Source organism: Pongo pygmaeus, chromosome 5 (assembly GCF_028885625.2).
Source record: "Pongo pygmaeus isolate AG05252 chromosome 5, NHGRI_mPonPyg2-v2.0_pri, whole genome shotgun sequence".
NCBI lineage: Eukaryota > Metazoa > Chordata > Mammalia > Primates > Hominidae > Pongo > Pongo pygmaeus.
The window spans coordinates 77062119-77638834 of record NC_072378.2 but is presented as its reverse complement, the minus strand read 5'-3'; the positions used below and the strand labels follow the sequence as shown (position 1 = coordinate 77638834).

Below are 576716 nucleotides of genomic sequence, written 5' to 3'. Positions count from 1 at the left end.
AAGATTAAACCATAAAGAAATTCAAAATATGAAAAGACCAATAACAAATAATGAGATTGGAGCTGTAATAAACAGTCTCCCAACAAAGAAAATCCCAGTGTCTGATGGCTTCACTGCTGAAATTTAGCAGACATTTAAAGAAAAGCTAGTACCCAACATACTCAAACTATTTTGAAAAATAGAAGAGGATGGAATACTTCTAAAATTCTGTGAGGGCAGTGTTACCCTGATTTGAAAACAAACAAACAAAACAACAAAGACACATCAAAAAGAAAAAAAAAACCCCACAGGCCAATAACTCTGAAGAATATTGATGTAAAAATCCTCAGAAAACTTACAAGAAAACTGAATTAAACAACACATTAAAAAGTTCTTTCATCCTGACCAAATGAGATTTATCCCAGAGATGTAAGGATGATTTAACATACCCACATCAATGTGACTTTTCATAACAACAGAATGATGAAAAAAACTATATGATCAATTGATGCTGAGAAAGCATTTGAGAAAATTCAGCATCCCTTCATTAATAAAAAAGCAAAACAAAACCGGATGTATAAGGCACATACTTTAACACAATAAAAGCTATATGAGAGACCCACACTAGCATCATGCTAGGATAAAACTGAAAGCCCTTCCTTTAATATCTGGAACATGATAAGGATGCCCCTTTCACCACTGTTATTTAACATAGCATGGGAAGTCCTAGCTAGGGACGTTAGTCAAGATAAAGATATAAAGTGCATCCAGACTGGATAGGAAGAAGTCAAATTATCCTTACTGGCAGATGACATGACCTTATATTTGGAAAAACCTAAAGATTCTTCCAAGAAACTATTTGAACTGATCAACAAATTCAGTAAAATTGCAGGATACAAAATTAACATACAAAAAGTAATGGCATTTTTATATGCCAACAGCAAACAATCTGAAAAAAGAGACCAAGAGCTTGAACCAGGGAGTCGGAGGTTGCAGTGAGCCGAGATCACGCCACTGCACTCCAGCCTGGCAACAGAGCAAGACTCTGTCTCAAAAAAAAAAAAAAAACAAAAAAAAAACAAGGAAGCAATCTCATCAACAGTAGCTATAAATGAAACAAAATACCAAGGAATCAACTTAATCAAAAAGTGAAACATCTACAATAAAACTCTAAGACATTGACGCAAGAAATTGAAAAGGACACAAAAAATAAAAAGATATTCTATGTTCATGAATTGAAAGAATCAATTTTGTTAACATGTTCATTCTACCCAAAGGAATCTACAGATCCAACGGAATCCCTATGAAAATATCAGTGACATTCTTGATAGAAATAGAAAAAATATTGTAAAATTTATATGAAACCACAAACGACCCAGAATAGTGAAAGCTATCCTGAGCAAATACAACAAAACTGGAGGAATCACATTACCTAACTTCAAATTATACTACACAGCTATAGTAACCAAAACAGCATGGAATTGGCATGAAATCATATGCATAGATATAAACAGGGAACCCAGAAGTAAATCTGTCCATCTACAGTGAATTCATTTTCAACAAAGCTGCCATGAACATACATTGGGAAAAGAATAGTCTCTTCAATAAATGGTGCTGAGAAAACTAGATATTCATGTGCAGAAGAATTAAATTAGACTCCTATCTCTCACTGAATATAATAATCAAATCAAAATGGATTAAAGACTTAATATAAGACCTCAAACTATGATACTACTAAAAGAAAACTTTGGGGAAACTTTCCAGGACATAGACTGGGCAAAGATTTCTTGAGTAATACTCCACAAGCACAAGCAACCAAAGCAAAAATGGACAAATGGGATCCCATCAAGTTAGAAAGCTTCTGCACAGCCAAGAAAATAATCAAGAAAATGAAAAAACCAACTATGAAATGGTTGAAGAAAATATTTGCAAACTATCCATCTGAAAGGTATCAATGACAAGAATATATAAGGAGCAAAAATAACTCTAAAGGAATAAACAAAAATCTGATTAGAAATGGGCAAAAGTTCACAATAGATATTTCTCAAAAGAAGACCTATAAATGGCAGTTGGGTATATAAAAATGTTCACATCATTGATCATCAGAGAAATGCAAATTAAAGCTATAATGAGACATTATCTCACCCCAGTTAAAATGACTTTTATACAAAAGTCGGGATATAACAGACTCTGATGAGGGTGTGGAGAAAAGGGAACCCTTGTATACTATTGATGGGAATGCAAATGATTACAACCACTGTGGAAAACAGTTTAGAGGTTTCTCAGAAAAGCCAAAGGAGAGCTACCATATGATCCAGGAATATCACTCCTAGGTATATAACCAAAAGAATAGAAACCAGTATATGGAAGAGATACCTGCATATTGCAGCAGTATTGACAATAACCAAGAAGCACCCTAAGTGTCCATCAACAGACAAATGCATTAAAAATGTGGTATATATACATGATGGAGTACTACAGCCATAAAAAATGAGATCCTGCCATTTTTAATAACGGATAGAACTGGATATTATTGTGTTAAGTGAAATAAGTCAGGCACAAAAACACACGTTTTGCATGCTCTCATTTATTTGTGGGACCTAAAAAATTTAAAACCATTGAACTCATGGAGATAGAGAGTAAAATAATGGTTACCAGAGACTAGGAAAGGTAGTAATCAAGGGGAAAAGGGGATGGTAAATGGGTACAAAAATATAGTTTGATAGAATGAATAAGATTTAGTATTTGACAACACAACAGGATGAATAGTCAACAATAATGTATTGTACATTAAACAATAACTTAAAGAGTTGAACTGGATTATTTGTAACATAAAGGAAAGATAAATACTTGAGATGTTGGATGCCTCATTTACTCTGATGTGATTATTATTTATTGTATTTTAGTAACAAAATATGTTATGTAACCCAGAAATACGTATACATACTATGTACCAACACAAATTAAACAGAAAAGACAAATGCGAAGCAAAATTCTAACAACAATAACAACAAAAGAAAAGGTGGCATAACTGAGAAATTCAGACAGATGCTGGGGAAATCCTAAGTGCTAAATCCACAGCGTTTTGATTTCTCCCCTGTTGGCTGTCTGTTTTGGGAGACTTCTGAATCACTCACTGCTCCTGTCCCAATGCACAGCTTCTAGGAGTCAACTGAAGTTGATGAGGATCCAATTCCAGGAAGAATTTTGGGATAGATCTAATTTTAAAATAAATATTGTTATAGGATGTTTTATTTGCAAGCCAAGTCTTCTTTGTATATAAATTTTATTTACATTGAAAAATGAGAATTAATTTTCATCAATCATATATTTTCTTTAACTTAACATAATAAAAATTTATTCTTGGTTTTTCAGAAAATAAAGTTAATGAAGTATACAGATTACATTATCAAGTATCTACCAGTGAGATAACAGATTTTGCAAGAAATATCTTTATCAGAGATCACGTAACTGTTGGGTTTTCCCAGTATATTCCTTTATTTACAAAATGAAAATGTCTAAAGGAAGGGTACATGAATATCTGTGATAATTTTGCTTTAAAAACTAGATATACATACAGTTTTAACGAAGAGCTCATTAAGAATATTGCATTACTACATTACTTAGATCAGCGTAAACTTTCTTCACATTAAGAGTCTAGCCACAAGTCATCCCTATTCATCCTCTGCCATATTGTAATCTCAAGCTTTCATGCTGCCTCATCCCCTCAGCCAGGTCCCAAAACTGGTTTCATATGAGGACTGTGTGAAGAGCTTTTAGAAAAATCTGACATTTGAATCCAACCTCAAAGGTTCTGATTTTATTAATCTTGGGCATGGCCCAAGCACAGGTAAATTTTTAATTCCAGTTGATTTTAATGTATAGCCAGTGTTGAAAACTACTGTCCTAAAACCCCCCGACTGCTTTTTTTTTTTTTTTTTAAAAAAAAACCCACGGTCTGTCATAAAATCCTGCATGCACATACGCATCTGTTTCTTTGAAAGTTTGTTTCTTCCTGCTCTAACAGAAAACAGGCTGCTTCCCAAGAACATTTCTTACTCTTCAGCTTTCTATTCCCTCCACAAACCTGCAATACCTATCTCCTGTATCACACTTAGCTGATGACCTTGTTTATCTTATTTCTCTGCTTCAAGAAAAAGAGCAAACATAAAAAAACCCTTGTTTTTCCATCAACCAAACTTCTAATCTCCCTATGCTTGTGCCCTTCACACTGTTTTGTCTGCTAATGAAGTGCTGACCTGATCATTCTATTACAAAAGGCCAATCCTTCAATTTCTGTACTAGCTTCTCACATATTCTGGAACCGTGATGCTGCAATTAACTTCTTGATCTCTTTTAGCACTAAACTTTCTCTCTCTGTTAGATTATTCACAGTAGCAGGGGTGATACTCAAATAATATCAATGGAAGGAATAATACAAATAATACAATGGAAGTAACTGGAACAACCAGTCTTCCAAGGGAATGTTTGTCTTGCCCCTCATGAAATTAGCACGCTTTAATGTCATTCATCTTCATAAATACTTCCTCTTGGTTTCACAGACCTCCTCCAATTACCATCTTCTAGCTCTACATTTTTTATTGTAAAACTCACAGTGTTGCCTCTACTGTCTAACTCTTCATCCAGCTCACTTTTGTACTACATCTGATCAGGCTTTCTCCTCACCACTTCAGTGAAGCTCCTTTTATCAGTGTTAGCAGTGTTACCAGTGTTCCCAGCTAAGCCTCAGTTCCCAGCCTTCATCTACCTTAATACCTCAGCAACATTTGAAATCACTTTCTGTTCCTTGAAGAACTTGAATAATGAAATTTTAACTAAATTCACATTTTTGCACTTATGTGAACATTTTAGTTGATATGCCATACTCAGTCTTTTGTAATGATGATTGACAGTATCAGTCAAGTTTAAGATAAAGTATAAATCAAGTTTAAGAGAAAATATTGAAAATATTCATTCAAAGTTTAAAAGAAAACATTGGAAGGCTCTTGCATAAATATTAACTCATTAAATAATTTTTAAATAAAATTATGTTGAGGGAGGCACAGATATGAGATTTCCATTACTGAAACAAATAAAATACATAAAGATATATGACTATAGAGCTGAGAGTGTGTATATTACTATAAAAATTGCATCTTTATGTTTAGAGAATCATAAAATATCTGATTGTCTAGACTGGTGGAAATAAAACTTTAAGTATTTCTCAAGTAGAACAAAATATGGACTGAAACTTCTATAATTGAACTTAAGATATATTAGACATTTTTCATGAAATTGAACTATTTTAACATTCTAAATATAGCTAAAATACATGAAATAATGGGTTTTCTGAAAGAATATATCATAGAGAACCTGAGTTGTGAAAAGCCTAAATGAATTCAAGAAATGAAAATTATTAGTAATAGATAAACACGAAAGTTATTTTTGTAAAGGTACCTCTAATTAGTTCCTATTATTGCAAATCTAGCCAGGTAGACTCTGCAAAGTAATAATGTTTCAAGTTTCTGTTATGTCTGAAATGAAAAACCTAGTCTTCAATAACAAGGACATGAACTAGACTCTATAAGACTTACGTAACCAGTATGTGACTGGTAGGCAGCTTCTTTTCTTTCTCTACTCCACCCTTCGAAGGTAAGCTTTGCTCTTCAAAGCAGCTTCAAAACCAGATGGAATTCAATGTGTTAGAGACAGTTATTTTTCCTAGAGATTCCATAAGGATATGAGGAAAACGATTCTCATTACGTATCCCACAGTAGAAACTATAAAGTTTCTTTTTAAATATCTCTGTCATTTCCCAGAAAATGCCTCTCTCTGGTTAGACAGCTCAGTTTTTATTGCGTCTCACCCATAACCAAAGCTTTTCAAAATTGTTTACTGATTCTGTTCTACCACTCAACTTTGTGAACAAAAACCCAGTGACAACCACACAATGGCCCCTGTGATGGTTAATATTGAGTGTCAATTTGATTGGATTGAAGGATGCAAAGTACGGTTCCCGGGTGTGTCAGTGAGGGTGTTGCCAAAGGAGATTAACATTTGAGTCAGTGGACTGGGAGAGGCAGACCCACCCTCAATCTGGGTGAGCACCATCTAATCAGCTGCCAGCATGGCTAGGATAAAAGTAGGCAGAGGAACCTGGAAGGACTAGACTGGCTGAGTCTTCTGGCCTCCATCTTTCTCCCATGCTGGATGCTTCCTGCCCTTGAATATATGACTATAAGTTCTTCAGCTTTTGGATTCTTAGACTTACACCAGTGGTTTGCCAGGGGCTCTCAGGCCTTTGGCCACAGACTAAAGGCTACACTCTTGGCTTCCCTATTCCTCAAGCTCATAATTTCAAAGCCTAATTTTCCTACCCATGTGGCTCTTCAAGTTACAAAAATGACAATCCACTGCTAAGAAAATAAAATTAATCTGTAACATTACACTGCCTTAATAGTTTGTATTGAATTGCTAACATTTTAAACACTTAATAAGAAATTGGGCTTTACTTCTACTAAAAGTCCAAATAATTTTTAAATTTAAGATTCAGAAGGCCCATGTGCAGATTTGTCATATGAGTATATTGCGTGATGCTGAGGTTTGGGCTTCTAATTATCCCATCATCCAAGTAATGAACATAATACCCAATGGTGGTTTTTCAGCCCATGCCTCTCACTCCCTCTTTTTTACTTTTAATAGAATCTCCATTGTTTATTGTTCCAGTTTTTATGTTCATGATTACCCAATATTTAGCTCCCATTTACAGTGGGAGATATCCCATTTACAGTGAGAATATTTGGTATATAGTTTTGTTTCTGCATTAATTTGCTTAAAATAAAATAGCCTCCAGCTGCATTCATATTTCTGCAAAGAACATAATTTTATTATTTTCTATGGCTGTGTAGTAATCTATTGTATATATGTACTACATTTTCTTTATCCAGTCCACTGTTGACAGAGACCTCAGTTGATTCCATGTTTTTGCTATTGTAAATAGTGTTGCAATGAACATACAAGTGCATGTGTCTTTTTAGTAGAATGATTTATTTTCTTTTGGATATATACCTTTGGATATATACCCAGTAATTGGATTATTGAGTCAAATGATATTTCTATTTTTAGGTCTTTGAGAAGTCTTTAACCTGGTTCCAAAGGGGCTGAACTAATTGCATTTCCACCAACAGTGTATAAGCATTCCCTTTTCTCTGCAACCTCACTGATAACTGTTGCTTTTGACTTTTTAATAATAATCATCTGACATGTGTGAGATGGTATCTCACTGTGGTTTTAATTTGCCTTTCTCTGAGGATTGGTGATGTTCAGCATTTTTTCATGTTTGTTGGCCCCTTGTATGTCTTCTTCTGAAAAGTGTCTGTTCAGGTCCTTTACCTTCTTTTAAATGGGCTTGTATTTTTCTTGTTGATTTAAGTTCCTTATAAATGCTGGATATTAGACCTTTGTTGGATGCATAGTTTGCTAATACTTTTTCCCATTCTGTAGGTTGTCTGTTAACTCTGTTGATAGTTTCTTTGGCTGTGCATAAACTCTTTAATTTAATTAGGTCCCAATTGTCAACTTTTGTTTTTAGTACAATTGCCTTTGATAACTTGGTCATAAATTTTTTGCCTAGGGCAATATCTAGAAGGGCATTTCCTAGTTTTTCTTGTAGGGTTTTTATATTTTGAGGTCTTATATTTAAGTCTTTAATCCATCTTGATGTAATATTTGTATAATGTGAAAGGAAGAAGTCCAGTTTTTATTCTTCTGCATGCAGCTATGCAGTTTTCTGAGCACTATTTATTGAAGAGTGTCTCATTTCCCCATTGTTTTCTTTTTTTTTTTTTTGTCAACTTTGTTAAAGATCAGTCAGTTGTCCATGTGAATCTTTATTTCTGGAGTCTTCATTTGTTTCCATTAAGTCTATGTGTCTATTTTTATACCATTGCCATGGTGTTTTGGCTATTGTAGCCTTGTAGTATAGTTTGAATTCCTATAATGTGATATCCCTGGCATTATTATTTTTACTTAGGATTGCCTTTGGATATTCAGGATATTTTTGGGTTCCACATGAATTTTAAAATAGCTTTTTCTAATTACATGAAAAATGATGTTAGTTATTTGATAGAAATAGCATTGAATCTGTGGATTGCTTTGGGCCATATGGACATTTTAAAGATATTGAATCATCTAATCCATAAGCATGGAATGCTTTTTCATTTGCTTGTGTCAAATATGATTTCTTTTAGCAGTGTTTTATAGTTTTCCTTGTAAAGATTTTTCACCTCTTTAATTAGATTTATTCTTAGGTATTTAATTATTTATGTGTGGCTATTTAAATGAGATTGCATTCCTGATTTTGTTCTCAGCTTAAATGTTATTGGTATTTAGAAATGCTATATATTTTTTATGTTGTTTTGTATCCTGAAATTTTGCCAAAGTTGTTTATCAGTTCCAGGAGTCTTTTGGTGGAATCTTTAGCATTTTCTAGGTATAGAATCTTATCATCCACAATGACAGATCATTTGGCTTCCTCTTTCCCTATTTTGATGCTTTTTATTTTTATCTCTTGCCTGATTACTCTGGCTAGGATTTCCAGTACTAGGTTGAATAGGAGTAGTGAAAGTAGACATCCTTGTCTTGTTTCAGTTCAGAGGGATTGTTTCTAGTTTTCGCCCATTCAGAATGATGTTGGCTGTGGGTTTGTCATAGATGGCTCTTATTATTTTGAGTTATGTTCCTTTGATGCCTAGTTTGTTGAGGGTTTTATGCTTTCTCTGCATCTATTGAGAGGCTCATATGGTTTTTGTTTTTAATTATTTTTATGTGGTGAATTACATTTATTAATTTGCATATGTTGAACCATCCTCACATCTGAGGAATAAAATCTATTTGATTGTTGTAATTAACTTTTGATAAACTGTTGGATTTGGTTTGCTAGTATTTTGTTGAGGATTTTTATGTCTATGTTTATCAGGGATATTGGCCTGTAATTTTCTTTTTTGTTGTGTCTTTATAAGATTTTGGTATCAGGATAATTCTGATTTCATGGAATGAGTTATGGAGAAGTTCCTCTTCCTTAATTTTTTGGAAAATTTTAGTAGAATTGGTACCAGCTCTTATTTGTATGTCTGGTAGAATTCGGCTGTGAATCCATCTGGTCTGTCTGAGGCTCTTTTGTTGTTGTTGTTGGTAGGTTATTTTTTATTCCTGATTCAATTTCAGAACTCATTACTGGTCTTCTTAGGAGTTTTGTCTCTTCCTGGTTCCATATTGGGAGATTGTGTGTTTCCAGGAATTTATCAATTTCTTCTAGATTTTCTAATTCGTGGGCATAGAGATGTTGTTTGTATAGTAGTCTCTGAGTACCTTTTGTATTTCTGTGGGATCAATTATAATGTCAACTTTGTTATTTCTGATTGTGCCATTTGTATCTTCTTTCTTTTTTTCTTTGTTAATGTAGCTAGTGGTCTATGAAACTTGTTTATCCTTCCAGAAAACCAACTTTTTGTTTCATTGATCATTTGTCTGACTGGATTGATTCAAGGAACTGGTCTTCGAGCTCTGAAATACTTTCTTCTTCTTGGTCTAGTTCAAGCTTGTCCAACCCATGGCCTGTGGGCCACATGCAACCCAGGACAGCTTATAATGCAGCCCACCACAAATTCATAAACTTTCTTAACACATTATGAGTTTTTTGTAATTTTTTTTTTTTTTTAGTTCATCAGCTATCGTTGGTGTTAGTGTACTTTATGTGTGGTCCAAGACAATTCATCTTCTTCCAATGTGGCCCAGGGAAGATAAAAGATTGGAGACCTCTGGTCTAGTCTGTTGTGAAGACTTTCAACTGTCTTTTTAAATTTCTGTAGTGAATTGCTCAATTCCAGAAACTCTGTTTGGTTGTTTCTTAATATAGCTATGTTGTCTTTCATGTTTTAGATCTTTTTGTGTGTGTGTGTTCTTAGTGCTGGATTTCAACTTTATCTTGGATCTCACTGAATTTCTTTGCCATCCATATTCTCAATTCTACAGCTATCATTTCAGACATTTCATTCTGGTCAGGATCTATTGTTTGGAAGTTAGTGGGATCCTCTGGAGGTGACAAAACACTCTGACTTTTCTATTGCTGGAGTTCTTGCATTGGTTTCTTCTCATTTGAGAGTCTGCTAGGGCTGACACTTTTTTAAAAAATTTACTCTGATTTGAATGGGGCTTCTTGATTTTATTCCCTTGGGGGTGTGACTATGGTACATATTGTTTGATTAGCTTCGTTTCTGGGTGTTTTCAGGTTGCCACGTCTCTGTACGGGTTTCTTGGTTGAAGGCAGGTTTGTGAAATGGCTTTCTCAGGCATTGCTTTTGTAGCAATGTAATTTTTCTTGGTGGTATAATTCAGGCTGTACTCTAGTAGGTGTTGCTTAAGAGTAGGAGCCAGCAGGTAGGGGCATGGGAAGTGGCAATGGAGAAGTATGAAAAGCACCCTTCTCCAGTGTGTGTTTGCCTTCGTTGGGGGGTGGAGCTGCTGGAGAAGCCCAAGAAGCAGTCTCTTTCTGCCCATGCTCCCTGGGCCCTTAAGGGAGTAGCTGCTGCTGAGTCCACAACAGTGCATTGAGGACACATGGCAAGGGATAAGAGATAACCTTGTCTCTACATCCATTCCTGGGCTTCAGTGGAGCTGCCATCAGTGGCTGGTGCCATGCTTGCATTTTTATTGTGCTAACAGGAGCTTTAGTGGGCTGCACTTCTCCCTCCCTTGGGGCAAACCAAACCAAGAGTTAGATTAGAGGAGTGGGTTCCACCTTTCTCTTGCTCCTCAGAGCTGGTGGGACACTGTTCCCTAACTGACCAAGGGAACAGACTGGAGCACCCAGAAATGGTACGTGCAGACCGGGTTTCAGGTCACAAAGCTGTCTCTGACTGTAAGTCTCACCACCCAGGAGAAATTTGGCTTCAGCTACTCTCCTCCTCCAGTCCTGCAATGGTGGGGGGCATATAATTCCAATACCTACTGCTGGGGCAATCTCCACACTTTCCACTTGATTCTGGCTATTACAGCCCTTCCCCACTACAGAGCAGCAGACCCAATATCTGTTTCAAGACTAAAATGCCTACTGTGACTGCTGCTACTAGATCACCAAAAAATGTCTATAAGCTCTCAAAATGATGCCATCTATGGAAATGTGACTGGAGTGGTTTGGGCCTGTGTCAGGTGGGCAGCAGGGGCAAGAAGCTGTGAGGAGTATGGTCTGCTTGATTCTTGGTCTCACAGCAGCCTGTAGAAGGGCACTGGGTATTGTCATAGGTTGTTGTAAGACAGCCTCACTTCCCTCTTGGCTGGGCAGTGGCTGCAGCCATAAGCCCAAACTCAGGGTTAGGGTGGGAAACAGCTTGGCATAAAACTCTTGAAATGGTACCTTGGGCCTGGGACCAGAGAGAATGGGCACCACCTAGGCAAGCAGTGTGAACAAGAAGCTGTGTGGAATGCAGTTCACTTGTATCTCAGTCTCAAAGGCAGCTCACAGCAAAGTATCTTCCCAGGGGTATGTGAACACCACCAGTTTCCCCTCTCCCTCTTTGGAACAGAACAGCAACTGCAGCTGTGTCTGTAAATCCTTGGTTATTGGGGCTCTCAAAATGGCTTGCATCTGAGGCTGCACTAGGCTTATATGCCTGTGGGATTCTGTGTGCGTTTCCTTTCTGGAGCAACGTCTTGTGAAGTCTATAGGCATCTCTGAATTTCAGGCATCAGGCCCTAGAGGGTCGAGTATTTCTCCCATACCCAAGATCATTAAAGCCCATTTCAGATTTCTGAGGATTTGTCTCTTACTATTTTTCAATGTCTCGTAGCCTCTCCCAGCTTTCAGTTGGTTCCCAGCTGGGCAAGCTACTGCAAACTTTCTCCTTACTTCTGGTGCTCCCCATCTCTTTTCTGATGAATCAAAGCATTCTGTTCTAGACAATCTGTTCTCAATGTATCCACTTACTATTCTGAGTCTTCTCCGTGGAGGAGACACATAGGACCTGAATGTAGTCTGCCATCTTGATTCCTTCCCAACTACAAATAAATTAATACAAACTTTTCTACTATTCAGGGTTTCCGTGAAGGAGTTCTCCACCCAAGGTGTGGAATGAGTTAGTGCAGGACCTTGTTTGTGAAGAATAATCTAGATTTAACTACCATCCTATAATTACAACAGACAAATTTTAAATTGAGAATTTTATCCATTTTCTCTCTTAGATAGTGGGGACACTTCTGAAATATATTATATGCTCACTTTCATGAGGATGACTTCACTTTAAAAATCTTATTTTTGTGTTTTACTATGAATAGATAAACATCGCTCAAGGGGACACATGATTATTTTTAAAAGAAAGAAAGATAAAATAAAATCTTTATTCAAAATGACAATGATTATATACTTAGATGTCTTTTGTCTGTTTGTTGGGCATTTCCTAATTTTAATTTTTAAACTTTGATTCTCTTTTATTTCTATTGATCTTTCTATTTTCTCCTTGGTTTCAAATAAGGAAGAAAAGGGTTCTGGAATTAAGGACTTACACCCTTTTGACAGAAACATACTGGTGAGTAATGGAAGAAGAAAATTAGAAAGTTAATCTTTAAATTTTTGTCATATGTTTTTAACTTGAAATTTTTTATTTTGTGTCTTTTATTTTTTTGTTTTCTCTTTCATTTTCCATATTTCTGACTATTTTATTATTCACCTCTGAACCTTTTAATAAAACTCCTGTTTGAAGTCTGACAATGCTATTCAGTTTCCTGTGGAACTAACATTTAAACCTGGTATCTACATAGTCTAGACTTTGCTTCCTAGACCACATCCCAAATATAGTAGTATACAGACCATGAGTTTTTAAAATAAATTTTGACTCAGAAATTTGACTTTTAATAATCTATTCTAAGGAAATTAGCATATAAATATTTATGAAAACACTATAGGATATAGTTTTAAAGAACCTAGTGCCTGGTATGTAACCTCCTGGACTTACATCTCAAAGCTTACTAATTCTGTGATTTTGTAAAAATTACTTAAAATCCATGTGCTTCCTTTTTTTTCATTTACAAAGTGGGAATACTTTGAGACTTACCTCAAAGAATTATGGTATGGATTAAATAAAGTAATACATGCAAAGTCCTTTGCATACCAGCTGGCACATAAGATCTCTATATATGTGAGCTGTTTTGTTAGCTAGGATTACTGGTATTATTATACAATAAATATCTGTAATACATATGTATGTGTGAATATGTATGAGAGAATTCTCTCGCATTATTGATTTTAATTTAAAAATAAAAAATATCCATCAGTATAAGCTTAATCAAATGTATTATAGCACATCTATTCTAATATGCAGCCATTAATAATTGTGATCTTGAAAAACTTTTTTTCATTATTTTGATAAACATTTACTAACATGAGAAAATGTTCTTAAATATAAAATAAAAAGAAGAAGATATAAAGATATATGTTTCCCTTATAAAAGAAAAAATATGCACATAACACCAACACATAGCAAAGTGTAGCAGTTCTGTATAGGTGATTTTTATTTACTTCTTTATATTTCTATGCATTTAAAATAATGTATATTGTATAATATAAATATAATTATAGAAATATCAGACTTGTGTTTGAGAATGAAATGAGAACTCAAAAGGTAAGAAAGTGTGTGGTCTTTCCCTATCATTTACTACATGAATAACCTAAGACAAAGAGCTTCGAGTCTTGTCAAGGGTCACAGGTATTGAGCAACGGTGTAGTTGGAATAGGATTGGTAATTATCATGCTTTCGAATTCTTGGCTATTTAAGTCTTTGAGAATAAATATCCAACTATATATTGTTATAATAGAGATGTTGAATTCAAGTCAATTTCAAATAATATCTAATTAACTGAGGGGATGCCACAGCCATTAAAAATATTTATTGACGATGAATGTGTACCGCACACTGACAGGCAACACAGAAGAACAGCAACACTCTGCTGTATTTTTCCTCTGCCTTTGGCAGACATGGCAGTGTGTGACCCAAGCCTAAAGGTAAGATATGTCCACAACAAATTCAGACACATGGGGATTTCTGGAACACTTATGAGAGGGCTACAGAGGGAGGATGTGTGAGAAGAGGAAGTAGGCATAAAACTCTGTCCTAAAACAAAGTCTTCCTAATCCAAATGAAGAGGCAATTTCAAACAAGGAGCCACTGCCTGTCATTTACGTTGGTTCTTACATCTAGTGCTACCCTTAGTGGCAGAACACATACATGTATGCATGCACACATATACACATAAATATACATTCTCTCTTTTCCAAAGAATTCAGATCTGAGTTATAGGAGGGACTGTGTTATAAGAGCTGAAAGAGTTATTTTCTCCTAAAAGACGTTCAGAGTGCAAAATGTAATTTAAAAGGGGTTGAGAGGTATTTCGTTCACTTCTGCGAGGAAAGCAGAATTAATTGCTTAGGACCTGGAGAACACCTGAGAACAAAGCATCAGTTTGGCACTTTGAAGACCTCAGCAATAGATTTCTCTAGGGTGGCGGAAAAATGCCAGGTGATATGCAAACAACAGCAAGCACAGCAATAGTTGGAAAAGTGGATCATATGCAGTGGTGCTATTAGAAGCAGCATTCTTCTCTAGCCCTGGAAATCTAGCAAAGCATTCATGTATCTTGGTTGTGTGTTAGATGCCAGGATACATCGTAAGAGCAACATTATCTCATCCCCTAGCCCTCACAGAGATCCAATGGTGTGAAGAGATTGAAATACATAATCACACAAATAATTCCTTAATTCTAATTGCAATCATGTTCAAAGGAGAAATACAGAGGTTAAATGGACATGTGTATGTGTATTATATATATTCTATATAAATGGCAGATATATATGTACATATATACATATATACATACATATATACATATATACACATACATATATACATATATATATGGCAGAAAAAATTAATTCAGTTTGGAGGATTCGCTGTAGAGGTTTTAATAGGAGACACGTACAAGGAGACCAAAGCTAGAAGACAGAACAAAACCAGCAATCACTATATTGGTAGGTTAGTGAATTTGAATATGAATACATGTAATATCCCCACTATGAATTGAGGGTTGAGTCTTACAATAACAGGAGAGGAAAAAGGCAGTGAAGTATGATTGTCACTGCATTACTGTTCTTAAATTTAACCTCAAGTTTAGATAGCCTGACACTGTTACTTATGTGTCCTCAATTGTAAAGCATAGACGGATATTTGGGACACACAAATGGGAGATGCTTAACTATTGTAAAATACTGATCCTGACAAGTAAAAGGTTTCTTAAAATCACTTTGGTACATCACATAACAATAAATGTGTTTTTATTTTTTCATATATTTATGTTGAGATACTCAGTTTTCCGAAATTACTATTAGTGAATGTAAATCAGCCATAGTAAGGCACTATAGTCATTTTAATTTATATCTGGACTGTTTTCTCTCAAATATGAAACCTTAAAAATAGAAGTGAACTTTGAAACTGAGTCCAACCTTGCATTCTGTTGAAAATAGACTACCAAAATTAAGTGATGTGACAGTGTCTACGGTGCAGAGTTGGGACCGCACAAGTCTTACCTGCTAGGCCTTCACCCTGCCTGGCTCTTTGCGTCCCTGTTTCTTCTTTATTTCATTCATGAGTGTCTTGGCAAGCCATTTTTAAATTTTCTGGTTTCAGTTCCCTCTTTTTCTTCGTTCTTTTCTAATTCTTTCTTTTCTTTTCTTTTTTAAGAATTCTCCTGCATCTCTTTTTCCACCTCCCAATTTCTTTCTGATTTTATCCATTTTACATTTCTCTATCATTACATTTTATCATTATATAAATGAGACATAATACAAATAAAAATGAATGGTTAGGAATGAATTCTTTAGTCAGTATAAACAGTGACACATGGTATAATAAGAGAACTTAAGGAAAATAAGAAAACTCAGGAACTGAAGAGTCCCGATAGCTAACCACATGAAGATGTTAGAGCAAAAAGGTAAATCTTTATTCCTTATGTTGTAATCAATATGTTTAAATCTTGTGATACATTGAAAGTATTAAATGAAATTGTATTCATTGTGTAAAAATGTACATTTTAATTAATAATACATTAAAGTACATGTAAAATTTCAAAAGTTAAAACTATTTTACATATGGTTTCAGAAAGTTACTTTTCTTATAATATTAAAAATTATTAACCTTAAATTGGCAAAATCAAATGTTAATAATAAACATTGTTAATAAATTGGCATTTAAAACAACAAATAATATTAAGTAAAATTAAATTAAAATATAAATTTTAATTTAGACAATTTTATTAAATATTGTTAAATATTTTTATAAAATAAAATAATTTCTGTTCTATTTTTCAGTGTTTGTTTAGTTGTCAATTACAAAAATCAGTGTCAAGATAATCGTTATGTCTAGACATATACAAATTTAAGAGAATTTAAATTGTTTAGGAGAGAGGAATATTCCCCAGGTACCACAGGTGATATTTCAAATACCATATTAATCTGTAAGTAACTCCAGAACTTCACATTGGAACAACAAAAAAAAAAAAAACCAAGAAAATAACTCTTAGCAAAACTAGGAAATGAAATGTTTTTGAGAGAAGCTGTCAAATTCATGCTATCAGAGTTAAATATCTTCTTCCCTTGGATCTAAACGTCCTGCTGCACAGATTATTTTGGTACTCTGAAACAGCACTACCCACAAACATTCATGAAATCTGAGACCAGTTACTTAGTGTTTTGAGGGCATAGTTCAAGAGATGCGGAGAACTGTTTTCTTGGGGTCTGAAGGGTGTTAATCAGGACAGTGAATGTTTAGGATTCCCAGGGACAGTCTGCCATACTGAATGTAGAAAGCTGTGTATCAAAACTGTGTATATTCCTCTTTTTTTTTGAGACAGGGTCTTACTATGTTGTCCAGGTTGGCCTCAAACTCCTGGGTTCCAGCCATCCTCCTGCCTCAACCTCCCAAGCAGCTGGGACTACAGGTGCATGCCAACATGCCTGGCTATATTATTTAATGCTGCGTGTATGTGTGTGCACATGTGTATGTGCATGTGTGTGTATATTTGTGTGTGACAGAAAGTCTTGTTGAAGCTGGGAAATCCAAGAGACGGTGGTTGTTTTGTTACTATAATCTCACAATAAAGAAGGAAAGAATGAGAGATTTTCCTCTTCTCTTCTTAGGAGGGCACTAGTCCAGTCATTAGGGCTCTTCACCCTTGACCCAATCACATCCCAAAGGCCCTACCTCTTAATATCATCACATTGGGGTTTAGGATTTCAACAAATACCTTTTGGAAGAAACATGAGCATTCAGTTCACTGCAACTGGCATGTACCTGTAGGTAGAAAGATATACAAAGTAGGATAAGCATGATACAACAAAAATAGAAAATGCATGAGACTAAGATTTCAGATATTCTTTGCAAAGAGTTTTATTGATATCCTAGAGAAGAGGAATAATGCACACTGAAATTATTTTATTATATATTATGTGTTGTTGATATGGGATGGGGGCAGGGAAATGCTAGGTAGAGAAAGCCAGGGTCCCTGACGAGGGCTCCACCCTGAAGCCCATGCCCACAGGACCTAAATGAGGACAGGCATTTCTATTTTCATGCCCAAAAAGTTGCCTTTTCGCCTGCCATGCCCCCATCCTCTGCCCATAAAAACTCGAGACCCTAGTGGGCCAGACACAAGAGGCTGAATGTTGAGAAAGCAGAAGAACAAACCAACAGACACCACCAGAAATGGGCATGCCAGCCAGCAACAGTGGAACAACGCAGACACGGAGGGGAATTCGGCCAGGGGCAGTCAGAGGAGAGAGTCTGGCTGGTGGGTGGCCCAACTCCAGAGCAAGACCACCTTCCCACTCCATCCCCCTTCTGTTTCCCCATCCATCTTGCTGAGATCTACCACCACCAGTCAATAAAATCTTCTCTTGTTTCAATATCAATTATATATATTTTTTCTTCATTCTTTTCTAATTATTTCTTTCCTCTTTTTTTTTGTTTTTTACAATTCTCCTGCATCTCTTTTTCCACCTCCCAATTTCTTTCTGATTTTAGCCAGTAGCACTGCATAGTTAGTCCATTTTGTCAAAAAGAATATTGACCACAAATGTTGATTGGATTTGCCTAGCCGAAGTATGTTTATTAATTATTATTTGCAGCATTCTTCTAACATTTAAAGTTTGACAAAAAGGTGTATTGATATGGTTTGAATTTGTGTCCCCACCCAAATTTCATATTCAATTGTAATCCTCAGTGTTGGAGATAGGGCCTGGAGGAAGGTGATTGGATCATCAGGGCAGTTTCTCATACCTTAATACCATCTTCCTGGGTGCTGTTCCCGTGATAGTGAGCAACCGAGTTATCATGAGATCTGGTTATTTAAAAGTATGTAGACCTCTCCCGCTTCTCCACCTCCTGCTCCAGTCACGTGAAGACAACTCCTCCTGCTTTGCCTTCCGCCATGTGTAAAAGCTCCCTGAGGCCTCCCCAGCCACATTTCTTGTACAGCCTGTAGAACTGTGAGCCAATTAAACCTCTTTTCATTATAAATTACCCAATCTCAGGTATTTCTTTATAGCAGCAAGAGAACAGACTCATATATTGAAAAGTAATTCACTATAGAAAGATCTATGTATACAAGTATAAATCTGTGTATAGATTCATGAATACATTTAATTAATTAGGATTATGTTTGCCTGAAAGTGAGAGAAAAGCAAAAATAATAGTGATTTAAATAAATATCAATAAATTTATCTGTCATATAAACAAAATCCAGAGGCAAGAAACGGTCCCAGGATAATTTGGTAGTTATGCTCTATGAAGCCTCCAAAAACCTGGGATCTTTCCAGCTCACCACCTTGCCATCCCTAACATATAATCCTTCACCCTATGGTCCACAAAGGTGGTATCTGTACTCCAGGGAACAGGATGAAGAAAACTCTGAAAAGGGGACAAATGGAGAGGTGCCAACTGAATCTTAAGAAATTTACCTGGCAGCTGCCATGTGACACTTCTATTTAAACCTCATTGGCCAGAATTAGTCACATGGCTAAACCTAGATATAAGTAAAACTTTTTTCTGGATGGCAAGAAACTCCACTAGCATATGAGAAATGAAAAACAACTACTGACAGATAACATCACTTTGCCATGCTTATTTTATATAGATAGCTTATTGATGGCATGTAATATATGATACTACAAAAGAATTTCAGTGTGCATAATTCTTCCTCTCTAGGATATTGATGCAACCCTTTACTAAGAATATCTGAAAGCTTAGTCTCAATGTGTTTCTCTTTGTTCTTTATCTTGTTCACCCTACTTTGTGCATTTATCTATCTCCATATCCATGCTAGTTGCAGTGGACTGAATGTTTATCCCCAACCCCAAAATGAGTATGTCGAAATCCTAAACCCCAATGTGATGATATTAGGAGGTAGGGCCTTTGTGAAGTGATCGGGTCACCTTTGTGAAGTGATTGGGTCATGAACGAAGAACCCTCATGACTGGATTAGTGCTCCCATAAGAAGAGAAAAATTCCTTATCCCTTCTTTCATGTGAGATTGCAGGGAGAAGACAGCTGGCTATGAGGCAAGCCTCACCAGACAATTTTCTGATGACTTGATCTTGGATTTCCAAGGTTTCAGAACTGTGAGAAATAAATTTCTGGCATTTTTATAAGCTACCTAATCTATGGTGTTTTGTTATAGCAGCCCAAATTTACTAAGACACAAGTTCAGCCAGTTTTGTTATTCAGTATTGACCGATATACTAATTGCAAACCATTTCTATATTTGCAATTGTGCTAGATTTGCTCTTTATATATCCCAAGTGCATTGTGTTCTGTTCCATTTCATAAAAAATAATGAAATTTTGGAGATATTACACTGTTGATAGCTTTTGCAAATAACACGCCTACAAATACTTTCTGTTGCTGTGGTGGCAGAGGTTTTAGAGGGTGTCTCGCCTTTAGGGTGCAAAACATAATGTCTTGTTTGATTATTGCCTTCCCATCACCAGAAATCCTTTACTCTGAGATTAGTTTCCATAATTCATTAATAAATACTGCTATTCCCCAAAAGCGCAGCTATAATTAGGGCTAAAAATACTACTGTTAAAGTTGTTTTTGAACTTTATTACTTTTATTAACACATCACATTTATTTCACTATGTTTAATGATTATTGATGAACTTTATCTCTTCTTTCTAGATTCTAATTCCATTTGTAAGAAATGTGTGTGTATAACACAGTCCTTGACATATAGGAACTAAAATGTATAAATAACATATATAAATAACATTGATTATTGATTTACACTGCATGTACATTAGTGACAAAATAGTTATGTATGATGCCAGTTGAAAGAAGAAAAATTTTCAAAAGTCTTTGTCAGTTTTTGTCAAATCAGAGAGAATCAAGTAGAGGAATGGGAGTAAATTGGTATAGCTATTAACTATCCTTGGAAACAATAATAGAATGTCTCTTTATTCCACCCTGGGCTGAAAATGGTAAAAGAATTTAACAAAAGGGGGAAAGCATAGTTTTTGACATATATTTTGGGTGTATCACTGGAATTTAAAATAAATAGTGAACAAATAATTATAATCCCCCAAAATCTTTAATATAAATCAATCATTTTTAAGAAGCCAGTTCTGCTTTGGAGTATCTTGAGAAGTTAGAAGTCTCTTCTACTTCTATGTTTCTACTGAATGTACTCAGGAGCGTAGCTTCCTATCGAGTCCACATCAGGACTGTTGTGGTAAGTGGAAACACCACAAGTCCCAGGGCTGCGATTGGGCAGGTAATAACTCATATCAGTTACCAAGATAACACTTTATTGAGAGAGTGACATAAACATTTCCACTTAGAAATTCTATTGTCCGTTGTCTTTCTTATTCTCTCTGTTGCAGTCAAATTCCTTATTCACATTTCCTGTGAGTAAAGTTTGGCAAGAAGGAGAGGGAATAATTCCATATGCCTCCAAACCTTGAGCTTGCCATATAGTTGCCATGTTAAAGTGCATCTACACTCATGGATACATTCTGAGGTAGATCTATATTTTTGTCTCATTTACTCAGTTTGTGAAACCTGGATTTTCTACTGTTTAGGTACAAGGATTTTATGGTTATATAAATAGGTATGTATAAAATAATGCATATGTTGAATTTGGACTGTGAAATATAAAGATGACTCAAGGAATTATGACATTATCAGCTCCTGCACATACTTTTACCATGTAGAGTTAAGGAACAAATAGAATAAAGCATGGAGGTAATTCAGTTTCCTAACAGCTATAAAATTTTTCCAAAGATAAACATTAATTATTATTTTTCATTTCCTTGAGAATTTAAGATTCAGTTGATCAGATTTTCTTCCCGAATTTATCTGGAATCAGCATCTCCACCAATTTACTACTTATTCATAATTATGATATTAAAAATAAATCTTAAAGGTTTATGTTAAACATTGGTTCTATCAAAAATATCAGATTTTTCAGACATTCTGTTGTACATATTCTGTTTTATAAGTAGAAATTTGCTTTGTTTGAAATAATGAGAAAGGAGTTGTTGTTTCTTGCTTATAAAAGTCCCCCGGAAAAAAATGTTAATATTCAGCAAATGACAGAAGTAGCAGTTGCCATGAAATTAGTTTTTGACTTTAACAAGGATAATGCATAGAACTGCACAGTCTTCAAATGGTTTTCAAGACATTCGTTGATTAATATTAGTTTTTGAGGACAGCACTTATTAAAGGTAGGTGCTGATAGAGAATCTATCAGGTGCTATAGAGAATTATAGAGAATCTATAATTTATTTGTGTATATTTTTGTACTTATTAAAGGTACACACTTTTTTAAATTTTGATTTTTTAATATGGTATATATTATACAAGTATTTAAGTGCTTATCTTGACTTAAAGTCTGTCCATTGAGTGAATTTTAATGTTTTAGTTTGGAGAGGTTTTTACTTGAAGGATCTTAAAATTATGATTAATAGTCTTTCTGGGATATCTGGTATTCGATGAATAAACTAGAACAAAAGTGGGCCCAATCATCCTTAAAGTCATATGAGTATTGCTATAAAAGCAAAAGTCAATTACAAGCGTGATTGATTGATAGCAATGTAACATAAAGCAAGTTAGCTGAAAAGATTAGCATTCCACTTTTCAAGAGACTTAGAAAAGAAAGTCCCAGGCTCACAACTTATAATCAATGTCAAGATTTATTCAAATCTGTCGATTGATTTTTCTGTTATGCTCTCAGAACAGTTGAGAAATGTAATTAATTAAAAAAATGACAGAAGAGTACCACTCTCTTGCTAATTGGCAGTAACTTTGAGCAAAGGCTGCGCATGTGCAGAAGACAGGAAAGTTGTTAATCACCCCCATTTGGTGACTTAGTCCCACACAATTACATTACCATCCTCACCTGCACTGAGGAGGGCCTCACAATCTTGCGTTTTATAAGTAAATGACACTGAGAAAAGGAACCATAATGAATATAAATAAACAGAAGCAGGATGTCTGGAATATGTTTAAAGAAAAGAAGTGATTTCAAAAGCCCCAGTATAGCTTTGCAAAGATGTTATTGGATTCATAGTTTCATTTAGTAAAGCTTGCTCTCTGATTAGAGGAGAGTTTATTAGATTGGTTTATCAAATATTTATTTACTCAATGTAATGGAGTTTGAATGGAGTAAAAAATGCATTATATTTTAAGATGTTATTTTATTTATTTATTTATTTTTTGAGACGGAGTCTCGCTCTGTCACCCAGGCTGGAGTGCAGTGGTACAATCTGGGCTCACTGCAAGCTCCACCTTCCGGGTTCACGCCATTCTCTTGCCTCAGCCTCCTGAGTAGCTGGGACTACCTGTGCCCACCACCACACCGGCTAACTTTTCGTATTTTTAGTACAGGCAGGGTTTCACCGTGCTAGCCAGGATGGTTTCAATCTCCTGATCTCGTGATCCGCGTGCCTCGGCATCCCAAAGTGCTGGGATTACAGGTGTGAGCCAACATGCCCAGTCAAGATGTTATTTTTAAAGAGAAAACTTTAACGAAGAAAGTAAGGTGTATAAATGTGATCAAAGCATTGTTAGAATGACATAAACCAAGCATCAAGACATACTGTCTGTAGATGTGGCTGTAAAGTAACTCTGAAATTTTAACACAAGTCAACAGTGGGGCAAACCGGGGAGAATTTCCAACTGGGAATCTACTTGAAGGTAGATTAACTCTTTTCTCTCTTCTCCGTCTTTCATATTACTCTCCCCTCTCCCTCCTTTTCTATTCCTGGTTCTATCATTTCCCTCCCACAGAAATTCTCAACTTCTGGTCAAGTAGCTACTCACTAGCTAGTCTTCAAATCAGCCACTAAATTGTCAAGTATTTACCAGGCTTATGAAAACTAGTCAGGTTCTGAGCAGGAATGGAAGACTATATGGCAATTCTCCGAAATAATATGTTTTTAAAATTTTGTTGCAACATCTAAAGTAAATATTTAATGTGCCTAACTAAATGGATTTTGAAAAAAAAAAGCTGCCCATGTGCAGAAGAGACAGGAATGTTTTAATCATCCCCATTTGATGTGGTTCCACACAATTACATTACCATCCTCACTTGCATATTTTGCTGGTTGCATAATTTTAACAATTATGATAACTGATTTAACCTCTTAGTTACTTTCAGCACACACACGTAACAAAAATGGTTTTACAGAGTATCATCTAATAAAACAGATACTCCCAAATATTTCATAGCAAAATTTAAATGTCTAGTGACAGAGGACTATTTTAACAATTATCGTATATTCATTACATGAAATGTTGTAAGAACCCTACTAAAATAATTCTGTGAAATTTGTATAGAAACTGCTTATGTTACACTGTTAAGAGAAAAAAAGAATGCAAAGTTAAACATTTACTAAAATCATTCTGTCTATAAGATTAGTGAGCTGGTATTAAATAGCTGGGTCATAAAATGCCTGGTATACTGTGACCAGAGTGTGCTTACTGTTATCACACAAAGTATATCTTATTACTCAGGTTGACAAACAGTGCCAGAATTCAGTTTTTCTTGGGATGCAGTTTGGAAGTTAGCCTTTTCATCCATGGAAAAGCAAAGTGAACTCCCTCCTACCTCACAGTTGGAAAAGAACAGAAACAAGATAGATACTCAGGCAATGAATATCTCTAGGGCTGGACCAAGAAAGAGAAACCATTTCTGGTAATAAGCAACTAGGCGCAGGGATTTTCCAATGTAAATAAGACCTCTTTAGAAACATACTTGATGAACGAATACCTGTTCTTTAAAAGAACTTTGTGTAATTGCAGAACGAGACCGTCCTGGCTAACACAGTGAAATCCCGTCTCTACTAAAATCACAAAAAAATTAGCCGGGCGTGGTTGCAGGCGCCTGTAGTCCCAGCTACTCGGGAGGCTGAGGCAGGAGAATAGCCTGAACCCGGGAGGCGGAGCTTGCAGTGAGCCAAGATCGCGCCACTGCACTCCAGCCTGGGTAACAGAGCGAGACTCTGTCTCAATAATAATAATAATAACAATAACAATAATAATAAAGATTTTTGAAAGAAGGAAACAGTGCACACTGGAAGGGCAAAAGTGGTACACAGAAGAGGAAATTAGGCTGAAAGAAATATTTCCCTGCCACATTTGACCAAATGTTTTCACCAGCACCTTAGTGGGGAGAGGTTGAAAATTAATATAAGAAACACGCCATTATTTATTAAAAGATGTAAATTTTTATGTTTAGGTTAATTATATACTGTTGTCATTCCATCTTGGGTATTTATAATTGTAACTAATTTATTTTGATTTCTTCATAAAGAGCCAAGTTAAAGGATCTCGGAAAGTGGGGTTTTAGATAGGTATTTAGCTCAGATTCTATTTTACCTAATATGAAGTGTATAGGTTTTAATTGGTAAAACCATATACTCAATTATATTTTTACCATGTTGACTTGAACCTGTCTGGTTGTACAGCTAAGAGAATTAAAATATATAAAGTTATATATAAATATGGACATAGGCTTCTAAGAAGCAAGATCAAATCTAAAAATAATTCAATTTGTGGGATAAGGTTTGGGACTGATTTACTGTCGCTTTTATAAGATTTCAATTATTATTTTACTAATATTTATTGATATATTACTGTGTCTCAGGAAAAATAAGGAGAATTTATAACAATATTATTTGCACAATATTTATCAACTTTAGTTATGATAATATCTTACTAATAGATGTTATTAATCTATTATCAACTGACATCATTAATTTTAGCAAATCCTTTCTGTTCTTTGGTGTCAATGCCCTCTAGCCAAAGATCCCTGGAAATACACTTGTAATTGAACAAGTTTGAGTTTGTTGCTCTGTAGTGGGATTGATAAGGAATCAGAGAAATCGATGGGGTTCAGGAGGATATTTATTATTTAGGTGCACCAGCACAGTCAGATTAACATCTAAAGGACTGAGCCCTGAACAAAGAGTTAAGTTACCTTTTAAGCATTTTGTGGGGCGGGGTGGGGCGGGGGAGATCTGTACAGGGGGAAGCATATTACAGAAGCAAGAAATAAAGACAGTTATTCAATTAATTGAAACATGCATTACATCATTTCTTACTTTTTAAGGAAAAACATGTTTTATGACTTAAGTTTATCTGTCTAGTGACCTTGCAGCTGCACAGCTAGAGAAACAGGGTCTTCACAATGTCTGGAAAAGGAGGAGAGATAAGGCTCACTAGCCACAGAAAAACAGGCAGTTAATTTTTAAAGGACTCCAGCTCTTTCTTTTTCTCAGGGGGAATTGGCTTTTCTCACATACAACTGAATTTCTGCTTACACATTCTTTAATTTTTTTAAATATCCTGTTCTAGCTCACTGCAATGAGAAAGAACAGACACCGGGGGAAATCATGAAGTATATCAGTAAATGGTTAGAAAGTACCTATTACAAGATTTGGGCTTTCAATGTTGAGTAATTTTGAGGAGAATCTAAAGAAGTGGGCCTTCGTTCTGGATTGGATACTGTCAGGAAGGTAGAATAATTCTCCGATTAGGCATTGAAAGAAATATTATCAATGGGAAGAAGTGGATAACGGTATAAAGAGAAACCAACAGTCACTCACATTAATTGGAAGGGGGAACTATTTGATATTTTGCTGATTGTGCCAACAGAAATAGATCTTGTTTTTGTCCCACATTATTACCATCTCAGATCGTTTAACTTCAACCTGACAACATGGACTACCTATGAGCATCAGACCAGTTCTCAGATGTCAGGTGTTGCCTTTTTTTTGCTTTGTCCTTGGCAATGCCATATTCTAAAGCATCACCAGAATGTCTATTTTCACAAGTGTCAATGCCTGAGAGCTGTGGCTGAATCTGGCCAGAGACTAAGATCCCTGGAAAATAAGCTCTACAAAATAAATAAGCAAAGTGCATATTTTTTAGCCAGTTGTATTCCTAAAGAGCTTCTATTTGCTACTCCTGGTAATTTCTGGGAATGGTTTTCTTTCTTATTTAAGTGCTGGAGATATCCTTTGTCTGAGTATCTGTCCTGACTCATTTGCCTTCTAAGGGACACAGCCTTGTTCAGCCTGGGAGGAGTTAGTTTCTCTGGATTAGGAATATACGAAATGTTTCAGCTGACTGTACAAAGGAGAAGGAAAACACCAGTGAAATAAACTAGATAGGTGCAGGGGAAGCATCATCACTGCAAAAATGCAAAGTCAATCATGTCAAAGGCCAGTACCACAAGAAATTGAAGACAAGACCCTGTGAGGCCACACAGCCAAGAAATTGGGTGAAAGAAGGAATAAGAATGAGGTACATGGGAGTGAGGTTCAAGAAGAGACCCTCCCATGCTGAGCATGCTGCCTCTGGGGATCTGTTTGCTCCTTTCTGTCTGTTTTGCAGGTGAGCCCTATCTGCTAAAAGTGGCCATATCTTCAGCTCCCTTAACCCAAAATAAGCAAATAGAGGATCTAAAAATACACACACACACACACACACACACGTGTATACATCTCTATATGTACACATCTCTGTATGGACATGTGTATATATACATATGTGTGTGTGTGTAATTTTAACAGAAATCATGTGTACTTCATTAAAGGTGTTCACATAAAACTGATATGGTTGACACGTGCTGTTTTCATGGGAACATTTTCCAAAGCCTGAAAAAAAAAGAGAGGGAAAAAATACTTAACAACAAAACAGAATATTGAGAATGGAAACAATGTATGAAGTGTAAGAAATGTTTCAATGGTGGTGTCTGACAAGGAGAAACAATAGCCTTGGCTCTTGACATTAAGAGTTGACCATAAGGCTTGATCTTTTCCTACTTCGATTACTCTCAAGGATCCTCTTTGCCTCATACTATCCCATCTCTACTTCTGAACGAAGATGATGTTTTTGCTAAATAAAAATTGGTTCATGTTTTGTCCCGACTCTTCAAGACTTTCTTGACTCCCTATGTCTGTGGGAGAGCACTTCCTTAATTGTTTTCCATGAACATTTCTAAGAGACATTAAAAGGTATTTTTGAGATTCTTTCAGTAAATAATAGAGAAGACACTGATTCAGCAAGGTTACAGAGGCTTCTGTACCACAGAATTTTTCACAGCTGTGACTCATAGAGCTATATTTATTATACGACCTCTTTCCATACTACATGTATTAAGAACATGGAGGACCTGGTGTACCAGAAACCACTGTAACAAGTATCTATCAGGGGCATCCAAAGGAGAGAATACAGTCATGGGTTCTTAGTTTCTGTTTCTGGTTGGGCCAGTAAAGCCTATTCCTCATCCCTCTTTTCCACTTATCACTAGAGACAGAAACTAAAGTCCATGGCTTCAGACTGCTAAAAGCCTGAAACAAAACAGAACGACAACAACAAAATAAGGTGGTTGGACAAGCTTGTGTGATGTTAGCATCTTTTTTTTTTTTTGGATTTGAGGACATTCATGATCTAGCCCCTGCCAAGCACAAAAATCACATTGTCTTCAAACATGTTCATTACAGGCATAGTTTTCTGTAACTTCTTCCTGAGATCTTGTTCACTTTGGCCATTCCCTTCATACCTCCTATATGCATTTCTAGTTTAGTACCATTAACTTAATTTGACAGCTGTTTCATTATATCCATGCTCACCTCACCCCTACCCTCCACCCCAGATGAGTGTGTTAAAGGAAGCTTTCTGTCATGTAATCCTGCATTCCTACCACAGGGCCTGCCACATAGTAGGTACCCATTTAATATTTGCTGAGTGAATTCAGTGGCAGTTTTTCTCCAAAGGCTTATAGTTAGTTTGTTAAAAATGGCCTCATGGATACTTATGGGGCATGATAAGAGCTTTGCAACAGAACAAATACAATGCTGCCAAGAAATATAGCCACAGGAACCAAGTACTCTTTGATGTCGTGGTTATTGTTGTTTCAAGGTTAAACACTAGACTGATGAAAAACGTATAGAATTATGGAATTTCAAGAAGATTTGAAGCGACTTTAGAGGTCATTTGGCTCATCTCGTTTTTTTGAAATTCCAATATCTTTGCTGCCAAGTGGTTGGTCTACATCTTTTTTAGACACCAAAGTTCCTTTGGTAAGGCCTTTGGTAGGGCCTTAAGCTTAATCTCTCTTATCATAAACCTGCCTGGCATGTGAGGAATTTCTATTGATCTGAAAAAAGAAAAAAATATATGGGCTCTACTTATAATCCTAGGGTTGCCCTAAAGGGCTACAGCAAAAAAAAAAAAAAACAAAAAAAACCTGATTTCTTTGTCACATAGCAACTCTTCAAATAGTTAGCTACACTGCTCCCCCATGCATAGTCTCTTCTCTAAAATAGTGTAGTAATAAGCGCCCAAATCTTCAACACTTCTATATAAGTCCCCCTTGATTTCTTTCTTATGTGAACCATTACATTATTTTGTAACTTTCAAAGAAATAAATCCTATAGTCCATGTGTGATGTAATCAGAGTTCAAAAATAATATATTCCAATTAATATTGTTTTTGGACAATGATATTACGCTAATGACACTTTTAATTAAGACTGTACTGTCATCTAAAACCTTTCCAGCCTTTAATGTATGCAATGTGCCAGGCCATGTACTCCATTGCATAGTCATGAGTTTGGACTTTTGGAACCATATGTGGAATCGCAATTTATTTGACTAAAATCTATTTTTGCAACATTCCTTCCCCAGACTATTGTTATTTTCCATCATGACTTTGTTTTCTATTAAACATTTACTGAGCATCTGAGATGTATAAGATCCCATGATATGCAGTAAGAATGCAAAATCTGATAAAATACATTTCATCTCTTCCAGATATTAAAAGCTATGTGAGAAGACACACAATAATTTCAGGATATCATGGAGACAACCTTATCCAAATTATTGGGAAAATATATGAAACAGGTGAAAGGGATCTTGGGAGCATGCCAGTAGTAATTTTCCTCTAGAATCACCTCCACCAATATTCTTTATACACATGTTTGCAAATGTATTTTGAAGTATACTTTACTTTCTGGAATAAGTATTGAATGGCCCAAGGCTAATGGTTAACTTTGGTTGGATAATAAGGGAATGTTAACTACACCAAGGATCTAGCCTGGATAACATAGTACATGAAATTGTATGTGTAGCCACCTGGTCCAATCCCTTTTAATTAATTTGAATTCTTCTTGCCTTACAATTATTTTCCTGTCAACTAGAAACAAGTGACCCAAATCACTTTGAAAATGGCCCTCTAGGTATCATTAAATATCATGTTTTATTATTATCTTTCCAACAGACTGAACATGTCCATTTCCATGAAACTTTCCTTAAACATTTTATTTAATGAACCTTATCATTTTATTTATGACACTAAAATTGGTTTTCTATTGTAATGACAAAATGTAATCTGAATATAATACTTTTAATGAGATCTATTGAATGCCAAATGGAGTGGAATGATTATTTTGGGAGGAAAATATAGGATATTTTTCTTTTTCAACAAGTACATTCACTATATTATTTTCCAGAACTTTATCCCTGGGGTGTACACAGTTTTACAATCCCTTTTTTAAATGCTCCCATCCACTTGCCCACACCACCCTGGGAATACTGGGTAGAGATTAGGAAACAGCTTACCATTCACCTTTCATTATCTCAATTTACCAATTTTAGACCATTTCTTCAACCTATAAAGCTATTCACATTTCCATAATTTTATCTTCTTTACTGATGATTAAATGAAAGATTTTGCTAAGTTGCATATCAACAAAAACATGGAGCATATAATTGAAATGAATTCTATTGGTTCAAAATCAAAGAATGGGGAGAGCTTGGGCTGATTTTATTCATAGTACTACACTTATCATAGTGCAATTTGGGAGGTTCTGAGACTACCCTCAGATTCAATAATTCACTAAAAGGAATCATAGAACTCAGAAAAGCTATTATATACATGGTTATGGCTTGTTGGGATGAAAAGATACAGATTATAATCAAGAAAAGGAATCAGCGAAGGGATCCAGAAAGCAGGATCCAAGACAGAACAGATGTGAAAATTCTAGTTGTTCTCTTCCAGTGGAGTAATTGAGACAATGCTTATTTCTCTCACTAATTACATTTAAAAATATGTATAAAATATTGCCAACCAGAGAAACTCACCCAAGCCTCAGTTCAAGGGCTTTTATTGGGGTTGGTCACATAGATATGTCTGACTGCCTGAATATCTGATCTTAGTCTCCAGTTCTTCTAGAAATCAAGCTCATACTATGTGGCCCAAGGCCTCTATCAGGAATTACATTGTTAGCCTAGGCTATCTGGTGTGACTCAAGACCCCCAAGAAAACAAATATAGTCTTATCAGACAAGATATTCCAAGGACTTAGAAATCCTGGGTACAAGGAACCGGTTAAGTGCCAAACCATTCTTTTGACAGGGTTGATTGTAAAAACAGATGGTGAATTTAGTTTGTAGAGCATTTTAGAGACAATAAGTTTACTTTGTTTAATAAGCAAACCTTAGAGACTATCATGGCATACTTAAACATAGCAGAAATTTATAATATCAGACATCCTTTGGAAGATATTCAAAGCCTTAGGAAGATAGAACTGATAGAATAGATTTATAATGTGAGACCCAGTCATGTACTCTCTTAACAATGTTTATTGAGAGGGCTCAGAGACCTTCTCATTACTAAGAAATTGAGGTATATATTCATTCTATTCTTTCACTCATTAATTCATAGCTACTGAATGCAATCATGAGCCAGAAAATATTCCAATATGGGATTTGTCAGTAAGAAGAACAGATAAAGGTCCTTACCACTGTGAAACTTACTTATATGCCAGTGGTGGTAAGGGAACAGAGAAGAGATATACTATAAAAAATAAACAAACATAATGAATTAGTAAAGTATAATATGCCACATAATGATAAGTTCTATCTAAAAAGAAAGAAGTAGGCCAAGGTAAGTAGGATAACCAGTGCCAAGTGGATGTGGTACATTACAGTAGTATTAAATATTAAATGTACATTTTGAGATAGGCACCATAATCCTTGAAAGGAATTGTTACCAGAAAGGGGTCCTGATCCAGACCCCAAGAGAGGGTCCTTAGACCTTGCACGAGAAATAATTTCAGGGTGAGTTCATAAAGTGAAAGCAAGTTAATTAAGAAAGTAAAGGAATAAAGAATGGCTACTCCATAGGCACAGCAGCAGCTTGGGCTGCTGGACTAAGGATATGTATAGCTATTTCTTGATTATATGCTAAACAGGAGATGCGTTATTCATGAGTTTTCCAAGAAAGGGGTGGGCAATTTCTGGAACTGAGGGTTCCTCCCCTTTTAGACCATATAGGGTAACTTCCTGAGTTACCTTGGCATCTGTAAACTGTCATGGGCTGGTGAGAGTGTCTTTAAGCATGCGAATGTAATATAATTAGCATATAATGAGCAGTGAGGACAACAAGAAGTCAATTGCATTACCATCTTGGATTTGGTGGGTTTTGCCTGACTTCTTTACCACAATCTGCTTTATCAGCAAAGCCTTTGTGACCTGTATCTTTTGCTGACCTCCTATCATCCTGTGACTTAGAATGCCTAACCTCCTGGGAATGCAGCCCACTAGGTCACAGCCTCATTTTACCCAGTCCCCATTCAAAATGGAATCTCTCTTGTTCAAACACCTCTGACAGAATGACAATATGAAATGCTACCATTGAAATGGGCTCTTTGGTTTTCTAAAAAGAATGAGATACCAGAGTGGAAGGTAACAAATGGGAATAATTAACCACAAGACAGGCAATGTAAAAGGCATCAGAGCCAAAGAGATAAAAGGTTCTGACTAGGAATTATCACTAGCAGAGGGTAGTTATTCACAGGGACACCAGAACTAAAATAGACACCCTTCTGAAATGCTGCCTTATCTCTATAAGTAAAAATCTTCTAGTTCCTGCCCATAGAGCTTGATTGAGTTACATAGTCATGCCACTTTACTCATTTCCAACCCTCAGTCAATAAAAGACTCACTACCTCTTTCATAAAAGAAGAGGTGGAAAGAAGAAAGAACTTTATGACAATCTTCCTTTAAATCCTGTCCAAATATTCTTGTGCTCATCTTCCAGGGTAGCAATATAATGAAGAAAGGGAAATTCCTAGAACTCTAGGCATTTACTGAACTCCGAATCTAAAGTAAAACTAATTTCTGAAATCCAGAAACCACTGATGTTCACCTGTCCAAGTGTCTAGTTTAGAATCAGCACATCATTTTTTGTGAAGAAGCTTTACTGACATTATAGGACATTGTATATACTTTGAACAATAGTTTGGAAAGAATTACAACTCCACAATGTTGAGTTTTCTCATCCATAAATATGGTATATGTCCACATTTTTGGGGACATCTTTTTCATTACATGTTTTGATAGTTGTCAGAAAAGGTTTTCCTCATTATCCTACTATTTTAATGTCACGTAGTTAAGGCTGATACACCTGCATACTTTCAGTTAAAGTGAGCGAGCATCAGGCCGTGTCTTGAAATGAATTCTCAGATATTAGTGACCTGCTTCCCAATTCTCTCTAGTCCTGGGAGTTGCTGGCACTGCTTTTGAAGTGGCATCATTGTCTGGGTTAATAGCCGAGGTTTGTTGCCTCATGCCAAGAAAATTAAGGACACAGAAACACACAAGGCATGAGTTTAAGAGTGGAGGTTTAATAGGCAAAAGAAAGAGAATGGATATCAACTCTCTTTCCTGTGAGAGAGGGGGGCACCCCAGTGGGTCTTTGTTCACTGGATTTTATAGACAGGCTTGAGGAGGCGGTCTCTGATTTACGTAGGACCTACAGATTGGTTGGACCAGGTATGACATTTATATAGTGTGTGGGGAAGCTGGCCACCCCATCCTAATCTTATTATGCAAATAGGCTTTTCACCTGGCCAGTGCCATGTTGTCTGCTCCCTACTGCACACGTAGTTGGAAAGGAAAAGGAAAGACCAAGCCACTATTTTGAATACGCCTAGTCCCAGGTAGCCTTTTCCTGTTGGCACAAATGTGGGCATTCACCTGTGCAAGCTTCCAACATGCTTGGCTATGAGGTGGCTCGATTTTACAGGCTGCTCTTTGTTAGAAAATGATTTGGGGGCTGCTTTTCATTATAAGGAAAACCTTACTAAAGACTTCCTTACCCTCATTATCTGCCTAAATAATTTCTTCTTAACTCATATATCATTTTGTCTCTGTAATCCAAGCTCCCATGCTCCTGCCTCTACTTGGAGGTAGAACCCCTTTTGCTTCTACCTAACCCAAGATTGGAGCTAGATGTAAGAGTTGACTTGCTAGTGCCTGCAAAGGCGTCTCAGCTAATTATCTTTTGTGTTGTTCTTACGAGAAATAACCTACTCCCAGCATATTTTCTGCAGGTGTGTAACATTTCCTTGTGCAAAGTACTTCATCCTTTGTTAGTACTTTCTTGTTGTTTTGTGTTTTGATTATCCTTTCTTATTGAATGTTACTTAATTTTCTTCCCAAAGGGGTTTCCTGTCTCCTTTGGTTATCAAGGGGTTCCATTTTTTGTTTTCCCGCATTGTTGTGGAGTTATAAAGTTAATATTATTTAAATTTTTTAAAATTTTATTTTTTATAAATTCAAGGAAGTAGAGAGAGGCCTGTACTTAGTATGCACCTTTGAAACAGAAGTCAATATCTCTTTTTCTGTGTACACTCAAAGGTTGCAACTTTCTGCAACTTAAATATTATAAAGTAAGGAAATAATGTAATTCACCTTTATGTTTTAAAATTGCAATTACTTCTCTTTAAGAAGTAATATGTGATTAATTCAAAAGATCCTGAAAGATAATGTGAAAAATCAGCAACAATCTTGACACTTAAATATGATTATTGCTGTATTAATCTATTTTCTTCATATACATATAAATATATACATATAAAACATACATGTATGTAAAAACATATTTTTATGTATATATGTTAAATATTTTCACATACATGTATTTGAAAGCACATTTCAAATAAATGTGACATGAACATGTTTATGACAATATTATTTATGAGATTATTTTAAATTATTATATAGTTGTTCTATTATACAAATACAATATATAGTTGATCTTTGAACAACATGAGGGTTAGGGGTGTCAACACCCTGCCCAGTAAAGAATCTGCATATAAATTTTGACTCCTGAAAAACTTAACTACTATTAAATAGTCTGCTATTGACCTTAGTGATAATATAAAATCAATTAACATGTATTTTGTATGTTATACGTATTATATACTATATTCTTACAAGAAAGAAAGAAAGCCAGAGAAAGAAAATGTTATGAAGAAAATACTAAGGAAGGTAAAATATATTTACCATTTATTAAGTGAAGGTGAATAATCATAAAGGTCTTCATCCTCTTCATCATGTTGAGTAGACAGGAAGAGGAAGAAGAAGGGCTGTTCTTGCTGTCATAGAGGTAGCAGAGGCAGAACAAAATCCTTGTATACATAGACCCACACAGTTCAAATCAAGTACTTCCAGTTTTGTGCAATTGTAAATAATGTCACTCTGAGCTGCTTTATTCTTGCATCTTCACACAGAATTTTTGTGAATTTTCTAAGAAAGCATTATAAGTAATGGTATTACTAGGTTCAAAATAATTCACATATTCAAAGGTTTAATACATGTTGTCAATATTGTTCTCAATTGACTCTTCTGCATTGTAGACAATTAGTAGTTTCTAAATATTTCGCCAACACAATATTTTATTATTCTTTATATTCATTGAAAATATTAAAGGAAAAATATGCTTTCTCATTATTGTTTAATTTGTGACTACTAGGGGGTTGGGTTGAAAACATATTTTCATCTGCTTTTGTAGTACCTTGAAAAATTGCTTGTTCATCATTTTTCTGTTTTGTAATTTTTTTGGTTGACTTTTAAAACTTTGTCATCTTTTAAGGATATCAATCATATTTTGATATGCATTATATACATTTTCCCATGATTCCATAATTTGGCTATTGCAAGGAATGTTGCAGGGAATATAGAAGTGCAGATATCTCTTCAATTTACTGATTTCTTTTTTTTTCTTTTGGATATATACCCAGAAATGCAATTGCTGGATCACATAGTAATCCTATTGTTAGTTTTTCAAGGAACCTCCATACAGTTTTCCATAATGGCTCTACTAACTTACCTTCTCACCAACAGAGTTGCCAAGACTTGCTGTCTTCTGTTTCTTTGTTTGTTTTGTTTTGTTTTGTTTTTTTATGAAAGCTATTCTACAAATATGCGGTGATATCTCACTGTGGTTTAGGTTTGCATTTCCCTGATGATTAGTGATGAGCATATTTTTCATATACATATTGGAGATTTGTATGTCTTTTTTTGGGAAATGGCTATCAGATCCTTTTGCCCATTTTTAAATCAGGTTATTTGTTTTTTGTGTTCTTTATGTATTTTGTATATGAACCTCTTATCAGATGTATTGCTTGTAAATATTTCTCCCAAATTGTTCACTGTCTCTTCATTCTATTTTCTTTCTTTCTTGTGCAGAAGCTTTTTAGTTTGATGTTACCTCATTTGTCTACTTGTGCTTTTGTTACCTGAGCTTTTGCAATCAAATTTTAAAAATCAATGTTGGTTTCAGATTTTTCACATAAGTCTTTATTCCATTTAAAGATGATTTTTGTACATGGTATGAGGATAAGGGTCCAATGTGATTCTTCTGTATGTGGATACCAATTTTTCCCATCACTCTTTATTAAAAAGAGTATTCATTTTCCATTGTGTATTCTTGGCATCTTCAATGAAAATCAATGTACTGTAAACACATGGATTCATTTTTGGGCTTTCTATTCTATTCCATTGCTTGTATTGTTATGCCAGTATCATGCTGTTTCAATTACTATAGCTTTGTAATATAATTTGAAGTCAGGTAATGTGATGCCTACACTGTTGATTTTGCTCAAGATTGCCTTGAATATTCAGAGTGTTTTGTGGTTCCATATGAACTTTAGAGGTTTTTTTTCTATTTCTATGAAAAATGACATTGGGATTTTGATTGAGATTGCATTGAATCTGTAGATCACTTTGGGTAGTATAGATATCTTAAAAATATTAATTCTTCTAATACATAAACATAAAATATATTTTCAATTATTTGTGTCTTCTTCAATTTCTTTGATCAGTGTTTTGTAAGTTTCAGTGTACATGTCTTTCACCTTTTTGGTTAAATTTATTTCTAAGTATTTTTTGGGAAGCTATTGTAAATGGGATTGTTGTCTTGATTTGTTGTTAGTGTATAGGAATGCTGCTAATTTTGTATGTTGATTTCATTTGTATTCTGCTCCTTTACTGTATTCATTGTTTTCTGGTGTAATTTTAGGGTTTCCATATGAACATGTCATCAGTAAACTTTGATAATTGTACATATTCCTTTCCTATGTAGATGCCTTTTATTTATTTCTCTTGTGAAATAACTCAGGCATGAACATTCAGTGCTATATTAAATAGAAATTGTGAGAGTGCACATCCTTGTCTTGTTGCTGATTGTAATGGAAAAGTTTTCACCTTTCCACTGTTGAGTACAATGTTCATTGCATGCTTGTCATATATGGCCTGCATTGTGTGGAGGTACATTCCTTCTACACCTAATTTATTGAGAGTTTTTAACATCAAAAAAATGTTGAATTTTTTAAATTTATTTTTATTTTTTTATTATTATACTTCAACTTTTAGGGTACATGTGCACAATGTGCAGGTTAGTTACATATGTATACATGTGCCATGCTGGTGTACTGCACTCATTAACTCATCATTTAGCATTAGGTATATCTCCTAATGCTATCCCTCCCCCCTCCCCCCACCCCACAACAGTCCCCGGTGTGTGATGTTCCCCTTCCTGTGTCCATGTGTTCTCAGTGTTCAATTCCCATCTATGAGTGAGAACATGCGGTGTTTGGTTTTTTGTCCTTGCAATAGTTTACTGAGAATGATGATTTCCAGTTCCATCCATGTCCCTACAAAGGACATGAACTCATCATTTTTGATGGCTGCATAGTATTCCATGGTGTATATGTGCCACATTTTCTTAATCCAGTCTATCATTGTTGGACATTTGGGTTGGTTCCAAGTCTTTGCTATTGTGAATAGTGCCGCAATAAACATACGTGTGCATGTGTCTTTACAGCAGCATGATTTATATTCTTTTGGGTATATACCCAGCAATGGGATGGCTGGGTCAGATGGTATTTCTAGTTCTAGATCCCTGAGGAATCACCACACTGACTTCCACAATGGTTGAACTAGTTTACAGTCCCACCAACAGTGTAAAAGTGTTCCCATTTCTCCACATCCTCTCCAGCACCTGTTGTTTCCTGACATTTTAATCATCGCCATTCTAACTGGTGTGAGATGGTATCTCATTGTGGTTTTGATTTGCATTTCTCTGATGGCCAGTGATGATTCTCTATTTAATAAATGGTGCTGGGAAAACTGGCTAGCCATATGGAGAAAGCTGAAACTGGATCCCTTCCTTACACCTTATACAAAAATCAATTCAAGATGGATTAAAGACTTAAATGTTAGACCTAAAACCACAAAAACCCTAGAAGAAAACCTAGGCATTACCATTCAGGACATAGGCATGGGCAAGGACTTCATGTCTAAAACACCAAAAGCAATGGCAACAAAAGCCAAAATTGACAAATGGGATCTAATTAAACTAAAGAGCTTCTGCACAGCAAAAGAAACTGCCATCAGAGTGAACAGGCAACCTACAGAATGGGAGAAAATTTTCGCAACCTACTCATCTGACAAAGGGCTAATATCCAGAATCTACAATGAACTCCAACAAATTTACAAGAAAAAAGCAAACAACCCCATCAAAAAGTGGGCAAAGGATATGAACAGGCACTTCTCAAAAGAAGACATTTATGCAACCAAAAGACACATGAAAAAATGCTCAGCATCACTGGCCATCAGAGAAAAATGTTGAATTTTGTCAAATGCTTTTCATGCATCTACTTATTTGATCATATAATTTTTGTTCTTCTGAATGTGATATATTGAATTTATAGATTTGCATATGCTGAAGCATTCTTGTATCTCTGGAATAAATCCCACTTGATCATGGTAAATTATTCATTTTCATGATTTACTTGATTATGATAAATGATCACTCTCCTTTAAACATGCTGTTGAATTTGATTTGCTAGTGCTTTTGTTGAGGATTTTTGCATCTATGCTAGTCAGGGATATTGGCCTGTATTTTTCTTTTATTATAATGTCCTTATCTGGCCTTGGTATCAAGGTAATGTTGGCCTCATAAAAGGGTTTGGAAATATTCCCTCCTTTTTGATGTTTTAAAGGCATTTGAGAAGGATTGGTATTAGTTTTTCTTTATTTTGTGTGTGTGTTTTTTGTTTTGTTTTGGTTTTATTTGAGACAGAGTCTCACTGTGTCGCCCAGGCTGAAGTGTAGTGGCACCATCTCAGCTCACTGAAACCTTGGCCTTCTGGGTTCAAGCGATGATCCTGCCTCAGCCTCCCGAGTAGCTGGGACTACAGGCATGCGCCACCATGCCTGGCTAATTTTTCTGTTTTCGTAGAGATGGGGTTTTGCCATGTTGGCCAGGCTGATCTCGAACTCTTGACCTCAGGTGATCTGCCTGCCTTGGCCTCCCAAACTGCTGGGATTACAGGCGTCAGCCACCACACCCGGCAAGTTTTTCTTTAAATGTTTCATAGAATTCAGTGGTAAAATCTTCAAGTCTTGAGCTTTTCTTTGATGGCAGATTATTTTATTACTGCTTCAAACTCCTTACTCATTATTTATCTATTTAGACTGCATATATTTTTGAATCAGGGTTGGTAGATTTTATGTGTTTGGGAGTTTATTTATTTCCCCTAGGTTATTTAATTTTTGGCATATAAATGTTCATGATAGTGTCTTGTGATCCCTTGTATTTTGGTATATCATTTGTAATTTTCTTTTCTTTCATTTCTCATTTTATTTATTTCCATTTTTTTCTTTACTAAAATTTGTTGATTTGTTTATCTTTTCAAAAAAACAATTCTTGGTTTTGTTGATTTTTCCTATTGCTTTTCTGGTCCCTATTTCATTTATTTATGCTCTGAATTTGTTATTTCCTTCTGTGTGCTAACGTTGGGTTTAGTTTGTTCTTTTTATTTCCCAGTTACTTGAGATGTAATCTTAGATAATTTGATATCTTTTTGCTTTTTGATGTAGGCATTCACTGCTATAAAATTTCCTCTTAGAATTGTTTTTGCTGTATTCCATTCATTGTGGTATGTTTTGCTTTTATTTTTGTTTGTCTCAAGATATATATTTTTAATTTTATTTTTAAATTTCTTCTTTGACCCATTTGTTGTTTACTAGCATGTTGTTTAATTTCCTCATACTTGTGAAGTTTCCAACATTTCTCCTGTTATTGATTTCTGGTTTTATATAATCATAATTAGTAAATTTACTTGATAAGATTTTAATCTTCTTAAATATGTTCAAACTTGTTTTGTGAACTAACATACAATCTATGCTGTAGAAGGTTTCATGTGCACAAAAGAAGAATATGTCTTCATTTGCTGTTGTAATGAATGTTCTGTAGATGCTTATTAGGTTCATTTGGGTCTAAAGTTTTGTTCAAGTCTGCTGTTTCCCTACTGCATTTTTGTCTGAATGATCTATCCATTGTTAAAATTGGAGTATTAAAGTTCCCTACTCTAATTGCATTACAGTCTATATCTCTTCAGATCTACTTATCTCTGTTCAGATTATTTACTTTATAATGTAGTTGCTCTGATGTGTGCATATATATTTATAATTTTTGTATCCTTTTGTTCAACCAATCCCTTTATATTTATATAATAACCTACTTTGCCTCTTTTTACAGTTTTTGACTTAAACTCTACTTTGTCTGATATACGTATAGCTATCTCTGTTCTCATTTAGTTTCCATTTGTATGAAATATCCTTTTCCATCCCTTTACTTTCAGACTATGTGTGTCATTAAAGGTGAGGGGAGTCTATCGTAGGCAGCATATAGCTGGGTCTGGTTTTCTATCTTTCAATCTATTTAGACACTTTATGTCTTCTTATTGAAGATTTAATCCATTCACATTCAAAGTAACTTTTTAAGGTTGGTGAATTTTATTTTTTAATTGTAATTTTTTAAAAATGTTTGAATTTTTGTGGGTATATAGTAGGTGTATATATTTATGGGGTACATGAGATGTTTTGATACTGACATTCAATATGAAATAAACACATCATGAGGAATGGGATACCCATTCTGTCAAACATTTGTCCTTCAAGTTACAAACAATCCAACTACACTCTTTAAGTTATTTTAAAGTGTAGGATTAAAATATGATTGACTATAGCAAAAATATGATGCTCAAATAGTAGGTCTTATTCATCCTTTCTATTTTTCTACCCATTAACCATCCCGATCTCCAACCGCCATGCCCCTGACTACCCTTTCCAACCTCTGGTAACCATTGTTCTACTGTCTGTCCATGAGTTCAATTGTTTTGATTTTTAGATTCCATAAATAAGTGTGACCATGCAGTGTTTGTCTTTCTGGGCCAGGCTTATTTCACACAACATTATTATCTCCAGTTCCATTCATGTTGTTGCAAATGACTGTATCTCATCCTTTTTTATGGCTAAATAGTACTCTATTGTGTATATGTAGTACATTTTCTTTATCCACTCATCTCTTAATGGACAGTTAGGTTGCTTCCAAACCTTAGCTATTGTAAACAGTGCTGCAACAAACATAGGAGTGCTTTGATATACTTCCTTTCTTTTGGGTATATACCCAGGAATAAGATTGTGGGATTATATAATAGCATAATTTTTAGTTATTTGAGAAACTCCAAACTCTTCTATATAGTACTTTCCAATGAAATTGGCAAGCTGGCCTTTCATTATTGATAGCTGGTATTGTAAATACAAATTTTTCTCTGTCCTGTTCTGCAAGGGGAATAGTATAAAAGCAGTCTTTTAAGTCAATAACAACTAAAGGCCAATCTTGCGGAATAACTGTGGGGGAATGGAGACCCTGTTGAAGGGGCACCATAGGTTGCAAATTAGCATTGATAGCCTGTAAGTCATGCAAAAATCTCCATTTGCCAGACCTTTTGGGAATGATGAAAATGGGCAAAGTCCAAGGGCTGCTTGATGGTTCTGTATGGCCAGCTTTTAATTTCTCCTCAACCAATTCATGCACTCATTGTAATTTCTTTCCCTTTAAAGGCCACTGTTCAACCCAAATTGGATCTTGAGAGAGCCAATCTCTCAAGATGTAGGGGAGGAATAACAACAGTGACCAAAATTAGAAAGGGGTCTGAAGAGTGACCCCACATTGGGCTAATGGGTCCTGTCCCCAAAGATTAACAAGGATGGGCATGATTAGAGGTTGTATAACTGCTTTTCTTCCTTCTGAATTGCAGCATGTTAGGGGGCGCATGCCCTGCTTGGCTCTATGCACTTCCCCGATGCCAACAATTTTTTGTTTCTGAGTGACCCAAGGCCAAGTTTCTGGCCAGTTTTGATCACTAATGATTGAAGTGTCTGCACCTGTGTCCAATAAGCCAGTAAAATTTTCATTTCCAATTTTTAAAGTAATCATGGGCCTTTGAACATTGATTAATTGGTTCCAATATACTCCTCTGGCTCCCATGCTTCCAAAGCTTCCCTTTTCCCTTTCCTTTCCCTGGTCACTGGGGACCTGGTATGGTAAGAGTAGCAACTGAGCTATCTTTGATCCAGAGGGAAGAATATGCAGACCTTTACATTCCATCATAACTAATATCTCACCTTGATAATCACTATCAATTTCCCTGATGAGCACACTGATTCCTTTACTGGATAGGCTTGATCACCCTAGGAGTAATCACACTGTTCCTGGAGGCAGTGGGCCCCAGATCCCTGTTGCAACCCTTTTAGGGTCTTCTCCTTCTTTTGGCACTAATTCATTGGGGCAGAGTAAGTCCAGTCCTGCATTCCCAGAGATGGCTGCTCTGAGAGAAAGGACCGTGGGCCTTCCATCTGACCGAGGAAAGCTGCTGGCATTGCCCCAGTTTGGAGCGGGGCTTGGGGCTGGCCCCCTCTGATTACTTAGGGGGTTGCCATTTTTGTCAAATTTGAACTTGCACTGATTTGCCCAATTTTTCCTTTTTACATCGGGGTCATATAGAAGAGGGTTCTTTTCCTGAGTTACTTTGGTCTCTATTATTGGGACATTCCCTCTTCACATGACCTGGCTTTCTGCACAGAAAACAATTTGGGATTTTCTCCCTTTTCATTTTAGGAGGCCTTAATGCCATAGCCAATATTTTGGCTTTGTGTGTTTCAATCCCCACCAGTTGACGTGCTCGTACAAGTTCCCCAACTGTGGCTGCCTTTCGTCTGATTGCCTGCATTGCTTGCTGGCAGTTGACATTAGCATTTTCATAAGCTAATTACAACAAAAAGATATTAGCAGCCTGGGCGTGACTAGTTTGTCCCTTAATTTCCTGGGTTAACCAATTGATAAATTCAACAAATGGCTCCTGAGGCCCTTGTTGAACATTTATATAAGATCCCTGTTGAACTCTGCTTTCAGGAATTCAGTCCCAAGCCCTGAGAGTGCACAAAGACACTTGTGCATAGGCTTGGGGAACAAAACTTAGTTGTACATTGGCATGGGGATCCCTCACCTGGAGCATAGCAGCTTGCCCAGACAATTGATTCTGGTTGGCTTGTTCATACAACTCATCATATTCTGCCTTCCACAGGAGGTAATGACTGGGCTCTAAAGTTGTTTTAGCCAGCATTGACCAGTCCCATAGAATCATATGGACATTGTCTGCTATGGCTTCAATTACTCCTTTTGTAAATGGGCTATCGGCTCCATTTTCTGTAATACTTTTTCTTATCTCTTTATACACCTGATTGACTGGTCGATCATGCATTACCAGGCAGGCCAAGAGTTCCCCTTCTAATGCCATTGCCTAAGACATGGTCCCATAGCTGTACCATATCCCTTGTCTTTTTTCCAATTTATTGGAGGACGGGGCTCAGGGAAAGCCTCTGTTCCCTCTTTGGTATTTTTGCCCGGTAATGGCGGGGCTGAGGGAAAAGGAGGAGGCAGTAAGGTATGTGATGGTTCCTCCTCCCTTCCCTTTTTAGGCTCTTCTGTGTAGAGCGAGACCAAAGCAGCCCTAACTAAGGCCCATAACATTAAAGATATTCCTGGGACATTGGCCTTGTGCATGATGTTGTTTAAGACTTCTCCCCAATTGTTCCCAGAGCTCTCTGTCTAGTGTGCCTTCTTCTGGGAACCATGGGTTATGGGGAACAAGAGTTTGCATTAGGTCCCTTAATTGAGCCTGCAAAACTGAGGCTCCACTAGCTTTAAGCAGCTGTTTCAATAATTTTATATACTGTTGATGTTGAGCTGATAACTATTATCCCATGATGAAACCCTAGCCTCAACAATTCCCTTGAACTTGGAAATCCTGAGTGGGCACCAATTGTGTCCAGAGTTGGTTCCTTCCAATGGGTTTGTGGTCTTACTGACTTCAAGAATGAAGCCACGGACCTGTGTGGTGAGTGTTATAGCTCTTAAAGATGGCAGGGACCCAAAGAGTGAGCAGTAGCAAGGTTTATTGTGGAGAGCAAAAGAACAAAGCTTCCACAGCAACGAAGGGGACCCAAGCAGCTGGGGTGGCCAGCTTTTATTTCCTTATTTGTCCCCTCCCATGTTCCATTTCTGTCCTATCAGAATGCCCTTTCTTCAATCCTCCCTGCAATTGGCTACTTTTAGTATCCTGCTGATTGGTGGGTTTTACAGAGCGCTGACTGGTGCATTTTACAGAGCGCTGATTGGACCGTTTTACAGAGTGCTGATTGGTGCATTTTACAATCCTCTTGCTAGCTACAGAGTGCTGATTGGTGCATTTTACCATCCTCTTGTAAGACAGAAAAGTTCTCCAAGTCCCCACTCGACTCAGGAAGTCCAGCTGGCTTCACCTCTTACAATGACTTACTGACAGCACAGTCTCTTCACCTTTGTTTTCAAGAGTTCTGTCACGATCCGTTGCAGTGGTCCCCACATGGGGCACCACCTGCCAAGTCTGCACTGCAGACTCTGGCTGAGCGACGGATGAAAGAAGTACGCTGACACAGGTATTCTGCCTGACAGCACAGCTAGGAGACTGCACAGCTTAGCACTACCTAGAGTGCTGCCTCCATAAGCTGTCCCCACTTGCATTTATTTAGTACAGATTTAATGACAAAGGCTTGGAGCAAACACCATTTGTGGATAATAAACATTGTCAACCCCCTGAGTAGAGAGCAGTCCTGCACACGAATGATCAAAGGTTGGTTTCTGGAGACAGGAGTAAACAAATTTATCTAGATAAGTTCCTTTACATTCCCTTGTTATCTGCCCTTTGCTCTCAACCTCTGGATAAGAGAATTTGGCTGCCTTCAGCCATAATTCTCTCCCAAAGCTTTTGCAAATCCTCCAGGCCTTCCAAGAAGTTTTGTGTCTTTCCCTATAACTTTTTTTTTTTATAACTTTTCCCACCACCCTGACCAATCTCCTACAGATGGTGGTGATGCTAGTAGATGTTCTTTGGTGTATGGGCATTGAAGAGTTAGGTATTTATTGTAGTCTTTACTGTCTGGGCTTACTTGTACCTGTTCTTCCCGGGAAGGCTTTTCAGATATTTGATAGGACTTGGAGGTTGTGATCTAAGCTGTATATGCACCCCAAGCTCAGTAATGCTGTGGTTCTTGCAGACCCATAGAGGTATCACCTTGATGGTCTTGGAAAAGATCCAGGAGAATTCTCTGGATTGCCAGGCAGAGACTTTTGATCTCTTTCTTTACTTTCTCTCAAACATACAGAGTTTTTGTCTCTCTCTTTGTCTCTCTCTGTTTTGAGACACCTAAAACTGAAGATGGAGTGACACAAACATCTCTGTGGCTTCCACTACTATGACTGTACTGGGTCAGACCTGAAGCCAGCACAACACTGACTCTTGTCCAATGCCTGCTGTAACCACTCCCTGATTACTGCCTATGTTCTCTCAAGGTCCTGGGGCTCTACAAATAGCCAGAAGTAAAGCAAGCCAGGCTTGTATCTTTCCCTTCAGGACAGTAAGGTCCCTTAGCCCCGCCTAGGTCCAGAAGTGCCATCCAGTACTCAGAGATTAGAGTCAAAAACATTAGAAGTCTACCTGATGTTCTATTATATTGTGGCTGAGCTGGCGCTCAAACCACAAGACACAGTTCTTCTCACACTTCTCTCTCTTTTCCCAAGGCTGAGGAGCCTCATTCCACAGCCTCTGCCACCCCAGGCCACAAGGAGTACTGCCAGACTATCACTGATGTTCCTTAAGGTCCAAGGTCTCTTAAGTCAGTTTGTCATGAATCCTGCCTGGCCTGGGACTCACCCTTAAGGGCAGCAGACTCTTCTCTGGCCCAGCGAAGGTCCAGAAATGATGTCCAAGAGTCAAGTCTTCGAGTTAGGGACCCCCAAGTGCTCACTTGGTGCTCTAACACCTGTGGCTGTGCTGGTACCTAAGGTGCAAGACAGAGTCCTTTTTTATGTTTCCTTTTGTTTTTCTCAAGCATAAGGAGTTTTGCCTTGTAGCCACCACACCTGGTGATGTGCTAAATCTCGCCTGAAGCCAGCAAGTCACAGAGGCTCATCTAAAGCCCTTGACATAGTACCTGGGTAGCCCTGCTGGTTTTTCAGGGACCAAGGTCTCTTCAGTTAGTAGGTGATGAATACCACCATGAGTGATCTTTCCTTCATGGCAGTGTGTTCCCATCTGTCCCAATGAATGTCTAAGAATGTCATCTGGGAGCTAGGGCCTGGCTTCCATGACTCTGACTGGTACCCTATTCTGCTGTGGCTGAGCTGGTATCCTCAATGCAAGAAAAAGTCCTCCTTACTCCTCTCTCCTCAAGCAGAATGAAGGGGTCTTTTGGAGCCTTGAGCTGTGCAGCCTGGGGTTAAGGGGATGAGAGGTGATGCCAGCATTTTCCTGGCTGCTCCAACTGGTGTCTCAGTATGTCAAGTGCCCCTCAGTCCACTGTCTCTGGACTGAACTCAGCACCAGGACTCACCTAAGACCTGAAGTCTTTATGGACTAGGCTGCCTTTCAAGATTACTTGGAGACACAGAGTGATTTAGCCCTCAGTGGCAAAGTTTGCAGGCACTCAAGTTCGACAGTTAGCATAGGCAATTCCCCTCTGGCCAGGGCTGATTTAAACACTCCATCCTTGGGCCAGTAACAGCTGAGCTGGTCCTGGTTTCCTTTCTCCTCCAACAGGACAGCACTTCACATCTGCTGTGTTTTCCCTCCCTCAGTGCCCAGAGATTCTGTATGCACCATGTTGCTGGCTGGGGTGGGAGAGGGGTGGTGTGGGTGATTTAAAACTGGTTGTTTTTGTTTTGTTTTGTTTTGTTTTGTTTGAGACATAGTCTCACTCTGTTACCCAGGCTGGAGTACAGTCGTGCAATCTCAGCTCACTTCAACCTCCACCTCCTGGGATTGAGTGATTCTCCTGCTTCAGCCTCCTGAGTAGCTAGGACTACAGGCACCTGCCACCATGCCGGGCTAATTTTTTGTATTTTTAGTAGAGGCAGGTTTTGCCATGTTGGCCAGGCTGGTCTCGAACTCCTGACCTCAGGTGATCTGCCCGCCTAAGCCTCCCAAAGTACTACGATTACAGGTGTGAGCCACCACGCCCAGCCTAAGAACTATTTTTTTGTATCTCTTCATTGCTTCTTTCAGGGATGAGAAGTTAAAACCAGGTATTCTGAGTGCTCACCTGGTTTTGGTTCTTATGAAAGTGGTTTTTTATTTTTGTTTGTTTTCCTGTGTACATAATTGTTAACTTGGTGTCCTTGCAGAAGGGGAAGTTCTGTGGAGCTTTCTATTCTGCCATTTTGTTTTGACTTCTCCCCAAGGTAACTATTGATAGCAAAAATTTACCACTGAAATTTTCTAATTCTTTCTCTTGTTGTTTTGGATATACTTTATTTCTTTTTTGCTGTCTTCCTTTGCAGTTTAATGGTTTTGTGTAGTGGTATGTTTTGGATCCTTTTTATTTACATTTTGTACATCAACTATAAATTTTTACTAATGGTTACCATGAGGGTTACATAATACATCTCATAACAGTCTGTTTTAAGCTAGTAACAACTTTGACTACATACAAGTGTATACTTTTACTCCTTCTCCACATGTTTTATGATTAGGTGTGAAAGTGTACATTTTTAATACTTTGTCCTGACAATTTATTTTAGCTACAGTTTTTTAACAGTTTTGCCTTTTACTTATCAAACTAGAGTTCAAATTTTATATACACCACTATTACAGTCCTATTTTGTATACAACTCTGTGCTATTTATAGCATTGAGATTTCTATTTTTAGATGTTTTGTGTTATTTACTAAGGCCTTTTTTTTAAGCTTAAGGAACTCCCATTAGTATTTCCTTTAAGGTAAGACTAGTGATAATGAACTCTCTAGACTTTGTTTGTCTTGGAAATATTTTATTTTTCCTTCATTTCTGAAGAATTGTTTTGCATAGACACCAGCCTGAAAGTTACCTGAACTCATAATCTAAGAATCTGGGTTATTTATACACCAAAGGAGCTTTCTTTACAGCCTTTAATTTAAGTGGCCCTTTTCCCCAACTTGTTATTGTCTATTGCAACATCCTATTCATTTTTTTCATAGAGATTTGCTTCACTTATATATGCTTTTTTTTTTTTTAAGTTCATTGACTGCCAGCAGTTCTCCTTCTCAGGAATATAGTCTCTGAGGGAAAAAAACTGAATCTATTTCACATATTATTGTGTAACCAGTATCTACCATAGCATCTGGCACATAACAAACCCTTAATAAAATGTGTTAAAAAAGAGAATAGAATAAAGAATGATGTCTCAGGAGAAAAATGATACTTATACAGTAATTTTCTAGAAATCCATAAAAAAATTTAATTAGCTTTTTATTCTCAATAGACAATGAATAAAAACCTTAAATAAGATTAGACTGAGGTGAAAAGATAAAATGTAATTCAAAGTTCAGCTGTTATACTTCATTTATATTTTGCAAATGATTACAATACATGCTTGTTGTAACAAATGATACAATTAACTACAAAGTCTTATAAAAGCAAAATTATTTTCTCTTCCAGACCATACCCATTCAATTAATTCCCAGCATCCCAAATAACCAATGTAATTAGCCAGTTATGTATTTTCCTACATCTTTTTTAAGTTAATACATATAACAACCACCTTTAAGAGATACAGGTGCATCTTTTTTTTAACCAAAATAGACCTATATTATACACATTATTCTTCAATTTTATTTTAAAAATTTGAAAATATATCATTCAAGTCATCAGACGTGGGATATTTGTTTTTTTGTTTTCTTTTCTTTTTTTCCTTTTCTTTTTTGAGATAGAGTCTCGCTCTGTCACTCAGGCTGGAATGCAGTGGTGCGATCTCAGCTCACTGCTACCTCTGCCTCCTAGGTTCAAGTGATTCTTCTGCCTCAGCCTCCTGAGTAGCTGGGACTACAGGCACACGCCACCACACCTAGCTAATTTTTCCATTTTTAGTAGAGACGGGGTTTCACCATATTGGCCAGGCTGGTCTGGAACTCCTGACCTTGTGATCTGCCCCCCTCAGCCTCCCAAAGTGCTGGGATTACAGGCGTGAGCCACCGCACCCAGCTGGTTATTTCATTTTTCTCCTATGTGTGTGTGTTTGTGTGTGTGTGTAAAATATTTTCATAAGTGGAAGTACATCGTTTCATGACAGAATTGTTTTAGAAGCAGTATTTTCAACTTGCCTTACTCCACTTCTCCCTTTAAAAATCTCTTCTGGCCCTCACCCTTCTCTCCCAGTATAAGTAACCCACATAAACAACTTGCTCTACTTTTCACCTCACTTAATTACTAACATCAACATCAATGCACATACGCAGACACACACATATTTGCATTTACACACAAGAGTGTCATCATTATGTTACTTCTAAAAAATGCAATCATATTATATATCCTTTCATAAATTTTACTTTTGTCACTTTATAATACTGCCACGAATAACTGGCAAATGTCCAATTTATTGTATTAATAGCTATAGCCTTTCGTAAAGACACCATAATGTATTGATCTCATTCTCTCCTTGATCTTCATTGACATCAGTGTAATGGAATCTCTCAATGTGACTTCAATTTACATTTATGTAACTACTGTAAATTTTAGTATCTCTATGTCTGTTGGTCAATTGGATTTGCTGTCCTAGAAATTGTTTATTTTGATATTTTATTCATATTTCTATTGGGTTTTTGGTTATTTTCTGATTAACTTCTGGCTAGTGTGGGCCTTCAATAAGTCATCTGCACTGAAAACATTTCAAATTTTTTTTTGCTTAACTATTTGGCTGTAATTATGTATTTTCCTATATAATTATTTTCCATTTCTATACTGTTTTAGGAAGTTCTGCCCTACTATTAGGATATACATTTTATCTTTAAAAATATTATTGTTTTATTTTTCCATTAATTCTTTAATGTAGTAGGTATATATTTGTTTATTTGCTGAGAGAAGTTTTCAACTTTATTTAATAGCTGGCACTTATTCATTAAGTTTTTTGCAATGATTTGAACTATTATTACATATTAAATTTTTACATCTGTTGCAATCTCATGTTTTTCTATTCTGCTCTGCTGATCTATTTGATTATTTATTTCTAGTATATCAGTTTGAATGCATCATGTCATAGTGTTTTGTAATATAAGTATTCTTTCTCTTTTTGTTACACGTTTTACTATATCTAAATATTCTTTTATATTAACTAATTAACTGATTAAAAATTAATAATGACTAGTTAGTCCAATTCTACCCCTTTTAAAATATTGGGAGTATTGTTATAATTTAATTCATATATTAGTTTTAGACAATTATAGATTTCTAAATTTTTAAATAAACATTTTATATTAGTGCTTATACTAAATTAAAACATATTGTAAGATCTTCATTATTAAAATATTAAAACTCCTATTTATCAAATTGGTTTTTTTTTTCACAGCCTGAGAAACTAAGTTGTAAACTATGTAATCATGTGGGAAAAGAAGTTATCATTGAGGAAGTAGAGAAACTAGGAAATACTGGTTTGTTTCCCTTTCCAGGAAAACATTAAATAGCTGTTGCTATATGTTATCCCTTTTAACATCATCTTTCTAGAAGTGAAATAACTCTATATTGAATAAAAATTTATGAATTTACTCATAAATAGTGATAACAATTAGGAATCTACAAGTTGATTTTTAGGTCAAAACAAGAACAACCATCCATAATGCTTTGAGGCTTTTTCTTGTATTTTGATTCAGTACAGTCACCCCTCAGTATCTGTGAGTTTTGCATTGGTGGATTGAGAATATTTCAAAAATATTTTTAAAATTTGCACCTTTGCTAAAGTACAGGCATTTCTTTTCTTGTCATTATTCCCCAACCAATACAGTATAATAACTATTTAGACAATGTTTGCATTGTATTATTATAACTAACCCAGAGATGATTTAAAGTATATTGGAGGATGTCCATAGGTTATATGTATTATGCCATTTTATATAAGAGACCTGAGCACCTGTGGATTTTGGTATCTGAGACTGGTCCTGGAACGAATATCCTACAGATACCAAGTGATGACTCTACTGTTTTGTCTTTGTCGTATTTGCTTTTTCATTTGGATTATCCTCGTAACAACAAAAAATGTGAAGAATATCCTTTGTATCTACTTTATTTTCTAACTGATAATACAGTTTATTTCTCTCAGGGATCCCACTTGCTTGTTTTACTTTCTCTTTTCACAGGAGAATTTTTTCACATAAAAGATGCACTGCATTAACTGATTTATCATATTCCCTAAGCTTGCCTCCACTAGTACCAATATAGTTAGCATATTCAGTTTCTATTTTGAAGTTTGGAGAAATATCCAATACCTTAGCAATTTTTATAACTAAAAGGAGAAAGTAAAATTAAAGTTATAACTCTTCTATGTTTGTTCATTTTCATTGTTTCATTTGTTACAACTTTAGTAATAAATTTGAAATTAGTTTTCCGTTTTCTGTTTCCAGCCCCTTTTTTTCAGATTACTTCATTCCCTATCAGCTCTCTTTCAAGTTATTTTTCCCCTTTTGTACTTTGAAGTGTTTTTCTTTTCAGGTTTCGGTCCTGGGCAATGTTTTAATCTCATTCCAAGCCTCTTCTTTGACAATCTCATTCACTCTGTTATCTCTGGTTTGCTGAATTCTCAATTGACATCCCTGGTTCCAATTTCTGTGGTGAAATGCAGACTTCAACATCAGATTTCCTACCACACAACTGTCTGCATGGACCAATCACCTAAGTCAGCATGTTTACAATGTGAGTGAAATCACCATATGCCTCACAAATATATCCGTTTTTTGTTGTTGTTGTTGTTGTTGTTGTTTTGTAATGACACCACCATTTTCTTGGCTGTTCAAGCCGGAAACCTGAGTGTCATCTCCAACTATTTACTTTCCTTTTACTCCAATATCCAGGACACTATAAATCTTGCTTAATTTACCTTCTATTCTCTTATTATCAAACCTGGTCAGCTTTTTATTGTCACATTGACTACTGTCATGTAAATCAATATTATCTCTTGCCTTGATTATTGCAATGGCATCCAAATTGATCTGGCTTCCCTCTAACCTATTGCCCATACTCTAATTATGTCATTCTCAAGCTTAAAATATGTGTGTGATTCTACGTTGCACTTACAGCAACCCCATTATCAAAACTCCAGATTCTTTTCTCTGGATGCATTTTTAGTTCTTGAACATCTTTCCTTTGATGTGCCTAGCCTTGCACATCTTGACAAACTGGACTGAACTACTTAAAAATTTCCAGACACAAAAATTTCTAGACACGGCATTTTTTTTCTTACCTCCAGGCTTATTTACATGCTTGTTCTTAGAATAGCCTTCTCCAGTTTGCGCTAAATGCTATACATTCTTCATTTTTTTATGTTAATTTTTTCCAAACTTACCATAAATTCCCCTGTTCAATTCAGCCTGTCTTGGTTCTATCCAAAATCTAGTATTGAGTAGTCATAGCAAATTAATCTTTCAGTCCTCAGATTTCTCGTCTATAATATGTGAGATAGTGTCTCTTAAAATTGTTTCATGGATTAATTGATACAATGCATATAAAGAATGTAGTATACAACTAAGAAGTAAATGTTAATAGTTTTATTATTTTAATAAATATAATTACTTCTTACATTTTGTATATCTTGCATTAATCTTAGCAGAGACTTTATCTGATTTATTATCTGTAATTATATGCCTTCCATGTAAAAGTAGGAGTTCAAAAATAAATTTGTGTATATGAATGGAAGAGGGATGTGGAATGACAGAGGTTGGAAAATGTCTTATTTTGCTAATTTTACTTTTTACCATGAAAGCTCTTAGGTCATATAATTAACACAAATCAAAGATGAGTTTTATAACTTGAGCCAGATTTTGGATATGAAAATATTTTTAAGCATCTCTCCTTATGAATTTTGATAGTTGGAAACTTTGAGGAATAAAAATAAAACTCTAAGTCCCTCAACCAACTAAACAGGTCATCTCTTGGTCAATGAGACACCAGAGAAAACCTGGAAGCTGAGTTCTCTGCCATGACTGGATGGGAGGTCATACATGACTTGTTATACCCTTCCCCTGCTAACCACCATTAATCTTCATTCCCCAAGAGCTAAACAGAAGCCAGCCCTTTGAAAAGACTCCACCATTAGTATCAACCAGCTCCTTGACATTGCCCCTCCCTTTTTGCCTGATAAAAAATTAGTGGTTCTAGCCAGTCTACAGAAAACTCCCAGTAAGGGCTTTTGTGTCATCTGCTTCACCTTTTGACATGAGAGGGCTTAAAACTCCACCCAGAGATCATGCTAACACCCCCATTTTTTGAACATGGGTCTCATGGGGAGAAACAAAGCTCGATTGCACATGTGTTTGTTTCTCCTTTCATAAATATTCATGGCCTTCTGTGGCTTATTAAATATGTATATTTGGCCACCTTGTTCAGCATAAATCCCTGTCTTATTCTTCCCAACCTCAAAGTATCTAGTTTCTCCTTCTGGCCAGAAGCTATGCTTCCTAGTTTCTCAGAATGGCCACCCTGCAGCCTGTAACCCTTTATGAGAAGTAAAGCTCTCCTTTCAAAATTGATGAACCTTCTCTTTCTTCAGCTGACACCTTTAAACTCTGCATATGGTTGTATGTCTTAGGAAATAAAGTATCTTCTGAAAATCAACCCCCTTTTTAGGGTATTGCAAAACATTTAACTCATAAATAGCTTAATTCCTTAGCAGCAAGCAATGTTCTCAACAGCAAATATTAAGGTACATGAGGCAGAATGCACTGGAGTTGAGTTTGATCCACAGTCATGAACTCTCTAGAAGTACCTAGAATCTCCTATTTTGTCTCTTTATCGAGTGTGTCTAGGTGAGAAGAAAAGAGTTATTGTCATCAGAGCATATTCAAAGGCTTTCAGAATGAAGATCCAGTACATTAAAGTCATTAGTGGCTTAGAATTCAGGGAATGACTGTCTCCTTCTGCTAGCTGTTTTCTTAATAGATACAGAGATTTGTTGCTGTTCTTCTTTTGAAGTTTTAATGATTGAAATATTTATGTCTACAGCTTTGGTAAACCCAAGTATGATCTGCAAAATTCTAGAGTTCAAAATAAAAATCATCTGATGGATTTTAAAACCAAAGAATGTAGCAACAGGAGAATTAATACTTCAAGAACATGAGGTAATTTGGCTAGAGACAAAAGTGAGAATAGTGACCACAAGATAAATGAGATAAAAACTACCAGTATTAGAAATGACAAGAAAACAAGTAAATACAACTGGAAATAAAAATCATTTAAAAAAAATTTTTAAATGCGGGGGGATACACGCACAGATTTGTTACATGGATATACTGTGTAATGCTGTGGTTTGGGCTTCTATTGAACTCATGACCCAAATAGTGAACACAGTACCTAATAGGGAGTTCTCAACCATGCCTCCTCTCTGTTCCTCCACTTTTGGAGCTTCCATTGTCCATTGTTCTAATCTTTATGTCCATGTGTACCCAGTGTTTAGCTTCAGCTTGTAAGTAAAATCATACAGTATTTGATTTTCTGTTTCTGCATTAAGTCACTGAGGATAATGGTGCATCCATGTTGCTATAAAGAATAAGATTTCATTCTTTTGCTGTCTGGATACTATTCCATGATGTATATGTACCATATTTCTTTATCCAATCCACTACTGATGGCCACCTAGGTTGATTCTATGTCTTTGCTCTTTTTTTTTTTTTTTTTTTTTTGAGACAGAGTCTCACCTTGTTGCACAGGCTGGAGTGTAGTGGTGTGATCTCAGCTCGCTGCAACCTCCACCTCCCAGGTTCAAGCAATTCTCCTGCCTCAGCCTCCTGAGTAGCTAGGATTACAGGTGTGTGCCACCATGCCCAGCTAATTTTTGTATTTTTTAGTAGAGATAGGGTTTCACCATGTTGGCCAAGCTGGTTTCGAACTCCTGACCTCATGATTTGCCTGCCTCAGCCTCCCAAAGTGTTGGGATTACAGGCATGAGCCACCGCACCCAGCTCCATGTCTTTGCTCTTATGAATTGTGCTGTGATAAACATGCAAGTACACGTGTCTTTTTGGCAGAATGATTTATTTTCCTTTGAGTATATAGCCAGTAATGAGATTGCTGGATCAAATGGTAGTTCTACTTTTAGTTGTTTGAGAAATCTTCACACTGCTTTCAACAGGAGCTGAAATAATTTACATTTCTACCAACAGCATATAAGCTTCCCTTTTCTCTATAACTTCACCAACTTCTATTATTTTCTGACTTTTTAATAGTAGCCATTATGACTGGTATAAGAGGATAGCTTGTTGTGGTTTTAATTTGCATTTCTCTGATGATTATTAATATTGAGCATTTTTTTCATATGTTTGTTGGCAGACTATATGTCTTCTTTTGACAAGTGTCTGTTCATGTCCTTTGTCTACTTTTTGATTTTTTTTCCTATTAATTTGCTTAAGTTCTTTACAGATTCTGGATAGTAGTCATTTTAACATTACCTAGCTTCAAACTATACTACAAGGCTATAGTAATCAAAACAGAATGATACTGGTACAAAAATAGACCTATAGACCAATAGAACAAAATAAAGACCTCAAAAATAAAGCTTCACACCTACAATCAACTAATATTTGACAAAGCTGACCAAAAGAAAAACACAAGGAAAAACACCCCATTCAATAACTGATGCTAGGAAAATTGGCTAACCATATGCAGAAGAATGAAACTGGACCCTACCTCTCACCATATTAAAAAAATAACTAGAGATGGACTAAAGACTTAAATATAAGACCTCAAACTATAGAAATCCTAGAAGAAAGCCTAGAAAATACTCTTCTATACAGTAGCCTAGGTAGGGAATTCATGACTAATACCTCAAAAGCAAATCAAACAAAGACAAAAATTGACAATTGGCACCTAATTAAAATAAAGAGTTTCTAAACAGCTAAAGAAACTATAAACCGAGTAAACATGCAATCTACAGAACAAAAGAAAGTACTGTGAAAAACCAAAGTTCTTAAAATTAAAAACTCAATAGATGTTAAAGACTAAGTTAGTCTTAGATGAAAAGGTACTAATGAATTGGAATATATATCCGAGATTACTCAAAATGGAACACAGAGTGGAAAGGCAATATGAGAATTGGAAAAAAGGCACATAGATAACAGAATGAAAATGTTCAACTTAAAAAAAATAAATTAGAAGCAATGAGGAAAAGACAATGAATGAGAATTTTCCAGAATTAATGAAAAAATTTTATATTCAAAATGAAAAAAACATATATAATTCAAACCATGTTGAATAAGAAGAAAAACCCAGTGATACATATTATGGTGAAAATGCAAAACACACACACACACACAGAAAATCTCAGAGAAGGCAACTAAAAGCATTAGGTCCTCTCTCTGTATCAGATGTGTGTGTGTGTATGTGTGTGAGTGTGTGCATGTGCATTGTGGTGTATTTATGTTTGTCTATATGCTTTTGTTTGTGCCAGTCCCCTCACTGGCCATGAGCTCAAGATTGAAAAATTAACACAGCTTGAAAAACAAAAATTTTAGAAATGAACCATGGGGAGCACCCACATGTTACCACATGTATTTGTCTGTTCTCACACTGCTATAAAGATACTACCTGAGACTGAGTAATTTATAAAGGAAAGAGTTCACAGTTCTGAATGGCTGGGGATGCCTCTGGAAACTTATGATCATGGTGGAAGGTGAAAGGGAAGCAAGGACCTTCTTCCCATGGCAGCAGAAGAGAGAAGAGTGAGGAGCAAAGAGGAAAGAGCCCCTTATAAAGCCATCAGATCTCGTAAGAACTAACTCACTATCACAAGAACAGCATGGAGGAAACTACTCCCATGATCTAATCAACCTCTCACCAGATCTCTCCATAGACGTGGGGATTATGGGGATTACAATTCAAAATAAGATTTCGGTGGGGACAGGGTCAAACTATATCACCACAGTATGTTGCACACAGAAACTTTTATTGAAAGATCTCAGACATTGTGTATTTGCATATTTTAGAAAACGTGTTTAGTTTTCAGTAATTTGTATATCTTTGGACCTCTGTGAAATATATTGACTTAGATAACTTAGACATGTAACTGTTAAAAGGGAGTCTTGTTTTTCTATTTCCTTAGATCTAACCTGACAAAATATATAGACATTTTTTTTGTTTTGTTTTGCTTCTCAAATGGCTCAACTCATGCTTAGTTATGAATGGCTTCTGACGTGCTGGTGCTGACTAGTTCCCATGTAAATTGGACAGATTAAATTTTATTTGTGATTGAATGTATTTTTGTTAGAGGCAAGTAAACAGTTGACATAAAGCATTACTCACTCATTCAATCCTTGAAGCTTTGTAAAACAAAAATAAATTATTTGGTACATTTTGTTTATGAGTTATTTAATTATAAATTAGTGAGCACATGAATTTAATCTCCTGAAACTCATCAAATTATTTTATCATTATAAAAGGGGGTTTATAGTCTATTAAACAGTAATTCTTTAATAGAAAAGGAATGTATGGCCCACTTTACCTATCATATAGATTAAAGGCTTCAATAATTTTGCAAACTATTCTTGAAAACAAAATTAAGAGTCCATTAGCACTTCACAACCCCAACAATAGAAACGTTAACATATACAGCAATTCCAAACTGGCAGAGTAATGATCTCTATGAACACTCTCCCCAGAGAAACAGCCATTATCTGGTTAAATAACACACACACACACACACACACACACACACACACACACACACACACCCCCCACACCATACCACACAGAGTTGTCCCTTGGTATCCATGAATGACTGGTTCCAGGACCTTGTGCAGATGCCAAAATCTGAGAATGTTCAATTCCCTTATAGAAAATGGCATAATATTGGCAAATAAACTATGCCCATTCTCCTGTATACTTTTATTTATTTTTATTTTGAAACAGAGTCTTGCTCTCTGGAGTACAGTGGAGCTGTAAAAGCAGAAGGCTCTGAAGCTCTCTTCAAGTGAATTGACTGTTTCAAACAAGGTGTGGGGAAGATCAAGCTAAGGGCACTCTTGAAAACAATGAAATTTTGCTGATCCATTAAGAGGAGGCTGGTAACTCCATAAGAGCAACAAGCTAAACTATAGTCCAGCCACAAGTTTGCCAGAGAGAAAATCAGAGAAAGAAGCAAGTAACAGCCCTCCTGGATTGGAACAAACCTCAAAGACTGATCTTATGCAAAGGATCCTATGTTTAATTGGATCAAACTGAAATGGAATTTATGCACCAGAACATTGTTGAAAACAATGAAGAAATCATCCTGCAAATAGCAGAAGCTAACAGATGGATGTGATACTTACAGAAGCAGACGGTTTAATAGGAAAATCAGGGAAAGAGACAAAGAGTCCTCGTAGAACCACTGCCATGCCAGGGTGACTGTGCAGATGAGGAAAAACATCAGAGGCTGCACACTGCAAGGGAAATACACTTCAGTAAAATATTTCAGCCTAGTCACCAACAAGCAAACAAGCAAACAAGTCCCAGAGAGGAGGTAGTGAAGGGGAAATCAGTACCCAGTTTTGCTGCAAAATATTACCTGAAATGTTCAGTTTTTCATAAAAGAAAACAAATAAGAGACATGCAAACCAGCAGAAAGTTGCCACCCATACACAGAAAAAAAAAGCATAACATATTCCGGGCCCATTTATGTTGCCTCAAAGGACAGGGTTTTGTTCATTTTTAAGGCTGAATAGTATATATATCTATATCTATCTATCTATCTATCTATCTATCTATCTATCTATCTACATATATATATATCCAATTTTCTTTATCCATTCATCTGTTGATGGACACTTAGTGTAATTCCATCTTGGCTATTGTGAATAGTGCTACAACAAAAATAGATATGCAGATATCTTTCTGACATATTAATTTTATTTTCTTTGGATACAAACCCAGTAGTGAGATTGCTATATCATATGGTAGTTATATTTTTAGATTTTCAAAGAAGCTCCATACTGTTTTGCATAATGACTGGACCATGCTATTTTACAGTCCCATGGGCAATGTACAAGGGTTCTCTTTTCTCTGCGTCCTTGCCAGCATCTCTTATTTTCTGTCAGTTTGATAATAGCCACAGAATGGTTTTTACCTAATGTAAATATGCAGAATCTGATACAATAACATCTATTACTTTTATCATCTAATTTATGTAGTAGTCTTTGTCAGAGCAGCCTACACTTTTTAAAGCATTATATTTTCAAATATATATTTAACATTCTAGAATGTATTGGGCAGTAAATTCTGCCTGTTTCTCCTATGAAGAACAGACACTGTGTGAAAAAATATGCAGTGATAAATATGATTATACTCACAGAATTTTTCTGCAAATGAAGAGCAGACTGAACAGGTCTTTGTCTCTTGGTCTCTGTAAGATCCTATATTTAAAGTGGAGACAGCAAAACTTTATCTTAATTATACTTTATATCCACTTCTTCCTTCACTTTTCAAAGAGCTTTTTTTCAAGTGATTATTCTAGTCAGTTTGGGGTGATTGGCATCTCTATTCTTTTAAAATCTAATAAATGATACATACTTAAAGATGTGTCACACTATGTGTAAATTTATTCAAAGCATTGACCCATTTTTATTGGTTCTTTTATTCATGCCCCAAAGAATATTGAAATGATTTTTCTTTAAAATTTTAGTAGTTATCACATGGACTCTGGCACTAGATTGCATGGTTTTAAATTCTGACTCTGTTCCCGATCCTCCATGCCTCAGTCTCTTTATATTTAAAATGGAGATAAGAATATTCCTTGTCTCACAGATTGTGATGAGGCTTAGATGTGTTAATATTTAGAGTGTTTCAGGCAATTACTAGTGCATTCCTTGCTATTTCTTTCTTAAAACAGTTTCATGTGTAATTGTCAAGTATAAAGTTTAATTTAGTATCTGCATAATTTAAATGACACATCTGACAGAATATTGAGCTCCACAAAATTGACACATGTATATCCACACATATACGTGATATTGACAAGGAAATTTGAAGTTGGAAGCCATCTTCTCTTTTGATGTGAATGTTCTGTAATAATTTCTTATCCCATCATGGAAGCAGGCTATGCTTACTGTATTACTCAGTTCTTGCATTTCTGCCAAGAAATACCCAAGATTGGATAATTTATAAAGCAGAGACATTTAATTGGCTCATGGTTTAGCAGGCTTTATAGGAAGCATGCTGCTGGAATCTGCTTCTGCTGAGGCCTCAGGAAGCTTACAATCATGGTGGAAGGTGATGGAAAGCCGGCATATCACACAGCAAGAGAGGGGGCAACAGAGAGAGGGAGGAAGTGCAACATGCTTTTATTCAATGAGATCTTGAGAGAACTCACTCACCATTGTGAAGACAGCACCAAGACATCCATGAGGGATCTGCCCCCATGACCTAACACCTCCCCCCAGGACCCACCTCTTAACATTGGGGACTGCATTTCAACATGAGATTTGGAAGGGACAAACATCCAAATTATATCACTTACTAAATCACAACTTTTCATTTTTTTGAAGACTCTCTTCAAAATAATTTGGAAATGTTTAGGTTTGTTTTTATTATCTTAGTTTGTAAATCATGTAACATATTGAGTCATATAATTGAGAAGGTACTAAAAAATATTTTGGGTTCACCCACAACATGTAGAAATATAAAGAGAGTGAAACCCAGCTGTTCACTGAACTAGCTCCCAAAGGATCACAAGGTAATCCTTTCCTAGCTTCTCCCAATGAACACACTCATACAAAGAAAGAAGGAGCATGATCCCCACACCATTTGAGAAGTGGAGCTAGGCCAGGATTGAAGTCACTCACCAGTCATACTGTAGTTGAATTTTTATTGTCATATTTTGTATTATAGTGAATTTATATTAATTACTGCTTTTAGAATTTATCTTCACTGTCCTATCAAAGTTCCGTTCCTCTTAAAAGCAGCTTATATGTCATTTTTTTGGTGATAACTATGATAGTTATGATCATGGTTATTTGTGCAATATACTGTTTATGGCTCATCCACAGGGCTGCCATACCTCAGACACTCCTGAATTCATGAAGTACTAGGATATAGGTTTGGCATTAACATCCCCAAGTCATCTTCTCTAGCTGAAAGGGAGAAAATTTCTAGGTCAAAAATCAGAGGGTCTTCTTTTTGAGTATGCCATTAAACCAAATTGAAATAATTCTCCCCCACGAAACCAAGGGGATACGATGAACACTCACTAGTATGCAAATTCAATGAAGTTATTAGGTTAAACTTGTTGCATTAGTTGGATAATCAAAGATCAATATCTTTGCAACCCAATCTTAGTTTTGATGCTTCATATAGCCTTATCTCCAGGAAAACTGTGATCACTCATTCCTCATTCCATGAAGCTACAAAAAAATGAAATTAGATATCAACAGTTATGTGTATAGTCTTACAGTAAGACTATTGATAATCTTCAATGAATTATAGAAACTTCTAGATGTTATTCTTCTTAGTTTTACTTAGAAATTGACAACCCATAATCTAAATATCTCTATAGATTATATATTTAATATTTGTTCTCATATTTTAATATAAAATATTTTATACAGCAAAATTAAAATGGATGACTGTACATAATTTTAGAAGTAAAGAGAGACCAGTCCAGGCAGTAGGAAGCTGGGGTGCAGGAGTAACTCTGAGGACCTGGCATGCCCCTTTTCCTTGAAGGGACTCTGCTTTGAGAGAGTGGCAGTCTATGTTTAAGACTTCTGGGCAGTGGCAAGGCTAAGCCTCAGGAGAAAACAGAGTTGTTACTCAGATTTTTTTCAGTGATGAGATGGGACTGGCAGAAGGGATGTAAGGAGAGAGACTCCAACCTCTGAAAGGGATATAGGGATTATTTCTCTAAGGACCTATGATGAAAATACCTGTGCACTGAAACCCTGAACTTAAATATACTAGAGAAGGGGATTGGTCCTCTTATCGAGAAAGAGGGATGGCATAAGTAGTGCCATGAAAAGGTAGCGGTTATTTGTGTGAGGAAAGATCTGTTATGTTCAGCCAGATTGGGCTCCACTGGTTTTCAATAGAAGAGCAAATTTCTTGTGGCTGGCTGGTGTGATTCACCAATTAAGCAGGAATGGACTTGGAGGGAAAGTCTCTGCCTCAGTGGCAATCTGATTCTGGAAAAAACTTCCCAGGAGATCCCCTATAAGATAATGATATTAAATATTCACTAGAAGGGAAGTTCCTTCACATATAAAAGAAGACACACTCCTCAAATGATGTATCTAGGTAGGCCAGGCCAGGATTGTACTTGGAACAAACACATTGAAAAGAACCTTGGTACCCAAAGCACCAGGAAGACTTAATTCTATAGTACAACAGAGAACACACAGCCTGCTGAAAAAAGTTCAAAAGGAAGAATCTATGAGGCTCAAATGTAGAAAAAAATTAGCTGCACATATTTTTAACTATTGTAAGCTTCAATTTTAAGATGTTATGGTTTTTAAAATTTTAGATATCAAAAACGAGCTACTCATTCAATTGCAGAGTTCTATTGTTTAAAGGTCTCAAGTGAGCATCTTTTTTTCCAGTTAATTTCATCACTGACTTGCTGACTTAATCAGTATCCACAGAAGTTTCTCAGTGCAACCTCAATAATTATATAAGACTTTTGTAATGATTATTTATCAAGCACTGTGATATTCTGTTTTAAATATTGTTTGCTAGCTTTGATAAAAATACAATATATAGCATTCCGAAAGATATGTGGCCGCAACACTGGTAACTGAAGTGTGTGTAGTAGAGATCTGGCCAAAATAACCTGAGAAAAATGAATCCCCAGGCCTCACTAAATAATATGTCTTTGGTCATCTTTTGCAGATCCTATTTGAACTCTTTCTTTTGATATGCTCAGCAATGTTATGAGTCTAGTTTAATGGTTTTATTAAAATTGTAAAATGTTCCTTTAAAAAATGTATTGAATGTTTCAAAACAATACTGACTCTCATCAAAGGAAATCATGTTAGGTCAGAATCTATAGTAATTTGTTCAAATGAAAAAGCTGTCACATGTCAAACAGTGCTATGAAATTGATAACTGACATTTCAAAGCTGGAGCATAATTTTTATCATCAGCAATCTAGCGTCTATCTCTGGGAGTTATATGAAGGAAAGTTCAGTGAAAATTTGAGTTTTCCTCTTCTTGTGGAGAGTTTGTATGGATTCCATTTCTCAAAAATAGTTGGATTATGAGTAACAATCCCTCACTGCTATATACCTATAAAAACACTTGAAATGAATGGAGTAAATGCTGAATTTTTATAATTATAAAAGAACCCTCATTTTAGCAAAGTAATGCAAGAAATCAGCTGTTCATCTGTGCTAAGTCAGTTTTCAGAAAACTGGTGCTCCTCTCCTAGACTTCAATTGACAATGATAAAGATTACAGGGAAGTAATCAACAAACCAACAAATATTCATGGAACAAATGCAATATTGAAGGCATTATATCAAGTGCCACAGAAAATGTAAGCACAAATAAACCTAGTTCCTTCCAAGGAATTTACCAACTGAATAAATAAGTTTAACTTTCATTGAATAACCTGAACTCCATAGAGCATAAATAAGAAAAACTTTTTCCTTCTCCTACCATGAGAAAACACGCTGCCAGATTTCCTTTGATCACATCTGATTACCCTTTAGGGTCACTTTGGAGTAACTGAAAAGTTTTATTAAAAATCTACCCAACTTGGGCCACAAAAACTCATGCATCTTTGCCCTGCAAAGCAGTGACAATATAGCTTCTTTTTTGTGTTTTTAATTTTATTTTAGGTTCTAGGATACATGTACAGAACATGCGTGTCTGATACATGGGTAAACATGTGCCATGGTGGTTTGCTGCACCATCACCTACGTATTAAGCCCAGCATGCATTAGTTATCTGTCCTGATGCTCTCCTTCCCCTTGTCCCCCCAACAGGCCCTGGTGTATATTGCTCCCCTTCCTGGTTCCATGTGTTCCCATTGTTCAGCTTCCACTTATGTGTGAGAATATGTGGTGTTTGATTTTCTGTTCCTGTGTTAATTTGCTGAGGATGATGGCTTCCAGCTTCATCCATGTCCCTGCAAAGGACATGATCTTATTCCTTTTTATGGCTGCACAGTATTCCATGGTGTATATGTACCATATTTTCCAGACTATCATTGATGGGCATTTGGGTGGATTTCCTGTCTTTGCTATTAAGAATAGTGCTGCATAAACATACATGTGCATGTATCTTTATAACAGAATGATTTATATTCCTTTAGGTATATATCCAGTAATGGAATTGCTGGGTCAAATGGTATTTCTGGTTCTAGATCTTTGAGGAATCACCACACTGTCTTCCACATGGTTGAACTAATTTACATTCTCACCAACCGTGTGAAAGCATTCCTATTTCTCCACAGCCTCACCAACATCTATTTTTTCTTGAGTTTTTAATAATTGCCATTCTGACTGGCATGAGATGGTATCTCATTGTGGTTTTGATTTGCATTTCTCTAATGATCAATGATGTTGAGCTTTTTTTCCTATGGTTGTTGGCCACATACATGTCTTCTTTTGAGAAGTGTCTGTTCATGTCCTTTTGTGTCCAGAATTGGTGGGTTCTTGGTCTCACTGACTTCAAGAATGAAGCCGCGGACCCTCGCGGTGAGTGTTACAGCTCTTAAGGCTGCGCGTCTGGAGTTTGTTCCTTCTGATATTCGGATGTGTTCAGAGTTTCTTCCTTCTGGTGGGTTCGTAGTCTCGCTGGCTCAGGAGTGAAGCTGCAGACCTTCGCGGTGAGTGTTACAGCTCTTAAGGCAGCGCGTCTGGAGTTGTTCATTCCTCCCAGTGGGCTTGTGGTCTTGCTGGCTTTAGGAGTGAAGCTGCAGATCTTCACGGTGAGTGTTACAGCTCTTAAAAGCAGCGTGGACCCAAAGAGTGAGCAGTAGCAAGATTTATTGCAAAGAGCAAAAGAACAAAGCTTCCACAGTGTGGAAGGGGACCCGAGCGGGTTGCCACTGCTGGCTCAGGCAGCCTGCTTTTATTCTCTTATCTGGCCCCACCCACATCCTGCTGATTGGTAGAGCCGAGTGGTCTGTTTTGACAGGGCACCGATTGGTGCGTTTACAATCCCTGAGCTAGATACAAAGGTTCTCTACGTCCCCATCGGATTAGTTAGATACAGAGTTTCGACACACAGGTTCTCCAAGGCCCCACCAGAGCAGATAGATACAGAGTGTCGATTCGTGCACTCACAAACCTTGAGCTAAACACAGGGTGCTGATTGGTGTGTTTACAAACCTTGAGCTATATACAGAGTGCCAATTGGTGTGTTTACAATCCTTGAGCTAGATACAGAGTGCTGATTGGTGTGTTTACAATCCCTGAGCTAGACATAAAGGTTCTCCAAGGCCCCACCAGAGCAGCTAGATACAGAGTGTCGATTGGTGCACTCACAGACCTTGAGCTAAATACAGAGTGCAGATTGGTGTGTTTACAATCCCTGAGCTAGATATAAAGACTCTCCACGTCCTCACCAGACTCAGGAGCCCAGCTGGCTTCACCTAGTGGATCCCGCACTGGGGCTTCAGGTGGAGCTGCCTGCCAGTCCGGCGCCGGGCGCTCACACTCCTCAGCCCTTGGGTGGTCGATGGGACTGGGCAATGTGGAGCAGGGGTCGGTGCTCGTCGGGAGGCTGGGGTTGCACAGGAACCCACAGAGGTGGGGGAAGGCTCAGGCATGGCGGGCTGCAGTCCCGAGGACTGCCCCGCGAGAAGGCAGCTAAGGCCCGGTGAGAAATGGAGTGCAGCGCTGGTGGGCTGGCACTGCTGGGGGACCCACTACACCCTCCGCAGCCGTTGGCCTGGGTGCAAAGTCCCTCACTGCCCAGGGCCGGCAGGGCCGGCTGGCTGCTCTGAGTGTGGGGCCCGCCAAGCTCACGCCCACCCAGAAATCCAGCTGGCCCGCAAGTGCCGCATGCAACCCCGGTTCCCACTGGTGCCTCTCCCTCCACACATCCCTGCAAGCTGAGGGAGTGGGCTCCGGCCTTGGCCAGCCCAGAAAGGGGCTCCCACAGTGCAGCGGTGGGCTGAAGGGCTCCTCAAGTGCCGCCAAAATGGTAGCCCAGGCAGAGGAGGTGCCGAGAGTGAGCAAGGGCTGTGAGGAATGCCAGCACTCTGTCACCTCTCACTTTGACCACTTTTTGCTGAGATTGTTTTTTTTTTTCCTTTTAAATTTGTTTAAGTTTCTTGTGAATTCTGGATATTAGACCTTTGTCAGGTGTGTAAATTGCATAAATTTTCTCCCATTCTGTAGGATGCCTGTTCACTTTGGTGATAGTTTCTTTTGCTCTACAGAAGCTCTTTAATTAGATCCCATTTGTCAATTTTAGCTTTTGTTGCTGTTGCTTTTAGTGATTTCATTATAAATTCTTTGCCCATGCTTATTTCCTGAATGGTATTGCCAAGATTTTCTTCTAGGGTTTTTATGGTTTTGAGTTTTACATTTAAGTCTTTAATCCATCTTGATTTAATTTTTGTATAAGGGGATCCAGTTTCGGATTTCTGCATATGGCTAGCCAGTTTTCCCAGCGTGATTTATTGAGTAGGGAATCCTTTTCTGACATGGTTTGGTTGTGTCCACACCCAAATCTCAACTTGAATTGTATCTCCTAGAATTCCCACATGTTGTGTGAAGGATCCAGGTGGAGGTAAATTGAATCATGGGGGTCAGTCTTTCCTGTGCTATTCTTATGATGGGGAATTAACTCTCACAAAATCTAATGGGTTTATCAGGGGTTTCCACTTTTGCTTCTTTCTCATTTTTCTTTTGCTGCCCCCCATGTAAGAAGTGCCTTTCACCTCATGCCATGATTCAGAGGCCTCCCCAGCCATATGGAAATGTAAGTCTTATTAAACTTCTTTTTCTTCAGAGTCTCAGGTATGTCTTTATCAGCAGGATGAACACAGATTAATACATTTCCCCACTGCTTGTTTTTCTCAGGTTTGTGCAAGATCAGATGGTTGTAGATGTGTGGTGTTATTTCTGAGATCTCTATTCTGTTTCATTGCTCTATGCGTCTGTTTTTGTACCAGTAACATGATGTTTTGGTTACTGTAGCCTTGAAGTATAGTTTGAAGTCAGGTAGTGTGATGCCTCCAGCTTTGTTCTTTTGCTTAGGATTGTCTTGGTTATATGGGTTCTTTTTTGGTTCCAAATGAAATTTAAGTAGTTTTTCCTAGTTCTGGAAGAAAGTCAGTGGCAGCTTGATAAGAATAGCATTGAATCTATAAATTACTTTGGGCAGCAAGGCCATTTTTATGATATTGATTCTGCCTATTCGCAAGGATGGAATGTTTTTCCATTTGTTTGTGTCCTCTCTTATTTCCTTGGGCAGTAGTTTGTAGTTCTTCCTGAAGAGGTCTTTCACAAATTTTGTTAGCTCTATTCCTATGTAATTTATTCTCTTTGTAGCAACTGTGAATGGAAGTTCATTCATGATTTGTTGGTGTGTAGGAATGCTTGTGATTTTTTGCACGTTGATTTTGTATCTTGAGGCTTTGCTGACGTTGCTTGTCAGCTTAAGGAGCTTTGGGGCTGAGATAATGGGGTTTTCTAAACATAGAATCATGTCATCTGCAAACAGACACAGTTTGACTGCTTATCTTCCTATTTGAATACGCTTTATTTCTTTCTCTTGCCTGATTGCCCTGGCCAGAACTTCCAATACTATGTTGAATAGGAGTGGTGAGAGACGCCATCCTTGTCTTTTGCCAGTTTTCAAAGGGAATGCTTCCAGCTTTTGTTCATTCAGTATGATATTGGCTATGGGTTTGTCATAAATAGCTCTTCTTGTTTTGAGATAAGTTCCATCAATACCTAGTATATTGAGAGTTGTTAACATAAATGAATGTTGAATTTTATCAAATGTCTTTTCTGCCTCTATTGAGTTAATCATGTGGTTTTTGTCATTGATCGTTTATGTGATGAATTTTGTTTATTGATTTGCTTATGTTAAACCAGCCTTGCATCCCAGAAATGAAGCTGACTTGATCGTGGTGGATAAGCTTTTTGATGTTCTCCTGGATTTGATTTGCCAGTATTTTATTAAGGATTCTCTCATCCATGTTCATCAGGGATATTGGTCTGAAGTTTTCTTTCTTTGTTTTGTCTTTGCCAGATTTTGGTATCAGGGTGACACTGCCCTCACAAAATGAGTTAGAGAGAAGTCCCTGCTTTTCAACCGTTTGGAATAGTTTCAGAAGGAATGGTACCAACTCCTCTTTGTACCTCTGGTAGAATCCATCTGGTCCTGGGCTTTCGTTGGTTGGTAGGCTATTAATTACTGCCTCAATTTCAGAACTAGTTATTGATCTATTCAAAGACTTCTTCCTGTTTTAGTCTTGGTAGAGTGTATATGTTCAAAAATTTATCCATTTCTTCTAGGTTTTCTAGTTCATTTGCATATAGGTGTTTATAGTATTTTCTGGTGGTAGTTTGTATTTCTGTGGGGTCAGTGGTAATATCCTATTTATCATTTTTTATTGTCTGTATTTGATTCTTCTCTCTTTTCATCTTTATTAGTCTAGCTAGTGGTCTATTTTATTAATTTTTTCAAAAAATTGTTGTAACTTTCTAACTTGCTAATATTGTACGCAACTTTAAGCAACTTTTGGATTCACTTTATGGCTCCAAATTATTGAGAGCACATGTGAGCTTCTCCTGAGAATTTTTTCATGCTCAATTCTTTAATAGTATAGGCCAGGCATTTGAATATCTACAGGTTAGTAAACATCCAGTCAGTATATGAAGTATCTACTCTTCTGCAGATAACCCTAATCACTCAAGCTCTCCTTTAACTTGATTTCGTTGGTGGGAAAAGCCACAGAACTGTTTAGCCCTATGAATTTCATTTAAAATTTTCTCCAGTACATCTTTATCTTTCTCTTACAGAAGAGAATAGTTGTAGAGTGTGATAGAAAGTGGTCAAAGGGTCAGTTGGACTACCTCTTAGTAAATCTATTCAAGAAATATACTCAGAATTTAGGATATTTATCATTCATTGCCCTCAGCTTTAAAGGTTTGGCTACAATTCTGGGAAAACATGGAATGTTCTCCTGCCTACTAAAATAATTTTAGGCAAATAAAGGAGTTAGCTACCTATAGATACATGACAGGGGCTGATTTACCTAAAAGTTAATAAAGCGTCAACCTAAGGACATCTCATTTGACTTCCAAGGCCCTGTACCTCATTTTGTATTTATAATTTTGTATTTTTTTCCTAAAGCTCTTCCCCAAATATATGTGCCTCAGATGTCACAAATCATAGATTTACTCCTATCAGTACATGATTAGTTGAAGACTATAAGTTCCCTAACTTAAGCAATGGTAAAGTCACCAGCTGGAGCTTTCTGGGAAGGTTTTATAGAGAAAGAATCTAAGGTTACACATTTTATCAACAGAGAGAATGAGCTGTCTTGAAAGCTTAAGGGAGACCTTATTAAAGCAGTTAATCTACTTTACAGGTCATATATTGGAGCTTGATTATTTGAGGACTCTCAGAAATAGCAGAATATCTAAATAAAAGCTTATCTTTACATTATCACCATTATAATCCTTATATGAGACTAATGCTTTGCTTTTAGAATAAAACATAATCTATTAGCATGTGTCTGGAGTAATGCAGTTCTATGTATACTATCTTTCACTGCAAATCATTCAGGCACTTTATTTGATCCTTAATCATAAATGTCATTTTAAAATCTTTTACATTATACAGATGCCAGGAGATCTTTTTTATGCTACATTTAATCTCATATGCATAAAACACTTCTGAATTTTTCTACAAGTATTTTTTATAATATCTCAACTTATAATCACATTGAAACCATGGACAGTTTTTCTTTCTAATTCATTCCATTGTTTAATTTTTTTTTTGTATTTTTTTATTATTATTATACTTTAAGTTTTAGGGTACATGTGCACAATGTGCAGGTTGGTTACATATGTATACACGTGCCATGCTGGTGTGCTGCACCCATTAACTCATCATTTAGCATAAGGTATATCTCCTAAAGCTATCCCTCCCCCCTCCCCCCACCCTACAACTCTCCCCAGAGTGTGATGTTCCCCTTCCTGTGTCCATGTGCTCTCATTGTTCAATTCCCACCTATGAGTGAGAATATGCGGTGTTTGGTTTTTTGTTCTTGCGATAGTTTACTGAGAATGATGATTTCCAATTTCATCCATGTCCCTACAAAGGACATGAACTCATCATTTTTGATGGCTGCATAGTATTCCATGGTGTATATGTGCCACATTTTCTTAATCCAGTCTATCATTGTTGGACATTTGGGTTGGTTCCAAGTCTTTGCTATTGTGAATAATGCTGCAATAAACATACGTGTGCATGTGTCTTTATAGCAGCATGATTTATAGTCCTTTGGGTATATACCCAGAAATGGGATGGCTGGGTCGAATGGAATTTCTAGTTCCAGATCCCTGAGGAATCGCCACACTGACTTCCACAATGGTTGAACTAGTTTCCAGTCCCACCAACAGTGTAAAAGTGTTCCTATTTCTCCACATCCTCTCCAGCACCTGTTGTTTCCTGACTTTTTAATGATTGCCATTCTAACGGGTGTGAGATGGTATCTCATTGTGGTTTTGATTTGCATTTCTCTGATGGCCACTGATGGTGAGCATTTTTTCATGTGCTTTTTGGCTGCATAAATGTCTTCTTTTGAGAAGTGTCTGTTCATGTACTTTGCCCACTTTTTGATGGGATTGTTTGTTTTTTTCTTGTAAATTTGTTGGAGTTCATTGTAGATTCTGGATATTAGCCCTTTGTCAGATGAGTAGGTTGTGAAAATTTTCTCCCATTTTGTAGGTTGCCTGTTCACTCTGATGGTAGTTTCTTTTGCTGTGCAGAAGCTCTTTAGTTTAATTAGATCCCATTTGTTAATTTTGGCTTTTGTTGCAATTGCTTTTGGTGTTTTAGACATGAAGTCCTTGCACATGCCTATGTCCTGAATGGTAATGCCTAGGTTTTCTTGTAGGGTTTTTATGGTTTTAGGTCTAACATTTAAGTCTTTAATCCATCTTGAATTGATTTTTGTATAAGGTGTAAGGAAGGGATCCAGTTTCAGCTTTCTACATACGGCTAGCCAGTTTTCCCAGCACCATTTATTAAACAGGGAATCCTTTCCCCATTTCTTGCTTTTCTCAGGTTTGTCAAAGATCAGATAGTTGTAGATATGTGGCATTATTTCTGATGGCTCTGTTCTGTTCCATTGATCTATATCTCTGTTTTGGTACCAGTACCATGCTGTTTTGGTTACTGTAGCCTTGTAGTATAGTTTGAAGTCAGGTAGTGTGATGCCTCCAGCTTTGTTCTTTTGGCTTAGGATTGACTTGGCGATGCGGGCTCCTTTTTGGTTCCATATGAACTTTAAAGTAGTTTTTTCTAATTCTGTGAAGAAAGTCATTGGTAGCTTGATGGGGATGGCATTGAATCTGTAAATTACCTTGGGAAGGATGGCCATTTTCACGATATTGATTCTTCCTACCCATGAGCATGGAATGTTCTTCCATTTGTTTGTATCCTCTTTTATTTCCTTGAGCAGTGGTTTGTAGTTCTCCTTGAAGAGGTCCTTCACATCCCTTGTAAGTTGGATTCCTAGGTATTTTCTTCTCTTTGAAGCAATTGTGAATGGGAGTTCACTCATGATTTGGCTCTCTGTTTGTCTGTTATTGATGTATAAGAATGCTTGTGATTTTTGCACATTGATTTTGTATCCTGAGACTTTGCTGAAGTTGCTTATCAGCTTAAGATTTTGGGATGAGACAATGGGGTTTTCTAGATATACAATCATGTCATCTGCAAACAGGGACAATTTGACTTCCTCTTTTCCTAATTGAATACCCTTTATTTCCTTCTCCTGCCTAATTGCCCTGGCCAGAACTTCCAACACTATGTTGAATAGAAGTGGTGAGAGAGGGCATTCCTGTCTTGTGCCAGTTTTCAAAGGGAAAACTTCCCTTTTTTTTCCATTTTTTGGAAAAAAAAAGCTTCCAGTTTTTGCCCATTCAGTATGATATTGGCTGTGGGTTTGTCATAGATAGCTCTTATTATTTTGAGATACGTCCCATCAATACCTAATTTATTGAGAGTTTTTAGCATGAAGGGTTGTTGAATTTTGTCAAAGGCCTTTTCTGCATCTATTGAGATAATCATGTGGTTTTTGTCTTTGGTTCAGTTTATATGCTGGATTAGATTTATTGATTTGCGTATATTGAACCAGCCTTGCATCCCAGGGATGAAGCCCACTTGATCATGGTGGATAAGCTTTTTGATGTGCTGCTGGATTCTGTTTGCCAGTATTTTATTGAGGATTTTTGCATCAATGTTCATCAAGGATATTGGTCTAAAATTCTCTTTTTTTGTTGTGTCTCTGCCAGGCTTTGGTATCAGGATGATGCCGGCCTCATAAAATTAGTTAGGGAGGATTTCCTCTTTTTCTATTGATTGGAATAGTTTCAGAAGGAATGGTACCAGTTCCTCCTTGTACCTCTGGTAGAATTTGGCTGTGAACCCATCTGTTCCTGGACTTTTTTTGGTTGGTAAGCTATTGATTATTGCCACAATTTCAGCTGCTGTTATTGGTCTATTCAGAGATTCAACTTCTTCCTGGTTTAGTCTTGGGAGGGTGTATGTGTTGAGGAATTTATCCATTTCTTCTAGATTTTCTAGTTTATTTGCATAGAGGTGTTTGTAATATTCTCTGATGGTAGTTTGTATTTTTGTGGGATCAATGGTGATATCCCCTTTATCATTTTTTATTGCATCTATTTGATTCTTCTCCCTTTTTTTCTTTACTAATCTTGCTAGTGGTCTATCAATTTTGTTGATCCTTTCAAAAAACCAGCTCCTGGATTCATTAATTTTTTGAAGGGTTTTTTGTGTCTCTATTTCCTTCAGTTCTGCTCTGATTTTAGTTATTTCTTGCCTTCTGCTAGCTTTTGAATGTGTTTGCTCTTGCTTTTCTAGTTCTTTTAATTGTGATGTTAGGGTGTCAATTTTGGATCTTTCCTGCTTTGTCTTGTGGGCATTTAGTGCTATAAATTTCCCTCTACACACTGCTTTGAATGCATCCCAGAGATTTTGGTATGTTGTGTCTTTGTTCTCATTGGTTTCAAAGAACATCTTTATTTCTGCCTTCATTTCGTTATGTACCCAGTAGTCATTCAGGAGCAGGTTGTTCAGTTTCCATGTAGTTGAGTGGTTTTGAGTGAGATTCTTAATCCTGAGTTCTAGCTTGATTGCACTGTGATCTGAGAGATAGTTTGTTATAATTTCTGTTCTTTTACATTTATTGAGGAGAGCTTTACTTCCAAGTATGTGGTCAATTTTGGAATAGGTATGGTGTGGTGCTGAAAAAAATGTATATTCTGTTGATTTGGGGTGGAGAGTTCTGTAGATGTCTATTAGGTCTGCTTGGTGCAGAGCTGAGTTCAATTCCTGGGTATCCTTGTTGACTTTCTGTCTCGTTGATCTGTCTAATGTTGACAGTGGGGTGTTAAAGTCTCCCATTATTAATGTGTGGGAGTCTAAGTCTCTTTGTAGGTCACTCAGGACTTGCTTTATGAATCTGGGTGCTCCTGTATTGGGTGCATATATATTTAGGATAGTTAGCTCTTCTTGTTGAATTAATCCCTTTACCATTATGTAATAGCCTTCTTTGTCTCTTTTGATCTTTGTTGGTTTAAAGTCTGTTTTATCAGAGACTAGGATTGCAACCCCTGCCTTTTTTTGTTTTCCATTTGCTTGGTAGATCTTCCTCCATCCTTTTATTTTGAGCCTATGTGTGTCTCTGCACGTGAGATGGGTTTCCTGAATACAGCACACTGATGGGTCTTGAGTCTTTATCCAATTTGCCAGTCTGTGTCTTTTAATTGGAGCATTTAGTCCATTTACATTTAAAGTTAATATTGTTATGTGTGAATTTGATCCTGTCATTATGATGTTAGCTGGTTATTTTGCTCATTAATTGATGCAGTCTCTTCCTAGTCTTGATGGTCTTTACATTTTGGCATGATTTTGCAGTGGCTGGTACCGGTTGTGCCTTTCCATGTTTAGCGCTTCCTTCAGGAGCTCTTTTAGGGCAGGCCTGGTGGTGACAAAATCTCTCAGCATTTGCTTGTCTGTAAAGCATTTTATTTCTCCTTCACTTATGAAGCTTAGTTTGGCTGGATATGAAATTCTGGGTTGAAAATTCTTTCTTTAAGAATGTTGAATATTGGCCCCCACTCTCTTCTGGCTTGTAGGGTTTCTGCCGAGAGATCCGCTGTTGTTCTGATGGGCTTCCCTTTGATGGTAACCCAACCTTTCTCTCTGGCTGCCCTTAACGTTTTTTCCTTCATTTCAACTTTGGTGAATCTGACAATTATTTTTCTTGGAGTTGCTCTTCTCGAGGAGTATCTTTGTGGCGTTCTCTGTATTTCCTGAATCTGGATGTTGGCCTGCCTTGCTAGATTGGGGAAGTTCTCCTGGATAATATCCTGCAGAGTGTTTTCCAACTTGTTTCCATTCTCCCCATCACTTTCAGGTACACCAATCAGACATAGATTTGGTCTTTTCACATAGTCCCACATTTCTTGGAGGCTTTGCTCATTTCTTTTTATTCCTTTTTCTCTAAACTTCCCTTCTCGCTTCATTTCATTCATTTCATCTTCCAGGGCTGACACCCTTTCTTCCATTTGATCGCATCGGCTCCTGAGGCTTCTGCATTCTTCACGTAGTTCTCGAGCCTTGGTTTTCAGCTCCATCAGCTCCTTTAAGCACTTCTCTGTATTGGTTATTCTAGTTATACATTCTTCTAAATTTTTTTCAAAGTTTTCAACTTCTTTGCCTTTGGTTTGAATATCCTCCCGTAGCTCAGAGTAATTTGATCGTCTGAAGCCTTCTTCTCTCAGCTCGTCAAAGTCATTCTCCGTCCAGCTTTGTTCCGTTGCTGGTGAGGAACTGCGTTCCTTTGGAGGAGGAGAGGTACTCTGCTTTTTAGAGTTTCCAGTTTTTCTGCTCTGTTTTTTCCCCATCTTTGTGGTTTTATCTACTTTTGGTCTTTGATGATGGTGATGTACAGATGGGTTTTTGGTGTGGATGTCCTTTCTGTTAGTTTTCCTTCTAACAGACAGGACCTTCAGCTGCAGGTCTGTTGGAGTACCTGGCCAGCCATGTGAGGTGTCAGTCTGCCCCTGCTGGGGGGTGCCTCCCAGTTAGGCTGCTCGGGGGTCAGGGGTCAGGGACCCACTTGAGGAGGCAGTCTGCCCGTTCTCAGATCTCCAGCTGCATGCTGGGAGAACCACTGCTCTCCTCAAAACTGTCAGACAGGGATATTTAAGTCTGCAGTGGTTACTGCTGTCTTTTTGTTTGTCTGTGCCCTGCCCCCAGAGGTGGAGCCTACAGAGGCAGGCAGGCCTCCTTGAGCTGTGGTGGGCTCCACCCAGTTCAAGCTTCCCTGCTGCTTTGTTTACCTAAGCGAGCCTTGGCAATGGCGGGCGCCCCTCCCCCAGCCTTGCTGCCGACTTGCTGTTTGATCTCAGACTGCTGTGCTAGCAATCAGCGAGACTCTGTGAACGTAGGACCCTCTGAGCCAGGTGTGGGCTATAATCTCCTGGGGCACTGTTTCCCAAGCCCGTTGGAAAAGCACAGTATTCGGGTGGGAGTGGCCTGATTTTCCAGGTGCCGTCTGTCACCCTTGGAAAGGGAACTCCCTGACCCCCTGTGTTTCCCGCTTCCGGAGTGAGGCAATGCCTCGCCCCTGCTTCAGCTGGCACACAGTGCACTCACCCACTGACCTGCGCCCACTGTCTGGCACTCCCTAGTGAGATGAACACGGTACCTCAGATGGAAATGCAGAAATCACCCGTCTTCTGCGTCGCTCACGCTGGGAGCTGTAGACCGGAGCTGTTCCTATTCGGCCATCTTGGCTCCCATTGTTTAATTTTTATTTCACTGTTCCAGCCCTCTTTCTGTAGCAGTTCAGAAACATACTACGAACTTCAAAAGCCATTTCAATTTTCATTTTACTTTTGCATTTCTTCCTTTTTGGATTTATTTTTGTTCTACTAATATTTTTTAGGCAACTTTCAATTTGTTTTGAAATGCTTTCCTTTCATGTCACTTTTTTTTCTATTTAAAAAAAGCTGCTGTCTTTGTTTGATTCTTCTGTATTTATGCATTACTGTTGCCTTGTAGTAAAATTGGAGCCAAATGAGGCTTTTTTGTGTGTATTTTGTATTTACAAGGGGTACAGGAAGCCATGCAATCATGAAATGACCCATGCTGCACTGCCAGGTTCTTAATGTGTTGTGCTTACCCTAGCACCTTACTGGAAATATGACAGGCTTGTTCATAAACACACGAACCTTGAGCTATGCAGGTTTTCACTGTCTCTTAAGAACACTAATCTCTCAATGCATCAAGGAGATTCTACTTCTGTCTGTTTTCCCTCTCCCATTATTTTCAAAATATATTTTGGCCATTTATATCCTGAACATATGATAAACCAAGAATTTGGAGTCTGGAGAGAGCCAGGACTATAAAAAAAAAAAAGACTGTCCTAATTATTACTAACACAGAGTATCATTCTAATTCTAATGGCATATATGGAAAACCTGAGAGACTCATGTCAATAGTTCTGTGATGGGAAGGTGGCTGTTCATTTATTAATGTGCATTGAAATGTTGAAACATATATTTTATATATATAGTAGGTATACATTTATTCATGAATATGTAATTATATGTGGTGATAGCAATTCAATAGGTAGTTATGCATAAAATGAGATTTATGTTTTCATAGATTAAAAAATACAAACAAAACTAAGTGAAAGTCCTTTTTTCTACCTTCAAGGAACAGACTCATTCAGAAGCGTTTTATTTAGTTATCTAAGAATCTGCTTTCATTATTCTCTTATGAAGATCAGAGGATATAAAATATATGCTTTATTATTCTAAAAATACATTCAGTTTTTCTAGACCCTATTTTATTGTCTAACATCTAAAATGTATGTTCAGTATTTGAAGGCTGATGCTAAATCCATATCAAAGCAAAGATAATGAAAATGATATTGTGTTCTAAAAGCACATAAGCAATAGCAAACACCTTGTGGTGAACCAGTTCTCAAACCTAGTGCAGCATTTTAATTTGTCTCTGCTCCTTCTCCAACTCATACAGTCACACTACATTTTGAAATTCTTAGAATTTTTTCATAGAAAAATAACTAAAAACTTGTCTCTTTAGAGAGCATAATAAAGTGTTTTCTAATCACAGATTTGTGGTGTATTCTCAAAATGTTGCTCCTCTAATTGAATGTCTTAAAATAGCAATTGCAGTGCTCTAAAACTAATTTGTTAAAATGACAATAATGGTATTAGAGGATGAATGCTCAGATAAAAATCTTTTCTCTAAATGAAGAATAATTATTCATGCTGGAAAATTATCAGAAACCATTTTGGGCTTCTCTAATAACATGCTAAGTAATTTGTTATTTCCAATGTAGTTGGAAATATTTACCACTTGCTAATTCCTGCAAAATTTAATACAACCTATAGATAAGATTAGTGATGGAATACAAATATTATATTACAAAATTATATTAGAGTTTACTTTAGAGTTAAAATAATGATTTTCTAAAATTTTCATTTTATTTATCAGTAAACCAAGCCCCGGAAAGGTTGAAAAAATAAGTAAAAGACTACATCAATGGTCTATGACACTGGTAAAATGAGAAGGCAGCTCACCTTACTCCATGCCCAGAGTTGCTTCCATGACTTCACTAAGGACTTATTATACAAGGAAAAATAAGAAATGTTGATCTGTTAACAAATAAAGTGCTGGTCATAACAATAGGCAACTGTCACTTGATTTTTCTCTGATCCTAGGGTGAGCTCTTTATTTCAGAAAAAAACATGTTGTTTATCACAATATATAAACTACTATAATTTGATTAACCCTCTTTTTAACATTGTCTAAATTTGTGTAAATTATGTAATTTCTGTTTAATTTAACCTTCCATTCCCCCACCAAAAAAAAAATTGAAAACAACAAAAAAATTGAAAACAATCTAAATGTTTAGTTGTTGGTATTGGGTTGTGATTTATCCATATATTGTAGACACCATAACTGCTGGTATCTAGATGCCTAACAAAATCTAGTCATTTTCATTTGTAGGTACATACCCAACAATAATGCATATATGTGTGCATGAAAATCAATGTCCAGGAACATTCATAGACATTCATAGTTTATTCATAGTTTATTCATAGCAATCATTAAATCAAAGCAATCGTAATGTCCAGTAATTTTAATATGAATAAATTAATTCTGATTTATTCATGTCATGGAATACTACATAGCAATGAAAATGAACAAACTTTAGCTGTATGCAACATTGTTGTATCTCACAAACCCAGTGTTTAGTCAAAGAAACTTGACAGCAAAAGATAAATACTCTGCATTTAATATATAATCCTCCCAGAGGGTCAACTTCCCACTCTCCTATAGGGAGTTACAAGACTATGTGTAGGGATTTTTTAGATAGATATTTTTAGTGATAAAAATAAGAGTCACAATTAAATGGTAGGAGGACCTGGAGTTCAAAGATAAGTGGTTATAGAAATAAGAAAATGACACCAAAGGAGGAATTAAAGACAATTAATATATAATTTTCCCACCTCAAAATGTTCTGTAGGTTTGCTCTGGTTATGTGGATTCTAACACAATTGTGTCAAAGAGTATTATTAAATTATTAGCAAAATAATCCTATTAGCAAAATGTTCTGCATTTATTTAAATTAAAAATGAGGCACAGGAGTGACTGTTTTCCATGAAATCTCAAAGATTCCTACACATCCCAAAAATCTCAAAACTCATTTATCATAGTGGAGCTAGAGGTGAGTAGGAAGGTGTAGACAAACAAGCAAAAAAAATGAATAAGATAATTTCCAATAGCAATAAGTGCAATAAAGAAAATGTAGAGCATGAAATGGATATGAATGGCCAGGGTAGAAGAAAAAGGCATAATTTAGATAGAGGCATATTTGATGACTTTTATCTAGGATGTGAATGATTAGAATGCAAAAGGCATTTGGAATCCCAAAGAAAGAGCATGCTAAGCAGAAGAAACAGCAACAGGCAAAATCCCTGAAGAAGAAATGGCCTTAGTGTGATCCAGAACAGAAGAAAGGTGTCTCAGTCCATTTGGGCCTGCTATAACAGAATACCACAGACTGAGTGATCTATAAAAAACAGAAATTTATTTCTCACACTTTTGGAGGCCGGGAAGTCTCAGCTGAAAACATACGCAGGTTTGGTGAGACCTTTCTCTTCTTCCAAGATGGTGCCCTGCACACTGTGTTTTCCAGACGGGAGGAAGGCTGGATTCTCATGTGACAGAAGGCCAAAGGGCTAAGAGAGACAAAATGGGGCCAAATTTGCCCTTTTATAATGGCATTAATTCCACCCATGAGGGCAGAGCCCCTATGTCTAATCACCTCACAAAAGTCCCGCTTCTTAAAATCAATATACTGGCAATTAAACACTACATGAATTTTGGAATGGACAGATGTTCAAACCATAGCAGAAGGTTAAATTACACAAGAGGGAAACTGGTGGAGACTTAGACAGTGGCCTAATTATGTATTCTTATAGTACACAGAAATAGATAATTGCCAGGTCATAGCCAGATAATGTAAAGTCACGTCTTACATCCCCATTATTTTTAGTTTCAAGGGAATATTACAGGAAGTACTACAGGAAATTTCAAATTTCTTTTAGGGTCAGAATCTGATTCACTCCCTGAGCATTTGGATTAGTCTAGATGGGCTACTGGGCATGAGATGAGTGCTGTAAGATCCATTTTAAGGGCTGTCTGAAGAGAAGAGGAACAAGTCCTTTATCCAGATCGTCAAAGGACAGCTTGGCATTGGAGTGTTGAATAATCATCAGTATTTCAGGGTGAACTGAAGGTATTATTGAAACAGGTCAGGAAAAAGATAAAGAGTTTGAGGCAATTACTATATCTTTATCTATCTTTATTGAATTGAGCACATGATTTGTTGATGTATATGGATGAGTTAAAGGAAGAGAAGCTGAGAAGACTATTACAAAGTGTGATGGTTAGTTATGTCTGAATTTGGCTATGGCGTCCAGTTGTTTGGTCAAACGTTTGTCTAGATGTTGCTTCTGAAGGCATTTTGTATATGTGATTAACATTTACACTCAGCAGACTTTAAGTTAAGGGCATTATCCTTAATAATGTAGGTGAGACTCATTTCATTGGTTGAAGGCCTTGGAAGAAAAAACTGAGGTTTTCCAGAGAAGAAAAAATTATATCTCAAGACTCTAACATAAAAATCTTGCCTGAGTTTTCAGATTGCTGGGCTGCTGTACAAATTTGAGACTGGCCAGCCCCTACATGAGCATGAACCAAGTCCTCAAAATGAATTTCTTACTCTCTCTGTCTGTCTGTCTCTCTCTGTCTCTCTGTCTCTCTCTCTCTCACTCTGTGTGTGTGTGTGTGTGTGAGTGTTACATTGATTCTATTGGCTTGGAGAACATTTAGTGAAACACCTAGTAAAGACTACAATGCAAATTCCTTTCTGGTTTTCTTAGCTGTTTGAAAGAGGCAGAAACCTCCAAACTACTTTTACTTTCCCCTGTTAAGGTTTAGAGCAGAGTGAGCGTTAGTCACTCACTCCATGAGTTCCTTCTTTTAAGATTCCCCATGGACCTGATTGACCACTGAAGGATAAAGGCTCACACCTCATCCTTCTAGGTGAACTAGAACTAGCCACCTGGCCCCTGCCCAACACCAGGGAGCCAGTTTTTTGTTTTTGTTTTTTATCTTAGGAGATAAATGACATATCTGAATCTATATTATAAAACTCTGCCTACTATGAAAATCTAAACGATTGGCACTGGGAAATTCTTCCCAGGTAAATAAAGTAGGAAGTTGAACATTTATCTAACAGATCTACTTTGGAATCTTAGCAATTCAACTGATAAGATGCCAGAAATTATTACAATTATTAATAAAATATATGAACATTTTAATCTTTTCCTATTGACTTTAGATTTTGATTAATAGCAGTATTTTCTAAGTCCTGTCAACATACACTATACATTCCTCAAAAGCCAGGTCCTGCATATTCAAAGCAAAATGGGAGAGGGAGTCTTAATTATTTAAATGTACTATCTGTAGTAATTCAAATCACTTTTCTATTCTAATTTAGCTGAGCATTTCTGGCCATGTATTGATGAGGAGCAAAATGTAAACATTCCGATCAGTTTGCTAGTAGTAACTAGACCTAAAATAATTTTGTTTTTTGCATATCTAATTTTGAGACAATATGCTTAGCAGTTAGGAGCATGGGCTCTGAAGCCCAGTTCCCTAGATTCACATAATGGTGTCATATTAGCTGAATGAATTTAAGTATTTTATGCAACCACTTCCTGACTCAATGTGTTCATCAGTAAAATGGGGTAATATTACTTACCTCATAGAGTGGTTATGAGGGTAAACACATAGAATAGTATCTGGAACATAGTAAGTGCTTAAAATATTAGTTTTAATAGCTATAGATATTTTCTGATACTTATAAATGCCTTTAATCAAACAATTGCTACATTAGTTTTTGTGTACAGCATTTGTATTAACTATATGATGGGAATCAATCTTAACCTAAGTTTGAGTCCTCGATCTTCGAACTAGAGGTTATGTGACATTGGCAAGCCGCTATCTATGAATCTTGAACTAGAAAGTGGATCCGATACCCCCCATATCTCCATATCTATATCATTACAAAAGCAAGTGTGATTATATTTACTGAATTCAAGTTATAAAATCTTATACAGATGTGAAGGCTTGCTATCTATTCATTTAATCAATTATCTTCAAAATAGTTAAAACTACAGTGATTCTGCAGCTGGTGTTCCACAACTATGTGCCAAAGAAACATGTTTTAAAAAGTCAATATCATAATATGCATAATTATTTTTAAGTATATGAGGGCTGATTTTCTTTACTTATTAATAACTAACTTAGTAGTAAAGCATAATTTTTTAAGTGTAGCTGAATTTGCTCGTAGTTCTCCCTCTATCCTCTGACTTATACATTTCATTTTGGTTATTGATGCATACAAGCTCCAGGAGCAAATTGTTTCACGTCCCCTCTCTGCTTCCATGGCCTCATTAATCTCTTCTCTCTTGCATCTACCTGAGTAGTTCTGCTGTTCTTCATGTTCTCTTCTGGCTTAGTCTTCATCAGAGTAAAAGGAATGGTAATCTAACACAGAGAACAATGAATATTGGTCTTCCAATTTAGCCCCAAAACACCAAAAGTGGTGGACTGACTTAGGGAAAATTCAGGTGTAAAATAAAATCTAATAGTCATACTAAAAACAGCAGCAAGTGCTGTGTTTGGTGGAGACTTGTATTCAGCTTTTTAATTGTCTTTTTTTTTTCACAGACTTTTAAAGTACAATTATATCATGACTTGACTGCTTTTAGTTCCACAGTCTTCTGAAAATAACAATGTAAACATTTTAAAGGTATAAGGGACTTATACTAAAGCACAATGGAAAAATCTGTGCTGGCAAATTGGAGCACTTTGTTATTCTCACCCACTTCGATTCTATCAAATTCACATAGGAATTTGACAGTTAAAAGACAGTAATTTGAAATATACAGACAATTTCCTTTTGTTCCTTCACTTTACCTAGTGAATTTTTTAGAACATTACTGTTAGTATCCCATGGCCTATGTGTTAAAAGTCTTCTGTAGCCCTGATAGAGCCTCTGGTGTTTAAAAATGAAGAATAGTGGGATCTTCAGAAATAAAGAGCCAGACTTGATATCAAACCATATAAGGTAATTGGGCAGTATCAGAGACTCTGTTTGCCAAGAAGGTATGTCTTTCTGTTCCTCTGGTTGATTAGCCTTTCCTTCCCACACTTTCTCAGGCATCTGTGACCCCATGTATTAAGCTCTCTCATAGTTCCTCCAATGTTGACTGTACTTTCCTGCCCAGACTTTGAATCTTGATAAAGTATAGCTATCTTGAAGAGTTGACTGTGCTTTCCTGCCCAGACTTTGAATCTTGATAAAGTATAGCTATCTTGAAGATGCAGATCTAATGTGAATTATTCCGTAAAGACTTTCTTTCCTGATTCATAGTAGGAAATAATCTTTTCCTCCATTTAGTTTTCCAATTATTTTTTAACCATTTTAACACCAACTGCCATATACATGCATGACTATTAAAGCAGATTACAAATTCTTTTAGGCCAGGGACTTTGTTTTTATTTATCTTGAGATCTTCTATATCTCATAATACAATATCTTACGTTGTATTAGTAAGAGTTGATAATTGATTGCTATTAAACATGGGTAGGAATAATTTTAATCAAATAAATTTATTGGGCAATCATGACAATTAGATAAAATAATTGTATCAAGAGTTATATTACAAGGAATATGATGATACCTTGTTTCCAATAATAAAAACTGATTAAAAGTTCCAATGCAGTATGACCTGTAGAGACAAAGAAAAACCTGCCAAAAAACATGAAAGCATCTAAAAAGACATGGTTATACAAAAGCCTGTCTATGTTGTTCTGTTCTTTTCTTTCTTTTTTTTTTTTTTTGAGACGGAGTCTCGCTCTGTCGCCCAGGCTGGAGTGCAGTGGCACTATCTTGGCTCACTGCTAGCTCCGCCTCCTGGGTTCGCACCATTCTCCTACCTCAGCCTCCTGAGTAGCTGGGACTACAGGCGCCCGCCACCACGCCCGGCTAATTTTTTGTATTTTTAGTGGAGACGGGGTTTCACCCTGTTAGCCAGGGTGGTCTCGATCTCCTGACCTGGTGATCTGCCAGCCTCGGCCTCCCAAACTGCTGGGATTATACCGCACCCGGCCTATGTTATTCCTTTCTTAATCAACCTACAACTTCACCTCTTTTTAGATTCCATTCAATTGTGGACAAAATAATTACCTAAATTTATTTGTTATCTTGACATGATACATCATAGCAGAGACCAGTTGCATGTCACTTAATTGTCTAACAAGTTCCAGCCTCAAGCCTTGGAACTTACTGCATTGAGACTCTATTCTTCTCTATTTACTTTTCTATAAAAAATTTAATGAACATTAAAATGTCTTTGCCATCTTTATTGTGGCTCCTTTGAAGTCTTGCTCTTGTCATTGGGTTTTTCTTACATTGTGCCTGACTCCAAGTCTGAAGATTCTGTACTATAGATTGGTCTCAAATAGAAAAGCATTGTATGTGCTTTCAAGAAAGTAGACATTTTGAAATACCGTTTATATGGGATGAACTTTTTACAAAGTTCTTTTTGATGCCTGTTTGTCTATGTATAGAATATCTTTGAGGAACACATAAAAAATTTGTAACAATGATTGCCTTTGTGGAGGGGGACTGAGGGACAATGTGTGGAAAGGAGAATTACCTTTCATTTTACACCTATTTAGATTCTTTGCATTTTTGCCATATTAAAAACACAATTTAGATTAAAAACAAGACACAAAAGCAAATTAACTAACACTATATTATTTCCTGTGTCTTTTTTTTCCTAAACAAATTACAACAAACTTGGAGGTATGAAACAGCAGAAATATATTCTTTCACAGTTTTCAACTCCCGAAGTCTAAAATCAGTTTCACTGGAAATCAAGGTGTTGACAGGGCTTCATTCCTGTTGGAGGCTCTAGAGAAGTCATTTTTTGGCTCTTCCAGCTTCTAGTAATTGCTGACATTCCTTAGCTAGTGGCCCCATGACTCCATTGTCTGCTTCTGTTGGTCACATTGCTGTATCCTTTGTCGATTCAAATCTCCATCTGCCTTTTTCTTAAAAGGGCACTTGTGATTGCATTTATGTCCCACCCGGGATAATCTTCCCGTTTCAAGATTCTTAATGACATCTATAAATATCTTTTTTTCATGACAGTTTTCAGGAATTTGAACCTTATGTCTTTGGGGGTCATTATTCAGCCTGCTATAAGCACCAATTAGACATGTTCCTATGCATGGATTTACTGAATCCACACAGCTAGTCTGTGAAGTAGTTGCTGTTCTAATTGTGCAAGTGAGACCACTGAAGTTCAAGAGGTTAGGTGACATATACCCAAAGGCACAAGTAGTAAGTCGTGAAGAGTTGATTCAAACCTAGACCTAGTCTGGCTCCAATTCGCTTTTGTTTTTCCATTTCATCCTAGCAGCTTCTCAAGTAATAGACACACAGTAGTGTCTTAATAAATGTTTGTTGTTACAAAGTTAAAATAAATAATAAAATAAAACTATTGAGATATTGAAGTTTGCCACTTTATCATTTCATTACTATTTTTAAAAGTTCATTGATTTTTAAAACTTCTTTTTTTTTTTTTGAGACAGAGTCTTGCTCTTTCACCCAGGCTGGAGTGCAGTGGTGCTATCTCGGCTCACTGCAAGCTCTGCCTCCCAGGTTCACACCATTCTCCTGCCTCAGCCTCCTGAGTAGCTGGGACTACAGGCACCCGCCACCGTGCCCGGCTAATTTTTTGTATTTTTAGTAGAGACGGGGTTTTACGGTGTTAGCCAGGATGGTCTCGATCTGACCTCATGATCTGCCCACCTCGGCCTCCCAAAGTGCTGGGATTACAGGCGTGAGCCACCGCACCTGGCCAATTTTTAAAACATTTTTAAAAATCAGATGTCTCTTCAGAAAGTGTTTCCTAATGTCAGTGCAGTGCTGTTTCCAAATGGATCGCCACTGTGGATTGGAGACAGTTTTATCAATGTAACACAAAATAACACAACACATAAAGAATGTGAGAGGCTGAGCCAGGAATAAATCGAATCCCTGTACAGACAAATAATCAGCCCCAAAGTTGAATCAGTAATAAATAGCCTATTGTGATGGTTAATACTGAGTGTCAACCTGATTGGATTAAAGGATGCAAAATATTGATCCTGAGTGTGTCGGTGAGGGTATTGCCAAAGGAGGTTAACATTTGAGTCAGTTAATCTGGGTGGGCACAATCTAATCAGCTGCCAGTGTAGCTAGAATATAAGCAGGCAGGAAAATGTAGAAAGAGAGACTGACCTAGCCTCCCAGCCTACATCTTTCTCCCATGCTGGATGCTTCCTGCCCTCAAAAATTGAACTCCAAGTTCTTCAGTTTTGGAACTCAGACTGGCTCTTTTTGCTTCCCAGCCTGATGACGGCCTATTGTGGGACCTTGCGATTGTGTGAGTTAACACTTAATAAACTCATATATATATACTTTCCATTAGTTCTGTCCCTCTAGAGAACCCTGACTAATACAGATATTTTGGTACCAGGAGTGGTTCTAGAGGAACAGAATATTAAGGATGGAGTTCTTTCATTGGTTTGGGGGTTTCTGGAGTTGGCTGCTTAATATGATTAGACCTCAAATTGCTAAGGACTCTACTTCTAATACTATGGAGAACCCTGATAGTCCTTGGCATGAACTGTTTAGAGAGTTATGCAAAACAAATGCATTTGACACCCATGATTCATCACTTGTGAGAAGCAGAGTTTACTGACTCTATACATAATACCTTTGACCATATGTGGAGAACCAAGGAACATAATGATGCTGGTCGGTTGCTCCTAAGTTCAGTAGACAAAGTGATGAAAGAAAATGAGGAACTCAGGGATCCTATCTCCCAGCTTCAGAAGCAAATGCTGAGCCCCAAATCTGCTAAGATTGAGCTGAGTGAGAGTCTTATCTCCTGTAGAGAAAGAGCTGAAATTGTGGAAAAACAGACACAAGTTCTTATCATGTGAGTGGCCAACCTGCAATGAAAGGTGCATGCCCAACCTCGCCAGATGTCTACTGTTAAAGGAGGGCATTTGTTGGAAAAGAATGGGACCCTGCAACTTGGAATGGGGATGTGTGGGAGGACCCTGATGAAGCTGAGGACACTGAGTTTGTGAACTCTGATGAAACTTTTTTTTTGCCAGAAGAAACAGCTTCCCTGTCCCCATAGTGGCAACATCCCCTCCCCTACCCATGCTGACATCAGCCCTTCCACCTTTGAGGAGATAAACCCTGTGCTGCCTGAGGCAATGGTGATGGCCTCCCCGAGGCAGTTTCCAGGCAAGATAATGTTGATTCTCCTCAGGAAGCCAACACCCCTGTTGGCTTCCAGTCCTATAGCTAGACTAAAGTCCTGGTGGGCCCACAGAGGTGAGTTTGAGAGTATGACCCATGAGGAGGTGCACTACACTCAAAACTAACTGCTTGAGTTTTCTAATTTATGTAAACAGAAATCTGGAGAACAGGCATGGGAATGGATATTAAGGGTATGGGATAATGGTGGAAGGAACACAGAGTTGGATCAAGCTGAATTTATTAATTTGGGCCCACTAAGTAGCTACTCTACATTTGATGTTGCATCTGGGGAGTTAAAAAAGGTTCTAATAGTTTATTTGCTTGGTTAGCTGAAATATGGATTAAAACAGGAATACCCATCTTGAATAGTTAGGTGAGCTGGTAATACATTTCTAGTGTGCTTAGGCCTTTATACCTTTTGTGTCTATTTTTTTCCTGCAGCTGTTTGTACACGTACCAATGCATCCTGCATTCATCCTACTCAAGTTTATAGTATAAACTTCATGCTGCGAGTTCTCCAGGTTCTGGATCTTTAATTACATAAATTCTTATCACTCTTAATTTTTTTCAGGGCTATTGTTTGTGTTGTAAACATTGAAGGCTTATTTTGGAACTCAGAGCCAATAATTTGAAACAAACACTAAGATTATTTTCTGTATTATTTCCACTGGAGCAAAACATTTTAACCTGTTTGTTTCTAATGAAAGAGCTGCAAGGCAAAGAGGAAAATTTTATAGTGGCAAAGAGGAAAATTTTATACTAGCAAAAGAAAATACATGGATAAAAATGCTGAAATATTATTCTCTTGTACAAGGTTAACTCAATGGAACAGAATGCTCTTGGCATACAATTAAATTTGAGATGAAGAAAAGGCAAACACAGGTCTTCTTTCAGGTAGAGAGGGTTTGCATTTAAAGATTTATTGTAATACAGAGTTTCAACATGGTCACACTTACAATATTGTCCTTCTGGAAAAGGACCTTTTTGGTGTCCCAGTGAATCAGATAAGTGAGGGTTAGTACCTGAGGTTCATTGGTCTATGTTGATTTTATGACTAATACAGCTAGGTAATTCTTTTTTACAAATTTTTCATTTGAACATAAAGTGTTGAGTAAAATATAGCAAGTAAAAGGAGATAATTTGCAGCTGATCCACATATGGCAGAGTTACTAAAAGTAAATGATAAAAATGGGCTGATGCTTGGAAAAGAGTTACAGAGTCAATGGGATCAATGATTATTATTATTAATAATATTGATATCTCCAGTACTTATATCTTTTATGCTGATAATTTATACCTTACAAATTTTTTAATAATCTCTCAACAAGCATGAATGTAATTATTAGTATATATTGTAAAAGTCTGAGAAAACAAGCTTGGAGAGATTTGTAGCAAATGAACTAATGTCGTACAGCTGCTATGCTGAAGTTTCATGTGTCCAACTTGTTCTATCATTTAAAAAATGTCTGGATTAGGAGTTTCTGGTTCACTACAATAGCCATCAACAAACAATGATTACTGATAAACTGCTATGTCCTGAATTTTAATATTCTTTTCATTGTGCCTAGTTTCTCTAGCATTTTACTAATTTTTATGTCAATATCCTTGACCTCAAATAAAAAGGTTAAATACTACTTCTGATGTGCCTTACAGAAGAAAGAGTTAACTCCTCTGACAAATAAAAAATTCCTATTTTTTTTAAATCAACCATTTGGACTCATACAGAATGACATTTAAGGATAAAAGTAAATAATCAATATTTTAAGCTTTTTCAATATTAAACAATGCCATTAATAAATGCAATGTCCAGATTAAATGTCTTTCCTGATATAAAGTATTTTTAAAGCCGGCTAACATCTGGTTGCTAAATGGCCTAAAGAGGGAGGATTTTAAGAAAACCAAATATTTTACAAAGAAAGCAGAAAATATTTATAACCATAGTAACAGCTTAATTTAAATTTGGTATTTTATATATTATTTATATATATTATATAATACATATATATTATATATATAATATTACATACATAATATTATATATATTATTTCAGATTCATGATCATTTACAGAATCACATTATTGATTACTTTTAGGAGGCAATAAACAGTTATGCAAATGAAGGCAAATTGTCTCATGTTCACAGAACACTGGGTTACAGCTAACTTTAGGGAGACGGATTAAGCTGGTGGAGAACTCAGATTCAATGCTTAATCAGAATGTTCATTAGGAAAATATACGGTCTTAAGAATTTGATTATTAAATCACTTTGTTGCTAATAGTACTTATTCCATTCATTCAACACTGTATATATATATATATTTTTTTTTTAAACCAGAAATAGGCAATATGTTGCAGGTATAGAAGGTATGTTAGAGAAACAAGATATACTAAGTCTCTGCTCTCATTGTGCCTACTTTCTAATAACAAGGAAAAAGAAAGGAAGTAAGGAAAAGAAGATAAATAGTGAGTAAGAACTAACAAATACTTGTATTGAGTTTATTGAGTCTGTGGAAGGCTGATTGCCTCTCCACAGCTATATCCACTGTGAATTTTTAGCTGAGCATGCAATGGTAGGCCCAAGAGATTATGGTTTAGGTGGGTCAGTGGTTAGGAAGAAGAGCAGAATTCAGAAATGAGTGAGGATAAATTGGGACCCACAAGTATCTCCAATTTGTCTTTCACTGCCTGTGTGATGATCTTTTAGGGACTGATTGCTCTGTTTCACTGGTCCAAATCTCATGCAAATTTCTCTTGTGGCCAGCTACACACTGGCGTCATATAGAGAAGATGATTCAGGAAATGTTGGAGTATACACAATTTCACTGTTATTTATTCTATGTAATATTTCCTATTTATAATATTTTACTTCAAAATAAAGATATAGGCAAAAATAATTACTTCAGGAAATTATGTTAAATATCAATGTCACTATTTTTTAAGTCAGCACAGAACTATAAAGTTATAAAAACCTTTTGAGTCTTCTCTTGGTGATGTTCCATGTATCTCTGCTTATTTACCTAGTGCTTTGGACTTGGCAAACATCATTTCAAGTTCTTATATAAAATCCCCACAGAGTAGTGGCAATTTGTCAGAGCATTTTTTTCCTCACCTTTTTAAAAAACAGTAAGTGAAATGAAGAGAATTACAATGGCATATGCCACAATCATGTTAGTGTGAGTCCCCACAAGATGTTAGCCAGACAACTGCTCTACTCACTAGCCTATAGCAATGAAGACAATGTTCTCTGATGCAGGAAGTAGGAACACATATCAAAGGATATGATCAGTTGATCTGCAAATTTAATATTTATTCTCCTACTTAAATGTATCGAACAGATCCATGCAATTCATATTAGTTTTTAAGAACTGTCAACCACATCCTTAAACTCTGGCAATCTTCATAGCATAAAAAATAACTCATTGCAACCTTTAAACTAAAAGAGAAGGCTTGTGCATGATTTAATAAGTGTGATTTTGAATGTCTAAGCATGAATTAACTTTATTTTTGTAATTCTCTGAAGCTCAGCTATGCCATTGACATTATTTTATTCTCCAATAATCAATAGCTAGAGGCAACCAATTTGATTTTTTGATATGATTCATCTCTTGTATTTACACAGTGCTTATAGAAAACAAAGTAATTTGAATTGGAAAGGTATTTGATACTGAAGACAGGGCCTTAAAATTGATTTGTAGTTAAAGCACATTGACTTTTTTTTATATTTTCAAATCTAATATTACCAGAATCCTGTAAGAGAATATTCATACCAATGAAACACTTTAAACTGGCCACTGCTATAAAATTGAAATGGAGAAATACAGTTTTTACTTCAAAGGAATTTCTACCTTAAGGTCAGTCTAAAAGCATTTTTTCTCTACATGTATTAAGTGGATTTAGAGTGCATCATTAAAATGAAAATAACCTCAATATATCATCTTTAGCAGTGGATGGAAAAATGCTTTAAGAGAATCTAAATTGCATATTAAAGAAACCAACTTTATTAAATTATGGGGCTTCAAATTAAAAGATATTTCAGCAAACCTGCTAGTTAGATTCTTACTGAGAAACTCTTTAGTTCACAGCTGGAAATCACTATTCATTGTGCCTGTATTAAAAAAAATTCCCCTACAGGATGTTGGCAGTGTCCCTACCTGAAGTAAAAAGAACCTATCCAATAGCTGTTTTGACATAAAATTCTTATTAAGAAAATTTATATTTGAAAAAGTTTAATATGGAAGTGATTACATCAGAGAAAACAAACTTTTCAATAAGTTTAGTCCGCTATTTTTGTAAAACTCATTTTGCCTTACAATTACAGTTACATATGACATAGTGACAATAACAATAAAGAGGGCTTCATCAATACTGAAGTAGACTGAGCTGGATTATTATTTAGACAATTTTTTAAAAGCTGTGTCAGATTTGCTTTCTTCATTCATAAAATATGGACTAATTCTAACTCAATTGTAACTGTTGTGAAGATTAATTAAAATAATCCTTGAGAAAATACATAGCATCTATCGATATATAGTGTATATACACTAGATGGTTATTACATTCCGTTATTTGTTGAGGTTTATTCATTATGGCACAATTTACAAAGTTAATTTATTTATAATACTTGCTTCTAATGAATCACTCAAATATAAAAAGTGTCAATAGTAACTCTGAAAACAAATGTCAGGTTGCTTTTTATGCAACTCAGTTTTGTTTGTAATATGCCAAAATTTTTTCCTTCCAGGAGAAGAAAAGCTTCCTTCTGCAGAATAGAGAAAATATTACTTTCTAAAACCTGTATTCCTGATTAACTCCCACCAATATGGCAATACCTAAAATTATTTGACCAAATAGGAACCTGTAACCCATTTCTTCTGTTACATTCGTGTCTCTCACCATCACCTCTACTGGCTTCAGACCAAGTCTTAACTATCTCCTTGGCTTGACTAAACTTTAGACAAATTTCCTCCTAACCATAGGCCAGCAACCTTCCTTTCCTTAGAGTACTTACTTTAAAAAGCTTCTAATTGCAAATTATTTATCTGCCTCTTTAAAGTGTAGACACAGCTCCAAACCTCCTGCCCATTTTATAAACCAGTAATGTCTTTCTCAAGTACCTGGGAGTCATCCCTTTGAAATGTAATCATCAAGGAAGGTAGCTTTCTTCTCTTTCAGCCTCTGTGGAAGGGTAGCAGCCTAATTTGCTAAGTGCCAATTAGCAAACACAAATAGCCTAATCACAAAGAAAAACATTTGCAAATTCAGAAGTGACTCATTCAAGGTGCTAGACACACCCAATTGACCAACCTCCCCAGTAATATCCTCCAGCTCACCCTGCACTTAAAAACACTTCCACCTTTTGTTTTGGTGGAGTTGATTTCCATCTCTCTCCCTGGTACAATTGTCTTGAATAAAGTTGTCCTTGGCTGTGTAACTCTCTCAACTGCAAGTTTTCTTTGACAGATTCCTCCTTACCAAGTTTAAGTTCTATGGTTCATCACTAAAATTACACTCTTGTCAATTCCTAAATTCATTTGTCTCTATTTTGCCCAAACTTCAAATCTGGATAATCCATTTCTCTAACTGCTCTGGTTGAAGAAAAACACACAGCTAGCTGACTTACTTCACTCTAGCTGCTGACTTCAAGTCTGGGAATACTGTTTCATCCCTTTGCTTGCCTTAAATGTCCTACACCTTTTTGCCCACAAGCATTCCACAGAGAAAATAGAAGCAATCAGAGAAAATGTCCACCAGCTCTGACCTCCATATCAATCTACTAATCTGCATCTGAGACCTTATACTTTGCCCTTCCTGATGCTATTGTTAATAAGTTAGCAATGCTTATACCTCAGGCAACCCTTCACTTGTGCCCCAAATCTATTTCTACCCCATCTACTCAAGAACCTAGCTCTGGAAACTCTCCCATCTGTATGCCATGTTACCAACTTTTTCTAATCTACTCAACCAGCCCAATCACCACGCAACATGTTGTACCTATTTCCATTTTAATCCCAAATCTTCTTCCAGATACTGCAACAAATTTCAGTTCCTTTTTTCAGCAAGTATTGAGAAGGTGTTTACAGTCCCTCTCCTCCCATTCTCTTTTAAAATTACCACACTCAGGTTTTAGCTCCCACCCACCAAAATTACTGTGTAGGCCACAAATAAACTTTTAAATCCAATTCTAAATTCTAGATTTATTTGACTAACCAGCAGCATTTGGCATAACTAATAATTTCCACACTTTTTTTTTAATTATTATTATACTTTAAGTTTTAGGGTACATGTGCACAATGTGCAGGTTAGTTACATATGTATACATGTGCCATGCTGGTGTGCTGCACTCATTAACTCGTCATTTAGCATTAGGTATATCTCCTAATGCTGTCCCTCCCCTCTCCCCCTACCCCACAACAGTCTCTAGAGTGTGATGTTCCCCTTCCTGTGTCCATGTGTTCTCATTGTTCAATTCCCACCTATGAGTGAGAACATGTGGTGTTTGATTTTTTGTCCTTGCAATAGTTTACTGAGAATGATGATTTCCAGTTTCATCCATGTCCCCACAAATGACATGAACTCATCATTTTTTATGGCTGCATATTATTCCATGGTGTATATGTGCCACATTTTCTTAATCCAGTCTATCATTGTTGGACATTTGGGTTGGTTCCAAGTCTTTGCTATTGTGAATAGTGCTGCAATAAACATACGTGTGCATGTGTCTTTACAGCAGCATGATTTATAGTCCATTGGGTATATACCCAGTAATGGGATGGCTGGGTCAAATGGTATTTCTAGTTCTAGGTCCCTGAGGAATCGCCACACTGACTTCCACAATGGTTGAACTAGTTTCCAGTCCCACCAACAGTGTAAAAGTGTTCCTATTTCTCCATATCCTCTCCAGTACCTATTGTTTCCTGACTTTTTAATGATTGCCATTCTAACTGGTGGGAGATGGTATCTCATTGTGGTTTTGATTTGCATTTCTTTGATGGCCAGTGATGGTGAGCATTTTTTCATGTGTTGTTTGGCTGCATAAATATCTTCTTTTGAGAAGTGTCTGTTCATGTCCTTCGCCCACTTTTTGATGGGGTTGTTTGTTTTTTTCTTGTAAATTTGTTGGAGTTCATTGTAGATTCTGGATATTAGCCCTTTGTCAGATGAGTAGGTTGCGAAAATTTTCTCCCATTTTGTAAGTTGCCTGTTCACTCTGATGGTAGTTTCTTTTGCTGTGCAGAAGCTCTTTAGTTTAATTAGATCCCATTTGTCAATTTTGGCTTTTGTTGCCATTGCTTTTGGTGTTTTAGACATGAAGTCCTTGCCCATGCCTATGTCCTGAATGGTATTGCCTAGGTTTTCTTCTAGGGTTTTTATGGTTTTAGGTCTAACATTTAAGTCTTTAATCCATCTTGAATTATATGTCTTAAAGAACACCAAACTATTTCATTTTCCTCTTAAATAACTGGCCCATTTTTTCTTTACTGGTTCTTTCCATCTCTCCACTTCTTAATTAGCATGACTAGGTTCAATTTTCAGACTTCTTCTCTTCTTTAATTGAACTCATTCCCTAGGTGATCTCGTCCAGTTTCATGGCACTGAATATTATCTAGATGCAAACATTGAAGCAGTGTTTTTCTCCAGCTGAGACTTCTCCTCTAACTTCAAAATATTTGTCCAACTACCTCCTAGACATTTTCATTTGGCTATTCAATGGAAATCTCAAGCATAACATGCTAAACTCCAAACTCCAGATCTTTACCTCAAACACATAACTTCCCAGTCGTCACTGTCTCTGTCAATGTCATTGTTCCAGTTGTTGGTGGAAGAGAGGTGGGGGCATGACATTAGACTTAATCTTGATTCCTGTCTTTCCCTACTTCATAGGGTGATTCTTTGAAAATATAAGATATTATAAATTTGCACATAATACATCAATAGCTTTCTTCCCCATTTGGAGTGGAGGTCAAAAACCTCATAATGACCTAAAGGCCCTACCTGGCCTGGTCTCTCAGTTGCCACTGTGATCTCATCTAATGCTCTGTAATCTAGCCACATGTGTCCCCTACCTGATTTTTCACATATGACAGGCATGCTCCTGCTTCATTACTTTTATACTCTCATTCACTATGCATACTCTTTTTGCAGATCATCATCGATCACTCTCTCATGTCACTACCATCAACCATTTTATTTAAAATTGCAACTCTAACCCTGAATCACTCTATCTCGTTTCCTGATTTTTCTTCAGAACCCTTCTTACAACCTGATATAACACATATGAATGTATGCATGTATTTATTATCTGTTTCTTGAAGCTTAACATAAGGCTGTATGAGAACAGAGACTTTTATTTTCTTGGTCCCTAGAAAAGTACCTGGCACATAAATATTTAAGGAAGGAAGGAAGGAGAGAAGAAGGAAAGAAGGACACCATTGTTAATTCTGTATCATTATCTGTAATCTAGATGGATATTATTAGGGTGCCTATTTTCTTAGCGTTTTGAAATTTTATTGCATATTTATTAACTCTTAGAATTTGGGTAGGAAATAAGATAAAGCCATAGCTGTGTTCCTAAGATGCTAGTTTTCATGTGCATCCATGTGAAGAGACCACCAAACAGGCTTTGTGTGAGCAATAAAGCTTTTTAATCACCTGGGTGCAGGCGAGCTGAGTCCGAAAAGAGTCAGTGAGAAGAGATAGGGGTGGGGCTGTTTTATAGGATTTGGGTAGGTAGTGGAAAATTACAGTCAAAGGGGGCTGTTCTCTTGCCAGCAGGGGGTCACAAGGTGCTCAGTGGGGAAGCTTCTGAGCCAGAAGAAGGAATTTCACAAGGTTGATTGCTCAGTTAAGGTAGGGCAGAAACAAATCACAATGGTGGAATGTCATCAGTTAAGGCAGGAACCAGCCATTTTCACTTCTTTTGTGATTCTTCACTTGCTTCAGGCCATCTGGATGTATACGTGCAGGTCACAGGGGATATGATGGCTTAGCTTGGGCTCAGAGGCTTGACACTAGTAACAGTTATAAAAGTGCTGCTTCCTCTTTCTCTACTAATGCTGCTCTCGCAACTTTGATTTGTCATCCCCTTTGATTTCCCATCCCCTCATACCCTGTAGGATGGTTAAAAGGTGTTAAATTTCTAGAGCTTATATGGATGAGGAGGTTTCATTCTCTCTCAAAACTCTTTAGTTATTAAGAGAATTATGCCAGCTGGTCAGGTTGAGTTTATTGGAAGATCCATTTCTTAGCAGTGTCCCAGTGGGTAAGAATCTGATTTTCAGGGTTGATTTCTGAAACTTGAAGTTATTTTGTTAAAATAATAAGCATCCTGAGCTTGAGTTGAATTGAGATATTGATTTTTACAGTACAATACCAATTTGTTAATTTATAATAAATATTATCTACTCATCAGGGAACATGTTTTGCTATATTTCTCCTCTAATATCTTCTCCATAAGAATATTCTAATAAGAAATATGATGTTACACTTTTGCACTTAAGCTCCTATAAGAGTCCTCTGTTACTTTTCAGATTAAATACAAAGTCATTATAGATATACAATGATGTTTAAATATCCAGTATCAAGCTCAAGTTATTTTTCTGTAACTCAAGTTAATTTCTGTCTCTATTTTATCATTCTGATTTCAGTCCCTTCTAGACATTCTCCACATCCACCTTCCAGGGATTTGTTAAAATACCAAGGTCTTGTCAATGCAAAATATCTGAGACAGGTCTCAGTCAATTTATAAAATTTATTTTGCCAAGGTTAAGGATGCACCTGTGACACAGCCTCAGGAAGTCCTGAGACATGTGCTTGACAGAGCAGGAGCATCACCTTTTGGACAAGCCCCTCCTTCTAAAGTTTACCTTAACAAAAAACTGCCTAAATCCAAAGGGCATCAGCCTAATGGCTAAGGTCAGCATGACCATAAAGCACAAATAACATTTCCAACCAGAAACATTCCAAACTCCTCCCCAACTAGAGACATGCTAGCCCCAAGATAAACCCCCCTCTGGCCGGGAAGATGCTAGCCCTGAGATAATCCCTCTCTGGGCTGGAAAGACGTCTGCCCCAAGATAATCCCCCATCCTCCCAGAGAGATTCCAGCCCCGCCATAAACTTCTCCACACACATAAACATTCCAAGCTTGTGATAAGCCCCCTCACCCTAAAACTAATATATACTCTTAGTCTGTAAGAGAAAGCGCTCCTGACGGAAATGGGCCAGGACCACCTCTCAGGTTTGAGCTAAAGTAAACCTGTGTTTAACTGCCAGCTGCGTTTCGTGTTTCTTTCCTCTTTCTTTAACTCTCACAGTGCTCATGTGATTGGGGGTACAGTTTGCTTTTATACATTTTAGGGAGATATGAGTCATCAATCAATATGTGTAAGGTGTACATTGGTTCAGTTCGGTAAGGCAGGGCAACTGGAAGGGGGATCTTCCAAGTTAGAAGTAGATAAGAAACAAAAGATTGCACTCTTTTGAGTCCTTGATCAGCCTTCCACTGAATATACAATTTATTCTGGCTCAGTGAATCTGCATTTTTACATAAATGATAGGGCAGAGGAAGCAATCAGATAGGCGTATGTCTCGGGTGAGCCTCAGAGGAATAACTTCTAATGGAACAGAAGGCAGGTTTTCCCTAAGCAGTTCCCAGCTTGATTTTTCCCTTTAGCTTAGTGATTTTGGAGTCTCAAGATTTATTTTCTTTTCACAGTGTCATGTAGTGTTCAGGCAAAAATTTGAGGAAGGACGACAATGTGGATCTTGGCTTAGCTCCAACAGGTTTACAGTGAGATATATGTCAGCTCGGTTGGCTTGGATACTCCAAGTTCTGTGACTCAATTGTATTCTGTGCCACACAGAACTTAAATAACTTTGGAGAAATTACCCATGCCTTTATTTTCTTAGATGCACCACAAACTTCCCTCTGGTGACTTATTAGATTCCTTGTGAGCTTCCAGGAGCTGCCAACACCTCTCTCTCTCTCTCTCAATACCTCCCTCCCTCCCTCCCTTTCTCCTTCTCTCCCCCCCTTCTCCCTCTCTCCCCCCTCCCTCTCTCCCTCCCTCCCTCCCTGTTTCTCTCTCCATCTCTTCCCTTTTTCTCTCCTCTTTCTAGCTTTCTCATTATTCCCTCCCTCCCTGCCTCTCTCTCTATTTATCTATCTTCCCTTCTCTCCACAGTTCTCTTTTTAATCTTGGAGATTATAAACAGAAGTCTCATGTTCCCTTCTATTTCTCTCAATTCATATTATGTACACCAGGAATCCTTTTCCTAATTTGTGCATCTAGTTTCTGGAAATAAAAGCTGTAAGAGCATAGGGTCTTGTCCTATATTCCTCCCTGCCACAAACTTCTCCCAAAAGAACGAGCACAGAGCCCACTAGAAATATAGGTAAAGAAGACAATAAAGTGAGGAAAAAGAATGCCTTACTATCAATATTATGACATTTACAGTTAGGTTTCCATTTCATTTCCTTACTCATCCATATTTTCCCTACTTTCTCATAGCATCAGATGTGTTGTAGCTTCCTGAATACTTTTGCTCCTCTATATTTCCTAATACTTGAAGAATCCTACTTGTCTTTTGCCTGCTTTAAATGACTCTTCATGTGTAAACAACAGTATGTGCAACATGATGAAAGAGGAGAAAAGGATGCCACCACAAACACCTTTACATTGAAGTGTATCTGGGAGACAGCTCCCCCTACAGAATGGCAGCTAACCATGGGCCAACTAAGAAGCCAATTTGAGTCTTTCATTAAATGGTACTAAGGGTAAATAATTTCTTTTTCAGACAAAATAAAGCATACTATAGATATAGATAGATAGATAAATAGATAGATGATAGATAAATATGCACATATATGCATGTGTACGTACACAAACCCATATGTACGCTTAGAAGTGGGAATATTTGTTTACCTTTCAGATAGACCTGTCGAGCATTTTGTGGCCCCTATATGATGCACACACCTTACTTTGAAGACTGAATTTAATGTACATTAACCTCTAACATTTTGTATATTGAAGCTGCCATTTTGGTATCATGGCACCAATTTTTCAATAGTGTTATAATGTATTACTTGCCAATTTACCATTAGTTATTTTATGAGATTTGCAAGACAGATTAGTCACCTGATAGCAATTGTGATCTGCATTTGTATTTTCAGCAGAGCCTCCATAAACCATTTCTTCTTAATATGGATAAATATACACATTTTTATGAAGATGATAAATATCTTCAACATCGTAGGAGGGCATTTTCTGACCTTGCTCCTGAATTCTGAGGATAGCTCTTTCTATGCACTGATTAGAGCTCATCTGCACACACCCTTCGGTAAACCCCTTGGAAAAAGAGTTTTTAATAGTAAGGATTTAGATTATTATCATTCAAAGATGTTTTATTAACCTCCATCCACAATGTGCATATTTATACAGCTTTTTTTTCATAATTATAATAGGGAGGCCCTCAATATAGACTATAGATTTTTCTAGGTTCATTGGTCAGTTCCATCTAACTTTCCTCGTAACATCTATTTTAAATCTTGCCAAGGCCACTAATGTTATAATGCTGCTAAATTATATGATCACATTTTGGTTCTTGTCTTGACCTATCAGCAGTTAATAGGCTTGTTTCCCTAGGAATAAGAAGCCCACTGTCTCTGGGGAGTAGCTCTCTCAATAAACAGACATGGAAAAGTCAACACTCAACTGTCAAGCATTCAATAACACTCCTTGAAACAAAATAATTTTTAAAAATCAGGCTTCTACCCATACAGCGTCAACTCTCATCATTCCTTCACTTCTTACCACTTGTTCCAAGCATGCTGGATTTTCTTAAGTTTCCAAGCTTTTGCAAATGCAACTCCTTCTCTCCAGAATGTGTGTCTCGTATTTCTCAACAACATATGCAGCACAGATAACTGGAAAACCAACTTTATGCAAAAACAATAATCCTGTTTCCTTTGTCTGGGTCAGTATTCTTCTTTGTGCCCCTAAGTACTTCCTTTGTGATAGCAATTTTTAAATTGTTGTATTGTCTATTTATTTACTGGCTTTTCCACAAGACAATAAGTTCTTTTGCATCGTATAGGAACTTGCATGTAGTAGCTATTTAATACAGCTTTGCAGAATAAATTAAAGAATTAATCTCCATGCCTTTCTCCCTTTTTCATTTTTTTTGTAACCTTTTCACATATAAGTATGTTGAAACTTTGAAAGTGAGATTATTTAGAAAAATAAGAATCTCATACCCCATGGTTTGCCAATATTTATAAACAAATAACAATAGAAAACATGTTTTTGCATTTAATTTTAAAACTGATGACCTTGTTGACAATAAAAACAAATTATTTAACTAAATTAAAGCTAAAAAATGATAGAATGAATAAAATAGACATCAGATCTCTTTTGATTGTTTAATGTTTTTAAATTAAATATAAGATACACAACATCTTAATAAAAATAAGACACACAAACTTTTTATTTTTCTAAAATTCTCATGATTTAGCAAAAAAGATCTTCATGGTATACCACATTTACCACAGGCTGAAATATAGTTTGCAAGGCAGGAAGTTTTACATATTAAGCTTTGCTTATTAATTCCCTGAATTAGAATGGCTCTTAGAGGAAAAACAACTAATTTGCAGTCAGCTTGAAGAAATTGAATTGGGTGATGATAGCTATCTTTAAAGCTTGTGACCTTACATTATCCTGTTATATGCCTTCAGGGCACTAAAAGTACTCTAAATTAATTTTAGAGGCTACATAATAATGTTTCCATTAATCACAAAATCCAAGACCAGTATGCCCCTTGGTGCTCTGCTATGATTTTAATCTTCCTAACATGACTTTGTCATGTGTCTTATTTCTAGAAAAATTCTGTGATTTTTTTCAGACCTAACTTTCTTAAATCTTGGCAACAATATGCACCTCTTTCTAACTCTTCCCAACACTTCTGAAATTTAGAACTTATGTATTTTTTCTGCATCATACGTTCAGTCTTCTCCAGTGTTTAATGATACATTTATGGTTGCATATAACAGATAAGCAGTGATGTTCGCATGTCACGAAGATCCTGTGTGCTTTCAAAATAGCAAAAACTAGTAGTTTAACTTGTGCCAAGCACTACAATTTTTCATAGTAATACTTTGTGTTTCATCAGTCACTTTAGGGATAAGGTAACTGACACGTAGATAAGTTTAGTAATTTGCCCAACAGCAATCAGCTGGTAAGTAGCTCAAATCTAATTTTATTGAGCCTAAGTTGCCAGAAATGTGATTGAACATAGATGATCATTCCTCCCTTTACCTTCCTCTGACAAAATAAACCTGAATAACCAAAAATTATTAAAAAGAACAGAAAATCTGAAATAACCCTTGGACACTAGGTAGAGAATGACATATTATGCCACCCATGCCAAAGAATTCCTAGACATTATGCAGATAAAACTAAAAAGAAGTCATTGAGGGTAGAATTGATATGGACAGGAGGCAGGGAAAAACTGGGTAGAAAAGGGCGGGGTCATTGGCAAGGGCTCCACCCTCAAGCCTAGACCTGCAGCCCTAAATGAGAACATGCATTCCGGTTTTCCTGCCCAAATGCTGCCTTTTCCAAAACCACCCTGGCCTTCCATGCACCCCATCCTGTACCCATAAAAACCCAAAGCTCCACTAGCAGAGGGGCAGAGTGGCACAGCAGAGAAGGAGAGAAGAGAAGCAGCATCTGAATGTTGAGAGGAGAAGAGGCGGCTGGACATCGGAGACAATGGTCAGAGAGGAGTTCAGCTGAACCCCAGGGGAAGATTATCTTTCCATCTCATTTCCAGCTCCCCATACCACTGAGAGCCACTTCCCCCACTCAATAAAATCTTTGCATTCATCATCCTTCAAGTTCATGTGACCTCATTCCTCTTGGGCACAGAAAAGAACCTGGTTGCGGGTGCAAGAGGCTGTCACGCTGACTCTCTACCAAGCTGTTTTAACACTTAGTCATCCTTGGAAGACAAATGCTAAAAGAGTACTGATCGTAACACATGCCCTCTGGGGCTCCAGAGGTCACAGGCAACCCCTACACACTGCTGCACAGGCTAGTATGGGGTTTGTTCCTGCTGGTGCCCAAAGGCACTTGTCCTGGCTCCTGCACCCGTTCACCTGTGTGCTCCCTCTCCTTCAAGAGGTTTGAGTGCAGCACCCAGTAAAGGAGCTACCCCTGTTGTAAATCCCATGAGGGACTCAGGGGAACTCTCCGGTCTCAAAATCACATTATTGTTGTAGAGAAATTCATACCCTATCTCTGCAAGCAAATAAAGGGAACACTAAGAGATTTGAAAATATTGGACTGTCTCCTAGGGCAGCAGGCTATAAGAAACGTAGGAACACAGTCCACCTGGAGAAGAAGCCAACCTCAGTGGAAGGCTAATTATGGAAAACAGCTTTTGAGGGAAGAATATTCTTTACGCAGAGAGAACAATACAAGTGAAGAAGATTCTCACTATCAACTCATTCACTACTTAATCAGGCCACTGGATCACCAAAAAGCAATTGACAGTAAAAAATTTGAAGTAGAAGAAAATGCTGTCATAAGAATTGTTTGTACTTGGTGTCTCCATTTCTACTTCTTCCATTCTATCTTGACCCTACACCAATACAACTTTGCCTTCATCTCTCCACTATAATGTCTCTTGTAAAGATCGCTAATGACTTCTGTGATGCTGAATCAAATGATACCATCTCGTCCTCATCTTACTGAACCTATGAGCAGCATTTGATCCTGTTGATCATTTTTTCTTCCTAAATTGTTATTCACTTGGATTGCAGGAAGCCACAGTTCCTAATATTCTTTCTACTCACTTCACTCCTCCTCAGTCTGTTTCCTTTACAGCATGCTCCTCACTCTCCTGAATGATTAATATTGTCGACCCTGTGGCTCAAGGCTTGGTTCTCTGTCATATATGCTCTATCTTGGTAATCAAATCTAGTTCCATAGTTTTAAACAACTTTTAATTACTTATGACTCTCAAATGCATATCTCCAGCCCAACTTTCTATGATGAACTCTAGATACATATTTCTGACTGCCAACGCAACCTATCTTCTTGGATATCTTGTAGGAATATGAAACATAAATAACCCAATGCAATTTATGAATGTTTTCTACAAATCTGCTCTACCTGAAGTCCTACTCATTTCCGTTAATGGAAACCCAACCTTTTAACTAGCCAAAGAGTTAAAGTTCAATCTGTAAGCAAATATTAGATGTTTTATGTTTAAATACTAATTATAGTGTTGCACTATATGAAGGTATTACCTGTATGAAAAGTAAAGGTAAAACTGTATAGACTGAATTAAATATGGCTATTTATATTACTCTTAAGGAAAATGATACATATGATACTAAAATGTTACCCATAGAAAACATGTTGCATATTCCCATTCTTTTACAGGGAAGTATTAGAATTTTATTATCTGCATAGTAATCCATTGCATTAAAAAACAATATCTTCCCTTTAATTTGCTTTTTAAAATTTTTTTAATTTGCTACCAATAAACAGTTTACATAGAGAAATTGATGATGAAAATTAATATTTATTAATCCATTTTTGTAAATACTTATTATATCTTGAGTCACCAATCAATAGTATTTATCTGCTAAGTAACCTGTAAGATTTACTTAAGTAATAAAACCTGAGATTTAAGGGCAGCCTCAGTTCTGTTTTAATCCCCTATTTTAACTCTTACGTATTTAAATCTTAGAACGTGAGAAACCACATTTTAATATTTGTATTTTAACTACAATTTCTGCATTTTAAGAAGTACTTAAGTTATATTTTAAAATATGTAATTTTAAAATCCCCCAGGGCTATTGAAACAATTTTATCAATAATTCCATGGGGTAAGGTAGAAAGAGTTAAGGAAGGCCGGGCGCAGTGGCTCACGCCTGTAATCCCAACACTTTGGGAGGCCGAGGCGGGCAGATCACGAGGTCAGGAGATCAAGACTATGCTGGCTAACATGGTGATACCCTGTATCTACTAAAAAATACAAAAAAATTAGCTGGGCGTGGTGGCACGCACCTATAGTCCCAGCTACTAGGGAGGCTGAGGCAGGAGAATGGCGTGAACTCGGGAGGCGGAGCTTGCAGAAAGCCGAGATTGCACCACTGCACTCCAGCCTGGGTGACAGAGAGAGACTCTGTCTCAAAAAAAAAAAAAAAGAGTTAAGGAAAAAACATAAAGAAACTATGGATTTCCCCCTTAATTGCAATCCTAAAATGTCACTGGTAGAGAAGATGTAAAGTTCTGCTTTCTTTCAAACATATAAAGTGCTTGGAATCCATCGCTCCCATGAGAAAGGGAACATAAACCACTTTTCTTGGACCTGTTAGAGAAATAAGGTCACAAGGTAAATCGATACCCAGAATCTGTAGAGAAAAGTGGAACGCAGAGAATCACAATGAAGATCAGCTTACCTGGAGCAAAGACATAGTCATAAACTGATTGGACACAAAGTAGTTTTGGCTAATTACTGGAGGCTGAGCCTGGATGAACTAGCATGAGAGTGAGAAACTCTTGGGGGCAACAGTCATAGGGAGACTACACTTTTTATGAGTTCTCCTCCAGGAAACTGACTAGTTCTTATGATGAAGATTAAAGACATATCCCCTCATGTTTCTAGTAGGGGTAGAGGAAAAGTAATCATTCTGAAATATGTTTAGAGCATGACTAAGAACTGCTCTCCAAGGGAAACAACAACCAGAACCAAACCTAATCTATCTGGGGAAAAGGCAATCAGTCAAATTCTGCTCTAGTTTTCCTGTCTTCCTTATGAGGGGAAAGATAAAATCTAAGAAACACATATGAAGGCCATAGCTCAGAAATGCAGACCCACTAAAAGACTAAAATTTAATTTACAGGATTATAGAGCACTTTCCCTTCCCTCACGAAATGCCTTACCACCACATCAAAAGGGCTCTAGAGTAATAACAGTGCATTATAACTAACAGAGCTTGAAGATGCAGATTCAATAAAAGGAGGAATTATTAGAGACATCCAAAGACAAAAGAGGAGACAAAAATAAGAACATTAGAGGATAATAAAACCTATGGCCCCTACAGCTACTGCAAACATAAACACAGTCCAACTCCTAGACAGATTCACATTAAACCTCACAATAAAGGCGTATGAACCTCAGCTTCTATTACCCAATTTCCAGCTTTTAGTGAAAAATTACAATGCATATTGTGATAGTGAAAATTATGTGTCAACTTGACAGGGCCATAAGGTTTTCATATATTTGGTCAAACATTATTATTTGTTTTTACTTTTTAACTGGCACACCAAAAAATGTACATACTTATGGGGTACAGTATGATGTTTCACTATATGTATACAATGTGTAATGATCAAATTAGAATAAGAAGCATATCCATCACATCAGACATTTATTGTTTCTTTGTGGTGGGAACAATTAAAATCCTCTTTTCTATTTATTTTGAAATATAAAATATATTATTAACTACAGTCACTCTACTGTGCAATGCAACATGATAATTCATTTTTCCTATCTAACTGTAAGTTTGTACCCATTGACCAACCTCTCTTTATGCCCCTCTTCCCTCTACCCTTTCCTGCCTCTGGTAACCACTAATCTACTCTCTACTTCTTTGAGATCAATGTTTTTGCATTCTACATATGAATGAGATCATACAATATTTGTCTTTCTGTGCCTGGCTTATCTCAATTAACATAATGTCTCCCAGGTTCATTTATTTTGCTGAAAGTGACAGGTTTTATTCTTTTATGGCTGAATTGCACTCCATAGTGTAAATATATTACATATTCTTTATCCATCTGTTTGTTGATGGATACTTAGGTTAATTTCACATCTTGGCTATTGTGAATAGTGCTGCAATAAACATGAGTGTGCAGACATCTCTTGAACCAACCAATTTAATTTCCTCTGGATATATACCCAGTTGTGGGATTGTTGGATTATATGGTAGTTCTATTTTCAATTTTTGGAGAACTTCCATAGTGTCTTCTATGGGGGCTATACTAATTTGCATTCCAACCAACAGTGTAGAAGAGTTCCCTTTTCTCCACATCCTTGCCAACTCTTGTTATCTTTTGTCTTTTTGATAATAGCTATTCTAACAGGTGTGAGGCAATCATTGTGGCTTTAATATGGGTTTCCCTGATGGTTAGTGATGTTGATCATTTTTTCATATACCTGTTGTCCCTTTGTATGTCTTTTTTGGAGAAATGTCTATTTGGATTTTTTGCCCATTTAAAAAATTTACTTATATCTTTTTGCTATCGAGTTGTTTGAGTTCCTAATATATTCTGGATACTAACCCCGCTTCAGATGTGTAATTTGCAAATATTTTATCCAATTCTGTAGGTTATCTCTTTACTCTGTTGATTGTTTTCTTAGCTGTGCAGAAGCTCTTCAGTTTGAAATAATGCGTTTGTCTACTTTTGCTTTTGTTGTCTGTGCTTTTGAGGTATTGAAAAAAAAAACAAACAACTCTTCCCCAGATCAATGTTAAATGTTTCTCCTATGTATTCTTCTAGTACTTTTACAGTTGCATGTCTTATATTTAAATCTTTCATCCATTTTGAGTTGATTTTTGTAGGCAGTGAGAGATGAGGTTCTAGTTTCATTCTTCTGCATGTTGATATCCAGTTTACCCAACACCATTTGTTAAAGAGACTGTCCTTTCCTCAATGTGTGTTCTTGGAGCCTTTGTCATAGATTAGTTGACTGCAAATGCATGGATTTATTTCTGGGTCATATAGATACTCTATTCCATTGGTCTGTGCATCTTTTTTATGCCAATTCCATGCTCTTTTAGTTACTATTGCCTTGTTGTGTATTTTTAAGTCAGATAGTGCAATGTCTCCAGCTTTGCTCTTTTTGCTCAAGATTGCATTGGCTCTTCAGGGTCTTTTGTAGTTCCATGCAAATTTTATGATTTTTTTTCTATTTCTGTGAAGAATGTCATTGGCATTTTGATAGGGATTAAATTATATCCGTAGACTGGGAAGTATGGGCATTTTAACAATGTTAATTCTTCCAATCCTTGAACATTGGACATCTTTCCATTTATTTGTGTTTTCTTCAATTTCATTAGTCAATATTTTATAGTTTTCATTGCAGAGATCTTTCACCTCTTTGATTGTGTCTGTGAGGATGTTTCAGGATGAGGTTAACCTTTGAATTGGTAGACTGAGTAAAGAAGATTACACCCCCTTATGTCGGTGAGCTTCACTCAATCAGTTGATGCTGCCAAGAGATCAAAAAGGACGAGTACGAGAGAATTCCTCCGCCAAACAGTCTTCAGACTGGAACATTATACTTTTCTTGCTTTTGGGCTGAAATGGAAACACTGAATTCTTGCTGGTTCTCTAGCCTACAGGCTTCAGTTTTGAACTAGACCCCCACCATGACTTTAAATATAAAGCGCAGATAGGTTAAAGTAAAAGGATAAAGATATACTATGTTAACACTGATCAAAGGAAAGCTGTTTTAACTCATAAAAATAGATATATTAATTTCAGACAAGGCAAACTTCTTATCAAGAAAAATTATTTGTGACAAACAGGGGTATTAAGTGATTTTTAAAATGGGTCAATTCTCCAAGAAGATATAAAAAATCTTATTCATTTACCTGTGAAGAGAATATTAAAATACATGAAGCAAAAAAAAAATGATAGAACTCCAAGAAGCAATAGACGAATATGCTATTATATCTGGAGACTTCAGAACAACACCTCTCTATCAAAAATTAACATAGCCAATGAGCATAAAATCACTAAAGAAAGAGTTGTACTGAACAGCACAATCAATCAATTGGATCCACTTTATACATATATATAGAATATTTCATCCAACAACAGAATGCATGTTCTTCTCAGGCTCATAGAAAACAGTAAACAATATTGACTTCATTCTGTGCCATAAAACACACTTTAACAAATTTTTAAAAATAAAAATTATATAAAGTATATGCTTAAACAATGATGGAATTAAACTAGAAATTAATAACAGTAAAACACCTGGAAAATCCAAAATATTTGAGATTAAAGAACATACTTCTAAATAATGTGAGTTAAAGAAGAACTCTCAAAATAAATTTAAAAATATTTAGAACTAAGTAAATACAAATAAAAACACAGGTTATCAAAATTTGTGGAATGCAACCACAGCAGTGGTTGGAGGAAAATTTGTAGCATAAAATATATTAGAAAAAAAGAAATATTCATAATAAATAAACTGAGCTTCCACATTAGAAAAGTAGAAAAAGAAGAGTAAAGCCTAAATCAAGTAGAAAAGTAGGAGTAATAAAAATTAGAGCTTTAGCAAATGAAATTGAAAAAGAAAATCCATAAGGAAGAAAAGTTCTTTAAGAAGCTGATTTTTAAAAAAAGATCAATAAAACTGATAAATGTCTAGCCAGGTTAGCAAAGCAATAAGAGAGAAGACACAAATGAACCATATCAAAAATGAAAAAAGAAACATCAGTACCAATTCTATGAGCTTTAAAAGGATAATAAATAAATATTATGGACAACTCCATATCCACAAATTTAAGTCTTAGATGAAATGGTCAATTTCTTGAAAGATACAAAGTACCAAAACTCACTGAAGAGAAACAGATAATCTGAATATAGGATATTAAATCAATAATTTAAAACCTTCTTAAATAGAAAGCATCAGGCCTATATGATTTAACTGATGAATTTTATTAAACATTTGTGAAGAAAATAATACCAGTTTTTCCATAAATTTTGCAGAAAAAAATAGAACCAGGGAACACTTTCTAGTTCATTCTGTGAGGTACACATTCCCCTAACACTAAAAACCAGGTAAATACATTAGAAGGAATGAAAACTACAGAGCACCTGTTGTTTCGAAACAACAGGTGCTGGAATAGGAACACTTTTACACTGTTGGTGGGACTGTAAACTAGCTCAACCATTGTGGAAGTCAGTGTGGCGATTCCTCAGGGATCTGGAACTAGAAATACCATTTGACCCAGCCATCCCATTACTGGGTATATACCCAAAGGATTATAAATCATGCTGCTATAAAGACACATGCACACGTATGTTTATTGCGGCACTATTCACAATAGCAAAGACTTGGAACCAACCCACATGTCCAACAATGATAGACTGGATTAAGAAAATGTGGCACATATACACCATGCAATACTATGCAGCCATAAAAAATGATGAGTTCATGTCCTTTGTAGGGACATGGATGAAGCTGGAAACTATCATTCTCAGCAAACTATCGCAAGGACAAAAAACCAAACACTGCATGTTCTCACTCATAGGTAGGAATTGAACAATGAGAACACATGAACACAGGAAGGGGAACATCACACTCTGGGGACTGTTGTGGGGTGGGGGGAGAGGGGAGGGATAGCATTAGGAGATATACCTAATGCTAAATGACGAGTTAATGGGTGCAGCACACCGACATGGCACATGTATACGTATGTAACAAACCTGCACGTTGTGTACATGTACCCTAAAACTTAAAGTATAATAATAATAATAATAAAAACACATAAACATGGAGTCACCATTTGACCCAGCAATTCCACTCCATGGTATACACCCAAGAGAAATGAAAACATATGTCCACACAATAACCTGTACACGAATGTTCATAGCAGCACTATTCACAATAACACAAAAGTGGAAACAACCTGCGTGTTCATCAATGGATAAGTTAAAGGAAATGTGGCAGAGTCATACAATGGAATATTATTTAGCCTTCAGAAGAATGAAGTTAAACATGCTACAACATTGATGAAGCTGGAGAACATTATGCTACATAAAAAAGCCATTCACAAAGTACTACATATTGTATGATTCTATTGACACGAAAGGCTCAGAATAGGCAAAATTACAGAGACAGGAAGTGGACTAGTGATGGCATAGGCCTGGGGGTGTGAGGCTAGTGGAAGCATAAGAAAATGGAACGTGAATACTAATGGGTACTGGGTTTCTTATTGGGATGACAGAAATATTTTAAAATCGATTGTGGTGATGGTTGCACAATCCTGTGAACACAGTAAAAACAATTGTATATTAAAAAAAAAAAAACTGCAGAGCAATAGCTCTCTCAAATGTAAATGCAAAAATTCTCAACAAAATATTAGAAAAATCAAAGAAAAATGTATAGAAAGAACTACAACCCACAACCAAGTGAGATTTATCTCAGATATGCAAGGCTGGTTCAGCATTCCACAATCAATGAATGTAATCCATCTCATCAAAGGCAAAATACATAAAGTCAATAACCATGTCAATTGGCACAACAAATATTTTAAAAATTCCAGCAATTATTTAATATAAAATCTCTCAGCACTCTAGGAATAGAGGAAAACTTGCTAAGTTTAACAAAGATCATCTATAAAATACCTACAGCTAGCATGATACTTGATAGTGAGAAACTGGATGCCTTCCACCCAAGATCAGGAATAAGGCTAGAAAGTAATGTCCTCTCTCCCCACTCCTATTCAATATCATACTGGGAGTCCTAGCTTGCACAAAAGGACAATAAAAGCCATACAAATTGAAAGGGAAGAAATAAAACTTTTTTTTTCACAGATGAAATGTCTGTCTATGTATGAAATCAGAAAGAATCAACAACAACAACAACAACAAAATCAATTGCAACTAACAAGCAATTACAGAGAGGTTGCAGGATAAAATGCTAATATGCAAAAGCCAATTTATTTTCTATATACTAGCAATAAACAATTTGAATTTTACATTAAAAACACAATATCATTTATATTAGCACCAAAATAAATAAAATTATTACATATAATCCAACAAAATTCACCAAGGATCTATATGCAGAAAACTACCAAACTCTGAATAAACAAATCAGAGAAGATGATACTTAGTCCAATGTGACCACACACTGTTCCTTAGACGTGTTGCAATGGACTGTACCACCTTGGTGTCCTTATTGTAAATTCTTTGTAAAGAGAAGCATCATTTTACAAGGAAAATAAATTTTAAATTATCCCTTTGATACCTCAAAATTTTATGCTCTTTTTAACATGGTTCAAAATTATTAATGGTTCAGATATCATGAAAGGAAATGGCATATACTAACATTTTATAAGTGAGTCATGGATATGTCCTACTTAGGAGTTCAACTGATCATTTAGATCATTTTTTGAGTGATCATGACCTTGGTTCAGTGACCATGACCTGATTTTATGCTTCATCTTTTCCATTCCTACCAAGCTGTTATACTGCTTGAAGCTCAATTTACAAATCTGTAAAGTGGAACTGGAGATATGTTCCTTGCAGGGCTTAGTGAGAATCGCAGATCAATTACGTATGTTGCATTGCATTTAATGAATGCTTACTAAGGATAACTTGGATTCCCTCTGTAACAACAGGTTCTCATTTTTATACAGAAGAGTGGTCACGCTGAAGATTGTGGTGTTAGAGATAGAATGGGATCCATGTGGACACAGTAGATAAGACTGAAAAGTCTGACAGATCTTGGGTCTAATGATATCTGTATGTCCAGCTTACAAGGAGGTCGGGAAAGACAGCTGGGGAATGAAGCTCAAGCTTTTTTTTTTTTTTTTTTTTTTTTTTTAAAGAGCCAAGGAATAATGACCACAAATAGTTTATGAGACTTCTTTTACTTTGTAATTTTTTATTTTTTCATTATCCCCATGGGGTCAAAAGACAGCAACTTCTAAGGGTATATGATGCTGAATAAATGTGTATGGGATATATACAGTGGAGCAGCTGCTGTTTGATGAGCTGAGCGAAGACATTAGGAATAGGGTAAAGGGAAGCCATTGATTCACTCTAGCAAGGCAGACGAGTGAACATAGCCCTCCCCCAGATGCTTATATAAGGGCTCTTTGCTGCGCAAAGGTTTTAGAAAGCGTGGACATTCGGGAACCAGCAGCTGGTTCAATGTCACCATTGACTGGGTCTTGCCAGTAACAAGTTCATGCAAACTAATGTTACTCAACTCTTAGTAAATCTTAACACTCTGCTATTCATCTTATATGAATTCTCTAACTAAATCTTCAGAATAACTCTGTGAGGAAACTGTTTTGTTGTCATTTTAAAGATGCAGAAACTGAGCCTTAAGAAAACTCAATAACTAGATCACACAACTAGTAAGAGATAGATAGGACTTGAAACAAAGGTTGTCTGACTTAGGCCCCAAACTCTGAACAATTCTACTATATTGTTGCCTAGGATACTAGCTCTCAACAGCATAGAATGAATTCATTTCAAGAATAATAATATCTACTATCTATTGAGCACTTACTGTAACTCAGGTATACTGCTCTACTCACATTATTTTGTTTAATTCTCATCAAATCCCTTTGAGTTAGGTTTTATTTTTCCTATTTTACAAACGAAGACACTGAGGCTTATATAAGTTAGGTTATTTGCCCAAGGGCATAGGCTCACAATACAAGAGCAAGGATTGAATCCAGTTGTGTCTGACTCTTAAATCTGTTTTTTTAAGTACTGCAAAAATCAAGGGTATTAAAGTCAGAAAACAAGGACAAAATTGGTCTTATATAGAAGAGCTCTATTATACCAACTGTAAAATAACAAGCAAGCCATGGCCATAAAAGACCGTGGCAACCTGTGGAACCTGCCATATTACTTTATAGTCACACTTCAAATTTATTCAATACACAATTATTGAGATTCTACTATATGCCATGCTCAACATTTTGCACACAATAAATCAGATTAATCTTATGATAGCTTTAGTTCAAAGACTGGTTCAGTCCTTTATGGTACTTTTCCTTTATGTGGCTATGTTTTCGTAAAGGTTGTTTTCCCTTCCAACACAGCTTAACTCTGCCCTTGCACCTAAAAAAACAACATTCATCTTTATGATTTTCAGTATCAGAATGACAGCAGCCTCAACATTTTGTTTCCCAGGTGAGGAATGAGCATGCTCATTCACATCACTGCAGAGGAAGCAAAAATCTTCTTCATGGCCAAAAAACTCACATCCAGCTCCCTCTTCAGTTTTTGAATATTAGCAGCTTCTTTGAATTTAACTGAAGCAGAGAATATTGTTGGAATAAAAGCAGCATTAATTAAAATTGTCTATTGAGTCCCATGACAAATTTGCTATTATAAGTTAAAGCAAAGAGAACATGATGCTGTGTTGTTTATAAGATAGAGGTAATTTCCTGGGAGTATTTGTAAATCATTATCAGGGCTTGTCCATGGTTGTCAGGACCTTCACAGATAGAGTCTCACTTTTAAAATATAATTCTTAGGGCCAAGATAATGTGTAAGCAAGGGATATAATTTGATAGATAAAGCTATTTAAATAAAACTTATGTATTCACCTGATTATAAAAAACATTACTGGCTGACTGTAGAAAGCCTGAAAAACATAGAAAACTATAAAGATAAAATTCAAATCACCTGTAATCTCTGGTTTTAGCAGCAACCCCTCAATATTTATAGGATTTTGATGTTGTTCTTAACCATATGTAATTTTACATATTGAGTTGTAAGTGAAAATAGTGTTTTTAATTTAGCATCCAATTATAAGAATTTTAACTCTTCGTAGCCATCATTTACCATGACTAGATTATGAACATACTATAATTTTTTTTTACAGTTCCTTTATTGTGAATCTTTTGAAAAATGGAACTCTAATGTATTTATCTAGACAAGAGTTAAAGTATAAAAACTTTAATTTGCTCATTTATAATAAACTATATAATTATTTTCTTTTCATAAGTATTAATTAATTATTCCAATCAATCGTTAGTCTGTCTTCTCTGCAGGAGAACCAACCACTGTTCTGATTAAAATGACCAAAATTTCCCTTTCAAATGAATGCTCAGCCACCTCATTTACCATCATATCATCTCCCAAGGTCAGCTTTACTACATCAGCTCAGCCAGTGCAACCTTGACAGTTTTGTGCATGTGTAAAATATGTGGGATGTATGTGTGCGTACTTGTAAATTCAATGAGGCTCTTTAGGGAGAAGCCTATTTGTAACTTTATCCTTTTTTCAGTATTTTTAAAAATGGCTTTAAGTTCTGTGGCAGCAGTTCACTCTCTGAGGTTCTTACAGAAACAAAACAAAAAGTTTAATGCCTACTCATAGTCATTAGGGAAATTAGAGAACACTCCTAAGAAATACTTCTAATGTCTACCTATCACACCCTTACTTTCTGCCTGTTTCAGTTTTTATCTGCAGGTTCTTGAAAAAGATGATCCATGCTAGTGTAGTTTAAAATTTTCAAATAGAGAAGCAAAATAAAAGTGTGCTTTAGATAAAGCGTTAAAGAAAATTGGTATTGTGTTATTTATCTAACTTTGTACTTGCTGAAAGTGACAAGAGAAACTTTTTTATTAATTGATAAATATGAGCATAACTTTGCATAAATGTCCACTTCTTTTAGAAAAATAGCAACTGGAGTTTACTTGTAGGCTAATGAACCCAGACAAAAGAGTCAAAGGCCTTAATGGCAATTACATGTCAACCACAAAGCCCTTTGTAGCATAATCTTGCCAGTTATAAACATGTTCTTATTATTTTTATAGTTGTTTTCCATGGTGCAGAAAGTAAACTACAGTACTAATAAAATATCAGAACTATAGACATTATGTAAGCTGAGCTTCTCTTCAAATTTCCTTCTGCCTCTTTCTGTATTAGAATCCATGTTCAAATTGTATACAACATTTCTAAAACATTTGCTATTGCCTCTTTTGTATGTGTCTATTAAAAATGAGATAGGCTGGGCATGGTGGCTCACGCCTGTAATCCCAGTACTTTGGGACACCAAGGTGGGCGGATCACTTGAGGTCAGGAGTCCAAGACCAGCCTGGCCAACATGTTGAAACGCTGTCTCTACTAAAAATACAAAAATTAGCCGGGTGTGGTGGCACACACTTGTAATCCCAACCACTCAGGAGGCTGAGCAGGAGAATTGCTTGAACTAGGAAGGTGGAGGTTGCAGTGAGCCAAGATTGTGCCACTGTACTCCAACCTGGCCAACAGAGCAAAACTCTGTCTCAAAAACAAAACAAAACAAAAAAATAAATAAAACGCAGTTTTATTCTTTCACACTGTGTCTCCTCCTATGGGAGCATTTTGCATTTTTGGCCCTTGTTCCCTTTCATAGAAATGTTGAGCTAGTAATGTCAAGATTATTACTGATAAAAGGGCAGCTTCAGGTGAGTCAGTTCAGTTTTTATCTTATAATAAACTCAGATGATTTGGGGCTACTTTGACCTAGTTCCCACAAATTACACATTTAATATAGTATTTTATTATAAATTTGATATTATGAAAAATGTGACTTTAATATGCTAGTAGACTGTGCAGTACATTTATAATGGGAAGTAGAGGTAACAGTGCATTTCAATTCCCTTCAAACACCCTTTAGGTCATAATTATTAATTATGAGACCTAAAACAGCAACTGGGAAAAAAACTAAACTTATTATGGAATCAGACACATCTTAGGTGAAAAATAAATATTTATAAAATAAATTATCTTAAAGAAAATGTCTAAGACCAAAATGAAAGTATATTTATTTCATTTATTTTCTTACACTTTTGAAATATTTAAGTTCATCTAAAATATTTAATTTCATCTAGAAAATTATTCAACAAGTAAGATTGTTTTTGCTTTCACTAGATAATTGAGAATTCAAATAAAAAGGGATGTTATATCTGATCAAGTGTTCCTCCATTCATGGTGATGGGAGTAGAGACAATTGTGCTCCCTCAAATGGTTCTTGAACTTTACTTTTGTATATGAACACAAGTGCTTAAGTATTTAAAGAATAATTTTTAAAAACCTAAATTGAAAATACAGTAGTTGCTAGGAAATTTGAAAAAGGCATTTGAAAATTTTCTACTATGAAGTTTTAAAGCATCCAGAGAATGTCTTATTTTTGAAATGCCAATTAAAAGGAATAGGTAGATATAAGAAAATATATTTTCTATTTTTTTTATTATACTTTAAGTGTGAGGGTACATGTGCACAACGTGCAGGTTAGTTGCATATGTATACGTGTGCCATGTTTGTGTGCTGCACCCAGTACTTCCTCATTTAACATTAGGTATATCTCCTAATGCTATCCCTCCCCCCTCGCCCAACCCCACAACAGGCCCCGGTGTATGATGTTCCCCTTCCTGTGTCCATGTGTTCTCATTGTTCAATTCCCACCTATGAGTGAGAATATGTGGTGTTTGGTTTTTTGTCCTTGTGATAGTTTGCTGAGAATGTGGTTTCCAGCTTCATCCATGTCCCTACAAAGAACATGAACTCATCATTTTTTATGGCTGCATAGTATTCCATGGTGTATATATGCCACTTTTTTTAATCCAGTCTATCGTTGTTGGACATTTGGGTTGGTTCCAAGTCTTTGCTATTGTGAATAGTGCCACAATAAACATATGTGTGCATGTGTCTTTATAGCAGCATGATTTATATTCTTTTGGGTATATACCCAGCAATGGGATGGCTGGGTCAGATGGTATTTCTAGTTCTAGATCCCTGAGGAATCACCACACTGACTTCCACAATGGTTGAGCTAGTTTACAGTCCCACCAACAGTGTAAAAGTGTTCCTATTTCTCCACATCCTCTCCAGCACCTGTTGTTTCTTGACTTTTTAATGATCACCATTCTAACTGGTGTGAGATGGTATCTCATTGTGGTTTTGATTTGCATTTCTCTGATGGCCAGTGATGATGAGCATTTTTTCATGTGTCTTTTGGCTGCATAAATGTCTTCTTTTGAGAAGTGTCTGCTCATATCCTTTGCCCACTTTTTGATGGGGTTGTTTGTTTTTTTCTTGTAAATTTGTTGGAGTTCATTGTAGATTCTGGATATTAGCCCTTTGTCAGATGAGTAGATTACAAAAATTTTCTCCCATTTTGTGGGGTGCCTGTTCACTCTGATGGTAGTTTCTTTTGCTGTGCAGAAGCTCTTTAGTTTAATTAGATCCCATTTGTCAATTTTGGCTTTTGTTGCCATTGCTTTTGGTGTTTTAGACACGAAGTCCTTGCCCATGCCTATGTCCTGAATGACATTGCCTAGGTTTTCTTCTAGGGTTTTTATGGTTTTAGATCTAACATGTAAGTATTTAATCCATCTTGAATTAATTTTTGTATAAGGTGTAAAGAAGGGATGGAGTTTCAGCTTTCTACATATGGCTAGCCAGTTTTCCCAGCACCATTTATTAAATAGGGAATCCTTTCCCCATTGCTTGTTTTTGTCAGGTTTGTCAAGATCAGATACTTGTAGATATGCAGCATTATTTCTGAGGGCTCTGTTCTGTTCCATTGATCTATATCTCTGTTTTGGTACCAGTACCATGCTGTTTTGGTTGCTGTAGCCTTGTAGTATAGTTTGAAGTCACATAGTGTGATGCCTCCAGCTTTGTTCTTTTGGCTTAGGATTGACTTGGCAATGCAGGCTCTTTTTTGGTTCCGTATGAACTTTAAAGTAGTTTTTTCCAATTCTGTGAAGAAAGTCATTGGTAGCTTGATGGGAATGGCATTGAATATTTAAATTACCTTGGGCAGTATGGCCATTTTCATGATATTGATTCTTCCTACCCGTGAGCATGGAATGTTCTTCCATTTGTTTGTATCCTCTTTTATTTCATTGAGCAGTGGTTTGTAGTTCTCCTTGAAGAGGTCCTTCACATCCCTTGTAAGTTGGATTCTTAGGTATTTTATTCTCTTTATTCACAATTCCTAAGCAATTGTGAATGGGAGTTCACTCATGATTCGGCTCTCTGTTTGTCTGTTATTGGTGTATAAGAATGCTTGTGAATTTTGTACATTGATTTTGTATCCTGAGACTTTGCTGAAGTTGCTTATCAGCTTAAGGAGATTTTGGGCTGAGACAATGGGGTTTTCTAGATATACAATCATGTCATCTGCAAACAGGGACAATTTGACTTCCTCTTTTCCTACTTGAATACACTTGATTTCCTTCTCCTGCCTGATTGCCCTGGCCAGAACTTCCAACACTATGTTGAATAGGAGTGGTGAGAGAGGGCATCCCTATCTTGTGCCAGTTTTCAAAGGGAATGCTTCCAGTTTTTGCCCATTCAGTATGATTTTGGCTGTGGGTTTGTCATAGATAGTTCATATTATTTTGAGATACATCCCATCAATACCTAATTTATTGAGAGTTTTTAGCATGAAGGGTTGTTGAATTTTGTCAAAGGCCTTTTCTGCATCTATTGAGATAATCATGTGGTTTTTGTCTTTGGTTCTGTTTACATGCTGGATTTCGTTTATTGATTTTTGTATGTTGAACCAGCCTTGCATCCCAGGGATGAAGCCCACTTGATCATGGTGGATAGGCTTTTTGATGTGCTGCTGGATTCTGTTTGCCAGTATTTTATTGAGGATTTTTGCATCTCTGTTCATCAGGGATATTGGTCTAAAATTCTCTTTTTTTGTTGTGTCTCTGCCAGGCTTTGGTATCAGGATGATGCTGGCCTCATAAAATGAGGTAGGGAGGATTCCTTCTTTTTGTATTGATTAGAATAGTTTCAGAAGGAATGGTACTAGCTCCTCCTTGAACCTCTGGTAGAATTCAGCTGTGAATCCATCTGGTCCTGGACTTTTGTTGGTTGGTAAGCTATTAATTATTGCCTCAATTTCAGAGCCTGTTACTGGTCTATTCAGAGATTCAACTTCTTCCTGGTTTAGTCTTGGGAGGGTGTATGTGTTGAGGAATTTATCCATTTCTTCTAGATTTTCTAGTTTATTTGCGTAGAGGGTTTATAGTATTCTCTGATGGTAGTTTGTATTTCTGTGGGATCGGTGGTGATATTCCCTTTATCATTTTTTATTGTGTCTATTTGATTCTTCTCTCTTCTCTTCTCTATTAGTCTTGCTAGCGGTCTATCAATTTTGTTGATCTTTTCAAAAAACCAGCTCCAGGATTCATTGATTTTTTGGGGTTTTTTTGTGTCTCTATTTCCTTCAGTTCTGCTCTGATCTTAGTTATTTCTTGCCCTCTGCTAGCTTTTGAATGTGTTTGCTCTTGCTTCTCTAGTTCTTTTAATTGTGATGTTAGGGTGTCAATTTTAGATCTTTCCTGCTTTCCCTTGTGGGCATTTAGTGCTATAAATTTCCCTCTACACACTGCTTTAAATGTGTCCCAGAGATTCTGGTGTGTTGTGTCTGTGTTCTTGTTGGTTTCAAAGAACATCTTTATTTCTGCCTTCATTTTGTTATGTACCCACTAGTCATTCAGGAGCAGGTTGTTCAGTTTCCATGTAGTTGAGTGGTTTTGAGTGAGTTTCTTAATCCTGAGTTCTAGTTTGATTGCACTGTGGTCTGAGAGACAGTTTGTTATAATTTCTGTTCTTTTACATTTGCTGAGGAGTACTTTACTTCCAACTATGTGGTCAATTTTCGAATAAGTGCAATGTGGTGCTAAGAATAATGTATATTCTGTTGATTTGGGGTGGAGAGTTCTGTAGATGTCTATTAGGTCCCCTTGGTGCAGAGCTGAGTTCAATTCCTGGATATCCTTGTTAACTTTCTGTCTCATTGATCTGTCTAATGTTGACAGTGGGGTGTTAAAGTCTCCCAATATTACTGTATGGGAGTCTAAGTCTCTTTGTAGGTTTCTAAGGACTTGCTTTATGAACCTGGCTGCTCCTGTATTGGGTGCATATATATTTCGGATAGTTAGCTCTTGTTGAATTGATCCCTTTACCATTATGTAATGGCCTTCTTTGTCTCTTTTGATCTTTGTTGGTTTAATGTCTGAAGATCTACCAAGCAAATGGAAAACAAAAAAAGGCAGGTGTTGCAGTCCTAGTCTCTGATAAGGAAAATATATTTCCATTTCCCTATACAGTATGTAGCATATATTTCAATATAAATGTTCAGTGTATAATCATACATAATTATATAATAATCACACTCAAAAGACAAATATTAACATGGGGAAATATTTGTAACTCATATACTAGAGAAATGATTGACATCCTTATTTGGCACTGTACCTAAATATTTCCCCTAGACATCAAATAAAATCTCCAGTTTAAAATACATAAAACTCTGTTTGCAAAAAAAGTCTTCTTCCCTAGGGCTTTTCAGTTCAAATTAATGCCATCTTCATTCTTACCATTGATTCAAATCAAAAGTTTAACACTAAGCTTTAACCCCTTTATTCTTTCCCTTAGCTCGCTACCCATACCCAATTTATTTTCAATTCGCATTAACTCCTCTAAAGTATGTCCTGAACTATGCATTTCTTTTCTTCTCCACTCCTATCACCACAAACATTGACACTCAAATAACACTTCAGTTGTTTCCGTCCTATCATTATTGCCTCCACTTGCTCCAGAACAATTCACTCTCTGTGCAGCAGGTTGAGGGTCATTTTTATCTTCATATAAATTATTTAAAGTTGGTCCACTAATTATAATATATAATAGTTTCCATTTGAAGCTAGAATATATTCCAACAATTTTCCAAAGCCTGCTGGTCATACGGTAAGTGTGTGTCTAATTTTATAGGAAATTGCCAAGCAGTTTTTCAGTGTCTGTAACTGCTTTATATTTTCAATAAAAGTGACAAAAGTTCTTGTTTCTCCATATCTGCAGTGACAGTTCCTATTGTCATTTAAATTTTTTTTGAAATTAGAGTGGTCTCTAAATATTAATTTATTTCCATTACCCTCTGTTGTTTAATACTGTAGAACATCTTTTTTACAGGCTTATTGGCCATTTATAGATCTTAATTTGTGAAATGCCTCCTCAACTATTTTGTCCATTTTTAGTGTCTTTTTTGTCTTCTGTTTGAGTTTTTAGATACATTAAAGCACAATGCATGAAAGAAAAAAATAAACAAATTGTACTTAAATCAATCAAGACTTCTGTGAAACACACTGTTAAAAAAATAAAAGGATAAGCCACTGAAATAAGGTATTTGCAAAAGATACATCTGATCATAGACTTATATCCAAAATATACAAGGAACTTTGAAACTCCAATGACCAAAAAAAAAAAAAAAAAAGAACCAATTGAAGATGGACAAAAGATCTGAATAGAGATCTCACTAAAGAAAATATGCTAATAGCAAATAAACATAGGAAAAAACCTCAATATCATTTGTCATAAGGAAATGTAAACTAAGCAACTGTAAGGTACTACTATAGGCCTATTAAAATTTATAAAATTAAAAAACTGACAATGCCAATTGCTAGTGACGATAAGGAACAATCAGAACTTGCATGTGTTGTTGGTAGGAAGGCAAAATAGTCCAGTCATTTTAGAAGACATTTGACAGTTTCTCATAAAGGTAAACATTGTATTACCATATGGTCCAGCATTTACCCTCATATGTATTTGCTCAAATGATTTGAAAGTGTACGTATATGAAAACACCTACAGCTTCATTTATAATTGCCCAAAAACTAGAAGCAACTGAAGTGTGTTTTAATAAGTACATGCATAAATACATTGTGGTACACACACTTGGAATATATTTTAGCAATAAAAAGAACTAAGCTATCAAGTCATGAAAAGGCATGGATGAATCTTAAACGTGTATTTCCAAATGAAAGAAGTCTGTCTGTAATGGGTGCATAATGTATGACTCCATTTGTATGACATCTTGGAAAAGGCAAAACTTTAGAAATATAAATAGATCAGTGTTTGCCCAGGGTTTAGAGAGGGGAAGGATCAAATAGATGAGCCACAAAGGACTTCTTAGGGCAGTTGAACAATTCTGTATACTACAGTATTGATATTATGTATGTATCAAACCCATAGAATTCTATAGCACAAAGAGTGAGCCTTAATGCATGCAAGTTAAAAAAAAAACTATTTAGGAGATCCAGGAATCCTAGGGCAGAATATAGGTTGTGATGAAAAAAATATGACTGTATTGCAAGTATAAGAAACAACCTCACTGAAGGGGTTAAAGAGATAAAGTTACTGAAATAAGTAATTTTGGAAACCAGTGGAGACTATAAAACTAAAGACTAAAGACTAAAGAACATGTACATAACACTTTACTTGAGAAATATTTTTTTTTCCACAGGTATACAGGTTAACAATTCTGAAACCCCTAGATATATCTATACTATATACATATACTGGAGTTGATCACTTGAGTCAAGAGACAGTAGATGGTAAGAGTCAAGTTTTTTACTGTTGGAATGAAAGATTGCAAATAAATAAGCAGAGAAGGCTAGAATAATTCATGAGGTAATGGATTAGAGTTGGAGACACCAGCATCAACTCATATATAGCTTAATGTATATAGTAGATACAGATAGATACATATAGAAATATTTATAGATATGTTTATACACAGATTCGTTTAATATATATATAAAACTATATATACACATACACACACAAACAGATATATGTTCTTGCTTGCCAGCTCAGAAGGCCTATGATGATAACCCAGTAGCAACAAGCATACCCAACTCTTGGTTTCTAATAGGAGAAATCAGCATTTACTGGAGAAATGGCAGATTCAGGACTTCAGTGGGGAATCTATAAGCTTGTAATGCTAGAAAGTAAGAAAGTGGTTAAAAAGTACAAACAAAAACAAAAACACCATTTTAATAGGAGTTTATCAAAGAAACAAAGGAGCTCATTGAAAGAGCTCCGAATAGCCGAAGCTAACATACCTTGATTAAAACAATGAATAACACAGTACTGCATCATAAGTCAAAAGTATAAAATAAATTTCCATGAAGCATAATTTTAAATAATTTATACAGATACTCCACCCTTAAGGACCTGGAGTGTGATTTCCTCACTCTTTAAATGTGCCCAGCATATAGTGACATTCTTCCATATAGTGGCATTCTTCCAGACAGTACAGCATGGAAAGTTGGAGGCAGGGGGTGTGTGACTACACTGGAGAAATCTGATAATTGCTACCTTAGCAAGTGACAAACGCTAACATTAACAGTGAAAGCCAGGTTCATAGCACATACCCTTTATATGAGGTGCTCCATAAAAGGGCCATATATGCAAAGCCACCCCCAAATGCCAAAGGAGTGTAGAAACCAAAGAAGGAGGCAGAGAAGTCCAGGTTGTCAGTTTTAGGTGATTTATTAGGGGAACTTACAGACAGAACTTAAAGACCATCTTAGTTGACAAGAAAATTCCTTGCTCTCTGGTGAGAAATAACCTATCTAACCTTAAGAAAGTTACCAGTCCAATTCTCATTCTGTTGTCCCCTACCCTGGCTCAAGATCTTGGGAGAGTTGCAAATAACATTTGCTGTTGACCTTTGATCAACTCCAGTAGATGTTTGTCTGGTCAGACTTTCTTTACAACTCACAGTTAATGAACCCTTCTCTATGGTGATCCTGAGTCATTGGTATGTTGCCAGCCCTGTATTTTCTCAATGAATTCAAGTTTCTAATGACTTGAAGCAAAACCTTCACCCACCCATGCAAAGTATTGGAGTATGAGAGTGCTTGAAGTTTTGCCTTCGCAATACCATGTTTCCTTTCAATTAACCTTACTGCTTGGTGATCATATGGCTCAATCTTGGACATCATGTTCACTGAAATATCGTGTCTCAGTCATTAACAATGCATCAAGAGTATCCATACGTGACACTGTTTTACTTCAGGCCATTTAATGGTGACTATTTTGTTTGCCCTTTTGCAAGGGAAGGCCTGAAAAATTCCATGGCATATGTCAGTGCACATTTTGTTCCAAGCTTACTGGCAGCAGGGGTTTAATGTAGTCTATCTGCCAGTCTCTCACAGATGCAGCTGTTCTATGCATATGTCCAGATATATGTGGATGTGGCAAGGGCATAAGTGGGGGCAAACTAAGCAGTTTGTTATTGCTGCTGCTAAATTTGCATAGTGGAGGGGCAATCTTGCTTCCTTTGCTATTTTCCAGCCCACACATGCACTGTGATGTCCACTATGTTTATTACCCAATCAACCAGCTTGAAGATTGCAAGGGAGCCAATGTTCTCATTTTTGCTAGGATATCAGCCTCCATGTTACCAGTGGGAAGTGAATCTAACAAGTGTGCTGAAACATGATACACAATTACACTTTCAGTGGGTTATTGTAGCCTTTTCCAAATGTCTTTCCACATGGCAGTTCCCCACAGGGATTTGTAAAGCACACACCAGTCATCCTAGGCCCACTGGGCAAGCCAAGTTGTAAGAGCCTCAGTAATGCCCGACTATCTGTACAGACAACTATAAGCCATGGCTCGTGGGTCCAAACCAACTATGTAGATCAGAGTTCTGCCCACTGACTGCTCTGCTGCATTCCTATCTCAAACCAGATAGTATCTGTCTATGGATAGACAGCTATGCTAATACTATCTGTACACAGAGGTTACCTTGGCTCAACCCGTCTTAATCCCAAGCATATTAAGGGATAAGAGCCATGCCTTTGTGTGTCATTGGAGGCATCACCTGTGGAAGCTCCATAGCAGGGGCAGCACTAGTCTCATAGTGTGCTGGCCCTGAGCATGCAGTTTATTTTTCAAGGGACTCGTGGAAGGAGCCCTACACTATTGCAGGCATGCATGCCACTTTTGTAAAGTGAAGGCCTGAGCAATGGTTGAGACAGACCTGGAAAACAATCCCTCTAGCCAGACCTTAGTAGGGAGACCTGCTCTCTCTGTTTCCAGCAAAGCAGCACTTACGGGTTCAACTTGCTGCAGCACTTTGTATATGCCCAGGACCTGGTCAATTGGGGAACACTGGGTTTCAACATACTTTCATAGCTGTGACCAGAATCCTAGGGGAACTTCTTTCTCATGCTGGACTTGTGAGATGTGACCCTTATGGTCACATCTAAAGACACTGATATCCTGGGAAATGGGGAATCTAATGCTTGTGTTTAAACTACTAGTATTTTAGCCTTAGCAAATGCTTCTTCTTGTTATTTATCCCAGCAGCAACTAGATTTCTTCATTTATTACTCTGTATAGGGGATGCAAATATTGAGCTAAATGTGGACTAAAGCCTGCCAATATCCCAAAAGGCCTGGACAATGTTGTAATTTATTTAACTGTTTTAGGCAAGTAAAAATGTATTTTGTCAATGACTGCCTGAAATAAGGCATGTGTTACCCAACCAAGCAACCCTTAGGAACTTTACAGCTGATCCTGGGCCTTATATCTTTGGCAATTGATGGCCCATCCTCTGCATTGGAAAAGGGTGCACAATGCATCAAGGTGTTGCTGTAGCAATGACAAATCTTCAGAAGTTAGCATAATATCATCAATATAATGCCTACAAGTCAGGGTGTAAAGGGATGCTGAAGAAGTCATTAAGTAATCTAACACAGCACGATACGTGCCTATATTATTTGTTCTATCACTTGAGTTATATTAGGCACAGCACCGTGTACCTTGGATATCACTTTATTTAGTTCCTGGTTGTCTATGTGTCATCAGATTTTCTTACTGGCCATACAAGACTGTTGAAAGAACTCTAAGCTAGCTGCATAATATTAAGTTTGGCCAGTTCCTGCATGGTGGCTGTAATTTCTTCTGTACCACCAAGAAAACAATATTGTTTCACTTTAACAATATGTTGTGGGGGAAGGAGTTGTAGGATTGAAATACGTTTTACCAGCCAGAGTCATAAGTGGAATTCCCCCACAGACATTTATAAAGCACATCCTAAAAGGACATTCATACCCAAGATATTTTCTGAAATACGTGAGATAAAGACAGTAGAGTAAGCAGCAGGGGAACAGTAGAGTAAGCACCAGGGGACTCCACTCAAAACCAAGGAGGGGAGGAGTTTGTTTCACTCAGATTATTTGCTCCCCCCCCCCGCCCCCAATGACCATTTATAGCTGCGCATTTACTCAGCTGTCTTTCTGGGTTTCATGAATTAAGATGCATTATGCACCCGTGTCCACTAAAGCTAAGGTTCTCTGCTTGTTTTTGAGCTCCAATAGATTATGAGCTCCACCTGGGGCTTCCGGTCACCCCTATAGCTTTTCCATGAAGGCAAGTTTGGCCCCACCTCTAGTCTCTAGGCTGGAAAGGAGTATCACTCCTGGAACGCAGAGATTGGGATTCTTTTATATGGGGTTTCTTCTTTTCCTTCTCCTTCTTTTTGGGGCACTGGGAAGGGGTCTAAACTGTTGATCAGGAGTCAGGTCTTCTCAAAGGCTCACAATATAGAGTTAGGATGCTGGTCTATGTTTGTTTGTTTGTTGTCTACCCCAGCTAAGATCAGATCATGCCACATTTACTTCTAGAAATCCTAACTGGGCCTCTTTGACCTTCCTTTTTCAATCCAGCAAACTTTATTTATCTCATTTTCCCTTTTCCTTTAGTGAGCAGTTGGGCTTTATCTCTTCCCTATTTCCTTTTTCCAAAATCAGAAATGGCTTCTCTCACCTCACATACATCTTGTCCCACAAGGGAGACATGCCTCTTCTGGGGGCCACTTTGTCTCATTTTTTTCAGCTTTACTCCTTTCCAGGGATGTGCAGTCCTTATTGGTGTCCCATAGTGGCTAAGATTTCTCTTGGCTGCTGTTTAAAAGGTTTTGCTATGTCCAGTATTCCTGCTGAGTGCTGCATGTTTTGGGATTTTGCTTTCTGCACCATGAGCAGTTTTGCTCTTAAGGGGAGTGAATAATTATCTTCCTCCTTGGAGTAAACCTCTATGCCATCATCTCACTCACAAATTGGTTTGCTGGAATTCCAGGTATATGCATCCTAGCTTGGTTTGGCAAGGACAGTCTTCCCTTTCAGCCTGTGCAGCTTTCTTCCTCACAAACATACAGAGTGGCAAGTTAAGGTTTCCAACTGTGCCTCCTGAGTTTCAAGCTTATTCACCAAACCAGAACTAACACAGATGTGGAAGTTCTCATATCCTTTCCTCACTGCAATTCTTTCTCCAGCTTTCCTGCACTCACCTCAGTAGTTACCTGTGGCCACTCGCACGGATCATAACAGCGGCAAACTCAGGGTCACAGCTCCAAGAACTTTCTTACCACAATGAATCATATTGCTTTTTTACTAACAAGCTTTCTAGACCTTCTGATGTTCTGGGCATGTTCTCATACACTGTAGTCCACAAGCATCTAGCAAATGGGCAACACCACCCCACATAGAGGAGGAGGAACCCCTAGGATTTCCCCCATGGATGCTTCTTTCTCCTTTCTCATACTTTAGTTACCTGACTCCTGGCTAGCTGTCCATTTGTTCAGTGAAAAGGTCCTATATGCACAGTAGCCCCCAAAAGCTGAAGGAGCCAAGAAACCAAAGGAGCCAAATGAATCCAGTTTATCAGTTTTGGGTGATTGATTAGGGGAACTTACAGACAGAAGCCTGGTCTGGGTGGCTGCAAGACAGTTTGATCTCCACACTGTTACTCGTCAGATTCTTTCTGTATGATACAGGAAAGTTCTGTGCAAGACAATTAAAGGCAAGCCTCCAGAAAAGTCAAGAATTCTGTATGCATTGTAGCCTCTAGTTTGCGCAGTAACATTAAAATTGCTTTGTTCTTAGTCTAGGAACAGTAAATGTAGTAGAAACCAAGAGGCATTCAGGGGACTGGGGCTAATCAGAAGTCAACATGGCAGATTAGCATAAAGATGGAGTCACTTTTGCTTCCATATTGTGTGATGAAAATGGCACTTTACCTCTGTGGTTCTCCTCTCAAAGCCACTAAAAACAGTCTAATTATGAGGAAAAAACCTCAGACAAATTTCAGTTAAGAAAAATTCCACAAAATATCTGAGCAGTACTCTTCAAATTTGTTAAGGTCATCAAAAACAAGGAAAATCTGAGAAAATTAACACACCCAACAGTAGCCTAAGGAGACATGATAACTTAATAAGGATCCTGGAATAAATAAAAGGACATTAGGCAAAAAATAAAGACATCTGCATAAAATTTCGACTTTAGTTAATAATGTTTCATTATTGGTTGATTAGGAGTGACAAACACACCATACTAATGTAAGGTTTTAACAATAGGGGAAGGTGGCTGTCGGGTATGTGAAAACTCTTTGCAGTATCTTTGCAACTTTTGTGTAAATTTAAAATTATCCTAAAGTAAAAAGTTTACTTAAAAAATATTACATTTAGTAAAATAAATTAGGTAACAGAAGAATATATACTGCATAGACTCATTTGCATGAAAGTATAAGAAAGATCATTCTAATCTTTAGTGACAGAGAGTAAGTAGATCAGCAATTTCTAGGTCCAGGGATGAGGACTGGATTGGGGATTGGCTGGTAATTGATACAAAGAAGTATTTTCAGAGGTGACAAAACATTCTGTAACTTATTGTCACATTGATAAGTGTGACTATATGTGTGTGTGTATATATATGTATTTGTCAAAACTCTACACTTAAAATGTGTGCATTTTATTATATGTAAATTATACCCCAATAAAGTTTTAAAAATCCCATTATAAATAAGGGTACTGTGAGTGATTGGAGCTGGAAGATTAGGGAACACTCCAACCATGAACTTTCAATATCACTTTGACTAGAAGCCTCATCAATTTATTTTACAAATTCTGCTTACAACTTTTAAGATACATCCTCCAATTCCATTTTACTAAAAATAGTTTTCAATATCTTGGGCTTAAGTCTTAGATATATCATTTAAATAACAACATCTATTTTTAGTTAATTCAATTTATCTGAATCTGGGAGGAAAAAATATATCTTATAAAATTGGGGAGATATTTATTTATTTATCCACATATCATATATATTGGTAGAGAATAGCTGATGACTGATTTGCTTCATCTTCCTTGGAAAAAACATGTTTGTTATGATTAGAGGCATTTTCTTTTGTGATTTTACATTTGACTTTTTTTCTATCTGGCTACTTTCTTTGTAGAAAATAACCCTCTCTAAGGGCCTGGTAATAATAATTTATATAATTCATTTTGTGCTGTACAAAATGAAGATAATGGAAATAATAGTTTATGTGAACATAATATATATTTCAAATAATATAAAGATATTCATACATGTTGTTTAATCTTGAGTCTGAAAGCCTTTCCAATTTAATAAGATTTCAAGAAAGCTATTAATAACCGAGAGCTGAGCACTACAGTAAAGCGTGAATGCTGACTTCTTTAACAGGAAAAGAACTGCTTTTTAATTGGACTGGATGCTGTATTGACAGAATAACAAGAAAAAAATTAAATCATTATTCTTTGGCAGCACAATGCTTCCTGTCCCTACCAATGATGAGGAATAAAATAGAATATTGTCCTTTCTTCTTTTTATAAAATATTGAAAATCACATGTAGATACTCAGTTGAATGTGCTTATTTATATACATGAGGTGCAGAGAAGTACACTACAAGCAGACACACTTCACTATTGTACATATCTCTACCACTTGGTGAAAACCAAGTTGATGACTTAGGCAAAAACCTTTTGTTATTTTCCATTTCCTTAGATAAGCGCAAAAAGATCTAGACTTCTCTGTGGATATGCAATTTTACATAATGAGGCAATATTTGTATTGAGAAAAGGTCATATGCAGTTTTGCTTCAACTATTAACAGATTTTTTTATTATAAAAATATTCTAGCTGCCTAAACATCTTAACTAAAAAGGTATTTGCCTAAAACAGGTGTTTGAATGACCAAATGACCTGTGTAACATTTATTTGAATGATACTTAATATTATAAAATGCTCTCTTCTTTTCTATGTCCCATTTTCTCTATCAAAAATAAATTCATACTTAATTATATACATAAACATAAAGATAAAATATTGGCTGATCTGGCACCGTTGCCTCCATGCAAGACAGATTTGCTGTGCTAGTGCTAGAGCTTCTTCTGCCCAATTCTGCTTCCATCACTTCCACCACAAGCAAGAGCTTCTGCACAGCAAAAGAAACTTTCAACAGAGTGAACAGACAACCTACAAAATGAGAGAACATTTTTGCAAACTATGCATCTGACAAAAGTCTAATACTTATCATCTATAAGGAACATAAACAAATGTGCAAGAAAAAAAACCCGTTTAAAAGTGGGCAAAGAACATGAAGTCACTTTTCAAAAAAAGACATACCATGCAGCCAAAAATCATATGGAAAAAAAAAGCCTGACATCACTGATCATTAGAGAAATGCAAATCAAAACCACAATGAGATATCATCTCACACCAGTCAGAATGGCTACTACTAAACAGTCAAAATATAATAGATGATGGTGAGGTTGCAGAGAAAAAGGAATACTGTTGGTGGGAGTGTAAATTAGTTCAACCATTGTGGAAGACAGTGTGGTGATTCCTCAAAGACCTGAAGCCAGAAATACCATTCTACCAGAAATTGCATTACTGGCTGTATACCCAAAGGAAAATACAGTATTCAGCCAAGAAAACACTTGTACTTGCATGTTTATCACAGCACTATTCACAATAGCAAAGACATGGAATCAATATAAATGTCCATCAATGGTAGACTAGATAAAGAAAATATAGTACATATATACCATGGAATACTACGCAGACATAAAAAATAATGAGATCACATCCTTTGCAGGAATATGGATGGATCTGGAGGCCATTATCCTTAGCAAACTAAGGCGGGAACAAAAAACCAAATACCGCATGTTCCCACTTATAATTGGGAGCTATCTGATGAGAACACATGGAAACATAGAGGGAAACAACACATACTGGAGCCTATTGGAGGGTGGAGGGTGAGAGGAGGAAGAGGATCAGAAAAATAACTAATGAGTACCAGGCTTAATACCTGGGTGACAAAATAATCTGTATAACAAACCCCCATAACACAAGTTTACCTATATAACAAACTTACACACGTACCCCTGAACTTAAAAGTTAAATTAAAAAAAAACAAAACAAAACACTAACTCAACAATATACTGCAAAAAACACACAAAGAGTACCTCTGAATAAACTTCTGGTATGCAAATCTCCATCTCAGAGTCTGCTTCTCAGGAAACCTGACCTGCAACAGCTGGTACCAGAAGTGGTTGAAGGAAGCAGATTCTAGAATGTGGTCTTGAAATTAGATTGATCACCAATGAGGACCTCTTTAGAGGTGGTTTGGTGGAGCACTGACCACCCCTGACATAATTATACAATTACTAAAACTTTCAGTGTAGTGGCAAAGTGAAAAGGAATACCAGTGAAAAAAAGTGGATTACTTAAAGGTAAAAGAGAAACAGTAACTATAAGAACTCCATATGGAATTGGATGGCTATTGCTGGGGCCAGTAGATGCTTTAGAGAAAGGGAATAAAAGGTGAGCGTGATTAATTACCAGTTAAAAGCTAAGTGTGAAAGACAGAGAGCCAATCTGGCAGCATAGCACATCTTCTGCACCCAGAAGGGAAAAAGGGTGATCAGGCCTAGAGGTTATTCATAAAATTAAGGGAAATCTAAGTGATGTTACATTTTCAACTCCATCTCATGTGGGCTTCAAGGTAAAGGCCCTGAACTGGGAAACTGGAATTTTGCCATAGAATGGAGTCATCTGGATTGATACAGTAGAAATTCTTGGAATTTCCCTGGACCTTTTGGCCTACAAAATTGGCCTACTTTTTCCTGTTAAAAGCTAGCTAGTGCTTACACAATTCTTGAATATCATGGAGAGGCTCTGCCTTTCTAGAAAACAAATTATCCTCTCAGGATCTACCCATGCTTCCTTTCTAGGAAAGGAACATGGTAATAGTCTAATAGTAACAGTAAATCAATACAAAACTTGGCTGAGAAAGTACTGAGACTACTAAGAGGAAAACGGCCTCTACACCAAACATATGTGGGACCTAGCCAATATATGCAACAGGAGCCAGGGAAGTATATACAGAAAAATATATGTACTTTTTTTGAGGACTCTGAATCAATGAGGATGAGACATAAGAATGAGGAAGAGAAATGTTATCACTATAAAGCCCTCTTCCGTGATATTTTAATGCCTTGCCAAGGATCCTGGGTTATGATACTAACTTACTGCCACAAAGATCCTTGGGAGTTTTGAGAAAACAATGGCTTATATTAAGTAAAGTAGAAATACATAACTGCAGTAAGAGATGCTGGAAGAAGGAACCAAAGGGTCAGAGAATTGGGCATGCTAGAGTGCACTCACTACATCAAGCCCAAAAGCCTTCCAGATGATTATATTCCCTGGGAAAGCCTGCAAGAACACTCCATTTACCAAAGCAATAGATTGTTGAGAGGGACATCACTGAAATGATCAGTGCAGCCTGTCCTCTGGGGCCTTTGGAATTCTTCCATTGCAGCTCAGGCTACAAGTGACTAAGCCAGAAACTTCTAGCCACAGTTGGAGTAGAATTTACTTTCCCATAATCTGTTGGTCAAAACAGACTTAGGCCAGCCCCAATTCAAGAGAATAATAAATGAAATTCACCTCTTAATAGGAGTAGTGTCAAATAATTTGTGAACATCATTAACATGCCATATCCCACAGATAGAATATTTATAGATTCTTGAACCACAGTTGAAAGCTTGACTGGTTAGTCAGAGATTTGGAAAGAAAAGCATTTGAAATTCCGGGATAAGGAAGCTTGGAAAGGGGAAAAATGGGAAACTCCGAAAGTCGGCACAAAGTATTTGTATCACATATGGTGGCATTAGCCCACCAGAGAGCTTCTACCCCAGAAAAGGCATTATACAACCAAGTAGAAGAAAGACTTGGTGGGTCAACACTACCTAGCCTCTACAATTGGTCTTCCTAGTGTTGGACCAGTTAGGATATAAATAAAGTAGAGATGAAGGCAAAGATGGATGCTTAGCAAGGGCCAAACGGTGTGTGTTACCACCAAGACTAATATATTGCCTTTCATTGCTAAATGACCTGAGAGCCACAGAAATCAATGCTGAATTTCTGATAAGGAATTACCTATTCAGTAAATCTGCCACCCATTCAATGATAAGTTGATTACATTGGAGATCTTCCACACTGGAGGGGGCAGTGATTTATCATGACTGGATCTGATACATATTCCAAGCATGGGTTTGTTTGCCTTTTCTTTTTGAATGACTTTAACCAGTACAACATCAGAAAACTGACAAAGTGTTTGAACCAGCAATACAGTATCATGCGTAATAACTCTTTGGACTAGGCAATCCACTTTACAGCAAAAGAAGTGTGATAGAGGTTACATGACCATAGAATCAACTGGTCTTACCATAAATCTCATCAACCAGTAACTTCCATCCTGAACCAATGATAGAAGAGTCTCATACAGGTTAGCTGTGTTGCCAGTTTGGAGAATATTTCCTCCAAAGATGAGATGCCATATTTTAAATGCAGAATGCCCTCCATAACATTGACAATTATATAGTAATATGCTTCCAACAGGTAAATAGGTTTGAGAACCAAGGAATGGAAGTTCTCCTTATCATCATTCTCAGTGATTCACTTGGGCAATCTGTTTTTCCTGTGTGGGTTTAGAGTCTCTGGTTTTGAGAGAGGTGACATATCCACAAGTAGAAAAAATAAAAGTTCTTTAAACTTTAAGCTATGGCTGATACTTGGTCATTTCATGCTCCTTCTAACAAGAGACCTTCAAGGAAGAAATTTTCATATTAGCGGGGATAATTGATCCTCATAACCAAGAGGATGTTAGACTTATTTTACTTGATAGGATATTCAATAAAATTTTGAATGGAAATGGTAGGAACGTATATATGTGCCTTAGGACTGGTTATGAAAGCATGGAGAACTAGATTTGACATTCAAGTGATCCGGTTGGGTATTTCTTCTCATTTTCTTACTCAATTTTGATGGTAAATGTGTCATCAAAGCAGCTACACTCTGAGAAGCACATGGTGATTAAGGGCTCAGACCTCTTAGCAAGCAAGGTGCAAGCTGGGAGTGAGAGTATTTAGATCAGGTAAGATGTACCAGAAAATATGAAAAACTCTACACAAAATAAAATAATTGGATTTGTTTTCTAAAACTTAGTATAAAGGAAACTGTAGGCTAAATTAATTTTCTAGTCAATTATGTTAAATATTTAAATAAGAAATGGTAGAATGCTTCTGTAAATTCTTACAGAAAATAGAAGAGGAGGGAATACTTCTCAATTCATTTAATGAGGCCAGCATTTGTCTTATACGAAAGCTAGGCAAAATCCTGGTAAGAAAAGATATTATAGATCAATATCCTTCATGAACATAGACACAAATCTTCTTAACAAAATTATAGCAAATAAATCCAACAAAACATTAAAATAGGCATTTTGACCAAGTGATGTTTATCTAATAAATACAAGGTTAATTTAATATTCAAAGATAAATCAATGTATTTTACCACTTTAATAGAATGATCAAAATAATTATTACTTCAATGAATGCAGAGAAAGCATTTAACAAAATTCAGCTTTCATTTATAATAAAACTAAAACTATAAATTAACTAGGAAGTGAAGAAAGGTCACTAGGACTGATAAATGGTATCTTAAAAATTATCTACAACTAAAATTATAATTATTGGTACAATACTGAATGATTCACTACAAAGTTTGGGGATAAGAGAAGTATGTGGGATCCTACCAGTTTTATTTAAAAAAGAGAAAAGACACAAAAGAGCTTAAAGTGTGTAAATTAGGGAGCAAAATTGTTTTAAGTTTATATGATTATTAACACGGAAAATGCTAAGGAATCTACAAAAAGCCTACTAAAACTAATAAGAGATTTTGCAGGAAATCGGGATATAGGGTCAATACAAACTTAGTTGTATGTATTGGCAATAATTTAAAAGTAATCTTATAGAAAAAATAGGTAAAAATATTTTTTTCTTTAGCTTATGCAAAGGTTTTTTTAGACAGAACCCTAAAAGCACAAAATATAAAACAATGCCCAAATTAACTTAATTACAGATTCAAAACTCTATGTACAAACAAAGGATTGTATCCTTTTTATAAAAAGAACTCTTGCAACTCAATAATAAGTAGAAAACATACCTAAAAAGTGGATGAAAGATTTGAGCACTTTACAAAAGGAATAATATACAAGAATAGGCAATAAGCACATAAAAAGATGACTAGACATCAAACAAATACAAATTAAAATCAAAATGAGATAGCATTAGACACTCACTAGATGAAAGTTAAGAGACCTATGAATATCAATTGTTAGTGATGATATAGGGCATCTGAAAATGTCATACACTGCTGATGGGAAGGCAAAATGGTACAGGATGTGAGGGAAAATTTCAGCATTTGGAAAAATTATGGCTGTATATTAAAAGGTTAAAAATATATGACCAAGTAATTTCAATCCTAGGTATTTATACAAGAGAAGTGATTACACCTCTTAACACAAAGATATTTCTGCAAATATTCATAGGAGGATTATTCATACTAACTAAAACCTGGATTCAATACAAATATCCACCATTTGATGAATAGTATACTAGTATGACATATATCCATGACGTGAAACACTATTTAGACAGAAAAAGAAACACAATATACACCACAACATAGAGTAACTTTAAAAAGTATTATTGGTAAAATAATTCAAATAAAATAGGTAATTTATAATGATTATTTTAATTTGAAATTCCAGAAAATATGAAACTTGTTGTAACAGAACAATCAATGATTTCCTGTGGCCTGAGATAGAAGAAGAAGGTGGGCACAAGTTTGCAGGATCAACTGCAGAAAAGTTAGGGGAAAATATTTTAGGATGAAGGCACTGTTTTATATCTTTACTGTGGTGGTGGGTACACGGTTATATATAATTATTAAAATTCATTCAACTATGTTCTTTTTAAAATCTCATTTTATTGTGATAAAAACAAACATGAGATATACCTCTTAACATGTTGCTAAGTGTACATTATTGTTGACTATAATGCAATGTTATTCAGCAAATGTCTAGAGTTTATTCATCTTGATTAACTGAAACTTGATTATAACCACCTATTGATTATGGGAAATCTGCCCATTGATTATAACTACCTACTTCCCCCTTCCCACAGCCCCCAGGCTCTCCTCTTAAAATAGATTAATTTAATATATATGAATAATACTTCAATAAAAAACAATGCTTCATGTATCTTGAAGCACTGTTGCTGGATGTACACACATTTCGGATTGTTTTATCTTCTTGGTGTATTTGTTCTTCCATCATTATTAAATGCTCCTTATTATCTCTGCTAATTTCCTTGTCCTGAAATTTACTCTGATATTATTATGTCCACCAATCTTTTGATTGGTTTCCCTACGGTATAACTTCTTTATCCTTTTTTCTTTAAACTTATCTTTTTTAGCATATTTTAAATGGGTTTCTGGTAGACAATAGTTCGGTTTTGCTCTTTAAACCAATTTCCAATCTATATTTTATAGTTGGTGTGTTTAGATAGAATAAACAAGAAAGATATAAATAAAATATTATAATTAGAGACTTCAACACTCTCTTCTTTCAGCTGAGGACTTTCTTCTCTCTTCTTTGACAAAAGAAATAGAACATCTTAATGTAATAAACATTTATAGAATACTCCATCCACCATTATCAGAATAACTATTCTTTACTACTACACATGAAACATTTGTGAAAACAAACCATATCCTGGGTTACAGCACAAACATTAATGAGCTAAAGAGAATTGAATGAACACAAAGTGTCTTCTTTGGTCATATGACCCTAATGAAATTAAACCTGATGTCAATAACAAGAAAATGTCCAGAAAATTCCCTGAATTATTAAAAATCAAATAATGCAATTCTAAATAGTGGTTGGGTCAAAGTGGGTTCAGAATATACATTGAATTGATTTTAAACTAAAATACAAGGCATTAATACATATGCAATGCAGATATAGCCATCCTTGTAGAGAAATTTATGCCATTAAAATGCACATATTAAGAAAAAAAATTTCAGATAGATTTAAACTTTCACCTTGATAAAATAAGAGAAAACTTATTCTTTTTTATTTTTCTAGACAAAATGAGAGCAAACTAAACCCATGGAAACCAAGATGATATAATAAAGAGAAGATAAAAATAAATAAAATTGAAATTAGAAAATAGAGAAAATAAATGAAACGAAACTTCGTTTTATTTTTAAGATCAATAAAGTTGATAAAGTGTTAGCTGGTCTAAGAAAACATGGAGAGGAAACAAATTACTTGAATGAAAACTATCACTTCAGGGATATCACTATAAATACCACAATTATTAAATGGATGATAAGGGAGTACTATAAAGAACTCTAGTCATACAAATTCAAAAACATAGATAAATGGACCAATTCACTGAGACACAAAAATTGCCAATACTTTTGCAAGAAGAAACAGAATACTTAGTAGTGTTATATCTCTTTTAAAAACTGAATTACTAGTTTAAAACCTTAAAAAAAACCTCTTGTTTCAGATGGTTCCTATTGAAAATCATACTAATTTGTGTCATCTCTCCAGAAGTGAAAAGAAGTGTTCCCATCTTATTTTGTAAAGCAAACATTACCCTGAGACCTAAAACAAATAAAGACACTACAAAGAAAGAAACTATAAACCAGTATTCCAGATGGAAATAGACACAAAATTTCTCAATAAAATATTATTGGATTGAATGCAGCAATATATGAAAGAAGATAAAGCATTATGATCAAACATGGTTTATCTAGGCTGGTCAACAACAAAAAATTGATCACTATATCATCAGATATTATTACAGACAACTATATGCTCACAAACTGAAAAATCTAGAGGAGATGGAAAAATTCCTGGAAACATATAGCATCCTGCCATTAAATTGGGGAGAAATAGAACTACTGAACAGATCAATAATCAGTAGCAAGATTATTCAGTAAGACAAAATCTCCCAATCAAAAGAAAGAGCCCAGGGCCGGGTGGATTTACAGCCAAACTCTAACAAACATGCAAAGAAAAACTAATTCCAATTCTTCTGAGAGCATTCTGAAAATATCAAGGAGAAGGGAATACCTCCTAACTAATTTTACAAGGCCAATAGCACACTGATACCAAAACCAGACAAGGACACCACCAAAAAAGAAAACTACAGACCAATATCCCTGATGAAAATAGACACAAGAATCCTCAATAAAATACTAGAAAATCAACTCCAACAGCACATCAAAAAGATAATATATATCATTATCAGGTGGGATTTATCTTAGGGATGCAAGTATGGTTAAACATATGCATCAATAAATGTCATGCATCATATCAGTAGAATTAAGGACAAAAATCATATGATCATATAAGTAGATGCAAAAAAAGCATTCATGAAATTTAGCATTCCTTCACGATAAAAATTCTCAACAATCTAAGCATGGAAGAAACATACCTAAAAGTATTAAAGGCCATATATGACAAATCCACAGCCAACATCATTCTTAATAGGGAAAAACTGAAATAGTCCCTCTAAAAACTGGAAAACACAAGGATGCCTTCTCTCACCACTCTTACTCAACATAGTACTGAAAGTCCTCACTAGAGAAATCAGGCAAGAAAATGCATCCAAATTAATAAAGAGGAAGTCAAATTATCCCTTTGTGCTGATGATATGATTTCATATCTAGAAAACCCTAAAGACAACACCAAACAACTCATGGATTTCATAAATGAATTGAGTAAAGATTCAGGATACAAAATAAGCATACAGAAATCAGTAGTGTTTCTATATCAAAATAATGACTTACCCAATGATCAAATCAAGAAGGCAATCCCATTTACAATGGCTACAAAATATAGCTATGATATATTTAGCCAAGGAGGTGAAAGATCTCTACAAGGGGAACTACAAAGCACTGATGAAAGAAATGGAAAACAAACAAACAAATGGAAAAACATCCCATGCTCATGGATTGGAAGAATTAAGATCATTAAAATGACCATACTGCCAAAAGCAATCTACAGATTCAGTGCAATCCCCATCAAATTGCCAATGTCTTTTTCTATAGAATTAGAAAAAACAATTTTGAAATTCATAGGGAATTAAAAAAAAAACCCAAGTAGCTGAAGCAATCCTAAGCAAAAAGAAGAAAGCTGCAGTCCATCACATTACCTGACTCCAAATTATACTACAAGGCTATATTAACCCAAACAGCATACTACTGTTACAAACATAAACACATAGACCAATGAAACAGAATAGAGAACCAATAAATAAAGCCAGATACCTACAACTAACTGAGTTTCAACAAAGTCAACAAAAGTGTTCACTAGGGAAAAGACACCCTTTTCAATAAATGGCACTAGAAAAATTGAATGGTTATATGGAGAATGAAACTAGACCCATACGTCTCACCATATATTAATAAAAGTTAACTCAGGATGGATTAAAGACTTAAATATAAGATCTGATACTATAAAAATCCTCAAAGAAAAGCTATGAAAATCTCTCTGGACATTGGCTTAAGCAAAGAATTTGTGACCAAGTCCTCAAAAGCAAGCAGAGCAAAGCCAAAAAGTAAACAAATGAGACTCAATTAAACTAAAAAAGCTCCTATACAGCAAAATAAGCAATCAACAGAGTCAACAGACAACCTAGAGAAGTGAAAACTATGCCTCTTACAAAGGGCTAATATCTAGAATCTAGAAGAAACTGAAGCAACTCAACAAGAACCAAACAAATAATAAAAAGTGAGCAAAGGACATGAACAGGCATTTTTCAAAAGAAGACATACAAATGGTCAATGTATGGAAAAGTTCTCAATATCACTAATCATCAAAGAAGTGCAAATGCAAATTATAACCACAGTGAGATACCATCTTACACTACTCAGAATGGCCATTATGTAAAAGTCAAAAAAAAAAAAAAAACCAGCAGATATTGGTAAGGAGAGTAAGAAAAGGGAACCCTTATAAACTGTTGATGGGAATCTAAATTAGTACCACCTTTATGGAAAACAGTAGAATTAGTTATAGAACTACCATTTGATCCAGCAATCTCACTACTGAATATATACACAAAGGAAAAGAAATTGTTATATCAAGAAGATACCTGCCGTTATATGTTTATTGCAGCACTATTCACAATAGCAAAGATACAAAGTCAACCTAAGTGACCATCAACAGAGTCTTGGATAAAGAAAATTTATGTGTGTGTTTGTGTGTGTGTGTGTATGTGTGTGTGTATCTCAGGGAATACTATTCAGCCATTAAAAAAATGAAATCATGTATTTTACAGTGACATGAATGGAATTGCAGGCTATTATCCTAAGTGAAATAATTCAGAAATATGAAGTCAAAACCACATGTTCTCACTTATAATCGGGATCTAAACAATGAGTACACCAGGAAATACAGAGTGGAATAACAGACATTGAAGACTACAAAGATTGGAGGGTAGGAGGGTGCTGAGAGTTGACTAAATACCTATTGGGGACAAAGTTTACTATTCAAGTGATGGGTATATCAGAAGCCTGGACTTTATCACTATGTAATATATGCATGTTAGAAATCTGCACTTGTACCCCCTAAATTTATAAAAATAAAACACAATAAATTTATCAATGTAATCAACAAATGGACTACAGAAGAAAAACTGCATCATCTTAATAGATATAGAAAACGAATTTACATATATCAACATCCATTTATGATAATTGCTCTCAGCAAATTATAAATACAAGAAAAGATATTTAATCTAAGAGTGTCTCTAAATTATTTACAAGTAATATCATATTTAATGGGAAAAACCTAAAGACTTTCCTCTCAAAACCAAAACCAAGGTGATATGGTTTGTCTCTGTGCCCTCATCCAAATTTCATCTCGATTTCTAATACCCATGTGTTGGGTGACAGACCTGTAATCCCCACGTGTCAATGGAGGGAGTTAATTGGGTCATGGGGGCAGTTTCCTCCATGTTGTTCTCTTAATGGTGAATGAGTTATCATGAGATTTGATGATTTTATAAGGGACTTTTCCCCCTTAGTTTTATCTTCTTCTCCCTCCTGCTGCCTTGTGAAGAGGTGCTTGCTTCCCATTCCGCTACGATTGTAAGTTTCCTGAGGCTTCCCCAGCCATGTGGAACTGTTAGTAAATTAAACTTCTTTCCTTAATAAATTATCCAGTCTCAGGAAGTGTGAGAATGGACTAATACAGTAAAGTGGTACTGGTAGAGTGGGGTACTGCCACAAAGATAGCCAAAAACATGGAAGTGACTTTGGAACTGAGTAATAGGCAGAGGTTAGAATGGTTTGAAGGGCACAGAAGAAGAAAAGATGTGGGAAAGTTTGGAACTTTGTAAAGACTTGTTGAATGGTTTTGACCAAAATGCTGATAGTGATATAAACAATAAAGTCCAGGCTGAAGTGGTCTCAGATGGAGATGAGGAACTTATTGGGAACTGGAGCAAAGGTTACTCTTGCTATGCTTTAGCAAAGAGGCTGGTGGCATTTTGCCTCTGCCCTAGAGATCTGTGGAACTTTGAACTTGAGAGAGATGATTTGAAACTGGAGCTTATGTTTAAGAAGGAAGCAGAGCGTAAAAGATGAGATTTGGGACTGTGCATTTTTGAGTTAATGCTGAAATGCATTAAAATTTTAGATTTGGGAAGGCATGACTGGTTTTGCAATGTGACTTCTCACCCCTGGAGGGACGAGGGGTGGAATAATATGGTTTGGCTCCATGTCCCCACCCAAATCTCATTTTGAATTGTAATACCCACAGGTCAAGGGAGGGACCTGTAGTCCCCATGTGTCAAGGGAGGGAGGTAATTGGATTATGGGCCTAGTTTCTCCCATGATAGTGAGTTCTAATGAGATCTGATGGTTTTATAAAGGGCTTTTCCTTCTTCACATTCTCTTCTTCTCTCTCCCGCCACCTTGTGATGAAGGTACCTGCTTTCCCTTCTGCCATGATTGTAAGTTTCCTGATGCCTCCCCAGCCATGTAGAACAATGAGTCAATTAACCCTCTTTCCTTCACAAATTACCCAGTCTCAGGGAAATTCTTTATAGCAGTGTGAGAATGTACTAATACACTAGGCAAACATTCTTGTCTCATTGCTTATATTTAATATTATGCTACAAATCCTGGCTAATGAAAAAGGTTAAAAAAAAAGAGAAAGAATGAAAGAAAGAAAAGACATACAGATGGGAAAGGAAGATATATTACCATTAAAAAAAAAAAAGCATTATTAACAGAATGCACACAATCTCAAATCCATAGAAATACCTCATGGAACTAATAAATGAGTTTAATAAGTTCACAAAATACAAAGTCAGTATACAAAAATAATTATTTCTGCATACTAGTTTTAAACTATTAAAAACCAAAACCCAAAACTTTTTTTAAAATGCACCATTTACAAAAATCAGAAACATAAAATAGCAAAAGTATAAATCTAACAAAATACAGGCAGAACTTGAAAGACAAAACTGCAAAATGTTAATAAAAGAAATCAAAGAAGTCCAAAATATAAATATGGATATTATTAAAATGTTAATTCTTCTCAAATTGATATAGATTTCACACAACCTCAATCAAAAGCCCAACAGGATTGTATGGAAATATTTACAAGTTCACTGTAAAGTAAAGTCAGAAAGCAAACAAATAAATGAACAACAAATATTAATAATTTTGAAAAAAGCTAATTTTAAAAAAGAAGAACAAAATTGAAGGACTCATATAAAGCAACAGTAACCAAGACAATATAGTACTGACAAAATAATAAGCATATAGATCCATGGAAAACAGCAGAGACTTCAGAAATAAACACACAGATATGGTCAACTGATTTTTTTTTTTTAAATGGAAGAAGGTACACAATAGTGAAAGAACAGTCTTGTCAACAAATAGTGCTGGAGCTACTAAATATTCACATGCAAAAAGGAACAACCTCAATTCATACCTCACCCAAAATACAAAATCAATTTAAAATGACACACAGAACTATTATTCATACCTAAAATTATAAAACTTGTAGAAAAAATGTAAAAGTCCTTTTTTCAATACACATGAATTACCTTTATTAAAAGACTATTATCAGGCTGGGTGCAGTGGCTCATGCCTGTAATCTCAGCACTTAGGAGGAAGAGAAGGGAGAATTGCTTGTGTACAGGAGTTCGAGAGCAGCCAAGACAACATAGCAAGACTCTGTGTCTAAAAAAATAATAGCCGGCTGTGGTGGCATGTACCTGTAATACTAGGTATTATACCTGTAACATAGGTAGTTGGCAGTCTGAGGGTGGAGGATTGCTTGAGCCCAAGACTTTGAGGTTACAGTGAGCTATGATCCTGCCACTACTCTCTACTCTCCATCCTGGGTGAGAGAGTGAGATCTTGTCTCTTAAACAAAACAAAACAATTATCAATTAATACTTTCTATTATTCTTGTTTGTAAGGTAAACAGTAATGTTTTGATATATGCACACATTATGGAATAATTAAATCTATCTAATTAACATATCTGTAACCTCACATATTTTTCTTGTGTGTAGTATAAAAATTTAAAATCCATTCTTTTAGAATTTTTGAATATATGATACATTATTGTTAACAATAGTCACCATGCTGTGCAATAGATTTCAAAACTTATTCCACTTGTCTAACTGAAACTTTTTACCTTTTAACCAAAAATCTCCCCACCCCTAACCTTTGGTAACCACTATTTTACTCTCTGCCTCTATGAATTTTACTTTTTTTAAATTTCTAATATATGCAGTATTTTTCTTTCTCTGCCTGATTTATTTCACTTGGCATAATGTCCTCCAACTTTCTCACGTTAGACAAAGATTTCTTAAATACAACACACTAAAAATCAGTAAATTTAAAACAACAAATAAGACTACAGAAAAATGAAAAACTTGTGTTATGTGAAAGCTACTGTTAAGAGAATGAAAAGATAAGCTACTGACTGGGAAGAAAATGGTTTCAAATCATATATGTGATAGTAGACTTGCATGTAGAATGTGTTAAGAATTATCAAAAATCAAATATAAGAAATCAGTCTAATTGCTTAAAAATGTCCATGAGCTCTCAACACTTTATCAAACTGATGACAAAAGATACGCAATACTCTTAGTCATTATAGAGATGCAAATTAAAACTTCATGAGACACCAGTACATACTTATTATAATGTCTTTTAAAAAATGACAACACCTTAAGGAGATTTTGGGCTGAGACAATGGGGTTTTCTAGATATACAATCATGTCATCTGCAAACAGGGACAATTTGACTTCCTCTTTTCCTAATTGAATACCCTTTATTTCCTTCTCCTGCCTAATTGCCCTGGCCAGAACTTCCAAGGCTATGTTGAATAGGAGTGGTGAGAGAGGGCATCCCTGTCTTGTGCCAGTTTTCAAAGGGAATGCTTCCAGTTTTTGCCCATTCAGTATGATATTGGCTGTGGGTTTGTCATAGATAGCTCTTATTATTTTGAGATATGTCCCATCAATACCTAATTTATTGAGAGTTTTTAGCATGAAGGTTGTTGAATTTTGTCAAAGGTCTTTTCTGTATCTACTGGGATAATCATGTGGTTTTTGTCTTTGGTTCTGTTTATATGCTGGATGACATCAATTTGCATATATTGAACCAGCCTGGCATCCCAGGAATGAAGCCCACTTGATCATGGTGGATAAGCTTTTTTATGTGCTGCTGGATTCGGTTTGCCAGTATTTTATTGAGGATTTTTGCATCAATGTTCATCAAGGATATTGGTCTAAAATTCTTTTTTTGTTGTGTCTCTGCCCGGCTTTGGTATCAGGATGATGCTGGCCTCATAAAATGAGTTAGGGAGGATTCCCTCTTTTTCTATTGATTGGAATAGTTTCAGAAGGAATGGTACCAGTTCCTCCTTGTACCTCTGGTAGAACTCGATTGTGAATCCATCTGGTCCTGGTCTCTTTTTGGTTGGTAAGCTATTGATTATTGCCACAATTTCAGAGCCTATTATTGGTCTATTCAGAGATTCAGCTTCTTCCTGGTTTAGTCTCGGGAGGGTGTATGTGTTGAGGAATTTATCCATTTCTTATAGATTTTCTAGTTTATTTGCGTAGAGGTGTTTGTAGTATTCTCTGATGGTAGTTTGTATTTCTGTGGGATCACTGGTGATATCCCCTTTATCATTTTTTATTGCATCTATTTGATTCTTCTCTCTTTTCTTCTTTATTAGTCTTCCTAGTGGTCTATCAATTTCGTTGATCCTTTCAAAAAACCAGCTCCAGGATTCATTAATTGTCTCAGCCCAAAATCTCCTTAAGCTGATAAGCAAATTCAGCAAAGTCTCAGGATACAAAATCAATGTACAAAAATCAGAGGCATTCTTATACACGAATAACAGACAAACAGAGAGCCAAATCATGAGTGAACTCCCATTCACAATTGCTTCAAAGAGAATAAAATACCTAGGTATCCAACTTACAAGGGACATGAAGGACCTCTTCAAGGAGAACTACAAACCACTGCTTAATGAAATAAAAGAGGATACAAAGAAATGGAAGAACATTCCATGCTCATGGGTAGGAAGAATCAATATTGTGAAAATGGCCATACTGCCCAAGGTAATTTATAGATTCAATGCCATCCCCATAAAGCTGCCAATTACTTTCTTCACAGAATTGGAAAAAACTACTTTAAAGTTCATATAGAACCCAAAAAGTGCCCGCATCACCAAGTCAATCCTAAGCCAAAAGAACAAAGCTGGAGGCATCAAGCTACCTGACTTCAAGCTATACTATAAGGCTACAGTAACCAAAACAGCATGGTACTGGAACCAAAACAGAGATATAGATCAATGGAACAGAACAGAGCCCTCAGAAATAACGCCACATATCTACAACTATCTGATCTTTGAGAAACCTGAGAAAAACAAGCAATGGGGAAAGGATTCCCTATTTAATAAATGGTGCTGGGAAAACTGGCTAGCCATATGTAGAAAGCTGAAACTGGATCCCTTCCTTACACCTTATACAAAAATTAATTCAAGATGGATTAAAGACTTACATGTTAGACCTAAAACCATAAAAACCATAGAAGAAAACCTAGGCATTACCATTCAGGACATAGGCATGGGAAGGACTTCATGTCTAAAACACAAAAAGCAATGGCAACAAAAGCTAAAATTGACAAATGGGATCTCATTAAACTAAAGAGCTTCTGCACAGCAAATGACACTACCATCAGAGTGAACAGGCAACCTACAAAATTGGAGAAAATTTTCACAAACTACTCATCTGACAAAGGGCTAATATCCAGAATCTACAATGAACTCAAACAAATTTACAAGAAAAAAACAAACAACCCCATCAAAAAGTGGGCGAAGGACATGAACAGACACTTCTCAAAAGAAGACATTTATGCAGCCAAAAAACACTTGAAAAAATGGTCATCATCACTGGCCATCAGAGAAATGCAAATCAAAACCACAATGAGATACCATCTCCCACCAGTTAGAATGGCAATCATTAAAAAGTCAGGAAACAACAGGTGCTGGAGAGGATGTGGAGAAATAGGAACACTTTTACACTGTTGGTGGGACTGGAAACTAGTTCAACCATTGTGGAAGTCAGTGTGGCGATTCCTCAGGGATCTAGAACTAGAAATACCATTTGACCCAGCCATCCCATTACTGGGTATATACCCAAAGGATTATAAATCATGCTGCTATAAAGACACATGCACACGTATGTTTATTGCGGCATTATTCACAATAGCAAAGACTTGGAACCAACCCAAATGTCCAACAATGATAGACTGGATTAAGAAAATGTGGCATATATACACCATGGAATACTATGCAGCCATAAAAAATGATGAGTTCATGTCCTTTGTAGGGACATGGATGAAATTGGAAATCATCATTCTCAGTAAATTATCGCAAGAACACAAAACCAAACACCACATATTCTCACTCATAGGTGGGAATTGAACAATGAGAACACATGGACACAGGAAGGGGAACATCACACTCTGGGGACTGTTGTGGGGTGGGGGGAGAGGGGAGGGATAGCATTATGAGATATACCTAATGCTAAATGATGAGTTAATGGGTGCAGCATACCAGCATGGCACATGTATATATATGTAACTAACCTGCACATTGTGCACATGTACCCTAAAACTTAAAGTATAATAATAATAAAATTAAAGAAAAAATGACAACACCAAGCACTTAGATGATGATATGATTTGGATATTTATCTCCCAAATCTCATGTTGAAATGTAATCCTCAGTGCTCGAAGGGGAGCCTGGTGGAAATGTTTGGGTCATGGGAGTGGATTCCTCATGGCTTCATGCTGTACTCAAGATAGTGAATAAGTTTCTTTGATTTCTGGTTGTTTAAAAGCATGTGGCATCTTCCCTTAACCCCTATTCTCTCTCTTGCTCCCACTCTCATCATGTGATGTGCCTGTTGTTCTCCCTTTGCCTAGCATCATAATTGTAAGCTTCTGTGGCCTCACCAGAAGCAGACGCCAGTGCGAAGCTTCCTGTACAGCCTGCAGAACCATGACCCAATTAAACCTCTTTTCTTATAAATTAGATATCTAAAAATGTGGAAATGACTTTGGAACTGGGTAATGGGCAGCAGTTGGAAGAGTTTAGAGGGCTCAGAAGGCAGAAAGATAAGAGAAAGTTTGGAACATCTTAGAGTCTGTTTACAGGATTGTGACCAAAATGCTGATAATGTTACAAGTTTTTTTCTCAGATGGAAATAAGAAGCTTATTGGTAACTGCAGCAAAGGTCGCCTGTGTTACACCTTAGCAAAGAGCTTGGTTGTATTCTGTTCCTGCCCTAGGAATCAGTGGAATTTTGAACTTCAGAGGGATGATTTAAGGTATCTAGCAGAAGAAATTTCTAAGCAGCAAAGTGTTAAAGATATGACTTGGCTGTTTCTAACAGCCTAAAATGGGATGCAGGAGCAAAGAAATGACTTAAATTTGGAAGTTACATTTAAAAGGGGGATGTAGAGTGTAAAAGTTTAGGGAATTTGCAGACTGGCCATGTGGGGTCTTCCCCATTTTCAGGGGAATAATGCAGTTTTCCTGTTTTCAGGGGAAGAATACAAGCAAGTTGTGGAGCAACCCCTTGCTAGAGAGATTTGCAAAATGAAAAAGGAGCCAATTGATAATAGCCAAAACAATGAGAAAAAGGCCTCATAGACATTTCAGAAGTCTCTAAGGAGGCAGCCACTTCCATATCAGGCCCAGTGGCCTAAGAGGGAAGAATAGCTTTTGAGCCAGGGCCAGGGCTCTGCTGCCCTGTGCAGCCTCCAGGTGCTGCTTCCTGCATATCTGCTGCTATGGCTCCAGCCTTGGCTCAAAGGGCCCCAGGTACAGCTCAGCTCGGGCTGTTGTTCTGGAAGGTGCAAGCCATAAGCCTTGGTGGATTCCATGTGATGTTAAGCCTCTGGGAGCACAGAATGAAGGAGGCTTGGCAGATTCTGCCTAGATTTCACAGGAGGTATGAGGAAGCCAGGATGTTCAGGCAGAAACCTACCACAGAGGTGGAGCCCTCACAGAGAACCTCTACTAGGGTAGTGGTGAGAAAAAATGTGGGGTTGGAACCCCCACACAGAGTCCCCACTGGGGCACTGCCTAGTGGAGCTATGAGTAGGGGGCCACCATCCTCCAGACTCAAGAATGGTAGTTCCATTGGTAGCTTGCAACCTCAGCAGGAAAAGCCACAAAGGCAAAGCTTCACAAGGCCTTGTGAGCCCACTTCTTGTACTAATATGCCCTGGAAGTGGAACATGGAGTCAATGAGATTATTTTGGAGCTTTACAATTTAATGACTGCCCTGTTGGGTTTCAAACTTACATAGGGGCATATAACCCCTTCCTTTTGGCCAATTTCTCCCTTTTGGAACAAGAATATTTACTCCATGTCTGTAAGTACATAGAATCTTGGAAGTAAAATCTTTCTTTGATTTTACAGGCCCATAGGTGGAAAGAACTTATCTCCAGATGAGACTTTGAACTTGGGATTTGGAACTTCTAAATTAGTACTATAATGAGTTAAGACTCTGGGGGATTATTGGTAAGGCATCATTGTAACTTTTACAATATGAGGACATGAGATTTGACAGGGATAGGTGCAGAATGATATGGTTTACATATTTGTCTTTCCAAATGTCATGTTGAAATATAATCTCCAATGTTAGAGGTGAAGCCTTGTGGGTGGTGTTTGGGTCATGTGGGCAGATCCCTCATGGCTTGGTGCTGCACCTCCATATAGTAAGTGAGTTCTCTCAAAATCGGGTTGTTTAGAAGTGTGTGGCACCTCCCCGCTATCCCTGCACTATCTGTTTTACTCCCTCTGCTGCCGTTTGACATGCCTGCTCCCTCTTTGCTTTCCATCATGATTTTAAGCTTCCTGAGACCTCACCAGAAGTGGATGCTGGGACTATTCTTCCTGTACAGCCTGCAGAACCACAAGCCAATTAAACCTCTTTTCTTATAAATTACCCAGTCTCAGATATTTATTTATAGCAATGCAAGAATGACCTAACAAACAAGATTTAGAGCAACTGGACTCATACATCATCAACAGAAATGCAAAATGCTCCAATCCCTATGGAAAACAGTTTGGCAGCCTCTTATGAAGTTAAACCTTACCATTTGACTGAGCAATACTCCACTTAGGAGTTTAGCTTAAAGAAAGAAAAATTTATGTTTACTCAAAAATTCAAAAACCTGTACTTGAATGTTTATAATATCATTATTCTTAATCACTCCAAACTGGAAACAATTCATATGTCCTTTGATGGGTGAATGGATAAATAAACTGTGGTACATCATGCAATAAAATACTACTCAACAATTAAAAATACCAAACTTCGGATACAGATACAACATTGATGAATTTCAGATATATTAAATCAAAGAAGCCAGGCACAATGATGTTCAATTTCATATATTTTCATTTATATAACATTCTGGCAAATGTAAAACTATAAGAATAAAGAATTTATGATTGGTTTACTAAGGGTTAGAGATAGAAGTAGGTTTGACTACAAAGGGAGAGTATAGGGGTCTATTTTGAAGTAAAAGAATGGTTTTTCATCCTCAGGTAGCGGCGGTTATATGACTTCATGTGTTTGTCAAAAGTCATATAATTTTACTTCCAAAAAGGTAGATGAATTTTAATGTATTCAAATTATGCCTTATTATAACTGAGGTATAGAATATCTCAATAGATTAAAAATGTAAGATCTGTGCATGTCAGTAAATGTAAATTTACCTCAATAAAAATACTATGCAGCCAATTTTCAAAGTATCTTTATGAGACGTTACTAATATATTAAAACTCTTAAGTCAGTTCCCTTTAATCCATGGTTGGCCCTGGATACATAATTGTTGAATGGATGAATGAATGAATGAATGAATCATTGATTAATAATAAAAGAAAAAATTAGGAAAATTTGAATCTCAGAAAACTTGTCTCTCAAATCAAAGTGAGAATTAATTGTATGATAAATATTTCTTTCAGAAACGTAAGCATTTCTGGTTTTATGTCTGATAATTGAAGATTGTTCTGAAAGTGACAATCTTTTTAATATGCTTTAGTGCAGTCTTTAGTTTTCCTACATTTGATCTTTTATGCAAGCCCTACATTTTCACCTTAATATAAATTTTTCTTTGCTCATTATTTATCTCTTTCATTTAAATCTACTAAAATATTGTTTATGTCTTCAATTCTTTAATGTCTTGTTCATTAAAGAGGAAATAAGAGAAAAATTATTCTTATTTCCTTCTTTAAAGTTAATATCAAATATGTAATTATATACTTCTCATTAGATATAGCTTACTTGATGCCACAATTGTCATCTCATTAATGATAGCTTCCAAAATTAACTCAGTTCTGCTAATAATGTATTGTAGTTTTAACTATCATGTCTTTCTGACTTTAATATGGAAATAAAAATTAAAGTACTTTTTAATATCTGAACCGTTCCTGGAGTTATTTTCAGGAACAGAAAACATTTTCACAAAGCATATTGTTTGAATCTGTTAAAAGCAAATAAAGAGACACCCAGAGACCATCATCTCTAAACTTATTTCTGAAGGAGCTGACACTTTCATTCTGTTTGATTCTCTTTCCTTTAATTACCCTACTTCGTAGGCTAATATTTCTAATTTTAAAAATTCAGATTAGTTCCACATCTTCCATCTAGGCCATATTTAGATTTAAGTAGCCTTCTATGCAAAAATGACAAAAAGAGAAAGTAGTTCTCTTTTCAATAGACAAGACTGTCTCATTGAATGAATGGCATCTCCCATGATAAAAAGAAAAAAAACAAAAACAATGCTTTTATAGTAAAAAGAAAGCCCTAATCAACTTTCATTACTCAGGAGACAACAACCTAGTTTGAATTAGGACTCTGCTGCTTACTGGCTACATCACCTTGGGCATGGTATTTGACTTATTTGTGCTTCATTGTCTTCTAAAATATGAGGATTCTATCAGTATCTATTTTATAGGATGACTGTCAGGTAAAAAGGACCAATATCTGTTATGCATAGAACAGTGAATGGCACACATTCAGTGTTACAAGTTAATAACATTTATTATTATTATAACCATTATTGATTCTCACTAAAACTGTGTAAGAAAGATAGGAGAGTAGCCATACCATTTTACAACAGCATAGTCCCTTCCCTACAAACAACTTGGAAAAATAGGCAATATTATTCTTCTCTGAGAATCCAACATGAAATCACAACGTAGCAAACGATGAAGGTATATACAAAGATACTTTAAATAAATCAAAAGTCTCACAGGCTAGCTGGACTTCTCTATAACCTAAGTTAGCTTTTAAAATCTATTAAAAAAGAAGTAAATTAGAATGAGATTTCTTAGTCACAGTAGCTTTTGTAAAAAAGATCCAAAGATTCTGGTCAAAAATATGAATCTACCTTGTTCTTATATATATTCCTATTGTGTAAGTATCTTTGATGCAATCGTATTTAGTAAAGAGGCTGGTCTATGATAAGCGCTCTATAAATAATAGCTGTTACTTATTATTTACTACTTATTTACATTATTGTTATCATTATAATGAATATTGTCCTTTTATATTTTATCCTCAGAAAGTACATTTCAAATTCTAATTTCAAGTACTATAATATACTGTGCCTTCACAGGAAGGATGCATAAAAAGAAGGTAGGAGGAGTAGCTAACATCTGTAAGAGTTCTACGTTTCAAACACTGGCATTCTAACATTGTACAGATGTGTTTAGATGAGGTGCCTGAACTAAGAGTTGGGAAATCAGGTTTCTGGATGGCAGGGCCCAATGCCACAGTCCTGAACTTAACAGAATCACTAAACTAATCGGGGAGCTTTGACAAATAGATGGACAGCTATTCTCAAGTTAAACCCTAATTTCAACTCTGGCCTCATGTGGAATTTCCTTTACAAAACTTCTGTACTCTAAATTCTATAGTTTCTCTAAACTTTTGGTATAATGGAGTTTGTTAATGTTTCCTTTAATTGTTTAGTAAAATATCAATCACTCAAATTTTTGATGACTTATATTTCACACACTGTATAATACTAGTTATCAAAAATAAATATACACATAGTCAAATTTTACTGTGTACTTATGTACCTACCACATGTAAAGCACCCTGCTGAGTACAGGAACCATGAAGCTGGGTAGGACAAAGGCAATCAGAACAGATCAATAATTAGTAATAACAACACACTGTGATACTAGCAGCAACTTCGGAGATACACAGAGAGAAAAGAAACTTGAAAATGTTAAATACTAAAATTAGAAATAAGCTGATGAGATCCTAAACCATACTTACATGATTGTTCATGCTTTAGTGAAAAGATAAGAATTATTTCTAATTGCTTGGTTTTAAATGTGTACTTTTAAACTACAAAAGTGTGCTTAAATGCATTCTTTCTCCATTAAATTAAGTACCTTTGCTAATAGTCTTTAAACTGTTAAATTCATTTTTATATAGCCTTTTTTAAAAACGATAATGTAAAGGTAAAGAAGAAATGTGAATTAATGGAAAAGCACAGCCTTTTTCATATTAACCACTTTCAGAAAACAGACTGTCCTCAGGATAGGGAGTTCCATATGCCTCTGAACTGAAGGCCTGCATTTTCCCCTAAATATGCAACATCTGCATGTAACATTTTAGTTATTCCTAAAACTTTTCAATTAAACTTTTATAAAGCTATTCAATATTATTTTGTTTTATGTAAGAATTTCTGAGAAAAACTGGGATAATGATGTACATTTTAAGTACATTGTAATTGTTAGAACAATATATATAACAATTACAATATATATTTAGTAACTAAAAATTCTGTGTTTTTAATCCCTGAGTTTCCATTATCATCAAAGAAGATAAAGTAGAAAACCACTTATTTCATTTTAACTTCTAAGTATAATCAATTTCCTTACTTGTTAAAATTTAGCAAAAATTACTACAGTGTTCCCATAAACACCAAGACTTTTACTTTTCCTTTTTACATTTTGAAAAGATCATATAGGAAATTCTTGCTTCTGATAATGGCGAATTAGCTTGGAAATACTAATCCTACTGCCAATAATAATAACAATGAACTGTGAACAAAATATTAAAGGAATTACTTGAAGCAATTTAGAAACTAGAGAACACATAACTTTTAAAATATCCGTATTTATTTATTTTTTTTGGGACATTCCTCAGTCTCCACAACAACACAAAGATAATACTCAGGCACAAAGTTGTAGTCTTACTGAGTTGAAGAGTCACAATTTGGATTTCAGGGCTCTCACAGAACCTGAAAAATGAGAGTGTCAGTATCTTAGAAAAGGAACATCACAGACAGGTAAGCCTAACAATTTTCATACATTCTTGGTGGACAAATGAGCTGTGACAGTGCAAGGAGCTGAGAGGGAAAACAAAATCCAGAGGGCCGAACATGCTGAACAAAGATATTAACAGCTTCTTTCTAGTGAAGGGAAGACAAAGTTTGGAGTTTAATCCTTCCAAGTTAGAGAGGTCTGGTTAACACCTCAGAATTTTCATGACTGCTACAGAATGGTCACAACCTAGGACTAAGGAACATGTTTCAGACATGATGGCATATCTTAAATTGATCCACCTAACAAAGCCTAAAACCAAACTTCTTATACAAGACAGAGGCCATGAAACAAATGCCTGCTTGAACAAAATTCATCATTACTCGGAGGGAAATAACAGAATCCGGAGTCTCTAGCATACAGTCACATACCACATTATGACCTTTTGATCAATGACAAACTGCATATAAGACAATGGCCCCATAAGATTATAATGAAGCTGAAAAATTTCAATCACCTGCTGGTTTTGTAGCCATCCTAACGTCATAATGCAATGCATTATTCACACGTGTGTGGTGGTGCTGGTGTAAACAAACCTACTGTTGCCAGTCATGAAAATATCGCACAAACAATTATGTACACTGCATAATAGTTGATAATGATAATAAATGGCTATGTTACTGGTTTATGTATTTACTATAGTATATGTTTTAGTATTATTTTGGAGTGTACTTCTACTAATTAAGAAAAGGATAGCTGTAAAACAGCCTCAGGCAGGTGCTTCAGGAGATATTCCAGAAGACAGCATTCTTATAATAGGAAATGACAGCCCATGTGTGTTATTGCCTGGAGGACCTTCCAGTAGGATAAGATATAGAGGTGGAAGACAGTGATATTGATTATTCTAACCCTGTTTTGGCTTAGGATAATGCGTGTGTTTTTGTTTTAGTTTTTAACAAAAATGTCTAAAAAGTAAAAAATAAAAAATTTTAAAAATAGAAAAATGCTTATATAATAAGGATATGAAGAAAGAAAATATTTTTGTTCACCCGTGCAATGTGGTTGTGTTTTAGGTGTTATTTCAAAGTAGTCAAAAAGTTTTAAAAATTAAAAAGTTTACGAGGTAAAAGAATTATAATAAGCTAAGATTAATTTATTGCTGAAAAAAGAAATTTAAAAAATAAATTTAGTGTGGCCTAAGAATACAGTGTTTATAAAGTCTACAGTAGTGTACAGTAATGTCCTAGGCCTGAGTGTACCATTGTTTTTCTTTTATACTGTATTTTCACTGTAGATTTTATATGTTTAGATACACAAATACTCACTATTGTGTTACAATTGTCTAGAGTACTCAGTACAGTAATATGCTGTACAGACTGGGTGTGGTGGCTCATGCCTGTAATCCCAGCACTTTGGGAGGCTGAGGGGGACAGATCATGAGGTCAGAAGATCGAGACCATCCTGGGTAACATGGTGAAACCCTGTCTCTACTAAAAATATGAAAAATAAGCCGGGTATGGTGGTATGCGCCTGTAGACCTAGCTACTCGGGAGGCTGAGGCAGGAGAATCGCTTGAACCTTAGAGGTGGAGGTTGCAGTGAGCTGAGACTGTGCCATTGCACTCCAGCGTGGGTGACAGAGCAAGACTCCATCTCAAAAAAAAAAAAAAAAAAAAAAATCCTGCACAGGTTTCAAGCCTAGAACAGTAAGCTATACCATATAACTTAGATGTGTAGTAGCCAGTACTATCTAGGCTTGTGTAAGCGTACTCTGTGATATTCACCCAATGATGAAATTGCTTAACAACACATTTCTCAGAAGGTATTCCAGTTGTTAGGCAAGGCTAGTATGAGAATGAGTATGAAGTCCCTAGCAGCAGACATAGGGATGCTAGGACTCTCTTGCAGTCTTTCTCTCCGGTTATCCCATGGGCTGCCCACAGGAAAGATCAGAAAGTATTGAGAGAAAGCTTCCTCTATACTTCTGACTGGATGAGGAGAACAGTGCCCACTGTTCTTAAAGTATTTAGAAATAAATTTAATAAAAAATATGTAAGATCTCTATACTGAAAAATACTGAGAGAAATTTTAAATGGCGTAAATAAATAAAGAGACATTTCATGTTCCTTCTTTGGAAGATTCAGTGTTGTTTACATGGACATTCTCCGTAAATTGATCTACAGATTCCACGCAATCCAAATCAAAATCCCAGTGGCTATTTTCATGGAAACTGAAAAGTAAATTTCGAAATTAATGTGGCCATTCAAAGGACCTATAATAGTCAAACAATTTTGAAGAACAAACAAGCAACACTTGAAAGACCTGATTTGAAAACTTACTTTAAAATAAATTTAGTTTAGCCTAAGTATTCAGTGTTTATAAAGTCTACAGTAGTGTGCAATAATGCCCTAGGCCAGAGTGTGCCATTTTTTATCATGAGGTGTACCATTTTTATCTATTACACTACATTTTCACCATATATTTTATATCTAGATACACAAATACTTACCATTGTGTTACAATTGTTTCATTCAAGACAGTGGGAATATTGGAATAAGAATAGACAATTAGTTGATTCACTTGGAATACAGATTCCAATCCATACATACACAATTAGTTTTTTACTAAAACAAGGAAGTATTAATTCTTTTATAAATATTCCTTAAACAACTGTGTATCTCAGTGGAAAAATCTGTATGGCAATTCTTACTTTATGCCGTATAAAAATAATTTTGAGATGGATTATATGAATAACATCTACATTTAAAAGCTAAATCTATAAAATATCTAAAAATCAACATGAAAGAAAACCTCAGCATCTTGTGGGTATGCAAAGATTTCCTGGAGAGGGCATTAAAAACATTAATAGCTTTTTAAAAAAATATAAAAACATAAATTTAGCAGTAAAAATGCCATGTATACTATATTAAAATTAAAACTTTCTGCTTTTTAAAAGACCTCCCTAAAAAGTGAAACGCAAGTCACAAGACAGGAGATGTTTGAAGTACATATAATTGATAAGAACTTATATCTAGAGTACAAATATGTTCCCTTACAATTCAAAAATAAAAAACCAAATAAGCTAATTTTAAAAATATCTGGCTAAAAGCCTTAAACAGACACTTCACATAAAAAGATAAACAAGTTACAAAAAAGTAGATAAAATGCTAACCATAATTAATAGTCATACAAATTAAAGCCACAATATGATATCCCTGAAATAGCTAAAAGGAAAAGGATTGACCATACCAAATATTTGGAAAGACATAGAGCAACCAGAAGAACCAGATCTCTCAAACATTTATGGTTGGCAAGAATATGATACAATCATATTTGAAAACTGATCATTTCTTATAAAGTTAAATATATACTTCATGACCCAGCAGTTCTACTCCTAGGTATTTATCTAGGAGAAGTAAAAACACGTATTCACACAAACATTTGAACATGAATATTTATGGCAGCTTTATATATGATACCCAAAGCCAGAAACAACCCAAATGTCCACCAAGAGCTGAATGGATAAATTTTGCAGCCTTGTCACACAACAGAATGCTATTCAAAGTCAAAGAGAATGAAATACCAACATGGATCAATATGGATGAAATGGACATATCTCAAAAACATTTACATTGTATCAAAGAAGCCAGATATGAAATAGTTCATAATGTATGATTCCAATTATATGAGGTTCTATAACAGGCCAAACTAATGTGATATAAATCAGAACAATGTTCCCTCTCATGGAGGGGTGACAGGATAAGGACAGTGTTTACTCTCATGGAAGGGTGATTGGATAGGGACACAAGAGAATTTTCTGGGGTGAGGGAAATGTTGCATATATTTATTGAAGTGACAGTAATACACACACACACACAAATGTATATACAGTCAAAATCCACTGAATTATATATTTAAAATGTATGCATTTATTTTATGTAGCATATACTTTAATGAAAATAACAATTAGGGAAAGTAAATTAAAGGTCAGTGCCAATGGAAGCATAACCAAGGTTAAATATTGTGATGGTTAATACAGTGTGTCAACTTGATTGGATTGAAGGATGCAAAGTATTGTTCCTGAGTGTATCTGTGAAAGTGTTGCCACAGGAGATTAGCATTTGAGTCAGTGGATTAGGTGAGGCCGACCCACCCTCAGTCTGGGTGGGCACCATCTAATCAGCTGCCAGTTCGGCTAGAATAAAGCAGGCAGAAGAGGCTGATGTGCTGAGTCTTCCAGCCTTCATCTTTCTCCCATGCTGGGTGCTTCCTGCCATTGAATATCAGACTCCAGGTTCTTCAGCTTTTGGACTCTTGGACTTATGCCAGTAGTTTGCCAGGGGCTCTCAGGCCTTTGGCCATAGACTGAAGGCTGCACTGTTGGCTTTTGGACTCATGCTGCCTTCCTTGCTCCTCAGCTTGCAGAGGGCCTATTGTTAGACTTCACCCTGTGATTGTGTGAGTCAGTTCTCCTTAGTAAACTCCCTTTCATATATCCATATATCCTGTTAGTTCTGTCTCTTTAGAGAACCCTGACTAATACAAATATAAAAGAGAGGATGTAGATTTAAGAAAGGGAGAGACCAACGCTAAGATTTCTTGGTTTGCTGTAATTAAATGAAATGAAAAGATATTTGCTAAAATTTAAAAGACCACATAAGAGTGGGGCTTATTATGAAGTAGGGATCAATCCAGTATGTGGGAAACAAGGTTAGCTGATTATAGACAAAAAAGGATAGTCAGCATATTTGTTTCCATAATCACCCTTAAGAACATTGAATTTGGGAGTTGAAAGAAAAGTGTATAGGAAGAGAAGAGAGAATGGAAATGGAAGCTGGGAAAGTGTAGTGTGTAGTTTTCCAATTTTTCTTAAAACATTTTAAGACGGTTCTATAAGCTGTGATTGATATTTTTTATCTCAAATCAAGAAAAATATTCTAGAATGAACTACTTAATCTGTCATTAAATTGATGTCATACGGTACAGGGGAACATAGTCTATAATCCCACCAACCCTCACACAGTGTTATTGTAAATACAAATTTAAAATTTTATGACAAATTTGGCAATATCTAAAAAAATTCAGATAGGTGCCCATAAATTCCTCTTCTAGAATATGCTTCTACAGAAATAGTCTCCTAAGTTTTGCAAGATATTTGTACAAGGATGTTTACTAAAATATTTTTGGAAGAAGGGAAATCTTATAAATGATTTTAAAAATCATCAATAAGTATATTCATCAGAATTTTTGCCAGAAACAGATTGCCCACTTAAATTATGAAATTTTAGGAAGATTTAAGTGGAACAATTTGAAGATGTGTTGGCAATGTGTTAGGAAGATATAGGGAAAGTGATGCCTCTAATAGAGGAACAAGCTTCTACCTCTGTACCTAAAGAGGAAAGGGGAGAGCCGTCACCAGAGCAGAAAAGGAAAGGGTTACCTTCACTGGAGCTAGGACCTGTGGTCAAATGATATAGCCAGCCCAAGACAATCCTCTAGAGTGGGAAGAACAACTCTCCTACCCTCTCCAATCTGTTGCTGGTGCTTTATTTTGGCTTAACCAAGTTGTAAGTCAAATGGTAAGGGAGCCTGTTGATGTACTCCATGCAAGCTGGCCTCCCAGGACACAAAAAAGGATGGAAAAGGGTGGCAAATAAATATGGAATGGCATAAGAAAATATCTACGCTTGATACAATGTTCAAAGTAATTTGCATTTATCCACTAAAACAAATTGGGGTATTTAAATTAAAAAGGCAAGTAGCTGAACAGGTTAAATACATTGGTGGCTGTGTTAATAAATAGTAGACCTATGATAGAATGGTGGTAAAAAATATCTATATTTCTACCTATATTCATACCCATAGGTACAGGATATAACTAGCTTTCTATCTGTACATTTGAATATCAATATAAAATAAAAATATATTTGAAAATATATATGCCAAAATACTGTGTTTACTTTTAAGGAATTATGGATGTCATTGGTGACAATGGAAGAATTACTTTTCATAGTTGTGTGACTTTTATTATGATGATGTATTACTTTTATGAATTTTTTAAATGTTAAAAAACTGGGGCATGAAGAGGGGGAAAAAAGGCCATGGATCATTAGGACCCTGCGTAACGTCAATAAGAACATTTTGTCACCCCGTTTAACTTTTATAGAGACTTTCTAATCATGTATTTTAGAGACATATGGAGAAGGATGATATTTGATATTTTATCAGGAAGTCACCGAGGACAAGTTGGATAAATTTATTTTAGTTGATCATATACATAGGAATCTTTGGATGCCAAATTTGCATACTGTCTATAGTGTCATGCTTTGTGCTCTGTTCTTTGCCCTGTTTTGATCATTTTTATATTAGTGACTTACATCAAGTAATTAAACGACATGAGGAAGACATACACATTGAGCAAAATGTATAATCTAGCAACCAAATGGACAGCTAAAAGAAATTCTGACAGTCAGAACAAATCAATAAAATAAGACATCATTAGATGTAAACATAAGGACCAAAAGTTAGGAGAAAAACAAAATTATTTACATATCTCTGTGTACAGGATCAAGTAAATATGGCTTAACAAAATCGTGTGTTTAACTTGAACTGATTGAGTATTAATATTATCATATGGCTCAATACAAAACTCAATTGGTTTACACTACAGTAACGAAATATAATTTCAAGAAGGCTAATCAGATTATAGAAGGACTTACATTAAGTGGAGCATGCACAGAGAAGAGCATTCCTGTTGGTGACAGAGTTTTAAAACCATATATTTTGAGCACTGGTCAGAAGACAAGCTTTGGGGAGATGATTTGTAGATGAGATTCAAGCAGCTAATGCCCTTCACATGCTTTCACATCTGGGATTCTATGGTTCCTTGTATTTTTCATCTTTTTTGTAGAGACAAATATTACTTCCTCTGGTCTCCCAATCAGCACCTCAATGCTGAATTGATATGATTCTGTTTTTTTTTTTATCCTATGTGATAAAGAGAACTGTTACTAATAGGGCCAGTTTACTGAGCTGCTGAATTCCTGCTAACCTGCAGTAACATCATTTCCCATTTTCAAAGTTCTTCATGGTCTCTTTTTTCTATACATACATAACATTTTATCTGTGCATATTCCCACTTCTGCTTGCTTTTTGTGCTCCTCTTATCTTTTTCTCCTTAGATGACTTATTGCTGAAGCCTTATCTTTCTAGAACTATTTGCCTCCTATGATTGGCTACGTTTTACTTTCCAGCTTTTCTTTGACTAAGCTGTGATTGACACTTCACTCTGCTGAACTTTCATCTATTATTAGCAATGCCTTTTATTTTATTTTCATTATAAAACATCTGAAAGAATATGAAGTTCAGTCTTTTCAACTTTGTAACCTCTTATAATACTATATTTATAATTTAAAATTTATTCCCCCTTAAAAACATTTTAATGTATATATTTACCACCATTTTAGCTATAAAATGAGTGTTAAGTATATAAGCATTAATTTTATAAATGCACAGTATTTTATTATATCTGTGACATGTAGCTAATTTATTTCTTCAATCATGCAAGATAATTTTTCTGTATTTCTTTCTTTCCTGACAACCATTATTTCTCCTCATGGAAAAGAGATATTCAGATTATTGATATTTAGTAACTACTAGAAAAGATGCACTTCAAAATTCATTGTTTTTACTTCAGTTATTCACACATAATCATTCAAGGGAAGATGGTACAATCCATTAAAAACTAATCTTATTCTTCTTCAGTCAAGCATATGGATATTCCAAAAGAATTTACAATAAGACTCAATATTTGAGCAAGGTTTAAATATTTTAAAAACCATACAATGTTCATAGAATTGGGTTTTCATATGGTGATCTGAAGTAGCTTTTCAAGTTTATATAATTTACCCTGAGCTCCTAAATAGATATCAAGTTATTCTAGATTCAGGATACCTCATATATTCACTCTTCTTATGGTTGTAGGGAAAACTTTCTCTTTTGCAGGGATTACTTCCCCTACTCCAGGTCACTAAATGCTTGTGAACCCAGACTTTTATAGATATTAGCTTTAACAAGACTGTCAGTAGTGTCAACTAAAGATTAACTTCTTGATGTATTTTGTAACAGATACAGAAAAAAAGTCATCCTCTCAAAACCGAGTTGTGATATAAAATGAGTTAAGTATATTTAGTATGTGTTTGAGACCCAGACAGGCAGGAAGTGGGTTGAGAAAGGAAATAAAACAGGTTCTACACATCAGTAAGACATTGTGATTTTTATACATTCCTGAAATTGACTACTTGGAGAGCAGTTTGATATGTACATTTGATATTCCACTGAAATCAAACCTTGAATATATAATAAGACTACTTTTAAAAGTCGAGTTTGGAAGTTTTAAAAGATGAAATGCATCAGAATACAGCTGAATAGAACAAGGCTGGGAGACAGACTTGGCCGTGTTGACGGATAACTTGTGATGAGAAAAGGGGATTATGGCCAGGAAGGGGACCACTCCAGTGCTCAGAGGTTGGTGGGCTCGTAAGTATCCACAAAAGATGCTTCTACCCTTTCCTTTTTGCCTCATGACTCAGATTGCTTTGTCTAAAGTCTTTTCATTATTCTGTATCTACCAAAAAGGTAAATTTTAACTTACGGATTGCCTTACAAATTATTGAAAAGCTGAACATTTCTACTTCAGAAAAGTAACAAGTACTATAAACTGAAACTTTCCTGAGTTTATGTGTAGATTTTTGTACTAGTTTTGTTTGTGTTTAGGGTTGTTTGTGACAATTATACACCATAGGATTTTACAGCACATTAGTTTATAATAATCAGCTTGGCAAAACTTTTAATGGAAGTTTTGCTGACTAAGGGCCTTCAAACAAAATCCACTGAGGACTTAATAATAAAATGAATATTCATAACATCTTTATGTTCTCCAAAGACTTTCTCTCTGCATGCTTTTTAAGTAAGCAAGTATTAAAAGGAGATTTTTCCAAGAAATGTAACTAGAGACCATAATTTCAGTACTTAGAAACTGATAATTTAAAATATTTTAAAGTTAATTATATTAAAAGTGACAATTTTACTCAGAAATTATTATAAACGGGACCAAAATATAGGGAAGTGTCTCCAGCACATACTGAGACGCTAATATAAATCTGGAGGAAAGTCATGCTAAATTTGAAATTATATCTACATGTATTACTCCTCTGATCACAAGTATTTAGTAGTACCTCTAGATTGTGGACAATTTTAAAATCTTAATTTCCACCACTTCTCTTCAGTTCATTTTGCTCTTAACAGACTGTTTTTGTATTCATTATCTTCTCTCCTATGTGGATTTGCACATCCCTGCCCTGGATGTGCCTAATAGGCATTTTCTTGTCTAGATTGTCTTCACGTTCTGCCCCCACCATAAATGTATAACTTTCCTGCGCGTCCCAATTCAAGCCCGGTTTTTTGCTTGAAGCTTTCCTAGACCCCAGCTAAGCATAAGTGATATCCACTTTTTGGAATTAGCTTGTTTATTGCCTATATAACTGATTTGACACCTTTACACATATCATTTTCAACCTGACCACACTTTCTTTTTAATTTACTTTTCCATGTGCTGTGTCATATCTTCCAAGCCAGTCCATGGGTTTCTCGAGGACATATGTCTGGTTCTACATAAATTAATCTGCTTTTAAATTCTTGAGGAGAAATCATACTATTATTACATAGGAGATACTTAATAAATATCAGCATTAAGCCAATGAATGAATGGATTTCTCTGAGAAAAAATAAAGAGTACTGTCAAATTTTATAGAAGTAAATTTAAATATATACCAAAGTATAAAAATAAATGAAGACTACTCAAATAAGAACAAACAGAGGCAATTTATGCACAGCTTGCTCTAACAAAGGAGTCAGTCACCATCACTTGCATTTAGCAGAGACTCAGGGGCAGACAGAGGAGTTGAAAAGCTTTGTAGTAAATAAAACAGAAGGAGAGAGAACCCTTTAGGAATGCTCAGATTGAAGGTTGCTGGCATGGAGAAGTTGGAGGCAGGCTAACTAGAAGGGGGACAGCCTATGTGATTGGCTTAGGAGCCATATTTGGGTTTCTCCAGTTGGTTCTGCTTTTGATGTGGGTATGAAGCTTTGCAAAAATCAGGGAATCTGTCAGTTATTGACTAAATTGTGTTTGGGGGCCAATAGCTGAAGACGTTATAGTTTGGCTTCCTGGGCTGGTTGCTGCAGAGGTTGTGGGTCATAATGGTCTGGCCACATTTATCTGTTGGTATACCCGGTATCTCAGTATAATAATGGTATATATGTTTCTAGTAGCTTACAGGATGCCTAGCTCTATATAGACTCTATTTCACATGATCTTTATGACAATTCTGTGGCCCTGGTAAGTATTAATATTTAATGTAACCAAGGAGAGGACTAAGGCTTGAAGAAGCAAGCTGTCTTGCCCAATATATCAAACCTAGTAAAAGGTATTCATATTTGGACTTACAGCTTCTGGATTTAAGTTTAGACTTAAGATGAAATGATTGTGAATGTGTAGAATCAGGCTATAGCTGGTACATATGAGAATAAAAGCTTAGGAAAATTCCATACAATTGCTGAAAGTTAACAAAAGAGTATCTTGAGATTCCGAAGGGTATCTCGAGAAGTGGAACCCTCATTTAGAATATAGGTAAAAGATTCTGAGAGTATTTGAAAGTAAGAATGTAATTGTAGTTGAAGCTTAAATATTTCTAGAACGGATAAAGAAAAGGCAAGAAAGCATCAACCTTTCCAGTTGGAATTTCAGCATTTCTTTGGAAATGGCTGCACCATCTACTGTGGGCAATTCTGTGCCCTCTGGGTGTTTGCAGTCTAACAGAAGAGAAAGGCTTGAAAACAGTGGTGTTAGTTCATTTTCAGAAGCTTCCAACTGGATGTAAGAAGTTTATTAGAGGAAGTGTTTAAGGGATATGCAGAGTTGAAATGGAGAAGGGGTTTATTATTCATCAAAGCACTGCATACTAAAATACATTTAGAAGAAATATTAGTTGAGAAAATAGTGCTGAAAGTAGGAAGAGCTCCAAAGAGGTACCAATAATTTAATCATGAGATAATCCTGTTACTAGGAATTGCTGCCTTAAAGCTAGACAGAAAGTGAGAAGGATATAAAAGCATACGAAAAGGAAAATTCATGCTTTTACACAGGTCTGGATGAGAATATAAAGAACAATGGGCTAGAAAATTTATTTAAGGATCTGTCAAAAGCTTAGTGGTTTTGCTACCTTTAATCATGGGTCAATTTTCACCTCCTCTGTGAAATACTCCCTGACTTCTCCCTCCCTCTCCAACCCCACAAGATGTTATTCCTGTCTTTCCTTGAATTTGACCATGACTATTTACTACTACCAGCAAATATTATTATGATGAGGATGTCACTACCGTCGACACTGTGTTCATTCTTGCATTAATACATCCTATTCATCATCTTATCATGTAGCAAATCTGTCACACACCAAAATTCAGTCATTACTATAATTTATGGAAATAACAGAAGTCAGGAAGCTTCTTGTAAATGTTAATTCATTTCCCCTCCTTTTGAATTCTACTTTCTTAACTATAAGGAAATTATCTTACAGTCCCATTAGCACTTTCTGTATGCCACAGTGAATCACCTTTCCTACGAATCCCCAACCTGAAGCTCTAGATGACGTGTCCCTCCCGACACCATAAGTTCAAGGAAGAGCCAACCTTTCTTGGTAGATGTCTGGATAATAATAACCTAAAAATGGCTGCTGTGAGATAGATATGCTGTATGTGGCCTGTATCTGAACTGCAGTCTCTGTGTGGCACAGTGACTCTTCAGTGTTACCATATTGCCTTCTTTACAATTCCTATTGTATTCCTTGCCCAGAATACTATAAGTAATGTGGGTATTTGGGGAGTCTGTAGCTTCATTTCATCAATATGAAAGTAAAACTGAAGATATTTGACTAGTAGAATATATAATATCATGTAGAAATATTCCAGCTTAACTACCACTCACATGCCTACTCGATTTACACAGTCATCAGAGGGGATATTTTTTTAGCTACCCAGGTCAATATTTAAGAGTGGAAAGCCCAAGACATGAGTCAGCTGTTGGAAGTCTCTAACTGCTTTGTAAATGCACTCTTTGGTCATGTTCTTATTTAGTTAAGCAGCCAGAGTACAACAGGGAAGATCGTTCATTTCTGGTGATGAACTATCTGGATACATTGACACGTGGTTAGGTTTAGTCATGACCATCAGGATAAATGGAATGGCATGGCTTTAAGAAATTGAACTTTTTAGTGTCAACATGTGCCAATTCTGTTATATTTCCTTCACAGATGCCAGATTACTTACAGCTTTGTGAAACATGAGTTTTGTTTCCTAATGTGTTTCTGTACAATAACAGAATATTATCTGTCCTAACCACTAGTAGGTTCAATTTCCTATGATTAATGACATCTGCCACTTTGAACAGCAGAAATCTTTTGTTCTATTACTATTATTGCAACTACTATCACAAGATCAACTACCCTCTACATTATCTTATTTAATTCTTTTTTTTTATTTTTAGTTTCTATTTTACTTTAAGTTCTGTGATATATGTGCTGAACGTGCAGGTTTGTTACATAGGTATACATGTGACATGGTGGTTTCCTGCACCTATCAATCCATCATCTAGTTTTTAAGCCCTGCATGCATTAGGTATTTGTCCTAATGCTATCCCTCCCCTTGCCCCCCACCCCCTGACAGGCCCCAGTGTGTAATGTTCCCCTCCCTGTGTCCATCTGTTCTCACTGTTCAACTCCTACTTATGGGTGAGAACATGCGGTATTTGGCTTTTAGTTCCTGTGTTAGTTTGCTGAGGATGACAGTGTCAGCTTCATCCAAGTCTCTGCAAAGTACATGGATTCATTTTTTATGGCTGCATAGTATTCCATGGTATATATGTGCCACATTTTCTTTATCCAGTCTATCATTGATGGGCATTTGGGTTGGTTCCAGGTCTTTGCTATTGTAAATAGTGCTGCAATAAACATACGTGTGCATGTGTCTTCATAGCAGAATGATTTATAATCCTTTGGGTATATACCCAGTAATGGGATTGCTGGGTCAAATAGTATTTCTGGTTTTAGATCCTTGAGGAATCACAACACTGTCTTCCACAATGGTTGAACTAATTTACACTTTCACCAACAGTGTAAAAGCATTCCCATTTCTTTGCATCTTTGCCAGCATCTGTTTCCTGACTTTTTAATGATCGCCATTCTAACTGGCGTAAGATGCTGTCTCATTGTGGTTTTGATTTGCATTTCTCTAATGACCAGTGATGATGAGCTTTTTACATATGTTTGTTGGCCGCATAAATGTCTTCTTTTGAGAAAGGTCTGTTTATATTCTTTGCCCACTTTTTTTTTATTTCTTATCTGAATCTTGAAAGTGAAGAGTTATCATTCCCATTTTGCAGATAGGGAAGCTGAGGTAGCTTCACAGAGTTAAGTAAACTGCCCCAAGTTTCCCAATGTCTGTAGTAGAGTACAGACGCTCTCTGATAAGCCCTATGCTTATGCTCCTATGTCAGGCTGCCACCTATGAAAACTTAATTACACCAAAATACTCATATTTTACAAAGAAATATGGTTAACAATTAAGGTAAAGATGTGCTTTAAAAGGTTGTTCCTTGTTCTTCAGACTGATGCAGGCCAGGCAAAGCTCCAAACTGGAGCTTAGCCCAGGAGGGTTCTTGGCTTTACCTAGGAAAGAATTCAAGGGCAAGCCAGTGCTGTTAGACAGCAATCTTTTATTGAATGGTATTGCTCCTTGCAGAGCAGGACTAACTCATTGGTAGTGCATGCAGAGTCGGCAAAGTATGGGTTCTTGATTACTCTACTTATACCCACTTATTCTCACTTTCAATTACATGCAAATTAAGGGGCAGGTTAATATGAATTGAGGGGGCATTATCTGGAATTTCCTAGGAAAGCAGTGGTATCTTCCAGGTCATTGTCATGGAAAGGGGCTGTAACTTCCATGCCATTACCATAGCATCTGTAAACTGTCATGGTGCTGGTGGGAGTGTCTTATGCTAATAAGCAATGAGGGTAGGTGGGGATTACTTTCCTAGTTATCTGTTGGTTCCTGCCAGTTTATTTTATCATGTCTGGACCAGATCCTGTTTTGGTCAGCAGGGTTGTGACCAGAAAATAAGTCCTGCCAGCCTCTGACTTCAAAACTATAGAAGCATTAAATGCAGAATTCTTAGGAAAGAGAGAACCTTCTAGTAATCCTAGTAATTCCTTTCCCCCAAGTTTGCTGTGGTATAACACACCTTATGGATTTCTTTAAGTTAAAGAGCTTTGTGTCACCAACTAGCTTCCTCAGGTGTATTTTATTAGGTTTGTGTCATAGAAAAAAATCAGTCAAATTATTGGCAATTATATTTTTATGGCATCATTGTGAACAAGGGTTTAAACCAAAATTCTGTAAAAAAGACTTTCATATGAAAATCTATGCAGCTTTTCATGTTAAACCGACAGTATTGGAAATGATATGTGTGGCTGAAAAATCATTCAAATATCTGGGAATTTCTTTTTTTAAGGTATCATTATATACAAGTCTTTAAACAAAAAAAAAATTGGAATATAAAGATTAGTCTTGCATGAAAATATTAACAACTTTCAGTGTTAAAAACACGGGGGAGATTCTGCAGTTCAATTCATTAAGCTGATAGTTCATTAAACTGATTCCGTAGTTCATTAAACTGATTTATGGAAAATATTTGAAGAAAAATTTATATTTTAAAACTCTGGTATTTGCTCTGCATATCCATGAATCAGGATGGATCAAATTCTTTAGTTTTATCTTTTTAAAAATCAATATTTTAAAAATCTATTTGAATTAGCTTTTATCTTTATACCAATTTGCAGAATCATTAATATAAACTCACACAGAAATTTCTGAGACATCTGATGTTTCATTTCTCTATTCATAGCAGTTAAAATTGTAGGTATGTTACCTTGCAGAGACAGGACTTTTTAACATTCATAAAACACATTTACACATTGTAAACATGATTAAATTGAAAATAGACTCTGAAAATGGACTGTTGAATTAGTGTAAAATAAGTTAAACAACTGAGAAAAAGGCTATTCCAGGTCAAAGAAACATGATTAAATCCACATCTTGGAAAGGGCAGTCATTCATTTTAAATAATTACACTACCTGGCAAAATATAAAGCCCCTCCCTCCCCAATATGAACTTGTTTCAAAATGAACAAAAGGATATCTCACACACAGTAAATGTTTCCTGTTAAGAGGTAATATTTGTGACATGCCTTGAATAATGAGCAGAAATTAAGACATAGGGATGATGTAAATGCTATATTAAATATTACACTAAAGTTCTGGGAGAAGAAAGCAGATTAGTATTATATCAGTGAATCATTTTTACCAAGAAATACAGTAATGAGGGTGGATCAATCTGGAAGCATGGCTAAGCCAGTCCAGTGAAAACAAAAGGTAGAAAAAACTGTTTCTTAGTAAAGGAATTGGCCGCTAGTTCAAGCAAGAAGAAATGAAGCCGAGAAAGATAATGGAGATAATCAAAACAAAATGGGAGAGGCTGTTACAAGTATATTGTAGGCGGTAGGAAGCATAACTGGTTTGGTCACCTCTACAGAGGCTACAGCTCAGAACCTAATTTAGTGCTTGGAACTTAATAGTAACTGAATATTTATTGAAGGAGTTCATAAATGAGTGATTGAATAAGATTTTACATCTTATTAAAGGACTGTAACTAAGTGAGAGTATGAATTTAAAATAAGCCAAGCTTAGCCTGAAACTAACAAAAGTATTAATTTAGGAGAAGGGTCCAATTTCAAGGGAAGGTATATATTCATTTTAAATTTATTGGTTTAAAAAACTCAACAGGATACCCAGGTGGAGATATCTCTAGCAGATAGTTGAAAATATGAGTGTGGCTCTCAGAAAGGAGGATGTTTGTTGAAATAAATAAATGAGCCCTATTCTTAGCAATGCTAAATTTTTTTTATTTATTTAAATAATTTTATTAGATTCTATTTTTTCTTTCTCTTGGTTAATTATAAAATAAACTTCTTACTTTATTTTTTCTATTTGTTCCACTCCCCCTCTGTTCCAGTTATCTATTGTTGAATAGAAAACCACCCCAAAACTTAATGGCTTAAAACATGAATTTATTAATACTATCTCTCACAGTATTTTGGTGGGGGTAGCTGGATTCAGCTGGATGATTAGTGCTCAGAATCTCTCATGCAACTGTCGTCAGATCATTTCAGGGCTATAGTTACATGAAGTCCTTTTTATTCACATATCTAGATCTTTGTTTGGGATGACTGGAATAGTTGCAGCTGCTCCAGCAGCTACTCCACTTGACTAGTTTGTCCTCATGGCATGGAGGCCTCAGAGTAGTCAGACTACTTCCATGAGTTGGCTTTTCCCAGAGTCAGCATTCAAAGAGAAGAAATTAAAAGTCACGTCGATGAGAAGTCAAGCAGTATCACTTTCACTATATTGTGTGGGTCAAAGGCAGTCTAGACTACCTTTGCGGAGGGGACTCCCTAAATTACCCAAGTGATTATTCTTTGGAAGGTCATCTTTGGAGGCCAGTTATCATATTTCTCTTTCAACCCCTATTACTTGTTATTTTTAATTGTGAGAAATTTAAATAATAACTATAAAGCAAATATCTACTCATGCAATACCACTTAGATCAACAAATAGGCCAACACAGTAGAAACTCCCTCACCCCCAATCCCACCCTCTGTGCAACCCTCTTGAACACTATGACCTTCCTCCCCACTAGAGGTAACCACAGTCTTGACTTTTATGAGAATCATTTCTTTGCTTCTCCTTAGAGCTTTACCATCTTTGGACATATCCCAAGGAAATATAGTTTAGTTTTGTTTGTGAATTTTATATAAATGAAATTATACTCTATGCATTTTTGAGACTTGTTCAACTTTATGTTGTAACCGTGAATGTTATTGTATGCATACTTTTTTTTCCTTTACATTTCTGTGCAAATTCCATTATATGAATACATTGGGTTTTACATATCCATTTTAGTTTAGATTGATGTTGGGTTGTTTCCATGTGTCTATTACACATGATATGGCTATAAACACTCTTGGACATGACTTCTTATGCAGATTTGTAATATTTTCTCTTTATACCTGGAAGTGGAATTAATAGGCATTAGAAATTAAAATATTTGACTTAATCAGATAAGTCAAACTGCTTTTTGAAGTGGCTAAACCCAACACTCCCACATGCAAGCTCTGTGAGTTCTCATAGCACCACATCCTACCAACACTTGGTATATTAAATATTTTAATGTTTACTAATCTGGCAGATGAATAGTGATATTTTGAAATCATTTTAATTTTAATACATCTGATAATTAATGAGGTGTAATAACTTTTCTTGTGTTTACGGGCCATTAGTATATCATCCTTTTGAAGAGCCTGTTAAGATATTTTCCTGTTTTTCTAAAGAATTATCAATTTTCATCTTACCGATTTGTAGGAATTTTAATATTTCATGGATAGTAGTTCCACTTTGTGGTTTATCTTTTCATTTTCTTTTGTGGCATCATTTGATAAATGATGATAGTTCTTTGTTTAATGTATTCAAGTTTATCAATGTTGTCATTTATTTACTTATTAAAATGACATGATAATATGTTGTTCCTGTGAAATAGCTCACTCAAAATGGGAATGCTAATATATTAAAAAACAAAAAGGCATTAAATACATTGTTTTAGCTTTTAAAAACATTATATGAAAGCACCATAATGAATGATGCATTTGTAAGAGAGAAAGCAAGGTCAGAAAGAAAACAAGAGAATCAGGGGCTGAAAAGAAAATAGAAATAATGTACAGAAGGAGTAGTCCAAGAAGTTAGGACAACAGTTGAGGTTGTGCAGGGTCTCAAAAGAGAGAGGAGCATTGCAAGAATAAGGAATATTTTTAAGAGTATTGAATGCTACTGATATTTCAACGATCATGGAATTTCAACTGCCTATCCTTGTCTTTCCTTGTCTAATTCTTATTTTTCAGCAAGATGCTGCTTTCTAGTGTCAGGCAGTCAGTTCTTTCCTCCGATAGCCCCTTGGCTCCCTTTGCCTTTCTGCTTTTCTCACCAGTACAATTCTGTTTTGAGAGCCCAAGCTACATTGGGGATCCAGTACCAGGAAGGCTGTCACTCCTGTGCTAAAGAAAAATGAAAGTGAGTTGGACATGAGTGTGTATGGTGTGCCTTTCATGAGATACTTCTTTTAGCTGGAGGATGTTCTACTACCTGGTTTTGCAACCAGGGTCCCTCACACAGGGACCTTATTTACAGTGGACGATGATCTTGTGGCTCTTGTATGACCCATGACTACATTATGCCTACCTGACCATTTCTCTGGTGATGAAAGACAAATGTTGTGTCCTCTCCAGGACACTGGGGAAAACCTGGGCTGGGACAGCCCATTGTTCTTCAGATGGAAGTTGAACATTCAATACAATACACTACCACAGGATGAAACAAGGCCAAAGATTTTTTTTATTTACTGTATTTTTTTTTTATTTTTAGATGGAATCTTGCTCTGTTGACCAGACTAGAGTGCAGTGGTGTGATCTTGGCTCACTGCAACCTCCACCTCCTGGGTTCAAGCGATTCTCCTGCCTCAGCCTCCCGTGTAGCTGGGACTACAGGTGCGTGTCACCAAGCCTGGCTAATTTTTGTATTTTTTTTTTAGTAGAGACAGGGTTTCACCATGTTGGCCAGGACGGTCTTGGTCTTTTGACCTCGTGATCCACCTGCCGTGGCCTCCCAAAGTGCTGGGATTACAGGCGTGAGCCACCATGCCTGGCCCAAAGATTTTTACTTACGTATTTTGGGCAAGGAGGGCATAATTAATGGAGAGGAAAGTATGGGTCACACGAGGCAGAAGTGGAGGGTCAGGCAGAGAGAGAGAGGCAGCAAGTAACCACCAGCAGTATATATATGGGAATAAGATGTGGGTCACTTCAAGTCCATGGGCAAATGTCTGAATGGTCCATTTGAAGAAAATAGCTGGAAAGCAGGGAGCATAGTCTGTTGGGCATGAGAGATGTTTCTCAATTCTTGTCTCTGGCCATCAGCTTGAGCCACTGGGGTGTGGTGTAGAACTGAAAGCTGTGTTAAGGGTGACTGAACTTTGCTTCTAGTATAAGAAACTTAAACTTGTATTCAAAATAGGTGCCGAGGCAATGTAAAACGATAAGAATTCACTAAACACCCATGTTGTGGTGAGAGTCTTAAGACCTTGCTATGAAGTGACCCTGTCACTATGTACAGATGGGGACACTGGGTCACATGCTACTTTCATTGTTGAAAACTACCTATATATACAGACAGCTGGGTATTAGGTAGATTTTACTGATTGTTTTAATGTGTCATACAAGCCTGCAATGTTCTTTCTCCAATCATAACCAGGACTCAGCTTCCAGCCTCTACCCTTCTGTCATTTATTCTCTGGGGAAATTAAAAAAAAAAAAGCCAAAGACAAACAGCCCCAATATTCCACTGAGAGATCCTTAAAGTGCCAGTATATTTTAGAGTGGAATGAAAATAGATTTTCAAATTTGACTTTATCAAATCTCTTGGTATCAGTTTCTTCATTTGGGGATAATTTTGTCCTACCACCAAACCCTTCGATTTTGCACATAGCTGAAACCCGATATGGACTTTACACTCCCCAAAAATAATGCTGATAGAATAGATGAATAATAAACATCATACATTACATCATACATTACAATGAATTTTCTGCACTACTGTGGGACAGATGTCTTACATAACTAATGGTACATGATTTGTCTTTCACTATAACTTTGAATAATTTTAATGGGATTTTTGGAGCTTCTAAAATAATATATGTATTTAAATAAGTGGTTTATATATATATTAACCATTATATATTACGTTAAATATAGCCATTTATTTGATCTAAGAAAGGATGAAAAGGTAACTTTATAATAAAATGTTTTGTAGGTAAGTTATTTTTTCTTTTGAAACTTTTAATGGAGTTAACTTCTGATGTTTTATTTTAAAATACTTTAAATGTTTTTTAAGCTATTAGCTAACAATACTATACTCTCTGTGTGAAAAATATGGGTTTATTATTGTACCGGGGAGTAATATAGTTCTTTATTGCTTTTTAGTTGTATCTTCTCGCAAATAGCAGGCTGTCAAGAACCTTTCTGATATAATTGTAGTTGTAAGTAATGGCACCTCCTACCACCTGTTAGTTTGCTGCTTCTTATATGCTATGTGTTCTGAAAACACATAAGAAAAGCTTCTTTGAAACTTCATGATAAACAAGAATCTAGAAATTTCTGAGAGAGCTTGAATCTAATGGCTACAAATAAGAGCTAAGTATTTCAAGCTCTAATTTTGTGCCAGTACATGTCTCATGTTATTTTATTCCTTTCTTAATCCTATAAAATAGGATTTTTTATTCCTTTCTTAATCCTATAAAATAGGATTTTTTATTCCTTTCTTAATCCTATAAAATGGATACTATTATTACCCATATTTTACAGATGAGTTGAACAAGGAGACTCAGATAAACAAGAATTCTGAGTGGAGTTTTTTAATCTTTCTGACTTCTCCCCTTCCAAAATTGATAGAGCAACTATATAGGTAAACAAATAAGCAAGCAAACAAAAAGCCCAGAGAAAACATCTACTCTAAAACAAGATAATAAGAAATTCTCATGGACCCCAAAATATGATGGAGGGAGGACAAACTGGATCCATATGATATTAGTGACTATTAGAATGCAGAGAAAAAGCAAGATACAAAAAAAGTCAGTAAGACCCACTACCAGAAAGTTAGATTAGCAATCTAAGGACAGAAGTGGAAACTGGGACGGGCTTTTGCAGGCTCCAATTCTCAGAAGAGCGGAAAAGGACTGCAGGAAGATCTGCTGATATTGGCAAGTCTGGACCAAATGAACCTTCCACACTAACCAACTGGCACTCCTTCCAGTTCAAAGTCCTGTGCTGAAGAGAAACTAATGGGAGGAGAATTGAAATTAAGTTTACTAATATAAATATATATTCAAAATAGGTAAATATAAGGTCTGTGACCTCTCATTTTGATTACTTTGGCCCTTGCAAATGTTACTGGTGGGCGTCATTCTGAAATTTGGGAGGTGGCTGCTCTTTCTCTACATTTGAGCCCTCGGGGCCACCACAGGGGTTTCAGGAAATTGCAGTGGAGCTACTCCTCCAAGCAATCATGGTACAGGGAACATAGGCTGCACTGATAACCCATTCTACTTAGCTGATCTGAGTTTGGAAACATGGACTCTCAATTTTCTTAACCGTTTAAGTATGGGTTCTATTTTTGTTGTTGCCTTTTTTTTTCAAAAAGTGGGAAAGGAACTTGAAGTTCATAGCGTATCCCTTCTCATATTTTTAAAATATTTAAAAAATGTAATGATATTTCCAAAATGTGAAGAATTTTCTTGTTTTTTTTTTTTTTTTTTTGAGACAGTTTTACTCTTGTCGCCCAGGCTGGAGTGCAATGGTGCAATCTCAGCTCACTGCAACCTCTGCCTCCCGGGTTCAAGTGATTCTCCCACCTCAGCCTCCCCAGTAGCTAAGATTACAGGTGCACACAACCACGCCCAGCTAATTTTTGTATTTTTAGTAGAGACAGGGTTTTACCATGTTGGTCAGGCTGGTCTCGAACTCCTGACCTCAGCTGATCCTCCCGCCTCAGCCTCCCAAAGTGCTGGGATTACAGGTGTGAGCCACCACACCTGGCCAGAATTTTCTTGTTTAATTTCCCATCACATGCCATCATGTGGGCCTCAAATCATGAGGAAAGAGTGATTACTGGCAATACTCTGTTTTTTGTTTTTTTTTTTGGCACACATCCATGCCCAATGCTGGATTTTTGAATCTTCTCATTTATAAATTATAAATCTCATTCATTTTGGAACCACTGTTGAGAAAGAACCTTTTTTTAAAAAAAATTCATTTTCCCAAAGATAACTAACTCATCTGGTCAATAAAGAGGATGAAAGGATTCTTCTTTGAGATTTTTTAAAAAATATCATCACTTTTAATTAAAAAAATAAATGACAAAGATATTTAAATATCATCTAGCAGGTAAGCTAGGAGCTTGTGTTACTTAATTTCTACACTCTGAGCAAGACTCTCAAAATGTGTGATTCTAACACAGGACAGCTTTTCTTACACACCCAGCTTCAAAGATTTGTCCTGGAGTACAGAACTATTAAGATGCTCTATTACTTTCCTAGAATTGTCATAACAAATTACCATAAACTTCATGGATTAAAACAACAAAAATCTATTCTCTAATTTAGTACTGGAAGCCAGAAGTCGGAACTCAATGTGTTGGCAGGGCTCCACTGCCTCCAAAGACTCCGGAGGAGAACTTTACCTTGCTTCCTCTAACTTCTGGAGGCTTCAATCATTTCTTGTCTTGTGGCAGCAAAACCCAACTCCCTACAGAAAGGCTCTTTTCATGCCGTTTTCCTCTGTGCTAGTCTCCACACCCACTCTTCTTCTTATAAAGACACTTGCCATTGGATATAGGGACTACTCTAATCCAGGATGATCTCATCTAGAGAACTTTAATTACATCTTCAAAGACCTTTTCCTAAATAAGGTCACCTTCACATATTTCTGGTGAATTTACTTTTTGGGGCCCTATTCAATCTACTATAGAGACTGATCTATGGATAGTAGAAAAGAACTTTTCATATAGTACTTGAAAATCTATCAGGGGTATTATATATCCCTTCAATATCATAATTAAAGTACAAAAATTTATCAACCTATAATAGTTAATGAAAAAAAGACATTTATATCTTGAGTTGATTCCTAGTCACAGGAAAAGTAAATACAACTTTATTAGCATTAAACAGATTTTGTTTTAGAGAAAATTGCTACTTCACTATTAAGTCTCTCAGAATTATGGATTATACATCAAAATCAGGTTCGTGTGCCAGGATATTAAAAGGATAATTTGGTACCCTAGAAATGAAAGCAAACAGAAAATGCCAGAGGTACTTTTACATAATAGTTTCATGCTTTCCTACTGGGCTGCAGCTATCTTATTATTATCATTATCATAAAATGTTGTTACATTTTTCTCATTTGGTTTCAAGCAGTTGTGTTTCTTGTGAGATCAGTGACCTGTGAATATAAAACACAGAGAAATCTAAAACAACTGGAATTTCTAATAATATAAAGTAAAAAATGTTCGCTTCAATTTGAGGGTTCTTTTTTTTTTGTATTTCCCAAATAAGAGGCAGCAGCAAATTTTAAATCAAGAGCAATGGAATGAAAAAAAATCACTTCATGGGTTATTTTTAAGAGAAGACGGAGTCTTTAGTTGAGAAGATAGCAGGGAGAGTGGTGAGTCGGGGAGAGGGAGAGAAAGGAAGAAAAACAGGGAGTACAAAGGAATAAAGGAAGAGACAAAGGAGATAAAGATGAGAGAGGGAGAGAAAGAAGGAGAGAGGGAGAGAGGGGAAGAGGGAAAGAGGAGAGAGAGAGAGAGAGAGATTGCTACTTCTCTGGGGGTCTAGAAGGAAATGCTTGTGTTTTCTCTCACCCAGGAGGAAGAATTAGCTAATAAGGAGGAGGGCAGCAAGGACTAGAACACAACATTTGTGAGCCTAAATCAGTAAGTCTGATTAAGCTCTTTTGTTTCTATTTCTCCACCAAATTTAAAAAACCCATACAATCAAAATCTTATCCTACCTTACAGAAATTTTTGCATGTGAAATCTGGGAAATTTGGGAAAGAGAATATTAAAAACCTTAAACTCTTTATCGGAGCTAGTTTTAAAAAAATGTTTAATAATATGACTGATCAAAGACAGTGATGCTTACCATACATTTAATCCGTTCCCTGAGCCCCCATACTTTCCCATCTTTTTGCAGTGAGAAGGGAACATGTGGTATGTGACGTTCTGGCCAATAAAATGTGAGCTGAAGCAGTCAATATTACTTCCCACTGGAGGCAGAGAAAATCCCCTCATGATTCTCCCGTTCAGCTCTTACCCCTAAGAATGAGAGTGAAGGTCACATGTTGTTATTGGAAACGCTAAAATTTGAAACTGCCTGAAATGCTGAGCCATCACACTGAGTTCAGCACCATGGAGAGCCCAACATCTACAGTAAACTTTATAAGTGGGAAAGCTTAAAAACTATTTTTTAAGCCACTGAGATTTTGCAATGGAGTATTAATCATAGTTTATACCTACCCTAATATGTTTAATATATCTAGGTTGTTTGAGGTTAGCTGAGGTAATCCCTTAATAAATATGAAACAAAATTAAATACTATGAAGTGGGGAGGCATTACATTTGCTTTTTAAAAATTGCATTCTCTTTGATACTTTCTGATACTTTTGTTGCTGTTAAAAAAAAGCATAACTTTTTATTATCAGCTATATGAGTAATCATTATTTTCAACTTTACTAACAGAAAGATCTATGATTTCAAATTTCTCTTAAACATTTCTTAACCCCTGTTAACTTAGTTGATTTCTTTTCACACAGTTAAAGTTGTATTAGAAAGACTGGAAATCATTAATCTCTTGATACAGAATAATTTCTTTCAGATATTAGTAAATGACATACAGTAAATGCCATTTTCTTATATGTCTGGATTTTATACTTTTCAAAAGGAAAATTCAAACTCAAACGAATTATTTTTATTTTTTGAACATATTTTTGCAAAATGGGATGAATTTGAAAAAATTACCAAAACCTTGCTGGGTCATATAAATCATCTCCTTTTTATATGATTATATGTGGCCTATAGAATATAACCATTTTCCTTAAGTCCTCTGGGCCACCTAAGTAACTGAGCCCCTTCTTAATAAACTTGCATATCTGCATTGAAACATCATTAGTTAGTGATCTTGATGAAAGGGACATGTGACCCAAACCTACCTACCTCTAATCAGTGGTAATTACTGATATTTATTAAAAGAACTGGCCATTTCATGACACTTTTGGGCATCAAATAACACATATGCATCAAGGCTATGATAACTACTTGCTGTAGTTTCTTTTAGTAAATATTGGTAACCACCACTGGTTAGAGAAAGGTAGTTGGGATCTGCATGTTCTTTTCTGTCAAGATCACTAACAGGTAATATGTTTCAACAAGTACATAACTCAGAATAAATTCTCTCGACCAGGAAAAAAAAAACAGCTTATTATATGAGTCGGAATTTCCTTACGTCTATACACCAAAGTAGCAGTGTTAAAATTAATTACCATACAGGCAACTTATCACTGCTTCAATTTATATTATGTATAGGAATATGCCTTTTTTTTTTTTTTTTTTTTTTTTTGAGGTGGTGTCTCGCTCTGTCGCCAGGCTGGAGTACAGTGGTGCTATCTCGGCTCACTGCAACCTCCACCTCCTGAGTTCAAGTGATTCTCCTGCCTCAGCCTCCCGATTAGCTGGGACTAAAGTCACACACCACTATGCCCAGCTAATTTTTGTATTTTTAGTAGAGATGGGGTTTTACCATGTTGGCCAGGATGGTCTGAATCTCTTGACCTCATGATCCACCACCCTCAGCCTCCCAAAGTGCTGGGATTACAGGCGTGAGCCACCACACCCAGCTGGGATATGCCATTTTTAAGATTATCTCCAGCTGCTTCATGTGGGCATTTTGAATAGGAATTGGTGGGGTGGGGGTGGGGAGACTCACTCTTTGCTTCCAGCATTCTTTTGGTACCCTCTAACAGTTTTTTTTTCTACTGATGACATATTACAAGGACTTAAATAATGTGGATGTGCATTATAATCCCAACAATTAACGTCTGTTACTGGATTTTCTTTTTCCTGTATCATGAAACAGTAATCATTTTCTTGAGCCATTTAGACTAAGCCATGAATTAAACATGGGAGTGAACAGTTAACAGTATTTTTTTGCATATTTCAGTGTGTTCAATTGTACAAATAAGTGTCATTCTACAAAAGGTTTTATATATTTAAATGATGAGTTAGTAGAACAATTGGGAGACATAGGACTTCATTCCAAGAAAAAACAATACTTCTGAAAGGTAATAGAAAAATACACTAGTAAATCTGTGGTGTGTACTCTAAAAGTCATTAAAAAGAATCCAGAAACAAACCCAAATATATATAATCAACTGATTTTTGACAAGCATACCAAGAAGACACAATGAGGAAAGAATAGTTTCTTCAATAGATGGTGTTAAGAAAGCTAGTTATCCACATGCAAACAAACAAATAAATACACTTATTTTACACCACACACAAATTCAACTCAAAATGGATTAAAAACCTAAATATAAAACCTAATACCACAAAACTCCAGGAAGAAAATATGGGAAAAGCTCCTGGAAATTGTACTTAGGAATTAGTTTTTGAATGTCACAACTAAATCTTGGCAACAAAAGCAAAATAAACAATTGAGACTACATCAAACTAAGGAGCTTCTGCACAGCAATGAAAACAGTTAACAAAATAAAAAAGCAGCCTATGGACTGGAAGAAAATATTTGTGAGCTGTATATCTGATAAGGGGTTAATATCCAAAATATATAAAAACCTCATACAGCTTAATAGCAATGAATAATAATAATTAATAATAACAATAACCTGATTAAAAATGGGCAAATGACATGAGTAGACATTTCACAAAGAAGGCATAAAAATGGCCAATAGGTATATGAAAATGCGCTAATCACTAATCATCAGAAAAATTCACATCAAAATCTCAACAAATTATCATCTCACACCTGTTAGAATGGCTACCATCAAAGAGACAAGACACAATACATGTTGCTGAAGGTGTGGCGAAAAGACAACCATTTCACAATGTTTCAATGGTCTTTACATTTTGTTTTGTTTTGTTTTTGCAGTGGCTGGTACCAGTTTTTCCTTTTCATATTTAGTGCTTCCTTCAGGAGCTCTTCTAAGACAGGCTTGGTGTTGACCAAATCCCTCAGCATTTGCTTGTCTGTAAAGGATCATATTTTTCCTTCAATTATGAAGCTTAGCTCAGCTGGATATGAAATTCTGGGTTGAAAATTCTTTTCTTTAAGAATGTTGAATATTCGTTCCTACCCTCTTCTGGTTTGTAGAGTTTCTGCCGAGAGATCTGCTGTTAGTCTGATGGGCTTCCCTTTGTGGGTAACCCCACCTTTGTCTCTGGCTGCCCTTAGCATTTTTTCCTTCATTTTAACCTTGGTGAATCTGATGATTATGTGTGTCTCAGGGTTGCTCTTCTTGAGGAGTACCCTTATGGTGTTCTCTGTATTTCCTGAATTTAAATGTTGGCCTGTCTTTCTAGTTTGGGGAAGTTCTCCTGCATAATATCCTGAAGTGTGTTTTCCAACTTCGTTCCATTCTCCCCGTGACTTTCAGGTACACCAATCAAATGTAGGTTTGGTCTTTTCACATAGTTTGATATTTCTTAGAGGCTTTGTTTGTTCCTTTTCATTATTTTTTCTCTAATCTTTTCTTCACGCTTTATTTCATTAAGTTGATCTTCAATTTCTGATATCCTTTCTTCTACTTCATGAGTTTGGCTATTGATACTTGTGTATGCTTCATGAAGTTCTTGTGCTGCATATTTCAGCTCCATTGGGTCATTTATGTTCTTCTCTAAAATGGTTATTCTAGTTAGCAATTCCTCTAACCTTTTTTCAAGGTTCTTAGCTTCCTTGCATTGGGTCTAGTTAGCAATTCCTCTAACCTTTTTTCAAAGTTCTTAGCTTCCTTGCATTGGGTTAGAACGTGCTCCTTTAGCTCAGAGAAGTTTATTATTACCCACCTTCTGAAGCCTACTTCTGTCAATCCATCAAACTCATTCTCTGTCTAGTTTTGTTCCCTTGCTGGTGAGGAGTTGTGATCCTTGAGAGGAGAAGAGGCATTCTGTTTTTTGGAATTTTCAGCATTTTTGCACTGGTTTTTCTTCATCTTCATGGATTTATCTACCTTTGGTCTCTGATGTTGGTGACTTTCGGATGGGGTTTCTCTGTGGACGTCCTTTTTGTTGATGTTGACGCTATTGCTTTTTGTTTTTTAGTTTTCCTTCCAACAGTCAGGCCCCTCTTCTTCAGGTCTGCTGGAGTTTGCTGGGGGTCCACTCCAGACCCTGTTTGCCTTGGTATTACCAGCAGAGGCTGAAGAACAACAAAGATTGCTGCCTGCTCCTTCCTCTGGAAACTTTGTCCTAGAGGGGCACCTGCCAGATGCCATCTGGAGCTCTCTTGTATGAGGTGTCTGTTGACCCCTCCTGGGAGGTGTCTCCCAGTCAGGAGGTATAGGGGTCAGGGACCCACTTGAGGAGGCAGTCTGTCCTTTAGCAGAGCTCAAGTGCTGTGCTGGGAGATCTGCTGCTCTCTTCAGAGCTGGCAGGCAGAAACGTTTTAAGTCTACTGAAGTTGCACCCACAGCTGCCCCTTCACCCAGGTGCTCTGTCTCAGGGAGATGGCTGTTTTATCTATAAGCCCCTGACTGGTGCTGCTGCCTTTCTTTCAAAGATGCCCTGCCCAGAGAGGAGGAATCTAGAGAGGCAATCTGGCTACAGTGGCTTTGTGGTGTTGCAGTGAGCTCCACCCAGTCTGAACTTCCCAGCAGCTTTGTTTACACTGTGAGGGGAAAAATGCCTACTGAAGTCTCAGTAATGGCAGACATCTCTCCCCTCACCAAGCTCAAGCATCCCAGGTCAACTTCAGACTGCTGTACTGGCAGTGAGAATTTCAAGCCAGTGGATCTCAGCTTGTTGGGCTCCATGGGGGTGGGATCCACTGAACAAGACCACTTGGCTCCCTGGCTTTAGCCCCCTTTCCAGGGCAGTGAACAGTTCTATCTTGCTAGTGTTCCAGGTGTCACTGGGGTTCGAAAAAAAACTCCTACAGCTAGCTCGGTGTCTGCCCAAATGGCTGCCCAGTTTTGTGCTTGAAACCCAGGGCCCTTGCAGTGTAGGTACACAAGGGAATCTCCTCGTCTGTGGGTTGCAAAGGCCATGGGAAAAGTGTAGTATCTGGGCTGGATTGCACTGCCCCTCATGGCATGGTCCCTCATGGCTTCCCTTGGCTAGGGGAGGGAGTTCCCTGACCCCTTGTGCTTCTCAGGTGAGGTGAAGCCCCACCCTGCTTCTGCTTGCCCTCTGTGGGCTGCACCCACTGTCTAACCAGTCCCAGTGAGATGAACCAGGTACCTCAGTTGGAAATGAAGAAATCACCGGCCTTCTGCATTGGTCTTGCTGGGAGCTGCAGATAGGAGCTGTTCCTATTTGGCTGTCTTGCCCAGGAAAACCCATGTCAGTTTTTAAAGAAAGAATAAATTCTATAGGCTTTACTGTCCTGCTGTCTCCATGTGTAAATTACTCCCACCCACAACCCCAATCCTATACACAGAGTACTAATAGCGCCATTTCACTATTACCTGAGCTTCCCTTTACCACTAAGTTTTCATTCCTTGAGAAATGAAAAATGATCAAAGCCACTGAGAAACTGGCAAAATGCCACTTATAGCAGCATATGTTTGGCAGCAGGACTTAGTCCTCCTATTAGAAAGGAAATTCTTGGTAAATGCAAGTATATATAAAAAAGGATCCATCCTCTGATGTATTCTCTTGCAGGGAAATGGATTTTACTCCCTTTGAGCAGGCTCTACATGAATACTCTTTGAAGGAAAAATCATATTGCTTTTAATAAAAGTCCTTTCTTTTCATTTCTTTTCCATATCGTGCATCTGTTTCTTTTTTCATACCTTGGTGGATCTCAGTTTATTAAAAGTATTCTGTCAACAAAAAAGGAGGGAATTATTATCCCATGCTAGTATGTTTCTTTTGTTTTAACTTGATTCCACACTTCAACTTTAGTTTACTTCAATTAATAGTAATAAAATAAACAGACCTTTCTGCATTCTGAAGAAGATCATTCTAGTTAAGTTCTTCAGAAGGTGAATTGAATGGTAGGTATAATATATTTGTAATGCAAAAAGTATTTTATATGTAACAAGGCAATTTATATGTATCTATCTAAGTAGACATGTGTGATAGTAATTATAAATGAACTATTAATAATTGTAAAATAAGTAGTTACATAATAAAATATAAACACTAGCATAATAATAGAATAATGTACTAACATGTTTTGGACTGACATGTAAACCAGCTACAATTTGTTGTGCTTTACCTGCACTGTCTCATTTAAACTTCATAATAATTCAGTTAGTGAATACTCTTATTGTCTTAGTATGAGAAGTGAGGGAACTAAAGCACAGTGAGACTATTTTTAATAGAAATTAATGAGTACTTACTTTTGTGTTGAATGAATTAGCTATTTACCAACCAAATATTTACCTTAAATATATATTTAATATAGAACATAAATACATAATAAATATAAAATAGAATATAAGCATATATTAATATATTAAATATAAATTATAAATATACCTAATATATTAAAATATAAATCAATAGTTACATATAAATATATACATGCACAATTGATAATATATAATAAAATATGCACATACAAACACATACACCAAAAGAAAGACAAAGAGAAATAATTTTCGCTCCCATGTGTCTTTTTGCATTTCTGCACATCTTGTGAGTGAGACCCTGTTTGTCCTCTTTTATTTTGAACTATTTTCATTTCAAGCATGTCTGTATGGTAAATAGCCTTGGAAGACAGAAATGGTGTCTTTGTCCAGAACCAACAGAGGCTTGCTTATAGCCTTGGGAGATAGAGGCAGTGCTACCCTCCACAGCAAAAGGTTGTCATGCTAGCCATTCATCAGAAAAGATTCAGGTTCCCTAAGCTCAGGGCTCCTGTCCTGTTATGCAGTCCATTGTATGTGCCAGTGGTATCTTATCCTCTTCGTATCTCTGTGGAAATTAGGACTGAGGAAGAAGAATGATAAATGCTGATAATGTGGCTACTGTTAATGTCTAATAAGCTTCTTTGCTCCTGACCCAAGCATCTTGTGTTTTCTGCAGGCGTTTATGAAACTGTGACAGGCTGGCTTGTTAGCTTACAAAGAAGATAAAAATCTCAGAGCCTTCATAGACTCTTTTTCTGCATTCTGATAAAAAAAATGTCTCTTTTCTGATCTTTCTCAATGTTTAAGAAGTAACAAAATGTACTTACTGACACACTTATCTTTTTTTTTTTTTATTCCTGTCAAATAGTGGTATGGGAAAATGGTGGAGGGGCAAAACAAAGAGATCAAGAAAAGAAAATTTGGTCAAACTGCCACACAAGCATAAACCTTGTGTGACTGTGTATTTGCTGTTTTACTCTGTATCACATGCTTTTTGAACATTTGGGGTTAACGAACCTGCTAATGAGACCCGTCTTCCTCTGAAGAGTCAATCTATCCCACATTCTTTCTGTGCTGGGGGATGAATATTTCTCCCATAAAACATAAGTTAACAGCATAAATATAATTTGGTGATAGAAAAATAATTCTTTATAAGAGCTATTGTATTGAAAGTTAGTAGTTCCTCTGAAACCAGGTAATAAATCTTGACTTCCTTTTAGTGAAAAGTGAAATAGTTATTTATCTTAAACTTTTCTTAGCATAATTCTAGATATGTTAGAAAATGATACTACCAACAGCCAGTGCATCTTTTAGGTTTATAGCTATAAGAACAAACGTGTTATATGATCATGTAAACATTATTTTACTGGTCGAGCATGGTGGCTCACACTTGTAATCCCAGCACATTGGGAGGCCGACGTGGGCCAATCGCTTGAACCCAGGAGTTTGAGACCAGCCTGGGCAATACAGCAAGACTCTATCTCTTTTTCTCTCTCTCTCTCTTCAGCAAAAAGAAAAAAAAGTATTATTTTGCTAGCAGCAAATTATCACTATGATTTTTAAGGCTAATACCAATATTTAAAGTTAATGCTTAATATACATCGATATATTTAGCTTTAGGAAATAAATATTTAGGGAAATTCCTTAGTAACTCTCATTTTAAAAAATTTATACCCAAGACAACTGGTTCATTTTGGATTTGGTTGTATGGGTTGATACATAATATTTTATTATTTATTTATTTACTTTTTAAGACAAGGTCTCCCTTTGCCACCCAGTCTGGAGGGCAGTGGCACAATCATGGCTCACTGCAGCCTTAAACTCCTGCACTCAAGTGATTCAACCTACCCAGTAGCTGGGATCACAGGCATGCACCAAAATATCAGGCTAAATTTTTCATTTTTCATAGAAACAGGGTCTCCCTATGTTGCCCAGGCTGGGTTTGAACTCCTGGGCCCAAGCAATCCTCCCACATCAGCCTTCCAAATGGTTGGAATTACAGGCATGATCCACTGTACCCAGCTTGATTTAACTGTTTTAAGGCCAAAGCTCAAGTTTCCCATATTCTTTACACACTTAGATTATTCTCTGATTTGTGAAATAGTCTCTTCCTTCTTTAGCTCCTTGAGTCAGATGTATCATTCTATGTTAGGTAGGGCAATGCTTGCTGTTTTAACAAACCAGCTCCCAAATAAGCTAAGGCAGTCATGTTCTTGTCCATGCTTATACAAGCTATGGGCAAATAAAAACTGAAACTCAGTACCCTAAGACAATGAATGTTTATTTTTTCATTGATGTATAGTCCTATGCAGATGCTCTTGGCTGTTGAAGTATAGGGTTCTACTTCATAGTCATTTAGGGAACCAGGATGATGACGGTTGTGCCATTGCCAACACATATCTTCCTGGGTGATTATTCAGCTGGTGGAGAGAGACAGCAAGTTGCCCTGGGTGGAGAGTCAGTGGGTAAAGAGAGAAAAAAAATATAAAAGTATTCCCACTTCAAGCCACCTTGGCAGAAAAGTGACCCACATAAATTTGTCCCATGTTTTACAGATACGAATTAGTCATGCGACCCCACTGAGATGCAAGAATGATGGGCAAGTGTAGTCCATTACTGGGCAGTCACTTCTTAAAAATAAACACCCAACTACTGAAGGAGGTCATAACTTTTTGGTGGGCAGCTATTTTTCCCCACCTCATTCCCCACTCTTAGCAATTATTCTTCGAGTCCATGTAAAGGCCTATCTGTATGAATAATGCATTCATTTTATTATTACTAAATATTATAAATGAGCCTGAAAAACATTCTGTAGCCACATGGAAACACTGATTTGTTCTGCTATACGTACTGTAGAGTTACACGAACCTATACTAGATAAGATCAGTGTAGTCACTAGGGAGCCATCTGCACAAGATATTATAATATATAATACTACTTTTATGTAACCCTACCTGTTGTAAGTATGATGTGAGGCCTATAAAGTAAATATGTATCACCAAACTTGTTTACATAATGTACCCTTCTCTAAAAAATAACAATGCTAAAAAATATCCTTTCTAATTAGCAGGTTTTTCTCAGAACAATAAGATAATGTACACATTCAGAACCAAAAGGAAATGAATTGAGTATATATGGAGAAGAGAAACATAATTTAGTCCCCAAAACAGGTAGTTATTAATGCCAACATAGGTCCATTACATTTTACACATGGATAAACCAAAAGTTATGGCAGTCAAGTTCTTACCCATGATTGTGCAAGCTATGGACAAATAAAAACTAAAACTCAGATCTTCCAGTCTTGTGCTATTTCTTAATCAAGCTGTGATACACTTTAGATATTTGCTTTCTCCAAATCTCATGTTGAAATTTTATTCGCAGTGTTGGAGGTGGGGCCTACTGGGAAGTGGATCCTTCAAGAATAGCTTGCTCCCTTCCTTGAGGTAATGAGTAAGTTCTCACTATATGAGTTTACAGGAGGGCTGGTTGTTTAAAAGAGCATAACACCCATCCTCTCTTGCTTACTGCCTCACCATGTGACACACCTGCTTCCCCTTTCCCTTCTGCCGTGACTTATAGCTTCCTGAGGCCCTTACCAGAAGCAGATGCTGGAGCCATGCTTCTTGTACGCCCTGCAGAACCGTGAGCAAAATAATCCTCTTGTCTTTATAAGTTACTCAGCCTCAGATATTTCTTTATGGTTACGCAAACAGACTAACACAAGCTGACATTCTAGCAAGATGAAGGATGACTGGAACTGTGGTGGTGGAATACCATGGGTTTATTCTGTGGCTTCTTCTGAGTCTGTATTTTAGGCTGTGATGAATTAGAGTACCATTGGCTATAGGGACTAACAGTAGTAGTAATTTTTTTGAAAGTAATTTTGTTCACCTATCTTCTTGTTATTTAATAAAACCTATCAAAAACATGAGGAGTGTCAAACTCACAAGAGAATTGAAAAAAAGATTTCAGGTAGCCATTGCCATATGTAATCTAGCACAATAGTAGTGGTTTCTGTCATTTGAAGTCAGCTACCAGAAGGTGCTTTATATAATGTTATCCCACTGGATCTTCAAATAATCCTTTGCAGCACTTATTATCAGCACGTATTTACCAATTTTACAGTGGAGAAAATAAGTAACTGAGTAAATAAGAGACAGAGTTGGTATTAATGTTGAAGAATGTCTTATCCTAGGCCATTCCCTTTCTCCATGTTTATACTTTATTTTAATGTGTTTCAGAACAAAAACATATGGTTAATCTAGTATACGATATTATTAGAGAGTGTATTAGTATTCTCCAGAGAGAGTCAATAGGAGATAGATAGAAAGATAGATAGATAGATGGGTAGATAGATAAGACAGATAGACAGGTGACGGAATTTATTAGGGTGATTGGCTCATGTCATTATGGAGACTGAGAAATCTTGAGATGGCCATCTGCAAGCTGAAGGCGCTGGGATGCTGGTAGCGTGGCTCAGCCCAAGCTCCCAGGTCTAAGAATCAGGGAAGTGAATAATGTAAATCTCAGTCTGAGACCAAAGGCCTGAGAACTCAGGAGGCTGCTGCTTTAAGTCCTGGAGTCCAGAGGCCGTGAAACTGGAGTTTTCATCCAGGAACAGGAGAGAAAGAATGTTACACAGTTGCAGCAGATGGATGGACACATTAGCCTTTTCCTGTTTTTGTTTTCTCTGAACTCCCAGAAGATTGGATGGTGCCCACCCATTGCATTTGTAAGCTAGTACAATAGTAACAATTTCTGTCATTTGAAGTCAGATACCAGAAAGTGCTTTATATAATGTGATCCCACTGGATCTTCAAATAATCCTTTACAGTACATATTATGAGCACATATTACCAGTTCTGCAGCTGAGAAGATAAGTGACTAAATTAAGAAGTAAGAAGTAAGAGTAAGAAGCCACACTGAGGACAAATCTTCCTCACCTAGTCCTCTTAGACTCACATGCTAATCTTTGGAAACAACCTTAAAGACACACCCAAAACCAATACTTTCCCAAGCTTCTAGGTGTTCCTTAATTCTGTCAAGATGACACCTAAAATAAACCATCACAGTAAGCATTCTTAGGCACATTGTAACAATGGCTCCTTGCTGCATATACAATTAAATTTTTGGTGCTGAGACTCGAACTGACCATAAAAATGACTGAAACACTTAAGGGGTTGTGTCTTAGAAGGTGCCTTATTATTGCTCATATATGGTAATTCAGATTCAAGGTTATTCAAGGAAATTCAATTTTTAGGATAAACCAGTTTGAGAAGATAGAAATGAGGTTCAATAAATATGCTCATTATAGGTAAGTGAGCTTTCCTGTAAACACAGCAAAATTTCAAAAAATAATTTTAGAAAAGAATTTAGAGCAATGTATACAAGAAAATGACATAAGACACAATTCAATTTTTGAAAACTAAGATATGTCACCTTACTCTTGAGAATAACTCCCACGGGCCACACTTATATTTCCCATTTGTGCTAGCTATTGAACTTATAAACACGTGTCTAATGTCTGCTTGCCCAGATATGCTGTAAGCTGCATGAGATGGGGCTCAAGTCAGTGTCATTCACCATCACTTCTGCCTCCTGCACAGTTTCTTCTTCATAATGTTAGCTCTTAAAAATACTGATTAAATTAATTGATGGACAAGGTACTAGAGTTCATTAAAATTTCAAATAAATTAATGTACACTAATAGTAACGAGAGGTGACAGCGTGCTGGCAATCCTCACAGCCCTCGTTTGCTCTCGGCGCCTCCTCTGCCTGGGCTCCCACTTTGGCGGCACTTGAGGAGCCCTTCAGCCCACCACTGCACTCTGGGAGCCCCTTTCTGGGGCTGGCCAAGGCTGGAGCCGGCTCCCTCAGCTTGCAGGGAGGTGTGGAGGGAGAGGCGCGAGTGGGACCGGGGGCTGCGCGCAGCGCTTGCGGGCCAGCTGGAGTTCCGGGTGGGCGTGGGCTTGGCGGGTCCACACTAGGAGCAGTCAGCTGGCCCTGCCGGCTGGCAACGAGGGGCTTAGCACCTGGGCCAGTGGCTGCTGAGGGTGTACTGGGTCCTCCAGCAGTGCCAGCCCAACGGCGCTGTGCTCAATTTCTCGCCGGGCCTTAGCTGCCTTCCCGCGGGGCAGGGCTCGGGACCTGCAGCCCACCATGCCTGAGCCTCCCACCCCCTCCGTGGGCTCCTGTGCAGCCCGACCCTCCCCGATGAGCGCTGTCCCTTGCTCCACAGCGCCCAGTCCCATCGACCACCCAAGGGCTGAGGAGTGTGGGCGCACAGCGCAGGACTGGCAGGCAGCTCCACCTGTAGCCCCGGTGTGGGATCCACTGGATGAAGCCAGCTGGGCTCCTGAGTCTGGTGGGGACATGGAGAACCTTTATGTCTAGCTCAGGGATTGTAAATATACCAATCGCACTCTGTATCTAGCTCAAGGTTTGTAAACACACCAATCAGCACCCTGTGTCTAGCTCAGGGTTTGTGAATGCACCAATGGATGCTCTGTGTCTAGCTACTCTGGTAGGGACTTGGAGAACCTTTATGTCTAGCTCAGGGATTGTAAGCGCACCCATCAGCGCCCTGCCAAAACAGACCACTGGGCTCTACCAATCAGCAGGATGTAGGTGGGGCCAGATAAGAGAATAAAAGCAGGGTGCCGGAGCCAGCAGTGGCAACCCGCTCAGGTCCCCTTCCAGACTGTGGAAGCTTTGTTCTTTCACCCTTTGCAGTAAATCTTGCTACTGCTCACTCTTTGGGTCCACACTGACTTTATGAGCTGTAACACTCACCACGAAGGTCTGCAGCTTCCCTCCTGAAGCCAGTGAGACCATGAGCCCACTGGGAGGAATAAACAACTCCAGACGCTTGCCGCCTTAAGAGCTGTAACACTCACAGTGAAGGTCTGCAGCTTCACTCCTGAGCCAGCGAGACCACGAACTCACCAGAAGGAAGAAACTCCGAACACATCTGAACATCAGAAGGAACAAACTCCGGACACGCCGCCTTTAAGAACTGTAACACTCACCGCGAGAGTCCGGGGCTTCATTCTTGAAGTCAGTGAGACCAAGAACCCACTAATTCCGGACACAGTAAGATGCAAACAACACCCACAAAAAACATAAATTCTTCCTACTAGCCCTCCACCACCCAGGTTCATTCTCCAGAGGAAGTAATTGTTCATTATTTCCTATAAGTTTTCTGAACATTAATGCTTCTTTAAGCATGTCTCCACTTTTTTATACATTCATTTCTCACATCAAAATATGTACTTGAAATGCAAATATGTTTATTTATATAGCATCAAATCAGCTTAATAATCCAGACAAAATATTAATTGAATTGGTTGAATTATCCCAGTCCCTAATAGGTCATATTCTACATATTCCTAAAAACAAATTCCTTACATTGACTCATTTACTTGTGATTTCTTTCTTATAAATGCAGTAAGCTGAATGTAGACCATAACAATTGCATTTCAACACTAGTTGAATTTTCAGGTAGTTTGAAATCAGAAAAAAATAACATGGACTTAAGATTTCACTTACAACATAGGTTTTTTCTGTTTTTTATTGCAGTTCTTTGACTGTTTTGACAATTACTGAAAAATTCATTGTATCTGATCATGTGCTTATCTACTTACTGGGTTCATTTGACTAGCAAGCAACCCGGGAGATGTAAATGTAGGCAAAATAGTCACAGGGTGCCTCTCTGACATCCATAGACCCAGACCTTGGCACCCCTTCTGCTTACTAATTCTCAGTCATTGGTAGTAGGCTATTTAAATTTTGTTGTGTACAAGAATACTTCCATGAACTTTGATTTAAAATAATAGGATAGTAAGTTGTGACCTAGAAATTTTTTTTCTGTATTTGTATACTGTGGTGTGGAATTATTTCAGCAGAAATTGAGCTATATAGTATACATATTATTGAATAATATGTAAAAATATATGTAAATGAAAGCTATATTTTTAAGATGAAAATATATTTGCAACCATAGAATTTATCATGTAGTTTAGCAGAGGGTATTTCATAGTTGTCTGTGCAAACCCAGACTTAAATCATGCTATTCATTCTTTATGTAACTCTTTTTAAGATTTCCTTTGGTATATGTGGAATCATGAAGGGCTGCTTTGGTTCTAATTCAAAATTTAAATTTTTATCAAGTATATGTGTCCAAAATTATAATTATGAAATCCATCTAAACCTATTTGGATGGTTTAATTTCTATCTCTCTTCTGTTGCTTTTGGCTATCTTGTATCCTTTTACCAACTAGCCATGGTTTTCAAACTATGCCTCCCAAACCAGCAGCATAAAATCACCTGAGAGTTTCTTGAAGTTTAGAATTTCTGGTCTCACACCTCACTTACTGAATTAATATGCATTTGTTAAAAATGCATTTTTATATGCATATAAATGCAGCATATAAAAATGCATTTTTAGAGGAACAGCTCCAGTCTACAGATTCCAGTGTGAACGACCCAGAAGACAGGTGATTTCTGCATTTCCAACTGAGGTACCGGGTTCATCTCACTAGGTAGTGTTGGAAAGTGGGTGCAGGACCGTGGGTGCAGTGCAACCAGCATGAGCTGAAGCAGGGTGAGGCATCGCCTCACCCAGGAAGCACAAGGGGTCAGGGAATTCCCTTTCCTAGTCAAAGAAAGGGGTGACAGACGGCAACTGGAAAATCAGGTCATTCCCACCCTAATGGTCTTAGCAAACGGCACACCAGGAGATTATATTCCGCGCCTGGCTCAGAGGGTCCTACGCCCACGCAGCCTCGCTCATTGCTAGCACAGCAGTCTGAGATCAAACTGCAAGGCGGCAGCGAGGCTGGGGGAGGGGCGCCTGCCATTGCTGAGGCTTGAGTAGGTAAATAAAGTGGCTGGGAAGCTCGAACTGGGTGGAGCCCACCGCAGCTCAAGGAGGCCTGCCTGCCTCTGTAGACTCCACTCTGGGGGCAGGGCATAGCCAAACAAAAGGCAGCAGAATCCTCTGCAGACTTAAATGTCCCCGTCTGACAGCTTTGAAGAGAGTAGTGGTTCTCCCAGCACACAGCTGGAGATCTGACAACGGACAGACTGCCTCCTCAAGTGAGTCCCTGACCCCCAAGTAGCCTAACTGGGAGGCACCCCCCATTAGGGGCAGACTGACACCTCACATGGCCAGGTACTCCTCTGAGACAAAACTTCCAGAGGAAAGCAGCAATATTTGCTGTTCACCAATATCTGCTGTTCTGCAGCCTCCACTGCTGATACCCCGGCAAACAGGGTCTGGAGTGGACCTCCAGCAAACTCCAACAGACCTGCAGCTGAGGGTCCTGACTGTTAGAAGGAAACTAACAAACAGAAAGGACATCCACACCAAAACCCCATCTGTACGTCACCATCATCAAAGACCAAAGGTGGATAAAACCACAAAGATGGGGAAAAAACAGAGCAGAAAAACTGGAAACTCTAAAAATCAGAGTGCCTCTCCTCCTCCAAAGGAACGCGGCTCCTCACCAGCAATGGAACAAAGCTGGACGGAGAATGACTTTGACAAGTTGAGAGAAGAAGGCTTCAGATGATCAAACTATTCTGAGCTAAAGGAGGAAGTTCGAACCCACGGCAAAGAAGTTAAAAACCTTGAAAAAAAAATTAGATGAATGGCTAACTAGACTAACCAATGCAGAGAAGTCTTTAAAGGAGCTGATGGAGCGGAAAACCATGGCAGGAGAACTACGTGATGAATGCATAAGCCTCAGTAGTCGAATCGATCAACTGGAAGAAAGGGTATCAGTGATGGAAGATCAAATGAATGAAATGAAGTGAGAAGAGAAGTTTAGAGAAAAAAGAATAAAAAGAAATGAACAAAGCCTCCAAGGAATATGGGACTATGTGAAAAGACCAAATCTATGTCTGATTAGTGTACCTGAAAGTGACGGGGAGAATGGAACCAAGTTGGAAAACACTATGCAGGATATTATCCAGGAGAACTTCCCCAACCTAGCAAGGCAGGCCAACATTCAAATGCAGGAAATACAGAGAATGCCACAAAGATACTCCTCAAGAAGAGCAACTCCAAGTCACATAATTGTCAGATTCACCAAAGTTGAAATGAAGGAAAAAATGTTAAGGGCAGCCAGAGAGAAATGCCAGGTTACCCAAAAATGGAAGCCCATCAGCCTAACAGCTGATCTCTTGGCAGAAACTCTACAAGCCAGAAGAGAGTGGGGGCCAATATTCAACATTCTTAAAGAAAAGAATTTTCAACCCAGAATTTCATATCCAGCCAAACTAAGCTTCATAAGTGAAGGAGAAATAAAATCCTTTGCAGACAAGCAAATGCTGAGAGATTTTGTCACCACCAGGCCTGCCTTAAAAGAGCTCCTGAAGGAAGCACTAAACATGGAAAGGAACAACTGGTACCAGGCATGGCAAAAACATGCCAAATTGTAAAGACCATTGAGGCTAGGAAGAAACTGCCTCAACTAACAAGCAAAATAACCAGCTAACATCATAATGACAGGATCAAATTCACACATAACAATATTAACCTTAAATGTAAATGGGCTGAATGCTCCAACTAAAAGACACAGACTGGCAAATGGGATAAAGAGTCAAGACCCATCAGTGTGCTGTATTCAGGAAACCCATCTCAAGTGCAGAGACACACATAGGCTCAAAATAAAGGGATGGAGGAAGACCTACCAAGCAAATGGAAAACAAAAAAAAGGCAGGGGTTGCAATCCTAGTCTCTGATAAAACAGACTTTAAACCAACAAAGATCAAAAGAGACAAAGAAGGCCATTACATAATGGTAAAGGGAACAATTCAACAAGAAGAGCTAACTATCATAAATATATATGCACCCAATACAGGAGCACCCAGATTTGGGAAGCAAGTCCTTAGAGACCTATAAAGAGATTAGACTCCCACACAATAATAATGCATTTATGTAGCCAAAAGAGACATGAAAAAATGCTCATCATCACTGGCCATCAGAGAAATGCAAATCAAAACCACAATGAGATACGATCTCACACCTGTTAGAATGGCTATCATTAAAAAGTCAGGGAACAACAGGTGCTGCAGAGGATGTGGAGAAATAGGAACTCTTTTATACTGTTGGTGGGACTGTAAACTAGTTCAAGCATTTTGGAAGTCAGTGTGGCAATTCCTCAGGATCTGGAAGTAGAAATACTATTTGACCCAATCCCATTACTGGGTATATACCGAAAGGATTATAAATCATGCTGCTATAAAGACACATGCACATGTATGTTTATTGTGGCACTATTCACAATAGCAAAGACTTGGAACCAACTCAAAAGTCCAACAATGATAGACTGGATTAAGAAAATGTGGCACATATACACCATGGAATACTATGCAGCCATAAAAAATGATGAGTTCATGTCCTTTGTAGGGACATGGATGAAGCTGGAAACCATCATTCTCAGCAAACTATTGCAAGAACAAAAAACCAAACACCGCATGTTCTCCCTCATAGGTGGGAATTGAACAATGAGAACACATGGACACAGGAAGGGGAACAGCACACACTGGGGCCTGTTGTGGGGTGGGGGGAGTGGGGAGGGATAGCATTAGGAGATATACCTAATGTTAAATGACAAGTTAATGGGTTCAGCACACCAACATGACACATGTATACATATGTAACTAACCTGCACATTGTGCACATGTACCCTAAAACTTTAATAAAAAAATGCATTTTTAACAAATGCATATTAATTTGAATCAATACACATAAAAGTTTCAGAAGCACTGCTATCATGTACCACTACTTACTTGTACCTAAACAGACCCAAAGTTTGAAATGAGTTGATTCTCTTTTCTCCTAGCATCATATGGGGTTATGCACCCTACCCTTGGCCAGTCAGAATACCACAAATTTAACACTTCCTTGATTGGTTCGGAGATGATTAAGTGGCCCAGCCATGCAAGCCAGCATTTCCTATGAGACTTTTGCCAGGGCTATCGAAAGCAGTTCTCTTTCTTATTAAGATTGCTTAGCTTTTAGAATTAAGTTCTATATTCTTGATGGCCAACTTTTTCACTACATAGAGGGTGCTTGCCTAAGAATAAAGCAGACACAGAGGAATAAAATAAAGTTGAGATGGGAAGAGCAATGGACAGATTGAAAGAAGAGAGAGGAGAGGAGAGGGGAGGAGCGGAGAAGAGAGGAAAGCAGAGGAGGGGAGACGAGGGGAAGGGATGGGAGAGGAGGGGAGGGGAGGGACAGGAAGGGAGAACAGGGGAAGAGAGAGGAGAGGAGAGGAGAGCTGGAAAGGGGAGGGGAGGGGAGGAGGGGAAGAAGAAAAGAAAAAAGGAGGAAAGAGAGAGAAAGAAAGGGAAATAAAGGGAGAGGAAGGGGAAAAATATCTTTAAGTGCCTAATAACAGCTGTGCCTTAAACCACCATCACCTGTGGGATTTCTCAATTACATAAGTCATTAAATTCCATTTCTTAAGTTGGAGTTGGGTTTCTAACACTTGCAAATGAAAGTATCCTAATTGTACAGATGATGAAAGTGTTTCCATGAGGAATTTAATTACTAATATCAGACAACAGCCTCTTGGTGTGCCTTACATTTAGAAACATGCTTTAATTTTCAGCCTGAGCCAAATTTACTCTCTAATGTATTCAACAAAACAAGTTCATGTTTTACATGAATCTCAAAACATGTGCTTTCTCTTTAATTAAAAATGTGACTGCTAGTGATCTTGTTATAATGGCTGTCTTGGTATGAATTGATCAAAATACAGATTAGTAAAAACACTTGGTTTGAACTTCTTGTTAACATTAGTGATTTTAAATCTGAACACTTTCTGAAAACCTGTTTCATGTTTTGGACACAACACAAGTAAACAGATTCAATGTAGATGGAATAAAAGCAAACTTTCCTTTCCTTCTCACCCTTCCTACTGCTCCCTGCCATCTTCCAAATTTCTTATCTCTTCTTTTTTTTTTTTTTTTTTTTTGAGACAGAGTTTCACTCTTGTTCCCCAGGCTTGAGTGCAATGGCATGATCTCAGCTCACTGCAACCTCCGCCTCCTGGGTTCAAGTGATTCTCCTACCTCAGCCTTCTGAGTAGCTGGGATTACAGGCATGTGCCACCATGCCCAGCTAATTTTTTATTTTTTTATTTTTTTATTTTTAGTAGAGACAGGGATTCTCCGTGTTGGTCAGGCTGGTCTTGAATTCCTGACCTCAGGTGATTGCCTGCCTCGGCCCTGCAATGTTCTAGGATTACAGGCGTGAGCCACCGCGACCAGCACCTCCTCTTTCTTTTAACTGTTATTCTTGAACCAAATAGTGGACACCATTTAAACCAAAACCTGTTTTTCGAATCAACTTGGAATTCAGCAGTTTGTCATATTTTCTTCACACTGTGAAAATCCAGTTATCAAATTATCCAGTAGATATTACATGCCATCTTCATGGGAATTTTTAAACATATAAAACATTGCAAAGGAGATATCGGGGTTAAAATATATTGAATCATTGGGCTAATATAATAATTTAAAAATGATGGTATGCATTCTTAAACTGTTTTATTTCCTGATAACATTTTCATAAAATTTCAGGCAAGCCATCACAAAATTGAATGTTTCAATGTGCAGCATTATTTCTGTATCAATATCTTTACATATCTATATATTTTCTTATGATAAATAAGACTATTCAGTGTTGAGTAAGGCTGATGGTGATAACAGTTCCTAAATCTAAAATGGTAAGCTCCACTTACCTACCTCATGCAAATCCATTTTGTTTTCTTATTTTGATTTTTTTAATTGTACAAAATTATAGGGTACATGTGAAGTTTTATTACACATATCTAGTGCATAGTAAACAAGTCAGTTATTTAGAGTTTCCATCGCCTGAGTACAATACATTTTTGTTAACTGTAGTCACCCTACTCAACTGTAAAACATTTAATTTGCTCCTTCTTTCTAACTGTATGCTCATACCCTTTAACACACTTCTCTTAAGCCTTCCCTATATCCCCCACTCACCCTTCCCAGTCTCTGTATTCCCACTCTTTATCTCTACATGATCAAATGTGTTCACTCCCACATATAAGTGAGAAAACATGTTATATTTGTCTTTTGGTGCCTAGCTTATTTCACTTAACATAATGATTTCCTCTATCCATGTTTCTGCAATCCATACACAATGCAATAGTACATGACCATAAAAAATAATGAAATATATATGTAAGTGATATATATATACACATATGTGTAATAATATATGTACATATTCATATTTATAAGTATATATTATACTTACATAAATATATAAATATATATTTATAAATGCATTTATACATAAATATATTTCATTATATAGAAGTCATATATATTTAATTTCACAATGGAATATATATATATTTTTTATCCACTCATCCATTGATGGACATGGGTTGAATTCACATATTTTCTACTGTCATTAAAGCTGCAATAAGCTTGTGAATGCAAATATCCCTTTGATACACTGATTTCTTTTCCTTTGGGTAGACACCTAGTACTGGGATTTCTAAATCAAATGGTAACTCAGTTTTTAGAGAAATCACAAGTTTTCAATAATGGCTGTGCTAATTTATATCCACACCAATAACATACTGTATATAAGAGTTTATTTTCCTCCACATGTTTGACAAAATCTGCAACTTTTTGTTGAAGTTATAATGAACCAGTTTTCATTTTGTTGGCCCTGTGCATTTTTTTTAAAATTCTGTTTCATTTAGTACTGCTCTGTACTTATTTCTTTTCATCTGCTATTTGGGGTTTGGTTTGTTCTTGATTTTCTAGTTCCTTCAAGATCATTGTTAGATTGTTATCTTTCTACTTTTTTGATGTAGGCATTTATTCCTACAAACTGTTTTTATGGTATCTCACAGGTTTTGGCATGTTGTGTTGCCACTTTCATTCGTTTCAAGAAATTTTTAAAACTTCCATCTTAATTTCTTCATTAACACAATAGTGATTCAGGAGAATGTTGTTTAATTTGTATGTGTTTGTAGTTTCCAAAGTTCCTCTTTGTATTGATTTCTACTTTTATTTTGCACTCTACAAAGATAGTTGGTGTGATATTATGTGTGTGTGTGTGTTTTTTTTTTTTTAGATTTGTTGAGGCTTCTTCTAACATATAGTGTATCCTAAAGAATGTTCCATACACTGATTAGAAAAATGTGAATTCTGTAGCTGTTGAAAAAATGTTCTGTAAATGTTAGTTAGGTCCATTTGGTCTAAAGTCCAGTTTAAATCTCAAGTGTTTTTGTTTATTTTTTGCTTAGATGTTCTGTTTAATGCCGGGAGTGGGGTGTTGAAGCCCCCCACTATTATTGTATTGTAGTGCACCTCTCTTTTTAGATCTAGTAATATTTGTTTTATAATTCCGGTTCCTCTAGTGTTGGCTGCATATATATTTAGAATTGTTTTATCCTTTTCCTGGATTGATGCCTTTAGCATTATAATGAGACACATACAAGGCATCAATTCAGCAAAAGGATATGCTTTGTCTTTTTAAAAATGTTTTTGACTTAAAGTTTGTTTCATCTAATATAAATAAAGCTACTTCTTTTCACTTTTGGTTTCTTTTCATGGAACATCTTTCCATGCCTTTGCTAGCAGTCTATATAAGTTTTTCTGATAAGGTGAACTCCTTGTAAGCAGCAGATAGTTAGATCAATTTTTTAAATTCACTAAACTTTTGTATATCTTTTATATAGAGAATTTAATCCATTTTGTCTAAGGTTAACATTGATATATATAAGGCTTTGTTTCTGTCACATTGCTAATTGTTTTCTAGCTGCTTTACATATTTTCTGTTTCTTTCTTTTTATCTTAGTATTTGTCATTGTGGTTTGGTGGATTTCTGTAGTGATACCACTTGAGTCTTTTCTCTTCCTCCTTTGTGTGATTGCTTAACCAGGAGTTTTATACTTTTCTGTGTTTTCATAATGGTAAATATCATCCTTTGCTTCCAGGCATAGGACTCCTTTGAGCATTTCTTGCAGAATCAGTTTAGTGGTAACAAATTCCCTCAACATTTGCTTCTCTGGGAAATACTTTATCTCCTGTTTATTTATAAAGGATAATTTTGCTGAATAATATTCTTGTCTGTCATGATTTTCTTTCTGTTCTTTGAATGTAGTATCCAATTTTCTTCTGCCCTGTAAGGTTTCTGCTATGAAATCTGATGGGGATTCCTTTATAGGTGACTAAAAACTTTTCTCTTGCTGCTTTTAGGATTTGCTCTTTGAGTTTAGACATCTAGCTATAATGTGCCAGGAAGAAGACCTTTTGAATTGTATGTGCTTGAAGATCACTGAGTCTCCTGTCTCTGGATGTCTAAATCTCTTCGTAGGCCTAGCAAGCATTCATCTATTATTTTGTTAAATAGGTTTTCTAATTCTTTAATTCTCTATTTGCTCTCAGGGTTACAAAGAATTTAATATTTGGTGACTTTTTGTTGTCCCAAACATCATGGAGGCTTTGCTCATTCTTTTTTATTGTTTTTTCTTTATTTTTGTCTGACTGAATTATTTCAAAAGACCAGTCTTCATTTTCTATGATTCTTTCTTCTGCTTGGTCTGGTCTATTGTTGAAACTTTCTAATGCATTTTGTATTTCTTTCATTGAATTCCTCAGTTTCTGAGTTTCTATTTGTTTCTTTTTAAAAATATCTATCTCTTTGGAAAATTTCTCATTTATATACTGAATTGATTTCCTGATTTATGTGTATTATTTTTCAGAATTATCTTGTATCTCACTGAGTTTCTTTAAAATTAATATTTTGAATTCTTTATCTGAGATTTTGAGAATTTCTGTTTGATTAAAAATCTATTGCTGGAAAATCATTGTGTTCCTCTGCAGGTGTCAAATGTTCTTGCTTTTGCATTTTTCCTGTGTCCTTATGTTGATATCTGTGTATCTGGTGTAATAGCCATGTTTTCATATTCTTGAATGGACTTTTGTAGAGGATGACTTTTTCCCAAATATGTATCTGTGGTGTTGATTGGGTAGGGCACTTTGGATTTGATTCTGTATACATGCAATAGTGTAGTGTCTGTATGATTTATTTCACTGTAAACAGCATTAGAGATGCCAGTGATTTCCTTAGTGGGTTAGGGTGCAGTTATTAGTGGAGGTTGTAGTAAAGTCATACTGGGGATAGGGATGTCAGGTAGCCAGTCTTCAGGCCCTAGTGATGGCAGCAGTGGGCTGAGCATTCTGATCCTTATGCCTTAGGGTGGCATACACTGGCACCAGTGGTAGTGGTTACTGGAGGGCCAATTCTTGGGCCTCCACATGGCTAGCTTGAATGCTGATAGTTGCAGAGATGGACCAGGCAGGTTTTCAATTTACTGGGTGCCTGGACAGCTTGTTTGTATAGGCAATGCCAGTAGCATTAGCAGGATGATTCTTGAGTCCCAAATCATGTACACTGATGTTAATAGTGGCTGCAATGGGCTGGGTAGGCCAGTCTCGGGGCCCTCAGGTAGTGCTTGTAGGTAGGTGCCAGATAAGGTGGTAAGGGCCAGCAGTTTAAGCTGAACATTAGGCCCCCAAGAGGAGTGCTCAGGTGCCCAGGGTGGTGAATTGCTTTGGGCAATCTCTAGGACCTTGAACCATGTGCTCTGTCTTAGAGATGGGGGCAAAGCTGGGTTTGGCAGGCTTGTGCTCAAGCCTCCCAAATGTGAGAACAGCCACTAGCCAAGGTTGGTGGGTTGAGGGTGATCCTCAGCACCCAGGTGGAATGCTGCGTGAGCAGTGGTGTTAGCCCCACTGAGGAAGGTGAGGCCAGACTCAGTGGCCACAGTCTAAGCTAGCTGGTGGGGAACACATGTCCCTCTCATGCCCTAGTCACAGTGGGTCTCATCTCTGAACTCTGGTAGTGGTAGCCCACACCTAGCTCACACCTCAGGCCCAGCTACAGGAGCCCCACCATAAGTCCCAGTGGTAACTCATGTCCCACTTGTGTCCCCTTCTCAGTCCTGGCAGCACTTGCTTCTCAACACCAGTAGCTGAAGTCCACGCCTCACTGGCTTCTCAGTCTTGGCTGCAGCAGCCTATTCCCAAGTCATGGCCCAGTCCCAACAGCAACTGCCCAAGTTTTCCTAGCACTTCAGTGTAAGGGCTGCTGAGCCCAAGGACAATATGCAGTCTAGTAAAGTCTGGGATTGAAGATGGTGTTTTGCTGTAGCCACCTATGACTCAGAAAGGGTGCGGGAACAAGTGCAAGTTCTCTCCCTAAAGCGGTTCCATCTCATTGTCTCCTGGCACCTCCTTATGTTAGTTTCAGGTCTTGAAAGGGTTGAGGGGCTCTGCTGTTGCCAGGATTTCATGATTCCATGCTGGGGATGTGAGATGCTGGGAATCTCTCATTTATTCTTTCCCTACATTGAGCAGTTCCTCCTGGCTTCCAGCTCATACCAGCCAAGCAGGCTCTTTTTTTTTTTCCCTTGCTTTTGTTGTTTCCTGTAATTTTTCAGTTGAATTCCAGTGTTATCTCCTGGATAATGTATTTGAAGTATGATTACACACTATTTTGGATCTTTTAAGTGGAGGAGGTGAGCATGAAATGCTTCTAGTCAACCAATTTGAAGTCCACAATAGACAACTTCCATTTTCTTTAAGTTAGAACTGTTTAACACAGAGAAGAACAAAAGCTATTTTTCATTTAGTCAGTCAACATACTTATAATGTGTTAGACTCTGTGGTAAGAGGTAAAAATTGGAAATTGATAAGTCATTGTGTGGTATTCTAATACAGTGAAATACATTGTATTCTAATATAATGAAATACATTAGTAGATTTGTAGGAAGTCTGGGAGAAGGAGGTCTTATATGTACTCCTGGGGATATTTATCAAAGCATCCAATGCCCCAATTTTTTCTTCCCCAATGCTCGTTTGCAGATCTATCAAAATTAGGAGTTATTCACATGAAAAAGCTTTCCAGGGCTTGATTTACTCCAAATTTTCCAAACTCCTCACCAATTTATAACCACTATATGGTGTTTCCAACAAGGTGTTCCATGAGAGCAGTGATATACAAATAGTTTTGTGTAACGTAGAGTTGGAGAAGTAAGGGAAATTTCTAGTTGCTATTGTGATTATTGTTTCTGTATTTGAGGTGAGCCTTGAAGGACTAAGAGGGTAAAAACAGATGGGAAAGGGAGAAAAGAGCATTTCGGCTTATGGAAATATAAGCATAATAATTACTAACATTTATGAAGCTTTTACCATGTGCTGTACACATCTCTCAGGTCGTTGACATGGAGATAAAGGACAGTGGTTACATGAATTTCCTCTGGTTTCCTAGGTAATGAATGATGGAGCTTGGATGTGGCTTCCAGCTTTCTGAAAGGATACTCCAAAAAGAATATTCTAACCTCCAAAGTTGGTTTCCATAAGGGTAAGCACTTAGGGAATAATGATCAGTTTAAATGCACCAGTGTCACTACTCATTTTGGTTTATATGGTAAGATGCATAATGTATATAACATACATACATAAAATGTATATATGAAAATATGTATGTATAATATATCTCTCTCCATATATATGCATAGAATCTCCACAACCTGGGGACCATATATATATATATGCATATATATATATATATATATATATATATGCATAGAATCTCCACAACCTGGGGACCAAAATTTCTAGTTGCTTATCTTCATGGGCCAATGCATGCATGCACAGGTGCTTAGCAGTTGTGAATTAATGAACACCACTGATGAAATGATTCTTTAGGATGAAAATTTCTTCCAAAAATAAGATAGGTAGTTTTATTTTTTGACAGATTGTGATGTGCAATATCTACTTTATAAGGAGAATAAAAAATCTAGTTTCAAAATGTTGTTTTACATGTAAATGTGATGTCAAAAATATGCTTTTGCTCTGACTCTTCATAGGCCATTCTATTCAGTCCCAAAGTCATTATCAAAATCCTTTGACTTTTTGTTATGTACTCCTCAATGTTATTTCATGCATCTTGAAGACATTTCAAATATAAATAGAGAATGAAAGTCTAGTTGTTGCATATAGGCCAGGAACCTTATCTAGGTCTCTGTGTGAATTTCCACCTCACTGCTTGCTGAGACTCTGCAAGAGGCAGGCTTCATCGGTTTGAAAATACCACACTCTGCTTTGATAGCTCGTCCTCCTCTCTGTTTGTCACAGACGTTTCCAAGTGCAATGAGATGTGATTTAAAGAAAAGCGCTAATTTTTAAAAAGGTAAAAATTCCAAATTGAGTAATCTGTATATGCATTGCTGCCAAGTATTGGTTTGAGCTGATTCAAAAGAATTCAATCTGTGGAAATATATATCTTACTATATTTAAGGTCAATAAGGCACATAAAAAATTCTCAGTAAAAGTCATGTAAAGGGAAACTGTTACGTTTGCACAGAGTTCATATATTTGCAATTTGGTTCCCATGATAAAAACATGATAATATCATAAGTAAGTGTAACTTTTCCATTTTAATAAGGTTTTGCTTGAAAGTCAGGGTCATCTTGTATATTCACTTCCTGATTGGATATTCTGCTATCTTTACAGAGCTCACATGGGAGAAAGGATTAATTTTTCTAAATTGAATTTTAAAAGATATTTTATGCTTCTTTTCCATTCAAATATGGTTAAAAGCTAACCTAATTCAAGGGAAAAGGCAGGAAAGTGTACAGCCTCAAATCCCAATTGAAGGAAAGACACTTTTTCAGTGGAAGAAGTTCATCAGTATTCTTCATAAATACTATCTTCATAAATATTATCAAGTGAGATTAAAACTATTATGCATTTTAAAACTTCTTCAGGGGCTGCTTTTTCCATTTGGTTCCACATGATAGCTTTTCTTTGGAAGTAGATTTGTGGCCCAGTGAGTAGCATTTGTTTTTGTAGAATTTTATTTTCTCATTAAGTGGCTTGCCCATAAAAAACAAGGCAGCTCTACTACTACACAGTAGTGAAATATGAGAACATTTCTAGTAAGAAGACTAGCAAGAGGGCATGGTGGAAGTGTGGAGAGAGAGAGAGAGACAGATGTTCAATCAGTCATTGTAATTGTACCTAATCATCACAGCATCACATAAATGGAGAAGCTACTACAAAGGAAGAGAAGTCCTACTGCACTGTTGGGATAAGACATTCCATTTTTTGACAGAATTTTCAGAGTACAGAAATAGTGTTTATATTTGTTGGGAAGTCAGAGTTGACAAAGTATTGTTTGGGGCATATCTAGATTTGTCAAGTTGGTGCTCATAATTTTTCATTTATTCTTGATGTGATTATTTCTTAGCTTTGAGAACTGAGGAGTTACTAGTCAGTCAATCATTTCAGCTAGTATCCTCTTAGTAGACTAATAAAGTTCTATTTTTTTCCTTCAACTTTTAAGTTCTGGGGTACATGTGCAGGATGTGCAAGTTTGTTACATAGGTAACACCTAGGTATTAAGCTCATAATCCATTAGCTATTCTTCCTGATGCTCTCCCTCCCCCTGTCCCAAGACAGGCCCCAGTGTGTGTTGTTTCCCACCATGTGTCAATGTGTTCTCATCATTCAGCTCCCACTTATTAGTGAGAACATGAGGTGTTTGGTTTTCTGTTCCTGCATTAGTTTGCTGAGGGTAACGGCTTCCAACTCCATTCATGACCCTGCAAAGGACTTGATCTTGTTCCGTTTTATGGCTGCATAGAATTCCATAGTGTATATGCACCATCTTTTCTTTATCCAGTCTATCATTGGTGGGCATTTGGGTTGATTCTATGTCTTTGCTATTGTGAATAGCACTGCAATGAACATACATGAGCATATATCTTTATAATAGAATGATTTATATTCCTCTGGGTATATACCCAGTAATGGGGTTGCTGGCCAAATGGTATTTCTGCTTCTAGATCTTTGAGGAATTGCCTCACTGTCTTCCACAATGGTTGAACTAATTAACATTTCCAACAACCATGTAAAAGCATTCCTTTTTCCCCACAACCTCACCAGCATCTGTTGTTTCTTGACTTCTTAATAATTGCCATTCTTACTGGTTTTCGATTGTATCTCTTGTGGTTTTTATTTGCATTTCTCTAATGATCAGTGTTGTTGGGCTTTTTTTCATATGTTTGTTGGCCACATAAATGTCTTCTTTTGAGAAGGGTCTGTTCATGTCTTTGCCCACTTCTTAGTGGGGTTGTTTGTTTTTTTCTTGTAAATTTGTTTAAGTTTGTTGTAGACTCTGGATATTACACATTTGTCAAATGGATATATTGCAAAAATGTTAAGGGCAGCCAGAGTAAAAGGCCAGACCACCTACAAAATGAAGCCCATCAGGCTAACAGCAGATCTCTCAGTGGAAATGCTACAAGTTAAAAGAGATTGGGGTCCAAAATTCAACATTCTTAAAGAAAAGAATTTCCAACCCAAAATTTTATATCCAGCCAAACTAAGCTTCGTAAGTGAAGGAGAAATAAGATCCTTTTCAGACAAGCAAATGCTGAGGGAATTCACCACCACCAGGCCTGCCTTGCAGGAGATCCTGCAGGAAGCACTAAATATGGAAAGAAAAAACTGTTACCAGCCACTACAAAAACACACTGAAGTACCCAGACCAGTGACACGATGAAGCAGCTACATAAACAAGTCTGCAAAATAACCAGCTAGCATCATGACAGGATCAAGTTCACATATTAAAATATTAACTGTAAATGTAATTGGGCTAAATGCTCCAATTAAAAGACAGAGAATGGCAAGCTGAGTAAAGAGCCAAGACCCATCAGTATGTTGTATCCAAGAGACCCATCTGATGTGCAAAGACACACATAGGCTCAAAATAAAGGGATGGAGAAAAATTTATCAAGCAAATGGAAAACAGAAAAGAGCAAGGGTTGCAATCCTAGTTTTGGACAAAACAGACTTTAAACCAACAAAGATCAAAAAAGACAAAGAACGGCATTACATAATGCTAAAGGGCTCAATTCAACAAGAAGAGTTAACTATCCTAAATATGTATGCACCCAATACAGGAGCACCCAGATTTATAAAGCAATTTCTTAGAGACCTACAATGAGATTTAGACTCCCACACAATAAAGTTCTCTTTATACTGCTTTTCATGCAGCTGTCACTACGTTTCTGGCTATTTAACTATTCTCTTAATGTGTTGAGCATTTAAAAGGTGTAGAGATAAATTAAATGATTACACCCAGTCCATACATGTAATATTTATTACAATATTATGAATTATGCCATTTACCTTTTATTTGGCTGTAGAATGCCTGCCTTTTGCAAATTGAAGATTTGAGTGAAATCTCAATAAATAACATCAATATGGAAAGTTAAAATTTAAAATAGAAGCTATAGGCTTCATAATATGCTACCTCAGCTTTTTTATTTTTATTTTTTAGTTCACTGTTCAAGTTTAGAATAGTATTAGATTTACAGATAAGTTAGGAAGAGAGTACAGAGAATTCCTATATACCCTCCACACAGGTTTCCCTATTGCTAACATCCTACATTAATATAAGTTTTAATTTGTCACAATTAATGAATCAATATTGTTATATTATTATTACTTAAGTTCATACTTTATTTCTGTAGTTTTTACCAAATGTCCTTTTTCTATTCAAGGATCTCAATCAGTATATCACACTACATTTCACTGTGATGACTCCTCACATGCCATGCCAGTTTCTTTTTTTTTCATCTCATAATTAGACTGAAATTATATTTTTTGGGGGACAAAATCCACAGAAGTAAAACACCATTCTCATCACAACATATCAATAATCCTACAAGCTATGAACATGGCTTATCCCTGTCAATATTATCTTTGAACACCTGGCTATGGTAGTGTTGTCAGATTTCTTCATTGTAAAGTTACTCCCCATCTTCCATGCTGTACTTTGGAAGGTGGTCACTATGTACAGCCCATATATAAGGAATGAAGAAGTATGTTGCACCTTCTTGAGTAGAGATTAGCTATATGAATTATTTGGAATTCTTCTAGATGAGAGAATTATCTATTACTCTTATTTATTTATTCAATCATTTATTTATGTCTGTATGGACTTATACAATTTTATTTTATATTTTAGATAATTATTTAATACAAGTTTATCCATTTTGTTGTTCAAATTGTTTTAGCTTTGGTCATGGGTATCCTTTTGTTTAGCTACTTTATCCCTTTGACATAGTACCATCATCGAAGGTTTGTTTGTTTTGTTTTTAGCACTACAAAATGCTCTGAATACATCTTGTTTATCTTCTGACTCAATCCTAGAATCAAGTATTTCTCTATGGAGCCCACTGTCTTTTATTGGAGTGTGGTATTAGAATCCGAGATTTGTGTGCTAGTTATATTCATTATGACTGAAGTGTCAGTACTTCTAAGCCTTTTCAGCTGACAGGGGAAGTATATACTGATAAGCTAAACATGAGTTTATACTGATGTTTTCAACTTAAATCTAATACCACATGAATCATTTTAGACTTATCCCCTTGCTGGTCCATAATCTTCCAATCCAACAGTGAGAAAGTCTGGCCCTTAACATCTGCCATCCTTTTAAATTCTCTTGATTAATGTGGCTTCATAATTAGCCTTAAAATTGGATACTGTGAGTCCTGCAGTTTTTTTTTTTAGCATTTCGTTGGCTCACTTCCATTTTAATATTAGTTTGGAATTTGTTTGTTTATATAAAATAACTTGCTCAGATTGTGATTGTGATTATCAAATAAATAGATCAAATTGGGAGGAAATTGTGTTTTAAGAATATTGAGTCTTCCAATCTAAGAACATAAAATATCTCTCCATTTGTTTAGACACTTTTTTTATCAGTATTTTGTAATTTTCTGCATACAAATTCTGTATGTGATTTTATACTTAAGTACTCCATTAATTTGGTGGTATTGTAAATAGTATAGCTTTAATTTCAAACGTCAATGATTCATTGTTCTTATAAAGGAAAGTAATTGAGATTAATATTGATATTGTATCTTGTGACTTGGCTATACTTGCTTATTAGTTCCAGGAACTGAATTTTGTTGTTGCTGCTGCTGTTGTTATTTACATTCTTTGGGGAGTTTTGTTCTGGCAATTATGTCATTTGCAAATAAAAAAGTTTACTTCTTCCCTCCAATCTGTGCACATTTGTGCTCTTATCATTGAGCATGATATTAGATGTGGTTTACATGGGTGAATGTTCCATGTAGCCTTGAGAAAAATGTGTCTTCTGCTGTTGCTAAATGGGATACTCTCTACATGTCAATTAGAACAAATTGATGGATTGTGCTATTCTGGTCATCTATGACTTTACTGATTTTCCACCTGCTTGATCTAGCAAATACTAAAAGAGGTACTGATGTCCTCAAATAGGAATGGATTTGTCTATTTCTCCAATCAGTTGTATCAGCATTTTCTGCATGTATTTTCACATTCTTTTGTGAGTTACATATGCATTTATGATTATTATGCTTTCTTCAAGAATTGATTATTTATCATTATGGAATACTTTTGTTTACTTCTGAAGCTTTTCTTTGTTCTGAAGTCCTTTTTGTCTAAATGTACCTATTGCTACCCCAGCTTTTTGTTTGTTTGTTTGTTTGTTTGAGGGTGTCTTGCTCTGTCACTCAGGCTGGAGGGCAGTGGTGCAATCTCAGCTCACTGCAACCTCTGCCTCCCGGGTTCAAGCAATTCTCCCTGCCTCATCCTCCCAAGTAGCTGGGATTACAGGCCCTTGTCACCACGCCTGGCTAATTTTTGTATTTTTAGTAGAGATGGGGTTTTGCCATGTTGGCCAGGCTAGTCTCAAACTCCTGACTCAGGTGATCTGCCTGCCTCAGCCTCCCAAAGTGCTGGAATTACAGGCGGGAGCCAACACACCCATCCTACCCCAGCTTTTTAAAATTAGTGTTACTATGATGTATCTTTCTCCAACTCTTTGCTTTTAAATTATTAGTAAATTTATATATAAAGTAGGTTTTTGCAGACAATATATGGTTTGGAAACATTGTTTTTAATCTACACTGACCAAATTTTTCTTTCAATTAGTTTATTTAAACCATTTATACATTAAGTGATTATTAATGTGGACTAATATTTATGATATCTCAAAGTCTTTTTAAAATTTATTGGCTTATTTCTTTCCCTACCTTCTGATTTTTCTTTATTTAATTGAGCATTTTACATGATTTCACTTTATCTTCTATCTTAGCATACAAATTATATTTCTTTAAAAAATGTATTGGTTGTCCTAGAATTTACAATTTACATTTTTATCTGTTTTGTCCACCTTCAAATAACACTATAGTGATTAACATGTAGTGCAAGTACTTTATAAGAAATTATTCCCAGTTTCTCCCCGCTTTCCCCCGATATTGCTGTCACTCATTTTGCCCATTCATAATCACCCAATACATTGTTACAATTATTGCTTTAAAAACTATCTTTTACATCAATTAAAAATTAGAAAAAAAGATTGTAATTTACCTTCATATATTCCTTCTTCAATGCTTTCTTTTCTTTATGTAAAATCCAAATTTCTGACCTTTATCATTTTCATTTTCTTTCTTTCTGAAGAACTTTTTTTTTTTAACCATTTTTTGGCAAGTCTGCTGGTCGTATAGGTTTTTTTTTCTTTGTTTACCCTTCACTTTTGATGGATAATTTTGCTAGATAAATTCTAGGTTGATGTATTTATTTTACTTTGTTTTCAAAACTTCATTTCCACTCTCTTTTTGCTGTCATGGTCTCTGATGAGAAGTCTATGGTAATTCTTATTCCTCTATAAATTAGTGTTTTTCCCCTCTACATTCTTTTTAGATTTTTTTCTTTGTGTTTGGTTTCCTGCTGTTTAAATATGGCATGACAAAATCTATGTGTTTGGTATTTATTACGCTTCACTTTATCTGAACTTTCTGGACCTGTGATGTGTCTGTCACTAATTTTGGAAAGGTCTTAAGTATTTCAATTAAGTATATGTTACACTTTTATATATTGTCCCACAGTCCTTTGATGTTTGGTCCTCATTTGTTTGTTTGTTTTAACATTTTTTTTCTTTTTGCATTATAATTTGAAAAGTTTTTATTGACCTATCTTCAAATTTACTGATTCTTTCTTCAGTCATTTCAAGTCTACTGATAAGCTCACCGAATGTATTCTTCATTTCAGTTACTGTGGTTTTTAATTTTAAAGTTTCCCTTTGATTATTCCTTAGAGTTTTTATCTCTCTGCTTACATTACGTATCTGTTCTTCCATGCTGTTTACTCTTGCTATTAGGGTTCTTAACATGTTAATCATAGTTATTTTAAAATTCCTATCATATAATTCCAACATGTATGTGATATCATGAGTCTGGTTCTGATGATTGCCTTTTTCTCAGAGTGTTTTTTTTTTTTTCCTTGCATTTTGACATACCTGGCAATCTTTTTGTTTAAAGCCAGATACAATGAATTAGGTAATAGGAAGTGAGATAAATAGGTCTTTACTATGGGGATTTATGCTCATCTGGCTAGTAGTTGGACTGTGTTTAATATTTGTCATAGCTGCAGGCACCAGACAATTTAACTTCATTTCTTGTCCTTGTTTTTCTCCCCACACTTAACTTTGGGCTTTCCTATGTGCTCTTTGTCTGGGAGGACCTGTGTCTTGCATCTCTTTCAGCTGTGATTTACTCTTATGCTACCAGCTATTTTTGTGTGATGGTAAATTGTGGGCAAGGCGATATGTTCCACAATTGTCCAATTAAATTGCCTGCAAAGTTTTTCTCTCATCGTTTTAGTAATCCTAATTGCATCTGTAGAATATTTAAAAAATGGTTTAGATATTGCTGACTCATACTAACTAAACTGTCACTAGTTTTTCCACAAAAATAAATTGTCATATGAGTAAATAGTTCACACCAATTTACTTGCCTCTAAAGAATGGAAATAAGTTCTTAAAAAAACAAAAAATAAGTTGATCATTTTTGCAACATTTTAAAGCAAGAAGATATTATAAAATTCCTAAAAACAATCATTTGGAATTATTTATTTTTAATTTAAACTCATTTTAGATACAGAGGGTACATATGTAGGTGTATTACATGGAGATATTGCATCTGCTGATGTTTGGGGTATGGATCTCGTCAATCAGGTAGTGAGCATAGTACCTGATAGGTAGTTTTTCAACCCATGCCCCCACTACCTCTTTTTGCCCCAGTAGTCCATAATATCTATTTTTTCTCATAGTATCTATATTTATGCCAATGAATGCTCAATGTTTAGCTCCCACTGATAAGTGAGACATGTGGTATTTGGTTTTCTGTTGCTTCATTAATTCATTTAGGATTGCTCCACCACGTTGCTGCAAAGGACCTGATTTCACTATTGTTATGGCTACAATGTATTCCATGGTATATATGTACCATAATTTCTTTATCCAATACACTGTTGTTGGGCACCTGTTATTTCCATGTCTATTCTATTATGAATAGTGCAGCAATGAGCATACGAGTGCATGTGTCTTTTTGGTAGAATGATTTATTTTCCTTTGGGTATATACCTTGTAATGGGATTGCTGGTTTGAATGGTGGTTCTGTTTTAGGTTCTTTAAGAAATCTCCAAACTGCTTTCCACAGGGGCTGGACTAATTTACATTCTCACCAGCAGTGTATAAGCATTCCTTTTCTCTGCAGCCTTATGGGCATCTATTGTTTTTTGACTTTGTAACAATTGCCATTTTGACTGGTGTGAGATGGTATCTCATTATGGTTTTCATTTGCAATTCTCCGATGGTTAGTACAGTTGAACATTTTTTCATATGATTGTTGCCACTTTTATGTCTTCTTTTAAGACGTGTCTGTTTTGTCCATTTTCAGTGAGGTTATTTGCTTTTTACTTGTTGATTTCTTTAAGTTCTCTATAGATTCTGGATAGTAAGCCTTTGTCAGATGCATGGATTGCAGATATCTTATTCCATTCTGCAGGTTGTCAGTTTACTCTGTTGATAAGTTCTTTTGCTATGCAGAAGATGTTTAGTAAAATAAGGCCCCATTTGTCTATTTTTGGTTTGGCTGCAATTGCTTTTGGGGACTTAGCCATAACTTATTTGCCAAGGCTGACGTTGAAAAGAGTATTTCCTAGGTTGTCTTCTAAGATTTTTATATTTTGAGGGCTTATATTTAAGCCTTTTATCCATTTTGAGTTAATTTTGTATATGGTGAAAGGCACGGGTCCAGCATCAATTCAGCACATGGCTAGTCAGTTATCCTAGCACCGTTTATTGAATAGGGAGTCCTTCCCTGCTGCTTGTTTTTATCAGCATTGTCAAAGATTAAATGGATGTAGGTGTGTGGCTTTATTTCTGACTTTTCTATTCAGTTCCATTGGTCTATGTGTCTCTTTGTATCAGTACCACGCTGTTTTGGTTACTGTAGTCTCTTAATAGAGTTTGTGTGATGCCTCCAGGTTTGTTCTTTTTGCTTAGGATTGTCTTGGATATTCAGGCTCTCTTTTTGGTTCTATATGAATTTTAAAATAGTTTCTTCTAATTCTGTAAAGAATGTCAATGGTAGTTTAATGGGAATAGCATTGAATCTATAAATTACTTTGGGTAGTATGGCCATTTTAATGATATTGATTCTTCCAATCCATGATCATGGAATCTTTTTTCATTTATTTGTGTTGTCTAATTTCTTTCAGCAGAGTTTTTTAGTTCTCCTTGAGGAGATCTTTTACCTTGTTGGTTAACTGTATTCTTAGGTATTTCATTTTCTTTGTAGCCATTGTGAATGGGATTGTGTTCTTGACTTCACTCTTGGCCTGGATGTTGTTTGTGTATGGAAATGCTATTCATTTTTGTATACTGATTTTGTATCCTGAAACTTTACCAAGGTCATTTATGAGTTCTAGGAGCCTTTTGGCAGGGTCTTTAGGATTTTCTAGGTATAGAATCATATTGTTCATAAAGGAAGATAGCTTGACTTTTCCTACTTGAATGCCTTTTATTTCTTTCCCTTGCCTGACTACTTCTATTCAACAGAGTACTGGAAGTCCTAGCCAGAGAAATCAAATAAGAGAAAGAAATAGAATTTTTTTAAATTAACTTATTTTTCTCCTTCTTGTCCCATGATCCCCTCCCCTTCCTGTCAAATCATGATAATTTACTTATCTTAAGGATATTTCCTCTCTACTTTGTTTTTTATTCTCTAATTTCATAAAATTGCTTGATACTACTTGGATATTTGTAGATACTCAGACACATATAAAGTTTACAGTTTCAGTGTTGTCAATGACTAATGAAACCCAGAGTTTATGTAGTGAACTAGAAAATTGAAACACAAGTTTCCATGAGAAGAGTAATAGGCAGGATGAGAATTAATTCAAAGGGTAATATTAAAAGGTATTTTCTATTCAAAATATCCTGGAAGTACTCTACTTATAATATTTTATTTGTAGAATCCTAATACTGGGAAAAAATTACCTTATTTTTAAAAATATTTTAAGCCTTCCGGCAGGTTTCTTCAACCCTCTGAGAATAGTTTGTCCTCTAACTAAATATCCATTTTCAAAATTGGAAGGAAAGAATGGTCCAGTCTGGCTTTACCATATTAAACACAAAACCAACTGTTCAGTTTAAGTTATGCCTAAGAGAAATTATAATCTCAGCTGCCATTTCTCATATCCTGTTAAAATATATCAAAATATTTACTGTACTCTAGTATTTACTTGTCCACGTCTCTTACATTTCAAGTTTATTTCCAAGCCTGTCTCTTAAAACTTCAAGATAATTCTATCTTTACCTCTAATCATCTAGATCATTCCTTTCACAGTTAGGCAGATGACAAGTATGAGGAGACAGCTTTGGCTGACATATATAATTCTTATTGCACTAATGTTATTGTTATCTTGTTGAATTATAATTGTTGTTGTCTAGGTTTAAATTCCTGTTCCATAAATTGCCAGTTATGTGACCTTTAACAAGTTCTGTCTCAGTTTCCTCATCTGTAAAATGAACGCAGTTATATTACTTAACTGATAGAATGTTGTAAAGATCAAATTTGTTAATCCACAAAATATGTTTCAGAAAAGTGTCTAGCTCATAATAATTGCACAATGTATATTCGCTGCAATTACTGTTAGTATTATAACTATTACAACTGGTTTGGAGGGGATGTAGTGTCTCATCTGAATAGTAGACCATTTATACTAAATCCTTGAGGAGAGACAGGCCTATGAAAGCATTGCACAATTATGTCAGGTGTCGTTCACATGGACTACTTAAGATTGGGATACCTTGGACTTTGGGCAACTCTAGGCACATGTGACTCCTTTTTCCCAGAAACAGGACTTAGAAAGGAAAGAAAGTGGAAAGATGATGAATCTCAGCCTAGTTTTTATATCTGCACATCCCTAGTAGAGTTATTTTACCTCCCTGAGCTGTGGTTTCATCATTTGGAAAACAATACTCAAAAGTCATGGTGGTTGTGAAGATCAGTATATATAGACATGCTTTATATAAAGAACATAGCATTAATAAAAATTTTTTTAAATTATAAAGTATTCTTTATTTTTTTAACAAAATTTTATACTACATATAAAACACATAGTATTAATTATTTTAAAAATCAGATTTCCTTCTCCCTCTCCTATTATTTCTTTTTCTATTAACTAAAGGGCAGAATCTTCTTATCTAAAATTTACCCAGAGAGATATAAAGCAGAACAGGAAAAAATACCTGCGTGGCAAAACCATGCAGTTGTCACATGGGGATGGATCGAGTGAAAGCAAATGAAAAAAACTAGCCATGTGCTTGTACCTTGTTCCTGTATTGGAGGGCTAGAATATAGATGTCTCAAGGCAGAGAGTGAATTGGAACAGGTCTCACAAATAAGGTGACTAAGACATAAACAGAACTTTGAATTTTATCGACATGTATGAGCTCACATTCCTTTAACTATCTCTTACTATCCTGTTCTTACTTTTGAGAGTTCCAGTTCACTTTCAAAGAGAAAGGACACAGATTTGAGTCAAAGTGCTAGAGGTGGGGGTCAAGGCACTGTCCTCTGGTCCCAGCCAGAGGACCAGTGAAATGACTTGAAGGAACAGGGTAATGGCAAAGTCAGAGCCACTTAGAAACCTAAAGATTTTTATTTTTCTGTTAATTTTAGGAGGCTAGGTTTGGTTTTACAATTAATAACCCCTTATAGGAAGCAGGAAACACTACCTCAACTCCATGTTTACATTCTTGACACAAATAGCACTTTTATTCTTCTAAAATCAGAAATATATAAAAAAAATGTGAGGGCTTCCCAAAGGGATAAGGACTTGGAAAGAAGCATCTTTCAACAAAAGCAGGCATATTTTCTATGTTCATAACTTTTTTACTCAAGCCTTAATATGCTCCAATGAAGTATATGTCATAGAATCTTCTTGCTTCACACCAGTGATTTTTCAGCCTTGGCTTGATACTAGCAGCACCATGAGAACATTTAAAATACAACAATGCTCAAGCTGATTTAATTGTTCTGGGAATTGGTATTTTTTAAAGTTCCCAGGTGAATCAATATAAACCTAGGTCTCTGAACTACTGCTTTATGCCCTTAGACCTGTGTTCTCAGGTTTTAACTGGAAATTTAGCCCATTGTCTCTAGGTCTGCCCTTTGTAACAATGAAGGAAGGAATGCCCTGGGTATTCTAGAACAGTTCTTTAAAAGTTTGAAAATAAATCAACCCTTCAGTCTCTTTTCTCAGATGACTCAAACTAGTGCCTCACACTTTGCATCTTAGAAGCCTTTCCATTCTTATTATTATTTTTGTAATTCTTACGAGGAATTCTTATAATGTTAAATATGTTGAAAGGTGAAAGACAGAAGTTTGAATAAAAAGCTTTACATTAATTATAATGGCAACATTTATCAACAATTACCTATTATTCCTTTGTAAACACATTCTTACAGTGTATTAACATTTCACTGTTCTTTGAAGCAGTGATTGCCTATTGGTCTTGTTTACATTCTGTTATAATTCCACATTTCCCCAAAACTTATTCTGGAGATTTTCTTAGTTTTTTAAAGTCTTTTGTTGAGAAGAGCCTACTTAAACTTTTTATTAAACTTATTGTGATAAGAGAGGGCACTATTGAGGTATAAGTTTCATGGAAAGATTTTGTGGAAAACTCATATAGATCTTATTACTGTAACATTTAGGTATATTGGATTCCTGGTTTAAATTCTGCCTGAAGCTTGTCAAGTGGAAGTAAAGCAAGGGAAGAAAAGTATCTTAAATTTAAACCATCAAAGAAAGAGTAAATTTTTTCCCAAAAGCAATGAACCATTTAATTTCCACTAATGTTACCTGGGAAAAAATATCCGGTACTACCAATCAAAGAAACTTAGAAATGAGAATAAGCACTTAGTCTTCAGAGACTCCAAAAATTTTGGTTCAGGGGAATCAGAGTTGAAACATTCCTCTCAAAATAGCCTTGCATAATATTTTTGTTTTAACAAATTAAATTTAATTTGGCAGAAGATTGGAAAGAATGCTCTTTGGGAATTTAAGATTTGCTCCAAAGTCAACAAAGAACTATGTAAGCTGGGCAAGCTCAGTATTTATGAAGGGGTAAAGAAGCTGATCCTAAAATAAAGAGTAGATAATATTTTAAGATGTCAAATAAATGACATTTGCAACTTACTATATTTGCAGTTACAACCTACTTACACTTAGAGTTGCAACCTACTACACTTACGCTAAGTTTTAGGTAAGAAGGCACATAAGCATTCATACAGTGAGCATGCATATATACACACTTAGAAATAAATTTTAATTATTTTTTTAAGCTAGCCCTACAATTAAACTTTTAGAATGATGAGGCAAAGGGGACTGAAGAATCACAATATTGGTCTCACAATTAATCTTAAGATAACTAGTCACAAAGAAATATTTTCACATAACAACTAAAAACACTAAAGTAAGTAAAAATCTATTTGTTATGTCTAGAAAATTTTATCCTGCTTGGTTCATGAGAAATTGATGAAGTTGAAAAGGATTCTATTTAATGTAGGGTCCGGCTTGTATGTGGGAATACAGAAAGCATATAAACTTATTTTTATGATTTATAAAATTAGGTTGTAAAAGTTATTGTGATCATTATTGACTAGACAGATGGTTTTTTAAAGTTCATCTACAATTAATTATCATGTCAGTAGCAAATCTGCCACTTAAATTCAAGCAAAAATTATTGATCTCAATATTGATGGTTTAAAAGTTAGAAATGTATCATCTGACTGGAATGATCTCCATTGTAAAATATCAGAACTTGTCTTCAGGTAAAAATCCTGCGTTTTAGACACACTAGGATTTAGAATTTTCGCAGTCCCTTTAGAAAAGTCTTCCTTGGTCTCTTTCTCTGTAAATAGTCAGTCCATCTATAATGGTGGGTCCAAAAGAACCATAATTCTACCAAATTACCCTGGTTCTCTAGCAATATTGGAGGACTATTGTAAGCAGTTGACTTATACTTGGTCTAATATATTTTCCTTCAAGAATGTGAACTGAGGGATGCAGAGGATGGGACTTGTGTGCTGAGTCATTTTAATGGTGGACTCTAATGAAAGATCCACAAACTGCTGATACCAAGATCCTTACTCCCCATAGCATCCTTTCTCAAGAGTTGTAGTTTATTATTTTAAAAATGTTATAAAATATAAAATGTTATAAAATTTACTGTAGTAAATTTTCTTTTAATGTTGAAACTTCCTTATGTTGATTCTATTATTGTACACCAAAGACTTTACTACAGGATTCATGACAGTAGAAGTTAGAAAAAGATTTTAAAGAGACAACTAGTTCAACTCCTTCACTTTAAATGAAGAAATTGACACTCATAGAGCTTGAGTCAATTGTTTAATATCTAGAAGAACTAGAGATGTGGTGTGGACATTAGTTCTTACTTTTGCTGAGTGTGCCATTCACATTCCTGACTTTCACATTCACCTGACTTTCACCTCAAGAGCTTATGAAGACAGGCCTCTTGGTTTAGTAATCTGTGTAGATATTATGTTTCTTTTTCCCAGTGCTAAATTTTTCACCTTTCATATTCTGATTATCTAACTATTTTCACTTTATAACTAAAGCAAAAGGGCCACCGATTTTTACAAATGCTCTATCTGGCCAAAGCCCCAAATTAAGCTGTTTCAGATTGCTACAAAGAAGAACTGATACCAATCCTACTGAAACTGTTCCAAGAAATCAAGGAGGAGGAGTTTCTCTCCAAATCATTCTACAAAGCCAGCATCATTGTAATATGAAAATCAGGCAGAGATATAATGAAAAAAGAAAACTTCATGCCAATATCCCTAATGAAGATTGATGCAAAAGTCTTCAACAAAATACCAGAAAAATGAGCCCAGCAGCTCCTCAAAAAGCTAATCTATCCCAATAAAGTAGGTTTTATTTCTAGGATGCAAGATTGGTTCAACATACACAAATCAGTAAATGTGATTCACCAAATAAAAAGAAAGAATCAAAAACAAAAAACATATGATCATCTCAACAGATGCAGAAAAAAGCCTTCAATAGACCAGGCATTGAGGGAATACACCTCAGAATAATAAAAGCCATCTACCACAAACCCATATTCAACATCATACTGAATGGGCAAAAGATGGAAGCATTTTCCCTTGAGAAGCTAAACAAGACACTCTCACCATTTTTATTCAACATAGCACTGGAAGTCCTAGCCAGAGCAATCAGGCAAGAGAAAGAAAAAAAGGCAAATAGAAAAAGAAGTTAACTATCTATCTTTGCTGACAATATAATTCTTCTATACAAAGAAAACCCTAAAGACTCCATGAAAAGGTTCCTGGAATTGACAAACACATTTAGTAAAGTTTCAGGATACAAAACCAATGGAAAAAATCAGGAGTATTTCTATATACCAAGAATGGTTTAGTTATGAACTAAATCAAGAACACAATCCCACCTATATTAGCCATAAAGAAAATAAAATACCTAGTGTATTAGTCCATTTTCATGCTGCTTATAAAGACAAACCTGAGACTGGAGAAAAAAAGACGTTTAATTGGACTTACAGTTTCGCATGGCTGAGGAGGCCTCAGAATCATGGTGGGAGGTGAAAGGCACTTCTTACATGGTGGTGGCAAGAGAGAATGAGGATGATTTAAAAGTGGAGACCTCTGATAAAACCATCAGATCTTGTGAGACCTTATTCACTACCACAAGAACAGTAAGGGGGAACCGATCCCATGATTCAAATTATCTCCCACTGTTTCCCTCTTAAAACGTGGGAAATATGGGAGAACAATTCAAGATGAGGTTTGGGTGAGGACACAGCCAAACCATATCATTCCACCCTGGCCCCTCCATATCTCATGTCCTCACATTTCAAAACCAATCATGCCTTCCCAACAGTCCCTAAACTCTTAACTCATTTCAGCATTAACCCAAAAGTCTACAGTCCAAAGTCTCATCTAAGACAAGGCAAGTCCCTTCCACCTACGATCCTGTAAAATCAAAAGCAAGCTTGTTACATCCTAGATACAGTGGGGGTATAGGTATTGGGTAAATACAGCCATTCCAAGGGGGAGAAATTGGCCAAGACAAAGGGGTTACAGGGCCCGTGCAAGTCCCAAATCCAGTGGGGCAGTCAAATTTTAAAGTTCCAAAATGATCTCCATTGACTCCAGGTCTCACATCCTGGTCATGTGGATGCAAGAGGTGGGTTCCCATAGCCTTGGGCAGCTCCACTCCTGTGGCTTTTCCAGGGTACAGTTTCCCTCCCAACTGCTTTAATGGTCTGGCATTGAGTGTCTGTGGCTTTTCCAGGTGAACAGTGCAAGCTGTCGATGGATCTACTACTCTGGGGTCTGGAGGACGATGGTCCTCTTCTCATAGCTCCATTAGGCAGTGCCCCACTGGGGACTCTGTGTGGAGATCTGACCCCACATTTCCCCTCCACACTGCCCTGGCAGAGGCCTTCCATGAGCACCCCACCCCTGCAGCAAACTTCTGTCTGGACATCCAGGTATTTCCATACATCTTCTGAAACCTAAGCGGAGGTTCCCAACCCCAATTCTTGACTTCTGTGCACTCACAGGCTCAACACCACATGAAAGTTGCCAAGGCTTGGGGCTTGAAGCCTCTGAAACCATGGCCCTAGCTCTACACTGGCCCCTTTCAGCCACAGCTGGAGCAGCTGGGATGCAGGGCACCAAGTTCCTAGGCTGCACACAGCACAAGGACCCTGGGCCCAACCCATGAAACCATATTCTCCTAGGCCTCCAGGCCTGTGATGGGAGGGGCTGCCATGAAGACCTCTGACATGCCCTGGAGAAATTTTCCCCATTGCCTTGGGGAGTAACATTCGGCTTCTCATTACTTATGCAAATTTCTGCAGTCAGCTTGAATTTCTCCTCAGAAAATGGGTTTTTCTTTTCTATCACATTGTCAAGCTGCAAATTTTATGAACTTTTATACTCTGCTTCCTTTATAAAACTGAATGCCTTTAACAGCACCCAAGTCACCTCTTGAATGTTTTGCAGCTTAGAAATTTCTTCTGCCAGATACCCTAAATCATCTCTCTCAAGTTCAAAGTTCCAAAAACCTCTAGGGCAGGGGCAAAATGCCACCAGTCTCTTTGCCAAAACATAACAAGAGTCACTTTCCTTCCAGTTCCCAACAAGTTCCTTATCTCCATCTAAACCAACTTAGTCTGGACCTTATTGTCCATATTGCTATCAGGCTTTTGGTCAAAGCCATTCAAAAATCTCTAGGAAGTTCCCAAATTTCCCACATTTTTCTGACTTTTTCTGAGCCCTCCAAACTGTTCCAACTTCTGCCTGTTACCTAGTTCCACAGTCGCTTCCACATTTTTGGGTATGTTTTTAGCAACACCCCACTCCTGGTACCAATTTACTGTATTAATCTGTTTGCATACTGCTGGTAAAGACAAACCTGAGACTGGGAAGAAAAAGAGGTTTAATTGGAGTTACAGTTCTGCATGGCTGGGGAGGCCTCATAATCATGACGGGAGGCAAAAGGCACTTCTTAAAAGGAGGCAGCAAGAGAAGATGACGAAGATGCAAAAGTGGAAACCACTGATAAAATCATCAGATCTCGTGAGACTTATTCACTATCATGGGAACAGTATGGGGGAAACCACCCCCATGATTCAAATTATCTGCCACTGGGTACTTCTCACAACACATGGATATAATGGGAGTAAAATTCAAGATGAGATTTGGGTGGGGACATAGCCAAACTATATCACCTAGCAATTCATCTAAGCAAAAAGGAGAAAGATCTAGACAAGGAAAACTATAAAATACTGCCGAAAGGTATTGGAGATAACACAAATAAAGAAAAAAAAATTCATAGTCATGAATTGGAAGAATCAATAGTGTTAAAAGGGCCATACTGCCAAAAGCAATGTACAGATTCAATGCTATCTTTATCAAAATACCAACATCATTTTTCACAAACTCAGAAAAATCTATTCTAAAATTCATATGGAATGAAAGGATAGCTTGAATAACCAAAGTAATTTTAATCAAAAAGAACAAAAATGGAAGCATCACATAGCCCAGCTTTATAATATAAGGCCACGGTAACAAAAACAGCATGATACTGGTAGAAAAATAGACATATCAACCAGTGGAACAGAATAGAGAAGCCACACACCTACAACTTCTGATCTTCGACAAAACTGACAAAAATAAGCAATAAGGAAAGGACTCCCTATTCAACAATGGTGCTGGGATAACTGACTAGCCTTTGCAGGAGAAGAAAACTAGACCCCTGCCTTTCACCATATACAATAATTATCTCAAGTTGAATTAAAGATTTAGATGTAAGACCTCAAGCTATAAAAACCCTAGAAGAAAACCTAGGAAATACTCTTTTCCACATCAGCCTTGGCAAATTTATGGCTAAGAAACCAAAGCAATTCAAGATAAATGAAAATTGAGAAATAGGACCTAATTAAGCTAAAGAGCTTCTGCACAGCAAAAGAAATTACCAATAGAATAAACAGCCTAAAGAATGGAGGAGATATTTGCAAACTATGCATCTAACAAGGGTCTAATACCCAAAATATGCAAGGAACCTAAACAAATCAACAAACAAAAGACAAAACATTTAATTTAAAAAACTGGGTGAATGACATGAACAGACACTTCTCAAAAGAGAGCATACAAGTGGCAACAAACATATGAAAATACACAACATCTGTAATTATCAGAGAAATACAAATGGAAACCATAATGAGATTACCATCTCATAAAGATCTGAATGGAGATTGTTAAAAAGTCAAAAATTAACAGATGCTGGTAAAGCTGTGGGGAGAAAGGAACAGTTATACTCTGTTGGTAGAAATGTAAACTAGTTCAGCCACTGTGGAAAGCAGTTTGGAGATTTCTCAAAGATCTTAAGATGGAATTAGCATTCAATCCAGCAATCCCACTACTGTATATACCCAAAAGAAAATAATTCATTATATCAAAAAGACACATGCACTTATATGCTCATTGCTGCACTACTCACATTACAAAGATCTGGAATTAGCCTAGGTGCCAATCAACAGTGTGTTGGCTAAAGAAAATGTGGTACATATATACCATGGAACACTATAAATTCATTAAAAATAATATAATCATGCCATTTGCAGCAACATGCATGGAGCTGGAGGCTATAACCTTAAGTGAACTAATGAAAGAACAGATAAACAAATACTGCATGTTCTCACTTATAAGTGGGAACTAAACATTAGGTACACCTGATCGTAAATATGGGAACAATAGGTGCTGTGGATACTAGATGGGGGAGGCATGAAAGTGGACATGGGCTGCAGAAACACCTGTTAGGTACTATGCTTACTGCCTGGGTGAAGGGGTCATTGGGAGCTCAAGCCTCAGTGTCATGCAATATACCCATGTAACAAACCTGCATTTCTTTAATCCATAAAATTTTAAATTATAAAATAAAATAAAATAAAATGTATGTAGGTAGGGAAAATTTAGAATGATAAATAGATTAACAAATATTTATTAGAATCTTACTGATTCTTTGGTATGTGCCAGAGACTGTTCTAGATGTGGGGGGATATAGCAGTGAACATAGACAAAATCATTAGGGGAAAAGACAATAAAGATATGTATGTAAAATATACAGTCTATTTTGTTGGAGTAAGTTTTAGGAAGAAAAATACAGGGAAAGGAAATAGATTTGTGTGGTATGGTATTGTAATTTTAGAGAGGGTGGCTTCACTAAGAAGAAGGTTGCATTGCATTGCAATAAAATCCTGAAATAAATAATAAGTGAGCTGTGTAAATGCCTGGAGACAAGCACTCCAAAAAGAATAAACAGCAAGTGCAAAGGCCCTGAGGCAAGAGTATATCTGTGCTAGAGACAGCAAATAGGCCAGTATGCCTGGTGCAGAGTGAATAAAAGGGAAAATCATAGGAGATGAAGTCAGAAAGATAATTGGAGAGAGAGGACATAGATTACATAAGGCTTATATTCTGTTGACTTTGTCTTCATTTTCATGAAAAACCATTGTGGGAATTTGAGGAGAGGAGAGGTATAGTTGGACTTAATGTTTTAATATAAGATATCCCTGTGGCTGTGGAGTGGCCTTTAGGGTAGAAGCAGGAAGACAGGAAGTATTTGCAGTAATTCAGGAGCAAGATAATGAAGCAATAGTGGGTAAGAAGCAGGAAGACTTTGGATATATCTTTTCAAATGAAGCTGACAGGATGTATTGATAAATTGGATATGCAGTATGTGAAATAAATAGAAATCAAGGAGCAGCCCATTTTTTTTTTAATCCGAACAACTTGAAAATTAAATTGCCACTTGCCAATGAATATCTTAAGATTAAGACAGATGCCACAGGCTCTGTAAAAATCAAACTGATATGGGATGACAAGAGGTAACGATAGTCCAAGCAGAAGTTTTCCTCATGTCCGTCACACATTCAGACAACTCTGAGTGTTCACTGTAAGCCCAGCCCCCAGCTGGATATTTTTCACCCCAACTTCTGAAAGACATTGCAGCCATCTGGAATTGCTCATCAGAAAATCTTTGCTATCTTTATAGGCAAGGTGCATGGTTCAACTGTTCTATAATTTTACAGTGTAGTCAAATGAATGACATATTGACATGACCATTTTTCCTTATTTTCCTACCAAAAGCATTGATTTGTGAATGAAATTCATCATTTAAATGTTAAATTTCTTGTAGTAGGGCCTGAATTGGGGTTAATTGAAGTTCCAAATACAATCTTGTTGCAAATGTTTCTTATATAATTAATACTTGTATTTAGGATTAAAGTTTATTATTTATTGTTATTTTGTCAATGACAGCAGAAGAGCATTAGATTATCACTTAATAGAAAATGTAAGGAATCAGAGCAATTGATTCAAATTCAACATGTTCTCATTTTTGTGCCAACTTTATCTGTGAAAGTGAAAATTTTATTTCCAAATAAAACTGATTTTAGATGAAAGATTTATTTTGTTTTACTCTACCCCAATAATAAACCATCTGCTCTATGACCTTGAGTTTCTGTAAGCCCAAGAGAACACAGTGCCACCCGCTAAGAAAGAAGGAAGGGAGAGAGAATGCAGGGATAATTACTTCTATCCTTTTTAAAGACATTGCCTACTTCTCATAAATATGAGCCACTCTTCCTTTCCTGTTTCCTATAAACCTTAAAAACAACTGGTCACTTTTTGCAGAAGTCTCCTCCATGATTGCACATTCATTTAGTGCTGGTACATGAGTGGATTCCAACATTTTCAGTTTTTAAATAGAAAAACACGTGTGTGCCTTCACCAGAAAAAATAATGAAGCCTTCTTTTTTAAAAAATTTAAAAAATTATATTGTTTGGGAAGAGATGCTTTCCCATGTGAGTTTCTTTCTACTAGATTCAAGAATATTAAAACTCATCCATTTATTCCTCCCTTCCCTCTATAAGTGTTTATCGAACAGACATTTGTTTATTGTGCAAGGCATTTCCTGCATATTGACAATAAAAGTGAATAAATCAAGGTTTGCCTTTAAACAACGTACAGTAAAAAAACACAAATGACTATATAGAAAAATAAATGCCACCACTATTGTTCAATAGAACTAATATAATACCCCTCTAACTCATCTTCCTGCTTCAGCTCTGGACCCCTACAGTCTATTTTCCACAGAACAGCCAAATTAATTGTGAATGTAGATTAACTCACATCATTCTTCCCTCCAAAACCCTCAAATGGCTTCCAATCCCCCTTGAAATAAATTTCAAGGTCCTTACCATAGAAAGGTCACAACCTACAATTTCCTATGTATTTTTCTTTTATTTTTTTGGAGATTGAGTCTCGCTCTCTTGCCTAGGCTGGAGTGCAGTTGCGTAGTATTGGCTCACTGCAGCCTCCATCTCCCAGGCTCAAGTGATTCTCATTCCTCAGCCTCCCAAGGAGTTTGGATTACAGGAATGTGCCACAAAACCCAGCTAATATTTGTATTTTTAATAGACAGAGTTTCACCATGTAGGCCAAGCCAGTCTTGAACTCCTGGCCTCAAGTGATCCGCCTGCCTCAGCCTCCCAAAGTGCTGGGATTGAGCCACTGTGCCCTGCCAAATCCTACATGATTTGACTCAGATGTCTCTAACTGCTTTCCCTACCATCACTGTGTTCGTGACACTTTGACCTTCTTGCTCTTCTTGCAGTTCCCAAACATGTTCTTGCTTCAAGAACTATGCAACTGCCTTCATTCTGCCTGAAATGATTTTCCACCATATTTTCTTATGATCCACTCCCTTCAAGTCTCTTCTCAAATGTCATCACATTAAAGTCCTTCCCTGACTGCCCCACTCCTTTCTAAAGTAATGAGGAATTAGTGAAGGATTCTATTACATTGCACTGCTTTATTTGTTATACAATTTTGTACTAATTGACAACATATTTTTTATTTATTTATTATACACAAACACTCCTCAGGTTGTAAATTTCATGAAGCAAGAAATTTTTTACTTTTGTTTTGTTTACTTTTTTAGAGTAGTAACAAAGTTTTTAAACATATATTTTAAATTTATGGGCACTTGGTGTATATATTTATGGGGTACATGAGAGGTTTTGATACAGGCATGCAATGTGTAATAATCACATCATGTAAAATGAAGTATGCATCCCCTCAAGTATTTAACCTTCATGTTAAAAACAATCCAATTATTTTAATTCTTTTTAAGTGTACAATTAAATTATTATTGACAATAGTCACCCTGTTGTGCTGTTAAACACTAGGTCTTACTCATTCTTTCTTACTACTGTTTTTGTACCCATCAACTATCCCCACCCCATAACAACTATCCCACTACCCTCCCTAGCCTCTGATAAGCATCCTTCTGCTCTCTATGTCCATGAGTTCAACTGTTTTGATTTTTAAATCCCACAAATAAGTGAGAATATGTGATATTTGTCTTTCTGTGCCTGGGTTATTTCCATTAACATAATGACCTCCAGTTTCATTCATGTTGTTGCAGATGACAGAATCTCATTCTTTTTTTATGGCTGAATTGTACTGTATTATGTATAAGTATCTCGTTTTCTCTATCCATTCATCTGTTTGATGAACATTTAGGTTGCTTCCAAATTGTGGCTATTGTGAACAGTGCTGCAACAGATATAGAAGTGTAGATATGTCTTTGATATACTGATTTCCTTTCTTTGGGGTATATACCCAGCACTGGAATTGCTCAATCATATGCCAGCTATATTTTTGGTTTTTTTTGAGGAACCTCCAAACAGTTCTCCATAGTAGTTGTACTAATTTACATTCCCATCAAAAGTGTACGAGGGTTCCCTTTTCTCTACATCCTTGCTAGAATTTGGTATTGCCTGTCTTTTGGATATATCATTTTAAGTGGGGTGAGATGATATCTAATTGTAGTATTGATCTGCATTTCTCTAATGATCAATGATGTTGAGCACCTTTTAATATTCATGTTTGCCATTTGTATGTCTTCTTTTGAGAAATGTCTATTCATATACTTTGCCCATTTTTAATTGAATTGTTAGATTTTTTCTTATAGAATTGTTTGAGCTACTTATATTCTGGCTAATAATCTCTTGTCAGATGGGTTATTTGCATATATATTCCATTCTGTGGGTTGTTTCTTCACTTTGTTGATTATTTCCTTTGCTGTGCAGAAGCTTTTTAACTTGATGGGATCCCGTTTGTCCATGTTTGCTTTGGTTGCCTGTGCTTGTGGGATATTACTCAAGAAACCTTTGCTGAAACCAATTTTGTGGAGAGTTTTCCTGATATTTTCTTGTAGTATTTTTATAGTTCGAAGGCTTAGATTTAAGTCTTTAATCTATTTGATTTGATCTTTGTTTATGGTAAGAGACAGGGGTCTAGTTTCATTCTTATGCATATAGATATCCAGTTTTTCCAGCAATATTTATTGAACTGACTGTCTTTTCCACAATATATGTTCCTGGCAACTTTGTCAAAATGAGTTCACTGTAGGTGTATGGACTTGTTTCTCGGTTTTCTATTCTGTTCCACTGGTCTATGTGTCTGTTTTTATGCCAGTACCATGCTGTTTTGGTTACTATAGCTCTGTAGGATACTTTGAAGTCAGGTAATGTCATTCTTCTCATTTTTTTCTTTTTGCTTAGGATAGTTGTGGCTTTTTGGGCTCTTTCTTAGTTCCTTATGCATTTTAGATTTTTTTTGTATTTTTGTGAAGAATGTCATTGGTATTTTAATAAGGATTGCATTAAATTGGTAGATTGCTTTGGGTAGTAAGAACATTTTAACAATATTGTTTCTTCTAATCCATGAACATGGAATGTCTTTCCATCTTTTGGTGTCCTCTTCAATTTCTTTCATTAGTGTTTTATCATTTTTATTGTAGTGATCTTTAACTTCTTTGGTTAATTCCTAGGTATTTAATTTTATTCATGGCAATTAAAAATGGGAATGCTTTTTAAATTTATTTATCAGATTGTTCACTATTAGCATACAGAACTGCTGCTAATTTTTGTATGTGATTTGGTACCCTGCAACTGTCCTGAATCTACTTATCAGTTCTAATAGTTTTTTTGTGGAGTCTTTAGGGTTTTCCACATATAAGATCATGTCATCTGCAAACAAGGTGTATTAGTCTATTCTCACATGGCTATGAAGAACTACCTGAGACTCGGTAATTTACAAATAAAGAAGTTTAATTGACTCACAGTTCCAAACACTGTCCAGGAAGCATGGCTGGGAGGCCTCAGGAAACTTACAATCATGGTGGAAGGTGAAGGGGAAGCAAGCACATTTTATCATGGCAGAGCAGGAGAGAGAGTGAAAGGGGAAGTGCTACACAGTTTTAAACAATCAGATCTCTTGAGAATTCACTCCCCACCATGAGAACAGCAAGGAGGAAATCTGTCCCTATGATTCAATCACCTCCCACCAGGTCCCTCCCCAGCACTGGAAATTACAATTTAACATGAGATTTGAATGGTGACACAGAGCCAAACCATATCATTCTGCCCCTGCACTCTCCCAAACATCAAGTCCTCACATTTCAAAACACAGTCATGCCTTCCCAACAGTCCCTCAATATCTTAACTCATTCCAACATTTACTCAAAAGTCCAAACCCAAAATGTCATCTGAAACAAGGCAAGTCCCTTCTACCTGTGAGCCAGTAAAATAAACAGTAAGTTAGTTACTTCCAAGATACAACTGGTAAATAGACCCATTCCAAGAGGGAGAAATTCATTAAAACAAAGGGGCTACAGGCCCCATGTAAGTCTGAAAACCAGGAGGGAAGTCGTTAAATCTTAATGTTCTCAAATAGTCTCCTTTGGCTTCATGTCTCACATCCAAGCACGCTGATGCAAGGAGTGGGCTCCCAAGGCCTTGGGCAGCTCCAACTCTGTGTCTCTGCAGGGTACAGACACTGTGGCTGCTTTCATGGGCTGGCATTGAGGCCTGTGGTTTTTCCAGGTGCATGGTGCAAGCTGTTGGTGGATCTATTATTCTGTGGTCTGGAGAGCAGTGACCCTCTTCTCATTAGGCAGTGCCCCATTGGGGACTCTGTGTGGGGGCTCCAAACACACATTTCTTGTCTGCTGTGCCCAAGCAGAGGTTCTCTGTGAGGGCTCTACCCCCGCAGCAGGCTTCTTCCTGAACATCCAGGCATTTTCATGCATTATATGAAATCTAGGCAAAAGCTACCAAACCTGAACTCTTGCCTTCTTTGCACCCATAGACCCAACACCTCGTGTAAGCCACCGAGGGTTGGGGCTTGCACCCTCTGAAACAAGAGCCTGAACTGTACCCTGGCCCCTTATAGCCATGGCTAGAGCTGGAGTGGCTGGGGAACAGGGAACTATGTCCCAAGGCTGCACAGAGCAATGGGGCCCTGGGCCTGGCCCACAAAACCATTTTTCCCTCCTGGACCTGCAGGCCTGTGATGGGCGGAGCTGCTGTGAAGGCCTCTGCAATGCTCTGGAGGCATTTTCCCCCATTGAATTGGCTATTAACATTTGGATGCTTTTTACATGTGTAAATTTCTGCAGCCCTGAATTCCTCCCCAGAAAATTCCTCCCTCCTCATGGTCAAGCTGCAATTATTTTTAACTTTTATGTGCCGCTTCCTTTTTAAATATACATTCTAGTTTCAGGGAATTTCTTTCTTTATGCAAATGATTATAGGCACTTATACGCAGCCAGGCCACATCTTGAACAATGCTGCTTAGATGTTTCTTCTGCCAGACACTCTAAATCATCTCTCTCAAGTTCAAAGTTTCACAAGTCTCTAGAGCAGGGTCACAATGCCACCAGTCTCCTTGCTAAAGCATAGCAAGAGTGACCTTTACTCCAGTTGTGAATAAGTTCCTTATCTCCATTTGAGACCACTTCAGCTTGGACTTCATTGTCCACATCACTATCAGCATTTTAATCACAACAATTTAACAAGTTCCTAGGAAGTTACAAACTTTCCCTCATCTTGCTATCTTTTTCTTAGCCCTCCAAACTGTTCCAACATCTGCCCATTACCTAGTTCCAATGTCAATTCCACATTTTTAGGTATCTTTATAGCAATGCCCCACTTCTCATGTACCAATTTTCTGTATTAGTCCATTCTCTTACTACTCTAACGAACTACCTGAGACTGGGTAATTTATAAAGAAAAGAGGTTAAATTGAATCACAGTTCCACAGGCTGTACAGGAATCATGGCTAGGAGGCCTCAGGAAACTTACAGTCATGGATGGAAGTGAAGGGGCAGCAAGCATGTCTTACCGTGGTGGAGCAGGAAAGAGAAAGAAGGGTAAAGGCTACACACTTTTAAACAACAAGATCTCATGAGAACTCCCTCACTATTATGAAACAGCAATGGAGAAATCTGCCCCCATGATCCAATCACCTCCCACCATGTTCCTGCCCCAACATGGAAATGGCAATTCAACATGCTGTTTGGTTGGGGACACAGAGCCAAAACATATCACAAGGCTAATTTGACACATTTCTTTTCAATTTGGATACCCTTTATTTCTTTTATCTGATTGCTCTTACTGGGATTTCCAGTACTATGGAAAATGCTTTTTCAACATCAATTGAAACAAAATACTAGCAAATAGAATTCAATAATACTTTAAAAAGGTCATTTATTGTGACCAAGTGGTATGTATCGCAGGGATGCAGGCATGGTTCAACATATGCAAATCAATAGTGTGATACATCATTTGTTTAGATTTGCATTTCCAGTCTCTAGAAGTGGGCCTGGCACAGAGGATGTATTAGTCTGTTCCCACACTGATACAAGAGGTGGGCTACCATGGCCTTGAGCAGCTGCATCCCCGTGGCTTTGCAGGGTGTATCCCCCTTCATGGCTGCCTCCACAGCTGGCGTTATCTGTGGCTTTTCCAGGCACACAGTGCAAACTGTCATAGGATCTGCCATTCTGGGGTCTAGAGCACGGTAGCCCTCTTCTGACAGCTCCACAAGTGGGAGCAGTGCCCTAGTGGGGACTCTTTGTGAGGGCTCCAACCCTGTAGTTCGCTGCTGCACTGCCCTAGCAGAGGTTCTCCATGAGGGCTCTGCCCCAGCAGCAAAGTTCTGTCTGGACATCCAGAGTTTCCATACATCCTCTGAAATCTAGATAGAGGTTCCCAAACCTAAATTCTTGACTTCTGTGAATCTGCAGGCCCAATACCATGTGTAAGCCACCAAGGCTTGGGGCTTGCCCCCTCTGTACAGTCATGGGACTTGGTGCCCTGAATGACAGCTGTAAAGGGGCCTGAGTTGTATGTTGGCCCCTTTTAGCCACAGCTATCATGCAGGGCACCAACTCCCATGACTGTACAGAGCAGGGGGCACTGGGCCCAGCCCATGAAGCCATTTTTCCCTTCTAGACCTCCAGGGTGCCATGCAGGTCTCTGACATGCCCTGGAGGCATTTTCCCCATTGTCTTGGTGATTAACATTCAGGTCCTGGTTACTTATGCAAATTTCTGCAGTCTGTGGCTTGAATTTCTCCCAAGAAAATGGGTTTTTAGTTTCTGTCACAACAGCAGGATGCAAATTTTCTAAACTTTTATGTTCTGCTTCCTCTTGAATGCTTTGCCACTTAGAAATTTCTTCCACCAGATACCCTCAATCATCTCTCTCAAATTCAAAGTTCCACAGATCTGTAGGGCAGTGGCAAAATGCCACCAGTCTCTTTGTTAAAGCAAAGGAAGATCACCTTTGCTCCAGTTCCCAACAAGTTCCTCATGTCCATCTGAGACCATCTCAGTCTGAACTTCATTGTCCATATCCCTATCAGCATTTTGGTCAAAGCCATTCAACAAGTCTCCAGGAAGTTCCAAACTTTCCCACATCTTCCTGTCTTCTGAACCTTCCAGTCTCTAGGAAGTTCCACACTTTCTCACATCTTCCTGTCTTCTTTTAAGCCCTTCAAGCTATTCTAATCTGTCTGTTACCTAGTTCCAAACTTGCTTCCACATTTTCCATATCCTTATAGCAGGACTGCACCCCAGTACCAATTTACTGTATTAGTCTGTTCTCATGCTGCTATAAGGAAATATCTGAGAATATGTAATTTATAAAGAAAAGAGGCTTAATTGATTCACAGTTCCACATGTCTAGAGAAGCCTCAGGAAACTTGTAATTATGGTGGAAGGCACCTCTTCACAGGGCGACAGCAGAGAGAATAAGTGTCAAGCAAATGGGGAAAAGCCTCTTATAAAGCCATCAGATCATGTGAGAACTCACTCACTATCATGGAATAGCATTGGGGTAACTGTCCCCACGATGTAATTACCTCCCACCGGGTCCCTCCCACAACATGTGCGGATTGTGGGAACTACAATTCAAGATGAGATTTGAGTGGGGACACAGCCAAATCATATCAGAGGGTGTACTCAAAAAATACTAAATGATTTTACAAAGTGGGAAAGCACAAATGGGCAAGCCTATTTAAATTTTAAATCCAAACATTTTAAATGAATAGGGAGCAGTATTTAGAGAATCTCTTCAGAATTTTCATAAAATTAACCCTTTTAAGTTTATTCATCTGAATTTTTAATGGCTGTATTTAAAATGGCATGATAACTAACTGATCAGAATACCCATTTTCCATGTTGGTAACTCCTATACTTCTTTGCCATCCCTTCAGTGATGAGGAGAGAACTGTGCACACAGTTCTGGAAAATAGGAAATCCAAGGGATCAAGATGCCAATGGATTTGGTGTCTGGTGAGAGCCTTTTCTCATATATGGTGCCTTCTATACATCTTCACATGGCTGAAGGAATGAACAAGATCCCATGGGCCTCTTTTATGGGGGCATTAATTGTATTCATGAGAAACGAGTCCTCGTGACCTCATCATTTCCTAAAGGGCCCATCTCTTAATACTATCATATTGGATATTAGGTTTCAACCTATGAATTTGGAGAGTCATATATATTCATACCATGGCAGTGGGTTAGGTAGGACACAGAATATGAAGTGCTCATGGAAAACTGATCAAGGCAGGATATTTTCAAGAAAGATTTAAAAAAGGAGTACACATTAGATTAGTATTTGGTGTTGGCTCCTGAGTACCAGAGCTCACGAGTTTGGTTTTCTGGACACTATGTTTTCTGCTTCTTTCAAATCACCAGAGTGCTCAATCTATCTTGAGAACTTAATTTTTGCAAGTTTTACCTCATGTGGTTAACACATTTTGACTTTACCCCTTTTTTCTTTAAATGGTGACAAAGCACACTAGATTAGCAAAACAAAATGTACTAATTGTAAAATATTTCTTCTAATAAAAATAGACGGTTATGCTACTAAAAAGAACAATTTTAGAAAAATATCAAATTATGAATTAAGACATTCCTCACTCTTATGTGAATTAAGAAATTCTTCACTCTTACACAAGCTTTCATGTTACGACCCATTTTTCTCTACATCTTGCATTCAGCTAGGTATCTAAGAGTTTAGATGATTTTATGAGATGTGGCTAAGGGGAAGATCACTATATTAGTGATATCAAATAATGTCTTCCTTTAATCTAGTGAAAATGTCTGGTATAAATTTGAGGGGATAGGGCACAGGTATTTTTGATTTTTACAACCTGTTGATCTGTGAAGAGAGATAGTTTGACTTCCTCTTTCTATTTATATACCTTTTATTTCTTTTTCTTGCCTGATTGCTCTGGCTAGGACTTCTAGTACTATGATGAATAGGAGTGGTGAGAGAGGATATCCTTGTCTTGTTCTAGTTCTGAGATAAATAGGTTCAAGCTTTTGCCCATTTAGTGTGATGTTGGCTCTGGGTTTGTCACAGACGGCTATTATTTTGAGGTATATTCCTTCAAACTTATGTTACCTAGTCTGTTGAGAGTGTTTAACAAAAAACAATGTTATATTTTATCAAAATCCTTTTATGCATCTATTCAGATGACCATGTGGTTTTTGTTTTTAGTTATATTTGTGTGATGAATCACATTTATTGATTTGCATCTGTTGAACAAACCTACTTCTGTTGAAGTAGGCATCCCAGAAATAAAGCCTACTTCATCATGGTGGATTAGCTTTTTGATGTGCTGCTAGATTTGGTTTGCTAGTATTTTGTTGAAGATTTTTGCATCGTGTTCATCAGGAGTATTGGTTTATTGGTCTGAAGTTTTCTTTTTCATTGTGTCTCTGCCAAGTTTAGGTACTAGAATAATGCTGGCTTCATAGAGTGAATTAGGGAAGAGTCCCCTCTTCCTAGATTTTTTGGCATAATTTCAGTGGGATTGGTACCAGCTCTTCTTTGTATGTCTGGTGTAATTTGGCCATGAATTCATCTGGTACAGGGCTTTTTTCTGATTGATATTGGTAGGCTTTTTGTTCCTGATTTAATTTTGAAATTAATTATTGGTCTATTAAGGATTTCAATTTCTTCCTGGTTCACTCTTGGGAGGTTGAATGTTTCCAGGAATTTACCCAATTTTCTAGGTTTTTAGTTTGTGTGTATAGAGGTGTTCATAGTAGTCTCAGAGTTTTTTTGCATTTCTGTGAAGTCAATGGTAATGTCCCTTTTGTCATTTCTGATTGGGTTTACTTGGATTTTCTGTTTTGATTTTATACCTAGTAAACCCCATAATTTCTGTTCACAGGGTGCTAGAACTGATGAACCACTTCGGTAAAGCTTCAGGATACAAAATCAATGTAAAAAAATTAGTAGCATTTCTATACACAAATGGTATCCAAGAATGCAATCCCATTACAAGAGCCACAAAAGTAATAAAATACATAAAAATTCAGCTAGCCAGAGAGGTAAAAGATCCCTACAATGAGAATTACAAAACACTGCTGAAAGAAATCAGAGATGACAGAAACAAATAGAAAAAAATTTCATGGTCATGGATAGGAGAAATCAACATTGTTAAAATGGTCATACCACTCAAAGCAACTAACAGACTTAATGCAATTCCTATCAAATTACCAATGCCATTTTTCACAGAATTAGGAAAATATATTCTAAAATTCACAAAGAATCAAACGAGAGCCCCCAAAACCAAAGAAATCCTAATCTAAAAGAACAAAGCTGGAGGTATCATCCTATCTGACTTCAAACTATACTTCAAGGCAACAGTAACCAAAACAGCATGGTACTGGTACAAAAACAGACACATAGATCAATGGAAAAGGTTAGCGAACCCAAAAATAAAGCAACACACCTACAATCATTTGATCTTCAACAAAGTTGACAATAATATATCATGGGAAAAGGACTCCCTATTCAATAAATGATGCTTGGATAACTGGCTAGCCATATGTAAAAGATTGAAGCTGAACCCTTTTATTATATTAAAAAATTAACTCAAAATAGACAAAGACTTAAATGTAAAACCTAAAACTATAAAATCTCTAGAAGAAAACCTAGGGAATACCTTTCTCTACATATGCTTTGGCAAATATTTCATGACCAAGTCTCCAAATGCAATTGCAACAAACACAAAAATAGATAAATGGGACCTAACTAAACTAAAGAATCTATCTACAGAGTAAACAGATAATCTACAGAATGGGAAAAAATATTCATAAACTATGCACCCAACGATAGACTACTATCCAAAATCTATAAGGAAGTTAAATCAACATACAAAAATACACAATCCAATTAAAAAATGGGCAAAAGACATGAACAGACACTTCTTAAAGGAAGACATATCCCTGGCACTTCCACCAAAAACAAAACAAAACAACAACTAAAACACCAACAGCAAGAAAGAAGACATACACATGGCCAACAAGCATATGAAAAAATGCTCAATGTCACTAATAGAGAAATGCAAATAAAAGCCACAATGAGATACCATCCCATACCAGTCAGAAAGGCTATTATTAAAAAGTCAAAAAATAACAGATGTTGATGAGGTTGAAGAGAAAAAGAAACACTTATACACTCCTAGTGGAAATGTAAATTAGTTCAGCCACTGTGGAAAGGAGGATGGAGGTTTCTTAAAGAACTTAAAACAAAACTACCATTAGAATGAGCAATCCCATTATTGGGTATATACCCAAAGGAAATATATCATTATATTCATTTGTTATATAAAACAGACACATGCACCCATATGTTAATCACAGCACTATTCACAATAGCAAAGACATGGAGTCAACCTGGCTGCCCATCAGTGGTAAACTGGATAAAGAACATGTGGTACTTATACATCATGGAATACTACACAGCCATAAAAAATAAAATCATGTCATCTGCAGCAACATGAATGGAGCTGGAGGCCATTATCCGAAGCAAATTAATGCAGGAACAGAAAACTTAATACCACATGTTCTCATTTATAAGTGGAAGCTCAACTTTGAGTTCTCATGGATGCAAAGATGAGAACAACAGACATTGGAACCTACTTGAAGGATAAGGCTAGGAGTAGGGTGGATTTTGAAAAACTACCTGTGGAGTACTAAGCTCACTACCTGGGTAAGAAAATAGTTTGTATATTAAACCCCAGCAACACACAATTTATCCATGTAACAAACATACATATATGTATCCCCCATACCTAAAATAAAAGTTGGAAAACACAAAGCAAAATAAAACTTGTTGGCATCTTTTAAATCACCTAGAAAGGAAATGACTACTCTGACGAAAAGAATAACCCGTAGTATTCCTCGAATATCGTCTCACTTTGGATATTGTTTTAAAAAGTAGGTATTAATGTTATTAAGGTATGGTGAGGCCAACACTTCAGGAGACAATTGCCAATCAAAAGGTGGCTGATTTAAGCTCACAGACCCCCCAGAAATGAGAGGGCATGACACACCATGAGGCAGGGAGTGGCACATATGGAAGCACCAGGGTCAGTGCGGAGGCAAAGGCAGCAGGGGAAAACATGGGCAATAGCCTTTATTGTGGTTTCTCCCAGAAGAAATGGGCAAGACAGGGTAATCAATATAATGATTGGCTAGTTTGTGTAATTTCAGGGGGCTCTGAGATATAGGATCTGTCTCTAGTTTTCTGGTATCTGGTCAGTGTAGGTGGATAGTGGTCCATAGTGTAAGCCCTGCGAAAGCTCTAGAAATGGGATGTTTGGGGTATGGCCTCTGGATTGATTGGTTTACGTGTGAAAGTTACGCTTGCAGCCCATCACTTACTACCTCTAGGAATTGGTAAACTCTAGGAGGGGCAGTCTCTTCAGAGTCAACAAGGCCACAGATGTCAAAACATCAGAGACAAATGGTTAATACAGATATTGAAGCTTATATCCATGTCTAGAGGAGCTTGTGTCTCCTTAGACATAGTAATATATACCTAATAACTCCCAAAAGAAACATAAAATGGATTTTCCTTGGGTATGAACTACAATAAGCAAAGCAGATGTACTGAGGAGATTTTACATTTCTTTCACTAGAAGAGAGAATTTAAAAGAGCTTTCAGATTATAGTTAGAATACCCTGGAGCCTACCAGATTGCAAATCTCTCTTCTTGGAGAAAATTGTTAAAAGGATCTTTAACCTAGGCATGATAGTAAACATATTGTGATGTCCTCAAAAAAGATCCAAGTAATTTCTGACTTATATATTTGCCCCTAAAAGTTATGTCTTTTCTCTTCATGTAGAAAAAAGTGTTCATTGCAGATCTTATTTTATTATACCAAAGTTGCTTCTTAAAAATATACCATAACACCACACTGCAACTGCTTTTTAAGTTACCTTTCTTGCTGTTTACCAAATATGTTTTTTTTTTTTCTCTGAATGATATGCAGGCAGCTTCAAGGGAAAATCTGCTAATGTCCCCCAAATTTTCATTTTTTACCAGTTTCCCCAATTCTTCAACATGGTATGGGAAAATATATTATGACAGCTCCCATGCACCCTTCAGAGAAACACCTTGATGAAGTTAGGAGACATCTATGAAGAATGTGGATTCACTATTAAGAATTACCTGTGGGACCTGCCAAGTTGCTGCTTTCTATCCCACACATGGTGCTCATTAAAAATCCCCTCAGTGCATGATTTATTGATTAGAGGCCAAATATCCTGGAAAAGTCAAAAATTACTCTTTGGATGGGATTTTAAACATCCTCTCTTATATCCCACCAGTGTATTTTGCTTTAGACACATTTGAACCAAAAAAAATATAAAAAATTCTATTCTACTTCTAGTTCATTACTAGGGTTATTTTATTACAAGATTACATAGCTGGAAAAGATTTAAACAATGGAATTTTTGTTAATCATATATTATCAGTCATATTAAACACTAAAAACAATTTTCAAAGATGTTATTTAAAATCTAGTATTAAATTAAATACTCAAGTATTAAAATGCACTGAAATGCTTTCTAGATGTAAGAGTTAGAATGAATCAAGCCATATTTTTATTCCAAAACAGAATTTCTTTCAATTTAGAGGAAAAATATCAAAATATCAAAGTTTTTTCTTTTCTTCTCTACCTTCTCAGATTGTGGAGGATATTTCCTGAAAATACTTTAATCCAAAAAAATGTGTCATTATTCTGTGCCAGCATGGGGTATGAGAAATAAACTCTTGTTTTCCAAATAGTAAAGAATATTGACATTAAAATAATTTCATGCAAACAGTAGGCGTATATAAGTAGAACAAATGAAACAAAATGTAGAACAGATGGGCAGATAACATGGTGTATGCACTGAACAGGATACTTTTAAAATCTACCCTTTTAAAAGAAAACAGTCTGAACAAGGACCTAAGTTGAGCAGAGCAAAAAACTAGAAGTAAGATAAGTATGTGAAAGTATCTTCTAGGAGCCATTTTAGTCATTCATTCATTTTCTTTTTCTTTCTTTCTTTCTTTCTTTTTTTTTTTTTTCCTTTTTTGCTTTTTTGAGAAGAAATCTTGCTGTGTTGCCAGGCTGGAGTGCAGTGGTGCAATCTCAGCTCACTGCAACCTCTGCTTCCTGAGTTCAAGCAATTCTCCTGTCTCAGCCTCCCAAGCAGCTGGGATTACAGGCGTGCACCACCACACCCGGCTAATTTTTGTATTTTTAGTAGAGTTGGGGTTCCACCATGTTGGACAGGATGGTCTTAATCTCTTGACCTTGTGTTCCACCCGCCTTGGCCTCCCAAAGTGCTAGAATTACGGGCGTGAGCCACTGTGATTGGCCCATTTATTTTCTTAATTTCAAACCTTCATTAAAAAAAGTACTGATGACCTATTATATGCTGGAATTGAAGAAACTATGGTAAAGAAGTCACTGTTTTTTCATCATAGAATTTAAAGATTGTCCTGGGACGATGGACCCCATACAAGTTATAACAAGAAGAGGACAAGAGTGACCATTAAGTATGAACTTCTTTAGGGGAATATAACAGCTTTGGAAGATCAAGGAATGAAGGTATGTTTCCTGGGGCAATAATATTAAGCAGAGATGTAAAAAACATGCCTGAGCAGTAGAAAGGAGAGGTGGTGGAAACTGGAAGAGAATCAGGAAAGATACCTAAGTTTTTAGATTAAATAGACACATGGCTGTTGGCTAATGCACTGAAGCAGAAAACACTGCAGGAAGAATAGTTTAGGAAAAGTTCATGAGTTCATTTTTGGACATGTTGAGTTTGGAGTGCTTGTGTGACAGCCCAGCATCCTGCCTTGCAAACTATTAGGTATATACAGTATAAAATGTATAGTGAGAAGACAGCTCTGGGTTTTGTCAGTCAGCATGAGCTAGATATGTCACAAAAACATTTCCATGAGTTAGAACAACAAGGTTTATGTCTTGCTTTTGCTGTATGTCCATTGCAGGTAAGGAAGGGAGCTTTTTCACTCGTTATTATTCAGGCACCTGGACTGACTGATGCCTTCCCATGTTGTGATGCTTTCGTCTCTATTTGAGGCTTCACTGTTTACCACAGCAGGCCAAGAGAATGTGTGCAAAGGCTTATAAGCTCAAAAATGTTTCTGTCCTGAAGTGACACTTGTCACTTCCATTTACATTCCATCAGCCAAGGTAAATTATATGACCTCTACTGATTTCTACAGGGAATGAGTAGTTTCTCATTATTATTTAGGTAGAAGAAAAGATGCAGAAATTTTGGTGAGTGCTGGTAATATCTATCACAGGATTGATGGTATTAATTGAGGTGTCTTTAAGATATGTCCTATGCAGTGGACATTCATCATTTAGTCAGTCTTCCCAAGGCAAAGGCCAGGATAGTAATATACCAGACTCCCTTAAAGTTTTAGGAGAAGGCATGTATCTTAGATTTCCATAGTCAGTTGAATCCACTTGAAATTCACATTAAAAAGTTAGCACTATGAATAGGTGACCACTTAAAGGCGAATACACATGTCCAATACATGTAATGACAGAGGTATTTTTTTTTCTGTGTAGGTTTGTGGGTGGGGGAGGTAGGGAGCAGAAGATCAGGCATCCAATCCCAAGAGCAATCTGTTCCAAGTGGCATGGCCATGGTATCTTTTCCAGAGTAGCCCATGTGGTGTATTGTATTGTCATTGATTTTGGGAGGGTAGCTTCAAAATCTTGCCCTCCAGTTCTTCCTTAAATGTGTATAAGTTATATAATACCGCTTTAAAATTCCATTTTCTCCTTAAATAAGCCAGAATGTTCTCCCATGTTTGCAACTAAGAACCCTGACCAATATAATATTTGGCCTCAAGAGAGGCAATAGGCTCTCAAATAAATAGAAATCACTGAATAGTTTATTTAAACAGGTTGTGATTGAAGGCATTGAAGATCTAGTTAGTACAGAACTGGAAACTCTGGTGGTTAATGACTTTGCATGTTAAACAGTTACTTAAATTATCCTGTAAAATAGAATGGCTATTGAAGTCAAGAGTTAAAAAAAAATAAACAAACCTTGTAGCTATTGATACAGAATGAGAGGAAGTACTAAGGATTACAAAGAGGAGGAAGGCTGGCTGCTTCCAGCTGTACCGGAGAGCTTAATGACAGAAAATGGTAAGGTTAGAATTTAAAGTCTTGGCTCAAGGTGTAGTAAGAGAATCGGGATCTTACTATGTCTGTGCGAAAAGTATATTTTGTTGCAACAACAGTATTAACATAACCAAGCATCCTATCTGATGCTCTGGGTTGCTGAATTTCAACTTAAGTTGAATTCATATCTTTGTCCGATTCTTAAATAACAGCCTGTTGAATGAAAAAGAATGAGACACCAGAATCAAAAGGGGGAAAATCTGACAGAACCCCAAACACTCATGGAGTGTCTTGCCAGCAAAACAGCACCTATTTTCCAGTCCGTTTAGGCTAGTAATGCCTTGCCTCGATATCCCTAAGATAAGTACTTTGCAAGAAAAGCAAATTTCTTGTATGTCCCTTCTCGTTACCTCTTATTGCCTATAATTTAATAGCCAGAATCAGTCAGATATTTTAATTGGTTGCTCAGTTAGTTGACTGAAACTTATGCACAAAGGTGACCTATGCTGAATGAATGAAAGGTGCCATAAAATCTTTTGAATTAAAGAAGATAAATTAATGAATTATTGCAAAGTTGGAGTGACTCTATTCCCTAAATGGTTCCCTGAAGTGACCCAGAAGATTAGAATGTAGATGTTAATAGATATAGCTATATTCAAGTGCAGTCAAGACTCCATCTGCCCTGGGCAACTTTCTGAGACTTGGGGATTGGCTTTCAATGAATCTTAGGCTTCTGTTGTCACTTTTTGCCTATCTGTAAGTAACATATCCACTTCATGTAACTTGCTGAGTATGAATATGTTCTGTTTCACCAGACTCAGACACGTTGGTGACCAGAAAATAATGAGATTGCTTCACACAGGGCCCTGCCATTTTGAAGTTTCAGAATATCCTGTAATATAGAACAATATAGAATATACTATTGAAAGTGAAAGGCCAAGTTGCTGTACTTTGCTCCATAAGTCACAAAGAAAGAGGTACAGTGGATTTCTTTGGATATTGGAGAAAATTATCACTACAGTTCAGTTGCATACTCTGATTGATTTGGCTAGTGATGCAAAAGCATGACTTTTTTTTTTTTTTTTTTGAATGGAGTCTCGCTCTGTCACCTAGGCTGGAGTGGAGTGGCACAATCTCAGCTTACTGCAACCTCTGCCTCTCAGGTTCCAGCGATTCTCCTGCCTCAGCTTCCCAAGTAGCTGGGACTACAGGCGCATGCCACCACGCCTGGCTAATTTTTCACATTTTTAGTAGAGACGGGGTTTCACCATGTTAGCCAGGCTGGTCTTGATCTCCTCACCTCATGATCCCCCTACCTCAGCCTCCCAAGGTGCTGGGATTACAGGTGTGAGCCACCACGCCCGGCCAAAAGCATGACATTTTTAAATGTCTGCTTAGCAAGAGAAAATCTTTAGGCTGGACAACACTCCGTGAAAGCAACTCTGCAATGTGCTTTATAACAGTAAATCCAATCATTTCCAAAGTATCTGTCTCAGAAGACAATACTGTATAAAGTCCGTGTCGAGGCTTAATAGGAGAGTCATGCTTTAGGTACCTAATGTTTTAAGGCAAAGTTCATGGCAAGTAACTATTGTTTTGATTAAAAGTTGTTTTTTATTTTTTATTTTATTTTTATTTTATTTTATTTTTTTCGGCAGAAATGATGTGCCGGGAGTCACTAAACAACTGATGATAGAGCACCAAATGACCTGAGCTTATGCTTATGGACTTGGTGTTACCTAATACTCCAAGCTATACAATTGGTTGGGTCCAGAAATGATCCATCAATTAGAAATCTTATAAATACAGGTTTGACCTCAAGCAGGTCCTGAAGTACAAGTAAGTTGCATAAGCAGATATTTCTGTCAAGGATAACAAAACCAGACACTAAAGTGTTAAGGACAAATTTTAATTAGTGATAACTTATTGCAATAGGGAAGAGGGTCCAGCATGAACAGAATTCAATTTCAACTGTCATGAAATTCACTGGTCCTACCACAGATACTGCGATTGATGAAACTCCCCCTTTTTGAGAACATGAAGATATACTTGTTTATGGATAGTCACATTAGGATAGGTGTGAGCATTTTGCTATTTGGAGGATTAAATTTAGCAGAAGAATATACATTAATGTCAGGCAGCTAACATTAGCTGTAGAGGTGGACCTGTGCCATTTCTTGTCACCTAATATTTTGGAGAATTCTATTTTCTGTAATCTTTCAAACTATGAGTCCTGTTTTTCCTGACTAGAATTCAGAAAACTCACATTTGTGGGTTGCTTACAGTTTTAATAAGAACAGCTATATGACCTAAGTTCCAACAATCAGATATGACTTTAAGAGACATGAATGCATAAACAAGACAAGCAAGAAATCTGTTCTATATGGGGGGAAGAATAGTGGTAGAAGCCTCTCGTTCTTCAGAGGTGGCAGTAATATTTTCACTAGCACATTTTCCCAGCATAGGCACTGTTTCTGTAATTAGCCTTTAGCCTGGCTCTGAGTCTCCTTGAGATTTTGTAAGCTTTCTGATAGTCTGAATAACTTCATTTTCTGGGTAAGTTGGTCTGTATACAGTTGTTTGCACCTGGGTACTGTGACCCGTACGGTAAAATTATGGTCACCGAAACCACAAGAATAAATCATTTCACATTGGAATAGAGCATGTAAAGCTAAAGAAGGCCTGAGAACACACTCCTGAGAAACTTCACATTGAATCATGTGAAGTAGGTGAAGTTAACAAGAGATAAGGATAAAGAGATGTCAGAGAGGTAGGGAAACAATACAGGGTGCATGGATCATGGTATCCAAAATTCAGAGTGTTTCAAGAGGAGAGTGATCAAACTGTTGAATGCTCCCAAATGAGCAATAAGTGAGTAACAGTAATCTTTATGATATTTACCTGATTATCTAATTTCATCATCACAAGAACCCTATCAGAAAGCTAATAATTGTTGCCATGAATTAAGAAGAATTGGGATGGCAGGGAAATAATAGTAGACATTGTAGATAACTATTTAATTGTGATGAGAAAAAGAATGTTAGTTGGAGAAAGATAAGGGATTCAGGAAGGTTTGTTTGTGGTATGGAAAGTCAGGGAAATTTAAAGATAAAGAACAGAGGCATATCAGCCATGTTTCTTGTGAACATAAGAGAATACATGATCCAAAACACAGATACTTCAACGAGTCTTTTTTTATTGTAAACTTGGTAAAGAAGAGAAAATGATGGCAGATGGGAAGGTTTATGTTTGCTAGCAGGAAGTTAAGAGAATTCCTGTTTGTCCTAATTTCTATGTAAAGTACAGGACAAGGTTATCTACCAAGAGAGGAAATGAGAGGTTATAGGTCTGAGGAAATAAATGGTTTGAGAGAGATCTTATAGAAATGAGAGTACAGTAATTAGAAGAACAGAAGAGGTTCAGTGTTATGGCTAAATTAGGTCTTCCTATGTGATTTTCTCAAGGAAAGCTCATCAAATGTGTTTAGGGTACAAATGACACATCACTGCAATCACTACCCTTATCCTGAGTTGGGGAACTGGAAACATAAGATAAAAATACTTGCCATTGTCTTTGTCAGTGGAAGGCAGACATACAGACACTATGATAAAAACCAGAGAGAATAATGTGGTCAAGGAGAAGGGGGTGATTGACCTTAATGTGGGACTGTTTCATACAGGTGGTGCCCCTTAATTGAGTAAATGGAAGACTTGGGGACTGGGTGTATGTGAGGTGCAGAAGTACTCAGGACAAAAGCAATGCCTTCTGAAAATGTCTTGGTTTTGATAATCTACTGTCTATGTATTCTAAAGAATGTAGGGATATGATTCTATATCTAGAAAACCCCATTGTCTCAGCCCAAAATCTCCTTAAGCTGATAAGCAACTTCAGCAAAGTCTCAGGATACAAAATCAATGTACAAAAATCACAAGCATTCTTATACACCAATAATAGACAAACAGAGAGCCAAATCATGAGTGAACTCCCATTCACAATTGCTTCAAAGAGAATAAAATACTTAGGAATCCAACTTACAAGGGACGTGAAGGACCTCTTCAAGGAGAGCTACAAACCACTGCTCAATAAAATAAAAGAGGATACAAACAAATGGATACAAAAAAAAGAGGATACAAAAAAAAGAGGATACAAACAAATGGAAGAACATTCCATGCTAATGGAATCAACATCGTGAAAATGGCCATACTGCCCAAGGTAATTTATAGATTCAATGCCATCCCCATCAAGCTACCAATGACTTTCTTCACAGAATTGGAAAAAACTACTTTAAAGTTCATATGGAAGCAAAAAAGAGCCCGCATCGCCAAGTCAATCCTAAGCCAAAAGAACAAAGCTGGAGGCATCACACTACCTGACTTCAAACTATACTACAAGCCTACAGTAACCAAAACAGCATGGTACTGGTACCAAAACAGAGATATAGATCAATGGAACAGAACAGAGCCCTCAGAAATAATGCCACATATCTACAACTATCTGATCTTTGACAAACCTGAGAAAAACAAGCAATGGGGAAAGGATTCCCTATTTAATAAATGGTGCTGGGAAAACTGGCTAGCCATATGTAGAAAGCTGAATCTGGATCCCTTCCTTACACCTTATACAAAAATTAATTCAAGATGGATTAAAGACTTAAATGTTAGACCTAAAACCATAAAAACCCTAGAAGAAAACCTAGGCATTACCATTCAGGACATAGGCATGGGCAAGGACTTCATGTCTAAAACACCAAGAGCAATGGCAACAAAAGCCAAAATTGACAAATGGGATCTAATTAAACTCAAGAGCTTCTGCACAGCAAAAGAAACTACCATCAGAGTGAACAGGCAACCTACAAAATGGGAGAAAATTTTCACAACCTACTCATCTGACAAAGGGCTAATATCCAGAATCTACAATGCATTCAAACAGATTTACAAGAAAAAAACAAACAACCCCATCAACAAGTGGGCGAAGGATATGAACAGACACTTCTCAAAAGAAGACATTTATGCAGCCAAAAGACACATGAAAAAATGGTCATCATCACTGGCCATCAGAGAAATGCAAATCAAAACCACAATGAGATACCATCTCACACCAGTTAGAATGGCAATCATTAAAAAGTCAGGAAACAACAGGTGCTGGAGAGGACGTGGAGAAATAGGAACACTTTTACACTGTTGGTGGGACTGTAAACTAGTTCAACCATTGTGGAAGTCAGTGTGGCGATTCCTCAGGGATCTAGAACTAGAAATACCATTTGACCCAGCCATCCCATTACTGAGTATATACCCAAAGGACTATAAATCATGATGCTGTAAAGACACATGCACACGTATGTTTATAGCGGCACTATTCACAATAGCAAAGACTTGGAACCAACCCGCATGTCCAACAATGATAGACTGGATTAAGAAAATGTGGCATATATACACCATGGAATACTATGCAGCCATAAAAAATGATGAGTTCCTGTCCTTTGTAGGGACGTGGATGAAATCGGAAATCATCATTCTCAGTAAACTATCGCAAGGATAAAAAACCAAACACCGCATGTTCTCACTCATAGATGGGAATTGAACAATGAGAACGCATGGACACAGGAAGGGGCACATCACACTCTGGGGCCTGTTGTGGGGTGGGGGGAGCGGGGAGGGACAGCATTAGGAGATATACCTAATGCTAAATGACGAATTAATGGGTGCAGCACACCAGCATGGCACATGTATACACATGTAACTAACCTGCACATTGTGCACATGTGCCCTAAAACTTAAAGTATAATAATAATTAAAAAAAAAAAAAGAACGTAGGGAAACAGCTCATACATGTTTCTCACGAAATATTAACCTTGGTTTGTAAACTCAATTCAATTCATTTAGGTATCTTGTATTACCATCTTGTCAGTAATACCTGGATCACCCGGAGAGTCTAGGCAGAATTAATCAAGACATTGCAGATACATTCAGGTATCTAGTAATATCAAGCAATAACTAGCACCTTGATATAATTAACAATAACATTTTACTGTGCTGGTAGGGCCTTAGGCAGATATAGCCATCAATTGAATAGACAAATCAGTAAACCAGTATTTACATTTAGATGGTTGAAAACAAGACAAAAAAAGAAACAAACAAACAAAGACATTTCTCAGAACATTCTGGGATTGTACTTTCCAATACTAGGATAGTGCTGAGCTTATCAGTTACTTTTATATGATGTTTTTTATGATCTAAAAACAGTACAACAACGGGTATCAGTTATTGTGTCTGGAAAGTAGTCTCTAAGGTGACTGAGGTAACACAGGAAAAGTAAAATAATCTTCTATAGATAGAAAGTTAAATTTGCTAAACTGGAGGCTGAGAATTTAAGTTTGAGTATTTCTATCTTGTTTCTTATATATCCTATGTTTTCCCACTTTTTTGAACAGCAAGAATAGATCACTTTCATTGTTACTGTTTACGGAATACTTACGAGTGTTTTATCAGAAAGTTAACACACTTTAAATGTAAAATGTTAGAAGATTTGTAGGCTTTCCAAGTATCTGATTGCATGTTGATTAATATTTCTTCCCAAGGAGAAATACCTAATTTAAAATAGAAGTTATAACAGAATTAGTGTTTGCTTTATAAAACTGCTTCAAAGCTATTCTGTATTAACTGAAGGATATATTTATTTATCCCGAATTAGCTCCCATGTGAGGTTCTGATGGAAGGTAGTTTTGCCTATGCATGCTTAAACAAATTATTTGCTCACTTATTTCAGATTACATAGGGTAATAATGGCTATGACCACTTCAAAGGTCAGCTAGTGGCCCTGAACTGTGGCCAAAGTATCTGAGTTGCCCATTTCTTAATATAAATTATTGAATAAGACAATTATACTTAATGCAAATCAGGCTTAGCCTAATGCACAATTGCAAATGGTAAAGAATTGAGTCCAGTATCTTTTCACAAAAAATAGCCTTGTATGTTGCTTTTTAGGTTTTGTTTTTGTTCTGCAGATGCAGAATTGGATTAATCATGATTCTTGGGTCACGATACACTTTCATTGTTGGTCCATTCATAGTATTCTCTCCTCCCTCTCTCCCTTCTTTCTCTCCTTCTTTCCAGTCTTTATTACGTGTATTAGTTTTCTTTTTATAGTGAAACAATCATGTACAAATCCAAAACAAAACTTAGGAAATCTTACACAATAACTTACACCTAATATATGGTTGATCTTGGCTAATCTGTTCCCCTGCCTTCTGCTAACTTGTTAACATTATCTTGAGATGTCTCATGGCTTCCTACATGTCTCTTTTATAGAGCTTATCACATGTATATGCATCCACAGACATATATTTTCATTTTTATTATTTTTAATTCTATAAAATGGGTTGCATGTTGTATGTAATCTTTTTTTTTTCACTTTTGAACTATATTGCTATATATCGCTGTAATTTAACTACTGGATAGTATTTCATATGATAAAGGTAATACAGTTTACTCATCCCTCTAATTCATGAGCATTAAAGAGTTTGCTGTTACAAACAGTGATGGAATATTCTTTAATTAATAAATGTTCCCTCTTGTACTTATGGAAGAGATTCTTCTGGGTATATACTTAGGAAGGCAATTACTATACTATAGGACATATTTATATTTGCTATGGATATTTATCCAGCTTTAGTAGTCATTATTTAAAACTAAATTAAGAAAGGAAAATGAATAGGAAGTCTTTTTTCTTTAGCGACATTTCAAAAGTAACATGATCTATTTTTGACTTGAAAGAGTTCAACAGTAAATAATGTAGAAAAATTACTTATAAATGGGTGTGCTTGTACCTTGAGAAGCTCATTTTGTCATAATGTCTTTCATTTCCTTATACTTATTGAGATTAATTGTAAATAAAATGTCATACTGACACAGTTATAACCCAATATTTGGCAGGTATATGATACCACAAGGTGATGAATAAAGGTCAATTTTATATGGAAATATTGAAAATGTTTTCTCCATTATAAAGAACAACTTTCAGGGAAGATGATGTCTATATTCATAAATCTATCACTTCTTGCCTTATTAACTTCTATTAAATTGTTAGATTTCAATATTTCCTATAATGTGACATACTGCTTTTGTATTATCTCTATCCACTTTAACACATTCACAATTACTACGATGCCAGTAATTTTATTTCCAGAACTGAAATTGGTGAAAGTCAAATCATGTTGCATCCCCTGGCAGCAGGGATCAAGTCTAACTCTTTATTATGTAATTGTCTATTCGGTGTATTCTGCTTGTAAACACTGCGACTACAATATATGTTTTGTGACATTCTAATGAATTTTTCATATTTTCTCTGAATAGCAGGTTGACTTGATGATAGTTCTCAGACTATTAATAAATTCTGCCATCATTCTGCCATAATTGATCCCATTTACTGCTATGTTTCCTTTGCCCCATTTTGAGGAGAAAATATAGATAAATTTGCATATAATCCCTTTGAATACACAAAATTTGCTATGAATTACTCTCTGTATTGTTCAGCAAAAGCATCCATGAGCAGATAAAGGCTTATCTGTTTTTTGAGTGATTAAAGGTTTGAAGCAGACACAGTAAACAGTAACTGTTTAAAGTGAAGCAAAAGTAAACTAAGCTCTCATTTCTTATCCTTATGTTCATATGCTGAGGCTCTTCTCCATTTTCATAACTTCCCTTTCTCTTGAGTTGGAAAAAAAGATGGGGGCCTAATAGAGTTCCAGATTTGTAGAAAAGTGGAGCAATCACTATTGGACTGCATCAGCTGTCTGGTCCTTCTTTCTTACTACGAAATGCGCCTCATAGGAAATGATAATTAGAAGCACAGCATCATTCATTCATTCATTTATCCAATAGTCAATCAAAACTGTACATAAATATATAAAACCAAAATCCTTCTTTCCACTGTGTCTGAGCAATACACATAACCTCAAGACATTCTTTTCTCTAAATATTATTTTATTTTAGATACTAAAGGAAAAGACATACATGACAACTTTGTCACCTACAGGCTGTGCAACACTTGATGCAGTTCTTCAGTAACCTAGTTAAAAACTATAACAAGTGATGGTTGTCAAGGGTGGAAAAGGTTTGAAATTTCTATTATCAGTCTACATATTACAAATGAGTTGAGACACCCAAGTTCATCTGTAAGGAGTATAACTAAAAATGGAATATATTTTTTTCACAAAAATAATTTTATACATAGTGATGAGGTTTTTCATCAGGACATAAAGTCAGCTTAATTCATGATGAACTTAATGTACCTTGTAGTGTTATTTGATTTATAACTACCCACAACTGGCAACATTTTTTTCCTAAAGAAAAAATATTTTCTAAATTCCAATTCATTCTTCACCTAGGCAACAGCATCTAGAAATAAGATAACTACAAGAGAGACTACATCTGCCTATATGACTAGATTTGCAGATTTGTATTCAGTTATGGTCCCTGTGAAGGAAAGGAAAGGAGAGTCGCCTGGACTGGAAGTCATCAAGGGTGCTTCAAACTTATATTCACTCACCTACTTGGGTGCAAATCTTTCACAATTTGGAAAATTGTTCCCCATTGCAAAATATGCTTCATCTTTTCTAACTCCCATGTGTGACAGAGAATGAGGAAACTAATAGTAAGTTTAGAAATTAATACGGCAATGCAGTCAACAACTATTGATCATTTACTATGTTCCAGAAACAGCACAAACCTATGCTAAACATCAAGATTTAAGTTTTGAAATACTCTTCCAATGGCGGGTGCGGTGGCTCACACCTGTAATCCCAGCACTTTGGGAGTCCGAGGTGGGCGGATCACGAGGTCGAGATAGAGACCATCCTGGCTAACAAGGTGAAACCATGTCTCTATTTGTAAAAATACAAAAAATTAGCCATGCATGTTGGCACATGCCTGTAATCCCAGCTACCCTGAAGGCTGAGGCAGGAGAATTGCTTGAACCTGGGAGGCAGAGGTTGCAGTGAGCCTAGATCACACCACTGCACTCCAGTCTGGGTAACAGAGCGAGACTCCGTCTCAAAAAAAAAAAAAAAAAAAAGAAATACTTTTCCAAAATGTTCAAAGTGTAGTGGCCAATATCAAGTTTACACACATTAATTTTATTAAAAATTAGTTGTAGTTCAACCAATCAACTGTGTGAGTCAAGCTTACTGTTTCATCTTTCCGACATTGTTTTATCATCTATAAAATGAGGATAAATGAACTTGAAGAGTTTTTCAGTTGAAAAATTGAGTGGACTGCCAATGAAATTGTCAATAAATGAAATCACATGGTCCAAGGGGTGTGCAGAACTCAAATTCAGTTCAGGCAGGTCAGATTGGGAGATGGCGGGTGTGTGGTAGCTTATGCTTCAAAGAACAGTGGACTTTAGTGCAAAGTAACTAAAAAAGTTATAGTTCACATGAGGCCTATGTTGACTGATGCAGTATTAGCTAGTGGCTGGAGTATCATTGGATGCTGAGAGAACTGAAGAATAAAATACTGCAAGTATGTTCTAGCTATGTTATGGAAGGCACTCATAGGAACAAAGAAGGTTAATAGGACAGTAGTTCTATAGGTATATTAGTTAGGGATCAGTGTGTCTAAGCTACAGAAACTGTCTTTGGTTAACATAAGCAGACAAGTTATAGCTTTGCTTAAAGAACAACTGTGGTAGCTCATAGATTCAACTGGAAAGCTGGAAGATCATATTTGGAAAAAGGCAAGAAGAGGTAGCTCTGAGGGCTTAGCAGCAAGAACTACTCAACAATTTCATCAGTGTGTTGCCATCATAAAGGATGACCTACAACTGATTTCAGTGATTCTGCACAGGATTGACATTCCAGAGAAGGAGTTTCCAAATGGCCTAGCAAATATGTGAACACTTCTCAACTAGAAAAAAAACAGCATCTTGATTTTTCAGCTTCAAAGAAGACAGACGGTGCATAATGGGCAAGAAAATTCACAAAAGGAAATTAGGATGTTATTTCCAAATCCACTATACTTGGCCAGAGCAAGGGCCAGGATCCATATTCATGGAGAATTGGAATGGTAACAAGGAGTTAGGGCAGGAAGCCTGGGCATATAAACCTTGCACAAAGAATTGTCACCTAGGCTATAGGCACCTGAATTCTATTCCATGGCTCCCTCACTGGTAGGAAAGAGGTCTCCTAAATATACCACTGGTTCCAGATCTGAACCAACTGAAAACCTCTGAAGGACTGATTCATCTCTGGCATACTAACAAGTTAAGTGTATAATTAAGCACTTTCCACAGTTTCAAGCACATAGAAATTATGAGTAACATTGACATTAATGTTGATATAACATTATTATAATGTAATCATCGTAGTTGCCATTAAACATAGGTTGAATGAGAAGAGATTCAGGGAGAGAAACTATTTCAGTATGGTTTGGCTTTAAGTCCACTTACAATTCAGGTGGAATACTTGGAATAGGAGAAGATATGAATACATAAAATTTAATACTGTCTCTGACACTATCTCTGTGACTCTGGACAAGTCACTGAACCTCTCTCTCTGCACCTGCTTCTTCCTATGTAAAATGGAATTAATAGGAATAGTAATACAACCTATTGTATAGGGTCCTTATGAGAACTGAATGAGATAACACATGAAAAGTGCTTGGGACAGTGCCTGATACATAATAAACATTATATAAGTGTTATCTCCTTTTCTTAATATCATTATTATTACTTTAGAGTTCACAAAGTGCTTTTCACATATATTAATTTCATTAATGCAAACAATTCTGTGGTGAAGGTATTCTTCTTTAAAATTTTAACAATAAAAAATAGATATTTTATTTTTATGATATGGATAGTGATACTCTCATCTTTTAACTGTGAGTCTATTCTACTAGACCTTATAGATATATACAAAATTATATCACTGAAGGACCTCCATGGAGACAGAAAAAAGACAAAACTCCCCAATTCTGGGTAATAACATTTAATAATAATTGATAGTTACATTTAACATTTAATAATAATTGGTAGTTATATTTCACAATTTTAGTGATGTATACATAAATGATTCTAGCAGAAATAGAGATAGTCTTTGTTCTTTAACTTTATGAATAAAAAAACAGATGCTGTCTTTTATAATGAGAAAATAAGAATATTAAATGATTTGTCCTAAGTCACAAGATTACTTGGCCAACGATGGTCCTCTACCCTCTTTCCTCCCATCTCCACCCACAACCCCACACTTCCCCACTTCTATTTGTGTCTTCTTCAAAGTGGTCTCTCTGGGCTTCATTGCTGTTTTAATATGGTAATAAACAGAAAGGCCCATTTTCAAATGAAACTTTAATATAGTGCTGATTGACAAGGCACAGAGCAAGTAAAAGCCCTTACATCTTTTCCCCAAACCTAAGAAAAATTAGTAAACAATATTTGTCCAAATAAAGTTTTTTTGAGGGAAAATATCACAGAGATGTTTCTAATTATTTAAATTTTATATATTTTCTCTTGTGATGTAAAAAGTTATAAAGACATTTTCTTTCTAACTTCATGAGATGGTTCAGAAATGTCAAACACTGTCAACAGGATCATACTGATTAATGCTTATCCTGAAATAGAGATTTTTTTCTTCTCCTTTATGACAAAAAGTATAATTTTGAAGCTAGTGTAAACTATGCTTCAAATGTATTATTTATTTTCACTTCTAAGTCTTAGGAATTAACTCTAATCCATGTATGGATGTCTGATCTTGATCCTTGTGTTTTGAAAGATTTAACTCACTTTATCCTCAGAAAGTGTTACTCAGACTGACTTACAAAGCAATCAGATAGCAAAGTAGAATTTGCGTCTATTTCTTTTAAATAAATGCCACCAATCTGGCCATCTCTAGCATCTTACTGCACTTCTCTTATTCTTCCAAATATAAAGGAATATTTCAATTATCAAATTTTACTTAATATAATGTAAATTTCCCACCACTATAATTATCATAAGCACATGCTGCATATGTCTAAAAAGAACACTTTAAGAAGTGTGCAAACTGGAGTTCTGCTGTCAGGATAACTTTATGCTCTACACTCAGTTTCTACTTCTGCAGTTAGGAACATGACAGCTGTTTATATCTGAGTGCCAAGAATGTGGAGTACATGTTGACTCAGTTGCTTGCTGCCTATCTAAATCCTGGCTTTGATTTTTTTTTTTTTCTAGCTGTCACCGTGGGCAAATTACTTAAATGCCATGTGCTTGCTTTTCACCTAATTGGAGATAATCAGTATACTTACCTCATAGGGTTGTTAGAAGGATTAAACAAAATAATAAAGAACAAGTAGGGAGTGCCTAGCTCATATCAAAAAGGCTAAATAAATGCTGGGTACTATCTGCCTTACTAAAGTGATGGTGCAAAGCCATATGGATTATGGTATGTGATTTTCTTTTAAATAGAATCTCTGGAATAGAATTCTATTTAAAAGGGATTCACCACATGGGCCATGATTATACAAGCCTTAGAAATTATTTTTTGAAGTCTTCACTTGGGAATAGTATCAGCATATTAATTTGGAGTTGGAGACATCTTCACATTTCTATAACATTTCTTCTAGCTTTTTTTTTGTTTTACACTTGGAATGGCTGTGTCTGCTTCGCCCAGTCGCTTATGTTCTCTTCTATTAATAGATTTTATCAAGTTGCGAGATAAAATGCCGAGTCAGCTATGGCAAACTCCACTTCTTAGTCCTGAGCCATGGTGGAAGCGGACGTGCTACTATTTTTTCTTCTTCTTCTTCTTTTATTTTTTTTAACAGACAAGGTTTTTCTCTGTCACCTAGGCTCACCTCAAACTCCTGGCCTCAAGCGAGCATACTGCCTCAGCTTCCCAAAGTGCTAGGATTAGAGGTGTGAGCTACCGTGCCTGGCTACCCTCCTCATTTTAAAGGTTCGTGTCACTCTTTGCAGTGGACTGGCTCTGGAACTATCCTAAAGAGAAATGCCATGCCAGGGAGATAGCAGGGTGTGTTCCATGTCCTCAATGCCAGATAGAACAAAAAGGCACCAACGGTCGTGTTACTGCTTGTGGTGGCTCCCCTTAAAAACTCCAGGTAAAATATAGGAAATATTTTCTTTTTCAAACTTCAGAATTCGTTTCAAGAGGTTTGGATCTCTTTTTAGAAAATGTGGAATTTGAGTGTGTGCTTGAGAGAGAAATAAGAACAAATGCTGGTTTAAGTGTCTGGCATTTCCAGTGTTCCTGAAATGATTACTTATTCATGAAAATATCTTCTTAGTTAAGTCGTTAAAGCTAACAGCAGAGATTGTTCTGTTCCCTCCTCATGTGTCAGGGGTGCTGTCCTTAGGCAACTCTGGAGCTCACAGTAACATAGTAAAGGCCCAAAGTGGTAGAATCAAATTAAGCAGCAAAGTTGAACCACATTAAGCACTGTTTATTAATTATTTATAGCTCACCATATTCTAGAAGGATTTATGGCAGCTAGAATTCCATCTCTAGGGTTGAGAAATACAATAATATGTTTATAATTCAGTTATATTTACTATATGTATTAAACAGATCTCCTGGAATAAAAGGAATATTCTGATATTACTTGGGGCAGCTAATAAGAGGAAAGTAACACCATGTGTGCATCTCTCTGCACATTCATTGCTCTACCCCAGGACAAATGCAAAAAGCTATAGTTAATTTGATCTAAACCCAGATTATAATAATTTTTAAAGTACTACTATGGGGAATAAAGATATATTTTAGTAAGAGAGCTAAAAGCTAAGTATTAAAATGCTATTTTTTAAGTGCTATTAAGGTTGATCTGTTTATAAATATGCTACTTCAGTGAACCTGGAATAATTTGGTTTCCAAAAAATCCTCCTTCGGAATTTTAAGGCACATACAAGGAAACTTAAAAAAAATCAATACTATGGGATGACTAAATTTCTACTTTCTGAATAATTTTATAAGTATTAAAACTTCCTAATCAGTAAAAACAATATTAGTGCTTCTCAAACATTGGTGGACACCAGAATCACCTGGAAGACTTGATAAAACACAGATTACTGAACCACAACCCCGGTGTTTCTGATCCTGTAGTAGGTCTGGGGTGAAGGCTTAAATTTTTATTTCTTTTTTTTTCTTTTTTTTATTATACTTTAAGTTTCAGGGTACATGTGCACAATGTGCAGGTTTGTTTCGTATGTATATATGTGCCATGTTTGTGTGCTGCACACATTAACTCATCATTTAACATTAGGTATATCTCCTAATGCTATCCCTGCCCCTCCCCCCACCCCACAACAGGCCCCAGTGTGTGATGTTCCCCTTCCTGTGTCCATGTGTTCTCATTGTTCAATTCCCACCTATGAGTGAGAACATGCAGTGTTTGGTTTTTTGTCCTTGTGATAGTTGGCTGAGAATGATGGTTTCCAGCTTCATCCATGTCCCTACAAAAGACATGAACTCATCATTTTTTATGGCTGCATAGTATTCCATGGTGTATATGTGCCACATTTTCTTAATCCAGTCTATCATTGTTGGACATTTGGCTTGGTTCCAAGTCTTTGCTATTGTGAATAGTGCCACAATAAACACACGTGTGCATGTGTCTTTATAGCAGCATGATTTATAATCCTTTGGGTATATACCCAGTAATGGGATTGCTAGGTCAAATGGTATTTCTACTTGTAGATCCCTGAGGAATCGCCACACTGACTTCCACAATGCTTGAACTAGTTTACAGTCCCACCAGCAGTGTAAGAGTGTTCCTATTTCTCCACATCCTCTCCAGCACCTGTTGTTTCCTGACTTTTTTAATGATTGCCATTCTAACTGGTGTGAGATGGTATCTCATTGTGGTTTTGATTTGCATTTCTCTGATGGCCAGTGATGATGACCATTTTTTCATGTGTCTTTTGGCTGCATAAATGTCTTCTTTTGAGAAGTGTCTGTTCATATCCTTCGCCCACTGGTTGATGGGGTTGTTTTTTTCTAGTAAATTTGTTTGAGTTCATTGTAGATTCTGGATATTAGACCTTTGTCAGATGAGTAGATTGCAAAAATTTTCTCCCATTCTGTAGGTTGCCTGTTCACTCTGATGGTAGTTTCTTTTGCTGTGCAGAAGCTCTTTAGTTTAATTAGATCCCATTTGTCAATTTTGGCTTTTGTTGCCATTGCTTTTGGTGTTTTAGCCATGAAGTCCTTGTCCATGCCTATGTCCTGAATGATATTGCCTAGGTTTTCTTCTAGGGTTTTTATGGTTTTAGGTCTAACATGTAAGTCTTTAATCCATCTTGAATTAATTTTTGTATGAGGTGTAAGGAAGGGATCCAGTTTCAGCTTTCTACATGTGGCTAGCCAGTTTTCCCAGCACCATTTATTAAATAGGGAATCCTTTCCGCATTTCTTGTTTTTGTCAGGTTTTTCAAAGATCAGATGGTTGTAGATATGTGGCATTATTTCTGAGGGCTCTGTTCTGTTCCATTGGTCTATATCTCTGTTTTGGTACCAGTACCATGCTATTTTGGTTACTGTAGGCTTGTAGTATAGTTTGAATTCAGGTAGCGTGATGACTCCAGCTTTGTTCTTTTGGCTTACGATTGACTTGGCAATGTGGGCTCTTTTTTGGTTCCATATGAATTTTAAAGTAGTTTTTTTCCAATTCTGTGAAGAAAGTCATTGGTAGCTTGATGGGGATGGCATTGAATCTATAAATTACCTCAGGGAGAACTACAAACCACTGCTCAATGAAATAAAAGAGGATACAAACAAATGGAAGAACATTCCATGCTCATGGGTAGGAAGAATCAATATCGTGAAAATGGCCATACTGCCTAAAATTTTTATTTCTTACAAGTTTCCAAGTGATGCTAATATGGCTGGGTTGGGGACCGCATTTGAGGACCACTGCTTTATATATGGTCAGAGACAGCGAAGGTTAATTAATGTTATTACCTGGAAATCTTGCTGCTCCAGTGGAGTGACTAAACACTTCCATAAACACAGCTACTGACAGAAACACAACAAAAGTTCACCAACAATTTAAGCAGCTAGAGCAAAATTTAGATTAAAATGTCAGAAGAAAATACTACAAATACAGGGGAAATGCCTATGAAATATATAATTGAATTATTTAAATGTCTTAAATGTTAGAACATTATTTTATTTTCAGAAGCTTTGCTTCCTATTAGGAATAGATCCTTAAAATTCCTTTCATATTAAATAAAAACAGAGGACTTTCATATGAAGTAAAAAACAAAAAAAGAGGCTGAGTTCATTTTTTATGTGTTTGTAATACTCTGTAATATTTAGAAAGTTCTTACAAGACCAGTATATTTATTAACCAGCTAAATTTTATATTGTACAATTCTATAAATAATTAACTTTTAACAATAATAAAATCCTACATATTATTTCAACATTAGATAAACATTAACAAGTTAATTATCTCCTTCAGCAAATATTGATGTAGTTGGGTCATTACATTGACTGCTAAGAGAAAGCTTGGTTTCATAAATCTGACAAAAGTTAAAGTTTAGTATGTTTTATTTTTGCAAATAATTTGTTTGTAGACAATTGGTGCTTCATATTTGATGAATAAATGAAATTAGGTTATAATAAAGCAGAGCTGTCAATATTTTCCCCACAATATTGCGTTCAGAAAATCTGTAAATGTACATAAAATTTCGGAAATGCAAATGACTTGTTTCCCTGCCTCTCTTGAAATATGCTGACCTTGGCTAAGACAACAAATATCATTAAAAAGTACAAGGCATGTGAGATAATTGTATATATTTTTCCAAGAACAAACCAATCAGATTTGTTTTCTCTCCCCATTTTGCTTATCATTACAGCCTCACAGTCTACCTAAACACCTCTGGAGGGAGCTCTGTACCTTTTAGGACATTATTGTTTGAAGACAATCTGTAACTTGGCTACAGTCTTGAGTAGCAAGATGCTACAACCTTGAAAAGGTCAAAGATGCTGTTCCTCTGGTTTGCTTATAGATAGGACAACTTGTTTACAGCAGTTAAAAAATCCAAAATAAGCTAATCATAAGGTAGTAATTTCCACTGTTGTGCCTTAAGGTTCATAGTTAAGCATGTATAAAGCTTTGATGACAATTGCAAAGAAGCTGTGTTTGTGAAAGTTTCCTGAAGTGCCAGGAGAGCTGCACATAACAGGCAGTGCAGTAAAGTAGGAGTGTGGAATTGGAAGATGGACTTCCTCAGGATGAAACCTAACTGCCACTTCCTGGTGTTGTGAACTTAGGCAAGTTCTGAGTTCTTCATCTCTAAAATACAGATTCAGGAAATAATCGTACCTTTCTCATACAGGTGCTGGGAGAATCAAAAAGATTAATATATGTAAAATGCTTAGGTAAGTACCTGGCTATTTGGTATTATACATATCGTATATACATGTATAATATTACTTATTCATGTATTTTATTATATAAATGTATATAAAATATTTAATATATATTTACTCTCATAAAATATATTATCATATATTTATTATAACTTATAATAAATAGTATGAGTTATAGCAATTATCATCACTTTTTATTTCCTTCATTTTTATGATCATTCTGTGGTTCTCTTTATTTCCTATCCTATCTTATATCCAGTTTCAATGCTGCCCAATTAATACTGACTCCATTACTCTTATCCCTAAAACCTTAATTCTAAAGTTAGACATTACCTAAATATAAACTGTTATAATATTCTTAAACATTGTAATACCAGTTTAAATCATTCATTCATTCAGTGCTTTACTGAAACACAGATAAAAATGTCTCATTTTATCATTTTATCTTCTTTTTGACCAGTAGATTTGGACTTTAATACTAATTTACTACACCATTCACTCTGATATAGAGTGCAACACAGAATAATGAAAGTTTAAGTTTCATATACTTGGTGGAAGTTAAATGTTTATATAAAATGAATACCAAATGGAAATAAAATGTTTCTCCATTTTGTGCATTCACAGTGATCCCAACATCTTGCATCTTCTTTTATAATAAATACATTTCATAGGCTAATTTTCAGACCTTGAAGCCTTGGAGACCACTGAAATTAATAAATTTGTTGTAGCTCCAAAAGCTTCTTAGCTGATCATTACATTGGCTGGCTGCAATGGGGAAAGGGCCATTGCTGATACTTGTGTATTTACCAATCTTGTTTAATCACAATGAAAGAAGATGAAAGTGTCATGGAAAGTGGATTTTGTGTAATGCCATCAACTGAAGTGATTTCCATAAGCCTTTACAGGTGTTCACAGGAATCAGACATTAGAAAAATCCCTCCTAATCCAAGATTTGGAATATACTTCTTGTATTCAACTGGTACTTGTTGTGAAGTAAATTATTGGCCCTAATTACCTACCTACATCCATGCTCATTGCCACGTAACTGCAAGTTCTCCCACTCAAGGTGAAGTCTACTACCCTGTCACTTTTCTTTGGGCTTGACCATTTGATGTACTTTGACAATGCATGTGGATGGAAGTGCTAATGTGACATTTCTCAGCCTAGCCTTTCGTCTTGCTCAACTGCCACTGCCATGAAAGGAGCTTCCACTGAGAAGCCACTTCCCCTCAAGTCTGGTTCTCAGAATATGCACATGTGGAAGAGAAGAAAGCCTGACTTTTAGCAAGAAACCTACTCCTGTGGTATGTGCAATCTGAGCAGAGCTTTTCATTAAAGTCCAGTCCAAATCAGCTGATCCTTGAGTGACCTGCATATATCTGAGAAATATTATTGTTGTATGCCACTGATATTTTATGGTTATCTGTTACATAACAAAAGCTGACTGACATACATGTAGTTTCAGGATTATCAAAAAGGCATTATCTTTTCAAAAATGCTAGAAATAATTCCAAAGATAATTGTGCCAGATGACATAATTGTGTATACACTGTAGATGGAATTAGCAAGATTACTTTTAATGCCAATGACATTTAGGAATGCTAATTAACTTATGAGAATGCTAATTAACTTATGAAACACTATCACATATCATTAATAAAGGAAATTTATATTTTGTGTTCCCTAAATGGCACTATAGGAAACGTAACATATGTTCATTAAGTTTGTGGTTATGATTTTAATCATTGAAATGAAGTCAATGAAATTGTATAACCGAAAAATTCAACCAAATAACTATAAATTTCATTTTTAGATGGATATTAGAATTTATAAAGTATCTCTAGTGACTTAACTGTATACTATTTAACAATTACAAGACTATTATAACATATTTAATTAACAGAATTGAGACAAGTATTTGTTGAAAAACAAAGAACATTTTAAACAACTAATAGTATTTTCAAAAGAGCTCGACAAATGTATTAGCCATATGAAATTGAAATAAAAAGCAATTAAGTTTCCAAATGTTAAAAAAGTTCTACTTCTATATGATTCTCGTCTAAGATGAAAGCAATGATATAAGTTCAACTGTGTAAGAAAAAAAGTTTTAAAAATTGCATTTATGACCACTTATATTCCAACACTTTGTGTTGATAATGCAACTAAACTTTAAAAATCTCTTTGATTACCATTTAGCATCAATTACATGGAAATCTTTTACAACTTCAATATCATCTTTTAAGAGACAGACAGACAATTAATGGTCCATTTGACAGAATAATAGAGCTAAACTATTTTGAGTGAAATAAGATACAGTTACATGGGAATAAGGATGGCATTACCAACTGAAACTGGCTGATTTTAGTATAGAAATATGACTCATAAAATTTCATACAATTTAAGACTAACCATTAAGTTGAACTGACAATTATATTTAGAGATCAATTCTAAAATGCTAATTAAAATACTGTTGAAAATCTTTTCAGTATGAGATTTTTCATATATTCTACTTTATTATGCTTCAAACGTGGTAAATTGCTAAGGAATGGAGTTATTTTTAAGAGTTTCTATCTGTGCTGAGTTCAAAAGAATGCCCACTCTCCATAAATAAAAAGTAAACAAAGGAAATGCATCAGAAAGTTGGAAAATAGTTTCATCATGCTTCTGAAGAAATTTCTTGATTTCTTGGTCATCATGACCTATACTTGAAGTGTTGCCGCCTTCGGTTTCCTTTTGAAGAAGCTGCTCCAGAACCCAGAACAGGTAGAAAATGTTTTCATAGCGTGACACGTCATAACTGGCTTGCTCCTACAAATAAACAACAAACTCCTTTAAAAAATTGACTATAAATTACCTAAGAAAAATGTCATATAAAGATATCAGAGTGAGTTTCAGGCAAAAGAAATATATTTGATATATTTAACACCTTCTGTCATCCTGTCACTGGTGAACAAGGGGGAAATAAAAAACATTTCCTTTTTTCAAAGACTTTATAATCATGGTGAATGACTTTTCTTTCTTGCTGGTTCACGAAGCTCCAAATCCTTTCCCTGCATTCTTGCAGAGAATACTCACATGAATCTGAGAATACTTGGCAAGGAGTCTTAACAATGACTTGGCAAGGGTCATACCAGTGTTAAATTCAACCTTTAGCCAAAACTTTTGAATCCATGGTACCTATTTTGATATAAAACAAACAATCCTAGAGTAGGTAGAGTCATCATCTGTAGGGGAACAGATGTGATATCATACTGAATCTTCTTGATACAACTCAGGGAGGGGTAGCATTGAATCATATACATAGTCATGAGAAGAAATGTAGATGCATCTTGTAGAACTTTTAATTTGGACTAGATGGTTGAATGTGAGATAGACAGTCACAGAAAGGCCTAAAAACTAGACAATAGCAAGCATAAGATGAGAGAATGGCAGAATCAGTATAAAAATGAAAACTGGCTTTATCATTAGCTAATTAATTAAGAAATGTGTCAGAAGCCCAATGAGGTGAGCAGATAGCTTATCACTATTCTACAGTCAAGGAAATGGATCCCCTGAAAAGCAGACTAATTAGAACTCAAATCTGCAGAACTTTTTTTATTTTCCTGATACATTTTTGTTGTTCAAGTTCATTAAGAAAGTATTAACATTGGGAAAAAAAGAAAACTCCTTTGGAAACATTTATGAAATATATTCACTGTATTAATACAAAAATGAAAGAACATTCTTTTAGAGTTGAGACAAATATATTCTTCAACAAGGTGACCCAATAAGCAGAGTAAGATATATACAGGCATACCTCATTTTAGTGTGCTTTACATTATTGTACCTCCCAGATATTGCAATTTTTTCAAATTGAAGGTTTGTGGCAACCCTGCATCAAACTAGTCTATCATCAGAGTCATTTTTCCAACATGTGCTCACTTTGCATCTGTGTCACACACTGGTAATTATCACAATATTTAAAATTTTTCATTGTTACTTTATCTGTTACAGTGATCTGCAATCAGTAATCCATGATGTTACTACTTTAATTGTTTTGAGATACCACAAACCATGCCCATATCAGATGGTAAACTTAACTGATAAGTGTGTGTGTTCTGACTACTTCACCAACTGGCCATTACCCATCTCCCTTACTCTCCTTAGGCCTCCTTATTCTCTGAGACAAAACAATATTGAAATCAGGCCAATTAATAACCCTACAAATGGCCTCTAAGTGGTCAAGTGAAAGAAAGAGTTGCCTATCTCCAATTTTAAATCAAAATCTAGAAATCACTAAGCATAGTGAAGAAAGCATGTCAAAAGCTGAGACAGGCCAAAAGCTAGGACTTGTGCCAAAGTTAACCAAGTTGTAAATTCAAAGAAAGAGTTCTTGAAGGAAATTAAAAGTAAAGTGCTCTTCCACTGAACACACAAATAATAAGAAGGGGAAACAAACAGCCCGATTGGTAACATGGAAAAAAATTGTAGTGGCCTGAATACAAGATCAAACCAATCACAATATTCACTTAAGCCAATACCTGAACCAGAGAAAAGGCCTAACTCTTCAATTTTATGAAGGCTGAGCAAAGTGAGGAAGCTACAGAAGAAAACTATGAAGATAGCAGAGGCTGGTTCAGGAGGCTTAGGGAAGAAGCCACCTTTATAACAAAATTACAAGATGAAGCAACAAACGCTGATATAGAAGCTGCAGAACGTTATCAAGAAGTTATAGGTAAGATAATAAATGAAGGTGGCTACACTAAATAACAGTTGTTCAATGTGGATGAAAAAGCCTTCTATCGAAAGAAGATGCCATCTAGGAATTTTGTAGCTACAGAGGAGTAATAAATGCTGAGCTTCAAAGGATTGGCTGACTTTACTGTTAAAGATTAATGCAGTTGGTGGCTTGAAGTTGAAGCCAGTGCACATTTACCATTTCAACAATTCTGGAACCCTTAAGTATTATGCTAAATCTACTCTAGCCGCAATCTATCAATAAAACAACAAGTCTGGATGAAAGCATTGTTTACTGAATATTTTAAGCCTACTGTTGAGACTTACTGCTCAGAAGAAAAGATTCCTTTCAAAAGATTACTGCTCATTGACAACACACCTGATCATCCAAAAGCTCTGATGGATGCATAAAGAGATTAATGTTTTAATGTCTACAAACACATCTATTTTGCAGCCCATGGCTCAAGAAGTAATTTTTGTTTATAAGTCTTATTTAAGAAACTTATTTTATAAGGCTATAGCTAACACGGATATTGATTCCTCTGATGAATATGGGCAAAGTAAATTGGAAACCTTCTGGAAGGGATTCACCATTCTAGATGTCATTAAGAAAATGTGTAATTCATGAAAAATACAAAATATCAATACTAACAGGAGTTTGGAAGAATTATTGAATGACTTTGATGGCTTCAAGACTTCAGTGGAGGAAGTCACTGCAGATGCGGTGAAAATAGCAAGTGAATAGAATTAGAGGTGGAGCCTGAAAATGTGACTGAATTGCTGCAATCTCATAATAAAACTTAAATGGATACATACTGGTTTCTAATGGATAAGCAAAGAAAGTGGGTTCTTGATATGGAATCTTCTTTTGGTTAAGATGCTATAAACATTGTTGACAACAAAGATTTAGAATACTATGTAAAAAGGAAATAAGAAACAATACTAATTCTTCTTAGAGCTGAGGAAATCATAAGAAGACCACACAATGCATGCTCCCAGAATCTGATCAACATCAACCAAACTAACCAACACCGTGTGCCTAATACAACCAAAATAATGGAATTATCTTTAGGAAAAAGTCATCTACTAAAAAAACAAATTTCAAAAATGGGAAAAGCAACTCATATACCAGATGTTCAGATATCAAAGTAAGGACACAAGAAACATGATAAAAGGAAAGATTATGCCTCTAAACACAGTAATTCTCCAGCAACAAATTATTATGGAAAATAAATTTATGAAATCCTGGAAAAAGAATTCAAAATATCAATTTTAAAAAAGCTCAGTGAGATAGAACACAGGTAGACAATACAAAGAAATCAGAAAAAGTAATTCATGATATGAATAAGAAATGTATCAATGAGATAGATATCATTAAAAAGAACTTAAATTTTAGAACCGAATAATTCATTGAATAAAACACAAAATATATTTGAAAGCTTCAATCAACTATATCCAGCAGAATTAAAAAATCCAGAACTTGAAAATAGGTTTTTTGAAACAACCCAGTCAGACAAAAATAAAGATGACAGAAAGAAAAAGAATGAATAAAGAATATGTGACATATGGCACATGATAAAGGAAACAAATATTTGAATTTCCGGTGACCCCCAAACGCAAAGAGAGAACAAAAGGGAGAGAAGAGCAATTTAACAAAATAATAGCCGAAAACTTCTCAAGTCTAAAAAGATATTTAGACAGCCAAACACAGGAAGCTCAGAGATCCCCAAAGAGACAGAATTCAAAAAGATCTTCCCTACGGTACATTACATTGCAGTAAAAAGGAACAAAGGTCATTATATAATTATAAAGGGACCAATTAGAAAGAAGATATAACAATTGTAAACACATATGCACCCAACACTAGATCACCCAGATATATGTAGTAATACTTATATCCGATAAAACTGTCAAAAGTCAAAGGCAAAGAGAGCAATAGCAAGAGAAAAGCCCATGGTCACTTTTAATGAACACTCATCATATGAACAGTGGATTTCTTAGCAGAAACCTTACAGAACAGGAGAGAAGAGGATGATTTATTCAAAGTCTAAAAAAAGAGGAAAAAAATCTGCCAGTCAAGAATAACGTACCCAATAAAGGAAGTCTTCATAAAGAGAAATTAAGTATTTCCCAGACAAGCAAAATCTGATGAGATTCATCACCATTAGACGGGCCCTACAAGAAATGCTGAAAGGAGTCCTACAACCAGAAGTGAAATGATGATATCTACCATTATGAAAATACACAAAAGTTTATTATGAACTAGTAGAGCAAACAAATAAGGAAGACAAAGGACTTAAATGTTACCAATATAGAAAACTGCCAAATCACAATAAAAAGCAAATAGATAAAAGGAAAGGAAAAAAAGACACATAAACAGCCAGAAACCAATTAGTAAAATGGCAGGAATAAGCCATCACATATTAATAACAACCTTGAATATAAACAGATTAAACTTTCCACTCAAATGATATAGATTGGCTGAATGGATTTAAAAACATAACCTAACTATATGCTGCTCACAAGAAACTCATCTCACCTGTAAAGACACATATAGACTGAAAATAAAGGTATAGAAAAAATATTCAATGCAAATAGAAGTAAAAAGTAGCAGGAGAAGCGATACTTAGATAAAATAGACTTTAAGTCAAAAAAAGTGAAAAGAAGTCAATCTATATGATAAAAGTGCAATACACCAAGAAGATAGGACAATTTTAAGCATATACGTACCCAACACCATTGTCTACAGATATACAAAGCAAATATTATTAGATCTAAGGGGAGAGATAGGTTACAATACTCTAATAGTTGGGAACTTCAACAACCCACTCTAAGCATTAGACGGGTTATCTAGACAGAAAATCAACAAAGAAACATTGGATTGAAACTGAACATTAGACCAAATGGACCTAACAGACACTTACAGAACATTTCTTCCATGAATATAGGTTATTCTTATCAGCACATGAAATATTCCCCAGCATTGACCATGTTAGAACACAAAAGTCTTAAAAAATCTAAAAAAAAATAGTATTAAGTATCTTCTGTGACCACAGTGGAATAAAATACAAAATCAGTAAAAAGAGGAACTTTAGAAACTGTACAAATATATTCAAATTAAATAATATGTGTCTGAATGAGCATTAGGTCAAGAAAATATTAAGGAGAAAATTAAAAAATGTCTTGAAACAAATCAATACACAACATATCAAAACATATGGGATATAGCAAAAGCAGTGCTGAAAGGAAAGTTTATAGTAATAAAAGTCTACATAAAAAGGTAGAAAGATTTCAAACAATCTAATGATATAGCTCAATAAACTAGGAAAACAAGAACAAACCAAATTCACCCTTAACAGAAAAAAAAACACTAATAAAGATCAAGCAGAACTGATGAAACAGAAACTCATACAAACAATATAAAACATCAACAAAAGTTTTTTTTTTTTTTTTTTCTTGAGACAGTTTCACTCTGTTGGCCAGGCTGGAGTGCAGTGGCATGATCTTGGCTCACTGCAAGCTCCACCTCCCGGATTCACGCCATTCTCCTGCCTCAGCCTCTGGAGTAGCTGGGACTACAGGTGCCCGCCACCATGCTCAGCTAATTTTTTTGTATTTTTAGTAAAGACAGGGTTTCACTGTGTTAGCCAGGATGGTCTCGATCTTCTGACCTCGTGATCCACCTGCCTTGCCTCCCAAAATGCTAGGATTACAGGAGTGAGCCACCGTGCGTGGCATCAACGAAAGTTTTTCTGAAAAAAAAAACTAAACAAAATCGATAATCTGTTATCTAGACTAACCAAGGAAAAAAAGGTAGAATATCCAAATAAATACAATCAGAAATGAAAAGGGAGACATTGCAACAGATACCATGGAAATACAAAAGATCATCACAGACAATTATGAACAACTATACATTAACAAAATGGATAATCTCGAGGAGATAAATAAATTCCTGAACACAAACAACTTGCCAAAAATGATTCAGGAAGAAATAGAAAACTTTAACAGATCAACCACAAGTAATGAAATTGTATCAGTAATAAAAACATCTAACAACACACAAAAAAAGTTCAGAACTGGATGGCTTCACTGTTGAACTCTACCAAACTTATAAAGAATAACACAAATTATCCTCAAACTATTCCAAACAACTGAAGAGGAGTGAATTCTCCCTAATTCGTTCTAAGAGACCAGTATTACCCTGCTACCAAATTCAGCAAAGAAGTAGCAAATAAATAAAACTACAGGTCAATAAACCTAATGAACAGAGTTGCAAAAATAATCAATAATATGCTAGAAAACCAAATACACAGCACATCAAAAGGAAAATACACCATGATCAAGTAGAATTCATCCCAGAAATGCAAGTATAGTTCAATACATTACACCAATGGAATAAAAGACAAAACCCATGTGATCATCTCAATAGATGCAGATAAAACATTTGACTACATTCAACACCTTTTCATAATGGGAAAGTTCAATAAACTAGTCATAGAAGGAACATACTTCAACATAATAAAGGCCATATATGATACTCCCACAGCTGCTAACATCGGACTGAATGGAGAAATTCTGAAAGCTTTTCCTCTTGGTACTGGAACAAGACAAAGATGCCTAGTTTAACTATAATATTTTTATTCCACATAGTACTAGAAGTCCTAATCAGAGCAATTAGGCAAGAGAAATAAATAAAATGCATCCAAATTGGAAAAGAGGAAGTCAAACTGTTCCTTTAGGCAAATGATATCTTTTATCTAGAAAAACCTAATGCCCACCAAAAACTCTTAGATCTAATAAACTCAGTAAAGTTGGAGAAAACTGAAACAACATACAAATCCCTATAGAATTTCTAGACACTAATAACCAACTTATTGAGAAAGATATCAAGATGGTAATCCCATTTAAAATACTACAAAAATTACCCAGAAATACATGTAACCACAGTGGTTAAAGACCTTTACAAGGACAACTACAGACTACTGATAACAAAAATGGAAGAGAACACAGATAAATGGACAGGCATCTCACACTCATGGATAGGAATAATTAACATTGAAAATGATCATATTACTCTAATCTACAGATTCAATACAATCCTTTTTAAAATACCAATATCATTTTTCATATAAATAGTAACAATCCTAAAATTCACATGGAAATAAAAAGGAGCCCAAATATCAAAAGCAATCTTGAGGAAAAAGAGCAAAGCTAGAGGGACCACACTACCTGACTTCAAAATATATTACAATGATTAAGTAATCAAAACAACATAGTATTGGTATAAAAGCAAACATAGACTAATTGAACAGTATAACAAATGCAGAAATAATTCCATATATTTACAGCCAAGTGATGTTCAACAATGATATCAAGAACATCCACTGGGAAAAGGACACCCACATTAGTAAATGATGTTAAATAAGTTGTATATCCATATGTGGAAGAATGAAAATGGACCCCACTACCTCTCCATATACAAAATTCAACTCAAGATCAATTAAAGACTTAAATATAAGCCATGAAACTATGAAACAACTAGAAGAAAGCAGAGAAAACACTTCAGGACATTTGTCTAGGCAAAGATTTTAAGGCAAAGACCTCAAAAACACAGGCAACAACACCAAAAAGATAATTGCACTCACATAATAAATGTATTATATACATAATATATACATTATATATAGCATGGAATACTATTGCAGCTATAAAAAGAGAACAAAATCATGTCTTTTGCAGCAGTTCAAATGCAGCTAGAGGCCATTACCTACGCAAATTAATTAATGCAGGAACAGAAAACCAAATACCACACATTTTCACACATAAGTGGAAGCTAAACATTGAGTACACATGAACAGCAAGATGGGAACGATAAACACCAGGGACTGCTATAGCAGGTAGGGTCAGAAGGAGGGGGTAATAACTGAACAACTACCTATTGGGTACTGTGCTCACTACCTCAGTGAAAAGATCATTTGTATACCAAACTGCAGTGACACAGAAATTATCCATGTAATAAACTTGCACGTGTACCCCGTGAAGCTAAAGTAAAAGTTAGAAAACAAAAAACAAAAAAATAGTTGAATTGGACTATATTGAACTAAGAAGCTTCTGCATAGCAAAGGAAACGATGAAGAGGGCAGAGGTAACTTACAGAATGAGAGAATATATTTGCAAACTACTTATCTAAATAAATGGAATAATATCCAGAGTATGCAAGAAACTCAAGCAATGCAACAATAAAAAATAAGTAATCCAAGTAATAAGTAGGCAAAGGACATGAACCAACATTCCTTAGGAGACATACAAATGGGTAACAGTTATACAAAAAAATGCTCAACATAATCATCAGGGAAATGCAAATAAAAACTACAATGTGATCCGTCTCATTCCAGTTAGAATGGCTATTATTAAGAAGACAAAAAAAAAAAAAAAACAAAAAAAACAGAAGCTGGTGAGAATGTGGATAAAATGGAATGTTTATGTACTGTTAGTAGGAATACAAATTACTGTAGCCATGGAAAGCAGTATGGTGATTTCTCAAAAAAACAAAAAATAGAATTACAATATAATCCAGCAATCCCACTACTATTTGTCCAAAGGAAATTAAATCAGTATTTCAAAAGGATACCTGCATCACCATGTTTACTGGAACCCTATTCACAATAGCCAAGATCCAATTCTGTGAAGAAAGTCATTGGTAGCTTGATGGGGATGGCATTGAATCTATAAATTGGACAGTATGGCCATTTTCACGATATTGATTCTTCCTACCCATGAGCATGGAACGTTCTTCCACTTGTTTGTATCCTCTTTTATTTCATTGAGCAGTTGTTTGTAGTTCTCCTTGAAGAGGTCCTTCATGTCCCTTGTAAGTTGGATTCCTAGGTATTTTATTCTCTTTGAAGCAATTGTGAATGGGAGTTCACTCATGATTTGGCTCTCTGTCTGTTATTGGTGTATAAGAATGCTTGTGATTTATGCACACTGATTTTGTATCCTGAGACTTTGCTGAAGTTGCCTATCAGCTTAAGGAGATTTTGGGCTGAGACAATGGGGTTTTCTACATATACAATCATGTCATCTGCAAACAGGGACAACTTGACTTCCTCTTTTCCTAATTGAATACCCTTTATTTCCTTCTCTTGCCTGATTGCGCTTGCCAGAACTTCCAACACTATGTTGAATAGGAGTGGTGACAGAGGGCGTCCCTATCTTGTGCCAGTTTTCAAAGGGAATGCTTCCAGTTTTTGCCCATTCAGTATGATACTGGTTGTGGGTTTGTCATAGATAGCTCTTATTATTTTGAGATACGTCCCATCAATACCTAATTTATTGAGAGTTTTTAGCATGAATTTTGTCAAAGGCCTTTTCTGCATCTATTGAGATTATCATGTGGTTTTTGTCATTGGTTCTGTTTATATGCTGGATTACGTTTGTTGATTTGCATATGTTAAACCAGCCTTGCATGACAGGGATGAAGCCAACTTGATCATGGTGGATAAGCTTTTTGATGTGCTGCTGGATTCAGCTTGCCAGTATTTTATTGAGGATTTTTGCATTGATGTTCATCAGGGATATGTCTAAAATTGTCTTTTTTTGTTGTGTCTCTGCCAGGCTTTGGTATCAGGATGATGCTGGCCTCATGAAATGAGTTAGGGAGGATTCCCTCTTTTTCTATTGATTGGAATAGTTTCAGAAAGAATGGTACCAGTTCCTCCTTGTGCCTCTGGTAGAATTTGGCTGTGAATCCATCTGGTCCTGGACTTTTGTCGGTTGGTAAGCTATTAATTATTGCCTCAATTTCAGAGCCTGTTACTTGTCTATTCAGAGATTCAACTTCTTCCTGGTTTAGTCTTGGGAGGGTGTATGTGTCAAGGAATTTATCCATTTCTTCTAGATTTTCTAGTTTATTTGCATGGAGGTGTTTATAGTATTCTCTGATGGTAGTTTGTATTTCTGTGGGAACAGTGGTGATATCCCCTTTATCATTTTTTATTGCGTCTATTTACTTCTTCTCTCTTTTCTTCTTTATTAGTCTTGCTAGTGGTCTATCAATTTTGTTGATCTTTGCAAAAAACCAGCTCCTGGATTCACTGATTTTTTGAAGGATGTTTTGTGTCTCTATCCATGTAGTTGAGTGGTTTTGAGTGAGTTTCTTAATCCTGAGTTCTAGTTTGATTGCATTGTGGTCTGAGAGACAGTTTGTTATAATTTCTGTTCTTTTACATTTGCTGAGGAGTGCTTTACTTCCAACTATGTGGTCAATTTTGAAATAGGTGTGGTGTGGTGCTGAAAAGAATGTATATGCTGTTGATTTGGGGTGGAGAGTTCTGTAGATGTCTATTAGGTCTGCTTGGTGCAGAGCTGAGTTCAGTTCTGGATATCCTTGTTAACTTTCTGTCTCGTTGTTCTGTCTAATGTTGACAGTGGGGTGTTAAAGTCTCCCATTATTATTGTGTGGGAGTCTAAGTCTCTCTCTTTGTAGATCTCTAAGGACTTGCTTTATGAATCTGGGTGCTCCTGTATTGCGTGCATATATATTTAGGACAGTTAGCTCTTCTTGTTGAATTGATCCCTTTCCCATTATGTAATGGCCTTCTTTGTCTCTTTTGATCTTTGTTGGTTTAAAGTCTGTTTTATCAGAGACTAAGATTGCAACCCCTGCCTTTTTTTCTTTTCCATTTGCTACTTTAAAGTTCATATGGAACCAAAAAAGAGCCCACATTGCCAAGTCAATCCTAAGCCAAAAGAACAAAGCTGCAGGCATCACGCTACCTGACTTCAAACTATACTACAAGCCTACGGTAACCAAAACAGCATGATACTGGTACCAAAACAGAGATATAGACCAATGGAACAGAACAGGGCCCTCAGAAATAATGCCATATATCTACAGCCATCTGATCTTTGAAAAACCTGACAAAAACAAGAAATGGGGAAAGGATTCCCTATTTAATAAATGGTGCTGGGAAAACTGGCTAGCCACATGTAGAAAGCTGAAACTGGATCCCTTCCTTACACCTTATACAAAAATTAATTTAAGATGGATTAAAGACTTACATGTTAGACCTAAAACCATAAAACCCTAGAAGAAAACCTAGGCAATATCATTCAGGACATAGGCATGGGCAAGGACTTCATGGCTAAAACACCAAAAGTAATGGCAATAAAAGCCAAAACTGACAAACGGGATCTAATTAATCTAAAGAGCTTCTGCAGAGCAAAAGAAACTACCATCAGAGTGAACAGGAAACCTACAGAATGGGAGAAAATTTTTGCAATCTACTCATCTGACAAAGGGCTAATATCCAGAATCTACAATGAACTCAAACAAATTTACTAGAAAAAAACAACCCCATCAACCAGTGGGCGAAGGATATGAACAGACACTTCTGAAAAGAAGACATTTATGCAGCCAAAAGACACATGAAAAAATGCTCATCATCACTGGCCATCAGAGAAATGCAAATCAAAACCACAATGAGATACCATCTCACACCAATTAGAATGGCAATCATTAAAGAGTCAGGAAGCAACAGGTGCTGGAGAGGATGTGGATAAATAGGAACACTTTTACACTGTTGGAGGGACTGTAAACTAGTTCAACCATTGTGGAAGTCAGTGTGGTGATTCCTCAGGGATCTAGAACTAGAAATACCATTTGACCCAGCCATCCCATTACTGGGTATATACCCAAAGGATTATAAAACATGCTGCTATAAGGACACATGCACACGTATGTTTATTGTGGCACTATTCACAATAGCAAAGACTTGGAACCAATCCAAATGTCCAACAATGATAGACTGGATTAAGAAAATGTGGCACACATACATCATGGAATACTATGCAGCTGTAAAAAATGATGAGTTCATGTTCTTTGTAGGGACATGGATGAAGCTGGAAACCATCAATCTCAGCAAACTATTGCAAGGACAAAAAACCAAACACCGCATGTTCTCACTCATAGGTGGGAAATGAACAATGAGAACACATGGACACAGGAAGGGGAACATCACACACCAGGTCCTGTTGTGGAGTGCGGGCAGGGGGAAGGGATAGCATTTGGAGATATACCTAATGTTAAATGAAGAGTTAATGGGTACAGAATGGCACATGTATTCATATGTAACATGGCACATGTATTCATATGTAACAAACCTGCACGTTGTGCACATGTACCCTAAAACTTAAAGTATAATAAAAAAAAGTAAAAAGAAATTGGCTAGTGATTCAACATTGTCCCATGTTTTATTTTGCCTGAGTGAAAAAAATCTCGCTATTTCAAAATAGTTTTCAGTTTAACCATACCTTAAAAAAAAAAACAATAGCCAAGATCTAGAATCTATCTAAGCATCTATCAACATAAGAATGTATAAATGTCTCAGACGGTGTAGTGCACACTCATACAGAGCTATTTAAGATGTTTCTCTTTGAAGCCATGGTGTCTTCAGCATGCCCATGCTCTGGGTGTAAGCATAGCAGCCATAGAGAGCTATATCCACAATGAACTCTAAGCCTGCCTGTCCTCTCTTTCTTGGCTTCCCAGGTGTTTCATAATCACCCATGCCTTGCATACAGTTACCAATGTGGCAATGGGATGCACCTGTGCCCTGAGCCCAGTGCCATTACTGCCCCAGACTCCAGAGTCAGTATTCCCTCCCTGCAAGCCTGTATTTTAGGCCTCAGCCCTATGCTTGACCAACTCATCAGACTCCAGTGCCACCATGGATATAAAAGTGCTAGCAAACTTAACCCAATGCCAAAATGGATTTATTCAATTACAACTTCTCCAGCAGGAAAATAAAAGACTGAAAGGACCCTAGTAGTGATTGTTATTAAAGGTCCCAGCAATTCTCATCACAACTGCAGATATCCACACTGTTTGCTGCTAAGGATGCCTGCAATCTTCATCAACCTTGACATCAGCTGATAGAATTATACAGAGATTATGCAACTTCACCCTTGGTGCTGCAACCTCTGAACTCCAACCAGCAAGCACCGCTGTACACACCCACCCCATAAGGCATGATCTTTCAACACCAAAACTAGTATGCAGAGTCTGAATAAATGACTTCTCCACCAAATGTGCAGACATCAGCATAAAGCAACAAGAAACATTAAAAAGCAAAGAGGCATATCACCACAAAGACCACGATAATTTAGTAGTTGCCCCAAAGAAATGGAGATGTGCAAACTTTCTGAGAAATAATTAAAAATAATTATTTTAAGGAAGCTCAGCAGAGTATAAGAAAATACACAGAATTAGTTTATTGAAATCAGGATAACAATTAAAAAATGATAAATTTTACAGAGATATTAAAATTGTATTAAAAAAGAAAAATTCTGGGGCTGAAAATACAATAAATAAAAAATAATATTTTCAATAGCAGAATGCATCAAGTAGAAAAAAAGATTTAGAGACAGCCAAGTTATTTGAAAATATGCGAAGAAGAGAAGAAAACTGAATTTATGGAACAGAATCAAAAGATCAAGTATCGCAAATTATGAGTTAAAGAAGAGAAAAAATATAAAGGGACAGAAATTTTATATTATTAAAGAAAAAGCTGGCCTGGCTCAGTGGCTCACGCCTGTAATCCCAGCACTCTGGGAGGCCGAGGTGGGCAGATCACGAGGTCAGGAGATCAAGACCATCCTGGCTAACACAGTGAAACCCAATCTCTACTAAACATACAAAAAATTAGCCAGGCATGGTGGCACACATCTGTAGTCCCAGCTACTTGGGAGGCTGAGGCAGGAGATTCACTTGAACCTGGGAGGCGGAGGTTGCAGTGAGCTGAGATCGTGCCACTGCACTCGAGCCTGGGAGACAGAGTGAGACTCTGCCACAAAAAAAAAAAAAAAAAAAAGCTGAAAATTTCTACAATCTATAGAAAGATATAAATTTTCTGATATATAAAGAGCAAAGGTGTCTAATTACATTCAATCCAAACAAAACTGTACAAAGACATATTATAGCCATGGATTCAAAAATCAAAGTCAGAGAGGATCATGAGAGTATCAAGAAAAAGAAGCATATCACATACTGAAAAAGGAGTTTTCAGTAAGGCTATGAACAGAATTTTTAGAGGTCAGAAGAGAGAGATGATGTATACAAAATGCCCAGAAAAAACAAACAATCCCTCCAAAACAACAACAACAACAACAACTGCCAACCGAGACTAATTTATCTGGCAAAGCTGTCTTTCAGAAATGAATAAGAGATAAAGACTTTCCCAGACAAACGTGAGAGAGTTTATCAACCCCCAGAACTGTCTTAAAAATTGTGAAAAGGAATTATTTAAGGTAAGAAAATGATGCTATTAGCAACCTAAAACACGAAAGTATAAAACTCACTGGTAAAAAGTAAGTACAAAGTAAAATTAGAATATTCTAATACTGTAAAAGTGGCATGTAAATCACTTAAATCTTAGTATGAAGCTTAAAAGAAAAAATACTAAAAATAATAATAGCTAAAATAATCTGTTAAAGGATACACAATATAAAAAGATGCAAATTGTGACACTGAAAACATAAAATGCGGGGAGATAGTAGAAGTGCAGATTTCTTTACGCAATGAAAGTTAAATTGGATTTACAATAGCAAAGACATGGAATCAACCTAACTGCTCATCAACTGTGGACTGGATAAAGAAAATGTGGTGCATATACATCATGGAATATTATGCAGTCATAAAAATGAATGAGTTCATGTCCTTTGCAGTAACATGGATGGAGCTGAAGGCCATTGTTCTAAGTGAATTAAAATAGAAACAGAAAACCAAAGCCTGTATGTTCTCATTTATAAGTGAGAGCTAAATATTGAGTACACATGCACAAAAAGAGAAGAGCAATACATACTGGCGCCTACTTGAGAGTGGGGGGGGATGGGAGTAGAATGAGGACTGCAAAACTACCTGTTGAGTACTATGCTTATTACCTATGTGAAAAAATATTCTGTACACCAAATCCCTGTGACACCCAATTTACCGATGTAATAAACTGCACATGTACTCCCTGAACCTAAAACAAAAAAAAGTTGGAAAGAAAATTCAAGCTAGATTGTTATCAGCTTAAAACATACTGTTAAAACTATAAGATGCTTTACGTGAGTCTTATGGTAACCACAAAGCAAAAAGCTTTGTAGATACACAAAAGATAAAAAGTAAAAATTCAAAGCATAACAAACACTAGGGAAAAATATGTAATTGCAAAGAATGTAAGAGAAGAAGGAAAAAAATGTACAAAATAACCAGAAAACAACAAAAACACAGTACTAAGTTCTTACTTTTCTACAATTACTTGAAAGTAAATGGATTAAGTTCTCCAATCCAAAAATATTGAGTGGCTGAATGGATAAAAAATATATTACCCAATTAAATGCTGCCTACAAGTGACTGACTTGACCTTTAAGTAAGTACACAAATACACTGAAAGTGGAGGGATAGGAATAGATATTCCAAGTAAATGAAAACCAAATATAGAAAGGGTAGCTATACTATATATAACATAAATGTTCCTATAAATGTAATGCACCACATTATCATAATGAAGAATAAAAGCCATATGATAATCTGAACAGATACAGAAAAGGCATTTGACAAAATTAAACATCATTTCATGCTAAAAACTTTCAATGAATTAGATAGATGGGATGTACCTCCACAAAAGAAAAGCTATATATGACAAGTCCATAGTTAACATCATAATCAATGGTAAAAAGTTGAAAGTCTTTCCTCTAAGACCAAGTACAAGACAAGGATACCCACTCTTTCCACTTGCATTCAACATAGTACAGATGTTCCTCAACTTACAATGGGATTACATTTGAATAAACCCATTGTAAGTTGAAAATATTGTAAGTTCAAAATGTGTTTAATAGATCTAACCTATCAAACATCACGGTTTAGCCTAGTTTACCTTAAATATGCTCAGAACACTTACATTAGATTACATTACATTTGGAAAGAAAACATCTAAAATAAAGCCTATTTTATAATAAAGTGTTGACTATCACACATAATTAACTGAACAGTCCTCAAAGTGAAAAATAGAATGGTTATATGAGTACTTGAAGTGTGTTTGTGCTGATTGTGCATTGCTTTGATACTACTTTAAATTGAAATTTTGTAAGTTAACCATCACAAGTCAGGGACTCTCTGTACTGAAAGCCCTTGCCAGAGCAGTTGGTCAAAAAAGAAAAAAAAAAAAAGGAAATAAAAGGCATTCAAGTTAGAAAGAAAGAAGTTAAACCATCTCTGTTTGTAGACAATATAATCTTATATATAGAAAACTCTGAAGACTCCATAAAAAAATGCCAGAATAAATAAGTAAAGTGGAAGGTGTGAGCCCCCAAAATCTGAGACAGGTCTCAGTTAATTTAGAAAGTTTATTTGCCAAAGGTGAGCACATGCATCCATGACACAGCCTCAGGAGCTCCTGGTGACATATGCCCAAAGTGGTCAGAACACAGTTCGGTTTTATACATTCTAGGGAGACATGAGATATCAATCAACATATGCAAGATGAACACTGATTCAGTCTGGAGAGGTGGGACAACTTGAAGCAAAGGTGAGACTTGAAGCCAGGAGGGGGCTTCCAGGTCATAGGTAGATAACAGAAAAATGGCTGCATTCTTCTGAGTTTCTGATTAGCCTCTCTAAAGGAGGCAATCAGATATCCATTTATCTCAGTGAGCAGAGGGGTGACTTTGGATAGAATGGGAGACAGGTTGGCCCTAATCACTTCCCAGCCTGAATTTTCCCTATAGCTTAGTGATTTGGAGGCCCCAAGATTTATTTTCCTTTCACAAAGGATAAAAAATCAATATACAAAAATCAGTAGTGCCTCTATACATTAACAATGAACTAGCCACACAATCAAGATTATAATTCCATTCACAATAGCTACAAAAATCCAAAATACTTAAGAATACATTTGACCAAGGAGGTGAAAAAACTATACATTAAAAACTATAAAATTCTGATCAAAGATATTGAAGAATACACAACTAAACAGAAAGATGCCCGTGGTTCATGGACTGGAAGAATTAAATTGTTAAAATGCCTATAGTATCTCAAAATAATATACAGATTCAATACAATTTCTATCAAAATTCCAACGAATTTTGTCACAGAAAAAGAGAGATAAAAAATTTTAATAATTGTAAAGAGCTATAAAATACCTCAAATAGCCAAAGCAATCTTAAACAAATAGAAAAAAGCTGAATGCATCATACTACCTGATTTCAAAATCTGCTACAAGGCTATAATAATCAAAACAGTATGGTATTGGACTAACAACAGACATAGTCCAGTGGATCAGAATAGTGAACCAGAAATAAATCCACAAATTTATGGTCAATTGCTTTCCCCCCCAAAAAACCCAAAAACATACAGTAGAAAAAGGACAATCTCTTCAATGAATGATGCTGGGAAAACTGAATATTCACATGTAGAATGAAATTAGACACTCATCTCACACCATATATAAAAATCAACTAAAAATGGATAAAACATTTAAACTTAAGTTCTGAAACTGTAAAACTGCTACATAAAAAAGGAGAAACCTCTATGACATTGGTCTTGGCAATTATTTTTTGGATATGATCCCAAAGTACAGACCAGAAAAGAAAAGCTAGTCAAATGGAATTATACTAAGCTAAAAAGTTTCTGAACAGCCAAGTAAACAATAAACAGAATGAAGAAATAACTTGCATAATGGGAGAATATATATTCAAATCATATACCTGATAAAGGGCTAATATTAAAAATATATAAGAAAGTCAAACAATTCAATAGTAAAAAAATAAACAGCCTGATTAAAAATGGGCAAAGGACCTGAACAGACATTTCTCAAAAGAAGACATACAAACAGCCAATAGGTATATGAAACAATGCATTAACATTACCAATCATCAGGGAAATGTAAATTAAAACCACAATGAGGTATCACCTCATACCTATTAGGATGACTATCATCAAGAAGATAAGACATAACTGTTGGTGAGGGTATGGAGAAAAGGGAACCCTTCTAAACTGTTGGTTGGAATGTAGATTGGTGAGTCATTACAGAAAACAGAGATGCCTCTAAAAAATTCAAAAAAATGTTACTAGCCTATGATCCAGTAATTCTACTACTGAGTATATAGCTAAAGAAAATAAAAATCATTATGTCAGAGAAATATCTGTACTACTACATTCATTGCAGCATTATTCACAATAACCAACATAGGGAATCAACTTATGTGTCCATCAACAGATGAACAGGTGAAGAAAATGCACTATATATATATACAATGAACTATTATTCAGCCTTAAAAAAGAAAAGAAAATCCTGTCATTTGGGATAACATGGATGAACCCAAGGACATTATGTTAAGTTAAATTATCCAGGCACAAAAAGACAAATACCACATGACCTCACTTATATATAGATACTAAAAAAGTTGAACTCATAGTAACAGAGACTAAAATGTCGGTTACCAGAGACTGAGGAATAAGGGTACTGGGGAGATGTCAATGGACATAAAATTCCTGTTAGATACAAGGAATAAGTTCAAGACACCTGTTGTGCATCATGGTAAAGTTAATAACAATAAGTATATACCCGAAAATTGTTTTAAGAAGTATATTTTAAGTGTTCTTATCACAAAAATATATGTATATATAAAATATATATTTCCTTGATTTGAAATGACTTTTATCATCAGTCTCCAATTACCAGCATCCTGATCAGCCTTCAGTACCTATCACAGATGCCATGTATTCATTGAGCCTTTCTTGATCCCTACAATTTTACAGATTTTTAAATATTGTGCCTTATATTCTGGTTAGTTATATATTTGTTTTATTGCCTGTCTAGACTCTAAACATACTGAAGGGAGCACATATGTTCTTGTCACTATAATTCCTATAGAGTCTAGAGCTATGTCTTTCTTTCCCATAATAGATCCTCAGTACACATTCATTGTTTTGAATTCAACAGGAATCCAAGTACTTTAAAAAGTTACAACTATATTTCCTTTCTACATATACCCAGTAATGAGATTGTTGGAACATATGGTAGAAATATTTTAATATTTTGAGGAATCTCCCTACTGTTTTCCATAATGTACTAATTTGAAATTTGGATGTACTAATTTGGATATATGAATTTGGATGTACTAATTTCATTTCTACAAACAGTGTATAAGAGTTCCCTTTACTCTGCATCCTTGCCAATAATTTTTTTTTGGCTTTTTGATAATAGCCATTCTAACTGAGATGCAGTGATATCTTATTGTGGATTTCTTCATTTTTTTCCCTTTGCTGTTCAGAAGCTTTTCCATTTGACATGATTCCATGTGTCTATTTTGGTTTTCATTACCTGTATTTTGAGGTCTTATTTAAAAATTCTTGATCAGTCCAATTTCATGAAGCATTTCCTGTTTTTTTTTTTCTGGTAGTTTCATAATTTCAGGTTTTACATTTAAGTCAAAGAGACATCTACACACCCATGTTTACTACGGCAGTATTCACAAATAGCCAAGATATGGAATCAATTTAAATGCATATCTAATAATGAATGAATAAAGAAAATGTGTGTCTGTGTGTGGAATACTATTCAGTCATAAAACAGAATAAAACACTGTCATTTGCAACAACATTTACGGCAACATGGATGAAGTGATGGCTGATACTCTTCCACTAGTTTTAGAGTAATTTTTACATACTAGCAGTCAAGCTGGACTTATCTACACCAGCATTGGAAAACATCCAATGTAGGTGTAACCTGCCCATCTAGAAAGCATCAAGGTGTTTTGCTTGAACATTGCCAGAACATTTGCTGCCTCAGGCAGCTGAATGAGCCTCAATACTGAAGCAGGATGGCTGTGTATATCTGATACAATGCTAACAGTTTCTGTTTCCATCTAGGTCTTTTAGTTGGAAAAGAGCCGGACAGGAAAATTCTACAATCCCATGATTACTTATCATTAATTATCTAATCACATTTTATATAATGGGGAGCTTTCAGAAAATGAGATAATTTTCTGTTAAAAAAAATCACCAGATAGTAAGCCATATCCATTTCTCCTTCTTCCTCATCAACAGACTCCAGTTTTGTTCCAGGTGACAATGGATCAGTTAAATATTTACATTATTGAGTGTCTTTTTATCTAATGTTGGTTAAAGAGATCTAAGTATAAGTAGCTGAGTTAGGCATTTGGGAGAGCTCATTAATGACTGGCAAAATATGTTCATATGCACGTTTCACATTCCCCTTTATCAATGTTCCTGTTTGAAAATATAGATGCAGTGCTTGGAAGTAGAATAGCTTCTTGTAAGCTTGAGAATGAGGTCACCCATGGATCAATAGAAAGGGTCATATTCCCAGTGGCAATGTGCAGCCCAGTATACTCACACAGGATGGTTGTTCCTTTCCTGCACTATGCCAGGGTTCCCTTCCTCCATTTCTGTCCTTTAAAATTGAAACCTTGAGACTTCATCTAGGCAGGGAAAGAAATCTTCAGGTCCCTTACTCTTTAAAAGGTGTTTCATTCTGCTATTTCTGATACAGAAAAGACAGAGAGATCTAAAGGGACAAAAGGAAAGTCACATTCTTTGGATGAAAAAAAAATGTAACAAAGAGGACTGTACATTTGAGGTTCGGCTTGTAGTTTGGATGTTTATATTTAATGCTGTAAAATATAAAAATGTAACAGTTCATTAAATCAATTTGATAATGAGCACTAGCCAAGGACATACAGAGATGTAGTCTGACATGTTCAGAAATAAGCATGCTCCTCTGGAAGGGGTAAAAGCACAATGCAACATTTTCTTACTACTACAAAGGCAATAAGTGAAAGAAAATATTTAGAATATTACAGAGCAGAAAATTAAGTCAAGGAGCATAGCCATATAACACAAATGTTAAACTAAATGTTCACTGAATATAATATACCATTCGGTCAGTTTCCTATGTGCCAGATTTTATAGGACAGAAGTAATAACAACTAAAATGAGTTGTCTCTAAAAGAATGTATTCAACATTGTACTTTAAAGGAAAAGGTCAGTTGTCACCATGATAATTCAGTAGGAAACTTACCCCAACTTTTAATAAATTATCCTTTTTTATTTAGTAGAAAGTAAAGAAGGCAGTCAATTTAAGTCCTGAATTCTAAGGGGATGAAGTTAACTCTCTATGAGCCATTTACTAACTAGCTTGAAACTTCTGAAGCATAGGAGAAAGCACCAAAGCAGCTAACAAATAAGCAGGGGCTTAGCTAGGGGCCCAGTGCAGTAGAGCATCTGACCATGCTTGCAACAATGCTCAAATGCTCAAGAACAGTGTCAAAAAATCACATGCAAGTTATATACTTACATACATAAAATCAATGAGCTCGTGATTACAACAGAAGCACATACTTGTTGAAAGTATGTTTCTTCCAAAGGTTGTGTTATATTCTTTCTCTCTCCCCATAACCTATGTGTTGGGCCTATACTGAGGGAGTATAAAGCTCTGGTTACAGCAGAGTACAGTTAATTAGCAGAAATTTCCTAGAGATGAATTGTGAGGCAGGGCACAAAGGGAGTGAGGGGTATAGATTGGTGAATCATCTTTTGATCCAAGTGCCCAAAAAACAAGGATGAAAACACTCAGTAAGTATTAATCCATTTTGCTTTATACAGATAATGGTCATTATCTGCCTAAAATGTTGAATCCAGGAGACTAGTTCTAAAGGGTTTATGTCTAATACGTGTGATAACTTTGATGAAAAGTGCTAAAACTGTTAGTATTTTGGATCTTGACATTTTACCCTTTTTTCCTACGGGAAACAGTTCAACAAGTATGCACGTTGTGTACATAAGTATTTGTGAAAGAAATATATATAATAACACAATTTAAAAAATGTCATTATATGACTTATTTAAAAATAATGATTTTCTCATTAATCTATTTTACTTTTCACAAGTCTGTTTCTTGAAGCTGAATTTATGTAACAAGGTAATAGCAAAATGAGTAAACTGAAAAAAAGGCCTACAAAGAGGAGTTTGTACAAGGATCACAAAAAGAAAAGGATGATTTGTATTTGTCTGACACAAACATCTACTGAAACTCCCAATAAGGACGTATGTGGCAGACGCCCTTGTTGGTTGAGATCTTTGAGAAACTAGAATATTACTTTGTAAGTAACATTCTTTTGGGGAATTCCTTCTTTGTAAAGGAATGCTATCAAATTAACATATATTAATTGCTTTATTAAATCCCAGTTCAGTCATTTACTAGCTATATGATCTGAGAAAGTTATTTAATCTTTCTAAACTTCATTTTCCTCATCTAAAACTTGGAAATAATAACAATAACTCCTCTATTGGGATGCTGGGAGAATAAGATTATATATTTAAACCACAACATAGGAGTATACACATTCAAGTAAGTGTTATCTACTGTCTGTTATTATTGTTACTGTCATATTTTTACCCAAAGTGAAAAAATACAGTCTCAACTCTTTAGCTACTTTGTATCTAGAGAAAAATTACTAGTATTATTCAAGTACTACACTGTGGTGAATTACTGAAGGCATTTCAAGCTCATTGTGAATTGCTCATCTAGAGATGTGTAAAGAACCGTATCTACGTTTCCCTATCAAGAAAATCCTTCATAGACAGTAGTAATCTAGAAGATAATTCCTTTTTGCATAGAAGGATGTACTAAGGAATCTAAATATGGATTGATTATTTTAAAGTTTTTCTAATATCACAAGGCCCTGAAGAAGGTGTAAGTGTGTGTTAAACAGTCTTATGAGACATGAACTGAAAAAAGGTCCAATCAACAAATTCCCTATCTCCAACACCCTAATGTAACACAGTATTTACAAAACTAGCTTGATTTATTTGTTTAAACATATTCTCTGGTTATCTGAATAATGTCAGATGGATAAACTTGTTCAAGTCTATTCTAGAGGAAAGTTGATGTGATTTTCTGATCCCTAAGTAATGTGCTCTTTTAGTGTCTAACCCAATATCATCATAGATTAAATCCCAAGTGCTTTAAAAATTTATCTTCACACATTTCTTTGGTGAAACATCCTGTGATTTGACTCACATTTATCACTTTGTTGGTCATTGGATTGAGCAGACTGGTGATATGGTGATAAAATAGATGCCACATTGATATAAATTCTTGATCTCTTCACAAAGAGAGTTCATAATATATAGAGTTTGCATTTCTCTGTTCTCACAGATCTCTTCAGTCAATGTTCAAAAACTGTACCTTGCAGCTGCACTACTTTCTCAGTACCACTGTCATAATTACGGGGCTGTCAACCCCACTTATAGGAAAATTTCCCTATTTTATACTACAATATTACAATCTAAAGCTGGAAATCTTTTTCAAGGTACATATGAAAAGTAAATAGATCATTTGTTAGTCTGGACTTCCATCATCACAGTAGTTCTTAACAAAACAATACTGATCAGACAATCTGTTTATTAATACAGGGTTTATTATGTGAAAGAACAAGGTTCAGGAACTGGAATAAAAGCAGCTAAATTCTCTAAGGACTAACTCGGCTGGCGGTACTTAGAAATTTAAAACTTTACGTGTCTGTCTGCATTGCTCTAGTCCCTTCCTCCCTTCTGTCCTATTACAAATATTTATTGGGTACTTTCATGTGCCTAACTCAAGGGTAGGTGCTGGGGATACAGGGATGAATAGGACATGATCTCCACCTACAAGAGTCCCTGGTGTACATCTAAGGAGACAAAGAAATAAATAAATAATGGCAATGCAGAGTGCATGCTGTATAAAAGAACTCTAAAGGGAATAGTCATAGGGTGGGAGAAGATGCTGAAGGGCAGGAAATGAGCTGAACCATGAATGATGATCCTGCAGACTCAATTCCTTCTAGAAAGTATGGCAGCATTCTTCAGGAGAGGTGACTTGAAAATTGTTGTCAGTATAGGAAAAAAGGTCTGTTTGGCTGCTGCCAAGGAGTATCTGCTCTGCTTAGTGATGATGCATTGAGACAAGGAGGAGGCAGAGAACTTAAAGGATGAGCAGGGAGAGGTGTCGTTAATCTCTGAAACAACTCAGAATAATCCTTACAATTTACCCTTCTGTAGGACAATGGAACCAGATTTCCCTGATGTGGGCAGTCAAGGGCCAAATCAATTTGTGTTAACAAAATCTCAAAGAGTGTGTTGGGATCCATGACGACTGTAATCACTTACATTTATACTTATATCTCTGAAGGAAGATATATGTAGACATGAGGAAGCATAAAAGCAGTATTCTTGGGAGAGAATGCAATATTTCACTGCGTTAGGCTAGTAATTAAGACAGGGCTTGAGAAAAGAAATCAAAGCTGGTGAAACATATGGTATATAAATTGAAGATAGTCACCTCTTACCACAATCACTCATACTATTTTAATGAAATTGGTTTTTTAAATATATAATTAATATTGAAATTATAATTTTGCAAAAGAATAATGTTCTCATATTCCATAACCCTAACACAATTATTAACATGTTGAATTTTCTAGCAATCATTTTTTCCTGGTCATCTCTTTCTCATTTAACCTTAACCAGTCTATACACAATTTATATCACACTTTTCTCTTTTTTTTCCTAATCCTTACCATGATGCCACATTATCCTCATAACCTTAATTTTAATTAGTACATAATATGCCAAGAAAAGATGGCACCATGACTATTGTAAACAATTTTCTTGTTGGGTAATTAGATTGTTCTCAGTTTTCACTCAATTACATAATACTATAATAAAAATCTGTATCTATAAAAAAAAAAAGAAAAGTAGAGATCTATATGTCCATTATTGATGGCAAACAAATGTTTAAATATCCAGTGAGGGAAAAATCAACAGAAAATATTCTTCCTAGGACTCTAAGGATTTTCTATAACAGCATCAAACTCTGCCCAACCAGGCAAAATACAGGAGCCAGATTTGTTGGGGAAGCATCAGTGACTGCCCAGCCAGGCAAAAGCCACAGGCTAAAATCATTTCCTAGGTAGTGCTTAAACTTTGAAAAATTTACCAAAGTGAGCAGGTATACTTTTTAGGAGCAGTGGATACAAAACCCATGATTAGGGACAACAAGATTGTCTCACAAGAAAGCAGAACCTTTCCACTAATTTTGTTTAGAAATTGAAAGTAAATTTTATCGGTCTCAGATTATTACATTACAAAAGACAACTGAACCGAGCTGACTCAAAGAAATTAAAAGGCATCATATTTCTCCCTTTTTATTCCTATTTTTACTATGTATCATCACTAATTCAATACAATCAGTTTATCAGAATATGACATGAAAGACTTAGTGAACTGCACAACAAATGAAAAGAAGAAAAAAAGCTGTATGTATTCCGTATTCTTATAGACACTTGTATTATGTTTCTTTTTTCTTTTTTTTAAAAAAAATACAATCAATCACCATTCACCACACCTGCCTTTCTTAATCAAGTTTTTTGCGGTATAATTTAGGTACAGTGTAATTCACCCTTGTCAGGTCTTTATGTACTAATTTTGATAAATTACTTTTTAGAACAAAGAAATATAATATTAAAAATTTCTCCATAAAGAAAAAGTAATCGTACTTCAAGTATATGATATTATTTAATATTTCAAACACTTTGTCACATTCTACATAATTTTTATTAAAAAATATATAAACCATTCAGTAAGTCTATTTCTAACTGCAATTCATAAAATACTTCACATTTAACTATAATTTTGGTGCCTGAAAATAATCTAGAGAAATTTTTTTCCACTTAATAAACAGTAAACATTTTCTCTTAGTTATGATTTTCCTTCTTAAAAATAATTTCAACTTTTCTTTTAGATTCAGGGGGTAAATGAGCAGGTTTGTTATATGGGAAAAAGTTTTTTAAAGAAGGTTCATATGTAATACAAAAAGCTTAGGAGAAGGAACTAGACTTCAAACTATGAGATAGTTTTCCTAATTTAACTATTTTCATAATCTTCATGTTAAGAAACAGCTGGGGGAATTTATCTGTCACAGAAAAAGCCAAATGGTCCCAGAAAAAGCTTTCTTGTGTTAGTGGCTGGCAAGAGTTCTTACCTGATGATAAATGTTTTTAAAAAAGGAGTATAGAACAAGAAAGGGACTTTGGCTTATTAATGCTTTTATAAATTCTCTTCAAATAACACTTCTTTAGCGGCTAAGTCAAGCACAGTGCTAAGACAGAAATTACACAACAATCAACAAAGAGGATGGATTTGTATCCTTTAGGCCTTACCATTCATGGTAGCGTTACATATGTAAATAATTATAGAACAATATGAGATGTCTATAACATGGTTATGTCCAATGTGTTACTGTAGTAGTGTTGCTACTGAATGAGTTATAGTCGACCGACAGGAAGTCAACACTCAGCAAATCACTGTTTAGAAAATCAAACTAGCAAGATCTTCAAAGTACGACTAAATACATTCTGGGAAATTTACGTTAGCTTAAATGTACGGAAAATAATGCAAATGGGAGAACAACTTAGGATGCATATGTTAATACACATGTTAAAAAAAGTGGTTCTTGTAGCCTTTTAAGATAGCTGTCGAGCGGCACTTGGCACTCACCTTCTCTACAAAGCAGGAGCAAAAACAGTCAGTAGATAATCAAACATCAAATAGAGTGTCTAAGAGAGAACACTGGGATGCAGCAGGGCAATGACAGAGTACCTCTAAAACATAGAAAGAGAAAGAAGCCAAGAAGACAGCCTGGCCAGGATTGGCTTGGAGCCAGGAGGCACTCTCCATTGTGGGAAAAATATCTTTTTCCACAGACATCCCCACTGCAGGCTCCTGCAGTCCCAGCCATGGGAGAGTTGCTAAGCCCTTGTGGGCCCTGAGACTAGCATGTAAAGTCTCCTGGAATCTATGCAATTCCATTGTTACAGAGAGGGAGTTTGTACGGGGTCCCACGCCCTCCCCAAGATCCAAGCAGATGCAGCATGGAGCCATTTGGAGAGTCCAGCCCCCACCAAACTACATACTGTTTGGGGCCCAACAGCACCTCTATCTCCACATCACTGAAGTCCTACTGACATCATCCTACATTTATCCAGAGAGCTGCAGTGACATAAGGCCAGCTGGACTGAGCGGAGGGGCTAGTTCTCAAGCATTCTCACCCATGCAGTGTCCTATAGCCTAGGAAATGGGCTGCCTCCAGGACAGAGAGAGTAATAGAATGCACTCACTAGAGCCTGAGAGCCACCTGCTTGAGACTGATGCCACTGACAGTAACTCTGCCCCCTCCAGCAGTAGGGCCAGAGAACACCTGCATGCACCCTAAGGGTGTTCTGGGACAAGCTTGTACTACCAACTGTCACCACTTCCAAGGTCTGAGCATGCCATCTGGAGATCCAGGGGTAAGTCTGCCCTACCCAAGTCAGCCCATGCCCATGTGCACCACTGGGGGATAGGATCACCCTGCCTACAGCCTCTTGCAGTGGCACCTATGCATAATGTCTAGGAGCCTAGAGATCAACCTGACCTTACCACCACCAGCAGCGCTCAACAGGGAAGCCTGAAGAAAGGTTGCCTTTACCACCACTGCTGCTGGCAATGACATGCAAGCACCATCATGGGGAGTAGGGGGTGGCTTGCACATACTACCACTACCACCACACCCACTATGTACACCACTCAAAGGCCTGAGGACATGCCTGTCCACCAAGCCCACCACTGCTACTGACAACACACAAGCAATATGCCTGGAAGTCCAAGGACCGGCTCACCCAGACATATTACCACTGGTGTCAGTGGACACTGCCTGGGGACCAGAGAACTGGCAAACCTGTGCCCAAGGACGTGCCCTCTTGATGCTCCTGTCCCCAGCAAGGTCTCACCACAGCATCCACTAACAACTGCAGCCCAGGCAAGTGAGGAAGACACAGACAAACTTGACATTGATTACAGCTGCCTCAAATCATACAAAATCTAACCTACTGTGCATATCCACATTCAAAGCAAAATAATCTTATTGAATCAACATTATAGATACATCAATAAAAAAGTCTTTCCCTATGAAAATCAATCCATAAAACTTGAAAAAGCAACTGTTGTACCATATGCACAAATTTCAATGTAAGAACATGAAAATATGAAAAAGCAAGGAAACATGACAATTTCAAAGGAACACAATAATTCTTCATTAAAAGATCCCAACAAAAAGGAAATTCATGACATGACTGAAAAAAAATTCAAAATAATAATATTGAAGAAACAGTGAGATACAAGTGAGCAAAGGTTAAACAACACAAAAAAGTCAGGAAAACAATACATGATCTAAAAGAGAAATTCACAAGAGACAGATGTCATCAGAACAGAAATCAAACTGAAATACTGGAACTAGAGATTTCAATAAATAAAATCAAATCACAAAAGACATCTTCAACAATAGACTTCATAAGCAAAATAATCACTGAACTTGAAAATAACCTGTCTGACAAAAAAAGGAGAAAGAAAAAGAATGAAGAAAGCATATATGATATATGAGACACCAGAAAGTGAAGAAACACATGAATTTTCAGTGCTGTAGAAGGTGAAAAGGTGGGCAAAATAATAGAAAACATATTTAACAAATTAATAGCAGAAAACTTCCCAAGTCTTGAAAGAGACACAGACATCCAAATACAAGGAGCTCAAAGAATCCCAAAAAGATTCAACTCAGTTCATTTCCAATGCATGTTAGGGTAAAACTGTCAAAAGTAAAAGACAAAGAGAGAATTCTAAAAACAGCAAGAAAGAAGTATCTGTATTAGTTCATTTTCACGTGCTATAAAGAAAGGCTTGAGCTTGGATAATTTTTAAAGGAAAGAAGTTTAATTGACTCACAGTTCTCCAGGGCAGAGGAGGCCTCAGAAAACTTACAATCATGGTGGAAGGGGAAGTGAACATGTCTTTCTTCACATGGCAGCAGGAAGAAGATGTGCCAAATAAAGGAGGAAAAGCCCCTTATAAAGCCACCAGATCTTGTGAGAACTCATTCACTATCACGAGAACAACATGAGGGTAACCACCACCATGATTCAATTACCTCCCACTGGGTCCCTCCCAAAACATGTGGGAATTGTGGGAACTATAATTCAGTATTAGATTTGGGTGGGGACATAGCCAAACCATATCATTCCACCCCAGCCCCTCATAATCTCATGCCCTCACATTTCAAAACAAAATCATGCCCTTCCAATAGTCCCCCAAAGTCTTAACTCATTCTAGCATTAACCCTAAAGTCCAAGTCCAAAGTCTCACCTGAGACAAGACAAGTCACTTCTCTCTATGAGCCTGTAAAATCAAAAGTAAGTTAGTAACTCCCTGTAAGCAATAGAGGTACAGGCATTGGGTAAATATGCCTGTTCCAAATGGAAGAAATTGGCCAAAACAAAGGCGCTGCAGGCCCCATGCAAATCTGAAATCCAATACATCAGCCATTAAAGTTTCAAAATGATCTCTTTTGACTCCATGTCTCATATTCAGGTCACACTGATGCTAGAGGTGGGCTCCCACGGCCTTGGGCAGCTCTGCCCCTGTGGCTTTGCAGGGTATAGCCCCCCTCCCAGTTGCTTTCATGGGCTGGCGTTGAGTGTCTGCAGCTTTTCCAGGCACACAGTGCAAGCTGTCTGTGGATCTATGATTCTGGGGTCTGGACGATGGTGGCCCTCTTCTGACAGTTCCACTAGGTAGTGCCCCAGTGGAGACTGTATATGGGGACTGCAACCCCACATTTCCCTTCCACACTGTGCTAGCATAGGTTCTCCATGAGGGCTCTGCCCCTGCAGCAAACTTCTTCCTGGACATCCAAGCATTTCCATACATGCTCTGAAATGTAGACAGAGGTTCCCAAACTTCAATTCTTGACTTCTGTGTACCCACAGGCCCAACCCCACGTGTAAGCCTCCAAGTCTTGGGGCTGACACCCTCTGAAGCAATGGCCTGAGCTGTACCTTGGCCCCTTTTAGCCACAGCTAGAGCTAAAGCAGCAGGGACACAGAGTACTATGTTCCAAGGCTGCATAAAGCAGGGAGGGCCCTGGGCCTGGCCCACAAAACCATTTTTCTCTTCTAGGACTCCAGGCCTGTGATGGGAGTGGCTGCCATGATGGTCTTGACATGCTCTGGAGACATTTTCTCCATTGTCTTGGCAATTAGCATCTGGCTCCTTGCTACTTATGCAAGCTTCCGTAGCCAGCTTGAATTTCTCCCTAGAAAATGTTTTTTACTTTTTCCACTGCATTTTCAGGCTGCAAGTTTTCTAAACTTTCATGCTCTGTCACCTCTTGAATGATTTGCTGCTTAGAAATATCTTTCACCAGATACCCTAAATCATCTCTCTGAAATTCAAAGTTCCACAGATCTCTAGGACAGGGGCAAAATGCTGCCAGTCTCTTTGCTAAAGTATAGCAAGAGTCACCTTTGCTCCAGCTCCCAAGAAGTTCCTCATCTCCATATGAGACCACTTCAGCCTGGACTTCACGTCCATATTATTATCAGCATTTTGGTCAAAGCCATTCAACAAATCTCTAGGAAATTCCAAACTTTCCCACATCTTCCTGTCTTCTCAGCTCTCCAAACTGTTCCAACCTCTGCCTGTTACCCAGTTCCAAAGTTGCTTCCACATTTTCAGGTGGGGACAATGGCAAATACCACAGAGAGTGGGGTGATTTACAACAGCATCCCACTCTCTGTGGTATCAATTTATGTTTTAATGCTGCTATGAAGAAATACCTGAGACTGAGTAATTTATAAAGGAAAGAGGTTTAATGGACTCACCATTCTACAGGGCTGAGGAGGCCTCAGGAAACTTATAATCATGGAGGAAAGGGAAGCACATATGTACTTCTTTACACGACAGCTGGAAGTAGAAGTGCTGAGCAAAGGAGGAAAAGCCCCTTATAATGCCATCAGATCTCATGAAAATTCACTCACTATCATGAGAACAGCATAAGGGTAACTGCCCCCATGATTCAATTATTTCCCACTGGGTCCCTCCCACAACACACTGCAATTGGGGGAACTACAATTCAAGATGAGATTTGGGTGGGAACACAGCCAAGCCATATTAGTATCAAATCTCATATAAGGTTATTCCCAGTAGACTAAGAATGGATTTATCAGCAGAAACCTTAAAGGCCAGAAGAGAATGGGATAATATATTCAACGCATTGAAAAAAGAAAATCTGTCAGCCAAGAATATTATGCCCATTAGTTATCCTTCCAAAGTGAAGGAGAAATAGTCTTTCCCAGACAAATACTGAGGGAATTCATCACCCGTAGACTAGCTCTGCAATAAACACTTAAGGCAGTCCTGCATCTGGAAGCAAAAGGACAATATACATCACACGGAAACAGGAAGGTATTAAACTCAAGGTAGAGCAAATGCAAAAATAAGTAAAACAAAGGAGTCAAATGTTGCCATTAAGAAAGTCAGGTAACCATAATGACAAACAGTAAGAGAAAAAAAAAAAAGAAAAAGGATATACAAAACAATTAGAAAACAATTAACAAAGTGACAGGAGTAAGTCCTCACCTATCAATAATATTCTAAATGTCAACAGAATAATTTATCCACTGAGGAGATATAGCCTGGCTGAATTGATTTAAAAAAAATGACCAAACTATAGGCCGCATACAAAAAGTTCACTTCCCCTTCAAAGATGCATACAAAGTAAAGGAATGAAAAACATATTCCATGCAAATGGAAACCAAAGCAAACAGAAGTAGTTATACATGTATCAGACAAAATAAACTTTAAATCAAAAAGTATAAAAGGAGATGAAGACAGTAATTATATAATGATAAAGGAATGAATTCAGGAAGATAATAAAATAATTCTAAATACACATGCACCCAACACTGAAGCATCCAGATATATAAAGCAATACCAATAGATTTAAAGAGAGAGAAGACTCCAATGCAATAACAGTTGGCAATTCCAACATCCCCTCCCTAGCATTAGATCATTTAGAGAGACAATCAACTAAGAAAAACAATCTGAGCAATAGACCAAATGAACCTAACAGATATTTGCAGAATATTTTATCCAACAGCTGCAGATACACATTATACTTACCAGCACATAGAACATTCTCTAGGATGGACTATACATTAGGTCACCAAACAAGTCTCAACAAAATTTTAAACATCAATATTATATTTAATACTTTTCAGACCACAATGTAATAAAACTAGAAATAAATAATAAGAGGCTGGACACGGTGGCTGTCGCCTGTAATCCCAGCACTTTGGGAGGCTGAGGGGGGCGGATCATCTGAGGTCAAGAGTCCGAGACCAGCCTGGCCAACATGGTGAAACCCCGTCCCTACTAAAAGTACAAAAATTAGCCAGGCATGGTGGGGGGTGCCTGTAATCCCAACCACTCAGGAGGCTAAGGCAGGAAAATCACTTGAACCTGGGAGGTGGAGGTTGCAGTGAGCCGAGATCGGGCCACTGCACTCCACTCCAGCCTGGGCGACAAAAGTGAGACTCTGTCTCAAAAAAGAAAAAAAAGAAAAGAAATAAATACTAAGAGGATATTTGGAAATTGTACAAATAAATATAAATTAAACAAAATGACCATGAATGACCACTGGGTCAATGAAAAAATTAAGAAGGAAAAAAAATACCTCTTGAAACAAAATAAAATGGAAACACAACATACTATGAGATACCAATAAGATTCTGCAAAGGCAGTGCTCGGAGGGAAGCTTACAGCAATAAATGTTTACCTCAAAAAGTAGAAAAATTTCAAATAAACAACATAACAATAAACCCCACGGAACTAAAAAAGAAAGAACAAACCAAATCCAAAATTAGCTGACAAAAAGAAGTAATAAGGAATAGAGCAGAACTAAATGAAATGGAGACTAAAAAAATACAAAGGATAAATTAATCAAAAACTTAGATTTGTGAGAAGATAAACAAAACAGATAAACCATTAGCTGGGCAACCAAAAAAGAAAAAAAGAGAGAAGACCCAAATAAATAAAATCAATATGAAAATAGAGACATTAAAACCAATATCACAGAAATACAAAGCCCCATTAAATATTAATATAAACAATTATACTCTAACAGGGCCAGGTGTGGTGGCTCATATCTGTAATTCCAGCACTTTGGGAGGCCGAAGTGGGCAGATCACTTGAGGTTGGGAGTTCAAGACCAGCCTGGCCAACATAGTGAAACCCCATCTTTACTAAAAACACAAAATTAGCCAGCCATGGTGGTGGGTGCCTGTAATTCCAGCTACTTGGGAGGCTGAGGCAGGAGAATCGCTTGAACCTGAAAGGCAGAGGTTGCAGTAAGCTGAGCTTGCACCACTGCACTCCAGCTTGGGCAACAGAGTGAGACTCCATCTCACAAACAAAACAAAACAAAACAAAACAAAACTGGAAAATCTAAAAGAAATGGGTCAATTCTTGGACACATACAACCTACCAAGATTGACTTGGGAAGACACAGAAAACATGAGCAAAGCAATAATGAATAACAAGATTGAATCAGGAAAGCCTCTCAACAAAGAAAAGTGCAGGACTGATGGCATTACTGATGAATTCTGTCAAACTTATTAAGAAGAACTAACATGAATTCTTCTCAACCATTCCAAAAAAGTTGAGGAGGAGGGAATTCTTGCTAACTCATTGTATTATGCCAGTATTACTATCATAGAAAATAACAGATAAGGAAACAATTTAAAAAAGGAAACTACAGGCCAATATCCCTGATGAACATAAATGCAAAATTTTTCAACAAAATACTAGCAGACCAAATCTAACAGCACATCAAAGTGATAATACACTATAATCAGGTGGGATTTATCCTAGAGATGTAAGAATTATGCAACATACACAAATCAATAAACAAGATACACTATATCAACAGAATAAGGAAAAAAATGATAATCTTAGATTCAGAAAAAGCATTTGGTAAAATTTAACATCTTCTCCTGATAAAAATTCTCAAGAAAGTAGGCACAGAAGGAACATACCTCAATATAATAAGGGCCATATACAAAAACCCACAGCTAACAACATACTGGACTGGTAGAAGCTGAAAACCTTTCCTCTAATAACTGGAACAAGACAAAGATGCCCACTTTAACTGTACCTATTCAACATAGTACTGGAAGTCCTAGACAGAGCAATCAGACAAGGAAGAAATAAAATGCATCCAAATTGGAAGAGAGAAAGTTAAATTATCCCTCTTTGCAGATGATGTGATCTTACATTTTAAAAAAACCTAACAACTCCACCAAGAAACTCTTAGACATGATAAACAAATTCAGTATAGTTGCAGGATAAAAATCAATGTACAAAAGTCACTATCTTGGCCAGATGCAATAGCTCATACCTGCAATCTCAGCACTTTGGGAGGCTGATGAAAGTGGATTGCTTGAGCCGAGCAGTTTGAGATCAGCCTGGGCAACATGGCAAAACCTCACCTCTACAAAAAACACAAAAATAAAAATTAGCTGGGCATGGTGGTGCATGCCTGTAGTCCCAACTACCTGGGAGGCCAAAGTGAGAGAACTGCTTGAGCCTGGAAGGTTGAGGCTGCAGTGGGCTATGACTGTACCACTGCACTCTAGCCTGGGTGACAGAGTTAGCCCCTGTCCCAAAATTAAAAAAAAAAAAAGTCACTAGCATTTCTATACAGTAAAAACAAACTATTTGAAAAAGAAATCAAGAAAGCAATCTCATTTAAATAGCCACACAAAAAACACCTAGGAATAAATCTAACCATAGAGGTGAAAAAAACTATAAGGAAAATTACAAACTTCTGATGAAAGCAATTGAAGAGGGATACAAACACATGGAAAAACATTCCATGCTCGGGGACTGGAAGAGTCAATCTTGTTAAAATGACCATACTACTCAAAGTAATATAAAGATACAATGCAACACTTATAAAAATACCAAAGACACTCTCCAAATAGAATAAACAATCCTAATATTTATATACAGCCACAAATGAACCCAAATAATCAATTCAGTCCTTAGCAAAAAGTACAAAGCTGGAAGCATCACACTACCTGGCTTCAAAATATACTACATGGCTATAGTAACCAAACCAGCATGGTATTGGTATAAAAACAGGCCCATGCACCGAAGTAAAAGAATAGAGAACCTAGAAACGAATGCATGTATTTACAGCCAACTGATCTTCAACAAAGGTATCAGAAACACACATTGGGGAAAAGACACCCTCTTCAATAAATGGTGCTGAGACAACTGGATATCCAAAGGAAAAAATAATGAACCAAACCCCTATCTCTCATGATATATAAAAATCAACTCAAAACAGATTGAAGATTTACATGTAAGAGCCCAAATTATAGAACTACTAGAAGAAAATAGGGGAAATGCTTCAGGATGTTGGTGTAGACAACGATTTTATTGCTATAAATTCAAAATCACAAGCAACAAAAACAAAAATAGACACATATTACTATTACATTAAACTAAAAAGCTTCTGTAGAACAAAGGAAAAATCAACAGAGTGAAGGAACAATTTGTTAAATGGGGGAAAATATCTGCTAACTTTTCATCTGAAAAGGAACTAATATCCAGAATATACACAGAATTCCATGAAGTCAGCACCAAAAACAAATAATCTCATTAAAAAGTGGGAAAGGAATCTGAATAATTTCTCTAGAGAAGACATACAAATGGGCAACAGGTATAAGGAAAAATACTCAACATCATTAGTCATAAGGGAAGTGAATATAAAAACAAAATGAGATATCATCTTACTTACTATTACAATGGCTATTATCCAAAAGACAAAAAATAACAACTGTTGGTGAGGATGCAGAGGAAAATAACTGTTGGAGGGAATGTAAATCTGGATAGTCATTATGGATAACAGTATGGAGGTTTCTAAAAAAAACCCGAAAGTACAACTACCAAGAAATCCTGCAATACCAAGTATTTATCCAAAGAAAGGAAGTCAGTATATCAAATGTACACATGCACCCCCACTGTTCATTGTAGCACTATTCACCTTAGCCAACATATGGAAAAAAAAAACTGTCCATCAACAAATGAATAAACAAAGACAAAGTGATATATATGTCACATAATAGCATTTCATTGCATATATATGTATATAAACATACATACACACAATAGTATTGTGCCATAAAAAAGAATAAAATCCTGTCATTTGCAGCAAAGTGTCATCTGCAGATGGAACTGAAGGTCATTATGCCATGTCAAGTAAGCCAGGCAGAGAAGACCAACATTACAGATTGTCACTCATATGTGCGAGCTAAAAAAGTTGCTCTCATGAAGGTAGAGATTAGAATGGTATTTAGCAGAGGCTCATGGGGGGAGGCGGGGTGGGGTTGGAGATGAAGAGAGGTTTGTTAATGTTTACATGCAGTTAGAAAACATAAGTTCTTGTGTTCAATAGCACTGTAGGGTGACTATAATTAACAATAATTTATTATATATTTCAAAATGGCTAGAAGATGAGAAATGTTCCCCACACAAAGAAATGATAAATGTTTGAGATGAGGCATATCCTAAATACCTTGATTTGATCATTACACATCATATGCAAAATATCACACATACTCCATAAATATGTGCAATTATATATACATTAAAAACACTACTAAAAAAGCTCTTCTCATCTTTTTTTCAGATACATATGGTAAAACTAATACCATGTATTCTGAGAAACTACCTACATTTGTGAGATGGATCAATTAATTTACTTAACTGATGCTTGTATGAACCTGGACATATGCTTTATAAGCAATTATTTTCTGGAAAAAAAATGTCCATAGTAAGTTCACTATCATTAGCTAATATCAACGATACATCTAAAACAAAAACTGAGCACATTTTAAAAGTACTTGTATTTTTTCTTAATTTTAGTCTGAGATTTTAATAAATTTTACATTTTTGGGGAACTAAATTAGAAGAATGTTACATTCTTTCTTCAAATTAACGTCCCAATATATTGTCTGGATTTGATATAAAAATGATATTAAGAACTTTACATAAGATAATATATTTAATACTACAACGAAAATGTCAAGCATCTGGTAATTTGCAGGCCCTGAAAAGGCTTCCACAAAACCCTTCCTGGTAGACTACACAAAGTAGCCTATGCAGGAAAGTCACTGATACCTCTCAACTCACATCAGAGCTAATTCATATCCTCTCAACCCACATCATAGGTAATTCTGATGGTAAGAATGTCAGAAGACAAAACGCTAAGAAAGGAGATTCCTAAAAGTGAAAACTGAGAGCAAAGGGTAAGATAGGAAAAAACCATACAACTCCAGCATTAAACTTTCTAGGCCTTTAGAGTGGGAAAGAAACTCAACATGCTTGCATTGCCTCCAAGAATATAACTATGACACAATTTAAAAACAGATGATTATTCTGAAAAATGTGGAAATGATGGAGATTGAGTATAATCATGTGCTTGATGATTCAATCAATCATGGCTATTTAAAATACCAATAATTCTGTGAACCACTAGGTTTGGTGTAGTTTTCTGGTTAGTGAACACACTGATACACTGGGAGGGTCATGTACTCTGATTCCATGGGAAGATGAGTTCAGGACTCTTCCAGACCACACTTTATGTGTTTCTTGTGTGGCAGATCTTGATTTATGCATGTGCTTTCCTGAGTTCTGTAGGTCACTCTAGCAAATTATTGACTTAAAGGAAATTGCAGGAACTCTCCCATATTTGAATCCATTTGTTTTGAAATGTAGGTGGCTTGGAAACCTAGGAACTTGCAGTTGGCATCTTAAGTGAGGGCAATCTCACTGGTAACTGCGCCTGTAACCTGCAGTGCCTGCACTAATTCCAGGTGGTTACCACCATAATTGAATTGAATTGGAATACACTAATGTGTCTTGAAATTGAATTAAAGAAGTATGGGAATGTACGCAAATGACCTAAGGAAGTCACAAAAAATTTAAAATAAATTTCACAAGACTTTCCCCTTATATTTCACACTTTCATTACCTCATATAATACTGTTTAATTAGCTACCCCTTGATGTCTAAGACACTTTCACTTTTTCCAGCTGAAAATCAGTCAGTTAATACAGAAGATGGCATAGGCCATCCAAAAAAATAGATGCTCATAAGCATCAAAGGTGTGAGGAAGGGAGAGACATAACCAACAGATGAGGAGCACATTTAAATAGATCTACCCGTGTTTTCCATTAAAACCCAGATGCAAGAGCAGCAGCATATAGCTAACCATGTGGAAAATGTAACTAGCTATGTGTTTGTATGTATGGTTTCTACAAATTTGACCTAGGCAGTTATTCAAAATATAGAATGAGTCAGAAGTCATTAGAAACACTTAAATGTTCTTTTGCGACACTTCTATATAATAAAATGAAATTTTGAAAATGGTATACTTTGTCCAGAATGTTTTGGGTTTTTTTGCTAAACATTAGACCCAGGAGGCTCTTCCTGAAAAAAGGGTTCTGTAGTTGAAGAAGATTAAAATGATGGAATAGTATAATTCTCTTGTTGGAGACCCATAATTTAAATAGGAACGTTCAGATGCTTTCAGCAAATTAGTCTGTTTACCACAACATTTTGAACACAGAAGGCTTTTTTGTTTATTCACAGAGAATCAGCGTCCTGCAGAACACAATGTTGAGACTAAAGTGATTTTAAAAAGGCCAACATAGGCTTTAAAAAAAAAAAAGGGACAGTAAGTAGTCCTTACTTTCTGATACTTTCAGATGTCAAAAAAAAGAAGAGGTCATGTTTACTAACATCAATAAACATATGTACTCCAGAAAAATACACTAATCATTATTGCAGGCTGATTTTTAATTTTAATTTAAAACCACATAAAATATATCTGATTTTCTATATGTAGAACCTAATTTTTTTTTTTAGATCCAGAGCTAAAAGACTACTTCACTAAGGTGAATAACTCAGAAAGGAAAATTTCTATCCACTTTCCTAAAATTGTTTTGTTGAAGAGAAATCCATTAGTAAGCTTGCAAGAATTTTTCTGTTTCAAAGAGTCATTTACATTCCTCCACAGGCAGTCTGTTTTTGAAGTGTGCAGCAGGAGGATGGGTGGTGTCTTCTTTCATAACTAGCGTCACTCAAGAGGTCAAGAACGCTTGGGTATGTTCTTTGCAGATTCTTTCAGAGTAAAGCAAAAAAGTGACTTTCTGTTCTTTCTGTTCATACTTTTTTGTTTAACTTAAGACTTTGGGAAAGATGAAATATTTTCCTTATTAATATTCTCCCAAAATTTATCATTAAAAATAACATATTCTTTATACAAAATGGCATAAATACAAAGTGGTATCAGTGATTTAAAAAATACCCACAATACACGGTGAAACCCTGTCTCTACTAAAAATACAAAAAAATTAGCCAGGCGTGGTGGTGGGCGCCTGTAGTCCCAGCTACGCGGGAGGCTGAGACAGGAGAATGGCGTGAGCCTGGGAGGCGGAGCTTGCAGTGAGCCAAGATCGTGCCACTGCACTCCAGCCTGGGCGACACAGCAAGACTCTGTTTCAAAAAAAAAAAAAAAATACCCACAATAATACATTCAAGAGAGACAAATACAGTTTTGCTATCATAAGGCTTCTTCTACTCTGGCAATGTGGACAGACACTAAATGAGTAATTGTGTAAATAATCATTAAGTTCTATGATGGAAAAATGCAGAATTCTCTGATAGAACTCCACTGATTATCACAGTTATTTCTGTCTGCATATAATACTGCTTCTCAGTGACTTTTCTGTTTTTCATCAATAATAAAAGCTATCTTATTCTAAAGCACAGGTGCCCAAACAATAGCATTTTTTGAGATAGTTTATTTAAGTATATGTAACAGTCTCTCTATTCTCCCTTGTTTTGGGTTTGCTTCATACATGTGGGGGATCAGATATGGATTCTGAGGGTGGAATGTGAAGCCCCAAATACTCTGGGAAGTGCGTTTTTGAAAGCAGATCCTGTAAGGCCACTGGTCTTGTGTACATTAACAGGTTATTCCTAACATGGCATGTTCTCCTTGTACAGATCCCATCTCAGACAACTTCTAAAGCTGCAGAAGTATATACCACAGATGGCCACAAAGGTCACTGCTCTCAGGGGCACTTTTATCTCTTCAACTCCAATAGGCTTCGAGTAGCATGGAGAAAGGGATTTTTCAACTTTAATGTTGAGAAAAGTATGCTGTTTGCCATACCATAGTTATGAAATAAAAATGTAAGTATGTGTGACCTAAGAGTTCTAAATTCAGTATTTTTCATAGTCTCACAGAACATTTAAAAACTAGATTTGAAGGGGAGAATAAGCCACTTATAATTAATCTCTAATTTGGTTTAACTCCATCCATGTGGTTTATCATTTTAAGTGTGGTTGATGTGCATGGTGTTTATTCTATGCATAATACAAGAGAATTCCAAAACATACTTTTCATGTCATCATTTTATAATTCTCAATGCTTGACTCAGTTTTAGAAATGAAGAAACAGGCAGTTAATACTCAAACTTTCACAATGTTCATAGCATATAAACAGAAAACATTGTCATATTTTATTTAATATATTTAATTACTTAATATGAGAAAATAATATTTACATGATTTTTATTTTAAATTCAAAGGAAAATAACTATACACATACATTTTAGTTAATTTGTTTTCTCAGGTTACTCATGTTTAGGCAGATATAATAATACTCTTTTCATGCTGAAGGAATAAATATCTGGTCTCCTTAATGATTCTATTTCTCAGCAACATAGAAAAAAATTGGATTCTGATTGCTTTTAAAAGGTTAGTAGTTTAGGTCACTGAGTATGCAAACCTCATGAAATTTCAAATGCTTTCCACCTTCGGTAAGTGTCTATATGTTGCCATACTATATGCATTTTCATGTAGAAGCCTGGATTACAGATTAAATTTTAAAATGCTCAGTCCTAGACCCAGACCTATGTTATTTTAAGTTAAACCACGAGATTTTTTGACTTGACAGTTTTGACCCACAAAATATCAATTTCACATGATTTAATGTAATAAAAATATATTTCCATAGCAATAAATAAAATTCACTTGAGTGGTTTGTGTTATCTGTTAATTAAAAAAATAAACAAAACAAAAGGAAACAGAACAAATACTACAGCAAATCTCTGAACAAGTATCTACAGGTCTTTGAAATTAAAACATCCATTATAAAATAAAGTGGTTATTTATGATTTAGGATGTTAACATTCTTTAAGCCCAGATTGTTAATGGCCGACTATTCATGTCATGAAATTAACTTTTAAATGATCACTGTCTAAAGTTTGCACAATGTCTCCATAATTTCTCTCTTATTATGTTCATTTTTTCTGAAGACGTAAAAGCTCGTTTGTTATTAATTGCAAATTTTACCTAAAAAACTATTTAAAATCATTTATGGTAGGCATCAGGAAAAGTCCTATGATTTATTTAACACTTCATGTTTGGAGTATCAATAACCAGTGGTATTTAATTTACTAATTCATTTGTATTTGCCATCTAAAAGTAGTGAGGCCTTAATATCAAGAGGTTTTTTTAGGTATTTACTTATTACTTATTTTATCTGATCCAAATAGAAAAATGTATGTAGAAACCCAAGGAAATCAGCTTTTCCCCAGTAACACAATGCCACCTCTGATGACTACTTAGTACCTGAATCAAACCAATCTTTCAAAACTTGTTACTGCAAGTGAATTGTTTGGCACATTATATTACTAATTGGATGAATTATATTTTAATTATTAAAGACTGAGAATCATTAAATACTCCCTGCCCATCTATTTTCATCAGGTTCAACTTATTATGACTTGGTCATCTGTATTCCCTTGTGAAAAGTACCAATGCAGTTTTCAGAATAGTCATACCATGGATTATCTTTTATGAGCAATCTTTTTTTTTTTTGTTCTCACTTAAATTGTTTTTTATTTTCTTATTGTGTCTCAATAAGAATAAAACTTTTTGAAGGGAGGGAGAATCATTCTCACATCTTCTAGCGCCTTTTCTTGGGCTTCTTATCCAATAAGTTTTCCAAAAAAAAAAATGGCTGATTGCTTGGTTTCTGGAGCACACCATTTTCCCCCCTCCAAAACAAAACTATTAGGGAGACAGACACAACAATTTCAAAGTATTCATTTTGTAAAGGGCCAGAGCTGACATTTCTGAATATCACAATTTAAGATTGTTATTCAAGTTTGAACCATGAGCCATCTACATAGATATGTATGTGAGTCAAAAAGGCTAGAAAATCTAAGTGTCAGAAAATCTTCTGTTGTCAGCAACCATCAGCTAGATGATGCTTGAGGGAAATGGCTTAATTTTCCTTCTTTCTGAAAACTGGCATTTCAACTGCCAAAAGATTGTTTTCTGAATATTTGGCCATAAAAAGCTGAGCAATGACATGTTTCAACACAACTTTGAAGGGTTATAAGAGATTTAGAAAAAAAATATAAACAATTCATATGTAAACACACATATATATAAAATATATATATAGTTTCACACACACCCACAAACACACACACATCCTGTTGGTAGCTAGTGACACTTTCACTAGTAAGAGTGAAATGTGATTACATTCATTTGCTTCAGCTAAAAATTAGTTTTTTATATCTTTGTGAAATAATTAAATTCAAAGTGGGTATTTCTAGGATTTCTATCAATATGAATTTTAAACTCCATTTTTTCTTAAATGTTGCACATTATACTTCTAGCTTTAAATTGGTAGCTGCCTCACAAGAGGCAAGTATCTATTCTGCAAGAGATTAATAGAAGACTTGTATTAATGGGCGTGACCCTAACATTTAAAATTTCACTCTGTATTTTTTTCTCTTCCTTTTTTCCCTCCTTTTCCTTCATATCTTCTACATCTTTTCTATTTGTCTTTCTAATTTGAGAGGTACTGCCTGAGACATTTTGTCATTGGAGTTACTATGGTACTTTGCCTCATATTTTTGTAAGTCATTATGATTAACATTTTTAATGGGTTTAATTAATAAACAGATTGATTTGGCAGAAACATGGTGGGTTCCTGTTATTAGACATTATATAAGGAGAGGTGGCATTTAAGGGAAGGCAGAGGAAACTAATATTTACAGAATACCAAGTGTGGACAGGCACTGTGCTAGATACTTGATACATAAATTCTTATTTAAACCACAATGGGTTAGGTAGTTGCCTTAGTCTATTTCCTGCTACTATAACAGAAAATTACAGACTGAGTAATTTATAAAGAACAGAAGTTCTTTTGACTCATGATTCTGGAGGCTGGGAAGTCCAGGAGCATGGTGCCAGCATCTTGTGAGGGCCATCCCATGGCTAAGGGTATCACATGGTAAATGAACACAGGACACAGGGAGAAAATGGAGCTGAACTTATTCTTTAATCAAGAACTCACTCCTATGATAATTAACCTATTCCTGTGATAACAGCATGAATCCATTCATTAGGGCAGAGCCCTCAAGGCCTAGTCACCTCTTAAAGGCCCCGCCTCTTAAGACTGTTACAAAGCCAATTAAGTTTTTAACACGTGAACATTTGGGGGATACATTCAAACCATAGCATTAGTATAATTATCACAATCATATAGATAAAGAAGCAGTGAAGCTGACCTGGGTCATGATAGAGCTGAGGTTCTCACAAAGTGTCTATGGCTCTGAAGCACGTGCTCTTTCTTATTTTAAATTCCACTACCTGCTGGTGTGACCTTGGAGAAGTCAGTTATGTATTGACTTATATCATCACATTCCAGAAAAAGGACTTGAAATAGTTGAATCACCTAATCTCTCTGGATTACAATTTCTTTGTCAAAAAAATAAAGACTTCAACTCAGTAATCCTGTGAAGAGTATCATTTGATAAATTCCTTGTGTCCTAGAGTTCCCCCAAAGTGCCAAGATTAAAGGGTATATGCATCTCATGCTACATGATATGCATTTTACCATGTAATATTTCATTGAAACTCTTACAATTTTCACATTTTCAAAATCTGTTAAATTATGTTGTCATAAAACTTTATTAAGACATTTATTTAGTATAAAACAATCTGTAACAGTATTCAGTGTTTGTTATTAACGATAAAAATCCCTTTCCAAGATCCTGGATTTCTGATTTTTTGAACACTGACAAATCACTAGCAACAGCTAAAACTACTTTCTGTCTAGTTTACATACCCATTTCAAGGTTTCAGAGATTTAAAACGTGCTTTGAAGGGTCCTATATCTTTTACAATCATGTCAAATATAGCAAAAAGCTAAAACCATTGTTAAACAACACTGATCATACGTATCACATAGTGACTTATTCATGCAGTCATTCATTCACATAACATTACCTAATGGGCTACTATATGCTATATAAAATACAGAAGTTCTATGGTAGTGAAACCAGAAGATGTAGTATGTGCTTTGTAAGAGTTTACATTCTAGCAGAGGAGATAGGAAATAAATGGCTAAACATACATATGCATGCATATACACACAGAATGATGAGTAAAATGAATAAAACAAATAGAATACTGAGACAGAAAAAAACAAGATATGGAGACATATCCGTGATGGGACCCTCAAGGAAGCTGAAGGCCTAGAGAGTAACCACCTTTTTGTGTAGGGAAGCAGGAAGAGCACTCCAGGTAGAAAAATTAGCATGAGGTGGGTTAGATGACCAGGTCCATGTACACATACAAAAAAGCTAAGGGTTCCTTCAGCTATGACTACTTAGTTTTAAAAGTAAGGAAACTAAAAGCAGGTGAAGCTTTTAAACTGCCTGCCTTTTTCAGGGGTCACAAAAAACAACTCTGCCACCTTACATAAACATTTCTCCAGAAAGCAACTTTTTATTCATTCATTTATTTATTTTTAGAGGCTGGGTTTTGTTATGTTGCTCAGGTTGGGTTAAAGTGGCTATACACAGGCATGATCATGGCACACTACACCTCGGAACTCCAGGGCTCCAGCAATCCTCCTGCCCTGGACTCCTGAGTAGCTGGGACTGCAGGTGCATGCCACTGTGCCTGGACACAGTAGGCAAGGCCAAGATTCAGGAATGAACATGAGAAAAGACCAGCAGTAACATACATGGCTTCAATAAGAGTCACGTTTCTTCCAGCAAAAATTCCCCAAAAACAAAAAATCCTATTCTGGTAAAAATACAAAGCTATTAAAAGGCTCTATATGGTGGCCTGGGAACACTGCACACCATTTAAGGGAGATGAAGAAATATTGGTAACATGTTTTTCCCGTTTCCTTATATTACTGTAATTTAATGTTAAGATCAAAATGATCCAAGGAAACTTGGACTCTTGGGGAAATCTAGATAAAATCACATTTGAAAACAAATAATTATCTTAGAGGGAAACTTTCCCATGACAATTTTAATTAAGCCAATAATATTCTAGAAATGTAGATGTCCTAATGGTATCTATGACTGTTATTCAATTATGTTCACTAGTGTTTTGTGTCCTTGTACATCTATGTCCTTCTACACTTTAAAATCTTGAGGAAGAAATGTGACTCCCCCTTTCTGTGTAGTTCCAACTTGAATAAAGTTGACATGTCACCTTTAACAGAATAATAAAAATAAAAATTTAAAAATGTTTTTTTAAAATAATTTCAACTTTTATTTTAGATTCAGTGGTACATGTGTAGGTTTGTTACATGTGTATATTGCCTGGTGCTGAGGTTTGGAGTACAAATGATCTTGTCACCCAAGTACTGAGCACAGTACTCAATAGATAGTTTTTCAGACCTTGCCCTCCTCCCCCTCTCCCCGCTAGTAGTCTCCAGTGTCTGTTATTCCCATCTGTATGTCCAGGTGTACCCAATGTTTAGCTCCCACTTATAAGTGAGAACATGTGGTATTTGGTTTTCTGTTCCTGTGTTTATTCAAAGAAAACAACTTTTTATGATATGTTATGATATCTGTATTTAGATCTACGAAATAAAACTCAATTTAAAATAAATTTACTCTACAGCATGATTATACTTTCTCAAATATCTTTTTTAGGATTGGGAGCTGTGGTTCCCTGTCTCTGCTCAGCATCATGGTGAGAGAGTATTCTAAAACATCACTAGCCTGGGAAAAGATCAAAATTCAAAGTACATTTTCTATTGCATGTGTATCGCTTTCATACTATCTTAAATTTGAAAAATCATAAGCTGAATTGTTGCAAGTTGGGGACCACCTGTATTGTATGTAGTACTTGCCCCCTTTCATCTCTTTAGTGGGTGATAGGATAGCCCTGAGAAGCCTCCCTATAAGACAGTGACATGTCTGTGCCCAGCCAGAGCTCTGACAAGAGGGAATGTCCAGGAGTTGTGGGGAGCTGATAGGCACTCAGTACATCTCTACACTTCCCAATTAAACAGGTAAGTATTGAGTACCCACTTTTACCCATCCAATCAGCCACCCACGTATTCACCAAATATCCCAAGCATGCAACATTCTCAAGACTTCTGCATTTGCTTCCCCTTCTTCCTGATATTCTCTTCATCAAATATTCACAATCCACTCCTTTACTTCATCTTGGCTAGTGTTCAAATGTCAACTCTGCCAACCCAACAGAGACGTCCATCCTAACTGTAGTCATTTGCTGGGACCACTATAACAAAATATCACAACCTGGGTAGCTTAAACAACAGACACTTATTTTCTCACAGTTCTAGAGACTGGAAGCCCAAGACCAAGATGCTGGCAGGGTTTATTTCCTCTGAGCCCTCTCTCCTTGACTTGCAGATGACTGCCCTTCTGTTGCTCCTTCACATGGCTATCCCTCTCTGTACATGCACCCTTAGTGTTTCTTCCTGTGTCCAAATTTCCCCATCTAATAAGGACATCAGAAAGATTGGATTAGGGCACATCCTAAAGGATCCACTTTAACTTAATTTGTTCTTCAAAGGCTTTGTTTCTAAATGTGATCACATTCTATAGTATTGGTGATTAGGGCTTCAACATATGAATATGTGAGAACACAGGTTAATCCAAATGTCATAACTGATTATTCTATCTAATGACACAGCTTCATAACGTTCCCTCTCCCCACTGTAACTTAGTTTCCTTTGTAGCACTTATTATTTGACATAATTTATATGTATTTGCTTTTTCCCTGGCTCCCTCCCCTGGAATGTAAAGTCCAGGAAGCACTTTGTTTTGCTCACTGCAATATTCCCATCACCTAAATCAGTCTCTGGCACAGAGCTGATATTCAGTATATAAATATTGAATGAGTGAGTAACTTTTCTGAGGACTCCTTCTGCATTAGGCATCCGGCTGGACCAAGTAAGAGATGGATCCAGATGAAAGACAAGGGAGCAGATCTCAAACAAGGAGTGCCGTATGAACCATGGGTGCTGTTCTTCTAGTTGCCAATCTCTTCTTTTCCACCTCAGTGACCAGGCTGTGCTGCACGTGAGCACTGCTGGTGGGGACCTCAGGGATGATCACAGGATCAGGAGTAAAGGTGAATTAATACCTACTCTATAGGTAGATTAGATTATCTATCCTAGGTTCATTCTTGGGAGAGTGTTGCTTAATAGCTTTGTCTTTCTTTTGACTTAAAGACTGAGGACAATAACTTTAGATATGGCTTCTTATCTTCCTTTATTTTTGATCACTTTCAACATCTAGACTTCTACTCTAAAAACACAGATTTATAAAACAGTTATTTGGAAAAAGAAGGGAGAATCAAGAGGGGAGTTTATTGCAGAGTGCTCTAGACTCTTCTCTCTTTAAGAGATTTTACATGAAATCTGCATATATATCTATATATATATATAGTTATATATATAGTTTTTTTTTACATGGAAGTTTTTTCCTTTCATTAAGTATTGATACTGTTGATCTGTTCACAGAAGCTCTGCAGTCAAACTAACAAATATTCTGTATCTTAGATTTTCTTAAATAATTTGAGATATTAAAACTACCATATTTACTTGTATAATTTTTCATTGAGTGAAACTGATAAAATCAGTATCAGATTTACAACCAGAATAATGCTACCTCTACTCATCAATTCCTTATCTTTCTTGCTGTTGTTTCTTTGCTTTTAATTTCTTTTAATTCTTTTTATATTATTATGCTTTACGTATTAGGGTACATGTGCACAACGTGCAGGTTAGTTACATATGTACACATGTGCCATGTTGGTGTGCTGCACCCATTAACTGGTCATTAAACATTAGGTATATCTCCTAATGCTATCCCTCCCCCCTCCGCCCACCCCGCAGCAGGCCCCAGTGTGTGATGTTCCCCTTCCTGTGTCCAAGTGTTCTCATTTTTCAATTCCCACCTATGAGTGAGAACATGCGGTGTTTGGTTTTTTGTCCTTGCGATAGTTTGCTGAGAATGATGGTTTCCAGCTTCATCCATGTCCCTACAAAGGACATGAACTCATCATTTTTTATGGCTGCATAGTATTCCATGGTACATATGTGTCACATTTGTTTAATCCAGTCTATCATTGTTGGACATTTGGCTTGGTTCCAAGTCTTTGCTATTGTGAATAGTGCTGCAATAAACATACGTGTGCATGTGTCTTTATAGCAGCATGATTCTTAATCCTTTGGGTATATACCCAGTAATGGGATGGCTGGGTCAAATGGTATTTCTACTTCTAGATCCCTGAGGAATCGCCACGCTGACTTCCACAATGGTTGAACTAGTTTACAGTCCCACCAACAGTGTAAAAGTGTTCCTATTTCTCCACATCCTCTCCAGCACCTGTTGTTTCCTGACTTTTTAATGATCGCCATTCTAACTGGTGTGAGATGGTCTCTCATTGTGGTTTTGATTTGCATTTCTCTGATGGCCAGTGATGATGACCATTTTTTCATGTGTCTTTTGGCTGCATAAATGTCTTCTTTTGAGAAGTGCCTGTTCATATCCTTCGCCCACTTGTTGATGGGGTTGTTTTTTTCTTGTAAATTTGTTTGAGTTCATTGTAGATTCTGGATATTAGCCCTTTGTCAGATGAGTAGGTTGTGAAAATTTTCTCCCATTCTGTAGGTTGCCTGTTCACTCTGATGGTAGTTTGTTTTGCTGTGCAGAAGCTCTTTAGTTTAATTAGATCCCATTTGTCAATTTTGGCTTTTGTTGCCATTGCTTTTGGTGTTTTAGACATGAAGTCCTTCCCATGTCTATGTCCTGAATGGTATTGCCTAGGTTTTCTTCTAGGGTTTTTATGGTTTTAGGTCTAACATGTAAGTGTTTAATCCATCTTGAATTAATTTTTGTATAAGGTGTAAGGAAAGGATTCAGTTTCAGCTTTCTACATATAGCTAGCCAGTTTTCCCAGCACCATATATTAAATAGGGAATCCTTCCCCCATTGCTTGTTTTTGTCAGGTTTGTCAAAGATCAGATGGTTGTAGATACGTGGCATTATTTCTGAGGGCTCTGTTCTGGTTCCATTGGTCTATATCTCTGTTTTGGTACCAATACCAGGCTGTATTGGTTACTGTAGCCTTGTAGTATAGTTTGAAGTCAGGTAGCATGATGCCTCCAGCTTTGTTCTTTTGGCTTAGGATTGACTCGGCGATGCAGGCTCTTTTTTGGTTCCATATGAACTTTGAAGTAGTTTTTTCCAATTCTGTGAAGAAAGTCATTGGTAGCTTGATGGGGATGGCATTCAATCTATAAATTACCTTGGGCAGTATGGCCATTTTCACGATATTGATTCTTCCTACCCATGAGCATGGAATGTTCTTCCATTTGTTTGTATCCTCTTTTATTTCATTGAGCAGTGGTTTGTAGTTCTCCTTGAAGAGGTCCTTCACGTCCCTTGTAAGTTGGATTCCTAGGTATTTTATTCTCTTTGAAGCAATTGTGAATGGGAGTTCACTCATGATTTCGCTCTCTGTTTGTCTGTTATTGGTGTATAAGAATGCTTGTGAATTTTGTACATTGATTTTGTATCCTGAGACTTTGCTGAAGTTGCTTATCAGCTAAAGGAGATTTTGGGCTGAGACAATGGGGTTTTCTAGATATACAATCATGTCATCTGCAAACAGGGACAATTTGACTTCCTCTTTTCCTAACTGGATAGCCTTTATTTCCTTCTCCTGCCTGATTGTCCTGGCCAGAACTTCCAACACTATGTTGAATAGGAGTGGTGAGGGAGGGCATCCCTGTCTTGTGCCAGTTTTTAAAGGGAATGCTTCCAGTTTTTGTCCATTCAGTATGATATTGGCTGTGGGTTTCTCATAGATAGCTCTTATTATTTTGAGATACGTCCCATCAATACCTACTTTATTGAGAGTTTTTAGCATGAAGGGTTGTTGAATTTTGTCAAAGGCCTTTTCAGCATCTATTGAGATAATCATATGGTTTTTGTCTTCAGTTCTGGTTATATGCTGGATTACGTTTATTGATTTTTGTATGTTGAACCAGCCTTGTATCCCAGGGATGAAGCTCACTTGATTAGGGTAGATAAGCTTTTTGATGTGCTGCTGGATTCAGTTTGCCAGTATTTTATTGAGGATTTTTGCATCGATGTTCATTGAGGATATTAGTCTAAAATTATCTTTTTTTTGTTGTGTCTCTGCCAGGCTTTGGTATCAAGACGATGCTGGCCTCATAAAATGAGTTAGGGAGGATTCCCTCTTTTTCTATTGATTGGAATAGTTTCAGAAGAAATGGTACCAGCTCCTCCTTGTACTGCTGGTAGAATTCGGCTGTGAATCCACCTGATCCTGGACTTTTTTTGGTTGGTAAGCTATTAATTATTGCCTCAATTTCAGAGCCTGTTACTGGTCTATTCAGAGATTCAACTTCTTCCTGGTTTAGTCTTGGGAGGGTGTATGTGTCCAGGAATTTATCCATTTCTCCTAGATTTTCTAGTTTATTTTCGTAGAAGTGTTTATAGTATTCTCTGATGGTAGTTTGTATTTCTGTGGGATTGCTGGTGATATCCCCTTTATCATTTTTTATTGCATCTATTTGATTCTTCTCTCTTTTCTTCTTTATTAGTCTTGCTAGTGGTCTATCAATCTTGTTGATCTCTTCAAAAAACCAGCCCCTGGATTCATTGATTTTTTGAAGGGTTTTTTGTGTCTCTATCTCCTTCAGTTCTCCTCTGATCTTAGTTATTTCTTGCCGTCTGCTAGCTTTTGAATGTGTTTGCTCTTGCTTCTCTAGTTCTTTTAATTGTGATGTTAGGGTGTCAATTTTAGATCGTTCCTGCTTTCCCTTGTGGGCATTTAGTGCTATAAATTTCCCTCTACACACTGCTTTGAATGTGTCCCAGAGATTCTGGTATGTTGTGTCTTGGTTCTCGTTGGTTTCAATGAACATCTTTATTTTTGCCTTCATTTCGTTATGTACCCAGTAGTCATTCAGGAGCAGGTGTTCCGTTTCCATGTAGTTGAGCGGTTTTGAGTGAGTTTCTTAATCCTGAGTTCTGGTTTGATCGCACTGTGGTCTGAGAGACAGTTTGTTATAATTTCTGTTCTTTTACATTTGCTGAGGAGTGCTTTACTTCCAACTATGTGGTCAATTTTGGAATAAGTGCGATGTGGTGCTGAAAAGAATGTATATTCTGTTGATTTGGGGTGGAGCATTCTGTAGATGTCTATTAGGTCTACTTGGTGCAGAGCTGAGTTGAATTCCTGGATATCCTTGTTAACTTTCTGTCTCGTTGATCTGTCTAATGTAGACAGTGGGGTGTTAAAGTCTCCCATTAATATTGTGTGGGAGTCTAAATCTCTTTGTAGGTCTCTAAGGACTTGCTTTATGAATATGGGTGCTCCTGTATTGGGTGCATATAGATTTAGGATAGTTAGCTCTTCTTGTTGAATTGATCCCTTTACCATTATGTAATGGCCTTCTTTGTCTCTTTTGATCTTTGTCGGTTTAAAGTCTGTTTTATCAGAGACTAGGATTGCAACCCCTGCCTTTTTTTGTTTTCCATTTGCTTGGTAGGTCTTCCTCCATCCCTTTATTTTGAGCCTATGTGTGTCTCTGCACTTGAGATGGGTTTCCTGAATACAGCACACTGATGGGTCTTGACTCTTTATCCAATTTGCCAGTCTGTGTCTTTTAATTGGAGCATTTAGTCCATTTACATTTAAGGTTAATATCGTTATGTGTGAATTTGATCCTGTCATTATGATGTTAGCTGGTTATTTTGCTCATTAGTTGATGCAGTTTCTTCCTAGCCTTGATGGTCTTTACAATTTGGCATGTTTTTGCAGTGGCTGGTACCGGTTGTTCCTTTCCATGTTTAGTGCTTCCTTCAGGAGCTCTTTTAGGGCAGGCCTGGTGGTGACAAAATCTCTCAGCATTTGCTTCTCTGTAAAGGATTTTATTTCTTCACTTATGAAGCTTAGTTTGGCTGGATATGAAATTCTGGGTTGAAAATTCCTTTCTTGAAGAATTTTGAATATTGGCAACCACTCTCTTCTGGCTTGTAGAGTTTCCGCTGATAGATCAGCTGCTAGTCTGATGGGCTTCCCTTTGTGGGTAACTTGACCTTTCTCTCTGGCTGCCCTTAACATTTTTTCCTTCATTTCAACTTTGGTGAATCTGACAATTATGTGTCTTGGAGTTGCTGTTCTCGAGGAGTATCTTTGTGGCATCATCTGTATTTCCTGCATTTGAATGTTGGCCCGCCTTGCTAGATTGGGGAAGTTCTCCTGGATAATATCCTGCAGAGTGTTTTCCAACTTGGTTCCATTGTCCTCGTCACTTTCAGGTACACCAATCAGACTTAGATTTGGTCTTTTCATATAGTCCCATACTTCTTGAAGGCTTTGTTCATTTCTTTTTTTCTCTAAACTTCTCTTCTCACTTCATTTCATTCATTTGATCTTCCATCACTGATACCCTTTCTTCCAGTTGATCGAATCGGCTACTGAGGCTTGTGCATTCGTCACATAGTTCTCATGCCTTGGTTTTCAGTTCCATCAGGTCCTTTAAGGACTTCTCTGCATTGGTTATTCTAGTTAGCCATTCGTCTAATTTTTTTTCAAGGTTTTTAACTTCCTTGCCATGGGTTCAAACTTCCTCCTTTAGCTTGGAGTAGTTTGATTGTCTGAAGCCTTCTTCTCTCAACTTGTCAAAATCATTCTCCATCCAGCTTTATTCCATTGCTGGTGAGGAGCAGCGTTACTTTGGAGGAAGAGACGCGCTCTGATTTTTAGAGTTTCCAGTTTTTCTGCTCTGTTTTTTCCCCATCTTTGTGGTTTTATCTACCTGTGGTCTTTGATGATGGTGACATACAGATGGGGTTTTGGTGTGGATGTCCTTTCTGTTTGCTAGTTTTTCTTCTAACAGTCAGGACCTTCAGCTGCAGGTCTGTCAGAGTTTGCTGGAGGTCCACTACAGACCCTGTTTGCCTGGGTATCAGCAGCAGAGGCTGCAGGACAGCAGATATTGGTGAACAGCAAATGTTGCTGCCTGATCATTCCTCTGGAACTTTTGTCTCAGAGGAGCACCCGGCTGCTTGAGGTGTCATTCTGCCCCTACTGGGGGGTGCCTCCCAGTTAGGCTACTCGGGCGTCAGGGACCCAGTTGAGGATGCCATCTGTCCATTCTCAGATCTCCAGCTGCGTGCTGGGAGAACCACTATTCCCTTCAAAGCTTTCAGACAGGGACATTAAATCTGCAGAGGATTCTGCTGCCTTTTCTTTGGCTATGCCCTGCCCCCAAGAGGTGGAGTCTACAGAGGCAGGCAGGCCTCCTTGAGCTGCAGTGGGCTCCCTGAATTCGAGCTTCCCTTCCCGGCCGCTTTGTTTACCTACTCAAGCCTAGGGGCAATGGTGGGCACCCCTCCCCCAGCCTTGCTGCCACCTTGCAGTTTGATCTCAGACTCCTGTGCTAGCAATGAGGGAGGCTCCGTGGGTGTAGGACCCTCTGAGCCAGGCGTGGGATATAATATCCTGTTGTGCCGTTTGCTAAAACCATTGGAAAACCACAGTATTAGGGTGGGAGTGACCCGATTTTCCAGGTGCCATCTGTCACCCCTTTCTTTGACTAGGAAAGGGAATTCCCTGACCCCTTGCACTTCCTGGGTGAGGCGATGCCTCGCCCGGCTTCGGCTCATGCTTGGTGCACTGCACCCACTGTCCTGCATCCACTTTCCAACACTCCCCAGTGCGGTGAACCCGGTACCTCAGTTGGAAATGCAGAAATCACCCATCTTCTGCGTCGCTGACGCTGGGAGCTATAGACTGGAGCTGTTCCTATTCAGCCATCTTGGCTCCACCCTCCATTTTTTTTTTTAATTCTTTGCTGTGGATCTACCAAGGCTTTTGGTACTCACTGGCTACAAAACATGTCCTAGAATGATGTTTCCCAAAATGTGTTTGGTTAAAAGATGTTTCATCTAGTTATGTTTGAAGTATGCATGATGATAATAATAACAAACAACCATGGTCTAATTATAAAAAAAAACATCAGAAATATTTTGTCTACCAGTAAGAATAATAACACTACAAGAACTATCATGAAGTATTTACTGTGTTTCAGATACTGGACTAAGCACTTCATATGTACTATATCATTAATCCTCACAATAATTTCACAAATGATAAAACTGAGTCTTAGAGTAATTTAACTTGCTTAAGTTCATCCAAGTACTCCATGCCTGAAGCAGATTTTGAACTCATATTTGCTTAACTCCAGAACTCAAACTTGTATGAATATACATGTAGCCTTTCAGAGAATGCACTTGCAACATTTAGAATGAGAAAGCAAATGTAAGAAAGACATGAAAAATATTAAAATTTATAAAAGAATAAAAATTTCTGTGGCATGGAAGTTTAAATCTTATTTAATCTATGTTGACATAAATAGTTGATCTATGTTGAGATAAATAGTTTAAGAATCCAAAAACCAAAATTAAAAAAGTGGAAGCTGTTGTCTAAAAACAAAACAAAAACAAAGCCTTTCAATGAAAGAACCAGGCCTAGACAATTTTATACACAAACTTTATCAAGCTTTAAGAGGTAGATATTAGGTTGGTGCAAAAGTAATTGTCGTTTTGCAATTAAAGCAATGGCAAAAATCAAAAGTACTTTTGTACCAACCTATAATTCCCTTCCAATCTAAGCCTCTGCAACCAATCAAAAGAGCACTGTGGAACAAAACATACAAGTGGAGATTGTGCTATAGCGAAGAGAGGCAGACAATGAAGTGACCATTATTGGATGGGAATGATCAATTCAGATAACTTCTATGAGGGTGATGGGGTTGGGAGAAATTCTACATCAGACACTGCCAAGATAATCCTCTCTGAGAAGGTGATATTGTTATTAGATTAATGATGCTCTGAGAGACAAGAAGTGGCTGAACATGATATGAGAAAGCTACATTTCAAGGACAAAGAATAACAAGTGAAATACTCTGAGCCAGAAATGTGAGTACACATTCAAGAAATAGAAGAACAGATAAAATGTTCATATGAAGAGGAAGAGAGATATGAGATCATTTTGGAGAGGCAATTTCAGTGATTCAAGCGATAGATGGTGGCATTAGTTATGGTGGTTACAGAGGAGACCGTGAAAAGTGGAGAGCTTTGAGTTGCATTTTGGAGACACTGATATTCAATATATATGTACTATATATACATAATATATATGTCTATATATCCATTTTGCTCTTAATATGGCCAGGGAGACATAAATACAAAGTAAAAACTCTCATTTCATCAGTGGTTTGATATAAAATACTTTGAAATGTCATAAAGGCACTATCAGAAAGTGTGAGGTTGGAATAAGAAATGTAGTTTATTAATAATAAAAAGATGTTTCTTAATGAAATAAAATCATTTTATAGCATTTCAATCCATCTTTCTTATCCCTGTTAACACTTATCTGAATGTGAATAGGTTTTCTATTAAAGTACACTGACCAGAATGCTTAATGAATCTTTCTAGACTACATTATGGCTCCACTTTCCACTGGAATCCTAAATAAGCTAAGTAACAGATTTAGGTGCACATAGCAGCTGCTATCAACTCCCCGCTTCTGACATCGTTCAAATTTTATTTCACAGATTTTTCACAATCACTTTTAGAAAATCATATAGTACAGTAGAGAGAGAAGTGGAACAAGGCCAGAAAAATCCACATTCTGCTGCTAATTAATAAGGGATACTGAGTCTCAGTTTATTCATCTGCAAAATGAGAATGCTCAATGCCCATCATGCTTCTTGTAGCATTATTCTAAGAAGCAAATAAGTGATGTGAAATGAATTTTGGAAATCATAAGCTGTAAGATTTGGTTATTCTGTAATAATTTATAATTCTTGGAAGCACATGAATTTAATAATATCCTGAGATCAAATGCAATAAAAGCTAATAAAATCAGTTCAGAATAATTATAAAATTTGCATCTGCCTTTTGATCAATGGCAGATTTATGATGTAATGATCACTGTGGATCAAAAGTACTCTGCTACTGGTGCCCAGGTGGGCAGAGCTTCATCTCTAAAATGAAAAGTGTGGGAATCACCAAATATTGCATTTCAAATGCATCTGTGAGTACATGAGATCAGTAAGCAAACATCAAGAGACTCTTCTTCCATGATTTAATATGCACGAGTAGCCCCAATAAGAATCCTTTCTGATATGAACAGACACTTCTCAAAAGGAGACATTTATGCGGCCAAAAAACATACGAAAAAAAGCTCAACATCACTGCTCATCAGAGAAAATGCAAATGAAAACCACAATGAGATACCATCTCATGACATTCAGAATGGCGATTATTAAAAAGTCAGGACACAATAGATGTTGGCAAGGCTGAGGAGAAATAGGAATGCTTTTGTTGGTGGGAATGTAAATTAGTTCAACCATCATGGTAGACAGTATGGTGATTCCTCAAGGATCTAGAACCAGAAATACCATTTGACCCAGCAGTCTGTTACTGGGTATTCACTCAAAGGGATATAAATCATTCTACTCTAAAGACACATGCACACGTATGTTTACTGCAGCACTATTTACAATAGCAAAGATATGGAACCAACCCAAATGCACATCAATGATAGACTGGATAAACAAAATGTGGTACATATACACCACGGAATACTATGCAGCCATAAAAAGGGATGAGATCATGTCCTTTGCAGGAACATGGATGAAGCTGGAAGCCATCATCCTCAGCAAACTAACACAGAAACACAAAACCAAACACCACATGTTCTCACTCATAAGTGGGACTTGAACAATGAGGACACATGGTCACAGACAGGGGAACAACACACATCAGGGCCTGTTTCAGGGTGGGGCCTGATGGGAAGGAACTTAGAGGAGAGGTCACTAGGTGCAGCAAACCACCATGGCACATGTATACCTATGTAACAAACCTGCACGTTTTACACATGTATCCTGTTTTTTTTTTTTTTTTTTAGAAGAAATTAAAGAATCCTTTCCTTACAAATTTTTTATTTTTTTCCATTAAAGGTGCCTAAGATTCAGAATGCCAGATTAAAGGGAATTACCAAAAAAAAAAAAAAAAACAAACTTATAGTATATCCTGCTTAAACTGTATAGAAACTCATTAAAATAATTTGTGGTGGAAATATACAGAAGAGAATTTAAGGGAAATAACTATTCCAACAAATCCTACTAGCTGGTGAAAGGTCTAAATCAGGCTTTTAAAAATATTCTAATATTCAGTAAACAGGCCTTCCTAACTGCAGTCCTTGAAAGACCACCTTAAATTTTATTAAAAGGCACAAGATGTTTTTTGGACACCATTATTACCCAACAAATATTTATGGAAATCTGATATAACAGGATCATGAATTATAATTAAATGAAAAAGAAAAAAAAACTCCAATTGCTATATGCATAGATAATGTATTGTACCATGTAAGTTAAATCTTATTTAACAAAATAACTCAAATAATTTAATGCATAATCCTTTTTGGCATTGCAATTATTTTTTGAATAATATTATTATTTATTTTAAATGTTCTGATCAGTTGTATATGCCTTTGAGCATTAACGCATTAACTAGACTAGGTACATCTATCAGGTGACACACTTAATATGCCATGATGCTAAAATAAAAATAAAAGTCCAACTCTTTTGTTCACAAACAACATAGCAATGGAAAACAAAGTCAAATTATTTCTTTATTCAAGGGTACTTCTTTACAGCCAATATAATAAAGATTCCTAAACAAATTACGCTCTGTTAGATAACTGAAACTATTGTGTAATTTTAGATGGAAGACTTCATTCATTGTAGATATGACAGATAAAACTTATACCTAAATATGATTCCTTTTATAGTTTTAGGCATTATAAACACAAAAATATGTCATCACTTTATCACACAAATTACTAAAAAGTACACACCCATACAAAAGCTGATGTTTCTTATGTACTTAGAATGAACTGTGATGCAGACTACATCTGATCAGCAGTGACTTGAACATCACTATGCACAGTATTCCCACAATACATAGGGTTAAAAACATGGCTTCAATAGAAGAAATTCTGCATTTCAAAAAGAAACAAATGTATTCACCAACTGTTGGATTTCAGTTACTGAGGGAGGTAACTTCATGTAGCAACATTGTTTTACCGAGAGAAAAATTCTGATTCTACACTCTGTTAAAGGAATTCATGCAACTCAGCCTAACAAAATTTGCAACTGGCATGGATAACGTGGTCAAAGTGGCCCCAGTGATTTAAAGTGACAAGGTCAGAGGGGCCAGATGGACAGATACAATTAGGTAACGCATGAGTAGGAGAGTATTCCAACACAATTCATATACTTGTGGCTTTGCTTTAATGGGGTGAGGGACAACAGGTGACAAATTGTGGCACTGGAGGTTTCTAGTTATCACAGGGGATAATCAGAAATACCTTTAAATTATTGGCTGTGTGAATGGTAAATTTTTATCAAAGCAACAGAAATCATTCTTTGTGATGAAGCCAATGTCCCACTCCTTTGAACAATGCTCTTTCTCCAGTGAATTCATCAGTAAAAACTTCCCACTGCTTCAACTATTTGCTTAATAGCAAACAAAATTAAATTAGATCCATATTTTTAAAACATTCTCCTCTCTAGGTCTTTTAAGTAATCAGTAATTACCAAAATGAGAAATTTTGTCCTGGATATGACTCTGAAATACAACTATCCAGGCTGTGTGAAATATACATTAGTTCAAAGTTGCCAACACAATGTAAAACTTCACTCTAAACCCTCTCTAAAAAAACTGCTGGGAGATGTACTCCAGAAAATAGAAAAATAATAGATTCTAGAAAGAAAAATTTGTGGCTATAAAAATGGAATACACATAGACATACAAACTGATATTAATGTACAAAGCCAACCAATCAAATCAAAATTGTGATAAGGAGATTAGCATAATACAGAGTTTAGTCCAAATAATTGTTAATATATAATACAAAAAGTACTCAAAATATGGAACTGAAATCTCAAGTGGGCACAAAATGTAAAGAGGTGTGCCTTGCTCAGTGTATAGGTAGGTGGATAAGATGAGAGTGCTTAGGTCTTTTTTTTTTTGGTCTTGGTAAAATACTGATTATCTCTAGGCAGTGACTCAAAATATATACATTTCAATATATGAATAACTAGAATACATTACTTCAAACCAATAGAAGGGAAACACCATAAAAAAGACAGGAAAGGGAAAACAAAAATAAACAAGTTATCATAGTAAACAAACAAAAAAGATGGTAGGAATAAGTATTAAATGTGAGACAGAAGAAAAGAACACATCACTAATTACTGTATTTAACTTGATCTCAACATAGGGCCCCACTTTCTTCCTTCATAAAAATTATCAAAATCTGCAATTATTTTATTCTTCTTGTTCAGGGTCTCCCCTACCAGCTCTACCCCAGTAAAAAGTATGTGCCACAAGGGAATAGGTTATCACCTTATTATTAACTAATATGTTTTTAGTAACTTGCATAGTGCCATATGATGTTTACCTTCGACAAATATAAAATAAATTAACAAAGCACTAAATAAATGAATAGATCACAGATACAATAGAGAAATGCTAAAAAACCCAAGTAAGCATGGATATGTAATAGATAGAACTCAAGGTGAAACCACTGAATAAGATAAAGTTATTTCATATTGAGAAAAGTTATGATCCCCCACAAAGATATACTAGTCAACTTACAACTGAGATGCAAAAAGTGAATAAACAAATAAAACAAAAAACTGTCAAAAACAGAGGCAGCAGAAATATCTACAATAATATTAGAAAAAAACTAACATTTCTAAGATAAGATGAAGACGACAAAAATATAACTAGGTAATGAACATACACAGAAATTGTTATGCAAGAAACAGAATATTTTATTTTGAAATAATCATGGAATATTAAGAAAAATACAATAGCCATGTATTCGGTCACAAAGAAAATTTCAAAACACAACAAAAAGTATAAGTCAAAGGCCATTTTTTAACCATAATGCAATTAAATTTGAATTAAAAAATAGAATAGCAAGAGTGCCTACAATAAATTCAAAACACCTGGAAATAAAAAGGCAAAACTCAATATTGTAAAAATGTGAAATTTTCTGATACTAAAAAATAATTGCAATCTCAGTGAAAATTCTAAAAAAATACTTTAATGATATCACCAAGCTGATTGTAAAGTTAACTAGGTAAATAATATCAAAATTATCAAAATTTAATAAGTATATTTTTAAAACCCCAGGATCTGACTCATATAATTGAGAAGTACGACAAAGCCTCATGCTGCCTATCAGATGAATGGCAAATCAGCTGTACTCAGAGGCTGCATTCTACTTGGAATTCAGCTTGAGAAATCTGTTATCACCTCTATAAAAGCAGTAATAGTGATCAGCCAATAGATTGTTAAGATTTAAACTTTTCAAAATTTCAAAACATTAAAATTAGTGGATTTTGTTCAAAGTCTGCATATCCCAATTGTTAAGTAATGCATTCATTCACATGCTGTGCTTTATTTGCCAGATATTTTCTGTCTTATACCTAATGACACTTGAATTGCACTGTAGGGTTTCCAATGTTACTTCACATACCTGACTGTAGCATCCGTGAGACAGGTGCATTGATATTCTTCTAATATATATATAGATGTGTTATATATATTAGATATGTATATCTCTATATATATTTTATATATCTTACATATTTTATATATATCCATATTTTATATATATAATTTATATCTATATATCTAATATATATATTTCTATATTTATTTTGTATTTATATATTTATTATATTTATTTTATATCTATAATTTTATATTTATATAACATATATTTATATTACATATAAATATAATATATTTAATAAATATATATGTATATACAATTGTTTTATATTTATATATTTATTATAAATATTATATATATATATTAAAAAAATAACAGCCTCAAAGCTGTTTGCCAAAAATCTGTGTAGCTGTGAGTGATGAGCTGGGTCTGGATGCCGGGCCTTAGCCATGCTCTTGCAATTTACACTCTGTAGCCCTGAGAGGACCAACATTGGAAACCTAGACTCACAGCTGGAGATGACAGGGCATTCCCAAAATCATGCAACATGCTCATGACCCATGTCACTAAATAGGTTTTCATTACTCCATTTTCCTTCCTCATTTCTCAGTTCATCAAACTGTTAACAATACTAATTTCATGAAGCCTGTCCTTCCTGATAAATTCAGGCAACCTTTTGTGTATACAATGGCATAGGTAGGGCTTTATGAGAACATAGGACTGGGATACCAGATTCTGAGATTAGGTAGGCACCTGAGTTTAGTCTGAAGGAAGGGAAAGAGTCAGAAAAGAGAAGGAAGGGTAGGTTCAGGAATGGTATTCCAGGTAGAGGAGCAGTGTCAGCTACAGCAAAGATATAAGAAAGACAATAATGTACTTAAGTGTACACTGTGAGAGATGAGGCTGAAAAGGCAGACAGGGGCCGGTTCATTAGAGCTTGTTCACTGTGCAAAGGAACTTGCACTAAAGAGACAGGATAAAATTCTTGCCAGAGAAAGGATGTAAGTAGGAAATAGTTTTTGATAGAGCATTCTGGAAATTGTCTGAAGAACTGATTTCCAGGGCAAGATACCAGAAGAAGAAAATTTTATTAGGAGAAAATCAGCATTTTTTTAATGTATTGACAGATTACTCTTGTATATATTTATGAGGTATAAAGTGATGTTATGATTTTTAAATTCAATATGGAATGATTAAACTCACATATCATGACCTCAAATACTTAACATTTTTGTGATAAGAAGATTAGAATATTCCAATTGAGTACTATTCTCCTAGCAATATTGAAATGGATAGTTCATAAGAATGCACAGTACATATTTTAAATTCTCCTTGTAAAGAACTTTGTTAAAGTTCTATTTAATCCACTGTTTCAATTATCATTTCCAGATTCTACTCATTCCACATTGCATTAAACACAGATGTGTTTTCTTAATAATGTGACAGTTGTGTTTCCAATAGAGAAGGGGTGAGACTTTTCTGGAATCACCTTTTCAATAGTAGTACAGTTATTCCCCATTTAATCTTTACTTTCTAAAACCAATCCCATTAGTAAAGCATGGAAATCTTTTTACTTTGTCTATTTTAATCATCTTCCAAGCATACTCATTAAGGAACTAGGGTTTAGAGTAAGATAGACCTCAGCCTTACTAACCATAAGCAGTTTTTACATCTTCTTTGAACCTCAGTTCCTGAACTAAAATAATAGATCTTCCACAGGGAGGTTTGTAATGTTTAAATGCAGTAATTGTCTTTTATTTTTTTTTTAGATGGAGTCTTGCTCTGTTGCCCAGGCTGGAGTGCAGTGGCACGATCTCGGCTCACAGCAACCTCCGCCTCCCAGGTTGAAGCGATTCTCCTGCTTCAGCCTCCCGAATATCTGGGATTACAGGCAACCACCACCATGCCTGACTAATTTTTGTATTTTTTTAGTAGAGACAGGGTTTCACCATGTTGGTTAGGCTGGTCTCAAACTCCTGACCTCAGGTGATCTGCCCGCCTCGGCCTCCCAACATGCTGGCTGGGATTACAGGTATGAGCCACCACACCCGGACCTAAATGCAGTAATTTTCTTAAGTATCTAGCACAGTTTCTACATACAGGAAGGGCTAACCGCCCCACCGCCGCCACAATATCTATTATTATTTTGGGGATAGCATAAGTTGATCCTTAAATTAGTGGCTTTGAAACCAGTGAGGTTTTCATTTTAGCTCAGGTACCAGTTTCTGACCTTAGAAAAGTTATCACCTCATCTATAAAACAGAGGAAATGATACCTATACCAGATGGTTGCTTTGAGGATTAAATGAGATAATGTAAATCAAGTGTGTAGCTTGGTGCCTACAGCAAGCACTCAGGACATGTTTATCAGTAATATGACCACCCCACTACCATAACCACCTGTTATTATTACTACCTTTTCTGTGCTCTGTCATAAGTGTCACAAGCCAGACACAAAGGTGTCTACATATAGCTCTGTAGATCAGCTACTGTTACGTGGCTATTATTACTAGGGTAAATTACACATTGGCCACATTTTTTTCCTCCTTCCCATCTTTATCTCCAACCATGTGTTTTAATTTTTAAATAAAAATAATATATTTTATCTTACTAAAAAAGATGTACATAGTACCATGGAAATTTAGATAATCTAGATTAGAAAAAAAAAGGCATCTATAATCTACCACTCTATAATTACTGTTGACATTAACACTGCATTGTACATTATTCATTTTTTCTATTCATTTCAGGTTTTGGTTTTGATTTTAAGAAAAACGTTTTAAAAGAAAAGTATATAAGATATTGAGCATATTGGTCAACTATTTAATTTCAAATATTGAGGGGAAAAATTGTTGGGGTAAATAATACTATCTCTTATTTAGATATAAGGGGTAAAATTAATAGCGAGTCATGAATAGAGTAAATTTCTCAACTAAAAATCTTAACCAGAATTCAAGTGACTTAGAACACTCAGTATGGTACTTTTGGAGAAACATAAAAATAATAATTCAAAAACCATATGGCTTATTTTTAAAAAAGAAGCTCATGGTCATATAGAATTAACACTGTCTCTTTAGTTCAGCTAATCTCCAACAAGAACTGACATTTACAAGTATCATACTCTCCAAGATTCATAACTGTCAAGAAAATGTTGAATTATGTTGAACTTTTTGTTAAACAAAACACAATTAACTAGAGTAGCCCATTAGTTGACTATTCTAGTGGAATGTTGTAAAGTCTTTGAAGAATGAATAATCAAAAACAGATCTCTAACGTTGTTATTTTTTAGATTGTACTTTCTAGATCTCTCATTATCTCATTCCCTATTCTTCTAACAGAACCTAATTTATGTCCTGATATAGAACTATTCATGAAACATACATGTGAGGGGATACAGGCCATATTTTAGATGTAACTCTTCTGAAATACTAAACCTCAACATTTTCACAGAAAGCAATACTTCTCCAGACCTTGGTCTACCACAAGATTTCATTGCAGTTTTCAAAGCACCCTGATGCACATTGCCTCATGCTTTTCATAGGCCTTTAAGTTATGTAGTGCAGACATTGTGATCTTTGACTTATAACAAAAGAACTGAGAGTTAAAGATATTAAATGCCATTTTTTCCTAAGGCCACAAATCCCTGAAATTGTAGAGATAGCACAGCACTTTTGTTTTTGCTATTATTAAAATGAACAACCTTGGACAAGTCACTGGAACTTCTTAAAAGTCTTTTATCTTACATTAGTAAAATGCAAGGATTGGTCTAGATTATCTTTTATTTTCTCTTGATGTTCTGTAAATCTGTGAGCTATAATGCACTAGGGCACAATGCTCTAGGCATTAGAAAACCATGTTTTGCTGGCATTAACCTGTCCTTTTTTTTTTTTTTGAGGTGGAGTTTCACTCTTGTTGCCCAGGCTGGAGTGCAATAGTGCAATCTTGGCTCACTGCAACCTCCACCTCCCGGGTTGAAGCGATTCTCCTGCTTCAGCCTCCCAAGTAGGTGGGATTACAGGCATGTGCCACCACGTCTGGCTAGTTTGGCATTTATAGTAGAGACGGGGTTTCTCTATGTTGGTTAGGCTGGTCTCAAACTCCCAACCTCAGGTGATCCGCCTGCCTCGGCCTCCCAAAGTGCTGGGATTACACAGGTGTGAGCCACCACACCCAGCCTAATCTGTTTTATTGGCTTTATTGATTTCTTTTCCTATACATAGTTTTATGGTCTGAATGTTTGTGACCCCCTAAACTTCATATGTTGAAACTTAATAATGTGATGGAATTAGGACATGGGGCCTTTTTGGAGATGATTAGATTCATGAGGGAGAGGCCTCAAGAATGGGATTAGTGCCATTATAAAATAGGCCCTAAGGAACTCATTCTCCCTTCTACCACTTGAGGATGCAGCTAGGAGGTACCATTTACGAATAAGGAAACAGCTGCCAATGCCTTAATCTTGGACTTTCCTGTCTCTAAAACTGTGAGACAAAAAAAACAAACAACAACAACAAAAAACAAAAACAAAAACAAATTTAAAAAGAAAAAAATAAAAGTTAGTTATTTATAAGCAACCCAGTTTATGGTATTTTGTTATAGTAGCGTGTACAGAATAAGACACATGGGAAATTCCCGAAGTATGGTTCACAGTCTAATGTGAGGTAAAAACTATCAGAATAAAACTAATATTAATACATTATATGTCTCTTTCACTGTGTCAGCATTTGCACTGATTATGTATAAGCCATGGTGAATAAAACTGTGGGCATCTTAGCCCTTCTGATGACTGCAGCATCACTTGAAGAAAGTTATTTTATTCATGCATTTTTATTTTCAAAGTTTTTTATTGCTGTTGTTTGCTTTGTCCGTTTTTAACCATGTGCCACGTCCCATGACCCTCTAAGGTTTTCTGATACAGGGAGGCTGAGGCTCAGCTAAGAGAGGGACATTTAAATTCTTAGAGCAAAGCTACCAGGCTTAGATGGCATTTTTATTTCTACAGAAAGGAAACAAAATAGTTTAATTATATTTAAGTTAAATAAGATAATTTGATTAAAACTGCAAGAATAAAACTTTGTTACAAATTTGAATCCCTAATTTGGTCCACTTATGTGTAGAACTTAGACGTCCAATTCATTTTTAAATGATTTCCCAGACCCATTTACAAATAAGCAAGTTAAGTTATATTCCAATAGGAATGTATGGCTAGGTCATTAAAGACTAACCAGATACCATGTAGTAAAAGTTAACTCTTTTAGAAGCTATCACCATCTCCCCTTTCAAATCCCTGCCTTCTTTTTTTTTTTTTAATTATACTTTAAGTTTTAGGGTACATGTGCACAACGTGCAGATTTGTTACATATGTATACATGTACCATGTTGGTGTGCTGCACCCATTAACTTGTCATTTACATTAGGTATATCTCCTAATGCTACCCCTCCCCCCTCCCCCCACCCCACAACAGGCCCCAGTATGTGATGTTCCCCTTCCTGTGTCCAAGTGTTCTCATTGTTCAATTCCCACCTATGAGTGAGAACATGCGGTGTTTGGTTTTTTGTTCTTGTGATAGTTTGCTGAGAGTGATGGTTTCCAGCTTCATCCATGTCCCTACAAAGGACAGGAACTCATCCTTTTTTATGGCAGCATAGTATTCCATGGTGTATATGTGCCACATTTTCTTAATCCAGTCTATCATTGTTGGACATTTGGCTTGGTTCCAAGTCTTTGCTATTGTGAATAGTGCTGCAATAAACATACGTGTGCATGTGTCCTTATAGCAGCAGGTTTTATAATCCTTTGGGTATATACCCAGTAACGGGATGGCTGGGTCAAATGGTATTTCTACTTCTAGATCCCTGAGGAATCGCCACACTGTCTTCCACAATGGTTGAACTAGTTTACAGTCCCACCAACAGTGTAAAAGTGTTCCTGTTTCTCCACATCTTCTCCAGCACCTTGTTGTTTCCTGACTTTTTAATGATTGCCATTCTAACTGGTGTGAGATGGTATCTCATTGTGGTTTTGATTTGCATTTCTCTGATGGCCAGTGATGATGAACATTTTTTCATGTGTCTTTTGGCTGCATAAATGTCTTCTTTTGAGAAGTGTCTGTTCATATCCTTCACCCACTTGTTGATGGGGTTGTTTGTTTTTTTCTTGTAAATGTGTTTAAGTTCTTTGTAGATTCTGGATATTAGCCCTTTGTTGGATGAGTGGACTGCAAAAATTTTCTCCCATTCTGTAGGTTGCCTGTTCACTCTGATGGTAGTTTCTTTTGCTCTGCAGAAACTCTTTAGTTTCATTAGATCCCATTTGTCAATTTTGCCTTTGTTGCCATTGCTTTTGTTGTTTCAGACATGAAGTCCTTGCCCATGCCTATGTCCTGAATGGTAATGCCTAGGTTTTCTTCTAGGGTTTTTATGGTTTTAGGTCTAACATAAGTCTTTAATCCATCTTGAAATAATTTTTGTATAAGGTGTAAGGAAGGGATCCAGTTTCAGCTTTCTACATATGGCTAGCCAGTTTTCCCAGCACCATTTTTTAAATAGGGAATCATTTCCCCATTTCTTGTTTTTGTCAGGTTTGTCAAAGATCAGATGGTTGTAGATGTGCGGTATTATTTCTGAGGGTTCTGTTCTGTTCCATTGGTCTATATCTCTGTTTTGGTACCAGTACCATGCTGTTTTGGTTATTGTAGCCTTGTAGTGTAGTTTGAAGTCAAGTAGCATGATGCCTCCAGCTTTGTTCTTTTGGCTTAGGATTGTCTTGGCAATGCGGGCTCTTTTTTGGTTCCATATGAACTTTAAAGTAGTTTTTTCCAATTCTGTGAAGAAAGTCATTGATGGGGATGGCATTGAATCTATAAATTACCTTGGGCAGTATGGCCATTTTCACGATATTCAACTCACAAGGGATGTGAAGGACCTCTTCAAGGAGAACTACAAACCACTGCTTAACGAAATAAAAATCCCTGCTTTCAACTCTGTAGGTGCTTTTCAATAAACCAGTTAAAGGACAAATGAAATAGAATATACAATATAGTTATCCTCTCACGTGCCTAACTAATTTGAACATGTTTAACATAAAAGACATAAAATTGCTATTAATTTGTACCGCGTTCTGCCACTGCTTTTATACTTTAATATTAGATGTGCTCTTCAGTATGGGTTTAAAACCAATATGCCACATGGGATAAATATTTCTGGATAATGCTGCCTCAAATGTTAACATAATATTGTATAAAGTAGCAATTCCACCAAAAAGTGACATATTGACATCAACTAACTGAATCAAAAAAGTTTTCCATTACCATTACAGAGAATCACACTAAGTTGCTACTTTGGCATTCCAGGCACCATTAAATATCTGTTCTACTTTACAGTATGCACTACAGCTCTATAATCACCCAGACTGGAAAGAAGAGGTTTTTCTTCAAAAAAATTATTTGGAATTCTCATTTTCCCTTATTTGCATTCTTTGAGTATCTAAGCACCATCAGGAAAATATACCAAAAAGAAACTAATGCTTATATAAAATGCCATGAACCATAACTTATAGTTAAAATTGTTATCTCCAAGGAAAGTGTTAGCAAAAAGATGAAATGCGCTTTTGCTCAGAGCGAACAGAAATGCAGTTATGCTCCTGTCAGTTCACCCCCTCACACACGCAGGCACCTTATTGTGCCATCACTACTTTCAGCTGACCTGAAATGCTTTCTTTCAGTCCGACTCTCACTCCTATGAGGCTTAAATCCTTTATTTTCTGTGAGGTTGTCAGGGAATGCCCAGCCACCACACAAACTTCTTTTATCTTAAATGTTTTTGACTTGTTCTCTACATTAAAACATTAACATTTTTCTCTATTTATAAATCTGAATATATTAAATAATATTCATAGCTGTTTCTTCAACAGTTATTTTTAGGTTAATATATAAATGGTTTATTATTATTTTTCACAGAAATAACTCTTTCCTGATTTTTATTTTTGTTTATTTCATTTGTGTTTCCCTAATGCTAATGATGCCATTAAAAAAACCCCCAGCAATTATATGTGTGTTCATTCAAAATAATTATTGATGACCTACTTTGGTTTGGACAGTGCAGCTGCATTTCTCTTCCCAATTAAACTCTAAGTATCCCTGTGGCTTACCCCAGGACATTCAGCATCACACTTCCCCCATAGTAAGAACTCAATAAATATCACAATATTGATAATAATATACAACAACATAGTTTTGAAAGAAGCTACAGTTCATATTCAAAATAAATTGGTTAATAAATGAGAACACAAGTATGAGAGCATTCTAGTTAGTACTAAAATCATAATTAGAGTTGAGACTACCTTTTGTCTCCTTGACCTGGCTCTGCACTTGGTGTGACAACTTCAGAGTTTCCTTGAGAGAGGAGTTTAGAGGTTGGCAATCTAGGTGGGAAGACCTAGATGTGCTGTATCACAACCACCAAGTGCACTTTCCCCGAGGTCCTGGCAGAGTCCAGCTCATGGCCCTCAACAGGGACTCTAATGATACATCCTCATACTGCTCTTTTTTCTCTAGTTTTCAATCAAATAACTTTCATTCTTTAGTTTTTATTTACTTATTAAGACATAATGTGCCTGTCACTCTTGTGGGCACTGATCAAAATGTCAGGGAACTGTCTCCCAGGCCCTCTTTCCTTCTGCTTCCCATGCTGCCATCATCAGAAATGATTCCCTTGCCCTGTGGAAGAACTTTCTAAGGCTTTCCAGTGAAGAAATGGCTGGCGTGGTCAATTGCAATGAACTTCATACCTACTCTACACTAACAACTAGAAGTGTTCCAGTTCTAAAACCTGAAACTCCCAACTTTCACACTCAAACGCAGCTTCAATTTTCCTGTTTCTTTCTTTTAATCCCAGGACACCAGTAGGCCATCCAGAACCCTCTCTTTATCATTATACCTTATAGTTGCTTTCTATTCTTCAATAAGTACTTCTAAAGTACCAAATATGTGCCATGCATATCTCATATACTCTCAGAAAAACATAGCCTCAAATTAGTTTGTACCCGAAATCATTCTTTTTAAGAACTCAAAGGATTCCTGCATAAAGATACATAAAGTGAAGAGGAGATACATATTCCAATGTTCTTTCCTTTCCTCTTTTCCTTTCTAATTCTGAGTGAATTACAGCTTGGAAAACAAGTAATGTGAGTTTCAGGGTCAGTGAAAGTTATTGATTACAGATTACTACATTTTATTTAAAGTGAAAATCCTCATTCAATCAACACATTCTTTCATAGGTGAGTAATATAAATAGAAAAATAAGAAATTTTCACTAACCTCAGTACATACAAAAAACAGACATGTAAATAACACTGGATTATAATTGGTTCCATTAAAATGTGTTAATGTCTATAATACAAAGATCGGAGTAGGAAAGAAATGGCTGCTCCTTTCCATGCTGATTAGAGAAGTCTTCATAGAAGGCATTAGGTTTCGATTGCATCAGAAAATTATTCTGAACAAATATATTTTACTTGCCACAGGAAACAAAATAAAAACAATCAGTAAAGGTATGTTATTGAAATGCATTTGATATTTTCTGACGACACTGAAATGATTCTGCTGACTTCTTTTCAGTGACTGATAGACCTCATCATGGCAGCCATTAAAACTGCAGCAATACATTCTCATGCTTATGGAAAAAAGGAAGAATTAATCATACTTAATTGACATTTTACTGCTAGCACAGACAAATACAGAGGAAATAATTGGCGTTATTTCCTGTATTTACTCAACATTTCTCTTGAATTAATTATAATCTAAGGCACAGAATTATTTTGACCGTGACCGTACACCTGGATCTTCCACAACTATTTGTTCTGTATATACTGGCTCCATACACACCATTTCAGAACATTGAGAGAAAGTACCACTGAATCTTTTATTTAAACTCATTTTCCATTTTTCATTAACTCGCCAAAAAAAAATAATATTCCCTCACGCCTTTCAACTCCTAGTAAAAGCACAGAACCCTTTAAGATGACAGTCATTGTTGTTAAATATTATTTCCCCAACACAAAATCTTTCAGTTTCTCAATGAAAGAATCTATGAAGGAAAAATAAACTCTAAGTGAGAGGCCGATTGAGCTGCATTGAGAAATGTAATGCATGGCCTAAAAAATTTCTCCTAGACTCACCAAACAACAGGGTGGGGGATTGAGGGGCACTAATGCTCTGTATACTGTAAGATGTAACAAAGGCTCTTGAACTGTCAATGCTTAGACTCCAGTTTCTCTGTATCCCATAAATTAATCAAAAAGTACTATAGCTAATGGTACATCATTCCATGTCAAGGTCAAGTAAAAAGCACTGAACACAAGTGCCACAACCTGCTCTGCAGCAGAGGAGTGAAGATGGGTTTTACTGGTGCCTTAGTACACAATGACCAGGGACACGGAAAATCCACATGGACTTCTTTAGATAAATTTTATTAAGTTCCAATGATGATTTTCTCATTAGATATAAGTAAAAGGAAAAAGCCAAGTAAACAAACAACAATACAGATCCTATGAGAAACAGTAAATGATACAAGGAATAATGCCCTAAATTCAATAAAGCAGAGCAAAACTCTGAAAATAACTTACTAAAGAAATGAGAATAACCAGAGAAGATAATTTGACATGTTCAGTGGCATGAAATGATACATGTCCATTATAAAAAGCTGAAATCCAATAAGATAAACACATTGAATGACAAAAAAAGCATATATAAGGAGTGAAATCAAAATGGAATGTGATGAACTGAGGACAGAATTAAAAAAGAATTAAAATTCCAATAAGAAAATTGAAATTCAGGCAGGAGAATGGCGTGAACCCAGGAGGCGGAGCTTGCAGTGAGCCAAGATTGCACCACTGCACTCCAGCCTGGGTGACAGAGCGAGACTCCGTCTCAAAAAAAGAAAAAAGAAAATTGAAATTCATATTGAAGATAAACTCAAGAATTATTACAGAAAATTGAGTAAATGATGAAAAATTTTGAGAAATTCACTTAATATGTAATAGAAAAGAACAAAGAAATGAAAATAATGAGAAAAGATCATAAATATAAATAATTGGAGCTCTATAAACCCCACAATGACTGGTCTTTTCAAAGACATAATTTTAAAAATGTTTCCTCAGCTTAAAAGAAAAAAAAAAAAACAAGACTGCTGTTTTAAGGATTCAGTGCACTCAACAAATATCTGAATGAAAATCTACACAGTTTTACCTTTGAACTTGAAAAAATTATTCTCAAGGCCACTTAGATATATAAACAGGAAGAACATCTAATAAAAAGCAGTTAAAATAATTAGGTATTAAAATACATAAAAGTAGACTAACTAAATTAGTGCCACAGCAGTGTACAAACTGGCAGGCAGATCAATAAACAAACACAATATATGTGAAAATGAAGTACATAATAAAAGAAATATCCCAAACAAAAAGAAAAAGTTAGTGTTACTAAACAAATAACTGATAAGCTGAATGTTTTCCCACTTAGTGTCCCACCTCACTCCATGGATTAATACACTTTCCAAATATATTAAATAACTGAATGTAGAAAATTAAGATATAAAATTGCATAGAGATCCAGTCATACAGTGAATAAGGTGACCAAATTAACCCTCTTGCTAGAGAGTATTTGAAAGTAATAAACACACTCCCCCTCACAGACACATGTAGACACATAGATATAAAATTATTGAAAGAGAACTCTCTGAAAAATAAGGATTATCTTTGGAAGTTGGAAACAATAAGAAAGACTTAATACAAAAAGATAATCTATCAGATAGTACTGAAGGTAACCCATTAGGAGAATTTGCCAATTCCTCCTGCCCAGCATCTTGGGTTTTACCTGACCACCTCAACACAAAGTAGAAGACAAAAGCTGTTAGCTGTACAATGTGAAATTTTAAAGCTGAGGCACCCACATAAAGCTGAAGACATCAAAAGGCACCACCAGTAGGCAAGCTAGGGGGAAAAAGACTCACAGGGCAAGGTAGTGTGAATTCTTGCTAGGTTTCATTGGTTCCTAGTGAATGGGAGAAAGTGAAAAAATGTCTCCGAAAATTTGAAGTCATTAACCTACACCCCTCACACAAGCTGAGAATGTAGTTCACAACTAGCTTAAAATTTATAGAGATTGTCTTTTCCCTTACAGGTTAACGAGTCCTAGTTCCTATAGCCATCTCTACTTCATCATTTTTCTGGGAGGAAAGGGATGTGAAGATATTGGACTCTTTTCCTTTTCCAATATTATTAATATAATCATTGCCTTTAACTGCTTTCCTCAACATGTGACAAGGATTACAGGATGGATTCAGGTATGGCCAGTCACTGTTATAAATACAACATTAAATATACTCTGATATATTCCCTGCATAATTTAAATTTTAGAATAAAAAACACTTATAAAATTACCAATTTCCGAATATTCATTTAATGTTTTGTATTATCCTCATTCTTTAACAAAAAAGATTTCAATTTGCAATAAAAACTTTTGAATTGATATGCAGAAATTTCAAGAGCTGAGAAGGATATTTGCAGTTCACTGAGAGATTGCTCTAGATCTTCAGAAGATTGTTGAAATTAACCACAATGTATTCATATATTGATGGAAGCCTTCTGTTATGTTCTTAAGGCTTGGAAAGAAGTTTTACTATGACCCTCCAATGTAGATGGAGAGATTTTGTTTACAGCAATAAAAGTAATCAGAAATTCCAAATCTACGTTTTAGGACCGGCTTTGTGACCAGGAACTCTATTCTTAAAGAATTATTAATACCATGAGGCATAAAACTGTGTATGGTGATTGTGACCAGAGAAAGACAAATGCAAACAGATTCATGAGTCATTCTAATAAGCATCAGTAGGGACATTAGGCCTATGTCAGCATCTGCTCTACATGATCCTTGAGACACTCTCCAGAAAAGTCATTATGATGTAATCTGTTTGAAGACTACTCATAAACTTCATGTTGGATTGATTGCCCTGTAAAGTCTTTGATTTAACTCCTTAGGGATAAAAATACTTATACTTAACCACCATACTTGATTATAGAATTAGGCTCAGAGAAGTGGATTTTTCAAACCCATTAAACTCATTAGCAACAGAGCTAGAATTGGAACTCAGGGATTCCAACTAGCACTCTGTTCTCTGTCCTCACATTTTACCCACTCTATTACATGTCTGTCTTAATGTCTATGATCATGTCATGATCATACCTTGAGTAAATAAATGATTATTTTTAAATGTCAGCCCATCCTTTTTAAATAAGGACATATAGCTTATTTTCATATTTTGAGTTGCATTTTCACAGCATCTTCAGAAATGTCTTCTGAAATTAGAAAGTAGAGGCCATTACAACACAAGTATATCATGATTTATGGCTTTTAGTGATAATCATCCTGGTCTTTATCTGTGATATACTGATTATACCCTCTAGCATGAACTAGCCAGAGGTTCAGATGGTTGTTTTGAACAACTTGTTCTGTAATAGTTTTTTTTTTTTTTTAATATGTCTGCCTACATTTTGACATCTTTCCCCTTGGTCGGTTTTTCTCAAATGGCCTATGGCTTTGAATTAAAACAGTGAAAGAGTAATTTAAAATACTAAATATTTAATATTTTAATAGAGAATATTTTGCCAAAATCACTGGGATTTTCTGCCAAACTGCTCCTTTAGTTTAGGAGTCTTTGAGTCTTAGATTGATTGATTCAGCATCCTTTCTGGCTTTTCTGATGAAGTGTCAAAAATATTCAATAATAAATGCAATTAAAATTATATGAAATTTTATATAATTTGCCTGGCTCTAAAGTATTCCATGAGCTGCTTCTCTAAACTAAGTCTTTCCCAGGGTTTCCCAGGGAACTAAGGCATAGCATAATTTAGAGAATGCTTCTTGATTAAAACCAACATTTCACTGTACTCTACATTTTGAGACATCAGTCTTCACCTGTTTTTTTTTTTTTTTTTTTTAATAATAGTAATCCTGGCCTCATAAAATGAGTTGTCAAGTGCTCTGTCTTCCAATTTTTGGAACAGATTATATATAAATGGTAATATTTCTTTCTTAAATTTTGGTAGAATTTGATAGTGAAACCCTCGAAGTCTAGAGTTTTCTTTGTTGGGATATTTTAAACTTTGAAATCAATTTCTTTAATTGGGTAAGACTATCAAGGTTACCTATTTCTTCCTGAAGGAGTTTTGGTAGCTTATATCTTCCAAATAATTGGTCCATTTTTGTTGTATTTATGGACTACAGATGTTTATAGTAGTCCCTTATTATCCTCTTAACACCTGTAATGATGTCCACTTCCATTATAGGCATTGGCAAGTTGTACCTTTTCTTTCTTCCCTCAAATGCTTGTACTTTGGGGAAAGAATGCTTATAATTTGCAGGAAGAAAGAAAAGATACAAATTACCAATGGCTGTAATGGAAGTGGACATCATTACAGATATTAAAAGGATAACACCAGCAGTTTCTACTGTTTTCATCTTTTCAGCATCATTCATTTATGCTCTTATGTTTATTATTTTCTTCCTTTTATGTGGTCTGGGCTCGATTTTTCCTTGCTATTCTAGTTTCTTATATTATTAATTTAAAACCTCCCTTCAATGACAAGCATAAATCCATATATTTCTCAAATTATTAGTGCCTTACAAAGTGCATCTCATAAATTATCATGTCATACTTTCACTTACTTCAATTTTTTTCTAGTTTCTCTTGGGACTTTATGTTTGATCCATAGGTTATTTAGAAATGTACTGTTTATTTCCAAATTGTTGAAGGGTTTTCTACATGTCCTCCTCTTATTAATTACTAGCAAAATTATATTACGTTTGGAGAACATCGCATGTATGATTCTTTAAATCTTGTTAAAGCTTGTTTCGTGGTCTAGAATGGTATCTCAATCCCCCTTGAAAAGACTATGAATTTGGCTGTTATTGGGTGAAGTGTTCTAGAAATGACACAAGTCAAACTAGTTGATGGCTTTGTTATGGTTTTCTATGATATTGTCAATTTTATGCCTGATTTTATTATTACTGAGAGAGGAGTAATGAAACCTTCAAGTATAACATATTTATCCAGTCTTCCCTACAGTGTTATCAATTTTTGCTTCACATGTTTTGGAAGTTTCAAGCATTTGGTAGGCTCACACACATTTATCATTATATTTTCTTGGTGAATGGACACTTTTGTCATTATGTAATATCTCTCTTTACCCTGCTGATGTTCTTTGTTTAGAAATATATTTTTGCTAATATTAACACAGTCAATCTAACTTTCTTCGGATTAATGTTTGCAAAGTATAGAACTACATTATTTTAAATTATTTAAATGCTTATTAGCTTCCACTTTAATTATTTTTTGTTAAAGGTCTTTATATTTATTATTTTGTTCTAGAGGATAAAATATACATTTATAGGGTTGGGTGTGGTGGCTCACACCTGTAATCTCTGCACTTTGGGAGGCCCAGGTGGGTGGATCACCCAAGGTCAGGAGTTTGAGACAAGCCTTGCCAACATGGTGAAACTCCATCTCTACTAAAAATACAGAAAAATTAGCCAGGAGTAGTGGCACACTCTTGTATTCCTAGCTACTCTGGAGGCTGAGTCAGAAGAATTGCTTGAACCCTGGAGGCAGAGGGTGCCATGAGCTGAGATCACACCATTGCACTCCAGCCTGAGCGACAAGCGCAAAACTCCATCTCAAAAAAAAAAACAACAATATATATATATGCACACACTTGTAACCTTTCTCAGTATATTTAGAGTTAACATTTTCCACTTCAGTTAGAAGCCATATAACTGAAAGTTCCTGATATCCTAATAACTTTATATTTTAGTTATCATATACATTGCATCCATATACACCAAGTAATGTTTAAGCTTTGCTTCATCAGCATATACGTTTTTAAAGAATGTAATAAAAGCAACATGGTCTATTATATTTACCCCCTTAAGCATTACTTTTGCTCTGCCTTTATTCCTGAAATTACAAGTTTCTCTGTTATATCACAACTCCTTGTAGTCTTAAGCACTGCTTTTAGCATTTCTTTCACAGGTTCTACTGACAATGAATTATGTTAATTTTCCTACATGTGAAGCACAGTTTATTATTCTGAAGGATATTTTTACTAGATGTAGAATTCTAGGTTGACAGTTTATTGCTTTTAGCTACTTGATGTTGTTCCACAATCTTGAAGCCACCATGGGTTCTGATGTGAAAAGTGAAGTCACTTGAAATGTTGTTCCCCTGAATGTAATATGCCATTTTCCTCTGGCATCTATAAAAAGAAATAGATGGGTAATTACAATGTTCATTTTTTTGGTAATGGGTACACTACAAGCCCAATCACCATCAATATGCAATATACCCATGTGACAAACATGCACATGTACCCCATGAATCTAAAATAAAATACAATTTAAAAGATCATTAAAAATTTTAAAAATTAAATATAAAAGGAGAAACAATTATCTTTAGTCTTCAAGAAGTTTATGATGATGTGTTTGGGTGAGGTTTCCTTTGAGTTTATTATGTTCATGGCTTACAGAAAATTAATACATTTATCGTTTTCTCCAAATTTGTAAAGCCTTTGACCATTATTTTCAAATATACTTTTGTCACAAATTTCTTTCCCTTTTCCTTTAGGGACCACAATACTATATATGCTATACCTTTTGGTATTGTTTCACAGATTCCTGAGACTTTGTTCAATTTTCTGCAGTAGAATTTTTTTTCTTAAGATTAGATCATTTCAACTGACCTGTCTTCATGTACACTGACTTCTTTGTTATCTCTATTCTGCTCTTGGGCCCACCCAGGGAATATTTTATTTCAGATAGTATATTTTTCAGTTCTAACGTTTACTTTTTAAAACATGTATATGTTAAAATTATGCACACATGTATGCATGTATGTATGTATACATGTACAAACACACAAAATACACACACGACACATATATATTTCCTAATTCTCTGGTTAGAATTTCTACCATTTCATTCATTTCAGGATTACTGATGTTTACCTCAAGGAGCATAGTTATAATACTTGCGTTAAGGTCCTTGGTCATTTTAATATCTGGGTTACCTCAGGGATTACCTCTGATGATTGTCACTTGCCTTGAGAACTGGGTCAACATTTTTCTGATTCTTTGTAATTGTGTATATTGAGTAGTTTTAGATTGTATCCTAGAAATACTAAGCATTATATTGTGACACACTGACTACTAAGTTGTTTTGTTTTTATAGAATATTGATTTTCTTTTTTGTAGTATAAAAGCAGCTACGGAAAAGCTGTATTCCAATAAAACTTTATTTACAGAAGCAGGTGGCACACCGACAACCAAAATAATTAGGTTCAGAGTACAAATTCTGCCCTACCTTCTGTTAGTGGTAGTTTCACTGTCAGTTTTCAATGTCTTTACTCTGAAGTTTGGGTTTATTCCATTATATGTACCACTTGGGAGTTTGCCTGAGTTATATACAGTGGTTTACATCATAATTCTGTTATCAAAGCCTCTGCTATGTTGTTTGGAGTCTGTCTCACACAGGTCAGGGGTGAGTCTGGAAATTATATCCTTCCTACATAGAATTAAGGATGCCCTTCTCCAACTCTCTCTACTCCAGAGAGTTGTCCAGAGATAGCAAAGGGCTGGAGAAGGATATACTCAATTCTGTGTAGGAAGATTCACCTTAATTCACCACCACCTCCTTCTGTTCCCAGAAGTCTCTTTACCTACTTTTTCTTGCCAGAGAAACTGAGTTTTTCTGAGTTTTCACCATTCATGCTACTTGTACGTAATTATATAACCATTACAAAACCCATTGCAGGGACTAGATAAAAAAACAAATACAAAAAGAAAAACAAAAGTCCCGAGGATTCCTTCCATACTCTCCAGCTCATAATGTCCCCATTACCAGTCCTCTTGCTCAAAAGTTGTTTCTGTTAAAGATTTTGCTACTGTCAAGTACAACAGAGTTCCTTGACTGGGGCTGCTCTTAAATCAAAGCTTGGACATTGAAAAAAAGGAAAAAATGAGAAACGTATTCCGTAGGTTTTTTTCCCTTCATTTTGACTTCTTTAACAATTCACATGCTACTTTTTTATATTTCATGGTTCTCAGGTAGTTGACTTTTTTTTTTTTTGAGATAGAGTTTCGCTCTTGTCGCCCCGGTTGGAGTGCAATGGCACGATCTCAGCTCACGGCAACCTCTGCCTCCTGGGTTCAAGTGATTCTCCCGCCTCACCCTCCTGAGTAGCTGAGATTAAAGGCACCACCACCACACCCAGCTAATTTTTTTGTATTTTTAGTAGAGACGGGGTTTCACTATGTTGGCCAGGCTGGTCTCAAACTCCTGACCTCAGGTGATCCACTCGCCTCGCCCTCCCAAAGTGCTGGGATTACAGGAGTGAGCCACCGCGCCCAGCCAGGTAGTTGACTTTTATATTTATTTTTGAATTATTTTAGTTTTAATCAGTGAGAATGATAGATTGTAGTGGCTTTATTATATCTCATCTGGTACCGTAAGTCACATTTTAGATTTGAGTTTACAGAGTTTAAAGCTTTATTCATTATGCAAAGGCAAAATTATAAATCAGGGAACCTTTATTTTCTGGCCTCCCATAACACATCTTTCAGTCCCCTTCAGATGCTCAGTGCCATGGTCACACAATGAAATTCAGAAAATACAATGAGACTAATTTGGTACCTCTCCAAAATATTTCTTAAATATTTGTCCAATATTTATGTTGAGAGGATGATGAACATCATAAGTTTACATACCTACAGTAAAAAAAAAAAATATTTCTGGTTACCCAGACCTGTCTTCCACAGCAGATGGTTTAAAAAACATCCATTGTCAAACATAATACCTGAAAACTTGCTCCTGAAGATGGTTCTAACAACATTCATTTTTATAAATGTGTATTAATGTCAGCGGGGTTTTATATTTTAAGCTTTATATGTTGTTGAATAGTAATAATAATATCAGCTAACAGCAATGGTGCACTTATGACGACAAGTTTGCTAAATGCAAATATGGATTACCTCATGAGACCCCAAAAAACTGTATGAGATAGGTGGCACTGTTGTCAATATTTTAAGAAGAGATAAATTGAGGCCTAAAACGATTAAGTATTATTTTAATTTTCATTTAATCATTTAAATATGTAGTTATAAAAGATAATAAGCACATTTTAAAAAAATCACTAAAATAATATTATTGAAGGTTTAAAAATTAACAATTCCTTAAAATCATAATACACACTTGTGCAGATTTTCCCCAATTATCCAATTATGTATTCTATTTTTTGGTTTGTTTAAATCTGGATACAAATAAGATTTATATATACCAGGAATTGGCAAATATTTTATGTAAAGATCAAGATAGTAAATATTGAATGCTTTGGAGATTGTTATATGCTTCACTGTTTCAAGTATTTGTGTTCCAGTAAAACTTTATTTACAAAAGCAAGTGGCAAGCCAGATTTGGCTCATGGACCACAGTTAATCCACTCCTGATACATGACTATAAGTTAATGAAGTCTCTTTGGTCTCATTTAAAATACAGGCACATTCTTTGTCTGGGTCTGTCTCCTTCTTTTCATTATAATACTATCTATTTGTTGAGGAAAATGAGTTGTTTTTCCTGCACAAACTAGGTTTTACTGATTGCATCCTCCTGGTTAATTTAACGTGTTCTTCTATTTGTTTTACCTGCAAGTTAGCAATTCATTCTAGAACCTTTAGGTTTGATTCGTTGATAAGACTACTTCAAAGGTCACACTACAATTTAACTAGACATCTGATTCTAAAGTTCATGCACTTTATCATTTGATTTAGTTTATCCTTGGAGAGTCTCTTAAAATGTTCTAGCCTATAAGTGGCAAATGCCCTAACTTTTATCTTTGTTGCCAGCTGGGCTCAGGAATGGAAGTTTTTCTTAATAAGTAGCAGTTTCAAAAAGGCATCCAGTGATGTGGAAATTTTTAGGCCAATAGGGTATTTTGGGGGAATGTTCAGCCTTGTTTCATTTATACCTCATAGTTATTTGAATTACAAACACCAGTAATGAAGAAAACTGCACAAATCTGATAAAACAGGGCTCATTATCCAGAATTTCTCTTAAGTTCTTGTTAAACGAAACAAAATTAAATAAAAAAAGTTCATGCCCAGGGTCCCTAATCTCTATTTTGTCTACTTGAGCACAGTTTGATGCAAATTATAATTCTGTTCTCTCTGATGGATTGATTGCTGACTGAGCCAGGCTTTGTAGATCTTAGATATGATCAAGACATGTATAATTTCAGAAAAGAATATGGTTCCTCTCTCAACTGAAATAGGTCAGCTGTTGCATGCTCAGAGCTATGATTACTTTTCTTTATCTTATTAAAAATGCTTATTTTGTTGCTATATTTTGCCTTGATATAGAAAATTTGTTTGTTTTAGAGAAGTAAATGTATAAACTCATTCCAGATTCAGAATATTTAATTTGTATGTTCTATTTTTATTAACGAATTGCTTAGCTTTTATTTTACTTTACAAGGGAAACAGAGAAAAGTAAAAATGCTTCCTGATGTAGGCTGCAGAACTTTTGAGATTTCTCCTGCTAACATGCTTTCTTCCAAATTTTAAAATCTATTTTAATGTAGAATTTTAATCTACTTTGTAAACATTAGGTCTCTGAAGTATTTAATATAAGTATGCATGTAATACTCTAAATTCAGATTTCACCCATGCTTATCAATATTCCAACAGCATTATTCATTTTTAATAGCTTGGCTACTGTACCCAGAAACATGCTGATTAGATAGAGGTATGAACTGCATCTCGGAGAAAAACATTTCTGTGAAAAATCACTTAAAAATTAAGGATTCATTTTAAATCAATATATGTCTGACACCCAAAGAGATGTTTTCTTTCCTATATAAAAGTATTTACAATGCAAAAACATGCATCTTGAGGACATGCAATACATAAATTAAAAACATTACGGATTCTGTATTTTTTAAATAAATTTTTAAAAGTATACACTCAGTGAAAGTGTCATGTGTTTTGTATTTATAACTTGTTTTCTATTTATATTTTGTAAAAATTATTTTTCATTTACAATTTGTAAAAAATGGTATATTTGGGTATCTCTCCTTCTCAGATACTTCATCCTTCCTTTTAGATCAACATTATTTTTTTCAAAATCTATGAATGTTAATACAGAAATAATTTATTCATTTTAACCATTATCAAATAGTCATTTTAGATATACCACATCAAGCCATATTTTAAAATAGAAATTTATGTTATATCCAAATTTAAGCTCTTATAAACATGCTGAAATGAACATCCTTGTACAGATCTCCTTAGTACAGTGAATTTGCTATATTTTACAGGATATGCATCTTTAATTTTCCCAGGTAATAGATAAATTCTATTTCCCCACATAATCATAGTATCTGATAGTGTTTTCAAGGTAATTTTTAAAAAGATATTGTGTCAATATAATCAGTATGAAACATTTTATTGTTTTTGTCATTTGCATTTACTTGGTACCATGAGATTGAGTATCATTCATGTTAAATCACCTTTTAGGTTTCTCCCCACTTTTTCCTTTTTTTCTTTTTGGGAGCTTTTTGCTTTTCTTTTGTGTGTGTGTGTGTGTGTGTGTGTGTGTGTGTGTGTGTGTGTTTTGTTTTGTTTTGTTTTCATACGGAGTTTCACTCTTGTTGCCCAGGCTGGAGTGCAATGGCACAGTCTCGGCTCACCACAACCTCCTCCACCTGGGTTCAAGTGATTCTCCTGCCTCAGCCTCCCAAGTAGCTGGGATTACAGGCATGCACCATCACGCCTGGCTAATTTTGTATTTTTAGTAGAGATGGGGTTTCTCCATGTTGGTGAGGCTGGTCTCGAACTCCCGACTTCAGGTGATCCGCCCACTTCAGCCTCCCAAAGTGCTGGGATTACAGGCATGAGCCACCATGCCCGGCCTTTTCTCTTCCATTAAACTACCTTTTCATATCCTTAAGCCCATTTTTCTCTTGTTTCTGATTGATTCCTAGTTCATTTTATATATAATATAAAAAGTATATTATAAAATTATAATATAAAATTATAATTATGTCAGGGTTTGATCAGGCTGGTGGGAAAAATATAAAAGATAATTATAGTAATAGTCAAAAACTCTCTTAGAAGGTCTGAAAGTTTGCATAGCTTCAGATTGCTTGGCTGAAGGCAGCCAGGGTTTCTGTAGGAGCCAGAAAGATTAGGGTGCAAGTACAAAGGAATGTGGGAAGTGTATCTTACTAACCTGTTTACTTATATGGGCTTAAGACTAACCTTTGTCCTACTGGGTACTTTACTGCTTCCTATTTGGGAGAGCAGGGGAAAGGGGTCAGCAGAAGTTTATTACCGGCAAATGCTGTTTGCTTCAGGCCTTGGAACCTGGACTTTAATCTTTACCCTCTAGTGGTGTTTACTCACAACTTTTGTTAATCAGTCTTACTGAATAAATGTGAGCCTCACTATCTGATCGGGGCCCAGTGGCAACTGTTTACAGAACTCAGCTTGGAGACTGTAAGTGGCTTGGACCCTCAGCTGGACTGCCAAAGCAGAATATCTGTGTGTCAGTGTACTTCATTCATCTGTTGCCGAATCAGGGGTCTGCAGGAACAGACCCCCCACAGCTAGTGCCCCCACGAAAGGAGTGCTGCCTCATAATTATATTATAAAATATTATAAATTTATATTATGAAAGTATTTCATAATACATATAATTTATAAATATATAATATAAAAGTATTTTATATTACATATAATTCATAAATATATAATATGAAATGAACTAGAAACCAGTCAAAAACAGAGAAAACTATACTAATCTTTGATTTATTATAAATTTTGAAAATTTTTAACAGAAATACCTTAAACTTATTTACCACGTCAACGACAAAATATCTTCATAAAAACATTTTCTTTTTCCATAGAAAGAAATAAATGTTCCATAAATAACTCTTTTTGCATATTGAGGCCCCAGGAACTTGAAAGCAAGTTAGAAGAAGGAAGATAAAACAGCTGCTGGTACTTATTTTTTTGGTTTAGTTGTTTTAATGGGGCCCAGGTTGTAGCTAAGTTGGTATTCTTTAAAATATCCACCCAAATGCCCATCAATGATAGACTAAAGAAAATGTGGCACATATACACCATGGAATACTATGCAGCCATAAAAAATGAATTCATGACCTTTGCAGGGACATGGATGAATCTGGAAACCATCATCCTCAGCAAACCAACACAGGAACAGAAAACCAAACACCACATGTTCCCACTCATAAGTGGGAGTTGAACAATGAGAGAACACATGGACCCAGGGAGGGAAACATCATACACCTGGGCCTGTTGGGGGGTCAGGGGAAAGGGGAGGGAGAGCATTAGACAAATACCTAATGCATGTGGGGCTTAAAACCTAGATGACGGGTTGATAGGTGCAGCAAACCACCATGGCGCATGTATACCTATGTAACAAACCTGTATGTTCAGCACATGTATCCCAGAATTTAAAGTAAAATCAAATAAAATAAATACAAAAAAATCCACATATGTAAAATCAACACGTATACCTCTTTTTCAATGTCACTTTTCTAGAATAAACAAAACACATTACTTCGTAAAATATTAAGAGATAACATATATTGATGAGAGCTTTCAGTAGCAAAAACTTCTAGTAATAGCTGATCAGAAAGCTGATCCTGTGAAAATCACATACTATCTAGATGTCTAAAGAAACATATAAGCTATTAATAAAATTCATATAAAAATTTTAAAAACTTACTAAAACCATGGATATTGCTTTTTAGAGAGATATTCTGCCCACAGATACTCTAGCTGTTGGCTGACTGCTCTTCCTAGATATTAGCAACTTGGATTCTATTTGAAAAGAGGAAGAAAGTCTTTCAGAAAAACAGCTTCTCATAAAACTTTCCAACACAAGGTCCTAGTGGCATAAAGCCTAATAATTAAAGACAATAGCTTGACTTTTGTTCTCATTTTTGAATAACTAAACAATGTAGGCCCTTAGAAAATCAAATACAACAGTCCCCGGTGTCTGATGTTCCCCTTCCTGTGTCCACGTGTTCTCATTGTTCAGTTCCCACCTATGAGTGAGAACATGCGGTGTTGTGGGGTGGGTGGGGGGAGGGATAGCATTAGGAGATATACCTAATGCTAAATGACAAGTTAATGGGTGCAGCATACCAGCATGGCACATGTATACATATGTAACAAACCTGCACGCCGTGCACATGTACTCTAAAACTTAAAGTATAATAATAATAAAATTAAAAATAAATAAATAAATAAAAAATACTTCAAGCAAAAAAAAAAAAAGAAAATCTAATAGGTCACCAGTCTATGATAACATAAAGAAGCCACTTTTTCAAACTTATTATTAAAATAAATAGAAAACCATGGTGATTATGTCATAAGATGGTGAATATACAATAATCACGGTAAGAAAATGCTGTCACTAAAAAAAAAAAGGCAGATACATTTTCTTAATGTTAACCTATTGATAAAGAAAAGACAATAAAGGGGGAAATGCAAAATACATGTTTGACAAGATATTAGGAAACTTTTATCCTCAACACTGCATAAATAATTTCAACAAGACCCATTCAAATGAACACAGCTAGAGAAAGGATACTAGGATAAGAGTTCACAAAACCACCTTTCAAAAATCTGATTCAATGGTCACAGAATACACATAAAAAATGTGTTAAACTTGACACAAATATCTACTTTACTTACCCTGCTAAAAAGTAGGTGAGACAACACACATACCAGTTGCATGAGACAAATATAAAATGGTGTTAGTGAAATACAAATAACTGACATGGTTAGTCAATAACAGAAATTATTCCATACTTTATCTCCTAGATTATAGAGTCAGACTTTGTGGGTTGGACAAACTGGTGCTGTACTTCCTATGACTGTGGGCAGGCTATTTAAATTCTCTAATCCTAATTGCCCTCTTTTGTAAAATGGGAATAATACGAATTACTAGTGTAGTTAGGAGAATTAAATGACATAACAAATTAAAATTAATCGCTATTTCAAACAAAAATATATGCAAAATATTTGGAGGACTATGAAATGTTTGGAATAATGTTTGACATATAAGGCTTCTCAGTAAATATTTATGATAATAATTATTATTGAATCCTCCATTAATCTTTATTAAACAGATCTATCCTCTGCCATCAAATACCTTAGAAATTCAACCAGACTTATATAGAGTACAATATGATATACATATATATATATATATATACCATCATTATTTGAATTAGTGACTACTTAGAAAAGTTTATATCATTAAAAATAAAACTATTCTTCAGACAGCTCTTGGTAAGATCTTAGCATTCATTATATCGACAGAGAAATAAAGTCTTTAAAGTGAGCTAAAACACTGAGTATAAAAGCACTGAGAAAAATTATATTGACTTTAGGTTGAAAAATTTGTTAGGATTTCAAAAACTATATTTTAGCTGAGGTACAGTTTACACACAGTAGAATGCACAGAATTTAAATGGATATTTTGATGCATTTTTAATTGATAAGTCAGAGTTGTACATATACTGGGGATAAATGGGATATTTTCATATACGTATACAATGTGTAATGATCAAATCAGGGTTATTGGGATATCTATCACCGCAAACATTTATCTTTTCTTTATGTTGGAAACATTACAATTCTTCACTTCTAGCTGTTTTGAAATATAAAAAAAGTTATAATTTCTACAATTTAGTTATAATTAACTATATCTAAAATTCACTAACTGTACTATTGAATACTAGAACTTATTCCTTCTATCTAACTGTATTTTTGTACTCATTAACAAACTTCTCTTCCCTTCCCTGCCTCTGGTAACCATCATTCTACTGTCTGCCTCAATATGATCCATGTCTTTAGTTCCCACCACATATGAGTGACAACATACACTATTTGTTTTTCTATGCCTGGCCTGTTTCACTTAACATAATCACTACAGTTCTATCCATGCTCTACAAATGATGAGATTTCATTCTTTTTATGGTTTAATAATATTCCATTATATATATAGAGAGAGGAATATTATTATTTGGTATATATATAATATATATATATACACACACATATACCAAATATATATATATATATATATATATATATATATATACACACACACACATATACCAAATTCTCTTTATTCATTCATTTAGTGATGGACAGTTAGGTTGATTTCATATCTTGGCTACTGTGAGCATGTGAGTGCCGGTATCTCTCCTTTCTTTTGGATACATAGCCAGCAGTGGGATTCTTGGATCATATGGTAGTTCTATTTTTAGATTTTTGAGGAACGTCCACACTGTTTTCCATATTGGTTATACTACTTTACATTCCTACCAACAGTCTATGAGCATTTGCCTTTCTCCAAATCCTCACTAACATCTGTTACTATTTGTCTTTTTAATTCTAGTTGGAGTGAGATTCTATCTCATTGTGGTTTTGATTTGCATTTCCCTGATGATTAGTACTGTTGAGCTTTTTTTTTTTTTCATATGCCTGTTAGCCATTTGTATGTCTTTTTTTGAGAAATGTCTATCAGGTATTTTGCCCATTTTTAATTCAGACTGTTTGTTTTCTTGGTATTGAGTTGTTTGAGTGCTTTATATATTCTGGTAATTAATCCTTTGTCAGATAGCTAGTTTGCAAATATTTTCTTCCATTTTGTGGGTTGTCTCTTCACTTTGCTAATTGTTTCCTTTGCTGTGCAGAAGCATTTTGCCTTGATATATTCTCATTTGTCTATTTTTGCTTTTATTGCTTGTCTTTTTAAGGTCTTACCCAAAAAAACTTTGTCCAGACCAATGTCCTACAGCACTTCCCAGTGTTTTCTTCTAGTAGTTGCAAAGTTTCAGATCTTACATTTAAGACTTTAATCCAGTTTAATTTGATTTTTGTATATGATAAAAAATGAAATACAGTTTTGTTCTTTTGCATATGGATATCCAGTTTTCCTGGCACCAATTATTAAATACTGCCCCTTGGCCAATGCAAAACTCCTTAGCAAAATACAAGCAAACAGAATTCAACGACATAAACCTGCCAAACACTAGTTATTGTTATTGTGTTATTGCTATTTTTCTTCTTATTATTTTAAAGTATCTTAACTGTCAGAACATCTGGGTTTGAATTATAGCTTTAGGATATGCTCTTTCTGCAGTCTTGGTCAAGCTATTTCACCACTCTAATATTTTGTATTCTTATCCATAAAGTTTGTGAAAATTATAACTGCTTCATGGAGCTATTGCGAAAATTAAACGAGAACATAGACATCATTTTTTCTGCACTTACTGATATCCTCCAAACAATCGAATTCAATTAAACTCACTTTCCACATTGCTTCCTATTGTTAAACTCTAAGACTTCACCTAGAATCTTCGGCATCTCTTGTTAAATAATATCCTAATGCCTCTACATTCAGTTATCCTCTGCTTATTCAATTCAAATGCATTTTTCAAGTACTTCCTTTTCCGTAAATTATGTTCAGGGACTTGCAACCTACCAAGGTCTGTTCCTTGATCTTGGAACTCCTATGAAAACATCATACATTTTAACACTTTGCTCCTTTTCAATTAGTAAATATAGCTTACTTTTTTCTCCTTGACAACAGTGAAAACGAGTTTTTTAAAAAAATCTAACAGAGCTCTTAAGAGAGTTTGTCACTTTGTAGTCAATTGAAAATTTGCTGACTAGATACACCATGTCAAACATCAAATTCATTAGATTGTATAATATTTTTAGACTATGTCATTAGATGTCAGTACTTTGTTAAAAGCCATTTAAATTATATACATATACAATATTTTATTACAGTTCTTTCTCTTTACCAAGACATTTCTACCTATCTCTAATTTCCTTTAATTGTGACTTTGACTATAGAAATGATAAGAATATTAAGTGAGCTATCAAATGGAATACATGTAATAAACCAGTGTCAACATTAAAATATGGGAATGACTTATGTTCCTTCTACACCTGTGTCACCAGTGATATAGAAGACTTTCTACAGATAAAAGGGCTTGGAGCAGTGGTCTTCAAGCTTGGTTGCATACTGAAATCACCTGAAGTGCTCTAACAATACCAATACCAGAATTCCAAATTCAGAGACCCTTATGTAATAGGATTGGCATATGACTTGGCAACACGATATTTAAAAGTTAGCCAGATCATTTTCATGAGCAATAAGGAATGAAAAATACTGGTTAAGGACTACTCTCCATTTAGAATCCTCTCCAGTTCACTTTTCTCTCATTTTGCTTTAGAAACATGCTGCCTGCCTGGAGGGATTTAAAGCCGTTCATCTAAGCACTCTTTTGCTGTCACCAATGGCATCTTTGGCACATATATGCAAGTAAGGATTATAAAGTGGTTTTATTTTCAAAACTGTTTTCTGAAAGTATCTTTCTGTAATTTTGGTAGGCAGTAATATTACTCACATATATTAGACATAAGGTAATAACTAAAACATCAGCCTGGAAAGAAGAGAGGAAAGAAGGGAAAAGAAAAGAAAAACATATAGTTACATTAACTATAAATGAGAGCTACAGTTTCAAGTTATGTGTACCTGATTGATGGCTCCCAGATCATCGGCAAAGCCATTTACTTCTGATAGAAGCAGAGATATAATAGATTTTCTCAACAAGCTGCAACTACCCAGGGTTACCAGACTCTGAGAGGCATAATGCTGCACCTGAAACTAAAGATAAAAATGAGTAGGTTTCTATATTCCATCAAGTCAAATCAAAATGTATTTTCTAAGACCTTACTACTGAGCTAAATGCTGTGAGGAGTATAAAAAGTATCAATGTAATTCTGGGTCAGTCTCAAGCACAATCACAAAATACACAAATTATAATATTCTAGGCTCTAGGATTTTCTATAGCAGTTAATATTTTGAAACATGAAACAGGGTGCTAAAATGGAAGTTTTAGTTGAAATAGCAAAAGATAATAGTTTAGATAATAGGCTATATACAGAATGAATAAACGAGATGATAAATCAAGATACTTAAGTTCTTACCTTTTAGATAGATTAGCCAGATAGATGATAGATAGGTCATCTATCATCCTTTTTGGCACCAGGGACCAGTTTTGTGGAAGACAATTTTTCCATGGGAGGGGGGCAGGGTGGATCATTTTGAGATGAAACTGTTCCACGTCAGATCATCACTCATAAGATTCTCATAAGGAGTGTGCAACCTAGATCCCTTGCATGCACAGTTCACAATAGGGTTTGCACTCCTATGAGAATCTAATGCCACAACTGATCTGACAGGAGGGGAAGCTCAGGAGGTAATGCTAGCTCCCCTGCTGCTCACTTCCTGCTGTGTGGCCTGGTTTCTAACAGGCCATGGACCAGTACTGGTCCGTGGCCTGGTGGCTAGGGACCCCTGGATTATAGAGTTGAAGAAAAATGTCTATAAGTTAGATTGTGAAAATGCTTACCATAGTGATAGGCACCTAGTAAGTGCTCAATAAGTGAAATGTTATAATTTAGGATGACAATACAAAAGCATTCACAGCTATATAACATGAATTTAGTTCACTGAACCTTGAAAAGTTAAATACTATAAATAAAATATATTTTTCTAGAGTTAAATCCTATTGGAGAACATTGATGAGAAGAGAATTTCATCATAAACAGCTATTCCATAGTATATCTATAAACTGTTTCTCCCCGACATGACTGAAGTTCATACAAAGACAATATAACCATTAATGTGGTTCAAAATTATATGAATATTATTAAAATAATCTCTATTCTTCCTCACATTTTAATTGACATTTGCCCTTTTGTAAACACAGTGGAATTTTTTTGAAAGGCTGACATGGAAACCAAGACTGACAACAATATTATATGTGAGGCTACTGTGGTCCAAACCACGGGAGGACACACTCAACACACAGGATAATCTTTTTCTTTCACATCTTCCTGTATTTCAGAAGCTGGAGAACTAGAAGTAATTCTTCCCAGATTACTCTGCAGTTAGCACTTTGGATGTGAGTTCTGCGAATCAAAAGTACTCATTTGAGCCCTTGATTTAGAAATGCATCACCAAGGAAAAGAAGTAGGTACAGGGCATGCATTTTGTTGCTACAGATAGCAGCTGAGGTGTCAGAGTGCTGGCTCATCCCACAGCTGTTTCAGAGTTACCTAACTATGTACGTTCTTTTTTTTTTTTTTTTTTTTTTTTTTTTAGATGGAGTCTCCCTCTGTCACCCAGGCTGGAGTGCAGTGGCGGGATCTCCACCCACTGCAAGTTCTGCCTCCTGGGTTCATGCCATTCTCCTGCCTCAGCCTCCCAATGTAGCTGGGACTACAGGCGCCCGCCACCACACCCAGCTAATTTTTTGTATTTTTAGTAGAGACGGGGTTTCACCGTGTTAGCCAGGATGGTCTTGATCTCCTAACCTCGTGATCCGCCCGCCTCGGCCTCCCAAAGTGCTGGGATTACAGGTGTGAGCCACTGCGCCCGGCCTATGTAGGTTCTTTTAACCACAATAGAATTAGCAGCTACCTTGGTTGCCCAGTGGTTTAGGGAATTATTCCTGTAAATGTAGCATTCCCAAAGGTATTTTGACTTATATGTTTATCTAGAGGATTCACAAAGCTTAGTGCCACTAGTCTTGAAATATGAATGAAATGGGTAGAAATTCTTATCACTTTCCCAATTAATTTTCCTATATTAACTGTGCAGAAGATAGGAGGAACTTGGAGAAGAGCCGTGAATTATTGTAAAGTTAATTAGGTAGTGTTTCCAATTACACAGTGCTGTTGTTCCAGAAGTAGTTATTTTCTGGAAGGATCAACACTGCCCCTGACACTTATTAGGTAGAGCCCTGGATTCTTCAGAAGTTTGTGGGTCTAATGCACGTAGGAATACTCCCTCTAAAGTGAAAAACAAGTTGCTATAGTATGTATTTATTATCACTAAGAAAATGATACAATGCTTGATAGGCCTTTGTGAATTCTGGAGACAACATATTACCATTTGGTTTACCACTTGGAAGCATATTTCAAGTAAATCATAAGGCTGTACACTTTGAGAAGGGGCCAGAGTAGTATATAAAGATCTCCAGCTGGTCTAAGTTGGGAAATAAGAAGCTCTGTCCTTTAGATATCATGATCAGTAAGATTCAATGTGCTTGGAGTTGATCAGTATATTATATGGAGTCTGTAGCCTGCTGTAATTAGAAAATCACAAAGGAGGGACCCTGGGTGTAGAACAAAGTCACATCTTTCTTGTCAAATAAACATTATTCTCTATAGAAAATACAAATTTACATATGTTATTTAGCCCTGCCATAAACTGTGTCTGCCTGATTGTAGAACACCAAGTAAGTGTATATCCAGAACTACTCATTTGAAAGAGGTGCTATATAAATTTAGGTATGCACAACAATACTCCATCAAGTAGCCATAGTATAAACAAAAAAACTGGGATCAAGTGAAAACTAAAAGCAGAAGTGAGTGTTGTTTGATCACTCAGTACTTATAGTTCCAACTGGTAGACCTCCTCTTATAAGGTTGAGGTACTGTTCAATAGTAGGGAATTTATATTCCCAGCCAGTGGCCAATATATGATGCTCTTCCTCCCACATGAGTTTCAGGATGGATGAATAAACTGCATGCACAGAGTACAGATTGTAACTGAAGACACTCCTCTAACAGCATACCACAGCACTTAACCCTACTATAATGTTTTCTAAATAATTAATTTGAACAAAAGCTTAAAAATCAAATTTTAGATTATGCAATAGCCGGAGAGACAGATACTACGAGTAGAAGATCAAGATGATTCAAATAAACTCTCTAAGCTGTAACAGTGAGTCCCAAATAAGTAAAATGCAATAGAGACATATATATGTTGTATCTATTTAAATTCCTATAACCTGTTGAAAACAAGAATCAAAATTATAGATATTTAAAACATTTGCTACCTGCTAAGCACTTATCCGGATTTAAGCTAAAGATAATTAATATCCAGAAGAATCCAAAAGCCACAAGAAGGGACGGTGGGCACCTTCATAAAGGTCCTTGTATTTCCTAAAAAAATGTCTCCTGTGGGCTTGGAGATGGGGCAGGCAGTGATTTCTGTTAGACTTTGTGATTTGGGAAATGACTTGTTCGCACTAATGTGATTCTTTTGAGAATCTGGAAAGCTCTGGGGCCCTCCCTAACAACCTTTAATAACAGCCATCTGTCAGTATGTAGAGCGAATTGTGCCTATTTATGACCAACTTCTCAAAGGCAACTGCTTAAAAAACAGAATTTCACTTCCTTATCATTGGGGAGTGGATGACATTTGAATAGATGTCAAAAATAAATAATAAGAAGAACATAATATTTTGTGAGGTCAAAAGAATGTGGGGGGCTGTAGAAACCATATGCCTTCTGATTTTATAAAAATCATTTTTATCCTTGAGTCACTGACATTTGTTTAAAGATGTATACACATTGCTAATATCAGATACATCAAATTATAAGAGAATAATGAAAAAAGATGAGTGCCACAAGCTCACAACTGAATTCTGTAAAATAAAATTTAACAAAAAAAGTTGAGATCAGAGGTACATAATTATCACTGAACAAGTGAACAAGTGATAGCGATTGGTTATATGGAAGGACTGTCTATGGGTGCATGTTAGAATGAAGAACGATTCTTTTTCTATATCTATTTGTATAGCCCTACTAATGAAGGAAATAAACTTAAACCAACTAATTATGTCTATTGGAACAATGTGAACTAAGAATTTAGGCAAAAGAGTTGGATACTACATCAAGTATCCCAATAACAATGATAATAACATTCCCTTTCTTTTCTTAATGTGAAGAAACTGAGAATCAGGAACATTAAAGTCACTTGAAAGGGGTAGAGTCCAAAGTCAAAGGGGTAGAGTCCAAAAAGTAGATCTTTTTTTTTTTAACTTGAATGTCTAACATATTTGATGCTTATAAAGTAAAACATAAAGAACTTACAGGATAAAACAGCAAGAAATGAGAATATAATAATATCAATATAAGACAATTTATTAAGCATTTACTTTGCATTATGTACAGTACTTACTGCTTACATATACTGTATCATTTAATCCTAACCATGAGACTATGAGAAAGTTTAATCTCAAACTAAATACTAGGAACCCACACTTTAAAGAGAGTAAGTTAACTTGTTTAAAGTCAGATTAAAAATATACATAAGAATATATGTAGTGACTTTGGGAGGCCAGGCAGATGGATCACCTGAGGTCAGAAGTTTGAGACCAGCCTGGCCAACATGGTGAAACCCCATCTCTACTAAAAATACAAAAATTAGCTGGGCATGGTGGCACGCACCTGTAATCCCAGCTACTTGGGAGGCCGAGACAGGAGAATCGCTTGAACCCAGGAGGTGGAGGTTGCAGTGAGCCGAGCTCTTTCCACTTCACTCCAGCCTGGGCAACAGTGTAAAACTCCATCAAAAAAAAATGTAGTGACTTGTGCTGTTTATCAACCCATTGCACACCCAAATGTATCATATCTCAATTTCTCTTAAGGCATAGAAACTTTGATAGTCCATAGGGGATCCATAAAAAGTGTTCAACCACTTGCCAGATTTAAAAAATTACTAATTACTACTCTGAATTAAGGAAACATAACTATTACACTGCACCATCAACCTCTGTAACAGGCCAGCACTGTAAGCAAGCTAGACAGTAGGATAAAGAGACACAGAGACCCAGGGACAGATGGTATCACGCATAAATGTTGATGGCTGATGCAGTAATGCCACTAATGTGTTTCCTACTTTCTGAAGCATCCAGAATTATATCTCAACCTCTTTATTTTCCTATTATTCTATAATAAATATGTATTGTCTAAACCAAGAAATAACTCTCTGCTTAAAGCAAGAATAAAACCAACCAACCAACCCTAGATGTTACTTGTGGGAAGTTTGGAAAATAAGAAAGTACAAAAACCTTCTTCTCAGAAATGCTACAGGCATGCCTATAAAACTTTAGAAATAACCAAAACATCTAGCAGTATCAACCATAGCCATTAACATATATCTAGCTTCTCACAGTAGAGATGACACAATAGGCAAGCAATTAGTGGCTGAAATATCCAGAGAAATGACCACTGGAATTAACCCACATCTTAACTAAACAAGAATGAGAGACCCTGCTATCCCACTGTCCCTCTAAGAACAGAGCAGCTCCAATCTGTGATGTAGAACAAAAGCTGTTTTAAAAAATTCTTAAAATTTCAGTGTACTTAGAGTGAAGGTAAATGCTTCAATCTCAATTGAAAGTCAAAAGAAACAACGTTCAAAGGCTCTCACTCACATAGAAAATATATATACATACTATAAAAATACATAGTTTAGAGTAAGTTTCTGCTGTAATTAATTACATAAAATGTTGTTTTAAAAATAATTAGATGTGTTAAGATTCCCTATAAGGGAGATTATTCCTGAAGATGCCATAATTCTAAAGAATAGGACAAAACAAAATTAAAGCTATAATAGTTGAAACTAGTTATGTATTCATTCATTCATTACAGCAAATATTGAATGTAATCTATGTGCCAGTGACTCAGCTAGTCCCTATAATCACTTAGAATTCAATAAAAAATACAATAACATTATTTTTGCTTCAGTAGTTACTTCTGCTTATGTTGGGGCTCACGCCTGTAATACCAGCACTTTGGGAGGCCAAGGCAGGCAGATCATGAGGTCAGGAGATCAAGAAGACCATCCTGGCTAACAAGGTGAAACCCCGTTTCTACTAAAAATACAAAAAAATTAGCCAGGAGTGGTGGCGGGTGCCTGTATTCCCAGCTACTCCGGACGCTGAGACAGGAGAATAGCTTGAACCCAGGAGGCAGAGGTTGCAGTGAGCCGAGATCCTGCCACTGGACTCTAGCCAGGGTGACATAGTGAGACTCTGTCTCAAGAAAAAAAAAAAAAAGGTATCAAAATGCAATCCAGCTTATCATGATCTGAAAGGATACTTTTCAAAAAGTTAAAAACATTTACTCTCATACAAATTTAGAATTAACACATGTCAATGTATTTATAGCATCAATGAGGGTAAAAAGCATTTGAGGAACTGAATCTTGAATTTGAAAAAAAGTAGAATTAGACCATTACGTTAGACAAAAAACTGGTTAATACCTTACATGATAAACCCTTACCATAACTTCAGGACTTATTTTCTACTGTACAAGAATCATTTATATCTATATTATAGAGGGATCTATAGGTTAATATGAAACTTCACAGGGTCAGGGCCCTGCCAAATTACATTCCTCTAGAAATTTAAGCAATAATTAGGTTGTCCTGTAGATGAAGCCCCAGTATGTCACTGATGGGACAATCAACCAACCTTTGCCTTATTTCCAGAATTTGATAGTATATCTTAACATGAAGTAAATCAGCAAATTTTAATGTATTGCAGAATTCATAAGAAAGAAAGAGAGGTCCTTAATGGTCAAAAGAAAAATATAAATGGATATAACATTAAATCAGACAAAAAACTTTCAGAAAAAGAGTAAGCTGGGGTTGCTCTGCTGGCAAAAAGCATCACCAGCACAAAATTTTCAAATAAGACTTTGGCCTTTATTAAGTAGGAGACAGACTAACATTTCTAAGATGAAGCCTAAATTAGTGAAATGTAGACTGGTAAAGATCTAATGTGCCAGCACAAATCACCCCCAATAATTAATAATAATAATACCAGTAAGCAGCACGATTTTTTTTTTTTTTGGAGCAATGTCATTTCACTCTTGTTGCCCAGGCTGGAGTGCAATGGTGTGATCTCAGCTCACCACAACCTCTGCTTCCTGGGATTCAAGCGATTCTCCTGCCTCAGCCTCCCAAGTAGCTGGGATTACAGGCATGTACCACCATGCCTGGCTAATTTTGTATTTTTAGTAGACAGAGGGTTTCTCCATGTTGGTCAGGCAGGTCTTGAACTCCTGACCTCAGGTGATCCACCTGCCTTGGCCTCCCAAAGTGCTGGGATTACGGGCATGAGCCACCGTGCCCGGCCAGTAGCACTATTAATAGTCACCTTTAAGAATCTGCAAATCCAGCCATATCTACATTGGGTCTGCCACAAAGAAACCACATGCTGATAGATGAAGCTAATTCTTTTTTTCTGGCAACTGCAAGATGCAAATACAAAACCACTCGAGGAAAACATTCTCAGTTCAGTTTTTCAGAACTCTTATAGACTAAGTTCAGGCAAATATCGGTTAATAATAAAAGTTGACCAAGTAAACTTGAAATCTGTTAAATAATAAAAAAATTTAAAAAAATGGACCTTCAAAGACTTCAGACATTAATTACACTTATCTGATACGGAATATAGAATAACTATAAATGGAATGACAGGAAGTCTTTGAGAAAAATAAAAATACCAAAAAAGAAAGAAAAACATTAAAATTTAAAACTCAGTGAATGAAATAATAAACAAATTAGTTACAAGTAAAGAGAAGGCAATAAACTGGAAAATGTACATAGAGAAATCATCCATAATATAGGAAAGAGAAATGATGTGCATGCAATATATGAGTAGAGGTTAAGAGACATAGAGAATAGAATAAGAAGATACAGTATCTTTAAATAGAATTCAAAAAAAGAAAAAGAAAAAACTAAAAGAGACTACTGGAGAAGAAACAACATGGGAAAAAATAAAGCAAGAAAGTTTTTTAGGCCTAAGAAATAACAAGAATTCACAGAGGAAAGAAGTATAATGTATACTAACAGAACAATTAGACTGACAACATAATTAATAGCAACAATAAAAGCCATACATCTTTGATCTAGTATCTTCAAACTACTGTGACAAAATATGTATTAACTTATAATTGTGTACCCACTAGAACTACCCTTCAAGAGCAAAGAGAAAATAAGACATTTTCAATGTATAAATATGAGTCATTTTAACACTGATAGAACCATACTAAAGGGATTTAAAAAAGAAAACTGGCTGGGTGCAGTGGCTCATGCCTGTAATCTCAGCAATTTGGGAGGCCTAGGCAGGCGAATTGCCTGAGGTCAGGGGTTCCAGACCAGCCTGGGCAACATGGTGAAACCCTGTCTCTACTAAAATACACAAAATTAGCCAGGCAGGCATGGTGGCGTGTGCCTGTAGTCCCAGCTACTCAGGAGGCTGAGGCAGGAGAACTGCTTGAACCCGGGAGGTGGAAGTTGCAGTGAGCCAAAGTGAGCCAAGATCGCGCCATTGCCCTCCAGCCTGGGCAACAGAGTGACTCCATCTCAAAAAAAACAAAACAAAACAAAACAAAAAAACAAAAAACCAGTCCCAGGAGTATCTTTGTGTTTGATATTCTGAAGAGGTCTGTTTCCCTTTTCTTATGTCTATTGATTTTAAAGTTTTAAAATACTTACTTTTATATTTTAGTTTAGTTTCTATCAAAACAACTCATATCCTGATACTGACACTGCCAAGTATACAGTGATAAAAGGAAAACCATTCAGAAAAAAATAAGATTTAGGCCCTCAGAAAGCTTATAATAAAAAGCAAACTCATAGTTAATCAGCAAATGAAAAAATAAATGAAGAAAAGAAAGAAAAGCAGGTACATGTAAAAGTAAGATATTGTAAAAGCTAAAAGTTCTTGAAGAAGAAAACAGAAATAGATTAGAACCAATTCCTCAAAGCTGCTCCAAGTAAAGGACTCTTCCTTGGAACCAACAAAAGATCAGATAGATGAAATAGAAGGAATTCTTTAGGTTCCAAATAAAACTGACATACTAAATCCAACACTAAGATATATATCTAGGTGATATTAAATCACAAATAAAAAGAAAGGCCTTTATTACTTCCTAAGAAATTAGCTGTTGGGCCTCTTTAATAAAGGAAAAGTATCTGCCAAATTCCAGTCCTAAAGTATTTTCTACATCATAGATTAATGTTTTCACTGAGCGAAAGAAACGACAGAGTAAAGAAAACTTTGGGTGAAAAGAAAGAGCTTAGGGCATCACTTAGGGATGTTAGTTATAACATCCTAATCAGATTAAAGTAAATTAGGGGTATTTTTTAAATCCTAGGAATATTCCCCTAAAATAATACCAATTATCATTGGGTTTCTGGTCCAATAATGATTTCTCTAAGTTTTGAGCACTAAAATGAATAAAACAAAATATTATCTCTATAAAAATGTTAAACTAGTAGCACAAGTAATAACTAAAGTGAAAAAAATCATTCAGAAAAAAATCCATAAAGTATGACAAAAAAGAGTTAATGGTGCTAGTCAAAAAATATTTACATCAGTTAAAACAATATTGAGTTAAATATAGATTAATAGCAAAACATATGAATAAGTAATTGACATAGAAATGGTAAATACACATCAAAAGTTCTCTACCCCAAAATACCAAATTAAAATTAACATATCACTTTATACCTATTCAATTAAAAAAAAAGAATAAAAGTATGGTATGTCTACATTTAAATTTTATTTTCTTATAAAAGCTAAATATCAGGCTGGGTGTGGTGGCTTACACCTATAATCCCGGAACTTTGGGAAGCCAAGAGGATTACTCGAAGCTAGGGTCAAGACCAGCCAGAGCAACATAGTGAGACCCTACATCTACAAAACATACAAATAAAAATAAAATAGCTGGGTGTGATGGTGCACACCTATGGTCTCAGTTACTCGGTAACTGAGGCTTGAAGATTGTTTGAGCCCAGGAGTTCCAAGCTGCAGTAAGTGAGCTATGATTGTGCCACTGCACATCAGCCTAGGTGACAGAGCAAGACCCTGTCACTATTAAAAACAAAATACCTAAATATCCAACAATGTAACAATGTACGAATAGGTAAAATTAGGTTAAATCTACTAAATAATCACAACTCACAACATTAAAATTATGTAATAATACAGAATACTTACAATATAATATGGAAAAAATGTGAACTATAATGGTATAAGAAAAGCAAGTGGTGGTTTTAAAATAGGTTTAAAAATTTGTGTATATTTACAAAGACCAGGAAAAGAAACTTTTAAAGTTTCCAGAGAAGCAAGATTGTGAAAATCAATTCAATTTAATTTTAGACTTCTACTGGTGTTGATGTTTCTGTTTTAAAAAACTAGAAAAGGTAAATTTCAGAAATCAATTGGACTGATATAAATATAGATCATATACCATTATACTTCTAATGGGACACACTTTTTTTACCTTATAAAAAGATATGCAAAATAGGGCTTCTATTTTGAAAGATTCTCTACTACTTTTCAGATATAATCTAAAAGAAAATTAGATATAATTTTCCAGAGATGTTCATTTTAAACACTGATTGTCAAATAAAAACTTATAGTAATTACCAAAACGGGATATGCAGCAATGTAAATTTTTCAGACTAATAGTGTAGATGATAACAACAAAAACAAAACAAAAAAATGCAGAAAACACAAAACTAGCTCTAATTTAATGCCACATTGAAAAACTGTTCAATGGCTTGTTTTATAGATTCTAATTGGTAGGTTTGCACACACTGGCTAAAATCTCTGCAGTATATGAGCAATGCAGTTCAAGTTTCTGCCAAAAAAACAAATAATGGACAGTGAGCAGAAAGAAGTAAGACACTGCCTAAGTGAGTGACACAAGGACTGGGAGATGTCGGATGTAAAATATGAGAGGCCACAGGAAATATGAAATCTCTCGCCTCATGTTGCCTAACACCTGGGACCTAAAAGCCACTTTGCTTTCATTACTCAGTCCTGTATATAGAAGAAAAGAAAGAGTATAGAAAAGTAAAATAAACACTAAAACAAGATTTTTTAAATGACATTTTATTAAAAAATATAATATCACATTGTATCCCATAAATATACGCAATTATAATTTTTAATATATAGTAAAAATAAAAAATACAAATTGAGAGTAGGATTAGAGAAATAATAATAGGTTTTAAAGTCTATAAAGGCTAAATTAATTATCACTTTGTGGCACATGGCAAACTTCATTTGAGATGACACAGATTTATGGGGAATGAAAAGGGCACAAAGTTCAGAGACGACCCAACTAATCATCAATGATAATCAAAACTCAGGTCAGCAAAAGTTTAAACACAAAGATCTCCTTAAGACTCACTATCAGGCAACAAAGGTCACCCTGGATATTACAGATGAAATCCAGATGATCCTGAACTCAAGGATGCTCCTCCCAACTCAAGAAACTTCACCATCTCTATCCTACAGTACCATGCATGCTTGTGAAACAGCAAGTATGCACGTACTGTGAAGAACAAGTTCTACCAAGTTTCTGCTTTCCAGGGGCTTATTTGAACCTAACCTATAAAGTAGAAAAAAATTCTGCCCTTAATACCTATTATATATTCTCTTTTTGCAGCACCTCAGAGATACCAAGAATAATATGTGTATAATAAGAATATAATTGAGCTACAGGTAAAATGCTGACAAGTGTGAATATTTAGGAAACTAAAAACGAAAACAACACACACACACACACACACACACAAATAGTGTCATCCAACAATGAATGCAAGCTGAATTACAGCTTCAGTAATAATATGACTAGATCTTAACAGATATATGTCTTAACGGATACAACATTGCGCAAAGCCCTGCAACTTACTAAAGAATATTTATATGCCAATTCAATTTACAAAAAGTTCAAAAAAAGACAAAGCTGAATTATGTTCTTTAGAAACACATACATAGGTAATATTACTTTAAAAAGCAAAAGTAGTAACATACAAGTCAGGCATTCAGTATGTTCAACAATGGGTTTTCCAATAAGGAAGTCAGTGTGGTGATTCCTCAGGGATCTAGAACTAGAAATACCATTTGACCCAGCCATCCCATTACTGGGTATATACCCAAAGGATTATAAATCATGCTGCTATAAAGACACATGCACACGTATGTTTATTGCAGCACTATTCACAATAGCAGTCTTGGAACCAAGCCAAATGTCCAACAATGATAGACTGGATTAAGAAAATGTGGCACATATACACCATGGAATACTATGCAGCCATAAAAAAGGATGAGTTCATGTCCTTTGTAGGGATATGGATGAAGCTGGAAACCATCATTCTCAGCAAACTATTGCAAGGACAAAAAACCAAACACTGCATGTTCTCACTCATAGGTGGGAATTGAACAATGAGAACACGTGGACACAGGAAGGGGAACATCACACACTGTGGCCTGTTGTGGGGTGGGGGGAGGGGGGAGGGATAGCATTAGGAGATATACCTAATGTTAAATGATGAGTTAATGGGTGCAGCACACCAACATGGCACATGTATACATATGTTAACTAACCTGCACGTTGTGCACATGCACCATAATAAAAAAAAAGAAAAGAAAAAAAGAAGATACTGCTTTAATTAGCTAAATAAACATAGAAATCCTTTTTAGTAGTAAAATCAAGTAGGAAATAATATGGGAAAGACATGTATAGGAACAGATTTGAAGTTTAGGGGCACATTCTTTTGGATGTTTCTAACAAATTTTGTCCTTGATCTGAATCTAGAATTTTAATAGGCATAGTGTAGTTTCACTTAGAAATTCCATTGCTCCTACCCCACCCCATGGAGAAAGGTAGCAATTAGGAATTTGTTTAGAGCTAACTGAAGGTCTGTCTATTTCTGAGCGTCCACCTATCTTTTAATCAGCACTCCCTGTTTATGCTTCCTTGTCCTTCTACAAATGAAGAGAAGTAAAAGAAAAAATAATAGTGATTATAGGAAGAGATAGTTTTCTTGTCTGAAGTGTCAATATACTTATGTATCTAGCATGCAGCAAAGTCAGTTGAGTTTAGAGTCAGGGGCTTCCATGATACGCAAAGATAACCAGCAGAAGAATGGACTGGGGAGGCTGTGTCAAGAGGATGGTATGGAAATGCCTAGGGATGAGTTCCTCCAATTCCTAGGGCTTTACTGCATTTTGTTTTACCTCATCTCGGTTTCACTTTCCTTTGTCTATGGGTTGATTACTATTGAGCTGAGGCAGATTTATTGTCCACTGGAGGCCAAAACTAATTTCTGAACATGCCCTCACTATACAGAGCACTGGTACAGAACCCTTTAGGACATCTCCATAATACCTTTAATGTCACTTTGTTGAGCACTGGAAGTATGGAGCTAATATTTTATGACCACGATAATATTATTAACAAAAATGGTTACTGCTTATTTTGTTACTGACATCAGAAACTATGCAGTTCTCTTTTTTGATCATCACAAAAGGTTTCTTTGTTTTTACTTAGATTTCTACGTATTCTAGAGTAACAACTGACCACTTATGCCTTCTCATTCTTAACATTTCTGTAAGCAATCTTGTTGTCTTTATCTCAGTTGCTTCAGTTTGACTTTTTCCTCTTTAGCCATGAATAAATATCAGTGTGTGTTGTTAGTCCCTCTTCTATAGTCACATAACTATAAAAACAATGTAACTTCAACACAACATAAGCAGCTGAATTAAGCTAAAACACTTACTATCTTGCTTCTATTCATCCTCATTTGAATGCAGATTTTAAACTATCAGTAGTACATATTTAAAGTATTGTTAGCAACTTTTGAGCTTAAAATGTACTTTTTCAGTATATTTGACTCATATCAACTCCAATACAATCCAATTTGATTCTGTTCTGAAAAACATTAAGTCAAAGCTTCAGAACAAACAAGTGTCAAAGATGGATTGCCAATGTAAATAGTATAACTTGACTTCAAGTAAATCTTTTAAAAAATACTCCCTAAATGATGCTTTGAGCTGTAAACTTACTGTAATTGTGAATACCACTATTTGGAACAACCCATTGCTAAATATCCAATTCCATCTTTTCCTGATGAAATTCTTGCCATTATCTGAATGTTTTTTGTCTCAAGGATTTCATTTTGTATTTGCTTAGCCCTTCAGGCTATATTTGATGCCATATCCCTTTTTCACATAAACTCAGACTCTACTTGTTACTTGGCTAGAGAATACAGAAGATAAAAAATACATATTAATTCTGTTATTCAATGTAAACTCCCAGGCACCATTAAAATTCTGTGCATTATATGAACACAAAAGAATGTAACACTAATTATGTTTGGGGGAATATTTTAGTTCATTAGGACATAAGCTTCTTTGAAAAAGACAGTTGAAAATTTTGTGGCAGAGACTGCCTGCCTGCTCACCAGCAGATCCCTTTTCTTTCCCTCCAAACGCATTTGCCAGCTTCCCTTGCACTTGGAGAAGGCATGTGACTGGGTTCTGGCCAATGGACAATGGCCAGGACTGGAAGCACACCACTTCCAGTCCTGGTCCATTAAACACTCCCACATGATTCTTCAGATCTTATCTCCACCTGTCTTTCAGCTGGATGCAGAAAATCCAGTAGAGAATTCCAAGGCCTTAGGGAGTTGTGAAGCCACAGCAAGAAAAAAGCCAGGATTCCTGAAGAAACACTTGTAAAGCTTCTCAAAAACACCTGCTTAGAATGTATACAGAAGGAATAACCTTGCACTGCACTAAACCACTGAGATTTGGGGATTGATTATTACAGCAGTCAACCTACCCTGACTAACATGAATCAGATATATATTTTTCCCTATCTGCTGTGAAAAACTATCATCAGATTTCCATTCCTGTTTTTATTGTTTTAAGTTACTAAGGATTGCATTCTAATTTCATTTTTCCCAGATTTATTAAAGTATAATTGACAAAAATTATATATTTAAGGTGCACAATATGATGTTTTGATATACAAATACATTGTGATGACAACACTTAATATATCCTTCACCTCATATAGTTACAATGTGTGTGTATGTGTGCGTGTTCTGTATGTGGTGAGAACACAATGCATTCTAAATTTAATTATATGACCATTAATTGTTTAACTTCTGAACTCAGTCTTCTTAGTTTTTTATATGTTTCCATTTTTATTTACTTATTTTTATTTTATTTTTTTTGAGATGGAGTCTCACTCTATCACCCAGGCTGGAGTGCAGTGGCATGATCTCGGCTCACTGCAAGCTCCTAGGTTCATGCCATTCTCCTGCCTCAGCCTCCCAAGTAGCTGGGACCACAGGTGCCCACCACCACCCCTGGCTAATTTTTTGTATTTTTTTTTTTAGTAGAAATGGGGTTTCACCGTGTTAGCCAGGATGGTCTCTTTCTCCTGACCTCGTGATCTGCCTGCCTTGGCCTCCCAAACTGCTGGGATTACAGGCGTGAGCCACTGTGCCCGGCCATATGTTTCCATTTTAAATATAGATTATAACACAAGTCAAGACTAGGAATCCTGTAGGTGCTCAAGTATCTAATTGCTGACAAGAATCTTTATCACATTGAAAGGCTGAGGTGCCCTACCTTTATCTTTTAACACTTTATCAGTGTTTTGACTCGCAATCACTTTTGCCATAAAGCCAGTAGCTAAGCAGAGAAAATCAAAACAGACATTAATCCATCAACTGTTTTAGACTCATATAGATGTGCCAGAACAATGTATAAGATTAGTAGTCAACTACTAGCATTTATAAGTAAAGTTTAGCAAAGACTAAACAGAAGTTTTTGGTAAAAATTCTATTTTCTAAGAAGAACATAAAGGAATATGTTAACCTACCTCACTGTTATAAATAAGTTAAGAGTTCAGGGCCAGGTGCGGTGGCTCACGCATGTAATCCCAGCACTTTGGGAGGCCAAGGTGGGCAGATCACCAGGTCAGGAGTTCAAGACCAGCCTGAACAACATGGTGAAACCCCATCTCTACTAAAGATATAAAAAATTAGCCAGGTGTGGTGGCATGCACCTGTAATCCCAGCTACTGGGGAGGCTGAAGCAAGAGAATCATTTGAACCCTGGAGGGGGAGGTTGCAGTGAGCCAAAATCGCACCACTGCATTCCAGCCCGGGCAACAGGGCGACACTCCATCTTAAAAAAAAAAAAAAAGAGTTCAAATGAGAGGATAAGGGAGAAAACAAGAAGACTGCCGGTGACTGCTGCTGAAATCCCTTTATTCTCTCAACACATCTACAGTTGGGAAGATCCTAAGCGTGAGTCTCTCAATTTCCAAAGAATTAACCTATGTTAAACATTATACTCTAATCCATTCCCCAAACTTCCCTTAACAATCTCTGCGTAGAATTTTGGTGCTTTAAAAATTATGGCCTCCAAATTCTCTGGTACTCTTCCCATTGAAAGGCAGTCTCTGTGCCATTTCCTCTTGAAACTGGGTGGGTTGTAACTGGTTAACCATCAGTGCACAGTGTGAGTGATGCTATGTTACCTATCCCAAGGATAGGTCGTAAAAGGCCATGCAGCTTCTGCCTTGCCCATAGAATGCTCCCCCTTGAAAGCTTCAGCTACTGCATAAGTGACAATCCTGAGGCCACCATTCTGTAAGGAAGCCAAACTAGGCCACATGTAGAATTCACATGGAGAGGCCCAAGAATGCATGAAGAAAGAGTCCTCAAGATTACATGGAGATCCAGTACCCAGCTGCTCCAGCTCCTGCTCTTCCAGATCCACATCACTCTCTGGCTGAAACTTCATTGAAAACCTCAAGCCATAATGACCCAGCAGAGTCCTTCCCAAATGTTTTACCTACAGAACCTGTGAGAGATCATAAAATGATGATTCCTGTTTTAAGCCACAAAGTTTTGGAGTGATTTGTTAAGCAGCAACAGTAACAGGAACAAGAACGTCTAATCATTGAGCAAAATAACCATGTATGTCTACTGAATGTCATATATCATTCTGTTGAGAATCTCTTTAATTTTGATACTACCTTTTTGACACAGGCTAGTTTTAGGTACCTCAATATAATATTTTATAAGGAACTAGCTAGTTTAAAACAACTGCTATACCAATAATCACTAAACATGGTTTCATCTCACCAGAAAACAGCTAAAAACAGAAAAAAAGAGTATCTTCTAAATGCTCAAGGATTTATCATCTCTCTTGACTTCATATGCAGGGATTATATAAGAATCAAGATGATGATGTTATAATGTATAAGAATCAAGCCAGGAAACTACTGTCATAGTAAAATAAATAAATTTTTGAAATGTATTTTATTTTTTTTTTAATACTTTAAGTTCTAGGGTACATCTGCACAACATGCAGGTTTGTTACATATGTATACATGTGCCATATTGGTGTGCTGCACCCATTAACTCGTCATTTACATTAGGTATATTTTCTAATGTTATCCCTCCCCCCTCCCCCCACCCCACAACAAGACCCGGTGTGTGATGTTCCCCTTCCTGTCTCCACGTGTTCTCATTGTTCAATTCCCACCTATGAGTGAGAACATGTGGTGTTTGGGTTTTTGTCCTTGTGATAGTTTGCTGAGAATGATGGTTTCCAGCTTCATCCATATCCCTACAAAGGACATGAACTCATCCTTTTTTTTTTAGATTCAATGCCATCTCCATCAAACTACCAATGACTTTCTTCACAGAATTGGAAAAAACTACTTTAAAGTTCATATGGAACCAAAAAAGCACCCGTATTGCCAAGTCAATCCTAAGCCAAAAGAACAAAGCTGGAGGCATCATACTACCTGACTTCAAACTACACTATAAGGCTACAGTAACCAAAACAGCATGGTACTGGTACCAAAACAGAGATACAGACCAATGGAACAGAACAGAGCCCTGAGAAATAATACTACACATCTACAACCATCTGATCTTTGACAAACCTGACAAAAATAAGAAACGGGGAAAGGATTCCCTATTTAATAAATGGTGCTGGGAAAACTGGCTAGCCATATGTAGAAAGCTGAAACTGGATCCCTTCCTTACACCTTATACAAAAATTAATTCAAGATGGATTAAAGACTTAAATGTAAGACCTAACACCATAAAAACCCTAGAAGAAAACCTAGGCAATACCATTCAGGACATAGGCATGGGCAAGGACTTCATGTCTAAAACACCAAAAGCAATGGCAACAAAAGCCAAAATTGACAAATGGGATCTAATTAAACTAAAGAGCTTCTGCCCAGCATAAGAAACTACCATCAGAGTGAACAGGAAACCTACAGAATGGGAGAAAATTTTTGCAATCTACTCTTCTAACAAAGGGCTAATATGCAGAATCTACAAAGAACTCAAACAAATTTACAACAAAAAAAAAACCCATCAAAAAGTGAACAGACACTTCTCAAAAGAAGACATTTACGCAGCCAACAGACACATGAAAAAATGGTCATCATCACTGGCCATCAGAGAAATGCAAATCAAAACCACAATGAGATACCATCTCACACCAGTTAGAATGGCGATCATTAAAAAGTCAGGAAACAACAGGTGCTGGAGAGGATGTGGAGAAACCGGAACACTTTTACACTGTTGGTGGGACTGTAAACTAGTTCAACCATTGTGGAAGTCAGTGTGGCGATTCCTCAGGGATCTAGAACTAGAAATACCATTTGACCCAGCAATCCCATTACTGGGTATATACCCAAAGGATTATAAATCATGCTGCTATAAAGACACATGCACACGTATGTTTATTGTGGCACTATTCACAATAGCAAAAACTTGGAACCAACCCAAATGTCTATCAATGATAGACTGGATTAAGAAAATGTGGCACATATACACTATGGAATACTATGCAGCCATAAAAAATGATGAAATGTATTTTAAAAATAAAAGTAAAGTTTCAACATGACTAAATCCCAGTCCTCCTCCTAATTTATATTGATTAACTTGATCAACTTTTTAAAAAGAACTATGCCCGTGTACTACAGATTAAATTAATATAAGGACCTCCTTCTTACTGATGACACACTTTGACAAATAAGTAGTTTAAAAAACAATGAAATCTACTAATTAATGATGTTTTAAATAGAAAATCATAATTAACTATGTTAAAATTAAAATTATAATTTGAGTAGACAGTATCTAGAATACAAACATATCATAGGCAATTACCTCACAAAAAGACAGCTGATTAAGTAACCCAGAGGTACATTTTATAGTGCTTTCCTTCTGGACAGCTCATAAGGATAGAGATTTCCTGAATATTATATGTTAAATAGGGACTATGTAATACCTTTTCATGGATGCATGAGTGTTCGTTCTGAAATTTTTCTCAGAAAGAATTTTACATTCGTTTTTTGAGAAAAAATTGGCTCTGCTATAAGCACTCATATAACCCTCTGCCTATAAGCACCCTGCAAAGAAGTTTTTGTTGTTGTTGTTTTGGGTTTTTTTTTTTTTTTGGTCTAAAGATTCAAGTCATGTTCTTAATTTTCACAATTGTCAGTTTTTCTGCTTAGTTACCAGATGGCCAAAATGTGTGATCCTCTGCTATTACTACATAATATAAACACTTTAGATATTTGCCAGAGAGTTCGATATTCCCTAAAGTTCCAACCCAGCAGTACCAGTTACTAGTGACCCTAACATTCCAGCACATGCCTTCATTATTGCAGTTCTCAGACTTTACTTAGTGTCTAAGTTCTCATACTTAGCAAGGTCAGATATGTCTGTGGCAAATGAACAAGTGAATGAATATCATCCAACACCTTATCAAAAACAGGCAGAGACAACCAATATTTAACAAAAAAGAAAAAGTCAACTCATCATTCTTCTGACATCTCTAATTTCAGCCAAATATCACCTTAGACCACTACTAAAAAGTGTATCTGACCTATATTGACTAGTTTGCCTTCAGAAATGCCTCTATTAAGTTATGATTTAATGTTATGGCCTTTAATGACCAGGAACCAACAGAACAGATAAACAACTGAATAATATTATTATTGCTCACATGCCATGGCTACAGATATTATCCTTTAATAACATGGATCTCGGATATTAGTTATAATTTGCCTAAGTCTGTTAACATCTGGCTCCTCACAGTGATAAGCAATATAACCCTCAGAAGAAAGAAAGCCTGTCTGTGTGACTGATGGCCTTGGTTGCTGGAGGAGAGGGCAACTTTGGAGATAGTGCACTCTACTCAGCACCCTTTTTTGTGGGGGTTAGAGGATGTGGTGGAATTTTGTCAAAGAGCTTAAAAAGTAACACCAAGGGGCCATTCAATCCTACACAGTAGTCACAGTAATCCTCTTAAGGAGGCTTAAAACGAAGAAATGAGCTCGCACTAAGTGGTACAGCGGGCACAGAACACAATCCATATGATATATGTACGTAAACCAAAAAGTATCTGAGACAAGTCTTAATCAACTTAGAAGTTTATTTTGCCAAGGTTAAGGACAATGGCCAGAAGAAAAGAAATACGGAATCACAGAAAGTCTGTGGTCTGTGCCTTTCTCCAAAGATGACTTTAAGAGTTTGAATATTTAAAGGGGAAAAGTGGGATGGAGGGGGAAAAGGGAAGGTATAGTAATCCACATGTTACAAGAGAAAAGGAGCAGGTAGGGGGAACATTCAATTATGTATTATTCTTGTTCTCAGTAAATTGGCACTTTACATAAGGTAAGGTGAACATAGAGTAGCTACTGTGGAAATGTTTAACATTTTAGGAACAAAAGGAAAAGGCAGTTGTTTGCATGACTCAGCTTTCAGCTTAATGCTTTCCTTTTGGCTTAGTGAATTGGGATCCTGAGTTTTTATTCCTTCCAAGTGTTTACATAGACAGGATTATACTTTGAGAAAGTGAAAATAAACCCAGCTACCACTTGGCCCATGGTGTTCCCAAACAATTTTCTAACAGGATTTAGCTGAGCCATAGCATAGCTGCAAAAAATGGTTAACAATTCTTCCTTTTGCATGATTGCTGCTTTCTTATCAATGAACCTTGAGCCCTGTTTTATTTCTATGGACTCCTGAAGAAAGATTACTGAGATACTCATTTGCTAAACTGTTGCCTGCTTTGTAACAGTAACCAAATCTAGAGCCAGTTCACACTTCCTAAACTATGCTTAGAGTCATGCAGCATAAGCCCAAACCCTGTATCAAAATCTCCTAACTCTCCCTTATTGAGATGCCCCTATGTTAGATGTACTTAGTTTGTTGAACCCCAGACGATGACTCCTCTGGGGTGATATTCAATGAGCTAAGTACATCTAACTTTGATTGGAGGTGTATACTGATGGTTTTTGGATAATAGGTTTCAATGAACTAAACTGAAGGTCTTGTGAAAAATCTTCCCATATTTAAAAATCCCAAAGGAAAGAGATTCTCTTGTCCTACTTACAATGAATTTTAAAATGTTATTATTGAAAATCATCATTGATGTACATTAAAAATGAAATATGCAGATAGGTCCAATGACATTTTAAAACAATCAGACATAAGTAAATGGAAACAGGCCTCTTCTAAAACCATAAGTGGACAAGTTTAATACCAACTATCTTTAAAAAATGAATGGCAGAAAGAAAAAATAATATTTTAAATGTAGTTTTGATCAGAGAAAAATGATCAAATGACTTGCAATACTCAAAATCAACCACCATTAGGTCTAGTCCAAAGGAAATAATGCTCAGGGAACAAAGGTTACCTTCATCATCAAAGCTTCTGCATATTAGGATGACATGATGGTGGAAAGAATCAGGATCAAGTCCCCAATATGGTTTCAGAGTAGTGTTCTCACATGTACCCTAGAACTTAAAGTATAATAAAAATGAAAAAAAAAAAAAGAATGTCCTGAAGAAGAGATTGGCCTAGAATCTGGGGACAGTCAAGAGACAAAAGAAAGGAAGACAGGAAAAAATATAGTTGTTTTTTGTTTGTTTGCTTTTCTTAGGGGTAGGTTTGTATATATGTGTTTATGCTTGCATATTGGAAAACTTCTGAGGTACTGTAGAGCTGTTGTCTCTCTCACAGATACTGTTCAGGCAAATGAAAGGAAACTCATTCAGAGCTGCAGTCACTAAGAACTGAAACAAACTACTAAGCAATAAAGCAAAAATGGGACCATGCATAATTTACTGACCCTATGTTAAGCAATAATGACACAAAGATATCTTTTCCAGCTCTGTGTTAAAAAATACTGGGATCAGGCACCAAAAACTTAGCTGTTGCTCCAGGATATATTTACTCATGTAAGATAAGATCTTTATCCAACCAAAATAACCTACTCATCAAGACTTGCTTCAGGATACTCACTTACCTATGCCCATCAATCCAAAAATATAATGTTACAAATTCTTTCCAATCCCAACTGTGTCCCTGCTTGGCAAGACTCACCTGAAAACTATTCATTTCAGGCCCTAAAATTATTTAAATAACCTTTCCCTAATTTTCCCCTTTGGAGATACTTCTACATCTCTGTCAAAGGGGTGCTCTACAAACTTAGGTTTGCTTGATCAACACATTTTATTTTCTGGTGGTCTTTTGGGGTGCTCAGAATCAACAGCCCACATGGTTTCACCTGCTCACATAATGAATAGGCATTACTGCATAGAAATATCCACAGACTATGAAACACAAAGGCTCACTTTTGTGGTGTTCTGGGGAAATTACCAGAGACCTGATCAGTCTAAGCATCCTGATATTTACCTAGCTTTCCAGCCCTCCACCATCAAGGAGTCAAACTTTGTATCACCCATGATCACTTACTTCATATGGGGTAATTTCCTCTTCTAACTACAGGTGACATCAAGGACAGAGAGTTAGAAATAATCCCTACAGAACACTCTAAGCATATAGTTTAGTCTATCTTTCTAGTTTCTCTTTAAAAACATTCTACCCTCTTAACCTTTTCCTCAAACCAATAATCATCATCATCATCATCATCTCTAAGCAATATGAGTTATATACTTAAATATTTAGAATTTTGCATATTTAAACTTTTTGTCTTTCTTGCTTTTCTTTATTTGTATTTTTTATTTTTGTGGGTATTCAAATTTTTGATCATTAACAATTATAGGAAATTTTTTTGTGTGGACTGTCCAAGGAATAATTATTCATATGAGTTTACAACAACTACTTGTATATGTTCTAGTGTTTAACTTTTCAAGAATCATTCCAAATATTAATCCCAAACATAAAAGCAACTGTTTAGGAAAAAATAAAATAAAACCAAAGAAAAGTTACAAGCCATATATTTTAGCTATAACTTCACAGAATATGGTTGTTCACTGTTATTATCTAAATAACCTCCTTTTGAACAGAAATAAGGTTTATTTCCACACACATCTCTCAGGATCCTAAAACACATCACTTTATATACTATAAGTTTATTAATTGCCTACAAAAGATTTTAGAAATCACGTACACATATCAAATATAGTTCTTGTGAATGTCCAAAATTAGAAAATAAAATAGCTAATTATAGCATCTTTATCTGCATATAAACACTATTTTAAAAACATTACATAGTAAGTCCTGCCAAATATAACTTTTTAATACGTATCAAAAGTGTCAATTTTTTTTTTTTTTTGAGATGGAGTTTTGCTGTGTCACCAGTCTGGAGTACAGCGGTGTGATTTCGGCTCACTGCAACCTCCACCTCCCAGGTTCAAGCGATTCCCCTGCCTCAGCTTCCTCAGTAGCTGGGATTACAGGTGTCCACCACCACACCCAGCTAATTTTTGTATTTTTAGTAGAGATGGGGTTTCACCATGTTGGCCAGGATGTCTTGATCTCTTGACCTTGTGATCCACCCGCCTCGGCCTCCCAAAGTGCTGGGATCAAAATGTTAAAATACATTAAGATTTACTTCTAACATGGCTTATTTCAAGTGCTCTTTTATGGAATATTTTGAAATTATCTCATCCTCTATATATGAACTCTGATAAAATTTGTTCTATGAACACATATTAAAACACACTTTACACAGTTCATTATGCTAGATAGTATTTTAAGCATTCTCTCTAGATTGGACTTTCTATCCTCAGAATCACCTTATGATTATTCACCTTTTACAAAATTATTGGCGTTCAGAGAGGTGAACTACTTTCCCAAGGTCACACAGCAAATAAATGATGAAGTCAGGACTCAAACCAAGACCTTTGACAATCTGATACCAGTCTATGCTTGTTAACTACATGCCAAACTAGTAAACACGTGTGTCCTTAAATATATTTGTTTTCTAATACTGGAGATCATCTATAAACAATGGAATGATGTCTCTTATATCTATTTATACAGCTTTAATCAAATGTTAAAAGAAAATTAGATTGCAATTGAGTTTTAATTAAATACTCTTGAATATCCAATCATGCAATCAAGTTCAATATAAGCAGTTCTGATTTAAGGTAGATAGATTTTTTTTTCTTTTCCTCCTGCTCACAGCAAAAGATCTAATCAAGAAGATATATTCAAACACATTAATTTGGAGACAGACCATGGATTCCACAATATAAAACAGAATCATTTATAACATCCAAAATACAAACAAGAATAAATACTGCTGTTTTATGCCTGAAAAATGCATGTTATTTTTGAATACTTCCTTGTATATTTTCTGGCTATTTATGTATTAACCTTTGATTGTTATAAATTCAAGGAGTCTATAACACGTATTTTTCCTTTAATAGCAAGATTCTAGCCAAATGCTAAAAAGCCTCATGAAGTCTGAGTTTGAATTACTTTTCATGTTATAAAAATGACAGCCTAGGAATTCTAAGTTTAACATCAATGTTCAAACAAGTGCATGTGAAATTTATTGACTAAATTGCCTTTACTTTTTGTTTTCTGGCACCTGGCAGATGTCTTCTTCACCCCTTATCAGGCTCATAGTTTCACTTGTATGATCATACTCTTAAATGTGCTTTTTCCGGACAGCAGCTGGCCTAGAGATCAGTGTCTAATCATGAGAGACTGTGACAAACTGCTCCTATTCCTTTTTGTCCACAACATTTACTATCCCAAGGCCAGAGCTAATCTTACAGAATCCCCAACAGGTGGCCTGGAGGAAGATTTGCAGATCCATTCAAGTGTTAACTACAGATTTTTCCTACTTGGCACCAGAAAATGCTGAACCATCTGCTAGATATACCTCAACACTCATTAAAACTATCTTGTCATGTCTCTTCTCACCTGGGAAGACTGGGTGGACATCAATGAGATTCCACATCTGATGGTGGGCAACACATAGGAGCCAGACTTGCTCAGCATGCATTGATTTAGCTTACTTCAACTTACATTCATTTAGGTATGCCCAACAACATAGGTCTCATACTTGACAGGTCTTACATTTCTAGTGTTGCCAACTGCACATGATATTAGAAAATTATTTTTTTTCGTAGCATGGACTGTAAAGAAATCTGAAAATCTCACTGAGCCACACAACTAGAGCTGCCAGACTTAGCAAATTAAAATACAAGAAACACAAATAATTTAAATTTCAAATAAACAATGATTTTTTTTCAGCATAAGCATGTCTCAGATATTCTATTTCATCTGATAATTTCACATGCAATATTATGATTATTTAAATCTGGTAAAAGATACTTAAACCCTCCCTAATATTAACCAGTTAGTAGGTTAGTTTGACTTGATAGAAAGACTACTGGAGAATATGCCAAAAGACAGAATTCTCAGCCTCATTCTATTTTCCACCAGACTCTGTAACTCTAGATATACTCCCTGGCCTCTATGAGCTCCATTATCATTACTTACAAAACGCATAATATACCTTTCCTGTAAACCATGCAAGATTGAGAATCAACTAAGTGAACAGAAGTGAAAGAATTCTAAAATCTAAATATAAGATAAATCTATATATGGGTCATCAATAATTAGTAAGTTTTTAATATAAGAAGCTCACATTATCTTTTCACATATAAAGAAATTACAACCCATCTGTTTGAAAATAAAACTACTGCATTCATTTCTCCTACTACTCCAATCTGTTTCTACCCAAACCACTCCACTAAACTATTTTTGTTAAGGTCACAATGACTTCCTTAAATAAACTAAGTAAATCCTGACCCTGTATTCTCTATTACTTGACCCTGTTCATTTATTTCACTACATTTACTACAATATGCAATAGTTGTTTTACATATTTTTCCACCAGCACTTAGTCCACTGTAGGCACAATGTAGATGTTCAATAATTATGTTAAGTAAGTAAATAAACAAATGTCACTTAAATATACTCCTCTAACTTGTCCTCTGGTAGACACTGTGATATGACACCCAGATCGCATTTCAATGAAGCACTTGTTGCCCCAACTGTATGAAGCACTTTCTACAGACAGCTTTCAGCTGCCAGCTCCTTCAGACATTGCCTCATTTGCAGAGAGCCACGTCACCCAAAGTCATGCCCCTTCATAGAATGGCCCACATTCCAGAATTGATCAGTGCAGGAGTATAATGACCTGGTGTCCCAGCCCAACTTAGGACAGCCTTGAAAAACCATTCTAGCTCCAGGAATCCCCAGGGTGTCAGTGAGCCTGCTGACGCTCCACTTCTTCTTATCCTGTTTCTGTCCTTTCTTTTCCTAAGGGCTTGATCCCAAAGGCCTTCTAAATAAATATCCTTCACATTACACATCTCAGAATCTGCTTCCCAGGGAATTCAACCTGTGACACCCTCAAAACAGCTTTTAATAGTGATGAAACTCTCTCGGAAACAACCTCCTCTCAAGGTTTTCATCTTTTCATCTGTTGCCTGACCTCCTTTTTCCTTTTGCAAACATTAAAATACCAGACTAACCCAGGACCAATCCTGGTCCTCTCCTATTTTCATTTTTTGTACACTGTCTCTTAATTGATCTCAGCCATTTCTATACTTCTTGACATTGAGGGTCTCCACACTGATCTCTAGTCTATACCTCTGTTCTGAGTTTCACACTTCTAGAGCCAAAAGTTCATTTGAATAGCATCTTTTTTTAGTGCCATCATCTGGAATTAGGGATACCCTTGCTGCCCTTAATCAATTTGCCAATACTGACCACTGATCTTTTCGAAACAAAACTGGAATTACATTATTCTTTTGTTCAGTGGGTTTCCATTTTATTTCAGACATAAATTCAAATCATTTTCTATGATCTAAAAGTAGGCTGAATACTTACATTAGTGAATATTGACATTTCATATTCCATCATATTTGTAACTGGGACCCTTTTCAGAGTGAAATGGAGTGCTATTAACAATTACTCTAGGACAACAGGCAATAACAGAACTGGCCCAGGCAATCACAGAAACAGGTTTACTCTATGTATAAGGTGTCCACTGCACTGTTTTCAAACTTTCTGAATTTAAAAATGCTTAGACATAGTATTGCTGTTATAGTATTCACAGCCTTGGTATTGATTTAGGCCTCAAAAAGATGCAATGGTCGAAAATTTAGCATCTGTTTTTTGTGTGTACAACCCATAAAGATATGCAGCCAAGGTGTTTAACTAATCCAGTACTCTGCAGCCTTTGGTGTTCACTGGAATAACTTCTGGGATATTTTCAAAATGCATGACCATAATACTTCTCAAGAACCATAAAATCAGAATGTCTGTGGATAGTCCCAGGCATGTGCATTTTGGAAAACCTTCCTAGGTAAGAGCCATTACACTACTCTATGACAAGCACTGTTCAAACTACCTTTTAAGTTAAACTAGGAAATATACTAACATTGATTGTGTACCCATATCTGCAGTGAGATTATTAGCAGGCTTAGCAGTATTGATCACCCTTAGACTAGTTCTTGGTTTTACTTGAAATACTCCAGCAACAGTGTCATGTTTTTAAGGAGCAAGGGCAGATAAAAACATGATTGGCAAATGTCTATTGTTGAGACTGGGGGTGAATTACATAGTTGTTCATCCCTACTTTTGTAAATGTTTAAAAATTCCCATAATGAAGAGCTTTAAAATAAGGGCCACTGGTAAAACAAACAAACATACGATTTTGACTAAAATGACATGAAGTCCAGCTAATTCTATTTCTCAAATAACTTTTAAATTATATTCTCTCTGCTCTTTCCTGCCACCACCCTATTTCAGGCCTTTATTAGATTTTAACTGAAATCTAAAATTACTTCTTAACTCACAGAAGTACTTCCTAATAAATTTGTAATTCATTGATTCACACATCCATTCTTAAGAAAAAAAAAAAAAACTTATGAAGCACACCTATTTCCCAAGAACTAGCATATGTCAAGAAGCTGATATCCTCTCAGGGCTGCCAAAGCTAGTTTTCTAAGTCATAAATCTGATCAGACCATTTTACAGGGAAAACAAAACAAAGCAAAATAGCAAAATGATCATCTATGGCGGTGGTTATCTTAAAAGGTCAGATACTAAATATATTAGGCTTTGCAGACCTTACATTTCTGTTGGAACTACCCAACTCTGCCATTGTGGTACAAAAGCAGCCATAGACAACACATAAACACGTGGGTGTAGATGTGTTCCAGTAAAACCTGATTTACAAAAACAAGTGGTAGGCTGGATTTGACCCAATAGCATAGTTTGCCAATCTCTGATCTCTTAATAAACAAATTCCATAAAAGAGTAATTGAAGCTCTGTGACAACCAAATTCCTTTAAAATAATGATCTAAGACATTCAGTAAATATGACCTCAAAGCACCCATATACCTGTATTTCCTGCACAACTCCATGCTCTAGAAGTTCCTCCATTTTTAGTTTTTACATCACCATGGCCTTGATAAATCATTGATTCAATACTTATTAATACTCCAATAACCAGAACAAGTATCCCTTTATATATAAAGCTTTCCCTATATTCTATACATACCCTGAATTTTGGCAGGGTGAGAATCACCCCATGGAAATACCTGTTATATAAGTTTCTATGAAGGCAATCATATATTATAGATTCCTTAAATTCTCTGTTTACCACTACTGCATCTGCTAATCTGTAACCAAAGGGTTTATCAAGGGCATTTCTATATGCTCCAAAACACCAATAAGTATACTATTATAGACACTGAGAGACACTTCAGCCTCCAGAGTAGATATTATATTGTTTCTAAGAAAAGACAACTGAACAACACTGATTAAATTGAAACTTATTTATTTTTCGTAAAGCCCAAAGCAATAAATATGCAGAAGTAGGACTTCATGGAAAATTAACAGCGTGTTTTCTATGCACTTTATGTACATGCTCTGTTCTAAAGTTATTCCTTAGTCCTCTTTTCTTTTGGCCAAGACCATAATGAGATTTTGGACATATATTTTCCTCAAGCAAAGCAATATGAAACAGGCCAGATGAAAGGGATTGTGAGAGGTCAGGTTATTTTCATCCCTCTTCTCTTAGGAAGAAATATTCTTTACATCCTAAGAAAAGGAGCTATGATTCTATTTTTAGAAACATCAAGAGAAAGAGATTTTATAACTTTCTCTAATAATCCATTCTAATTCTTAACAAATTTCGTTGTTAGAAAAAAAATCTTCATGTAAGTCCTTGTGCTACAGAATGAAATGATTATTTTTCTGTTCTTAGAGAAAGAGAAAACGGCAAAAATTATCTATGTAAGAGACTTGTATATATTTTTAAACAATAAATTATCCTTAATCTATTTGCCATTATCCTTTTAGAATTTTCTTTCCTTGAAGCAATAATCCGGATTTTTAAACTGTAAGATGTTTGAAGCTTGTTTACAAATATTTTCCTGGTCTAAGACACTAATACTAAGTAACTGATTATACTGTCATTATTTCTCTACAACTTCTAAAAATGTAAAGTATTAATTACTATTTAAATTGAATAGAAAGTAGAATTTAAAATTCAACTCCTATTCTTTTTAGACCTTGAGCAATAATGTTCCCCCAACACAGTTTTCTTAAGTTGATCTTACATAAAAGATTTTTCAAATACATATTTTATATGGTACAATATCTAACTGAAAATAAAATGAACACAGTGTTATCAAAGTGGGAGGCTGGAAAGCTCATGAAATTTTAATGAGTCACCTGGAATAAGAAAAACATAGGGAATGGTGATAGGTCACAGAATACTATTCATTCATATTCAAAGCACTACTGTACAGAAGTATAGTATCTAATAAGAAGGCTGAAGGGGTGACATGGTGGGAAGGAATTCTTACTTGTATCTAAGTTTTATCATATTTTTACATATTATTTACCTTTCCAACCTAAAGGTATTTTTTCTCTTCAATAAAATAATCTTTATCATCCAATATAAAAATATCTTCTATTACTTGATTGTATTTTATTTTATAATAATAAAAGTTCCAAACAACACACTTCTCAATATAATTTCAAAATGTTTTACAGTTAAAATGGCATATGCCAAACGATGCCAAAAGTACAGATAAAACCTGCTGACCAAAATCCAGTGCCCCATAAAATATATTTGTCATATTATACCAAAATCATGACATTTATAAGCATACATGTGACTAAAACTCTATTAAATAAGATTGACAGACAGTGCTTGTCTTAGAACACTAGATAGCTATCATGTACAGATGAGTGCCTCTCAAACCTGGATATACTTCAGAATCACCTGGAAAGGTTTTAAAATGGTAATGATATCTGAACTCCATCACGTAGATATTTTAATTTTTCTGGGATAGGTCCTGGACATCAGTATACTCAGAAACTGGTCAAATGATTCTAGAACAGAGAAAGGGATGTGAACTACTAATACAGCAAAAAGAAAGAAAAAAGAGATGGGGAGGGTGGAGCCAAGATGGCCAAATAGGAACAGCTCCAGTCTACAGATCCCAGTGTGAGTGACACAGAAGACAGGTGATTCCTGCATTTCCAACTGAGGTACCAGGTTCATCTCACTGGGGAGTGTCGGAAAGTGGGTGCAGGACAGCGGGTGCAGCGCACCAAGTGTGACCCAAAGCACAGTGAGGCATCGCCTCACCCGAGAAGCGCAAGGGGTCAGGGAATTCCCTTTCCTAGTCAAAGAAAGGGGTGACAGACGGCACCTGGAAAATCGGGTCACTCCCACCCTAATACTGCGCTCTTCCAACGGTCTTAGCAAATGGCACACCAGGAGATTATATCCTGTGCCTGGCTTGGAGGGTCCTACGCCCACGGAGCCTTGCTCATTGCTAGCACAGCAGTCTGAGATCAAACTGCAGGGCAGCAGCGAGGCTGGGGGAGGGGCGTCTGCCATTGCTGAGGCTTGAGTAGGTAAACAAAGCCACCTGGAAGCCCGAACTGGGTGGAGCCCACCGCAGCTCAAGGAGGCCTGCCTGCCTCTGTAGACTCCACCTCTGGGGGCAAGGCATAGCCAAACAAAAGGCAGCAGAAACCTCTGCAGACTTAAACGCCCCTGTCTGACAGCTTTGAAGAGAATAGTGGTTCTCCCAGCACGCAACTGGAGATCTGAGAATGGACAGACTGCCTCCTCAAGTGGGTCTCTGACCCCTGAGTATCCTAACTGGGAGACAACCCCCAGTAGGGACAGACTGACAAGTCACACAGATGGGTACTCCTCTGAGACAAAACTTCCAGAGGAACGATCGGGCAGCAACATTTGCTGTTCACCAATATCCACTGTTCTGCAGACTCTGCTGCTGATACCCAGGAAAACAGGGTCTGGAGTGGACCTCCAGCAAACCCCAACAGACCTGCAGCAAAGGGTCCTGACTGTTAGAAGGAAAACTAACAAACAGAAAGGACATACACATCAAAACCCCAGCTGTACGTCAACATCATTAAAGACCAAAGGTAGATAAAACCACAAAGATGGGGAAAAAACAGAGCAGAAAAACTGGAAACTCTAAAAATCAGAGTGCCTCTTCTCCTCCAAAGGAACGAAGCTCCTCACCAGCAACAGAATAAAGCTGGACAGAGAATGACTTTGTCGAGTTAAGAGAAGAAGGCTTCAGACGATCAAACTACGCTGAGCTAAAGGAGGAAGTTCAAACCCACGGCAAAGAAGTTAAAAACCTTGAAAAAAAATTAGATGAATGGCTACCTAGAATAACCAATGCAGAGAAGTCCTTAAAGGACCTGATGGAGCTGAAAACCACAGCACGAGAACTACGTGACGAATGCACAAGCCTCGTAGCCAATGCGATCAACTGGTAGAAAGGGTATCAGTGATGGAAGATCAAATGAATGAAATGAAGTCAGAAGTTTAGAGAAAAAAATATAAAAAGAAACGAACAAAGCCTCCAAGAAATATGGGACTATGTAAAAAGACCAAATCTATGTCTGATTGGTGTACCTGAAAGTGACGGGGAGAATGGAACCAAGTTAGAAAACACTCTGCAGGTTATTATCCAGGAGAACTTCCCCAATCTAGCAAGGCAGGCCAACATTCAAATTCAGGAAATACAGAGAACGTCACAAAGATACTCCTCGAGAAGAGCAACTCCAGGACACATAATGGTCAGATTCACCAAAGTTGAAATGAAGGAAAAAATGTAAAGGGCAGCCAGAGAGAAAGGTCGGGTTACCCACAAAGGGAAGCCCATCAGACCAACAGCTGATCTCTCAGCAGAAACTCTACAAGCCAGAAGAGAGTGGAGGCCAATATTCAACATTCTTCAAGAAAAGAATTTTCAACCCAGAATTTCATATCCAGCCAAACTAAGCTTCATAAATGAAGAAGAAATAAAATCCTTTACAGACAAGCAAATGCTGAGAGATTTTTGTCACCACCAGGCCTGTCCTAAAAGAGCTCCTGAAGGAAGCACTAAACATGGAAAGGAACAACTGGTACCAGCCACTGCAAAAACATGCCAAGATGTAAAGACCATTGAGGCTTTCTAGATATACAATCATGTCATCTGCAAACAGGGACAATTTGACTTCCTCTTTTCCTAATTGAATACCCTTTATTTCCTTCTCCTGCTTAACTGCCCTGGCCAGAACTTCCAACGTTATGTTGAATAGGAGTGGTGAGAGAGGGCATCCCTGTCGTATGCCAGTTTTCAAAGGGAAGGCTTCCAGTTTTTGCCCATTCAGTATGATATTAGCTGTGGGTTTGTCATAGATAGCTCTTATTATTTTGAGATACGTCTCATCAATACCTAATTTATTGAGAGTTTTTAGCATGAAGGGTTGTTGAATTTCGTCAAAGGCCTTTTCTGCATCTATTGAGATACTCATGTGGTTTTTGTCTTTGGTTCTGTTTATATGCTGGATTACATTTATTGATTTGCATATATTGAACCAGCCTTGCATCCCAGGGATGAAGCACACTTGATCATGGTGGATAAGCTTTTTGATGTGCTGCTGGATTTGGTTTACCAGTATTTTATTGAGGATTTTTGCATCAATGTTCATCAAGGATATTGGTCTAAAATTCCCTTTTTTTGGTTGTGTCTCTGCCTGGCTTTGGTATTAGGATGACGCGGGCTTCATAAAATGAGTTAGGGAGGATTCCCTCTTTTTCTATTGATTGAAAACCCCATTTTCTCAGCCCAAAATCTCCTTAAGCTGATAAGCAACTTCAGCAAAGTCTCAGGATACAAAATCAATGTGCAAAAATCACAAGCATTCTTATACACCAATAACAGACAAACATAGAGAGCCAAATCATGAGTGAACTCTCATTCACAATTGCTTCAAAGGGAATAAAATACCTAGGAATCCAACGTACAAGGGACGTGAAGGACCTCTTCAAGGAGAACTACAAACCACTGCTCAATGAAATAAAAGAGGATACAAACAAATGGAAGAACATTCCATGCTCATGGGTAGGAAGAATCAATATTGTGAAAATGGCCATACTGCCCAAGGTAATTTATATATTCAATGCCATCCCATCAAGCTACTAATGACTTTCTTCACAGAATTGGAAAAAACTACTTTAAAGTTCATATGGAACAAAAAAGAGCCCGCATTGCCAAGTCAATCCTAAGCCAAAAGAACAAAGCTGTAGGCATCACGCTACCTGACTTCAAACTATACTACAAGGCTACAGTAACCAAAACAGCATGGTACTGGTACCAAAACAGAGATATAGATGAATGGAACAGAACAGAGCCCTCAGAAATAACGCAGCATATCTACAACTATCTGATCTTTGACAAACCAGAGAAAAACAAGCAATGGGGAAAGGATTCCCTATTTAATAAATGGTGCTGGGAAAACTGGCTAGCCATATGCAGAAAGCTGAAACTGGATCCCTTCCTTACACCTTATACAAAAATTAATTCAAGATGGATTAAAGACTTAAACATTAGACCTAAAACCATAAAAACCCTAGAAGAAAACCTAGGCATCCAGGCCATAGGCATGGGCAAGGACTTCATGTCTAAAACACCAAAAGCAATGGCAACAAAAGCCAAAATTGACAAATGGGATCTAATTAAACTCAAGAGCTTCTGCACAGCCAAAGAAACTACCATCAGAGTGAACAGGCACCCTACAAAATGGGAGAAAATTTTCACAACCTACTCATCTGACAAAGGGCTATTATCCAGAATCTACAATGAACTCCAACAAATTTACAAGAAAAAAACAAACAACCCCATCAAAAAGTAGGCAAAGGATATGAACAGACACTTCTCAAAAGAAGACATTTATGCAGCCAAAAGACACAAGAAAAAATGCTCATCATCACTGGCCATCAGAGAAATGCAAATCAAAACCACGTCTCACACCAGTTAGAATGGCAATCATTAAAAAGTCAGGAAACAACAGGTGCTGGAGAGGGTGTGGAGAAATAGGAACACTGTTACACTGTTGGTGGGACTGTAAACTAGTTCAACCATTGTGGAAGTCAGTGTGGTGATTCCTCAGGGATCTAGAACTAGAAATGCCATTTGACCCAGCCATCCGATTACTGGATATATACCCAAAGGACTATAAATCATGCTGCTATAAAGACACATGCACACGTATGTTTATTGTGGCACTATTCACAATAGGAAAGACTTGGAACCAACCCGCATGTCCAACAATGATAGACTGGATTAAGAAAATGTGGCATATATACACCATGGAATACTATGCAGCCATAAAAAATGATGAGTTCATGTCCTTTGTAGGGACATGGATGAAATTGGAAATCATCATTCTCAGTAAACTATCCCAAGGACAAAAAACCAAACACCGCATATTCTCATTCATAGATGGGAACTGAACAATGAGAACACATGGACACAGGAAGGGCAACATCACACTCTGGGGACTGTTGTGGGGTGGGGGGAGCGGGGAGGGATAGCATTAGGAGATATACCTAATGCTAAATGACAAGTTAATGGGTGTAGCACACCAGCATGGCACATGTATACATATGTAACTAACCTGCACATTGTGCACATGTACCCTAAAACTTAAAGTATAATCATAATTAAAAAATTTTTAAAAAATGACCATCGAGGCTAGGAAGAAACTGCATCAACTAACGAGCAAAATAACCAGCTAACATCATAATGACAGGATCAAATTCACACATAACAATATTAACCTTAAATGTAAATAGGCTAAATGCTCCAATTAAAAGACACAGACTGGCAAATTGGATAAAGAGTCAAGACCCATCAGTGTGCTGTATTCAGGAAACCCATTTCACCTGCAGAGACACACATAGGCTCAAAATAAAGGGATGGAGGAAGATTTACCAAGCAAATGGAAAACAAAAAAAGGCAGGGGTTGCAATCCTAGTCTCGAATAAAACAGACTTTAAACCAACAAAGATCAAAAGAGACAAAGAAGGCCATTACATAAGGGTAAAGGGATCAATTCAACAAGAAGAGCTAACTATCCTAAATATATATGCACCCAATACAGGAGCACCAGATTCATAAAGCATGTCCTTAGAGACCTACAAAGAGACTTAGACTCCCATACAATAATAATGGGAGACATTAACACCCCACTGTCAACATTAGACAGATCAATGAGACAGAAAGTTAACAAGGATATCCAGGAACTGAACTCAGCTCTTCACCAAGCAGACCTAATAGACATCTACAGAACTCTCCACCCCAAATCAACAGAATATACATTCTTTTCAGCACCACACCTATTCCAAAACTGACCACGTAGTTGGAAGCAAAGCACTCCTCAGCAAATGTAAAAGAACAGAAATTATACCAAACTGTCTCTCAGACCACAGTGCAATCAAACTAGAACTCAGGATTAAGAAACTCACTCAAAACCGCTCAACTACATGGAAAATGAACAACCTGCTCCTGAATAACTACTGGGTACACAACAAAATGAAGGCAGAAACAAAGATGATGAGAACAAAGACACAACATACCAGAATCTCTGGGACACATTCAAAGCGGTGTGTAGAAGGAAATTTATAGCCCTAAATGCCCACAAGAGAAAGCAGGAAAGATCTAAAATTGACACCCTAACATTACAATTAAAAGAACTAGAGAAGCAAGAGCAAACACATTCAAAAGCCAGCAGTAGGCAAGAAATAACTCAGATCAGAGCAGAACTGAAGGAAATAGAGACATAAAAAACCCTTCAAAAAATCAATGAATCCAGGAGATGGGGTTTTGAAAAGAGCAACAAAATTGATAGACTGCTAGCAAGACTAACAAAGAAGAAAAGAGAGAAGAATTAAATAGACGCAGTAAAAAATGATAAAGGGGATATCACCACCGATCCTACAGAAATACAAACTACCATCAGAGAATACTATAAACACCTCTATGCAAATAAACTGGAAAATCTAGAAGAAATGGATAAATTCCTTGACACATACACCCTCCCAAGACTAAACCAGGAAGAAGTTGAAACTCTGAATAGACCAATAAGAGGCTCTGAAATTGAGGCAATAATTAATCGCTTACCAACCAAAAAAAGTCCAGGACCAGATGGATTCACAGCCGAATTCTACCAGAGATACAAGGAGGAGCTGGTACCATTCCTTCTGAAATTATTCCAATCAATAGAAAAAAAGGGAATCCTCCCTAACTCATTTTATGAGGTCAGCATCATCCTGATACCAAAGCCTGGCAGAGACACACCCAAAAAAGAGAATTTTAGACCAATATCCCTGATGAACATCGATGCAAAAATCCTCAATAAAATACTGGCAAACTGAATCCAGCAGCACATCAAAAAGCCTATCCACCATAATCAAGTGGGCTTCATCCCTGGGATACAAGGCTGGTTCGACATATGCAAATCAATAAACGTAATTCGGCATATACACAGAACCAACGAAAGAAACCACATGATTATCTCAATAAATGCAGAAAAGGCCTTTGGCAAAATTCAACAGCCCTTCATGCTAAAAATTCTCAATAAATTAGGTATTGATGGGATGTATCTCAAAATAATAAGAGCTATCTATGAGAAACGCACAGCCAATATCATATTGAATGGGCAAAAACTGGAAGCATTCCCTTTGAAAACTGGCACAAGACAGGGATGCCCTCTCTCACCACTCCTATTCAACATAGTGTTGGAAGTTCTGCCATGGCAATCAGGCAGGAGAAGGAAATAAAGGGTATTCAATTAGGAAAAGAGGAAGTCAAATTGTCCCTGTTTGCAGATGACATGATTGTACATCTAGAAAACCCGATCGTCTCAGCCCAAAATCTCCTTAAGCTGATAAACAACTTCAGCAAAGTCTGAGGATACAAAATCAATGTGCAAAAATCAAAAGCATTCTTATACACCAATAACAGACAGAGAGCTGAATCATGAGTGAACTCCCATTCACAACTGCTTCAAAGAGAATAAAATACCTAGGAATCCAACTTACAAGGGACGTGAAGGACCTCTTCAAGGAGAACTACAAACCACTGCTCAATGAAATAAAAGAGGATACAAACAAATGGAAGAACATTCCATGCTCATGGGTAGGAAGAATCAATATCGTGAAAATGGCCATACTGCCCAAGGTAATTTATACATTCAATGCCATTCCCATCAAGCTACCAATGACTTTCTTCACAGAATTGGAAAAAACTACTTTAAAGTTCATATGGAACCAAAAAAGTGCCCACATTGCCAAGTCAATCCTAAGCCAAAAGAACAAAGCTGGAGGCATCACGCTACCTGACTTCAAACCATACTACAAGGCTACAGTAACCAAAACAGCATGGCAATGGTACCAAAGCAGAGATATAGACCAATGGAACCAGAACAGAGCCCTCAGAAATAATGCCACATATCTACAACTATCTGATCTTTGACAAACCTGACAAAAACAAGCAATGGGGAAAGGATTCCCTATTTAATAAATGGTGCTGGGAAAACTGACTAGCCATATGTAGGAAGCTGAAACTGGGTCCCTTCCTTACACCTTATACAAAAATTAATTCAAGATGGATTAAAGATTTAAATGTTAGACCTAAAACCAGAAAAACCCTAGAAGAAAACCTAGGCAATACCATTCGGGACATAGGCATGGGCAAGGACTTCATGTCTAAAACACCAAAAGCAATGGCAACAAAAGCCAAAATTGACAAATGGGATCTAATTAAACTCAAGAGCTTCTGCACAGCCAAAGAAACTACCTTCAGAGTGAACAGACAACCTACAGAATGGGAGAAAATTTTTGCAATCTACTCATCTGACAAATGGCTAAAATCCAGAATCTACAATGAACTCAAACAAATTTACAAGGAAAAAACAACCAACCTCATCAAAAAGTGGGCAAAGGATATGAACAGACACTTCTCAAAAGAAGACATTTATGCAGCCAGAAGACACCTGAAAAAATGCTCATCATCACTGGCCATCAGAGAAATGCAAATCGAAACCACAATGAGATACCATCTCACACCAGTTAGAATGGCAATCATTAAAAAGTCAGGAAACAACAGGTGCTGGAGAGGATGTGGAGAAATAGGAACACTTTTACACTGTTGGTGGGACTGTAAACTAGTTCAACCATTGTGGAAGTCAGTGTGGCGATTCCTCAGGGATCTGGAACTAGAAATACCATTTGACCCAGCCATCCCATTACTGGGTATGTACCCAAAGGATTATAAAACATGCCGTTATAAAGACACATGCACAAGTATGTTTATTGCGGCACTATTCACAATAGCAAAGATTTGGAACCAACTCAAATGTCCAACAATGATAGACTGGATTAAGAAAATGTGGCACATATACACCATGGAATAATATGCAGCCATAAAAATGATTAGTTCAGGTCCTTTGTAGGGACATGGATGAAGCTGGAAATCATCATTCTCAGCAAACTATCGCAAGGATAAAAAACCAAACACCGCATGTTCTCCCTCATAGGTGGGAAGTGAACAATGAGAACACATGGACACAGGAAGGGGAACATCACACACTGTGGCCTGTCGTGGGGTGGGGGGAGGGGGAAGGGATGGCATTAGGAGATATACCTAATGTTAAATGACGAATTAATGGGTGCTGCACAGCAACATGGCACATGTATACATATGAAACAATCCTGCACATTGTGCACATGTACCCTAAAACTTAAAGTATAATACAAAAATTATAAATAAAAATAAAAAAAAGAAATGATTTTTATATTCAGCATACACTGGAACTGACAAGTCCTTCCCATCTAAGGGCAAGGTGAGGTTAAAGAAAGAGAAACCCACTTAGCCAGCTGAAGTAAAACTGTAATTTTATCGGCAGGAAAGGGGCAAATGTGTAGAAAGGGACCAAATGTGTAGAAAGAACAGACAGACTCATGAGAAATAAGTTGTCAATTTGCTAGTTTTACTGTCTCATCCGTGAGTTTCTCTGTCTCTCTTGGAAACCACATGACTTACTTATTGTTTCCACTCTTCTGTTCCTCCATTCTCTATAAAGCCTGGATTCTACTATTTTCCCACAACCAAACATTTTGTTCAACCCTTGTACAACCCAAAAGCTCTAGAGTTCACCAGCAGCTGTCTCAGGCTCTTGTTCCAATTCTAAATTCTGAGGAAAGTAAATTCTTGCTTGAATTAAGCATGCTCCTCTAGAAAATAAGTTACAACCAAAGAGCAAACAAGTGTACAAGGTTGGGGGGAATATGTGATCATAACAACTGAATTCATTTCCAATGAGTTTGTTTCTAAGATCTCTATTTTGTTCCACTGGTCTCTGTTTCTGTTTTTACGCCAGTACCACTGCTGCACAACAGAGGACGTGTGTGATCCTAACAACTGAACTCATTTTTGATGAGTTTGTTTCTGGGTTCCCTGTTCTGTTCCATTGGTCTATGTGCTTTTATGCCAGTACTGTGCTGTTGTAGTTACTATAGCTCTGTAGTATAATTTGAAGTCAGGTAATGGGATGCCTTCAAATCTGTTCTTTTTCATTAGGATAACACTGTTTTTCTCATTTTTGTGGCTGCATATAAATTATTCCATGTTCATGGATAGGAAAATCAATATTGTTAAAATGTCCATACTACCCAAAGCAATCTACAGATTCAATGAAATCCCTATCAAAATACCAACGAAGCAGAAAACAGAAACAGGAACAGAAAAAAAAAAACTTCACAGAAACAGAAAAAAAAATATGCCAACTAACATTATTCTAAAAGATGAAGAAAATCTTTCCTTGCAAGTATCCACTAAGTTGTTGTTGTTGTTGTTTTTTTTCCTTTTGGTCTTAGTTGTTATTTTCTGTCACTACTCTCATCAGCTGTTGCCCACGAATGAAACCTATAATGGGCCCAAGACTATGATGATGGCTTACAGAAAAACACCTTTTGGGTATGCAGTCTCATACCATTCTCTGATGATTCTGGCCTGCCATGGTGGGTATCTCCCTTCCAAGGGCAGGACTGGATAGAATATGAGGAATATATCATCACTTCCCAAAATTACATAATGGCATTAAGTTCAAGTATGACTAGAGATAAAATCACTGAATGGCCCATTAATATTAATACCACCCTTTCTGAAAATGGACATGGGAAGAGTTTTTCTGACATTGAAACTAACTCACTCACTCTCCACTGGTAATACCCCAATTAAAGAACAAAATGACCAGATACCACAATGATATAACCCAAATATGGAATGAGTTTCTTTGGCTAACTCCATCTTTTGGTCAGCTTAGTCACTTGCCCTGCACTATACTGTGAACCAAAGAATCATTTTAAAGATAATTGGCCAAATTAAACAAGGATAGGAGATGGATACCAAGATACAGATGTTTACATAATATTACAAAGTACTGATTAGTACTTGCTACAGAATGGGCACTACATCCAGGAATCTATTCGCTGGTCCCAAATGAAACACTTTGGATATGTGGCACCAACTTATGGCCTTGGTTACCCTCTTTACCACCACCCCTCACCCCAATTGTGAGGAAGATGTTCTTTGGGTTATACATGGGCACAAGGCCAGATAGTTCAAAGCCTTACAAAGCCTGTGTATCTCCCTCATTTGAAATCCTGCTGAGTCCTATCTGTTTTCCATTGGTATAGTCATGCTTTTCTTCCTCAACGGGGCACTGAAGATGTTATTTGGCATATGGAAGCTCTAACAAATTATACAAAGAAAAATTTGAACGATCGCTTCATGAAAATCTCTCTTTTAAATACACAAGTTACTCCATGAGAAACGCTGTCCAAAATTGCATGGTTTTGACATATTCACTGTTGCACAAGGGGGGACTTGCGTGATCCTAACGAATGAATGAATGCTATGTTAATATCCTTGATGCATCAGAAAATGTCACTAAATTAATGACTGATATGAAATCCCAAATACCAAATAACCAATCTCTCAGACCAAACTCCCACCATGAATGATCAGCTTCATGGATTTTTTGGGTCCTGGGGTATCTGCGGGCAGAAGCTGCTTCTTGGTTTAGGTGTTATGTGTTGTTTACTATCCTGTTTCTGCCTTTTCTGTTGCTGCAACATTTGCCTTCAGTGGAGCCAATGCACTGCTGCTAAAGCTATAAAATATCAAGCACCCTCCCTCTAAGCCCAGGGACTATCATGAGAAAGGTAGGCATGTGAGATTGTAAGTGCTGTATATACATATACACTTTAAGTTCTGGGGTACATGTGCAAAACGGGCAGGTTTGTTACACAGGTATTCACGTGCCATGGTGGTTTGCTGTACCCATCAATCCGTCATTTACATTAGGTATTTCTCTTAATGCTCGCCCTCCCCTAGCTCCCCACCCCGTGACAGGCAGTGGTGTATGATGTTCCCCTTCCTGTGTCATGTGTTCTCATTGTTCAACTACTACTTATGAGTGAGAAGATGTGGTATTTGGTTTTCTGTTCCTGTGTTAGTTTGCTGAGAAAAATGGTTTCCAGCATCATCCACGTCCCTGCAAAGGACATGAACTTATCCTTTTTTATGGCTGCCTAGTATTCCATGGTGTATAAAGAAAATGTAAGTGCTGGTTTTAAAGTGTGGAGCATAGGAAAATAGCCTGCTGCATTGCAAGAATGATGCCATCTGGAAGCAAAACTACCATGATGACTGATATTTGACTCCTGCATACCAATGTGTTCTGCAGCAAGGTCTTGAGACAACGCCTCATAAAGATGCTTATCTAACCTCCCCAGTGATCACAAGTGTTGGCAAGAAAGTCTGAAGTGTGACCATCTGTACCTGTTTCACACTAAAAGCTTGATACATAAAGGATGTTTTTCAGAGAGTAGATGCAAGGATCCACCATCTCACAGCCTCTCCGAGCAATGCTTCTGTTCATAAGTCCCTATTAAATATTTCTTTTCTGAGAAATTGGATTTGTATTTTTTTTTTTTTTTTTTTTTTGCCTCTCAGCTCACTTAGCCCTTGAGGGTAGGTTTACACATACCTGCTCACCAGAGAACAAGCAAGTACTTTCACAGTCTAACATATGGACTATTTTCATGTATATTTTAAAAGAATGTGCACACTGCTATTGTTGACCAGGATTTTCTATATAAGTTAGGTCGATTTGGTTGGTAGTGTTTAACATCCTTACAGATTTTTCCACCTACTTTTTTCTATAATTTATTGCAGAATGAGTATGAAGTTATCTATCAGGCCTTCCAATTTTGCCAGTTCTGTGGCTCTGTTTTTAGGTAAAAATACATTATGTTATTTCTTCCAGATGTATTGACACTTTTATCCTTATGACTTGTCTTTCTTTGCATTATTCCTTTCTTAGTCTATTTTGCCTGATGTTGATGTACTTATTCCAGCTCTCTTACGCTTACTGTTTGCATGTTGTAACTTTTCCCAACTTTTTACTTTAAACTTATATTTGTCTTTGAATTTAAAGTGCCTCATCTATAAATAGCATATAGTTGGAATCTATTTTTTTTACCAATTTGACAATCTCTATCTTTTAATTAGAATGTCTACTCCTTCATATTTATTTTAATTATTAATATTAATACATTGTATTTATTAAACAAATAATATTTGATAAGTATTTAATTGTTTGAATAATAATCAATATGTTAGGATTTAGACCTGCCATTTTGCTTTTTGATTTAATTTTTCTCATTTATTTTTTATTCCACTCTTCCTTCTTTACTACCTTCTTTGCATCAAATGTATACATTTTATATTTACCTCTTGATTTTTTAGTTATATTTATAAGTTAGATTTTAATGGCTGCATTGAGTATTATAATATGAATCTTAAACTGAAAATAATATCCTTCAAGTAAGTACTGACTTATTGTCAGTAAAATAAAGCAAAATTATTCTAGTTTAGTTTTATTTCCTATCTTTTGCTATTATGATTTATATTATAAACCCAACGATGTAGTCATTCAGACATACATATGCTTGTGTGTGTGAGACTCTTACTTTACTAAGTGTGATGGTTAATACTAGGTGTCAACTTAATTGGATTGAAGGATGCCTGGATAGCTGGTAAAGTTTTGTTTCTGGGTGTGTCTGTGAGGGTGTTGCCAGAGAAGATTAACATTTGAGTCAGTGGACTGGGAGATGAAGACCCACCCTCAATGTGGGTGGGCACCATCCAATCAGCCACCAGTGTGGCTAGAACAAAGCAGGTGTAAAAAGATGGGATAAGCTGGCTTGCTGAGTCTTCTGGCTTTCAACTTTCTCCTGTGCTAGATGCTTCCATCCATTGTTCCACCTACCCTTGGACATCAGACTCCCAAGTTCTTCAACCTTTGGACTCCTACATCAGTGGTGTGCCGGGGGATCTCGGGCCTTTGACTACAGACTGAAGGCTGTTGGATTCCCTACTTTTGAGGCTTTTAGACTCACACTGAGTCACTACTGGCTTCTTTCTTCCTCAGCTTGCAGATGGCCCATCATGGGACTTTGCCTTATGATCATGTAAGCCAATTCTGCTTAACAAATTTGCAAATTTATTCCCATTTCATAAGGTGGCTTTTCACTCTATTGATTGTTTCCCTGGCTGTGCAAAACATTTTAGGTTGATGCAGTCCCACTTGTTTCTGTTTTTATAGTCTGTGCTTTGGTGTCATATCCAAAAAATCACTGCCAAAGCCAATGTCAAAAAACTTTTTTCCTATGCTTTCTTATAAGAGTTTTATAGTTTCAGGTCTTATATTTAAGTCTTTAAAACATTCAGACTTAATTTATGAGTATGGTGTAAGGATCCAATTTCATTATTTTACATGTGGATATTCAATTTTCCCAACATCATTTATTAAAGAGACTGTCCTTTAACCATTTTTTATTCTTGGCATCCTTGTCAAAAATCAGTTAATCATATACATGTGTGTTTATTTTTGAGGTATCTATTCTGTTCCCTTGGTCTACATGTCTGCTTTTATGCCAGTATCACCCTGTTTATATTACTATCACTTTTTATGATATAGTTTCAAAACAGGGAGTGTAAATGTGTAAGCTTTGATCTTCATTCTCAAGATTGCTTCTGCTACTTGGGGTCTTTTGAGGTTCCACAGGAATTTTAGCATTTCTTTTATATTTCAGTGAAAGGCACCTTTGGAACTTTAATGGGGATGGCACTAAATCTGTAGCTCAGTTTGGGTGGTATGGACAATACAAATCGTTGCAATTCATAAACTAGGGATATGTTTAAATTCTTGTCTTTCAGTTTCTTTCACAAACGTCTTATAGTATTCATTGTACAGATTTTACACCTCCTTGGTTAAACTTATTCCTGTTTTTGATGCCATTATAAATGGGATTGCTTCCTTGATTTATTTTTCAGATTGTTGTTAGTGTATAGAAGCACACCTGATTTTTTAAAATGTTTATTTTGCAGTCTGCAACTTTACTGAACTCATTTACTAGTTCTAACAGTTTTTTGATGGCATTTTTAGGGTGTTCTATATACAATTATGTCATCTGTGAACAGAAATAAAGTAACTTCTTCCTTTCAAATTTGAATATTTTATTTATTTTTCTTGCCTAATTGCTCTGGCTAGGACCTCCACTTATATGCTGAATAGAAGTGTTCTGAGTGGGCACCCTGTTCTGTTCCTGAGGTAGAGGGAAACTTTTCAACTTTTCACCACTGAGTATGATGTTAGCTGTGGATTTATCATACATGGTCTTTATAATGTTGAAGCGCATTCCTTCTATAACTAATTTGTTGAGAGATGGTATTGTAACAGGATATTGAATTTTCTCAAATGGTTTTCTGTGTGTGATCAATCATGATTTTTAAACCTTCATTCTGTTAATGTGGTTATAATGAAATCATACTTTCACCCCTGTGATAAATCCTACCCTATCATAGCATAGGATCTTTTTAATGTGCTGCTGAAATTGGTTTGCTATTATTTTGTTGTGCAATTTGCATATATGTATCAAGGATATTGACCAGTACTTCATTTTCTTGTACTGTCCTTGTCTAGCTTTGGTATCAAGGTAACACTGTCCTCATAAAATGAGTTTGGAAGTGTTCACTTCTCTTCAAATTTTGGAAAAATGACTGGCATTAATTCTACTTTAAATGTTTGGTAAAATTCACTATAAAGCCATCTGGTCCTGGGTTTTTATTTGTTGGGAGTTTTTTTTTTTTTTTTCTGATGCAATCTCTTTATTCATTATTGCCATGTTAAGATTTTCTATTTATTCAGGATTCAGTCTTAGTGGGTTGTGTATTTCTAAGAATTTATCAATTTCTTCTAGGTTATCCAATATGTTGGCATATAATGTTCACAGTAGTCTCTCATGATTTTTTGCATTTTTGTGGTGTCATTGGTAATGCCTCCTCGTTCATTTGTAATACTATTTGAATCTTCTCTCTTTTTTCACTACTTCTAGCTGAAGATTTGTCAATTTTGTTTACCTTTTCAAAAAATCGACTGTTAGTTTTGTTTACCTTTTCTATTGTCATGTGCGTGTGTGTATGTGTGTGTGATTTAAGCTAGGTCAAGGGTAGGTAGGACAAAAGGCTTGTATTTTGATGTGAGTGCATGCATGACTGTAGGAGGGCTGCCTCTAACAGAAGGAAAAGCATGTCTTTTTTAATCAATTTGTATCTCTAAACTCCACAAAGCATGAGCGAGGAGTAAAATTGTTGGTGAGAGTGAAGTCAGAGATTTGTTGTTTTTAGGTCTATCATCTTTCTAATTTCATTTATTTCTGTGCTAATCATTATTATTTCCTTCATTATGCTAGCTTTGGGCTTAGTTTATTCTTCTTTTTCTAGTTATTAAGTTAGTCATTTACCACAATGAACTTCACCCTTAGAGCTGCTTTTACTACAACCCATAAGATAGGCTATGTTGTGTTTCTATTTTTCTTCATCTTAATATATTTTTGCTTTCCATTTTTATTTCTTCTTTTATCCACTGGTTGTTCAAAATGCACATACTTGTGAATTTTACAAGATTCCTCCAGGAACTGATTTCTAACTTTATACTACTGTTGTCAAAGTATATACATATGAGATGATATCAACGTTCTTAAAGTTCAGACTTCTTTTGTTGACCAGCATATAACCTATCCTGAAGAAAATTTTTTATAGACTTGAAAAAATGTGTATTCTGCTGCTGTTAGATGAAATATGTCTGTTTGGGCCATTTGAACTACAATGTTATTCAAGTCCTATATTTTTTTTCTGTCTGGATGGTCTATCTATTGTTGAAAGTGGGGTTCTGATGTCCCTTACTATTATTGAGTGGTCATATCTTTCTCGTCAGTTTTGTTAATATTTGTACCTAAAATATATTTAGGTGCTTTGATATTATGTTCGTTTTTTTTTTTTTTTTTTGAGACGGAGTCTCGCTCTGTTGCCCAGGCTGGAGGGCAGTGGTGCAATCTCGGCTCACTGCAAGCTCTGCCTCCAGGGTTCACGCCATTCTCCTGCCTCAGCCTCCCGAGTAGCTGGGACTACAGGCACCCACCACCACGCCCGGCTAATTTTTTGTATTTTTAGTAGAGACGGGGTTTCACCGTGTTAGCCAGGATGGTCTCGATCTCCTGACCTCGTGATCCACCCACCTCGGCCTCCCAAAGTTCTGGGATTACAGGCGTCAGCCACTGCACCTGGTCCGATGCTAAATTCTTAAATGTTAACAACTGTCATATCCTCTTGAAGGAACTGATCCCTTTAACATTATACAGTGAATTTTTGTGTCTGTGTCAGTTTTAGAATAAAAGATTCTTTTGTCTGATATAAGTATAGCCACTCCTGCATTCCTTTATTTACTATCTGAATGGAATATATTTTTCCATCCCTTCACTTTCATCCCAGCTGTGTTGTTAAAACTGAAGTGAGTTCCTTGTAGGCAGCCATGTGGTAGAATCTTCTTGCTTTTTGTTTTTTTAATCTATTCATCCAGTCTGTGTCTTTTGATTGCAGAATTTAAACCATTTACTTTTAAAGTAATTATTGACAGGTAAGGACTTACTACTTCCATTTTGTTAATTACTTTCTGACTGTTTTGTAATTCCTTTGTACCTTTCTTCTTCTCTTGCTGTGTTCCTTTTTGATTTATTGATCTCTTCTTGTGGTATGCTTTCATTTTCTTCTCTTAATCTTTTCTGTATCAATTAGAGGCTTTTTCTTTGTGATGTCACAAGCTCGCATAAAGCATCTTATTTATAACATTCTAGTTGAAGCTGATAATAACTTTAATCATATACAAAAATTACACTTTGACTTCTCCTCTAACCTCTTCTTTCCTTTCTTCCATCAATAACATGCTATTGATATCACACTTTACATTATTTCAGATTGTGTATCCATTAACAGATTATTATAGCTATAATTATATTTGACAATTTTCTCTTTTAATTTTTATACTAGAGTTAAAATGACTTATACACACCATTACAATATTAGAGTTTTCTGCTCTTCACTACATATTTACCTTTTCCAGTGAGTTTTATCATTTCATGTATTTTCATCTTTTTAGTGTCCTTTCATTTCAACCCAAAGAACTCCCTATAGCATTTCTTGTAAGACAGGACTAGTTATGAACTACCTCAGCTTTTCTTTGGGACTCTCTTTATCTCTCATTCAGCTTTGCTGGGATGAGAGCTGGGACAGCTTTGCTGGAATGAGTATTCTTGGTTGCCTTTTTTCTTTCAGCACTTAGAATATATAATCCTACTCCTTTGTGGCTTGTAAAATTTCTATTGAGAAATCTACTGATAACCTTATGGAGGTTTACTTGTATGTGATTAGTCTCCCTTTTCTTACCACTTTCAAGAGTCTCTCTTTAATAGCAAGCTCAGAAAAAAAAAATCCATGTAGTATGGTCAAACGATTTTCAATAAAGTTGCTATTAACACACACTGGGAGAAAAACATTCTCTTCAATAAATAGTGTTGGGAAGGCCAGGCGCAGTGGCTCACACCTGTAATCCCAGCACTTTGGGAGGCTGAGGCAGGTGGATCACAAGGTCAGGAGATCAAGACCATCGTGGCTAACACAGTGAAACCCTATCTCTACTGAAAATACAAAAAATTAGCCGGCCATGGTGGCATGCACCTGTAGTCCCAGATACTCAGGAGGCTGAGGCAGGAGAATGGTGTGAACCCAGGAGTTGGTGCTTGCAGTGAGCCAAGATCATGCCACTGCACTCCAGCCTGGGCAACAGAGTGAGACTCCGTCTAAAAAAAAAAAAAATAGTGTTGGGAAAACTGGATATCCACATGCAAAACCATAAAATTAGATCCTTATCTCACACCATATACAAAAATCAACTCAAAATTGCTTAAAGACTTAAACATAAGACAAAAAATGTAAAATTACTAGAAGAAAACATAAGAGAAATGTTCCATAGCATTAGTCCAAGCAATTTTTTTTGTATATGATCCAAAAGGACAGGCAATAAAAGCAAAAATAAACAAGTAGAATTACATTAAACTGAAAAGGTTATGCATAGCCAAGGAAATTATGAAAAGAGTTAAAAGACAACCTATGGAATGGGAAAAAAGTATTTGCAAACCCCATATAAGATAAGAGGTTAATATCCAAAATATGTAAGTACTTAAAATATAAAAAGAAAACAAATAATATGATTTACAAATGAGCAAAGAACCAGAATAGACATTTCTCAAAAGATGACATACAAATGGCCACCAGGCATACAAAAAATCTACTCAAAATCACTAATCATTAGAGAAATGCAAATCAAAACCACAATGAGATGTGACTTCACACCTTTTAGAATGATTACCATCAAAAAGACAAAAGATAACAAGTACTGGCAAGAATTTGCAGAAGATGAAACCCTTGTACACAGTTGGTGTGAGTGTAAATCAGTACTGTCATTATGGAAAACATTATAAAGGTTCCCCAAAAAAGTTCCCCTGAAAAACTACAACTGTCATATGATCCAGACATCCCACACCTGGGAATATATCCAAAATAAATAAATGAGTATTTTGAAAAAACATATATTCTCCCATGTTCCTTGCTGCCTTCCTCACAATAATTAAGAGATGGAATCAACTTAATTGTCCATCAATACTTTCTTTATCTGAATAAAGAAAATGTGGTATATATACACAATGGAATACTATTCATCCTTAAAAAAAGAACAAAATCCTGTCAACTACAATAATATGGATGAACCTGGAGGACATTACATTAGGTGAAATAAGCAAGGCACAAAAAGACAAATACCCTATAATCTCTCTTACATCAGAAAGCTAAAAGGGTTGAATTCATAGCAGTAAAGAGTGCTATGGTGGTTATCAGTGCAGGGTTAAGGTAGTGAGGAGGTGTGGGAGGTGTTGGTCAAAGAATGATCAGAGATGCTGGTCCAAATTTCAGTTAGACAGGAGAAATAAGTTCAATAGATCTATTGTAAAAATGGTTATACTACATAATTAGTTAATAATAATGTATTCTTGAAAATTACTAGAGATTAGATTTTAAGTTCTCTCACCAAAAAAGGTATGGTACATATGTGAAGTAATAACAATGTCAGTTAGCTTGATTTAGCCACTCCACAATGTACAGATATTTCAAAACACCATGTTCTATAAGATAGATACAATTTTTTTGTTAACTTAAAAATTAAATATATTTGAGAAAAGATACTCTCTTTATCCTTCACTTTTCACAGTATGATCATGAGTCTCAAAATAATTTTCTTTGGGTTGATCTTGCTTTCAGTTCTCTAAACATAATGAATCTGGATGCCCATATCTCTCCCAAGATTTGGGAAGATTTCAATAAGTATTTTGTTAATTTTTAGTTTTTCTATTTCTATAAATTAAGGAAGTACATGTGCAGGTTTGCTACATAAATATATTGCATAGTGGTGGGGTTTAGACATCTAGTGTGGCCATCACCCAAATAGTAAATGCTGTACCCAGTAGGTAATTTTTCTTTTTTCTTTTTTATCATTGAATGTTATTATTTTTTTAATTATACTTTAAGTTTTAGGGTACATGTGCACAATGTGTAGGTTTGTTACATATGTATACATGTGCCATGTTGTTGTGCTGCACCCATTAACTCGTCATTTAACATTAGGTATATCTCCTAATGCTATCCCTCCCCCCTCCCCCCACCCCACAACAGGCCCTAGTGTGTGATGTTCCCCTTCCCTTGTCCATGTGTTCTCATTGTTCGATTCCCACCTATGAGTGAGAACATGCGGTGTTTGGTTTTTTGTCCCTGCGATAGTTTGCTGAGAATGATGGTCTCCAGCTTCATCCATGTCCCTACAAAGGACATGAACTCATCCTTTTTTATGGCTGCATAGTATTCCATGGTGTATATGTGCCACATTTTCTTAATCCAGTCTATCATTGTTGGACATTTGGGTTGGTTCCAAGTCTTTGCTATTGTGAATAGTGCCACAATAAACATACATGTGCATGTGTCTTTATAGCAGCATGATTTATATTCCTTTGGGTATATACCCAGTAATGGGATGGCTAGGTCAAATGGTATTTCTAGTTCTAGATCCCTGAGGAATCGCCACACTGACTTCCACAATGGTTGAACTAGTTTACAGTCCCACCAACAGTGTAAAAGTGTTCCTATTTCTCCACATCCTCTCCAGCACCTGTTGTTTCCTGACTTTTTAATGATTGCCATTCTAACTGGTGTGAGATGGTATCTCATTGTGGTTTCGATTTGCATTTCTCTGATGGCCAGTGATGATGAGCATTTTTTCATGTGTCTTTTGGCTGCATGTGTCTTTTTTTGAGAAGTGTCTGTTCATATCCTTCACCCACTTTTTGATGGGGTTGTTTGGTTTTTCCTTGTAAATTTGTTTGAGTTCATTGTAGATTCTGGATATTAGCCCTTTGTCAGATGAGTAGATTGCAAAAATTTTCTCCCATTCTGTAGGTTGCCTGTTCACTCTGATGGTAGTGTCTTTTGCTGTGCAGAAGCACTTTAGTTTAATTAGATCCCATTTGTCAATTTTGGCTTTTGTTGCCATTGCTTTTGGTGTTTTAGACATGAAGTCCTTGCCCATGCCTATCTCCCGAATGGTATTGCCTAGGTTTTCTTCTAGGGTTTTTATGGTTTTAGGTCTAACATTTAAGTCTTTAATCCATCTTGAATTAATTGTTGTATAAGGTGTAAGGAAGGGATCCAGTTTCAGCTTTCTACATATGGCTAGTCAGTTTTCCCAGCACCATTTATTAAATAGGGAATCCTTTCCCCATTTCTTGTTTTTGTCAGGTTTGTCAAAGATCAGATAGTTGTAGATATGTGGCATTATTTCTGAGGGCTCTGTTCTGGTTCCATTGGTCTATATCTGTGTTTTGGTACCAGTACCATGCTATTTTAGTTAATGTGGCCTTGTAGTATAGTTTGAAGTCAGGTAGCGTGATGCTTCCACCTTTGTTCTTTTGGCTTAGGATTGACTTGGCAATGTGGGCTCTTTTTTGGTTCCATATGAACTTTAAAGTAGTTTTTTCCAATTCTGTGAAGAAAGTCACTGGTAGCCAGATGGGGATGGCATTGAATCTATAAATTACTTTGGGAAGTATGGCCATTTTCATGATATTGATTCTTCCTACCCATGAGCATGGAATGTTCTTCCATTTGTTGTATCCTCTTTTATTTCATTGAGCAGTGGTTTGTAGTTCTCCTTGAAGTGGTCCTTCATGTCCCTTGTAAGTTGGATTCCTAGGTATTTTATTCTCTTTGAAGCAATTGTGAATGGGAGTTCACTCATGATTTGGCTCTCTGTTTGTCTGTTATTGGTGTATAAGAATGCTTGTGATTTTTGCACATTGATTTTGTATCCTGAGACTTTGCTGAAGTTGCCTATCAGCTAAAGGAGATTTTGGGCTGAGACGATCGGGTTTTCTAGATATACAATCATGTCATCTGCAAACAGGGACAATTTGACTTCCTCTTTTCCTAATTGAATACCCTTTATTTCCTTCTCCTGCCTGATGGCCCTGGCCAGAACTTCCAACACTATGCTCAATAGGAGTGGTGAGAGAGGGCATCCCTGTCTTGTGCCAGTTTTCAAAGGGAATGCTTCCAGTTCTTGCCCATTCAGTATGATATTGGCTGTGGGTTTCTCATAGATAGCTCTTATTATTTTGAGGTATGTCCCATAAATACCTAATTTATTGAGAGTTTTTAGCATGAAAAAACTTTTAGCTGTTGAATTTTGTCAAAGGCCTTTTCTGCATCTATTGAGATAATCATGTGGTTTTTGTCTTTGGTTCTGTTTATATGCTGGATTACATTTGTTCATTTGTGTATGTTGAACCAGCCCTGCTGGTACCATTCCTTCTGAAACTATTCCAATCAATAGAAAAAGAGGGAATCCTCCCTAACTCGTTTTATGAGGCCAGCATCATCCTGATACCAAAGCCTGGCAGAGACACAACCAAAAAAGAGAATTTTAGACCAATATCCCTGATGAACATCGATGCAAAAATCCTCAATAAAATACTGGCAAACCGAATCCAGCAGCACATCAAAAAGCTTATCCACCATGATCAAGTGGTTTCTATTTCTTTATTTGACTTCTAATTTTGTTCACGTATTATTTTTCTAATTTCATGTGGTTATATGTCTGTGCTGTCTTGCATCTTATTGATCTTGTTAATATGATTATTTTGAAATATTTTTCAGGTAATTTTTAGATCTCCATTTCTTTATGGTTGGTTATTAGAGCTTTGTTAGTTTCTTTTGTTGGTGTCATGTTTGCTTAATTCTTTGTCACCTGTGTAGCCTTGCATGGTTGTCTGTGCATTTGAAGGAGCAAACACCTCTTCCAGTCTTTTTAGACTGATTTATGCCAATAAAAGCTTTCTCTTGTTGGATCCCTGGGCTGACAGAATTGCACCTGGGATTGCAGTCTAGTGGTGTTGGAGCCAGATCACATGGCTGTTTCTGGATCTGCAGTGAGGTCCAAGGCTGTTGGGATGGCCCACCCCACCAACCACCAGGGGCTTAAGCAGGTAAGGATAATGCGTAGTTCCTAAGTGAACTATACTGGCTTCAGGACCTTGGTCAGTAGGGCTGGAAATAAACTGAGGGTCAGCTTCTTGGTCTGCAGATGGAAGGCCCATTAGCAGGTGCACAGATGAATGTGGCCTTCCTGCAGGTCTCTGGGAGGGCTCCTCCTAGGTCTTTGGCTGTTTCTCTAGTAGGAAATCCTGGCTAAAGAACATGGCTTACAGGAACTGGATCACCTGGCTGCTTCAGTGTACAACAGTCCAGATCAAAGTCTCCATATCTGCCTCTGGGAACACAGACAGTGTGTCTACCTCCAAGTCCCTGGGTAAGCAGAACTTCTCTCAGAGTACATCTGAGAAGGGCTGGAGCCAAAATACAGTACCATTTCAGAATCTGCTGTGGGTCCAGTGTTGTCAAGCTTGCTGGGCAGCACAGATAGGCATGTCTCCCAACTGTGCAGGCAGGACTGCTTTCATATTGTTTTTTAATACATATATTCATCAACATGATGTAGTTATCCATTTAATTATTTTACTTCCTTTGTTAATATTCTTAAGTGTTTTCCACAGAGATATTACTTTTATTTTTAGTCTTATTCTTATACATTTTTTGTTGCTATTGTCAATGAAATTTTTTTCTTAACCAACTTTCTAACACATCACTAATGGCATAAAGAAGCTTTAAATTTGAGTAATACTTCCCATTTATAACTTTGTTAAGTTCTGTTATTTCTAATCATTAGTAGATTCTCTTGGATTTACTATATGCATTAATCATATTAACTACAAATATAAAGTTTTACTTCTCCCCTTCTAAGCCTTATTACTTATTTCTTTCTCCTGTCTTATTACATTTCCTAGCACCTCCTGTAAAATGTTGTATAGAAGGAATAACGATTGACATCCTTGTAATATTATTTACTATAAAATGGGAATGTTTACAATTGTTTATATAGTATCTTTATTTGTAGCAATGTTAGTTTGTGTTGGCATACATGATCCCCACTTAGATTCCTTTAAAGAAAATTATTAATGATTTATTCAATATATATTACTCTATTTATTCTAAATTCAAGGTTAACATGTTTACAATTTTACCTTAGTGAGAGACTGCTCATAATTAAGAAATCACGCATAAAATCACTCAATATCAGCTGTTACCATGACAGTCACTCAAAATTTGAGATATATATATATATATATATATATATAATTTCCCCAACAAAAACCTCTTCACTCCACTATATTTTTCCTTAGTGAATCTTCCCCATAGATATACTTTTCATAAGAACATTAAGAAAATAGTTTAATCAAATAATTCCCATTCCATAATTATTTTTATTTTTATTTTTTTAAACAGGAATAGTGGATACCTGAAAGGCATTTGGGAATGTGAACTCAGAGACTGTAAAAGGCAAAAACAAGGTAAAACTCTGGTTGCACTTCAGATGTTTCTGTGGCATTCATTCAAAACTAAATATGTGACAGGTACCATCCAAGACTATAATACTGTAAATCTGATGGGAGCAATCTAGGTAATTTTAATATCCAGTGAGGATTAGGGACTCTGGTTAAGCCAACAAAGCTGATGACTATTTATATCCACATACAGTTGCAAAAAAATGGCAGTGCCTTCCTCAATTTCCTGTTATCTGGCTGTAAAAGTAAGAGCCTGGCACCAAAAGCTCTCTAACAAAGAAAAGCAAACTGAAATCTCTACTCACCTCCACTCTTTCCAAATTAAATACTAGTAATTTCTCTCACCTTCTCACAAAAATAAACCTTCTCATAAAAATAAGCAAATATGCAGTGACATATACATACACAATATCCTTGCTTTGCTTTTTCATTCTTGGTAACTGCTTGGCAGAATCATGTACTAGAGTCAGATAAAATTGAAGGGAAAAGTAGTGAGATATGAGAAATGTCTAGTCTGTGCCCTACCATTGCCTTCACTCAAGGCCCTCCCTCTTATTCTTTCTGCTATGACTTTCTCCATTCCAAAGAGTTTACTGCAAATATGGAAAAGATGATGTTTCTAGATACCAAATTAGGCCTGTTATCTCCAAGTGGTAATATATACTTGAGAAGTGCTTGAAACAAATCTTCACAAGGATGTTAATGCTAAATGTGGCCTTTATGGATCATCTACTCCAGAGAGCTGCGTTTAAGAATAAAATAATAGTATTTGCATAAAGTTTTACAAATTTACAAAGTGCCTCCAAAAACATCATTTTATCCTCCTCCAATCCATTTTCAAAAGATAAAATGCAGTCTCAGAGAAGGCATATAGATTTCCAATAAGTGAAAAACTGATTTCCCTATCCAAATCCCCAATGATTTCCTGAATTCTATACTATCTTAGTTCAAATGATTAGCTGACTGAGAAATTTCAGCGTATTATGTCATAAAGGTAAGTAGAATGGGAGTAGGGCATACAGGCAAACTTCTAATAAGCCTCAGTGCTTGAATATCCTTTGTGCTTTCCAACTGAGTTCTTGGGAACTTTGGACAAGTAGTTCTTTATAAAGTGAGAATGAGAAATAGAAGGACTAATACGAGTTGCCTAGGATGGCAAGTGAACAGGACTTAGATGGCCAATTATATTTTTTCTTCCATTTATCATGGGATATAAAAGGAGAAACTATTCCATCAAATACAGTATTCTAAAAAACCAACTGGGGGCAAGTCAATTTAATTTGACATTTACATTTAACACTGCTCAGCATCCAGTCATTTGCTATTACTTACCAGACTGTAAATTTTAAAAGTGCTTCGTAATAACCCCTGTGATTGAATTGTTGTTCTGCCAGCTTTAATTGACACTCTTGCACCTAAGGATGTACAGTTTCTTCACTATTAATTCCCTTGGTATTTAATTAATTTTCAAGGAATGAAGCCTCATGTTCATAGATTTGAAATGCATCAAAGAGATACATCAATCTATTTTTTATATAGCATTTGTTGATGGGCAGAAAGTCTCTCCCAGTTGCTGAGTCAGGTTATGTCAACCCAACATTTGCCAAAACAGCTAGCATGTGATGCCTGCTCGACACAGTGTCTCCTCAGTAACAGCTTAAATTAGAAAACACATAGCATCACATTAAGAGACTGGTGATCACTACATCATCTGAAAACTTCAGTAGTACCCACATCAAATCATCAAAAAAATATATATTTTGTTCTTTCAGTTACTTATTGGTGTGTGTATATATTCTGAAATCAGTTGCCTCTATAGCACAGTGGTTCTCCATGAACACTAAGCATTAGAATTGCCTGTGAAACTTAGAAACTTCACATTCCCAGAGATTCAATGGGTCTGGCTGGGATTCATGCATCACTATTTAAAAAATAGGCTAAAGATTACTGCCAATTTTATGTCAGTTAGCAGAAAAATTGGAAGAAGAAATGCACACTGGAGTTCTCTGTAGCTGTTTAACTTGATTTCTCTTAATTCAATTATTTAAGATTAGATTGCTATAAAAAGTTTCAGTATTCTCTAAGGAACATATCTTCTGGCAAAATATAAAAACTAAACAACAGTAAACATATATTGATAAGTGGACATACACAAATTTTGTTTAAATGCAGCATGAATTACTGTTCAAATGTTCTGATTTGAGTTGATTTGATTTTATTTGAAATCATGAAAAGAATATCCTACTGGCAACATTAAATTCCTAACATTTTGTTCAACTTGATGTTCTTTCTCATAAAAAATACCATAAAGAAACAGAGATATTCATGAAAATTAATAAAATAAAAAAGAGGCCTCTTACTTTGGACTAAAATTGATCTTATATTTTAGAAAAACTTGCTTCCACAACACAAAACTTTTGATGAAGTAAACTAAGACAGCTTTCTGAGCCTGTTCTGGTTTCAAGTACGTACAAAGCCAAGAAAAAAAATACATACTTCTGTTATATTTTCTATAGTTTCTAGCATCTGAAGTTATTACAGTCATGTAGAGCTATCAGCTTCATCTGATTTTTCATGGTTTTTTATTAAGATCCATGGAAATAAAATTGAACACATCTGTAAAGTAAAACAAGCTTTTTATCATGAAGGAAGGTATATTTTTAAGTTATTTTGCCATTTGTCTTTTCTATATCCTGAGGTATATGCCTATCACAGGGTAAGCAGATATTGCTATATATATGCTCACTTGCATCCCAGGATTCATCCAATTGACTTGTTTCTCTTAGATAAACCTAAAGTCATTGGCTTTGTGATTGCCAGGAAATAGAAAGGCAGAAAGGCTCCATCTTTCGAATACTGATCACTGCAAAATGTAGGAAAAAAGTCAATTCTTCTGTTTCCCAGATAAAAATGTCACCATGATTTCCCCTGAGCATGCAGAAGGTTAAACAAAGCTGCAGTTGACCACAAACATAAACAGTGGAAAAAACCAATAGATTTTCAAAAAAATATAATAACCCCTTCATATTTTCACGCAAAAGCTCTAAGGAGAAATAAAGTTAATTTAAATGGTTGCCAATTACTATAGTGCTATATTTACTCAGTCATAGGCTACTCTAAATTTGAAGTTGGTAGGTCTTTGATTGAAAATAAATAATTTTACATGTATCTATTAAGTTATTCATTCAAAACTTATATTTAAAATCTTACTCTTATGTCAAAACAGGTATCAGCAATGGCTATGTTTCCAGCTCAATCAAAGCTACATATAAGAACTTACAGATAACAATAAAAAGATTAAACTGTGAAATTAGAGAAGTGGCCCCAATCTTCTCATTGCTTTCTAAGTTGCATCCTCTTTCCCCTTAAAAGCAACATGTGACTTGCATCCTCTTTCCCCTTAAAAGCAACATGTGACTTCCCTCTTTCAGACCTTCCCCCTTATGAAAAAATAAAAAGGCTCAATGTCATCTGGCCAATATCTCAACCATACTGGAATAAAGTCTCCAAAATCCTTTCATTTTTGTATTTTGTGGTGTAAAATGGAAAAGAATTTCAGACAAAACTGAGTAAATGAAAATTTGTTGAATGCTGTATCTTAAGTATGTGTAATTTTTTATATAACAATAACTCAGTAAAGTCACTTTAAAAGCTGTGAGTACATGAAGAAGATATCTTTTGGAGACAGAAGTCCTTTTCCTTAGGTATAAAATCACATAATGTCTTATAGGCTGATAATGAAGATTCATCTACTTTCATTGTTTTAGGGTGCCTAGTCAAAATGGACTCAAGTTCTCCCCTTCTCTCATCCCTCCCTTAATCCTAACTAACAGTTTAACTTTTATTTCCTACAGAAATTCTAAATGCCAGAATTCAAGCTGCATTCACAACATTCCACAACATTCCCCTCTCTCCATTCTGAGTCCCAGTGACCTGTGACTTCTCAGAGCAGAAGATACAGGAAAAGGTCAATTCTTCTGTTTCCCAGACAAAAATGTCACCATGATTTCTCTTGAGAGTGCAGAGGGTTAAAAAAAAAAAGCACACAATCCATGCATTTGGCCCTGAAACCCTGTGGGTAACCATTGCAGGGATGGTTCTCATCAAAGATTTATTTACAGACTAAAAGGAAGAAGAGTTCTCTGAGCTTAGAGGAAAGACAACAGCAGAGTACAGGGCCCTGGGCTATCAGGAGCTGAAAGTAAGGAAACCATAGCTTTGACAAGGCAGCAACTGTCCTGTTTAAGAAGAGAGCTCTTAAGTAGGCCTGCCTGGGCCTCTTTATGCCTCAGTTTCCTCATCTGTAAAATAGAGATAATAAAATACCTTTCCTGGATTGTTATAAAGATTAAATGAAATAATTGTAAAACACATAGAAAGAACTTAATAATGTAGACCATAATGAGTGAGAAATTAGAATCAAAATATTTTGAAAATTTAATGTTTATGTGAATTACCTGGGGATATTATTAAAAATGAGAATTGAATTCCATAGATCTGGGATGGGGCTTGAGATTCTGCATTTCCAATAAACTCCCAGGTAATACCAACATGGCTCGTTTATGGACCACATTTTGAGTAGCAAGTTTTTAATGTATATTAACATGCTGTGGAGGAAAATAATGCACAATTTCTGGGAAATCTAACTGCACTGATATAGACAGGTCGTAAGCATTAGAAAAATAAAAGAAAAAGAGATGTCCATTTAGCTATACAAAAGCAATCCCTAATTATCATGTGATACAGTATCAGTAAATATAGTAGTGTCAGATTAATTTTATCATACTTTATTTTAAAAGTAAATCTGGCCAGATATGGTAGCTTAAACCTATGATTCCAGCACATTGGGAGGCTAAGGAAGGAGGATTACTTGAAGCCAGGAGTTCAAGAACAGTCTGGGCAGCAAAGCAAGACCCTGTCTCTACAAAAAACAAAAATGTTTTAAAAATTAGCTGAGCATGGTTCTGTGTGCATGCAGTCTCGGCTACTAGAGAGGCTGAGGTCAGAGGATCACTTGAGCCCAGAAGTTCAAGGCTGCAATGAGCTATGATCACACCACTGCACTTCCCCATCTTTTTCTAAAAAGAGTAAATTCTACATTTAAATATTAATATTCACATATATGGCTTATTGGAGCATACTTGATGATTTTGGCATGATGATCCTGACATACACTTTTAATAGAAGAGACATTAGATACTCATCAATTCAACTATTCAATTCAATAAGATAATATTAGAATTTGAATTACTTAATTCAATTGGACTATAATATGTTAAGGACTGTGCTAGGTCCTTAGTTTAGTTTCAAATATGGGGGAACCAAAAGGTCATGATATAGAGAAGAGATGAACAGTAGATTAATTAATAGATTAGCACATATATAATTTAAAAAGAGAAACCACGAGAAGGTCAAAGAAAGAAGCCTGTGCCCACAGCTGCATTGCCAGGGTCTGACCTGCAGACCCAGGCTGCATGATGGATGAATGACGTACTCAGACTCCTATATTCAGTGAAAGAGCTGCTACGGGGCTGGGCCACTCACAGAAACAGTTGTGGCAGCCGTGCCCTGACTAGCTGGCCCTGCGGACATTTATTCAGCATAGATTTAATGACAAAGGCTTTGAGTCAACACACCTGTAGGTAATTAATCTGGTCACCCTCCCCCAGAGAGATCAGTTCTGCCTGCAAAAGGTCAGTCTTAGGATCACATGAGTAAACAAGCTCTTTAGATAAACTCCCTTATATTCCTTTGTACCTACTCTAAGCTATTAACTCAAGGTAAGAGGATTAGGCCGCCTTCAGCCAAATCTTTTACTGAAGCTATGCAAACCTCCCAGCCTTCCAAGAAGGTTTGTGTCTATTTCCTATAACTTTATAATTTTTCCCACTACTCAGACCGGACTCCAATACTGCATGTAGTCAGCCTGCAAGCCGGTCTGCAGTGATCCTTGAAATACTCTGCTTTTTCTTAAGTTGACCTGAAGAAGTCTCCATTCTTTGCAAACTCTTTAGAATACTTGTTATTTTCCAATACCCATCCATTTTAGTTAACTACTGACTAAAATTCTGGCTTTCAGACATTCCTAATAATTTCAAATGCCTATCATGTTATGTTAAGAGAGTCACAGATATTTTCTCATCAGGAAAAATAGTGCTTGTTTTAAAGTGTTAATTCTCTAAATGGACATGAACAACCACAGCCATCTGCGTGCCATGTTCCTCTGCTGTCTGTTTCTAAGAGTTTCCAAACTAAAGCATAGAAGCAAGGGGGATAAAGCATAGAAGTAAGGGGGAATTTTGTATTTTGACAGAGATAACGGGAGATGAAAACCAGGGAAAGGGGCAAATTATTAACAACAAAAAAAACAGCTATGCTAAAATGGCATAACATATTCACAGTCACTAGTAACAGAAACAGCAATTAAAAGGTACATGTGTCTTAAGCTCAGCAAAAATCATATGCAAATATGATAACTTTTATACACATACAAAATTATTATTTTGGATTATTTATACTATTCTTCCCCAGCATTCGCTCAGAAAATTAAGCTGTTTATATGCAAGTAATAATAAGACTGCCAGCATATTAAGATTTTAGAATATCTTCAGCAAATTTGTGACAAGAGTACTAAATTATCTGGTTATCACAGTTACATATTAATCATATGAAAAGCTTATGACTTGGAACACTTTTCAGTTCTTACCTTATTAAGCCTCTGAGTAGCATGCAGCAAAGCTGACTATACTTTTCTTCGTGAAATACTCTCTTCTATTGGTTTCCATGACAATACTTTCCTAATTTTCCTCCTATTGCTTTAATCCTCCAATTCTTTAACTTCTTTGCAGGCTTCTTCATCTCTACATGACCACTAAATGTTGGCACTCCTCTGGGCTCAGTACTAGGTCCTCCTCTTTCTAATCCTGATTTGTTTTCCCACAGCCTTAAAAAACCTCTATATTCTGACAAAAACTAAATTTATTTCCAGGCCAGTACTTTCCTTTAAGCTCCAGATTGATAAGGCCACTAATTTGCTTTGCTTTGCCAATCTGTCTTACTGTCATCTTACAATTATCATTAAACTCAATACGTCTGAAAGGGAACTTGGGCTCCCCTCTCTTTCCCAAGACTGTTCTCCTTCTAGGCCTTCTTATGTCTCTAAATAGCACCTCTATGCACCCAGTTGTTAATCATCAGAAACTAGGAATACTGTTGATGTCTATTTCTCCATATCAAATCCTTACATTCTCCCCCTAATACTTACTGGATTTTGGTATTTATTTATTTATTTATTTATTTATTTGAGACAGGATCTCACTCTGTCACTCAGGCTGGAGTGCAGTGTTGCAATCACAGCTTGCAGTAGCCTTGACCTCCTGGGTCAAGGATTCTCCCATCTCAGCCTCCCAGGTAGCTGAGACTACAGGCGCTTGCCACACCGCCCAGCTATTTTTTTGTATTTTTAGTAGAGACAGGGCTTCTCCATGTTGTCCAGACTGGTCTTCAACTCCTGGGCTCAGGCAATTCACCTGCCTCAGCCTCCCAGAGTGCTGGAATTACAGGCATGAGCCACCACACCTAGCCTGGATTTTTACTTGTATTAAAGTTGTTCAGACATATGCCATAGGATAGTTTTATAACATTTATTCTGTAGCAAGTAACACCCTACTCCTTTCCACCATCACTTCTATTTGCAACTCTTATAGCTGATTGTTTTCGTATTTACCTGTATTATTCTCAATAACATAAAAAATACTGATTTTCTACTATGGATGCCTATAATTTGACTTTCTTTGCCTTTTACTAATCTCGCTTTTCTCCCTCTCTCCCTCCTTCCCTTCCTTCCCACCCCACCATCCCCCTCCCTGCACTCTCTTGCCTGCTCTCTCACATATACACACACTTTTCTTCAATAATTTCGCTATATCATTACTCAATGTTTAAATTACACACAGCCAAGCCATGTAAAATACTATGTATCTTTTCCATTTTGGTACATTTTTCCTATTGTTAGTAATTACCTTGTTTTATTCATTGGCATAATTTTTATGTACCAAACCTTCCAAACTGTTATTAATTTATGCGTTTTCATAACCATATTTTTTAAATTTAGAGGTTTTTTTAATTCCCTGAAAATTTTAAAACACGATTTTTTTTTTCCTGGTTGTAAAACATGATTTTACCTTTCTGAGAATATATGCATTTTAAATGTAAGTTTTGCATTTCTGCCTGCTCTTTGGTTCCCCCATGTTGTCTTCAGGATCTAAGTTTTGTCATTAGATTATTTCCTTAGATATCCGCTAATCCTGATTATATGGGTATACTTAAAAGCAAGGACTGAAAGCTAACTAGAAGCTCTTGGTTCGTGGGTGAGGCTTGTGCACTGTAAGCTTTAGTGTAGGATAATTTGGCTGCTCTTTTTCCTTTAGGGAACTTTGGTAGCAATACATTCATATCTTTCCTCTTGAGATGGTCAATTTTATTCTACTTTTTATTTCCAATGAAAAAATATCCAGTCTTTTACTGATTGTGGGAGGACAATTCCCCTTTCTTGAGGCAGAAGAGGGGCTCCAGGATTGTAAGTGCTTTCAAAGCACATTTCTGACCAATCTTCCTTATTTTATATTCTAGCACCTGGCTTCCATTCTGTCTTCCAGAGGTAACTAGTAGAGCTAATTTATGAGTCTTTTGCAGATTCTACTGTGTTAAGTTAGTTAATAGCTTTCTCAAATTCTCCTTTAGGGTTCTGTTTTCTTGGGTCTGCTAAGGGATTTATCAATTGTCTATTTCCTTTCTAACTTCTAATTTTTTTTGCTGTTGCACCGTCTCATGTTCTCCATATGCTTGTGCCTTTTTAAAAAAGTTCTTTACTATCATTTTCATCAGGATAGGGGCTAGTTTAGATTTGTGTCCTCAATCTACCAACTTTAATGCAAAAGCTTCCAGTGTATACTTTACCCCCAGTATATATTTTAGGTGCATACATATCTCCATTTCTACTTACAGCACCAAAATAAGCCACTATCCACTCTCACCTGGACTACTACATAGCATAAGTTGTTTCTCTTGCTACCTCTTATCTCTTGCTAATCAATTATCCTAACGCTATTTAAAGTAAGGTTTTAAAATCTAAAACAATCAATGACTTGCCATCAAATATCAAATAAAACCCAAACTCATTGCCATGACCTAGCTAGTTAAGATGTTTTGTTTTGGCAAGCTGCAGAAAACCCAATTCCAACTACCTTAAATGGTACCAAAATGCACTGACTCGTATCATTGGAAATCCAGAAACTGCAGAGGCTTCAGGGTTGACTTAACATGGCTCTGGCTTGGATTTACTTTGATTCTCTAGGTTTTATCCTTCTTTATGTGGCTGCTTATCCTTTCAGATGGCAGCAAGATAACTGTAAGAGTTCCAGTTTTACATTCTTCACAAGAGAGTAGCCAGAGAAAGAAATAAAAGTTGCCTCTCATAATCTTCCAGAGAATGAGGAGAAAAGTTCCCGGAAGCCACTTCTGGGGCCTCACCAGACTGAAATGCACCAAGTTTCTATACCTGGCAAAGGAGATTAAATTAGAATTATCCTTAGACCAAGGAGCTCTGTGGATAGCAGCATGGCCTATTTGGAAGAAGGCATAGATATTTTATTAAAATCAAAGGGTAAGAGTCAAAATTAATACTGGTTAGGTATGGTAAGCAGAAAAAAAAAGCCCCCAAAAGATACCCACATAAAGTCCCTAGAATCTGTGACTGTTACCACTTTATTTAGAAAAAGAGTCTTTGCTTCTGAACAGCAAAAAAAAAAAAACAAAAAAAAAAACAACAATCAGCAGAGTAAACAGACAACCCAGAGAGTGGGAGAAAATCCTTGCAATCTATACATCTAACAAAGGACTAATAGCCAGAATCTACAATGAACTCAAACAAACCGGCAAGAAAAAAAAAATCCCATCAAAAAGTGGGCTAAAGACATGAATAGACAATTCTCAAAAGAAGATATACAAATGGTCAACAAACATGAAAAAATGCTCAACATCACTAATGATCAGGGAAGTGCAAATCAAAACCACAATGCAATACCACCTTGCTCCTCCAAGAATGGCCAAAAAATAGAAAAATAATAGATGTTGGCATGGATGCAGTTAAAAGAGAACAGTTTTACGCTTCTGGTGGGAATGGAAACTAGTACAACTGCTATGGAAAACAGTTTGGAGATTCTTTAAAGAACTAAAAGTAGAACTACCATTTGATCCAGCAATCCTACTACTGGGTAACTACCCAGAGGAAAAGAAGTCACAATAAAAGTCACACACACAAAAAATACTTACACATGCATGTTTATAGCAGCACAACTTGCAATTGCAAATATATGAAACTGGCCCAAATGCCCATCAATCCACAAGTAAATAAAGAAATTGTGGTATATAAATATACCATGAAATACCACACAGCCACAAAAAGGAATGAAATAATGGCATTCACATCAACCTGGATGGTATTGGAGACCATTATTCTAAGTGAAGTCACTCAGGAATGGAAAACCAGACATTGTATGTTCTCACTCATAAGTGGGAGCTATGCTATGAAGACGAAAAGGCATAAAAATGATACAATGGACTTTGGGGACTCAGGGGAAAGGGTGGGAGGGGAATGAGAGATAAAAGACCACACACTGGGTACAGTGTACACTGCTTGAGTAATGGGTAAACCAAAATCTCAGAAATGACCACTAAAGAACTTATTCATGTAACCAAACACCACCTGTTCCCCCAAATCCTATAGAATGATAGAAGAAAGAAAAAGGGTCTTTGCAGAGGTGATTAAATTAAGAATATGAGATGAAGAGGTAATCCTGAATTGTCCAGGAGGTCCCTAAATGCCATCGCAAATATTCTTGTAAGAGAGAGGCAGAGAGATATTAGACAAATGGTGGAGATTATGTGAAGATGGAGCAGAGATGCAGCCACAAGTCATGAAATGCTGGCTGACCCTAAAAGATGTTAAGAGGCAAGGAAAGATTCTCCTTTCATGCTACAGAAGATATGTGGCCCTGTATACACTATTATTTAAGAATCCTGGCCTCAGCACTATTCACAATAGCAAAGACTTGGAACCAACCCAAATGTCCAACAATGATAGACTGGATTAAGAACATGTGGCATATATACACCATGGAATACTATGCAGCCATAAAAAATGATGAGTTCATGTCCTTTGTAGGGACATGGATGAAATTGGAAATCATCATTCTCAGTAAACTATTGCAAGGACGAAAAACCAAACACCGCATGTTCTCACTCATAGATGGGAATTGAACGATGAGAACACATGGACACAGGAAGGGGAACATCACACTCTGGGTACTGTTGTGGGGTTGGGGGAGGGGGGAGGGATAGCATTAGGAGATATACTTAATGCTAAATGACGAGTTAATGGGTGCAGCACACCAGCATGGCACATGTATACATATGTAACTAACCTGCACATTGTGCACATGTACCCTAAAACTTAGAGTATAATAATAATTTAAAAAAAAGAGAATAGTACTATAGACACACTAGGCACTGTGATGCATCAGTTAAAAAGAATAAAGTATGGCACATGTATACATATGTAACTAACCTGCACATTGTGCACATGTACCCTAAAACTTAGAGTATAATAATAATTAAAAAAAAGATAATAGTACTATAGACACAATAGGCACTGTGATGCATCAGTTAAAAAGAATAAAGTAACTTTGTATGAGTTGTTGGAAAAAAAAAAAAAAATCCTGGCCTCAGAACTGTGAGAGAACATATTTCTGTTGTTTTAAGGCACTAGTTTGTGGTAATTTGTTACAGCAGCCACAGAAAACTAATACAGTAGGCAACATACCAATCCTTTCCAGTCTATATTTTTCTAAACTCATTATGAGTAGAGAGTAGACAGCTGCAGCTCTCTAACATTCTCTTTATCAACTGAAAACACTGCTTCCTTTCAAATATTCAAATAACATCCTGGCTCAGGCATATATGCTATGGTAACTGTCTTAGAATGACATGTTAGACCACAAAAATTCTTACTCCAACGCCTACTTAACTTCCTGTCATCCTGCTTAAAAGCTACTTCCTGCATTAGGCCTTCTATGTCCCAACAATCTAATTAGGTGCTTGCTTACCAGCCTTTGGTAAACATCATTTTACTATCTCCATGGATTCAACTGTTTTAATTTTTAAATGCCACAAATAAGTAAGAACATGTGAAGTTTGTCTTTCTGGGCCTTGCTTATTTCATTTCAAATAATGGCCTCCAGTTCCATCAATGTTGTTGCAAATGACAGGATCTCATTCTTTTTTTACGACTGACTACTACTTCATTCTGTGTATGTACCACATTTTATTTATCCATTCATCTGATGATGGACACTTAGATTTCTCCCCAATTTTAGCTACTGTGAATAATGCTGCAATATACATGAGAGTGCAGATATCTCTTTGATGTACTGATTTCCTTTCTTCTGGGTATACACCTAGCAGTGGGGTTCCTGGATCATTTGAAGTTCTATTTTTATTCTTCTGAGAAACCTTCAAACTGTTCTCCATAGTGGTTGTACTAATTTACATTTACAACAACAGTGTACAAGGGTCTTTTTTTCTCCACATCCTCACCAGTAGTTGTTATTATCTGTCTTTTTAATAAAAGCCATTTTAATTGGGGTAAGATTACATCTCATTATCGTTTTAATTTGCATTTTCCTGATGATCAATGACATTGAGGACTTTTTCATATACCTGTTTGCCATTTGTGTTTCTTTGGAGAAATGTTTATTCAGATATTTGCCCATTTAAAAATCAGATTATTAGATGTTTTTCCTATATAGTTGTTTGAGCTGCTGATATAGTCTAGTTATTAGTCCCTTGTCAAATGAGCAGTTTACAGATATTTCCTCCCATTCTGTGGGTCATCTCCTCACTTTGTTAATTGTTTTCTTTGCTAGGCAAAAGCTTTTTAACTTGATATAATCCAATCTGTCCATTTTTGCTTTGATTGCCTTTGCTTGTGAGGTATTACTCAAGAAACCTTTGCCCAGACCAACGTGCTGGAAAGTTTCCCCAATGTTGCTTCATAGTTTGAGATCTTAAATTTAATTTTTAATCCACTTTGATTTGATTTTTGTATATGTTGACAGATAGGGGTCTAGTATCACTCCTTCACACATAGACATCCAGCTTTCCCAGTACCATTCACGGAAGAGACTGTTCTTTCTCCAACGTATGTTCTTGGCACCTTTGTCAAAAATGAGTTCACTGTAGATGGGTAGATTTATTTCTGGGTGCTCTATTTTGTTCCATTGATTTGTATGTCTGCTTCTATGTCAGTACAACACTATTTTGATGACTACAGCTCTCCAGTATAGTGGTAATGTGATTCCTCCATCTTTGTTCTTTTTGCCCCAGATACCTTTGGCTATTCTGGGTCTTTTGTGGTTCTATATAAATTTTAGGACTATTTTTTCTATTCTGGTGAAAAATGCCATTGGTATTTTGATAGAGATTACAATGAATCTATAGATTGCTTGGGGTAGTATGAACATTTTAGCAATATTGATTATTCCAATCCATGAACATGAAATATATTTTGTTTTTTGTGTGTTTCCTCTCCTATTTCTTTCATCAGTGTTTTACAGTTTTCATTGAAGACATCCTTCTCTTCTTTAGTTAAGTTTATTCATAGGTCTTTTATTATATTTGTAGCTATTGTAAATGGCATTACTTTCTTGATTTCTTTTTAACATTTTTCACTGTTGGCATATAGAAAAGCTAGTGATTTCTCTTTGTTGATCTTGAATCCAGCAAATTTACTAAATTTGTTTTCAGTTCTTACAGTTTTCTTGTGGAGTCTTTAGATATTTCCAAATAAATGATTGTATCATCTACAAACAAAAATAATTTGAATTATTCCTTCCCAATCTGAATGCACTTTATTTCTCTTGTCTGATTGTTCTAGCTAGAATTTCCAATACTATGTTGAAAGTGCATATCCTTGTTGTCTTCCAGATCTTAGAGGAAAGGCTTTCAGTTTTTTCCCATTCAGTATGATACTGGCTGTGGCTCTGTCAAATATGGCTTTTATTCTGTTGAGGTATGTTCCTTCTATTAATATACCCAGTTTTTTGACAGTTTTAATCCTGGAGGGATATTGAAGTTTATCATATGCTTTTTCCACATCAATTGAAATAATCATGTTTTTTGTCATTCATTCTGATAATATGATGTATCACATTGATTGATTTGTGTATGCTGAACCATCCTTGCATCCTGGGTTAAATCACACTTGGTCATGATGAATGACCTTTTTAATGTGTTGTGGAATTTGGTTTGCTAGATTTTTGTTGAGGATTTTGTAACAATGTTCATGAGGGGATACTGGCCTGTAGTTTTCTTTTTTTTGATGTGTCTTTGCCTGGTTTTGCTTTCAGGGTAATATTGGCCATTTAGAATGAGTTTGGAAGTATCCTCTTCTCCTCTATTTTTCAGAAGAGTTTGAACAGGATTGGTATTAGTTCAAAATTAAATGTCTGATAAAATTCAGAAGTGAAGCCACTGATTCCGGGATTTTTATGGGGAGACTTTAATTTTACCATTAATTATCTTTTTATTTCACTTTAATGTTATTTTATGATAGTCACAAAAAGAATGATGTATAAAATAATAATGTAAATTTCTATAATTAGAATTTCAGGTGTATAATTTTCTCTTAACTTTTATTTTAGGTTTAGGGGTACAGGTGCAAGTTTGTTATATAAGTAAACTCATGTCATGGAGGTTTGGTGTACAGATTATTTTATCACCCAGGTTCTAAGCACAGTGCTCAACAGGTATTTTTTCTAGTCCTCTCCCTCCTCCTACCAACCACCATACAGTAGGATCCAGTGTCTATTGTTACCCTCCTTGTGTCCATGTGTGCTTGTTATTTAGCTCCCATTTATAAGTGAGAACATGTAATATTTCATTTCTGTTGCTTTGTTAGTTTCCCAAGGATAATGGTCTCCAGTTCCATCCATGTTGCTGCAATGAACATGATCTCATTATTTTTATGACTGCATAGTATTCCACAGTGTATATGTACAATATTTTCCTTATCCAGTTTACTGTTAATGGGCATTTAGGTTGATTACATGTCTTTGCTACTGTGAATAGTGCTACAATGAACATATGCATGCATCTGTCTTTATAGTAAAATAATTCATACTTCTTTGGGTATATACCCAATAATGAAATTTCCAGGTAAAACAGTAATTCCTTTTTAGTTCTTTAGAAAATCACCAGAATACTTTCCACAATGGCTGAATTAATTTACACTCCCACCAACAATGTATAAGTGTTTCCTTTTCTCCACAACCTTGCCAGCATCTGCTTTTTTCTGATTTTTTAATAACAGCCATTCAGACTGGTTGAGATGGCATCTCATTGTGGTTTTGATTTGCATTTCTCTAATCATTAATAATGTTGAGCATTTTTTCATATGCTTGTTAGCCACATGTATGTCTTCTTTTGAAAAGTGTCTATTCATGTCCTTTTCCAACTCATAATAGTGTTGTTTGTTTTTTGTTTGTAAATTTGTTTCAGTTCCTTATAGGCTCTGGATATTAGGACTTTGTCAGAGCAGTTTGAAAATATTTTCTCCCTTCCTGTAGGGTGCTTATTTACTCTGTTGATAGTTTACTTTACTGTGCAAAAGCTCTAAAGTTTAATTTGATCCCATATGTCAATTTTTTCTTTTGTTGCAATTGTTTTTGGTGTCTTCAGCATGAAATTTTCACCAGGTACTGTCCAGAATGGTATTTCCTAGGTTATCTCCCAGGGTTTTAGTAGTTATTTTGTTTGTTTGTTTGTTTAAATTTAAGTTTTTGGTCCATCTTGAGTTGATTTAATGAGTAGGGAGTCCTCTCCCCATTGCTTGTTTTTGTCTAATTTGTCAAACATCGGATGGCTGGAGGTGTGGAGCATTATTTCTAAGCTCTTTATTCTATTCCATTGGTTTATGTGTCTGTTTGTATACCAGCACCTTGCTGTTTTGTTTACTGTAGCCCTGCAGTGTGGTTCACAGGTAATGTGATGCCTCCAGCTTTGTTGATTTTGCTTAAAATTGCCTTGGGTATTTGGGCTCTTTTTTGGTTCTGTGTAACTTTTAAAATATTTTTTTGTGAAGAATGTGATTGGTATTTTGACAGGAATAGCATTGAATGTATAAACTGCTTTGGGCAGTATAGAAATTTAAGTATTTTTTCCTGTCCATGAGCATGGGATGTTTTCCATTTGTTTGTGTCATCTATGATTTGTTTGAGCAACGTTTCTCATTGTAAACTTTGTATTAGGGCTCCAATCTCAATCCTTGTTATTGGCCTATTCAGGCTTTAAATTTCTTCATGGTTGAATCTTGGTAGGTTGTATATGTTAGGAATTTATATAATTCTTCTAGGTTTTCCAATTTATTGGCATATAGTTGTTCACAGTAGCTGCTAATGATACTTTGAATTTCTGAGGTATTGGTTGTAATGTCTCTCCTTTTTTGTCTTTGATTATATTTACTTGGGTCTTCTCTCTTTACTCTTAGTCTAGCTAAAGGTTTGTTGATTTTGTTTATCCCAGGTGCTCTCTTGGTGCTCTACCCCATTGTGGCCAAGCTGGTACCCAGGCTGCAAGATAAAGACCCCTTTACTCTTCTGTCTCCTTTTCTCAAGCAGAAGTAGTCTCTCCCCAAAGTTACCACAGCTGGGAATGTGCTGGGTCACACCTGAAGCCAACATGGCTCTGGGTCTCACCCAAGGCCTGTGGTAAATACTGCCTGGCTACCAATACTAATTATTCAGGGCCCAAAGGCTGTTTATTCAGCACATGATAAATTCTGCCAGGACTGGGCCCTTCCCTTCAAGGCAATGGGTTCCCTTCTGGCCCATGGTGTGTTTAGAAATGCCATCCAGGAGCTAGGGTCTGGGATGGGGGCCTTAGGAGTCTGCCTGTTGCCTTATTCTACTGTGGATGGGCTGGAATCCAAGTTGCAAAACAAAGTCCTCTTCCCCTCCACCTTCCTCAAGCAGATGGAAGGGGTCTTGGAGGTACAATCTGTACTGCCTGGGGTTGGTGGAGGGGTGACACAAGCACTTCCTTGGTTTTCTCAGTCGGTTCTCACTAGGTTCCATGCACTCCAAGTTCCCTGGCTCGAAGCCCAACACAGCACCAGGACTTGTGCAGGAATTGCAGTCCTTGTGGTCTAGGTTGCCTTTCATGTTTATTTAGAACCCCAGAACACTTTAGCCCATGGTGGCAGGACTTGCCAAAACTCAGGTTCCAATTGCTAGGATGGATGATTTGCCTCTGGACAGGCCTAGTATAAATGTTCCCTCTATGGGCACAAGCTGAGTTCTGCCCCCTGTTGCTTCCCACTGACAGGACAGCACTAAGCTGCAAAGCAAAGTCCCACAATCAGTACGTTCTCTCTACCCCAAACACACAGATCATCTTTGTGTGCCATACGGCCGCTGCCAGGGAATAGGGAAGGGGTGGTGTAGGCAATTCAAGACAGATTTTCTTGCCCTCTTCCATGCCTCTTTCCTTAATGTAATGTTAAAATCAGGTACTATTATAGCTCACCTGATTTTTTATTCTTATGAAGGTCCTTTCCTGTGTGGACGGTTGTTCAATTTAGTGTTCCTGTGGAGGCAAAGGGGGTACAGCAATTGCTAGAGGCTTGTATTCGGGTATCTTGCTCTGCCTCCTTTGATAGTTTTATTTTTATGTACACACAAGCAAAACCATAGAACTTATATTTAATTAGAAACTAAGATGACAAGGCTGTATATGCAATTATAAAGTTTCCAAGACTGTTGTTTATAGCCAATAAAAAAGAACAAGAAACAGGTGATCCTATATTGTACTGCAGAACAGGACTTTTCTTTCTCCTTTTGCTGTCTGTAATTTTTTTTTTTTTTTTTTTTTTTTTTTTTTTTTGAGATGGAGTCTTGCTCTGTCACCCAGGCGGGAGTGCAGTGGCACGATCTCAACTCACTGCAACCTCTACCTCCCAGGTTCAAGCGATTCTCCTGCCTCATTCTCCCAAGTAGCTGGGACTACAGGTGCGTGCCACCATGTCTGGCTAATTTTTGCATTTTCAGTAGAGACGGGGATTTGCCATGTTGGCCAGGCTGGTCTCGAACTCCTGACCTCAGGTGATCTACCCGCCTCAGCCTCCCAAAGTGCTGAGGTTACAGGCGTGAGCCACCGTGCCCAGCCCTATAAACATACATTTTTACACATAATATAATTCAGCAATTTAACCAAACCAATGTAAATATTGTCTTTATGAAATTTAGAGAAATGGCACTAAGGTCTTTCATTACCAATGAATATTTTCTTTAACCCATTAACAAAAGTCAGTTTATTTCTTTTGCACTTAGGAAAAAAAAATCTAGAAAACTGTAAAAATTAGTGATGGAAATATGACATAATATCAAGAGGAAAATATTCGGCATCATATACCTGAACATGAGACCTAGGTCTTCTACTACTGGTTAAGTACTTCCAGTGAGTCCATTAACCTGCCTGAACTCAATTTTCTCATCTATAAACTGAAGATAGTAATAACAACCATGACACAGAGTTGTTGTCTGAACAGATAATAAGTTCCACGTGAAAGTACTTTATAAACTATAAAGCATAATAGGAAGACTGCTATTATTTTAATAAGGGGTATTTAAATGTATGGTATACTTTGAAAGTAAATTGAAAAAAGTTCTGTTCTTTCTCTTCCTCCTTCCTCTGCATGAGCAATGAAAGTTAAACACTGCTTTGAAAATTCAGAAAATGTTTGATTTATATACTGATGCAGTGATCAAAAGAAGTATTAAGATTTTAGTTTATGATACAACTGTTTCAGTAAGTGCTTATCTAATTAAAGTAAAATTGCAGGAACATTAACCCAGATTTTTCCGTGTGTGTGTGTGTGTGTGTGTGTGTGTGTGTGTGTGTGACAGTTTCTTGCTCTGTGGCCCAAGCTAGAGTGCTCCTCATGTGATCTGTTCTCACTGCAATCTCTGCCTCCTGCGCTCAAGCAATCCTCCCACCTCAGACTCATGAGTAGCTGGGACTACAGGTGTGCAAGACCACGCCTGGCTAATTTTTTTTTGTACTTTTTGTAGAGACAGGGTCTCACCATGTTGCCCCGGATGGTCTCAAACTCCTGGGCTCAAGTGATCTGCCTGCCTCGGCCTCCCAAAGTACTGGGAATACAGGGGTGAGCCACCATGCCTGACTTATTTATTTATTTATTTATTTATTTATTTATTATTTATTTATTTATTCATTCATTTATTGAGCGAGTCTCGCTCAGTCACCAGGCTGGAGTGCAGTGGTGCAATCTCGGCTCACTGTCACCTCTGCTTCCCGGGTTCAAGCGATTCTCCTGCCTCAGCTTCCCAAGTGGCTGGGACTACAGGTGCACACCACCATGCCCAGCTAATTTTTGTATTTTTAGTAGAGACGGGGTTTCACAATGTTGGCCAGGATAATCTCTGTCTCTTGACCTCATAATCCGCCTGCCTAGGCCTCCCAAAGTGCTGGGATTACAGGTGTGAGCCACCGCGCCCAGCCGTTTGTTTAATATAGCTATGCGCAAGGATGAAATGACCCTTAACCTTAGACTTCCTTTATATTTCCCAAGGAATATTCTCAAAGCAGACTGGTTAAGTAATTTAAGTAACTGGTTAATAGACATGAACATAAAAAATCTCAAACCAGAGGATAATGCTGTTGGAAAGTTAGCACAGGAAGAAAAGCCTGTGTTATTACTAAAACAATGTCCTAACTTGCAGCAGAGAAACATACAACAAATACTGCTACCTGAGCAGAATTAAATTAAAAAGCCAACATATTTTACTGGTCAATACAATTACAGCATGAATAAGTTTCAAGATACAACTAAGGGATACATACTAGAAAAAAAAACTGATTTCGACCTGGCACGGTGGCTCACGCCTGTAATCCCAGCACCTCGGGAGGCTGAGGTGGGAGGATCACGAGGTCAGGAGATGGAGATCATCCTGGCTAACACAGTGAAACCCTGTCACTACTAAAAATACAAAAAAATTAGCCGGGCGTGGTGGCGGGCACCTGTAGTCCCAGCTACTCAGGAGGCTGAGGCAGAAGAATGGCGTGAACCCAGGAGGCAGAGCTTGCAGTGAGCCGAGATTGCACCACTGCACTAAAGCCTGGGCAACAGAGAGAGACTCTGTCTCAAAAAAAAAAAAAAAAATCTGATTTCATGATCCATCATCTTCAGATTTATCCATAAACTGACTGAAATGATCTAAGCAAAAATTACTGTGATTGAAGCAAAAATGACAGTATTAGAGGGAATCACCGACTTCAAAATTCTATATCAGAGATGCAACATAGCACAGCTTTATAGGAAGGGACCAGTGGAAAGAGTAATTAAAACCACGACATTCAAATAGTTAAATTTAAAAGGACTTTCCATAATTGAAACAGAAAGAAAAATATCCACCATGCCCTACTAAGCTCATTGGTTAACTGGAAGCTGTAGCTGTGGAAAATAGTGACACAAAGTGATAATATACAACTTCCTAATATATATGGAGGTGTTTCAGGAATGTCATGGTGTTAATAAGAGCTGCTGCTTAGAAAATCAGCTGATGGTCCCCTTCCTGTGTCCATGTGTTCTCATTGTTCAATTCCCACCTATGAGTGAGAACATGTGGTGTTTGGTTTTTTGGTCCTTGCAATACTTTGCTGAGAATGATGGTTTCCAGCTTCATCCATGTCCCTACAAAGGACATGAACTCATCATTTTTTATGGCTGCATAATATTCCATGGTGTATATGTGCCACATTTTCTTAATCCAGTCTATCATTGTTGGACATTTGGGTTGGTTCCAAGTCTTTGCTATTGTGAATAGTGCTGCAATAAACATACGTGTGCATGTGTCTTTATAGCAGCATGATTTATAATCCTTTGGGTATATACCCAGTAATGGGATGGCTGGGTCAAATGGAATTTCTAGTTCTAGATCCCTGAGGAATCGCCACACTGACTTCCACAATGGTTGAACTAGTTCACACCGGGGACTGTTGTGGGGTGGAGGGAGGGGAGAGGGACAGCATTAGGAGATATACCTAATGCTAAATGACCAGTTAATAGGTGCAGCACACCAACATGGCACATGTATACATATGTAACAAACCTGCACATTGTGCACATGTACCCTAAAACTTAAAGTATAATAATAATAAAATTTTTTAAAAAAGAAAATCAGCTGATAGTATTTAAGTTTATGAGGGTATATGAAATATAAGTTGTCACTTCTTCTCATTATCTTATTTTCAATTCAAAAAAATACCTCACGTTGCTGCTACAACGAACTCAACATTGTCTTGGGCACAGTGGAGAAAATAAGATATAATCACTTCCTCAAGAGAAAAGTAACAAAAAGAAACATTTATTAAGTTTTTATATGATGTCAGATATTATGCTAAGTATTTAGCCCTATGAAGTGGTCACATTTATTACCTACATTTTACAGATGTAGAACCTGGAGGTTAGTTAACTTGTCTAAGGTCATAGCTATTGAGTAAAAACTTCAGAATTCTAATTCAAGCTATTGATCTCTGTGCTAAAAATAATTGAAAACTTGTTCATTTAAGATTCTTATTTTTTGATGTAGACATTTATCCTTATAAATGTCCTTATTACTACTTTTGCTGCATCTCATAGGTTTTGGTAAATTGTGTTTTCATTTTTGTTTGTCTTGAGATACTTTTGAATTTCCCTTTGATTTCTTCTTTGACACAAAGTTTGTTCAAAATTGTATTGTTTAGTTTCTACATACTTGTAAATTTTACCATCTTACATATTGTTGTTGAATTCTAATTTCATTATATTGTGGTCAGAAAGAAACATCTAGAAAGCTTTTGAACTTCTAAAATGGTTAAGACACGTTTTGTGACCTAAAATTTGATTTATCCTGGAGAACATTCTGTGTGCACTTGAGAAGAATGTGTATTCTTTTGCTGTTAAGTGGAAAGTTCTGTATATGTCAATTAAATCCATTTACTCTACAGTGTTGTTCAAGTCAGCTGTTTCTTTGTTGATTTTTCTGTCTGGATGTTCCATCCAGTATTGTAATTGAGGTATTAAAGTCCACTATAAAGAATAAACTAAGCCCAAAATAAGCAGAAAAAAGAGAATAATAAAGACTGGAGCAAAAAAAATAAACACTGGACAACGAAACAGTTTAAAAATTAAAAAAAAAGCGTTTGCTTTTTGCAAAGATAATTGACAAACCCTTAGCTAGAGTAAGAAAAGAAAAAGAAGACAAAATCAGAAATCAAAAAGGAGATATTATAATGGATGTTTTAGACATAAAATGGATCATAAGGGAAATATTATGAACAATTATATGCGAAAAATCTGGATGACTTATAAGAAATGGATAAATTCCTAAAAACATGTAACTTACGAAAACTGAATCAGAAAGAAACAGAAAGCCTGAAAAGACCAGTAACAAATAAGGGGATTGAATCAGCAATCAAAAGTCTCCCAGCAGGCCGGGTGCGGTGGCTCACAGCTGTAATCCCAGCACTTTGGGAGGCCGAGGTGGGCAGATCACGAGGTCAAGAAATCGAGATCACCCTGGCCAACATGATTAAACCCCATCTCTACTAAAAATACAAAAATTAGCTGGGCATGGTGGCATGCACCTGTAGTCCCAGTTACTAGGGAGGCTGAGGCAGGAGAATCGCCTGAACCCAGGAAGTGGAGGTTGCAGTGAGCCGAGATTGTGCCACTGCACTCCAGCCTGGTGACAGAGTGAGACTCCATCTAAAAAAAAAAAAAAAAAAGTCTCCCAACAAATAATCTGATGACTACACAGGTGAATCCTACCAAACATTCAAAGAGGAATTAAGAACAATCTTTCTTAAACTGTTCCTGAAAATAAAAATGGCCACTTCCAAACACATTTTATGAGGTCAGGATTACCTTGACACCAAAACCAGGAAGACTCTACAAGAAATGAAAACTAGAGTTTTCATTTCAAACTTGTGATGGTATAGGTGGATGTATAGATGAAGTATATATTTCCTATGTCACTTGCCATCGTGCCAGCCATTGCTGAACAGTTGGTCAACAGTAGAAGAACAAGTGAATGAATGGCTTTCTTGCAGGGGTAATTGCTGCAGTTGGAACCTGAGTTTTGGCAAGTCCTGCCACCATGGACTAAACTATTCTGGGGTTCTAAATAAACATGAAGGGCAACCTAGACCACAAGGACTACAATTTCTGCACAAGTCCTGGTGCTGTGCTGGGCTCAGAGCCAGGGAACTTGGTGTGCATGGAACATAGTGAGATACCAGCTGAGGCAACCAAGGAAGTGTTTATGTCACCCCTCCACAAACCCCAGGCAGCACAGCTTGCACCTCCAAGACTCTGTCCATCTGCTTGAGGAAGGTGGAGGAAAGAGAAAAGAGGACTTTCATTCACAAGTTTATGTGTAGTTTATTCTACACATTATCCTCCTTCCACACAATTCCCAAGGCTACTCTTGTGTAGGTTTGAGTTATATCAACCTCCAATACATATATGAAGGCAAAGACTAGACTGGAAAAATATTTGCATCATTCAGTACCTCTGATATGGAATATAAATGCCAGTATCTTCAAGGTTCCAAGTTACATATAGACTGCTTAAAGTAGTTTTTAAAAAGAAAGCAAAAGTATAAAAAGAAGTTTAAAAAATATGAAGTATTTAAGATATTTTCATGGTTTAGAAATGGATTTTATATCTCAGATACAACTATGGCAAATCTGATATTTAATTCCTGATTGACCATGTCCAAAAGAAAAAGATTTCCATTTTCCAGACAGAAAATTCAATATCTTCCACAAATGCCAAAAGCTTACTCATAAAGTTTTTAAAATATCGATCAAATCATACCTTAATAGAGAAGGAAAGAACAGCTGTACATGAAACAAATTGGTTTATCAGTGCAAATTTTATAAAAATTTTGAAAACTCAGATAAAGCCTCCACTGTATAAAAACTCTAAATGTTAGATCATAGCACTGAGGCAAATATTTAACAATGATGTATCCAAAGAAACAAGGTCCAATAACCTTTTTCCTACAATGAAATATAGTAAATAAGTTAGACACACCTTTTAGTTTCTTCTATTATATTTTTGGTAGTCAATTAAAGAGGATTAAAATGTGAAGCCATTTGAAATTTCCCAGAAAAAGGATCAGATATTAAAGAAGGCAGAAATAATATGAAAAAGAAATTCTCTACCATGTCTCAAGAGCCAAACAACAAAACAACTAAACAACTTCAGGTTATCTCAATGTCACTTGTTAAAAAAGAATCCCTGAGTAAATCTTTCTAAGCCATGTTAAATAAATAAATCAGGAAAAAAACATAATAAAGCTTTATATTATGTGCTCCTTAGCCAATTTATTCAATTCACCTACATCTGCAGAGTGTCCATGGGGCATTTGCCACTTACAAGGGAAAGGCCAAAAGAAGAGAAAAATATTCTTCAACCCCAAGGCATTTGCTAGTCAATGCCAGAAAAAGAGCAAATTCAATACAGTACAGATAATCCATCATGAGAAATTTAACACTCACAGATGTTAAGTTTGGAAAACCTTATTTGTTAGTGGTTTTCTCAAAAGTTTTGAGACTTTTTGAACAATAGGAAATAGAAACAGAAAAGGGAAAACATAAGAAGAAAAGAATCCAAGGGTGCTGATAATAAAACAGAGAAAGTAATTCGAGAAGAACAAGCTTGAAGCAAAGGCATCTATGCAGAAAACTATGCTGTAGCAATCAGAGGCTAGAGGTGGAGACATCATGACAGATAAGAGCTGCAGACAGCTGCAGAAAAAGACCCAATAAGGGACTCTTTGAGCCACAAGGCTAAGGGACAACAACAGACATTACCCAAAGAGATGTTCACTAAAATTACTAGCATTTTAGGAATAAAAGAGGGATTTATTACTCACCTGATTTATATGATTATTTCCTAAAATAGCATGTAGTAGGGTTTTCTCAAATTCTTCCAACTTCTTGGAACACTTTTTAAGAATATGACTAGATAAGTTATAGTCACTGATCAGACTAGCTAAAGTACCAACAGCTTCTGTCCAAAATCTTGAAAAAGGAAGTTTGGGATTACGGTAAAAAGTGATCAGGCCATCCAGCAATTGAAAAACAGAATCAGAGACTGTGGAAGAGTCTTTTTCAAAGTGGGTTAAGTCTCTTTTAAGATTACCTGATTCTGTCAAGTTCTTTAATTCAAGTAGATATTGCAAGAATTGCATGTGAGAAGACAAAGGATTTTGCAGGATAGCACAAGGTCTTTTCACAAGAGGCAGTGGTGGAAAGTGAGTGGGGGTACAGCTTTCCACAAAGTGCTGGGACAGGTCTGAGGATTCAGTTCTCTGCTCATTTGACAAATCACATCCAGAATCTTCCATCGAAGTTAATGTACTTTCAGAACTCTTAGGTTCCTGAGCCTCCAACTGGGAGGAAACATATCCTGAAAAATAAAGGAATAGAAGGATTATCTTCATGCAGCTGAAATTTCTTCATGTAAAACTAGCCATTGATACTTATCTTAAAATAAGAAATGAAGTATATAAATACACATTAAGCATTTAACAAGCAGTAGTGTAAAAACTGAATAAAGAAAAAACTGTGAAAGAAATTGTAGAGATTGTAAAAAAAAAAGGTCTTTATCTTCATGGGTAGAAAGGTGATTCATTCATGTATTTTCAGGTCATTATCTCTCATTCAATTACAATGCCATGAATGAAAGACGCAGAAGAGAAAGCCACAAGACCCGAAGGAGGTCACAGTCTGGTAGTGAATCCAATAGGTAACTACAAAGCAATAAGGTGTACCCAGACATAGAGATATACTGAGGGAACTATACAATCAGGAGGGCCATTGAACAGCCTACCTTGTTAGATTAGTGTATCCTGGAAGAGGTCATGATGTAGGAGTTCAAAGTTAAAGTTAGGAGAAGACAGAAGGCAAGAGAATTCCATACACCTAAGGGGTAAGTGTAAATGCACAAATACAACAGGAAAAATAACAGCATTTGTGTATATAAGGACTCTCAAGTAATTTGATGTTGCTTCCACAGAAAGTATAAGGTAAGAGACTAAGATAAATAATGTAGAGGCCAGATCATAAAAGATAATACAAGACATGTTAAGAACCTTACAATTCATCCTGTAAAGTGTAGAGTGAATTTCCAACTTGAATAATATAAGACTCCTTTGGAAAAATTATGCACAAACACACAAAAAATATCTGATATACAAATATAAATATATACAGATATCTACATATCTCTGTATATGTATATCATATATATGTGTGTATATATATGTGTATATATATGTATATACATGTGTATGTACCTGTGTATGTACATATGTGTGTGTATGTGGTATAGATCCATGAAACTATGTCTATAACTTCTAGAATTTCCTCATCTTGGCTGAAAAATACTGCACTTAAAGCTAAATCTAATTACTCTTGGTCACTCTTTGACAGACATGCCATCATAAACACAAACAAAGTTGTGGTTGTTTTTAAAATGATTATCAGTAAAATGCATAAACCAAATTGAAAAGTTCTCATTGAATATTCTAAAGCACATACATATCCATGAAACTAAGTATGAGAAATATAGCTGTCAGCAGTGGGAACAGGAATGAGGCACTGAAAGTTGTAAGGCAGAAAAATGAAATGGTCTTATTTTAATTTCATCATTCTGTTGGCTACAGGAAGGCCTTATTTGAAGAGAACATGATAAAACATTGAGAGATCAACTGAAAAGCACCTCTATTAATCCCAACATTGGGTGAAGAGTGAAATGAACTAAACAGCTGCAGTGGAAGAGAAAGAAAAGGACTGACTGGGAAAATAAACACAAAATATCAACATGTAATCTGGAGACCAGCTTACTGACTGAATATGGGCAATGAAATGGAAGTACGAATAAATGCATTCCACGGTTCTGACTTAGGTGACAAGGTAGATTATGGTGTTACCAACTGAAATAGTAAAAATATAGAAGAAATGGCTTAGAAGAGACTATAAAAAGTTCAGGTTTAGTCATATAAATTCTGAGGCAACTGGAGAAAATCTAGTCAGAGATGATCCTTTAGAAACTGGTCACATAAGCCTAAGACTAGGGAGAAGGTCTAGACTGAAAATGCGTTTTAGGAGTTATCAGTGTGTAGACAGTAGAAACTATAAAAATGGTTACAATCATTCAGAGAGAGTATGGGCAGTGAGTAAACAAAGGAACAAAAAAGGTACCCTGAATAGGATCAGTATTTGAAGGCTGGATAGAGATATAACAGTCATTAAGAACATAGAGAAGGAACAATTTAAAAGGTACAAGAAAAAATGATTGTGTCATAAAAGTAAAGGAAACAGTTTCAAGAAGAGTTACATACACAAAGCAAAAAAGTCCACCAAAACAACAGGTTGAAAAAATATCTGTTGGAATTGCTAATTTAAAAAAACAAACAAACAAAAAAACACCAGTTACCTCATTCATAGCAGCTTTATCCAGAGCAGTTTTGATCGATTAGACAGGGTGGCAGACAGAGAACTTATTGCAATGGACTAAAGAGTGAGTGAGAATAAAGTAAGTGAAGACTGGAAGTGAAGAAAGTAAGTGAAGACTGGAAGTAAGTGAAGAAAGTAAGTGAAGGACACTTCTGAGGACTTAGATCAGGAAAGCATAAAATGGATAGCAACCGTAGACAAATGTGGCATGACAAATTGAGTGAAATGAGCAATTAAAAACAAAGAAAAAAACACAATGGATAAGCAGAGGTTGGAAATATGAGAAAAGAATGGCAGGTGAGACATGGCCCTGGAGAAGATAGGAGACTGAGTCAAGCACCCAGTGGATGGGCTGGGGTCTGTAATGCCAAAGTGAACACTTTTCTCTAAGCTGAAGGAAAGAGAATGAAAAAGTATAGGGTTGTACAGAACTACTACTGGCATACAGAAAGTTAAAGGAGATTTCACCTGACAGTAATATTTTCTTAAAGTTTGAGAAAGGAGGACAGTGGTTGAACAGTGCACAAAAAGAATGGTAAATGTGACATCTTCTACATTCTCCACCATATGGTTCGTAAATCTAATTTGCTGCTCTTGTCCTTCAGGAAAAACGGAAGCTGATGAAGTAGAATTGGAGGATTGAGCTTTAACTCAGAATTCATTCATTTAACAAGTGTCTACTATAACCATCAAAAATGTGCAGATATGTGCTTGCTAATCATCACTTCAACTTCTATATGCCATGCTTAAAAGGAGATAATTAAAAGGAGACAATGATAATGCAGGAAGTTCAAAAAGTAGTGGTAACCAGAAAAATGATCTATCAGCAAACGTTAAACTGCATGTGGCTATTTCTTTTTTTTTTTTTTGTGAGACGGAGTCTTGCTCTGTTGCCAAGCTGGAGTGCAGTGGCACGATCTTGGCTCACGGAACCTCTACCTCCTGGGTTCAAGTGATTCTCCTGCCTCAGCCTCCCAAGTAGCTGGGACTACAGGCACACGCCACCACACCCAGCTAATTTTTGTATTTTTAGTACAGACAGGGTTTCACCATGTTGGCCAGGATGATCTCGATCTCTTGACCCTGTGATCCGCCCGCCTTGGACTCCCAAAGTGCTGGGATTACAGGCATGAGCCACGATGCCTGTCCTATTTCTATATTAACACAGTCAGACGGAGTGATCACTTTAAGTGAATAGACACTGAAAATGACTTCTCAAGACATCGACTTCATTCTTCACATAAATAAAGGGGAAATACGGACTGCAGTAATCTAGAAAATTATACTTCTATTTCATGGAAGTTAAAGTAATTTAAAAAACAGAACAATTGCATTAATCTTAAAGGTAAGCTTAACTTCATGTGTAATTATTTCAAGAAAAACTCAGAAAATGAATTCTATCAATGGATAAATTGGGAAGAAAAAAGGTGATTGCTAGTTTTTCTCTTTACTTCTCACTGCCATGCCTTTTGGCAAGCCACATCCATTCCATCTCATCCCCTTCAGGCATGACAAGTACAAATTTGACAGAATACCTCTACCAATGTATGCTATGGGGACAGGAATACACAAAATTGACCACCTTTCTTACGGGCTGCTTTATTTCTATACCATCAGAAAAATGTCATGAGAGCATATGTTAGAAATGCTAATATGGAAAACCACAAAGAAGAATCTCCTTTCAGTGATCTAAAGGAATGCTTTAATGTCACAACAGAGAACTATGCTGGGATTTTACACAATATGGCTCCCAGTGTTAAAGTCAAAGTATCAAGCTGAATAAAAGAACCTTATATTCATATTTTATTATACAAACTAGCTTCATCAAATAATTCAACTGATATTCACAAAAACCCTGGAAAGATATGTTATTTTGATCTCTAATTTGCCAATTAGGAAACAAAGCTCAGCTTGATTAAGAGAACTGAGAAAAAGCCACACAGTGAACAAGTGAAATCATTACATTCCAAGTCCAATCACCTTCCAATGACAGCAAAGAGGCTGTGTGCTCTATTCCAGCTTCTGTACATTTCTATTATAGTGTTCATTGATTTCTAAATGTTATCCACTTGTTTATGAGTTCCTTAAGGCCAGAGGCCCTGTCTCTTGTCATCCTTATGATCTTTTCACTAAACAATAGAATCATCTGTAACAGACACCTCATCAGGGGAAATGCTTAGAGCTGCAACTTACTGTGGGCTATAACAGATCTTCTCTCATCTTTAATATTTATAATGAACCATGATCAACTCCTTGGAAAATTGTATCAAACAACAACAATTACATAGATAACCTAGAAAGATGAGATAGAAGGACAGAAATAGAAACAGAGAGAAGGAGAAGGCGGGGGGTGGGGGCGGAGAGAGAGGAATACAAAGAGGGAGAGAAAGAGAGAGAGGGAGGGAGGGAGGGAGAGACAGAGAGAGAGAGAGAGAGAAACCAAAAGAATATGGCTATTGCAATAATTATTTAAAGTCAGCCAAAAAAAAGCCAATAATATGCTTTTCCATAGCATCTACCATTAATAACTTTTGTAACTCATAACCAATTTAGTTCTGCTCCTATCTGTCCTCAACAATGAAAACTCTGACAACTACAAACAGCATTTACACTGGAAACAAATGCTTCCATATTGGAAACCACTCACTCCCTAATAAGGTAAATAATAGTGGGCAGCTGTGACTATAGTATGTGTCCTTAGAAGAGAAAAAACATAAATAGGAAAAAAAGTTTTCTTAGAAAAGATTAAACATTTTCAATATTAGTATTAATGGGTTATAATATCTGATAATAGTCATAAATATTTATTCATAAAGATAAGATTTTTAAGTATCCATTCTTGTTTGAGTAATATACAGCATGGACATAGACTAATATATCCTTGTCCCTTTAAATGGGTCTTTCATAACTACAACCAGATTCTATTCTTTGCTTGTTTCTTTTGTTGAGTTAGACCTCAAAGCATGGCTCACAAAGCATCGTGCCCAAAGGAGAGAAAAGATAATGAAGCCATGCTGGTGCCGCTTTCTGTAATTCCTGTTTTTCCAGGAGACACTAAGGTAAAGCAAAAGTCAAATAAGGTTTCTTCCTTCATTTATTATTGTGCAGATAAGCTTGGGGTAATGTCTGTCCAATTTATTGCACCTATCTGTTTGTCATTAGATTTAATAGAGGTAAAATACACACACACACACACACACACACACACACACACACACAATTCCAGCATAGTTTGACACATATTGTTTCATGTTTTTTATTATTACATAATTATGGAGATCAGAAATCTAAATTATGCTAAAGTATGCAATCATAACCAAAAGTACATGAAATATCAATTGAACGTTATAATAAACACCCAGCATATGGGAGTCCGAGGTGGGCAGACCACGAGGTCAAGAGTTCAAGACCAGCCTGGCCAACATGGTAAAACCCTGTCTCTACTAAAAACACAAAAGTTAGCCGGGTATGGTGATGTGTGCCTGTAATCTCAGCTACTCGGGAGGCTGAGGCAGAAGAACTGATTGAACATGGGAGGTGGAGGTTTCAGTAAACTGAGATCATGCCACTGCACTCCAGCCTGGGCGACAGAGTGAGACTTTGTCTTAGAAAAAAAAAGTATGAATAAACAAAACCTACAGAGTCCATCTACAATATTTTAAGTTCCTCTCACACATTGGATCCCATAGACTTTCTATTTCATTTTGCTGAACCATTAACCCTTACATTTTCTTTCTGTTTTTTTTTTTTATGTTATAAATTCAAGTCTCTCTTTTTTTATTATTATTATTACACTTTAGGTTTTATGGTACATGTGCACAATGTGCAGGTTAGTTACATATGTATACATGTGCCATGCTGGTGCGCTGCACCCACTAACTCGTCATCTAGCATTAGGTATATCTCCCAATGCTATCCCTCCCCCCTCCCCCCACCCCACAACAGTCCCCGGAGTGTGATGTTCCCCTTTCTGTGTCCATGTGTTCTCATTGTTCAATTCCCACCTATGAGTGAGGATATGCGGTGTTTGGTTTTTTGTTCTTGCGATAGTTTACTGAGAATGATGATTTCCAATTTCATCCATGTCCCTACAAAGGACATGAACTCATCATTTTTGATGGCTGCATAGTATTCCATGGTGTATATGTGCCACATTTTCTTAATCCAGTCTATCATTGTTGGATATTTGGGTTGGTTCCAAGTCTTTGCTATTGTGAATAATGCCGCAATAAACATACGTGTGCATGTGTCTTTATAGCAGCATGATTTATAGTCCTTTGGGTATATACCCAGTAATGGGATGGCTGGGTCAAATGGAATTTCTAGTTCTAGATCCCTGAGGAATCGCCACACTCATTTCCACAAGGGTTGAACTAGTTTACAGTCCCACCAACAGTGTAAAAGTGTTCCTATTTCTCCACATCCTCTCCAGCACTTGTTGTTTCCTGACTTTTTAATGATTGCCATTCCAACTGGTGTGAGATGGTATCTCATTGTGGTTTTGATTTGCATTTCTCTGATGGCCAGTGATAGTGAGCATTTTTTCATGTGTTTTTTGGCTGCATAAATGTCTTCTTTTGAGAAGTGTCTGTTCATGTCCTTTGCCCACTTTTTGATGGGGTTGTTTTTTTTTTTTCTTGTAAATTTGTTGGAGCTCATAGTCTCAGGATACAAAATCAATGTACAAAAATCACAAGCATTCTTATACACCAATAACAGACAAACAGAGAGCCAAATCATGAGTGAACTGCCATTCACAATTGCTTCAAAGAGAATAAAATACCTAGGAATCCAACTTACAAGGGATGTGAAAGACCTCTTCAAGGAGAACTACAAACCACTGCTCAAGGAAATAAAAGAGGATACAAACAAATGGAAGAACATTCCATGCTCATGGGTAGGAAGAATCAATATCGTGAAAATGGCCATACTGCCCAAGGTAATTTACAGATTCAATGCCATCCCATCAAGCTACCAATGACTTTCTTCACAGAATTGGAAAAAACTACTTTAAAGTTCATATGGAACCAAAAAAGAGCCCGCATTGCCAAGACAATCCTAAGCCAAAAGAACAAAGCTGGAGGCATCACGCTACCTGACTTCAAACTATACTACAAGGCTACAGTAACCAAAACAGCATGGTACTGGTACCAAAACAGAGATATAGATCAATGGAACAGAACAGAGCCGTCAGAAATAATGCCACATATCTACAACTATCTGATCTTTGACAAACCTGAGAAAAACAAGAAATGGGGAAAGGATTCCCTACTTAATAAATGGTGCTGGGAAAACTGGCTAGCCATATGGAGAAAGCTGAAACTGGATCCCTTCCTTACACCTTTTACAAAAATCAATTCAAGATGGATTAAAGACTTAAACATTAGACCTAAAACCATAAAAACCCTAGAAGAAAACCTAGGCATTACCATTCAGGACATAGGCATGGGCAAGAACTTCATGTCTAAAACACCAAAAGCAAATGGCAACAAAAGCCAAAACTGACAAATGGGATCTAATTAAACTAAAGAGCTTCTGCACACCAAAAGAAACTACCATCAGGGTGAACAGGTAACCTACAAAATGTGAGAAAATTTTCACGACCTACTCATCTGACAAAGGGCTAATATCCAGAATCTACATTTTCTTTCTGTTTTTAAGGTCCATCTTGAACTCATTTACCATTTTAGAGTGGATCTCAAGTATACTTAACAATACTTAAGTGTACTTAATTATACTCTATTTATTCACAATCACACCATCTCTCTGTTTTTCTTTTTTTTTCAGGACACTGTGTACCACTTGTTGCCCAGGTTGGTCTCAAATCCTGATTCCTGCTCTCAAGGGATCCTTCCACTTCAGCCCCCCAAATCACTGGAATTACAGGTGCCACCCACTGTGCCCAGTCACATGAATTCTTGATACCTTTCTTACTTATTTCTACATTCTCTAACTTATCCATAAAATTAAACCCATTGATATGGCTTGGTTCTGTGTCCCCATTTAAATCTCATCTCAAACTGTAACACCCACATGTCAAGGGAGAGGCCTGGTGGGAGGTGATTGGATCATGGGGGTGGTTACCGCCATGTCGTTCTCATGACAGTGAGTGAGTTGTCACAAGATCTGATGGTTTTATAAGGGGCTCTTTCCCCCTTCACTCTCTCTCTCCGCATGTAAGACGTGCCTGCTTTCCCTTCCACCATGATTGTGGGTTCCCTGAGGCCGCCCCAGCCATGTGGAAATGTGAGTCAACAGAAACTCTTTTCTTTGTAAATTACCCAGTTTGGGGAAGTTCTTTATAGTAGAGTGAAAATGAACTAATACAGGAAATTGGTACTGCAGAGAGTGGGGTACTGCTATAAAGATAACCTGAAAATGTGGAAGCAGCTTTGAAACTGGGTAACAGGCAGAGATTGTAACCATTTTGAGGGCACAGAAGAAGACAGGAAAATGCCAGAAAGTTTGGAACTTCCTAAAGACCTGTTAAATGATTTTGACCAAAATGCTGATAGTGATGTAAACAGTAAAGCCTAGGCTGAGGTGGTCTCAGGTGCAGATGAGGAACTTATTGGGAACTGGAGTAAAAGTAACTCATGCTATGCTTTAGCAAAGAGACTGGCAGCATTTTGCCTCTGCCCTAGAGATCTGTGGAGCCTTGTTTGTGTGTTTGTTTTGAGCTTCACTTATTTTTATTTACTTATTTCTATTATACCTTAAGTTCTGGGGTACATGTGCAGAACACGCAGGTTTGTTACATAGGTATTCACGTGCCATGGTGGTTTGCTGCACCCATCAACCCATCATCTACATTAGGTATTTCTCCTAATGCTATCCCTCCCCAGCCCTGCCCCACCCAACCCCTTACAGGACATGGTGTGTGATGTTCCCCTCCTTGTGTCCATGTGCTTTCATTGTTCAACTCCCACTTATGAGTGAGACATGCGGTGTTTGGTTTTCTGCTGATGTGTTAGTTTGCTGAGAAAGATGGTTTCCAGCTTCATCCATGTCCCTGCAAAGGACATGAACTCATACTTTTTCATGGCTGCACAGTATTCCATGGTGTCTATGTGCCACATTTTCTTTGTCCAGTCTATTATTGATGGGTATTTGGGTTGGTTCCAAGTCTTTGCTATTGTGAACAGTGCCGCAATAAACATACATGTGCATGTGTCTTTATAGCAGAATGGTTTATAATCCTTTGGGTATATACCCAGTAATGGGATTTCTGGGTCAAATGGTATTTCTGGTTTTAGATCCTTGAGGAATCAACCTACTGTCTTCCACAATGGTTGAACACATTTACACTCCCACCAACAGTGTAAAAGCATTCCTATTTCTCCACATCCTCTCCAGCATCTCCAGCATGCCATTCTAACTGGCATGAAGTGATATCTCATTGTGGTTTTGATTTGCATTTATCTAATGATCAGCAATGCTGAGCTATTTTTCATACATTTGTTGACTGCATAAATGTCTTCTTTTGAGAAGTGTCTGTTGAAATCCTTCACCTACTTTTTGATGGAGTTGTTTTTTTTTCTTGTAAATTTGTTTAAGTTCTTTGTAGATTCTGGATATTAGCCCTTTGTCAGATGGATAGATTAAAAAATTTTCTCCTATTCTGTAGGTTGCCTGTTCACTCTGATGGTAGTTTCTTTTGCTGTGCAGAAGCTCTTTAATTAGATCTCATTTGTCTATTTTGGCTTTTGTTGCCATTGCTTTGGGTGTTTTGGTCATGAAGTCTTTGCCCATGCCTATGTCCTGAATGGTATTACCTAGGTTTTCTTCTAAGGTTTTTATGGTTTTAGGTCTAATGTTTAATTCTTTAATCCATCTTGAGTTAATTTCTGTGTAAGTTGTAAGGAAGAGATCCAGTTTCAGCTTTCTGCATATGGCTAGCCAGTTTTCCCAAAACAATTTATTAAATAGAGAATCCTTTCCCCATTGCATGTTTTTGTCAGGTTTGTCAAAGATCCAATGGTTATAGATGTGTGGCATTATTTCTGAGGACTCCGTTCTGTTCCACTGGTCTATATATCTGTTTTGGTACTGGTACCATGCTGTTTTGTTTACTGTAGCCTTGTAGTATAGTTGTAGTAGTGTGACACCTCCAGCTTCGATCTTTTTGCTTAGGATTGTCTTGGCTATGTGGGCTCTTTTTTTGGTTCCATATGAAATTTAAATTAGTTTTTTTCCAATTCTGTGAAGAAAGTCAATGGTAGCTTACTGGGGAAACACTGAATCTAAAAATTACTTTGGGCATTATGGTTATTTTTGCAATATGATTCTTCCTATCAATGAGCATGGAAAGTTTTTCTATTTGTTTGTGTCTTCCCTTATTTCCTTGAGCAGTGGTTTGTAGTTCTCCTTGAAGAGATCCTTCACATCCCTTGTAAGTTGTATTCCTAGGTATTTTATTCTCGTAGTAGCAATTGTGAAAGGGAGTTCAGTCATGATTTGGCTCTCTGTCTGTTCTTGGTGTATAAGAATGCTTGTGATTTTTGCACATTGATTTTGTATCCTGAGACTTTGCTGAAGTTGCTTATCAGCTTAAGAGATGTGGGGCTGAGACAATGGGGTTGTCTAAATATACAATCACATCATCTGCAAACAGAGACAATTTGACTTCCTCTTTTCCTAATTGAATACCCTTTATTTCTTTCTCCTGCCTGATTGCCCTGGCCAGAACTTCCAATACTATCTTGAATGGGAGTAGTGAGAGAGGGCATCCTTGTCTTGTGTGGATTTTCAAAGGGAACGCCTCCAGTTTTTGCCCATTCAGTATGATATTGGCTGTGGGTTTGTCATAAATAGCTCTTATTATTTTGAGATACGTTCCATCAATATCTAGTTTATTGAGAGTTTTTAGCATGAAGGCTGTTGAATTTTGTCTAAGGCCTTTTCTGGATCTACTGAGATAATCATGTGCGTTTTGTCATTGGTTCTGTTTATGTGATGGATTATGTTTACTGATTTGTGTATGTTGAACTAGCCTTGCATCCCAAGGATGAAGCCAACTTGATCATAGTGGATAAGCTTTTTGATGATGTGCTGCTGGATTCGGTTTGCCAGTATTTTATTGAGGATTTTCGTGTCGATGTTCATCAGGGATATTGGCCTGAAACTTTCTTTTTTTGTTGTGTCTCTGCCAGGTTTTGGTATCAGGATGATGCTGCCCTCATAAAATGAGTTAGGAAGGATTCCCTGTTTTTCTATTGTTTGAAATAATTTCAGAACGAATGGTACCAGCTCCTATTTGTACCTCTGGTAGAATTTGGCTGTTAATCCATCTGGTCCTGGACTTTTTTTGGTTAGTAGGCTATTAATTGCTGCCTCAATTTTAGAACTTGTTATTGGTCATTTCAGGGCTTTGATTTTTTTCCTGGTTTAGTCTTGGGAGGGTGTATGTGTTCAGGAACTTATCCATTTCTTCTAGATTTTCTATTTGTTATTATGTGCGTAGAGGTTGCAAATTTTTATTTTTATTATTATTATTATTATATTTATTATTATTTGCATAGAGGTTGCAAATTCTCTGCTGGTAGTTTGTATTTCTGTGGGATATGTGGTGATATCCCCTTTATCATTTTTTTATTGCATATACTTGATTCTTCTCTCTTTTCTTCTTTACTAGTCTGGCTAGTGGTCTATTTGTTTTCTTGATCTTTTCAAACCAGCTCCTGGATTCACTGATTTTTTTCAAGGGTTTTTTTTTGTGTTTCTATCTTCTTCAGTTCTGCTCCGATTTTAGTTATTTCTTGTCTTCTGATAGCTCTTGAATTTGTTTGCCCTTGTTTCTCAGTTCTTTTAATTGTGATGTTAGGGTATCGATTTTAGATCTTTCCTGCTTTCTCTTGTGGGCATTTAGTGCTATACATTTCTCTCTACACACTGTTTTAAATGTGTCCCAGAAATTCTGGTACATTGTGTCTTTGTTCTTATTGGTTTCAAAGAACATCTTTATTTTTGCCTTCATTTCATTATTTACCCAGTAGTCATTCAGGAGCAGGTTGTTCAGTTTCCATGCAGTTGTGCAGTTTTGAGTGAGTTTCTTAATTCTGAGTTCTAATTTGATTGCACTGTGGTCTGACAGACTGTTTGTTATGATTTCCCTTCTTTTTCATTTGCTAAGAATCGTTTTACTTCCAATTATGTGGTCAATTTTAGAGTAAGTATGATGTGGTGCTGAGAAGAATGTATATTCTGTTGATTTGGGGTGGAGAGTCCTGTAGATGTCTGTTAGGTCTGCTTAGTCCAGAGCTAAGTTCAAGTCCTGGATATCCTTGTTAATTTTCTGTCCCGTTGATCTGTCCAATATTGACAGTGGGGTGTTGAAGCCTCCCACTATTATTGTGTGGGAGTCTAAGTCTCTTTGTAGGTCGCTAAGAACTTGCTTTATGAATCTGGGTGCTCCTGTATTGGGTGCATATATATTTAGGATAATTAGCTCTTCTTGTTGTATTGATCCCTTTACCATTATGTAATGTCCTTCTTTGTCTCTTTTTATTTTTGTTGGTTTAAAGTCTGTTTTATCAGAGACTCAGATTGCAATACCTGCTTTTTTTGGTTTCCATTTGCATGGTAAATATTCCTCCATCCCTTTACTTTGAGCCTATGTGTGTCTCTGCATGTGGGATGGGTCTCCTGAATACAGCACACCAATGGGTCTTGACTCTTTATCCAGTTTGCCAGTCTGTGTCTTTTAACTGGGGCATTTAGCCCTTTTACATTTAAGGTTAATATTGTTATGTGTGAATTTGATCCTGCCACTATGATGCTAGCTGTTACTTTTGCCCATTAGTTGATGCAGTTTCTTCATAGCATCGATGGTCTTTAAAATTTGGTATGTTTTTGCAGTGACTGGTACTGGTTGTTCCTTTCCATGTTTAGTGCTTCCTTCAGGAGCTCTCGTAAGGTAGGCTTGGTGATGATCAAAATCTCTCAGCATTTGCTTGTCCGTAAAGAATTTTATTTCTCCTTCGGTTATTAAGCTCAGTGTGGCTGGATATGAAATTCTGGGTTGAAAATTCTTTTCTTTAAGAATGTTGCATATTGGCCCCCACTCTCTTCTGGCTTGTAGGATTTCTGCAGAGAGATCTGCTGTTAGTCTGGTGGGCTTCCCTTTGTGGGTAACCCAACCTGTCTCTCAGGCTGCCCTTAACATTTTTTCCTTCGTCTCAACCTTGGTGAATCTGATGATTATATGTCTTCGGGTTGCTTTTCTTGAGGAGTATCTTTGTGGCATTCTCTGTATTTCCTGAATTTGAATGTTGGCCTGCCTTGCTAGTTTGGGGAAGTTCTCCTGGCTAATAGCCTGAAGAGTGTTCTCCAACTTGGATCCATTCTCCCAGTCTCTTTCAGGTACACCAATCAAGCATAGATTTGTTCTTTTCACATAGTCCCATATTTGTTGGAGGCTTTGTTTGTTTCTTTTCATTCTTTTTTCTCTAATCTTGCTTTCTCACTTTATTTCATTGAGTTGATCTTCAATCTCTGATATCCTTTCTTCTGCTTGATTGATTCAGCTATTGATACTTGTGTATGCTTCATGAGGTTCTCATGCTGTGTTTTTCAGCTCCATCAGGTCATTTATGTTCTTCTTTAAACTGGTTGTTCTAGTAAGCAATGCATCTAACCTTTTATCAAGGTTCTCAGCTTCCTTGCATAGGGTTAGAACATGCTCCTTTAGCTTGGAGGAGTTTATTACCCACCTTCTGAAGCCTACTTCTGTCAATCTCACACTGTCATTCTCTGTCCAGTTTTCTTCTCTTGCTGTTGAGGAGTTCTGATCCTTTGGAGGAGAAGAGGCATTCTGGTTTTTGGAGTCTTCAGCTTTTTTGTGCTGGTTTCTCCCAGTCTTCATGGATTTATCTACCTTTGGTCTTTGAAGTCACTGACCTTCAGGTGGGGGTCTCTGAGTGGGCATCTTTTTATTTGATGTTGATACTATTCCTTTCCGTTTGTTAGTTTTCCTTCTAACAGTCAGGACTCTCTGCTGCAGGTCTGTTGGAGTTTGCTGGAGGTGCACTCCAGACCCTGTTTTCCTGGGTATCACCGGCACAGGCTGGAGAACAGCAAAGATTGCTGCCTGTTCCTTTCTGTGGAAGCTTCATCCCAGAGGGGCACCTGCCAGATGCTAGCCAGAGCTCTCCTGTATGACATGTCTGTCGGCCCCTACTGCGAACTTTGAACTTGAAAGAGATGACTTACAGAATCTAGATGAAGAGATTTCAAAGCAGCAAAGCATTCAAGAGGTGACAGAGCATAAAAGTTTAGAAAATTTGCAGCCTGACCATGTCTTAGAAAAGAAAAACCTATTTTCTTGGGAGAAATTCAAGCCAGCTACAGAAATTTACATAAATAATGAGGAGTCTAATGTTAATCTCCAAGACAATGGGGAAAATGTCTCCATGGATGTCAGAGACCTTTAATGCAGCCCCTCCCTATCACAGGCCCCCAGGCCTAGTAGGATAAAATGGCTTCCTCGGCTGGGCCCAGGACCACACTCCTGCTCTGTGCAGCCTAGGGACTTGGTGCCCTGTATCCCAGCTGCTCCAGCTCCAGTTTTAGCTGAAAGGGGCCAAGGTAAAGCTTGGGCTATTTCTTCAGGGGGTGTAAACCCCAAGCAGCTTCCACATGGTGTTGGGCCTGCAGTTGCACAGAATTCAACAATTAAGGTTTGGAAACCACTGACTAGATTTCAGAGGATGTAAGGAAATGCCTGGATGTCCAGGCAGAAGTCTGCTGCAGGGGGAGAGCCCTCATGGAGAGCCACTGCTATGGCAGTGTGGAAGGCAAACGTGGGGTTGGAGCCACAGCACAGTCCCCACTGGGGCACTGCCTAGTGAAGCTGAGAGAAGAGGGCTACTGTCCCCCAGACCCCAGAATAGTAGATCTACCAACAGCTTGCACTGTGTGCCTGGAAAAGCTGTGGGCACTCAATGCTAGCCTATGACAGAGCTGCCAAAGGCCATGGGCAACCCTTGCATCAGCAGATGCGAGACATGGAGTCAAAGGAGATCATTTCAGCCCTTTAGGATTTGACCGCCCCACTGGATTCTGCACTTGCATGGGGCCTGTAGCCCCCTTTGTTTTGGGCCAATTTCTCCCATTTGGAACAGGAGCATTTACCCAATGCCTGTACCCCCAATGTATCTTGGAAGTAACTAAGCAGCTTTTGATTTTACAGGTTCATAGGTAAAAGGGACTTGCCTTGTCTCAGATGGGACTTTGGACTGTGAATTTTTGAGTAATGCTGAAATGGGTTAAGACTTTGGGGGACTGTTAGAAAGGGATGATTGTGTTTTAAAATGTGAGAAGGATATGAGTTTTGAGAGGGACCAGTGGTGGAATAATATGGTTTGGCTCTGTGTCCCCACCCAAATCTCATCTTGAACTGTAATCCCCATGTGTCAAGGGAGGGACCTGGCAAAAGATGACTGGATCATAGGGGTGGTTTCCCCTAAGCTGTTCTCATGATAGTAAGTGGGTTCTCACGAGATCTGATGGTTTTATAAGGGGCTCTTCCCCCTTCGCTCTCTCTCTCACCTGCTGCCATGTAACACATGCCTGTGTCCCCTTCCACCATGACTGTGGGTTTCCTGAGGGCTCCCTAGCCATTTGGAACTGTGAGCCAATTAAACCTCTTTTCTTTGTAAATTATCCAGTCTCCAGGCAGTCCTTTCTTTCTTTCTTTCTATTTTATTTTATTTTATTTTTTTTTGAGATGGAGTCTTGAGTCTTGCTCTGTTGCCTAGGCTGAAGTGCAGTGGCATGATCTCAGCTCACTACAATCTCTGCCTCCTGGGTTCAAGTGCTTCTCCTGCCTCAACCTCCCTAGTAGCTGGGATTACAGGTGTGTGCCACCATGCCCAGTTAATTTTTGCATTTTTAGTAAAGATGAGGTTTCACCATGTTAGTCAGGCTGGTCTTGAACTCCTGATATCAGGTGATCCGCCTGCCTCAGCCTCTCAAAGTGCTGGGATTACAGGCATGAGCCACTGCACCCAGCCTCAGGCAGTTCTTTATAGCAGTGTGAAAATGAAATAATACCCTCATAGAATCAAATGTCAAAAGGGTAATTTTTTTCTGAACTCTCTACAAGCTCATAAACTTTATAGAACTGAACAAATCATCTTCATGCATCGCACATAAAAACACACAATTTACGTTTGCCCTACATGTCGTCCATTTCAGCTAATATTGTGGCTATCCCTCCTGTCACTAGGCCCAGAGTAAAAAACCATCCTTGGCTCCTTTCTCTCTTTTACCCTCCACATACAGTGAAAGCACTATGTTATGCTGATTCTAACTTTTACACATGTATTAGGGTTTTTCAGAGAAACCAAAATATATATATATATATATATATATATATATATATATATATTCATACACACACACACACGTCATATATTTTAAGAAACTGACTTAAGCAATTGGCTGAAGCAATCATGGAGGCTGAGAAGTACCAAGATCTGCAGTCAGCAAGCTGGATACCCAGGATACTGTAAGTTGTAGTCCAAAAACCGGCAGACTTAAGACCCAAGAGCTGATGTTGCAGTTTGAGTGTGAAAGCAGGATAAAACCCATGTCCCAGCTCAAGGCATTCGAGCAAGAGGAGTCACCCCTTACTTAAGGAAGGGTTAACTTTTTTGTTTCAACTCAGGGCTTCCACTTATTGGATGAGACCAACCTACATTTGGGAGGTAATCTGCTTTACTCAGCCTACCAGTTCAAATAATCTTATCCGAAAACACACTTAAAAACACACAGAATGATGTTTGATCAAACATCTGGATACTCCATGACCCATCAAGTGGACATATAAAATTAACTGTCATAACATATGAATCTGAATCTGTCCTTCCCTAGTCCCTTCCACCACTTTAATCCACACCATTATGATCTCTTGAACTGATTACCACAATTACCTCACCTAGCTGATTACTGCCTTCTGGTTCTGTTCTCCTCTAGGCCACACTCTAGACCAATCAGAGAGTCATCCTTCTAAAATACTACTTTGATAACAGAAATTCTCTCCTTAAAATCTCCCACAGGCTACCCATACCTTACAGGACAGAGTTCTCCATGTTGCTCAGTTTTGCCCAGAAAGCCTTTCACTGTGTGGCCCCTTCGTCCTTCTTCAGCCTTCCCTCTACTCTTATCCTTATTAACATGCAAGCAACTTTAAATTCCTTACAGTTCACCAAAACATGCTATGCTAATTAACATAACTGCACAAGTTTTTTCCCATCTGGTGTGTTTCTTATACCATAATCCAGATGTGTACTGATTCTTCAAACCCTGCTTCAAATTTTCTGTGAAACCATCCCTGATCTCTGCAGACAAAGAAAGTATCTCCCTTGTCTATGCTATCTTGTACCTTACACATAATTATATTACTATACTCATTAACCTGTTTTAAGGGCTTTAGTGACCCCCTATTGTAAAGAGGAGGTTCTTCAGGGCAGACACAGAGTTTATTTTGTGGGTATTTCTGTTGTTTGATGCCTGCTCTCCTACATAATTGGTGGTCTGAATACATATTATATATATTTTTTTCAAAATATGTATGTTCAACATTATTTATAAATATATAAATATATGTGTGTGTCTATACAGATAAACAAAGGTTGAGATCAAATAAAATATCTTCAAATGCACTGAAATAACATCACAGGTATACACAATTTGTTAGTACCATCTATGATTTCCTAGCATTAATAATAATCACTCACATACACAGATGCCTTAAATTCGACTACTTAAAAGCAATGTTTATGCCACCTGGTGGTCAAACAGGAAATGCTCTTTTAAAATATTTCATAATTCATATTGTGATATGAGTGTTTCAGTTTAAAGCAATTGACTTCTGCCTCTAGAAGGATATATTTTAGCACATTGCAAAGCATTTTTGAGAAATGGTGACAAAGGCTTCAATTGCAGTAATAGTGGGAGACTTCAACACCCCACTGACAGTATTAGACAGATCATTGAAGCAAAAATTAACAAAGATATTGAGGACCCAAACTCATCACTGGATCAAATGGACCTGATAGACATCTACAGAACTCTCTACCTCAAAACAACAGAATATACATTCTTCTTATCCTCATGTGCCACCACATGGCACATACTCTAAAATTGATCACATAATCAAACATAAAAAACTCCTCGGCAAATGCAAAATAACTGAAATCATAACAGCCACTCTCTCAGACCACAGTACAATTAAAATAGAATTCAAGAATAAGAAAATAACTCAAAACCATACAATTACATAAAAAGTGAATAACCTACTCCTGAATGACTTTGGGGTAAATAATGCAATTAAGGTAGAAATCAATAAATTGTTTGAAACTAATGAGAACAAAGATACAACATAACAGGATCTCTGGGACACAGCTAAGGCAGTGTTAGGAGGAAAAATTATAGCACTAAACATCCACATCAAAAAGTTAGAAAGATCTCAATTTAATAACCTAACATCAAAACTAACAGAATTAGAGAACCAAGAGCCAAGCAATCCCAAAGCTAGCGGAAGACAAGAAATAATCAAAATCAAAGCTGAACTAAAAGAGATTGAGACACAAAATTTCAAAAGATCAACAAATCCAGGAGTTGGCTTTTTGTATTTTTTTTTTTAATTCTAAGTTCTGGGATACATGTGCAGAACGTGCAAGTTTGTTACATAGGTATACATGTGCCATAGTGGTTTGCTGTACCTATCAACCCGTCATCTAGGTTTCAAGCATGCATTAAGTATTTGTCCTAATGGTGTCCCTCCCCTTGCTCCCCACCCCCTGACAGGCCCAGTGTGTGATGTTCCCCTCCCTGTGTCCACGGGTTCTCATTGTTCAACTTCCACTTATGAGTGAGAACATGCAGTGCTTGGTTTTCTGTTCTGTATTAGTCTGCTGAGAATGACAGCTTCCAGGTTCATCCATGTCCCTGCAAAGGACATGAACTCATTCTATTCTATGGCTGCATAGTATTCCATGGTATATATGTGCCAACAAGCAATGGGGACAGGATTCCTTATTTAATAAATAGTGCTGGGAAAACTGACTAGCCACATGCAGAAAACTGAAACTGGACCTCTTCCTTACACCTAACACAAAAAATTAACTCAAGATGGGTTAAAGACTTAAATGTAAAACTCAAAACCAAAAAAACCCTAGAAGAAAATTTAGGAAATACCATTCAGGACATGGGCATGGGCAAAGACTTCATGACCAAAACACCAAAAGCTATTGCAACAAAAGCCAAAATTGATGAACGGGATCTAATTAAACTAAAGAGCTGGACGGCAAAAGAAATTATCATCATAGTGAACAGGCAACCAACAGAACGGGAGAAAATTTTTGCAATCTACCCATCTGACAAAGATCTAATATCCAGAGTCTACAAGGAATTTAAATTTACAAGAAAAAAACAACCCCATCAAAAACTGGGCAAAGGACACGAACAGACACTTTTCAAAAGAAGACATTTATGCGGCCAAGAAACATATGAAAAAAAAGCTCATCATCACTGCTCATTAGAGAAATGCAAATCAAAACCACAATGAGCTACCATTTCACACCAGTTAGAATGGAGATCGTTAAAGTCAGGAAACAACAGATGCTGGAGAGGATATGGAGAAATAGGAATGCTTTTACAGTGTTGGTGGAAGTGTAAATTAGGTTGAACAATAGTAGAAGACAGTGCGGCAATTCCTGAAGGATCTAGAACCAAAAATACCATTTGACCCAGAAATCTCATTACTGAATATATACCCAAAGGATTATAAATCATTCTACTATAAAGACACATGCACATGTATGTTTATTGCAGCACTACTTACAATATTAAATACTTGGAACCAACCCAAATGCCCCTCAATGATAGACTGGATAAAGAAAATACTGATAAAATAGATACAGCACTAGCTAGACTAATAAAGAATGAAAAGAGAGAAGAGCCAAATAAAATTCAGTTAATTTATCCCATTCTAGCAATTTGCATCACTCTTCTAACTTTGAATATAGCAAAAGAGATATCACTCTCAAATGCGTGAAATTATAAACTAATGAGAAGATTCGTTTTAGCTGAATTGTCTTCACTACCTGAGCTTCAAAAAACAACACAACAGATTTGTGGGTCAGCTTGGCTCTAAACTATTTGACAGTACAATTCCCTTTGCCTTTAGGTGCTCAAATTCTGGACTTCCCTGGTTGTCACTTTCTCTCTGAAACCATCCTTTAACTCTCAAACACAAACCTTCCTCCTTGCTGTGCTTTTGATACCACCCCTCATTCCAGTTTCGTGGATGTCCCCATCTTTCTCACTGCCTCAAAGAATTTTTTTAGGCAGACGACTTTCTTATTTGTATTTCTAATCCTGACACTTCTCTCAAGTTCAAGTCACCAGGCTTCCTTGCTTGCTACTATCTCAATATGACTTGACTTCAGAAGCTGAAACCTCTTTCGTCCAAAAAAATTCACCATTTCCACTTACTCTTGGTACAACTTCCTGCTAGTACTGCTACTACCCTCCAGTCTCCAAGGTTTGAAACCTGAGAGTCAACCTTGACTTCTTCCTTGACCTCCATATACATTCCACTGACAGATGATATTGATCCTATCTCTCCCTTCTTTCCTTGTTCCCATTTGGGGGCTTTGCATTAAACCTTCCCTCTGCCTGCGATGCTCTCCTCACTCCAACTCCCAATAGTCTCAAGGCTTATTTATTGCTTGTTATCATTCAAGCTTCTCTTTAAATGTCCCTTCTTCAGAAAGGTCTCCCTGATCTCCTAATTTCTATCACATCATCCAGTTTTAATTCTCTAAATATTACTACCACTTCCTGATCATTTCCTAATGGCATATTCTGTCCATGCCCTTAGGAACATGCACTCCTTAAGTGTCCTGGACTCCCTGATTTATTGCTATATCTCGAGCCTTTATTGTTGAGTAAGAGCTCAATATCTCTCAACAACTAAAAACCTTTTAAAAATACCAGCACCTCTTTTATTTCCATGCCAAAGTAATTACATATAAGACCTGAGCTATGACAGTGATATCCCTGTTTCCAATCTCCTCCCTCTCCCAAATAATTCTAAACACTGATGCCTAATTACTCTGTCTAAATAGCCTTATCTGTCAGATAACCTAAATAAATAACTTATGGAAAGTATACTGTCTTAGAAATGCATAGCATACACTCAATAAATGTTAAGTTTCCCCTTTATTTTCCTGCTGGAAAATCCTTAAAATGCCACTTACTGCCTACAGAATGCAGCATGTATTCCACTGGCTGTCACACCTTTTCTTAATAGGCTTCAACCTAGTTTGTCATCTTATTTTCTAGAACACCTCTTCATGCTCTGTATGCCACAGTCATATTACATCATTTGCCAGTATATTCCTCTAGCTATACTTTATATTGTTCCCACTTGTTTGAAACAGCCTAGTACCCACAGCTCTCTAAATCCTATCCATCCTTAAAGGTAAGCAACTTCCTTCAAAAATACTTTTAAAAGTCCTATTCTCTAAGACAAAATAATCACTTTCTCTCCTCTGAACATTAGTATCTTTCTCTGGACTACAGGGTCTCACTGGGTACAATTAATGATGTGATCTTACTCTCACTAGACTGATGCTATGGGCAGGGCTTAAACTTCATCTTTCTGTATTTTCCACATTGTTTTGTACCTTACAAATACTGAATTAAAAGGGACTGAATAAATGAGCAAAATAATTGCTCTGAAAGAAAAGAGTTAGTAGGGAAAAACTGGGAGCTGATAAGAGGAAACCATCTCTCTTTGGATTCCATTATTTAAGAGTCAAAAACTTGCAGCAGAGTAAAAAGCATAGTCCTAATTCCATTTCCTAACAAACAGGAAGTGTCAGGATGAGAGAAGGCGAACACTTATATTGTGATGTCAATATCACACACAGCCCTATAGAATAAGGTCAAAGTCATGATGATACAATCTGCTACAAAGTGAAACAGTGAATCCACCTGCATAATTTCCATTCATCAATGCGTGAATGCTACCATGAGGAACTGGTAAAAACAATTAAATTACTGAAGTCAGCAATACACCCAATTCAGTGCCCCCTATACACTATACACGCCAAACACACAGCTCTCTCCACCGTCTAGCCCCAATTACCTTTCCTGTTGAGATCTCACAGATCTTCTCTCTCTCCTTGAACAAGCCTTTCTCCAAGAGAATTTGACTGACTTTGTTTGCCACCAAGCCACTGAAGACACTGCTTTGACCTCAGCTCTTGGCCACAGAGTTCCAACTGCTCACATCTATGCTGCTGGGATGTTACTTTAGACTGAGTTGGTCTCCCGAGCCTCCCTTGCTAGGCAACTCAGGTTGATATTCATTTCTACCACGTATCTACTTCACTCTCTTTATTGAAAATCAGATGCACTGATACCTTTTACCCAATGCAATGTTTCCTTAACTTATATTATCATAAGAAAATACTAAAATTAATTATTCCTAAGCATAGACATTCAGTGTTTCCTAAGGAAGGTTCCAGAAAACTGTCTTTTAAGTAAATATTCAGGGGATTCTCATATCTCTGTTCTCTACATTGTTTGTACCCTATAAATGCTGAATAAAAAGGGGGTGATTAATTGAAGAAGTCTGTAAAGTACTGCTTTGCTCTTTTCCCAAACTCCTGCACTCAGCCTGCATTACCTGTTTCTTGCTGGACTTGTGGCCACTAAGTCATCATAATGAAAGATCTTACATCCCTGGTTTTCAATCTTGCCTGCACATTAGAGTGACTTACTTTTTGGAAAACACCAATACTAACCCACATCCTATGCCAAACACATCAGAATCACTGGGTGTAAAACCTAGATACTACTATCTTTTAAAGCTCCTAGGTTATTCCAGTGCGAGAAACAATATCTTATAATAACCCATTTATGCCTAAGGTTGCAACTTTTTGGATTTTGAAATCAGACCTTGGTGATGACCTTGAGCAGTAGGATATAATTAACTCCCACATGCTTAGAGTTCCAATAATGGGACACTAGGCATAAATGGGTTACTGTCTGTTTACACTACTATTCTTTGGATAGCAGAGAAGTAGGATATGCCCCATTTATCCCATCTCCACTCTCACCTTTGTGACTCCAAGAATGTCTTCCTACTTCCTCTCTATGAGTTCATGTTAATTTGTTTAATCTTTCAAAGTTCAGCTGGAGCTCTGCTCCCTTTCCGGGGCTTCTCTTCACTTACTTTCTATGTTGTGAAAGTAGAGCCTTACATATTCTAACTGTCCCATCCCACCTTATGCTAAACCATTATCACCTCCCTTATGGGCACAGTTCTGTTATATCCCCTCTCAGTTACAGCCCATTCTCCATACAGCAGCCAGAGCAAGAAGTTTAAAACTCCTCGTTAAAGTTCACCAAAGAATTCCCACTGTATTGAAAGTCCTACTCACTGGAACAGGTGTTTCCTCTGTCTCCTCTTTGGCCTCATCACTCACCCTCTATTCCTTACTCACTCTGCTCCACAGCCACACTGGCTGTTTCTGCTCACTGAACTTTCTGCCTCAAACCAATCTGGACGGCTCCACTCCTTCAGGAGTCAACTCAAACATTCCCTTCTGAATAAAGGCTTCCTGACGATCCAATCTAAATTAGTGACCCTGCTCTATCTCCAGGTACTCCATCACTTCAACCTGGCTTATTTTGTTCACAGCTTTTAACACTCAGTTTTCTTGCTTACAGGCTTACTTTTTAATGTCTACATCCTCCATGCTAATATAAATTGTATTACTTTTGTCTTGTTCCTGGTAGACTTCCAGAAATCAAAGTGTTTCGGTTGAATAAAGAAATGAATCAATCAATGAACAAATGAACATGCATATAACCCAAGACAAAACTATATGCATCATGTGTAGTACCTTTACACGCGACTACTTTAGGAGCTCATACCTTTCTAACCATATCATAAGCTCCTAATGAGTAGTAAGCAGACTTTCTTCTTTTCCAATCTTTAGAACTAAGCTAGTATAATACATTTAAGTACCTATTAATTATTTTGGCTATTTTAGAACATCTTCATTATTGTATTGAAAGATATTTTTTAACTTTCAGTTACCTATATAATCATCCAACCAATAAACATCTATCTAAATTGAATGGTTACTATATCACACCTGAACAAGCACAACAAGTCTGCAATTTTAATTCACCTTCCAATTCTTTCACCTTTCACCTTCACTCTCTCAACCACATTCGTCTTACTAGGTACTGTGCAACTTATAAATCTTACAATTACAGTCTCCACCTGTATGTGGCATTGATTAGTCTGATAGGGAGTCAAGCATATTTTTCTCTAACTAATGTACATCTGTTGCGATCAAAGAGACAGAGCGAGGCTGCTCCAAGTCTGAGCTGCTTCTCCAGGGGTAAGGCCTTACTGCGACCAGAACATTTTTAAAGTGGGCCTTATATAGGCTTATGGTTTATGGATTCTGGTTTCAAGATTTCATTTTATTTTTTTACATCTGACACATCAAAACCCGTCCATGAAATGTAGGCTTTGTTTAAAAGCTATCAAAAACTTCACTGTGAAAGACCAGAATCAAATAATCTATTTTCTAAAACCTTACTGACAATCACAGATACCAAAGAAATTGCTTTCTACGAAACAGAGGACAAGAAAGCACAAACTTCAGAAAATCATGGTAATTACTATATTTTGCTAGTATTACATGAAATACAATCACAGTGGGCAATACTGTCTTCCAACACCTTCTTCTTATTTATTTTGGAATCAATAGTTCAGACTGTCCCTGGTAAATGCTAAACATGTATCTTCAAATAACTTAGCCTTCTCCAAGGAAATAATCTCATAGTCCTAGGATACATAAAACATTCATAAAATCCCCTTTAATCTTCACTTCTGAGGGCTAACGACAGTGTTTCTCCAAAGCGCTGAAGATTATAATATAGGCCACAATATGCATCAGTCATCCTATTAGTGCCTTTCAAGGTCTTGATGCATTTACCTCCTTTTCCCCCAGGGTGCCAGGAATCCCCATAAATTCTGTTGATCCAAGTAGGGGGACTCTGTTCTGACCTTCACTAACCCTGGAGGGTCCAGAATCACCACTCACATCTGAGAGACGCTCTCCCTTTTTTGTGGAGGTGTCACCCCAAGAGAAATCTAACAATGGATCTTGCAGGTACCAAAAAAATTTGTAATTGTTGGCTTATTAAACACATGTCCCCCTTCCCTTCCAAGAGTATCTTTAGTCCTTATAAACAACAAAGTAATTAAATAGCATATACATACATCATTGTTGGATAAAACGTTATTTCTTTAAAGCACCAATTTCAAAATCTTGAATCCCTTTTGAGCACTCCTTTTTATTCTCTCCTACAGCTAGTCAGTTATTAAATAAGCTTCATTATTTTTGTCTGTTACAAAATGCACCACACTGAAACCTTTACCCTTTAGCCTTGCTAGCATCTTAGTCCATTCTCTTCTCATGCTTAGAATACACCTATCTTCTCCTACCAGATTTTCCTGTTTCAGTTCCTTCCTCTCTCCTACAACCCACACATAACTGGTGTAGATTTTACACCAGGCCTATTACACGGGCCTTTAATGTTTCCCCTCTGTTTAATGTCTTAGGGCAAACCTCATAAGAACAATCATATTTTCTGCCCCGGACATACTAAATCCAAACCTCAGGATGTTCTTCCCTTCTCGGGTTGTAGAAACCGCTGCTTATTGATGCTCTATGCTTCCTTGTTCACATGCTGTCTCTTCTCTGAAAATTCCTAACCACATGCCCGCAGTTTTCTTTCCATTAATATTCTATGACGCTCACTGCCAGTCTCAGGTGTTTGGATCTTCCACATATATATGCTACTTCTTTCAACAAAGCTGTGAGTAAGCAAGTGACCTCCTGGTCACTTCAATAGACAGTCATCAGTTTCTACCTTGCTTGACATCTCTTCTATTTCCTCATTCTGAAAATATTCTCCTTGTTCAACTCCCACATGACAACATGTGGTGTATGGTTTTCTGTTCCAGAAAAATAAAGTAAAATAAAATTTAAAAAATATATATTCTCTTCACTTGGTTTATATGATACTACCTTTCCCAAAATTATCCTACCTAATTCACCTTTTCTACTTACCTTTTGCCAACTTTTATTCTCACCATTGTTCACCATCCCAACTGATACTACCCTTGCCCAAGTTACTCCCCTTTTTTGCCAACCCCAGGGCAATGAATTCTTAACTGGTCTCCGCACATTCAGCCTCACCCCTTGCCAATGCCTCTCATGATGGAGCCCAGTGGGTGGTCTTTTCAATTGCAAATCTTATTTTGTCACTCATCTGCTGACAATACCTCAATAAAAACTGCATTTTTTTCAAGCACACAGGTAATTCTAACGTGCAGCCAAGTTTGAGAATAACTCCTCTAACCATATTCACTTCCACACCTTGTGGTATTTCTTTTATCCAGAATATTCTCTTACCTCTCAAAACTCAGCTATCCTGATTGACTAATGTTCAATCTTCAGATTTTAATTTAAATGCTTCTCTTCAAGAAGGCCATCTCTGATATTCTATATCTGATCTGATTCCCCTGTAATTGGCTCCCATGGAACCTGTTAATATATGTTAACCATCTGTCTTCTGCCTTTGACTGTAAACTCCAAAGAGAAAGTGCCATATATGTTTTACCAGTGTATTGCAAGCACTTAGCATGGTGCCAAGCACAAGGTGAGTGCTCAGAAATTTCTGCTAAACGAATCTTTTAACAATATTCTTTAAAAACGTATTACAAAAGTTCAGAGGTGAAAAGATTATGTCACTGTGGAATCACATAAATTACTCTTTTCTTAAAAGCTCACAAAACTGTGTGAAAATATATCACACCAGACAGCCAAGAAATAGAAAAAAAAACTGTAACAGGCCAATTTTCAACCAAGAAATTAAATGCCTTTCATTTCACCATTGAATGAAATATTTGAAGCATGACATAATAACTCATCACATGACGTTAAGTATATGAACTAACTATAGGCTTGTTATGAAGACAACAATTATTCACACACTGAAGTTTGGAGACATACGTGATTCCATAGCTAACACTCTTTTTAAGTATAGTCTATCTGCCAGTAAAGCCCAACTGAGAACTCTGTAAGTACATTAGGGATATCGCCAAAAGCCATATGCTTGATTCTGCAGAGTCAATTCTCTAGCATAGGAAAACAAAACAAAAATATGCCTAATTCTGAAAAAGAAGCACAGCCAAAAAAAGCTCACTGGTCAATCATTACCCTGTCAAATATGATTAAAAGGGTAAAACTATAATTACTTTGGCACCAACCTAATATATTCTTATGATTAGTAAAAAGGAGAGCTCAAAGCCAATTTTCTGTAGATACCTTAATCAAGCAGAACTCATTTCCACTGATTTTTACTATTGTGTTGGTCCTGAAAATAAAGTCCAGTCTCAGGGGTTTTCTGGTTTTTATAAGTAGTTAAAAACTAGTAAAACATCATAGCTTTAGTATTATGGTTCATCCATCCATCACTCACTACAAAATCAGTGGTCTAGGAAATTAAATACACTTGACCAAGAGAGCAGAATAATCTCTTACCATTAAAACATAAAATTAACACACTTTTTTTTCCAGAAGAGAATAAACCAAACTAAATAGATTCGCCTCACCAGAATAAATGATTTCACACAACTCATACCGTATTCTGTTTAATTCATCAAATCCATGTTAGGTGTTACAATGGAAGGGCACTGAAATAAGACTAAAAGGACTCAAGTGATAAATAAGGCATGGCTTCCTCCCATCAGAGAACTCAGAAAACGCAGGGCAACAACTGACTCTACTTCAAGGCAAAAAGGCATTTCTGTCAAACACAGGTCCAGGTGATATGCTAGAGGGTCACAGACAAATTAATTCAAACTAGGGAAGGACCAAAAATACGTGATATTGTATGAGTGCTGAGAGATCATGGAGCATTTATTGGGATGGGGGGCAGTCTTTCACACCAGGAAGAAGCACAGATGAGGGCACAGAGGCAGGGGCACAAGCAATGGTGCAGAGAAAGTAGAGCTGGAGCAGAGGTAATGCACAGATAGGGATATGGGGCTGAAAAGAGATTCTGGGTGCACAATAGAGAAGGCCTTGAATGGAATCAGCTCCTAAATCACGTAAATCCATTCACTGTTTAAAATGTGGTCTTCACTGTTTAAGATATGATTTTAATTCATTGAAGCTCCTTTTTATTTTATAGACTAGATGCTACCTAGTTTATGAACTGCAAATAAAAAGCCAATTAGATCTTTGAAACTAAATTTGTGGAAATGTTGTTTTTCACAGTGACAATCATAAATTGTTAAAGAAAGAAGTAAATGATATTACAATGTGTGAAATTTATGGAAAACCTCCCAAATGAGATAGTATTGTTTCAGACATTCATGTTATAAAGAAATAATAAAAACAGTTCAGAGTCAATTCTCAAAGTATAATAAAAAGTTCAAGTGTTACATAGGTAAACTTGTGTCATGGAGTGTGTTGTACAGACAATTTCATCACAATAGCAAAGACATGGAATCAATCTAAATGCCCCTCAATTATAAACTAGATAAAGAAAATGTGGTACATATACAACATGGACTACTATGTAGCCATACAAAAGAATGAGATCATGTCTTTTGTAGGGACATAGATAGAGCTGGAGGCCATTATCCTTAGCAAACTAACACAGAAACAGAAAACCAAATACCACATATTCTTACCTATAAGTAGGAGCTAAATGATGCGAACACATAAGACATGATCTTAACTGTGACAGAAAAAAAAACTGTAGAGGCAAGAAGCGTGGCAGACAACCTATTACGGGGGCTCCTGAAATAGGCAAGTAGAGATGATGTTTAACAGATGACAGAAATCACAAAGCTCATTGTGAAAGGGGAAGAACACTGAAAATTATATAACTGAGAAATCAGAACAAAAGAATAGCAATCAGATTAGACCATTTTATAACAATACAGAAATGGAATCCAGAATGAAAATCAAGTTCCATTAATGTAACTCACAAAATCACTGAACACAGTAACACCTGAATTCTTACATTTTCTGAACAATTTATTCCTAAGAGAAGCAGACCTGTAACACACTGAGGATCTTTCACTTTTGATTCTGGACTGAAACTGGAGAATGCGGCCATGATGCCCATCATTCAACTTTACTGGAAGAAAAAAACTCACACAACACTCTTAAATATTTGCCCTACCCTTTTCCACAACATAATCTACTTAACAGCTAGATTCAGTTGTTTGTAAGACAGAATTAAACAATAAAATTCTCAATTCCTAAAAAAAAAAAAAAAAAAAAAAAAAAAAAACATTCTTAGGTTCTTCTGCTGCTAAGGAATTAATGAACTTACAGATTATCAAGGCCAAGGGAGAACTAGTATTTATTTGTTGCCTATGTGACAGGAAGCAGTGAGTGAAGCATTCCTCATTAATCCTTAACCATAAGTTCCTCAATATCCAAACCATTGTCATCCTCATTTTTCAGAATAGGAGAGTGTGTATCATGGAGGTAAGCAACTTGCTCAAAAGAAGTTAGCTAATGTTGACAGAGCTAATATTCAAATTCAGATTCTTCTGACTCTAAAAGCCACTTTTTCTTATTGGAAAGAGTGCTCTGTCCAATAAGCACTGTGTCTCCAAGAATTTATCTTTGGCAACCCTAATGCTCCATCAATAATGCTTCTTCTTTTTCTTTTTCTTTTTTTTTTTTTTTTGAGATGGAGTCTCGCTCTTTTGCCCAGGCTGGAGTGCAGTGGCGTTATCTCGGCTCACTGCAAGCTCTGCCTCCCGGGTTTACGCCATTCTCCTGCCTCAGCCTCCCGAGTAGCTGGGACTACAGGCGCCCACCACCACACCCGGCTAGTTTTTTGTATTTTTAGTAGAGACGGGGTTTCACCGTGTTAGCTAGGATGGTCTCGATCTCCTGACCTCGTGATCCACCTGCCTCGGCCTCCCAAAGTGCTGGGATTACAGGCGTGAGCCACCGCGCCCAGACTCCTTTTGTTATTTCTTTCTTCATTAATTTATACATGCTCATTCCTAAATTAATCACGGAGCACCTACTGGATGCTAAATGTTGATTATGATCATTCATTAGTATCTATAAGTCTTTTATATTAAGCATGGCATTCTAAGCCTTGCCCTTTTCCTTATTCAAATCTATTGTCAGAATGGTTGTTAACATCACACCACTTCTATTTATTTCCAAGATGTGTTCTAGTAAACATATAAATTCATGATATTCATGCCATAAAGTTATGTGTCTACTACTTTCTTTAAATATAAAAATCCTCATTAGTTGGGGGAAAAAAGCATGTACCACAGAACTACCTAAAATATAATATCCCAATTATTTAAGTAAATTTAACAACTTGGAACTGTTCAAAAAGTTGTTTATTAACAGTATTAATATTAAAATGTGTGAATTAAGACAAATGATGCCACAAGATTTTAGTGTAATTTTAACTAAAAACCATGTAGCTATGTGTATGTGTGTGTATATACAAACAAACAAAGTACCCTCTTAAACATTTACTTGTAAATCATGCAATAAAAAGCACCTCTGCATCAACTGATACAGGGTTTCTTGCAAATGTTCAGCGTACTGCCAATAATATTTCATAGCCAACTTATATAAGAAGTCATCTACAAGGTGAATCAACGGAAGGAAAGATATTTACCCCTTTCTGAAAAGGCATTTTAACTAATCATGGGCTTCTGAGTATTACTACTAATTTAAGGACTCTTAACACCATAGAAATCATGGTACTATCATAAGGAGTTCTGTTTCAAAAGTATACCCCAAATGTTCAGTAAGCTACATATGATAACAAAAGGTAATACTGAAGAAGAGCAGAAATACAACTATTTCTAATTTTTTAAAGATGTACCTTATAATACTACTTTTGAGAGTAGAAGAAACGGTCTACTTCTACTAGTTACCTTTACAAGAGAAAAAAAGGGGGTTGGAATCAATGGTAGCTCTCATTTTACAGTTGCTCAGTATTCACTCAAGGGAGTTTGAGATTACCTCAAAGAGCCCAAGTCCAAACCCAGCCGTGCCAGCAGCACTTCCCAATATGCACAGACACACCTCCAGCTGCCCACAGAACCACTACCCCCTCACCATTATCATTCATGCTCTCAAATCTCTGAGATTCATGTAGGAAAATATAGTCAAATGCATCCCCAAAAAGGTCCATGTCAGAAAGGCCCACATCAGTTCCTTCCATTCTTTCTTTCTCTTTTCTGCTTTATAAAGTACAAGTGACAAATAAAAATTATATATTTTCAGTGTACAAGGTAATGTTGTGTTATATATACATATATATACATGCACATATATACACATATATACGTATATATACATATATACACATATATATCTTGTGAAATAATTAAATCAAGCTAATTAACATATATATCACCTCACATACTTAGCATTTTCTGTGGTAAGACCATTCAGTATCTACTCTTGGCAATTTTCGTGGATATGGAACATTATTACTAACTACAGTCACTATACTGTACAACAGATCACCAGAATTTATTCATCCTAACTGAAACCCTTTGACCCTTTGAACAACATCTCTCTATTCTCCCCCAACTGTCAGCTCCTGAAAGAAAATATGGCATCATCTCACTTATATGTGGAATCTAAAAAAGCTGATCTCATAGAAGTGGAAAATAGAATTATGGTTCCATTCTTTCTAATAGATAACTGTCGTGTACTTCAGAGAATATCCCAGTAAAATAAAAAGATTAAAATTAAGTGAGATGAATAATGAAAACTGCCAATGAGGGCATTTGGGTTGACTATAGAAAAAATAATAGTTCACCCTAAACCAGTGGTTCTCAATCTCAGTTGTATGTTGGAATAACCTAAGGACTATGAAAGAATCATGTCTCAGTCCAGACCCTAGATATTCTGATGTAATTGGTCTGGGGTACAACCCAGGCATCAAGACTCTTAACAGCTCCCCAGATGACTGTAATGCAGAGCTAGGGTTGAGAGTCACTGCCTAGAACTCTAGACTTAAGTCTACCAATACAAAAGAGGCAAAGACTTTCAGAAAGTCTTTTAAAAAAGAAAAATAAATTTTTAAAACTAATAAAACTAATGTTGTAAATCTAATTAATGACACTTTATTTTACCTTTTCTTTCTTTCTTTCTTTTTTTTTTTTTTTGAGACGGAGTCTTGCTCTGTCACCAGGCTAGAGTGCAGTGGCACAATCTCGGCTCACTGCAACCTCCGCCTCCCAGGTTCAAGCAATTCTCCTGCCTCAGCCTCCCAAGTAGCTGGGACTACAGGTGCGCACCACCACACCCAGCTAATTTTTGTATTCTTAGTAGAGACGGGGTTTCACCATGTTGGCCAGGATGGTCTTGACCTCGTGATCTGCCTGCCTCGGCCTCCCAAAGTGCTGGGATTACAGGCAATACTTTATTTTTCATACCTATGGAAGCTCCTCAGCACTACTACAGGCCTGCAGGAATCCAGGTACAAAAGGCCTGGATTCATATGGTATTTACTGTTAAAAAGGTTAAATGAACAACTAAGTTTGCTGTCACTGTGTTCACCATCACAGACAACTGTGCATGGGCAAGGCACTTCTTTAAAGTGGGACTAGAAAAGTATAAATCACTGAGGCACACATGCCTCCAGGTCCAGCCCCCACTGTATCTCTCACCCTAGCAGACAACAGAGAGCTGCACAGCCACATAAAGCAGCCCACAGGCATGGCCTTGGCCTACTTTGGACTGATTTCTGCTCGGAAGACAAATAGGAGAAGACGCGTTGTGGTTCACAGAATAAAAAATAAACACATGAGAATAAACACTCCCTAAAAATACACAGGTAGAAGTAACTTTGGAGTTATTAAAAACACAGTTATTAACACATTTAGGTTTTAAATTTGCAAAATGCCATATAATTTGTATGAACTGGGTGTCAATGTCATTCTGTCAAAAATACTGTTTTACAGAAAGAAATGAATTATACTAATTCCAGGAAAGAAGGTATTTTTTATTAGAATATCAAAGGATGAGAGAAAGGTGCCTAAATTCTGCATATCCTGTTTTATTAATAAGTTAGATAATTTCAAGTACTATATAAAGTATGTATAAGGATCAGAAGCATTATTTTTACCAGTTACCTTTTCACCAACTAGTATTTGTGAAATTGATGTAAAATGTTAACATTTTACATGTATTATAATTTACATAGAAAAACTTACCTTACTCCATGAAAATAATTTCTGCTGCTTTATATTTACAAGCCTAGTCAGAGATGATCATTTTAAATACCAAGCCCAGAAACATATTTGAGAAACCACTGGGTTCAAGATCTCATGGAATCCAGCACCACAAGAGGACACAAAGGCGACCTGATCTTTGTTCTTCATGTGATGTATTAATTTTTAAAAGTAATGAGGAATTTTTAGAGCTCAGCTTTTTGAAACGTAAGAAATAGCTTCCTCTGGATGCAATCTTTTTCTTGTGTACTTTGAAGCACAAAAAATAGCTGACATAGTCTGAATGTATTAAAGATATATAAGCAATATTTCTCTCCTAATATAAGAAAATTGAGAAAAACCAAAAACAAGAAATATTATCCCACATTTATTACAAAATAATTAATAATGCCATAGAGGCAGAAAAGGTATGATATCTTTCCTCACCCTTTATAGGGGTCACGGTCAATATTACTGTAACAAAAGACAGATGTGTTAGTCTGTTTACGTTGCTATAAAGAAATTCCTGAAACAGGATAATTTATAAAGAAAATAAGTTTATTTGGCTCATGTTTCTGCAGGTTACACAAGAAACAAGTGCTGGCATCTGCTTCTGTTGAGGGCCTCAGGAACTTTATAATCATGATAACAGGTGAAGGAGAGTCAGAGTGTCATGTGCCAAGAACAGTGGCAAGAGAGAGGGGAGATGTCACACTCTTTTAAACAACCAAATCTCACATGAACTCAGAGCAACCACTCATTCTTTACTGAGAGAAGGACATGATGTAATTCATGAGGGATCTGCTACCATGACCCAAACACCTCCCACTAGACCCCACCTTCAACACTGGGGATCACATTTCAACATGAGATTTGAAGGGAACAAATATCCAAACCATATAATTCTGTCTCTGGCACCCCAAATTTCATGTCCTTTCATTCCATAATACAATCATCTCTTCCCAATAGTCTCCAAAAGTCCCAACTTGTTTCAGCATCAACTTAAAGTCCAAAGTCTCATCTGAGACTCAAGACAAGTTCCTTCTACCTATGAGCCTGTAAAATCAAAAGTAAGTTATTTACTTCCAAGATACAATGTTGGTACAGGTTCCCATTTCAGAGAAATCAGCCCAAATAACGGGGCAACAGATCCCATGCAAATCTAAAACCCTGCAGGCAGATATTAAATCTTAAAGTTTCAAAATAATCCTTGATTCAGTGTCCCACATCCATGGCATACTGGTGTAAGAGGTGGGCTCCCAAAGCCTTGGGCAGCTCCACCCCTGTGACTGCTCTCACTGGTTAGAGGTGAGTGCCTGAAGCTTTTCCAGGCTCAGGGTGCACGTTGCCAATGGCTCTAACATTCTCAAATCTGGAGGATGGCAGTCCCATTCTCACAGCTCCACTAGACATTGCCCCAGTGGGAACTCTTGTGTGGGAGCTCCAATCCCAAATGTCCCTTCAATGCTGCCCTAGTAGAAGCTCTCTACAAGGGTTCCACCCCTGTAGCAGGCTTTTGGCTGGGTACCCAAGCTTTCCCACACATCCTTTGAAATCTAGGTGAAGGCTGCCAAGCCTCCTTCACTCTTCCATTGTGTGCAACTGCAGCCTTAACACCAAGTGGAAGCTGCCAAGGCTTATGGCTTGCACCCTCTAGAGCAGCAGCCTGAGCTGTATCTGGGGCCCTTTGAGCCACAGCTGGAGCTGTAGTAGCAGGCATGCAGTGAGTAGCTTCCCAAGGTGATGCACAGCAGCAGAGCCCTGGGTCTGACTCTGAAAACCACTCCTTCCTTCTAGGACTCCGGGCCTGTGATGGAAGGGGCTGTCTCCTCAGAGACTTCCAAAATGCTTTTGAGGCCCTTTTTCCCATTGTCTTGGATAGTAGCACTTGACTCCCTTTTAGTCAAGCAAATCTCTCTAGAAAGTGATTGCTCCACTTGAATTCCTCCCATGAAAACGCTCTTTCCTTGTCTAACTCATGGTCAGGATGAGAATTTTCCAAATTTGTATGCTCTGCTTCCCCTTTAAATGTAACTTCCAACTTTACGTTATTACTTTGCTCTGACATCTGATAATAGGCCGTTAGAAGCAGCCATAGCACATCTTGAATGCTAAGCATTACTGCTTAGGATTTCTTCTACCAGATGCTGTACATTATGACTCTTAAGCTCAAACTTCCACAGATCCGTAGGGCATGAACACAATGCCGTCAAGTTCTTTGCTAGGGTATAAAGTGGGTGACCTTTATCCAATTCTCAATAAATTCCTCATTTCCATCTGAGGCATCAGTCTGGCTTTCACTGTCCATATTTCTATCACCATTTTGGTCAGAACCATTTAGTCTTAAGAAGTTCCAAACTTTCCCTCAGCTTCCTGTCTTCTTCTTAGCTCTCCAAACTCTCCCAAACTCTGCCCATTGCCCACTTTCAAAATCACACCCACATTTTCAGGTATCTTTATAGCAACGTCACATTGTTTAGTACCAATTTTCTGTGTTAGTCTGTTTTGTATCGCTATAAAGGAATATCTGACACTGTGAACTTTATAAAGTGGTTTATTTGGTTCGTGGTTCCATAGGCTGTATAAGCAAGGTGCCAGCATCCGCTTGGCTCCTGGTGAGGCCTCAGGAAGCTTATAATCATGGCAGAAAGCAGGGAGCTGGTGTATCACATGGTGAGTCAGGAAGCAAGAGAGAGGGAGAGAAGTGCCAGGCTCTTTTACACAACCAGAGCTCACATGAACTCATAGGGAACTCACTCATTACTGTGAGGACAGCACCAAATTATTCTTGAGGGATCCATCCTCATGACCCAAATATCTACCACTAGGCCCACCTCCAACACTGAACGTCACATTTTACAATGAGATTTGAAGGTGACAAAACATCTAAACCATATCAACAGGTTAACAGGAGAAAAAGATAACAGATGTATTTAATCAAAATTTTACTTGATACGAGAGCCTTTGGAATTGACAACCCAAAGATTCATAGAAAATTGTCTGTTTTATGCTTAGGTTTGATGCAGAATGGACAGTCATATAGAAATGTAATTGAACAAAAATGATATGACCTAATGGTAATAGTCAAAGGGGAAACCCAGCAAGGCCTGTCTGTTTGGATTCTTCCTGGCCTCTCTGTGTGGCATTCATTCCTTGTGGGCACAGGGAAGGACCCCTTCTGAAATGAGTGTCTTATGATCTACTTTCAGATAAGGTAGGTCAGAGAATTTCCCTATGGTCAGCTCTTACACAGAAAGGCAGAAGAAGGTTAGAGTAATGTTTCTAGGTTTTATGTCTAGCTTTTTTCATAAAGGGGTTCGTTCTAGTTTCAATGACTTGCCTTGGAGAAAAATAACTCTAGTTTCTATGGCCTGCCTTGGGGAGAAAGAGGAGTGGGAGAATGAAGGGGAGAAGGTCAGAAAGAGACTTTGCTTCTGAGACCCTTCATGTTCCTCAGTTCGAAGTACTCAGCATGCCAAAGCACCACACTTTAGGGTGTCATTTTCTGAGTCCACAAAAGTGTGAAACAATGGATCTGCTCAATGACTGAAAGCAGCTCACAACACCTCAATGTCTCCTTCACAGTACACACATCTCTCAACAGTGGTATTCTCTCATGTATTTAATTACTACACCAGTGCTAACAAATGCCCACACACACTTAAATTTAAAATTCATGTAAACAGTGTTTTTGTAACAGGAAATTCATGTGAAAAAACCACCATTGACTTGTAATATAAGAAAAATGTAATAATTCCCCTTCCTGTGATGGGTGGGCGCCACCACCCAAATCACCGTAAAGCCAATGTGGATCCCACATACACATCAGACCTCCCTCTACAGATACTCATTTCCAATCATTATACTTCTCTGCTGGTTTTGTACCACTTTTATTGATACATGTGCTTTGTCTGCATATTCTATTTAGGAATTCACTCAAATTCACGTTATATCAAGATTACTATTTTAGCTTTCAGTGTGACTCAGAATATAATGCAAGTATGTGTGTTTATAGTTCCACATGTGTGATATTACTTGTAAACTTTATTTACAAGTAAATTTGTTTTGTCTTATTGCCTACAACATGTTAGCATTCATTTATGCAATACATTTCTTTTTAGCTATGTCACTTTATGTACTTTTCTATGGATTGATATAATAGTATAGTTTAATTAGAATTTAAGGTTTCCTACTGGTTTCCAGTGTACAATACACTGAATTTCCTACCCAAAATGTTTCCTCACATATGGGTACTTATTAGGAACAAAGGAAGGCAGTAAGATGGAGGGGAAAAGGGAGAGAGTTCCCCTAGAACAAGAATCAACAACACCCAATTGTTAGATCCCTATTATGTTTATCTACATATTGCACTAAACAGTATGAAACAGTATCAAACATAGTTGTTAGGGTCATTGTAGCACTATTATTTTTGTTGTTGTTGTTGTTGTTAGGGTCACTGTAGCACTACTATTTTGTTGCTGTTGTTGGTTCATTTTCTCTCATTTCTGCCACTCAGCTCAATCAGGCTCCTAATAAACACTTATTCTTTGGTGACCAGGTGCCAAATGTCACTTGGTACTGAGAAATCTTTCAGAAGCTGGTCTACAAATCCCTCTTAATTTACAGCACTTGGGTGTTTTGAATTTACTATATTTGGGTGTTTGAATCATTCAAAACACTCAGGTGTTTTGAACGATTACGTTTCCTTTGACTCTTTTCTGGTAAAAATTTTTTATTATGCTCCCTGAACATATGTTTCACTTTTGTTTAAACCAGTGATTCTCAAACTCCAGTATTCATCAGAATCACTTGGGGGGCCTGTTAAGCCACAAACTGCTGAGCCCCACTTAGAATTTCTGATTCTTAACAGAATCAGGAATGGTGGGATCTGAGAATCTGCATTTCTAACAACTTCCCACCTGATGCTCATGCAGCTTGTGGGGAACTCACTGATCTAAGGAACCACCTTAAAGTACTAAAAGTCATTGTTCTAGAATTCTATAGGAACCCCATTCCATTTACTATATATTTAACCTTTTAGATAACTTATTTTCCTCATTTCCTTATCTATAATCAAGGCAAGAGGTGAGGACGACTTCTTAGACAAGAGTTGAAGCAGCAAGGAAAGAAATTCAAGAATGAAAACCCAAAGGCAGTTGAAAAAAGAAACAATGGGGCCAGGAGACAGATTTCTGAATAAAGGGCACTGGGGGAGCAGTGGGAGAAGAAAATAAACTTTAAAGAATAGCTTGTAGAAAAACTGTCAGAAATGAACTCAGCAAAAACAAAGACAAAGGGGCACCTTCTCCTACCTTCAAAAGAGTCTCAGAAAAAGAGACGCTGACATATTCTTGAGATCTAGGACAAGTCTTTCCACTTGCACTCTGTATTTCTTCTACATTAAAGAACCTGAGCCAGTAATGATTCTTTTGTTATCCTCTTCCTTCTGTATCTTCTACTTTTCTCTCTCTGCTGGTTCCTTCCCAAAGTACCAGCATGCTGTCCTTCCATTTGCACTCTCTTCAACTACCAACCCCTGCCCTCACACACACACAGTCCCTTGCTAGTCAAATAGTGGTTCTCAGACCAGCAGCATCAATATGACCTGGAAGCGTATCAGAAATGCAGAATCTCAGGCTCATCCCATTTACCCCGTTTATCTAATTTCCTTTTCAATTTGATAATGGGATTGATATTATACTATACATTTTTCCAGCCTAAAGTCTAGAACTATCTACCTGGATTTATTCACTGCATATGAAAGTTATCCTAAAAAATAAATTTCAGGATTTCTAGGATCCATACTAAATCCAGAATCCTCATGGTACGTTTGGATTTCTAGTAGAAACTTGACATTCAAAAACAGATAAATAGGACATTTAAAAGACAAATAAAACCTGTCAAAAAATAAATGTAATCCTAAACATAAAGATGATTGCAATTTGTTATAGCATTAAGCTATTCCAAAAAAATCACACTAAGCAAAGACCTAGGAATGCAAAAGTACTATGAATGGTTTTAGCCTTTTGTTGCACTGATAAGAAGCTAACTTTGTCATTCTTCATTTGTCCCATTCTGATTCAATTACTTATAAACATGTGTGGCTCTCTTAAAGTCAGGAGCTCTAATACTCACCCTACTTTACTGGGTCTCGTTCCTGGATTCAGGATCTTGCTCTCTGTATTCTACTTCCACTGTTACAGGGGCTTGGCAGATATCTAGAAACTACAGATTAGCAAGGCCGTTTTGTTCCAAGTATGAACCCTCACATAGACCATTTCTAAACTTATTTATTCACCAAATAACCACCGAGCATGTCCCTCCATGACAGGAACTGTGCTAGCTATAGAAATACAGTGGGATGAAAATAGTCTCTGAAAGCATAGAGTTTGGGTCTCACAGGGAAGACAGACTGCTTAAACAATTATAATTTAGCTCACATATAATAAAGTACAGAATATAATGGGGATCCACATCAGGAGAACCTAATCTAGTCTAGGGAGGTAGTTAGTGAAGACAAAAGTGGTATTGAAACTGCATGACAAAAGAAAGAATAGTATACAGCCAGACCAAAAGGAGGGGGAGAACATACCCTACAGAGAGAATATGTATTAAAAACTGGAGCTGAGCAAGAAGGTCCATTCAAATAAGTGAAAGAAATTTGGTATGTCTCAGTGCAGAATGTGAAGGACATGGTGGTGACAGGTTGGGCTGGAGAAGTAACTAAGCACCAAATTCTAGAAAAGTCTGTAGTCCAGTTTAAGGCCTTTGGGTTATATCTGAAATTAAATAAGATGACTTGAGACTGGGCTGCAATTTAGACTAGAAAGGGGCAAAGGCTACAGTTAAAGACATACCAGTCTCATTGGGATAAATTAAGTATGACCAAGGAAATGACATCAGGAATGGAGAGAAATGCAGAGATTCCAGAGATATGCAGAAAGAAATTATTATAGAGCCTCTCAGAATCTCTGTCAAATTAAGGATACATCTTTTTATGTTTATGTGTATTATTAAAGTATGTTTTAAATCAATTACAATTTTAAACAAACTTCCATCATTATTGTATTAGACAATTTATATTATGAAAGCTTATATGGAAACTGAGAGAGAAATGCTTACGCATTGAATTTTCACACTCTTTCAGCATCTGTAAAACAGTGAATGCCCCAACTTATAAATGCTGAGCTCCACAGTTTTGTCGGTAAGTCAGTTATTTGCAATGTTTCCTCAGTATGTCGTCTGGAACAGGGTGAGAAGAACGAAGAGGTGAAACAGAGGCTGAGTGGGCTGGGACCAGGAAAACAGTCATTAGAAGACTAAGGCAAGCTCCACCCTGGATCTGTCAGGCCCCTGTTCTGTTCTCTTGTCACCACTAGTCTAGCTAAAAACTGTTTCCTGAATCCATGCTTATACAAGATGAGAAAGCAAGAACTGGGGAGGCAATGGAACAGTGAGAATTCAGTCCTCAGGCTATCAGGCAGAAAAGAAGGGTGAGGGGACCAACCTGAGCAACGTGAGCTAGAGGATCAGGAAGCTCCCAAAGCCATCTGGCTGGGTTGGTTGTTTCTCGGGACCCAAAAGTTAAAACTCAGTTCAACCATAACTACTTATACTGCTCTGCATACTGCCCTCTACCTCCACTACCCTAAGCACTCTATACAAGTGCCCTGTAATTAATAAACATTTACTAAATAAACATATACATCAATGAATTAATTTAGTTTGATTTTTTCTTACTTTCTTTTCACTCTGGCCAATTGCTCATCCTTTTTACTATAGCCAGTTGCTCATCCTGTAGCCTATGATTTATGAATGTATTTATAATATATTCACAAATATATTATGTTACAGTTATATATAATATATCTATGTATATTATATTACACATAGATGTGTAATACTATCTATGATTTATGAATATATTCACTACTTAAAGTCGTAGGCGAAAATAACTGGCACTTCATCCATCCACTTCCCTCCTGTGAATATCAAATGACTGTCTAACATAATAGCAACTGTCCAGATTCCCCCTGCCCCACCCGCACACACACTCAAATTTTAATCCTAAATCTGCCTATGGAAGTTCTATGCCATTTTTCCCATTAACAAAGCCCTGCTCTTGTCACCATAAACCCTTCAATCCTTAGTCCAGTTTAGAAACAGCCACTAACATCTTCCTGGCTAGTCTCTGTGATGTCAGTCTTTCTCATCCACCTTCTCAGACCTAGACTAAATCCTTGCCAACATTAAGAGTCCCTCTTTAACAGGAGGCTGTTGCAGTGTCCATGAAATTTAAAAGAAATTAATAAAAATAAATTTAAAAAGAGATTCTATAAAATAAAATGTAAGTAATCTTTTATAAAGAAAAAGAGCATAGCTTTTCACTCATATTTTCTCTCCCATAGATCAGGAAGATGATTAACCGTACCTGCCACACATCACAAAAAAGGTTTTGAGAAATGTGTCACTGGGTATGTAGACTTCTTTTTCTTCCTTCCTTCCTTTCTTCCTTCCTTTTGTTTTTCATTCTTTCATTCCATAAATTAGTAAAGAGCATTTTACTAATTATAGAACATAATTCTATAATTCTATAATCAAGTTCTATTTATCCCTCCTCTATACAGTCTAGTCCCCTACTAAATATAATAGAGGTATATTCATTAAGAAGCTGTAGAAAAACAAGAATAAAGAAATAGCAGAGTTCCTGAAATGCTGCAGAAAAAGCATATCATACTTTCTTACTTGTTTATTTTGCCATTTTGGCTTTGCTTTATTTAATTTTGGGTTGCTCAGTTGCTTCAATGAATAGTTGATGCTGTAAACTGAATTCCCCAGCCTCTCAATCTGTCAAGAATCATTCAATTCAACATTTATTGAGTACTTTCTGTCTCTAAACACTCAACAACAGTTGCACATATAAAACAACACTGAAAATTCTAGAAAAAATATTTAATAATATAAATACACTTGTAATATAGTTTTGATTTTCAGGTATGGAGTTTTCTTAGAGCAAGGCATATTGCTATTTCATGTCATCCTTACATAACTGCCATGTTCTTCCTTTATTTTCCTGTCAGTGTATGCTCCCCTTTTGTATATTTTTTCTCTCCCCTTTAACAGTTGCTCCATTTATCTAAATCTATTCATTTATTCCTCATTTTTGAAGTTTAAGGTAACAGGTAGAGAACCAGATTACTTCCAAACATCTGTGCAGAAACATTGTATCTGCAACTCCTGCTGTGAGTAAAACTGACTTTAATTATATGATTTTTTGAAAATTTTTCTCAAAGGCACTGTAACTGAAAGTGTTCAGCATAAAAACAAGCTATCACCTAGGTTCCTCCTATTAGGCACATTCTTGTTACAAAAAAATAACACGCACATTTTATCAGTATTATGAATAGACCCTTGGATAGTAAACAAGAGTTTTGATTTCATGGATGCTTATGACAGCCATAGTTTAAGAGTCCTGGAAATTTTAACATTTGAGACATTATATTAATTGTATAACTACACAGGAAAAAATAAAGAAAAATTGACTGTGTTTGCCATTCATTCACTGGGTATACTCAAAGAGCCTATTATCAAAAAGGACTCTAGAGAAACTAAAATGTGGCTATAAATTGTGTAACGCTATTTTTGCTCATGCAATAGTAAGATTTTAGTAACATCTGGGTATTAAGTTACTGGGTTTTCATGATAATTCCCAAAACTAAAGTCTCCTATTACCCACAGCATATATGTGCGCCTTATACCTGCTGCACGCTCTTAATGTGATCATGCCTCATCTTCCTCTGACATCCCTGGAATATTGGAATCTGCAGGCTTCCCACCTACACTCACGGTTCTATTCTCTTTGAGTCTCATCTACAGCTATAACTTCACTATTCCTTAAATCCAACAGATCCTAAGTCTGTGTCTGTAGTTCTAGCCTGCTCATCCTCTCTGACCATACTTCCACCTTCCTTCTAGGTAATCCATATTCCAGGGATTAGCCTACACTCAGAGAAACTTGGGCTCAATCTTTTGTCCTATTAGCTTATTTCTATGCTCACCATCTGAATTGAAACTATCACAATCCATTTAGTAGGCTAGGAGAGAAACCTTATTTAGGTATTTAGGTGTTACCCTAAATACTGCTATGTCCCTTAACCACTCTCTGAAACCATTCATAAATGTCTAAAGTGTCTACTCTGAATTTATTCCTACATGTCTATCCTTGTATTTCTCACTATCACAGATCTAATTCAACTCACTATTCCTTATGTAGGCTTTAGTCAAAGCTTTAAAAATTGGTATCTCTGCCTCGAATCACCTCTATAGCCAAAACATCCGCTATGTTCCTCTTTCATTGGACAGATATTTGCTGATCACCTTCTATGTGTCAGGCTTTGAGCTGGGCAACAAGTAAAGAGACCTGAGAAAATCAAAGGTCTCTCCTCAGTGAACATAAGCTCAAGTTCAGGAGATAAACCTGCAACCAAGTAAATAAACAAATAAGTAAATACTACACAGGAGGTGCTTGTGTAGGGAATAACTAGTGGGGGTCCACTAGAGGGGTCAGGGAATACCTCACTGAGGAGGTGTCACTTAAAATAAGACCTAAGGAAGAGAAGAAACCAGCCTCAAAGAGTCAAAGAGAAGAAGAACCTAGGACAGGTCCATGGCAATAAAGAGATTTCAAGGGCTGGAACGAAGGCCATGTTGACTAGGGCCTAGCTGATAATGGGGAGAGTGTATGAGATGAGGTGGGAGAGGTGAGTAGAGGTGAAATCACCCACAGCCTTTTGGGCCACTATCAGAAGCCTGAATCTAATGCGAAGCCTAATTAGAAGCCAGGGAAGAGTTTTATGCAAAGAAATAACACTGCCTGATTTATGTTTTTTTTTTTTTTTAACTTGCCAGAATTATGTTTCCCAATCATGAGTGTCAATATTCTGCTTCAAAAAAGCCCAGTGGCTCCCGATTAATAGGGTGACCACATGTTCTAGTTTGCTCAAGTAAACCCAGGTTTGCCCGTGTTCCCAGTGTAATTATTAATAGGCCCTTCCTTTCACCCTCACAAGGGTACTAGTAGAAACCATAAATTATATGGTCAACTTACTGATAAGCAATACAGTAAAATATTCCTTAGGTTGACATTCAAGACCCTTCTGAATCCGGTCCCAACTTCCCTCTGTACCTTGTACCTTTTTCCCCATCACTTCTTTGCCTTACAAGTGTTTTGGTTACTCTTAAATGCAATGATGGCAGTATTCTGAATGCAGTATGTATTCTCCACTCCAGTGCCTTTGCACACGCTCCTGCATCTTACTGGATGTTCTGTAACCATTTCACTGACAAGTGGACAGAACTTTGAGGGCCAGAGGGTAAGAAGCCTTCCCAGAAACTAGGCAGAAGGAATAACTTCCTCCTCTGTATTTTGTCAGTCTCTATTATGGTATGTATCACAACTAGGTTAATTATTTATACGTCTGTTTTCTCTGCTAGAATGGTAGACACTTAGTAGCAAGGACAGCACCTCTTTTTATGTGTTTTGGAGTCCTCACCACCCACACATGCCTGGCCGATAGCTGGTATCTCACATTGGATTGCTAGATTAACTACTGAATATAAAAGGAAAATAAAATGTATAGTAAAATAATAAAGTTGAACAATGAGATTTTAAAAGACCTTATTGCCTTCACATCTATACTATTTTCATTCTCTAACTTCACTCCAAAGTCAAATGTAGGAAAGTGACAATAAAATTTTAATGAATGACCAGAAGTAAAAAAATGTATAAGGCTAGAAGATGTCGAGCTTTCATGGAAACTAAAAATTTTCATGTTTTGGGAATACATTTCTAAATAATTGTGCAGCTGAAATAAAACAAGTTTGACATACTACCAAAAGGCAATTTTATATACTCACCACTCTTAAAGGATCCTGAACAAAGCCTGCTCACAAGAAGTTTTTGACGTAATTGCATAACTTCAGCTTCCAAGACTTCAATTTTTGATCTCCATTTTGACTCCTCCTCAGACAGCAACATAGCAAGGTGCTCTGTGTATTCTCTGCTGCTTTTGTCTGCTGGTTTTGAGCGGATAATTGCCAAGGCCAGAGCCAGCTTTGAAGTTCTCAAATACCATTTTTGAACATCCATCCTGGCTTTTGTCCCTATCATTTAATAAGAAAAAAGTTATAGAAATTCTTTTTAACTTGTGAAGTGCATTTCATTTGCTTAAAGTTGATTTTGCAGAGTAACATTAATTAATAAGTTTATAAGACTTGGCACCAAGTAACAGAAAAAAAAAAATCAGGGACTGAAAACAGTATGAGAAAGTTATGCAGAAGAAAAATACACACACATGCATATTAAATATATTAAGATTCAATAGTAGGTTTAGACAATTTGACAACTTCTTGGGATGGAAAAAACACATATTAATTCATTTAGTTGTTTCTAACCAGAGAAACATATCAGAATCTCTGAGGGAGCTTTTAAAATATATTCCCTCAAAATTCTGATTTAGCAAATTTTGAGTAGGACTGAGGCTTTTATATTTTGAAAAAGAGTCCACTGAATAACCAGAACCATTAAATTAAATCATCTATTTATAAATTTAAGTCCTTCCTTTCCTCCAACCCATCTGTTAAATCTTGCATTCCTTAATGAACCTTTTACCTGCTATTCCTGCCTCTAACCAGCCCCCTCCAATCTATATGGAGAACAATCTTTTAAATATTTGCATCATTTAAATTGAGAGTCTACTCTGATTCTTCACTTCCAAAGATTTCCAATAGTCATTCTGAGCATACTTTCCCAAACCAACAGTGTGTCACAGTCTTAAAATATAAACATACTTATGGAGACCACATGACAGACCATTGCATACACTGGTTTCATATCATCCCTACTCAAGTATAAGACCTTGTGGTCTCCTCCAGGCTTTATTAGATTATCATAAGAGTTGTGCACATAAAATGTGCTAAATAAAAATGCTTAATGAAGAGTGAAAAGTAAGATGACCCAGAATATTCAGGACTTTCAGTTGCCCCACCTATCCTACTAACACATTTTCAAATTCTTCACCTTACATTTCAAACTTTATTTCCTTCCATTTCCCCAGCCTATTCTTCCATATTGGTTGGATCACACTCAACCAGATACAGCCCAAGTGTACTCCTGTACACATCTCTGCTCATAAATTTTCCACTGCCGTGATGCCCTGACTTTCTTATATAGCTGCCCAAGCCCTGACTGTGCACCCTTTAAAGAACAATTCATATACCACCATATAAAATTTTCTCAGGTCTATTCCCACCCACAGCGATGTGTAACTAACTATCTGATATCCTGTAATTTGGCACTGAAAATGTACAATCTAACAAATGGCTTAATGCTGTTTTATTATAATTAGTAATGAACACAAAAATCTGTATAAAATATGTTCATCACAGCATTATTGATAATATTGAAAATGGACTGACAAATAGTTAAATTAATAAAAGTATGACTATACAAATGAATATTACTTAGCCATTAAAAATTAGATTTTCAGAAATTTTGTATTAGCCTGAGAAAGTGTTAAGTACAACAAATGAGGACATGAAATTATATGGATAGTAGGATCCCAGTTACATGAAAAATGGGGAGCATAAAAAAAGTAAATAGAAAGTATAACTGTAGAATTATTGGTGATTTTTATCCTCTTATCTTCATTTCTTTGTTATTTTTCTAATTTTATTCAATTAACATATATCGAATTATAATTAAAAATGTAAAGAAACTACATATCCAAAATCAAAGTATACAGCTTTGTATTTTCACAGCTGTTGACTACACCAAGGACCAGATATTGTCAAGATGAACAAACTAATTAGAATTATAGCTCCACTTATTTTAGCTTTCTCAACAACCATTTCACTCCCTGGATCTCCCTCCATCTGTCATCAGCGATGGGAGCAGTGGACTCTGACACTCATTACTCTCAGAAAAACACCCTATGTACACAGGACAAACATATGGTTTTTGAGACCCTCCTTCAAGAAGTAAGTTTGCTAATATACATAATATACATAATGACACTGATTTTTTAAAAGGTGCCTATTCAAAGTTGTTTCAGTTAGAAAAGAATCTCACATTCAATTATAAATAGTGGGATTCCAGCCTAAAAGAAAAAACTATAGAAACAGTTTATTAGCACAAGAGGACAAAGTTCTCTGGATAATAAAAACACAGAAAATTCCCTGTCATCCTGCAGAGATATTTAATTAATTGATTTAAGCAACCTGATTAACTAAATGTTCTGATTTTTAAGTTGTTGCATATGATTTGTTAATAGTCTTAAAATCATGCTGAATATCAGCTATCAGAAAGAAAGATCAAATTATAAAACTCTTATGGATTGTAACTATATTAAGGTCAGGGTCATCTGTCTGAACATTTAGATTTGTACTACAAATGAAAAGAAATAATTGCTAATAAAGAGGTTTAGCACAGGCTTGCAGGATATAAATCACACTTAAAATACACACAGAACAACAACATACAACCAAACAAAACCAGGTTTTTAAAACTGCTTCCTCACGCTTGTGTGTGTAAATGTGTGTGTTTATAAATGTATGCCTTCTTAATTGCAGAACAGCATTCCTATCCTCAAAGTATCATTTGCAAAATAAAGATAATTCTGTTTCCCCTAATATTTCCCCTAATATTTCATGGAAGAAAAATGAACTTCTATGGCATCATAAGAAAGATATATTTGGCCTTCGTCCCCAGTTCCTGACACAAAGCTCTTAAATCCCTTAGAATTTCCTGAGGTAGCTTGTGGCAGGCCCCTAGAAAGCTTCAGGATAGGAATTAGTTGCCAGAAAGAACGAACTATAATTAAAAGCTTGGAACTTTCAGTCCCACCCCAAGCCTCCAGGGAGATGAGAGGGACTGAAGACTGAATTAATGATGGATCATGCTTTTTTGATGAAATCTCCATAAAATCCCCTAATCAATGGGATTCAGAGAGCTTTCAGGTTGGTGAACACATCAGGATGCTAAGAGGGTGGCACACCTAGAAAGGATGTGGAAGCTCTGTGCAATCCCTCCATACGTGGCCCTATGCATCTCTTCCATTTGGCTGTTCCGGTGCTGTATTTTTTTATAATAAACTGGTAATTATAGAGTGCCTTACTGAGTTCTGTGAGTTATTCTAGCAAGTTATCAAGCCTGACTAGAAGGGTTGTGGGAACCTCTGAATAAGTCAGACAGAGTGCAAGTAACCTACAGGCCCAATACTTGCAACTGGCATTTAAACTGAGTGCAGTCTGATGGAACTGAGCCCTTAAACCTGTGAAGTCTGAAGCTAACTTCAGGTAGTTAGTGTCAGAATTGAGTTGAACTGTTGAATACCTAGTTCATGCCCAGAGAATCAGAACTGGTTGTTGCTACTGGAAAACACCCCAGCTTCCTAAATATATTCTCTGTTTCACTGAGGAAAGATCACCAGTAACTTTCAGAAAGCCTTTTTAAATTCAATTTATGCTCAAATAATTAGAGTAAATAATGAAAATGAACATTTAATATCTCCCATGAAGGTATGTAGTGTCTCTTATATCTTAATAGTTTAAAGTATAAAATCAGTCTTTTTAGAACACAGCATCAATTCCAGCATGGCTTACTTGTATTCTTTTTTATTTGAGAGCAGTTCTTACCATAGTAATATTCCCCATGGGGCTGTGAAAAAATGTAGTCATATTCCATATGACCTTGGATTTTCCTTCAGGCAATGCATGTAGAAACAGCTACTCCACACATTATTTTGGCCATTTGTATCATTTATTTCTCCTGCCCTAATTTTTCCTTATTGAACTTTAATTTGCTATCAACTCGCTAATTTTCTGAACCATCAAGTATTTTATATTTATTTTATATTATAACTCCAAATTCTAAAGTTACTTCATCACCAAGATCATTGATGAAACATCTACAAAAAAAAAAAGAGCCACAGACCATTCCTATTCAAGACTGGCGGGAATTTTGAATTACACAGCCATTCAGGAGGATATTTTCCTAATATGTATCAAACATCTTCAAAGTATGTATTCCCCTTTGTCCCAGCAATACAAGTTCTAAGATTTCACCTTCAATAAATGATCAGAGCTGCATACAAAACTTTATGCCCATACATGATTTATAGAATTATAACTACCAATATAAAAAAAAACCTGTCACCAGTCTGAATATCTAATAATAGAGATCAAATTGTGATATATCATATAACTCAACTAAAAATGTTTTTGAAAATATGTGAAGTTATGGAAAAATATTTCCAACATGACATTAAATGTACAGTAAAACATAAAACAGTAAATGCAGTAAAACTGCAAATTAAAAAAATCTACAGACATATAGACATTAATATAGTGATAGATTTAGAGACAAAAGGGGAAACGGAAAAAGAGAGGGAAGGAACAAAAGAAAAAGAGAAAGATAAAAAGAGGGAAAGAAGAGAAAAGACAGACTTACTGACCAAAATAAAAGCAACCCTTCACCATGAGTTGAGGAAGTCTGAACGATATTATTTTCTTACTTATACTTTTCTATATGCACTAGTCCATTTTGCACTGCAATAAAGGAATACCTAAGGCTGAGTAATTTATAAAGAATATAGGTTTATTTGGCTCATGGTTCTGCAGATTGTAGAGAGGCACGGTGCCAGCTTCTGCTTCTAGTGAGGCCTCAGGAGGCTTTCACTCATGGTAGAAGGCACAGGGAGCTAGTGTGTCACATGATAAGAAAAAGCAAGAAAAGGAGGGAGGTCCCAGACTCTTTTTCACAACCAGATCTCAAGTGAAATGGTTACCACAGGGAGGCCCCAAGGCATTCCTGAGAAAGCTGTCCCCACGACCCAAACACCTCCCACTAGGCCCCACCTGTAATCTTGAAGATCACATTCCAACACGAGATTTGCAGGAGACAAATATCAAAACCATATCACTATAGTTCCCAAATTGTCACAATAAACATTAAAAGACATATAAGACAGAAAACTATCTTCATACTGATCCTACAGAAATTGTCCCTATTCTATATTTTTCTAAGTGGGAATTATAGAATATGCAGAAGACTGAAACTGGACCCTTATCCCATACCATATACAAAAATCAACTTAAAATGCAATAAAGACTTAAACATAACATGAAACCATAAAACTACTAGAAGAAAACACAGGGAAAGAGCTGCATAACATGGGTCTTGACAAATATACTTTGAATGTGACAGAAGGACAGGCAACAACAAAAAAATAAGACAAAAGGGATTGCATTAAACTTAAGTGCTTCTGCACAGCAACGGAAACAATCAACAGACTGAAGGAACAACCTGAAAAATAGGAGAAAATACTTGCAAACCATATATCTTATAAGGGGTTAATATCCAAAATATACAAAGGACTCCAAAAACTCAATAGCAAGTCCCCATATGCACAGGCAACCAAAGCAAACATAGACAAATGGTATCACACTAAGTTAAAAACCTTCTGTGCAGCAAAAAAAATCAATAAAGTGAAGGGACAACCCAGAGAATGCAAATAAATATTTGCAAACTATCCCCAACAAGGAATTGGTAGCCAGAATATATAAGGAGCTCAAACAACCCTATAGGAAAAAATATAATAACCCGATGAAAACACGGGCAAAAGATTTGAATAGACATTTCTCAAAAGAAGACATAGAAATGGCAAACAGACATATGAAAGTGTTCACAGCATCACTGATTATCAGAGAAACGCAAATCAAAACTACAATTAGATTATCGTCTCATCCCAGTTAAAAGGGCTTATATCCAAAAGACAGGCAATAACAACTACTGGTGAGGATGTGGAGAAAAGGGAACCTTTGTACACTGTTGGTGGGAATGTAAATTAGTACAATCACTACGGAGAACCGTTTGGAGGGTCCTCAAGAAAACTAAAAATTGAGCTACCATATGTGCAGCAATCTCACTTTGGGTGTATACTCAAAGGAAATCAGTATATTAAAGAGATATTTGCACTCTATGTGTTGTAGCACTATTTACAATAACTAAGATTTGGAAGCAACCTAATTGTGTATCAACAGATTAATGGAAAAAGAAAATGTGGTACATATACACAATGGAGTACTATATTCAGCCACAAACAACAATGAGATACAGTCATTTGCAACCACATGGATGGAACCGGAGATAATTATATTAAGTAAAATAAGCCAGGGACAGAAAGACAAACATTGCATGTTCTCACTTATTTGTGGGACCTAAAAGTCAAAATAATTGAACTCTTGGACATAGAGAGTAGAAGGATGGTTACCAGAAGCTGCGAACAGTAGTGGGGGACCTGGGGAAAGGTGGGGATAGGTAATGGGTACCAAAAAAAAAAAATAGAATGAATAAGACCTACTATTCAATAGCACAATAGGGTAACTATGGTCAATAATGTGTTCCTAACTCAAAAGATAAATGTTTGAGGGGACAGAAACTGCATTCTCCATAATGTGGTTATTTCACATTGCATTCCTGTATCAAAGTATCTCATGTACCCCATAAATATATACACCTACTATGTACCCACAAAATTTTTAAAAAACATAAAATAAGAGTTTTAAAATTCAATAGCCAGAAAAACTAAAAATGTGCAAAATACATGAATAAAAAATACTCCAAAGAAGACATATGAATAACAAACAGGTGTACTTTTTAAAAAGCTCAACATCAGTAATCATTAGGGAAATGCAAATTAAAACCACAATGAGATATCATCTTACCCAAGTTAAAATGGCTTTTATCAAAAAGACGAAAGAAAGCAAGTGTTGGTGAGGATGTGGAGAAAAGGAAATCTTTGTACACTGTTGGTGAGAATATAAATTAGTACAACATCTATGGAAAACAGTATGGAGATTTCTCAAAGAACTCAAAATACAACTACCATATGATTCAGCAATCTTACTTCTGTGTATACATCCAAAGGAAATGAAATCAGTATGTCAAAAAGATATCTGTACTCCAATGTTTGCTGCAGCATTATTCGCAATAGAAAAGATGTGAAATCAACCTGTGTCCATCAATGGATTAACAGATAAAGAAAAATATGTAATAATGAAATGCTATTCAGTCTTTAGAAACAAGTTTTGTCATTTCAGCATTAATGAACCTGAAAAACATGCTGAGTGAAATGAGCCAGGCACAGAGAGACAACTTCTGCATGATTTCACTATATGTGAAATCTAAAAAAGTCAAACCTATAGAGACAGAGATAGAATGGTGGTTTCCAAGGGTGGGGGCCAGAGAGAAAAGGGGAGATGTTAGCTAAAGGGCACAAAGTTTCACTTAGACAAGAGGAATAACTTCTGGAGATCCATGGTACAACATGGTGACACAGTTAATAATGTTTTGTACACTTGAAAATTCCTAAAACAATATATCTTAAGTGTTCTCACCACACACAAAAAATAAGTATATGAGGTGACTGCTATGTTAATTGGCTTGACTTAATCATTTCTCAATGTCTATATATTGAAAATACCATACTGTATACTTTAAATTTATAAAATTTTTATTTGTTGATACCTTAATAAAGCTGGAAAAATTAATTAATAAACGAAAGATTTTAGCTAATTAAAAAAAGAAAAATGAAGAAGCATTTTGTATGAAGTCTCAGAGCTCTGCACCAATCAATTTTTGATTGTGAAAAGAAGCTTAGCCTGTAGCGCTTACCTCCGCAATTCTGAGACATCTTCAACTGTAAAATACACCATTGATTCAACAACAGCTTAGGTGTAGACAAGGGGAATCAGAATGAAAGAACAGAACTTTCACATTGAACATAACTTCAACCGAAATTTTAAAGGGCTTTCAGAATTGAGGAAACATCGTCCATGAAATGAGAATTCTGCCTCCTAGCTTCTCTGATCTATCTTCCTGATCAGCTTTCCCAAATTCCACTGAGCCCATTGACTTCAGCCATTTCCACAGTCCATTTCCATATCCCTTCCTCTGAATGCCTTTTCTGTTTTTTTCACGAATTCAAAGGACACACGGATTTTGGAAGTGTGGCAGAAAACTTTCCAGTATGACCAAGCAGCAAGCGACTATCCCCTGTATCCCCAATGCCGTGAATACTGGCTCACAGTAGGCACACTACTAAATACTAGTGAGTAAATGAATGAATGAATACATCAATATAGGTCTTACAATCACAGGGCTACTTGGCCAACTCTTAACCCTGGCTGTCATCAGTAAGCCTTTGTCAATTACATACTAGGAGAATAGCCTTGGAGTGAGAATAGGTTCGGAAGGGAACTTAATTAGTTAAACAAAAGGTCACATCTGTCTCTCTTCACTCAATAAGACATCCTCTCTTCACTATTTCCACTGAGTCTACTCTCTCCAAACTATGCCCTTCTACAGTATAACCTTAAACTTTCACCAAAATAATTATTGAGTAAAGAAAATATAGTAGGAAAGGTAAAATCTAATTCACATACAGTTTTAGGTCAGAGGGTAAGCTATAAGGAAGAAAATCAGATTTTACCTTTTGTGAGACCTACTCTAAATACTTGCCAAGAAAGCAAGAAACTGAAGGACACTGGCTAAACACTCCTTAAATCACTGAGATGAATGTAATAAGGCAACATGTGAGTGCAGGAGGAAGTCCTCATGTATCATGATGGTGAAATACGCATTTATCAAATCCCAGTGTGGGGTGCAGCAGAGCTGGCAATGCTAGAACAGTAAGAAATTACAAGACTTTTGAGATAATTAGTTTAATAGTTTCAGTAAAGTTTGGACAAGGTCTAACATGTAATTTTTGGATTAGATCCATCTGACAAATTTCCTAATTATTGTTATAGTTTCAGCACATACTGTACTGTAAAGTGTTCCATAGATTAATGTCATATGAAATTTTACATAAAAGAATGAGGATTTACTCAAGATTTCAAATTTTTCTACTTTAATTATTAAGGGCCCCTGTGGAAGCCTTTCCAGCAGAGAGTCTGTGCGTGACAGAAGGCTTGCAAAGATAAAAGGATACAGGCTTCTTTTTTTCCTTCTGTTCCCATCAAAACAAATCAACTATCTATCATTTTTCTCGTGTTGAAAAAAGAGTTAGCTAAGCGTGGATTTTAATTGTCTATGGTCTCTTAACACTATTTTTTTTAATTCCATCCCACACCTTTTGATTTCAAATTGCTTCTTTGTTTTGTCACAGGAATGATCTCTGGATTCTGGCAGAATTTCACATGGGAACATGTATCACATATATTTTATAAGATAACAGAAAGGACAGTGATTCAGAGATTTAGAAACATGTACACATGGCACAACCAGTAATCACATTCCACTATGTAAATCCATAAAAGGAAATAGGGAGCAGATATGTACTATTCACATGGTTTTTTAAAAAATATTTTGGAAGAACTATAGGTGTTTCGTGGTTACACCGGTATTTTACACACTGAAATTGACACAATCCTCATCACAAAGATAACATATTGTTCGTAGAGTACATTTTAAAAGTCTGATGAATTACATAACTCAAATTCATAAACTTCACAAATTTGGAATCTTTATAAGGCTATATATACCCTGGCAGTGAAAAAAAGTTCCATATCATAAAATAAGAATGAACATAGGATGAATCCAGAAAGCAAAGAAATAACCAGAAGAGACAACTGAGAGAGGTTGTGACAACCCCAGGGAAGACACCAGGCTTTTCAGGACCAGCTGATCCAGGGCCTTAGCTTCAAGGGAAAGAGGAGATTAAAGAGGGGAGATGATGAGGTACAGAGTCCTGTGGAAAAGGTAAATGGCCCTATCCAAAAAAGTCATTTTGTAAATGACAAATTAGGAAACTGATTTTTTTTCTAACTTCTATTATGTAAAGCCTTCTGAGTATACTGAAGATACAGACTTAAGAAAGTGCAGTACCACAGGCAGATTTTCTTTAGGGCTCATTATTAATTCTGATAAAGGATCCTACTTCTCATCAGTCTCACTCATTTAAATTTCATTGAGGAGAACACCACAAATTTCAGACAGCTACTGACAGTGTGTCATGGCTTCTTCTCTCAGGGCTCCATTTTACAAGTAAATCGAATACTTCCTTTATTATAGTCTACATGGATTTGCATGCCTAAAAACAAAATAGAGCTCTACTTTCACTAGCCTAAAATAACTTATTAAGAGAGAGGGACTGTTTCACAAATATGGAGCCCTTCCATTCTATACATCTTCTGGCACATGATGCCCTTTGCATTTTTGGCCCTTTAAACTCATTCCTTAACTTGTTCCAGATATCAAACACACAAAGGTAATATAGCTCTTGTTGCAGGTTAGCCAGAACTCAGGACTGGTCCTCTAGTTTACAGGTTCTGTGAATAAGTATCCCCTGAAATCAGAGAATAACAGATTCAATCTACTTTCATACCACAGAAGTTGCTCTTCTCCACTGAAAACCCATCAATTCATAGGATCCATGCTACTTACCCCACTACCCCACTAAGTACCACTACAACCCCAAACAAGCTAAATACTAGAAGACCGTTTTTTGTTTTTGTTTTTGTTTTTGTTTTTGAGACGGAGTCTCGCTCGCCCAGGCTAGAGTACGGTGGCGCGATCTCGGCTCACTGCAAGCTCCGCCTCCCAGGTTCACGCCATTCTGCTGCCTCAGCCTCCCGAGTAGCTGGGACTACAGGCGCCCACCACCACGCCCGGCTAATTTTTTCTTTTCTTTTTTTTTTTTTTTTTTTTTTGTATTTTTAGTAGGGACGGGGTTTCACCGTGTTAGCCAGGATGTAGAAGAATATTTTTTTAAAAATACAACACTCATGGCTGGGCACGGTCGCTCACGCCTGCAATCCGAGCACTTTGGGAGGCCAAGGTGGGCGGATCACGAGGTCAGGAGTTGCGGACCAGCCTGACCCAACATGGTGAAACCCCCTCTCTACTAAAAATACAAAAATTAGCCAGCCATGGTGGCACGTACCTGTAATCCCAGCTACTCGGGAGGTTGAGGCAGGAGAATCGCTTGAACCCAGGAGGCGGAGGTTGCAGTGAACCGAGATCACACCACTGCACTCCAGCCTGGGAGACACAGCGAGACTGTCTTGGGGACTAGGGCAGAGGGAAACACCAATAAATAGCATAAAGCATATGTCCATGGGCACTAGGGGAGGACACACAAAACAGAAATTCGTCTCTAGGTCTCCTCCTTGTAGCACGCACCATTCAAGTGAAAAGAGTCAAAAATCCTGCAGTCTAACAACTGCTGTCTTCTCATCCTAGACAAGTATAATCATGCATCCCATAATAATGAGGATACCTTCCAAGAAATCCATCCTTAGGCAATTTCATAACTGTGTGAACACCATAGAGTGCACTTACACAAATCTACATGATATAGCCTACTACACACCTAGGCTATAGAGTATAGCCTATTGCTCCTATGCTGCAAACCTGTACAGCACATTATTCTACTAAATACTGTAGGCAACTGTAACACAATCATAAATATTTGTGTATCTAAATATATCTAAACATAGAAAAAGTACAGTAAAAATACGATATAAAAGATTTTAAAATGGTATACCTGTATAGGGCACTTAAGATGAATTGTTCTTACATGACTGGAAGTTGTTGTGGGTGAGTCCATGAGGGAGTGGTGAGTGAATGTGAAGGCCTAGCACATTACTGTATACTACTGTCAACTTTATAAATACTGTACACTTAGGCTACACTAAATATATTTAAAAATTTTTCTTTCTTCAATAATAAATTAGCCTTAGCTTACTAAAGCTTTTTACCTTATAAACATTTGAGATTTTTTTTAACTTTTTGACTCTTTTTTAATTACACTTAGCTTAGAAACACATATACATTGTACAGCCATATCCAATACATTTTTTCTTTATGTCCTTATTCAATAAGCTTTTCCTATTTTAAACTTTTGTATTTTTTTTTACTTCTTAAACATTTTTGCTAAAAACTAAGACATAATCACATACATTAGCTAGACATACACAGGGTCAAGAACATCAATATCAATGTCTTCGACCTCCACATCTTGTCCCACCGGAAGGTCTTCAGGGGCAATAAAATGCATGGACCTGTACTTTGATAACGCCTTCTTGCAGATTGTGTCCTGTATGACGTGCCTGAGACTGTTTTGCAATTATCTTTTTTTTTAATAAGTGGAAAGAGTGCACTCCAAGATAATGATAAAACGTATAGTAAACACATAATCAAATAACATATTTGCTCATTATCATTATCAAGTATTTATGTATCATGCATAATCGTGTCATACTTGTACATGACTGGAAGTGCAGGTGTGTTTACACCAGCATCACCACAAACATGTACGCAATGTACTGGGCTATAAAATTGTGATGGCTCCTAAGTCACCAGGAGACAAGGATTTTTCAGCTTCATTATAATCTTATGAGACCACCCTTGTAAATGCACTCTGTCATTGACTGAAACATTGTTATGCAGGGCATGACTGTATACCAAACATTCCAAATTCCATGCTTCACCTACCAATCAGAACTTGCCTTCCTCAAAATTTGTGATCTAACCAATTAGAGATCACGAATCCAAACAAATTCATGACAGTCAAAAACTGGCCTCAAGCTGACATCACAGCCAGGCCTTGGTTCCCATGAGAGATACAGGCAGAACAGTAGCAGAAGGGACATCTGTTTTTTATTTTTAGTAATGCCATTTGTATTACGCAATTTTTAGAGTCTTTTTTGTCATGCTATCTTGTGATAATGAAAGGGGTGTTTTACTGATAATAGCATAAATCTATTTCATCTAATAAATGGAACACTCAAGCAATAAAAACTAGCCTTGGCTGTATCAGCGTGTTAAGTTCAGCTCCAGGGTAATCAATTAAAATCAATTGTTTAAAACCATAAAAATTTTTCAAAGTAGCTCCTGCTGTAAAAGATACTCAGATTTTTACCTTAACGTGGTTTCTGAGTCTAATTGTCCTTTCAGTTACTACAAGAAAATTGTAAAAGTATCCCCTCCTTACAAATATTACTGAAATACAGAAAATAAAAGAAAATAATTAATTTATACATATAGTATATGTGACAATTTATCTTAAAATAAAACTTTTGAGATATTCTTATAATAAAAACATGTACTTTGCTGGATGAAAGGATTTTTCTGCTAAATTTACTTTCCTATGTCATTATAGATTACAGATACGTAGGCTCACGGCCCAGATCTGGACTTCTGAAAGACAACTGTTACTGAGGCTGAGGTGAGGACATGTGGAGAGATGAAGAGGCCAAAACTGAGAGGCCATTTAACAGAATACTGCCATAATCCTACTTCTGTCTGAGAAATGAAAGGTCCAAACAGGGCAATAGGAGAAAAAGTGTCAGGACAGAAAAGACATAACTGAAGTAAAATCAAAAGTACTTTGGGATCCATTAGCTACACTATACTAGGGAAGAAAAGATATCAAGAATGACCCCCAAGTTCCAGCTTGCACAACTATCTAGACAGTGATAATATAAACTGAGAAAAGAAGGCAGAAACAAAAGAGACGTGCAGGAAGGGCCAGCTAGTGCCACATGTTTCTTACCTAACTGCAAGGTAGAGCTGTGGTAGGCCATTGGGAAAATGAAACTGGAGCTCAGGAAAGAGATGGATATTGAGAAATCATGCAGGTGGCAGCTGAAGCCATGAAATAGACTGAGGCAAAAAATCCAAATTTACTTTTGCAGTAGGAAAGGTTGTTTTAAATATTTTAAAACAATTCTGTTTCTATCAACTGTTATCTTAATTCAAAGGTAATAATAAACCTTATATTTCTCACAGAACTTTTCTAGCATAAAATGACTGAAGTAATATAAACATCTTAACCATAAGCCCACATAATTTGCCTCTCTATAGACCATTAACATTGTATTGTTACCTACAATGACTAAGCCTATGCTCATCATTCTGATAACCATTCTGTGTAGTGTGTGACAACTCAATGACAGAAATTCAGTTCCACAAATATGTTGTGACAGCATACCACACTTGAGGCCCAAACTGTGCTAGAATCCAAACATAAAAAGATGAATTAGATATATTTCTTGCTTTTTTACAGTCCATAGTGATGGGGGAAATGGTGGAAAGAGAAAAGAAAAATTTAAGAACAATTCAATCTGATAAAAGAATAAAGAAAGTCAGAGAACAGAGGATGACACTCATAGGATCATCCTAACCGCCGGGCTTCCCCACCCAAAAGTTCTTAAACTCACACTCAGTGAGTCTCTAAGAAAAAGAATGGCTGGATTGCCTGAAGTCACCATCCACCCATATCATTTCTTTTCTACAAAGCACGCAAATACCACAGGAATCTTATTGAAGGCTTCAGTGGTTATTTAACATTTATTATTATTATTATTGAAACAGGTTTTGCTCCATTGCCCAAGCTGGAGTGCAGTGGCATGATCACGGTTCACTGTAGCCTCAAACTCCTGGGCTCAAGCGATCCTTCTACCTCAGCCTTCCCAGTAGCTAGAACTACAGGCATGCACCACCATACCTGGTTAATTTTTTTTTTATTTGTTGTACAGATGGGGATCACCCTATGTTGCCCAGGCTTATCTTTTATTATTATTATTAATTACAATAATTATAACTATTTCATAGTAAAGTACAACTACAATTTATGAATTATTATTATAAAAATGGAGATTAAACAAATAATTGAGGCCATGATGATGGATAAATTAAGAGGCACCAAGAAATAAACCAATAATTTTCATGAGGATCTCTCCTTGTAAGTCCTTGTACTTCATGTAAACGGTTGTAGAAAGTGGAACAAAATTTCAGGAAATCTGGACACTGACCACCCAAACCCAAGGCAGTTCAACTTCCAAACTTCGTGGTTGACAAGTTCTATCTGGCCTGGTTAGACTATGATTGTATAACTGAGGCCATTAAATTGCTTTGTAACTAAGATCAAACTTATCAATGAAAGATGACGAGTAAGCAGAGAAACTTGAAATGGCCATGAGAACAGCCATAGCAATGAAACACCTCGGGGACACTTGGCTGAAATTGTATCCAAAGCCTAGGCTTCTTCTTCCTTCATTATAGTTTTTAGTGGCCCGTTTGAGTTACTTATGGTTACCATGAGCTTTCTGTCCAGGAAGGAATGTGCACGTGTAAATCTACAGAATTCTGTGAAAATTGATGTTGTATCTATAGTTTTCCCTCCCTAAACTCTCATATTTACAAATGATAGTATTGAGATTGAGCAGAAAATTTATACATACAGCAATTAAGGTATGACAGTGGGCTCTGCTTTGAGTAAACTGGTATTGATAAGAGATATTTTAACTGGGTGTCAGCCAATTTTGAAGCAACCTTTTTTTAAAAAAAAAAGCAGCAATATTTCCTGTTTCATCTTAACCATCTAAAATGCCTTAAGGGGCACTTTTAAATTAAATTTTATTCACTCAGTATAAAAGACTTCTTAAACTAGACACATATAGCACATTAAACCTATTTAAGTGGTAAGGGGGAAATTATCACAGTTTTACTGCATTAAAATTTAAAACTTGTGTTCATTGAAGACATCATGAAAAAGTAAAGAGGTAAGCCACAGCCTAGGCAAGACATTTTTAATACAACTCTTCAATAAAAGGTGACTATTCCTAGTATCTAAAGAGTACCTATAAATTAATAAAGAAAAGATAATCCATTAAAAATGGGCAAAATATATAACAAGCAATGCACAGAAAAAGAAAATACTATGCAAACATAAAAAGACAGTGACATATATACAAAAAGAGACATGTTAAAAACTGTTCATGCCTTCACTGTCTGTAATAAAAATGATAAATTACGTATCTGTTGATAAAACAACTAAATAAATTGAGGTATATTAATACAAACAAATACTATTAAGCAATGAAAAATAAATGAACTAGAGTTACATCCATCAAAATGAATAAATTTCACAGTTAAAAGAAAAAAGCAAGGTATTAAAATGCATATAATTTAGGTAATTAATATAAATAATGCAATATATATTGCTTAAAAACATATCCATATGTAGACAAAGTATAAAGAAATGTATGGAGTGGTATATCCCAAGCACTATGATTACTTCTGCAGGTGAAGGAGGAGTTGCAGTCAGAAAAAGGAGAAATTTGTTCTGTCTTGTAAAGATCTATTTTTTTTTTAACCTGGGAGGTGGGTACACTCATATTTGTTGTATTACTGTCATTTGTTGCTTAATGACAGAGATGCGTCCTGAGAAATACATTATTAGGTAGTTCTGTCATTATGCCAACATCATAGAAAGTACTTAACAGGAACCTGGATGGTACAACCTACTACAAACACAGGCCCTATATGATATTGCCTGTTGCTTTAGGCTATGAACCTGTGCAGCACGTTACTGCATTGAATACTTTAGGCAACTGCAAAACAATGCTAAGTATTTGTGGATCTGAACATACATAAATATAGAAAAAGTACAGTAAAAATGTGGTATTATAATCTTATGGAATTACCATAGTATATGCAGACCACTGTTTACTGAAATGACATCATGTGGTACATGACTGCATTTTGTTGTGCTTTTTTATAATACACATATTTTAAAACTCTTATTTTCCCTTAGAATAATTGAATAATCTTAGATGTGACTTAAAAACAAGGGCCTAAACATAGAATTTGAATAAAGAATTCATGTCGTTAATATAGTCAAGCCCAACCCCACTGCTGAAGGAAGTATTTACTGTGAATGTTACCAAAAAATGCAGAAAGTTGTCTTTGTAAAGCATTGCTCTACCTTTTGCAGCAGAACATTACATTTCAGTTCTACCTGAAACACCTCTCTGAACTCTCTTTCTTCCACATATATAGAAGACCTTTTAAATAATCAAACATTAAATGCTTCCACATTTTAGAAGGGATAAGCAATAAATTATGTTTTCAGATATAAACTACATCAAAAATATATGCACATTTACATTATTTTTTAAGTGCCCAAAGCCCCTTTAAACCTAAGCAAGGCACCATATCAGGATACCATTCATACAATTCTTGTCAGAACCTGAATACTAAAGGACACAATTTGTTGTGGCAAGTTTACTCAGCAGGTAAGGAAAGCCTAAGCCAAAGTTCACCTCTTCCAGGAGGTCTTCTTCCCTAACAATTTCATCCCATAGTGATTGTCCCTTCTCTTAACTCTTGTTGGAGTACTCATCACCTAAACCAATCACCATCTGCTTTTGTCCTTTCTCTCCTCTATTAAAGTTCCTTGAGGGTCAGGGGCTATGTCATCTTCCCCTTCTTCACTCCTCCACCAACACCCCCAAGAGGGTCTGCATAAGTCGATATGTTCTCAATTGAATTGGGGAACAGAAAAACTAAGCCCTAGCCTTCAGAAGAGAGGGCCTGCAGGCTGAATCTAGCTCTACACTTTGCCAGCTGAATGACTCACAGCAATCTCTGCATCTCATTTCATCCATAAAGCAAGAAATATGTTAGTAACAATTGTTTTAAATTGTTTCAAAGATGAAAGCAAATCATTGTTGAAAAGCATTTATGATAGTACCTGGCACACAGTAGGCACTTAAGAATTATTAGTTATTATCATTACTAGTACTAGTACTACTACTACTATTACAGCCATACTATTATGCTATTTATTTGGAGGGAAGAAATGAGTCTTGGAAACCACTTAATGCTTCATTTTAAGGTCTCCTTCCTTTTATTAATTTAACCATTATATTGATCAATGTCTTCCTTGACACCCAATCAGTAATCTTGAATCCAAAATGCAGATCCTGTGTAACTAGAAGAACAATTGGTCAATTCTGTGCCCAAATGTTCACTCTTCTAGCAATGGTAATTGGTGACTTAACAAAAGCATCTATCATAATTGCTGTTATTAAAGTTTGCACTGACCTTGTATCCCTGTCTTACCTGCTAAAATAATTTAATTCCAATATATTTGCAAAATCATAGATACTTTCATAAATTCATTACAAATATTGATTCTTCCAAAACATATATATCCCTTCTCATTTAAAACAGAATGTAGGATGGGCGTGGTGGCTCATGCCTGTAATCCCAGAACTTTGGGAGACTGAGGCAGGTGGATCACAAGGTCAGGAGTTCGAGACCAGTCTGGCCAACAAGGTGAAACCCTGTCTCTACTAAAAATACAAAAATTAGCCAGGCGTAGTGGCGCACACCTGTAATCTCAGCAACTCAGGAGGCTGAAGTAGGAGAATTGCTTGAACCTAGGAGGCGGAGCTTTCAATGAGTGGAGATTGAGACACTGCACTCCAGCCTGGGCAACAAAGTGAGATTCCATCTCAAAAAAAAAAAAAAAAAAAAAAAAAAAACCAGAATGTAAATGTATAATGCATTAATCTGGTCATTATTCTACCACACAAAGTATATTTGCAATGCTTTGGTATTTAGCAATGATAGATTTATAGCATTCTTCTGAAAGCACCCTGGTGATTAAAATACATTTTAAAGCAAATTAAAAATAATTTTAAATAAGCAGCTCTAGGATAGTTCAGGTATTCTGAGGAAGCATGATTCTGCAGATTTAAATTCAGGAAAGTTTGACACAGCGCTAACTGCTAACAGCATTATTTGATCTGGATAGATGTGCAAACATTGAACACCAAAAAGCATGTGTCAATAATTCATAGGTCTAAAGTCAACTCTCTTGAGCAAGGAAAATGTATCTTTCTATTTCTTTTCCTATATCCCAAGACACTTTTTTACTGTGAGAAAATTCTTTCCTCTTCGCCTGCCAGTAGAAAGATCACCTGTTACAATCAGATGTTCTGCTGACTTCGGTTGTTTTCTTCCATTAAGACTAGGCAGAGAGCTAGCTCTATATGCATGTCACTAAACAACAAAAGATAGGAATCAGTCTGGAAATTCGGCACTCCCTACATGCCCAGTAATCTTAACTTCACAACCCACTTTAGGCAGATTTATGAGATTTTCCTGAGAACTCTATCTAGGCAGGTAGCATGTTTCCTAGACTTTGTTCATGCTGAGAGCCAAGCTGAGATCCCAGCATCCCTCTGGGCATACCTAATCTCCTATGTATAGGTCCTAAACACATCTGAATTTCTGCCTCCCCTGCCCTGTTCATTCCCCTTCATCTACCAGCTCCCAAAACCATAATAACATGGGAATAGTCAACTAGCTTGGGCTATGACCACTTTGAGACAAAGGCCTTATAGATACACTGTCAATCAGAAACCAGATATCAAGATAATGATGGGCTACAATGAGTTAATAAAAAGAAAATGCAATGATTTGTTGCTACTTCAAAATAAAAATTTGTATGCATTTATCCATCAAACTGTGACCTTGAGACATAAGAAAATGAAACCAGTAATAAACTTCATTTTTTTTTCATTTTAACTAACATTTTAGAATTTTATAATCATATTTCACTCTTGGGAGTCCAGCTCAGATAACCACTTTGTCAGCAAACAACCTTGCAGTACAAGGAAATTAACAGACTAATAAACATATGGAATTGAAATATTAAAAGAACAGGCTGGGTGCCATGGCTCATGCCTGTAATCCTAACACTTTGGGAGGCCAGGGAAGGCAGATCACCTGAGGTCAGGAGTTCGAGACCAGCCTGGCCAACATGAAACCCCATCTCTACTAAAGTAAGTACAAAAATTAGTTGAGCACAGTAGTGCACACCTGTAGTCCCAGCTACTCAGGAGGCTGAGGCATGAGAATTGCTTGAACCAGGAAGTGAAGGTTGCAGTGAGCTGAGATTGAACCACTGCACTCCAGCCTGGGTGACAGAGCAAGACTCCATCTCAAAAAAAAAAAAAAGAACAATTCACAAATTTGCCAACTGTACCTTTCTACTGCTAAAAAAGGAAAAGCATTTTATTGTGCTTTTTGATGATCAGACCACATCAGAAACATAAATGTGACTAATTTTTTTTTATTTATTTAAAATCACCTGCTACATCCTGAGAACATAGCAGTGATAGAAAGGGATAAACTATTGAGCTTATATTGTTTTCATTCCAGTTGCAGGGGTCACAAAGTAAGTAAAATGTATATATTTCAGATTGTGATAAACACGGCTGAGAATACAAACTCAGGTAAGATGAAGAGAGAAGGTAAGGGATTGTTTGCAATTTTAAATACAGTAACAGAAAAGGCTTCAGTTAGTTGACTTTTTGAGCAAAGATGCAAAGGGAAACAAAGGAACAAGCAACGCTGAGGTGAAAAAACATGAAAAGGCAGGGAAGAGAGGGAAGTTGAAAGGCCTGAGTCAGGGGCTGTGATACATACAGCACTTTCCCAAGCAAATCTTATGTGGTCACACCATAATCCTGTGTATTAGGGTTGCCATTATGTCCCTATTACAGATGAAGATCAGAGACTAGGCCATGTTGCCACTTGCCCAATGTCACATAGTAGGCATCAGTGCTAAGATTTTAACCTAGGTGCTATGGTTCAGTCCAGAAATTTTTCTGCCTCAATGACTGCCTCCTAGCTGTGTTCAGTTCTGTGTATTAAATCTTGTCATAAATAACCATACTATACTATACTGTCAGAACTATGCTGTCAGAACTATACTGTCAGAAAGAGTGACAATATTAGTGATGAGTCTACAAACCACAGAGAGCTGCTAAAAAAAGAGAAGACTTAGAGGAATACAACATTTGAAAGATTCCCAAGGAGAAGAGAGAAGAGAGATGTTCAATATTTCTCCGAAAGCAGAACTCAAACCAGTATGTGCAAATTGCAGGGAGACAAATTTCCCATAAATAGTTGAATAAATTATCTAGTGATGGGAGCTGTCCAACAATGAAATGGTCTGTCTTGTGAAGGTATTAAATGCCAATTACCAAGTTACTCAAGCTTAAGCTGCATGGATCTGTCTGAGATGAGAACAAACTTAACATCCACTGATATGAAGACTACAAGGATTGACCAATTTTCCAATTCTGATTCTGTGACTACACAAGCCCCTGGACAGAGTTGTGTGGCAGTTAAAAGTTCCAGTTGTGGAGTCAGACAGCTTGGTTAAAATGCAGGCTCCACCACTTACAGACTTTACCTTTGTAAGCCTCAGTTTCCGTACCTGAAATGAGGGTAATAACAAAAGCTACATCATAGAGTTGTTGTCACGATTAAATGAGATAATCCAGGTAAAGGATTTAACACAGTGCCTGGTACATAGTAAGAACTTGCAAAGTTTAGCTGTTATGATACAGACATGTATATTTAGGAGGATGTGTATAAAATGTATATATAATATGTAAAACATGTGAAAATTTGTTTCCCTCTCTCTGCTTTTACTCTTTTACTCAGCAGTAAGACTAGTTCATTATCCAAAACTGAAGTCTTACAGCATAGTCAATTACATGAGGACACTAATAATAACAGTAATAATAAACCCTTAAAAAGTCAGCTTCTTAGCCTAATCATTTCATATTACATCTCTGTTTATTATCTGCATTATTCTGCAAAAGATGGTGCAGAAAAGTTCATCTTTTAAACATTTTAGGCACTAATTTAAAACTTATGAAAGAAAAATCATAATTTTCTTAATTGAAACAACTATTAAAAATCCAGTTTTTCAGTATGAAAAAGAATATTTAACAATCTTCATCTGTGTTTTTGATGTGTGTGTGTGCAAGAACTCAAGTGTACATGTGTATGTACACACACAGACACACACACATGCTTCCTCTTTCAAAATAAGGGTGCTAAACTGAAAGCCAATGAATATTTTTATTTAAATCTTAATAAATAAAAGGATTATAGACATTTATTAATGGGGGCAAGTATTTTATGCACCCATGTCTATATTAACAGAAAATGAAGGATAAATAAATATAGAAAGTTGCATCTGTATGCTGAAGTCTGGAGATGCTTCTAGATGATGGAAAGTGAGTTCACAATTTTAGATTAATTCATCATCATTCTTTTGTCACTCTGGAAAAAGTAACATTTATTATTCATAAAGAAGACATTCAGAAATGGACTTGAATGATCAAAGAAAGCCTTCACTTTAGAAAAAACACAGAAAATACCACTATGCTTTACTTCTGCCGTGGGATGCTCATTGCTTTTAGAAAGTTACGGTATGATAGATTATAGAAAAGAAAATGATTACTTTCAAAACAATAGCATTTTATGATATAATAGTGTATGTATGGATTTATATCCATCATCTTATTTAATCCTCCTCATAATCCTGTGATGTACCTTTTATCATCTCTGCTTTATCAATAGAGGCTCAGACAGTAAAAGACGAAGATATAGTTTGACTCCAAAACTTTTAATCTCTCTTCATTGACTGCCAAGTGAACACACTAAATTAGCATAGTTAGACACAGATAATCTATTTCAATATATTTCAATTACAATAAAATACACTTAACATCAATACTGTACTGAATATACTGAATATCATGGACACTAAGGAGCTTTCCACAGAAGAAATGATACAGTCTGTTGCCCAAGGATAGGGTCAGGACTCCTATCCAGCCTCCATGGACATGAACAGTACTGAAAATTTAATACCTAACAATCAGGTCTTAGAAATTCCTTCCAGACACTCTGTAACTTCTGCTCATTAATCTCAGGTTTGCCCTAGAAAGTAAAAGAGTATAATGTTCACTTTCCCAAATCACCCTCCAACGATCTAAAGCAAACCATCATGCTCTCCCCTGCAAAATTCCTCATTTCTCATAACATCATAATATTGAGTTTCCTTTTCATTCTGGCAGCCCCTCTAATGAGTCCTTGATTTGTCAAAATCCCTCTGCAGTAACACCCAGTATTAAACATTCAATTTGGTGGTGGACATAATCAGTGACAAATTCAACCTTTTTCTTAATTTCACCCAAGATGCTACTAGGTTATTGAACTGTCAGGTCTCAGTGGTGATTCAGACTGTCACAATGGAGAAACAAATTATAAGCCTTTTTTTTTTTAAGCTAGATCTATAGTCATGCAACTGATTCTGCTGAGGACCAAAAACACTGCTACTCTTCCAGCTTGACTTTTCTCCACTGCCTGTGGACAGTCTAGCTACACAGGATTCTTGCTGCCTCCCTAACAAACCACTTGCTCTCATGATTCTGAATCTTTGTCACTGACACTTTCTGAGGAATACATCCTTCCCCCATTTTCCTGCCTACAGGTTCTCTTTCACCCTTCATGGTCCAGTTCAACTGCCTCTTTCTGAAATTAACTGCTCTCTTGTCTGCATTTCCACAGCACTCTGGGATGCTTTTTATCACAAGGTAGTATTTACAGCCATTTGGGGATCTTTCTCCCCTGAGAGCGAGTGAGCCCATCAGAGCCAAGTACTATGTCTTCTTTGTATTATTTCTAACACACAGCTCAGTGGGAAAGATTTAGCCATATTATATACGAATGCCAAATGATAAAGGGTTGTGAGTGAAATCGTTTACAGAAAGGAGTGATTAATTCCAGGTAAGGAATCACAGAAAGTTTCATGAAGTAGATGGTACTTAAGGGAAGACAGGATAAATTAGGGAAATTTATTGATATGGAAATGAGATAATATGGGCAATGGAAAAGGCATCAACAGAGATGAGAAAAGCCATGAGCCTAGCTGGAGTATGGGGCATGGTGAGCCTCAAAGGGAAATGTAACTAATGTCTATTGGACACCTCTGAAAATTGGATACTCTGAATTCACTTTATATTCATTTACTCATTTAATTACTTCATTTTACTACCTCATTTAGAATTATGTAATGTGAAATTTAGTATCACTGTTTAGAGCTAAGGAAATTAAAATTCAGAGAAGGTGGCTTTCTCAAGATTATGCAGTTTACAAGTGGTAAAACTGTGTTTATAATATTCATCTTTCTGTACATATTATTTCCATATTACAATGTCTAGGCTTGGGCGTAGGAAATAAATGTGACCTTGATAGGAATGCACTTCCCTGAACTACCATGTGGTTATCTTGTGCCTGCCCTGATGACCACCATCTCAGCCAACTACCACAGCAACACATGCATGCACGCACGCATGCACACACACACACACACACACACACACACACACACACAGCATGTAGAAACATTAACTCCAAAAGCACTTACAGATAAAGGAGTTGTGTTTTTTTCTAAAGACTTCCCGAGTGAGACAGGAGGAAGTAATACTGCATATCAATCAATTCTAAAAATCACCATAAAAAATCATTTCAAATATATCGTAAAGAGGCAAGACTAACATAAAGGCTAGAAGAGCAGGAGAACTTGACTGCCTAGCTTTGCCCCTTACCAGCTATGTGATCTCAGACAGAGATTACACAACCTCTCTGTGCCTCAGTTTACTCATCTGTAAAATGGGAATCAAAATAGCACCTAACTTATAAAGTTGCTGAGGAGACAAAATTAGTTCATTGACATGTGATCCCTATGAACTCTTATCAATCACACTGTAAACACTCATTGCAATGCTTGATCCACTTGAGACTACTATACAGCCATGATTCAATCCCAGGCTCATGCCTCCAAATCCTGTGTCTCCACATGGACCTGACTATACATTTATGAAGGACTCAAAGAAATAAACTAGTGTGGGTTAGTGTGAACAGGAGGAGGAGGGACTTCTGAAGTGTACCTGGAATGTCTGAAGATGGGAACTCAGAGAGGCAAAAGCAGGGCAAAAGAGCACTTCAAATGCGGTGAACAGAGCAGAGAGCATATAATGGCGTAGGTGTTCATGGAAGAATGCATGAGCTCCTTGACTAAAGAATATGGTATTAGGGAATAAAAGAAAATAGCGTAGGGAAGTTGGGGTCTTGAAAGTCAGTCAGAGGTGTCTTGACGTCTTAAAGTAGACAGCTGGAAAACAATGCAGCCTTCAGAGTGGATGAGTAAAAAAAAAAAAAATCCAAGTGGTGTTTTAAGAGGATTAAGCAAGGAAGAAAGGAGTTGAGGGATTGTTGACACCACATAGTAAAGAAGGGCTGGAAGAACTAAGCCAGGATGCTGACAGTGTGCAGAAAGAATACAGGAAGCTCTAAAAGATGTTTGTGAAATTGAAGGGCTTGCTTCCAGATTGTTAAAAGAGAGAGCAGGTGATGGAAGACTGGAATATGATTCCAATCCTAGGTCAATGAAGTGATGGATCCCAGTTGGAAAACCTACTAAAATTACTGGAAAGTACAACATGTACAAAATAATACTGATATAATATTTACTCAGCCCACTTGAACTATTCTCTGAAGTTGTTTCTTTCTTTACTGAACTTCAGCTTTTTAATCAATGAGTAATGAAAATGAGGTAAGCACATTAATAATTAAGGAATCCAGTTCCCAGCCATGTAGTTTGAATCAGTAACTTTCTCAGTGATCTCGTGCAGTAGCCATATTTTTGAAAAAAGATGAGAAACTGGGAATTTGTCTATTATTTGCCACTAAAGATTTTTACAGCAGCAGTTTAGCATGAAACATACTGCCAAAGTCTTTGAGCTGAAACAGTTGCTTCATTTGCTGTCTGCAATTATGCTGTAGTTACTTGTATTCACACAGCAATAAGGTAACACAATTTTGGTTTTGGGAAACTCATTTTGATGAAGAGGGTTTACTAGAAATACTTTAAAATACTTTAAAATCTATTTGTTACATAGTTTAAATACTGTCTAGTAATCATCAAATAAATGATGGATGATGGATAGTGAGTGGATTTTTTTAATTAAAAGATAATCTTTATAAGAATAGGAAACTAAATTATTAAGAGTGGATTATTAATTAAGAGTAAATTATGTAGAGACATATCTATAAGAGAAATAATTTTTTAGGAAACAACAACCTCTCGAGAACTATCTAAGTGTTTTATGCACCGTTATGAAAAGGCAGATTATCATAAGAAACTAATGTTCTTTCAGTAAATGTTCAGCACCACTTATTGGTTGTGCCAGGCACTAGAGTTAAGGATATCCTTCCCCCTTAGGAACATTTAATCTACTGTGAAGATAGAAAAATAAATAAATACATAAAATACAAACTAATGCATGAATAACAGAACATAAAGTACACAACAGTTCAGACAAGAAAGAAAGTAGCTTTCTCCTACCAGGAAATAAAAAGGAATGGATCATAAACAATCAGTTATTGTAAAACCTATTTTTGAGAATTTTTAAAATATGCTCCATTTTGTTTTTTTTTTTTGAATCTTGCAAGAGACAGACATTCATGAAAATAGGAAGTCATAAGAAAAGAAGCAAGCAATCAATAAGCAGCCTCTGAAACATATTTGCTAATAATTATTGTAAAGATTAAGAAAGCCATATCTCTCTCTCCAACAATCAAAATTACTTCCTAATGTGTTGTTTTCATTCTTCTACTCATTCAGATTAAACTAAAGCACATGTTAAACACAAGAGGATTTATTTTCCAGAGTTCTGCCATGGTGAAAGCAATCTAATCAAAAATGAAATGAAGAATGAGCTCACTGAATAAATCAGAAGGAAGAATTAAAGAGCTGACATATTTTGAAAGCCTGTTAAAAAGTAAATTGGACTTTCATTATAAAAATTGACTTAAATGAAGGCTATACTTAAGAACCTACTTTAGAACATTTCCTTAAAGACAATTTGATTATCAACTGAAAATATTGCATTTTAATATATTTTACTATATTTCCAAAATCTAAGGAGTATAATAATGGACATAAGAACAGAACGAAATGTCCAAACAACAAATCTCAGAACAAGATACGAAAAATCTGAGTCTACTGATGTCTGTCATTTAAATCTGAAACCTAAAAGAAAAGTTCAACAAATTACTTTAAATAGTGCCCCCAAAAGTAATAAAAGAATGATTCCTCTACTTTTGTTATTTTAAGGAAAACCTAAAGAAAATGGGATAGTATATACACAGCCCTCTAAATATCTAAAATTTGTAAACTATTTTACCTCCTTGATAGAAAGCCTTGAAATATATATAAGTCTAATAACAGAAAGAAAAAAGCCCTCATCCAAGACAACTGTTCATATTTTAAACAGCAGAGGAGGAAGTATAAAAAGGGTTAAGATTATATTCTCCCTTAAATTTGCAAATAAGGGAAGAGGAGATGTTGGTTCTTCTCAAAGTTATTGGAGGGCTCATGCTTAACTAAGCTCCATCAGACAACACATAGAAAAAGAGCTTATTGCAGCATTGTTTACAATAGCAAAGGCTTGGAACCAAGCCAAATGTCCATCAATGATAAACTGGATAAAGAAAATGTGGCACATATACACCATGGAATACTATGCAGCCATAAAAAGGATGAGTTCATGTCCTTTGGAGGGACATGGATGAAGCTGGAAACCATCATTCTCAGCAAACTATCACAGGAACAGAAAACCAAACACTGCATGTCCTCACTCATAAGTGGGAGCTGAACAATGAGAACACATGGACACAGGGAGGGGAACATCACACACCGGGGCCTATCAGAGGGTGGGGAGGGATAGCACTAGGAGAAATACCTAATGTAGATGATGGGTTGATGTAACAAACCTGCACATTCTGCACATGTATATCAGAACTTAAAATATAATAAAAAATAAAACAAAACAAACAAAAAAAATAAAAAGAAAAAGAGCTTCTTTTCTAGCCACCCTGTTTTAAACACATAGAGATGGTAAGGTACTCAAAAACTTACTGTCTGAAGAACAGAGGATTAAAATGTGAATTTGACTCATTCTACAAAATCCCAATGTAAAGGACAAGGACAGCAGAGAGAAGTTGTATATACAATATTCCATCAACCAGATGCATCTAAATTCAATTTGATTGTCGATGAAAAAATACTGCATTTCAATATATCTTGCTGTATTTCCAAAATGCAAGGGTTATAATAATGAACATAAAAAATAAATAGTAGTAGTACTATTTTTTTATTCATATTGTTTTTTAGTGTTGTATTATTGTTTTCAATTTTTTAAACATATTCAATCTGTGGTTGGTTTGAATCTATGGATAAAGAACCCACAGATAAGGAAGATCTACTGAATTTGCTCTACCCAAAATGGCAGTACCATACAGTTCATGTCAGAGAACCTGAAAATCTGAATATAGAACCATTTAGCCTAACTTAGGTAATTTTCCATCAAATATTCTGTTCCTTACTCTTTTATTCAACAGATATATTTAATTATCCCCAACCTGTCAGGCACTGTGGTAGACACAGGGATATAACAGTCAACAAAACAAGTCTATCTCTGCCTTCATGGAGCTTTTAGCTATCAATCATTCCTATCTATAACACTCCCTGTTCAGTAAGAAATCTCAGAGATGCTGTAAATCAGAGATTTACATGTGTCCCACAGGCTAAATCTGGCTGGCCTGCTTCTATAAACCACATTTCATTGCAACAGACATGCCCATTCATTCATGTATCATTGCTTTTGCACTACAGCTTTGCAGTTTAGTAGTTGCAACAGAAACAGTATGGCCTGCAAAGCCTGAACTATTTACTCTATTGAATAAATATTTATTTTTTTCTGGCACTGTTCAGAAATAGTTTGCCAAGCCTTGCTCCAAATAAAACCTAATGCTTTAAGGATGTATATTAAAAGATACATACTGTCACTTATACTGAATTCCTTAGTTACAAACCATATGATGGGGGGTTGACTTCCTACAGGGATGTATTTCTACCACTATAATATTTATTTTCACTTTCTTTCCTGGTAAAGGCAGGTAACAAAAAAAAATTCTGTGGCTACTATCTTCTATTAACAGCTTACTCTCTTTAGATGATGTTAACGTTGTCTTATATCTAATCTTTTGATAGATCAGAGTTCTTCCACATCATAGAAGGCCCATTTTTCAGAAAAGATCCTTTTCTCTGAATCAAATCAAATAAATTTTGACACGAGTGATTTTAGGCTCTTTTAAACTGAACAATAAAATTGATTGTAAAAGCACTTAGCCAACATTCAGGTGCTATATAAATGCAAAATCATAGCAGCAATAGTACCTTCATTTCCCTGAAGATACATGAGTGGATGCTTATTTCCCAATCACTTGACCCAGAGAGCATCAAAATTTTAAATGAAAGAAAAGAAGAATAACCTCCATTGGCTGTTACCAAAATTCCTAATGAGAAGTGACAGGCCCTGTGCTTACTGTGGTTCCTCCAAAGGATGTTAAGAGGCTAATGCTGTGGTTGAACATCAATTTGCCATACCCAAAACCCTTTTCTTTCCCTAATGGTAATCAAGGTAGCATGAATAAAATTAAATGTCTACTTACCTCATATTTAGCCACCATAATGCAGAAATAACTGGCTTGAGAAAGATCCTTGCAAAGCCTTGGTTTTTGAAAGTTTTCCCACTTTATCATCCTACTGGCGAAATACATTTCAAGTGCTCAAGAGTGGAGAACCAGCTCACCAGTAAACAGAGAAGCGGAAATGAGATGATAACAGGGCAAGAGAAGGCCGCATTAGGGGTGGGAGGGCTGACTTGGTAACAAGAGAGACATCTCTTAGGAACCAGCTTAAACATTCTATTCTTGAAAATTCCTTCCTTGATACCCTCAGGCCATGTCAATGCCTTCTGATTACAGTTGCTCTTAACATTCTATACTCTTTGTTTCTATCAGTTATCACAATTGCAGTTGGATAACCCGTATGTAGTCAGTTGTTTGATGTCTATGGGCCTTAGTCGTAAGTGAGCTCCACTGAGCCCATTTCCTGTCCGTTCAGAGCAGAAATCTCTGTGGCTAACACATGATGAGCTCAGAAAATCTTAGCTGAATAACTTAACATGAATGGATAGATAAGCCAGCTGGATTCTAGGCACTCTGCTGGCACTCTGCATAAGAAAGCTATGATTACTGGATAACAGTCTCCTCAAAAATAGCCAATATCTTCCTTCCTATCCTTTAAAATTAAGTTATATTCTAAGAAAGTGCACTAACTGCATACCAAACCCTTGTACCTTTTCCAACAATCCTCTCCTCTCAGCTCTTTCAATGTCGTTCCCTGAATTGACTTCTACCTTTCGATACATAGTCATGTTCAGGTTGCTCCCAGCTTTAAAAAAAGAAAAAAATATATATACAATCACCCCCACCTGACCTAGGTCGCAAATGACATCATAACTGCCAAACCTTAAGACCACTTGCAAACCCCCATTCTATTTATCTGCAGTATTTGACCCTGACGAGCACTCCTCTACTCTTAAAACACTTTGCTCTCTGACTTCAGCAGCCTTACTCCCATGATTATTGTCCTATATTTTAAAATGTGTCTACATTTTCCTCAAACCATTAGTATCTCGTCATTACGACTGTATCATCCTTCTAACTGATCTCTAACTCCCTCCAATCTATTCTCCACAATGTAGTCATATGTATGTTTGCCTCAACAATGCTCCTAAGTGACCTAGCCTAATTTAGCTAGCTTTGTTATAATAAATTGTCACTCTGACCTTCAGCATCAAGCACCTTGATATGGCAGAGTTTAATGTACACATGCCTTATGAAACAATTAAAATATTCTCTTTGATCTTCACCACAATATCCAATGGACTGCTAACACCCTCACACACACTAAAGACATGGTGTAATGTAACATTTTCTAAGCTTTAACAAGGCCTACAAAACACTGTTTTTGCAAAGCTGATTCCAAATACTGGCATTCAGACCAACATTCACAAAAAAAGAATAAAAAACATACTCACGGTTATCAATTTTTGTTGTGACCATTTTCAAATTTTACATCTGAATTTATGATCCATTACCATGTCCTGAAAGTCATCCATACATGTTTCAAATTACACATGCTCTTTATTGCATTTGATCTGAAACTCTTCTGAAGGACTAAGTCCTCATATATAAAAATAAATAGAATAATGGATAGCAACTCACAAATCCCCGTCAAGTGACTGAGTCTCTTTGTAGTCATATAATACGCTGTAAATCTCTTGATTTTAAATAGACAACAAAAATACAAACAAGTCCCCCAAAAGTGATCAATGTGTGTAATCAATTTGACACAAATGTTGCTATTGAACAATATATTCTATTCATATTTTTCTACATTATGTGCATTTTATGAATATTAAACAACTGCACATTGCCTTATCTATGGTTCCTGATGGTATTCAAGTCCAAATGTGTCTGCAATTCCAGACTTTAAAACCCTCCAAAGCTTTTCAGTCCAAGATATTTCTCCAGACTTAATTCTTGCCTCTTCAAACAATCTAGACATACCAAGACATTCTGTTTTCTCCATACATATGTGGCTTCCTGCCTTTATTCTTAACAAGCCCTTCATTTGTACTGTATTCCTCACTCCTGCCTTTATTTTTCAAATGTTTCTTATCCCTCCTTAAAGGGACACCTCCTCCGTGAAGCTTCTCCCTCAAGCCCCCATGTCCCACAGTACTTTATCAAATCCTTCTTATGCAAGTTCACCATTTACCCTCAATGCTTCCTATGGATCTATAAATCCCTTGCTAACTGAAGCCTGTGAGGTCGTTGAGACAAAAGACCACGTCTGTCCCACCTTTGACACCTACAGCACTTCACCTATTTCGTCCAACAGAATGGGTGCTTAATAAAAAGATCTGCTCAGTGAATAAATTTGACAACTCCACCAAAGACCTCAAAACACAGGCCTCTCTTCCAAGCTCAGGAACCATTTTGGTGGTCAAGCCAGGCTAGAACATGCTCAGACTCTGGCATATACCACAGAAATCCACACAGGTGTGGGCCGATGCTTCAGCAGCTCCACAGCAGATACTGTCTATAATCAATTAGGTAAAGAGAAACGTCCAAACGTGTGCGGAGCTCCATACACACCTGCGAATATTGCGAGCTCAGGTCCAAACCCAGGGCACGTGAAAGGGACGAGTGGTCCACAGGCACAGAAAGCCAGGCCTCGCGCGGCGGGAGGGCGTCCTGGAAAGCTGTGCAGGGCCCGCCCCGCCTACCTTCTGGGTTCCTGTAGCGGGGGAGGGCGCCCTCAAGCGGGCACGGGAGCCCTGGAGCAGGCGCTCTGCGCCATCCCCAGGGGCGGGGTTCCACGTGCTGCCCCGCAGGTGGTCACCAGAGCCAGCGGGGAAACGCTGGCCAGCGTCCAGGGCCCTCCACTCGTGGGGGAAGTGAGGGAGCAGGTCCCGGAGACCACAAGCCCCAGAAGCCCCTGCGGCCGACTCGACCCCTTCTGCCCCTCTTGGCGGCCTGTTCCGAGGAGGAGCCGAGGGCTCCACAACCACTCCAGAGAAAATAACTCCAGCTCTGAGCAGGAGCCTAGTCAACGAGGGCACTCAGCTCTACGGACCCGGCGTTCTTTAATATGGGCTTTGGGAAGGAAATGGCGCAGGCCAAGTGTCTTTCCTCCGGAGAGCGCCCCCTCGAGCTTGCTCGCCTGAAAGTGAGATTAAGGCCTTGAAGAAAAAGAAAAAAAAAAATCGCTAGAGAGACATCTCACGGAAATAAATGCATTGATTCTAATGAGGGAGCAGGATGGGAAAGGGGGACTTCGAGAACTGATGAAAAGATGAATTATAAAACGATTTTTCTTTTTCCAAAAGGAAAATTAAATTTTTATTTCTTGCAAGAAATTGTGATTGTAGAGTGATTTTTCTCGCTTTCCTATTTTTCACATTGCATTTTCGCTTTATTCTTAATCATATTTTTTTGCCTTATGTTATACTAGAATCTCAGCTGGATTCTAAACATCCTGAAGGCAGATTCTCTGTAATATGTAGTATTACACACAATGCTTAGTTGCTGTTAAGTAGAAGTCTCAATACGTTATTTATAGAATGAAATATCAAGCATTTTTAAATAGAGGTTTGTTAAACTTATTTTACTAAATGGATTTTATTTTATTAAGACATTCATTTGCATCTAATCAGTTATTGTAAATTCTGTACAATGTTAAGCATGATTGTTTTAGCCATGTGCCCATTAAAGAAATTCAAGGATTTTAAGTCTACTGTAATTTGTTTAATATACCATTCATCTTTAAATCCTGCAGAGGTAAATTTAAGATAAACCAAGATTGAATTATCTTGAACCCCAAATTAATGAACACTAAATTAATGGCTTACTGTATTTGCTTTTCTTATTGACAAATGTAAAATCCAATCATCACAGTTGATTTCTCACAGAGATAAACAAGGGTCAAGTAGGGGAAATGTAAAAAAGTTGCCTGTGTCGCTGCATGTGTGAAATTCTGTTTCAATTCCACTCATTCATTCATTTAAACATATTGGATTGAACTCCTGTTATGCCAGCACATCCAGGAGGCCAGTTCAGTCTCTCTTCAGCTGCCTCCCTTTAATTTGTCTTACAAGCTTCCTGTTCAGTGTTCCATCCACTAATGTCTCAACATTCTCCATGGTATCTGAGGCAGCTACCTTCACAACTCTTTCATATATTTTAACTGTTTCTTAGCCTTTTGGCTAATCTTTACCTGATACCTGATAACTTTCATACCTACTTTTGTCTCATATTCCTATTGGTCGTCACTTACGGACTGTACTTTCTTCAAATTCATTGCCAGCACATAATAGGAGTTCAATCCTGTTGAACTCACAGGATGAGTCATGATTATTGCCCTATACAAGTGCACAGTCTGATAATTAAAACAAATGGGTAAACAATCAAACTACATTGCAATCACTGAAATCCAATGGGAAAACTGCAAACTGAATTTTAATGAAAACATACCCTTTCATATTAAGCCTTAGGTAGGTGTCTCTTAATCTAAGTAAAATTTATAATTTTCTTTGAGCTTCTGAAAATAACATGGTTATGAATTTTCCAAAAGTGTACAACAGAGAATAACTTTCAGGAAAATTGTACAAGTTTTTTTACTGATTTTGGCCTCCCTCATTTTTAGTGAGAATACATAATAGGTAATAAGTACATTTTTGTTGTATAAAGAAATGAATGGATTCCAGGTACTTGAAGTATTTAATTCTGTGCCTTTTAGGAACTACTTTTCTAAAAACATCATTTGCTTTGACCCAAGCCACTTTTCTAAAGGAGTTTATAAATAACAGAAGGTGAAAATGTGCAAAGATACATATAAGGTCTTTTACCTCTTCCTGTTATTCACTGCATTTAAATACAGAGGATCTGAATGGGGCTTGAGCAGATAGTCAGAATAGAATGTTTTCAACAATCATGCTTCTCACATGTAACAGTTTCAAGACAGCAAGGTTATTAAAAGCCAGTCTATAAATTAGCAAAGGAAATTATTAATGGTAATGATGTATGAATTCTCAGAGTTTGAATAAAAACAAAAAAGAAAATGGTTTCTCTGTTTGCAAAATATAAAACCTTAGATGAAAAGAACACTAAATTATTATTAGCCGGTTTACTAAAACAAAATTATTAAAATGGATAAAATGAGTACAAAAATGTAATCAAATAACACACAGTAAAACAAATAACACCTTAGTTGCTGTTGTGTGTTATTTGAATATTAATTCTAAGATGGTTACTTTAATCAAAAACAGCAGAATATCTAATTAAATGTCAAATAAAGATGTGAGTTATTTTAAAAATACCTATTGTTTAAAAACTTTAAAAAATAGACATTTTACATTATTTTATTATATAAAATTATAAAAATGGTATAAACTGTTCTATCATAAAATAGAAACATCATCAATAATTCCTAGGCCAATATGCCTTACACAGAAAAAAATTAGTTTTGTGTTCAGTTTAGCAGTTCAGGAAACATTTATTATCTTAGGTACTACTTAGAAATAAGAAAATCTCTGTTTGCAATGTTCTAGCAACCTAGTAAGAGAACCAAATTTTAAAATCAAGTATAATGATTAATAATAACTGGCAAATATTGCACATACTATACCAGGTAATCATGGACTCTCTGATTTAATTATTCCTCACAATATCCTTATGGGGCAAGTAATGTTTTTAATCCTTATTTTATAATAAGGAAACTCTGATTGATTAATTCATCCAAGGACATTCAGCTTGTAGGTGGTAGAGCTAAGACCTCCACACCACCCTATCTTACTTAAAAGTGTATAAACTTAAAGTGCATAAACTTAACCCTTCACTCTAGCACATCTAGGAGGCCAGCTCAGTCTCTCTTTAGCTGCCTCCCTTTAATTTGTCTTCCAAGCTTCCTGTTTAGAGTGTTCCATCCACTACTTTCTTAACATTCTCCCTAGTATCTGAGGCAGCCACCTTCACAACTCTTTTGTGTCTTTTAACTGTTTCTCAGAATTTTGACTAATATTTTACCTGATAACTTTCACACCTGCTTTTGCTTCATATTTTTATTGGTCATCACTTACTATTGGCTGTACTTTCTTCAAATTGGTCAAACAGCCTAATGTAATCTTCAATAGATAATGAACCTATGGTTATTTGATTTAACATTATTCCACAGAATCCCACACATCATTATCTTTAATAATTCAATGGCTATTAACATAAAATTAGTAATTTATGTCATTTACATAATTATTAGCATATTACAGATGCCCTCTTGCAATTTTTTCCCAATCTTTGTCAATATGGTTGCTATCTTTGCTTTAAAAGAGCAAAGTCCATAAAAGTTTGCAGTGTTTAAATCTATTAAACTATGCTAAATATATGAAAGAAATAAGAAAAAATGTGTTTTAAAAATACTTAACTTTGAAGCATAAAGTGTAGAATTGTAGAAAAGTGGAAAGATTGAGAATAGGGCTGAGCAGAGGCAGTGTTTACAGCTATGAATAATATCTCATTTTAATATACCTAAAATCACACATTGTAAAAAGAACTATTTCCCAAATTAGAGTATTTTACTTTATCTGCTTATAATTGTGAAGAATTTTCAAAGGTGTTTTAAATGAAATTTCTATTTTGAATGTACAGAGAATGTTTAGGCTTTGAAAAGAAACACTGAAAACAAAAATCTGTTTCTAAAGTAAATAAGTCTTTGTTGTATGAATATTGCATCCTAATTTATGTGTTTATGAGCTCAGTTTCTTGTGTTATTTTGTTTTCTCGGAACACCATATAGTGACTTTTGTGCTTTTTTGAATGAAAAGTTTCACAGTTTTACCAACTAAATTCATGAAAGGACATACAAAACAAATGAGACTAAACTACTAAAATTATAAGCACCATAGAAGCCATTTTAGGTCTACTAGGAAACAAGAAAGGCACTCTATTAAGATATCAAGTAAGAAAGCAAATCACTGAGGCATGCTAACAGTTTGGAAAAGGGACTTTAGAGGCACATATGGCGAAACCTTACATGGAGACAAAACAGCTTTTTCAGTTAACTGTTGGAGCCAATGTGACTTTCTGAAAGAACAGATAACAAAGAAAGGTAAGGCAAAAGAGGTGCTCTGCAGAAGATGTACTTTTAAAGCATTCCATTTGCATTAAAGAAATATGAGAATTAGGCAGAAATATCAAGAAATATTCAGAACTAAATGCTGCCAAGATCAACATTAAGAAAAGTAAAAGTTTATTTAATGATGGGGAGTTTTTAAAGTCACAATTGTTAGGCCTTATTTCAGAATGGAAATATTAATCAGTATAAACATTCAGGGTAAAATATAATGTTAAACAAAGGACTATTAAGATTAGTTGGGGAAAAAAAACTCACCAATTATTTTCAGGAGGGGAAGAAAAAGCAGAGTACTGGAAAATCCATTAGTGGAAGTGTGGTTCTGACTGTGTAGACTCTACAGCCTGTGGCTCAGTAGGACATGCAAACTGTCAAAAATAGAAAGGTTAGTACTAAAAACGCTTAGGGATACAGAAAAACCCAACTCTCATCATCTTCTTTTATCTAGCAATATATCTGTTTTATCCTCAGTTGAGATGAGTTTGTTGCTTTACTTGTTTTGTTTTTGATCTTGACAGAAGGCATATAGTATAGTAAATATGAGCATGAGCTCTGAATAGGAGACATATAATATAGTAAATATGAGCATAAGCTCTGAATAAAGACTGCCTGGATTATACTCCTAGTTTTGCTTCTTACCAGTCAGTTGACCCAGTGTAAATTGCTTTGCTTTTATAACTTCAATTTCCTAATCTATGAAATGGAGAAGATAAGAATTGCACTTACATCAAGTGATATAATTCATATATATAGCACCCTAGAGAGTGTCTGTATCATACTAAATTTTAAATAAATATTTGCTATTATTACTGCCTGAATTCCTACCTCCCTTTGCCTAGTGATTTTTTTTTAGCAAACCCAAATATATAAGTAAATAGATTGCTGTAGTAGACATTGCTGTTTTCTTTGTCCATTAGCAAATGAGTATGGGTGATGTTTTTCGTAATGAAACCCTCAATTATTATGAATCTTAGTAATGAGAATTTATGAGTGAATTTGGATCTCCCAAAGGAACACAACATCCTCAGTAAACCTTTCCCAATTCCTTTGTCATGCACTGCAACCAAAAATTACATAGAAAACCATTGCCTTTGAGCACAACCTTTTCCAAACCAAAGATATTGTATTTGGTGTAGTATAGATAGATAACTTATCACAAGCATCCAAAATAACCTTCTTAATTCATTGTGTTCTCAAAATATAAATTTTAAAGAGCTGTTTTAAGATAATCTAAAAGCCAATTTTTATTCAGAGAGAAGATTGAACTAGCAACAGTGGTATCATTTTTTTTTCTGTATATGACATACAACCTGAGGGAAGAGAAAAAAAAGAATCAATTAATTTAATACAATTTTAACTTTAACAGTCACTTTGTCATTGACAGTTATGATGTTCTAAACAGTTTCATACATTTTTCTCTGCTTCATCTTCCATTTGTTAGGTATTTTTATCTGGGTACAATAATTAACCTAGACACTGTTTAAGATACAAACCTGATATGTCAAGGTAATCACAAGTAACAACAATGCCTATTGTTTATTGATGCCTCACCCCTTGCCTAGAACTTTGCAGACCTCATAGCATACAAACCTCACAAATCTATAAAGTATTCTTATTTTATATTCCCCTCCATTAACAATTTACAACAGTTAACACTTCCAAAGTCACTCAGACATTTTAAGTAGCAAAGTCAAGTCTCTGACACCCCTTAATCCTAAGTAGTGACTTCCTGGCCTCAGTGTTATTTTCTCCGACTAAAGCAAAATCCCTCCCTCCCTTCAACCCTTCAACCCCCACCACTCCCTTGACACACACTGAAAATAGATGGCTTTGATCTGGGTCAGAAAACCTAATATAGGTGAGACTTTCTGATGATTCACCTTCAGGGCTAAGTGAAACACAGTTGTATATCATGACAAACTGTGGGGACTAATTGTACACTAAAACCATATTGCTGTGTATTCTGCTGGTTAGCCAGCATTCATTTACATACCCTCTTCCAGATGATATTATGCAAAGAATTATTACTTTGATGCTAGTGGTACTGCCCTATTATAGTGGAAGAAATTTGCATCACAAATGGTAACATTTTCTTCCCCATTTATGTTATACTAACAAGAAACATATCTTTCTCCCATTGCTAACTTAAAGCCAGAAACATGCCCTTTCTACTTGCACTGTTGAAGGGGCTGTGATATCCTGAAAAAGATTGGATTTAGAGTCAGAGCACCTGGGATTTAATCTGTATTCTGCCATTTATTGCACTGTGACACGGAGAAAATCAGCTTCCCTCTGTGTCAAGGAAATGATTTGAGCAAGATGACTTTGGAAATACCTTTCTACTCTTAAATTCTATTAAATAATTGTGCCCAGGACTCTATTATTAATTTTCAACTTGCTTCAAATTACTGAAGTTGTCCCTTTATCCTTCTGCATAACCCCTACATTCCTATTATTATTCAAGGGAAAAAAAAAGCATTTTGTGAACCAAAAATAAAGTTGTAACCCACCCCCAACCAAATGAATGGAACCCTCCTGTCAGCCAAGGGCATTCTAAAGTAAGCCTGAAATGCTAGTTCAGGCCACGATGGGAATGGGTGGTTGGAAATACCTCAGCTGCTCTCCCTACGGAGTAGCCATTCTTTATTCCTTTACTTTCCTATTAAACCTGCTTTCACTTAAAAAAACAAAACAAAACAAAACAAAACAAAAGGCTCATGCCTGTAATCCCAACAATTTGGGAAGCCAAGGCGGGCAGATCACCTGAGGTCAGGAGTTCAAGACCAGCCTGGCCAATATGGCGAAAACCTGTCTCTACTAAATACAAAATACAAAACTTAGCCTGGCGTGGTGGTGGACACCTGTAATCCCAGCTGCTCGGGAGGCTGAGGCAGGGAGAATTGCTTGAACCTGGGAGGCAGAGGTTGTAGTGAGCCAAGATCATGCCACTGCACTCCAGCCTGGGAGACAGAGCAAGACTCTGTCTCAAAAAAAAAAAAAAAAAAAAGGAAATGCCTCATTATACCTTCGTCCCGTTGGAATTCGGGCACAGCTGACCAGTATTAACACTAAAACTGAGACCTTAAGACTAACAGAACAGACCACTCTATAAGCCTAATCAGAAACATTTGGTTTATTCTCTCTGAAGCTCACTACCTGGAGGCTTCATCTGAACAATAAGAACCTTGCTCTCCACAGCCCCTTATCTTAACCCAGACATTCCATTCTGTTAATTCCAGGTCTTCAGAAGAACTCTTTCAACCAACTGACAATCAGAAAAACCTTTCAATCTGTCTATGACTTGGAACCCACCCTTGCCCGCCTCCCTTTGAGTTGCCTCATCTTTCCAGACCAAACCAATGTACATCTTACATGTATTGATTGATATCTTATGTCTCCCTAAAATGTGAAAAAACAAGCTGTAGCCAGATCACCTTGGGCACATGTTGTCAGAACCTCCTGAGGCTATGTCAGGGACATGCCCTTAATGTTGGCCAAATAAACTTCTAAATTGAGACTTGTCTCAGGTACTTTTTGGTCTACAATTTCCACACTCCCTATTTTTTAAAAATGACAGATGTAGCAATATTAAGAAAAAAATTGATAAATGTATAATACTGGTTGTATGTGTAATTTAAGTGCATTCAGTTACTGACCTTTAAGTGTCTGGGTTTATGGATGGCAAAAATCATGCTGCCTTAGTTTCTTCTAGAATCGCACCATGAAAATGTTGCACCATTGGGTCTTGAGGACTCTGAAAATACTGTATTCATTTATTGATGGCCCATATTGGAATGCTGGTTGGACACCTGTGAGGTGCTGCTATTCAGAACACTGAGTAAACATTTTAGGGATTGCCACTAAGGACCTCAGAGTCTCTTGGGGAATGCAGAACAGTTAAAAAATATCATAGCTGTGTTTCAATGAGAGCCAACACTGAGTGCCATGGGAAACAGAGTAATGGATACCAGATTTGGGGGAGAAGGTAGGTAGGAGTGGCTTTTTGAAGAGGTAATGAGAAGGTGAATTCTAACAAGACAAGTAACAGTGTTTTGGGGAGAAAGTGCCTAGCCTAGATTGTAGGCCAAAGGAGCCTGGAGTACCAGTGATAAGGACAGGTGGCAGAGAAATTCTAGGCAGAAAAGGGTGGGTCCCCGATAGAAACCCCACCTTTAAGCTGAAAAACCTGATACCCGTGGCCCATAGTGAGAATTTCTATCCCTGTTTTCCTGTTTGAATGCTGCCTTTTCCTAAACTACTCATGGCCCGCCCCACCTGCCAGCCTGTGCCTATAAACACCCCAGACTGAGTCAGCAGAAGGGAGAAGCATCTGGATGTCAGGGACTACAGCTGGACCTTAGAGAGAGAAGTGGCTTGACTTCAGAGAAACAATTTGATGGGATAACTTCAGAGAAGAATCCAGCCAGAGACAGCCGAACTTCAGGAAGAGATTACCTACCCACCCCACCCCCTTTCCAGCACTCCTTCCCACTAAAAGCCACTTTCACTTGCCATAAAATCCCCCACATTTACCATCCTTCGATTCGTTCGTGTGACCTCATTTTTCCTGGGCACTGGACAAGAGCTTGGGAGCCACCAGTGCGGATAAAAAAGGCTGTCACACTGGCCCTTTGCCCTTGCTGGGTAGAGGGCAGCCGCCTTGCGTGAAAAGGCAAAGGGTTTTTCACTGAAAAACCATCCGTGGACAGCAGAGCTAAAAGAGTACTGTAACATGTCCTCTGGGGCTTCCAGAGTTGCAGGCACCCCACCTGGATGCTGCTGCTGGGCCTGCACAGAGTTCACTCCTGCCGGCACCCAGAAGCATTCACTCTGGCTCTTGTACCCACTCACCTGAGCGTTCCCTCCCACAAGAGGTGGAATGCAGGGGGTCCAAGTGAGTGGAGTTTGATCCTGCCAGTGCTGAAATGGTTTGAGCGCGCATGCACTCCAGTTCCCACCTTGCTCGGTTGCACACTCCCTCCCACGAGGAGTTGAGAGTGGTGGACTGAGTAAACAAGACACTCCTGTCACAGGGGTCAGGGAAATATCCTACTTCACCAGGATGAGTATCAAAGTACATCTATGGGTAATTGCAAATTGTTATCTCTTTGAAAAAAATTTTTTTTAATTCATGTTCCTCATATATGTTATCAAAATAAGCTTGGCTGTGCTGATAAATTAATGATACCTAAATTCTCATTTCCTTACATTCTACTCAACTCTCTGCTGGAAAAGTTATTTCCAGTTATTTATTGTGGAAAAATTCTTTGGCACCTGTGTGCTCATCAGAAGTTATAGTATTCTTACCTATTCTAACTCTTACCTGTTCTTTCAAAGTATTTTCCTTAGGCTGAAAATCAGTAGCTTTTGTTCATGAATAATACATTTTAAGAGTTAAAACTGAATGCCTGATACTGTATCTTCAGATAACTAAGCTCTTTGTCCTCAATGATTTCACTATTTGATTATCTTTTAGAAATGCTACTCTATTGAGGACTGCTTTTGTACTATCTAATGCCTCCTCTAGATAAACAAATTTCAAAATCTCAGCTGGAGGTGAATGTTTGCCTTCATGGTAAACTCATCAGAAGCTTATTGTCTTCATTCTTTTCTTGCTCTTGCTTTTGAATCCATCCTCAAGCAAATCCTTTCCTTTTGTTTGTTTCTTGGTTTAATAGGGCATATTAATGAGACAGATGCGGCAACAGCCGTCAATGTATTTGGAAGAGCTAAAACTTCATTTATAAATTGTTCCTGTCCTAACACGTCATATAGTTCTATGTTTCCATGCATTACCAAAAGAAGCCTCTGACATCCATAATGATCATTTCCAGCTTTGAGAGACATGGTGTACCACCCTTAGCTGTGATCCCTGTTACACAGCTTTCCTTCAGCCTCCCTGTAGATGAAAGGAGTTAAAAACAGGAAAATGTTAATTGAAATATTTATGCATGTGTTTTAGAATTAATATTAGATAATATTCTAATATTCTTAGAGTAATAATATTCTGGAAGCTACTTTTCAAATCAAACCTGTGAAGATACTAATATTTGAATATATTGCTCCAAATAAGCTTTCTCTGTTTTAAAGCATATAATTTCTATTTGAAATATTTTGATGAAGTAAAATGCAATGATTTCTTATATAAAGTTAAGAAAACCAATCAAGTTTTTTATTAAAACAATAATACAAAATAGCAGTGAAGGTTAAGAAAGCTGGTAGGAGAAAGCTGTGATATTAAGGACTAGTTTATCCATTTGTTGATCATATTAATTCTTGTCCAAATGTCTTTCAAACATGAGTGATAAGCCAGAAATGTTTTATGAGAATGGTAAGGGAAGTATAAAAAAATCCTTTCTGAAATTCCATCCTGTTGTAAGCTTGAGGCACACATGTCAGCATTGTGGCTGAAACTGCAAATTCTAGAATCAGATTTCTTCAACTCAAATGCTAGCTTCAGAAAAGTTACTTAACCTCTCCAAGCCTCAGTTTTCATATCTATAAAATGAAGATTATAATAGGATTGTGAAAATTAAATGAGAGTATTTCAAGTGCATAGCAGAGTATGACACATGGAAAATGTCCAATATGTTAATTATTGTTAAAAGATAAATAAGACATACTAATTTCCTTACTATACTCAAGACTTTCTACAAAATGACCGTGGTGCTTGCCCATTAAAGCCAACAGCATTGTATGAGTATGTGTCAGGGTGAGAGTTTGTGTATTAGAGGAGAAAGTAGACAGCATCATCCCTATTTTTAAATCATTTCTATGATTCTATAATCAACTTTTTTTCTGAGAAATACATTCAATTGTGGTTTTTGTTTATGATGTTTATGTCTACAAGCCCAAACTTAATTTAGAAATTTAGAGTTGAGATATTATTTCCAAATTTAGAACAGAACAACAGAAGAGAAAATTAGGTACAAATGTTTTGTACTTCACAAATTATTGCCAGGAGCATATTATAACTATGAAAAGAAAAATTCCATATTAAAAATTTATAACTCAACACAGTAAGGTTCTATATTGCCTAAGTAGCTAATTAATTTATTGAATCAATCTAAAGATACCAAAATTGTTAAATATAAAATAGATTAGTCATTAATTTATTAATATTAAATTTGAAAAGTTACAATTTTCTCATTTGTTTTAATCTGTATGTTTTAGGTAATGCCTTGCACAAATAAGATTCAGAATAGAGTAGATTGAATAACAAAGCAAAGAATAATGCTAGCCTTCTGTATAAGATTGAGAGGCTGCTTAGGGAAGGTTTAAAACTGAACTCATATCAGTCCCTGTCTTGTCAAGAAATGTGAATTTTTTTTTTTTTTTTTTTTTTTTTTAGACAGAGTCTCGCTCTGTTGCACAGGCTGGAGTGCAGTGGCACCACCTCGGCTCACTGCAAGTTCTGGGCCGCCAGGATTCAGGTGATTCTTGTGTCTCAGCCTACCAAGTAGCTGAAACTACAGGTGTGCGCCACCACGACTGGATAATTTTTTTGTATTTTTAGTAGAGACAGGTTTTTGCCATGTTAACCAGGCTGGTCTCCAACTCCTGAACTCAGTAATCCACCCACCTCAGCCTCCCAAAGTGCTGTGATTACAGGCATGAGCCACCATCCCTGGCTGGAGCCACCGCACCCAGCTGACTAGTGAATTTCTAATTAAATGTCTAATTTTGCAACCAAAGCTAGCTGTATTCATCATGCCTATTTTAGCTTTTAAACAATTAGCTGTGTGCCTTTGATCATGTAATTTAACCTTTCCTGGTTTCCACATTGCCTCATCTTTAAAAGGATGACAATAATGTCCTGTGTTGTTGGAAACAGCCCAAATCAGGAATATTTGACAAGGCTTGCCAAACTAGCATATTCCAGGGCTCATTTTTAGCCTTTTGATTAAAAATCTCAGTGACCAGGCTTGGGAAGCTACACTGAAAGAAACCCCTATGTGGTTCTTATGTAACCAACCTTTGAGAACCGCTGGTCCTCAAAGTTCCCATGTATGACTGTTTGAAGGAAAGGAGTTACTACTTAGCATCAATGAATATGAGTTGAGCTGACATATTGTCTCCTCTGGGAACAGAATTTACATATCTAACAATTTTCTAAAAATTATAAAACAGAATAATAAAAATATTTATTTACATAGAAGTAAAAATAAGTAATATCATATACTAAATTGTTATTTACTGCCTCCAGAATCAAGTGAACAATAATGAAAAACAATATTTTTTATGTGAATAATATATCACGGGCTTAGAAATTACAGTTTTTCTTAGAACTTAGGCTAGCCTTACCATACATGTATAACTTTGCTATTATGTTTATATTTTTAGTTTTCAAATCCATACAGAGCACAAAATCTGTGGCTAGGCATTGTTATAAGCACTTTACACATTCTAATACATTTAATAATCATGCAGATATGCAGCTTTTTTGGTATTATATGAGTTTCCATTTCCAGCGCACATTCATACTGGCTTATCAAAAGAATAATTAATAGGAAATGTACTTTCTTCACACAGATTCCTTCTTGAAAATTGGAATGTGAGCAAAAGAGTGCTATTCTGTTTGAATTGATTCTATTTGGCTATTTGGCTGCCTTTTTATGGTAAAATTGAAAAGGCTCACACAGAATTTATCCATTATATGCAGAAAAGGAAGCCAAAGATACCAGGGAAAAGTAATTCAGACAGTATTCATCTCACAATGCATTTTCTAGCAGAAATAAAAAAAAATTGCTGGAAACTTTCAATGTTTCTGTATTTTCAATAGTAAATGATTTGAATAATGTCTCTATCCAATATTTTTACATTTTTTTCTTTGCAACACAGAATATATTGTTACCACTGACTCAGCTCCAGAAAAGATAAAGGAGAATCACCTTTGCTCAATGTAGCAAAGGCCCTGGACATAGCTACCAAAAACACTGTACACTTTGTAGGGAGTCTGACTACTTTTAAGCAAAGCATGAAAACTTGAAAATGGAAAAAAAATACATTAAAGTTTTAAAATAGGTCAAATGATTTTTCTGCTGGCAAGTGTTTCCTAAGTCTCATTGTAATCAAAATATATTTGATTTTTCACAATTTCAGTGTATATGTCTATAATCATTTTACCAAACATGCTTGCATGTAAGCAGCTCCTAATGTTCAAATTGACATGACACTAAACCAGAGTCTGCAAACCAGCCCCCACACTTTTCTTCCAGTTCTACTGTCTCACAAGTGTATTGGCTCTTTGATCATCACTTTATAATTCTCTTTATTCACTGATTTAACAAATGATTGCAAACTTAATATATGTTACTGTGTTAGACTTAGTAGGTAAAAGAAAAAAAAAGGGACATGCTCCACCCCTTCAAAATATTGGACTCTCAATACCCCCAAATTTCAGAGTTTTTTTAATCTAAAGCCAAGTACCAATCAAGTTGAGGGAAGATACTATCAAATTCTAGTGCCTGTTGATTTTATTCCTAGCACTTATCTCATATATAACTCTACCCTATGTGTACGTATCTCACATGCATTGAAATTAATTGCTTTATCCAAATATTGCCCTTATTTTGTGGTGAGAAAATGTCTCTCAAAAGCAGTCAGTGCTCCTTACTTGCAATTTCTGAACTGCTATTAGTAAAATAAACTATAACCCAATGCCTATTTCTTTGCAGTTTTTACATGTAATTAATATAACCAAATATTTTTAGTGATTTATAAAAGGTTATTATATATATGCTATCAGCCTCTTGCTTGGGCTAATATTTCATCAATTAAAATATTGCTATTTTAAAGTTAATGATAATAAAAATTAAAGGTTAGTTATAGGAGCTTAGGATTTTAACCAAATTTTGGAAACAATTATGCTTAAAGAATAAAGGGAAAATATAGATTTCCTGACTATAGCAGGTTATGGCCAACATAAAGGCCTGAATGGGCTTAAGCCACCTGGAGGACCTACCTGATTATACCAGGAACCAGAAATGCTAAGAGGCTCTTGTGAACACAAGTCCTTCTACTCAAAGTAAGGGTCACAGCCATGGAGCATCAGTGGCTAAAAGCAGGAGGGGGTCTTGACAAGGAGATGGAGCAGAGGATAAGGAGCCAGGGAAAGCCAAGAAAAACAGAGCAGCTCAAAAATTAAGCTGAACCAGTGTTCATAACTGCCCAAGTTTTTTCTTGATTGGACATGAGGTGGGAATATTGTCTGAAAGGTAAAATACAGGGGTAAACAGTTTGGTTCACAGCTCTGTGACAACAGAGTAAGCACTGACTCTGTTAATAATCCCAATAATAAAGGATATTGTCTTATAAAGCTTATATAATCATTTATTTCCTCTCACAATTTTTTTAATTCTTAGAATGATACAATATCTAGTTTTCTGGACATTATTCAGAATAATCCACCTTATTTACTCATGCCACCAATAGTCATATTCAAACTCATGCTTTGAGATGAAAAGGTTGTGAAAAGCTACTAAACTCCAAAGATACAAACCTTCAAGCTAACAGGTGATGAAAGAATTATAATGTTCACATTCTCTGAAAGCTATGTTATTTAGCAGATATTTAATAAATTTGTAAAGGTCTACGGATTTTAAACTGCATATTTTGTAAAAGTTATTTTGTCAAAGATTTTGCAAAAAATGTCTTCAAGTGTTTATCCTCCTATTCCCTAGTATAAAGATGAATAGCCAATTATTTTAAAATTAAGGAACATTTGTTCTTTGAAAATGATGTCCATTTCTCTGTGGCTTATTGATAAAAGCTAAAATGCAGAGCTTCATGCACATATTAAAACTATAATAAGTCTCTCTCGATATATATGCCCCAAATTCTCTATTCATTTTTCTGCCAATTCATAACTCTAGCAACAAAGTTTTCTCATTTCTAAGAATAAGGAGTAACCAGTCCCCAGACTCTTCTTCCCCAGCCCCATCATCTCACAGAACCATACAGTGCATTAGGTTTAGATTACTTTTGGTAAAATAATGTATTCTTATATTACTGTTACCAGAAAGGTGTCCTGAGCCAGACCCCAAGACAGGGTTCTCGGATCTCACACAAGAAAGAATTCCAGACAAATCCATAGAGTAAAGTGAAAGCAAGTTTATTAAGAAAGTAAAGGAATAAAAGAATGGCTACTCCATAGGCAGAGCAGTGATGTGAGCTCCTTAGCTACTTATTTTTATGGTTATTTCTTGATTATATGCTAAACAAAGGGTGGATTATTGATGAGTTTTCCAGGAAAGGGGTGGGCAATTCAAGGAACTGAGGGGTCCTCTCTTTTTAGACCATATGGAGTAACTTCTGGACTTTGTCATGGCGTTTGTAAACTTTCATGGCACTGGTGGGAGTGTCTTTTATCATGCTAATGCATTATAATTAGCGAATAATGAGCAGTGAGGAAGACCAGAGGTCACTTTCATTGCCATCTTGGTTTTGGTGGGTTTTGGCCAGCTTTTTTTTTTTATTTTACTACAATCTGTTTTATCAGCAAGGTCTTTGTGACCTGTATTTTGTGCCAACTTTTTATATCATCCTGTGACTAAGAATGCCTAACCTCCTGTGAATACAACCCAGGAGGTCTTTGCCTTATTTTGCCCAGCCCCTATTCAATATGGAGTCACTCTGGTTTAAACACCTCTGACATTACTACATTCTTTTTTTAATTTTTTAAGTATTTCGTTATACCCCCCCTTAGAATCACACAGCCAGATCCAGAGGTGAGGCTGACTGCACTGGCCTCCAGGGATCCATATACTTGGCAGAAATGTAGGTATCAGTGAGTCTTGCATTTGACTTGGGCTTTCTTAGACTCCTGCATTTGTAGCCTGTGGCACTTCTGCTCCTCAGAACTTCTACAACTCACCAAATTCTCTATTAGTGTTCATTTGAAATAAACAGAAACCTCAATTCAAACTGGGTGAAATATATAAATCTGCATAACAAGATGCCCACAACTAGGTTGGATTTCAGGTTTGATTCAGCAGCTGAACAATGTCTTCAGGAACCCAAGTTCTTTTCATCTTTCCATTCTCTTATCTCCAGAGTCAAATTCCAACAGTTTGTGGTTAGAAGTTGGCTGTGACTAACCTGCACATTGTGCACATATACCCTAAAACTTAAAGTATAATAATAATAAAAAAAAGAAAAAGAAAAAGAAAAAATAGAAAATAATATAACAGTGAAAAAAAATATATATATAGTAACAGGGAGAGAGACTTAGAACATATTATTAAGTAAACAAAAAAAGCAAGGAGGAATTGGAGGTGATACTAGTCAAAGTGTACAAAGTTTCAGTTAGGATGAATAAATTCTGGATATCTATTGTGCTGTATGGTAACTATAGTTCATAATATATTATATACTTGGAAATTACTAAGAAAGTAGATATTAAATGTTCTCAACACACACAAAAAAATGTGAAGTGATGAATATACTAATTTGTTAGATTTAATCATTTCACAATGTATACCTGTATCAAAACATCACATTGTAAACTATAAATATATACTTTTTTTTGTCAATTATACCTTAATAAAGCTGGAGAAAAAAACAGGTAAAAAAAAAAAAGAAGTTGGCTGTGAGCAGCAACCACTACATAGTTTCTTATTCAAGGCCAGTGAGGGAAAAGTAGACTTCCTTCCTCTTAAGAATGATGAAGAATTTTCCCAGATGCCTCCAGAAAACTTCTTGCATCTGTGCTTAGCCCTTTACATGAATTCCCTCATTTATTTCCACAACTAGCCTATTAAATAGGTACTATTTGTATTCTTCATCTTGCAAATGAGGACACTGAGGCTAAAGAGGTTAAGTATCTTGTTTAAGGTCGCCTAGCCAGTACCGGAAAGGAAGTCCCATCACCAAAATATGACAAGTGGAGATGGATTCTTGCATACAGATTGAAACTAAAACATGTAGATTTTTACTGAATAACTGACATTATTTTCTGAAAAATAATGTCATAAACAGATACAGTAGTTATAGTAGTACTATTGCTTAGCTGCATTACATATGAAATAAGGAGTTTTTTTGAATCCACCTCATGGAAGCTAAACATTCTTTCAAAAAATCATTTCTATGAGAAAGCACATTCTTATGTTCAAAAAGAGAGAACATAGCATAAAGTGTGATGTCAGAAGTTTAAAAACCACACACTAGGTTGAAAAAAATTGAAATTGCTTAAAGGTAACTAAAAAATACACGGACTTAAAAAATTATCTGGTTCATTGTTGTTCACATTTAGGTAAATTATTGGTTATTTGGTAACAAAAATTGGTGGAGAAACTTTATCCACCTTCTTTAATTTTAGAATGTACTTGAAAACAAGTAGATATAAAGATAGTAAGTGGGATACACACTGAGTGAAAAACAAAACCAATAAAGAAATTAATTATGAAAAAAATGAATGGCAGGAGTACAATTAAAAAGAAATGTAATAGTGACGCAGTCTGAAAGACTTATTGACAAATGAATTAAATAATTATTTTAATGGAAAAAATATTTTTACAGATATTTTGTCCACACTGAATTTTGATAGGATAGTATGAGAAAGGAATTTGCAAGAACCAAAATGGTAACATTAAAATATGGGTGAAATTTTTCTAATAGCTTCAGGGAAAAAGAGATAAATTACAGAAGTTTCCTGAAGGGAAAAGTAAATTTTTAGCCAAATAAGATGAAAGAAAAATGATCAAAGGTCGCCCCTGATTTGCTTGCTTGAAGGGAGTAACAGTAATGGGTGGGAAAGATGAGAAGAGAAACTGAGTGGAATTTTTTTTTCCATTCATGGACATTCAGAAATACCACCTTGTTCATATGATAGCTGAGGAAAAACAGGTCAAATCTATAAGGAGAAAATTAATGTGGGCCATGTACAATTGTGATTAAAGCAAATCAAATGATGGAAAATTACAAGCTTCAGTTTAAAAGATTCAGTTTAAAAACTTCAGAGTGAAAAATCAGCTGTCAAAAATTAGAAACCAGATTAAAGAGTATCAGAGAAAGAAGACAATGGGAAAATAGTAGAGATGACAAAAACTACAGAAGTTTTTTATTTTTATTTTTAAGAAAAAACACAAAGGTACTAAAAAATAACTTCAAAATTGTGTCAGAATTTAGTCCAAATATTTTAAATCAGAATAGTTGGGGTTATTATTTATTAAATTTGTTTCTAAAGCCCCTTCTATAATGACACAGAACTTGTGGAGAGTAGCATCTTTAAAAGTACTAGAAATATAATAGTTACTATTAAAATAAAAAACTTCTTTCTGGTTCAATAAAATTTTGCTTTGAAGAGAGAAGACATTATACCTGTGTACTAGTGTATAGATTCTTTACATTTAAGTCAATCAAGTTGTGTCAGTTAAAATTTTCATTGAAAGCTATTGCTTATGGCATCTAGTTTGTGTTAAATCTTGTCATCTTAAATAAAATTTTCAAAGATTAGATAAATATTACATCACTTCAGATTGAAAACATAGCACTAAAATTGTCTAAAATATATTTTTACAGGGAAATGGAAACTCAAGTCTATGGTATTTTATGAATTTAGCCTTTAATGGTCAACTTTATTAGATCGATAGGAAAATATATTCTGACAAACCTTCCAGAAATGATTATGGATTTGATATGTCATGTTGGTTGAATATTCCAATATTCCACACAAGTTATTAACAGAAGTCTAGAATGTAATATCGCCATAGTACTGCTTCAGTGATTTTTTATATGATTTTATGAACTCTAAAGTAAAAATGATATTTTATTGGCTCTTTCTCAACATTAATGTAGGAATTTGGGGAGGGGAATATCAGAAAACACAATTTAGAATGTAGTATTACAGTAGCTAAAATTTGCAAGAACTGGAGATACTAAATATTTAATTGGTTAGAATCAGTTATTTGTTTATAATGGTAGTAATTATAACTATTTTTAAAATATGTATACATAGAGAGAGAGCTTTCATATATATAGATCTGATATAATAGTACTCATATTAATATATATGTGAGATCTCTCTTTCACTAGATAGATGATAGATAGAAAGATAGATAGATAGATAGATAGATAGATAGATAGATAGATAGATGAATAGATCTCAATTTTAGAAATGAGATCTTGCTGTGTTGCCCAGGCTGGTCTCCAACTCCTGGACTCAGGCAATCTTCCCACTTCAGCCATCTAAAATATTGGAATTACAAGCATGAGCCATTGATGATAACTTTTATAAAATAAATCTGTACTTTCCATTTTTCATATTGGCTCTCTTTCCCCCAAATTATTGCCTTACTTGTTTTACACATAGGAAATTAACTGTGAAGTGATTTGCCCAAGGTCATTCATTCATGTTCAAATTGAACAACCAATATGGGTTTGCAAAACAATCTGCTCAGGGAATAAATTAAAAACGTACCTCAATAGACATGAAAGTTCACAGTTTAATTATATCCACATATCCATAGCTTCTTCTACACAAATTATTTAGTCATCTCACCAGAGTGTTTACTCTGAAAGTAAGAAAACTGAGAGCCATTTTCAATTGTCATTTTAACGGCATGCTCCTGAGAAATTCCATTTTTAATAGCATTTTCTAAATTTCTAATTTAACGCACAGTATCTCATCAGGATACTGTGACCTTCCACTAATTTAGGAAATGCAAAATGCCATGGATTCGAGTGCACTTTGTTGCCATTCTGACTGGGTTTAGGAGAGGCCATAGACAGCTGTTTGTGCAGAAATTTTTTAATTAGAGATAATGGTCAATATTGAATTTTGCAAGTCTTTAGGACTCATGCATTTGCTTTTTAAATTAAAATTCTAGTTATTCATTCATATCTTTGTTTTTCGTTTTTAATGATGGAATACTTGTCTTTCAACTCATCATTATTACAGGTGCAATAATTCCATATCTAAAAAAAGCAAATATGTGAGCACCAATATATCTATGTATGCTTATAATGGCATTTTTAAGAATGTATAAAAATTTGAAAGTGCTACAATAGAGAATGTTTACGGCCACACGTGGTGGCTCACGCCTGCAATCCCAGCACTTTAGTTGGCCGAGGCGGGTGGATCTCTTGAAGTCAGGAGTTCGAGACCAGCCTGGCCAACATGGCAAAACACTGTGTCTACTAAAAATACTAAAAAATAGCCAGGGGTGATGGTTTATGTCTGTAATCCCAGCTACTCGGAAGGCTGAGGCAGGAAAATTGCTTGAATCTAGGAGGCAGATGTTGCACTGAGCCGAGATTGCACCACTGCACTCCAGCCTGGGCGACAGAGGGAGACGCTGTCTCAAAAAAAAAAAAAAAAAAAAAAGAGAGAGAGAATGGTCAAATAAATTATGAGATCTCCTAAACCATAGCTTATTATTGTACAATTTAAGACAATTTAAACATCTTTTTTTCATGAAAAAATATTAGAATGAAATATTTTAAGTGAAAAATAGGACTACAAAGTAGACATACAGCATGACATGACCTAAATCATGTTAAAATTTACATGCGTAGATAATACTAGAAACACACTCCAATGTTAATGGTAGCTTATTTCATCAGTGGAAATTATGGATAGTCATCACTTTCTTCTCTGTATTTGTCTTAATTTCCCAATTGCATCTAATGGGCACACATTTGATTTATAATTAAAAATACATACTACTTTTAAAAATGGCTGTTGCTCTTGATGTAAATTTTTAAAATGTAAATCATATATTCAGAACAAGTCATTTCTGTGACTATACATACTTTCAGTCCCTCCTAACGTGGAAATTGACAGGTGATATCAAAGAAAGCCATAATTATTGTTATTTTCTATAAAATCATGTTATACTTTAATGCTTCTTGGGTACTTTCAAAAAGCATGGGTCTTTATAAAGTCCGTGAAACATGGCACGAATGATGTGCAAACGGAAACTAAAGTGCGTTTAGTATCCAGAGAATACAGAAATTGTTCATGCTCTCATTACCTGGAGTTTCTTCCATGGTATACCTTGAAATATCAGTCTTGTTTCAAGAGAACAAGGCAGGAATTTCTGCTTCAAAGTTAGACCAGTGGAACAGAACAGAGGGCTCAGAAATAACACCACACATCTACAACCATCTGATCTTTGACAAACCTGACACAAACAAGAACTGGGGAAAAGATTCCCTATTTAATAAGTGGTATTGGGAAAACTGGCTAGCCATATGCAGAAAACTGAAACTGGATACCTTCCTTACACCTTATACAAAAATTAACTCGAGATGGATCAAAGACTTAAACAAGACCTAGTACCACAATAACCCTAGAAGAAAACCTGGGCAATACCTTTCAGGACATAAGCATGGGCAAAGACTTCATGTCTAAAACACCAAAAGCAATGGCAACAAAAGCCAAAATTGACACATGGGATCTAATTAAACTAAAGAGCTTCTGCACAGCAGAAGAAACCATCATCAGAGTGAACAGGCAACCTACAGAAAGGGAGAAAATTTTTGCAATCTATCCATCTGACAAAGGGCTAATATCCAGAATCTACAAAGAACTTAAACATATTTACAAGAAAAAACAAACAACCCCATCAAAAAGTGGGCAAAGTATATGAACAGAGACTTCTCAAAAGAAGACATTTATGAAGCCAACACATGTATGAAAAAATGCTCATCACCACTGGTCATTAGAAAAATGCAAATCAAAACCACAATGAGATACCATCTCACGTCAGTTAGAATGGCAATCGTTAAAAAGTCAGGAAACAACAGATGCTGGAGAGGATGTGGAGAAATAGGAACGCTTTTACGCTGTTGGTGGGACTGTAAACTAGTTCAACCATTGTGGAAGACAGTGTGGTGATTCCTCAAGGATCTGGAACTAGAAATACTGTTTGATCCAGCAATCCCATTACTAGGTATATACAAAGGATTATAAATCATTCTACTATAAAGACACACGCACACGTATGTTTACTGAAGCACTATTCACAATAGCAAATACTTGGAACCAACCCAAATGTCCATCAATAATAGACTGGATAAAGAAAATGTGGCACATATACACCATGGAATACTATGCAGCCATAAAAAAGGATGAGTTCATGTCCTTTGCAGGGACATGGATGAAGCTGGAAACCATCATTCTCAGCAAACTATCACAAGAACAGAAAACCAAACACCGCATGTTCTCACTCATAAGTGGGAACTGAACAATGAGAACACATAGACATAGGAAGGGGAACATCACACACTGGGGCCTGTTGGGGGCGTAGGGGGCTAGGGAGGGATAACATTAGGAGAAATACCTAATGTAGGTGATGGGTTGATGAGTGCAGCAAACCACCATGCCACTGTATATCTATATAACAAAACTGCACGTTCTGCACATGTACTCCAGAACTTAAAGTATAATAAAAAAATTCACACATTGTAAGAGATTTCAAAGTCTTTGGGAAAATGTCAATGATTAGAAAACATAGGATACCTAATTGTACACAAGAAATTGAATTAAAAAATTGCAATTCTCTATTATAAAATAGAGAAATTTTATAATATTGTGGATTCATTATGAATGTCAACTTGAGAATCTCTTAATTATATCTCAAGATTCCTCACTTCCTATATTAGTTTTGTAATGCTGACACAAGAATTACCACAAACGTGATCGATTAAAAGAACAGAAATTTATTTTCTCACAGTTCTGGGAGGCTAGAAGTTTAATCAAGTTGTTGGCAGCACCAGGATCCCTCTTTAGGCTCTAGGGAAGAATCTTACCTTGCCTCTTACAAGTTTCCGATGGTTACTAGCAACACCTTCATCACTTTAATTTCTGCCTTCTTTTTCACGTGGCTATCTTCCGTCTGTGACTGTCTGTCTATATTTATTTCTTCTTACAAGGACATTTCTTGTAAGAACATCATTGGATTTGTTCCCACTCTACCAGGGATTTTTAACTTCAACATATTTTTTGAGGAGAGACACAAATCAAAGCACAACACACTCTCTTCTGTCTTTTCTTCCTTCTTTTTCTCTTACTTCCCTTTCTTCTTTCTTTCCTTCTGTCAGCAAATGAAACACTTTCTTCTCTTGTCCTTGAAGCTATGATCTCAAGATGTATTTACACAGCATTGGCCACTCCCTGTTAGTCTCCTTGCTGGTTCCTCCTTTTTTGTTCAACCTTTAAAGTTTACTGAGCCCAGTACCTGATCCTGGGATTCCATGCCTTTATAATCTTTACATTTCCCCTAGGATTGTATCAATTTCCAGGCTCTAAATACCACGTACAAACTCTTGTATTTTAGAATTCCTTGGGCCTTGGTACCAGGCCATCTTACTACACACTCCAGTGTACTTACTATGCATCTGTTTACTATGCGCTCATTCCTTGGGTGGTATTATTCACTTTAGGCTTTCAAACATTATTTACAAGTAGAAAATGTTTATACTTGGCAATCTCCTTCCTATTTTCTGAACTCTAATCCTTTTTCCCACTTGCCTATTGATCCTCTCCATTTGGTATCTCACAGGCATCTCAAAATAAACATGCCCAGAACTCATTGAAAAGAGCTCTCCCCCCAAATCCTAAGAGAATTCCTCCTTTCGTGTTTCTTATCTCAGGAATGGCCCTAACTTCCATTCAGTTGCTGATGGTAATGATTTATCTCAAATAATTCAGATTTTAAGCCCAGTTCCCTTGATTTGCTTCCAAATATTAGTGGAAAAGTAAAAACTCCCAAAGGAGACTGAAAACAGAGGCCAAGGAGTAAGAGGATGGAGAATCATAGGAGCAAAGGGAAAAATGTCTTAAGAAGAGATTTGCCAGTGGTTTAAAAGGTGATGTATTTCTTACAATGAAAAATACAGTTTCCATTAAACAGAACAACATCAAATTCAGTGATGAGTTTAGGACAGGGGTGTCCAATCTTTTACCTTCCCTGGGCCACACTGGAAGAAGAAGAATTGTTTTGGGCCACACATAAAATACACTAACACAAGCGATACCTGATGAGCTAAAAAAAAAAAAAAAAAGAAAAAGGCAAAAAAATCTTATAATGGTTTAAGAACATCTACAAATTTGTATTGGGCCTTATTTGAAGCCATCCTGGGCTGCATGTGGCCCGTGGGCTGTGGGTTGGACTAGCTTGCTTTATAAAATGGTCCTTTAATGGAGATGTTGCCAAAGAAAGCATTGAGGCATACATGGAGGATGAGAAAGCAGAAAGGAATGGTGAATTAGGTCAACTCTTTGGAGAGAAGCATGGCTGTGAAGGCAATAAAAGAAACAGGATGGTGGCTTGACAGTGTTATGAGGTGCAAAGATAGATTTGCTGCTTAATTCATTTGTTTATTAGTTTGTATTATTTTTAAATTGAAAGAGAGCATATTTTAATGTTAATAGGAGAGTCCCATTACAGCTATCAGATGGGGAGACAGGACACTTGATGAAACAAAATCTCTAAGAATATAAATTGGGATGAAATCTCTAAGAATATAAATTGGGATCATATATTCCAAGAATATATGATAAACCTGATTCCTGGTAGAAAGACTTTCACCTCTGAGATTAAAATAGGTATCTTCCCCTGAAATACTTTCTAGTACAAATAAATTTGTGGGTTAAGTGATGAGAAAATAAAAGAGTAAATTGTTGATGTCTTCTGTTTTTGCTGGAAATAAATGGGAAGATCTTCACTGAAAGTGAATTAATGACGGTGGGGCATGATTTTTCTGGGGAGTGAAGAGGATGGGAAATATTTTCCATAGAGATTAGGAGAATGAGCTGACTAGAGAAGCATGGAAGATAATCTGGCAGTCTTGGGGGCCAAACTGCAATTGATAACAAAAAATTTAGGGTAATAATAATATGCCTGCTGGTTTAATAAATTGCTCTTATGTAGATTGCCAATATACTGATGAAGAAGTTGGAGATGTGGTTGTCTTCTAGGGCAGCCAGCTGGTGGCTGCTGGGGACATTACAAAATGGCATTGGCCTTGGTGAATCCACCACAAATTAGAGGCTGGATCACTGCTAAACAGAATTAGAACTTTGATCTATCAGACTCTGAAAGGTCATCTTTTAGGGGCAAATCTATGTCACTTAGACTCATAAGATATACAATGTGTATAAAAATTTATTAATGACTGAAAATTTATTATTTTATAATTATTGACAACCAGTAACTTAAAATCACAATGGCAATTTATTAATTTATAATTCTTTGTAGAATTAAAATTCCCATACTAGCATGATTCTCACTTTTTTCTCAATGCCCCAAATACTAGATTATAATGAAATAGTGGTTTTATAAACATGAAATTAAAGTGAAGGGAATTAGTAAAGAAAGTATGCACTCGATTACACAGAATATACCATAGCCTTAAAAACAGCTTTTAGCTAGGAGGACAGAGATGTCAGATAAATTGGGCCCAGACACCTTATCTTTGGGCAGTGATAGGCTGTGTACAGCCAATGCAGGGACTCTACCTCATCTCTTTTTTAGCTTTCTTCACCTCTTTTTTCACTCTCCTAACACATGACTTGTTTTTTTCTATAGGCTTATGTTGGCCTGGGACCCATTAAGTAACATTCAGTGACTTCACATATCTCTGCTTTATTTCATTACACACAAATTCATAATTAATTTCCTCATGACAATCGTTAAGTTTTCTTTCCATGTTCTTGAAACAGATTGCCAAATCATATCAATCTTATCTATGCTTTAACAAAATTAGTTTATATTCAGATACTTCATTAACACAATAGAGTTAAGAAATACCATAATTTCTTAGTTTTCCCCTGATTTTATAAGTTTATTATTTTTAGTTTGTGACCAATTTATGAAAAGAAAGCTAATAAAGATAATCTTAAAATTTACAAGTGATATATGAAGATTAAGTTAAATGGTTTTCTTTAACATTTATCAGCATCTTCTAGAGAAAATTTGCAAGTCGCTTACTGCTTATTAGCTGAGTTTACACAAAGTAAACACATAGTACTTTTAACTAGAGAACAAATCATGTCCTGTTAATTAGTTTGGCTTACGCAAAGTAAACACGCAGTGCTTTTAACTATAGCTGTAATCATTTTTAAATGAAGTGTGACTATTTATACGTTTATCATTTGAGTTTTACAAACTGTAGAACTAAAATGCCGAGTCAAGAAAAACTGATTTTTTTCTCAGTTTCTCAAGCAAGTCCTATCCAAAATATTTTCAAAAATCCACTTTAAGACATTTAGTTGCCATAGGAATATGCAAAAAATGAAGTCACCAATCTTATCTGAGTACATGTATTTTTAAAGTCTTTTGAAAAAGTTTAAAGGACTTTTCTGTTAGCCTTAATCTTACTCTGATACTTAAATCTATCCAGATTTTCATATACTCCAACTATTTCTTTCCTAGAGAGATGCTAAAAGACTGTTAAAGAGAAATAATATATTGCATATACTCATTTAGAGGCAACCAGGAGTCCTAATTTCTGATCTTCTATAAACCCATTGCTATAAGTAAAGCTAAAAGTCAGTTGGGCTCCATTTCTACCAGTGTCCTCAATATTAAGTGTTTACACTGTGCTACCTTAAGAATAGCAATATAATTGTGACAGTAATGATGCTAATAACGATGTTTGAATATTTGTCCCCTCCAAAACTCATGCTGAAATTTAATCTCTAATGTGGCAGTATTGAAAGGTTGGCGCATTTAGGGGTGGTTAGATCATGAGGGTTCTGCCTTCATCAATTGATTAATCCATTCAATTCATGAATGAATGGATTCATGGATTAATGAATTAAAGGATTATAATGGGAGGTAAACTTGTGGCTTTAAAGGAGGACAAAGAGAGACCTGGGGTAGTGTGTTAGCATATAGGCCTCCTTACCAAGTGATACCCTGCACCACCTCAGGACTCTTCTGAGAATCCCCACCAGCAAGAAGGCTCTCACCAGATGCAAACCCTTGACATGGGACTTCTCAACCTGCATCACTGCAAGAAATAAATTTCTTTTATTTATAAATTACCAAGTTTTAGATATCCTGTTATAAGCAAAAGAAAATTGACTAAAACACTACTTTTTCAATGAGTCCCTGTGTATCAGTAATTTTCCTTATATTGCTTCTCTTAATTCCATTTAATCTTCCAAGTAAACCTCTCAGCAATAAAATTGCGGATAGGCCCTACACTGGTCTAAGGCCTGTTAGCAGGACTCTTAGAGACTTCTGGGTACATTTTCATCATTCTGGATTCACACCTAGCGGTTTTTGAATCTACTTTCACCTGGCTTTGTTAGTCTAGGGAGGCTGACAATAAATCCTAAGAATTTCACTTAACCTTAACTGTATATCATAAATTAAATAATTCCGTGATCAACAGGGAGCACCTGGTTCAAGTAAAAGGGTTGCCAGCGTGTTTTTAGGCAAGGCTACTTGAAGGGTGAACTAGTCTTATATACATAAAGCTGCATATCTTAGGTAACATTTAGGCCTCATGAATTTTTGATGCTAACTCACTTCCTCACTGTATGATCAACCATAAATATGCACCCTACCACCAATTCCACCAACTCCACTTTGTCTCCCACCCTACCTTTTGGGTGAAGCTCTTCCTCTACCCTGGATGATGTTTATCTGCCTTGTATCCCCACCATACTGACTTCCTTCTATATCCTTTAGATAAGAACATCCTATATGATTTGCTCAAATATTTTCTCTAGGTCTTTCCATTGATTGGAACTTACTTTCACCATGTGTTTATAGAGTGGTCACAGACCATTACTATTCCCTTTTTCATTAATTAAAGGAAAAAGACACTGGAGGGGAACATGGTTGAGTAAAGTTACAGTGCCATCTAGCATCCAAACACAAGTCTGTGTGATTTAAATACAATATACCCTGCATTTCATTATGACCCCGATGAGATATGATATTGGCCATGGAAACCAAGGGATCATTCTAAGTAATATATCACATTCTAAACTAACACTCACAGCACTGAAGCAATAGTTGAATAAGACAAAATTTTAATCCCTGGGGCACAATGGCAATATCTAGAGACATTATTTGATTGTTATGACTTGCAGGGGTGAGGGTGCTACTGGAAACTAGTGGATCAAGACTAGAGATGTTGCTAAACCTCCTACAATACACAGAATAGCCCCTCACAACAAAGATATATTAATAAACCAAAATATCAATAATATCAAGGTTGATGAACCCTACCTTAAGCTCATTAGTTCTCTGTGAAATAGTACAATACTTTGACTATTTGGGAGACAGGTGTGCTTTATCTCTGACCACTCCCCACCTGTCCATCTGGACATCTCTGCTAGATGCATTATGCTGTCTCATTTACTGATTTCTCTGAAACTATTAGAGGATGCTCATTTAAAAGTATTCACCTTCATGTATTGAATGTTTATTCCTTTGGTCTTTAGTTATGCAAATATTTTTAAAAGTGAGCACCCTAAATAATTATATGATTACAAATTTATTTCCCAAAGCCCTCAAGAAGTGTATGTGGGGGGAAAAAAGGGAACTCTGATTCAACTCATTTTTGTCAGTATATAATCTGAAGCTGTTCATCTACTTTAAATATGTAACAATAATTTGTAACATATGAAAGAAATCACAAAAGTGCATTTCTGTGTTTAACATAAGAAAACTACTTTTAGAGATGAAAAATGAGAGGAAGCATACAGAAGTATATGGACAGCTTTCTCGTGGGTGCTGTATTAGTTGGTTTTCATGCTGCCGATAAAGACATACTCGAGACTGGGTAATTTATAAAGAAAAAGAGGTTTAAAGGACTCGCAGTTCCACATGACTGAGGAAGCCTCACAATCATGGGGGAAGGCAAAGGAGGAGAAAAGTCACATCTTACATGGCAGCAGACAAGAGAGAGAGAGCACGTGCAGCGGAACTGCCCTTTATAAAACCATCAGACCTCTGAGACTTATTTTCTATTATAAGAACAGCACAGGAAAGACCCGCCTTCATGATTCAATTACCTGCCACTGGGTCCCTCCCACAACACGTGGGAATTATGGGGGCTACAATTTGAGATTTGGGTGGGGATACAGCCAAACCATATCAAGTACAAAAACAAGCAAAGGTAAAGAAGAATTCTACCCTTGCAGAAAAACAGACGTAAAAAGTTTCCAGCCTCTACAACAACAACAACAAACAAACAACCCAATGAAAATATTGGCAAAAGACCTGAGGAGATATTTCTTCAAAGAAGATATAGGAATGGCCAATAAACACATGAAAAGATGCTCAACATCAGAGGTAATTAGGGTAATGCAAATTAAAACTATAATAAGATACCACCTCACACCCATTAAGATGGCCATTTTATGTATATATATATGTATGTATATGTATATCAACAACAAATAAACAAAAAATTACAAATGTCAAGGATGTGAAGAAATCAGAATCTTTTTGCATTGCTGGTGGGACTGTAAAATAGTATACCCACTATGGAAAACAGTAGTGTAGTTCCTCAAAAATTAAACATAAAATTACTATATTACCTTTATGGGTATATGCACAAAATAATTGAAAGTGGGTACTCCAACAGATAGTTGTACAACCATATTCATAGCAGCATTATTCAGAATAGCCAAAAGGTAGAAGCAACCCAAGTGTCCATCAATAAATAGATAAACAAAATGCGGTATATACATATGTATTGAGTATTATTCATGCTTAAAAATAGGAAAATTCTAATATATGTTACAATGTGAATGAACCTTGAAGACATGGTGCTAAGTTAAATAAGCCAGTCACAAAAAGGCAAATATTGCATGATTCCTCTTATATAAGCTACGTAGAATAGACAAATTCATGTAGATAAAGTGAAATGGCAGTTGCCAGGGCCTAGTGGGAAGGGGAAACAGGGAATTGTTGCCTAATGTGTATAGAATTTCAGTTTGTGAAGATGAAAAAGTTCTGGGGATGGATAGTGGTGATGGTTTAACTACAATGTAAATGTACTTAATGCCACTGAACTGTACTTAAAGTAGTTAAAGTGGCACATTACATGGTACACATATTTTATCACAAAAACTTTCCAGTCCAACTGGAAGCAACCAAAATATCTATCAACACTCAAATGGATCAATAAATTGTGGTATATTCATACAATGGAATACCATACAGCTACAAAGCAACAGCCTGAAGAGATTTCAGAAATAATGTTGAATTAAAGAAGCCAAAGAGTAGGATTCCATTTACGTGAAGCAGATCAGGCAAAACTAACCTGCAGTTGTAGTAGAAATTAGAATAATGCTTACCTTTGTGGCAGCTATTGACTGAGAAGGGATATGAGGGAGCCTCCTAGTGGCTGGAAATGAGTGACAGCTAGATCTGGGTAGTGGTCACAGGGTATTAACATATGTAAATATGTATTGAGCTGTAGGCTTGAAACCTGTGCATTTTATGGTGCGTTTATACCTAAATTTAAATTTTTTAAATTCCCATGCAAAGCTGAGGGCCTAAGTCAGTTTTACTTCCTGAAAAACAGATTGATTGGTATTCTTATATTCTTGAAGTCAGAAAAAGACTACAGTTGACTTTGCCTGCTGCTGTAATTAAAATAAAGCTGCTGATCTGTGGAGGCAGGAGTAAAGCCAAGATGTGGTGGTGCAGGAAGAAGTAGACACTACTTGAGGCATGCACTGGGTTGTTATTCCACCAGCTTGGTGATTGATTGGCAGTAACCCCAATGTCATTACAGGGTGGCTGCTCTGGCCCAACAATATAAGTCCTGTGGAAGGAGAGATATAATTTAAAACTTTAATGTGTTTTTCTCTTTCTGAGTAATGACCTCCTGTCAGTTTATCCCAGGAATCATTTTGTTCGAGCTGGGGAAGTGGTGATGGAAGTGGTTAGAGATTAGAATTTGTTCGGGAGGATTGCTGTGAAAAAGATGTAATAGCTTCTGTAACTCAAAGTAGTTTTATCCAATAAAAAAGTAGCCTTGCAGGCCAGCTTATTATCTTGAGAAAGAATGTTCCAAATTATACAATTCTTCCATATCCCAATTTTCCATCTCCAAGTATTTGGTACATGAAGGGAGATGGGGGGAGGATATACACTGTGTAAGGAGGAGGAGAATGAAGGCAATTCCAGATATTACATGCCAAAGGAACAGCATCACAGCAGTGGCAACCTTTCACCCTAAAAGCTACAAGACACTTAGGCCACATAATTGTCATGTCCCTCCATTTAACCCTATGCTATCTATTCTGGTTATCTCTCACTGCAAAATAAACCACATCAATTAAGCCATAACAATTATTTGCTTTCCTCAAGAATCTGGACGGAGGGAGTTCTCACTTGGAGTATTTCATGCAGTTATAATCAGGAGTGGCCGAAGTCATCTTGAAGTCTTCCTCTTAATGTGGTCTCTTTCCATGATGGCCTCAGGGTAACTGCATTTGTCACATGGCAGCTAAAAGTAAATGTGCTTAGGTAAACAGGAAAATTGCCTGACCTTTTAAAACCTAGCCCCAAAAGTCACATAGCATTGCTTTGACCTGAATTGTATTTGTCTATTTATTTAGCCACAATAGTTGAGCCAGGTTCAAGTAGAGGTAACATAAACTTTATCTCAATGATGGGAAGAATATTTCAGAATTTGCGTAATTATTTTAAAAACACCACATGATATTATTATGAGAAGAAAGAGGAAAGAAGCTGTCTGAAAAACAAAAACAAAATCTTTATTTAACAGAGACTAAACACTGCCTGAAGAGACTGTTTACAATTTTTTAATCTAAAAAAGCTACAATTAGATTAGATATTTAATTAATGCCTTTTTCCATCTGGATTCCCAATTAGCCAGTATTGGTGGGAGTGGGAGATGGGATGGAGGGAGAACAGGAATAAGCTAAATTAATTACACATTAAGTTAAAGAAAACCCTGCAATTTTGATAGAGTTTCCTGTGTACATGGTAAGAAAGATGATAATGTATCAAACATAAACTGGGATATAGCTTTGAGTTTGATAATATTAGCTGTTCCTCTGGTTAAAAACTATTTCTAATACAAGACTTAATGAGTTTAAGAGCCCTTTATGGGAACCTCACCTAGATAGCTATTAATATAAAGAGGAGTCATTTTCTCCATTCTAGCTACAAGCATTGTAATCTTTGAACAGACATTCTATTTTGTTTTTGATCCAGCCTAACAATGATTTTCACTACAATTTTTTCATATAAAATGTAAAATTTATATGTAAAATTTATTCATATAATTTTTTATATAAAGTTCACTTATAAATACCTAATTAATGAGAAAATTATAGAGAAAATTATGAACACTCATACCTGAATAACATAGTAAAACTTATTAGATGTACATTAAGTAATACTTGAAAGTAAAATTTGATCTTAAGAACAATTAATTAAAAACTTATTAAACAACTAAAAATAATAAAAATAAATTTATGCTATTACCCTAGCTTACACTGTGAATCCTGAAACCAAGGTCTTTCCTTATGTCTCAGTCCATTTCTGCAGCTACAACAACATAACATAGACTGGATAATTTCTACAGAATATGATTTTTTTTCATAGTTCTAGGAGGTGGAAAGTCCAAAATCATGGCGTTGGCATCTTGTGTGGGCCTTCTTGCTGTATCCTCCCATGGCAGAATGTGGAAAGACAAAAAGAGTGAGCTGATCCTCATAAGCCCTTTTAATAGTGGCCTTAATTCATTTATGAAAGCAAGGCCCTCATGACCTATATACTTCCCAAAAAGTCCCACCTACCAACACTCTTGCATTGAGAAATAAGTTTTTAGGGCATGAATTTTGAGGGACACATTCAGACCACATAACGTATAGGGGCCTGAATTTCAGTCACCAGCTGAGCTGTTGTAGAGAGCTAGGCCCTACACCCTGAATCCAGAGTCACTGTAGCTCTGCACATGCTCCTGTTCCCAACTCCAGCTCCCTGGATGCTTCACAAGCACTAAATCTTACACACCATTAACAACCCAAAAGCAGGAATGCCTGCACCCCAGGCACAAGTGCCATCACCACTCCACACTACAGAGCTATAGTCCCTAAGTACATGCCCATGTTTTAGACCTCAGCTCTGTGGCTGCCCCATGGGTGCAACTCGTAAGACATTTTTACCACCACTACCACAAGTGGACCCACAAACCAAACCTAGTGACAATAGGGATTCCCTCAGACACAACTTCTTCCAGTGGGATAAAAAGAGATCAGGAAAATCTTAGCAACCATCACCACCAAAGGCCTTAACAGACCTCACTGCCACTGTGACACCCACCGAAGTGTTCATTGAGGATCCCTGAAATCTTTAATGTCAAACTAGGTGTATAGAGCTGCACAGAAACTACAGTTCTGTACCCTAACTGGTGCCAGAACCAATGCTCTCCACCCAGGCAACACCAACTCAGCCTCCTACAGGGCAAGGTTTTTCACCACCATACCAGCCTATAAAGTTTGGAAAAGGAGTCTGCTCCACCATATGTGCCAACACCAACATGAGGCAACAAGAAACACAAAAAACCAACAACACATTTCAGCATTCACAGAACATAATAACTTCCTGGTAGCTGAGACCAAAGAAATGGAGATCTCTAGACTGCCTGACAAATAATTAAAAATAATTGTTTAAAGGAAGCCCAACAAACATCAATAAAATATAGAGAAACAATTTGATTAAATCAGTAAAATAATAAATGAACAAAATTAGAAATTTGACAGAGATTGAAATAATAAAAAACAAAAATATTTACAGCTGAAGAATACAATGAATACAATGAAAAATGCAACAGAAAATATCAACATCAGAATTGTTCAAGTACTAAAGAGAATATGTGAACTCAAAAAAAGTGTTATTTGAAAATATACCTCCTAATGCTATTCCTCCCCCCTCTCCCCACCCCACACAATCCCTGGTGTGTGATGTTCCCCTTCCTGTGTCCATGTGCTCTCATTGTTCAATTCCCACCTATGAGTGAGAACATGCAGTGTTTGGTTTTTGTCCTTGCAATAACATTAGGAGATATACCTAATGTAAATGATGAGTTAATGGGTGCAGCACACCAACATGGCACATGTATACATATATAACAAACCTGCACGTTGTGCACATGTACCCTAAAACTTAAAGTATAATAAAATAAAATATACAAAGAAGAAAAAGGAAACAAATGCAAGAAAAAAAACACAGAATTTATGGAACTTCATCAGGAGAGCTAACTTTTGCATTATAGGAGTTAAATAAAGAAAAGAGAAACAAAAAGGAGAAGTAAGATAAGTTAAAGAAATAATAGCTAAAAATTACCAAAATCTGAGGATAGATATAAATATTTAGATACAGGAAGGTCAAAGGTCTCCCATCAGATTCAAAGCAAATAGGACTACAACAAGGCATATATCAAACTGTCAAAAATTAAAGACAAAAATAGGCTCCTGAAATAGTAAGAGAAAAGAATATCCCACACGAGGAATTGTAATATCATCTCATTTATCAGCAGAAACCACACAGGCCAGGAGACAGTAGGATGGTATATTCAAAGTCCTTTAGGAAAAAACAAAACCAGAAAACTGTTAACCAAGAATACTTTAGCTGAAATAGCTGTGTTTCAGAAATGAAGAGATAAAGACTTTCCCAGAAAAACAAAAACTGAAGGAATTAGGTAAAGAACAAACTAAGCTCAAAGCCCAGGACCCGATGGCTTCTCTGCTGAGTTCTACTAAACACTTAAAAAAGAATTAATACCAATTCTTCTCAAACTCTTACAGGAGGGAATAGTATAGCCATTATGAAAAACAGTTTGGAGGCTCCCCCAAAAATCAAAAATAGACTTACCATATGATTCACCAAGCCCACTACTGAATATATATCCAAATGAATGAATTTGGTATGTCAAAAAGATCTCTGTGCTTCCCTGTTCACTGCAGCATTATTCACAACAACCAAGATATGGCATCCAAGGCTTGTTCAACATACGAAAATCAATAAATGTAATCCAGCATATAAACAGAACCAAAGACAAAAACCACATGATTATCTCAACAGATGCAGAAAAGGCCTTTGACAAAATTCAACAACCTTCATGCTAAAAACTCTCAATAAATTAGCTATTGATGGGACGTATCTCAAAATAATAAGAGCTATCTATGACAAACACACAGCCAATATCATACCGAATGGACAAAAACTGGAAGCATTCCCTTTGAAAACGGGCACAAGACAGGGATGCCCTCTCTCATCACTCCTATTCAACATAGTGTTGGAAGTTCTGGCCAGGTCAATCAGGCAGGAGAAGGAAATAAAGGGCATTCAATTAGGAAAAAAGGAAGTCAAATTGTCCCTGTTTGCAGATGACATGATTGTATATTTAGAAAACCCTATCGTCTCAGCCCAAAATCTCCTTAAGCTGATAAGCAACTTCAGCCAAGTCTCAGGATACAAAATCAATGTAGAAAAATCACAGGCAGTGGTTTGTAGTTCTCCTTGAAGAGGTCTTTCACATCCCTTGTAAGTTGGATTCCTAGGTATTTTATTCTCTTTGAAGCAATTGTGAATGGGAGTTCACTCATGATTTGGCTCTCTGTTTGTCTGTTATTGATGTATAAGAATGCTTGTGATTTTTGCACATTGATTTTGTATCCTGAGACTTTGCTGAAGTTGCTTATCAGCTTAAGGAGATTTTGGGCTGAAACAATGGGGTTTTCTAGATATACTATCATGTCATCTGCAAACCGGGACAATTTGACTTCCTCTTTTCCTAATTGAATACCCTTGATTTCCTTCTCCTGCCTAATTGCCCTGGCCAGAACTTCCAACACTATGTTGAATAGAAGTGGCGAGAGAGGGCATCCCTGTCTTGTGCCAGTTTTCAAAGGGAATGCTTTCAGTTTTTGCCCATTCAGTATGATATTGGCTGTGGGTTTGTCATAAATAGCTCTTATTATTTTGAGATACGTCCCATCAATTCCTAATTTATTGAGAGTTTTTAGCATGAAGGGTTGTTGAATTTAAACCACTGCTCAAGGAAATAAAAGAGGATACAAACAAATGGAAGAACATTCCATGCTCATGGGTAGGAAGAATCAATATCATGAAAATGGCCATCCTTCCCAAGGTAATTTACAGATTCAATGCCATCCCCATCAAGCTACCAATGACTTTCTTCACAGAATTGGAAAAAACTACTTTAAAGTTCATATGGAACCAAAAAAGAGCCCGCATCGCCAAGTCAATCCTAAGCCAAAAGAACAAAGCTGGAGGCATCACGCTACCTGACTTCAAACTATACTACAAGGCTACAGTAACCAAAACAGCATGGTACTGGTACCAAAACAGAGATATAGATCAATGGAGCAGAACAGAGCCGTCAGAAATAATGCCACATATCTACAACCATCTGATCTTTGACAAACCTGAGAAAAACAAGAAATGGGGAAAGGATTCCCTATTTAATAAATGGTGCTGGGAAAACTGGCTAGCCATATGTAGAAAGCTGAAACTGGATCCCTTCCTTACACCTTATACAAAAATCAATTCAAGATGGATTAAAGACTTAAATGTTAGACCTAAAACCATAAAAACCCTAGAAGAAAACCTAGGCAATACCATTCAGGACATAGGCATGGGCAAGGACTTCATGTCTAAAACACCAAAAGCAATGGCAACAAAAGCCAAAATTGACAAATGGGATCTAATTAAACTAAAGAGCTTCTGCACAGCAAAGGAAGCTACCATCAGAGTGAACAGGCAACCTACAAAATGGGAGAAAATTTTCGCAACCTACTCATCTGACAAAGGGCTAATATCCAGAATCTACAATGAACTCCAACAAATTTACAAGAAAAAAACAAACAACCCCATCAAAAAGTGGGCGAAAGACATGAACAGACACTTCTCAAAAGAAGACATTTATGCAGCCAAAAGACACATGAAAAAATGCTCACCATCACTGGCCATCAGAGAAATGCAAATAAAAACCACAATGAGATACCATCTCACACCAGTTAGAATGGCGATCATTAAAAAGTCAGGAAACAACAGGTGCTGGAGAGGATGTGGAGAAATAGGAACACTTTTACACTGTTGGTGGGACTGTAAACTAGTTCAACCATTGTGGAAGTCAGTGTGGCGATTCCTCAGGGATCTAGAACTAGAAATTCCATTTGACCCAGCCATCCCATTACTGGGTATATACCCAAAGGACTATAAATCATGCTGCTATAAAGACACATGCACACGTATGTTTATTGCGGCATTATTCACAATAGCAAAGACTTGGAACCAACCCAAATGTCCAACAATGATAGACTGGATTAAGAAAATGTGGCACATCTACACCATGGAATACTATGCAGCCATAAGAAATGATGAGTTCATGTCCTTTGTAGGGACATGGATGAAATTGGAAATCATCATTCTCAGTAAACTATCGCAAGAACAAAAAACCAAACACCGCATATTCTCACTCATAGGTGGGAATTGAACAATGAGAACACATGGACACAGGAAGGGGAACATCACACTTCAGGGACTGTTGTGGGGTGGGGGGAGGGGGGAGGGATAGCATTGGGAGATATACCTAATGCTAGATGACGAGTTGGTGGGTGCAGTGCACCAGCATGGCACATGTATACATATGTAACTTACTGCACATTGGGCACATGTACCATAAAACCTAAAGTATAATAATAATAATAATAATAATAATTACAATAAAAGAAAAAAAAAAAAAAAAAAAAAAAAAAGAAAAATCACAGGCATTCTTATACACCAATAACAGACAAACAGCCGAATCATGAGTGAACTCCCATTCACAATTGCTTCAAAGAGAATAAAATACCTAGGAATCCAACTTACAAGGGATGTGAAGGACCTCTTCAAGGAGAACTACAAACCACTGCTCAATGAAATAAAAGAGGATACAAACAAATGGAAGAACATTCCATGCTCACGGGTAGGAAGAATCAATATCATGAAAATGGCCATACTGCCAAAGGTAATTTATAGATTGAATGCCATCCCCATCAAGCTACCAATGACTTTCTTCACAGAATTGGAAAAAACTACTTTAAAGTTCATATGGAACCAAAAAAGAGCCCACATTGCCAAGTCAATCCTAAGCCAAAAGAACAAAGCTGGAGGCATCACACTTCCTGACTTCAAACTATATTACAAGGCTACAGTAACCAAAACAGCATGGTACTGGTACCAAAACAGAGATATAGATCAATGGAACAGAACAGAGCCCCCAAAATAATGCCACGTATCTACAACTATCTGATCTTTGACAAACCTGAGAAAGACAAGCAATGGGGAAAGGATTCCCTATTTAATAAATGGTGCTGGGAAAACTGGCTAGCCATATGTAGAAAGCTGAAACTGGATCCCTTCCTTCCACCTTATACAAAAATTAATTCAAGATGGATTAAAGACTTAAATGTTAGACCTAAAACCATAAAAACCCTAGAAGAAAACATAGGCAATACCATTCAGGACATAGGCATGAGCAAGGACTTCATGTCTAAAATGCCAAAAGCAATGGCAACAAAAGCCAAAATTGACAAATGGGGTCTAATTAAACTAAAGAGCTTCTGCACAGCAAAAGAAACTACCATCAGAGTGAACAGGCAACCTACAGAATGGGAGAAAATTTTTGCAATCTACTCATCTGACAAAGGGCTAATTTCCAGAATCTACAATGAACTCCAACAAATTTACAAGAAAAAAACAAATAACCCCATCAACAAGTGGGCGAAGAACATGAACAGACACTTCTCAAAAGAAGACATTTATGCAGCCAAAAAACACATGAAAAAATGCTCATCATCACTGGCCATCAGAGAAATGCAAATCAAAACCACAATGAGATACCATCTCACACCAGTTAGAATGGCAATCATTAAAAAGTCAGGAAATGACAGGTGCTGGAGAGGATGTGGAAAAATAGGAACACTTTTACACTGTTGGTGGGACTGTAAACTAGTTCGACCATTGTGGAAGTCAGTGTGGCGATTCCTCAGGGATCTAGAACTAGAAATACCATTTGACCCAGCCATCCCATTACTGGGTATATACCCAAAGGATTATAAATCATGCTGCTATAAAGACACATGCACACGTATGTTTATAGCAGCACTATTCAAAATAGCAAAGACTTGGAATCATCCCAAATGTCCAGCAATGATAGACTGGATTAAGAAAATGTGGCACATAAACACCATGGAATACTATGCAGCCATAAAAAAGGAAGAGTTCCTGTCCTTTGTAGGGACATGGATGAAGCTAGAAACCATCATTCTCAGCAAACTATCACAAGGACAAAAAACCAAACACCACATGTTCTCACTCATAGGTGGGAATTGAACAATGAGAACACATGGACACAGGAAGGGGAACATCACGACTGTTGTGGGGTGGGGGGATGGGGGAGGGATAACTTTAGGAGATTTGCCTAATGCTAAATGACGAGTTAATGGGTGCAGCACACCAACATGGCACATGTATGTATATGTAACAAACTTGCACGTTGTGCTCATGTACCCTAAAACTTAAAGTATAATAATAATAAAATTAAAAAAATATGGCATCCATTAGTGAACGAATAAGGAAAACTTGGTATATATACACAATGGAATAATATTCAGCATTAAAAAAGAAGGAAGTCTTATCATTTGTGACAACATGGATGAACCTGGAGGATATATTAAGTGAAAAAAGTCGGACAGAGAAAGACAAATACCTCATGATCTCATTTATTTGTGGAATCTAAAAACAGAGGAACTCATAGAAGCAGAGGTGGTGGTTGCCAGTGGCTGCTTTGGGGTTGGAGGGAATTGTGGAGATGTCAAAAGAATAGAAAGTTTAAATTAGATAGGAGGAATAGGTTTAAAAAATCAATTTACCACATGGCGAATCTAGTTAATAACAATGTGTTATATACTTGAAAATTGCTAAGAGATTAAACTTTAGGTATTCTCAACACACACAAAAGTAATGTATTTGTGAGGTAACGCATGTTAATTTTCTTGATTTAGCCATTTCACGATATATATATCCATCAACACATCATGTTTTATATTATAAATATATAGAATTTTTATCATTTAAAGTAAATTAAAAATTATGTGAATTAAAAATTAAATTATAGAAGAATCTCTATTGTATTTTCATATTCCCATGAAGTTTAAAACCATCTCAAATTGAATATTTTGAAAAGATATATATGAATATTTGAGGGGATGGAAGTAAATAAGATTACAGTGCCTTAGAAAGATCTTTGATTCTATGTATAAGTATTTATTTATTTACAAAGACAAAATATAAAATATTTGAAATGTATATGAAGAAAATCTACAACTTAAAAAATGGCTATGTTATGGTAACAGAACCAAAGTCCTTTATTAAAAATTCCAGTATTACTTTTATATGTTCTATTCATTTTTATAATAATTTCTTCAACATAATTATCCCTCTAATGGTGGTATTTCACCAATTTGAACACTTCTATATAGAAGACACTTGTTCAGTGGAGCCCTATTTATCAAGCCCTGTAGATCATTGTCCGTCTTACCCTGCAGCTAACCTATGCTATTGTGATGGTTAATTTTATGTGTCAACCTGGGGGGGTCATGGTGCTCAGATATTTGGTCAAACATTATTTTGGATGTTTCTGTGATGACATTTTTGGATAAGATTTAAATTGGTGAATGCTGGATAAAGCAGATAGCCCTCTCTAATGTGGGTGGGCCTCATTCAATCAGCTAAAGGCCTGAATTGAGCAAAAGATTGACTTGCCTAAACCGAAAGTAATTCTGTTGCAGATAGCCTTCAGACTTGACCTGCAGAATGCAGGATTCATTCTCTTACCTCCAGCGTGATTGCCCAGCCTGCGTATTTTGAACTTGCAAAATCACATGAACCAATTCCTTTAAATAAATAGTTTTCTCTCTATGTATATACTTGCCCTATTTGGTCTGTTTCTCTGGAGAACCCTGACTAGAACAGCAACTTTTTTCTTAGATTGAGTATTTTTATTTTTATCAAAAATGATGTTGCATTTTATAACAAATATATGGTAATGGCTCCAAATTTTCACTCTAAAATTTAGCTTATAGATAATATAACCTACCAAATAATTAATAAAAGTCACTATAATGCTGTCACTGTAATGTATAGGAAAATAAAGTATACATCTACAAAAATAATACATACTTTATTATGCAAATGCGCAGCCTTGACTATGCTAAAATACATAATGAAACTTTCAATAATTTATAAGAACTTTAGCTATAAGATGAGAAAAAAGACCAGAAATTATTCTCTACCAGAAGTACCAGCAAATAAAGGTTTTTGGTGTACATTAAAGTAAAAACTACACTTAGAAGACTATTATAAAGACCAGTATTGTTCTCTGATAAGAAGAGAGAAAAATAACTTTGATCGAAGTAAGAATAATGTTCCAAGTCAAAATGTAGACTACTGAAATGATTGATAGAAATGATAAAATACAAAACTCTGATACTATAGCAAATGGGCTGCTGTATATTTACATGCATTGTCTCAAAGGCCTGATGGCTCACACCTGTAATCCCAGCATTTTGGGAGGCAGGTGAATCACTTGAGGTCAGGAGTTTGAGACCAGCCTGGCCAACATGGTGAAACCCTCTCTCTACTAAAAATACAAAAATTAGCAGGGTGTGGTGGTGTGAGCCTGTAGTCCCAGCTACTCGGGAGGCTGAGGCAGGAGTATCGCTTGAACCTGGGAGGCAGATGTTGCAGTGAGCTGAGATTGTGCCAACTGCACTCCAGCCTGGGTGATAGAGCAAGACTCCATCTTAAAAAAGCAAAAAATTCTCTATGCTATGTATATGTTATCACATAAAATACATCTTTACCTAGAATTCTATTAAATATCTCTAAAATTTAATGACATTTTTGATAGACAACTGAGAATACCACATAAATTGAAAAAAGAAGCAGAAATTTAAAAAAGTTTCAACAAGTAATTTCACAACATGATTTCTTAGTATGGTGCTATAAGATTAGAAAATAGAAAGACTGGCAGCAAGATGAAATATTTTAAGATTTACTAATAATATTTAATAAGATTCTTGAATTTCATGTATCTTCATTCATTTAATAGTATTTGTTTCTAAGTATGTTTAAAAAAGAGTCTCAGCTATCTCTGCTATGCAATTGAATAGGACAATTGTAAAGACAGACTAGTATTTAGGAACTAGTATGTTGTTATCTCAAATATCATCAGCAGTGATAATGCTGTTGGTCATATGATTTTATGAAACTAAAGCTCCGAAAATTCAGAACCAAACAAGTTCAAAGGAATGTTGATTTGCACAGCAGTCACATTCCTGAAAATTTTACAATATATCAGAAAACAAATTGTTAACCTTACTGGAATTAACTCCAGTAGGACAGTCGAGGATAATGTAAAATTCAGGGAAGTTCAGTTGTACAGGACTACCCTGTGCATTGTGAGAATCCCAGAATCCTTGGCCTTTGCTCCTTAAATGCCAGCTAACTCTCTCCAGTCATTATGACAACCAAAATGCCCTCATAATTTTTCAAAATACCCTCTAAGGGGTAGTAACACTCAGGTTTAGAATTAAAGTTTCTAAGCAAATTATTCACAAACTATTATCCCCCAAGCCAGACAGCCTCTAGCTGCCTGCTCCACACAGCGCCTTCGATGAGAAATCAGCATCGAAAACTTGAACATGACCAAAGAAATCGTGGATCTCTCCACTCATGCTTACTTTTCTTCCCCCAATGTTACTCGTCTCAGTCAGTAGCCAATCCACTATTCCTACTCCATTATTCAGCTCAGAAACTTTGACCTCTTTCTCTTACATGCTACATCTTTTACAGAATTTATCCAGAAACTAATACCTGTCACCACCTCCACTAATACCATCCAAATGCAATACAACATTATCTCTTACCGGATTTAGTGCAATTGTCTCCTAGATTCTACCTTCACCATGTGGTCAGATTTATTCTTTAATCACAGAAGTCAGACCATGTTACCTCTCTGCTGAAAAACCCCACTAGCAACTTACTATTTTCTTCAAAATAAAAGCCATTATATTTTAAGACCTGTAGAATTGGCCCCTTCCCTCACCACTCTGACCTCATCTTACACCATTCTCTCTACCTAATTTATTCCTCTTCGGCTACACTGGCTACTTTGCTGTTCCTTCATCATGCTGAATATGCTCCTGCCTCAAGGCCTGTGCACTAGCTGTTCCCATTTTTTGGACTGATTCCTTCAGATGACTTTGTGGCTAGCTCTCTCATTTCCTGCAGGCCTTTACTCAAATACAAGCTCATCGATTTTTTTCACTACCTTATGTAAGATAGCAATCTCTTCCTCACCATTGCCTTTACCATCCTTCTTGTATTATTAGTCAGCATTCTCTGGAGAAACAGAACCAACAGGATTACCCCCGCCTCAACCCCCACCTCTGTTGTCTTGGGAAAGATTTTAATGAATCAGCTCATGTGATTATAGCGGTGGGCAAGTCTGAGTCTGGAAGGTAGGCTGGCAGTCTGCAAGATCCAGAGCAGAACTGTTGCAGTGATTAATCCAAACGCAGTCTAGAGGCAAGATTAATTCTTTTGAGGATCTCAGTTTTGTCTCTTATGGCCATCAATTGATTGGATAAGGCACACCCATATTATGAAGGATCATCTGCTTTACTCAAAATCTACTGACTTACATGTTAATCTCATCTAAAAAAATACCTTCACGGCCTCATCTAGACTGGTGTTTCACCAAAAATTATGTAACTTGGCATAAGCAAGTTAACATGTAAAATTAACCATCACATCTCTTATTTAGCTTTATGTTTCTCCATAGCACTTATTATCTGATTTTATATAATTGCCATTTCCTTCTTAGAAAGAAGCTAACACATAAGCTTCTTTAGGATAGGGAGTTAGTTAATTGTTCACTGCTGTGTATACATAGTATAGAACAGTGTCTGGGATATAGTAGGTTCTCTATAAATATTTGCTGAGTGCATAACAGAATGCCATGCATTCTATTACACGCCACTGAAACTACTTGACCACAGTCATCAATGACTGTCATGTGCACAACAGAGAAACAAATCCAGTTGAGGGCAATACAATTTCTCAGTTCCCAGGAGGTGAAGATTATAAAAAATATATATTATATAAAACATATTATAAAAAATATATTATACAATAATATATATTATATCAAATATATATTATAATATTTTATGTAAGTTTCTATATATATAAAGCATGTTTAATTTTTATCCCAGAGTACATATTCAACAAATAAATCTTCCTGTTGGCTTGAGAGAGAGAAAGAGAAAGAGAGAGAGGAGAGAGAGAGACAGAGAGAGAGAGAGCTCCCTTAAAGTGATAGAGAATCATGAATCCTGTGGTCTTTGTTATAGACGTTCGTTTTTAAAACGCTCGTACCTAAAAAAGATAAACAACATCTCTAACAAAACAAAAATTTATTTTTTCTAGGTACACTATGTATCACATTGCTCTTAAATATATCTTTTATAAATTTCTTTTGTAAAAAATAATAAGAAAATCAGGTTTTCATTTTCAGAGAAATAAAAAATTTATTAAAATTTCAATTTCTATTGCATGAATAAGTTTTTTTTTCATTTTTTCCAAGCAAACACAAAATAACTATGTATTTACATTGTGGGTATATTCAACATTTTTTGTACCCTTTATTTTCCTAAGCAGAATAGTCTAGGGCATAAATTTTTCTCAGATTTTTCAAGTCACAAAATCTTCTCCTAGCACTGAATATGGAAATGAATAAATAGTATAACTATAATAACTGAACTTATAATATCTTTCATCCTCTTTATCTTCAGCAATTTCTAGAATACTATATGGAAAACCTATGTGCCATACTAATGGCATACATTTGACTAGATTTATATACCCACTTCATCTCAGGTCTTTGTCAGCCTAAATTAGGGTTTTGTTAGGTGACTGATTTGTAGGTTCATATTTAGATGATATCAATATACAGACCAAATAATGATATAACATGTTTAGACTAGGAAAATCATTAATCATGTATCATTTGCTACTCAGTGATTAGACATGTTCTTTTCCAGAATACTTTGGTACAAAACACTGTTGCCCTCACAAGATTTAGAATAAGATGTGTTTTAAGTTAGATACCCTTGACCAACTAATTCCTACCTGAAGAGTGGCTATGACATGGCTCTGAATTTTCTATCAACAGAACTAAATTGCTTTTAAGGAGGAGTCCAGAGAAGGAAAGGGTAGTTCTCAAACCTTACTTTTTTCCAAATAACAGAGACCCAATTCAAATAAGTTAAAGCAAAACCAACTTCTATTTTCTGACATAACTGAAATAAATGCAGGGTTCCAAGTGCTCAAATTATGTCACTGGTATTCTTCTCCCCTCTCTTAATTATGATTTCCTGCATGTAGCTTCATTCTCATGAAGAAAAGCTGTTCCATTATTGTGACATGTCTACTAGCAACTCCATGCTGACATTTCCACAATTCCACCCCACCAAAACAAAATGTGGGCCCCTTTCACTCAATAATTTCAGCAGAGTTAAGCCACATATGTATCAGTGACCACTTCATTGTTTCCAGACAGAGAAAATATGCTGACTGGTGAATTTGTGCCACATGTCCATTCCTGTAGTCAGGGCTGGAGAAGATACTTTAGAAAGAATGGGGCATAGCGTCATGACAACCTAAATGATAAGGACTAAGTGCGGAAAAGAGATAGTTTGCAAAGAAGACCAAGGAGAAATGGGTAGGTGAAAACCATCATATGTCCACTACATTCCTTTAACATTGCTTCACATTTAGAAAGAGCAGAGATTTTTTTTCAAAAAAGGATTGGAAAGAGAATAGTAAAAGAAAAATGATGAGAGAAAAAACCTAGACTTTCTAGTACAATGGGCAGGAGTTGTCAGGGAAAATAGGGTGATATTAGTTCAGCAACAAGAAGAGAGGGAGAGAAGTTCTCATAGGAATGACTTTCAACATCATTTAGTATACTTTTAATGTGGAGTTAAACATGGATTTCACCTCTTCCAATGATTACCAGCACTACAGGAGAGAAAAATGAATGTGAGCCCAGTTATTTGAGCTTCCTTCACTCTGAAACTTTCTAGATTACGTAAGTCATAGCTTTCAATTTTATGGTCTAGAGAGTATTTCTATAATTTTTATTTTGTGCTGTTTAGGTAAAAAGCAATCTTCATCTTTATGTCTCCCATATTGTCCTGAGAAGAAAGTCTGATTTGATTGGCCACCTACAAACTGCCAGAACCTATGTTAAACACCTTTACATATATAATCTCAAAGAATACTAGGCATTCACTGGGAGAGCAAAACAGAGTCATGTAGGAAGTAAACATGGTTGGTTGGTTGGTTGCATTATATAGTGATTACAAGCATGCAGCGGTCTTCTACAGGCTGACTAAATGAAATTTACAGAGACCGCTGGCTTTAGGTTGCTTGCAGCAGTAAGTTATCTTCTTTTAAGTAAATTTTTATATTCTTTTTTAAAAAAAAAATAGCCCTTTTTCTTTTTCTGAGATTGAAGTCCACCACTCTACTAGTCTTTACATGTCTGTGTAGATTTCTCACATATATAACAAAGTACTACTTTAATTTGACCGAAAACATTACAATGAGAGGGAAATTAGGAGTTCTAACAAAGCCAGAAGTTCATCCCTCCAGATCATGGACATTTTCTACTACCCTGTTTTGAAAGTCTTGAAAGCCATAGAGAAAAAGAAAAAGCAATACCCTTTTCTTTACATTTTATCAGGCTCTTGTTTCATTTTGCTAGGATGTATGAAGGGTAAATACGTATATTTTTAAGTAAATTTTAAAGTTATTTTTATTGTACTTAGGAAACAAAATCAAATATTTATGTCATATGTTGTATTATTGATACAGAACTTTCTGAGAGACTTTTTATAGAGGTTAATTATTTTTATAATCAACAAAGTTTTAAGAGTCCATAAATTTTAGTGATTACTCAGACATATATTAGAATATCAGATCATTTAAAATCGAAAATAATTTTATTTTATATATGCATATTTATTAAGACAAAAGCTAAGTAATTACTTTGGTTACATATTCATAGTAGATATTCATTTTTACAAAAGAAAAAGGAAGTTGATGATATAATAATTTGTTCCTACAAGATTGAAGTATTTTAGTCTGACTTTGCTACCAGTCAGCTATATGACCTTGGGCAAGCCACTTAACTTCTAGGGACCTCATTTTCCAATCAGAGCATTGGATCATATAATTTCTGTGGATCTCTGGAGCTCTAAAATTCTAATATCCTAAAAGTAAAAACGTTTGTTATATTTAATCTGTCTCTAAATAAAATGGGATTTAAATAGTCCTTGACACACAGATATCAGTAATATTTCGAAACAAAGCAAGTGTATAAAATGAAAATTTTTTTCCTAAATATGTGGTAATTTTTGTCACATTGAAGTTTTATTCAATATGAGGAAGTACTGAAAAAAATTTGTACTGCAAAAAAATACATCTTGAAGTCGTATAATACAACCAACTGACTATATTTACTTCCTACATGACTGTTTTGCTTTCCCAGTGAATGCCTAGTATTATTTGAGATTACATATGTAAAGGTGTTTAACATAGGTTCTGGCAATTTGTAGGTGGCCACTTAAATCAGACTTTCTTCTCAGGACAATATGGGAGACATAGGGATGAAGATTGTTTTTTACCGAAACAATACAGTATAAAATTCATGCATGAGGGATCAGCTATAGAATTGTTAGCTTGTAGACAATTTTTTTGCAGTACTTCCTCATCTTGGTACCCCAAATATAAACTGTATGGTTTATGACTATAGTTTGAGTTCTTTTTAGGTCCAGCTGAAAACAAACCAATACCTGAAAAATTAATGGCATTCTTCATTTTGCATATTTCAGCCAAGGTTTTTATAATTTCTTAAAATATATAGTCCTAAACCACATACAAAACTCGAGTCTTTCTTCTTTCCTAAAGATTGTTCAAACTTAGACTGACAATATCTAGACTTCCCTGTAACAAAGCGACCCTCTTCTTTGTCCCCATGTAAGGTAATGCCTCATTTCTCAATCATCTCCACAGGCTCATGTTGGGCAAAAACATAGCTCAACTAAAAAAGTCAATGTATGTGATATGTCATTTTTGGTGCTCACGTATCTTCAAAGTATAGGTAAAACTTGTGAGACTAATCAAGGTGATAAGTAGAATGGCCATCTTTTCCTCCTACTCTGGACCTCAAACAGTTCTCAGTTTAAGTTCTAATTCTGTTGTAAGTATTGTTCTATAGAAGGCTAAAGCCAAGTGATAATTTATTTCATAAGAACCTCATAGGAATAAAGACTTTATAGAGCAATAGTGTATGCTAATATTTTTTTCTGGAATTTTTCACATTCTGATACAAAGCAAGTATTAAGGAGAGTTGCTACACAGTTTGTTGATTTAAAACTAATCTATACTTTTTATTCAATTTCCCAAGGATTAGATCACGTTTTTTTTTTTTTTTTTTTGTCTTTGTTTTTTTTTTTTTCTTTTATTTTTTTTTTCTTTTATTATTATTATTATTATTATCGTTATTATACTTTAGGTTTTATGGTACATGTGCGCAATGTGCAGGTAAGTTACATATGTATACATGTGCCATGCTGGTGCGCTGCACCCACCAACTTGTCATCTAGCATTAGGTATATCTCCCAATGCTATCCCTCCCCCCTCCCCCCACCCCACAACAGTCCCCGAAGTGTGATGTTCCCCTTCCTGTGTCCATGTGTTCTCATTGTTCAATTCCCACCTATGAGTGAGAATATGCGGTGTTTGGTTTTTTGTTCTTGCGATAGTTTACTGAGAATGATGATTTCCAGTTTCATCCATGTCCCTACAAAGGACGTGAACTCATCATTTTTTATGGCTGCATAGTATTCCATGGTGTATATGTGCCACATTTTCTTAATCCAGTCTATCATTGTTGGACATTTGGGTTGGTTCCAAGTCTTTGCTATTGTGAATAATGCGGCAATAAACATACGTGTGCATGTGTCTTTAGAGCAGCATGATTTATAGTCCTTTGGGTATATACCCAGTAATGGGATGGCTGGGTCGAATGGAATTTCTAGTTCTAGATCCCTGAGGAATCGCCACACTGACTTCCACAAGGGTTGAACTAGTTTACAGTCCCACCAACAGTGTAAAAGTGTTCCTATTTCTCCACATCCTCTCCAGCACCTGTTGTTTCCTGACTTTTTAATGATAGCCATTCTAACTGGTGTGAGATGGTATCTCATTGTGGTTTTGATTTGCATTTCTCTGATGGCCAGTGATGGTGAGCATTTTTTCATGTGTTTTTTGGCTGCATAAATGTCTTCTTTTGAGAAGTGTCTGTTCATGTCCTTCGCCCACTTTTTGATGTGGTTGTTTGTTTTTTTCTTGTAAATTTGTTGGAGTTCATTGTAGATTCTGGATATTAGCCCTTTGTCAGATGAGTTGGTTGCGAAAATGTTCTCCCATTTTGTAGGTTGCCTGTTCACTCTGATGGTAGTTTCCTTTGCTGTGCAGAAGCTCTTTAGTTTAATTAGATCCCATTTGTCAATTTTGGCTTTTGTTGCCATTGCTTTTGGTGTTTTAGACATGAAGTCTTTGCCCATGCCTATGTCCTGAATGGTAATGCCTAGGTTTTCTTCTAGGGTTTTTATGGTTTTAGGTCTAACATTTAAGTCTTTAATCCATCTTGAATTGATTTTTGTATAAGGTGTAAGGAAGGGATCCAGTTTCAGCTTTCTACATATGGCTAGCCAGTTTTCCCAGCACCATTTATTAAATAGGGAATCCTTTCCCCATTTCTTGTTTTTCTCAGGTTTTTCAAAGATCAGATACTTGTAGATATGTGGCATTATTTCTGACGGCTCTGTTCTGTTCCATTGATCTATATCTCTGTTTTGGTAACAGTACCATGCTGTTTTGGTTACTGTAGCCTTGTAGTATAGTTTGAAGTCAGGTAGTGTGATGCCTCCAGCTTTGTTCTTTTGGCTTAGGATTGACTTGGCGATGCGGGCTCTTTTTTGGTTCCATATGAACTTTAAAGTAGTTTTTTCCAATTCTGTGAAGAAAGTCATTGGTAGCTTGATGGGGATGGCATTGAATCTATAAATTACCTTTGGCAGTATGGCCATTTTCATGATATTGATTCTTCCTACCCATGAGCATGGAATGTTCTTCCATTTGTTTGTATCCTCTTTTATTTCCTTGAGCAGTGGTTTGTAGTTCTCCTTGAAGAGGTCTTTCACATCCCTTGTAAGTTGGATTCCTAGGTATTTTATTCTCTTTGAAGCAATTGTGAATGGGAGTTCACTCATGATTTGGCTCTCTGTTTGTCTGTTATTGATGTATAAGAATGCTTGTGATTTTTGCACATTGATTTTGTATCCTGAGACTTTGCTGAAGTTGCTTATCAGCTTAAGGAGATTTTGGGCTGAGACAATGGGGTTTTCTAGATATACTATCATGTCATCTGCAAACAAGGACAATTTGACTTCCTCTTTTCCTAATTGAATACCCTTGATTTCCTTCTCCTGCCTAATTGCCCTGGCCAGAACTTCCAACACTATGTTGAATAGAAGTGGCGAGAGAGGGCATCCCTGTCTTGTGCCAGTTTTCAAAGGGAATGCTTCCAGTTTTTGCCCATTCAGTACGATATTGGCTGTGGGTTTGTCATAAATAGCTCTTATTATTTTGAGATACATCCCATCAATTCCTAATTTATTGAGAGTTTTTAGCATGAAGGGTTGTTGAATTTTGTCAAAGGCCTTTTCTGCATCTATTGAGATAATCATGTGGTTTTTGTCTTTGGTTCTGTTTATCTGCTGGATTACATTTATTGATTTGCGTATATTGAACCAGCCTTGCATCCCAGGGATGAAGCCCACTTGATCATGGTGGATAAGCTTTTTGATGTGCTGCTGGATTCTGTTTGCCAGTATCTTATTGAGGATTTTTGCATCAATGTTCATCAAGGATATTTGTCTAAAATTCTCTTTTTTTGTTGTGTCTCTGCCAGGCTTTGGTATCAGGATGACGCTGGCCTCATAAAATGAGTTAGGGAGGATTCCCTCTTTTTCTATTGATTGGAATAGTTTCAGAAGGAATGGTACCAGCTCCTCCTTGTACCTCTGGTAGAATTCGGCTGTGAGCCCATCTGGTCCTGGACTTTTTTTGGTTGGTAAGCTATTGATTATTGCCACAATTTCAGCTCCTGTTATTGGTCTATTCAGAGATTCAATTTCTTCCTGGTTTAGTCTTGGGAGGGTGTATGTGTTGAGGAATTTATCCATTTCTTCTAGATTTTCTAGTTTATTTGCATAGAGGTGTTTGTAATATTCTCTGATGGTAGTTTGTATTTCTGTGGGATCGGTGGTGATATCCCCTTTATCATTTTTTATTGCATCTATTTGATTCTTCTCTCTTTTTTTCTTTATTAATCTTGCTAGCGGTCTATCAATTTTGTTGATCCTTTCAAAAAACCAGCTCCTGGATTCATTTGTTTTTTGAAGGGTTTTTTGTGTCTCTATTTCCTTCAGTTCTGCTCTGATTTTAGTTATTTCTTGCCTTCTGCTAGCTTTTGAATGTGTTTGCTCTTGCTTTTCTAGTTCTTTTAATTGTGATGTTAGGGTGTCAATTTTGGATCTTTCCTGCTTTCTCTTGTGGGCATTTAGTGCTATAAATTTCCCTCTACACACTGCTTTGAATGCATCCCAGAGATTCTGGTATGTTGTGTCTTGGTTCTCGTTGGTTTCAAAGAACATCTTTATTTCTGCCTTCATTTCGTTATGTACCCAGTAGTCATTCAGGAGCAGGTTGTTCAGTTTCCACGTAGTTGAGCGGTTTTGAGTGAGATTCTTAATCCTGAGTTCTAGCTTGATTGCACTGTGATCTGAGAGACAGTTTGTTACAATTTCTGTTCTTTTACATTTATTTAGGAGAGCTTTACTTCCAAGTATATGGTCAATTTTGGAATAGGTGTGGTGTGGTGCTGAAAAAAATGTATATTCTGTTGATTTGGGGTGGAGAGTTCTGTAGATGTCTATTAGGTCTGCTTGGTGCAGAGCTGAGTTCAATTCCTGGGTATCCTTGTTGACTTTCTGTCTCGTTGATCTGTCTAATGTTGACAGTGGGGTGTTAAAGTCTCCCATTATTAATGTGTGGGAGTCTAAGTCTCTTTGTAGGTCACTCAGGACTTGCTTTATGAATCTGGGTGCTCCTGTATTGGGTGCATATATATTTAGGATAGTTAGCTCTTCTTGTTGAATTAATCCCTTTACCATTATGTAATGGCCTTCTTTGTCTCTTTTGATCTTTGTTGGTTTAAAGTCTGTTTTATCAGAGACTAGGATTGCAACCCCTGCCTTTTTTTGTTTTCCATTTGCTTGGTAGATCTTCCTCCATCCTTTTATTTTGAGCCTATGTGTGTCTCTGCACGTGAGATGGGTTTCCTGAATACAGCACACTGATGGGTCTTGAGTCTTTATCCAATTTGCCAGTCTGTGTCTTTTAATTGGAGCATTTAGTCCATTTACATTTAAAGTTAATATTGTTATGTGTGAATCTGATCCTGTCATTATGATGTTAGCTGGATATTTTTCTCGTTAGTTGATGCAGACTCTTCCTAGTCTCGATGGTCTTTACATTTCGGTATGATTTTGCAGTGGCTGGTACCGGTTGTGCCTTTCCATGTTTAGCGCTTCCTTCAGGAGCTCTTTTAGGGCAGGCCTGGTGGTGACAAAATCTCTCAGCATTTGCTTGTCTGTAAAGTATTTTATTTCTCCTTCACTTATGAAGCTTAGTTTGGCAGGATATGAAATTCTGGGTTGAAAATTCTTTTCTTTAAGAATGTTGAATATTGGCCCCCACTCTCTTCTGGCTTGTAGGGTTTCTGCCGAGAGATCCGCTGTTAGTCTGATGGGCTTCCCTTTGATGGTAACCCGACCTTTCTCTCTGGCTGCCCTTAACATTTTTTCCTTCATTTCAACTTTGGTGAATCTGACAATTATGTGTCTTGGAGTTGCTCTTCTCGAGGAGTATCTTTGTGGCATTCTCTGTATTTCCTGAATCTGAATGTTGGCCTGCCTTGCTAGATTGGGGAAGTTCTCCTGGATAATATCCTGTAGAGTGTTTTCCAACTTGTTTCCATTCTCCCCGTCACTTTCAGGTACACCAATCAGACGTAGATTTGGTCTTTTCACATAGTCCCACATTTCTTGGAGGCTTTGCTCGTTTCTTTTTATTCTTTTTTCTCTAAACTTCCCTTCTCGCTTCATTTCATTCATTTCATCTTCCAGGGCTGATACCCTTTCTTCCATTTGATCGCATCGGCTCCTGAGGCTTCTGCATTCTTCACGTAGTTCTCGAGCCTTGGTTTTCAGCTCCATCAGCTCCTTTAAGCACTTCTCTGTATTGGTTATTCTAGTTATACATTCTTCTAAATTTTTTTCAAAGTTTTCAACTTCTTTGCCTTTGGTTTGAATATCCTCCCGTAGCTCGGAGTAATTTGATCGTCTGAAGCCTTCTTCTCTCAGCTCGTCAAAGTCATTCTCCGTCCAGCTTTGTTCCATTGCTGGTGAGGAACTGCGTTCCTTTGGAGGAGGAGAGGTACTCTGGTTTTTAGAGTTTCCAGTTTTTCTGCTCTGTTTTTTCCCCATCTTTGTGGTTTTATCTACTTTTGGTCTTTGATGATGGTGATGTACAGATGGGTTTTTGGTGTGGATGTCCTTTCTGTTAGTTTTCCTTCTAACAGACAGAACCCTCAGCTGCAGGTCTGTTGGAGTACCTGGCCGGTCGTGTGAGGTGTCAGTCTGCCCCTGCTGGGGGATGCCTCCCAGTTAGGCTGCTCAGGGGTCAGGGGTCAGGAACCCACTTGAGGAGGCAGTCAGCCCGTTCTCAGATCTCCAGCTGCGTGCTGGGAGAACCACTGCTCTCCTCACAGCTGTCAGACAGGGACATTTAAGTCTGCAGAGGCTACTGCTGTCTTTTTGTTTGTCTGTGCCCTGCCCCCAGAGGTGGAGCCTACAGAGGCAGGCAGGCCTCCTTGAGCTGTGGTGGGCTCCACCCAGTTCAAGCTTCCAGGCTGCTTTGTTTACCTAAGCGAGCCTGGGCAATGGCGGGCGCCCCTCCCCCAGCCTCGCTGCCAACTTGCTGTTTGATCTCAGACTGCTGTGCTAGCAATCAGGGAGACTCCGTGGGCGTAGGACCCTCTGAGCCAGGTGCGGGCTATACTCTCCTGGGGCACCGGTTCCTAAGCCCGTCGGAAAAGCACAGTATTCGGGTGGGAGTGGCCCGATTTTCCAGGTGCCGTCTGTCACCCCTGGAAGGGGAACTCCCTGACCCCTTGCGCTTCCCGAGTGAGGCAATGCCTCGCCCCTGCTTCGGCTGGCGCACAGTGCGCTCACCCACTGACCTGCGCCCACTGTCTGGCACTCCCTAGTGAGATGAACACAGTACCTCAGATGGAAATGCAGAAATCACCCGTCTTCTGCATCGCTCGCGCTGGGAGCTGTAGACCGGAGCTGTTCCTATTCGGCCATCTTGGCTCCTCCCCCTAGATCACGTTTTAAGCTACATTTCAGGGCAGGAAATACATACATACATGTTTACATATTTTATATTTTAGTAATTTATAAATTTCAGAGTCTATTTGAGGCAAATTTAATACATTCAGTAAATAATTTTGTGACTGTTTTTCCTCTTATTTTAGATAACTCAAGGGATGAACTGTGATATTTTGCTTTTTATACCTGTCCTATTATGAAATATGAAAATTCATATTTGTTCTTGTAGACTTATCAGGAGAATAAGGATTAAAATTTGATTTTCAATAATTATGTTACTCATTAAATTTGCCTTTCAGTTGTCACTGTCACTTAAAGCTTTTTGACTGTTGTATTAATATGAAAATAAAAATAATATAACGCTAACCATAACCTTTGTAATATTGTCATAAATTTAAAAACTCAGATAATATTAATGATGTAAAGTGACATCAATTTTAGGAAGGTTCCTCCCATTATCCCTTTTCTTGACATCAGCACCATCCTGGTCTAGGCCCTTATTGTCTCACGTTTGGCTCTTTACAGAAACGTTCCCAACTCTTCCCCCTACCTCCAACATCTCCTCCTCCATGTCCTTCTGCATTTTAATGCCAGATTAATTTTTACAACCAATTTTATTATGTAAAATTACTACATAATAAAATTATGTATCATTTTTAATAATACATAATTGGGAGCCTTCCTTACTGCCCACCACTGAAGTTTAAGCAGCTCAGTCCAGCATCCAGTGCTGTCTACTATGCATCCTCTCTCCTCTTACTCTTTTATTTTGTTAGGATTTTAATGCCATATTTACTTAGTCCTATAATTGTATTATTAATTTTTCTCTTATTTATTTTTATTTTTTATTATACTTTAAGTTCTAAGGTACATGTGCACAATGTGCGGGTTTGTTACATATGTATACATGTGCTGTGTTGATGTGCTGCACCCATTAACCTGGCTACATTACTTAAAAAGTCACTCTTGATCACATTACAGCCCCTAAATTCTTGTCATAGCACTTAGTCTGTCTGGTATCTTCTTTTTTTACTCCCTATTTCTCTCCTTTCTTTTTAAAATGTCTCCAATTACCATAATATAATTGTAGGAGTGTGGAGACTTTCTCCAACTTGTTCACTTACATATGCCTAGAAATTTGAACAATGCCTGAAACTAATAAGTGCCCTACAAATATTTGTTGAATAAACAAATAAATCAGTTCCTCCATCTTGAGTAAACTATAATAAGCATTTCAGTGTGGATCCTTTCAGTCTTCTTTCTCTATACTTACTATGGTCATTTAAAAATTTTGAATCCATTGTTTTTACTTTATTGATTCATCTCAAAATCTGCTAATTACGTAGCTGGAACCTCAGGGGAGATAATTCTACATCCTCTCTTTCAAGAAGCTTAACATTGTTATGTGTGAATTTGATCCTGTCATTATAATGTTAGCTGGTTATTTTGCTTGTTAGTTGATGCAGTTTCTTCCTAGCATCGATGGTCTTTACAATTTGGCATGTTTTTTCAGTGGCTGGTACCAGTTGTTCCTTTCCATGTTTAGTGCTTCCTTCAGGAGCTCTTGCAGGACAGGCCTGGTGGTGACAAAATCTCTCAGCATATGCTTGTCTGTAAAGGATTTTATTTCTCCTTCACTTATGAAGCTTAGTTTGGCTGGATATGAAATTCTGGGTTGAAAATTCTTTTCTAGCCTCTAGCTAGATTGGTTTGAAAGCCAGGGCTTTAATTTCAATTTTATGAGTAATGATTGCTTTTAAGGAAGGTATGTGAGTGATGTCATTGGACTATTATTTTTAAAATATTTTTCTGACTTCTCTTTGTGAAGAAGACTGTAGCAGGGAGGAAAACTATTGTGGTGGTCTAGAGAGCAGATCATGGAGAACTGGACCATGATGGTAGCAATAAAGAGGGAGAGATGGAAACATTCAGAAAATGTTTTGGAGAGTGAAGTGACAGCATTTGGTTAGAGATTAAATATGAGTATTGAGAAAGATTGAGTAATCAGGGATCAGGTTGGAACAGGAATGGAGGGTTGAGGAAGGGTGGTATCCCTTCACGAAATGGAAGAATAAGGTAGAGTAGGTTGAATGCCGGGGAAAAATCACTGTTTCTGTTTGGTCCTGTTAAATTTGTGATGCAGACTAAGCATCCAATTAGAGATATAGAATAGGCACTTGTTTTTAATTTTGGAGTTCTGGGGAGATTAGCAGATGCAGAGCTGGAGAGAAACATTTTGGAGTTGTTGATATGTAGATTCTATTTATAGCCATGAGACTAAATAAGATCACCTTGGAAGACAGTATAGCAAAGAAAAACAAAGAGAGAGAGAAGAGGAAAGAGAATTTTATTAGATACCTCAAAGGAGAAGAGCTACAAAAATTTTATAGATAACATCACAGGCAAACAAAAAAAGAAGAAAGAAGGAGAAGGAGAAGGAGAAGGAGAAGAAGGAGAAGGCAAAGGCAAAGGCGAAGAAGAAGAAGAAGAAGAAGAAGAAGAAGAAGAAGAAGAAGAAGAAGAAGAAGAAGAAGAAGAAGAAGAAGAAGAAGACGGAGAAGAAGACGGAGAAGAAGAAGGAGGAGGAGAACAAATAAATTGTGATGTGATGTGTCTTGGTCTGTTCAGGCTGCTATAACAAAATGCCATAAGGTAGGTAGCTTATAAATAACAAAAATTTAATTTTCACAGACCTAGAGCCTGGAAAGTCCAAGATCAAGGTACTAGCAGATTTGTTGTCTGGTGAGGGCTTACTTTCTGGTTCCTCAACATTTCAACATTGCCTTTTTGCCATGTACTCTCATGGTGAAAAGGGGAAGCTAGCTCTCTGGACTCTACTTTATAAGGCACTAATTCCATTCAGGAAGGATGACAATTTTTTTTTTATTCCCCAGTACAAAGTAGTGTCTGTCCATAGCTTCATTATTCAAACTATTTATTACTAAATAGCAACAATCCAATTTCTACTAGAACTTAGATAAGTTCCCTGAGAGAATTAAATTTTATTTATTTTCTATTCCCAATGTACTACCTAGAAAGTGTTTGATCAATAGAAGACATTTAATAAATATTATGTTTAAAATTATATTATGAATGTCTAACAAGATGGGATCATATTTTATTCATCTCTATATCTCTGAAATCTAGAACAATGTCTGGTTTAGATTATCCATTCTTTCATTTCCAGGGTATTTATTGAGCAACTACTATGTGGCTCACATAGTTCAAAGTGCCTGTAACTAAATAGCAAACAAGATGTCAGAGCTAACAGTCACATGGATACTGAATAAATGTCAGTTGTATTTATCTGTTTTTATATAAGTCAGTTAGAGCTCTGTCTTCCTATAAGCTTGGCATTATGGAAAGTTGTATCTCTCTTGATTCTATCCTTGCTTGCTACATTCCCTTGTCTGGGCACAGTAATTCTGATTTTGAAATTGGAATAACCACTGCTGCTCTTGTCATTCAGAGAGTATTTTTAGAAACAACATAAACCCCTTGTCTAAAATAATTCTAACCAAAGAAACAATTTCATTCACCAAGGTGGTATTGGCAATTATACCATATAATTGCCAGTACTTAGATAGTATGCTACAATAAGGATGGTGATTTTTATTGTTTTGTTAACTTCTATATTTTCAGAACTTAGAGTAGTGCTTGGCATAGAAAAGTTGCCCCCCAAAATTTGTTGATCACATTTGTGAATAAAGATAAGTCTTGTATCAGCATTAAATACAAGTTTTATGGATGAAATATTATATAAAATCATTTTTGTGGAAATAATAGTAGTCATGGGAGCCAAAATATGCAATACAAAATGTAAAACAAACAGAAAATTTAGGATAATTTTATAATTAAAATATTTCTTGAGTTAAAAGGTAGAGGAGTTGGGTTCTGGGTGCTTTGCCACTAACTTGCAATATGACCTATGTCTCATCTTTTTAAACTTTATGAGCCTCAGGTTTTTCATCTGTGAATTAAGATGTTAAAATCGATTTTAAACTTTCTTCCAACATCAGTTTGAAATCTAAATGATTGTTTAATCTAAAAGGAATGGTACCTGGTGGGATTTATATAAAGCCTCATTGAACTATTCTATAGGCTATCTCAATAAGTTATGAGCCATTTCCCCACGTTCTAATTTGATTACTGTCTCATACGGAATGAGGGTGGTAGATGAGCAAGCAGTAAGACAAACAGCAATGTTACCTTACAGGAAAAACTGTTTCCACATGAGACTAACTAAAAATGAAAATAAAACAAATAGCTAAGGGGTGGGGAAGTAGGAACGAAATAAACTGATGCATTTTTGTCTCCATCTTATATAGTGCAATTGAATTTAGGTTATCAATATCAGGAAAAGGTTAGATGAACATAGATTGATTCAGGAAAGCTGACTTTCTTTTCTGAGAAATCTCTCTTAGAATTTCACATTTCTAACATACCAGCTCTATTACTTATATTTTAATAGTGGTAAATCTTAGTAGATATATTACTTATATTTAATATATAATGATTTCAGATAAATTTCCATAAATGGGTAGAACAATGCCTTTGAAGCCATAAAATAAATAACAGTGATATTTAGTTTCTTTCTGTGCTTAGTTCTCTTGAGAATTAACACTTGCAAAACACATAGCTCACGTTATTGAGGATTGCATTGGGGAAGTCTGCAATTGCCATTTATCAAATATATAGCTATTAGAAGCTTTCATTTGGAATGAGAAAGCTTGGACAAAAACAAAGATTTACTCTGGAGTCTGAAATAGACAGACAAGAAGTGTAAACAGTAAGCAATCTTTTCAGATTGATTTTATTTTGGCTCATGTCCACAGTCAGTGTCACTGATGTATGGTTTCCCCAGGATTCATGACATGAAATCTCTATATTAAGAAATCTTTGTAAAAATAAACAAACAGAAAGTACTTAATGTGTGTTCTTCTCATGTGATTCTGGCAATGTGACACTAGGCATATTTTTATATATTTCATAGTTATATATCTGACTGTAACTTTTTTAAAGGATCTGATTCTGTAAATACATTTTAAGGGTATATAAAGTTAACTTAAATTCAAAATATATTCTGCTTGAATTATTTCAATTTTAGATGGTTACCAAAATACAAAACCGCAAAAAATTATAAATATTTATGTTTGGATTTTCAGTAGAAACTTTTAAGAAGCAAATGACTTTGATTCATTATACTTTGGGCTGGTTAAGGAAATTAGGTGATTTGTATAATTCTTCTAAATCCCTTTTTAAGGGATGAAATAAAAAGTTTATGACTAAAAAAAAAATGACCTCTCAAAAAATTCAAGATACTTATTTTTAAAGAAAAAGCCTATGATTAGTAAGTGACATAACTACAGTGAAACTAACTTTAAAATAAAATTTTAAATAAATTTCAAGTGCATCATATGCTTCTTGAAGCTAATTCTAGTTAATTTTCCAACTTTGTATCTGAACCTAGCCTCTGTTGTCTAAATGATTGATTTTGATGTGAGTTTCAACACTCGTATTGCATGTTGATTTCTTTAGACATCTCCCTGATTTTTTATTCACGTCATTTCAAGGAAATTATAGGAAATTATTTTATTAGAGTTTATATTTTATATTTCTTCAATTCAAATGCTTCAACTATAGTTGTCTTGCTTAAAAAGGGCACCTTATTCAATAGCAAAATTATCCTTTCTATTTATACAGTTAGTTCTTCAAAGAATACACCCAGTCCTTAGATCGTCAACTTTAAATTCTCACCTAGTTATCACCAAATTCATTCAGCTATTAATTTCATCTATAGATTTTTTTTAGTGTCTTATTATGTGTTGGGCACTGTGATGGTTAATACTGAGTGCTGACTTGATTGGATTGAAGGATGCAAAGTATCGATCCTGGATATATCTGTGAAGATGTTGCCAAAGCAGATTAACATTTGAATCAGTGGACTGGGAAAGCAGACCCACCCTTAATCTGGGTGGGCACAATCTAATTGGTTGTCAGTATGGCCAGGATATAAAGCAGGCAGAAAAACATGAAAAGGATAGATTGGCTTAGCTTCCCAGCCTACATTCTTCTCCCATGCTGGAAGCTTCCTACCCTGAAACATCAGACTCTAAGTTCTTCAGCTTTGGAACTTGGACTGGCTTCTTTGCTCCACAGCTTGCAGATGGCCTATTATGGGATCTTGTGATCATGCAAGTTTAATACTCCTTAATAAATCCCTTTATATCTATTTATCTATCCTATTAGCTCTGTCCTTCTAGAGAACGCTGACATACAGATTTTGGTACCAGGAGTGGTTCTAGAGGAACAGAATATCAAGGATAGAGATTTTTCATTGGTTTTGGGGTTTCTGGAGTTGGCTGCTTAATATAATTAGGCCCCAAAATGCTAAGGACTGTACTTCTAATGGTATGGAGAACACTTATAGTCTTTGGTATGAACTGTTTATAGAGTTATGCAAAATATATCCATTTGTCACTCCTGAATCACCGCTCATGAGAGGCATGGAGTTTAGTGACTCTTATACATAATACCTTTGACAATATCTGGAGAACAAAGGAATACAATGAAATTGGTTGGTTGCTCCTAAGTTCACTGGACAAAGCAATGAAGGAAAATGATAGGCTGAGGAATTCTATCTCCCGGCTTCAGAAGCAGATACTGAGCCTCAAATCTGCTAAAATTGCCCTGAGTGAGAGTCTTCTTTCCTGCAGAGAAAGAGCTGAAATTGTAGAAAAACAGACACAAGCTCTTATCATGCAAGTAGCTGACCGTCAATGAAAGGTGCATGCAAAGCCTCTCCAGGTGTCTACTGCTAAAATGAGGGCATTGATTGGAAAAGAATGGGACCCTACAACTTGGAATATGGATTTGTAGGAGGACCCTGATGAAGCTGGGGACACTGAGCTTGTAAACTCTGATGAATCTTTTTACCAGAAGAAACAGCTTCCCCATCCCCACTAGTGAAAACATCCCCTTCCCAACCCATGCTGACATCAACCTTTCCACCTTGTCTGAGCAGATAAACCCTGCACTGCCTGAGGCAAGTTATGGCCTCTCCTGAGGCAGTTGCCAGGCATGAAAATGTTGATTCTACTCAGGAGCCATCCCCAACACCCCTGTTTGCTTCTAAACCTATAACTAGACTAAAGTCCCAGCAGGCCCCTAGAAGTGAGATTGAAAGTGTGACCCATGAGGTGGTGTACTACACTCGAAAAGAACTGCTTGAGTTTTCTAATTTATATAAGCAGAAATCTGGAGAGCAGGCATGGGAATGGATATTAATGATGTGAGATAATGGTGGAAAGAACATAGATTTGAATCAGGCAGAATTTATTGATTTGGGTCCCCAAAATAGGGATTCTGCATTTAATGTTGCAGCTTGGGGAATTAAAAAAGGTTCTAATAATTTATTTGCTTGGTTAGCTGAAATATGGATTAAAAGATGGCACACTGTGAGGAAGCTGGAAATACCTAATTTTCCTTGGTGTAATGTAGAGGAAGGAACCTAAAGGCTTAGGGAGATTGGGACAGTGGAATGGATTAGTCACTTTAGAACTACTTATCCCAGCTGTGAGAGTCCAGAAGATATATCCTCGAGCAATGCCTTGCAAAATAGATTTGTGAGGACAGCACCTGCATCTTTGAAGAGCCCTTTAACTGCTCTTCTCTGTATGTCAGATCTCACAGTGGAAACCACAGTAGCTGAACTACAAAATTTTAATACAATAGGAATAATTGTAGCCCGAGGTGGTAGGGGCCAAGTGGTGACACTCAACCATCAAAGGCAAGGTGGGCCTAGCTACCTTAATGGACCAGCAGAGGCAAAGCAGCAATCAGAATAGTCTGACTAGTGTAGAACTCTGGCATTGGTTAATTAATCACAGTGTTCCTAGAAGTGAAATTGATAGGAAGCCTACTGCATTCCTGCTTAATTTATATAAGCAGAAAACTTCAAGGTTGAATAGACAAAAGACTAATTTGAATTTTAAAAACACAGAATCCCTCCCCCTCTATCAATTTCCAGAGGTGAGCCAGTTTACAGACTCAAAACACCTTCAATGAAGGTGAGGCCAGGTCCCCTTGAGGAAGGACCCTACTATACTACCAACAATTTATGCTCTTAATCTTTCTCCCATCCTTCCCTAAGGAGACCTCTGGCCTTTTACCAGGGTAAGTGTGTACTGGAGAAAAGGAAATGATCAGACATTTTGGGGACTACTGGACACTGGCTCTGAGCTGACATTGACATCCTTAGCAGCTGGCAGAACCCCCACATTGACTCCCTGACTAGCAGGGTGAGGGCTATTATGGTGGAAAAGGCCAAATGTAAGTCATTAGAGCTGCATCTACCTAGAAAAATTGTGAATCAAAAACAATATCGCATTCCTGGAGGGATTACAGAGATTAGTGCCACCATCAATGTCTTGAAAGACACAGGGGTGGTGATTCCTGCCACATCCCTGTTCAATTCTCCCATTTGGCCTGTGCAGAAGACAGATAGATCTTGGAAAATGACAGTGGATTATCATAAGCTTAATCAAGTAGTGACTCCAATTGCAGCTGCTGTACCAGATGTGATTTCATCACTTGAGCAAACTAACACATCTCCTGGTATCTGGTAGGCAGCCATTGATTTGGCAAATGCCTTTTTCTCCATTCCTGTCCATTAGGCCCACCAGAAGCAATTTGCCTTCAACTCACAAGGCCGACCTTTACTGTCCTACGATGGGGTATATCAACTTCCCAGCTTTGTGTCATAATCTTATTTGAGAGATCTTGATTGCTTTTTGCTTTCACAAAATATCACACTGGTCCATTACATTGATGACGTCATGCTAATTGGATCCAATGAGCAAGCAGTAGCAAACACATTGCACTTACTGGGGAGACATTTGCATGTCAGAGGATGGGAAATAAATCTGACTAAAATTCAGGGACCTTCTACTTCAGTAAAATTTGTAGAGGTCCAAAGGTGTGGTGGCCTGTTGAGATGTTCCTTTTAAGGTGAAGGATAAGTTGCTGCATTTAGCCCCTCCCACAACTAAGAAAAAGGCCCAATGCCTGGTGGGCCTATTTGGATTTTGGAGGCAACACATTCCTCATTTGGGTGTATTATTCTGGCCCGTTTATTGAGTAACTCAAAAAGCTGCCAATTTTGAGTGGGGTCCAGAATAGGAGAAGGCTCTGCAACAGGTCCAGACTGCTGTGCAAGCTGCTCTGCCACTTGGGCCATAAGACCCAGCAGATCCAATGGTGCTTGAGGTTTCAGTGGCATATAGGGATGCTGTTTGGAGCCTTTGGCAGGCCCTCATAGGTGAATCACAGTAGAGGCCTCTAGGATTTTGAAGCAAGACCATGCCATTCTTCTGTAGATAACTACTCCCCTTTTGAGAGACAGCTCTTGGCCTGTTACTGGACTTTGGCAGAAGCTGAATGTTTGTCATCAAGTCACCATGTGACCTGAACTGACTATCATGAACTGAGTGCTTTCTAACCCTTCTAGCCATAAAGTGGGTCATGCATAGCAGCAATCCATCATCAAATGGAAGTGGTATATTTGGCTTGAGCAGGTCCTGAAGGCACAAGTAAGTTATATGAGGAAGTGGCTCAAATGCCCAAGGTCTCCACTCCTGCCACCCTGCCTTCTCCTCAGGCTGCACTGATGGCCTCATGGGGAGTTCCCTATAATCAGTCAACAGAGGCAGAGAATACTAGGACCTGGTTGACAGATGGTTCTGCACGACACCCAGGCACCACCCAAAAGTGGACAGCTGTTTCACTAAGAGCCCGTTTTTAGGAAATCCCTGAGGGACAGCAGTAAAGGGAAATCTTCCCAGTGGACAGAACTTTGAGTAGTGCACCTGATTATGCACTTCTCATGGAAGAAGAAATGGCCAGATGTGCAATTATATACTGATTCATGGGCTGTAGACAATGGTTTGGCTGGATGGTCAGGAACTTGGAAGAAGCATGATTGGAAAATTAGTGACAAAAA

General features: G+C 36.4%; 1 protein-coding gene across 3 annotated transcripts; it reads right to left on the bottom strand.

Moving 5' to 3' along the window:
• Nucleotides 1-260090: 260090 nt before the first annotated feature.
• MEI4 (meiotic double-stranded break formation protein 4) lies at nt 260091-511945 on the bottom strand. Of its 3 annotated transcripts, none has more exons than XM_054492957.2 (5): nt 511512-511945; nt 479573-479818; nt 433728-434263; nt 353342-353473; nt 260091-263741 (listed from the first exon to the last, which is right to left on the bottom strand). In XM_054492957.2, the coding sequence occupies exons 2-5, from the start codon at nt 479802-479804 to the stop codon at nt 263472-263474; spliced, it is 1170 nt and encodes a 389-aa protein (XP_054348932.1). In that variant the 5' UTR covers nt 479805-479818; nt 511512-511945; the 3' UTR covers nt 260091-263471. The 3 variants fall into 3 exon arrangements, with proteins under 3 accessions (XP_054348932.1, XP_054348934.1, XP_054348931.1); XM_054492959.2 differs by lacking the exon at nt 511512-511945 and adding an exon at nt 509096-509148; XM_054492956.1 differs by lacking the exon at nt 511512-511945 and adding an exon at nt 508956-509206 and having other exon boundaries at nt 263422-263741.
• Nucleotides 511946-576716: the final 64771 nt, after the last annotated feature.

Excerpts from the sequence above, each read along its gene's own strand:
- MEI4 (XM_054492957.2), bottom strand. The coding sequence starts at position 479,804 with ATGGATGTTCAAAAATGGTATTTGAGAACTTCAAAGCTGGCTCTGGCC. Across the intron at positions 434,264-479,572 it reads TTCAGGATCCTTTAAGAGTG|GATATGTTTCCTCCCAGTTG; the intron begins GTGAGTATATAA and ends TTTATTTTTCAG. Across the intron at positions 353,474-433,727 it reads GAAATAATCATATAAATCAG|TTTCAGGTGCAGCATTATGC; the intron begins GTGAGTAATAAA and ends TTTTATCTTTAG.